This window comes from Boleophthalmus pectinirostris, unplaced genomic scaffold (assembly GCF_026225935.1).
Source record: "Boleophthalmus pectinirostris isolate CB_2022bp ecotype Guang Dong unplaced genomic scaffold, ASM2622593v1 HiC_scaffold_13, whole genome shotgun sequence".
NCBI lineage: Eukaryota > Metazoa > Chordata > Actinopteri > Gobiiformes > Gobiidae > Boleophthalmus > Boleophthalmus pectinirostris.
In genome coordinates this window covers 9,936,856-10,440,453 of record NW_026571036.1, presented here as the reverse complement: position 1 = coordinate 10,440,453, position 503,598 = coordinate 9,936,856, and the positions used below count along the sequence as shown (strand labels likewise).

Sequence of the window (503,598 nt, the reverse complement as noted above, 5' to 3'; positions counted from 1 at the left end):
GATTAAACTATTGTAAACGTGGTCAATTTGTCCTCATAAACTTCTTTGTAAAAATCTACAGAAAGTGTAATTACATAATAGTTTCACTAGAGGGCAGAAGAATCACGTGATTGTCATGTCATGTTGTCTAGTCCTTTTCAGATCCATGGTCCTTTTAGGTTTAAACTAACTGGATTTCAGCAGTGAAACTGGCAAAACAAATGACACCAAATTATAACTTGGCCGTCATGTCTAATGTTTTGGAATCAAGACCCAATGAACATTACTGCTGATGAAAGTTATATTGGATTTGAATGTTTCCACACTGTTATGTTTATGTTTTTCTTTTTGTTATTACTTTGTTATCTTAATTGTTTAATCATTTAGGAATGGAATAATATTGTAAAAGCAGTAAAATACTTTTGAAAGCATTTCTACACAAAGAGTAAACTGCACTGACTTAAAAAAAAAAAAAAAAAAAAAAGGTACTTATCTGTTTTTGCGAAATTCATTTGTACCAAAATGACTATACGATGATGCTGAATCCTACGGCTATCACAGATTAAGAAAATAAAGTTGGAGAATGAAATACAGACTACTGGGAGTGTACAGGCTGATTGGCAAAATGATTTCTTGAAAATAAGTAATTAAAGATTGCTCAAACATGCACGAATCATTCCAAATACAACTTCGAGGGGGTAAATGAGAAGTGCACACCCATGACATTTTGAAAAACTCTGAAAGGTCGATTGTGCAGAATATATTTAAAAAATTTGAGCTTTTTACATATTTTTACGTTCCAAATATTTATCACAAATAATGTCTTACATGTCTTTGTCTGAATAGAAATCACATCACACATGGATGCTTTGGAGACGAGATTATATGCAAAAAAACGTCTGAGTCCCATGTTTTCATAATTTAGTTCATTGGAAACATGAAAGCATTCCCACAGTGACACGGGCTGTGAATGTGTGTGAGACCGCATTATAGTCCAGTCCAGTGACACCAGGGTTCTGTTGGAGAATATTTGTAAATGTAAACTGGGATTGGATGGTTACAGACAGATATTGCCGATATATACCTGCATTTTAATGTATTTCGCAATATATTCTATTGTCAAATCAGAGTTGTGAATACTTAAAATACTTTCACATTGAGAGCTCTGTATTCAGATGACATATTTCTGTGTATTTAGTTCATTTCAAACACTTCAAATTCACTCCTATAACTAAAATATCAGAAGAGGGGATATCTTAATTATCCAATTCTGAAATCCATACATACATCTAATGCTTGATTATAAAGCCAATGCCTAATCCGTCCCTATTTGAGTAATATAGCGAGCTCTCACTGTTCACACGCTGCTTATGATAAACATTATGATTCTGTCCAAAGCTCAGCAAACAATAAGCAAAAGCTGGATACAAAACATTTCATTACAACTTCACAAACCTGATGTGATGTGCAGTAGTTTCATTCACAAAATGCACTCCAATAGTGCTGCGATAGCGCTCTGAAGAGGGAGTGACTTAGCGACTCAGAGCATGAAACTGAAACTTTTAAAACATGTTAATATGCCGTTTTCAGCCACTGCGAAAAACTAAATCTAGTCAAGTTAAGGTGACTTGAATTAAGAAAGTTTTATCCTGATTTGAGTAATTTTCACTTGACAAGTAAAATTATCTGCCAGTGGAATAAGACTTTTTCTAGTTGCAATATGAAAATACTTCTACACTTACAATAAGAAAAACAACATCTATTTACACTTAAAATAAGAAACTAAATCGAATGTTGCTTGAATTAAGAGAAACACATATTCCATTGATAGATAATTTTACTTGTCAAGTTTAATCGACTCAAATAAAGTAAATTGTTCTTAATTTAAGTCATTTTAACTTACCTAGATATTGTTGTTGTTTTGTTTTTTTTGTTGTTGTTTTTTCCCAGTGAGTGAATATAACATTTTCAAAACAATAAAGGCAACATAGTGATCTAGTGATGTGTTATATGTGTTAGCGACTGGAATACCCTGTCTTTAAAAAGCTGCAAATCTCCAATAGTGTTTTATAGACCCCTCTACCCCACAACAGGCAAAAGACTTTTAACTCTCCAGAGTGTGAAACTGAGAAAAATGACTTCAAGGTTTCTGTTTTGTCCAGACAAAAGTATAATATGTAGGGCTCCCAAAATTTGACTTCTAATTGTTATAATGAAGAAATGTTTGGGTGTGAGAAACATGGAGCTCAGAATTGACCTTTGGCCCTTATTTGTCAGGTCCTGTTTTCTGTCTTTTTATCATGAGACAAAAATAAGGAGTCGTCCAAAGGCAAAAGACAGAAATTGACATGATCATGATTTGCTTGATTTTCCCCAGACTTTCATCCATTATAAGAAAAACACCTCACCAAGTTCTCATCATCAGTTTGTTTGAAAGTGATAAAGAAGATTTTTGGATTTCCTGTTTAGTGCTGATCAGGATCATGCGGCGACACTTACACAGTTAAACAGTTACAGACAAGTCGCTTTGCAGTATAGTGTGTACAGTATGAATTATATACAAGAAATACTTTCACATTAAATATAATTGAAGTATAATTGAATACAAAGGTATATTTATTAAATGTGTTAAAACCCTGTGCCAATGCTGCAACAAAAAGAAAGAGGTGAGAGTTTGGATTTTAAAATCTGATCCCATCAGGTCTCAGAAGCTCAGCAGGGCCGGACCTGATTAGTATTTGGATGGGAGACCACTGGGCATTCCAGGTGCCACAGGGGGCGCCAGTGGCGAAAACTGGCATTGTGTCCTTAGGCAAGACACTTCACCCACACACCCACCCTCCTAGTGTGAAAGTGGTGTGTGAGAGATGGTGGTGGTCGGAGGGGCCGATGGCGCAGATTGGCCGCTTCGCTTCTGTCAGTCTGCCTCAGCTGTGGTTACAGTAGTAGCTTAACACCACTGAGTGTTGAGTGAATGAATAATGAACTGTAAAGTACTTTGGGTATCTTGAAGGGCACCAAATGAAATGATTAATGAATTAATTAAGTTAATTAAAATATATTTATTAACTAAATCACAAACAAAACATACACTGTTACTGCCTTTTGTCTTTGCACGACTTTATTTTTGGGACAAGATACAAAAGCAGAGTACAGGAACTGACAAATAACGGTCAAAGGTCAATTTTGAGCTCAATATCACAATATTTGTTCACATGGTAAAGGAGGTTTCAAATACAAACAGTGACATGAACTCATTTTTGACCAAACATGATGCCTTGTCCTCTGCATTAGAACTCACATTGTAGACAGCCCCCTAGTATTTTGGTCGTCTCTAATGTCCTCTAATAGAAAGCATGTGTGCGTTGTCGCTGGAATGGACAGTATGTTGTACACAGGATCACATGGACAGACGTAGTACACAAACATGTACCAGTACACAATAACCTGAACACTGCATAGTCAGAATTCTTTGTGTGTTTTCAATATTCCCGTCTTTGTGTCCATGGTCAGCTGCTATTTCCTTTGAATGTGTACGAAAAAAAAAAAAAAAGACACTATGAGAGAAAAAGTACAAGGTAGTATTCTGAATATGTATACAACTGAAGTAGAAGTACTGGTATTTCTAAGGGCCATACTCAGTTGGAACTTACATTGGCAATTGTGCAATACTAGTTTTGTTTGGGGAAGACACTTCAACTATAATATTGTCAAATTTTCTAATATAAAATTCTCCATATGCTGCATGTTTACTGATCTCTGTTAAAATGTTGTTTCCTCATCAAAAACAGACCTGGAGTTGTGTTTTGTTTCATTCACACATGTTTAACTCACAAACCCTGCATACTTAGTTCTTCTCTCAAACTAAAAACACTGTTCCACCTTGTGACATCATGTGGTAATACTGCTCCATTGTGTTTTTAAACTCCATTCACCTTAATTAGAATCATTTGTATCATTTCAGCCCTGTATTTTTCCAGTTTAACACGTCTTACAATGTAGGATCTTTAAACTATTAATTTCAAGAACTAGTAAAGAGGATGAGGTTGACCGTAACTCCTGTAAAAGTTTAATTAAAGTCACTTTTTTGGAGTTAGCCAGAGAACCAAGGGGAAATGGCTAAACCAAGTCAACTGCATAACACTGGTCCACAAACATGTTGCAATTAAAGGCTTTAAATATGATCTCACAAAAGGGATAAGTAAGCCTAAAATATAAGCAACAATAGGAACTTTTTATTCCATTACATCACTATAGCATTTTTCTGTTACCAAACTACCTTAAAAAGTAGAACTGTATGTAAGATTTTTTTTATTTTAAATTTCAAAAACCGTCTGTCTCCCCAGATCTGAAGTGGACACAGAGTACATGTCATGTATTTAAGTACCTGTATTCTGGTACTGTTACTCTTTCATTTGGTGTTATTCAGAATACACTTTATTTAATAAATTAAAAGGAACCTCATCATGAAATTTTGGCTTAGAACTGCATGGTGGTAGTGGAAAAACACAGCTCTTGCAGCGTGTGCATGTGTGATTTTTCATCTCTAATTAGACATAAACTAATGCATAACAAATAGTACAACAAAATAAAAGTTGTTTGTCATTATAAGTCATGTTTTTTACACTATAATATAATACATCTCAATGTAAAACTATTCTAAGTGTTCACAATACAGTACTATAAAGGAACACGTTACATTACTTTTTAATTCGGGTATATAGTAGTCTGTAACTAAATACATTTTACAAGTATTCTTCTCATCACTGAGTAGATGTGTTCAAATCAAATATAGCTTACAACTGTAATGCTGATTTATTCTTTAAACAGTTTAACACAATGTTGTTAAAATGCTGATTTTTATTGCAATATTGAGTTATGATCTTATGGGGTCTAGTCTTATAAAATATATCAAATTAACATTTGTGCATTTAGGCCTAATTATTGGTTATTTCATGGTGAATTATAGCCTATCAATACAGAAAACTGGCTCATCATCACATTGTATAATCTGAAAACCATCAATTCTAAAAAAAGAACCTCATCATGACAGGCCATAGTTCTTTAGTTTTTATTATTTGATTTACTATAAGCTATTTACCATAAACTATATAAACTATAAAGTACATTCATACCATACTCCATACAACTGTACAACAATCATATTATTGTTGAACTGTCTTCCTTTGACCTCTTTTAGAAAGCTGTGATTTTTATTACTTATCTATTTTATATTCTAGTCTTATCTGCCTATTTTTATTTTTACTTGTACATTTACATTTATCACATTATGTCTTAATTGGCACCAGTCTCTTGTATCTTTTATGCTACTTATTTTAAATTTATTTTACCGTTTATATTTCTTTCTCTTTGTTATTATATTATTGTGATGTTTGAGCTACTGTGTCCAAATAATTTCTTGTGGATCAATTAAGTTTGTCTAAGTCTACATCTAAGTCTAAAACTAAACTATATAAACTATAAAAACTATAAAAACGGTATAAACTATATAAACTAAACGATTACTTTAAATTATTTACTATATTTATTATTTATTATAACCAGTGTTGGGGAGTAACGGACATGTACCGGAGTTACGTAATCAAATATAGTAGTATAGTAGTAGTATAGTACAAATTATGAGTAACTGTATTCAGTTACAGTTACTGTTTCAGTGAGTGGTAATTGGATTACAGTTACTTTGTTGAAATAAATGGATTACACAGCGGTATTTTCCTGTTTTCACATTTTGGGCTATATCCTTTTTTTTTTTTTTTTTTTCTCGGTAATTCCACTCATTGTCAGAAACCCAAACAGAACACATGCAATAAGAACTGTGTAAACTTGTTGTTAATGTTGGTGGTGTCAGTCACACAATGGACAAGGTCATTACTAATCGTCGTTGTTAATAATCTGATTCTGCATCATTTTGAGTAAAAAACATCAAATATTACAGATTTTTACTTGTACTTGTACTTTGTACTGAAACTGATTTTTTTTTAACTAAACAATATGACAGCTAACAGTAGGGTGGACATTATTTAAAGGAGCAGTGACCTCATATAAAAATCATTTCTCTATCAATAAAATGTTTAATACTGTTAAGGAAAGACTGGGCTTTTTAATTGTCTTTTAGCAGACAAAACATCTCATGTTAAGATTTCCTAGTCTTTGCTTCTCTACAGCAAACAAAAGTCTGTTCATGGAGACTTGGGTTCAACCAATTTGAAGAGAACAAACATGAATTTTCAGGATGTGGTTGCTACATTCATGCAGTTTTAAAAAGCATGACAATATCAAGTAATTCAAAGTATTCAGATTACTGTACATTACTCACTTTAAGTAATTTAATGGATTCCGTTACAAACTACATTTTGGGGTATGTAATCTGTGATCTGTAGGAGAAATACATTTTAAAAGTAACCTTCCCAACACTGAATATAACTTAAGTTCTAAAGTTTTTATGTGGCAGTCCATTCATTTTCTGCATTTGCCACTGCTGTCCACATGATGGCGCCGTTTCACATCTGAAATAGTGACTTTATCCCCGTTGTTTGTCCATCACGTGTCCTCCAGGTGTCGCTCTTTCCTCGTGTCTTCGCCAAATTCAATCCCACAATCCTCAAGCCCGGCGGTGTTATCATTTGAATGGTAAAAACTCCCAAACCAAACCGAGCGACACTGACAAGTTGAAGTGGACGAGTTCATCAAGTTTTTTCACCTTTTCGACGCGCCACACCTGGAGATCTGCAAGTTTCCTTTACAAGATGAATCGGTTAGTGGTCGTTTTATTTGTTTGTGTTGACTTAACAGTGTCCGGATCGTTTTTATTGTGATAAAATGTTCAGAGGTGCAACATGCTAAGAGGCTAGCTCGAGTTAGCTCCCAGCTAGCGGCCCACAAGCGACTTTCCCTGTTGTTTTTCACGCTTGAGCTAACATGCTAACAGTCACAGCTAATTACTGTGAGATACCTTCAGCTCTCGGACTCGACGCTATCGCATGACTAATTTGTTAAATGCAAAACAGTCGATGCGTTATCCCAGTGTGTTTTCAGTACATTTTGTGTGCTTTGGTGACATAGGCGGACCTGCTGCTAATGTAAATGTTTGTGTTAGAGCAGCCAACGCCTCTCGCCATAAGGTAACGCGGATTTAGAGTTTTATATGTGATTGTTACACAGTTAAAATCATCCATTTATTCACTACAACAACGTGAATGCAGTTTACAGACTCGTAGCTATTATTTAACCTGGGTTTAATAAAGCGAAACTCTGCAGGTGAATAAGAAAAAAACTTATACTTCGTGATTTTTTTTCTTACAATAATATATTTTTAAAAAATCTGTATTACATATTGTTATTCATGTAATGTTTTCTTATCAAATTTAGGTATTTTATGTGCAAGTAAAATTGACAATTTTGGTTATATTTGACTCTCAAAAATTGATAAAGCCAATTGTAAACTTCTTGCTTAATTTTATTGTCATATTAGGTACTAAAAAGTAAGTGAAAGTGATATCGTATCATCAAAAGTCTCTCAATAATATCATGGGCTGTCACAATGAAGTTTATTTGCTTAAATGCATGGTTTTATAGTACCAATAGCCAGTAAATATTGGGAACTACATATCCCATGATTAATTTCAGTGCAGACAACATGAAGAAATGTGTTTTTTACTTGAATTTTTAGGATGGTAACTAGGGATGTAACACTAACCGAAATACTGTGATATCGTATCATCAAAGTTCTCACAATAATATTGTAGGCCATCACAGTATATCTAATCACAAGTCTCTTTGTTTAAATTAAGAGTTATGGTGCAGCAATTGCTAAAAAAAAAAAACTAAAAAAGACAGAGGGAACTACATAGACCATGATCCTTTGCTTCATTTCAATGTAGACTACAAGAAGAAATAACAGTTCTAAGCACTTTTAAGTCTTTGTTCTTTGGATTAAGTTTTGCAATAAATATCGTACCATGAGCTGTATATCATGAAAAGATCGTACCAAGAGATTTGGATATTGTTCCATCCCTTATTGTGAGCCTTTCCACCATGTTGTGAGCTTTCCCACGATAAATATCGTACCGTGATGTTCATACCGTGAAGATATCAACAAAAGTCTCACAATAATATCGTGGGCTATCACAGTAAATTTCTTTAATAAATTCCTTTGCTTAAATGCATTATTTTATAGTACCCATAGCCAATAAACATTGGGAACTACATATTCCATGATTCATTTCAGTGCAGACAACATGAAGAAATATGTTTTTTACTTGAATTGTTAGGATTATGACAGTAATAATTCACACCAGAATCTTGTCAAGGTATTTTAAAAGTAAAAAGTATCCTATCTACAATAATATTAGCCTCTCCAAAGTATCACAATAAATATCGTACCGTGAGATGCATATCGTGAAAATATGCTTCTAAAAAATATACTGAAAGGATTTGGAATATCTTTATGAGGTTTTGAGTCAACAAAATCTGCTGGTCTGCTTGAATATTAAAATTTGACTTTTTTTTTTTTTTTTTTGTTAAAAAACTTTGAATTTAACCAGTCCATCTGTATGTGATCCATCTAAGTCTTAAGTACAGGACTATAAAGTTTGGTGTATGTAGATGCTTTTTTTAAGGGGTGATCTTTATGTCCCAAGAAATGAGAAAATTACCTTTGAAGTTACAATGTCTCTTAAAAATCTACAGCTTCAATATATTAAGTGACTATAGCAAATAGACCAAAAACTAAAAAACTGCCTGTAGTGTCTCCTCTTAATGGATACTTCTGAACGATTTTGGAAAATATCTAATTGTGAAAGGATTGTGTTTAAAGTTTACAAAGACATATTTTAAATGTGCTCAACAATTGTTAAAAAGACTGAACTTATGTTGCTTGCAAAATTAATATAAGAATCACATTTGAGTCAGTTCTTATCTACAGGGTTAGTTAGTGCCGAATAAGACAGGATATTTAGTTGTTTGTGGAGGAAATTGTGGGATTTCAGTCCTAATTATTAAAGATGATTGTTTTTTTTCCCCACAGTGTCTCATATTATGGCAGCTGGTAAGCATGTCTGGAAACAAAACATCATCAGGATCAACCACAACAAACCCAATGGCCTTCTGCGACCCTGCCTACAGCCCTCTGCTCACAAGAACATGAAGCAGGTGTGAACACTTGTAACACTTTTAGACTTTTCTCTTAGGGGTGGTGCCAAAAAAATTCCATGATTTTCTCTTGATTTCAATTTCTTTAAGGATTCACTGATCCAGCTTGTTCAGTATTTGTTTCCTTAAACCAGAAATAACAAGACAAATCTGATTCAAATGTGTTATGTAGCTGTTATTTATCTCAAGTAACAACAGAACAACTTGGCTTAAATAAAAGTCGAAACATTTTGAGACTTTCTGGACCATCTACAACCATCAAATATTCTTTTTACATCAATATATTTGCCCAGCCAGGATATCGGATTGATGCATCCCTTATTTCATTACAACTCATGTACACTGAATATCTAAATAATTCCTGTATAAGGTAAATAAAGTCTCAACATGTGTTCTGAGAGTTTGAGAGAGTATGGTTAGTTAATTCCATGTTTGACTCACTCAGAGCCATAAGAATGTTGACAATAGGAGGGGGGTTGGAAGAAAGTAGCTCTGTTCATAAACCGGTTTTAAATGGAAAAGTGCAAACTGTCAAAAATGAAATATTGTGTTATTTTCAGTGGTGTGTGTGTAGTTTTTTATGGTGTGAATGTGCAGTGTTGTATCCAGTAGTGCCCTCAACCCCCTATCCCTTTTGTTTTAGGTGAATAATAGACATGAAGAAGATTTAGATAAGAACGGGTGAGTCCTCATTAGTGCGTTTTGGGTTTTTTCTGTAACAATTCGAGCTGCTTGTTAAAACTCTTTTCCCCTTTTGGCCTTGTTTTGACAGATTTCATGTACACAGCCTACCCTGTCCAGGCAAAGCGAAGCAGTTGCCTCCCAGCAAGAGGAAAGGCTGTCCATTGGAGGTGGTGGGCGTCAAGCTGCACCGCAAAGCATCCCATGTAGGCTGCGGCCGTGACCCCGGCATGGCCAACAAAGAGAATGAGCTGACCTGCTCCGACGACGCGCGGACCAACTACTACAATGACAGCCGCGGGCCTCCTGTGAACACTGCAGACGGCTCCAAGATGGCCGGTGCCAGCTCCAAGTACACAGACTTAAATGAGGTGTGTGTCATCTCAGAGAAGTTACTGTAGATGCAGTATTAAAGTTATTTTCTCTTCTCAGTGCATCTTCTTTAGGTGTACTATGTAACTTTTGTGGTGTGAAGTCACCAGCTTGTCTCCATAGACATTTTATTGCCTTGTCTAGAATGTTCATGAGTGTGGCATTAAACTTACCTATGTCCATGGACACAAGTAGGAGATGATACCTGGCCAAGTTTCAGGTCAGATCTGTTGAGATGGTGCCCCAGTTGCAGTTGGAATTCATGTAGTTTTTATCAGTAAAAGTACCTGTAATTGGCCACGTTTATATGATGTTTTTTCATTCCAAATTAATTGTTCTGAATCAAATAGTTCGGAATTAAAATATTCTCCTTCGAGTTTACATAGAAATAATAATTCCAAATTGAGGTTTACATGGAAAACACATTAAATTGTCTTTACATCTGGAGGTCGGAAAGGGTTCTGATCGGACAGGGACGCGAACGTATTTACGTCGACCGGAAGAAAACACACACTTCAGCTGCTACCGATATTTTTGTCATCTCAGTTTGTCGTTACGCCACGGACACAAACATGATACACACTTTATTCTCAGTCGTTCCGATGATAATTAAGCAGCAGCTTGAGAATTTTGTCATCACGCTTTATGTCTGTCAGCTGAGGAGGAGAAGGGAAGAGTGTCTGAGAAGGGAGGAAGAAGACAAACTGAGTCAGCGGCTGCTTAACCTCAGCCCACTCCCGCATCCCGCTCGCAAATCTAAAGAGCAATGCATAAAAGTCCGAAGCCAGGACTGGTGGAGCCGGATCGTCCGGATCGCGTCAGAAGGGCGAACCAATGAGCATGTGCTGAACAACCGGATTTATTTTTAAGAAAAATAAACGTTTACATGATCAAGGAATAAATTAATTCATCTTTAAAATCTGAGTAAACCACCCACTTACTTCGGAATTAAGTTTAATTCCGAATAATAATTTTCATTAGGAATTAAGTGTTTATGTGGTCTTTTTTTTTTAAAGCAAGAATTAATTTTTATTCAGAATTAAATTATTTTTAGTCAGAATTAAAGCTCTCATGTAAACGTGGCAATTGATAGATTTGTTTAATACCTTTGTAGAACATTTCAGGCAAAGCAATATTATCTCCATGGACAACATTCTACCAAGAAATTTACATAAAACATCTTTATCAGGTTTATCAGTTCAGTTAGCTTTCACATTCACTGGCTGTATACGATACGTGTTCAAATATTGACAAATGTTTTCCCTCCTGCAGCTGTCAAAGGACCATGAAGCAATGAGTCAAGTCTTATTTGGAAGAAGTCTTCGGCTCAAAGTAGCACTTAGCCTTTGGCGAAGAAACGCCACTGAGTTGGTGGCCTATCTAATCAGGTACAAACATATGCACGATCCAGTGATATTAGTGAGTAGGTTAAGATGGTTTCACTGATAATAATGTGTGTCATGTAATGTTGTTTTACAGAATCCAGGACACGGGAGTGCTGCTCGACTGCTTACCTGTCTTAACAAATAAGTGAGTAAAGTGACACCTCAGTCTAGGGCTGAACAAATTGGGAAAAATATGTAATTGCAACTTTTCTGGCAAGTCTTGTGATTTATGTTCTAGTTATACGATTTATGTTCAAAGTTCACATTTTAAACTGACAAAAATATTGGAATAGGAACTGACAAACTAATACGAAAGAAAAGAATCCCATTTCAGAACATGTTTGTACAGATCTAAACTACAGGGTAACAGTTCTTATGCAAAATAAGGAGATTTTGCTTGTGGAGGAAATTATGGTACTTATAAAATTGCAGCCCTTTTGATTTTCCATTTGAGTCCTTTCAAACTGTCAGTAAATTACAAGTTTGACCTGAACCTGATCAGACCTGCATGAGCGTAAGATTTCTGATTAAGCGTACATCGTATAATCATTCTCCCTGCTTCCTCATACTCTGTTAGCCATAATTGTCTCATAGTTGTTGTTTTTTTTTTGTGTGTGTGTTGCCAGCCTTCAAACTGAAGCACCGTGTTTCTCACTGGGCTGCTGTGTTGACCTCATGCCCCAAGTGAAACTGATTCTCTCCAGTAAATATGAAGAGTAAGTGTCACATGTACATGGCAGCAAAAGCCAAGGGACATTTTTCTTTGTCCACACTGCGATGATAATCTCATCTAGAACAGTAAATCGAACGTATAAAGATGTGCTTGCAGAACATAGTATAAAAATAGTTATACTTTGCCGTGATCTCATGCTGGGGGTGTTTAACGTGTATCTCTATGGTGGAATGTTCAAGAGTTACATGGAGACACAATGTACACTTTGGCAAACACTGTCAAAACCGTTTTATGATTCTAAACTCAAAAACAATACAGGATGGATTTAAACAACCCAGTGATCAGTGCAAACATTCATGGTCCTGTTTAAGTGTTTTTAAATGCAAAAAGTGAGAGCAACTATCTGAAAAACTGTTTGCTTATGCTGAATCGCTTGTGACTGTATCAGCTCCAACTAAGGCTACGTTCAGACTGCAGGGCTTAATACTCAGTTCAGACTTTTTTGCAAGTTCCTTCACATTTCCAATTAAATGCGACTTGTATGTGATCTTCCAGTGTGAACTTTAAATGCTCAAAAGTGTCCCACATGCGCATTGGAGGACACGACGACGTCACACACAGCGAGTATGCTCAGTGTTTACGGAAGTCGCCTAAACATGGACGCGAGCATTGAGCACCTGGCAGTTTTAAAGTTACTGTTGTACCGGAGCCAGAACATGTACAGCTTATTTATTTTAAGGAGGAGAAGGAGAAGGACAAGGTTTTGGCCATGGCGTTTTGTGGGGCAGTGGCAGCAACGTCCATAGAAAGGAACATGAGTGCGGAGTTCCAGCCAAGAGCGGTGGAATTGAGATATGCTTCACTGTTTCACTGACACGGAGTTCATACACAGTATGACAAGAAGAACGTTTGTGTACATTTGTGAGCATCGACGTTGGGCTGTATTGGCTCGCAACAGGTACTTGTTACCATGTTGTTATGACGTGTAGGTCGGATGAATGTGACCTGGACATTCTAACTGAAGTTGCATGTCAAAAGATCGGATATGTATCGTTTTAGGAGCACATATCCAAGTGGCCTGGGTCGCATTTGAAAAAATCTGATCTGTGTCATTCAGACTGTCATTAAAAGATTAGATACAGGTCACATAAGGGTGAAAAAATTGGATTTGGATCGCTTTAGGCTGCAGTCTGAATGTAGCCTAAGTCACCTTTTTCTGGTCAGATTGTGTTAAAATAAAGATCAGATTAAAGTCTAACAAAACTTCTGACAGAGCAGTGCCTACAGTTAGCGTCACTCACCAAGGGGAGTATCAGTATGCTTGTTTATAATCACGTTTGTTCTCTTCTAGGCACATATCAGTGGGTTTGCTTTGGGTCCAGGCCATTATCAGGAAATGGTGGCCTGAACTCTCCAAGACGGATAAAAGACTGCAGGACAGTTGTACAGAAGACAGGTGAGGAAACAAGTCTGTCCAAGAAGTGACATAGAACTGTTCAAGTGACACAATCATGAATCGTTTTGTGTCTTGTAGGAATATTGAAGTCATGAAGCAGCGGCTAAAAGACTTATGGAAGGAGGGGTCCAAACTGTGTGTGGTCCCAGGGTCTACAGGAGATCTGGCCAAGGTTAAGACGACATCTTTTTTGTGCTGTTTTTTTAAGAAACTGGAAAGAAGTCATAGTTGTTTTCATGGTTGGAGAGGCAGTGGTGTAGTGGGTTACTGTATTTCCCACAGGTTTATACTATGGGGCCATATCACTTTATTTAATATAGTTTTTGGAGAACAGATGTCACTTATTGCCTCTACTGATAAAAAACAGACTAAACATTGTTACTTACTACAGACTACTATAATAACTATTTTTTGTTCAGCTTGTTCTATGGGGGCAAAAATTAAGTTATGGGTGGTCACCAGAGTATTAATGGACAGCACAGAAGTAAAAAAAAAAAAACATACCTGGAATTGAGTTTTGTGTTCCACCTTTTGTGATGTATTTAAGTTGTAGTCTTTAGGTTAACAGCTACTTTTTAACCTTTTGTTCAGTAGAGATTAGCCATTCCAGGGCTGAAATCATCCAAATGATTGTAGTTAACAGGTTCCCCACAGTCATGGAAATCCTGGAAAAGTCATGTAATTTTAGTGTCTCTTTCACACAACTACAGCATTCTGTTAAGTTATCATTAGGCTATTGTGATTATTTCCGAACGTATGTGCCTTTTGTTTAAAAGAGACTACAATAAATGCACTGACAGTATTTTGAATGTTAAAAAACTATAATACTAAACCATAAGGTGAGTGGAAAGGGTTAACGTTTCATATTTAGCCCTAAAACTTTGATCAATTCTACACATGTAGGTGCTGTAAAGTCATGGAAAATTCACTTTAGGTCATAAAAAAGTAATGGAAAAGTTTAGAAATTGTGTCAGTGAAAAAGAGTGGGAACCCTGAGTTAAGGTGTATTGCGTTTAAAAACACCGGGAAGCACTTTCTGTATCAACACATGAGTTACGTGCGTTAAACATATGAGTGGAACAAAAAACTCCACTCCAGATCTGTTTGTGGTTAAACAATATTACAACATAAATCAGAAAGTGTAATACGGGCCCTTTAAGGATTCCAATAGAAACAGAAGGATTTGTGATTTCTCTATGGCAATGTCATAAGAAGGGTTTTTGGATGTGTTTTTAGTCCCAGGCAATTTCAAGTTTGTCAGGCAACTGCTTATTTACATATAAATAGCTACTTCTTTACTTGCTTTACCAGCTGTTTGGTTAATTATTTTACAACGCAAATGAGTACTTTCAAGTTCATGGTACTGTTAGCAGTCTATATTTGGACTTTGTAATTAGCCACTTTGAGTCTTTCACTTGTCACTGCTTCCTCTCTAAGCCCCATTTTATCTTGCAGGCTATCGGGGCTTATCTCACCCAGCTGCCCTGACAGGCTTGGGGCACTTCTGAGGATGTGACCACTACTGCCAGATCACGGCTGTGTTTGGGGCCGATAACACACCAGACGAGTGGACTGGATCATTTCGACTCAACTCTAAACCTGACTATTCCGACCACTCCCTTCCGTCAGGGGGAGTTGGAGACACTGACACAGGGGCCTCGAGCGCCCTCCTGCTTTGAAACCAAGCAAAAAAGTCAACCTGCTTCACATTGAAGTGGACCGTCTAGTGAAGGAGACTGGGTGTATCGCTCTATGAAGTGCCATTATTCAATCGCACCACTCTCGCCATGGAAAGGCCAACGCACGTGTGGTGGGACTAGTGCTCAAATGTTTTGCAATCTGGAACTTGAAACAGTCTTAAGTTATTAGAGCTTTTCTTCTTTTTATTTGCCTGTGCATATGACAATTGACTGTATGTATGAGATGTAAAAACAAGTGATTCTTTTAATCTTTTAATAAATTGAAAATTCCATATAAAAGAAAATATTTGTGTAATAATTAGGTATTGTCAAATTTAGAGACCAATTTCCTAAAAGTTATAATATGACACATTTTTAGCAGACCAGAGATGAGTAGAGAAGACTCTAGTAAGAATAACGTTACGTCAAAGGAATATTATGTGGAAAACAATAGTCCAAGAAATTAGGAAGAGTAAAAAAAAGAATTTGGGAAAATTAAGGAGGGTAAATTAAAGCGTAACTGTTGGGATGCAAGTTGTAATTTGTAGTTGATGTAATTTGAAAGATGAAACATTAAATCATGTATAAAATCTGGTATTTTCAAAGGATAGACCCACAAAAGAAAAAAAATCATAGCTTCTCATGGTGCAAGAAACAAACGATAAAATCATTTCATATTGTCAACATAAAACTTTTGTCACTTGTAGACAGCGGGAAGAGTAACCAAAACTTAAACTCAATAACTAAGAGTACTGCTTCTGCAATTAAAAATACTCCTCAAGCCGAAGTAAAACTATTGGGCTAGAACAGTACAATTTATTTTAAAAGTTACGCAGTAAATGTAACCAAGTATTGCCTACTGCTTTAGTAGATCGAACTGAACTATGCAAAAGATTACAATACATGCAAGCTTTAGTTGATGTTGAATAGGCAGCCAGACCACTACTACATCAAAGTAACATTTTCCCCCTGAGTTACAAAGCATTTCACCATCATTATACTGACCATATTCTGTACTTTCACTTTCCATCTCCACACTATGAATCCACAGCCATGCACCTGTAACTAAAAAGAGGTTTGAACAAATGGGGGTAAACCAAAGATCTACAATGCACTAGTTTTCCCCATTGTTGTCATGGGAGGGATGGTTTTTGAGTCCCTTTCAGCGTGCAACGTAAACAATAGAGTGGACCATAGCATGACAGATAGCTGCCATGTATTCAAGTTCTACACTAGACAATCAGGTTCAGGGCTGCTATCTATAGACTCACACAATATTTGTCTAGCCATTGCAAGTCAAGCATAGTTACCCTCAACATAAATACACCAAATAGAATAGTGGGCTTGATTAATGCAATGTTTGCAGTGTTCCACATTACTCATGTCTCTCTTGCTTTTATCTAATTACAAGTGTTTTTATTCCTGGAAAAATACATTGACATTGTGCATTGTTACTGTGAGCTATAGTCAGTCAGCTCTCCATAGATCTGACCTGTAACTTGGCATTAGGGGTGTGCAAAAATATTGAAATATCGTATATACAGTATTGATATTGCGGTGTGCTGTATCGATATATCATCAAGAGTACATTTAGGTATATTTTACAAAATTATTTTGTGTAAGAGATACAGTTGTGTTGACATTTTCACTGTTTTGAGTAAAATGGGTGATTTTCATATTATCTATGGACAAACTCAGTGAACATGGTAAATGGTAAATGGTCACATTTTTCTATAGCGTTAGGTGGGACCAAGTCATTTTGCAAGTCTCAAGCAAGTCTCAAGTCTTTGACCTCAAGTCCGAGTCAAGTTCCAAGTCGAGTCTTGAGTCACTGGCCTATAAGTCCAAGTCAAGTTCAAGTTGTCTGCTTTCAGCTTCAAGTCATTTAAAGTCTTTAAACTACAGTACCAAATATAAAAGAAAGTCATGGTAGATTTCTATAAGAGTTATAGAAATGCTAATTTTTCTTTTTTAAATGACTTGGCAAGATCTTGGTGTGAATCATTATGGTCTTTAGACTTTAGATTTAAAAGTGCTAAATAACAGTTATTTTGTCATGTAATCTGCACTGAAATGGAAGGATCTTGTTCTATGTACTTCCCCCTGTTTTACTGCATATTACTGTATATTACTGTAGTACATTTGATGTACCACATCACAGTACTTCAGTTACATCCAAAGTAACAAACAGAAGTGGGACGGACATGTTCCAGTTTGTTCCTGTAAAATTAATCACCGTATTTATCAACTGTAAAGAGAAAAGTATTTTCTGAAAACATATATTTTTTAAGGAGAGGCATCAAGTCTTCTCAAGTGACAGGGCTCAAGTCCGAGTCCAAAGACAATGACCTTCAAGTCCAAGTCGAGTCTTAAGTCTTAGTCCATTTTACCAAGCCAAGTTTCAAATCCGAAAACTAGTGACTCAAGTCAGACTCGAGTCCAAGTCATGACTTGCAAGTTCTGTTGAATCGAAAGTGCAATGCAATGGTATCGTGGTCTATGTATCGAGGTATATATCGTATCAGCAATTTATGACACCCAGCCCTACTTGGCATAGCGGCATAATCACTTGCTTGTCTCCATGGAGATAGGTAAGATTAACAAGATTATGTGGAACATTACAGGGAGTTTATTTATTTGTCTGAATTGTCGACTCTTTTCGTGATGATAATTTTACTGTTACTAAAACTGCAATTAAAATAAGTCACTTGTGCATAAACCATGATTATAATTTGATTACACATACAATTATAATGAATAGTCACTGATTAATATCTCAGAGTAATCCACATTTATTATTATTGTCATCTTTAAAAAAAAAAAAAATGTTGTTGTTTTTTTCCTCGTGACGTCGCGCGCCGCAGACTCAGCTGATGCGCCCTGCAGTGTCTTCTTCCGCCGCGTCCCGCTCACATCCCGAATCCATGTTGTCTTAGACCTGTTCGGAGCTGTTTTATAGTTTAACAAAAAGCAAGCATGCAGTTTAGAGACAGAATACCGCTGTTATGCCTTTTAGTGCACTGTGCGTTCGTCGCGGCGTGGTGTTTTACGGACATGGATACGGGGCCTAGCGCAGGTGGAGCCGCACAACCCAACGGGGATCGCTTCAAGATCGAGGGAAGAGCCATCGTCCCCGGGATTAAACCTCAAGATTGGGTGTCCTCCGCTCGGGTTTTGGTGGAAGGAGAAGAATATGTCGGATTTATGAGGTAATTTTCTGCCCAGAGCTAATTGTGACGCCCTTTTAGCCGCGTTAGCTCGGTTAGCATTAGCTCGTAGCCACTTACAATCCGCTAGCTCCTGCAGAGAACAGCTGCTCTAAAGTCTAAACAGATGGTAGATTAACACTGCCCACACGAATTAACAGTTTAACAAGATAATTAATCAGTAGTGTTGTGCTTAAACTGCGAATTTGGGGTAAAGTTTGTTCCTGAGCTACGGTGGCCCGGTGAGGTCATGTTTTGTGATCGTGTTGTTTCCATACCTGTGTCCTCCAGAGATGACACTGGTTATTGTTGCTATTCCCTCAAGGTCAAATACTCCCAAAGATACACTTAATTCTTATAATAAACACTGTGTTACATTTACATGGCATAAAATAATCTAATTCCAACTGTTAAAGCAAGAGAGGAGTTAAATTGCAATTATATTTTGGCCATTCATTCACTGTAAAGTCTAATTTAGCCTGGCCTCCATGTCCAGCAATGTTCAATCCAATCCACTTTGTTTATAAAATGTGCTATATAAAACAGTTTCGAAATGCTGCACAAATACATAGTAATAACACAAGTAATAACATAATGATGAAATAACCTGTCAGATTTAATCATACTAGTCTTAAAAGTATAAAACCAGTAAAATAAAATAAGAGCATAACCACGGAATAGCAATAAATAAATAAAACCAATAAAATAGATAAAAGACAGAGGACCACACATCTCACACAGTGTTAAAAGCCAGAGAGTAAAAGTGGGTTTTAACAGGAGATTTATAACACTCCACTGTGGGGGCTGTTCGGACGTGGAGGGGCAGAGTGTTCCAGAGTTTGGGGCTGGTTACAGAGAAAGTCCTGTCCTCCTGGTTTTAAGTGTCGTCTTAGGCACCACGACCTGGAGCTGGCCCTCGGACCTCAGAGCACGCACAGGGATGTAAATTTGGAGGAGGTCTTACATGTATTGTGGGGCCAGTCCATTCAAATCTTTAAAAACAAACAATAAACTCTCAGAATCAGTGCTAAAATTAACAGGAAACCAGTTCAGAGACATAAGAATTGGGGTAATGTGCTTTTGGTTCCTGTTAAAAGTCGTTCCGCAGAGTTTTGGACCAACTTTAGTTGGTAAAGTGCATTTTGTAAGATGTTGTTGAGTGTTGTTGGAGATTTGCAGACATTTAGGCACCTCACAATAGTTAATAATAATAATTGTTTATTCTATAAACAATTTACATTATATTTTTATTTTTTAATTTTGCATATCTATACATTAACACAGTACAAAATATGAACAGTGTTTCAATATTTTCTGCCCACCTCTATACGCCATGGGTTTTTCCCTTAGGAGTTATTGAAATGCTATTGCAGAGAAATTGTTGTTCACTAACAATTTTCTTCTTCTGTTCCAGAACTGACGGAAGTTTTGCAGTCAACGACATCCCTCCAGGCTCTTACGTTGTGGAAATCATCTCCCCCTCCTTCAGGTTTGAGCCAGTGCGTGTGGACATCACATCCAAGGGAAAAATGAGGTAACATTTACTTTGTTTATTTGACGTCCACGTAGGCCTGTCACAATAACAAATATTCAGTATATCACTACATAAAACCCTGTCCCAAACAACAATATTGAAACTAAACACTATACCACTGACATAATAACTCCGAAGCAGGATTATCCATTTAAAACATTTTGTAAACATATAATAGGTAATTATTTAGTTCTGTTTAGGTAATAAGTTAATTAATAAGATATAGAAGTAATTTATTTCGACCCCAGACAGCTCAGATCTTATGTTACTTCAGAAATGTTGTTCTATCTTACATATATTGAGCAATAAGTAACGATCGTGACAGGCCTACATCCATGTTTGTATAATTAAACAACTCTGAGTTACCATGTTGTATATTTCCCCAGAGCTCGTCTGGTGAACTACATCAAGACGTCTGAAGTCATCCGGCAGCCGTACCCCCTGCAGATCCGAGCGTCTGGCCCTCACAGCTACTTCATGAAGAGGGAGACCTGGGGCTGGACCGACTTCCTCATGAACCCAATGGTGACGAGCTGCATTTACAGTCTTTGTCTCTATTTAAAAGCAAACCTACTCTGTAAAATCTACTTTTTTGGATCTTATAACCATGTCATAGTTGTTTTCCCTTCTCATTTACCCTCTTTAAGTTGTATTTACCGTGATTTATGCAAAATCTTTACTCCTACTTGTATTCAAGATGTCATATCCAGTCAACTTCAGCGTCGGCATACTTACTTAATTGTCCAAATGTAGTTCCTTGATCCGTGAAAAGCGTATGGTTCAAAAGTGTCGCGTAGTCACTTTGGTGCAAATGAAATGCTGACAGCTAAGCACCTCTTTGTTGTGATGATGATTATGGCAACATCAGCTCCCATTAGGCACCGCAGTTTTCGAATGCAGTCGTTTTAGATGAATACTGCGATTTAAAATATCCAAATTACAACATAATGATCCACGGTTTCATAGATTATTACTTTAGATACCATATACTTTGTTTTTTTGTAGCTTTTTCTCTCTAGTAGAAATTTGGAAAATACAGCAATGTGTAGAACTTTGTGTATCTACAAAGTTCTACCCGTCTGACTCCTGAAATTTAAAACTCAAAAGCACAGGGCGTTTTGGAATAATAAACAAAATCTTTCTATGACTTGAGGGTGCTTTGTGCTGGGACCTTATCAAGTTCTGGCATTAAAAAGTGCATATCTAATTCCATATCAAAATATTTGGAGACTGGAGGTCATTTCTAACAAACACTGTAACTGCAAATATCCCAAAAGGCTTCTTACATTTTCTGTTTGTTGTTTTCACAGGTGATGATGATGGTTCTTCCTCTGCTGATCATTGTCCTTCTGCCCAAAGTTGTCAACACCAATGATCCAGAAATGAGAAAGGTGAGGACTTTTTATATATTTAGTTTTATTTAGCCCTATCAAGTGAATTTAAAAAGTTATATCGCACAATAAATACAGGCCACAGTGCTTCATATTTTCTGTTTACTGGTGAAGGCCAAGTACATCATATTTGTTTATGATAGATTCGGTCACAGAGCGTTAGTCAGCACATTGTTGATGCACTAACAGTTTTGCGTTTGTGATGATTTTATTACCACTTCATGTAGCAGTCGTTTGTTTGGTCATTATCACATCCTTTACAACTTCGCGGCGGCACACAATGCATCATATTTTGAGTAGGTGCACAAACCGCACACACTGCCACTATTTAGGTCACAGAATTTCCACTGTAAACAACAAAATATCCTGTGTTTGTATTGAAAAATCTGCGTACTCTTTTGTTGTCTAGACCTCTGCAAACATGTTCTGAAATGCATAGGATTCTTGTAGTAGTTTGAGTCAAGATTTATGTCTTTTCTCAAATGTTAAAGCTGCTGAACGTGTTTGAAATTTGCACTCTGAGCAAAACCTGATATTGCAATACTTCTAAGATCAATTAGATTTACAGTATTTCCAAAATTGTACAACTTAGTAATAAATAACTACTCTGAGTCACTACTACACTTACTACACTTACTATAGACATTTTAATACTGGCCTTTTAACTAAAATTTTGCCTTGGGTCTATTCAGTTCATATTATCCTCATAACTTTTTCTTTTTGGCTAATATTACTAAAACAGGGTAGCTGCAAAATTTCATGTTCCTAAATTAAGGCCTTAAAATGTCTTAAATTATGTTGTCCAAGTCTTATTTTTTCACAAGGGTCTTAAATTTCATTAGCCTAACCACAGTGACTCTTAAATTCTAGATACTGTTCCATAGTTGGTTGGTTATTATTAGAATTGGTTTTTCGCTCATAATGGATGCGATGTTGATCTAATTTTCATTTAAGTGTTCTTGAAAAGGTCTTAAAAACATCTTAAATTTGGGGTAGTCAAACCTAGGGATACCCTGTAAAAAGAACCAAATACTTACCAATATCCCTGTAGTACTTTAGTCATCTGGGCGGATAATTGGTCGCTGGTGTTTTATCTGAAGATTAGTCTATTAATCATTTTATTTAGATTGTAAGGATTTATGTGGGGCAACAACAGTTTTGGGAAGTAACTAAATACATGTATCGAGTGTACGCATTCTGAACACTAATTTTGTGTTACTGCACTGAATTTAAATATATGTAAAAATATAGATATTCAAAGTATTCAGAATATAGTACCCTGGCTGAATGCGTTACAAAATACAATTTAATGTATTGAGTATTGTGTAACAAAATACATTTTCAAAGTATTCTTCCCATCACTGTTGGTGAGTTAGCTGAAGATTTTATATTCTTTGGTATTTATATCTAAAAAGGCAGATTAAATTCATTATTCACAAATTCAGTCTGTCTTTGTATAGATACGGCAAAGGAGAAATTCAATTCGTGAACATGACAAAAGTTTAATTATTTACATAGATATATTGTTTCCTAGTACTTTTTTCCAGCATAAATATTACTTTTTTGCATGAAGTCTTATGAGTGTAATTTGGGTCAGATACACAGATACCAAATAGTTTTAAGAGCCTTTGCCATGCCCCCTTTTTAGTCGACAGGACATGCCTTTAATCCACCAAAAAGTCTTTAGATCTTTAGTCGACTACAGCTCTTATTTCCAGTGTCATAAAAGTTTATTAAACCGATATTATATTAAACCTGTTTTTGATGCTGTGCAGGAAATGGAACAGTCAATGAACATGCTGAACCCCAACCCTGAACTGCCAGACGTCTCCGAGCTCATGACCAAACTCTTCTCCGGCTCCAAGGGCTCGAGTAAAGCAGGAGGAAGCAGCAAGGGCACGCGGCCAGCTGTCAAACGGAGGTAGTAGTGCCCCCTACTGGACATGCCATGGAAGCAAGATTTTTAAGTGTCATTAAAATCCCATTTGGGGTCTACTGTACAGTTTCTTTATTAAGATATTGAGCACTCTTGACCTATGAGGTACAATTGGATTTTTTTTGTTCTGCACTGATATTCTTAACAAATGCTAATCTTAATTTACATTTCCTCCATCTTCTAACTTAATTTTTTCTGCTGCTACTTCCCAATACAGAGCATATATACATATACAAAGGGTTTTTTTGTCTTTGAAAAACTGTAAAGCGACTGTGAATGAAGATGCATTGAAATTTTAAGACTTATGAGATCTTATTTAAAAACCAGATTAATAAATTGTGATGGTATATAAAATGTGTTTCATTTTCTAAAATTCATAACCACGTATTTGAAGTAAATGTTTGTAGTTGTAGAGATCCAGAAGTAGGATTTAAGTGGACGGGGGTTATAATAACATTTACCAAGTGCAGTTAGAATATTATGCCTTTCTTTTTTTAAAAATATATACCGTATTTTCAACACTATAGGGCGCACTTAAAAGCATTTAATTTCATCAGAAAACAACTGCGCGCTTTATAATCCAGAGCGCCTTATATATGAATTTATTGGGTGTTTTAGTACGACTTTAGTAAACTACAAAGACGCACCACTTGCAGCATTATGGCTCCCGTAGTCAGGAGCACCGTGGAGTAATACATACTGTGATTCCTTTTAATATCAAAATGCACCTGTCAAGACAACAACGCCGACTTTAAACTCAAGGTGGTTATAAAGTTAAAGTGCGAGCTGCGTGGGAGCAGTGAATGAGAGAAGGTGAACACACATTCACCAAGACAGGGAGACGGCGCCGAGCGACTTACGCCACGATCTGCCAGCGGATCGTGGACGCCTGGGCTAAGGATCAGTATCAACTGTGGTCTGAGGTTTTAACCAAGACCGGAATCATCACTGAACTGCCAGGTAACAGTAACCACACTGACTCGGATAATGACGAGAGGGATGCGGACGTGCTGGACGCCATAATCGCCCAACTGTTTAACTCTGACACTGAAGATGAAGAATTTGAGGGATTTGTGGACGAGGAATGAACTGAAAAAGTGAGTGTAATGTGTTATTTTAAGTTATAACTGAACAATTGTGAGTTATTGTGAATACACTAACAATTTATCGTCTCAGACAGTATTTTTTTTACGTGTTACAATTGAACAAAGTTGAGAGTTATTGTGAACGTGTTAAATAAAGAGTGAGTGACTAACTGACTGAATGCACCTTATAGTCCGGTGCGGTTTATATGTGAAAAAAGTTTGAAAATAGACCATTCGATGACAGCACAGAAAATACAGTAATTCAAATATTAGTTAAAGAGAACTGCAATCACAACTGAACCTAAGTTGCCAGCTCCTAAACCTGCATTTAAAGTAAAGAAAAGTTTGATTTATAATTTGCTTCAAGTTCTGGGGTTTAGTTAGTGAGGATATAGACTCGAGGTGGATTTTAGCATTAGACCTGGCAACCCAAATGAGTCATGTGATGCTCATTCCTCTTCCTGATTAAATAAATTATAACATAAACAACTTGTCCATCATACCCAGTGTTCTTGTAATTAACGATTCTAATGCTGATTTATTCTTATCAGCTGAAGCTGCAGTACATTTGATTTGCGTACTTTGTATCTGGGGACAAGTTAGGTCATGTTTATGGAATTTTAAATCAAAACGTATTTATATTATTATTTATAACACATTTAATGTAATGTTAGGAAAGAATAATCTAAATTTTTGTGCAATGTTTGTGCAATACATGTAAACAAGGGTAGCCGCGGGGTCTTAAAAAGGTCTTAAATTTCATGTTCCTAAATTAAGGCCTTAAAAAAGTCTTAAATGATGTTGTCCAGTCTTATTTTTTTCACAAAGGTCTAAAATTTCATTAGCAAATTTTTTTAGTAGGGAGTAAATAATGAGTAAACAATCAGTACAGTGGAGGAAGACGTTGGTTGGATCATGGGGAAGTCCCAGATTTAATCCACAGTTAGATTGTAGATATAGTACCTATAGTTTGGTCAATATTAGAACTGGGTCTGGAGTTTTTGCCCACATAATGGGTGTGATGTTGGTCTTAATTTTCATTTAAGTGGTCTTAAAATGGTCTTAAAAAGTCTTAAATTTGGGGTAGTCAAACCTGGGGATAACTTGTAATATCAAAATTAATAGGAACATAGTAGTAGCTTGACCAAAATTATCACATTTTTAGGCCATATGACAATTGCATACTGTATGTTTTTAAATTTGAGTGGTTCTTTGTTTTAAAACGCTGAAATACTTTAGAAATCCACATGCAAATAAGTTCATTTCTAGTTTATCCTGTTCTGAACACGACACACAAAGCAGGAACAGACATGTTTATGGTTTTAAAAATAAACTTACAGTGTATTTTTGGCTTGTATCTGACAAATTTCATACAAGTAACAAATTGTACAAATAACTTTCACTAAAGGACAAACTGCACATTTTCATTCACTCTGAGCTCACCAAAGGCACAGAGTTTAAGCATCAACATAACACCACACGTCTAAGAGACAGCGCTTCATTTACAATAGCACAACGCCCCCCAGAGGAAGATATGTGTAATTTACAAATCTTTTTTTTTTATCTTATGCACATTGGATATACTGAGTAATCTCAAAGTTATGTCATGTGAAACATAAGAAGCTTATATGCACAGAAACCATTGAAAGCCCTTGAAAACAAAACTGAAACATCAGCAAAATTCAGAAACAAAAAAAAAAACATTTCGTAACATTTAAATTTATATTAAAGATTTGTCAAAGTGTCAAATCCAGGAAGGAAATATAAAGACCTACACTCTTCCCTTTTATGTACAGATTATTTAAGCAGAAACACATAATAGTTTGAACTTCAGCCTGGCTCCAGTTAGGCTCACCAGGCTAGGAATGTACGGCAATGTAAATGCTGTTCAAAAAACAAAAGGGTTTCGATCAAACTGTTCACTTCTTTTCTCTAATCAAACCTTTTTTTTTTTTACTGTATTAAAAAATTGCTGCTTAAAATTAAACCGTGAAACTGGCTCATCTTTTTTGCCCTTTTCAAACTGACAAACAAATCAGCTGTAAATTAACTATTTAAAGTGGAACTAAACACTCCGTCAGCTTTTTGTTACTATTAAAACACCATGTACACAGTTTATTATCACATACTCTTAGTCCTTTTTTGGAAATTTTTGTGCAAACTATGTACATTTGCAGCTTTCAGTTTCAGCAACGTCTAAAACTGAGTGTGCACTGCCATCCCTGCACACCACACCTGCCCTGATTTACGCCAGGTTTCTCTCTCTTTCTCTTCTTAAGTCCTCCAGGTCCTGTCCAGTTTAGCAGCTCGGTTTGAAATGTGGTTGTAGGAGAAGTTTAAGTGTTTGGTCCAACTTTAAAAACTTTTTATCAGTGCACAGTTAAAGAGGAGCATCGTCAGTTTTGTGAAATATAAAAACATCCTTTATAAATCTAACACTGTAGTTTTATGCTTCCCTGTTAGAGGCTGATGATGTGGCTGTTCTCATAATTTGTAAAAATGTTTTGAGCTTGTCTTTGGTTACAAAAAACACCTTTTGTTGAAGAGAATGGAAGTAATATTTCTATATGGAGAGAGAATTGTAGAGTGGTCATTGGAAGTGCTGCTATGCCAAATGAGACCGCCTTTTTTACAGTATAGCACAGGGGCGGGCAAACTGTGGCCCGGGAGTCATATGCGGCCCTTTAATCTTTTTAATCCGACCCACCGAACTTGAAGAACACTAATAATAATAATAATAATAATTTTCAGTGTTTTAAAAGTCATTTCAATAAATAGTAAACACCGTGGGACTTTAAAGACAGATATTTTGTTGAAATGCTTTGTAATGATTTTCAATTATTTCAACAAAATGGGATATGGTTTCTACATATCCAATTTTATTTTGTTCTTTTATGACGTGGATTACCAAAAAACTCCATCTATCTGCTTCTAGTTCGGCCCTTCCATCAAATTTAAGAACCCTCTATGGCCAACGAGTCAAAAAGTTTGCCCACTCCTGGTATAGCCTCATATATTTTTGGCAATTAACATCACACAGGGCAGTCAGTGCAGATTACACATGGATATTGGTGCCAAATTTGTCATGATAATTACTACGATTTATTTTTCAATACGTGATAGATAGAACAGTAATTTTAAGCGGTTAGTATTCATCATTGGTAAGTTTTCTTTGTAGTAGTGGAAAAATTATGGTTGTTGTTTCATACTATGATAAGATTTGAGGTGTAGAAGGTTGAATAGATACATTTTCTGACTCATTATAGATACTAACTAATAGAGATGTAACAATAACCAAAATATTGTTATATCGTATCCTCAAAAGTCTCACAATAATAGTTCCTTTGCTTTAATGCATGGTTTTACGGTAGCAACAGCTTATCAACATCGGGAACTACATATCCCATGATTCATTTCAGCGCAAACAACATGAAGAGATGTTTTTTTACTTGAATTCTTGAGATTATGACGGGATTAATTCACACCAAAATCTTGTCAAGGTATTTTAAAAGCAGAAAAGGGTCCTATCTACAATTATATCAGCCTCTTCAAAATATCGCAATAAATATCGTACTGTGAGATTTGGATATCGTTACATCCCTACTAACTAACTATTAAAGTGTTGTAATCTGTCATTTATTTATTGCAGCTTGTTTTTTTTTTACAATATCATACATTTAGGATAGTTTCAGGGGGTAATTAGTGTGTCATGGCTTGGTTTTAATATTATCATTTATCATCTAGATATAGTTCAACAAATTACTTAAAATGTTTTGATGGGCTTAATTGGTTCCATCAAACTGTTTTCATATGGCTTTTCATGGACTTTAAGGGAAAGAAATGGTTATTAATTTCCTAAAAACGCAGTTAATGCATATTTCCTTTGGTGTTTACATTTGTTTACATTAGCAACTAGAACCACCGACTTTTTAAAGCACGGAAATAAGTTTATAAGTCTATGCTACCCTCAACAAAGAAGGATTCTCAACATTAGCATTAGAGTTAACATTGAAAGAAAAATGGCAATCTCCATTTCTTTAAATAGCCTGTGCTTGAGTAGAGCCTACATTTACAACATGTCCGCCGCTTGGAGATCATTTACTGTAATCTGTTTATAAAGTCCACTCTATAAATATATTCCATCACTCTCATTCTTCCCTGACACAGCCTTATGTCCAATTAAATTACACTGCGAACCCAGTGCTTACAAAGTACGCCAATAAAACCTCATCATTCGACCAGCTCTTCAAGTGACTTTGTTGTTGGCGTGTGCGTTCTGCCCTCCCCAGTAGAGCTTCTCCTCGCACCTCCTCCTCCTCCACTGGCACAGCAGCAGCATCTTGAAGGTCTTCTGGAAGGTCTTGTTGCACAGGGCGTAACACATGGGGTTGATGGTGCTATTCACGTAACACAGCCAGTAGCCCAAGTGCCACAACCAGGTGGGGATACACTCTGCGCAGAAGGTGGAGATGAGTACCATGATGTTATAGGGCGTCCATGTCAATATGAAAGCCAGCAAGATCGCGCTCAAGGTCTGGGCCGCTTTTTTCTCCTTCACGAGCACCATTCGCTTCCTCTTGGTGATTTGATTCTTCATGTTGGGGTCTATCGGTTTGGAAGTGGAGGAGGAAGAAGGCGATGAGTTGTCTTTGATCGCCTGCGCCGTCTCGGTTTTGCTTGGAGATGGTTCGGGACTAGGATCTTTGCCTCTAGAACCCAGTTTGAACTTGTACGCGATGCCCTTTTTGCAGTTTTGCTTGGAAGGCGAGGAGAAGTACTGCTCGTCGCCCCCGTAGTCTGCCACCTGTCCGTTCTTGCTGCCCCGGTTTTGATCTTTGAAGGAGCCTTGGGGCGTGTCCATGGAAACGTGATGCTCGTCCTCCGAGGAAGACGTGTAGCTGTTGAAGGACGTGGTCACCTGCTCGGATTTGGTCCACGCCTCTTCGGAACGCGTGGTGGTTTTGGTGGCGTTGCTTTGGTTGGAAGAAGACCAGGATGCTTGACTTCGATCTGCTTTCTCTCGTGTAAAATGGAAACAGGAGTGAATCAGTGTCTTTTGAGGTTTGGTGCCTTCCTGGACGCATCCACTGGTTAGTCCCTGCAACTCCGCCAAGTCTTTAGTCCTTTTTTGAGTTTCCTTGTATATACGGCAATACAGGATGGTCATAACCGAAACTGGGATGTAGAAAGCGGCGATGGCGGTGCCGAAAGTGATCACCGGTTCTGTCAAAAACTGGATTTGGCACTGGTCGAACTGCACGGTGCGCTCGCCGACGAAATACTGCCAGCAAAGGATCGGAGGAGCCCAGAGAACGAATGACACGATCCATGCCATTCCTATCATAATGGCTGCTCTTTTCGGAGTCCGCTTTGCCCTGTATGTCAACGGCCTCGTAATGGAAAAGTACCTGTCAAAACTGATGACTAATAAGTTCATAACCGAAGCGTTACTGGCAACATAATCCACCGCCAACCAGAGATCGCACGCTAGGTTCCCCAACGACCAGTATCCCATTAAGATGTATGTAGTGTACAAGTTCATAGACAACACTCCTATGATGAGGTCGGCGCAGGCTAAGCTGAGCAAATAGTAATTATTGACCGTCTTAAGCTGACTGTTGACTTTAAAAGACACCAAGACCAGGACGTTGCCTACGACAGTTATTAAGCTGACGATGGCAGAAACAGTGGCGATTGCGATGGCCTCCCAAAGGCTGTGGGGAGGAATGTGGACGTGGGATGAGTTGCCAAAAGAGCTGTTGGACAAGTCAGTATCCACACTGCTGGGTTCAAAGTCACTGGTGTAGTTGGACAAGTCACGGAAGATGCTCCTCTGGGGATCCATGTGGGAAAAGAACGGCACCTGTAAAGAAAAACAGGAGAGAATTTAGTATTGGCATAGACAGGAGTGTAGAACGAAATCTGGACCCTGGGTACAAATCATGTTGGTGGGGCTTCTTTACTAAATCAGGACTGACACAAGACTTAACCAGGTTTAAACTAGGGCTATCACAAGACGAAAGCAGGACTACCACAAGATTTAACCAGGTCTAAACCAAGACTATGGCTATGTGATATGATGATGGTCTGAACAGAAGATGCAAAAGTGGTGTCGCGTCTTCACTTTTTATTCCGCGTTTAGACAAGCATTTTTGGGAGGAAATCTGTGTGCATACGGTGATGCAAAAGTGTGTGGAATTCGATTGGGTATGCATGCCAGGCGGCTCGGTGATGACACTAGGTGGTGATGTATGTGATGTAAAATTGTACAAGACGTGAGCAGGTCTGACCGGAGTTTTGCGTCTTGGGCAGTGTAGACGGAAACGCTGCGACGGAGCGTATTCAACTTTTCCACTCTGGAGGGTGGTTTTAGATTTTGTGTTTTTAAGCCCCAAAAATGCCGTCACCGTCTAAACGAAAGGCACTTCTGATAAAATATTTTGTCTTTTTTACCTGCAAGCATTCTCCTGTAAACAGGCTCTATACCAGGTCTAAACCAGCACTACCACAAGACTAAACCGTCATGTGTTGTCTAATGAAAAATGCACATTGCAGTCTTTGTGAAGGGCCTCTCCTTGCCCTCGGCCATGGGGAAGCTGTATCCTTTATTTCCCCAGTCCAACGCCACTGGGTGTAGAGATTATTAGATATAATGGTGTTACATACATGGTCACAGAAACCAATATTCCTGTTTCAGTTAGAATGTTTAGCTGGGTTTCAAATAACATCACACAGCATTATGTAGATATATATATAAAACAGAGGGAGGCAGCTAAAATGTTGTTGTGATTTTTTTTATTTTTTATTTTTTTAGATATCTCATTGTGAAGTACAGTATAATCAATAGGAAAAACCAGCTCTTGACCCCCACCTGAGAGTATGTCACCTGAAATCTGAAAAAAAAACACACATACACAAAAAAAAAAAAAAAAAAAAACTGTGTGTGTGTTTAATCACTTATCCATAAATCCTGATGTATGAACCAATCACACCACATTTTGCAGATCATAATGGTAATTTAGGCTGCTCTTCATCTCAGTGGAAGTCTACAGGCCTATAGATGTCGTCTCAGTTTAAGTCCAAAACAAGAAAAAAAAATTAAAAAATAAAAATAAAAATAAATACATTTTTCATATATAACAATCAAACACGTTATTCATTTACTATTTATAAGTGCAACTATTTGGGTTTTGTTGCTTGACCCCATACTATAGAGATAAAATGTTTGGTGTATTAGTTGATTATTGATTTTGGTTTTGTAACTTTAATTAAAATAAACGTACAAAGAAGTTTCAATCCGGAACCATTACACCGCATTGTACCATGGGGCCGATTTGACAGACGGACATAGACACCGGTGTTTTGGTGCAGTGCGCTAAAGTGTCCGGGTAAAGTTGACAACAACAGTGATGGAAGTCAGACCGAGCCGAGGCAGAGGAGGCGGCGGGAAAAGAGGCGGCCGCGGCGGGCATGACGGTGACAGTCACGGCGGAGAGTACCGGGGCCGCGGCCGATCCGGGTACCACCGCAGCCGGGGCAAGAGAGACCATTACCGCGGCCGGGGAAGAGGAGGAGGAGGCGGGCAGGGAGCAGACTTCAGCCGCCGGGTGAGACACATGAGAGCGACTCTACAAGCAGCACCGTGTTTATCCCGCTCAAATTAACATCATTACATCTTATTTTAGAGACGATTATGAACCTCATCTCAACACAAAACCACGTTATTATTAAACTGTGCCGTGGTAACATTTACCATCTACGGAAACAAAATGACTTGTCAAATGCTGCTAGGCTCATAGACCAGGCTGCAGAAAACTATGGCAACTGCATCCAGAATACAGAGACAATGACAATAACAAAGGCTTTTCTAGTATAGTTCTTGTGCACACTTGTAGAAAATGTTTGTGAGATTCGTTTAACCACGTGTTAAAAAAAAAAAAAAAAAACTGTTTAGTGAATGATATTTCATGAGAAAAATGGTAAAAAAAAAAAGCAGTGCTGCAATGACAGCTAAAACATAAAATAAAATTGATTAAAAAAACAACAACATGAGAGTAAAACTGTGAACATTACCATGCAATTTATTGATAATGTATCATGTCAAAAAATCCTGTCTTCTTGCTGTCCATTAATTGTCTAAAGCAGGGTTCTCCAACCTGTAGCTCTCCACCCTTTTCCAAGTAGCTCGGAATTATACCATTGTGCTGAATAACCAAAATGTGGTTAATTATATGCCTATTAACATTGCAAATTTATCATTTTGATGCCCAACATTGTGCACTGATAAAAGGACAATGGTTTTATAAGCTTCTAACTGTATCCCAAGGCTTGCCCTTTTTCTTATAATCGCCTCAGTTTCTTACGGCTGCTAAAATGAATAGCTCTTTCGCATTTTTATTTTGTAACGGGACTCCTGGTCTAAAGAATACATACAAAAGACTTCCGATTTGATACGATATATTTCAAATTGATTCAATACTGTTCAATAAAAAGTAAAGGCTAAATCGTGGCTGTGATGCTAAAAGTCTTTGTTAAACCACTTCTTGTGCAAAGTGAATATGAAACACAAACATTTTAGTCATCAGAACAGTGAAAATATCACTGTAATGCGCTGTAACAAAATAATTTGGTAAAATATACCAAAAAATACTCTTGGTGATATATCGACACAGCAGCCCTACGATATCGATACTGTATTATCTCATTAAACAATACGATATATTGATATTTTGATATTTTTGCACACCCCTATTCTACAATGACAGCAAAAACATAAAATAAAATTGAAAAAAAACAAAAACAAAAAAACCCACAACAACATGAGAGCAAAATTGTGAACATAACCCTGCAATTAATGTATCATATACATTTTTGCTGTCCATAGACTGTATAAAGAAGATTTATATATACTGATTATAGTCTTGTCCCATCCCTATTATTTCCTATATCCTTACTAGTATGTGAAATAGTGAGTTATTCTAAAAGTCATTGGAAAGTAATGTTTATTTGTTCAAATTAGTTCATTTGTGAATAAACCTTACAGGGACTACCATAACTTACACAGTATCTCAGTTCAATTCAATTCTTTTGTTGTCATTGTCATATAAAATAACAACGAAATTACGTTTGAGCAACATATAGAGTGCATAGTATTTTAAAAGTGCATAATAGTATAGAGGCACCCACCATGTATACATTACACCCACTATGTGAACATTAGAATACAGTACTAGTAATTAGGGGTGTAACGATATCCAAGTGTCATGTTACGATATCATCACGATATGAACCTCATGGTACGATATTTATTGCGATATCGTTGGAAAGCTCAAAATATGGTGGGGAGGCTCAGGATTAGGGATGTAACAAGATCCAAATCTCTCAGTACGATATTTTCATGAGCTACATCTCACGGTCTGATATTTATTGCTCACAAAACTGTTAATATGCGACTTTTTCCTCTTAAAATGCCTTGATAAGACTTAATCTAAAGAATTTAAAAGTGCTTAAACTGTTATTTCTTCATGTAGTCTATAGTGTAATGGAGCAAAGGAACATGGTCTCTGTAGTTCTCTCTGTCTTTTTTTTTTTTTAGCTATTGCTGCACTATAAGTCTTAATTTAAGCAAAAAGACTTGTAATTTGATATATTGTGATGGTCTACGATATTATTGTGAGACCTTTGACGATACGATATCACGGTATTTCGATTATTGTTACATCCCTACTAGTAATATCAGTGCAGCAGCAAAGGGGCATTGCCTCTACTAAAGACCCATTGTTGCATTTATAGGCCCCACCTGTTGCACTAAACTATCTTTAGTAGCTGAAAATGTGTCTGAGTGTTTTTCGTGTACAATTCTGTTTTTGTATATCCTTTATAAATTCAATTCATCATCATAACTGACTTCCTCTGCACCTGCCTTAATCCTAATCGTCCCAACTGCTCCACCCTGCCACTTCTTAAGTACACCCCCAGCAGCTGTATTTGTGGTTTCTGACCCCACCTCCGCTGACCTCCTCTGGGATGCTCCAACTGCTCACATTTGCGCCATGGAAACTGCAACATTACATGGAGAACAATAGGGGCACTGTGATTGCAATCATTGAAGAATCTCTGTTGGAAGATGGAGGCTCTCTGATTGCAATCAAACAATTCACCCGCTGCTGTCTATCCGCGCTGTTTATGATGTTATGATGGGTTAAAAAGGGCCAAAGCAGCAATTTACCTTTTATTTTTTTTCACGTTGACTCGAAAAGTTTACAGACGCAGGCAGCAGTGACCACAGGTGGTCAGAGCTCAAAAGTTGAATGTGAGTTTTTAAAATTATTAAAATTAAAATGACATCAATAGAAGCATAAAAAGTTTGAGTCATCCTTGAGCAAAACACTGCACCACCACCACCACCACCTCACCCGTTTGTGAGTGAGTGCTGAGGTTTGAAGTGGCTCATTGCTCAGTTTGGCAGCCTCACTTCCATCAGTTTGCCCCAGGGCAGCTGCGTAAGTCGAAACAGCTCAAGATCAGGTATAGAGTGGGACAATAATGCAGTAATAAATGGCAATTATTCAGTTAATCAGTCAGCCCTAGCCTTGAGTGAACCACAAATTTATATACTCTAAATATTACTTTGAAAAATAAAACGGATGGTTTGAGTAGACCTGTCATTTTAACAAACTCTGAAGATATTGCTGAAGAAAATATAGACAGTATTAAAACTACTGTAATTTATGCCACTGAATTGAAAACCTTGAAATATAACCTCAAAACTATTCCTAATAATATGATTAAAAAACAAGAACTGAAGAACTGGAATAAATAAATAGCAGAATTAAATGCTTAAGTAACAGTACTCTGATTAAATTTTACATTTTAAACGTGTACAGAGGACTGAAATATGAACTTACCAACACGAAGTCACATTTCAAAACATGTTTATACAAATTTAAACTACAGGGTCAGCAGTTTTTTTTCCAGAATAAGAGGAGATTTTATCATTTTTGAAGGAAATAATTGCACTTGACTTGCATGTGAGTCTTTTTCTAATTGTGTCCATTCAAATTTCAATTTCGATTTGACTGTGAATAATCTTGAAGCCCTACACTGTGCCCATATCCTCTAGTATCAAATTCAAAATCAAAGCTGAGTATCATTAAGAAGTTGCTGATACATACCTCGATACACAGGCCACAATACGATACATATAGCATTACAGTGCACTTTCGGTTTGATACGACATATTTCAAATCGATTTGATACGGTTCAATAAAAAAATAAAGGCTAAATCATGGCTGTGATACAGGGTAGCTGCGGGGTCTTCAAAGTCTTAAAAAGGTCTTAAATTTCATGTTCCTAAATGAAGGCCTTAAAAAGTCTTGAATTATGTTGTCCAAGTCTCAAATTTCATTAACCTGTTTTTTGTAGACTCAGCCGGGCTGCAGTGAAACGTTAAATGGAGGGAGGAAAAAAAACAACAACGTGAAATCAAGTAACGTGAATGAACATCTAATCTGGAGTATTCACTAATAATACTTTAGTTTCTGGCGCCGGCGGCAATGAGTAGGCAATCAGTAGAGTGGAGGAAGACGTTGGATGGATCACGGAGAAGTGTAGGTTTAATCCACAGTGGCTCTTAGATGTCTTAAATTTAGAGTGGTCAAACCTGGGGATACCCTGTGATACTAAAAGTCTTTGTTAAACCACTTCTTGTGCCAAGTTCATATGAAAAATATTTTAATCATCAAAACAATGAAAATGTGTCGCATAATTATAGTAGCATAGTTTCCTTCCTCTGAACAAACTACAAATTGTAGCGCTGTAACAAAATAATTTAGTAAAATATACCAAAAATACTCTTGGTGATATATCGATACAGCAGCCCATGATATCAATACTGTATCATCACATTAAATTATACAATATGTCAATATTTCAATATTTTTGCACACCCCTAAAGTTGAAATTTTAGTATCATGCCAATTCTCATTTCAACCATTCAAATTAGACAAAACTTAATTGATTGACTAGGGAAATTATTTGGACACAGTAGCTCACACATCACAATGTATTATAATAAAAAAAAAGCAAAAATAAAAATGGTAATGATCAATTGAAAACAGAAGTAAAAAGAGACAGGTGTCAAATAAGGTATAATTATATAAATGTATATGTCCAAGTAAAAAAAAAAATACAATACAAGTAATATATATACATTTTATTTTATTTTTTTTTTAATTTCGATTAATCATTCAATCCTCTTTAGCAAACTATTTATTTACTCAGAAAACTACTTGGCTAAAAGAAATTGATTACTTCCCACTGGTGATTTTGACACATCTCCATGACAGCAGCACATGGCAGCTAAAGCTCTGTGACGTTATTTACGCAGAGGAGAGTGACTCAGACAGAGTGGCTCATTAGTTTGAGCTGCACTGGTCCAGGCTCCATGCAGGACTGGACCTTGACCCACTTGTTCTGCATGGAGACCGCTAGTGAATTAGTGCTATGTGTTAATGACCGCTGTTTAGAATGGTGTGTTTGTGAAAGCTCCAGAGGGGGCTATGCCATAAAGAGGAGGCCCAGGAGAGCTCTGACTCATCCCTACTCGAGCGCCAGTGTGTTTGACTGCAGCGTTTTGGACATGACTTTGTGCATACGTCAAAGTCCAAAGTGGAAGTGTTGCGTATGGAGTTTATTCTTAATTCATGATTAATTTAACTTCTTATATATAACAGTATTGAGCCACAATAACATCTTACAAGATTACTGCACCAAAGTCATCCTAGTTCAGATAATTGGTTAGATTTATTGTCTTTTTGGATAGTAGTGATGATTTCAGCACTAATTAACCATGTTATAAATTGCTCCCTCATTATAAATATGTATGTTTGAGTAATCTAGCAATCTCTCCCGTGCCCTAATCTAACTCTCCTCATGGTTAGCTGAAGGGCTGGATATCATTAAGAAGTTGCCGATACAATACATACCTCGATACATAGACCATGATACGATACATATCTAGATACAGTGCACTTTCGATTCAATACGATATATTTCAAATTGGTTCAATACAGTTCAATAAAAAATAAAGGCTAAATCATGGCTCTGATACTAAAAGTCTTTGTTAAACCACTTTTTGCGTAAAATGAATATAAAACACAAACATTTTAATCATCATAAAAACAGTGAAAATGTCAAGTGTGTCACATAAACGTGTCTCCTTACTCTAAACAAGCAACAAAACTGTAGCGCTATAACAAAATAATTTAGTAAAATATACCAAAAATACTCTTGGTGATATATCGATACAGCAGCCCATGATATCAATACTGTATCATCACATTTAAATTATACAATATGTCAATATTTCAATATTTTTGCACACCCCTAAAGTTGAAATTTTAGTATCATGCCAATTCTCATTTCAACCATCATTCAAATTAGACAAAACTTAATTGATTGACTAGGGAAATTATTTGGACACAGTAGCTCACACATCACAATGTATTATAATAAAAAAAAAGCAAAAATAAAAATGGTAATGATCAATTGAAAACAGAAGTAAAAAAGAGACAGGTGTCAAATAAGGTATAATTATATAAATGTATATGTCCAAGTAAAAAAAAAAATACAATACAAGTAATATATATACATTTTATTTTATTTTTTTTTTTTAATTTCGATTAATCATTCAATCCTCTTTAGCAAACTATTTATTTACTCAGAAAAACTACTTGGCTAAAAGAAATTGATTACTTCCCACTGGTGATTTTGACACATCTCCATGACAGCAGCACATGGCAGCTAAAGCTCTGTGACGTTATTTACGCAGAGGAGAGTGACTCAGACAGAGTGGCTCATTAGTTTGAGCTGCACTGGTCCAGGCTCCATGCAGGACTGGACCTTGACCCACTTGTTCTGCATGGAGACCGCTAGTGAATTAGTGCTATGTGTTAAATGACCGCTGTTTAGAATGGTGTGTTTGTGAAAGCTCCAGAGGGGGCTATGCCATAAAGAGGAGGCCCAGGAGAGCTCTGACTCATCCCTACTCGAGCGCCAGTGTGTTTGACTGCAGCGTTTTGGACATGACTTTGTGCATACGTCAAAGTCCAAAGTGGAAGTGTTGCGTATGGAGTTTATTCTTAATTCATGATTAATTTAACTTCTTATATATAACAGTATTGAGCCACAATAACATCTTACAAGATTACTGCACCAAAGTCATCCTAGTTCAGATAATTGGTTAGATTTATTGTCTTTTTGGATAGTAGTGATGATTTCAGCACTAATTAACCATGTTATAAATTGCTCCCTCATTATAAATATGTATGTTTGAGTAATCTAGCAATCTCTCCCGTGCCCTAATCTAACTCTCCTCATGGTTAGCTGAAGGGCTGGATATCATTAAGAAGTTGCCGATACAATACATACCTCGATACATAGACCATGATACGATACATATCTAGATACAGTGCACTTTCGATTCAATACGATATATTTCAAATTGGTTCAATACAGTTCAATAAAAAATAAAGGCTAAATCATGGCTCTGATACTAAAAGTCTTTGTTAAACCACTTTTTGCGTAAAATGAATATAAAACACAAACATTTTAATCATAAAAACAGTGAAAATGTCAAGTGTGTCACATAAACGTGTCTCCTTACTCTAAACAAGCAACAAAACTGTAGCGCTATAACAAAATAATTTAGTAAAATATACCAAAAAATACTCTATACAGCTATCCCTAATATCAATAATGTATCATCACATTAAACGGTACGAAATATTGATATTTTGATATTTTTGCACACCTTTAGTTAGCTGTAAGGTTCTGTTCAATGCTCTGGTCATGCTCCCACACTATAATTTTCCATAAATATACAAAACCGTGATAGAAAAAATACACTACAACTTCACAAATCTGATGTGTAGTAGCTTCATTAGCAGGAGAAAGGGGGTATGGTGGCGATTATAGCATTTTCAAATCAATACAAGGTTACTTGTAGATCTAAATATGCTTTGTGTTAACAGTTAATACCACACAGAAGTGTAATGCATTTTATTTAACGGTGCCTTTCAAAAGTATCAAGGTCACCTACAAGTTAAAAGATCACAGCGACTGAAGGCTCTGACCCCACAGACGACATACTGGCAGGTGAGAGTTACAGTAATCGAAGCGAGAAGTGACTAGCGCGAGTGTCAAAGCCATTGTCCTCAGTATATGACCGCAGTGGCATCCTAAGTTGAAATTGCATTCAAGTGTTAGGGTCAAAGTGCATTTGATACTTTGGCAGGTTTGGAATTGTTACTGCTAAAATAACATTAGACATGCCTTAAGAAAATATTTGTATAGAAATAAACTATAGGGATTAGAGGTGTGCAAAAATATCGAAATATCTATATATCGTTTAATGTGATGATACAGTATTTATATTGTGGGCTGCTGTATCGATATATCGCCAAGAGTGTTTTTTGGTAAATTTTACTAAATTATTTTGTTACAGAGCTACAGTTTGTTGCTTGTTTAGAGAAAGGAAACTTGTTTATGCGACACATTTGACATTTTCACTGTTTTGATGATTAAAATGTTTGTGTTTCATATGAACTTTGCACAAGAAGTGGTTTAACAAAGACTTTTAGTATCACAGCCATGATTTAGCCTTTATTCTTTATTGAACAGTATCGAATTGATTTGAAATATATCGTATCGAGTCAAAATGGCACTGTATCGAGATATGTATCGTATCGTAGTCTATGTATCAAGGTATGTATCGTATCGGCAACTTCTTAATGGTACCCAGCCCTTCTAGAGATAGTAATGCTGACATGATACTAACATATTTAACTTAATTTCTATACTGAGGAATAGACTTGATACTCAATACTGATTCTAATGCCACAATGATAATAAAAAACACCTTTTTTCCAGGCAATAGAATGAGATTTTCAACAGTAAATCAAAGTACTTTCTTTTATATTCCCATGTGGTCTTTTATCTGTGTAACTCCTCAATGGTCTAGATATTTTCCATAGTGGTCCGTGGGCGTATACTAGTCTATGTGCTCTTATTCTGATACAGCTCAAGATTAGAGGTGTGCAAAAATATTGAAATATCGAGATATCTATATGCATAGCTATCCCTTTTTTTGTATATTTTACTAAATTAGTGTGTTGCAGTGCTATAGTTTTGTTGCTTAGACGAAGGAAACTCATTTATGCGACACATTTGACATTTTTTGACATTTGATGATTAAAATGGGTGTGTTTCATATCGGTTTAACAAAAACTTTTAGTATCACAGCCATGATTTAGCCATTATTTTTTTATTGAACCGTATCAAATCGATTTGAAATAGATCATATCGAATCAAAAGTGCACTGTATCAAGACAGGTATCGTATCGTGGCCTATGTATCAAGGTATGTATCGTATCGGCAACTTCTTAATGATACCCAGCCTTATTAAAGATTATTCTAAAACTATTCAGGAAAGGTTAATTTCTGTCCTGTGAATGTGACTTTTTTGCTCAAATGAGTATCTACTTTCGATTATAGTTTTAGTATCGATTAGGATCTGATTTTCAATACTTTTGACAACCCTAAAAGAAACAGAAAACATATTTGAATAGCTGCTACTTTTTTATGTTATTTACAGCAATTACATTACAATTTCCATTAATTATTCTCCCCTATTAACAATCGTCACCCTCCATAACTTGCCATTAATCCTATTTTATTACTTAATCTACTTTTTCATATGTGTGTGTGCAGCTATTTTTTTTAATTAATGCTCATTGATGTGACTGGAAGACTATTTTACACTAGAATTGTCTTAAATTAAATCCTATATTGCCTGGAGAAAGCATTGTAGGAAATATCCAATGTCAAAGCAGAGACATATTGAATAGCTCGCTGGCCTTAGTCCGCCGCATGTCTGTACTGAAGAAAATGACTATAGTTCAGCTCTGAAAATGTCTGGTTCTTATTCACGACTAGAAACAGCACATCTGATGAAAGGGAGCCGATAAACACCTCTCCCACTTTGTTTCCATTCACAGAGCTAGAAGTTGTTGTATGAAAAGTTACCGTCTGAAGTAGAGTCTGGAATAAGTTTAACACCATAATGACGGCAAGGAACTGTGAGAAAAAACCTTAACAAAATGGTAGGGGTGTGCAAAAATATCAAAATATCGATCGTATTTAATTAAACAGTGTCGATTTTGTGGGCTGCTGTATTGATATATCGCCAAGAGTATTTTTTTGGTGTATTTTACTCAATTATTTTGTTAAAGAGCTACAGTTTTGTTGTTTGTTCAGAGGAAGGAAACTCTTTTATTCAACACATTTGACATTTTCACTGTTTTGATGATTAAAATGTTTGTGTTTCATGTTCACTTTGCACAAGAAATGATTTAACAAAGACTTTTAGTATCACAGCCATGATTTAGTCTATTTTTTATTGAACCGTATCGAATTGATTTGAAATATATCGTACAGAATCGTATCGGATCATAAACGCACTGTATCGAGGTTTGTATTGTATCATGGCCTATGTATCGAGATATTTATCGTATCTGCAACTCCTTAATGATACCCCGCCTTAGTATTAAGGTTGGGTGATATATATTTTGTCAAGTTTGTTTGTTTTTAAAGCACTTCATGGACTTGGCCCCAACGGACATTTCAGACCTCATTTTCCTTACACTCCTTATGCTTGGAGGTCGGAGGGCCAGATCCAACTTATCATTCCAAAAACTCAATGATAAAATGCCGGAGTGACTGGGGTGACCTCGGGGTGCCCGGGTCTTTTCTGTGGTTAGTCCCAAACTTTGGTACACACTCCCCGCTCACATTAAGACGGCCCCTTCAGTCGATTCTTTTAAGTCTTGTTTAAAAACACACTTTTACTCACTGGCTTTTTAACATGGTGTGAGAATTGTGTGGTCCTCTGACTGTCTTTTATTGAGTTTATTTTGTATTTTTTATGTTTTTTATTGATTTGCTTATTTATTTACTTTATGCTTTATTTTATTTAATGTGTTAATTTATATTGTGCCTACTCTGTGCAGCACTTTGGAGACTTTGTATAGGTAAAATGTGCTATACAGATAAAATTGTATTGGATTGGGTTACATACGGCACGACCAAATAGCAGCGACTGGTTAAATTTTTTTTTTAAAAAGGTACCCGTTTACAGTTGAGAGAATGAATCCTAATGCTGTGAGGTCAGACAGTTTCCACGAAGTGAAACCGACTTATGAATCAGCACACCTGGTTGAGAAGCAGTAAATCAAGCCAATTAAAGCTCAAATAAAGTGAATAAACTTGTGTTAAAAAGTCATTCTACCTCCAAAGTATGGGTCAGACAGAGAGATATGTTTTCGTAATTGTTCATGTCTTTATTTTGTGTCTTTTATATTATACTTCTCTAATTGTAATTTATGTTAATTATTTTAATTTGGCGGTGGCGTTGTTGATGTTGGTGGCATCTTTTAAGTCCCAAGACTGTACAAGCCACAGTAAAGATTAAGCAGGCCATCAGTAAAAAGAACTCTTCATTGACGACACGAGGAGGTGGTGTGATAGTTGTTATTGGCACACTGCAAAGACTACAATTATTTTAATCCTTTGCAAATGACAAAATATCCTGTCTTATTATCTAAAAATCTACTTAAGCCCTCTACAAATGTTTTGAATTGGATATGATTCTTGTATTATTATTACCTCCGCCAAGGAGGTTATGTTTTTGCCGGCGTTTGTCTGTCTGTTTGTCTGTTTGTTTGTTTGTTTATTTGTCTGTTAGCAACAGAACTCAAAAAGTTATGGACCGATTTTGATGAAATTTTCAGGATTTGTTGGAAATGTGAAAAGGAAGAACTGATTTCATTTTGGGGGTGATCCGGAAGAAATCCTGGTTCTGGATCACTTTGAAATTTTTGTTAACATTGTGGTAAATGGGGCCAAAAATTTTGTTTCTCAATATCTCGGTTAATTATTGACCAAACCCCATGAAATTTGACTCAGGGATGGACAATGGGATCCTCTTTCATATTCCAAAGGCTGATCCGGATCTGATCCAGAAGACTGATTTTATCGCAATTTATATAAAAAATGGGGGTAGTCCTTGGCGGAGGTCTGCGCTCTCTGAGTGCTTTTCTAGTATTTAATAATAGGATTTCACTGGTTCTTTGAGATGTTAATACTTCTGGATAAAATGTGCACTTTGAACAGAATCAACTGTGGAAGCAAATGCTGTTGAATATTTTACCGAAATCGTTCAGACCTAAGACATGTCTCAATCTCAGTCTTGATTAAAATTTGATTAATTGCTCCGCTCAAATGAAAATGATATCACCAGATTACAATTTCATATCATCCCAAAATGCGATGTGACCCAGCCCCATTATCTTTTGTAATAAATATCATATAAAACGTTAATGCCAACGATGTCATTTCAAGTCATTCCTTTTTCAAGTTCTCATAAGAATACAATTAGTCCATAATTCTGGGAAATTACCAATTACTTTACTTTCCAGTGACATAACACGGTGGGGGTCTCCTGCCTGTATGTCTAGGGTGGAAAGTTCATTAGTTACCATGGCGACACAATGCACACTTCATCAGTAAATACCAAAAACTCAAGAAGAAAACACAAAATGGATTTAAACAACACATTTTCAGGAGCCTGCGATTAACGTAAGCGAAGGCAGTGTGTCATTTTCTAACTGCTGATTAAATTGTTGAATTGTTTGTGTTTTTGTTTTTTTTCTAGGACCAGGATGACGGGGACTTTGGCGGCGATGATCATGTGGCCCAGTCGTTCTCCAAGAGGAAGCTGGAGTCCAACTGGAACAGATACGAAGACTCCGAGGCACAGGAAGTGGACGAGGACATGCCCGCGCAGAGAGGGACGGACTACAGTGAGCTAATACAGTCAGCAGGTACTCTCGCTCGGACTTATGCGTTCATATGAGATGTTTTTGTGACAAGTGGGCTGAATCATTGGGGGAAAATATCAAATGGTGTTGTTTTTGAGCGTTTACATTTTGGATTTATGTTTTAATAATAAGATTCTGTTCAAAGTTAATATTTTCAGCGCTTCCAGAAGTATTGACAAAAAGACTGCACTGAGTAGGGCTGTGGTCTTTACTGGTTTTGTCGATTAATCGGTCGATGGAGTTTTGGTTGACCAAAGTTTGTATTAGTCGACTAATTTATTTAGATTATAAGGATTTTCTTTGAGGCAACAATAGAGAGAAGTGAGTTAGTTGAAGATGTGGGATTTGTAAAATTGTCTGATTGTCATGATTCACAAGATTAGGCTGTCTTTATATAAAAAATTGTTCACTAGTACTTGTTTTCTGCATAAATAGTTTTTGCTTAAACTCCTGTCCTGTGTAGGTGTAGTCTTGTGAGTGCAGTTTGGGTCAGATACACAGAGGTACGTAATAGTTTTGAGAGCTTTTTATTTGACTAATCGATATACCAGAATCACATAAGACGGGGTGAATAAGGCAGGATATTTTGTTGTTTGTGGAGGAAATTATGGTACTTTAAAAACTACAGTCTCTAAATTGCTGACTGTGTCCATTCAGATTGCGATTTAGATTCAGTTATGATTAATCTTGCAGCCCTAGTTTGCGGTCTATACGAGGACAGTAGTGGCATGTTCAAGGCTCTGGGCTGCACAAAATATTGCAAAGCGGTTGTTACAGCAATTTTATGTGACAAAAAAATCAATAATTTAATTATAAAGCGATTACTTGTCAGAAAATCTGTAGGTGCATGGTTAGCAAGCATGTAAGTTGTTGCTGGCTTTGCGGCAGTGGCAAAACTCCACTCGTGAAACCCACTTAAACTCATCACTGTGAATAATGAGGATGGTCTGTATGCATAAGATGAGGGTTAATGAGGAACACCTTTGGATCACTGCAAACCCTTTAAAATGCTCTGGTTCTGATTCATGTTTTTAAGTCTATGTAACTTTTCTCGTCTTAGTGGAGATGTTCTGCTTTACTTGGATTGTTCCACGCTATGACATTATAGTGATCAGTCTTCCATTTATTAGATTAGTTGTGTTTTTATTAAGGATGTAACAATAACCGAAATATCGTGATATTATATCGTCAAAGTTCTCACAATATCAGAAGTTCATCACAATATATCGAATTACAAGTACATTAAGAGTTATGGTGCAGTAGTAGCTAAAAAAAATTTTTTTTAAAAGATAGAGGGGACTACATAGACCATGATTCTTTGCTCCATTTCAGTGTAGACTACAAGAAGAAATAACAGTTCTAAGCACTTTTAAGTCTGGATTAAGTCTTGTCAAGGCATTTTAAGAGGAAAAAGTAACATATAAAATTTTATTAGCCTCCACAAAATATCGCAATAAATATTGTACCGTGAGATGTATATTGTGAAAATATTGCGTAAATATTATAAGATAATTGAATATTGTTACATCCATAATCGTGAGCCTTTCCACCATATCATGAGCTTTACCATGATATTGCAATAAATATCGTACCATGAGGTTCATACCGTGACGATATCGTATCGCGAGACTTGGATATTGTCACATGCTTAGTTTTTATATCAAAATGCTTTGGAAAATCATGCATTATTATTTTGAACGGGGTCGCTCTGTAGATCTGAACTTGGCCTATTGGCATCACCTCTATTCACATTCACAGAATAAGTTTAATGCCATACAGTGGGACATTCCAATCAAAGCAATATCTCCATGGAGACAAGATGGTCGCGGACTCTCACAGTAAATTCGATTTTGGACACACACTGACTAGAAAACATTTTGCTTTTAAATGAGTTGTTGAAACTTCGGATAAACTGCAGTATTCTCAGTTATAGTTTTTCCTCATATCCTCTTTTTAACTCTTGTCAAGTTTTCGAGTCGATTGAGCGACACATTTAAAGAAATCCAGGGCCAAGTCTCACTAACCAGAGGGATGTGACAAACATTTGGTGGCCGCAACGTCATTTAAAGCTGTGAGGACAGATTTCTAACACTCAAGTCAAGTGTGTCGTCTATTACAAAGATCATAGGCCCAACACTGTAACAAAACAGTCAGGGTGTTGGAAGAATACATTATCTCTCTGTAGACTTCATATTTGCATAGCTTTAATTCTGTTGTTGGCAGTAATGTGGGAAAAAAAAATGATTGTAATTCATAAAACGTGCAAGTAGGAATGCACATTTAATATAATATCAGTCACTTTAAATTTTTAGTGATCATCTTGGGTCTTTTTAAAGAACCTCTATTACGCTATTTTCTAATCTATGTTATAATATAGTGTCTTCTTCAAAAGCATAGAGCATTTTGAGGTTTGAAGGACCACATTTCCTAGTTATCCAGAGTGTTGGAGCTGTGTGGAGACACTTTACTTTTTAAAATATTCCATCCCGTCCTTGTATTTGCAGAGGTCGCTGGTGCTAGACTAGCGCATGTCAATAGCCATAGTTATCCTGCCACTAAAAACAGTCTTACCCACTCCACAAAACACCCGAAGCAAATCTATTATTACGCCAGACTGTCAATGTAAATGTGTGTGTTGATAGAATAATTTTAGGAGTAAAACCAACCTTGCATTTGAAGGATTTATGTCTGAGCAGCAGCAGCGAGTTGTACTTCGTGATAAAAAGCTTGGCAAAGGCGGACTGATATCACCTAACACCTATCTTTTTTTTTTTTTTAAATTAGTAAACACAACTGGATGCGTAAACTTGATACAACAAACATGGCTGTGTATCGTCAACAGTTACATGTCGGGAAGAGGGAACATAAACACAACATATTATACAGTAACAGTACGATACAATAGTAATTAAAAAAAGAAAAAGAAAGTTCATTTAGGAATAGAAAAAGATAATAGCAAGGGTTCATTAGAGCAAGAGTTCATTAGAGTAGAGTCCATAAAGTCCAGGGGAATTTCACACATGTGGGAATACACTTTTTGAGCTTTAGGTGCATTCATATATTTCAGAGATTTTATATATAATTTTAGTTAAGTTTTTCTTACCTGCAAAGTAAAATTCCGCTGCTGCTGAGAAAATAGTCCCTCAACATGCGACGACTCATGCGATGTAAGGTTAGTTTTACTTCTAAAATTATTCTGTCAACACACACATTCACATGGACAGTCTGGTGTAATAATAGATTTGCTTCTGGTGTTTTGTGGAGTGGGTAAGACTGTTTTTAGTGGCAGGATAACTATGGCCATTGACATGCACTAGTCTAGCACCAGCGACCTCTGCAAATACAAGGACGGGATGCAATATTTAAAAAAGTGTCTCCACACGTCTCCAACACTCTGGCTCACTAGGAAATGAGGTCCTATGTCCAAAATTTCAGTCTGTCCCTTTAAAGCACAAGAGTCGGTTTTGTTTAATATAGGACACTTTAAAAAGCACTTTCTGGATTATCTCCTAATGATGTCAGAAGGTGTCGCCAACCATTTTCAGACCTGCAGTGGGAGGACAGAATAAATGCGGCTGCAACTCAAACATGACTGAGTGAAATAAAACAATCTGCCAGGTATTTTTGATGAGGTAACTTAACATAGAACTTTTAAGATACATTTCTTATTGGCTTCTGCTAACTTTTGCCTTTCTCTTCAGTTCAAATCTGAAAAAATGTTCAAGCCCGTGTTGTCTCTCGGGGAAGTCAAATCAGTTTAAACACCACGCTGCCAATTAGTCCCCCCCCTCCCGAGTCTAGTCTGAAGTTTGGTTCTAATTATAAAATGTTTTGTGTTCAGGGACTACAATTATTCTCCAAGGCCGTGCAGCACAATTAAATGGTTTGGATCCATCACACGGCATGATTTTTTCTCTTCATTTTTAGTTTTAGTTTTACTTTTCACAAGTTATTATTTCATCTGGCGTGTTGTTTAACTCCGGTGGGACAGATAGAGATCACGTTCTGCGTTTAGCATCCTCCACGCCCACGTAAATTAGCCAGGATACTTTTAAATTATTTTATTTCAAGCCTTTCCTCAATTAGCAACGGTGACGTGCGTGAATTTTCCAGCGTCCGGAAGAGCGGACGCTAATAAGAAACTGTGCTCATCAATGAAGTACATGCTGGACACACACTGGGAGCCTCTTACGTGTAGTGTCTCTTCTCTGTTCTCTGCACATTTGAATAGTTGCAAACTTTGTCAATGATTTTCATAGTTTTTGCTTTTGCTTTGTTTGTCTTTGGGTCTAAATACATGCAGCTTGTCACCACTAATAAAAAGAACTGGAGACACTAAACCCCCCCTTCTACAAGTGAAACATAATATTTTTTATACTTAAACTTGTGATAATTAAAGACGATAATAATTAAAGTGATAATAAACTTCTAAATAAGTTGCAGTAAAAAATAGCAAGAGACAATAAGACATCAATAAGACATAAATTATATAAATGTATGTACAGTAAGTAACAAAATATATATATAAAAATAAAATGTACTAAATAACATTCAATCTGTGATATTTAAATTCACAACCTGACAATTCAAAATATTATTAAATGTGTAATATATCGGGGTGTAATGATATCCAAGTCTCATGATACGATATTTTCACGATGTACATCTCACGGTACGATATTTATTGAGATATTTATGATACTTTTTCCTCTTAAAATGCCTTGAAAAGACTTAATCCAAAGAACTAAGACTTAAAAGTGCTTAGACCTGTTATTTCTTCTTGTAGTCTGCACTGAAATGGAGCAAAGGATCATGGTCTATGTAGTCCCCCTCTGTCTTTTTTTTTTTTTTTTTAAGCTACTGCTGCACCATAACTCTTAATTTAAGCAAAGAGACTTGTAATTCAATATATTCCACAATATTATTATGAGAACTTTGACGATACAATATCACAATATTTCGGTTATCGTTACACCTCTAGTAATATCATTTTGTATTAATTTATTTACAGCCTGACTACCACTTTCCTCACAAAACATTATCAGGCAGTTTTTATGTTGGAAGAATCTAATTACTGAAACAATATACTCAAAATATCCGCCACAAACCACTGGGGGTGTGCAAAAATATCGAAATATCCACATATCATATCGTTTAATGTGATGATACAGTATCAATATCATGGGCTGCTGTATCGATATATATCCCCAAGAGTATTTTTTGGTGTATTTTACTACATTTTTTGTTACAGAGCTACGGATCCCGCCGCGCTCAGTTACAAAGCCTGAGGTTATATGTATGTAATTCCTGTATGTCGTGGTTGTGCTGTTGTCTCTGGTGTCAGAGAAGCGTTATGCGGGTCACGCTTGAATACCATGTGAATGCAGCCACTTGAAAAGAGAGAGATATAGATGATATAATGGTTGGCCAACTGTTTGCATCATGACACTAACAGACAGATTGCCTTTCTGCATTGTAGCGACTGCAGTAGGCTCTTACATCAGAACATGACTCAAGTGAAACATATTAAAAGCTAGAAAAGTCAGTTTACCATAATGATTAGGGCTGGGTATCATTAAGAAGTTGCCGATACGATACATATCTCGATACATAAAAAAAAAAAAATAAATTGTGCCTCTTTTTTCATTGTTGGTTTGTGCGACCATAAACGGAAACAAAAGTAGCATCTTTAAAAAATGACAATAAAGACTAAAAAAAAAAAGGGGGTTAAAGGGGTTGAGGGGTTAAAGGGGCTAGTATATGGAACAATCTGAGTAATGATTTTTAAAAAGTGTAACACTTTAGAAGTCTTTAAAAAAAGAGTATGTTTTGAAAAATGTGGAGCTCTGGAATGAATGAGTTATTCATGAAATTTGTAAGTGAAATTGTAAATCCAAACTTGTTCATACGCTGCTTTTCTTTCTTGTAATTCTGTCATTGTTTAATGGAGTTTGGCATTATAAGTGCTTTTTACTTCAGCCTAAACCCTTTCGGTCATGATCCATGGGGTTGTAGTCTATGTTTTGTTTTGTTATGTTTTTGTAGTGCTGCAAAATGACCAAATATAAAAGTACTACTATATAGGCCACGATACGATGCGTATGTTGATACAGTGAGCTTTTGATTTGATACGAAAACTTCCACTGTATCACATCACGAGGTGGAACAGAGCATTTTGAGTTTTGAAGATGTAGACAGTAGGGGTGTGACGATATCCAAGTCTCACGATGCGATATCGTCACGGTATAAACCTCACGGTACGATATTTATTGCAATATCGTGGTAAAGCTCACGATATGGTGGGGAGGCTCACGACTAGGAAGGTAACAATATCCAAATCTCTGTATACGATATTTTCACAATATACATCTCACAGTACGATATTTATTGTGATACAATTGTGAATATGTGACTTTTTCCTCTTAAAATGCCTTGGCAAGACTTAATCCAAAGAACTAAGTCTTAAAAGTGCTTAGACCTGTTATTTCTTCTTGTAGTCTGCACTGAAATGGAGCAAAGGATCATGGTCTATGTAGTTCCCTCTGTCTTTTTTTTTAGCTATTGCTGCACCATAACTCTTAATTTAAGCAAAGAGACTTCTTCTTAATTCGATATATTGTGATGGTCCCCAATATTATTGTGAGAACTTTGACGATACGATATCACGATATTTCGGTTAGACAGACTAATAATAAATGTGTGACTGAAAAAAAATCCAACTCTAGGTATATTTTTGAGAACACAACAACATTATAATATGACTTAAAGATCACAGAGTCAATTTTGCATAATATTTGATCTTTAAAATGTTTCGTCTTTCTTAAATGTTTCGATATGAATCCTCCGAAAATGTACAATGCCCTATAATTGTCACGCTGAACACATTTGACCCGTCTGATTGCGCTGAAATGTGTGCATCTGTTTATTCTCAGGAAAGTGGCAGCCATTTTGACCCTCCCTCCCGGTGCGAACAGCTCTGTGTGTTGTGATGTTTCGCTGGCGCATTAGCGGGTGCTGGAGTAAATGCCAGAGGTGCGTTCTCAGGACTGTCTGTGCCACCGCTCCCTCTCTCCGTGTTGTGCCCACATTGTCAGATTAGTCACGGCGTACAGCAGCGTGCCCATTCTCTAGAGGACGCTTAATTGTGCGTGGGAGGCACTGCTTTCTAAAGTCCATTTTTATGGCCAATTACTGTAACCATGAAATCCGGAATTTGCCAGCGGAAAAAACTCAACCAGACACCCACTAAAACCCCCCAAAAAGGTGATTTGTTGGCTACCTTTATTTATTTATATGATGGATTTGTTTTGAAAAAGGGACAGTGCACAATAATGAGCATATTGTATTCTGTGTAAATATGCCTGGCTAATTTCCATGTTGTCTCTGAACAGGCTGATGGTAAAATTAAAAGCCACTCACAACAGCAACAGCATCGCAAACATCGGGACCACGGACAACAATAACTTCACATTAGAATTACAAATGGCACAAACTACAATGGGCTAAGTACAGAACAGGGACAGGGGCAGGACAGGAGCAGACAGGAGTAAACAGAAGCACTTTTATCACCATAGATTCAGGAGTAGAGTTGTTGAGCTTAGAAAGTTTAGTACAGTTTGGTACAGTGCCTTGCCCTAAAAATAACATGATATATTGACATTTTGCAGCTCATTTCGTCAACATTCCAAGGGCGTGTGAAGCTGACTGTAGGCACTGCTCTGTTACTCAAATTATACTTAATCTGAGTTTTATTCGAACACTATCTGATCAGAAAGACAGATTTGGTTGGAACTAGGGCTGCTTGATTATGGAAAAAATCATTATCACAATTATTTATTATCAATATTGAAATCACGATTATTCAAACAATTATTTTTTAGTTACATGATGCATTTATTCAGCATTTCTCTCTCTCAAAAAAACACTTTGTTATTGATTATTTACGCAAAACTTTTTTTTAAAAATTGAAAATAAATATAGGCTACAAATGTGTACCAATTTTGCAATGTATAAAACATAAAATGAATAAAATATACTTTGAACATGAAATAAAGCATTGAAAAACATAAATGTATCCAAAATAAAGTAATATATCCAGTTGTTCTACGATCTCTATATTTAAGCAATAAAATAAATATACTTATTTATTATTATTATGCCCTTGGAGGAGCTGGAGGACGTGGCTGGGGTGAAGGAGTCCCTGCTTAGGCTGCTGCCCCCATGACCCGACCCCGGATAAGACGAAGAAAATGGATGGATGGATATTTGTATAAAAAAAAACTTTTGTTAAGCTTTAAATCATTTCAACTTGATTATATGAGTATGGAGATCATTTGACACACAAATTGAAATTGCGATCAAAGTTCGATTAATTGCACAGCCTTAGTTGGAACTACAACAGGTTAGATGATTTGTGCACTTAAACAACCCTCTCACACATAAAATTACTGTCAGAGGCTCACTTGCAGTTTTTTAGTTAGTCATTGTCACCTTTTTTATTGAAAATCAAACTCAGGCTCCTAATAAATGGGAACATGGACGCTTCTATTGATCACAGGCTCCTGAAAATGTGTTATTTGAATCCATTTTGTATTTTCTCTTGAGTTTGCAGACTATATAAACCAGGACTAAACCAGAACTAAACCAGAGTCTAAACCAGGACTAAAACAGGACGAAACCAGGACTAAACCAGAGTCTAAACCAGGACTAAAACAGGACTAAACCAGGTCTAAACCAGGAATAAAACAGGACTGAACCAGGACTAAAACAGGACTGAACCAGGACTAAACCAGAGTCTAAACCAGGACTAAACCAGAGTCTAAACCAGGACTAAAACAGAACTGAACCAGGAGTAAAACAGGACTAAATCAGGACTAAAACAGGACTAAACCAGGACTAAACCAGGACTGAACCAGGACTAAACCAGAGTCTAAACCAGGACTAAAACACAACTGAACCAGGAGTAAAACAGGATTAAACCGGGACTAAAACAGGACTGAACCAGGACTAAAGCAGTGTCTAAACCAGGACTAAACCACAGTTTTTTCCCAATGTGCGCTTGTGTCACCATGGTAACCGCTGAACATTGCACCAATAGAGATATATGTAGAACAGTCCCATGCGTGTGATGCCATGCAAATTATCAGTCACACGTACCATAAAATGTTGAAGTATTGCACGTACATTGAGGCTCTGTATGTATTTAATGTACCTTTAAGTTCTGTTTGTATTGTAAATAACTTAAAGTTTTATATGTAGTGCTCTTTAAAGTCACAGCCACTCTTTTACAATTACTTTTGAATGTTGTAAAACTCGGGGTGGTTCAAGGAGTCTACTTTTTCCAATAAAAATGTCCACTTTTAATCTGGTGAATATCTTTTGAACTATTTTTCATATCATGTCCTTGTTCATGTTTGGGTCCTTGTGGATGACAGACAAAGACTGATAATCAATTCAGAGCCACAAACTTGGAACTTGCAAAATACAGAAAGCACTGCAGTAACAATTTAACAGCACAGATTTTGATTTCTCTCTAATTTATGTAATTAATGTCCCTCTATCTTTTTAATTTTTTAATTTTAATCTTTAATTTTATGATGATTATTTATGTTTATTATGATTATGTTTATTTATGATTTGTTTTTATTGTGATGTTAATGTTTTTCTTATACTGTAAAGAACTTTGAATTACTTTGTGTACGAATCGTGGTATACAAATAAACTTGCCTTGCTTTTATTGAGTAGAGTGGACAAAAATTAGTACCCAGATGCTAATCAATACAGAAACTAGTACTGAAACTCACTTGAACAAGTATTGACAAAATTCACATTAAGTAAGACAACAATGGACCTTTCAAAAGTGTAAAAATGGTCTTTATATAACAAAACTATTATAAGACCACATGGTAATATTAAAGAAACTGCACTTGTTAACACAAAATAATAATCTGTTGTCTAAAAAAAAAGTTTGACTAACATTGTGGTATTATCCTTTAGAGATGTAACAATATCCAAATCTCTCGATACGATATTTTCACGATATGCATCTCATGGTACGATATTTATTGTGATATTTTGCGAAATTGTGAATAATATGCTACTTTTCTGTCATAATCCAAATAATTAAGATTTAAATGTGCTTAATAACAGTTGTTTTATGATGTAGATTGGACGGAAACGGAGCAAAGGATCATGGTCTATGTAGTTCTGCCTGTTTTTAAGCTGTTGCTGCACCAAAACAATTAATTTAAGCAAAGAAATTCGTAATTCGATATATTGTCATGGACCACGATATTATTATGAGACTTTTGATGGTATAATTTCACGATATTTTGATTATTGTTACATCACTACTTTCCTTCATAAGAATTTAGTTTGAAGTTTTATTGACAACACTAGAATTGAGTCAATATCTGGTCCATAGTCCATAGTCAATTGGAATGTTTTTATATTACCATAAATATCATTGGAGCACAGTTTTATTTGTTCAAAAATTGGCATGCACAGTTGAGCCTTTTAACCATTGGATCTGTGGGTAGTATGCTCATGGGGTGCAGTTCTGAATCACCATGTTAATTACTGCAATTCTTATTCTGTTAAATCTCATAGAAAATCTAACGTTAACTTGTAATTAAAACGTCTGATTATGCTCCTGGCTTATTGGCCGTCCTTGAACATTTAAAATACATTTATATTGCCTTTTCAACATATTTTCATTTGTGCAGCTCATGGAGAAATTCAGTAACAGGAATAGACATTTTTCTTTTCCCATTAGTGAGGTAATAGTGACTATTTGCCATTGGTCCACGGAGGCCACAGTGTTCTCAGTTTGTTTAGACAAATCACAGCCTGATGGGGTAATTACGTACACAGAGCTGTTTGAATTGAGTGGAAGGCCAGATAGATTTCTCTTAGGTGGTTATTATGTCCTAGCACCTGCCTGTACAAATAGCAGGGCTTTTAACATGGCTGTGTGTAAAATGCATCCAGCGCCATGGTTACTTTGGGGAGCAGGTGGTAGCGGCTGTGTGGTCATCTTCAGGTTTTATGTCTGGCCTGTTCAAAAAACGCGGCAACACCTGCAAAATGCTCTCAGAACCATTTGTGCATTATTCATTCACTTCACAGTCTCCGTCAGTGGTGTAAGCTCCTTCATGTCGCCACAGCTGCCCAGGGTCTGAGCGCCAGTCTGTGCCTTCTTCTCCTTCAACCAACGTCACTCGTATCAACACATTTTTATGCATAAGGTGAGTGGCACATGAATAGAATGCAGTGTCTGATTTTAACACAGATCTCAGAGAATCAACAGTAGGGCTGGGTATTATTAAGAAGTTGCCAATATGATACTTACCTCGATACAGTGCACTTTCGATTCAGTACGATATATTTCAAATCAGTTCGATACGGTTCAATAAAAAACAAAAGCAAAATCGTGGCTGTGATACTAAAAGTCTTCGTTAAACCACTTCTTGTGCAAAGTTCATATGAAACTCAAACATTTTTATCATCAAAACAGTAAAAATGTCAAATGTGTCACATAAACAAGTTTCCTTCCTCTAAATAAACAACAAAACTGTAGCTCTGTAACAAAATAATTTTGTAAAATATATCAAAAATACTCTTGGCCATATATATATACAGCAGCACATCATATCGATACTGTATCATCACACGATACGATATATCAATATTTTGATATTTTTGCATGCCCCTAATCAGCAAGTAGTAAAAATATTTTTAAAAGTTACACATATTTTGCAAGCTTTTCACAGCAGAGCTACAACTTGAGGACTATTGAGTGCATAAGGTCCATGGATTACAGTTTTGCTTTTACAAATTTTGAAAAAAAACCTCAAATTTCAGTTTTGTTAGTACTTTGGGATTGATTTGCGATTACGTTTCCAATTTCACAATCCACATTTTAACATACAGAGCATAAACATTTAAATTAAGAATGACATGAAGTAGGCCTGTGAAAAATATCGAATTACGATTTTTCTGACAAATACTGTTTTGATTGTGAATAGATGTGCAATTTATGTTCACAATTTAATTCAGGACTCTTAACAAATGGACTGAAATATGAACTGAACTGACAACGAATACAATAATAACATTTGAGCAAGCGTGTACAAATCTAAATATCAGGGTAAGCATTTTTTTAATGTAGAACAGGCAGGATATTTTATTGCGTTTGAGGTACTGTAATTATTGCACTTCAAAAATTACAGCCTTTGTGATTTGCTAATTGCAAATTGCATTCGTACTGCAATTTCAGTTCAATTGCAATTAATCCCGCAGCCGTAACATAAACACAGGGCTAGCAGCTGTTTTCCCACAATAACCTTCATAATTTGGTATCATTGTAAGAAACATCAAAAACGTGTGGGATGTATGTGTGGGATTTTCACTTTGAGATGGTTAAAGTCAGACGTGGCTTGTAGTATGGCAGCTCGTATTATGTCAGTATTTCACGTGTGAGACCTTGGGGATTTCGTTTTATCGATTGCCTTGATAAACCTCAGTTGACATTTAGAATAAAGGCAGAACTGTCAACCACATTGTAACCTCAGGGGTGCTCATTTTGTCAGGCCTCCTCTCGCTCCCTGTGCATTGTTGGGGGTTGATTGTGCAGTTGCCGTGGCGATTGCACACATGGCACCATTCACTTGTTCTTTGATGCTGTGTCTATTGATAATCTTGGCCTCACCTAAAACAGTCCTTCCTCTGAAAACAAGGAGCTGGACTATGGACTGAAATGTGTCCAAAGGATGGATCTAGAGCTCTGTCAGTTTGCGCCAGTGAAAGTTGGCATCAATATTTTGGGCTACTAATGAAAAAGATAAGACCGTGTAGATGCAGAACTTATAGCTGTAACTTAAATAACCATGATCAAGGTTGTACATATAGTTTATAAAAGTCAAGTAAAGGTGCACTCTTTGGTTGGGGTCTGTCACCTGTTTGTTTCTATGGATATGTCATTGCTCTGCCTGGAATGTTCCTCAGCATGACATTAAACAGCTCTACCTTATGTGTATTAAATGACAAGTGGATTTATAGCTCAAAAATACCTACAAAAACAGGCATTCTGACTTTGGCCTCATTTACATGTACACGGGTATTTTTAAAAACAGCAACATTTCCCTTCGTTTCTAACTGTCTTTTAGATGCAAATGGAAAACTTGCCTCTGAAAAGTATTCTTTCTAAAAACTCTGGCTAGACTGAAGATTCTGAAAAACTACAGTTTTGCGTTTGCTTGTAAAGTGAGATAAACGGAGTTTTAGGAGCTGACGCGCCAAAAGTGACGACCAGTGTTTACCTTTTGCTCTGATGATGATTATGAAGCATTCAGAGCAGCAGTCGCATTTATTCTGATGCAAGCACTTTTCATGTGTTTGCATTTTCACACACAGCTGATGTTTTATATCCATGACCAAAGACAAACAAGCTCGGAGATCAGTGATTTTGCCACTTCTTTAACACATCTGCGGAGAGGCGAGCCCACTCAGTAATGCATGTTTTTCAAGGTATTTTTGTGTAACTGTAATGAAATAAATGCTATAGGTTTGAATCATTTGGTGTAGTTCTGACGGCGCTCGATGGCATATTTATGCGGGTTGATGTAAACAAAAACTTTTGAAAACGGTGCTATGTGCATGGTGTTATTTTGGAAAACGGAGGGAGGGAAATATTTGTTTCTCAACATTCCGGGCTATGTGTAAATGTAGCCTGTGAGCGGGGTCCCTCTCCACAGATCTGACTTGTAACTTGGTTTGGTTTTGTCTCCATGAAAATAGAAAGGTTTAATACCATACTGTGAAACATTCCAGACAAAGGAATAACATCTCTATGGAGAAAAGCATTTGACAGACCCTCCTCCCGGGACAGTTACTCAGTGCAGCCATAGATATATCGTCAACTATATTATTATTACAATATTATTAGCACTATTTAAGCTTGTATTGCCACACCCTATCCCTGAATAGTTTCGCTGAGCATGCAGTAATTACCCAATGAGTGGGCCTGCATAGTTTTTATGTTCATTAAGGAACCAAATAGCATAGAGCTGCTAATTCAGTTTAGACGGGGTGAAACACAAAACATGGCTTTTAGAGAAATTCTATTTCTGTGCTGTACTGAGGGCTCTCACTGCCAGCTCAGTCCTTGTTATCTAAGCCTACGTCATCAGACCCAGACCCATAAACTTCTCCTGCATTAGAACTCGAGCCACATGTCTCTTCTCTTCAACTCTCCATCTATCCAACTACTTCAGTTTATTCTACAGCAGTGGCCTAAAGATCGAACGCTCAACTTCTGAGATCCGCAATATTTTTGAGTGATTTTGCAAGACATTCTTCCCCAGATATTTCATTATTCAATTTATGAATGACCATGTTGCAATACTTCCATCCACCAGCACGACACTTCACCTCATATCACAAGCCAATGAACTGAGCAAAGTTTTTATGCGTCTGGTAGGGTTGGGCGGTAATACGGTATCCCGAGGTATTCAAAAGAAGCAACGATATGAGTTTCATTACTGTCATTAAAAAATCTGCAATGCATAAGGACCTAACATAATATTATAATTTATTGATACCTTCATTTGTTCATTTATAATATTTGTTTAGCACGATTAATAGTGTCTATAATGTTTATTTTACCTGTGAGGGGGAGATGATGTTCGATTAGTTTTGTTCCGTTGCCACGTGACTCTCATAAGGGAGACAGAGACAAGATGGCAAGTCCGGCCACAAGCGAGTTGGTCCCAAAAAAAAAATACTAGTACTTCTACAATTTGGCAGCATTTTGGCTTCAGGCTGAATGACTGGGGAGACGAGTAAATAAACCAACTGACCGTACCCGTTGCGGTCTCAGGATACGCTGTAGTCTATAGCATAGGCCATACCACATATTTTCGTTACTGCATTTGTTATTTATTGTTCTTGTATTATTAGTGTTTACTGTTGATAAAAGTGTAAGATGCTGTAGGGCTGTGTTTTAATTAGTCTAATTGATTTGTGTTGATTGAGCTGGAAGTGCACTTTAGCTCGCCTCGTACAATTTGTTATTATTATGCTCCGTTGACATTACATTTGCACTTTAAAAATGTTAATAAAAGTTGTTAATGGTGTACATGTTTTGTTAATACTTTTCAGTATTTTAAGGGAAATATAACACTTGCTATTCTGTTTCTGAATGGTGTACGCGCAAGCTACAAAATAATTCTTAATTAATAAAATGCTGAGAAGGATTTTACTGCCCAACTCTAGTGACTGGAGCGTGTTTTGATTCATTTTAGTCAGTTTAGAGACATTCCTGATATTGCTGATGATAATTCTGACTTGGGGTTCACTGACAGAGACTCACTTGACACATTTGTACATTGGCAAAGTGGTTGAAGTGTCTTGCCCAAGGACACAACGGCAGTATTCTGAGTCCAGGAAGAAATATCTGTGATCTAATCGAATACAGCTAATGGAGATTATAATCAAATGGACTAGTAAGAACTGGCATCAGACTGTAAACCCTCACGAGGTTCAGGACTGGATACTGATGTCTGCGAATGGCTCGGATACCGCAAAACCTCCAAGAGATTTGTACAACGTCTATTTGACAAACGTACTTTCAATAATATGGGAAACAGCTTGCACTCAACTTGGCCGTCTCATCAGTACACATTAGTAGACATATCCATCCTCTTGGCCTGCAGCTCTAAGTTTAACCACAGCCTCTAATGGGCACCTATCAAGTCTCAATCATAATAAGACAGAAGCAAATAGCATTAGGCCTTCACTGATTCAACTAACTGGATTGACAAACACAGAGATGCTTGGCTAACGGAGACGGATCGGCCCAATCACCCGCGCTTGTGTGTTTCGATGTTCCGGCGTCATTACACATACTGAATTAGACCATGGACGCAAGTGTCAAAACAGCAACGGAATGAGGTCAAGGATATAGAAAATATGAATATATATATACGATTGTGATTCATGGAAGGTCAAAGGTGCATTGCGTAACTTTTCTGGTGGAGGCTCCGGCAAATGCTTATTTCGTTGTCTTGAATGTTTCACAGTATGGTATTAAACCTTTTTATCTACTTGGAGATCAAACCGGATCAAGTTACAGGTCAGATCTGTGGAGAGAAAACGCCACTCACAGGTTTTTCTAGATATTTTTGAGCTATAAAATAATCTGTAATTGTAAGTAGGGATGTGCAAAAATACTGAAATGTCGATATATCGTATCTGTATCGTGGGCTGCTGTATCGATTTATCACCAAGAATATTTTTTGGTATAATTTATTAAATTATTTTGTTACAACGCTACAGTTTTGTTGCTTGTTTAGTGGAAGGAAACTCGTTTATATGACACATTTGACATTTTCACTGTTTTGATGATTAAAATGTTTGTGTTTCATATGAACTTTGCACAAGACTTGGTTTAACAAAGACTTTTAGTATCACAGCCATGATTTAGCCATTTATTTTTGTTTATTTGAAATAGATCGTATCAAATCGAAAGCTTACTATCGAGATATGTATCGTTTTGTGGCCTGTGTATCAACATATATATCGTATCTGCAACTTCTGAATGATACCCAGCCCTAATTATAAGGTAATAATGTAAGGTTGAGCTGTTTAATGTCACACTGTGGAACATTCCAGGCAGAGCAATGACATATCCTTAAATCCCCCAACCAAAAAGTTACACAGTGCAACTTTAAAGGTGCATTGTGCAACTTTTCTGATTTTAGGGTCCGTCAACTACTTGTCTTCATGGAGATGTTATTGCTTTGTCTAGAATGTTCCTTGTAGAATCACTATAATCCTGTCTATCTCAAGGGAGACAACTGTAAGCTAAGGGTATATTAAAGGTCAGGCTTTGCAATTAATTGAATTTTGATCACCATTTCGATTTGTGTGTCAAACAATCTCTAAACTTAATTTAAGTTTATTTTGGGATATTGTTTATATAAATAAGTATATTTATTTTATTTTTTTTAATATAGAGATTGTAGATCAGCTGAATATATAGTTTATTTTGGATACATTTATGTTTTACTATGCCTTATTTCATGATCAAAGTGTATTTTATTAATTTTTTATCTTTTATACATCACAAAACTGCTCTAAAGTACATATTTGTAGCGTATATTTATTTTCAATTTCAAAGTTTTGCGAAAATTATTAATAACAAAGTGTTTTGTTTTTTTTTTGAGAGAGAGAGAAATGCTGAATAAATGCATTGTGTAACTAAAAAACTAATAATTTGAATGATCGTGATTTCAATATTGACCAAAATAATAGTTATAATGATTTTTTCTATAATCAAGCAGCTCTAATTACAGGTCAGGTCTGTGGAGAGGCAACATTATTCACAGAGAGAATTATTGTATTTTTGAATAGACTAAACACACTCATAATAAATAAGTGCTACAGAGATGTGTTTATGTTTATGTTTACCATGGAAGCAGGCAAAGCAATAACATCTCCATGGAGACAAGTAGGTAATGGACCCTTCACTAGAAAAGTTCCACAGTGCACCTTTAACTTAGAGATATATTTATTCCAGACACTGCTAAGGCTAATTCTTGAGAGACATGGCTGCCAATCTATGCCAATCTTCGCCAACAGCCCCTCCGACCACCGGCAATCGATCACTCCCTTGACACGCTCCCTTGTACACAGGCAAGATCGTTGAAGTGTTTTGCCCAAGGACACAACGGCAGTATTCTGACTCCAGGAAGAAGTAGCTGTGATCTAATCGAATACAGCTAATGGAGATCATAATCAAATGGACTACTAAGAAATGGGATCAGACTGTCAACCCTCACGTTCAGGATACTGATGTCTGCGAAGGATCAGATACCACAAGATTTATGGAACTTCTTCGATACCTTCATTGAGAGTTTAAAGTGGAATCCAAAGTTTGCTAGAAGTCATTGCATAGTTGTATTGGTTAACAACAAGGCTAATACGCAAAGTACTTTCACTTAGCGTTTCTTTAAGATCTATTTACCATCCTTGCTATTATTTTCATCCATACATTGGTATTCTACTGGTAAAATAAAAAATAAACATTGATTGACTGATAAATGGTACAGATTTGTAAGATTCATTGAGATCAAGTAGGGTTGGGCAGTATCCAAATTTTGATGCCGTTAAACCTTTTCAGCATTTTATCGGGGTATACTGTATCAAAATGTTTTAGTATGACTTTGGTAAGCTACCATGTTGACCTCCTGTACAGTCTATGCATATGACCTGCAGACTTATAATCTCTGAAAAGTTTCACATGAACCATCTCTGTCACAGAAATAACACTCATATTCCACTGAGTCGTGTCCTTTAGTTCGACAGAATCTGAACTGCATCAGCGCTTTATAATTTATGCAAATGAGCCATGTGGTTTTAAGTTTTGTTTCTGTAAAACATAAACAAATGTGCGCCTGAAGCCAAAATGCTGCCAAATTGCAGAAATACTAGTATTTTTTTTGGGGGGGGCCTCACTTGCGACTGGACTTGCCATCTCATGTGACAACGGCACGAACTAATCGAACATCATCTCCCCACGCAGTTAAAAGAAACATTATAGACATCTTTACTTTTAAATCGTGATAGCGTTAATTTGAAAATACAACCACACATTCATTTGTGCTGAGCAAACAAATTTAGGTATCAATAAATTATTATATTAGGTCCTTATGCGCTGCAGATTTTTTTAATGACGGTAATGAAACTGATACTGATCCTACTTTTTGATTCCGTGGGATACCGTAATACTGTATTGCCACCCAAAACTAAGATCAAGTATCGACATAGTATTAATATTGGAACTTATACTCTTATAGCACATGTACTTTACCATTTTTATTTACTTTCATTGTTCCAAAAAGTCCTAAATGAACAATATTTGGTTTTGCCTTGATACTGTTCCTGGTTTTTCAACTTTTTTGGTTTGGTGGTTGGTGGGTTCATGCATTTATTTTCAACTGTGGCTTATTAGCCCTGTTCTAATCAAGGAGAAGTAGCTCTGGTTCAAGTTTGGCAGTTTTTAAAACCCCGTTTTCCATTTTCTCTGTTAATTCCTGCTTGCTTTGGCCCAATTAATAGCACAGCCCCAGTTTACCCCCATCTCATTTTTTGGGTTTTCCATTTCCCAGTGTCAATACAGATACTTGATTAGTTTTTGAAAGCAGCAATACTGCAAAGGAATGAGGTCTAGACTCTGCAGGAACGGAAAAAAAACATCATAGCTGCTTTGTTGGTCGTTCTTTGGATCATTACGATAGGACGGCAAAGAGATGCCGATGGAGATGGAGGAGAGAGGATGTGGGATGCTAAATAAAGCCCCTCGCAGATTCCAGACACTAGCAACACTTTCATCTTCAAATACTAGCAGCTTGAAGTAGAGAGAAAATTTCTGCTTTTCGGATGACGTTTCAATTTAGCAGTGCAGATTTGCCTGCTTGCTATGATGCTGGCCAGTGAAAGAAGGCATTTTCAACTTTTTTGGACAAATAAGCAAACGAAGAATACTGGATATAGACGAATTTAGAGCTGGGTGATTTTGTGGAATTGTGGAATTGATCTATATCGATTTTCAGTTTGATTTTATTTCATTTTCGAAAACCAAATTGATTTCAAAGCCAAATTTCTTCCTCCAAAGTCTGAATTATTTCCCTAACCACATTCTTATTCTATCATAGGATTGCCTCTAGACAAGACTTAATAAACTTTCAATTCATTACACAGAGAAATTAATTCATAATTAATACTGTCTCCGATTGTAGGTCTACCTAGCTGCTGAGTCCTGGTTTAAACCTTGTTCGTAGCCAATTTGCTTCTCGCTTACAATGATCATTTTTACATTTGTATAACTGCACTGACATTGCTTACAGTTTTCAAACACAGCTAGTTGAAATATGTCTGTAACAGCATTGAATTCCTGGCATAGATGTCCTTCATTAGCTTTGCACACAACACTTCATAAATTCATTTTTATCTCACAAATCTGAAAATACAAGGTGAGAGTTTGTCAACCTTCAACTCCAAATACCCTCAGCGTGTAACCAAGGTCCCGCCACTTGTAATACCTTTAGACTTTGATTGATGCCATGTCCAATATTCCTTTCTGTGCACATCCTGGCCATGGAATAAACATTCACAGTTGTATAAGAACGTACCAGACAATAATATTATGCAGCCTCGAGTGGACGGAGCAAGCCTGGGGATGACAACTGACGATACACAGCACTTTTTCCACTATTCATTAACCTGCGAAATATCCTTCCAAAGTTGCAATTCCTGCCAAGACGAATTTAAAATCATCCACACACTCACCTCACGATCCGGGAGAAAAATCTTGACGAGTTTTTTTTTTTTTTTTTTGGCAGAGTTGTCTTGACTTGACTTCCCCCAGTGCCTTTCCAGTGTCTCCTGCCTCCTGTCTTCACACCTTGGTCCACTCTCACTGCTTCCTTCCTCCTCGTCCCCTCCCCTGCTCCCTCGCTCCTCTCCTCCTCTCCAACGAGCTGAAAAACACTCTCGCCAAATACACGTAGGTCATCGCAACGCCGCTCATCCTCACCAGTTGCTAAGTACGGCGCGATCCGCTCTCCAAACAAGTTTCAAGATTGGACCGCTTGGTAGGTACAGCGGCTATTTTTTGAAAGAAATTTTAAACTGTGAGAAATGTCTAGTCCGAGTTTGCTAAAGAAATGAAGCAGGTTTTAAACTTTTCTTTTGAATTGATTAGAAGTGTCCAGTCATAAAAACATTGCGTAGTGTTTTAAGATCGTCTTTGTGTCAGTTCCAAACCTGGATAAATTCTTGGGTACATCCGATGGTAGTCAGCCTTAAAAAGCCACTCGTTTTGAGGAGTATTAAAAGAGAAAAATTGTTACACGGACTTTATAAGAAAAAGTTTCAAAGCAATCTTGTACTATCTCCAGAATTTTTCAAGCTCAACTCGATCCTCCTCTTGGATGGCAGATTTTTTGGTAGAAATTCCCACATGGCAGCAAGCCTCATCCTCCGAGCAGCATGGCACTCACTCTGCAACATGTGAGAGGCAGGGTGGATGGATGGAGATGGACGGAGGAGGTGAGGAGGCGGAGGGAGGGGCCAAAAGGAGGAGGAGGGGTGTGAGGGGAGGGGCCAGAGCGTGTCATTGTAGATGAAGCGGATGATGATGTTTGAAGTGGTTGTGAAGCTGTGGGTTGAGTAACAGCAGTGCTTTGACAGTTTTAGATCTGGTTTCCTTGTTTAGAAAGGTTTAATCACACCTTTGACCCGGTTTAGTCCTTATTCAAGTACTGTTGTTCAGCATACTTGAAGCTAGTTATGTCACAATATGAAAATTTCAATATTTTCTACTTTTTTGATAGGACAATCATACAGAATGTAATTTTCAAAGCAGAATTTTTGCTTTAAAGTCACCATGTGGTCTTTTACTAGTTCTAACCATTCTAAAGTTATTCAGGAATAGTCCAATTTTGTTTTATGTACTTTTTTTTTCTATACTAGTATTAGTGTCCTTTAGTATCTGGATATTACAGTGACTACAGACAAATATTGGTCATCATATCATATCAGTATCAGTTGAAAAGTTCTTGTCAATGTTGTACAATCCCTAATTTGGTAACCCTAAAGAAGAGATCTAGACATGATCTAGGCATAAAAATATGACTATGGAGGATTATAATCTCAATTTCAGAACTGTGTGTTCAGACTGTGGCTTCAGGAGCATTGGGTTAACACTTGGTTCTCCCTTATTTCACATGTTGTGTTGAAGTGTGTTGAAACGAGCTTTGCAAATTATCCATAAAGTTGGATTTTTAGAACACACCCATAATCTTTTTATTCAATCCAAGCTCCTAAAGAGTCCCGACTTTGTAAAATATTATACACTGGTAATTTTATTTAGAGCATTCAACAGTTTACTACCAAGTAATCTATAAAACTTGTTCAAAATGAGAGAGAGAACTCATAATTTTAGAGGATATGGAAATTTAAAATTGCCCAATGTTCGAACTATCCGTAAAAGTTTCTGTGTGTCTGTATGTGATGTAAAACTCTGGAACAGCCTGGATACACGTCTCAAGCAATGCCAAAAAATCCATAAATTCAAGTTGTTATATAAACATATGGTCTGGTCACAGTGTATAGAGAGCGGGTCTTAATTTTAGAACAATTCTGCCTCTGTAGTGCTGCTGTTTCCTTACCATTGCTGGTATGTGCTGTCTGTTACCATTGTTGGTTTGCTTATGTATTATTGCAATAACAGTTATGTTACCAAAATATAACAGTGACTCTTTGTCCGCCCTTGTAAATAGTTTGTATAGTTTAAAGTAAAATGTCTCAAAATTTCAAAAGAAGGCTCATTGTATTAGATTAAAAAAGGGGGTGGGTTTAAATAAGTTTTCTTCCCACTCCTTTTTTGGCCATTTTTTAAATTAAATTAAATTTTTTTAGTTGTTATTATTTCTGCTATGATTTCATTAATGTTTTATGTTCCATTGTAAAAGAATGTAGATTTCTTACTTGCCCAAAATAAATACATAAATCAATCAGTCAACATGCAAAGTCTACAGAGAAGGCACGGTTTTTCTGATGCACTTTTAAAGCGTTTGACACTTGAACAAGTGCATTGTGCATTTGAGCATTCGAGTTGGGAAGTCTGAACTTTTAACAAAGTTCATGTTAATTTGTATCTGCCCTGAAATGCAAATTTGTTCCACTAGAGGGATTTCAGACGTTTTTGATGCCATGGTCTGAATGAAGACTTCTGAGGCTTTTGGAAAAAAATTTACCAAACACAACTCTTGGTATAATTTGTCCCAGAGTCTATTACCAACCTCAGTCGATTTCACTGAAAAACTAGTTGTACAAAGTTTGAGAATAGCAGATTTTTAGTGAAAGTTTGTCACAGAAAATCAGAATCAAGCTGAACTCATTTCAAGCTAAGTGCCTAATTTCCCCTTTTATTCCTAGACCTTGTTATCTTGAAGTATTCTCAGCCAAATGTGCGACCACAATTCTGGCCAATTTATTTTAATAAGCAGATAGTAGCAGCATTTCAGTTTCACTGTGCGCATCATCCAACCATCCCTGTCCAAACTGGAAACATATTCTGCTATTTCATTATTTTTAAATGCATGATTGCGTGGGTAAGGTAAGATAGCAAAGTCTGTAAAGTTCTGACACTCGGTAGGTAGGTGTCGTTTTTGTCTTGCTCCTCTCAAAAGCTGCTACTACAAGTTGTTTGTTGTTTTCATTGTGCTAATTATGTGGAAATGATTTAGATTTGTCAGTGTTACAACTCATGGAGAGAATGTTTCCACAATAGTTTGGCGCCAGACCTTTACCCAGAGGACCCTCCCCCAGAGACTCTACCCAGAGGACTCACCTCTATCCACAGGTCTTGAGTATTTTTCATTAACTTGCTCTGTAGAAACTATTTAATTACACTTTTTATCATCCGTCGCCTTAGTCGGGTGTCTGTTAAAGAAAATCTCAGGTGATAAAGCCTTTGTTAGAAGGTTATTTTATTGGAGTAAAGACAGACTAAAGGTCGTACATTTAATCACCAAATAAATTACTCGTCTTAAATCAATAAGTTTTGTGTTTTCTCTCTCTGTTCTTTTGTCTCTGTTCTTCTCTTTGTAAATACCATTTAGAAACAGGTTTTCACAAACATAAGACATAAGGTAACTGCTCGTCAATGCGTACAACGATGTAATATAGCATAGTAGGTTGCCCATGCATGTGGCCGTAGGCTCGGTGTCCTAAGATCGGGCACAAGTCTGTAATGGTGTACGTTGGGAAAAGGGTTTGTAACTTTACATATAGAATAAATAATACATGAACAGGAACTGTATATGCGCACTATGCTACCATATTCAAATCCACAATAGTTGTCAAATTAATTATTTAAACCCGTATTACACAATGGCAGTAATGATGTGTTGAATATATTTTGGTAGAAGTGTGTCATATTATTTAGTTCAGCTCTTTGTTATCAGGGACCTGCTGGAAGAGCCTTCAGGGTAGGGTCCTCTGGGTGGAAATTTGCAGCCACAGCTCTTACAATTTCTTGCTATGGAGCTACTCATTCCTAGTCTGATTTATCGGCCAGTTTCACTTCGTGGAAACTGTCTGACCTCGCAGCATTAGGATTCGTTCGCTCGACACTAGGCGGGTACTTTTTTATTTAACCAATTGCTGCTGTTTGGTCGTGACATATGTAATGCTTCAAATCCCGTAGGAAGAAGGGCAATAACGTCTTTCCCCTTGATAAAATTCACCAAACATTCTCTTTGTTCCGGCTTTAATCCTCGATCTCGGGAATCGTTGTCAACACAGATTGTCTGTCTTCATCTACGTCCATCTCGACCACTTTGTTTACTGTTGTGCTGCACCACAAAAGGGACCCAGACAGGCGCTTGAGTTTGACGTCATGGCTTCACAGTTCTTTGCTGATTGGCCAGTGCGCGGTCTACAACTTCCGGGGTTCTAGTGTATTCCGATTCCTGACCTAGTCGCTGGAGAGAAATGAAACTGAGCGGAGGCACTGGCCTGGCTCAATTCATTCCCACCTCAAGTAAAAATCACATCCGACATGTTGAAAAAACTCTAATATTTGGATTTTGAAGGCACAATGGAGGCTAACCAATAAGGTGGTAACTATTTCCTTGGAGAATGTTCAAAAGAATGGGTTTAACTTTACAGTTTTTGATGTTTCAGAAAATGAGTTAAAATGATTTCTGAAATTTCTAAAAAAAAAAAAAAAAAAAAAAAAGTACACTTAGACCAAGAGCTTTAAGGTGGGCAGGTTGTTGCTCTCCACTCAGATTACACATACTCATATTATCCGCATAGTTTTTCCATATCATTTTCAACCCCACTCCAGAGTCATTCTTTGACATGTGGGGCTTGTTACTCATTTGTTAACAGCACATGTGTTGAAGTGCGCTCCCATATTTTGCCACAAATTAAAAGTGTGCTGAGAGCGCTTGAGGCTTGATTAGCAAAAAGATGCTTCAGAGAGCGCGCGTCGTCCATTGATGTAGCGAGAAAAACATGGCGATGACAATACCTTGACGTGAACAGCTACTATTACACAACATGCACCACGGCTGACCCCTGCCCTGTCACAGCACTTTTAGCCCAGGTAAGCACAACTGAGACTGACTGATGCTCCTGTGTCATGTTGAGACACTACACTTCAGAAACATTACATAACGCTGCCTATTATCCAACACAGAGTAGTTCATGATCCCTACGAAATTAGATTTATGGCATTTGCGATTGTGCTGCTGGTGTCAAAAAAAAGGTTTCAATTTCGATCCTTCTGTATGACTGTATTTTTCCATATTAATAATGCTTACATCTTAGCGTTTTCTCATATAGAGTATTATTATATGCTCTCATTGATTTGTGCATTATTTATTCAGTGTTTTCTCTTGTTGGTGTGGTTAGTTACTGCTCTAGTTACAGCTCTACAGAGATTAATCGGCTGCTTCTCTGACCATAGCTATTGCGAAGTGTCTTGCCCAAGGACACAACACAGAGTAGGATTTTTTTTAACAGCAGCTGACTTCATTTAATTTGAATAATAGGTCTAAACTCGCTCTCTTTCTTTGTCCCTTTATCGTATAATTTTGAGAATTTTTGTTTTCAATATATCTAAAATTTTGAAATTTCTGGGGCTGTGTAAGCAGTAGGGGTGTGCATTGCCATGAGTGTGACGATACAATGCAAATTAGGGATGGGCATTCGATTAAATTTTCTTAATCGATCGTTTTTTGATTAATCAGTAATGTTTTTATATTAAAATTATCATCATTATTATTATTATTACTAATCTGCACAAAAAACTTACTAAACTAAACTTTACGACATATAAACCATAACCACTATAGAGCCACATCAGCCCGTTTGAGATTATGTGTTTAATGCAGCTTTGCGGACATTTTGTTTACGTTTTACAGAAACAAAACTTAAAACCACATGGCTAATTTGCATAAACTATAAAGAAAAGAGAAAAAACAGCTCTTTCCTTGTGCGCTGATGCGGTTCAGCTTGTGTCAGACTAAAGTGGAACTCAGTGGAATATGAATGTTTTCTCTGTGACAAAGGATGCATGACACGATTCGATATATCCTGATACTAAAACATAGGACGATATATTGCGATTTATCAGTGATTACTTCTATGAATACAGTCAGCTGCACCTTCTCGAGAACACAATTGTATGAAATATAATTTAGAGAAAAAAAAGAACAGAACAGTGAATGTAACTAATGAATTTTTGTGAAAAGTATTATTTAAAAAGTCTATTCGGATACATTTTGAATTGATTTGAGAATCGTGCAATGAATGAATTAATCTATTTTTTTTCTTTACACTCCTACTGAGCAATCAAATTTTAGATCCAGTCATTTGAAATAAATCAGCTTGGGTCTTTTTAACTGAGAGATCAACAGGATTCCTCAGACACAAGAGCAGAGTTCAGACTTTGGAGGAAAAATGTGGACCTTTTGCTTTTATGTTTTGTTTCATTCACACGTGTTTGTATAACCCTTTATTATTAGTCTGTCCACATCTTCAAAGCTAAAAATTTTCTGTTTTACCTTGTAGTTTTCAAGTTATATAATAGCTACTTTTTACCTTTCGTTCAGTAGAGAATGTCAATTCCAGGGCTGAATTGACACAGTCGAGCACTACTTGTATTACCACATGACATCACAAGGTAGAACAGAGTGTTTTCTGTTTAAATATGTGTGAATGAAACAAAACACAACTCCAAAGATGTTTTTCATGAGGAAACAACACTATAAATAGATTGAAAAAACAGCATAATACGGGCTCTTTAAGAAAAATCTTCAAACGTAACAAGTCAATATGAGGAAAACAATCTATGCCATCTTTTTTACATTCCTTTTTTTTTTTTTTTTTTTTTGCTCTCTCTCTCTCTCTGTGCCACATAACGACCAGGCCTATCTCTAAAGCATCCCTATCTCCTCCTGTATATACGATGACGCCTGTAAGCACCGTGAGCCGTGTTTGAAGACGCCGGAGCAGGCCCAGCTGTTTCATCCCCCACTCAGTTTGATTGAACAGCTTGAGTAAACGGGCCACCGCTCCGACGCCTTTGAACTCACTCTCTCTCTCTCACTCGCTGTCTCTGTCTCTTACTGTCTCTCTATCTCTCTCTTTTTCTCTCTCTCTCTTTCTGTCTCTCTCTGTTTCTCTCTCTCTCTCTTTCTGTCTCTCTCTGTTTCTCTCTCTATCTCTCTCTGTCTCTCTTATCTCTCTCTGTCTCTCTCTGTTTCTCTCTGTCTCTGTTTCTCTCTCTGTCTCTTTCTCTCTCTCTATCTCTTTCTGTCTCTCTGTCTCTTTGTGCCTCTCTATCTCTTACTGTCTCTCTATCTCTCTCTGTCTCTTTCTGTTTCTCTCTGTCTCTGTTTCTCTCTCTGTCTCTCTCTCTGTCTCTTTCTGTCTCTCTATCTCTCTCTGTCTCTTTCTGTCTCTCTATGTCTTTCTATCTCTTTCTGTCTCTCCTCTGTTTCTCTCTGTCTCTTTCTGTCTCTCTCTGTTTCTCTCTCTGTCTCTTTCTGTCTCTCTATCTCTGTCTCTCTGTCTCTTTGTGTCTCTCTATCTCTCTCTGTTTCTCTCTATCTCTTTCTGTCTCTCTATTTCTCTCTGTCTCTGTTTCTCTCTCTGTCTCTCTCTCTGTCTCTCTCTCTCTGTCTCTTTCTGTCTCTCTGTCTCTTTCTGTCTCTCTATCTCTCTGTTTCTCTCTGTCTCTTTCTGTCTCTCTATCTCTCTGTTTCTCTCTGTCTCTTTCTGTCTGTCTCTATTTCTCTCTCTGTCTCTTTCTGTCTCTCTATCTCTCTCTGTCTCTTTCTGTCTCTGTCTCTTTCTATCTCTTTCTGTCTCTCTATCTCTCTTTCTCTCTGTCTCTTTCTGTCTCTCTGTCTCTTTCTATCTCTTTCTGTCTCTCTATCTCTCTTTCTCTCTGTCTCTTTCTATCTCTTTCTGTCTCTCTCTATCTCTTTTTGTCTCTCTCTCTCTTTCTCTTTCTATCTCTTTCTGTCTCTCTATTTCTCTGTTTCTCTCTATCTTTTTCTGTCTCTCTCTATTTCTCTCTGTCTCTTTCTGTCTCTCTGTCTCTTTCTATCTCTTTCTGTCTCTCTATCTCTCTTTCTCTCTGTCTCTTTTTGTCTCTCTGTCTCTCTCTCTATCTCTCTGTTTCTCTCTATCTTTTTCTGTCTCTCTCTGTCTCTCTTTTCTCTTTCTATCTCTTTCTGTCTCTCTCTATCTCTTTTTGTCTCTCTCTCTCTTTCTCTTTCTATCTCTTTCTGTCTCTCTCTATCTCTTTTTGTCTCTCTGTCTCGTTCTGTCTCTCTATCTCTTTCTGTCTCTCTATCTCTCTGTTTCTCTCTGTCTTTCTATTTCTCTCTATCTCTCTCTGTCTCTCTTTGTCTCTCTATCTCTCTGTTTCTCTCTATCTCTTTCTGTCTCTCTCTCTCTCTCTCTCTCTCTGTCTCTCTCTATTCCTTTATCTCTCTCTGATCACACTAACCCCATGCCCTCCTCTACGCGTCCGTCCATCCACTGTTCTTCTCCCCAGACCACTACGCTCAAGCCTCGGGGCCAGTATTGATTATCAGAAAAAAAAAAAAAAAAAAAAACACGCAATGGATTCGATACGAGGCATGTTTACTGGAGCCCCGCAGGACACGCCGTAATGAGCGGAGGAGGAGGGAGACTGGACGGAAAGAGACTCTGGTTTGTGTAAATTGGACTTTTCTCAGGGCGTCCCCTACATGTTTGATCCCCGTGACAGCTACACTCCATCATGTCACACTTTCACGCTCCCGTAGGTGTGAATTATGACTTAACGCAGGTGATGGATTGGACATGGTTGTGTAAACTGTATTCATTATTGTATGAATTAATAATTGGTACATGAGGAATAATATTGACATTTGCTCTTTTTTTCACTAGTTAGATTTATGCGTTTTGTACTAACTACCTAATGAGAACATGTTTTAGGAAGGGGTAAGCAATTCTTTGGCTTACTTATACCTGACTCATATTTTCTCTAGTTCTGGAAAATGATTTTTATTATTTTAAGCACTACCAGTCAAAAGTTGGGACACACTTTTTTATTCCATGGTCTTTATTTACACTGTAGATTCTCACTGAAAGCGTCAAAACTATGAATAGGCACATATGGAATAGTAAACAAAAGATAAACTCAACCACAACAAAGCAAAAGGTGGATACTTTGAGGGATTTGAGTATAAGATATAAAAAATATTTAGTCAATTTATCTAACTTTTTTCCTTTACTACATAATTTCATACATGTTCTTCATATATTTGATGTATTCTGTATCTAAAATGTAGTAAGTAGTAAACATAAGGGGGAAAAAATAATGAGGTGTGTCCAAACCTGTGCCTAGTATGTGAGCATGTGTGAAAACTGCCTATTCTAGTACATTTTAAAAGATGTTTTTCTTTGGATGAACCATAAGGAAGCAACTGCTAGGGACAAGTTAATCCAATCATGCATTTAGTGATAAGCTCGTGGAAATGACTACCTGTTTCCTCTGACTGTCCCCCAAACATATTCTTCACTCATTGTTCACTCACAAGGACAGGTCCTATTAAAATGTCATTTTTATTTGTATTGATATATTTATTGCTATAAGTCTTTTAGAAATGAAGCATTTTTAAGGCTCTGTTGGGAGCCACATAGGGCTGATTTGGGTAATTAATTAATTAATTAATCATTGGATTTATACAGTGCCTTTCAAGATACCTAAAGAGCTTTACAGTGCATTATTCATACTATTGTAGCCATGGCTGCCCTGGGGCACACTGACTGAAGCAATAATGCCATCAGCCCCTCTGACCACCATCACTCTCACTCACGCTTTCTACAAGGCAATGTGGGTGAAATGTCTTGTCTAAGGACACAGCAACAGATTTTTTGCCACTGGTGCCTCCTAATTTTCCCAGTGGTTTCTCATCCAAGTACTAGAGTACGAAATCAGACTTTAACAAGCTGGTTTGGGTAAAATATGACATTGGAATTTTCTTGACAAACATTGTCAATTGGATAGGATTAGGATTCTGTTCGAAGTTCAAATTTGTCCAGATGAATTGTCAAAAAGACTTATGAATATGACATGAACTGATCAAGTAATACAAGAATCACATTTCAGAACATGTTTCTACAGATCTATACAAGGCTAGCACTTTTTTATGCAGCAGGGCATTTTGTTGTGTGTGGAGGAAATTATGGTACTTTAAAAATATTTTATTTCATCTCATTTGAATTTGATTGTGATTAATTGTGGCACCCCATTGGTTTGTTTAAAAAAACAAACCTTTGCTTGTTTTTAAAGACATTTTTTGTAAATGTTATCTCAGGCAGGTAACTGTGTGGGTGTGTGGGACTTTAGGGAACATGTTATGGACCTGACCTTTCCTGTGAGGCGCCGTTGGAGCCCCTCGGTACAGGGCAGACTGCGGCGCCTGTTCAGCTCAGGGAGGAAGCACAACCACAACATGTGTACAGGGGAGAGGTCATGAGCAGTTTACTCAGATTTAGGACTTGTCAGATGTGTTGTTTTGAGACTATGACATTATGTTCGAGTTTGTGCTCAGTAGAACTCTGTGTTTCCCTTAACATTATTTAGGCAGGGCGCCCCACACCACCACCCCTGTCAGTCAAATTATGCAGCTCTAATCACTTATTCTCAAAATGGTTGTCTTTACCAACTCATGAAGAAGCATGAACACAGCTATAATAAGAATATATTCAAAATTAATATTTGTAAACTATCAAATGTGTCATGTGTCCCTTTTTTTGAAAATTTGAGCTGTAGAGTGGATCAATATCATCATTCTTCTTACTCTACTTCTTCTACAATAATTCATGCATTTAAGCAAAGGAACTTGTGATTCAATATATTGTAACAGTCCATGATATTATTGTGAGACTTTTGACGATACGATATCTCAATATTTCGATTATCGTTACATCCCTATTCAGAATGTGTTATTGTGACAGGTCTATGCACACTAGGATACTCCTGTGTAAACCTTTCTACTATATTTGTCAGTATTCCTGATATATTTTAGTATCAGTTTAGTCACCCAATAACCCTAGAACCAAAAATCCTCTACTGGATCTACAGTATGTCTGACTTTTACTGCAGTATCACCCACTAAAAGCCTATCAGCAGCTATTGACCAAAAACATCCCTCTGCTGGCTGAATAATAACTAACACTTGCTTATTATGTGAAACGTATTTTTTGCCTTAAGCTGTTTTTAAAATATTTTTGTTACCTCATCAAAAGCATAACTCAAATTCTGCCATGTGGATTTTGCTCTCTCATGTTTGTGTAATCCAGTGAGTATATATATATTCTCCCTCCCTAGAGCTCAAAATGCGTTTACGTCATCTGGGTTTATACGGAAGTGCTCCTCCAGGTTTTAAAACTTCATCACCTGCACCAGACTGAATGTCAAGCCCTGATATTAAAGCTGCATTGGCCCAATTGCAAACCATGAAAGGATGTATGTATTTAAATCTATCTAAAAATACTAGATTTTTTCAGAAAGTGCTGGTTTCATAATATATTTGCCTAATCAGACAGTTACTCCTACTTTCTGTTTATGTGGGGCATGTCAACCAGTGTTGCTTATTTGTAGTATGTATCTGTAACTTTTTTTTATTTTATTTTTTTTAGCTTAGATAGGAAAGAGGCTTTGGTTGGTGATTCTGCAAAAATCCATGCTGTTTTATGAGTCCTCTTTTTTAACTTTGTTTTGACACAAATGGACCATGCATTTCTCTGACTGGTTAACTCATCTGTCAATCACACCCATCATAAATCAGAGAGACATAATTTCTTTAGTTCCAGACCCAAACTTTTTTAGCTGAGCACTCACACATTTATAACCACATCCGCAAATTGAATTCTTGCAATTTTTGTGAGTTCACAAATTCTTGAGAATCCATCTTAGACTCTGGCTGTAGTGCGATGGCGATGTTGACAAAAGCACTTTGGCCTGTTTCAGCAAAAATACAGACTATTTTGTTTTTGAAAAATGTGCAGAAGGAAGCTCTTTGTGCAAGACATCTGTGCTTTTTTTCAGCTGGATTTAAAATTTTAGATTTTTTGGCTTGTTCCACTGTTGTGATGCTTCCACTGATCAGCAGTTGAAGTATTTGTTTGAACCTTTTGATCATTGGTTTCAATCGTAGGCCTGTCACGATAACCAATGTTGAAGCATAATATATTGCTACAGAGAAATACTGCAATAAGAGATTATATTGAAACTTTATGTCATTGACACAAAGCAGGATAAAAGGAATTACAATGTACTGTATCTTTATAAGGCCTGAGCTGCAACAAATAGCAGAATAAACAAATAATTAGCCACAGAAGTTGTTTATTCTACCCTCTACAGCTCAAATGTTATTGCAAAAAATGTCCCCATTATTGCAAAGAAGCTGTACACGAGATAAATGTCAAGCCCCAAATTACATTGTTCTAGTAATTTGTGTTATTAGGTTGTTTTTTTTAGACCAAGAGTTTGTTTTCATATTGCTCCCTACGATCTTCCTTAGAGAGGTCATGTAATCTTGCTGTGACATGTCCGGTCAGCTGATTTATTCAGATTTTGGCACTGTCTTCCTATTGTTGGAGGCAGGACAACAGTGCCATCTGCAGTCTGACTTCCTCAGGACAGTATCCCAGGTGTGTGAGAGTAAAAAAGCTCCCTCGTCCCGGTTTATTGTCCCATGAGCACATTTCCATATTTCCATGGCCACTTTAATCCAGTGATGATGTTTGTTTTCCTCTGTCCCAATGATGTTTGCTCCGTCCCAGTCCATAATGTGATTCTCTCTTTTATAGTGGTCAAAAATGGCTGATTTCAGTTGTTTCTGTTTTGCTTTGTGTTTTGGGCTACATACTGGTCCAAAGTTTTAGAACACCCTAATTTTTCCAGTTATTTGTTGCAATTCAAGTTGTGCAGGTTAAATTAACAACTTGAAATGGTACAAAGGTAAATACTGAACAGCAAGAGTTTAAAAAAAGATAAAAGCACAAAGCACAAGTCCAAGCTCTGCCAAAACTACCTCAGGAAAAAAGAACAAGATGGTAAAGCTTGAAAACATGGAGTGTCCAGCACAGTGTCCAGACTTAAACCCCATCGAGCTGGTTTGGGATGAACTGGACAGAAGAGTGAAGCAACCTACAAGTGCCACACTTTTATGGGAACTTCTGCAACAGACTTGGGAAGAACTTTCCGAAGAATATTTGATTTCTGTTGTAAAAAGAACGAGCCACGAGTGTGTTCAGCTGTTATATCTGCCAAAGGTGGACACTTTCATGAATCAAAAGTTTAGAATATGTTTTTCTCAAGAGTAAACAGCAAACATTAAAAAACTGGAAAAAGTGTGGTGTTGTTAAAATTTTTGGCCAGTGGTGTGCATTGTTCCACAGTTCATATATTGAACGATAAGCCTGTATTGTAATTATCGTGATGGCCTATCCAATCATTTTCAACGTGAGCCGTTTCAGATTGATGTGTAGAAACTTAATTCAGAGTGATTCATACATCAGTCTGTGTGAGCCAGGTTAACACATTTACTCATAAATATCACACCCCACATGTAACTGGGGTAAAAAGTTTTTGTTCTTAACTATTTGAAAGCCTGTTTTGCGACATGCTAGTAACTGAATGTTTTTGCTCCAGTGTCCTCTCCCTGTACAGTGATTTCACCGTCTGTCACTTCCTCTGTCTTGTAAACAAACGTGCTCTGCTGATGCAAATGCAGCAGGTGAAATGAGCTGTTTTCATTGATAATGCCAGTCATGTTGCTGAAGGCAAACTGACTTGTGTTCAGTGGTGTCATCGCAGCTTCGATTAGAGATAATTGTTTTGCTCTGCCTCCCACGTCGTGTCAGAATGTGGTAAATAACAATAGCAGCCTCCTGTTAATGACACGCACACACATGTGCACGGCTCTCAGCATTTTAGTGTCAACTCAAGCTGCTCATTAGCAACATCAGCCAAATCTGTGCACACCCAGGGACAAAAACAAACTACTGTTGTGTTTTTGGTAATGAGGCCGGTAAAAGGTGATTGTGATTGACTGAGTTGGTAAAAAAAAATTAATCTTTTGGAAGTAGTTATGATAATTTTGGTATTTGTATTCACTGAGGGAGACGGTTAATAAAGTGCCTTCTCCAAGTATAAGCAGATTGGGAATATAGTTAATTAGCTAACTGTTTTCATTTTCATCTGAGCTATTTCATTTTAAATCTTCAACTCTCTTCCCAGCAGGGATTCATTAAGATTTTTAGTCATGGTTCATATACTTCTGATTACTTGACACACAAAGTTTTGTTTATTTAAAAAAAAAAACATTTATCTTCATAGCATTTAACTATTTTGATAGCTTTTATGGGGTGAGTTCTCCAATAATGTGTCTTGCATTACCCTGGAATGTTCCACAGTATGGCTTTAAACTTATCAGTCTTGCATTTATTTGATTGACAAATGTTTGTATTGGTATTGCATACATTCTTACTATGAGTGGACTTCCCTCTCCAAAGATCTGACAAGTCCTGGTGATGTCGCCTGTTTGTCTCTATGAACATATGAGAATATTTAATGCCATACTGAGGAACATTTCAGAATATAGCCATGAAGAAAAGCAAATGACGGACCCCCTCAACAGGAAAGATGTAGAAATCAGCAGTACAATCCCCAGAGCTGGAAGGTCCCCGAGCTGGAAAGTCCTCCAATTGTACCTTTATGAAAGTTAGTTACTCTATATTCATAAAAAAAACAAAAACTTTTTTTCATGATATATAAATTGTATTAATTACACACGCAAGTTACAATATATCTCAACACATTTGTTCATACACACAAACAAAACATGCAAAAATTATGTGGTCTCAAACCACCGGTGGAAACTCCTGTGGAAACTCCTGTGTTCTCAATAAATGTGCCACAACTATTTCAGGATTTTATCTTGCATATCTCAATGAAGGACACAGTTAAGACCTTCCTAAAAGTAATTCTGAATGCTTTTTGAACAAATTCTGTAGCTTTTTAAGTTTCTTGTGTTGTGTTGTTTAAGCAAGGCCCGACATTTGATCTTGCTACATTCACATTTCATTTATTTTGATATAGAAAGCCAATTTTCTAACTCTGTACATCACATACTAAAGACCAGTGAGAACGTACCCCCCTCTTCCAGGCACAGTAGTGATCCGTACGCTGCCGAGAGAGTTAGATGCTCAAGCTGGGACTTTCAAGCCAAGGGAACGCTCAAGCCGGTATTCGTTTGAGCCTGGTTCGACGAGCAATGGAAATCAGAGAATGGGACGCTCGAGCCGGTATTCAAAGATGTACAGTGTATGTATATATTTTTTTCCAGTGACAAAAGGACTGCATTTCTTGATGATGGACCCTTTCACTGGAATTGTTTGGAATTTTGAAGTTAAGATAATGGATAATGGAAGTGCCTGGTTGGGTTTATGTACCGTGAAGTTTGACAGTTCTCATTCTAGCACTGCCATTGTGTTCTTGCCTGTACTTTTGCCTATGAAAGTGAGTGTGCGTGTGCTGTGGTCACGAACCAGCACAGGGAGTTTGGTTGGAGCGAGAGAAAAGCACTTTTTATGAGTTGACTTTTCTTTCTAAAACACAAATTAGCCTTTTGCGCCTTTGTTGTCGCAGCTGACCTAACAGTTTCCATGGTTACGCATACCCAGTCCTGTTCGTGTTCGTGTTTGAGTTTTGTGGCTTTTAACTTTGGTCTCAACAGTACAGCCATAATGATGAGGTTTTCAGTCACGTCTAAGCGACCATTTACCACCTCCTATTCACTACCCACTTTTTCTCTGTGATATCGCCTGCAAATAAGCCATGCAATGATTGAATGCAGGTTAAAAGACAGGCTTTTCATTTATGGTTCTATTGAAGGGCTTAAGTGTATTCAGGGTTTGTATTGTGGAAATATGAAATCTGCAGCCTTCTTGTTTGTACTGTGTGGGCTTACCATGCTTTAAACCAGACTTGGGCATTGTGCAGCTCTTTGGTCGATTCTGAACGGCCTTTTTAAGCTCATTTGGAATTACAAAATAAACATATTTTATAATTTTACCTCATACATGAACTAAAGCTGCAATGCTTTTATTTTTTACATTTTTTGTAAGGCAACCTCACTTTCATTGCTTAGTCGTAACTAGGGCTGAACGACGTTTTGGACCAAAAATTGCGATCTTAGACAACACAATTTTGTTAAAAAAAAAAAAAAGCTTTTTTTTTTTTGCAGTGCTCCTAAAGCCCAATTTGAGGGTGAAGTCTAGTTCTGCGTCAACTCACCACACCCTGCCGCAGTCGCCTTGTCGCCATCGTTTTTTATTTATGGATCTGCCTTGAGGTCTATTCACCGCAAAGTACCGTATTTTTGGGGCTATTGGGCACACTCTTAAGCATCCAATCCCATCAAAAAACTAATGCACACCCCGCAATCCAGAACGCCCTATACACGAATCCACTCGGGTGTCCTAGCACGACTTCAGTAAACTACAAAGCCGCACCACCCGCAGTGACACGCAAACACACACGGAGCAGACAGCGACCGCACACCGAAAAACACCCACAGACACACTCATCACTCCACACGAACGAGGAACGGAACGGAGGAACGAACCGAAAAAGCGAGTGCAATGTGTCACTTCTAGCCACAACTGAATAACTGAGTCACTGCGAACACGCCAACAATCCAGCGGTCCCAGACAGCACCCTCCCTACACGCCACAACTGAACAAAGCCGAGAGTCACCGTGAAACAAAGTCCCACTGACCCATCCAACTGTTGTGTTTCGTTTAAAGTCTGGTGCGGTTTATTTGTGAAAAAATTTACTTCTATGACAGTGTGCCTTATAATCCAGAGCGCCTAATAGCCCGGAAAATACGGTAATTCACCGCCACATCACGAGGAGGCTATGATTTAAACCTGGCATTTGTGTAAAGTTTAACATGAACCATCTCCAATGCGATAGAAGCACAGAACATCATCAGCACATCCTCTGTCACAGAAAGAACACTTATATTCCACTGAGTCGTATCCTTAAGTCCGACAGAATCCGAACTGCATCAGCAGCACAAGGAAAGAACCATTATTTTTTTACTGCTTATGGTTTAATGAAAATTAGCCATGTAATTATAAGTCTTGTTTCTGTAAAACGTAAACAAATGTGCACAAAGCTACATTAAACACATTATTACTCAGTGTATATTGAAAGAAAGAAAAGCAGAGTACAGGAAATGTCTGTAGAGCGGTGGCAGAGACGACCAATCAAAGCCCTTTTTGTCTGCTTAAATTTGACTTTATGGTTCAGCGTCAAATCATCAGTGCAGGACTCTGGTATGATGTAAGTTTATGTGATGTTTGCAAATGTTCATGTGCACTGAAACTTGATTTGAAAAAAATCGTGGATGAAATCGAAATCACAATATCTGCCAGAAATATAGCAATTCAGTTTCTTCTTATAATCATACCAGTCTTACCAGCTTTTTGCCCCATCCCTCCATAATGTTTTCTGTTTCTCATGGAAAAAATAATTGCCCACCCTTGCTTTAGACGCATCATGTGTTGTATATGTGTTTTATGTGGCCAATTAAGTTGCTCTCCTGGTTGCTATGTTTTATGGTGGGTGGGAAGTGTATTATATAAATGTTATCCATGCGTACACTCAAGATACACAGCTGTTCAATCTTCCATCTTCCAATACTTAAAGTAGTTAAAAGTATTGAAAACTCTGATACCGGTCAATTCTAAAACTAGTATTGAAACTAAACACTCATTTGAACAGGTATCAATCCTAACAAAGTCACATTCACAGGACAGAAATTTGTATTTTCTAAATAGCTTTAGAAACCTCTTGAGCTGAATCAGAACAAGTATAAGAGCACATAGACTAATATACGCCCATGGACCACTATGGAACTTACCTGGACCACTGAGGGATTACACAGATATAAAAACAACATGGGAATAAAAAAATAAAGTACTACCATTTTATTCTGAAAATTATTATCATTGTGGTATTGGAATCTGTATTGAGAATTGTGTCTATTCCTTAGTATCGAAATCAAGTTTTTCTTTTTCTGTAGTGTTTGTACCATATTTTTCAGACTATAAGGCACACCTAAAATCTCTTCATTTTCTGGAAAATTGACGGTGCGTCTTATGTATTAATTCTGGTTGTGTTTACTGACCTCAAACCGATTTTTACATATATTCCACTGAGTCGTGTAATTTAGTCCAACAGAAGCTGACCGCATCAGCACACAAGAGACGAGCTGTTTGTTTTTGTTTAGTTTTTTTATCGCTTCTAGTTTATGCAAATGAGCCATGTGGTTTTAAGTTTGGTCTCTGTAAAACGTAAACAAATGTGCACAAAATTTGATTAAACACATTATTACTCAATCTATATTTGAGTCCTCCTCGTCGGAAATAATAAAGTCTCAAGTGTCGTCTGTTTGTTTTGCTTAATGCACTTTATAATCCGGTGCGCTCATAGTACAAAAAATATGGTAACATAAGATAATTGATTAAATATTCAAAATTTCGTTTAGCTTTCAGTTTGAAGGTTTGGATTATGTGCCTTTGCAATAGTTGGAAATTAACTATACAGGTGCCTGGCTATTGGTTGCAATTTAAAGTTGTTAAAGTTTTTTTTTTTGCTTACTCTTTGGCCCTTGTACTCTTTATTTGACAGGACAGTATAGCATGATATTGAGGTAAAGAGTTGGTGAGACATTCAGCAAATCAGTGAAACAAAACCATTACTTCAGGTATGATTTTGTGATGCAAACAAATGGACGTACGTGAATGGATTTGACTAGGGGCCACTTAATTATACTACACAGAATCCATAAAGTGTCCATGCTGTTTGACCTTACAGTCCCCATGTATTTGCAGAAATGGCCTGTAGCGCTCCATGGCTTTATGCCCACACATACACAGGTAATTATAATTTCCTGTAGTATTGACTGTTAGCTTTTGACCTTTGCCTGAGCCCCGTTAAGTCAATAAAGCGTGAATGCACCTTTAAAAAGACCTCTTTGAGAAATCGAAGCTAAGTGAAGCTGTGGTCAAGACTTAAGAGCTCAAAGCCATTGTGTTGTGGTTGTAGTTTGTAGAACAGCGTGTATTAAATAATCAACAAGTCAAAAATGTGACTCCATTTAGAATACGAACAAACTCTAGGATTTCTCCCCCTTTTGCATTTTCATAAGCAGGTGGAGCAGCTCGTGTTAGAGGTGTCTCTGAGGACGGAGCTCACTCAGATTCTGGTGTTTTCTGTTGGCTGCATGTTCAGAACACTCACTGTATGTCTGTGACCCAGTATTCTGCAGAAATATGCTGAGGATGCTCTCCCTAGTTTAGCTTGGATTTGATCAAATTTAAATTAAAAAAGTGTGTCACAATCTCTGGGAACTTGTGCTGTATTTAGGGCTGGCAATTATGATTATGAAACCCATGACTTTCTTACATAAAGCAGGATTATTGTGCAATTAAACGCATTCACTCACTCAAAATATAATTCTATTTTAAACTATTCAAATTACATTACCGTATTTTTCAGACTATAAGTCGTACTTTTTTCATGGTTTGTGGGGTCCTGTGACTTATACTCGGGAGCAACTTACATTTTAAAATTTTCACACTGACAGCCTCGAGAGAGCGCTCTAGTCTTGTGTGTCAGTATCTGCTGCTCCTGTTACTCCTGTACCACTGTCACTTTGCTCTACTGCACATGTCTCCAGCAGAAAGCGCCTCTATCCTGTCTGTATCATGTCAGTCGATCGCACCATTACTTCTGTACAGCTGAAAATTTAAAATTTAAACAAACTTATAAAGACAACTGAGAAGACTGAACACAAATGCCCCCAAAAAGAAAATCATATTTTGCAGATTACAAACTGCAAGCAGTGAATTATGCAGCTGAAAATCGTAATTGAGCAGCAGAAAAAAGTTTGGAGTGAGAGAGAAACTTGTGACACCAGGAGGGTGCATCATGCAACTTTCCTGGTTGTCACTGGATGGATCTGGACTTCAGTGACACCGAAACCATCCTGTCGGGATTCAGAAAGGCCGGAATAATTCTAACGAACTGATGCTGAGTCTGATGACAGCTACACAGAAGGAGGAAGCGGCGCTCTGTTTACCTCTAGAGGTCATGACACCGAACTGACACCGAAGATGAATTCAGTGGATGTAGTGATTTGGAGTGAAATTTGGAGTTTGGTAAACTTGTTCTCTTCTGTTGTTTATGCTATAGTTATTTGAAGAACTGTTCATATGTGACGTTAACAGTCTGTTGTTCTCTGTTCTGTTGTTATTACTAGAACTTGCCTTTCAAGATGAAATGTTGGTTCCTGGTCTCTGATTTTATAAAATACCTTTCCCTCAAAAAGTGTGACTTATAGTCCAGTGCGACTTATATTTTTTTTCTTCATCATTACGCATTTTTTGGGTAGTGCGATTTATACTCCAGAGCAACTTATAGTGCAGAAAATGCGGTATATATTTATCCAAATGTAACTGAAGGCACTGCAGTTTTAAATGTCTTAATAATGTGATACTGTAAGGCTGAAAAGATTGTCCCTCATTTGAAAGACCAGCAGTCCCTGTAGTCGTCTCTCTGACTTAAAATCATAAATGTTGAGTTTGTGCAATAAAATATAGATTCTATTTTTTGGACCATATCACTCAGCCCTAGTTGAACTTCATAAATGAAACATCCCAGTTTGCGAGTTTGAGCTGAATATTCTGTACTGTACTTTTATTGACTTCAAAACGATGGACAGGTGAATGGACTTCGGGCATGGGATTGTGGATACACTGTTTTCAGTTTGTTGACCCCTTTTAGAGACGTTTTGGAGTTGTCAGAGGCAGAGTGGTAATAACTGTCTAAATTTGATAGATACACTGATGCTCTGGCTCTCTGTGAACACGACTGCAGCTGATGGAGCTACAGTGAGTGGAGGTCTGGTTCACTCCCCTTGCTTTCACTTCCTCAGACAAACCGCAGAACTTTGAGCTACATTCGTGGACATATTGCACATCATCATCCATACATGACATGTGAGAGTGAGGTACCCGGCCTCTTTAATCCTCTCCATACGTGCTCCTGACAGGATGTAAGGCAGATATACATTAACACTGAGGCTGGAGTGTGCACTGCTTGGCAAACCTGCGTGGGAGAGAGTTTCTGTGTGACCAAAACAAGACAAATGACTAATGTGACTGTGTGTATCAGTAAGATGTGTACAAGGATATACTTATATAAATACAGCCAGTTCCAAAGTAAATCACACAACAGTAACAGCTGAGCCGTATGCTCTTGGGTTTCAGACACATGACAGTTTTTACAGACGATAGTTGTTGGACCATTCAATTTGATTTAGTAATTTTTAATTTTTATTAACATAATTACAGATTTATATTTGCATAATGTAGTGTTGTCATGATATTACAATTTCAAACTGGATTTCGATAGTACAGAATAGACTCGATACTCAGTTCTGATGATAATGATTAGGGGTCTGCAAAAATACTAAACTATGGATATATCGTATTGTTTAATGTGATGACACAGTATTGATATCGTGGGCTGCAGTATTGATTTATCACCAAGAGTATTTTTTTGGTATATTTCACAAAATTATTTTGTTACAGCATTAGTTTTGTTGCTTGTTTAGAACAGACGTGTCAAAGTCAGGCCCGAAGGCCAAATTTGGTCTGCGATATAATTATATTTGGCCTGTGAGATCATATCAGTTATATATGAGAGCTGCCTGCCGGTTACAGATAGGCTATAAAAACATTATTTATTTAAAATGTATTATTTTATATTTTGCTTATTCTGGATTCAATGTTTAAGCAAAACTTTTATTAAACATGTATTTTAATAAGAAAAGGTTTAGCATTACATATCTCGAAAGAAGAGAAAACATGCAGATGTAGTTGAAAATTTTCAGTAAATATTTAGTTTGGCCCACGACTTAGTCCCAGTTTTTCATTTTGGCCGTCTGTGAATTTGACTTTGACACCCCTGGTTTAGTGGAGGGAAACTTGTTCATGCGACACATTTGGCATTTTCACTGTTTTGATGATTAAAATGTTTGTGTTTCATATGAACTTTGCACAAGAAGTGGTATCGAATCGAAAATGCACTGTATCGAGGTAAATATCATATCGTGGCCTATGTATCGAGATATGTATGTATGACAGTCTACGCGGACGTACCTCCAGGCCCATCCTGACACTCAGTCCTGGTTTAGACTTGGCTTAGTTCTTTTTTAGTCATGTTCTAGTCCTGTTTTAGTCCTGGTTCACATCTTTTTGTTTTTTTTCCTTATATTTGGTTTTATTTTGAAAAACAAATGAACGAATGATACACAGATTGAGGAGATTTCTGAAAGTTGTGAAAGAGGACATGATGGCAAACCCAACCAAAAGAAAGTCCTGTCCCTGGCTCACTGGTGTCCGTGATAAAGTACAGGATGTGTGTGTTTTATGTCTCCCTGACTGTTCCTCCATAATCCTGTCACATTATGTCATGTTATGAGAGTACACTGATGGATTAACCCAGCAGGACCAGAGGGACTTGGCCTGGTGAAAGGAGCCACAGCGCCAAAGTCCTCCACGACGTTTCAACAAATGTTATAATAAATTTTCCCTGTTGCTGAATTGATTATTTAAGAATTATGGTATTATAAAGAGACTTACTACAACTACAACTACAACTACTGCTGCTACAGTTACGTACTATTACTTATTTCTGCAACCACAGCTACTACTACTACTATTACTACTACTATTACTATTACCAGTACTACTGCTACTACCATTACTCCATTACTACTACCACTACTAGTGCAATTACTGCTACAACTACTACTGTCACTAATACCACTATTACTACAATTGTCAGTACAACTACTACTTCTACTTCTAGTGTCATTACTACTGCTTGTACTACTACTACTACTACTGCCACTGTCACTACTACTACTTCTACTACTGTCAATACTACTACCACTACTACTACTACTACTACTGTCAATACTACTACTAGTACTACTACCGCTACTACTGTCACTACTACTCCTACTACTACTCCTACTACTACTAATATTACTACTACTACTGTCACTACTGCTACTACTGCTACTTCTATTACTACTACTACTGTCACTATTACTACAATTATCAGGACTTCTACTACTACTACTGTCAATAATACTACTACTAACACTACTACTACTACTACTGTCACTATTACTACTACTACGGTGTCTACTACTACTAATACTACTGTCACTACTACTGCTACTACTACTACTGTCACTACGACTACTGTTACTACTACTTCTACTACAACGGCTACCAATTCTGCTACTATATTTACCAGTACTACTACTATTACTATTACTACTGTTGTTATTTGTAATATACTACAACTATTTTCTTACTGCCTCGACAAGCTCCAGTATTCCTACATTACTTTGAACATATTTCTAGTTGTGGAGTAAATGCTTTTCTACTTTTCTGCTCTAACTCTTCATACCACAGTCGTGTAGAGTCAGATCTGTTTTTCAAAGCACTGTCCTGTTTGTTGGTGTCTGACAGTTTAGTCCTATTTCAGTCCCTCCTCAGGTCTTTATTTAGCCGCGGGTGGGAGCGCTGTTCTCATCTCTCTGTGGCCTCTGAAAACAAAACTCTCTTCAAATAGGTACGCAGTTCTCCATTACTTTACATAAGCGCTTCTTTTTATTCAAATGGTGCTGTGTCATTTCATTGATTTACAGCGAGTGTGGAGGACTAGCACTGCTCTTCTTCAGTCTCATTAGTCACACGGGAGGTGCGAAATTTCTCCTGTACGTTCTTTTCCATTCAAATACTTGTACATGAGGTCGAGGTTCAAGTTTGGTACAAAGGTGAATTCAATTAACTAAGTGATATATTAAAGGGACAGTTCAGAATTTTGGACATAGGGCCTCATTTCCTAGGGAGCCAGAGTGTTGGGGACGTGTGGAGACACTTTTTTAATTATATAATTATAAACATTTACAGTGACAGTCTGGTGTTATAATAGAATTGCTTCTGGAGTTTTGTGGAGTGGGTAAGACTGTTTTTAGTGGCAGGATAATTATGGCCATTGACATGCACTAGCCTAGCACCAACGACCTCTTCAAATACAAGGACTGGATGGAATATTTATAAAAGTGTCTCCACACGTCTCCAACACTCTGGATAACTAAGAAAGAGGTCCTATGTCCAAAATTCCGAACTGTCCCTTTAACCTTTTCCCAAATCCCGTAGGAAGAAGGGCAAAAGTGTCTTTCCCCTTGATGAAATTCACCAAATACTCTCTTTGTTCCGGCTTTAAATCCTTGATCTTGGAAATCGTTGCCAACACAGAATGTATGGCTCTTCGCTGATTGGCTGGTGCCCGAACTCACACGTCCTGGGTTCTTGTAAACCGTCTAGTGCAGACATGTCAAACTCAGGCCCAGGAGCCAAATTTGGCCCACGATATTATTATATTTGGCCCGCGAGATCATATCAAATATGTTTTACAGCTGGCCCACTGGCTACAGATAGACTATAGAGACATTATTTATTTAAAATTTTGTTATTATTTTATATTATGCTTGTTCTGGATTCAATGTTTAAGCAAAACTATTATTAAACATTCATTTTAATAAGAAAAGATTTAACATTACATATCTCAAAAGAAGAGAAAACATGCAGATGTTGTTGATATTGTTCAATAAATATTTAGTTTGGCCCACGACTTGGTCCCATTTTTAATTTTGGCCCTCTGTGAATTTGAGTTTGACACCCCTGGGCTATTGGATAACAAAACTAAGTCAAACAGTATCATCCTGCATTCGTCAATATGTGCATTGTCGGAGACTAGTGAGACCTGGCAGAGTTGAATGTTCTCCACCTTTCACATACTGTGGTAAGGATGTTTTTGATCCATACATGACCAAACAGGCAAGAAAAGAACACAAAAGGTACTGTCTCATTTTCACAAGTTTCTATTCACGAGCTGTACATGTAGAAATGTTAGAAGACCTGTCTACAGATGGTTTTATTAATGGATTAAGGTGCTTTATTGCTTTAGGAGGCTCTGTCAGACAAATAAAATGTGATCAGGGTACAAATTTTGTTGGTGCCAAAAATGAACTAAATGCAGCTCAGGATGAAATAGACGCTGACAAACTGACATTCTTTCTTGCTGAAAAACAGTGTGATTTTGTTCTTAACACGCCTCATGCTAGTCACGCAGGTGGAGTATGGGAACGGCAAATACGGACTCTGAGGAACGTTCTCAGTGCCACGTTAAATCTCATAAAAGGACGGCTCACCGACTCATCCCTCAGAACCTTCTTGTACGAAGCAGCTGCAATGGTAAACAGCCGCCCATTGACAACAGACAACCTCAGCCTGGGACCACTAACCCTGTTCACCTTGTTACTATGAAAACCACAACAGCATTGCCTCCTAAAGGACATTTTGTTAAAGAAGACTTGTATGCAGAAAAACGCTGGCGTCAAGTACAGTATTTAGCAGAACAATTTTGGAGCAGATGGAAGAAAGAATATCTTCACAGCATCATGGTCCGGCAGCGATGGCACATGCCTAAAAGAAATATTAACGTACAGTCCATGGCATTTAATAGCAAGGTTACGCTTTTATTTTGGTGACTTCCTGTGTGAGCGGAAGTGAAGGTAAAAACATTGGCTTGGTATACAGAAAAGACGCAAAGTAAACACAGCAACGTTAACGGTGAAAAACAAAAACAACGGTGAAAAGTTATATAAAAACCTAAAGATAGCAACAGTCGACAGGGGAACAAGGTTTGTTTTATTTGTGATTATATATTTGAGTTTCTTTATTAGTTATTTGTACTGAATTAATTTTAAAATATGGATAACGGTTAAACAATGTAATGAGCTAGTGATGCGATTGTCTAGCTCTTACATTGGTTTTATGACACGGCAAGGAAAAGATTAAAAGTCATTTAACCGGTCAGGTAATCAGTTCTGGCCTTCTCAATTTGACTGGATGCTACAGTGGGAACAAATTAACAAAAACTTGAGAACGAATTAACTAAAACATAGGAACGAATTAGCTAAAGCTGGGAATGAAATAGTAATTTGAGGCCACGGTTTAGTATCTTTTTTTGCATATGTCATCAGGCGGGCTCTATAAACTTCTGTGTATGTACAAAATAAAACCTAAAATAAGAAAACAAAAAATAACAAAAAATATTTTCTTCATTATTTATCTCCAGAACCAAAATGAAAAAACAAATCACGATTAATTTTTTCAGTTTTCGATTTTCTATTTAAATGAATAATGGCAAAAACGGTCCTGGTTTAGTCCTGTTTTAATCCTAGTTCAGTCCTGGATTAGTACTCCTGGTTCAGTTCTGGGATCAATCCTGGTTCAGGCCGTATGCGGCGCAAAAGTCCGGCATCACAGTTTAAGGCACGGAACCAGGAAAAGGCCGTTATCCATTTTTTCATTTTGGTTTTGGAAACAAATAAAATTGTTTTCTTAGTTTTGGGTTTATTTTGAAAAACACATGAATGAATAATACACGGATTTAGGTTAACAGTGTGCAGTTTTTACAATATATTTTGGGAAAGAAAAATCTGATTTACTTTGATACAATATCAGTTATATGTGTAACTCAGTTTTAGGCAGATAATATTTATATTAGAAAACATTTAAACTAGGTTTGAACATGTACATCAGGCATCTTATACAAAATATTCATCTTTTGCAATCTTTTGTACACAGTGATTAAAATAATAAAAACTTGAACTTTTTATTTATTTATTTTTTTTATGTATTTTATTTGTTTTTGTCAGAGCAACATTGATTTTTTTGACAGCTCACCTCCATTCTGGGAGACTTCACCAGAATTTAATTCCGATGCCGTCTCCCTTAAAACAAACTATATTTATGTCACCAAGATGTCTCAGGGAGTGACACAAATATCAGGTTAAAGGTGAGGTGAGCGTTTAGAATGGGTTTAAAGAACCCCAAAGCCCTGATATGCCTTTTGTTGAACCATATTTTAAAAAAGCCCCAGTTGCCACAGCACAGCCACCTGCAATCAAGAGTCCTTTTGTCCATTTGCTGCTTGCATTTGGACCTGTGTCGTCTTGACCACTGGCACCACGTTCGTTGCCATATTTGTTGCTGTTTGGGGTCTCTGGATGTTTTGATTCCAGTTGTTTAGTGAATCTATGGTTAACAGTAGACATGAGTGTGTCATTGTCTTTTGAGAGCTTCTCTATTTGAGCTAAAAGTTCTAAACGAGTTTTCAGATGTTCCTCCTCTCTAGACTGCAGATTAGTGACTAACTCTTTGAGCTCTAAGAGATCAGCTTTTTGCTGGGCATTTTCCAACACAAGATTATTGTTCTTTTTTAGTTCCTCTTTGTGTAAAGTGCTAAGCTCATCTAACCCGGCATTAAGAACGACTTGTTCAGAGTCTCTCTTTCTGAGATCTGACTGAAGCTTGGTCAGGTTTTGTGTGAGACCTTCTATTTCAGCGGCAAACAAAAGTACATCCTGGTCAAAGTCTTTTGTCATAGAGGACATCTTCATGTGCTGTTCCCTCTTCTCTGTGAGGAGCTGTTCCACACATTCCTCATGTGACTTTAAGTACACATGAAGTTGGTCAACCTCAGCTTTGAGTTTTAGTTTTTCTTCAGTCTCTGCCTGAATCTGACTGTTCAGATCTGTGAGGGACTGTTTGAGCTCTTTGATTTCAGCATTTTTCTGACTGTTTTCCAACATGAGATTTTGGGTCTTTTTTAGTTCCTTTTGGTGTTTTCTAGTAATCTCTCTGACTTCCTCATTTAGATTGAACAAGTCAAGGGTTTTCTTAATCGACTCCTCCTTAAGTTGGACCAGATCGCAAGCCAACTTCTCCGTTTGAGACAAATGCCTAAGTTTGTCCTGATTAATCTGTTGTTTTTGCATTTCCAATGTCTTTACCCGCCGTTTGTAATGAGACAGCTCATCCTCTTCCTCTGAGCTGTTTCTTAAAGCTGAGCTGGTTTGTGGGAGAGGTTCATCATTAGATTTACGATGGTGAGTTCTTCGATTCATTTGTTGAATTTGGTCTGCAGTAAGAAGGGATGTATATTTTGCATCCAAATAGTTGACTGTTCCAAGGACGTTTTCATCCTGTGTCTGTGCTTCAGGGCGGAGATGCTCGTCCATTTCTGCAGATTGAGACATGTCTGCTGAACTCTCTGTAATCTGACAAAAAGAATAGTTATTTTGACTATTTACCTCAGAAAGAGTTTTCAGACGATTAAAAACTAGAGAACTAAATAAGCGAATGTGCAGTTTCTATCACTACTGACTAATCAGACACTTCTTTAAAGTTTGGCTTCTCTGGTCGATAAACTGTCCAAACTAACTTTCCGTGTTACCCTCACAAACTCTTACCAGCCACTTCAAGGCTTTGTGATGTCAGCGCTTTGATGTCATACTTTGAAACAGCTTTATGATTGGTTGATTTCACATTCCACAAAGTGATGATGTCATACACCCAAATATGGGTGAAAGGCAGGATTTCCCTTTTGATTACATTGCACTTTACCATGAAATCTCCAAAAGGTAAATTCACAAATATTGAACCTAGTATTTTCAATTACTGAATAAATCCAACAATTCACTGTATTACAACATATTTTTGCATTTTAACAATTTAAGTTTTAGCTGCATCCATTTGTATTAATTAATACCGTTCTATAGCACGCAGTGATGTCATCTGAAACCCGCCATGGCAACAGAACTGGATTTGTAGAATCTACAAAGTACTGTGTTGCCATGGTAACCATTCTTAGCCTTTTTAAGGCCGCAAGAATCATCGCAATCAAATCAAAATCACAATTTGAATGAACCCCATTAGCAAATCATAAATGCTGCCATTTTTGAAGTGCCTTAAAGGTGCACTGTGGAACTTTTTCGGTTTTTGGGCTCTCTCACCTGTTTGTTTCTATGGAGATGTCACTGCTCTGCCTGGAATGTTCCATAGTATGGCATTAAACAGCTTACATTTATTTAAGAAATACCTAGAAAAACAGGCATTCTAACTGTGAGTCTGATCTGAGCTGTAACTTGGTCTAGTTTTGTCTCCATGATGACAGAAAGGTTAAATGTCATACTGGGAAACATTCCAGACAATTCAATAACATCTCCAGGGAGATTTGATGGACCCTCCCCCAGAAAAGTTACACAATGTACCATTAAAGAACACTGTTGTGGTTGTGACACCAGTGTGTTACAATTTGCACATTTCAAATCGTAATATTCATTTAAAACGACTTAATAAAAAAAATAAAAAAACAATTCTGCTGACTTTCATGTTAGAAAACTGCGGTGCCCAATGGGAGCTGACGTAAACGCAGTAGATTTTTTTTTCCATTTGTACCAAAATGACTACACAACGCTGCTGAATCCTACGCTTATCACAGATTAAGAAAATAAAATTGGAGAATGAAGTAAGTACAGAGCAGTGGGTGGGCACCGGTGGAGGTGAAAACGGGCAATGAAAATGGCCTTTTGAAAATAAGTGATTAAAGATTGCTCAAACGTGCACAAACCTCTCCACAAACAACAATATAAAAGCGTTGAAACCAACCAGGACTAAACCAGGACTAAGTCAGGACTAAACCAGAAGTAAACCAGGACTAAACCAACCAGGACTAAACCAGGACAAAGTCAGGACTAAACCAGGATTCAGTCAGGACTAAACCAGGATTTAGTCAGGACTAAACCAGGATTTAGTCAGGACTAAACCAACCAGGACTAATCCAGGATTTAGTCAGGACTAAACCAGGACTAAACCAACCAGGGCTAAACCAGGATTTAGTCAGGACTAAACTAGGACTAAACCAACCAGGGCTAAATCAGGACTAAGTCAGGACTAAACCAGGACTAAACCAACCAGGACTAAACCAGGACTAAAGCAGGACTAAACCAACCAGGACTAAGTCAGGACTAAACCAGGACTAAACCAACCAGGACTAAACCAAAACTAAACCAGGACGAAACCAGGACGAAACCAGGACTAAACCAAAATTCTGAACTGTCCCTTTAAGCTTTTCCCAAATCCTGTAGGAAGAAGGGCAAAAGTGTCTTTTCCCTTGATGAAATTCACCAAATACTGTCTTTGTTCCGGCTTTAAATCCTTGATCTTGGAAATCGTTGCCAACACAGAATGTATGGATCTTCGCTGATTGGCTGGTGCCCGAACTCACACGTCCTGGGTTCTTGTAAGCCGTCTAGTGCAGACATGTCAAACTCAGGCCCAGGAGCCAAATTTGGCCCACGATATTATTATATTTGGCCCGCGAGATCATATCAAATATGTTTTACAGCTGGCCCACTGGCTACAGATAGACTATAGAGACATTATTTATTTAAAATTTTGTTATTATTTTATATTATGCTTGTTCTGGATTCAATGTTTAAGCAAAACTATTATTAAACATTCATTTTAATAAGAAAAGATTTAACATTACATATCTCAAAAGAAGAGAAAACATGCAGATGTTGTTGATATTCTTCAATAAATATTTAGTTTGGCCCACGACTTGGTCCCATTTTTAATTTTGGCCCTCTGTGAATTTGAGTTTGACACCCCTGGGCTATTGGATAACAAAACTAAGTCAAACAGTATCATCCTACATTCGTCGGAGACTAGTGAGACCTGGCAGAGTTGAATGTTCTCCACCTTTCACATACTGTGGTAAGGATGTTTTTGGCCCATACATGACCAAACAGGCAAGAAAAGAACACAAAAGGTACTGTGTAATGTAGCCAGTCCATTACTTGGGCCTAGGGTTAGTTAAAAGGTAAAATGAGGAACTGAAACAAAGTTTTAGAAATGTTTATTGAAAATGTATGTGCAGATTGAAGTTACCTGTAAAAGAAAAGGAAATAAGTAAAAGTAAAAGGCATTTAAATCAAAGTAATTGTACTTACCCTCTGGTGTGGTCTGCCTCAGGTGCTCCGGCCAAAAGAGCCCCCGGGGAGCCAGAGCACCTTAAGAAGGTTCCGGGGCAGCCAACCATGTTGTTTGGAGGAGGGGAGCACAAATTTTTAACTGGTTCTATTTAGTATTTTAAAACATTGAACACTGCTAATTTAAATAAAGATATATATATTTTGGTAATTAATGTAATTGGATGTTGTTTGGGCACTGTTTTGATAGTTGGTTTTTAGATATTAAATGTACAAATTATTGGTGCTTACCTGATCGTTAAAGTGGGCTCACCCAATTAGGACAGGGCCTTTAAAAGAAGCCAGCCTCACCTTGTTCAGGGAGAGGTGCTGTGTGAGCGCAGGTAACTGCTATGCCTGTTTTTAACCTTTTTGGAACTTTTGTAAATAGTTTTTTTGTTTTGTCTTTAATAAATGCACTGGGATCTGCACTGTAAACTGGCTCAACTTGACTCTGTTCCTCCTAAAACCGCTAAGGTTGCCACCAGGCTATTACATCCTGTCTCATTTTCACAAGTTTCTATTCATGAGCTGTACATGTAGAAATGTTAGAAGACCTGTCTACAGATGGTTTTATTAATGGATTAAGGTGCTTTATTGCTTTAGGAGGCTCTGTCAGACAAATAAAATGTGATCAGGGTACAAATTTTGTTGGTGCCAAAAATGAATTAAATGCAGCTCAGGATGAAATAGACGCTGACAAACTGACATTCTTTCTTGCTGAAAAACAGTGTGATTTTGTTCTTAACACGCCTCATGCTAGTCACGCAGTTGGAGTATGGGAACGGCAAATACGGACTCTGAGGAACGTTCTCAGTGCCGCGTTAGATCTCATAAAAGGACGGCTCACCGACTCATCCCTCAGAACCTTCTTGTACGAAGCAGCTGCAATGGTAAACAGCCGCCCATTGACAACAGACAACCTCAGCCTGGGACCACTAACCCTGTTCACCTTGTTACTATGAAAACCACAACAGCATTGCCTCCTAAAGGACATTTTGTTAAAGAAGACTTGTATGCAGAAAAACGCTGGCGTCAAGTACAGTATTTAGCAGAACAATTTTGGAGCAGATGGAAGAAAGAATATCTTCACAGCATCATGGTCCGGCAGCGATGGCACATGCCTAAAAGAAATATTAACGTACAGTCCTGTGGCATTTAATAGCAAGGTTACGCTTTTATTTTGGTGACTTCCTGTGTGAGCGGAAGTGAAGGTAAAAACATTGGCTTGGTATACAGAAAAGACGCAAAGTAAACACAGCAACGTTAACGGTGAAAAACAAAAACAAACGGTGAAAAGTTATATAAAAACCTAAAGATAGCAACAGTCGACAGGGGAACAAGGTTTGTTTTATTTGTGATTATATATTTGAGTTTCTTTATTAGTTATTTGTACTGAATTAATTTTAAAATATGGATAACGGTTAAACAATGTAATGAGCTAGTGATGCGATTGTCTAGCTCTTACATTGGTTTTATGACACGGCAAGGAAAAGATTAAAAGTCATTTAACCGGTCAGGTAATCAGTTCTGGCCTTCTCAATTTGACTGGATGCTACAGTGGGAACAAATTAACAAAAACTTGAGAACGAATTAACTAAAAACATAGGAACGAATTAGCTAAAGCTGGGAATGAAATAGTAATTTGAGGCCACGGTTTAGTATCTTTTTTTGCATATGTCATCAGGCGGGCTCTATAAACTTCTGTGTATGTACAAAATAAAAACCTAAAATAAGAAAACAAAAAAAATAACAAAAAAATATTTTCTTCATTATTTATCTCCAGAACCAAAATGAAAAAACAAATCACGATTAATTTTTTCAGTTTTCGATTTTCTATTTAAATGAATAATGGCAAAAACGGTCCTGGTTTAGTCCTGTTTTAATCCTAGTTCAGTCCTGGATTAGTCCTCCTGGTTCAGTTCTGGGATCAATCCTGGTTCAGGCCGTATGCGGCGCAAAAGTCCGGCATCACAGTTTAAGGCACGGAACCAGGAAAAGGCCGTTATCCATTTTTTCATTTTGGTTTTGGAAACAAATAAAATTGTTTTCTTAGTTTTGGGTTTATTTTGAAAAACACATGAATGAATAATACACGGATTTAGGTTAACAGTGTGCAGTTTTTACAATATATTTTGGGAAAGAAAAATCTGATTTGCTTTGATACAATATCAGTTATATGTGTAACTCAGTTTTAGGCAGATAATATTTATATTAGAAAACATTTAAACTAGGTTTGAACATGTACATCAGGCATCTTATACAAAATATTCATCTTTTGCAATCTTTTGTACACAGTGATTAAAATAATAAAAACTTGAACTTTTTATTTATTTATTTTTTTAATGTATTTTATTTGTTTTTGTCAGAGCAACATTGATTTTTTTGACAGCTCACCTCCATTCTGGGAGACTTCACCAGAATTTAATTCTGATGCCGTCTCCCTTAAAACAAACTATATTTATGTCACCAAAGATGTCTCAGGGAGTGACACAAATATCAGGTTAAAGGTGAGGTGAGCGTTTAGAATGGGTTTAAAGAACCCCAAAGCCCTGATATGCCTTTTGTTGAACCATATTTTAAAAAAGCCCCAGTTGCCACAGCACAGCCACCTGCAATCAAGAGTCCTTTTGTCCATTTGCTGCTTGCATTTGGACCTGTGTCGTCTTGACCACTGGCACCACGTTCGTTGCCATATTTGTTGCTGTTTGGGGTCTCTGGATGTTTTGATTCCAGTTGTTTAGTAAATCTATGGTTAACAGTAGACATGAGTGTGTCATTGTCTTTTGAGAGCTTCTCTATTTGAGCTAAAAGTTCTTGTTGTTCACGGTCAGAGTTTTTAACCAGTGAATGAATCCTCCCTCTGAGTTGAGTCTCTCTAGTCTCCAGGTTGGAGATAACCTCCTGTTGCTCCTGGATCTGGGTGGCATTTTTAGACTGCAGATCAGTGATGAACTCTTTTAGCTGTTGGAGCTCCAGTTTCTGCAGCTCATTTTGAATCTCAAGCTCTTTAATTGTGCAATTAGAGCGCTCTGCCTTTTCACTTAAATGGTTCACAGTAACAGATAGTTTTCCATTTTTAGTTCGGAGGGACTCAAGTTCACTAATCAGTGACTTTTCTGTTTCTTGAACTTGAGCCTGAAGATGAATCTTTTCCTGCTCCCAACTTTTCTCGGATTCTAAACGAGTTTTCAGATGTTCCTCCTCTCTAGACTGCAGATTAGTGACTAACTCTTTGAGCTCTAAGAGATCAGCTTTTTGCTGGGCATTTTCCAACACAAGATTATTGTTCTTTTTTAGTTCCTCTTTGTGTAAAGTGCTAGGCTCATCTAACCCGGCATTAAGAATGACTAGTTCAGAGTCTCTCTTTCTGAGATCTGACTGAAGCTTGGTCAGGTGACCTTCTATTTCAGCGGCAAACAAAAGTACATCCTGGTCAAAGTCTTTTGTCATAGAGGACATCTTCATGTGCTGTTCCCTCTTCTCTGTGAGGAGCTGTTCCAGACATTCCACATGTGACTCTAAGTACACATGAAGTTGGTCAACCTCAGCTTTGAATTTTAGTTTTTCTTCAGTCTCTGCCTGAATCTGACTGTTCAGATCTGTGAGGGACTGTTTGAGCTCTTTGATTTCAGCATTTTTCTGACTGTTTTCCAACATGAGATTTTGGGTCTTTTTTAATTTCTCTTGGTGTTTTCTAGTAATCTCTCTGACTTCATCATTTCGATTGAACAAGTCAAGGGTTTTCTTAATCGACTCCTCCTTAAGTTGGACCAGATCGCAAGCCAACTTCTCCGTTTGAGACAAATGCCTAAGTTTGTCCTGATTAATCTGTTGTTTTTGCATTTCCAATGTCTTTACCCGCCGTTTGTAATGAGACAGCTCATCCTCTTCCTCTGAGCCGTTTCTTAAAGCTGAGCTGGTTTGTGGGAGAGGTTCATCATTAGATTTACGATGGTGAGTTCTTTGATTTATTTGTAATTTGGTCTGCAGTAAGAAGGGATGTATATTTTGCATCCAAATAGTTGACTGTTCCAAGGACGTTTTCATCCTGTGTCTGTGCTTCAGGGCGGAGATGCTCGTCCATTTCTGCATATTGAGACGTGTCTGCTGAACTCTCTGTAATCTGACAAAAAGAATAGTTATTTTGACTATTTACCTCAGAAAGAGTTTTCAGACGATTAAAAACTAGAGAACTAAATAAGCGAATGTGCAGTTTCTATCACTACTGACTAATCAGACGCTTCTTTAAAGTTTGGCTTCTCTGGTCGATAAACTGTCCAAACTAACTTTCCGTGTTACCCTCACAAACTCTTACCAGCCACTTCAAGGCTTTGTGATGTCAGCGCTTTGATGTCATACTTTGAAACAGCTTTATGATTGGTTGATTTCACATTCCACAAAGTGATGATGTCATACGCCCAAATATGGGTGAAAGGCAGGATTTCCCTTTTGATTACATTGCACTTTACCATGAAATCCCCAAAAGGTAAATTCACAAATATTGAACCTAGTATTTTCAATTACTGAATAAATCCAACAATTCACTGTATTACAACATATTTTTGCATTTTAACAATTTAAATTTTAGCTGCATCCATTTGTATTAATTAATACCGTTCTATAGCACGCAGTGATGTCATCTGAAACCCGCCATGGCAACAGAACTGGATTTGTAGAATCTACAAAGTACTGTGTTGCCATGGTAACCATTCTTAGCCTTTTTAAGGCCGCAAGAATCATCGCAATCAAATCAAAATCACAATTTGAATGAACCCCATTAGCAAATCATAAATGCTGCCATTTTTTAAGTGCCTTAAAGGTGCACTGTGGAACTTTTTCGGTTTGGGGCTCTCTCACCTGTTTGTTTCTATGGAGATGTCACTGCTCTGCCTGGAATGTTCCATAGTATGGCATTAAACAGCTTACATTTATTTAAGAAATACCTAGAAAAACAGGCATTCTAACTGTGAGTCTGATCTGAGCTGTAACTTGGTCTAGTTTTGTCTCCATGATGACAGAAAGGTTAAATGTCATACTGGGAAACATTCCAGACAATTCAATAACATCTCCAGGGAGATTTGATGGACCCTCCCCCAGAAAAGTTACACAATGTACCATTAAAGAACACTGTTGTGGTTGTGACACCAGTGTGTTACAATTTGCACATTTCAAATCGTAATATTCATTTAAAACGACTTAATAAAAAAAAAAAAAAAACAATTCTGCTGACTTTCATGTTAGAAAACTGCGGTGCCCAATGGGAGCTGACGTAAACGCAGTAGATTTTTTTCCCCATTTGTACCAAAATGACTACACAACGCTGCTGAATCCTACGCTTATCACAGATTAAGAAAATAAAATTGGAGAATGAAGTAAGTACAGAGCAGTGGGTGGGCACCGGTGGAGGTGAAAACGGGCAATGAAAATGGCCTTTTGAAAATAAGTGATTAAAGATTGCTCAAACGTGCACAAACCTCTCCACAAACAACAATATAAAAGCGTTGAAACCAACCAGGACTAAACCAGGACTAAGTCAGGACTAAACCAGAAGTAAACCAGGACTAAACCAACCAGGACTAAACCAGGACAAAGTCAGGACTAAACCAGGATTTAGTCAGGACTAAACCAGGATTTAGTCAGGACTAAACCAGGATTTAGTCAGGACTAAACCAACCAGGACTAATCCAGGACTAAATCAGGACTAAACCAGAAATAAACCAGGACTAAACCAGGACTAAACCAACCAGGATTAAACCAGAACTAAACCAGGACAAAGTCAGGACTAAACCAGAAATAAACCAGGACTAAACCAGGACTCAACCAACCAGGACTAAACCAGGACAAAGTCAGGACTAAACCAGGATTTAGTCAGGACTAAACCAGGATTTAGTCAGGACTAAACCAGGACTAAACCAACCAGGACTAATCCAGGTTTTAATCAGGACTAAACCAGGATTTAGTCAGGACTAAACCAGGACTAAACCAACCAGGGCAAAATCAGGACTAAATCAGGACTAAGTCAGGACTAAACCAGGACTAAACCAGGACTAAACCAGGACTAAACCAACCAGGACTAAATCAAGACTAAACCAGGACTAAACCAGGACTAAACCAGGACTAAAGCAACTAGGACTAAAGCAACTAGGACTAAACCAGGACTATTTGGGACCTTCCCGATGCGCAGTAGTACATGCGGAGCTTAAGTTCGTAAAAGTAAAGCGTTAACAGAGCTCTTCACATGTACCCCTAACCAGAAATGATCAAATCCACGCCAAGGTGTTTGCAGTTTGACAGGGAACGAGAGATGACGGAATGAAGAGAGAGCGACAGACATGATGAAGGAGTGAACAGACAGAACCCACTGAAAACCTGTTCATCCTCATCCTTCAAAAATTAAGAAAACAAAAACAAAATATAGCCGCAAGCGGCAATGACCGGCCCTCGCGTGTGCTTGCACCGCGCCCCGCATACGCCGCGCCCCGCATATGCCGCGCCCCGCAACCGCCGCGGCCCGCATACGCCGCGGCCCGCAAACGCCGCGCCCCGCAAACACCGCACCTCACACTGACCCTAATAAGCCTAAGCTTAAAACTTACCCTAATCATAATCCTAACCATAGCTCCAACCCTAGCCTTATAAATTTTAATTTAACCCTGCAATTTTCAAAATTTGGCAAAAAAAAAAAATATCCAAGATGGCGGACTTCCGGTTTGTAAAGGGGCGTGGTCACAATATACATTTTTGTTCTTATTGCCATGATGCATCTGGATACCAAATTTGGTTTGACTACGCCAACGTTTGTGTACGGACGTCCCATTGGCAAGGATACAATTTTGGCTTGTTGCCATGGCAACACAATGTAAACGGGATGTGAGCATCATTGAGTTTTTTAATCGAGGCCATGTCACAAATGTGGGTACCAAATGTTGTATATCTGTGACAAATAAAACCTTATTATTACATACAAATTTTCTAGGGGGCACTATTGCACCCATTTTTGTATTTTCTTACATCAGTCTGTTCAGGGTCGGGGTGTGAACCCACGATTAAAATTTGAGTGAAATCAGCCAAAGTTTGTGCAAATTGCTAGGGGGCGCTATTGCACCCACTTTACTTGCATCAGTCTGTTCAGGGTTGAGGTGTGAACTCATGATTAAAATTTGGGTGAAATCGGCCAAAGTTTGTGCAAATTATCAGTCGTTGAAGTTTGATGGTGAGCCCGAAAAACGAACCCGAATTTTGCACCGTTGCCACGGCAACACCGTTTGACCTTTTAAAAAGCTTTTAACAACTTTTAATGTCCCACTTGTCTAGATGATACAGAATGATTCTGTCTGGGTCAAACGCCCGAGGACGAGTTCGTTCAAGTACGAGGACAGGTCGCACGATCAATCCAATATGGCCGACTTCCTGTTGGTTGCCTAGCAACCGCGTAATATACTTTTTTGTTCCTATTCCCATGATGCATCTGTGTACCAAATTTGGTTTGGCTACGCCAAAGTTTTTGTTGGGCCTATTGGCAAGGGCAGATGTTTGGCCTGTCACCACGGCAACACGATGGGAAATGGCATGGGGTCATCATTGACTTTTTTGATCAAGACCATGTCATGAATCTGTGTACCAAATTTTATATGTCTGCAACAAAGTAAATGTTTGCAGCACCATGCAATTTCCCTAGGGGGCGCTATTGCGCCCATCTGAGATTTTCTTATATAAATCTGTTCAGGGTCGGAGTGTCAATCAACGATTCAAATTTGAGAGAAATCGGCCAAAGTTTTGTGCCAGAATTTGTAGATTTTATCAATGGAGAGTTTATGCCATCGCTATGGCAACGCCATAAAAAATATGACATGGGTGTCATTGAATTTTGGATCAGGATGCCAAAATGGAATTTTGTGCAAAATTTCAGAAATTTTTGAACAACTATTTGGGAACAAATGATTTTCTCACATATTAAATTTTGTTTCAATCTATAGGGGGCGCTAATGCGCCAAATTAATAATTTTCACATGAAGTAGCTTCAGGGCAGAGAGTTTAACAACTGTTTCAAATTTCACTGAAATCGGAGTTTGTTTGAGCAAATGGGAGCAATTTGTAAATCTCCTAAATTGTGTGCATTTTTTGTTGCTTCACTGCTCAGAGATCGTAAGACGTGTGTGAACAATTTGAATAACTTTTGATGTTCCACGTCTTGAGATAATGTGGACCAAATTTGAGCTCGTTCGGGTGAACGCCCTCGGAGGAGTTTGTAAAAGCTTTAAGCTTTAAAGCTTTAAGCCCCCTAGTGGAGCGCATGGTGTTGGTGTAATAATATTTTTTCCTTGTCTTGACATGATCGACTTTGTCAAATTTCATGATTGTACGTGCAAGTTTTTTTTTGTGTCATTCATATTCCCTAATGCATTTTTGAGTCGTTTGGTGGCGCTGACGAGCCATTTTATTTCTGTTAGGAAAATGGAAATAGCCAAAACGTAGGGAAGCGCGAGTTTTACCAGATGGAAAAAATTCCAGGACTTTTCGTCATTGTTTAGTGGGTGAAAAATGGGTGAGTTGGTTAGGAGAAAAATAATAATAAGAAAGAAAGAAAGAATACTATTCGATGTGAGAACAATGTTCCGCTTTTTTTTGGCCGACAAACTATACATTTTCGGAAACCTCAGGCGCATTGCTACGTGATGGCGAGGGTCCCTGGTCACTACGGGCGAGTCACGTCGCGCCATTCCATTTTTCGGCCATTTGGAGCATCGCTTTGCGATACTAATAGGCCCTTCGCCAGCCTCTGGCGCTCGGGCCTAAAAAGTCTTATCAACCAAAGACCTCTACCTGTTACAAGGATTAAAAAATAATGCTACTGTGTCTGTTTTACCTTTCAGTTTTTTTTGGCAAAAACACGAGGGCAGTTTGAAGAGCTGCTGGATAAAAATCACCAACTCACCTCTGTTTTTTTAGGACAACCAGCTCTACCAACTGAGCTCCGACCTCCTTTACAAATAGATGGACATTATTTTGGAACTGTCACTGTGACCTTAACCTTTTGTGCAGTTCAAACGGGGACACTGGAGGCTGCTGCTAAACCTCCCAAACACCCCAAGTGACATGTTGATATTTTGTGACTGAAGAGGCAAACACACTATTCCAGCTCATCCTTTATCATCCATTTGGTTTGAAAGTAGCCGCAGTCAACAGTGAGTAATGACTCTGCTTTTACCGGAAAGAGGACCACTTTAAAAACAGTACCTTAAAGCAATACTAGGCTATTTGAAGTTTCGCAGCAGCTCACTGTAGAGTTGTCAAAACATCAATTCCCAGATGTCAATATACAGAAAATGGGTAACAAAACTGCTTTAAACTACTCATTTGATGCATAGATTATATAAACTTGCATAAATATGACCAAATATAACCTTTCCTAACTATTTTTAGAAAGCTTTTATTAAGAGCTGGCATGAAACCACAGACATCCTGTTATTTTGCGTTGAATATAACATTGTCTATCATTGAAAAATTGTGTTTTTATCATATCGTGTGGTGCCTTTTTTTAGTATTGAAAGAAATTTTTAGTCTAACAATAAGCTAGATTTATGTATTTCAAGTAAAGAGAAAAGTTCAGTTTAAAGGGGGATATACTTACTATCAGTGGTGGAGGTAGCAATTTGGTGGCCCTAGGCGAGTTTGGGGCCCTCGCTATACTGCACCGTTTTTCTGTTTTGTTTTGTTTTTTTATATATTTATTGTCTGTTCTTCTTGAGACATGCACATCTCTATTTATCTGAACTATAGTGGATAAGAAACTTGACTTCTTGAAACTTGAGTTCATTGGCCTGATAACCAGAACTGAAAGTACCATATTTTTCAGTCTATAAGTCACACTTTTTCATGGTTTGGTGGTCCTGCGACTTGTACTCCGGTGCGACTTATATATTAAAATTTTCAGACTGACAGCCACGAGAGGGCAATCTAGGCTTGTGTGTCAGTTTTCTATGCACGTCTCGTCCAGAAAAGCCACTGTCCTGCTGCATGTAGTAAAATATGTAGCAGAAAACGGTAATCGAGCAACAGAAAGAACGTTTGGAGTGAGTGAGAAACTTGTGAGGGACTGGTGGAAAGTGAGAATGGAGAACACAGCTTCACAGCAACCGAGCGGGTACGCCATGTAATGTATGTATGTTCCTCGAAGTCACTGTATGACAAAGCATGGACTTCAGTGACGATGGAAGTTGTGCGGAGTTGCTCAGAAGTGACACCGAGGATGACGAATTCAATGGATTCAGTGGATTTAGTGATTTGGAGTGAGATGGAGAGTTTGGTAAACTTATGTTCTGTTGTTTATGCTGTAGTTATCTGAATAATTGTTAATATGTTACGTTAACATATAAACACCTATTCAGCCTGTTGTTCTTTATTCTATTGTTATTACTATAACTTTATTTTCAAGATGAAATGTCAATTTCTGGTCTCTCATTTTTATAAAATAAATTTCGTCCACCAAGTGCGACTTATAGTCCGGTGCGACTTTTTTTTTTTTCTTCTTCATTACGCATTTTTTGGCTGGTGCAACTTATACTCCAGAGCAACTTATAGTCCGAAAAATAAAGTAGTTTTATTTTTTCGTCTATAATTAAGCTCATAACAGTATAGAAAGCGTGCGTGATGTTTTTTGTTTGTTTTGTACTACTTCTTTAGCTTTGCAGATGTGTTCAGGACAGAGAAGCTTGAAGTGTCCTCCCCATTATGTGATGTCCTATTCCAACACTATTTACACCACTCAAGCTCTCAAGGAGGCAGAAGACAGGTGCGCTCGTGAGGACAGAGGAGACAGGAGCGTTCACAAGGACACAGGAGACAGGACCGTACTTTTTATGCCAAAAATATTCCAGTGCACTACTTCTTCTCCTCCCCCGCTTCCTCTACTACTAGTATCAAGTATCATCTTTAGCTCGCACTAAAACTATCATTGGAAACATTACAAAAGAACTGTCATTAGTTACACTTTTAGTACTGCTGCCTCCTGCCTACTACTGCTGCTACTACTATTACTACTATCACTACTATTACTACTACTTGTACTACGGCTGCTCGATTATAGAAAAAAATTATTATCACAATTATTTTGGTCAATATTGAAATCACGATTATTCATACGATTATTTTTTTAGTTACACAATCCATATATTCAGCATTTCTCTCTCTCAAAAACAAAAAAACACTTTGTTATTGATAACTGACACAAAACTTACAAATCGAAAATAAATATAGGCTACAAATATGAACTTTAGAGCAGTTTTGTGATGTATAAAACATAAAATGAATAACATACACTTGGAACATTAAATAAGGCTTAGAAAAACATAAATGTATCCAAAATAAACTATATATCCAGCTGTTCTACAATCTCTATATCTAAAAAATAAAATAAATATAATAAAAAGCTTTAAATCGTTTCAACTGATTTACATGAGTATGGAGATCGTATGACACATAAATCAAAATCGCGACCAAAATTCAATTAATTGCAGAGCCTTAACTTGTACCACTACTTAAAGGTTCTATATCACACAAATTTGACTCTTGTGAGCTTTAAGCCATGTTATTTTTACCCATGTTTGAGTAATCCTTTATTATTAGTCTGTTTACATCTCCAAAGCTCAAAATGATCTATTTCAATTTGTGAGGTCATGAAGCAAGAGTTTTCAAGTTAACAGTTTCTTTTATCTTTTGTTTAGTAGAGACACTGGCAATTCCCAGGCCGAAATCGTCCAAATGATTCACACAAGCTGGAACAGAATGTCTTCCTTCCAACAGAAGAGCTCAGTCTAAATATGCAGGTTTGTGTGTTAAACGTGTGTGAATGAAACAAAACATGACTCCAGGTCTGTCTGTGGAAACAACATTATAACATTGATCAAAAATAGTAAAATATGGGCCCTTTAAACTATTACTTGTGCTACTAATACTAATAATCACTAAATCTAAAGGCCAGTGATTCAGTCAGACATCAGTGTTACTACTACTACCATTACTACTACTATAAGTACTACTTAGATTAGATCCGGGGTTTTCAAATTGGGTGAATGTGAGCCTCCCCTTAGAGTAGGTAAAGACAGTCGAGAACAGACCCCACCCATGCCTCCCTGTGTGGCATGGTTTAGTCCTGGCTTTAGTCCTGTTTTTTATCTTGGTTTAGTCCTGGCTTAGACCTGGTTTTAGTCCTGATTTTACTCCTGGTTTAGTCCTGGTTTAGACTTGATTTAGTCCTGGCTTAGACCTTGTTTAGTCTTGGTTTTAGTCCTGATTTTAGTCCTGGTTTTAGTTGTGGTTTAGAGGCGTGGCACATGCATGCTTTCTCCCTTCTAAGAGTGATGTGTGGGCCTTGTATATGTCGCCAAAGTGGTTTTTAGATTGATTCAGCGTTTTTTTTTACAAATTCCAGTGTATTTCTGCCACCCTCCCACGCCTGCTACAGCGATGACGCAGCCAGCTACACCGCATTTGACGTAGCAGAATGCACTTCGCACCCGCCCCCCCCGGTCCACCGCCTCCACCCCGCATCGGTTGAGAATTCCCACATGAACACCTAAACAAAAGCGACAGCATAAGCTAATTGTTCTACACTGCAGTTTACATGATAAAATAAGTTTCTCTACTAGTGTTTATTAATACTTTACCAATAAGTAATGTTCAGCTGATGCCGACGCGGTGCTTGCGCTTTGTGCACCTCCAAGTCCTCGTCCGATTCCAGGTCCAACACATGCGGCTGAACGCACTGTATCTCGGAGCCTATGTCACTTTTGGAGGGCGGAGCCTGTGCTTTCTCAGGACGGGCGGGGGGATGAGCAATAGCCAGCCTTTCATAGTTCCTGGTCTGTGACTTTCTCCAAGAAATCAGTAAGATTTCAAAACTATTGTGTAATGGATGTTCCAAAACCCAAATTGTGCTTGTATATATGCAGAAGATACAATGTGAAGAGTTATTTTGCATGAGATGGGCCCTTTAATATCCACCCACCCAGATGCGAGTTGTGTCCTTGGGCAAGACACTCCCCCTCCCTTACCTGTCCGTGTATCAACATGTCAACCGTACAATTTCACATTTGGTGGAGTTTATCTAGCACTGTACCATCAGTCCGCTCCCTTCTGTCACGCCGTTTTAACCAAACCAATTAACCCGAGGGTAGGCAGAGCCGCCACTATGCGACAATAAATCACTGCCTCCACTAATTGCAATTAAAATCCTGAGGAAACCAGGCGAGACAATATGAAGGCTACTTACCCTTGACTTTAAATGGTGCTCTTCTGTTGATGTTTTTTATGTCCAAGTTATAACAACCCACAAGGGACCAGCGCTCATTAAAAGCACCAGATATATTGGCGTGCAGCTTGTTTACCGTCTTAAAAGTCCTCGACCGCCGCGGGAGAGAATCAATATCATTTCCACATATGAAGCATCGTTAGCTCGTTAGGAAGCCTTTCTGGAAGCAATTAAGTAATATTCTTCCAGTTTGCACGTGTCATTAGCGGGTCTTTCAAATCAATGGCATCAAAAGGGAAAGGCGAGGGCCACTAAATCATCTCCACGACAGGAGCAGACACACTCCTAATCAGATGTAATCAATGTGGTCGAGGAAAACACTTGAGCTTTGGAGGAAATGACAATGAAACATGTGATTACTGCAATAATGTCAACTGCTATCTAAACAAAAAAGATGTATGTATATAAATAGGATTGCAGAGGAGGAGATGGGGAGGCTGGGAGAGGTTAAAGGTTCTGCTACTGTGTTTGGTTATAGAGCTACGGGCAGCTCTTTTTACTTTTTTTATTATCTCTTTTTTTATCTGCAGAGATTTTATCTGACATCGACCAATTTTGTGTTTCTTCCTAGCTGATGTTAATACCGATTTATAATCCTGATTAAATAGAAACTAGACGTATAAACTTTATTGATCCACAAGGGAAATTATTTGGACACAGTAGCTCACACATCACAAAAAATTTAATAACGAAGAGCAAAAATGTAAATGTAATAATAATACATCCCAAATAAGTAAAAGAAATAGCAAGAAACTGGTGTCAAATAAGGCATAATTATATAAATGTATATGTACAAGTAAAAATAAAAATATATTCAGTTGAGGTGTGCAAAAATATTGAAATATCCATATACAGTGTTGGGGAGTAACGGATTACATGTAACGCCGTTACGTAATCAGAGTACAAATTATGAGTAATTGTATTCAGTTACAGTTACTGTTTCAATGAGTGGTAATTGGATTACAGTTACTTTGCTGAAATAAGTGGATTACAAGGCGGTATTTTCCTGTTTTCACATTTTGTGCTACATCCCATTTATTGATTTTTTTATTTCGGTAATTCCACTCATTGCCGGAAACCCAAACAGAACGCGCGCAATAAGACCGATGTAAACGTCATATTAAAGTTGGCGGTGTCAGTCACACAGTGGAAGCAGCAGTGCATTGGTAAAAACGCATTTGTGTCTTGGAAATTCTTCTCCCGATGTGAGATATATATATAAAAAAAAACAAATATAAAATCGCCTACAACTTAAATGTGAAACAGGAGCTACTGGCACTGGTGAAAACAACCTGCATAGACTCATAATATCTGCACTACTGTCCTATACACAAACACAAACACACACAAACACAAACACACACCTTCATCATCGTCATCAACCTGAGAACCCGCGGACCACGTCTCCTTCCGTAGTTACAGCGCGGACACCACCGTCTCGTGTGCCGCGTGTGGACCGTGTTTTCTCGCGTAAACCGCACTTCCTCCTGTGCGCCTCTAAACCAGAACTAACACCAGGACTAAACCAGGACTAACCCAGGACTAAACCAGAACTAACCCAGGACTAAAGCAGGACTAAAGCAGGACTGAACCAGGTTTAAACTAGGACTAAACCACGACTAAACCAGAACTAAAGACCTGGTCTAGACCTGGTCTAGACCAGGTCTAAAATCAGGAGTAAACCAGGACTAAACCAGGTCTAAACAACATGACACCTAACAGTAGGTTGACATAATTTAAGGTGATCTCATGTAAAAAATTATTTCTCTATCAATAATATTTTTGAATCTGGTGAAGGAAAGGCTGATCTTGTTTCTGTTTTAACTGACAAAACCTCTTATATTAAGATATCGTGGTCTTTGTTTCTTTACAGCAAACAGTTGCTTATTCAGGGAGACTTGGGCTCAGACAATTTGAAGACAACAAACAAGAATTTTCAGGATGTGGTTGCTACATTCATGTCGTTTAAAAAAACATGACAATATCAAGTAATCCAAAGTAATCAGATTACGTTACTCACTTTAAGTAATTTAATGGATTACGTTACAAACTACATTTTGGGGTGTGTAATCTGTAATCTGTAGGGGATTACATTTTAAAAGTAACCTTCCCAACACTGTCCATATATAATATCATTTAATGTGATGATACAGTATCGATATCATGGGCTGCTGTATCGATATATGTCCAATAGTATTTTTGGTATATTTTACTAAATTATTTTGTTACAGCGCTACAATTTTGTTGTTTGTTTAGTGAAAGGAAACTCGTTTGGGCAACACATTCGACATTTTCACTGTTTCGATGATTAAAATGTTTGTGTTTCATATTCACTTTGCATAAGAAGTGTTATAACAAAGACTTTTAGTATCACAGGTATGATTTAGTCTTTATTCTTTACTGAACAGTATCAAATCGATTTGAAATATATCGTATAGAATCGTAAGCTCACTATATTGAGATGTGTATCGTATCGTGGCCTGTGTATCGAGGTATGTATCATATCGGCAACTTCTAAATGATACCCAGCCCTAATATTGAAGAGGTGGGTAAGGAAGTAACAGGCAACAGTGCAAAGATGAAGTAGTGATTGACAGAACATAGGGTTATCTATTACATAAGGGTGAGTTCCTGTCATAGACCGTGTATATGAATGGACATAGGTAACAAGCGAGCCTCCGCATTCCAAATAGGAAGTGCACCAGGAGGCTTTTCCGGCTCCTTCTGACCCTGGCTCCAATTAACTTACACTGGGATCTTGTCACCCCTCTCTCTGTAACTGCTGCTGTGAGCCTCGTCATTTTGGTCTTAAAATGTTCGTATTAACCCGCTCTACATGATCTTGATTTTTTCATTTCACTCTTTTGTAAAAATAATGAACCAATTTGTATAAATAATCAGATAATAAATAAATCAGATGCCTTCATTCCTCGAGGTCGCTCCCGATGCCATTAGCAACAGTTTGATTGACAGCTAGTGCGTTTTGTTGCCAAGTAAGCTCCCTCCCCGCTTTCTGGTGAGAAGGGCGGGCACATTTAACGACCTCAATCATGATTGGCTCTTGTGGTTGCCATGATACTCGGCGATGGATTTCCAAATATGAAGCCTGACTCCAAAATCCCTCCTATAACTGTGGCATCGGGAGCTTCATTTGAGTGGAGCTGAACAGTATGGGTGACGTCACACTCGCTTTGTCCATTTTTTTATACAGTCTGTGGTACAGTTGTATGAAGTAAGGCAGGGGTGCTCAATACGTCGATCGCGATCTACCAGGCGATCGCCAAGGTCGTGTGGGTAGATCGCATTTGGACTCGGTCTTGTCTCTCACTCAAGGTCTGACACTCAACAAGTGCGATCATATTTCATTACGGCCGCTGCTGTTGGCAATAAACTTGTAGCGGGGTGCAGGAGCGTGTGGGGCATCTCAGTGTAGCCCGTGCGCTCATTTGAAACCCGCGGTGACTCTACGGCACATCACAAATGCACACGATCCCCATGCACGGCTCGTCTGCAACAGCGTGTGTCCTCGTGTATCAGCGTGCATCACAGGGCAGGTTAAACTTCTTGAACATCCTACCTGTCCATCTGCCTCACGTCAGCACGCCGCCCCTCGCCTTTTCACGCTCTTGCTCCTTCCTGCGTACAGCAAACAGAAGCCCCTTCCACAGTGCGCGCTGATTAGAAGAGCAAGACCAAACGTGAAGCAAAAACGAGTCTAAATTTGTGTTCCAGTGTTGGCACAAAGCAGGTCTACAGCATAGAGCAGATCTACAGAACAGACCTACTGCCAGATTTGGCTGAAGTTTGCCTAACAAAAGTGCACAAATGCATCTGTGTTTGTCACGATGTGCGTTGGTTTGGTTAATGTGCAGAGGCTGGTAAACATCACTGCAAAACCAGAAAAGAATTGGAACTTTAAAAAACAGGTTTAAAAATCTTCCTTCACTTTTTTCACAGTTTTGTGTAAAGTGCCAGAGGAAGTTCTCTTAAAGAAGGGGTTTTCAAACTGTGGGTGAGGGTCCAAAAAAGGGGCACAGAGTGTTTCAGTGCAGTTTGCTTGGCTTTGTATTAGGTAGATCTTTATGACTTGGTCATTTTGTAAGTAGCTCGCATGCTGAAAAAGTGTGAGCACCCCTGAAGTAAGGTATAAATGTAGTCCTTTATCTCATTGTTTGAGCGAAGCTGTAGGAGCCTGTTGGAGGATGAGACCCTCTATAGCAGGGGTGTCAAAATCAAATTCACAGAGTGCCAAAATTAAAAACTGGGACTAAGTTGTGGACCAAAAATATTTATTGAAAAAATTTCAACCACATCTACATGTTTTCTCTTCTGTCGAGATGTTTAACCTTTTCTTATTAAAATAAACGTTTAATAATAATTTTGCTTAAACATTGAATCCAGAACAAGCATAATATAAAATAATAACATTTTAAATAAATATTGTCTCTATAGCCTATCTGTAGCTTTTGAACTTCTTTTAAATGTTTTTTTTTTTTTTTTTTCCCACAAGCCAACAACCAGCCAAAAATAACAACTTACTTCAATGAAAATCCAATCTTTCAACTATGAACAGTCAAAATATAAAGAAAACATTCATCCAAGCTGAGTTTGCTAGACTGCGGTTTACTCTGATGCACATGGGTTCAAAGAAGATACAAATACTTGGCATCTCTTCTTAGATACAAGTTCATCATAGTAGTATTAGTAATAGTAGTATTAGTGGTACATGAGCCATACTGGTGCAGCAGCAGGCAGGCCAGCTCTAATAAATATTTGATATGATCTTACGGGCCAAATAAAATTATATTGCGGGCCAAATTTGGTACCCGGGCCTAAGTCTGGCATGTCTGCTCACTAATTTGGTGCAGTTGGATGAGCAGGAGTGAAACTAAGTCTAGTAACACCTCTGACAGCTGTCGTACCCTGCTGGATGTTTAACTAATCACATTCAGTACTAGAGTTGTGCAAAAACATTGAAATATTGTTATATCATGATGCTAGAGTACTGTTATGGTGGGCTGCTTTATCAGTGGATTTATTTTTTGAGTTATTTTGTGCCAGTATTACCTGAAGTGTGCACCGGCCCAGTTCTAATGCTGACCACCCCTGCATCCTTGTGGACTCATGCACATCATGTTCGGAAAATGCACTCTTCATTCAAGTGTGGCCACAGTGTTTTTTATGAATAGTTTGGAAGAGGATTGGATGAGAGGCGGCAGGCTGTGACAGAAGGGGGACGGGATATTACTGGGTTTCAGCTTAATGTTATGTGGTGCTATTTTCAGGACATTTGACCATTCAAAAACATAGAATGTTTCGTTTTGCATTGTTAACAGCAGCAATCCTAACTTTTCATCACTCCGAAATGCATAGATACCTTCACTTCAGCTTCAGTGCTACTATCACTACTTTTACCACTACAGATAAACCTTTACTACAGTCCCTCTATTACAGGGGTCTCCAACCTTTTTCCTCCAGTGAGCTACCTTTACAAAACAAAAATGCCAGAGAGCTACTAGTTTGAGTGATCATAAGAAATTTAGTATACAACAGAGACACAGCAAACCTTAGATGATGTACATTTAGGTTAGGTTGACCAGATGTCTATTTATCCGGGACAGTCCCAGTTTTGAGCCCTGTGTCCCCTGTCCCAGCAGATTTATACAAAAACAGTCATTTTTTTTCCAGTCTTATACAAGAAATGTCCCAGGTGTCCCTACTTTTGACCAGTCTCATACCAGCCAATAGTAAAGAGAAGCATAAATTGTCATTTGTTTAGGTAAAATATAGAAAAGCTGGTTAAAAATGACCAGAACACAAAGAAAATGTGACTAGTACAGAAAAGGTTTCATTAATTACGCACTTGTTTCACAATTTTATTATTACCAACCACCTCAAACCAGGGGTGTCACTGTTTTTGATTTGAAAATCTGGTCCCCTGATGTTAGGTGCCTATAAAACATAAACCTTTATCCATTTATTAGTGTACAAAGTTAGGCATCAACATGATACATGTACATTGGTAAAATTAATCAGGTTTTACTTATTCAGCACAATACATGTAACTTAGAAATCCCTTGGAGAGCTACTAGGAAGGGGGTGGAGAGGTACAAGTTGGAGACCCCTGCTCTATTACTACTACAGCTTAAGGATACACCGATATTAGTTTTGGCTATAATGGTGCCAATACTGAAAATTTTACTCCATCAAATATTGGCTTCCAAATATCGGTTCAGCAGATATCCTGATTGGGCTACGAAATTGAAGCAATAAGACTATTTACTGATTTTAGACGACCATGAAAGTCTCATTTAAAAAAAAATAAATAAATTACCGTATTTTCCACATTATAGGGCGCACTTAAAAGCCTTTAATTTCATCAAAAAACTACTGCACGCCTTATCATCCAGAGTGCCTTATATATGAATTTATTGGGGTGTCTTAGTACGACTTTAGTAAACTACAAAGCCGCGCCATTTGCAGCATTACGGCTCCTGTAGTCAGGAGCAATGTGGAGTAATACATACTGTGATTCCTTTTAATATCAAAATGCACCTGTCAAGAGACACGCTTACAACGCCGACTTTAAACTCAAGGCTATTATAAAGTTAAAGTGCGAGCTGCGTGGGAGCAGTGGATGAAAGAAGGTGAGCACACATTCACCGAGACAGGGAGACGGTGCCGATCTGCCAATGGATCATGGACGCCTGGGCTAAGGATCAGTATCAACTGTGGTCCGAGCTTTCACCAAGACCAGAATCATCACTGAACTGCCAGGTAACAGTAACGACACTGACTCGGATAATGACGAGAGGGATGTGGGCGTGCTGGACACTGTAATTGCCCAACTGTTTGAACAATTATGAGTTACTGTGAATACACTAACAATCTAGCACTCTCAGACAGTATTTTTTTTACGCGCTACAATTGAACAAAGTTGAGTGTTATTGTGAACGTGTTTAATAAAGTTTGACTGACTTATCTAACTGTTGTGTTTCGTTTAATGCACCTTAAAGTCCGGTGCAGTTTATATGTGAAAAATGTTCTAAAATAGACCATTCAATGACAATGCGCCTTATAAACCAGAGCGCCCTCTAGTGCGGAAAATACGGTATACAAACTTCTACTACAAACAAAATTCTGTAATTACTGGATGAAAAAGGAGATCTGATGCACTTTGATATATTTTGCTTTTATTTTATTTCATGTCAACCGCCAACGCATTTTAGACTTGGGTCTTCATCAGGCACGTTGGCGCGTTGGTGTTTGACCTGAAATAAAATAATAGCAAAGAATATCGGAGTAACTATTTCTCTTCAGCTGTGATCCATCGAGCGCTCCAGCTACATCTTTTTCTTCACAAAATTCTGTAATTACTTGAGACATAAAATATAGCTACAAAACACATTTGTATCAGTTTTGTTATTTGGTTTTAGTTTAAAGGAAATCAGGTATCAGCAGATGCTTAAAGTATCGAAATGTGTGTCTGAACTGAAAAAGCTGGATCGGTGCATCTTCTAGAAACTAAACGTGAAGAGACTAAACCAGCACAAGGGTCCAGCACCGCCTTGTTTCCATGGAGATAATAAACCTTGGCCTGGAACAGTATGGCATTAAACATACAGTATATATCAACATGGATACAACAAGCTGATGACACAAGGCAAAGTTACTGGGTCAGATCTGTGGAGTGGCATCTCTGCTCACTAGGGTTGTAACTAGGGATGGGCATGATTAATCGATTAATCGATAATTGATCATTAAGAATTTTATCGATTACGTTAATTTTAATCGACAAACCAAATGTAAGTTGCTGTGCGTAGCGTCACCAAACGGGGTCTGTACATGTGTCTCTGCACTCAGAAGGAGCGAGCAAACACAAACATTCGGTCAGTCTGCAACGTACCGAAGCACAAATGCGTATTTAACGATGACTTGTACAAGAAATTCCACGCTTTCCGTTGCGTTTGGGACAAGTGTGAGTCCATGTGCACAGTGTACAAAGCAGGAACATATGTTTCGGTGTCCAGTGGGAAAAAGATTTACCAGGTGAGAGTCGCGCAATGTCAATGACGAGTCCCCATCTCCTACCCCCCGTACAGTGTCCTGGTTTTGACAAACGCAAATATGGTCACACTAACCTGTATTGCACTGAATCATGTCTTTTAATCCGACAGAAATTGACCGCATCAGCGACACAAGAGCTGTAGTTTTATCTTCGCTGAGTTTATGCAAATTAGCGATGCGGTTTTAAGTTTTGTTTCTGTGAAAGTTGCGCAAAACTGAATTAATCACATTATAATGTCAAACAGATCGATGTGGCTCTAGAGTGGTTACGGTTTATATGTCGTAAAGTTGAATTTATTTATGCAGATTAGTAGTGCAGATAGTAATAATAACGATGATCATTTTAATATAAAAACTTTAATGATTAATCGATAATCGATTGTTAATTCTTCCGACGATCGATTAAGAAAATTTCATCGAATGCCCATCCCTAGTTGTAACAATATCAAAGTCTCACAATACGATATCATCAAGGTAAGAACCTCATGGTACGATATCGTAGGAAAGCTCACGAAAAGGTGGGGAGGCTCACAATTAGGGAAGTAACAATATCCAAGTCTCTCGGTTCGATACTTTCACGATGTACATCTCACGGTACGATATTTATACCTTAAAATACCTTGGCAAGACTTAATCCAAAGAACTAAGACTTAAAAGTGCTTAGAACTGTTATTTCTTCATGTAGTCTGCACTGAAATGGAGCAAAGGATCATGGTCTACGTAGTTCTGTCCGTCTTTTTTTTAGCTATTGCTGCACCACAAGTCTTAATTTAAGCAAAGAGACTTATAATTCGATATATTGTGATGGTCCACGATATTATTGTGGGAACTTAGACGATACGATATGACGATATTTCAGTTATTGTTACAGCCCTACTACTCACAGATAGAATACCTTTTTTTTGTGGAATTGAATAGATGCAAAATGTATACCTTTTATACCATACTGTGAACATTACAGGCAAATCGATAACATCTCCACCTACCAGAAAGGTTACATAACGCAAGAGGACATACTTTTGTTGAAAGGGTTTATATTAAGTTATTTTCTGATCTGTGCTATAATGTTGTTTTCTCATTAAAAACATACCTGGAGTTGAGTTCTTCTATCAAACAGAAGACACTGTTCCACCTTGTGATGTCATGTGGTAATACAAAAAGTGTGTTTATACTCTAGAAGAGGGGTGTCAAACATACGGCCCGGGGGCTGAATTCGGCCCTCCAAGACCTTTAATCTGGCTGATTTGCTACTAAAATATTTTAATTATATTTTCTATTAATATATTAGTAATTTTCTGCACCGCTTATCATAGCAGTGTCTCCAAGGCCTCTGTACATGGCCCCTCCCACCAGAGCAGCTCAAATGAAGACTTGCCTCTTTCCAAACGCTCTTAAAGGACGATCGTTTTGACTGTTGACCGTGACACCCTCATCAGCAAAATGTCCAAAATGAGAAAAGTGGACGCAGAGTGCAGGATGTACTTATTCCTATTTGCATACAAGTTAATGTTAAAACACTGTGTTGAAAAAAATTTCTGGTTGTTCATAATATTATCATATCTTGTAAAAGAAAGAGTTCATCAATTAAAAAAGATTTCTGTAATAGATTTGCATTTCTCTGCACAAATATTTGAATTTATTGCTATTTTTGGGGTGTATATGCCATGAGTTTTCTGATTCGGCCCCTTTGGGATCAAAGTAGGTTGGATACGGCCCCCGGACCAAAATTAGTTTGACACCCCTGATCTAGAATAAATTCTATTCATCGCTACTAAACAAAGGTAAAATGTAGCTGTCAACTTAGACTATGTTTACACTGAAACGAATCACCGTATCACCATATTAGAAACGATTTGCAGATCGTTCTGTCTCTGGAGCCGTTTTCCATCAGATTAGTGTGGACGAACACTGCATCGAAACTAAAACGACTCGAATACGTACTAGTGTGGATGGGGCCTTAGAACACAGTGGACAAGAGCATTTTGAGCTTTGGAGATGTAAACAGACTAACAATAAAATGTGTGAATGAAACAAAAAAATAACTCCAGATATGTTTTCGAAGAGGTAACAAACTCTAACATGACAACAGTCCAGTTTGTGTAGTATAGAACCTATAAATATTACTTTCAGCTGGCAATAACAAATGACTACAACTTTGCGATATGTGATTATTAAACAATTTATTTTAGAGAGCCTTGTACGTCCCTTAGGCTTTTGTATACTTTGAGTTCCAGCATGTCCAGAGCATTTGTCTGGTTACATAAGGCCCTGTGCTATAGTTAGACAAGTGTTTGAAAAGCAGCGTGCGGAGCAGACAGAGACACTGTGTAGAACCTGCTGTGCACAGACACGGTGGGCTCAAACTCATTTATTCTAATCATGCACTTCACACCACACTCTGCTTATCATAACAGAGGACATGAGGGTGCTCCACTGGCCCAAAGCTACTGCTGCTGCTGCTGCTGAAGCTGCTGGAGCTGTGGCAAACAGACTGGCACCAAAAGTGGAAGAATGCACACAACAGTCTGCCAATACACTAATACACCAGTTATAAAACATTACTTTGTTTGGTAACGTATAAGTCAGTGTCAGTGTAAAGTTACAAGAGAGACTTTTCAGCTTTTAATTATGAGATTAAAGCTTGTAATTATGACACATGTGACACCCGTTGATCATTATGTTGTATTTTAGACATTTTAAATCGCAATATTCATCTAAAACAACTTCAAAATTAACACGTTTGCTGATTTCCACGTTAGAAAACTGGGAGTGGGAGCTGATGTCGTCGTAAATGTCATCACAACACCACCTATTAGACACTTTGTCAGACAAAAATTTTGCCCCCTGCTGTATGGAAGTGAGACACAGCTGTACACAAGGCGAAGGAGTGGTTAGACCGGAGCGTGCAGCCTAGTTACAGCTCTGAGGCACAAAGGTCATTAGGTACCGATTTGAAAAACACCCCCCTTTTACAAGTACTACTATGGATAGCTGCAGATCACACTAGCAAGCAGTGAATAAAAAAAAAAAAGTGTAGCAAAATGACTTCCTGACACTGCTGAATCTTACACAATTAAGGAAAATAAATAAATAAAGTACAGAGTATTGGGCATGTGCCGGTGGTGGTGAAAACATAAGTTAATGGAAATATGGCATCTTGAAAATAAGCAAACATGCACAAATCACTCCAGATACAACTTTGAGGCTGTTAATGAGAAGGGGAAACAATTATAACATAGTTGCTTCTGTAAAGTTGATTTTACACAATAGGTCCGCTTTAACAATTAAGTAATCTGATGCTGGTATCACAGTGTTTGTAGCCTTGGCTAATTTGCCACACCAGTTCCTAGAAGGGCTTTTAACAGTTCAGATTTCACTAAAAAGCAATGTGATTATATGTAGAGAAAAAGGCAACAAATACAGAAAACTTCCACTTTAAATGTTTATTTGCTGGCGGAAATGGGATTCCATATTTGACATTTATATAAATTAATTACTAATGGATACTAAAACTATTATTGAAAAAATATATAATTACATAAGTTGGACATTTCCTGTATAGTTTAGAACTGTCTGGATATCTGTAAGACCACAGGGTAGTATTAAAGAAAGTTTAGGGTGTTTAGGGTGACCAGGTGTTTCTATTTACCCGGGACAGTCCCAGTTTTGAGTCCTGTGTCCCCTGTCCCAGCAGATTTATCCAAAACCATTGATTTGTCCCAGTTTTATAGAAGAAAGGTCCCAGGTGTCCCTATTTTTGACTAATCTGACCCCTGCCAACAGTAAAAAGAGGCATACATTATCATTTGTTTTGGTACAACAGAATTTTCACATCATTTTTTTTTTGGAAATGTTTAAAGAGTGAGAATTATGCAAAATCGACTTTTGAACTTACCATATTTGTAATGATATTCCCTCATCAAAAACACGAAATGGTATTCAAACCTTCTTTACAGTTAGCAGCAGTACGATTTTGTTCAAGACTCAGGGCACAAGTTGTTTTCAGTGAAACCATGTCACCTTTTATTTTCATTTTGCCACAAGATCGTGCACACAAGAGAAAAATTATCTTGCGAGATTTTTAAGCCTTTACATTAGGATTAGACCAAAAAGGGTCACGTGTTGTTGATTTGACAGGCTACTAAAAGCAGTACTAGAATGTAAACAAAAATGTGAAATCAAATCATATAAATAAAAAATTGTGTGGCCAGAATTGGAAACTGAACCGTGAAATGTATAAATTAGGAATTACGTTAAAATCTTGTCTTGTCTCGTTCTCGTGGACCCAATCTCATATCTCGACTTATGGAAAATGTGTCTTGTCCCATCCCTGTAACATGGTGATACCACAATCAATTCTATGAGATTAGTATCTTCATTATTGCATTATCTTTTTTATATTACATGGCCCTTGTATAGTTTATTGCCAAGCTGTGTAGACGTGATGTCCTTTTTATAGCAGTTTAAATTTGCTCAGGGCGAGGCTGGGGCTCTGTCTATAAGGATGTGCTGCTTAGGGATCAGGAGCAGCTTTTGACACAGGGACAATATGAGAGATTCAGAGTAAATACATTTTGCCAAAGAACGGTTAGTCTTGATGCCAGCTTTGAGGCTGCATAATATTTACACAATAATGATTACAATTTCTACTTAATTTGATTCATAAGCTGTTGATACATAGGCCTGTCTCAATAATAACTTTTGAAGGCCAATATATTGCTGAGGTACCGTATTTTTCGGACTATAAGGCGCAATATCAATAATGTTGAATTCTCTCGTCTATTTTCATACATAAGGTGCACCGGATTATAAGGCACATTAAGCGAAACCAACGAGACACTTGAGACTGATCCTTTAGTCCAGACATCCACAATCCATTGGCAGATCGTGGCATAATTTGCCCGGTGTTGCCTCCCTGTCTTGGTGAATGTGTATTATAAATGTGAACGTGGGTGGATAATTTAAGTTTGTTTTTTTATTTGCTACAAGGAGGACTCATATATACACTGAGTAATAATGTGTTTAATGCAGCTTTGCGTTTTACAGAAACAAAACCTAAAACCACATGGCTAATTTGCATAAACTATAAGCGCTGAAAAAACAGCTCGCTCCTTGTGGGCTGAGGTGGTCAGTTTCTGTCGGACTCAGTTGAATATGTGTGTTCTCTATGTGACAGAGGATGGTGAGTCTGTTCTGTGCGTTGAAGGTGGTTCATGTGAAACTTTTCAGAGATTATACTCCACGATGCTCCTAACTATGTTGGCCGTAATGCTCCGACAATCCATCAAGCTGTGTGGCTTTGTAGTTTGCCAAAGTCGAACTAAAATATTTTGACAGATTTTTGAGCACCGTGTGCCACATAAAATCAGTTCGAGGTCAGTAAGCACAACCAGATTTAATACATAAGGTAGGTGCACTGTCAATTTTTGAGAATATTAAAGGATTTTAAGTGTGCCTTATAGTCCAAAAAATTCCATATGTTTATTGGCTGTTGCTAATATAAAACATTGCATTTAAGCAAAGGAACTCGATATATCGATGATTCGATATATTGTGACAGCCCACAATATTATTGTGAGACTTTTGATGATACAATATCACGATATTTCAGTTATTGTTACATCCCTAGAATATTAGTATTTCTTTCACGCAACTACATTGTTCTGTTAAGTTATCATTAGGCTATTATGATTATTTCTGAACGTCTGCGCCTTTTGTTTAAAAGAGACGACAATAAATGCACTGACAGTATTTTGGATGTTAAAAACTAGAATATCAAACCATAAGGTGAGTGGAAATTTAGTCCTAAAAGTCTGATCAATTCTACACATGTAGGTGCCCTAAAGTCTGTAAAATTCACTTTAGGTCATGAAAAAGTTTTGAAATTTTGTCAGTGAAAACCCTGTGTTTCAAACGCTAGTGGGAGTGACCTCTGGGAAAGACGGCACCTGATTTATCTTATGTTCATATCTTGACTTCTGGACAAAATAAAAACACCAGGCTCATGTAGAGAGAGTTAATTCAAACATTTAAGGACAACAGTAGTTACAGAGAGAGCAGTGACAGTTTTCCAATAGAAAGTGAATTAGAGCCAAGAGTCGATGGAGCTGGAAGCACTTCATGCCACTTCTTATTCACAACACGGCAGCTAGCAGGTTAACTATGTTCTTTTATTTACAGTCTACGTGTGTGTAATATATCGATCATCGCACGTACGGCCATATCGGGTATTGTACCGAACTGTAGGGGACTAAATATTTTCAGTTCCAGGGTGGATGTTGCATAATCCTGACTTATGCAGTGTTTACTTTGTAGTACAAGTGCAAAGGCTTCATCTCCGTCCATCCACCACACGAACTGCTTTTGTCTGGAGTAGGGCTGGAGTTGACTGAAGACATTCTTGGTCAGCTAAAGTTCTGTCGCTTTGATTAGTCGACTAAAGGAGACGTGACAAAAGCTTTCAAAACTATCTGAACCAAACTGCACTCATAAGTTCAAGTACAAGGGAGTTCAAGCGCAACAAATATTTATACAGAAAAGTACTCGGAAACAGTGTATTTATATGTAAAAAGGCAGATCCAACTCATGATTCACTCCCAAATCTTCAGCTGACTCACACAATATACCTTCAGTTTTTCCTCTATTGTCTCATATACAGCCTTATAATCTAAATAAAATAATAAGTTGACTAAATTCATACTAAAACTAGTATTGAAACTGCCATATTTTTCGGACTATAAGTCTGGAGTATAAGTCGCACCAGCCAAAAAATTTGCAATGAAGAAGAAAAAAAACATAAGTCGCACTTTTTGGGGGAAGTTTATTTTATTAAATCAGAGACCAAGAACCGACATTTCATCTTGAAAGACAAGTTATAGTAAAAACAATAGCACAAGAACAACAGACTGTTAACATCTCATATGAACATTTATTCAGATAACTATAGCATAAACAACAGAACAAGTTTACCAAACTCTCCATCTCACTCCAAATCACTAAATCCATAGAATTTTTCATCCTCGGTGTCACTTTTGAGCAACTCTGCCTCAACCTCTGGAGGTAAACAGAGCGCCGCTTCCTATTCTGTGTAGCTGTCGTCAGACTCAGCGTCAGTTCCAGTTAGAATTATTCCAAATTTGATTGTTTCCATTGACTGAAGTCCAGGCTTTGTCGATCCATCCAGTGACTTCCAGGAGAGTTACATAGCCCTCCCTCCTGGTGTCACAAGTTTCTCGCTCACTCCAAACTTTCTTTCTGCTGCTTGATTATCGTTTTCAGATGCATTTTTCACTGCTTGCAGTTTGTAATCTGCAAAATATGATTTTCTTTTTGGGGGCATTTGTGTTCAGTCTTCTCAGCTGTCTTTATAAGTTTGTTTAAATTGTACATTTTCATTAGTACAGAAGTAATGGAGCGATCGACTGATATGATACAGACAGGACAGAGGCTCTTTCTGCAGCAGACATACACAGTAGAGCCAAGTGACAGTGGTACAGGAGTAATAGGATCAGCAGATACTGACACACAAGCCTAGAGCCTCTCGTGTCAGTGTGAACATTTTAATACATAAGTCGCACTGGAGTATAAATCGCAGGAAACACCCAAACCATGAAAAAAAGTGTGACTTTTAGTATGTATATCTTTTTAATTATCATTGTGGTATTGTAATTGGTACAGTTTATTCCTTGCCATTGAAATCAAGATTGAATTGTTAGTATCATGACAACACTAACCGAGACACCATCAACCACATAATAAATGAACAAATAAAGGCTTACAATTCCAGTCTGGAGCAGAGGAAGTGATCAAATCTCATAAAGGTAAAGGATTCATTTCAAATCCTGTTTTATTCCGCAATAGATGAATGAGACATGCAGCCGGGGTGTGCCATGAACTTTATATCCAGGCAATAATGAAGAGTTTTAAGTGATTTGAATGCTGTGTCTACCTTGTTCCAGCACAGGAGGGTGGATCCAGATGGTGCATAAATCTCCATTAAACACAGCTTGACAAGTTCAGTTGCCTCTAGCGCTCTCCTAAAATACAGGACCAAGTAGCCTAGAAACATCATCAGAATTTGAAGTTTGAAAATAAATGTAGTAAGTAAATAATTAATGATGGTGTATTTTGCAAAATTGATTTGTTTTTTTAGCGTTCTAGCATGTTATGAGAGCATTCCCTCATCAAAAACATGCCAGAAGAGGGTTTTAGATGTCATCCGTGCATATTTGAGTAGTTTAGTGATCTGTCTTGGGCTCTGTTCAAACCCTACTTAAAGGTACATTGTGTAACTTTGCTGGTGGAGGCTTCATCAAATGTTTTTCTCCATGGAAATGCTATTTATTTGTCTGGCATTAAAAGTATGGTATTAAAACTTTCTATTTTCATGGAGACCAAACAAGACCAAGTTACAGGCCAGATCTGTAGAGAGGTAACCAGCTCACAAACAGAATGCCTGTTTTCCTAAGTATTTTTGAGCTATAAAACCACCTGTAATTGAATAAATGTAAAGTAGAGCTGTTTAATGTCATACCGTGGAACATTCCAGGCAGAGCAATGATCTCTATAGAAAGTTTTACAATGCACATTTAAAGTTTGCTGTAAGATTCTGTGCGATGCTCCGCCCACAAGCCTACGTCACCCACGCTCCATATGACAATTCTCCATAAATACTGTATTTTTTGGACTATAAGGCGCACCAGATTATAAGGTGCATTAAGCGAAACAAACAGACGACACTTGAGATTGATCCTTAGCTCAGGCGTCCACGATCCATTGGCAGATCGTGGAGTAATTCACCCGGCGTTGCCTCCATGTCTTGGTGAATGTGGATTATGAATGTGAATGTTGGTGGATAATTTAAGTTTTTTGTTTTTTTTTATTTCCTACAAGGACGACTCAAATATACATCGAGTAATAATGTGTTTAATGCAGCTTTGCATTAAACATGGACATTTTACAGAAACAAAACTTAAAACCACATGGCTAATTTGCATAAACTATACATGCGGAAAAAAAATCTCACTCCTTTTGCGTTCATGCAGTCAGCTTCTGTTGGACTCCGCAAGGCTTCTGACTACAGTCGCCGTATCGCTTCGACAATCCATCAAGCAGTGCGGCTTCATAGTTGCCAAAGTTGTACTAAAACATTTTGATTTTTGATTTTTGAGCGCCGTGTACCACATAAAATCGGTTCAAGGTCAGTAAGCACAACCAGAATTAATGCATAAGGCACACTGTCGATTTTTGAGAAAATTAAAGGATTTTAAGTGCGCCTTGTAGTCCAAAAAATATGATACACAAAAACATGATACAAAACTGTACACTACAACTTCACAAACCTGATGTGATGTGCAGTAGTTTCATAAGCAGGATACATGCTGATTGTGTAGTGATAGAGCTCTGAACGGGGAGTGACTTAATGTGGGGAGCAATGGGAGGGGAGACTGAAACTTATAAAAGATGTTAATACATTGCTTTTGGTGAATATAACATTTTCAAAATAATAAAAGGTAACATGGTGATCTAAATATGTTATGTGTTAGCAGGTAATACACCATAGAAAGTAGTAAAATACCCCCTCTTTAAAAATTAAACATGGAAAAAAATATACTTGCGAAACTTAATCATTCAGATTTTTGTTATACTAGTAAGTGAAAGAAATATTTTGCATTATAGTTCTTTTTTAAATCTCAATGTTAAATGATTCATATTTTCGTTAGTCACTGAAAAAGTCGCCGTTTTAATCCAAGAATTTGATAATTAATCGTCACAAAACGGAGCCATGAAATATCTGTTCAAGTTAAAACACGTTCCTGTCGAATCAAAGTCCCACACATCATTTCTTAAGATGATTTAATTAATTTTTGGAATCAATTTGAAGTAGGAGTTTGAAATGAGTTACTAAATATCTGTCCCAAACTGCGGGGGTTGAACTTCATAGCCAGACATATTCACTTCACTCCTAAGAAAGTTGAGACGAGCTTTTCTGTACAACTCAAAGGGGCTGTAGCTGATTTTTACTCTCAAAAAAACACGAAAAACAATGATCTAAAGTTATTCTTCACTTACCTTGTGTTGTGTGTGTAATCGCATCTAGAAAAATTGACAAAAGGGCTGAAATATGAGCTGCATCTAAATAAATTCAAGTTCAAATCAAATCAAAAGCACTTTATTTGTTCCCAAGTGGCAATTTAAACACATTGAGTGGTAACAGAGACAAAAAAAGAAAGCTCAAACAAAAATCTCAGTGCATCTTAACAGGTAGAGTCCTCAGATCCAGTGTCAGGGCAGTTTGAGGTCTAAACCAGGATTTAACAAGGACTAAACCAGGACTGGACCAGTGTCATTAGCATAAATATATTCAAGACGCAAGCACAGAACCAATTGCCAGGACTACACCAGGACTAGGCCAGGTCTAAACCAGGACTAAACCAGGACTAAACCAGGACTGGACCAGGTCTAAACCAGGTCTAAACCAGGTCTAAACCAAGTCTAAAACAGGTCTAAACCAGGTCTAAACCAGGACTAAACCAGGACTGGACCAGGACTGGACCAGGTCTAAACCAGGTCTAAACCAGGTCTAAACCAAGTCTAAACCAGGTCTAAACTAAGTCTAAACCAGGTCTAAACCAGGTCTAAACCAAGTCTAAACCAGGTCTAAACCAGGTCTAAACCAGGACTAAACCAGGAACAAACCAGGTCTAATCCAGGATTTAACCAGGTCTAAACCAGGACTAAACAAATGTCATTAGCGAATTATAAAGGACCAGGTCTAAACCAGGACTAAACCAGGACTAAACCAGGACTAAACCAGGAACAAGCCAGGTCTAATCCAGGATTTAACCAGGTCTAAACCAGGACTAAACAAATGCCATTAGCGGATTAGAAATACATACACGCTGCAACCACCGAACCAATCGCCAGGACTACACCAGGACTAGACCAATACTAAACCAGGACTACACCAGGACTAGACCAATACTAAACCAGGACTAAACCAGGACTGGACCAGGTCTAAATCAGGACTAAACCAGGTCTAAACCAGGACTAAACCAGGAACAAACCAGGTCTAATCCAGGATTTAACCAGTTCTAAACCAGGACTAAACAAGTGTCATTAGCGGATTAGAAATATATACATGCCACAAACACCGAACCAATCGCCAGGACTAGACCAGGACTACACCAGGACTACACCAAGTCTAAACCAGGACTTAACCAGGACTTAACCAGGACTAAACCATCGCAGCTGCCAAGCCAATCATCTCCGCTGATGGGTTTATGTAATAAATACACTAAACTCTCTCTCAGCCTGATCCATCGTTCCGGGAAAAGACCAGGAATTGTCCCTCGTTTCCAGGGTAATGAACGTCCTGGACAGGTGTCAAGTATTTTTCTCCCGTTCGTCGTTCATTTGATCCACTCGACCCATCCGTTTAATCACTACCCGCCCGCATACCCGCCCAAAAATGTTAAAACCCACCGATTTCAACAACTATCTGCAGATACGTGACCCCATGCAGGACTCTGACGGAGGGGGCCTATTTTGACATGAAAATTATTGCTGTCAAAAATTGTAATATAATAACGATGAGCAACAATTGTGCTTCTTCAAATGGCGTGTGTTCCTTCTCTTGGTCTCGTCGTCCGCTTTTCTTAACTAAACACGAGCCCTCTTCAATCAGAGCGCATCATGGACGTTGTAATATTCAGACTTGTTTTATTTTAAGCACAGCAGCTCCTTGTCCCGGCCTCTCCACAGCACGTGCACAACAAAGGCATTCTAATGAAGTGTTAATGAAGTGCATTGTCATACCACGAGAGAGGCCCCGGCATTGTACTGGAAAAGAGGGCGACATTTGTTCTATCTAAATGAACGAGCATGTTAGTACGTTCGGGTGGTTCTCGTTGGCAATATGAGAGTTCACAGCGCTCACAGCTCGTTCACATCAAGCTTGAATTTAGAGGTGGTACGTCCGCTCTGTCTTTTAGGATGATGTAATTTTGTTTCTTCAGGCATTGGTAGATTGCGAGGCGCGTCACCCACACTCTTACACATCCCGTTGCAAATTGTAGTGGGTCCTGAACAGATGCTACTGCCACTTCTGAAGCTATTAGTAAAGTCCTTCATAACAGTCAAGGGAAACAAAATCAGACTTTTTCTTTCTTTTTTTTTTTTTTTTACAGCTCAGGTCCTGATTTTTATGGATTTTTATGGACTTGGGACAAATCAAAAGTTGCAATGTAGTTAGCAGGTTTAGATTTGATTTATGAGTTTATGGGTTTGTTCTCTGCATTAGACAGTTGCGACCACCTTTGTTTTCACCAACAATATCATTTTCATTGTCATTTTAAGAGTTGTATTTCCTTACATAACTCAAAATCACCTCCACATGTAGTAGACAGCAGATTTCATAAGAGTTAGGTGATATATTGTCTTCATTTACGGTATTGGTGATATTGGATGGTTTATGCAGAAACCATATTGATCAGATTTTGAAAATTGACTAAACATACCTTGAGTTATCTCCAAAGCTCAAAATGCTCTGTTCCAACTTGTGATGTCACAGGAGTAGTGGTAATTTTCATTTTTTACTTTTTTTTTTTCTTTTTAGCAGCGATTGGAAATTCCATGTCTGAAATCATCCAAATTATTCTAGTGAAGGTGTATGGAGTTTAAAAACACAGTGGAGCACTTCCTATATTACCACATAACATCACAAGAACTGTTTTCAGGCTGGCCAGAACCGTGCAGATTCCCGCACCAGTTACACTGGGAACTAAAGTGCTCACCGGTGAATGACCCACGTTCAAACCATTTAAGTGAACCCATGATGCATCATGGACAGAGAGCATTGATTTGCCACCGAATAAAAACAAGGCCATATGAAAGCGGATATCACTGCAAGGAAAATAACAAACATACGGACAAACAGATCACATCATGGATATCAGTGAGCATTTGTACTCATTGTTTTTCTGTGCTGAGCTCTGCTACAACATCTGCTGTGGAGAAGGCGGTAGCGACGCCCAGTCCAAAGATTTAACCTTAACAGGCGAACATGGATAGAGCAAATATTCTCTCTCCTCCGCTGACCACCGCACAATCTTCTTGTCACTTGATTTCTCCACTGTATTCCACACACACACATTTTCTTTGTTTGTTTATTTTACCGCATGTGACCCAGATGAACCTGCTGATATCTACTGTGTTGTCATGGTTCGCTTGGAAAAAGCAAGTTTTACTGGGTTCCTGTAACACGTCAGACGGTTCGAGATTAGGTGCGGGAGCCAGCACTGGCACAGTCTTCTGTCTGCCTGAAAACGCTAAAAGTGGAACAGAGTGTTTTATGTTTGAGAGAGAACACAGTCTAAATATGATTTGTGTGCTCAATGTGTAAATTAAGCAAAACACTCCCGGTATGTTTTTGATGAGGAAAACATTATCATAACATAGAGTAGATCAGAAAATAGGTATTACAAAGCTCAAATATTGGTATCAACTCACAACGTTCTTTTTGTACCATCTCTGGTACGTGTCCAGCTGCCTTCTCTTCTCTCTCAGTCCTCCCTGTGTTTATTCTGAGCTCCGTCTTTGAATCAGTGTGAGATTTGCCCTCCACCTCCTCCATCCTGATCTCGATAAGGTCCTGTGAATACTCTGTCACCTAAAGCTGACGGCTCGCTGGCTTTCCACAATAATCCAGTCTGAAACATGTGGCAGTCAGACCCCCCCTGCGCTCACACCTTTTTGACCCTCTCCTGTCGTCATACCCAAACATAATCCACGCCAAATGCAGCGTGCGCAGTTTGGTGTGAGCACAGTGTGGGGTAGGGGCAGTAATAAGGACCCCCGGTGATGGGACAGCTGATATTGGCAGTCTAAACGTGGTTCGAAAAAGCCAATGTTCTTGTCTAAATAGCTTTCTAATGATTTTGTGGTCGATCTGTTTACCATGGGGATGTTTTACCAAGTAGTTTCAATTACTGTTATTTCTATTACATGTTTTGCAAGTATTAAAGCAGACGTTTCCTTGGAAGTGTTGCTCCTATGGCTGTAATCTTCCAAACCAGTAGATCTTTTTTTACTCAATTGTTAGTTATAGCTTATATCAGAAAACCGAACTTTCATGTGTTATCATTTCATATGGAATTAAGCATATTTTTTGCTTAATGTGTTTGCTTGTTTTCTGTCGATTTGTGAAGAATTTTGGTCATACCAGCTGTTAATGTCTAGATAGAAAGGTCATCTTGGACTTAAATTTAAACTTATAAACTTGTAGTCTGATTCTTCAGCCGGTTTTACTTCGTTTCGCTTCTTACAAACCGTTTGACCTCGCAGCCTTAGATTTCGTTCACTTGACGGTAGGCGGGTACTTCTTTAAATTTAACCAATCGCTGCTATTTGGTCATGACGTATGTAATGCGCCGCTAACTGGACTAACTGGCATATTAAGCTTTTCCCAAATCTGTAGGAAGAAGGGCAATAACCTCTTTCCCCTTGATAAAATTCACCAAACATTCTCTTTGTTCCAGCTTTAAATCCTTGATCTCGGGAATCATTGACAACACCGAATATATCTATCTTCGCTGATTGGCTGGTGCCTGAACTTGCACTTCCGGGGTTCTTACAAACCATCTAGTGTATTCTGATTCCTGACCTAGTTGCTGGAGAGAAATGAAATCGAGTGGCGGCACTAGATGGCGCCAGCCTGGCTAATAAACTTGGGGAGTTTTTCCATGTACATTTGAGGCAGTGATATTTGTAATAAAATGCTTTTGATGACAATTTGTTAGACAGACTGATATTGTTTTTTATTTTGAGGTATGTTGAGTGTGATATTTGACAGTAGAAAGGCAGCAAGCCCCTGCTAGTTTCCCCATGTATCAGGATACACCATGCAAAATTTTAGGGTTATTTGAACATTTATGCAGTTGCAGTACCTTAATATTTATAGTTGCATAATTTCCCCAGCAGCTTTTCCTAAATAGGGTGTTTTTTGAGATCCAGGCTGGTGCCACCTAGTGCCTCTGCTCAATTTCATTTCTCCCCAGCGACTAGGTCAGGAATCAGAATACACTAGACGGTTTGGTTTTGTGGTACAGCACAGCAGTAAACAAAGTGTCGAGATGGATGTAGACGAAGACAGACATTCTGTGTTGGCAACGATTCCCGAGATCGAGGATTTAAAGCTGGAACAAAGAGAATGTTTGGATGAATTGTATCAAGGGGAAAGACATTATTGTCCTTCTTCCTAAGGGATTTGGAGCATTACATATGTCACGACCAAATAACAGTGATTTGTTAAATACAAAAAATACCCGCCTACTGTCAAGCGAATGAATTCTAATGCTGTGAGGTCAGACGGTTTCCAAGAAGTGAAAACGTCTGATGAATCAGGCTAGTTTTTTGGGCCCTGAGACCAAACGGGGCTGAGTTGGGGGTGATCCCTATCAACTTGCGATGGCCCAAGATAAAACAGGAAATAATAGTGGAAAAAGGGAAGCAAAAAACACCAGTTGACACCAGTTTTACAAGTGGGAGTTTGTGGGAAAAAACGAAGATGAAACGTACAAAAAATACAGGAAGTAACAGAATCCCTCTGTGTAAAAACACCTTTATTTACCTAAATAAAGATGTAGTCATGCATTTAAATTTGACAAATAATCACTTAGACAAACTTTGCCTTTGTTTACAGTGAAGTAACAGAACTGAAACTATCACTATGAATCGAGAAAACTAGACAAATATTAGTAATATCTTAAATATAATCATGTTGAAGCAGAAAATGTCTCCTTTAATGAGTTGTGTTTTTGTGTGTGTGTTTCTCAGGGGATTCCTTCACACAGTTTCGATTTTCTGAAGAGAAGGACTGGGACATGGACTCATTTGTGGCCGGTCAGGTAAATCTTTAGCACAGGGCCCACGGCGCTGGACTGTGTCAGGGTGCCAGTGGACTTTTCCTCTCTGTCACTATAGATTAGAGCCAGACAGACAAGACAGAAAAATCACTACGCGAGGTCTTATTAGAAATGTGAGGATGGCAGTCAAGCAGTGGACCATCGCGAGTTTGGTATTTCAGAGCCGAGTTAGAGTGGAGTTGGATTATTGGAAAGAAAAAGTCATGTTCAGTCATTCATCAGTTCATTTATAGACACATTATGTAACTTTTCTCGCTCCACAGTGGGCAGTAAACTTGTCTTACATGTATTCAGTGGTGTTAAAGAAGCTAAAATTAAAATAAAACATTGAAAAACATATATTCTTGCTCTAAGCGGGGTTGCATCCCCACAGATCTGACCTGTAACTTAGCCTGTTGCTGTAACCTGCTTGTCTCCGTGGTGATAGATTCTTTTAATGCCATTCTGGAGAACATTTCAGGCAGTAGTTAAATGTAAGTTTCTATATAAATGAGCAGGTTTTATAGTGCTCCTTCATTTTAATCTTATTGCTCATTCATTTGGTCTAGCTGTACATCAAATTAAATCTAATACTGAGCTACGACAACTGCCAAAATATTAACTAAATCTTTACAAAAAAGATGTACCGTTCTTCAGTGCAAAAAAGACAGAAGTGCATTACTGCATTATTATCACACAGAATATTTAGCTTCAAGCATTAGACTTTTATTATTATTAACTCATTATTAACTGATATTTAAGTGACTGTGGTGGTGTAGCCCTGATTTGTGCTCATGTTTTTTCACTCGTTCATTCACTTGTTGCTCGCTTGTTCACCTGCCATTTAATTGTTCACCTTTCGCTCACTTGTTCACGTGTTGATCACTTGTTCACCTTTCGTTTACTTATTCACGCACTTGTTCACCTGTTGCTCATTTGTTCAGTCACTTGTTCACTTCACTTGTTGCTCACTTGTTCATCTTTCACACACTTGTTCACTCACTTGTTCGCCTGTTGCTCACTTCACTTGTTCACTTGTTGCTCACTTGTTGACCTTTCGCTAATTTATTCACTCACTTGTTTACCTGTTTCTCACTTGTTCACCCTTCATACACTTGTTCACTCACTTGTCCACTTGTTGCTCATTTGTTCACCTGTTGTTTGTTCATTCACTTCTTCACCTTTCGCTCACTTGTTCACTCACTTGTTGCTCACTTGTTCACTCACTTGTTGCTCACTTATTCACCTGTTACTCACTTATTCACCTGTTACTCACTTGTTCACTCATTTATTCACTCACTTTTTCACTCATCTGTCACTCACTTGTTCACTTTTTGCTCACTTATTCACTCACTTCTTTTCCTGTCGCTCACTTGTCGTTGTCTGACCTGTCGTCCACTCCTTCACCTGTCTCACCTGTCTTTCACTTGTTCACCTGTCGTCCACTCCTTCCCCTGTCTCACCTGTCGTTCACTTGTTCACCTGTTGACCACTCCTTCCCCTGTCTCACCTGTCGTTCACTTGTTCACCTGTCGACCACTCCTTCCCCTGTCTCACCTGTCGTTCACTTGTTCACCTGTCGGCCACTCCTTCACCTGTCTCACCTGTCGTTCACTTGTTCACCTGTCGACCACTCCTTCCCCTGTCTCACCTGTCATTCACTTGTTCACCTGTTGACCAGTCCTTCACCTGTCTCACCTGTCGTTCACCTGTCGTTCACCTGTCTCTGGTGCAGGTGGGTGCGTTGGTGGACCTGTCGGCTTTGGCTCAGCGCTTGGTCCAAGTGCCGCTGCACGACCGACTGCAGCTGGAGGCCGAACTCGTCCAGGTACAAAACTCACACCCAGGACAGGACACACACACACACACACTACACACACACACACACACACACACACCACACACACACACACACACACACACACACACACACACACACACACACACACCTACACACACACACACACACACACAACACACACACACACACACACACACACACACACACACACACACACAACACACACACACACACACACACACACCTACACACACACACACACACACACACACACACACACACACACACACACACACACACACACACACACACACACACACACACACACACACACACACACACACACACACACCTACACACACACGCACGCACACACACCTACACACACACACACACACACACACACACACACACACACTACACACACACACACACACACACACACACACACACACACACCTACACACACACACACACACACACACAACAGGACACACACACAACAGGGCACACAACACACACACACACACACACACACACAACAGGCACACACACACACACACACACACACACACACACACACACAACAGGATACACACACACACACACAACAGGCACACACACACACACACAACAGGGACACACACACACACACACACACACACAACAGGGCGCACACACACACACAACAGGGCACACACACACACACAACAGGCACACACACACACACACACAACAGGGCGCACACACACACACACAACAGGGCACACACACACACACACACAACAGGGCGCACACACACACACACACACACACACACAACAGGGCACACACACACATACACACAACAGGACACACACACACACAACAGGGCGCACACACACACACAACAGGACACACACACACACACAACAGGACACACACACACACAACAGGGCACACACACACACACACACACACACAGGGACACACACACACACACACACACACACACACACACACACACACAACAGGCACACACACACACACACAACAGGGCGCGCACACACACACACAACAGGGCACACACACACACACAACAGACAGGGCACACACACACACACACAACAGGCACACACACACACACACACACACACAACAGGCACACACACACACACACACACACACACACACAACAGGCACACACACACACACAACAGGGGCGCACACACACACAACAGGGCGCACACACACACACACACACACACAACAGGGCACACACACACACACACACACACAGGCACACACACACACACAACAGGACACACACACACACACACACACACACAGGACACACACACACACACACACACACACAACAGGACACACACACACAACAGGACACACACAGCACTTCTTCACATTGTTAAAAATCCTTTATGAACAACAAAGCATTTCCGGTGTTCTGTCGAAATGGGCTGGCCCCGTCAAAATGAGCTTCCAGCAGCCTAAATCACCAGTTCCGTCTATCGATTCACGCTACCCCATCAAAATAAGCTACTTTAAGTTTTTCCATTTATAGTTGTATAACCTCTCCAGTTTTACAACATATTTCTCTGGATTAGACACAGCGGGTTTGATGCAGTTTGCACACGGTGATCAAACTTTAAACCTTAATTATGTAAAATAAAAGGGCCCGTTTTATCATATCACAAAATAGTTATTGGTTGGTAAAACATTTTCTTCACAATGACTTGACTTATTTCACTAAATCACAGTTAACATCATTATTATTACATTTTTAGATTTTTGTTGTAGTCAAAATTTGTACTTCCTAGTTAGACGTGATCCGTACAAGTAATTCCATGAAACCACAGTAACTAATAAAAAATAGAAACATATATTTAACATTTATTTTGTAAAATGTATCTCCGATTTGGATTTAATTTTCTGTTTTGATGACACAGGTACTGTAAGTAGAAGTATTTTGTTTTAGAACTCAGCACTGCTTTCTGTATTTTGTGCTTTTCCGTCACTTTGCTGATGTAAAACTTTGATAAATATGTAGCAAACCAAACCAAATCACAATTAGAAAAACATGAAAAGCTGTCATGTGCACTGTCTGAATTTATTTAGTATGTTTATGTAAAAATGTTCGATCTGAAGATGTGTGTTTACATTGATGGAATCGCTTTAATCTGCTCTCTCCGCTGCAGATCTCCACTCCGATCGAGCTCCCGTCTCATTTTCCTCCCAAACCGGATGTGTCCAAGCCTCCGTCAGCTGTACCCAGAGCCCCCGCCGCCCTGCCCACTGTCACCACCCCTGCCCCTGCCCCTCCTAAAGCGCCGATGCCCCCTGTCCCGTCACCAGCGGAGGGCGTGGACGAAGATCTGGAGGAGCTGCTGTCTTTACACAAACCGGAGGATACTCAAGAGAACCAGATGGATTTAGGACAAGAGACGCCTACAACAGACAAAGGTGAGCTTGGAAACGTGCCCTAAAATGTTTATATATTATTATTCTGTTTATATTTAGGCTTTGTAACTTTTCTGGTCAGAGTTATGCCGCCTGCTTGTCTCCATGGAGATGTTGAGTTGCTTAAAATATGATAAGGTACTGCATCCAACATTTCTATTTTGCATTTATTCACTTATAGATGTTTTTATTGCTCTAAAATAACTTGGAGGGAACAGATTCTTACTGTGAGCAGCGGTCACCCCTCCATAGATCTGACTGGTAACTTAGCTTGTTTGCGTCGCTTTCTTCTTTCCATAGAGCAATAAAAATGGAGTAATATTAAGGATGACCAGACGTCTCTATTTACCCAGGACAGTCCCAGTTTTGAGTCTCCCTGTCCCAGTAGATTTATACAAAAAACAGTGATTTATCCCACTTTTATATAAAAAATGTCTCAGCTGTCCTTATTTTTGACCAATCCGATCCCTGCCAACAGTAAAGAGAGGCATAAATTATGATTTGTAGAGGTAAAATACAGAAAAGCTGCTTAAAAAATGACCAAAACACAAAGAAAATAAACAAATATACTGACTCACATGAACGTCATGAATGGGTATGTCATAAATTAATTTTCCTTAATTACGCACTTAATTCACAATTTCATTATTGCCAAACACAACCAACTGAGGGTGTACTAGTTTTTTTATTTTGAAAATCTGGTCACCCTAAAAAATATTTAGCCTTATTTATCAGCCAGTTTCACTTCGTGGAAACCGTGTGACCTCGCAGCATTAGGATTCGTTCGCTCGATGGTAGGCAGGTACTTTTTTTTTTATTTAACCAATCACTGCTATTTGGTCATGACGTAATGCGCCAAATCCTGTAGGAAATTTTACCAAACATTTTCTTTGCTCGTGCTTTAAATCCTCGATCTTGGGAATTGTTGCCAACACAGAATGTCTGTCTTCCTCTACATCCATCTCGACCGCTTTGTTTACTGTTGTGTTGTACCACAAAAAGGACCCAGACAGGAGCTTGAGTTTGACGTCATGGCTTCACAGCTCTTCACTGATTGGCCGGTATGCGATCTACAACTTGTGGGGTTCTTGCAAACCGTCTAGTGTATTCCGATTCCTGACCTAGTCGCTGGAGAGAAATGAAACTGAGCGGAGGCAGTCTGGCTTAAGAAATATGCCCTACTGTGGAACATTCCTGGAAAAGCAATAACAGGCAAGCAGGTGCAAGTCCTTACCTTTAAATGTCCTATATTACGCAAAATTTCCTCTTGTGAGCTTTAAAACATGTTCGAATGTCCTCAAAAACGATGATTCTAGTGAAGGTGTTTAGGAGTTTAAAAACACAGAGGAGCACTTCCTGTATTAACACATGACATCATAAGGTGGAACCAGGGTGTCTGAGAGAAGCTGTGAGTTAAACATGTGAATGAAACAAAACACAACTCCAGGTTTTTCATGAGGAAACAACATACCAGGTAATAAAATAGCGTAAAATGGGCCCTTTAACACTAAGAATGAGAAAATTCAAATGAAAGTTACACTTCCTGTCTGTTTTGAATATTCCAAAGGTGGAAACATAAAGTTTAAAAGCTGATCTGTGAACTGAAGAGGTTGTTAAGTCAGTAGTTCTTTGTGTTTGCAGCGTCGGAGGAAGTGAGGAGGGATGCACCGGAGGCGGCAGGAGACAAAGACAAGATGGCGGAGGAAGTGTCAGACAAACACGTCAGCGCGGCGTCTGCGAAGAAGGAGCTGACGGAGGAGGACCTGGAGGACTGGCTGGACAGCATGATCTCCTGACCCTGAGCACGGAAGCGCCACAAGGACAGAGCGAACAAAAGCAGCGCCGCGGTCGGAGGAGAAAGAGACGGGAAGATCTGAGATGTTCCGACGGATCGACAAGGACAGAACAATCTTTGTGTCATTCGTTTTTCATTATAAGACCAAAAATAAGACTAAACTATTAAAACTAATAAACTAATAAAACTGTTTTTTTCATTATTTGTCTCCAAAGCCAAAATAAAAAACAGATAATGATTCGTTTTTTCAGTTTTCGATTTTGTGTTTAAAAGAAGAATGGAAAAAACGGATAACGGACGTGATTTGAGACGTTTCTGTGATTTAAACTGCGATGTCAGACTGAACCAGGACTAAACCAGGTCCAGGACCAGACCGGAGTCAGACCGGGACTGAGACTAGGATTTAGACTGGGACCAGACCGGGACTAGGACTGGGACCACACCAGAACTGAGACCGGGACCAGACAGGGACTGAGACCAGGACTGAGGCTGGGACCGAGACCAGAACTGAGACCAGGAACAAGGACCAGGACTGAGACCGGGACTGAGACTGGGACCAAAACTGAGACCAGGACTGAGACCAGGACCAGACTGGGACTGAGACCAGGACTGAGTCTGGGACCAGACCGCGACTGAGACCAGAACTGAGACCAGGACTAAGATCAGGAACAGGACTGGGACTGAGACCGGGACTGAGAGTGGGACCAGACCAGGACTAAGACCAGGATCTGAGACCGGGACTAGACCAGAACTGAGACCAGGACCAGACCAGGATTGAGACCGGGAACAGGACCAGGACTGAGACCAAGACAGACCGGGACCAGACTGGGACTGAGACCAGGACTGAGACTGGGACTCAGACCGGGACCAGACCAGGACTGAAAACGGTTTAGTCCTGGTTTAGTCCTGTTTCAGTCCTGATTCAGTCCGTATGTGGTGCAAAAGTCCAGCATCTCAGTTTAAGTCAGGGAAACGGGAAAAGGACGTTTTTTTCCATTATTCATTTAAACACAAAACCGAAAATTGAAAAACCGAATTGTTATCCATTTTTAAATTTTGGTTTTGGAGAAAATCGTTGTGTTTTTTGTTATTTTGAAAAACAAATGAACGAATGACACACACACGGATTCAGGACATTTTCTCAAAGTGTCAAAATGTTCCCGGTGTTTTTGAGATTTGATGTTTGAATTGTGTGTTCCTTGTTGAATGATGTTTCACAAACCAGACTAAAACATGCCAACACAGCATCTTTATTGCGTCAGTTACTTTATTCATTTCCTCCCTCTGATCAAAATAAATGCGTTCTTTACCAAAGCTACTAGGTACATACAAAGAGCCGTAACGATCGCGGTTTTATTCGGTAAACGTTTCGATTTGAATACGGCGCACGGGGGGGTGGTTGTGCTGCGGACACGAGCGGATACAGCAGAAAAGGATTTTGGGGAAAAAAAAAAAAAAAAGCAACAATTACGCAAAAATTTCTCTAGATTTTATACAACAAATGATTTCTATTCGCGATTGGAAAGCCACCAAAACTAGCTCAAGCTCAAATCGTTGCGTGAAGCGAATCAGAAGTGTAGCGCAGCTTGTGTCAGGAGGGACGAAAATGTTCTTTGCATAGTTTCTGGTAAGGCACGGTGGCTCTTTGACATTTTCACAGTCGTCTTTGGTCTTGGGAACACAGCGAACACGCCAAGACCAGAAAGGACTTCACTCACTCACTCGGTAATTCAGCGGATTTGAACCATCTCAAAAAAAAGGCAAAAACCAGGTCTCTAAGTTTTCACGGCGAGTGTTTCGAGACTAGCAGCGCGCGTCTGTCGAGTTCCGAGTCGAAATTGTGCATATTGAAACCAGGGCTGCACAATATGTCGCGACAATATCGATATCGAAGGAAAAAAACGCTCAGCCTGACAGAAAATGGCGTGTTTTTTTTTTTTTTTTTTGAAAGTTAAACGTAAAAAAGGTCTAGTTAAGTCCTTCTTTTGGTTTGTTTCGACATAATTCCAAGCCCGCTTTCGATTTCAGTTTGTCAAAAAAGTACGCGATAAAAAACGTTTACTGAAGACGGCATTTTTTTTTTTTTCTAATATTGTGCAGCCCTAAACATTCAGTTGTCATGCCGCAACCCTCTAGTGTGACAATCGTCTACGAACATCAAATTGTGCGACAGGTTTTGGGGGTTAGCAGGTGAAAAGGCAAAAGTCACGATCAAACAAAGAAGTTGCATAAAGAGGCGTGGAGGTGTGGAGACTTTTTTTTTGTTTTTCACGATGGCGGGCAAAGATGAGCGACCCCTCTCCCCTCCTCCCACTGTCCGTCCAGCCGTCGGCGATAAAGTCAAAAGTTGTCGTCAGTCCGGGTTGTTTTTTTGTTTTTTTTGGAGTTCATCGGGTTCGTAAACGCTGCGACGTCGTCTCTGGTCCAAAGGGTTTGGAGTCCGCTTTAGCCCAGCTGGTCCTCGTATTGTTTCCTGAAGCAGTCTCCGGCCGGGAAGAAGTCCCAGCACCTCTCCTGGTACATCTTCCACACGTAGGACTCCTGCGCGGGGACAAAACGGATCAGTGTCAGCGCCCGGGGTAAACGCGAGATTGTGCGAGGGACCTGGGGATTTTCAGGAGTACACTTTGATGATATTTTACACGAGCGGGTTTTCAGAGGAGGCGCCTTAAGATAGACCCTGTAATGGGATTTTCCAATGATAATAACAGGTTTTCCGTGAGGGTTTTTGGAGTACTCTTGGACCATAATCAATCATACATACGCAGCGTGTCAAAAATATTCTCTACAAATATAATCTCACATATTGTTGCTTTATTGAGGAGAAAAACGGCTTCTGGTGAGATTTATTATGACGTTTTATAGCTTTCGTACACTATTATCACTGTTGTTACTTATTATATGGACTGAACCAGGACTAAACCAAGTCTAAAATGGGTCTAAACCAGGTCTGAACCAGGACTAAACCAGAGCTGAAGAAGGACTAAATTAGGACTAAACCAGAATTGAACCAACACTACACCAGGACTAACCCAGAACTCAACCATCAGAACTGAACTAGGACTGAGCCAGGACTAAACCAGAGCTGTACCAGGACTAAACCAGGTCTAAACCAGAACTGAACCAGGAGGACTGAACCAGGACTAAACCAGAGCCGAACCAGGACAGAACTAGGACTGAACCAGCACGAAACTAGGACTAAACCAGAGCTGAACCAGGACTAAATCAAGACTTAACCAGGTCTAAACCAGAACTGAACCAGGAGGACTGAACCAGGTCTAAACCAGGACTAAACTAGGACTAAACTCAAGCTGAACCAGGAATGAACCAGGACTAAATCAGGTCTAAACCAGGTCTAAACAAGGATTAAACCAGAACTGAACCAGAGCTGAACCAGGACTGAACCAGGTCTAAACCAGGACTAAACTAGAGCTGAACCAGGTCTAAACCAGGACTAAACCAGGACTAAACCAAGACTAAACCAGGTCTAAACAAGGATTAAACCAGAACTGAACCAGAGCTGAACCAGGTCTAAACTAGGACTAAACCAGTGCTAAACCCGGACTGAACCAGGTCTAAACCAGGACTAAACTAGAGCTGAACCAGGTCTAAACCAGGACTAAACTAGAGCTGAACCAGGTCTAAACTAGAGCTGAACCAGGTCTAAACCAGGACTAAACCAGGACTAAACCAAGACTAAACCAGGTCTAAACTAGGACTAAACCAGAACTGAACCAGGTCTAAACTAGGACTAAACCAGTGCTAAACCCGGACTGAACCAGGTCTAAACCAGGTCTAAGCTAGGTCTAAACCAGTACTACAAAAAAAAGTACAATTACCCAACAAACCTACTCCGTAATTAGTTCCATTTCACCCCAGGCCATAGTCCGTGTGAGTTGGTGAGTGAGTTCTGGGCCGACTCTGGGCATGTCGCCGCTGTGTTCTATACTTTCTTTCTTCACGTTGAACCGGCTCCAACTGCCCACTGACAGACTGCAGCCCAGATGGTCTCAAACTTTTGCACCCAGAAGGACACCAACTCTGTCATCTCTGTCGCAAATTAATGACACTTCCTCAAGCCTCACTACTAACTCAGATCTGACGGCTTTCTCTACGGCCAATAACGGGCTTTTTTTTCTCCCGACAAAGCTAAATTTGTGTCTTTTACATGGACGACAAGACGCAGATAAATAAATGTCCAAGACAGCCCACGCTTTGGTCCTTCCTTCTGCAAAGAACCACTTGTGCAATGTTTCTACCCACTTGATCGCGTTGCATAAGTAAAGCACAAAGCAACACATTATAGTTTTCAGACTTTGTGCTTCTGTTAACACTTCACACGCGAAATGTTTGTGCCAACTTTACAATAAATGTTTTTCATCTCGCTATGTCGACGTGACCATTAATTAAACAAGGTCTACACCAGGTCTACACCAGGACTAAACCAGGACTAAACCAGAAATAAACTAGAACTAAAACAGGACTAAACCACGTCTACACCAGAACTAAAACAGGACTAAACCACGTCTACACCAGAACTAAAACAGGACTAAACCACGTCTACACCAGAACTAAAACAGGACTAAACCAGGAGTAAACCAGAGCTGAACCAAGACTGAACTAGGGCTAAACCAGGGCTAAACCAGGGCTAAACCAGGTCTAAACTAGACCTAAACCACATATGAACCAGGACTGAACAAGGACTAAACAAGGACTAAACCAGAGCTGAACCAGTACTAAACTAGGACTAAACCAATACTAAACCAGAGCTGAACCAGGACTAAACCAGGTCTAAACCAGGACTAAACAGTACTAAACCAGAAATGAACCAGGACTAACCAGAGCTGAACCAGGTCTAAACCAGGTCTAAATCAGGACTAATTTTGGACTAGGACTTGGAATCTAGGAGCGCCCCTTACTGTGTTACACCAAAAACCAAAGCATTACAGTAACTCATTACTTTTACAACACGTTACTCCCAACTCTGACTTTTATAAACATTGTGTTGTAGGTGTGCAGAAAAGTCTTGTACCACAGTTTTTACTACAGATGTAAAGTTCATCTGTGTTTGAATCTAAGTCAAAGTTAAAGTCAGAGTTAAAGTCAGTCTCACCTGTCCCGTGTGCTCAGTCTCGTCTTTGTTGATCAGGTACATCAGGAAGAACCTGCAGAGGAGCAAAAGCAGCTGCAGCACATGTTCACACTAAACTCATAGTTGAAATATTTGACTCTCACTCACAGGTAGTTGGCGAGGTTGTGCTCTTGTAAAGTGTGAGTTTCAAAACCGTGAGGCGTTCGATCAAAGTAGTCGTTTCCAATGCCACAGATGAAGCATTTGGTCTGTAGGAAAAAATCACTTGTCATTTTATATGTTTTTTTTTGTTTGTTTTGTTTAAAAAAGTAGTTTGAAGTGAACGTACCTCCATGTCCTCCTTCACCTGCTCCTGCTGGTCTCTCAGCTCACCAAAGGCGTCAATGATCAAACCTGAAACAGACACAAAACACATCTGTGATTATTCGGGTCAGAACAGGAGCGTGTAGAGGAGCTTTGGGGAATCACTAAACTAAATTTCCATACTGTGGATACACATCTCTGTTGCTCATCTGAACATTTTGATTTCTGTCTGTGATTTATGTTGAAGAGTAAAAAGCACAGCAGAAATTTCGGTAAAATATAAACTATTATAATCTATTACTTCGCTATAAAAAGGGGCTCGATTAAGGTCTAAACCAGAACTGAACCAGGACTAAACCAGGTCTAAACCTGGACTAAACCAGGACTAAACAAGAACTATAACCGAAATAAACCAGGTCTATCCCAGGTCTATACCAGGTCTTAACCAGGACAAAACCAGGACTAAACCAGAACTGAAACAGAACTAAACCAGAACTAAACCAGGTCTATACCAGGACTAAACCAAGACTAAGACAGGTCTAAACCAGGTCTATACCAGGTCTAAACCAGGTCTATACCAGGTCTAAAGCAGGTCTAAACCATGACTAAACCTGGACTAAACCAGGACTGAACCAGAACTAAACCAGGTCTAAATCAGGACAAAACCAGAACTAAACCAGGTCTAAACCAGGACAAAACCAGAACTAAACCAGGTCTAAACCAAGAATAAAGCAGGACAAAACCAGGTCTAAACCAGGTCTGAACCAGGTCTGAACCAGGACTAAACCAGGACTAAACCAGGACTAAACCAGGACTAAAGCAGGACTAAAGCAGGACTAAAGCAGGACTAAAGGTGATTTATGTTGAAGGTTAAAACATCTTGACAGTGGCAGAGTAAATAGCACAGCAGAAAACTGTCCTCATGAACAAATTGCTGTAAAATATAGGCCATTGTAATCTATTACTTAGCTATAAAAAAGGTCCAGATTAAGACCAGTTGGACCCACAAGCAGCAAAGTGCCCAGATCTACTTCAGACTGACGGACAATTTCATGACTTTCCATAAACCTGTAATATTCAGAGGAGATGAGCTCAGGCCAAATCACTAATGATGCCGTGAGCTTGTGTAAATCAGGAAACATCATTACGGCTTTATGTAAATTTTCAGGTTCCTTCCTTTTGCGTCTTTTCCTTTCTAGTTTCTAAAGTGAAAATTGTAAGCAGAGATAAAGACCCTGAATGATGGCGAGCAGGATGACGATGACGAAGAAGAAGAAGGTGATGTCGAAGAGGATGCGGTACAGTTCATAGGGGTCTCCTGCGGGATCCTCCAGCTCGTCTCCAATACCCCCTCCGGCTCTCACGCCCACGTACATGTGGAACAGGTAACACTGTGGGCCAGACAGTACAGATACAGGTTCAGGATTCATCACTATGTTCTGTTTTGTTTTTGTTTGAGACTAAAGAGAATGTAAAAGTTTGATACCATAATGCTACTAATGAAAAGACAGTCCACGTGGGCATGTTATACCTCGTTATAGAGCTTAGACACTCTATATTATGTTCATTTAATCCAATTTACAGACAGATATGTGACACCGCATCAGTATTTATCTGCGGAGTCATTTGTCTGTGTCTGTGATGCCGTACTGCCCCTGAACGCAACAAAACTACTGCTGTTTTTATCAGACTTATTTGTACAGACTTGTGATCTGAGAGGAGCCTGTGTGAGCGGTGAGTGTTGCAAATGAATCCGTGTATGGTTCGTTCATTCGTTTTTCAAAATAAAACCGAAAATGAAAAAACAACAATTTTCTTCATTATTTGTCTCCAAAACCAAAATGAAAAAAACAGATAATGATTTGTTTTCTCAGTTTTTGATTTTGTGTTTAAATGAATAATGGATAAAACAGATAATGGCCGTTTATCGTTTATGTGACTTCCGTGACTGCGATGCCAGACTTTCGCGCTGCATACGGACAGAACTAGGACTGACTCAGGACTAAACCAGGACTAAATCAGGACTAAACCAGGACTAAACCATTTTCAGTCCTGGTCTGGTCCCGGTCTCAGTCCTGGTTCTGTTCTCGGTCTCAATCCTGGTCTCAGTTCTGGTCTGATCCCGGTCTCAGTCCCGGTCTCAGTCCCGGTCTCAGTCCCGGTCTAGTCCCAGACCTGGTTCAGTCCTGGTTTAGTCCTGTTTAGTCCTGGTTCAGTCCGGCGTCGCAGTTTAAGTTATGTAAACAAGAAACATCCGTTATCCATTTTTTTCCATTTTTCGTTAAACACAAAATCAAAAACTGAAAAAACAAATCATTATCCGTTTTTTAAATTTTGGTTTTGGAAGAAAAATAGTTGGGTTTTTTTGTTTTCTTATTTTTGGTTTTATTTTGAAAAACGAATGAACGAATGATACACGGATTCAAATGTGTCGGTTTTGAAGCTACTTTTGGTTCTTCTCGTTGGTTAATGATTCGTTGCTGTAGCTCCCACACACAAACAGGTTGTTTTCTCTTACGTTGGCCTAGCGTAAAGTGACTATTGTGACTGTAAACACACATTACTGGACCTGCATTGATACGTAAATGAGCTGTGAATAGAAGTGTGAATGATCGACATTTACACACATAATTAATGACTGCCGTTAAAGGCTGATAGCGGTGATTTACTTACTTTCTTTACAGGCTAGAATGTCATACAAAAATGTTATTAAAGCAACCGACTGTACTGTCTTTAAATATGACGTAAAGAGGCAGAACAACAATAAATATAGTCTGACCAAACCCACTTTATAATCCAGTAGAGCCAGACCTAAGTTTTATAATCAGCTGAAGATTTACAGTGAATTTTTACATCACAAAATATATTGGCTTTGATATTGGCTATCGGCAGCTCCAACTCCCATTTTATCTGTATTATATTGGCCGAAAAAAAATCCATATCGGTCGGGCCCTATTAATAACGTCACTTGTAGTCAGATATTTATGAGTCTGAGAGAACTGCACCTTCAAACCTTACTCTGACTAAGCTGAACTGAAGTTTGAGTAAGCACAATTACAACTTTTCTTTAGAAGTTTAAATGCCATGGTTTTCTGTCTGACAAAGAAGAAATATTGGACACATTAACTTTTTAAACCCAAGCCTCTTCTGGCCTTGAAAAAAGCAGCTTCATTGTCCCTCGAATAAAGCGCGTCTGGATTTTCGCACTATGAGAGCCACAAACCGTCATCATGTCGTCGCACTTCATGTCGGGCTCGTCCTCGTCACTTTTGTTGTAGAACTTCCTGAAGAAGTTGAAGGCCACCACAGTGTAGAGATAGACCACCACGGCCAGCAGCCCCACCGTCAGCACCAGCTACAGGGGCATATGAGGGGCATTGTTCAGAAAATACTCAATTCAAGTGCTAAATGTATGGACAACAGCAACTAAAACAAAGGCAATGTGACATACAGTAAACTGGATGTTAAGGAAATACACAAAGACAGTACACAGAAGTTGGCGTTTGCTCTAGGGCTGCAACATTAATCACAATCAACTTGAAATTGCAATTTGAAATCACAAAAGCTGCAGTTTTTGGAAGTAATTATGTCACTTCCTCCACAAACAACAACATCCCCTGTCTTATTCTGCATAAAACTGCTAACCCTGTAGTTTAGATCTGTTCTGAAATGTGATTCTTTTAATATTTCAGTTCTTTTAGTCTTTTTGTCAGTTCTGGATGTGTTTAAAATGTGAACTTTGAACAGCGTCCTTTTACTGAAACATAAATGTTGTGTTTAGGGCTGGGTATCAATAAGCAGTTGCAGATACGATACATATCTCAATACAGTGAGCTTTCAATTTATTTCAATTCGATTTGATGCGGTATAATAAAAATTAATGGTTAAATCATGGCTGTGATACTAAAAGTCTTTGTTAAACCACTTCTCGTGCAAAGTGAATATGAAACACAAACATTTTAATCATCAAAACAATGAAAATGTCAAATGTGTTGCATAAACGAGTTTCCTTCCTCTAAACAAGCAACAAAACTGTAGCGCTGTAACAAAATAATTTAGTAAAATAAATACAGAGTGGGGTCTTGCGAGTTGTGACTTGGACTCGAGTCGAACTTGACTACTGTGATACTCAAATGTACTACAGTAATACACAGTATAATGCAGTAAAACAGAGGGAAGTACAAAGAACATGATTCTTAATAAATAACTGTTATTTAGCACTTTTAAATATTCATTCTTTCTGTTCTGACTGTAATGATTCACACTAAAATCTTGTCAAGATATTTAAAAAGGAAAAATGTGCATTTCTACAACTCTTAATAAATAATCTCTTAATAAATACTCATATACAGTACTGTGAATACTTAAAAACAGTTTAACTTAAAATTCATATAAATTGCAAAAATCTAGGCTATATTTGGTACTTTTGTGGTTTAAAGACTTGAAGTGACTTGAAGCTCAAAGCAGACGACTTGGACTTGACTTGGACTTATGAGCCAATCACTCAAGACTCGACTTGGATTTGCCTGTCTTTGATTTGGGACTTGACTCAGACTTGAGGTCAAAGACTTGAGACTTACTTGAGACTTGCAAAACAACGACTTGGTCCCACCTCTGGTAAAATATCGATACAGCAGCCCACGATATTGATACTGTATCATCACATTAAATGATACGATATATTGATATTTCAATATTTTTGCACTCTCCCTAGTTGTGTTTATGATAGATTTGCAATTTGGCCGAAACACAATTAAATTTTTGGCGACACTTTAGTTAAGGGACCACATATTAATAACTAACTAAGTGGTAATTGGTATTCTAATTAGCTGTTACTGAGTTATTAGTTGGTATTAATCAAACACTTATTAATGCTTATTAAGATTTCAGTGTATGCACAAAAACATTTATTGTAATCTCCACTACTTTTGGTTAATGGTCAGTACTCAAAAAATACGGTCTTAGACAAAAATGCATTGAAAGTACTTTATAATTACTAACAATGATGTAATTAAGCACTTATTATGCATTTTACTATTAACTAGCTATTAATATGTGGTCTCTGATCTAAAGTGTTACCTTCTGCCCTAATTAGCACATTGTAAACCTTTAGATGGACTCATTTTTGTCAAGCTTTTTTTACATGAAATGTAAATAAGTACATATCAGTATAGAAAAAAACAAACTGTGACATACAGACTAAATCATGACCAAGTCCCAATCACGTGGCGCCCCCTGCTGATGGCCTCGCTCACCTGTTTGCCGTTGTGCGTGACAGAGGACAGGATGGTGCGCAGGGTCTTGAAGCCCATAGCGATGTCGAGCAGGTGAGCAGCGAAGAAGAAGTTGTTGAAGTGTCCAAAGATTGACATGGTGGTGTACCAGATGAGATACAGGAAGGACTGCGTGGAGGAGCAGAGCGTGTCATTTAAATACAACATTTTAATAAAAAAGATATGAAGATTTACTATGAAGGAGCCCTACATTGTCTGTCAGAACTACACCCATTTTCCAGATGTGGTACTTGGTGTCAATGGAGCTCAGCCTGCGGTAGGAAGAGATAAAGTGACCATTACTTTTTTATTTTAAGATAAGAAATTAAACTAAATAAACAAAGATCTGTGCAGCCAGGAAGTATTTAGTGGTCATATTTTCCTACATGTTTACATTATGAGAAGTACATGACAAAGGACAGACCAGGACATGAGGGAGGCTTCTCTCTCCACCGTCTCCACAGTCGGGTCAAAGTCCAGAGCGCTCTTGTCCAGGCCCAGCAGCTCAGCGATGCGTTCAGCCCCGTACAGGTCTTCGTACTTGTTAATCACCTACACACAGAAGGGAAAAGGCTATTTTTAGCTGCACTGTATCTGCATGACTGGATTATCTGCTCAGTTTTACACACAACCACAAGGAGTTTAATTAGGCCCGAGCCCCGACAGGGCGTAGGGCCTATTGCTTCCGCTAAGCGGAGCGAATGGGGAGCGAATGGGGAGCGATGTGCGCATGGCCGAGCGCAACAAGACGACATGCAACTATGTCCACGGTCGCCCCCGGCACGAACAGCAGTATCCCAGTAAGCCACGCCCAAGGCCTGAGCCATATTTACTACTGCTAAAATGAATGGAAGTCAATGGAAGGCGATGGGTGACCTCGACGAGATGGCGAATGACGAGCGCGTCAGTGCCCGTCACTCACCAATGACCCCACGGTGACGTGGGGAAGGTCGAGAGCTTTCAAAAAACGTATAATATGTTGTTCTAATGTTTTCGGATATATTGTTTTTGCTCGAATTATTATTATTTTATTTTTTTTATTTTAAAACTCACCAAACTTGGCACAATATTCAGAAGTGGCGAAAAATTCGATAAAATATAGGTTTCGTGCACAGGCATAAAAAAATGGCGACACAGCGCCACCTGGAAAATTCAAAAATTTGGCGCCTATGGGAGATGTCTCGGTCAACTTTGTCGTAGAGCCACGAAATTCGGTACACCCATTCGTCATGTGAAGACAAACAAAAAATATTATTATGGCCACGCCCCCTGACAAACCAGAAGGCGGCCATCTTGGATTGAAATTTGAGTCCGCATTTTCGCTGACGTTGCGTTTGAACGAACTCCTCTGAAGGCGCTTCACCCACAGGGCTGAAAATCACCGTACATCATCTAGAGAAGTGTAACATCTAAAGTTAAATGATTTTTTTTTATAACTGTCACGGTTTACGTGCGGCGAAGCTGCAAAATTTGGTCAAAGTTTTGGCGAATTTCAAGGTGACATTATTTGCTCCTGTTCGCACAGACTTAGTCTGATCGTGCTGAAATTTGAATCACTAATGTGTGATCTCAGTCTGAATATAATACACTATAAAACATATGAAAAGTGAACACTATAGCGCCCCCTACCATAGACATGAAATGTCAACATTGTCGGATCTGCACCAAATTTGGGAATTAAATTCTATGCATGATTATGAGTAAAAAAGTATATTATGGACATGGGAAATTTTTCACTGTTGGCCAGCAGGGGCGCAAAGACTCCTCCAAAAAACATAAAATAATATATTACACGCACATGCTTAGTCCGATTGAACTGAAATTTGAATCATTAATGCATGATCTCAGTCTGAACATAATACACTATAAAACAAATGAAAAGTGAACACTATAGTGCCCCCTACCATAGACATGAAACATTAACATTATAGATTATTATATCAGATCATTATAGATTTGTACCAAATTTGGGAATTCAATTCTGTTAATGACTGGAAGCAGAAACATATTACTGACATGGGCATTTTTCAAGTTTGGCCAGCAGGGGGTGGAAAGAACATTTAAAGGCACACTATGTAATTTCTCCATTTGTGGGCATGGAGTTTGTGGCCACGGCGTTTAGGGCATGGTATTGGCGGGGCGCACCATTTGTGGGCGCGGAGTTCGCTGGCATGGCGTTTGTGGGCACGGCGGGCGAGGGCCGTTCGACGCCGCTTGCGGCTTTAATTATAACTTCTTATTACTTTCATTATTTCAATTATGACTTAGTTTGGTGGGATGGTAAAAATTCAGTTTTACAACAGTGGTGAAGAGTTGGAAAATACAAGAAGTATAGAGGTGATTTTTATTTTTACTTGTCAAATAATAATTTGTGTAATTTACTCTTGTTTTATTCCTTGTTAAAGGGAATGTCATATCGGCTCTCACCAGGTAGTAAATTATAGCTATCAAAATGACAAAACTAGAAAAAAACGAGGCAAGATTTTTGATAAAAATAAGATCTTAAATCTAAATATGTTAATTATGTTTTAGAGGAATGCAAAGTCTAACCAAGTCAGGCTGGCGCCACTTAGTGCCTCCGTTCAATTTCATGACTGGGTCAAAAATTTGAATACACTAGACAGTTCACAAAAACCCCAAAAGTTGTAGACTGCGCACCGGCCAATCAGCGAAGAGCTCTGAAGCTATGATGTCAAACTCAAGCACCTGTCTGGGTCCCGTTTGTGGTACAGCACAACAGTAAACAAAGCGGTCAAGATGGATGTAGACGAAGACAGACATTCTGTGTTCGCAACGATTCCCAAGATTGAGGATTTAAAGCCAGAACAAAGAGAATGTTTGGTGAATTTTATCAAGGGGAAAGACATTATTGCCCTTCTTCCTACGAGATCTGGCGCATTACATACGTCACGACCAAATAGCACTGACTGGTTAAATAAAAAAGTACCCGCCTACCATCGAGCGAATGAATTCTAATGCCACGAGGTCAGACAGTTTCCACAAAGTGAAACCAGATGATGAATCACACTAAGTCTAACCTGTCATATGTACTTTAAATAAGCATTTAGAATAATACAGATGTTTGTTAGAAAATGGAGTCTTACCTTTCTTTTGACAAACTTGTCCCAGTAGTTATTAGGGAAAGACCTGCAGAGCAAGCACATTAAAGTGAAATAATAAACATAGGTTCACAGACTGACAGAATTAAAGCTATCCTCAAGCCTGCGTGGAACAGTGAACTTACGGAGTGTTGATGACCAGACGATCCCATTGGCCCTTGATGTCGTCATCCGAGGGCTGCTCTGTGATGTACAAACCGTCAAACTCAAGTTTACGGGCAATCTCCTTCTCTCTTTTAAACACCACCAAAGGCACCTGCAAGTTTCACAGAGCGGCAGGGAGATGAGAGAGAGAAGAGTTACACAATATTATGACACAAATGTGAACTTTCAGGGATTAAAGCATTGTTTTGCTACAGTGGAGCGCCAAATAAGCAGATAAGTACAGAGACCATGATAATTTGTTCTGCTATAGCACTGGAGAAGATACTGTCTTAACAAAAATATAGCACAAAAGGGTTGTCAGGACAGTTTTAAAAAGGAGTATTATGCAAATTTGACTTTTTGGAGCTTTCTACCTTGTTGGCAGGGGATTCAACCAAATAAACTTCAGTCCAATTGACTAATTTAATTTCTCTTTTTGCCATGGATTCTACCTGGATGACTGAGGGACCGTACACACATTTCTACTGTTATAACGTTCTCTCATCAAAAATATACCTGTAGTGATTTCATATTTAATTGCATCCATGCATGCTTGAGTAATTTACGATTAGTAACATGATTCTATCCAATACTCCGCCCACAAATCTTCGTCACATCTGATGCGGTGAAGTAGTTTCGTTAGTGGGCTGCACGCTGATTGTGTTGTGATAGTGCTTTGTAGGGGAAGTGACTTAGAGCACACAGCAAAGGGAGAGGGGACTCAGTGTCAAAAACTAAAGTGAAAAATGTTAATTAGGGATGTAACAATAACGGAAATATCGTGATATTGTATCGTCAAAAGTTTCACAATAATGACGTGGACTGTCACAATATATCAAATTATAAGTTCCTTTGGTTAAATACATGGTTTTATAGTAGCAACAGCTCATAAACATCAGGAACTACATATCCCATGATTCATTTCAGTGTATACAACATGAAGGAATATGTTTTGACTTGAATTCTTGGGACGGAAATAATTCACACCAAAAGCTTGTCAAGGTATTTTAAAAGCAGAAAAGTATCCTTTCTACAATTATATCAGCCTCTCCAAAATATCGCAATAAATATTGTATCGTGAGATGTATATCATGATAATATTGTCCCAAGAGATTTGTATATTGTTACATCCCTAATGTTAAAATTGTTTTTGGCGAATATAGCATTTTCAAACCAATAAAAGGTAACATTATTTTGTAAATATGTTATGTGGTAACAATTAATACACTATCGAAGTGTAATATCCTTTTTACAATGCTCTTCACATTATTACAGTAAATAAATGAGATTTGGATAGTGCCACATGCACACGCTTTACCCACAGACAGAGCCATGAGAGCGCTGTGTACCTTGAGGCAGTAGTATCCAAACAGACACAGCAGTGATATGACAGTGTGGAAGACGGCCAAGAAGCGCAGAGTAGGTAACATGTATCCAGTGCTCTCCTGAAGTACAAACTCATCCATGTCGAACAGTGTATTCTCATCATCCTCATCCTCTTCATCACCTCCCCAGCTGCCCTCGTCCGAGTCGTCCTCATCAGCCTCTCCCGTCACCTTACACATTAACAGGGCACATTAACTTTTTACTCACTGGCAAGCTGCTAAACAAGTGACCTATATATTATATGATATTCTGATATAACTGATGATATGATATAACTATGATATTCTTGTGACCTGCCGATTGAGATCTGGTCGTGAGGTATTAATCGGTTCTCATACTCCATGTTTACTACACGAACTTCGACACACAATTAAGTCAAAACTTAGCCCAATCTCCAAAACAATGGCAGGGGTAAAAAATCAGCTCAAAAAGGGCCAAAAATCACACAGTGTACGCCCGGCTTACGAAATTACTCAAATTAGAGTAAAAAAGTATTTGGGAAAACTGCTACTCAAGTAAGAGTAACTTAAAGAGAAACTGTAGGGACATAACATCTGATTTATAATTTGAAGTTAAAGTAAATTGAAGGACAAATCATCACATTATGTAACAGATAACCCTATGTCCTACATAATTTTTGCTATGACCTCTTATATAAAGCTCAGCGTTTATTACTTATTTTTCTATTTTATTTTGACTTGTACCTATACATTTATATAATGATGTCTTATTTGATACTTGTCTCTTGTTATCTTTTTTGCTACTTGTTTGAAATGTATTACTATTATTTATATTTTTTACTCTTTTTATAAAATTATTTTGTGATGTGTGAGCTATTGTGTCCAAATAATTTCCCTTGTGGCTCAATTAATTTTGTCTAAGTCTAAAATGAGACAAACTAGTCCATCAAGTCATTTGTAGATTTACGCACAGTGGGAAGAGTAACCAAAACCTTTACTCAGTTAGAGAACTGCTGCTTTAATAAAAATATGCTGCTAAAGCACTCTGTAAAGAGTTTCTTTAAAAAGTCAAGTAAATGTAAATGAGAACTAACCACCTCTGTATATGTAGATATAGGCTATTGTCCAGACATTTTATTAGTCAGATGAACCTAGTTATGGATAACAAATTCTTTCTCTGTCTAACCCCAAGCATAATGTGAATGTATCAGATGTGTTGGGAGTTTGGGAGTAAGTGTGCGTGCTTTGTGTCACTTTCTGTGTTCACTGAAGTAGCCTTGCAGCAGTGATGTGCGTATACCTACACCTTTTATGCTGTGTCTGATATGTTACCTTGTAGAAGAGCAGAATGAAGTTGATGGCAAAGCACACAAACAAGGCCAGGAAACGGAGGTTGTAGAAGTTTCGAGCAAGGTAATTCTGAAGAGAATAACCAGAAAACATCCATCACTTACAGAGTTTCTATTTTATATTTTTAGTCTAGTCTTTTAAATATTGTAAATTTGTGGGAAACATGCTTTATGCTGTTCACTAAGAATGTTTGTTCTAGCTCTCTGACGCCATCTGCTGACAACAGTGGTAAATGTTGTGAGTAAGTATTTTGAAATGAAAGTATGATGCAGCTGGCTGATAAATTACACACGGTAAAGGCAATTATAAGTGGGACTAAACACCTGAACTTCACCCACAAACACATTTCTATTAGAGCTATTAAACTTTACTTGGAGGATTAAAGGGGAGAGTGATGCGGAGCAGGTGCAGGATCTGAGGCTATAAGTAACATTGTGATTAGTCTAATGAGTATCCATATTTCAAACTCCTTTTTATATGTTTAAAAGTTAGTCTGCACCACTAAAATTGCCAGACATTATTAGGAACAGTAGCTAATGCTATTAAAACACCATATGCACAATTTAGTAATGAAAAAAGTGGATTTAATGTTCAGTTCTGCTTTAAAATGCATGCGAAATATGTTCATGTTTTTCTAATTTTAACTTAATTTGATGGGATAGTACCTGTGTTTAATATTTATCATAGTTTTACATCAGTTAAGTTGAAGAAATGTACAGAAATACAGTTAGTAGCGGTCACCAACTCGGAAAACTCCAATGATAGGTAACAGTTAAGGAATTATCTCTACCTACTTTTAGTGTAGTCTAACCTGTCATATGTACTGGATAAAACACACATTGAAAATGGGTGCGGGGTAGTACTGCAGTATGACGACTTGCATACCAGAGATTTGGTCAGATAGATGTCCAGAACAGCGAACACACTGGACATGAAGGCAGGAGATGCTTCTTTGGGGGCGGCGGATTTAGCTTTAGGTTTCTCCTCTGCTGCTGGCTCCTGGGCCTCCTCCTCCTTTGGTTTGTCCTCTTTCTCTTGGTTCTCGGTGCTGGATAACACAGACAACACATAAAACTTCTTCAACATGATCTTGAGGGCCTGTACCTGGTTTAATTTATTCTATAAGCCTGTCACAGTAACAGATTTTGAAGCGATTTTATTGCGACAGAGATATACTGTGATAAAGAATAATATTGAAAACAAAGCAGGATAATCCCAGTAAAACAATTTAAATCTACAATAGCATCAAAATCTTTAAATAGACAATTGTTTCTGTGTCATATCGCAGTGAGCAAGGCTAAAAGTTTGAACTAAAACATGTTCCTGACTCATGGTTTGAAATCAGGTACAGGCTCTTGATATTTGGGGGGAAATTTAAGGATTTATTTTGTGTTTGTGCGTACTAATCACTCACTCAGCTTTCTCTGGCTCACTCTCTGTTTTCTCGACGGGTTTGGATACACTTTTCCTCTTGCTGGCCGCTGATCCCTCGCTCTGCTCGGACACATCTCCCAGGCCGGGCTCCACGTGTTTCCCTCCTTCTTTTTTAGGCGCTCCCAGTAGCTCCATCATCAGCTCGGCCTCTGGAACGTCTCCGGTGGGTGTCAAAGAGGCGTCCAAACTGCCCGATGACTCCAGCGCCTCCACTTTCTCCCCCTCTGTCACGTCTCCATGGATTCCGAACTGGGTTGGGTCGGGCATGTTACCGAGAATGTCTGTCACCTTGATGTTTTTGGCTCCCTCCACCAGGCCGCCTCCAAACATAGAGGACCAGATGAGGTGGAAGAATCCGAAGATGAGGCCAAAGATGCCCTTAAAGAAGCCAATGAAGAGCATCCAGAAAAAGGAGAAGAAGCCGGTGATCACCTCTTTAATGCTCAGCTTTCGTACTTTTTTGAACTGTTTGCGCAAGTTTTTCAGTGAGAAAATCTGCTGCACACTGGAGATCTTGTTCTTGACGGAGCGGCAGGCGCTAGTAAAAGCTGACACAGACTCTGCCTCCTCTTCATCCTCCAGGAAGCTGTGTCCCTCCTCCTCTTCCTCCTCTTCAACCTGCTCCACCTCGTCGGGCTCTGATATCTGAGACGCCAGCTGCATCTCAAATATAGTGTCCTCACAGAAGTTGACAAACATCTCCATCTTCTCGCTCTCCCCGCCCTCGTTCACCACGTCAAAGATGAATTGTCGCTTGGACTCTTTGACCTGTGGCTTCTCCCACTGTTCTCGACTCGACTCGCTGATCTCAAAGTAAACCCTCTCGATGCGCTTGGCACTGCCCATGATCTCGATGCGGCCCAGATACGGCTCAAAGTACCCCAGCAAACTCTCAGCCACGTCCAGGAAGCTGCCCAGGCGAGAGTCGTGAGGCATGTGCTCCGACAGATTCGTCAGCAGCACGGCCACGTTAAAGCCGATTTCTTTGGCTGGTTCATGGAAGCGCTCCACAAACTCTTTGTAGTTGAACATATCGTTCTCATCGGCCTCCGCACAGGAGAGCAGGAACTCAATCTCAGACTGAGTGTACTGCTTCTGGCTCTCCATAGACTTCTGAAACTCCTTCTTTGAAATGAGGCCCTTGCACTCTGGGTCGTACTCTTTAAAGTTGTCAGACGTAGTCAAGTCCTTCAGCTTCAGGAACATGTCAAAGAACTTCAGGATCATCTCCACATTGCTTGAAGACTCCACCAAGGTGTCCACCATCTGCTTTCCAATTGTTCCATTAACCACATTGCCTTCATGGGAGAGAGGAGAGTTAGTAAGTGTCAGAGACAAACTACCAGTATGTGCACATGTAGGAAATGTCAAGTCTTCTTACCCTCAAGTAGAGACAGTAACATCACCACCATGTCTTTTTGTAAATCCATCAGCTCCTTCAGCAGCTCAATTTGACTGGAATCCTATGGAGACAAAAAAAGATATATATTTTTGAAACAGTTTTAATATTATGTACAGTAACATCATGTGTATTGCTTTTCACTTGCTTTTTGTTATTGATACCTTCTGATACCACTAGAACTGAACATTCTAGTGATCCATAATGTCACTTAACGTGTAAAGTGTGCTGTACCTGTGACAGCTTCATTTGCAAGTTAGCAAATACATGTAAGAAGCCCACGACAGCATCCCAGAGCCTGCTGTGCGCCAGACTCTGCTGATTTCCAATACATGGACCCTACAAAAAGAATTAGGAAAAAGTGAAACTAATGTAAAATAAATGAACCCATTAAACAGCCTATTGTGAGTCTGACCTGAATATATTCTGTGAGGGAGTTGAAGATCTGTTTGGCCACATCCAGAGCTTTGGAGAAGTTGAGCTTTCCGATGTCGTCTATCACGTCTTTACCAGAATAGTACCAGTAAAAGTCACTGATAGATTCCTGTAGAGCAGATGAATGAATAATATATAATACATAGAACAAAAGCCAATGCTGAAACCAGTGCTGCCATTTTCAGACCTGCAGACGCAGCAGGTAGTCCACTGTGCTGATGATTATGTTCACTGTGGTGGTGTTTCCAGTTTGTGTTCTCAGGAAGTTCTGGAAATCTGTTATAATCATAAAGATCAACATTAGCCTTGGGGAATTGAACAAAAATATGAAATGCTCACACACAAGGCCTTACCTCCATTGTGCCCCTCACACAGAAGTTGCAAAAATCGGAATAAGTCTTTGGTAAAGTCATCATTTTGTAGTACTTTGGAACCTTTCAAAGAATACTTTTGTAAATACAATTTCAAAGTGAAAGACCAACCTAAGTAGTCGTTGAATGAAAAGGATATATGAGACTACCCTCAAAATGATTTCACATGAGGCAAGCATATGTAATGTCATTTTGAAACAGTGGTCTTTAGATTTCTGAATCCAAAGTGTATTTTTTGTTTTAAAATAGTAAAACCATAGAACAATTCCAGAAGCTGAAGGAAGCCTGAGAACTTTGACATGCAGGCCGCGCTTCAGCCTGAGAAAGCACAGGAGCAGGGGACAAAAAGTGGTTACTGTTCATAATAAAAAGAAACAACAGCACAGCTAAATGATCGAGTGTGCACAGTATGTCCATGTGTATAGAAACCAGCTTTTTGAAATGAGCCCCAAATCTAAAGCAAGACAAAGCTTTGCTTATGCTGTGGACACAGCTTCAGTCAAACCCTCAGAGGTGGCACTGTGCCTCGGACGATCAGTAATGGGACTGCATTAGTAACTGTTAACATGAGGTGATGAGAACAATGTCACACAAAGGACAGGCAAAGTATGCCTAACAGTCTGCATGCACAGGGTGTTCCTGCTCACTGAGGAAACACCGGGGCTGGTCACCAGAGGAAGCAGGGAGAGTGGATCACAAGTAAATGAAGGAGACATTCAGGTGAAGCAGAGCCAAATCAGGACGATCTAAGTTTGCTATTTACCCCGCTGAGTGTGGACTGCCATCGATGGGTTTTAAAATGACAGGAAGGAGACAAAGAATTCACCAAGACATAAGCAAAAAGAGAGGACATTGGGTTACAATACACAGAGATATAAATATATCAGCTACGGGTGTACAACTCAAAAGCATGCTGATCAAAATTAATATTGTGAGCTAAATTTGTGCCACTTAAATATGAAATTATAATGACATATTTTACATACAATGAACTGTTAAAGACCTATTGGAAATGTATGATGAAGACAAACTGTTTGATGAAAAGTGGGGAAAGCTGGATTAATGCTGGACCATGTACTCTGGGATTAGACACTACTGTTAGTGCATGACAGACCACCTCTCGGAGCTAAAACACCCTGCAGCACCAGTCTGTATGTACAACGATTCTCCAACAAAAACACAAGCCATAATATTACTACTACCAATTATCTCCACAGTAATAATGTCTTTCACTTGCGCTGTCTGTTGTGGTACACTGTTATGATACATTTACTCCATACTCAATGGTGGTAAGATACAGTACTAAAGAAGCCACAGCTGCCCTGGGATAGAATGACAGAAGGTGAGGCGACCCCTTTGACCACCACAAACCAGTCACTCATGAACCACATTCACTCTAGGCAAGGTAGAGGAAGTGTCTTGCCCAAGGACACAACAACAGTGTGTATAAAATGGTCAGAGGCAAGGTTCAAATAACAACTGGAGCAATAGATAAAGAAACAATGTAAGACACTGCAGGTAAATAATATACATCAAATTACAGATACGTCTAGATTTGGTTTTTTTTAAATCAATTTGTAATTTTCTGCTGTGTTTTGTTATAATACAAATATCATAAGTACAAGGTTGAATGTTGGTGTATGTCAGTGCTATTGTAAATGGAACGTTTACATTCCAGTGTAGTAATCTGAGCCTTAAAAACAAACTGAACGTATGTGTCTGTATAACTATGATCTACTACTATCATTTACTATTGCATGGTTCAGCATTAGAACTTTTTATTTCTTATTTTAAAAACCCACATACCTCAACAGTGTCACTGAATTGTATTTAGTTTGGATCTAACAGTAGGATCTAAATAGAAACTTTTTGTAAGTATTGTGTTTTACTTACTTGAACCTTCCTCTGTCACCATCCCAAGTCCTTCTGCTTTATTCTGTCTCTCAAAGGCGTTCAAGTCCAGGACACTGACAAGACATAATGACATTATACATGATACATGTACACAGTTATGTGTCTTATATAATTTCTTCTAATGTTTCTACTTCCTACCTGCATGACTGCATAAGTCCTGATAGACTCTTGAAAAAGCCAGCATCTCTCTTTTCTTTCAAATAATCAAGCATTTTCTGACAATTGAAAGTGAAATATAATCACATAGTCAAAATAATAACAATAAACACACACCATGTAATGTCATATTGTTAATTTGGCAGCAATTTAAAAGTTAATCCATAAGTTTGTGATCAGACTACAGTGACATCATAGACCTTGTACAGGGTCATGGTCATTATTGTCCTTGAATATAACCTGAGTCTGACAGTACAAGAGCCCACCTGTTGGACATGCACATTGCCTCCATTTAAAATGGCAATGCCCAGTTTGAGGGTGCAGGTTACCATAGGGCCCAATCGACCTGAGGGAACACGAGAAGGACAAACTGAATATACTGTACTTCAGTCAGGAAACAGCACCCTAGGTCTTACCTTTACTGGCACTGATCATCTGTAGCACCATCTCTGCAGCCCCACGGGCATGCAACCTTGCCTGCTGATACAGGATCTTCTGCTTTTCCATCTCTTTTTCCTAACGTTCATATTAAAGGTAAAGTGTATTTGTAGTGAACTCTCTGTGAAGGCATTATTATAGGCCTGTTACACAATATAAGAAACCTCAAATGTCTTTTCTTTGCCTTCTTCCTCTTCTTCTTCTTCATCTTCTGCACAGCTCTGCAAAACAACAACTGTTTAGAGTGACGGTCAAACCATTTAGAAAACAAATCATTGCTCAAGGGAATACTACCTTTGCCATCATGTCTGCGTATGCAATATACAAAGGGTCTTCTTCCAAGTGACTGCAAAAAATTATATTTGTTCTTAATCCAGTGCTGTCTGATATCATGATCTATGGTTGGTGTAAGGGGCTCACCTTCTCTCTGTCAGGGCGTTGTGGCTGAAATGGAGGATGAGTTGCTGAAGAGGATCCGGCTGAACTTCAGCCACCTCCTCTTCCTCCTCTTCCCCCATCTTGACTGGGGTTTTCTGTAGAATACCACACACTTTTAAACTGAATATCATCCCACAAAAGGTGCATTTTCAGACAATTTACAATATCATACATGTTTCCACTGATAAAAAAAACATCATTACACTCAAACAGCATGCAGATGTGATAATATCTTACACTCTAAGTAGCCCATGAAACAACTTGACAAGATAGTTATAGTGGAAAATGAACTTACAACCGTCAGTGCACATGCATTGTAAATCAATCAGAGGCAAGCTGTTAGGCCACTGGTGATAATGGCTGTACATGAAAGATGTCACAATGAACTGTAATAATGGCTAAAACTCTTGAACATTTATAACATTTGAATGTATCTTAAGAATAAAACACTTTCACTTTTAAACCCAGGCCAAAATAGGATTGTTTTTTTTTACTTTGCTGAACGTATTCACAAATACCGACCATGAAATGCGAGCGCAAACATGCCACGTCACTATGGATACAGAAGGTACTGTACGTTACAACTCACAGACTTAAAGTTACAGAGAAAAGACAACTGATGGTTGGATCCACATCTGACAGCTAAACAGCTAAAGAGCGACCCTCCTTACCACTGTCACAAAGGCATAGCCTGCTTTCCTACATCTGAGAGCGCTGGAGCGGGCCCTGTGTCTCCTGAGTTGGTCATGCAGTCTCTGGCCCTTGACGGACCTGTGTGTGAAGGGTCTGGCCCGCCTACATGGGGCGCCCCGGGGTGCTTTGGCCCAGCCTCCCACACGAACACGCTCCCACGGCTCAACGGGCACAGGCCTTAAGAAGCATTCAGCAGACAGGACTGGCAGAGGGGTGCCAATGCAGGGCACACAGGACGAGGGCAAGACAAGCCCAGTACTTACTGCCAGATCCTGCACTAGTTTTTCCTCAAAGGAGTACTCCTCTGTCTCTATCCATAGTCTCTGATAGGCTGGGATGAAGAAGTTGATAGCACGATGCCTGGGGAGGGGGACATGAGGGAATGGGGAGTGAATGAAGAGGATGGGGAGGCAGAGTGGCATTAGGGTGGGTCCTGGTGAAGGAGAGATGAGGGAGGGGTTACACGAGTGCATTTCAAGCAGGAGGTGACAGCTCATGTAGGGGCCACTGACTCTTCTGACAGGTCATTTACAATTTGGAATTGTTACTTTTGTTAAGAGAAGTATTCACAGTATAAAGAACAAATAACCAAACAATCAAGTATATATATTGTGTCTATTATCCAAAATGTAACATGTTTAAGCTGACCAATCAGAATCAATAGTCAGGAAAGAGTTGGTTGCTGGGCAGAGCCTGGTCCTGGTGATGAGGAGAGAGTGCTGATGATGCATTTGCCTAGTAGTTCCACTTTACCGTGAGCAGAGAAAACAGGCGGTCGAAGCTGGAGGCTTTGAATGCCCTTTCCAGCCAAACCACCCGATAGCCATTCAGGAAGTAATTATTAATTTTGTATCTGAGGAGGATGAGGAAGTGTTATGTAAAAACAACACAGAAGAAAAAGGGTTACTGGGAAGAAGATGAAGATTTTACATAGACACACAAAAAAACAAATGTCCCCCACAAAAATATGGTTCTGTTTCTGTTAGAAATTAGTGTCTTAAAGGTGGTAGATTACTGATAATTGTAACCAAGACATCAGAAGGCATCAGAAGTAAACTCACCTAGGCAGATTGTACAGAGGGGCCATGCGGAAACAGGCCACTACAGCACGTTTGCGCTGTTTGGACAGCAACTTGTGCCACACGCACTTCTTATTCCTCAAAGGCTGCTCCACCTGAAAGGTTTTTCAGTAAACCTGGTTAGACTTAGAGTAAAAGCTATTAACTGAACAGTGACCAAGTTGCAGGAGCCACATGTTAACAGAGTGCTGCAGAACTAAATTTTTGGAACACTGAAAACTAGTAATGATGAAAAAAAAAAAAACACGAGCAAGATCCCTCTCATAAAGCCCATGTCCATAATGTGCGAGTGTGCACTTCGCTCTGTACCTGCTCCAGGTGAAAAACAGCAGCAGAGATGCTTTGCACACGATCCACTGTGTGCTCTGGGTTGGCTGATTCTTCACTCTTTACAACCACATCTTTATACAAGTTCAGCTGCCACTGGACCGCTGGGTCATCCGACTAGAAGAATAAAAAGAATGTTATTGTAATACTGCAAATGATGTGTAGACAAAAAGGTTTAAATAGAAAACACAAACCTACATTAGCATGAAATTAATAAAACTATATTTACCTTATCTTGGAGATGAAGATTCTGGCGTAAATGGTCTTTCACCTCATCGTCAGTATCTTTCTATGACAGAAAACAGACATCACAGGGAACAAAATTACCAGCAGGGGGCATGGTTTAACTACTAAATAAACCAAATACAGTACAGAGGTCCACAAAACTAGATGACAAACAGCTGTGATATGATAGTGAATGTTAAATACATAGATAGATAAATAGATAGATAAATAGATAAATAATTTATTGATCCCGAAAGAAAATACATTTTCGGCAGCAACAGTGAAACAAACATAATAATAATACAGCAGTCCATCCTCTTTTTTACTATGGTTTATGTGTGCATTAATAAACAGAGCGAGTTCCTCTCATATGCACAAACTCACCAGACTGTAGCGTATTTTGGCCAGCGAGATGAGCTCCTGGTCTCCAGGAGTGCACATGTTTAAGCCCACAGGCAGCATCTTCTTCAGAGCAGCTACGATGAGTGATGTCTGGATGGAGTAATATTCACCACGACGACGTTTGTGTTTTCTCTCCTGGTCCCCACCTGACTGCAAAAGACCAGTCATTACCCAAAGGAAATAAGAGAGACTAATAACATTTGCAATCATATATAAAAATAACAATGTGAAACAGTTTATGCCATCACACTCCTAATCTAAAGACAATTGGCTTTCTGTAAAAGTGATTTACAAAGGAATTGTATCCTACCTTTGACATCTTTGCCTTGCCTTCTCCAGTGAGGAAGCCCAAGTTATTAATCTCATTCTGCACCACAAAGTTTTGTTCTTCCCGCTTGAAGTTCTGTTTTTAAAAGTATTTTTACTTCACAAATACATAGTATAAGACACTTGAATAAGAAACAAAAAAGCATACATTTGACTTGCACCACAGAATGAAGATCTCTGCAACCATTCGGAAAAGCTCTGTGGAGTGCTCATCGGGTTCCTTCAGCCATCGAGACCTAAAATATGAGTTTAGAATGGTAATAACTTCAGTATATACTTTGTATATGATATACTGTATACTATGTTGTGTCAATCCCTGTGAAGCATACCTGTTATTATCTACATAACGTATGAGCATGGGGTAGAAGGCATAGAGGTCCCTGCAGAGGACGGCAAACTCGTCCAGAATAAGCAGCTCTGCCTCCTGGTTATCTCCTTTGCCATCAGCCTTTAACAGCTCCTCTTCAGAAGCAACCTGCAAACACACAACACTGTTAGATCTGTATGGTTCTATTAGGGAGAGAATATGTAACATGCATCTGTTTATTATAATCACCTTCACTGTCTTCTTCCTCAATTTGTCCATGGTCGGTAGGAAATGACTTCGAAGAAGGTCAGCGCCAGCTTTGCAGATAATTGGTTGCGAGTAAACTGCAAGAGACAGGGAGCAACTGTAGCTTTCATGTAAAAAGAAGTTATATTAATTTTTTTTTCTTTATTTCTCACTGTTACATGCTAATTAAAATAAGGAGAAATTATACTTGTAGTTCACCCTCTAACTGGAGCTTTCAAACCTAACCTGAGCACAAATATTTCACCCACACTGCCAACTTCAGCAATAATACACCTATAACTGGTTGTTTGAAGTAATCTGATGTTTTGAGCACAGACTGTATGTTACTGTAAACAACCCAATCTATCGACTAATGAAATGTCAATAGTACCTACCTGCAATTCTTTTCATCCACGGAGCGTCTTCAGTGCCTAAGTTGTTATTGAGTATCCGGAGGATGTTTCCCAGGATGATGCTGAGGTGTTCAGAGGTAACCATGGTGCAGCAGTCAGTGTCCGGAGGAGAGTTCTCTGGACCTTTCTCCCACCAATAAGACAGGTAGTTGCACAGCATGGGGAGGATCACCTCAATGACCTACAGAGGAATCGTTCATGTGATGTACTAAGAACATCAAAGCCAGAGTCAGTGAGCGTGACATTTGGTCCTCACCTGTGGCATGTCGCTGTAGCGTGCTCCAGTTTCAGAGATGTCGTTCACATCCTTGAGCAGTTTGTCAAGGCAAGGCATTTCTGGGCACATTTCCTCCACCGTATCAGGCATACTCAGAACTAAACAAAAACAATAACAAGGCTGTTTTAAATGAAAGCCTTCCAGCTGACGGTGCATACACATAACAGAGCAGACACATACTGGCCCTCTCTCTGGGCGTCTTGGTGTTGAACACTGACAGTGGGTTGTAAGCATTCAGCGGCGGCTCTAAAAACGCTACAGGCATAGCTCCTACTAGGGTGGCGAGGCTTTCTCCCAGTGCAGGCAGATGTCTGGGCAAAAACACAATACAGCAAACATGTTTTTTGAGATCAGCTTTAGTGTAATATTTGTTAACATTTTATTGAAAATGAACCCTCACCTCTCCATAAAGATGTTCTTTCCTGTACCGAGAGAGTACAGGCATGTGAGGATTCGGTAACAGGACAACTGTAGATCATCCACTGAAAGCAATTAAAACATAATTACAATAAGGAAACACAAGGGCTCTTTGAAGCTCCAAGCAGTAAAAACAAATCTGAAAACTAACACAGGAGATCCGCCGCAAACCCGTAAGTAGTGATGTGCTCAAAGATGGACACCAGAACTGGTAGTAAGGCCACAGTCACATAGTTGATGCTCTGACTGACGCTCTTCATTTGAGCACGTGATTGGAGGAACTTTCCCAGTTTCAACATCTCCAGCAGCTTTTCCAGATCTTCCGCTGCATTCTCAAAGAAAGCCCGAAATCCAGCCTTGACCAGTTCTGAACCAGACTTCATCACCGTTCTAAGGGTAAACAGTGAAAGTTAAAATCTTAAACACCATATAGTTTTCCACTGCAAACAGCCTTACCTTGTGTCGAGTGAACGCGCAAGGATGTCCAGACAGCTCACCATGATTGCAGAATCACTTCCTGCAACACAAACACCGGCCTATAGCAGTGTACTAGGGCAAACAGTGACACCATGGGAGTTAAACCTTACCAAAGAGAGAAATCCTGTGTCTGACAAGAGCTGCCAACTTACAGAAAAGGCTAGAACAGACAAAGTAAAGAAGGTACTGAAGAATCTGAACGAAAGAAAAAAGAAATAGGCCATGCAAGCAGTAGTACACAAAATGAAAAACAACTGATACTTTGCAATCGATGTTAACATTCCCTGGGGGTGAGGCGACATTCCCTGAGCTTTACTTTAAGCCAACCCTGATCCTAAAGACCTGACAGGGCCCAAAACCCAAATTCATCTTCAATATCCGCGTAACCAATACTTTCACAGGCCCATCCGGATCCAGGACCTTCAAATGCCACAACTTTGCCAACTGTAACACCACTCTTGTTATTTATAAACTGTCCTATCCATGTAATTGCTTCTATGTGGGAATGACAAAAAGGAGACTCAAGGACAGACTTTCTGAACACAAATACGCCATCAAAACTGGAAACCCAAACTATCCTTTGGCATAACACTTTGCACAAGCAGGCCATTCAAACATTAATGCCTTAAAAGCAATGGTCATTAAAAAAACAAAACAAAAAAAAAACGTAAGAGGTGGTGTGAGCCTGTGAGAATGTTTGCCCAAAGAGAAATGTTGTGGGTAGACACTTTAAAAGCCAAACAATACCCAAGGCTCAGTGATAATCTTGATTTTTGGGTTTACGGATAACAATCTATACTATGCACAGTTTTTTATTGTTTCTCATCATATCGCTTGTTGTATCTGTTTGTAAATAATCACCAGTGACACAGCATATTTGCATATTTTGACGTATTTTGTCCACTTCGTATATTTTCATACCAATTTGTATCGTGTTCTAGGTTTGTAGCTTCACATGACCTTCTCACCTCTTAATAAAAACACCTGCTGTCTCTTCCTTGCTTAAGCCCTGATGAAAACCTCATAGGTCGAAACATATTAATGTATCGTTTGTAGGAACACGGCTTTTATTTTTGTAATCAATCTGCCTCTGATTTTTTTTATTCAAGCCCTGAGTAACATACTGAACATTGTGCTGCGACAGTGAGAGGATGATTTTGTATTTTATTTTATTTTATTTTAATGTATTTAATTTGGGCAAGTAAAGATTTACATTCTTATACAATGGAACATATAACATAAGTAAAATCAGAATCGAAATGAAAATAATTTTAATACTATTTGCTTGTCCAGGAGAAGCACCTGATTCTACACTTGCCCTAGTCCTTCTTGTCTTAGACCTGATTTAGTTGAAATTACAACAAGTGAGCTTAAACAAGTCCTACTCAAATAGTATTACAGTTTGCAGGTCACTCTCACCTTTTTGGTTGAAAATCAAACACCTAAAAAGGGCTGTGAACTCATTGATCACAGCCTCCTGAAAATGTGTTGTTTAAATCTATTTTGTATTTTTTCTTGAGTTCAGAATACCCCCAGTGTAATGTTACAGCAAAGTATCAATAAACCTCACAAATACATGTTCTATTTTTACCTGGTGACCATCTCCTTTTCCTTATTAGAGGCACACCCACAGCTGCTCAGGGTCACATTGGGTGTAGACAGGAAATAAAGAAAGTGGTTCTTAAAAGCTTGATCTATGAGTGGAAGCAACACCTATAAAGGTAAAATACAACCGTCAAATAAAACTGTATTGCTGAAACTGTATGCCAAAAAGGAATCCAGTAATGAACAAACCTTCGCAAAGAACTTGATTTCCTGGTCATGTGGAGATTTGTCGGTCTTCCCGCTAGTCGCCATAGCCTCTGAAGTTAAGATAATCACATAAATATTTGAAATGGATAGACAAGGATGAAATGAAACAAAATGAAACAGTACGTACCAAGATGAGCAATGAATTCTTGGGCAGAATCCACATATTTAAGCAGTGTCTTAACAAACTTGTAGGCATGGCGCTTCTCCATAGACGACGAGTCCTGCTCCATATCTTTCATACCCCTAAGTACAGCAATATAGACCAAATAATAACAAACATAAACGCAGCAGGAGTTTATAAACGAGCATTTTCAGTGGTGTGTGCAAACCTTGTGACAGCGTATCCGCTGATCTGCAGGAACTTAAAGAGCTCTTGGGCTTTCTCTCTGTCTCTGTGCTTCTCTTTGGCAGTCAGGGTGTCATAGGGAACCAGCAATGGGTGGCTCCCTCCTCCTTCAAACAAAAAGGAAATATAGTCAGAGATGTCAATGTAGCACAAATAATTCAATATTTATACAAACCTTTGCTCATCAACTCCATCTTCTTCTTCTTAGCCCAAATGTTGTGGTAGTTTTCTGCAACTACTTCAACCATGCCCTGCAGATAAATAATACACTCAAGTATTTGAATTTCCCATTAGTTTGAAAGTTTTAATTAAGAAACAATGACTGACCTGTAGCTCCCTTGACAAAGTGACATTGTGCAGGTCCACTGGAGCAGGACTGAATTCATTAACCTACAAGGACAATGATTAAATGTGAAATAAATCTCCAACTTGTCCAACTTGTACTGACATTGTGACAGCTGATTCATCACGACTGCTCAGGCTTGTTGTACTCCAAACAGCTAACAGAGCTAGAATTGATCATAACACCTCAGATTCTGTTTTCTTCTGCTTGTCACTTTCTCGTTGTTGGAACATGGCTTCTCCTTCCTTGGTCCGTTCAATATTCCAGCCCATCGTCAGCATGCTCTTCAGTGACTCCTTCACTGGCCAGCGATAGGTTTCCCTCTCCTACACAATACAGCTTTAGTGCTTGGGTGGGTTTAGTGATGATCGATGGCTGATGCTGTGATAATGTTTGTGTGTGTACCTTCTCATTCAGAGATTTATAAGGCTTCAGCAGAGGATGTGTTTTGGCCTGATCATCAATACTGTCCCCAAGTATCCAGCCTGCTGACACCTGAGACAACAGTTCCACATGAGAAACAAAGCTGTTCAGCAGTGAAACAGGAACATACATCATGTCACAGAGGCTAGAACATACCTTCTCTGAGGACCATTTATCATGGGAATGCTCTGCATATTTGTTGGCAATGTACTCAAGTTTTTCAGGAAGGGAGATGCTTTTAAAAGTTTATGTAGGTTAGACAGAGACACATCACATGTTTAACTACGTAACTTAATAAAATGGTTCACTGCAGAACACTTACTTGGCAGTGACGATTGGTTTAGGGTCAAAGTTTCCGTGTGCATCCACTGAAGCCTGCTTTTCCAATGTAGCCCCAAGGGTGGTATCCACAAAGTCAGGAGGCAATGCTCCAGCAATGGCACACAGACACGACTTGGCCATTTTGAAAAGCTCAGCATCATACTTCTACAAAAGACAGAATCAAAGTTTGACACACTTGGTTTTCTTCATCCAGTTCATGCCACAGGGGGTATGAGGATGGAGAGACCGAGGAGAGGAAAAGCAGAGGTATTGTACATGTAACAAAAGCCTGTCACAGAAATTGATAAATGATTCATCTTTTTTAGCCTCATCTATTTTTAGCTTTGCCTCAGCCACACAAGACTATTATGGTTCCTCCCACCTTTACAGAACTGAGAATTTATTAACAGATGGAAACAATATGCAATGCTTAGAATGGATCAAAATTACACAGAATACATTGCCATAGCAATCTCTTGATATACCTTCTGAGAGAGAGATTCTAAAATCCCCCAGAATAGCTTCTTTGTCAGAAGTAATTCCTCTTCAGAGGCTAAACCTAAGCTTCCCATCCCAGAGGGCAGACAGTAGTATTTCCAGTTCTGTTCATAGTGGTTGGTTAACAACTGCAGACAAAAGAGACAAGACAAATGTAAGTGTTACTATAATGTTAAAAGATTGTAGGCCTAATTTAAGACAGACTTACTTTAAGAGGCATCTTGCAGTAATCCGAGAGCATGGGAACATCAAATACAAGTCGTCTTAAAAGCTGCTGCATCATAGATGGACGGAGATGTCTATGAAAAAGAGGAGCAGTGGTTATTCTCATTCATTTGGTAGTTCGATAAATGAATGTTTTCCTTGACAGAGACAAGCCATTGATCAATAAATGCTAACACATTTATCAGACAGCTATAATTCTATGAGAGGCTGCAGCCCACTTCATCAGTGAAACTGTTTATGCCTGTCACGTTTGGCAGCACTCACTTGCAGATAGCCAGCAGACACTCTTCAATAGCGTCCCTCTGGGCTTTGGTGAGCGAGCGGCCTTTAGACAGGCGGTAGATGGTCTGGAGTGTGGAGTCCACGAGCTGAGCGTAGTGCTCGGTGCTGGCAAACAGATGAGCACAGCGGGTCAGCAGGGGCAGCAGAGCAGAACCAATGTACCGGTTCATGGCCAGGGCTGTCTCTGTGGTGCTCAACGCCTCCTGTGGGACAAGTACAACAGGTTACATAGCACAGCATATATTCAATTTACTGCAGTGCTCAAACTCCCCTGGATGTGCACCTGCTGTGCCACATTATGCTGCAGACCAACCAAACAACATGTCTTTTATAATCATCCGCTAGTATTTAATTTACTCAGGTTCATGTCTCACAAGAATAGCTCCTACGCATACACGTTCACCTGACTTGGAGCACTGCGACAATTAAATTGCCTTCTGTACAAAGCATCAAACAGCTAGCTTTTTTTTTAGTGACTCAGTCTTTAGAATTTAAACCTTTAATTCAGTTCAGTTCAATACAAGTTTATTAATATAGCACATTTAAAACTACTTCAATTGACCAAAGTGACCAAAGTCATATAAAAGGCAACAAAAACAGAAGAAACAGATAACAGAATACACGTGAAAACTACAGTAAATCACCAAGATATCCTGTTTAGCTAGTATTAAATGCCAGGGAGAACAGTTTTCAGTCTAGTTTTAAACTGCATTACCGACCGCGAGGATCTGACAGGAAGAGGGAACTTTACTCCAACCAACAGTTTGGTTTAGGGTGATTGTGATATCTATTATATAAAACAACAAAACTACCAAACTCACAGTATCCAGAGAAGCTGAGGCTCTAAGGTCAGGCAAAAAGCCGACCTCCAACATCTGGAGCAAAAAGGCCTGGTCCTCAATGCCATACACTCTGTCGAGGAAGAGCACCATGGGAGCCTTATGGTCCGGGCAGAAACAGGCCGACATATCAGGCTCAGTCACTGAACCATCTGGAAATTAAAAAACAAATAAACTGTATTGGACTGAATGATGAGAGAATACATAATTACTGAAAATAAAGTATTCTGTACACATGTGCCAAGAATCAGCCAGTTTCTCAGTAAATGCGTAACTGCTTAGGAAAAAACGTGCCTTTGTTGATCACCGGCATGTTAAGAGGAATGCTAATGACTCCAACCAGGTCTGAGGTGGGGACCAGTGAGCGCAGGATTGCTCGGATTCGCAGAGCCTCTCCTTTGCCTGCATTGATTAACTGTAAAATTGAACAACAACAACAACAACAACAACACAGGTTTGATTCAGACTTATGCCCGAGCTCAGTATGACATTTTGTGTACATATTGCTCTACAATGACTGTCCTGTCAATAATAATTAACCAGTGCAAGACACAGTGTGGGAAATCTTACATGCATCTCAGGAGCGCAGCGGCCCAGCAGGTCAATGAGAGCAGAGTAGAAGGACATAATGGCGTTGCCCATGTGAATCACTTCTTCCTCCTCTTCACCAGACCTGTAGAATAGATTCCAAAACAATTAACTTTTTTTTACCATAAAAATACATTTACTTAACAACTACATGAATTACAGCACATGCTGGCACTGAACACAGTCCTTTTACTGAGCAGAGGGTTATAAATATTGATTTTGACTACTTTCCCAATCTCCCTCCACACTCCAGACTTCAATATCCTTTCTCTATTAAAATGCAGCTACTGTATCAGAGCCTTTGTATACTAATGCACCAGCTGGGAGCACAATGGCCCTCCATCTTAAACTTCATCAAGCTTTAAAGCCTTGGGTTTTTTTTTTTAAATGTTAAATTAAAAAGACCCTGTCCGTACCCTGCAGTGGCTGCAGCCGGGGGGAGATCCAGGGCTGGATCCTCAGAGATCTTGATGGCTTCTTTCATTGCAGCCAGCAGCCCTTGGCCTCCCTCCCCCCTCAGTGCAGGGCCAAAACACTCCGGACGCCTGATCAGCAGCTTCACCACCACGTTAGCGTTTTCCTCCACGCTCTCACCTGGAACAATAACAAGGCATCTGTGTCTGGAAACTAAAGTGACTCCCACATCTGTGTCTTGTCTGTCTGACACACAAAGTATAACACGGACTGAATGATTTTGTTTTATTAATTAGGGGATTAATCAATTGTTTTATAAAATGAGCTTTGTATTTCTGGTATGAGGTTAGAAAAGTTCTCACCATTACAGAAGACAGCAAACCTCAGGAAAGACAAGTAGCGCTCTCCCTCAATGGGGTTCCAGCCGAGGTCTGGGTAACCCTTGGCAACCAAAATGGCACAGCTCTGAAGACCACAGCCTGCCAGATATGTCACCACCTACACACAGACACTACTTAGTTCCTTATTGCAATTTTGTTAGACTGTTTTAAGGGTAAAACATTTCTAGTTTTTTCAGTGTTCAACAAGACTTTTAAATCCAATTTTATGTTCACCTTCTCCAGGTCAGGCTCCTCTAATGCCAAAGCCAGCCCATTATTGTCCATCACTGATGATGCTGCAACATCCAGTGGGGTGGACCCTCGCATTGCTTCAGAAGCTAAAGAGATCATTGAAATTTTTAGTCTCTCTTTCACACAGTGTTGTGTATTTTCTGTGAATATTGTTCTTACCCAGGCCAACACTGCTGTTCTCCAACAAGTAGCTCAGATGGTCAAACATAGCTTTCTGATTCTGACGACTGATGCGACAGAAGTAGCACAAGAAGCGACAACAGCTGGCCACCATTTTGGGGAAGGCAATTTCCTGTGAATAGAGGCATCATGAGGACACATTTGGATCTCTGTTGGGACTTGTGTGTATAAAAATAAAGTCAAGTCAAATAAAATGGTTAAATGATTTCATAAACCAAGTCAATATTATAACTAAAGTGCATTGTGATACAACAAATACTTAAAAACTTCACATAAGTCTTGCTTACATCCCGTTATATGGGTACTGTAAGTTAACTACATGTATCGAGTGGCAGTAAACTGCTCAGGAATTTATGTCCAAGGCGACGTGATCAAACTGCTAGAGTCAGATGTTAAGTGCCTCGCTGTCTCCCTGAGGTCTGTCTGTCTAAGGTTCAATTCATGTTTGGCACTGACTAAGCCTTTAAATCAGAGCCCTCTCTTCCAGCTTCTGTCAGCACTGCCCAAAAAGGACAGGGCAGAGACCTCCCCCCACCCCACTCTTGCTCCTCTGGGTGTCCCACTATTTTACCAGCTCCATAACACGGGGAGCTTTTATAGGTCTTAAGCTGTTGCTCTTGGCTAACCCCTAAGTCATAGCAGGGAAATCATCTGTTTACAGTGTAATACATCAAAGATCATTAAATGTTATAAATCTTCTGACAATTCTTGCAGCAGATGATAAATAAATGATGACAATAAATACCTGGGACTTGTCTCCTCCCAGCACATTGACCATGACCTCCATGACAGTCTCATGCATGCCAAGCACTCTCATCAGGTTTGGATGTTGATAGAAAACTTTGTTGTTCATAATGTCTCTATAAAGAAAAAAAATGTGCTGTTTTACCTAAAAATTCTTAACATTTACAGTAGTGAGTCTTTCTTACCCAAGCCCATCAATCATGAGTTTCTCCTCTTCAGTGCCCATGCGCACAGACAGCAGGGACCTGATCTGACCCAGAGACGCCAACAGGTTGATAGCATCTTGCACAGAGGCAGCACTGATGGTGTAGGACTTCTTCATGGCACGCAGCAGCTCTCCGATACCATCATACTGTCTTCTGAGGAGGCTGAACATCACCCTGACCAGCTCTGGATCCTGGATGTGACTCTCCTGAGCCCAGCTGGTGATGGTTTGGGAGATCAGTTCTTTCAGGTTGGCTGCACACATTAGATTTAGGGGCAGACATGAAGTCATTCACACATCACAAAGTATTATCTAAACAGGGACACAGAATAGCCTTCTCTGTCAGTGCATCAGTCACTGTCCTGATGAAGACCCTAGTAGTCAAAAACCATCAGTGTTAAACTCTAATAAATATTGATATTCAGCAATCAGACCTGCCTCGACATCTTCTCTGTAGTGAGTATATTTGATTGTTTGATTTTGGGCTATCCGTAAAGCAAGAGTCAGCAAACGTTTTTCTCTGGGGGCCACATTATTGCTTGTGACTGTGATGGGGGGCCGGGGCCAGGTAGGCAGATGAAGAAATACATGCTGTTGAGGAGCCAGTCGGCCTTTCATCTGCCAAATCCTATCTTCTCTTTTTTGCCCTTGCAAGCTAGCATACTCTTTGTGGTGAGTTTCATAGTGACGACGCAGATTATATTCTTTGAAAACCGCTACACTGTATTTACATATCAGACAAACTGCACGGTCTTTACACATAACAAAAAAATAATCGGTCGTCCACTGTTCTTTGAAAACTCAGCACTCTCTGTCAACTTTTCATACTTTATACAACACTCACCATTTTGCTGTCTTTAACTGCACAACTGAACTCTGCACGTGCCTTTTTTGATCTCTGTTTTTTGGGCACTGTTTGATCTCGAGCTTGTCAGGTGATGAAAATTCGGCGGCAAAAATACATCATATAATTATTTAAATAAAAATACTTTATATAAATATCATTTTTTAATAGAAAAAATCTACAAAATACAAGATGTAGACATGTTATGGGGTGGTGGTGGGGGCTGGGGAACAAAAATAAATATGTATTCAGGTCTAAATGTAAATATTCCAATTTGACTTTTTGTTAGTGTTCTTAGTGATCAATAAATTAAGTGTAAACAGTGGTTGTTACTTCAAGTTTCAGTAATTAATGTGACATATATAGAGAGATATATACCTGATAAGAATCAAATTTTGATCAGCTTTACTCTACCAAAAGACCCATTGTTTTTATGATTAACCTACTATGCAACAAAACCCCTACATCTAACTTTTGAGATGACATTGTTATTCTGAACATAAAGTTGAACCATGAGTCCTGTCAACAGTGGGACATCTGTAGCAAACAAAGGGTCATATTCAAACAGAATTACAATGAGACTTTGGACAGAGGCAGACGGAGCAAAGCGGCTGCTCTGAAGGTGAACGCCTCACATCTGCTCTGAATTTTATCAAAGTCTTCATTACATAAGAAGACTGGACTTTTGTTACTGCGCTCTAACACAAAGCACCACTTAGTACTGTGTCATTTTTCATCATACGCCTCAACGATATCCGGGTGCTGCTTTTACCTCTTTTAAGTATGAATGAAAGCTTTTATATAATGCGAGTTGGTCCAGAACACAGGAGAAAAAAAGCAGGTGCCTATAGAGGCTTGACATTAATATTTGAAACTGAACTGTGGCAAAAGGGCAACCTGAGAGAAATACTGAAATTGGCTGCAGGAAATAGTTGCTGATGGTGGCACGTAGATTGTATACATTATCATAATCATCATAAACCTGAACTCATTTGGTCTCATGTTGTAATTGGAATCTTACATGATAATCTCCCAGTGGTGGATGTAATATTAAATAGTGTACTGCAGCCTGACGCTCCTCTCTACTTTACATACTTAGGAGATTAAAGTCGAGCTAGAGGTGTTCCCATTAACCATAAGTGGGCTTTTAGTTGAATGGGTAGATGTCAGCATATCTTACTGGGAGCAGCCTGTTCTTTTTCAGAAGGATCTTCCTCTGGTTTCTGAGGTGGGCCCTTGATCTTGTACAACAATGCAAGAAGACGGCCCTTTATCGACGTGTCTGGCTCCTCTTCTTCCTCCTCCACAGGAATTCCTAAAATAAGCAAATGGTTTTAAAGAGACTCAAGTGATTTTCATTGAGACACTATAATACTTGTGCATCAGAGGTGATTATATTCATGTTAAAACTGTTTCTGTGCTTGTAAAAGTAATGAGGATGTAGTAGACTACCACAGTGCAATCGTAGCTCTTCATGAAAGCTGTTAAGTTCCTCCTGGATCTCCTCGGGACAGGGGCAGTCATCCCCTGCACTGAAGTTCAACAGGATGTTGATCTACAGAAGAGTCACAAAAAACAACAGTGAAATATGCATAATTACCAGACACTCTAAAATGCATGTGCATGTATTCAAGGAATAGTGACGTATACACTTACACACAAATAGCCACGACAAAAATAAAACTATCAATGCCATATCCTGTGTGCTAGAAATTGCAAGCCATGTGTAAAACTAACTAAATATAAGTGTTAACTGTCCACGAGTAAGCTAAACCAAAGCTCCTTTCAAGATATTTTGATGCCTATTCCTAGCAGTACTTTTTAATAAACCATGTGGTGAAAAGAGGGCGGAGCTCTCTGGAAAAAGTTGCCTTCAAGTCAACAGCTGCTGTACTTAGTTTACAAAGATCAGAGTTTAGCTTTAGGCCTATGCACAGAAGCTTTCTTTCTCAGCTGTTTATTTTTTCTCTGATTTAGGCAGAGTCTTGAGAGAAAAGATGAGAGAAAAAAACTGCCTTGTCATTGTACAAACTGGCTGGCACTGCTGAGGCCGTTAGCATACTAAATATATTTTTCATCAAAAGATGTAGAGTTACCTGTACTTTAAAAAAAGAAAACAACAGCTCCTTAAATGTCATGATTCAAGTCTTGTGGAAGTATTGTGAAAAATAAAAGCACAATATAAAAATAATTGAACAATCTCAAGTAAAAGTCACATAGGGCTCTAGAGATTCTGGCATTAATCTTTTGTGTGGGGCACAGATATTGATTTTTCTCGAAGCTCAGTTCCACAGCGCTCAAAGAACAAGTGTAAACATAAATAGCCTGTCCAACAGACTGTGATCCCCCTGTGTGTGTGGTCCTTGAGACTGTACCTGCTCATGTGGAGGCGAACGAAACTCTTTGGTCTTTTTGGCTGTGACGGCGGCAGACATGTTGAATGCTTGCATTAGCTCATTGTAGCGGAACTTCTGGTTAAACTGCAGCTTAGAAACAAAACGATCTGAGAAGGACACGATGGCCTCAATGCGGTGTTTGAGTTCACAGTCGCAGAAGTAATGCAGCAGCTCACACATCTGAAACAAAATAAAAAAAAACAACATAAAACTAATACAAGGAAAGGAGAGAAATGACTGCAAGTTAAATAATGTTTACAAATATTGACATTTTGATTTAACAATTCTGCTGTTTTTATTATAAAAAGGTCTTTTCATATGTGTTTTACAAGTCTCTATAGCATAATAGTTAGTCTTCAAAATACGATTAACATAAGATTTTATAAGATGAGGTTATTTTTTTATGGTTGAGTAGTCACGATTAGTTGATTAATCGCTGCAGACTGAAAACTTTTACATAGTCACATAGATGCATGAGTTGCTTTGCTGTAATACTGATTTTGCTCACGACTGTAAATGAAACTGAGGCACTACCTGCAAAAGCCATCTATCATTTCTGGCTTTTTGGCCCCAAAAAAAAGTTTAGTCAGGAAAAATACAGTGTCTGTGTAGCTCTGTCATTGATAAGAGCATTAGCATTCAGCTCTGATACTTTGCTGTGCACCTATGCAATCACTTTTCAGAGCAGGATGAATCATAACATTACATCTGAGAATGAGGATTTAGTGTACCAAATCGAATGAGGGGAAGAAGGCAGACACAATTTGAATTTCATGAGAGCGCTGACAGATGAAGTGAGAGAGTGACCTGGCGTTTGACGGACTCGGGCAGAGACTTTTCCAGCAGACCCTTGACAGGTGCTTTAGCCTCTTTCTCCTCCTCTCCTGCCTCCACAGCCTTCTCCTCATTTTTATTCGTCTCCTCCTTCTCCGCCACCACGGCCACCTCCTCTCCCTTGGCCTCCTCCTCTTTGCTCTCCCCGAACACATTGGGATCGATCAGAAGCAGGATGAGTCGAACCTCCTCGCTGGTTAACACGCCCATTATCAGCAGTGTCCCGATGAGTTTTAGTATAGGAACAAACTGGTACTCCACACTTCCTCCTACAGGGTCTCGGATATGGGTGCCCCCTCCCTGCACGGCTTCAGTGAGCATGCTGATGGCCTTCTCTTTCAGGATGCCCAGGGGAATCTGTGGGCTGTGGAGGTACTGCTGCCGCTTCGTGCCCAGGATTCCCACAGGGGAGAAGTTGACACGAGGTTTGAGGGAGGTGCTCAGGCCCACCCCGGGAAGAGAGTGCTTCTTAGACTCATCTGGGAACAGCCGGATGGAACGTGTTTCATCTGTGACTGGGATAATGAACTCATTGTTCATCATTAGGCGAGCCTCTTTTGCCGTTTCAAGATGGATACTGGAGAAGAAAAGAATGAATCTGTCATTTTTAATCACTGTGCATTACTGTGTGCATGTGTGCTATTGCGGCATGATTCACCCAATCAAGAAAAAATAGTTCACATTATGTTTTCCTGGGTGCAATCCTTAAAGAAAGCAAAGAGAGACACTTAGAGGCTGCATATGTGCTATATAGGAGAAAGTACTGCCGAATAATTAATTGGAATCGCAGTTTGACTAATCATCGTCAACAAATTACATCAGTAAATTTAAAGACATTAAATTATGCTTTTGTACATCATTATCTATCAATCTATCTATGACACCCATGGATTATTATTTTATTTTTGCCAGTCCTTTACGGAGTGTCATTGTAAACATCATCACAACAAAGTGCCACACCGTTGGACCGCCTAGATCATTGTTTTCAGAAGACTGGATGGCGAACTTCAGGTGTGGTGGGTCGCAAGAGATTTTTTTTGGTCACCTTGTCACAATCTGCTTGTAGGTCTGCAACACACAGTTCTGACACATGAGAGACCTAGTGACTATTTTGTTCCAGTATGGCTGGTTCAATTGAAGGTTGAAAAGAAAAAGAAATGGGCTACATTTAATGTCCAAATAGTCGACTGATCCTTTTGTTGCTGATTCAATTACTGTTTTTCATTGTTTAAAACTTGAGTAATATTAATTGTTCAGAGAGACACAATAACTCAGTCAACAATAAAATATCCTCATTAATGTTCAATAATGATCAAATCCACCTTTATTTTGTGATTTATGAATAATGTCTATTGACTTGGATTGCGAAGGTTTGTCACTTTTAAAATATGGCTTTCCAGAAAAAAAAGTTTGGGAAACACGCATGGATGGCCTCACTTTGCTGCAGTACATTTTAGCAAGCAATGGATTTTTGTAAAAATGCAAGCCCATGGTGCTGCCAAATCCTATTTGTATCACCATGTAATAAAAAAAGGAGAACAAAGAAAGTATAGAGCAGTGGATGTGTATGAGAGGTAAGCAAAAACTGAATTTTTTAGAACAATGGGGTCATTTAAATCTAATAACAAACACTTTCCTTCCAATCCATCCTATATTTGATTGATATTTGATTTGATATTGGAGTAAAATGTGTAAAATGTGTCCTGCACTCACCTCATGAGGACACTGTAGAAGCCTTCTCGGAGCATGCCAGAGAGGTACTGGTTGTCGATAGTGTAGAGCAGTTGGGACTGGTCCAAATGGCTGCAGAGGGCATGAGCCACACGAGTATTACCCAGGGCACACAGGGCACAGTACAGCTTCAACGTGTGATAGTGAAACTTCCTCAAGTCCTCAAGCTCAGACAGTTCCAGGATGTCCAAACACCTGAAGAGACAAGTTAAAGCATGTGTAGTAGTGTTGTAAATTTTCAAACTCAATACCAAGGAATAGACCTTAGATACTTAATACTGATCATGGTGTATGGGCGTAAACAAGTCTATGTGCTCTTATACTTTTAATACAGCTCAAGATCATTTTAAAGTTATTCAGGAAAGGTTCATTTCTGTCCTGTGAATGTGACTTTTTAGTATGGATACGTGCTCAAATGACTATCTAGTTTTGATACTAGTTTTAGTATTAATTGGTATCTGATTATGGGTACTTCTGACAACCCTAAAGTGCTTTACATTTGATCCGCTGGGAAGCATTCAAAATTACCCAATTAAGAGTGAATGATGATTTTATCTGCATGCATTGGCAAAGTCATCCTTCCATTCTTCATCTTTCACAAATATGTTTTTGACAACATCTTTAGTGAACTGTTACAGTATTATTTATTTATACTGGCGTATAAAAACTCCTAACTCTGGATGGATGAACACTGACATGCAAACCAGTAGTACTCGGGAAGCCTTTTGTGGCAGACCTGTTCTCCTCTGGGATATGCACGGCCATCATCTGCAAAGGCTCCAGACACTGGACGACCCAACCGTGCCTCTCACTGACACGAGCCGTCTCCACATTCAGGAATGTGTTTGGCATCCGGCTCCACAGCACCGACACAATGGTCTGCACATCGAGCCGAGGAGGGCACTGTGGCACGGGGTTCCTGCGCTCACTCTTGAACATGGCTGACGAGAGGGGCATGGCATCCTGAAGTAAAATAACATTTTAGATTTTTTATTTTTTTACTGCAGTGCAGATTTACTGTTCAAATAACAAAGTGGTTTTGTTGAAGACAAACCTTGTTCTTGACAAATTCAAACTGGAAGAGGTTGGGGCTTGTGGGCCGCACAAACACAGCAGGAAACAGCTTAGTATTTGGTTCAACCTAAGAATGAAAAATAAGTTCAATACATATTTTGCTATGCAAGAAAAACAATGAATGTCCCTGTCGTTGTGTTCAAATCTGTTGTGTGTCCCCTTTTCACCATGTCTGATCCCACAAAGAGTAAATAACCTTTTAAAATACTATTGACCTGATATGTCGTGGGCAGCTCCTTGCCATTGGCAGTGAAGGTGACCAGGCCAGAAGCCAGATCAATGAAGCAGCCAATCTCCAGGTCTGAGTTAGAGGACTGCCCAACTGCATCCGATCCACACACCATGTAACAGTTACTCCTCTGGACACTGTAGCAGCAACAACAATGGACATTTGTGAATCAAACATTTAGTAAAACATGAACCAAAATGTAAAAGATTGACAAAGGTGATGGATGTTTTTGATGGTGGCCAGATTGAAAATCTATTCTAACACAATCTAATGTGATGCATTGCATTTTGTAAGAAGCGAGGTTGTTTATAAAAAATAAAAAATATATATATTAAATCACTGCTAACAGGAAAATTGAATGCACTTAATAAATGACTGATGTTCTGTCCAAACAGTAAATCTTTGTGTTTCCACAGCAAATACTTCTAAATATAAAATAAATTGCCTTTCATGGACACGTCCACGCTCGTCTCCCAGAGTCACAGTGACAGTGCGTGTTTTGCTGAGTCCAAAGTTCTTGCTGTAGTAATGATAATCTGGAGAGACCCAGCCCACCCAAACGGAGGCAGGGTCCTGTCCTGCAAACACTCTCACAGAGTGGTAATACTGTGTGAACACAGAAAAGGAAAATAATTATTAATAATTCACAAAAGGTAAAACCTGTCTTTGCTTTATGGTATGTATTTACCATTGTGATGCTTCCATAGTCAACTGTCCCGTCTTCTTTAGGAGGCTGGCTACAGACATGTGAAAGTAAAGTTAATACATTTGCTGTAATGTAACAGTAATATTGATTAAATGATTGTACAGTATGTGATCGATAACTTACCTGAGTTTGTGCGACTCATCCAGTATCATGTCTGCAGAGTAGAACTCCACAGGCATGCTCAGCCTGCAGTACACCATCTCACTGTTACTGTTCTGTGTGCCAAAAGTCTTGTGGGTGACTTTGAGGCAGGGCGGACTGTCCACTGTGCCGTCAATCCTTGTTACCTTCAAAGACAAGAGTGAGTGAAATCCATTCCATGGTCAAACTTTAAGAGCATCGATGAGGGTGTGTTAGAGTACCTCGACATGCATGTGGTCCGGAGGCACGTTGACAAATGTGGGCAGGCGTTTGCTGAACCACATGGTGATCTCTCGATTCATGTTGACAGCAAATGGTTCAAAGCCCTCCTGAAGCCCATACATGGTGTAAAACTTGAGTGTGCTGGCGTCTTTACCCAGGTTCATACGGCCAATCTGAGACTGGCCCATACTGCACACAGGGATAAAACCTGCAATAGAGGGAGGATTTTAGATTTTTTCCACTCCATTTGAAGTACAGTACTGAAGTACAAAATGGACCTTTACCATCGCCAGTCTCAAAATCAGCAAAGCAAAGCTCAGAGCCTTTGCTGGTGATTAAAAGCTCTCCATTCAAAGTGAAAATCATGGATTTGTCCTCCATGTTGATCATACAACCAACAACATCGCCCTTCTTCCATGGCTGGCCAAAGTAACGGCTGCCTGCGTGCATACGTCGGCCCTTAAAGAAATAATATGTAAGAAAAACTGAAATCACATACAGTGTACAATAACTGATGAATAAACCTAAAAAAAATAAGCTAAAACCTTACAAGGAAATGATGCTAACATATGACTTACCTTGTATCCATCAAAGACAAATGCCTGGTCGTCTATGCCGAGCTCAACATCAGGTCTGCAGCCTGGTCTGGCCCAGCCCACTCTCATGTCGCCTCCAGTGATGGCCTCAAACTCAAAGTACCACTTCCCTGTTTTGACCGCATACGTTTGTTCCACTCGGAAGAAGCGGATAGTCTCAATACTCTGATCATCATTTACATGAACAGCTGAAAAAGAACATTTTTTAAAAGGTCACATAGACTTTTAGTGCCATTAAGTGTACAATAAAGAGGAAAGTGTAAAACATTTCTAACTCTCTTGATCCGGAGGGTCAATGTCATAACCATATCCCACGAGAGTCCTGATGGCCTCTCGTAGACTGTCACGGTTTGACTTCTTAGTGCGCTCGTCCAATAAAGCATATGGCACCAGACGGGGATTGCGTCTACTCTTCAAATCCTGTCACATATGAAAAATGAACTGTCATGTTAAATTATTAAAGCGATGCATTATATTTCCCTGTGATATATAAATTCTAATCAGTATCACAGTGGGAAATGGCATAACTTGCCTGCTGGATACCATAGGTCCAACCTTGTTTAATTCTGTCTTTGGCCCACACATTGTGTGCATTCTCGGCCAGTTTATCAACTAGAAACTCTTGACCTGCATTCAGCTTTAAGTCAGAAAGTTCTAGTGGCGCAGGCTTATATCCATTAGACATCATATAGCTGCAACATACAACAAAATATCACATGTCATGATTAACACTGGTCCATATGGGAAAATTACTCAACATGAAGAACACTCACTCTTTGGGAAGCTTGATTTTCTTCAGATCGTCCTCAGCGTGAACATTCACCTGAGCAACATGACACCCCAGTGCCAATAGGGTTCTGTGATAAACCAGAAAGAATATAAGACGAACTTCCACAACATTTTGTAATCAATGCAAACACACACACAGCACCTGGGCTCATTTTCAAAGCTCATTTCAAGTTTATAACAAGCATTCTTATGTACCATTACACTGTCTTACTTAAAAGTAACTACCACCTTTTTAGTGAACAGGGTTAAATGTTTTTACTGCTCTCCATCATGGACACTCCTGCTCACTGAACCAGACTATAGAGGGACAATCAATCTGTCAATCACTATTTCATCTTTGCACAGTTTCTCTTACCCACCTCCTGTATATAGCCCAGATATATTTTGTATTTACTGTATTTTTTTTATATTTTATTTGTACTTGTACATATACAATTTTATAATTATGCCTTATCTTACACCAGTCTCTTGATATCTTTGCTTCTTATTTTGAATTTATTATTATTATCATTATTTATATTGATCTTTGTGGATCAATAAAGCTTGTCTAAATCTAACAACTCCCCAGACAGTAACCAGAGCTTTTTAAAACAAGTGTTTAAAACAAGTGGACAGTGCAGCAAAGTGTCGTACTTTAATGTCTCACTGGACATCTGCAAGTTGTAGTTTCTTTCAGTTTCTGGCAGCTTTGAAAAGTCCACAAGGCAAGGATGCTGCCTCTTGTTGTCATCCCGAACCTGAAAAAATATCCATATATATTATGCTTGTTTTTTTCCATGAAAACATGATCTGTTCCCTCTTTCAAACATGGTGGCTACACTAAAACTACTACTTTTTAAAGCCTAGATCAACAGAACTCTAGTGCTACTTCTGCCCTGCTGATCACATATCACACCATCTTGTTTGTGTTTCACTTTCCTCTGAGTAGCTGCAAAGTAAACTGTACACACAGGCTAGTTGCTCTTGTGTTATCATACAAACTCACAGATTTTGCTCACATGCTTAGGTTTTAGATTCAAACTAACAATCCCACTATTATAGAAACTTAAAGGAGGAATATCTTGGTAGGTGAATCAGTGAGATAAATACAAAAGTATGAAGTGCGGTTTGCTGGGTTTTATTACTTTAAATTCTCTCAGAGATACATGTCTGTTGAGGGTCACTGGGGCTATTGAGTCAGTATATTAATCTAGCAGCTGTTTGCACTTAAAAGGTGTCCTTTATAACTTATATGGCGATCTTTCCCTCTATGGAATCCTTCCTCGCAGTTTTAATTAATGCCGGTGTCATCTTCCTGGAGGGTGAAGCACTCATTAGATTTGTTAAATGGTCCCGGTGGAATTAGCCCACTGCAGACGGATTGTGTGAAAACCACAACTGTGCAGGGCCGTGTGTGACCAGACTGTCAACCAAGCTTGTGCTGCACAGACAAACACCAGTGATGGACAGGGATTATGATGTATGTAAAATGGATACAAATGTCAAAACTGGATTAGGAAAAGGATCACAGTCAGGAAGGGCAGCTGGTGTAAAGTCTAATATCCAAATAGGCTATGTTTAATTGATATCTTCTTATTATGTCACAAAATTATGGTTATAGCTAAAGCAATCAACATTCATATTAGGTAAAGAGGGCCTTGAGAAAAGAAAACATATCATTTATATCCTATACTACACTATAAGGCTGTAGTCTTTTAGTCGTGTAGGTAAGTAATTAATCTAGTTTCCATTTATACAGCGCTTTTCAAGACACCTAAAGCACTTCATAGTAACACACAGCACACACTCGCACACACATAAGCAAGTATACTGTAGATGGTGTCTTGACTAATTATTTTATTTGGATTATACAAAATTATATGGAACAGCAGAGAGGAGAAGTTAGTAGGTGAGAGTTATCTGAAGATTTGGTATGTTGTGTTATTTACATGTAAAAAGGCAAAATAAACTCATAATTCACAAGTTTAACTGTCTTTATATACTAGTATTTTTTTTTTTTTAATGCACAGTTAGTTATTTTGCATTAACTCCTGTGCAATTGTCAGACAGATTATGCCAGGAACTTGTTTACTATATGTAGGTAATTTGCATAACCACATGGTCACTTGCTGCAGCACAACACTCAAACCAGTCGAATTACTTTTTTAAAAAGCTGTAAAAATACTGGATAAGAACCCACTCTCATTTCACCACTGCACTATTTTAGATAAGTACAATTTGCTTAATTTGAATAATTTTGTTGATTTTACAGGATCCTGTTACAGGATTTTATTAAAATAAAGACTGTCAGTAGGATGGGAACTAGGGCCACAGCCTAGCCTCCCATACAGACATATTTGGACAAAGTGTGAGTTAGGGTTAGTGTTAATGTGAGGCACTAAGTTCTGGAACAGTCTCCCATTATCAATAAGAGAGACTCCAACACCGGTGACTTTCAAATCTCACTTGAAACCGTGGAAAACCAGACTTGTGGACACTTTTAGTTTAGAACTGTCACTTGTTATTGTTGTTTTGCCTTTGTTAAACTTGTGGTGTTACCTGCCTAGGGACTACAGATGGAAATTAGCATTCTTGCTATAATCTGTTATATTTACACTGCATTGCCGTAGATGTTCATTAATATGCACTGTCTCTATTAAATAAATAAACAAATAAATACATAAATAAATAACACCAGTAGTTTAGCTTTTATCACTGACCATAAAGGCATCTAATAAAGTGTTTTTTCAAACACTGTTGATTTCTACAGTTATTCCAATCAACAACGGTGGACATACCTTGCCATAGGTCCAGCCAAGCTCAATCTTGTTCATTGCCCACAGTTCATGGATGTTCTCTGCCAGTTTATCTCTGACATTGTCCAGCAGAGGGGGGAGAACGACCTGCAGAGGTGCAAGACAGCAGATGGTGCAATAGATCCATAAAAAAAAGGTCAAAGGACACAGTCACCAGAGTTTCATAGCGAAAATGACCAGTCTATAAAGATTTAGTTTTGATCTTCAGACCTGTGTGGTGTCAACAGGTGTGGGGATGAATGAGGCTTGAGACAGAAACTTTGTGGTTCCCAGCAGATCTCGGACACCTTCATGGTCCCTCTTGTACTCCTTCACGGGCTCCACATGCATCTTCTCTTTGGGCAGCAGTGCTTCGTAACAAGGAGAGTAACCAGCAGGGGGCAGAAACTTAAAATCTCCATGACGGCCACCTAACAGGAAACGGACCCTAGAGGGAGAAAAAGCAATATTTCACATGTGCTGCCTTTGTCTCTTTGCAATCATCTTTCAAACCATTCATATATCTGCACTCTCTCCCATCCTTCTTTCTGCCATTTCCTTTCTGACTAGATGCAATATTTTATACTGCAAAAAATGGTTTTATCCTATCCCTGCCAAGGTCTAAGCTGCGTTTGCTCAACTTTAATTATTCAGCACTATTCACTAAATTCACTTTTGTGGCTGCTAAACTGTTTATATGGAGTTTTAATCACATTTAATTGAAGGGATGTAACAATAACCAAAATATCGTGATATCGTATCGTCAAAAGTCTCACAATAATATTGTGGGCTGTCACAATATATCAAAATACAAGTTTCTTTGATTAGATGCATGGTTTTATAGTAGCAACAGCTAATAAACATTGGGAACTACATATCCCATGATTCATTTCAGTCCAGACAACATGAAGAAATATGTTTTTTACTTGAATTCTTGGGATTATGATGGAAATAATTCACACCAAAATCTTGTCAAGTTATCTACAATTATATTAGCCTCTTCAAAATATCGCAATAAATATGATATGTGGATACCGTTACATGCCTTTTTTTAATTGCATTGTCTGTTTTTGGCAACTTAAGAGCAAACTACTGTATTTTCCAGACTTTTGAGTGCGCCTAAATATAAGCTGCATCGACAAAATTTTAACTAAATTTAAAAATTGTACATATACGTAGGCCACACCTCTCTATAAGCCACAGGTGTTCACGTCTTCAAGAATGTTTTCAAGTTCAATCCGTTTGCTTTTATCGCCTCTGAAAGCTTTTGTCGTCTTTTTGTGTTGAGTCAGTTTGTCACGTCGAGTCATTGATGCCGAGTTCACGTGCAGCAGCTCTGTTTCCTTCTTCAACAGCCACGTCAGTCGTATTTCTTCGTGTGTTTTCCATGAGGAGGGTGTGTGTATGAAGCGCAATATAACTGCTCCAAACACAACCAAACGAACATCTACCTCGGCGCATCACCCCCATCTCTCCCCCGCTACTACTGCACATGTCTCCTACAGAAAGAGCCGCTGTCCTGTCTGTATCATGTCAGTGTCTTGGAGGATTTCAGCAGATTTCAGACTCTCTCGGGAGCCAGGGTTAGTTGTATTGATCAGGTATGAGTGGATGTGCGGCTACTGAAGTTGGAGACGTTTCTTCTCGTCATTTACGCATACAGGTAAGACGTATCCCACTCACTAATGTTAATTTAGCACCATGACTTATTTTATCACACGGCGCTAAACTATTAGAGCGCGCTGACAATATCGCGAGCTCATGTAGCAACTTCATGTGAACCCTAGAACCATGTGTTACCTGCACAGACAGCGGCGTTTTCTGCACTCAGGCTGCAGGTACCCACTGTGTTGCCAAACCACAGTATATATGAATGGACAATGTGCCAAACAAAGAATCTGTCCATATATTAGTCACATCGTTTTATTAGCCGCAGGGATCACAGTGTGAGAAAAAAGTAGTGGTTTATAGTCCAGAATTTACAGTAAGTGACCATGGCTGTCTGTCATAATGTCACCAACTACATATGCATTTATACATCTATCTGTTAATGAAAGGAATGTCTGTCTGTGTCTCCTCTTGTTAGTTTGTTGGTTTCTTTGTTTGTTCCATGCCTATATTTATACATATACATAAAACTCTGAACAGAAGTTGTAGCTGTAGCCGCAGATGCTTACTTGACCCCTGCAGAGAAACTGACAACAGGGAAGAAGAAGCCGTCGGTGTTGAAGTCCTCGAACATGCCCTGCACCGGCTGCCCGTTGATCCTGAAGGACATGGACGGAGCACCCAGGTCCAGACAGCAGCTCACCACATCGTCCGAGTTCAGCAGGTGCTGGTTAATGGAGGCCACGGCTCGGGGGATTCGGCCTAGACAAAAGCACCACGGATAGGTATTATTGGTACAAAGTCACTGCAAATGTAGGGCACAGTGATAGTGATGAGAGGAGATAAGGCAGAAGCAGAGGGGAGGGATTCGCTCTCTAACATGAAACGATTCAGGAGAACTTTCGAGGAGTGTGTTTTTAGTCCAAAGATAAGGCTGTAATTACTGGACTTAAGACCTAATGTATCACGTGTGCTTTTAATAGTACAGAGATGGATTACTGACCTTTACTTCCCAATGAGTTTTTAAGGTTCTATGAATCATTTCAATTACTTGCTCTACTACTGTGTAAAACAAGGGAGTAGTGCTGCATGATATAAACATACGTATTTAGACCGATAGTGAGTCATCCAAATAAATACTCTTCAACTTTCTTGGGTACTCATAACAAATATTTAGTAAAACGACAAATGTGCTGGAAAGAGAACTGAAAATTTGTAAGCAAAGTTACTTGGCTAAAAATGAAAAAATGAATCACAAATCCAGTTATTGCTGCCAAAATGATAAAGTATTCATGAAAAACACTACTCAGAGCATTTTAGATCATGCTTTTTTGCAAAACTTGACCAATCAGAAAAGTCTAATTCTGCATATTCTCTGAGCTCTGGCCAATCAGAGTAAGCGATGAAGTGCTATTAAATGTGTATTGGTATAGAAAGGAGCAGAAATGTTTGTAGACTGGGACAGGATTTGTACAGTACTCTTCTATGATTTAAAATGTAACTAATTACAATTACACGTCTGGAATTATCCTCATTTACAATTAAAAGTCTATTCATAAAAGCACAATGTCCACAAAAATCTACTTAATTATATTAAAGAGAGTAATTGTAATAGTTACTAATAAAAGAAGTGTAATCATTAGGGATGTAACGATATCCAAATCTAACAATAAGATATTTATTGCGATCTTTTGAAGAGGCTAATATAACTGTAGACAGGAAACGTTTTTATTTGTCAAGGTATTTTTTTAAAATACCTTGACAAGATTTTGGTGTGAATTATTACCGTCCTAATCCCAAAAATTCAAGTAAAATACATATTTCTTCATGTTGTCTGTGCTGAAATGAACCATGGGATATGTAGTTCCCTATTTTTATTAGCTGTTGCTACAATAAAACCATGCATTTTTGCAAAAAAACTTGTGAGTCGATATATTGTGATGGTCCACTATATTATTGTGAGACTTCTGATGATACGATATCACGATATTTCTGTTATTGTTACATCCCTAGTACTCATACCTGACCACAGATGAAGCCCATCAAAGCTGTAGGAGTACAAGTCGTCCCCAACACCATTGCCTCCCCATCCCTCTCCTCCACCGGGGTACGGAGCATAGCCTTTAGTGTTGGCCCAGCCCACCCTCAGATGAGTGGGCTCTCCAGTAACAAAGTGGTCCACCTGGTCGATCACCAGCTCAAAATACCACTTTTTGTACTGCGCCGAACCCTCAGCCACACCAAGGAAAATGTTGGGTCTTATGCTGTGGACAGAACACACACAAATACACTCACAAACACACAATTTCCAGCTGATATCATCAACATTCCCTGGGGGTATGATGCAAGCTAACTGTAGGCACTGCTCTGTCTGAGGCTCTGTTACGCAAGTTACATTTTAATCTGAAGCTTGTTTTGAACACAATCTGACTATAAATAACTGGTTTAGTAGCACTCTAACAGATGAGCTGATTTCTGTAGTTAAATAAGTCCTCTCAAATAACATTACAGTCACAAGATGGTTATCAGACTTTTTTCACAACAGCCGAAAGTGCCGTGATGTAGGGTAAACGTCACTTCTAGTTAATGCTTTTCTATGGCAAAATATCTGTGGAAATGTCTTGTGTATTTTCCACTAGCTTCATAAATCTTCATCCAACAAGGTCGACAAAGGACACATTCTGTCCATGAAGAATTTATCCACAACTATCAAGGTAAGAAAGATGAAAACTTCAAAGCGAACAACGACCAGCATTAGTGAACTACTCCTGTGCAAAACTAACCTTATGGTCATGAATAATATGAATATGAAGCTGGTGGAAAATACGCAAGCCATTTCCACAGATATTTCGCCATAGAAAAGCATTAACCGGAAGTGACGTTTATCCTACATCGCAGTATTTCCTTACCCTGATTCATCAGCCGGTTTCACTTTGTGGAAACCGTCTGACCTCGCAGTATTAGGATTTGTTCACTCGACGCAACATGGGTACTTTTTTATTTAACCAGTTGCTGCTATTTGGTCGTGATGTATGTAATGAGCCGCTAACTGGGCTAACTGGTATATTAAGCTTTTCCCAAATTCCGTTGGAAGAAGGGCAATAACGTCTTTCCTCTTGATAAAATTCACCAAACATTCTCTTGGCTTTAAATCCTCGATCTCGGGAATCGTTGCCAACACAGAATGTATGGCTCGTCGCTGATTGGCTGGTGCCCAGACTCACATTTCCAGGGTTTCTGTGAACCGTCTAGTGTATTCTGATTCCTAACCTAGTCGCTGGAGAGAAATGAAATTGAGCAGAGGCACTAGGTGGTTACTGCCACTGTGAAAGAGGTCTATTGGCCAATGGTTTTCCAGTTAGACACTGTTTGCTAATGTGGGCATTGTGTCTCCATAGTAACTACTGAACACTCCGACATAGACATTCATGCAATACGTCCCCAGTGTGATATCACTGCCAAGTATCAATTAGCGAGATGCAATATCTCTTTTTACCTCTGAACATCATTGACAAGTTTGGTCTGAAGCAACAGGTCCCTCTTAGGAAGCAGGTGGTCAGAGATCAAGTTCTGATTGGCTCTGACTGCAACTCCATTACAGACACACAGAGAGCACAGGACGTCCAGAATCTAAAGCACAAGATTACATTATAAAATATCAGATTTTGTCACATGCTCTGAAAAAAAGTGTGAAAATATATAGTATATGTAATCCTTATCCTAATCTCACTCAATTATTTGTTTCACTCATCCTCCAACAACTACAAAAACGCTATGAGCTATTGGAACAGACTCATGTGATTAGCAGCTGTTGTTTACAAGCGTGCCCTTTCAGGCCCTGTGAATTGACAGAGTAAATATTGGAGCCCCAGTTTAACACAACACGTAAAACACATAGTGAGAAGGTAAACACAACAGATGGTAACATGATAGGAGGCTTAAGAAACAGCTATGGCACAGATTTATCTAACAAGCATCAAGTCCAAGGGTGTCTCTAAGCCTAATATAGGTCTTATTGAAGCCAATTGTAAATAGTATCCCTCCGCTCTCTGATGCTTGTTTACATGTTTATGTGTTGTGCTTTATGAGTAAATACTGCTGTAAACTAGTAAACAAATGTAAATATGTGATGTCAACCTTATGGTTCCGTCCATTTTTGTAGAGCAGAGAAATAATAGACTTGATGTGACTTTTTTGGATGATGTTCAGAGCCTCGGGACTTAACACCAAGATACAGTGGAGGACTTCCAGGATTCCTATAAAGCAATATTTTGTTATCAATGAATCATGTCCACTTTAAATATAATACCCATCTTTTTTTAAATACCTGATGAAGACTCCAGCCTCTCCAGTTTACTGATTAACCAGTCGAGGTTCTTGGAAAACTGGGCGCAGTTGGTCCTGTTGCCACGGATCAAGGCAGCTGAGCAATCAAATAAATGTGCAATGTAAAATGAGTCTAATTAGAGATAAAGGGAGAGGCCATCTTACACAAAACTTATAAGGCCAGACTATAAGGCCTGACTTACAATAGTTTGGTAGAGCTTTGTTTTAACTTAAAAGTAACATTAGAAAGTTTCCCAGTCTAATTTCTTGCAATTAGGATTCAAGGGCAGCAGACTGATAGTGCTCATTAACCACACTTTGTGCTAAAGTAAAGCTGATGACTGTTTAATATCCTCTAATTCTGCTGTTCCCCGAGCGTTCATTAAGAAAATTCTATAACTACATGTCCAGGTAGCTTCAAGGCAGGACCATTCGATATTGTTTGTAATGATTTTCACAAAGTGTTTGAAGTGGGCCCCTGTACAATTCATCATAAAACGCTCATTTTAAACATCCCGGCTCAGCATTCTTGAAGATGACCTCACTGCAGGAGGGCCACTGAGGGTCACACACTCTAACATGTCAAGGAAAGTCATCTGTGCTGGAAAAGTGATGGTTACCTTCAGCCCGGGCATCTTTCAGAGGGCAAAGCTGATTAATGATGGTAAAACAAGAAGCAATTTCAAAAATAAAACCTTTCAAGGTCACACTCTTAAAATGTGTGAAAAGGCGTTAGCACCTGCCAGGCCTTTTAATGACCCAGTTTGTTGTCCTGGAATGCCTCTTAATTCATCAAAAAACTGTGTTGTGAGCTCAGCTAAATAAAAATTTTAATTACGCAAACTTGTAAGATACATAAAAGCAGAAATCTGAGACCTTTACGTGTAATGTGCATCTAATTATCAAAAATTCAATGATGCAAACATGGAAGAAAAAGAATGCAAGAAAACTATGCTTCATTTTGGTCTGGGAGCATTGCTGACTATGCACCCTCTAGAAGAGGGATATACTTTGGCCTGTTACAAATATAATCAACAGTTTAAACTACCTACTTTTCCCAGTTTGAAACTTAAGTACACTGACAGCTCATCTTGATCTTTTCTGTGCTTACTTTGACTGGGATATAATTAAAGGTAATTTGCTACATTGTTCGGTAGCATTGTACATGGCCCCCACAAAGTTATAAACAGCTCTAGGTCAACCACTGAAACCTATAAGAAAAGGATGTGGAGTGGAGTTAGGGGTGAATTAGTGTGAATACAGTGTGCTCACCCAAAAGTTCATAAAGAAGGTTGCAAATCTCCTTCCATGCTGCACCAGCTTCCTCTCCAGCTACTTCTCCAAAATGTGCAGCATTGTTGTACACATTCATTCGGTCAATGCATTTGACCAAGAGAGCAAGCATACCCTAGGCAAACAGAACAAATTGTTCATTTTACTCGAAGTTAGACTGAAATTATATGTCCATCTTTGAACAAGAGATAGCCAGATTGAAGGCAGGTTTGATGACATTCCTTACCTCCTCTTTGAAGAGGTCTTGGCGTTTAATGAGTGACCGTAGGAGGGTTTGTTTCTCTTCGTGCTCCAGCTCAGAGTCTGGCTGCTTGAAATACTCAATCAAGTCATTGAGTGTCTGAAGCACCTCTTCTATGTACCCTGCCACCTGGGAGTCACCCTCCGTTGTGCTGTCTAAGGCTCTAGGAGCAAGGGAGAAATTATGCTGTTAGATGGTATTAACAGAGTATTGTAGAAGCATATTGTGCTCTAATGCTGTACTTGATGAAGTTGCTGAAGAGGAAGGTGGTGTTACGGATGATTCGTGCAGCTCGAGACTCCTCGTGCTGACAGCGCTGGAGGATCAGCCCATCGTCCATGTGACCCTCAGAGTGTAAGCAGGCCTGTGAGGAGCCACACAAACACACAGAGCGTGGCTCTTCTTTAGAAACACAGCCTAGTACATGATGAGTATGTTAAATCCAAACATTTCAATAAGCTAAAACAAATGTTTGCGGTACCCTCTATAAAAAGATAATTATGAAGATGATTAATCACTTGGAAGGTGTCAGGTGCACTGGCTTGCAGCCAAATCTGCATGGACACCCAGACACCAGAGAGAGGCGACTCTCATCTAACTGAAAGTACCGCAAGCCTGCCTAAAGCCAGTGTCCCACATAAAAGAAACTGCAATACCGCACTGTTATGGCTTATGAAAGAGGAGCTGTGTTATGACATTTTTACAGGACATATGACACTTAAATGTGGTTACTCTAATTCGCAGTATTGCTGTAATGTGGTATTAACAATGCCAGTAGGATTACAATTACCCTTCTTTTGAGCGGGCCGAGGCGGGAGGCTTTGGCGTCAGGAGCCTGGTAGGACAGCCACAGTCCTGTAGCCACGTGCATAACAAAGCACATGGTGTCTCCGTACTTAATCTCAGGTACACCCATGCCGTCGATGTCTCGCTTTGGGCCCATGTCACCCTTTTCCTGTAGGGTGACACAAATGTGAAAGAGACCATTTTATGAAGGGCATTTACATTTAGAGAACATGGCAAAAAGTTGCAATTACGAAAAAAAGCTCCAAGGAAAGTTGTGCAAATGGGTAAAAAGAAAGTGCATTTTAGTGTTTATTTTTATGTGCTAGAAATGAGAAATGCAATAAATTGAAGGCTTTAACATTTACTGCTCTGTCTGCTCAATAATTCTGAAAAGGTCATTTAGGGAGCTCTAACCTCATTGGAGACTTGTTTAGAAACCACTAATGAGAAAGTCTGGTAAAGATTTTACTGTACTTTGGAGGGCCTGAAGCAGAAAGCCGTGGCAGTGGTATCCGACTTCTCCCTGTCCTGAAGAACCAGGCCCTTGTCTTCAGTCAGTCCCAGGTAATAGCCCGTGGAGAGGTGGCGTAGTCGGAAAGGCTGTCCCCATCGGATGTGACTACCACTCCAGCTGAACAAAGTTAAACCACACAGTTACACAATGGTATGACAAAGCATCCATCATATTAGGCTGGTAGTAGGACTGCAACTTTCAGAGTAGTCTTCTAGCAGCATATTTTTACTCCTATTTGAGTAATGTTTTTATTGAAGTAACAGTACTCTTACTCTTCAGTAGTGTAAGACTGTTCCTTTTTTCTGGATTACATTACCGTATTTTCCGGACTATTGAGCACACCTGAATATAAGCCACATCAAGTAAATTTTAACAAAAGTTTAAAATTGTACACCTGAATATAAGCCGTAGGTGTCCACGTCTTCAAGAACGTTTTCAAATTCAGGCCACCTGCTTTTATTGACTCCGAAAGCTTTTATTGTCTTTTTGCAATGAGTCAGTTTGTCACGCTGCCGTTGCCAAAATCTCACTATCGACTCATTGATGCCGAGCTCATGTGCAGCAGCTCTGTTTCCTTCTTTGACAGCCACATCAATCACCGTTAACTTAAAAGCTGCATCATCTGTATTTCTTCATGTGTTTTCCATGAGGACGGTGTGTGTATGAAGCGCAAAATAACTGTTCAAAACACAATCAAATGAGCATCTTCCTTGGCGCATGACCCCCGCTCTACTGCACATGTCTCCTGCAGAAAGAACCGCTGTCCTGTCTGTATCATGTCAGTGTCTTGGAGGATTTCAGCAAATTTCAGACTCTCCTGGAGGCTAGAATAGTTGTATCAATTAGGTAAGAGTGGATGTCCGGCTACTGAAGTTTGAGACGTTTCTTCTTGTCTGCGGGTGTTTTTTGCTGTGCGGTCGCTGTCTGCTCCGTGCGTGTTTGCATGTGCAGCGGGTGGTGCAGCTTTGTAGCTTACTGAAGTCATGCTGGGACACCTGAGTGAAGTAGTGTATAGGGTGCTCTGGATTGGGGCGCGCAGTCGTTTTTTGATGGGGTTGGAGTCTTATGAGTGCGCCCTATAGTGCGGAAAATACGGTATATTATTTTGAGGTAATATTACTCTTACTTGCGTACATTTTCTGGCAACTCAACCCGTGTCATCTATAGTCTTTTGTCTGATTTTAAATAACAAATATGGTGAGTTCAGGGTTTAGTTCAGAACTCTAAAAGTGAGCGCTGACACATCCATCTGCAAAGTACAAAAGCAGATGACAAGATGGGGGAAAGGTGTAGATGGCCAGTTAAAGGAGGTACAACACAGCTTCCAATCTAAAGTGACAGCCGGCCCTGAACTCCAGAAGGTTTTTATATATAGCTCATATTACTGCGGTGTTGTAGGCAGTGCAAAACATCACTTCGGAACCAGCTGTCATAAAACTACTATGGATTTAATAGTGTGCCCACCTGATCCTCAACGGCTCCAGTCTCCACAGCGATCGGGCCCTGGATGCTCCTTTCCCTGCCTCATAGTTCACTATCCTGAGGACAAAGAACAGCACCACAATGCCTTAAATAAAATATATCTTTTGGGAAATATATAGTAGTTGCAATAATAAAAAATGTACTGTAAGTTCCAAAGTTTTACAACAACAAATGGGTAAGGATCATAAAAAGTAAGCAGCAAGAAATGGGTTCAAATTCATTGTAATTTAGCTTCAAATCAATTAAACATACTGACCTTTGCTCCTCTTCACTCTTGTCTGCTCCTGGGATGGTTAAACTCTCATCGTGTCCATGACAAAGTCGCATAACATGGCCACCAATCAAATAACCTAAAAAACAATGAGAAATGGTACTAAAGTGGTATTGGGCCAAACAGCTGGCATATCTTTAGCCTCTTAGTAAAATTGCTTAACAACTTTTGAGACAATGAACTGGGCTGACTGGGCAGTTGTTGTTTTTTTTTTTTTTTTTTGATTGGCTGAGGCAGTGACACCTAATGATGCTGCAAGGTCTGAACAATAAAATGAAACAGAAAACTCAATTTGGACAAAAAATCAGCCGTTAAGCTATAAACTGGGAATCTGTCAAGTAGCGTCAAGGAGAAATGTGAGGATAACAAAACGAGCCATATTTTGTCGTCAGTAGTTTGAAGTGAAACGTACCTACAGCCATGTTGGCCGAGGAGCAGGTGGGCTGGACGTTCCACAGAGTCTGCATGAAAGAAGCGTCCACCTGGAAGTTCCCATTGGAGGCGGAGAGGTGCTGCAAACGGCGAGTCAATACTGAATATCGAGCCAATTACCACTAATAAAGTTACAGAATATACTAGATCAATGACTTTGATTTAGCAAAATAAGATGAAGAATACACATTAAATAGTGTAATAAAGTACATTAAAGGTCCAATACTAGGCAAATTGATTCTTGTGAGCTCTAAGCCATGTTATAGTGCTGTTAACTCAATAAAAACATACGCTTTCATTCACACAAGTCGTTAATTAGACGTTTTATTCATCTGTCTACATCTCAGTTCAAAATGTTCTTTTCTTGTGATATTGTGCAGCTGTAGTTTTCAAGTTAATGGCTCCCTTTTACCTTTTGTTCAGTCGAGGTTGTCAATTCCAGGGCTGAAATTGTCCAAATTATTCTAGTAAAGGTGTACAGAGTTTAGTTTTTTTGTTTGAGAGAAGAACTCAGCCTAAATTTAACATGTGTGAATGAAACAAAACACAACTTCTAGTATGTTTGTAATGAGGAAACAACATTATGAACATCAAAACATAGATCAGACAACAGCGTAATATGGGCCCTTTAAGAAATTTTAAGAAAAAGTTGGTATTTAGGAGCTTAATAAAATATCAAAACCATAGACTTCTTTTTTTCCATCTAAACACCCACTCAAGCCAGGAAGAAGTATCTAATGAGCCTGTGTTTGTCCAATATAGTTTTGTATCTGTTTTTTTTATCTGTAGTCTCTTTTAAAATTCCGCTCACTCATCTGTTTCTTTACTGAGCAAGTTAATTGAGGTCAGGTAGAGCTGTGCATATGGGATACAGAGCATTATAACTACAGGCTCATCAGACAGAATGGCACTTTCTCAAGGGGGAGTGCAGGAGGAGAGGCGGCTTCACAGGTAATCAGATTTCCATTACCGATATGGGCTCAAAAGTCTCCTCCTCAATTGCCTTGTCACTTGTACTGTGTTGGTGAACTGAGATGGGGAATCCAAGTTTTCCAAAGGCTATTAAACTACGGCAAAACAGATGAGCCCAGCTATGCCATGAGCATATCATAGACTGCATAAAGAAGTGGACTAATGGAGTATGACCCCCATAGTATTTGGCTCTAGTCAATTATAGGAGCGAGTTTGGGGCCAACCTCAATATTAGGAATACTAATTTATTTACGTACAAAACAGTGAAATAAAACACTAGGATCATGTAGATCAGTTTGAATACAAACATTTTAAGACAAAAATGACAAGGCTCACTGCAGCAGTTAGAGTGAGGGGTGACAATTTTTTAAGGTAAAGTCAATTAGAGCCAGAGTTGATGAATATGAAAAGCAGGGGCGACTTTGGTTTGTTCATTTATGTACACAGTCTATGATGCATATTGATTGGTAGTTTTTAGTTGGTCAGAAAACATAACTAGGTGTTTTCCCTTTGTCATTCTTGAACTTGTAAGTTATATAGCTAGATACCTACCAGATATCTCTCTGTGGAGACGCTCACAAGGATCAGATCGTCTCCAATTCGGACCTTCTCTCCCTCTGACCTCTGCTTAGAGGCAGGATGAATGGTCCACCAGCAAGCCTCACCTGCACACAGTCATTCAAATGACTCTTAAACATATGATAGATACTACACTTGACATCGCACAAAGGCTGAAGTGTCAAGTACAGTACAGGACAACGCAGTGATGAAGCAGGGCTGTTGGGTGGTTTGAAATGAATAACAGGTGGTATTTCTTCAGTAATTTTGATGAAGAGTAATTATTACCAGCCCTACATTAATGAAATATTAATTCAAGCATCTAATAGTAAATAATATAATGGCATCAGAGTTAGCATTTCTATTTAAAATCATATAGTAGTGTGAGATATATTTAGATTCTTAAAATGCAAGCTGAAATGTTTTAATTGTGTTGTCCAAGAGAGAATAATGAACAAAACCTGTACCAGTACTGGTACTGTCTCCTGTACCTATTGAGTCTTCTTGTAGTCCCACATCGAAGGACAACTTGTCTGTCAAAGACCGTGATGTCTTCAAACAGGTCAGATACTGGATTACAAAGTAACAGATTAGTGCAAATATGTGGTACAGTTTAAGTCCATGAAAGTTGTGCCTAATGATGCACTTACCATTCCACTAAAGGAGTGTCGTAGGAGGATGGCATGACCATAAAGGAGGGTCCGGTGACCCCCTCCTTGTCCCGCCTGGGACAGACAAAAATACATATTTTAGAACATCATATGTGCACATTATACTCCTCCTGACATATAACTCTTCAGTTTAACTTTTATTATAGTAAAGTTTAAACCAATAGGAGAGCATGCTGGAGTGATAAGATATGGAACAGTAAAAAAAAAATGCTGTGTTTGAGTTTCAGTCAGAATGCAGGCAAAAAAACAATGATAATGGCACGCATTTTCACAATCAGATCATACAGAAACACATCTCGAAAAAGAGGAAACGCACATTCTTTCAAGGGAAATGTGAACGTAAGGATTAGACGTTTCTAGACTCAAAAATTCAAAACTTACACTTACCCTTTTAATCAACCTCTAGAGGCAGTAAAAAAGAATACATTTTTGTCTTAGGTAATGCCATGCAATGCTTAATGATCTCATTGCACTTTCTACAACAGCAATATGTTTCCCTTACTAAAAGTAGAAACATTCTTTAGAATGTTTGAAATGAAGGAGGAGGACAGGTAAGAAAATTAAGGAGTCTGCTGTTTGATAAATGCAGACATCTTCTTGTCAAGAGGCAAGATTAAGCACTTTCTATTCAAATACTTCCTTCAAAACTATGTCGTGCATCATTGACACACTGAAATCAGCCCATTGGAAATGTTAAAGGCACAGTATGTGACCTTCTGGAGGCGGCACGTCTTCTGCATGAGTTCATGGAAATAGAAAGGTAAACCATACTTCGGAACAACATCAGTGCCTCCTCAAGTCAGTATCTAGTTTGGATACTAGTAAAATGTCAATTAGCATCTGGGTATGATTCTTTTGGTCAGCCCAACTCCCTGTCCAGCACACTCCCTTCACATTATATCTACTACAAAGGTGTGACTCTTTCACTGATGGTGGACTGAAATGGTTTGATAAAAGACAAATGGACTGGAGAGTGGTGCAGCAGCTGGTCTGAAGTGGGCAGCCTGGTATTTCAGGCCTGTGCTCATGCTGACACATCAGTGCAGAGAAGTGTGACCTTTGCTCGCTCCTCTGCCGCTCCCGTCAACAACACTACATGGTTTGTTCCATTTCATTTACATTCACAGGTGTAGTGTGGATCCACTCCTCCACACATAGACTACTCACTCAGCTACATCGCTCTGGGAAGTGTTGTGCTCTTGTGTCATCAAAGATTACCAGTACTGCTGACTGTGGTTTCATTCTAATAAAAATAGCATATTAATCTCATATATTAAGCTACACAAGGGCAGACAGGTCAACAGGAGTGGCTGTTGAACTTATAACTGAGCCTCAAGTATTTTTCGCAGTTGATTTTACAGGCAAGGTGTTATATGTTTCATTCTCTTTGTTTCTATCTCATGCTTGTTATCAGCATACAGTCAAGTTTACGTAAAGTAGCTTTTATTAAAAAGAGTTTATAATATAAACATAAATTGAAGAATGAAAAAAACAGAGAACTGGAAAAAAAAATGTTTTAAGAACTCACTGAAATCTAAAGGGATTTCAGGACATTTCCTCAGGTCAGATCATCAGATCATCAAATGAAATGTTAAACCAAACCCAGAGAAAACAGAGCTGCTCACACAATGTTTCCACATTATCATTTAGAGGAATCTCTTCATAACGTGTGTGTCACTGTAACTGCAAACATCTGACTTATGTGCACAAGGAGACAGCGCCATGTCTATTTCAGGATTGTCATAAGTTAAAGTTTAGGGCCCTGTCACTGGGATATTGATTGTGTCCGGTCTGGTGAGTGATGGTGTGCTGAGAACTTTATCTGACGCTATCACAAAAACGAATACATTTGTACACTCACACGGTTACACTTATCACTTTGTCAATTAAGATGGATGTATGCTGACGTTTTCACTATCTGTCATTTTGTTTTGTTTTTTCTAACTAATATCAGTGATACGAGTGACAATCAAGTAAAGGCATGTGAAAGCAGAGGGTGAGAGGTGGTATTAAATCATTCGGGGACATGGACATGCAATCTGACGAGGCAATGAACAAGCAAATCAACCTACCCATTTTTCATGGTCAGCACTCTAGTGACACAAATACAAATAGAATGTGTTATTGCAAAGTGTGGCAGCAATTACACTATGTGTTACACTATGTGAGAATAACAGGGAGAGAAATGGGCCCACTCTCAGGTAGTGATGATTTATTAGCCCCTTTTTCAGAGTTGCATTCTAGCCAGCAGTGGAGTGCTGCCAAACAAGGCCAGCCACCCATGAGGCTTTGTTGACTACAATACAAATCTGCTCACTGCCTAATCACAATGCAGAGCTGACTGTCAGCAGACCAACGCTGAGAGCTACCGACCACGCTGTGTGCTGCATTATGGGACTCACAGCCACTCAGTGAGCCCCACTCTGTAGTATGTGTACTCTGTGTACTTTGTGCACTCTGTGTACTGATGCACTCAGGGCTGTGGTAGACACTGAGGCTGTAAATGCACTGCAGGCATTCATGCTATACAGATATTCTCATCTCTTGCTCCTTTTGGACTCCATTGGTCTGTGTACAATAAGACTGAGTGTTAAAAGCACAGAACTCAGGTTCCTTGAGGAATAGAGATAGAATGCCACTGCTTCTAGACAGTAATGACTTGTTTCTCTATATAAAATGTTTTAAAAAGGAAGCAATGTTTTCTCTTTGTTTCTGGTTGTTTTGAAAATACAGAAGAATTTGGTCCCAAAAAGGCAGGCCCCATTTTGACATGGTGTCTTAAAAGGTAGTACTGGTGAAGGTAAAATGGTGCATAGAAATACATATAACTGTGATGATGCCATCAGAAGAATGTGGAGCTCCCAGAGGCACTGATTAAGAAAGAGCAGAGCGCAGAAAGAGTGCACTCACAGATCAGTCTGCTCTGGTCCTGTCCCCACACGCACTTTCAATATCGCACTGTCTCGTCTCTTTCACTACACAGTACGGGCCCAAAAAGAAACAGACACCTGCAGTTGAACAACTGAGTATAGATGATCTTACTCATCACTTTACATGAAAAATTGTATTAATGATGAGATAATATAATCACACCAAACCCATATCTGAAGAACATCTTCTTGTGAACATCTTGTTTTCGTGTGTCTTCCTTCTGTAAGGCTGAAGTTGTGATTCCATGTATTGGTTTGTTTGTTGTTCTTATTTGGTCTAAACAAAGGTGAAATCCTGGAAAGTTGCCTTGGGGTGCATTCCCACTTGTCATGATTGCGTCCTGGTTTAAGTCCTGGTCTTTAGTCCTGGTCCAAACCTGGTTTAGTCCAGGTTTAGTTTTAGGTTAAGTCCCAGTTCAGACACCCACTTGTATTGTATAAGTACAAGCTTCAAAACTATGCAGTGTTTAATGTTTTAACTGTATTTGAATTATTTTTCAGTTATTTACGATAGAATCCTGAATCTGTATCTTGAATTGGGAACCCACACTTGGTGATATCTGTTTTGGTTCAGTTTTAGTCCAAAATCACATTTTGTTTAATATGGTACTAGAGAAATAGAAAACAATATTAGGGAGCAGACAGTAGAGCACTCACCCCTTCGCTGCTCTGCCCGGTGTTCGCCAGCATCTCCTGCAGAGCTCGCACCGACAGAGACTGCTCCAGCACGAAGTTACAGATGCACAAGTCTGGAGGAACATACTGTGGCAGGGAAAGGAAAAACAAAATCAGGAATCAATTAAGGTTGTCCAAAGTATTGAAAATCAGATACTAATCGATTATTGAAACTAGATATTCATTTGAACTAAATCAATACAAATCATATTCACATGAAGGAAGTGAACCTTTCCTGAATAGCTTTAGAATGATCTTGAGCTGTATCAGAACAAGTATAAGAGCACATAGACTCGTATACACCCATGGACAATTATGGAACCTACCTGGACCATTGAAGGATTACAAAGATATAAGACAACATGGGACATGGACCACAGAAACAAAGTCCTATGGTTTAATGTTGAAAATTACATTCTATTGTCTAAAGAAAGAATGTTTTTTTATCATCATTGTAGTATCGAAATCAGCATTGAGTATCTAGTCTCTTCCTTACAGTAGTATTGAAAACGAGTTTGAAATTTTTGCAAATATGTATTGAATGTGTGGCCAAATTGACTGCAAAATAACATGAATTGTGCAATGAGAGGACTGTGCAATATTGGGAACCATGCAATGAGTGGAGAGCAAAATATTTAATTGTTTGGCCACCTGTGACCCCAGCTCTTTGGGACAACAGATGGAAATTAGTCTTAGGCTACAATCCGGTGTGTACATTCATGCTGTGTTATGTTTGTCCATTAACATGCTCTGTCCCAAACAAATAAATAAATAAATATTTTGTACCTCCATCACCCTTTACTCAAGAGTTAGTGCGTAAACTAGGTTATCCAGTATAAACTGTGTACTATGTAGGAATGTGTCTTTTTCTTTAAAATGTACCTAATGAACCTTTATCTATCAAAGACATCATTAGAGAAGTGTGACCCTTAATTACATTTTTTTGGCTTGAGTATATGTTCTTTTAACTTTTCAACAAAACAATACCCCAGGCCCAGAGGCTTATCACGTGAAACACTTTGTAGAAGTCTGGAATAGAAATTTGAGACCTTAGAGATTGCACAATACTGCCTGTATAGTAAGCGTGCTTGTATTTTTATTCATCGTTACTTATAGTCAGAGGTGTTGTGGAGATGTAAGTATTGGGCGTCTGCAGGACTCGGTAACAGAAGCAGTTGACCCCTGACCCGAGCAGTGAAGTGAGAAATGTGAGCGCAGGGAAGGGCTGTGGTGATAATGAGCAGAGCCTGTGCTGAAACTCAACACGTGACGCTCCGGGAGGCACAGCAGGACAGGACAGAACAGGGACCATCAGGAGAACTCACATATGAAATCGACAATCATCACAGATGTCACTACATGACTCAGACAAGACCACTGCAGCGCGGAGTCCAACATTTTTGTCCATTTTTACTCCCTATGCAGAGCCCAGACCAGAAAGCAGACGTGTGACTGACAGAGTCTACCTTCATGACACTAACATAACCGTCAGTGAAGGATAAGCTGGAACATGGCTGTCAGGTCTTATCACTTCATAATAACTTCCTTCATTGGGCCTGAGCTTGAAATACACAGCTTGTGAAGCAAAGCGTGCTGGTGTGGAGGCTGTGATCATCTGCTTATCACCCTGCCACATTATAGCGTGTAAAGCCCAGTCAAACCAGCAGCAAATATGCCATTATGCTATTATTGACAACAGCATAAATCACAATGTGCACTATACATATACTCAAAGTACATTATCCTTCAGCGTGGACAACAGTCTTACAGAGATGCCCCTTGGGACCAGAGATAATCATTCCAATTTCATTTCTCAAAATCTAAGACATCACAGTCTGATCAGGAAGCAGAACTCATACAGAAACATCAGCTAAGATATCTGCGTCACAAATCCACTGTGGTTGTTTTAGATCTTGGATTGTCCGGCCATAGAGAAGACTAAAGTTGGAGTGCGTCAGCTGTCCTCTGAACTTAACTTTGGAGATGCTCTTTACCTAATTAACTCAATGCAAAGTGTCTGCACTTTACCAAAGCAGATGGAGACCACAGAATGAGGCTACTGGTTTTACTGTCTCTTTGATTTACAGTATCGAGAAGAAAGCATGCCAAGAACTCATTCAGACCTGGTGCACTGCTGGCACGAGCTATTAAGTACACATTATTATAATTAGCATATATTTCATATTTACGTACTCAAATTCTCACTAAAATAACACAATATTAATTACCCCAAAATCACTCATCAGAACACAAGTTTTTGCCAATCCAAAATAAAAAACGAGCTGAGCATTTACAGCTGAGACAGTTTCATAAACTTAAGTGAGCTGCACTTCCTAGATTACTTTTCACAACTTTGATATTGTGTATAACTTTTAAAGGCATTCCATCAGCAGGACAACTAAATTACCCTGTCAGCTTACTTTTAACACATTTTTACACATCTCCAAACTTTGCAATTAAAGAGATTTCACAGCTCACATTTACATTAATAAAAAAGTTAAGTGGTATTATTAAAATCACTGTGTGGTGAATAATATGGGCGCATCTTAAATGAATATTGATCAAATGGAGATTTTAATTACAGTATAGCCAGGTCTTGGGTCTATGATCCATTTGTGAATTTACCTTTTGGATATTTAATGGCAAAGTCTAATACAATCAACAAATCTGTCTCTTACTGGGAGAGGTTTAAAGGAGTTTAGAGTCTGAAAACCACAGATAGATAGAAATTGTACCACATTAACTCTAACATTAATACTTTGCAGCTGCTGTCATCACCATTCCCTGGGAGTGTGAAGCTAACCGAAAGCACTGCTCTGTCTGAAGCTCTGTTACTCAAGTTAGACTTGAACTGAGCTTTATTTTAACACAGTCTGTTGGAACATAGTTGGAACTACAACAGGTGAGATGATCTGTACATTTAAACAAATCTCTTATAGATAAAATTACAGTCCAAACCTAAAGTATGGTCGTGCGACAAATCTCAGAGAGTCTGCTTCTCCTTGAACCCGCTCCTCGACCGTCATGCACCTCTGAAATTTTGTAACTACACTTTGAACCGACACAGACGGCAAGGGAAAGCAACGCAGGCAATAAGGGCTGTGATTGGTCTTCTCTGCCACCGCTCTACATACATTTCCGGTACTCTGCTTTCCCGTTTCATTTTCTGAACACAAACGCCATTTTAAAATCCTAGCCCCCTAGCGCTGAATTACTTCACAGCACATAGACCTCGACACAAATCCATAAATCAAAAACGACGGCAACAAGTTGACAGAGGCAGAGTGCGTTGAGTCGACGCTGAACTATAGTTGGGCCTTTACTCACTCTCACCTTTTTCTCACCTAAACAGGATCATCAATGCTCGTATTGATCACAGACGATCTTAAAAGAATTTTGTCTGTGTTTGCTAATGTGTACATTGTGTCACCCTGGTAACAGCACAAATATTACACCAATAGAGATACGTAGAACACCCCCAGCATGATTGAAATATTGTCAATATTCTCAGTATTCTAGTCTTCAAAGTTTCCTCTGAAGCCGCCACAAATCCTTCGAGAGTTGGCTAACATTTGCTCGCAGTGTGGTGGAGCCCTTACCTTGGCCTCAGAGGTGGACTCGAGGTAGCAGAGCCGGTTGCCCAGGCCCTCCGCGGCCAGGCAGAACTTGCGGTGCTCCTTCTCGATGGCGGCCACACTCTGGAGCACCACCTCATCGTCCTGCAAACACACAGCAGTAATCCATGAGTTTCACAATAATGACAAATGTGGATGGTTATAGTAACAATTAAAATTTGAAAACTAAATATCTTTGCAACAAAACACAGAATATATTTGGATCCGATCACGATTCATAAGGATTGTGTGTCATACCACAAAGCGTTCTGGGAGAGGTAGCTACTAAAAAAACAGTAAAACAATAGCAATAATTGTTAGAAATATTCACAAATAATGACAGAGCAGTTAAAAAGACTTAAAGTGGAACTAAACAACAAGTCAACATATTTTTCCTACTAAACTGTTTATGGTGTTTTAATAGCATTTTCTATCTATCTGGTCCTTTTTGGTTATTTTAATGCAAGATAGGCACGTTTGTAGCTTCAAAACAGTCCAAAACTGTGTGCTGCCTCTAGTGGCCATTGCAATTTCAAGTACTACTATGGACCAGTGGACTCACTCCAACAGATCAGTGTGTGGATGCAAAACAACTTTCTCCAGCTAAACTCAGACAAGACAGAAGTCAAAGTCTTTAACTCACAGAAACAAAGAGACAGTGTCAGAAATCACTTCCAGTCTTTATCTCTCTAAAACCTTCAAATCAGGCAAATCTAGGGGTAATAATGGACTCAGACTTGAACTTTAACATCAAATCAATAACATCTGCAGCCTTTTACCATCTAAAAAAAACATAGCAAAAATCAAATGTATACTGTCTAAAGCAGACTTGGAGAGGCTCATCTCTGCTCATTGATCTCTCCAAACGAGCTATGAGGTAGCTGTAGTACATCCAAAAACACTGTAGCTCTGGTCCTGACTCAAACCAGGAAGTATGAGCTCAGGTGTCCTGTGCTCAGGTCTCTGCACTGCCCCCTGTGGCTCAGAGACTTTAAAGCAGCTCTGCTTGTGTACAAGTCTCTCCATGGCCGAGCACCAAAGTACATCTGTGACATGTTAGTGCCATATGAACCATTTTGCACTTTGAGGACCTCAGGGACCGGCCTCCTGCTGGTGCCCAGAGACAGGACTAAACATGGAGAGTCAGTGTTTCAGATTTATGAAGCTAAAATCTGGAACAGTCTGAACATGTGAGACAGGCTTCTACTTTGACGCTCTTTAAATCCAGGTTCAAAATGCTTCTGTTCAGCTGCGTTTGACTGGAAGGTTTTCACTCTGCACTCTTCTCTCTCATTTAATGTCTATTTTTAATTTCATGATGATTATTTATGTTTTGATTTGTTTGTTTTGTGATTTTAATGTAGTTCTTATTATGTAAAGCACTTTGAATTACTTTGTGCACGAATTGTGATATACAAATAAACTTGCCTTGCCTACGTGACATCACACAGGACTGCCCTGAATACAGCCAAGTGTTTCTGACCCTGTGTTCGATTATTTTCCGACTCCCACTTGGACCTCAGATTTGACATCGCATCCAAGCTTGAAGCGTAATATTATGTTTCAAGTGTCGGACTACGTGGATTATGATTATGACTATTCCCTCATCTTATGAAAACACTGCCACTTTAATTAATAAAATTTTTTAAATTTGCATTTAATTTTATGTTAAGATTTCTCTTCCGTTACAACCTTAGGGACATTAATGCCTGTTAAATCAAGTATTTGTTCAATATTGACCTCAGCACAACACCAACTACCAGACCCATAGGCAGTGATATGGACATGGTAAAGTATTGCAGCGATACAAGTGACTGAAAATGTCATTTAAACCACCAAAGTGTCCAAACACAATGGAAACAGTTCATATTTACACGTCAAAGTGGGCACAGCAATCTTGGATTCTGACTCGGAATCCTTGCTCAGTCTACTGCCACAAGGTCCGAGTCATGCCATCCCAGGAAAAGGGGTGTGTCACGCATGTCGCTAGGCAACTTCCTCGGAAAACTGATTCAGAAGGATAATCAAACACAGGGTCATTCCTTTCTTTAGTCCTCCAGGTGCTGCCCAGTTTAGTAGTTCTATCTGAAATGTGTTTATGGGAGGAGTTTAGGTGTTTACTCCCACTTTAATATTTTTAGAAAGTTAAGAAAGCTATTATCGTGGTTAATAGACTTGCTTATTTCCCCTTTTATAGTATGTTAACAATAAAAACAAAGCATATTAAAAAACAATCACATGTTTGTACCAAAGAGATGCTAGAGCTATTCTGGCGCACCCACAAAGGAACATTTCTGAGTCTGGTGTAGTGGGGACTGCACTCTGTACTGCACACACAGATATTGATTTCCTTTTGTGTGTGTGCGTGTGCGTGTGTGTGTGTGCGTACGTGTGCCGTGTGTGTGCCAGCTCAGATCCCACTCCAGGCTGTGTTGATGGTTGCTATGGTTCCCACCGCCTTCACAGCAGCATTAATATGACCGATTTAGATACAGCGCCCAGTGATTCAGGAGGTGAGGCCAAAGACCACTATCTTTAAGCACTTTTCAACAAACATTATGCTAATCAGATGCATTGTTTATAATAGTGTATAGAACTTGGCCCTAAATTGATTTTCCAGCAGTGTACAATTTAAGGCAAGCTGTGCCTAATTAATTCTACCTCCCCCCAGCTACCAAGATTCAAAAGTGGCTTGAAGCAGTAATTAACTTTACAGAAGGATGGAAAGAAAAGTTAATTATGCAAATCCAAGTTATACTTATTCAAAAACATAGACAGCATATTTGGTGTTGCAATAGATGTTTCCAAACTCAATGCAGTTATCAAAAATAACTAATTCAACGGCACACTAGAATACGAAAGCTTTTGTACGTGTTTTGAAATGCAAGAAACAAATAATGCAGAATCAGAAATGTCACCCAGTTATCCATCTATCAGCTGTCAGCCAATCACAAACATGTTATACATTTACCTCTCAACCAATTATGTCTGAGGGCATTATCTCTCCCCTAAATATCTCTGACATTTATAGTGGGATTTAATACATAAAATCCTCCCAGAACCACACATTAGGACAGTAGTACAGTCCTGTGTGATGTAACATAGTACTTGAAATTGCCTTGTCCATTAGAGACAGACCATGCTTAGTCGATTTTTAATCTGAAAGCTGTAAATATATAGCTGGCGCCACCTAATGCCTCCGCTCAATTTCATTTCTCTCCAGCGACTAGGTCAGGACTCAGAATACACTAGAAGGTTTGCAAGAATCCCGGAAGTTGTAGACAGCGCACCGGCCAGTCAGCGAAGAGCTGTGAAGCCATGAAGTCAAACTCAAGCGCCTGTCTGGGTCCCTTTTGTGGTAGAGCACAACAGTAAACAAAGCGGTCAAGATGGATGTAGATGAAGACATACATTCTGTGTTGGCAACAATTCCTGATATCGAGGATTTAAATCTGGAACAAAAAGAATGTTTGGTGAATTTTATCAAGGGAAAAGACATTATTGCTCTTCTTCCTATAGGATTTGGTGCATTACATACGTCATGACCAAATAGCAGCGACTGGTTAAATAAAAAAAGTACCTGCCTACCGTCGAGTGAACAAATCCTAATGCTGCGAGGTGAATCAGACTTGTAAATTGACCAAGCCTGCACTAAAATTGTCAAAAAGGACAGGGAACAGTTGCCAATGCTATTTCAAACACTAATTACACAGTTTAGTATCAAAAATAGTCCTCCATTTTCACACTTCTGTCTAAACATATCACTGACGTTTCTACCTGCTGAAATAAGTAAAATAATTAATTAATCAGAAATAGTGGCCTGCTAAGAAATTATGTTTTAGGAATCAGACAAGGCAGCAATTATATAAAAATAATGAAAAAACTATTTTCATTGTATCTTTATTAAAATGTCCTAAAGTTGCATCACTTTAGCTTTATCTGGCTGATGTTTGTTTATGAATGATTAATCGGAGCAAAGTAAATCAGATGTCCTGCCTACACCAAAATTAATCCATCTAGAAAGTTATTTATGTCTAACTCAATTATCTGTGTGGGTTGAACTTAACGTTTCAGGTCATGGCGGGTCGCGGTAATGAAGAAAGTCGATATGAGCTGGAGACTTTCCACCTCTTAAACCAAATAAAAACAGGTTTCTTTGGATGGGGTCTGGATTCAGGGTTGCTAGAGCTGCAGCAGGACCTGGCAGCCTCTCTGGTACTATATTTGTGTTGTGTTTGCTGTAGCAGTCTGGCTTTAAGCTGCTTTAAATTGGTAACAGGTCATTATCAGTACTATGCTATTTGGATACCAGGTGGCAAATGTCAACTGAATGTAATGTACCTTTAGGCGTGTAGGCTAATGGCTGTGACTCTTTGTAGACGTACTTACAGCCCTTATCTTGTTTAGATGTACCAGGAAGTGTAGATGAAATTAAGGTGCCCATTATAGTCCTTTAAAGACTATTAAGGACTATTACTATCAGGGTTCCATGGAAAACTTTGCGATATGGGTGTTAAGAACTAGCCTGATTCATCAGCCGATTTCACTTTGTGGAAACCATCTGACCTTGCAGCATTAGAATTCGTTCGCTCGATGGTATGTGGCTACTTTTATTATTTAACCAATCGCAGCTGTTTGGTCATGATGTATGTAATGCACCAAATCCAGTAGGAAGAAGGGCAATAATGTCTTTCCCCTTGATAAAATTTACCAAACATTCTCTTTGTTCTGGCTTTAAATCCTCGATCTCGGGAATCAATGCCAACACAGAATGTATGGCTTTGTCTACATCCATCTCGACCACTTTGTTTACTGTTGTGCTTTACCACAAAAGGGACCCAGACAGGCACTTGAGTTTGACGTCATGGCTTCATAGCTCTTCGTTAAATGCCCGGTACGTGGTCTACAACTTCCGGGATTCTTGCAAACCAACTAGTGTATTCCGATTCCTGACCTAGTCGCTGGAGAGAAAAGAAATTGAGCACCAGCCTGGCTAGTTAAGAACTGCATTATCGTTATTATTACAATATTTCATACATTTGTCTCAATTAATTTATCAATTAATTTTAATGTTTTATCAATTAAACATTTAACAGAATTAACAGAACCAGGACTAAATCTAAGCTAATTCTGGCCTAATAAAGAACATATTATAGTATGTTGCAATATCATATTATTATATCAGTCAATACTGATACTATGACAATATATTGTGTAACCCTAGATACTCTTCGCTTCTATTAGTGTCACGATACTAAAATTTCTAATTTGATTTCGATACTAAGGAATAGATTTGATACTCAAAACCATATTTCGTTAGACAATAAAATGTGATTTTCCACATTAAATCTTCTTATATGTTATACCATGTGTGTTTGTGTAATCCCTCAGTCATCCAGGTAGGTTCCATAGTGGTTCATAGGCTTATACTAGTTTATACTAGTCTTACACTTATAGCTAAGGTTAATTTCTGTCCTGTGAGTGTGAACGTGACTTTTTTACTCCTTCAAATGAGTATGATACTAGTTTTAACAACATTTAGTAACTGATTTTGACAGCCCTACTTTGTAAACATTAATTAATTTCACCAAATTACAGGTCTTGTCTTGTTTAGCTATACCAGGAAGTATAGATAAAATAAGATGCTCATTATAGTCCTAGGGATAATACTATGCCCTTCTATAATGAATATTGGACACCACACTCGATGGCTACTTGAGGCATCTGTGTAAATCATATTTTGGTTGGGTCGACTTCCTTCTAAATAAAACAAGGTCATGCGGTGTGTTATGCGGTCAACTGTAGTTAGATATCCGAGTGCTCTCATTAAAATTGGAAGCGTATGATCAGACTTTTTCACGGGTGCAGCTACCATGTGTCAACTATGGCTTCCTACCGAGTTTTCGATCAGCCTGTGCGTCGCCGACTTGACCAGGAGCCAGAGAATGTGGTGGATCTAAGGCAAAGTGATATCACAGCAGCGGCACGCCATCTGCTAGACCGCTAAAGACCCACCACAACTATGTATAGGGTAGGTCCCAGGGCAGGAGGTAAGGCCGGGTTGGGAAGAGGGCTCGGCCATTTTGGAAAATAAATAAATAAAGCTGACCCATGGTCTCAACGCGATTACATTTTTAAACCAACATTCACAGCGGACAATTTAAACAAATCCAAGCGCTCACAATTAGAGAGAGAGGTAAAATATTAGCAGCTAGGGTTGACAAAAGTATCAAAAATCAGATACGAAAATTTGTATTGAAACTAGATACTCGTTTGAACAAGTATCGATTCTAAAGAATAGGACAGAAATGAAGCTTTAGAATGATTGTGAGCTGTATCAGAACAAGTATAAGATCATATTGATTAGACATGGAGAACTAATGGTCTCTACCTGGATGACTGAGGGATGACACAGAAATAAGAGCACATGGTAATAACAGAAAGTACTATTATTCATTGTTGAAAATCTAATTTTATTGTCTAAAAAAAATCAGAATCGGTATCGAGTCTATTTGTTAGTATCGAAATTGAAACACTATTAGCAGCTGAACTAAAAGAATGTAGGATGTATGTAGGATTGCAACTAAAGAAACTAAACTAAAGATTACTTACGAAAAGGTGTTTTTATGTGTTTTAGTGTCTGTATAGTTTTAATTGCAAAAACAATTTTCAAACTACAATACGTGTATTTTAATTGTCGATGAATCGAGATTTTTCTGATCAATCACTGCAGCCATAATTGGATGGCCTGCATACCAAAACATTATTGTAGTGATCTAAACTACAAAGTAGAAAGAGTTGTATGTTCACATAAACACCTTCCTTTCCAAACAATGAAAGTGTCTCCCTCCATCTTGTGCACAACTACTTTTTCCTGGTTGTTTAGGACATTTCCCTCACTGGCTTACCCCCTTGTGGCCGTGCCATGTTATTGAACAGACAGCGACAGGTGGTGGTGCATTGAGCAGCGAGATGCACCCACAACCGAAACCTGAGAGCTCCGTGCGCCCCCCTGAGCCAAATCTACTCCCACAGCCCTAGCGCCACTGCCACCAATGTGAACTTGAGAAAAGGTGAATCTGTTCAATCCCTCAGCGCTGCTATTTTGACAAGCATGCTTTGCACATGCTCATTGGATATCAACAGCAGGACCACGGGGGGCAAAAGGTAGAGGCTGCTGTCGTAGGTAGGACAGTGAATGAGGAAGATTCCATGGCGTTTGTCTCCTTGTTCACACGGTCTCGTAGTCGTGTAGTGTAGTCTGTCTAAATGGCTGTGACCGCAGGAGTCGTGTTTCTCATAAATGTCAATCCGGGTGCTAAGTACAGGCCCAGCTTCATGTTTTTAAGAATACATCACTGGACATGGACAAAAACTTCCACACATGTGAAAAAGCCCACAGCATGAATGCAAGAACAGTACAAAATGTCCCTCCCATTGATAAAGATTGATTTCCTATTGAGGCCTGAGCGGCAGTACAAAACAACAAAGCCAGCAGAACACAGAGGGAGCAGAGAGTGGCGAACAGCTAATGAGCTCAACTCCACAACTGCCATATTTTATGTTGACAGGGTGCTCCAGAGGCTGGCCCCGTGTGTCTGTCATACACTGGACCTGCTCTCCACCTCACGCTCACTGAAATGCTCTGTATAATGCATAGGAGGCAGCAACATGCCTCAGGCAGCAGGGATCTTCCCTTTGTGAGGACCATGAAACTGTAACTTCAAACTCAAATTAAACTTAACAGGGAAACAAGTTCTGCCTCACAACCCAATGTTATGGATCACTGCCTTGAAGATTTATAAGGTGTTCGTACAGCAAATTGGATTTTCTTGCATTCATATTGCTTGATCCAGGCCTCAAATAATCAAGGCTCCCAAGCGTGCACAAGGCTGCGGCGCACTCCTCTGCCACAGGACGGGCATCCGGTCAGGGACAGAGCATTCGTCTGCACACTTCATCATCCTGTGAGAGGAGAGGAGCTCACATGTGCGCGATTCATCCACCTGAGGCTATAAGCTCCTCTTCATCTACACTGCAGCACCGACACTTCAGTCACTCGGCTGCTGAGTCTGCTTTCAGAGAAAATGAAAGAGGATTTAACACACAATATCCAACACATACATGATGAGTTGAGTACACCCCATCAGTGTAAACTGCACACAAACGTCACACACGTGATAAAATGGCCAGCTGATTGGTAGTTGCAACCTAAACTATGACAGTGCTAGGCTGATGAAGAGCCTAGAGATTTGTCTGAAATCTATGATTTGTTTTAGTCATCTAAACATGAAAAAGATTTATATTTCAACAATAAACATGAACAAATGTTGAACAAATGTTGAACAAATGTTTAAATGGTTCCCATAAGAGTCACTACACTCCACAGTGAGTCAGCTTTCCCCACCTTATTATCTGTGATCTTTTGGACTCAGCAGCTTCACAGGTTTAGGTGAGATAAAACACTTGCCATTTCGACCCTATTACCCTAACTAAATTGCCACTTCTTGTCACACATTGGACCAGAGTGACACAACTAACAGGAGAAAAGCATGCATAAATAAAAGCAGTTTTTGAGCCCTGCAGCCATGGCTCACTTTTTATTCATTCATAATATTGATCTTAGGCTTTATTTTTAGACACACTCTCAAGCACTACTAGTGTGACAATTTGTTACAAGAAAGGAGCAAAATGCAAAAAATTATCTAAAATATCATTGCTACAGGACAGAACCTCACAGGTGTTGAAATGCACATCAGGTCTGTGTACTTGTGTACCAGTCTCCTGTCCACCGTTCTGCCAAACAACACCGGCCTGTGCTGCCTTTACTGCTGCCTCGATCAATACAGGAGGGAAATCTTTCAAATTCAATTTCTATCAAGACCAGGAAGCTTAGATCAGGCCACTACACTTGTCTCCCTGGCTCAGGCGGAGGTGGACAACACTAGGACAAAAGTACAACTATGAAAAGGACAAACGAAAATGGAGAGTATAAAACTTGAGTTTCAAAGCAAACATGAAACCTTTCTAAGTTTAAGAATCAATAACAAACTAATGGCTGCATGTTTTATTTTGGTTATCCCTTTATAACTTGGATATGTGATATGGGCTTGCTCACATACAGTATGTTTGTAATTATCCCAGTTCATCTACGCTGACACCGGACCCCTCTCATGTCAAGCTTACATCACCCTAAAGCCATTACAGAGAGTTAATACCCAGTATACAAGTCATGTTTTTAGTTCAAATTGTTAAACACTGTTAAACAAATTGCTTCAGGGTGCTAATCCAAGGCCAAATCCTGCATTAAAAAATTACTACTGCGGAAATGTACCAGGTCTGGCCCCCCACCAACTCCTGAGTCCAGGCGTCTGTTAAACTTGGAAATATGTTGTATATTACCCTGTGGTATCAAGAATATGATATCTAAATGCGACTTCATCCCTATAAAAATGGTGTTAAAGTGTCATTGGTCTCATCCTGTCCTGACTGAGGCGCAGCTAGTAGCATAGTGGCGTGTCAGAGAGCAGAGCTGTATGTGCTGTGGAAGCATCATCTTTAAAAAGGCTAAATTTAAACCTCCAGAGCCCTGGCTTTGGTATGCAGCAGGCCTCAGAACAACATAAACCCCAAATAAGCCCTCTGTAGCGGCTACTGGAGCACCAGACAGTGACCAACCAACACCTGGCCTTTATAGAGCAACAAGTGCACTACCTGGTTCACTAAGGTTAAATAACTCTTTAGGCATTGTGCGGTCTGGAATGACAACGATTTCCATACTTTCACAAATCGTATGTTGAGTAAAATGTCACTTTTTAAAAGGTGGTGATCCATAACAACATAAAGAACCTGTCAATATGGTAGTCATAATTTAGTTTGTTAAATTAAAAAAAAATCTAATAAAATGTGCAAACAGCAGGAATAAATGAGCAGTTTTAGACCTATTGTGCTTGAGTCTGATATATAGTTATAATCTATGACACCTGTGGATCATTATGTTATAATTTGCTCATTTTAAGTCACAATATTCATCGAAAATAACTTAAATAATTTTTTTTTTTAAAGTTAACTGCCTTCTGTGTTAGAAAACTGTGGTGCCCAATGGAAGCAGACGGCATAAACATCAACAAACATCTGATTAAGAGAATAAAATTGGAGAACGATCTAAGTAAGAAGAGAGCAGTGGCCGTATGCTGGTGGTGAAGAAAACAGGAGTTGATTGGCAGTACGGGGTAATGAAAATAAAGATTGCTCCAACATGCACAAATCGCTCCAAATATAACTTGGGGTGAGTAAATGGTGAGGAGAAACATAATATTTTGCACACAAAAAAAAAAGCTAAAAAGTGCTAGTTTTTCAATAGATTACAAAAAGTGTCTGGACTTTCAAGACATTCTAAAAGTCTAAAATATGCTATTTTTAGTAGACTAATTCTAACACATAGTTCAAACTAAGAAACTTCATTTAAATATAAGTTGTTTTTATGTTTTTTCTACCTCTCTTGTACTTGATTGTGGACATAGTCACGTGACAAAAACACACGGGCATCCTGCTAGCCGATGCTATGCTACTAGCTAATGTACACCAAATGTTGCATCAAACTTGCAACAATTATGACTTTTCTATTTTTATTGTCAGCTGTGGAGCTTTGGGATTTCTACAACACATCATTAGTCTTTCCTCTATGACCTGAATTAATTTGCTAATGACCACAGAGCCGGCGCGCTCATTAGCAGCAGGTAGCAAGCGCGAGCATGATCAAGTGCTTTGTCAGAGTATAAACATGTAACATCTACACGAGAAAGTCAAAATGCATATTAATATTAACCTTACCTTTTAAATAACTCAGAGAAAATGTAAATCAATTTTCCAGAAAGAATAATTAATGTTATATTGCTTCTGATGACCTGTAGATGAGCAGAACATGGGACTGAGGAGCTGCTGCAATGAACCATCTGTGACCAAAACAAACACTTGGACATAAAGGTAACATAAAAAACAGCCTTTAAAGTGCAAGTGAGCATGTAGCTTATGTAAAACTAAAATCTAGCCAAATTAAGATGACTTTAATTAAGAAAGGTTTATCATGATTTGACTAAATTTCACTTGACAAGTAAAATTATCTGCCAGTGGAACAAGACATTTTGTAGTTAAAATATGAAAATACATCTTGCTACTCTTAAAATAAGAAAAACAACAACTTTTTACACTTAAAATAAGAAACAAAAGCCAATTTTGCTTGAATTAAGAACACACTTCTTCCATTGGTAGATATTTTTACTTGTCAAGTTGAATCTATTCAAATAATTATCTAACTTACTTACTTAACTTACTTAAATATTGTTTTTTGTAGTGTAGATGTAATGCCCATGTCATAACTCCCTTGGCAGCACGGTGGCTGAGTGGCTAGCACTCGTGCCTCACAGCAAGAAGGTTCTGGGTTTGAACCCCCGGGTTGCCTGGGCCTTTCTGTGTGGAGTTTGCATGTTTCTCCCTGTGTGTGTGTGTTTGTGTTATATAAATAAAGACTTACTTACTTGGGTCATTCATTCCATTAGATAATAACTAGTTAGTTGTAAGTCTTTATTAATATGAAATCAATATAAGCCTATCTAATTTATTTGTCTTAGAAAGGTCGAAAGGTTGGCCTTAGCTTTTCTGGGGAGCGTGCCTATGTTCAATCAACCTTATGTATCCTCATGTCTAAGGTTTTCTTTTTTTTTTCTTTCCAAAATTTGGCCTTATTAGGCATTGTTTCCTTTATCATCAGTTTCGCATGAGAATTTATCCCCATTTCTCCCAATTTGGTAGTCACACCTAAACTATTAACCAGCAATAGTTGACTACAGATGTAATGTAGAGGTCATGGTGCAATAGCCTGATTCATCAGCCAGTTTCACTTTGTGGAAACCGTGTGACCTCGCAGCATTAGGATTCGTTTTTTTTATTTAACCAGTCGCTGCTGTTTGGTCGCGATGTATGTAATGCGCTGCTAACGGGCCTAACTGGTTAAGCTTTTCCCAAATCCCTTAGGAAGCAATACAGTTTACCAAACATTCTCTTAAATCCTCGATCTTGGGAATAGTTGCCAACACAGAATGTGTGGCTCTTTGCTGATTGGCTGGTGCCCGAACTTGCACTTCTGGGGTTCTTGCAAACTTGTCTAGTGTATTCCGATTCCTGACCTAGTTGCTGGAGAGAAATTAAATTGAGAGGAGGCACTTGGTGATGCCAGCCTGACTAATGCAAAGAATCGTAGGTTGAAATGACTCTGAACCATCCCTTTAAATGCGGTATAAAAATAAAACTGAGGGAACATAGGGCTGAGGGAACATAGGGCTGACTCACTTTTCTGTATTTAGCTTAGAGTTATAACTAAACTTGTTGGCAATTAATCAAATTGCATGTAGGCAACACCTGTCACGGCACCAAAGTTATGCTTGTATTTTTGCCAGCTTATATCAAATAAAACATCATGTGTCTAAACAATGTAAATAGCTGATTTCTACTGGTTACAGTGCTTTGAGAGTGCTGATATTTTGGACACATGCTGACTGCTGAGTAATTGAAACTTTTGTCTCTTTCAGGGCGGTACAGAGGAGTGTTGAAGTGTGCCACTATAGAGTTACAAGAGGGCATCAGTCTTCACTTTGTGGCAGAGGTGAAACCATTTTCTAAGCTGTTGTTCATTGGTGTTTCCTTTGACAGATAATCCCCTGAGACTGCCAGCGTTCCCACTGTTACACATCATCAGCAAGGTGAGAGAGTGTCTGAGTCCAAACTGATTAACAATGTCTCAAGACCTTTGTCATCACCTCACATCACAGTCCACTAGGTATCTGAAATTAATGATCATCATTGATCACTTTGACAGTGTTTTAGATACCTTTGAAATCAAGACCAGAGAGACCAAGACATCAGATCCAATTGAAGAAGACAGGACAAGACAATATTAAAAACCATGAAACTCTTCCTGTACATCTTTTATTGGATAAATAGGAAGGAGAGGATCAGTAATGTCTGCACTTACACACTGTTAAATTAGAACTAGAGACAGTATTTCTCTAAGAGCACATACAGTAGATTATTAGACTGATACATACAGTACATATTACCGGAATTTAGTTAGTGCTCTATATTTGCCTTGGAATGGGATCTTTGGAGTCTGGCCAGTTCCCTCATCTTACATTCAAGAGATAAGGTTCAATTTCTGTCAAATACAAGATCATCCTTATCATTCCACTGTGTCTTACTTTAGCTGGTGTCAAAACAAGAGAAGCCATTTTGAATGCATGAGGGCATTAATGATAGCCTTGTTTTGTGCAGCTGACTTTTGGCTTCCTTGCTCGGTTGCTCATGTGATAAGATGAAGCAGGCACCATAAAACAAGCAGCAGCCATTTTGAAATGACCACGGAACAGGTAAGTCTCAGTCACATTAACTGTATAAAAGTCCTGTGTTTACCAATTGCATGTGCTCCCAGATATTACCAAGCTGAATACCCTAGTTGACAACATCAGATACACAAGTACAACTCATTATTTCAGTAAACACATGCCATCTGTACAAGCTTTAGCTGTAATGTTAATGCTTGTACTTCAGTGTTTCCTTTGGGCAAAGCTTTCTCTCAGCACTGAGCTTTAATAACCAGGCAGTGTGGACCTTAGGGAAGCCCCACTTGCTCACTTCGCTGTTGTCATCAGATAAGCGGGATGCCATTGTGACAGTAGAAACTAGAGATGGCATGGGTCAGCATATCACAGGACACACAAATAGTAGGATTAAAATGCAGTCCATAAAACAAACAACTGCCAAAGCAAAATCGTTTTAAAGCCTTAGACATTTCACATTTCCTATATCATTGCAAAAACATTGTAGAGAAAATACCAAATCATCTACTGTGTATATGTCAAATTTCTGTGATCACAGGAGGCTGGGAACATTGCACAAGAGCAGTTTTCTGACCCAAACATTAAGTCTACTGTCTTAATCTCTGTTAACTAAAAGCGCAGTGAAGTTATGTGATTGTATGTGTATACAATAATCATAGATACCATTGATCTTACAGTATTGTTAAAGGCAAATGTCAGTTATTGGCAACAACAGAAAGATGTAGGTATTGGTGGAAAAATGCCTTCCATATGGAACCATCTCTACTTGTTAAACTGCCTCTAACCTTTAAGCTTAGCTATATTAGACAAACTCAGTGCTCACTTGCTCAGAAGAGTTACTTCAGCTGTCACTGGTGATCCGCTTCAATCCAACTGTAATTCCTCTGATCTAATGTTTTCCATTTAGTCTTTTATTTGATCTTCTTTGTCAAAGCAAGCCATTGACCCTGTGAAATTGAGCTTTTAAGCAGAATGTAGACTGTAGACAGCATTATGGGTAGATAAAGACATAGATAACTACTTAAAGATCCCCCTCAGGAGAAATTCCAGTGTCTGGTAGCTTAGCACATAACACAGTGTCTTGGCCAGGGACACAAAGTCAGGATACACTCAAGTGGTCATTGAACCCGAATACTGCATCCGCTCTGCTGCTGTAAATAGATTTAAAACTTGGCACTGACAATCTTTTAATACAATCAGTATTGTTTACATTTCCCCAATGGCTCTGATACTGTATGCACAGATGTAAGAGAAAACTAATGAAGGCTAGATATATTGCTTTCTCCATACAAATCACATATGCATGTACAGTATCACTGTAACTCTTGTTGGTAATAAATTGTCTGTTCAGTATGCCCAACCTCTAAGCAATTAATCTGAAATGAAAGCATTTGAACTACTACTGCTTTAAAATAATGACTCCAGTGTGGTATAGTTCAGATATACAAAGTACTTTGACAATAGAAAACAAATACCAGTTTACTTATACAGTGCTTATAGATGAAATGGGCTGCACTGCATTCTGAAAGGGCATCTTGGATGAAACATAAGGTTATCAGGATCAGGCCAACCTTTGAATTTCCTCTTTATAGATTATAGATCCAAAGTCATCTGATGAGATTTCAAAACCTGAAACTATATCTTGACAATCCTAAATGAACCATACAGAACCCATACAGGCTTTGTAGAATACATCTTTGCATAATGTGCTTTATTATGTACAATTCAGAACAACAAATACAAGGTACTATTTTATGCTAGACAAATGATTCAAATGAACTTGCTTTCTGGAGAGAAAAGGGTGTAGAATGTGTGAGCTGTTTTGGAAAATGTATGCTGTACTTGTCAACCTGATGGATGTGAACGTGATAACTTTATCCAAGCATCCTTGTCAATGGTGGAGGGAATTGGTATAAATATAACATTTACAATGTATTATAGCCATATTGTGCGCTTGAGATCGAGGCGTTTGAGGACAGAATTGTGGCTATATAGAGATCTATATACATACATACAGTACATACATACAATGAATGCTTCAGAGACAAAGCCTATGGCAATCCCAATCACTGCCCCCAGTGCCCTCAATGCAACACCTAGGCAACTATGAGCCATACGTGCCCATGGCCAAGCCAAAAAATATTCCCACCACACCAACATACAAGCTGTCATATCATTTACAAGTATAACTGCTGTGCATATCCACATAGAGCAGGGCTCCGTAAGCAATCTGCGTCAAACAACTAAAATAGTAATCGCAGGGGGTAAGCCTGAGTGCGAGCAACAACTTATTAGAACTCTTAAAGCCAAAAGGAAAACATCCATCTAAATAAAATAGCTGCGCCTGATTTAACACGACTTTGTGTGATTAGTGTAACACGTAGATTAGGCTGTGATACTTCAAATGGCTTGGAATGCGGACCTTAAATCATTTTGCCCTTGCACCTGCAACAGCTCTCATTGACATTCTCCACGGCGCGAGAGCCCTGCTGACAGGTGTGTGCCATAGTCCAAGACCTGCCGCAACTGGAGCGCAATTTCCAACCGTGCAAATCCAAGTCTAACTGGGCAATTTATCCAAACTTCCGCAGTCATGACAGTCAGATCACTGAACGAAATTGCCGGCGTGCAAGCTCGTTCCCTCCGTGCGTAAATTGGCGACTGGGAAATGGCACCACTACAGGACAGCCCCAGCCCCATGACACGAGCTTTACTTACTGTTCTCAAGAACTGGATCTCATCTTCCCCTTCTCCGCCCTCAGCCATGGCTGTGAAGGAGCCTGCTCAGACTCTGCAAGCCACCACTGACTGGCGGCAGAAACGCGATGCTGTGCCTCTCAAGCCGATATTAGCATAGAGCTCATCCACAGCCATATAGGGCAGCCCGGCGAGCCCCCCTACACCCCTCCTCCCTTCTCGGCTGCTCTCCTCCGACAGACCCCCCTCTTTGCCCCCCGCCTTTTCACTCAGTCTGAGACCCCAGCAGCAGTGCAGAGCAGGCGGATGAACAGACCGACACCGTACCGGTCTTTGGTGACAGAGACTGGGGATGCAGCGCGGTGCCGCGTCCTGCGAGAGGAAGAATGCATGGAAGTCCTTAGTGCCAATGACGCATGGCTGGAGGCTGTCTAAACTGAAGTCTCACGCTGCAAAGTTATGAATGAACACTGTGAAGCTGAAATAGTCTATAAACTCCATGTTTACTATTTCATGCTGCTTGTCCTTCATTGTTCATTTTGCCAATTACTATTTGGTTCAAAGCTACGTATAATTAAAAGTACATTTGTGGCTTGTACAGTTCATTTAGACTTCCAGTGACTGTCTCTGATCTTACTGCTGCTTTTGCCTGAGGCAAACATGGGCTACTAGAGGGCTACTGGAACAACTCCTTTAAGTTGAAATTATAATGATAATAAGATGAAACATAACTTTCCAAGATCCAAACTGGCGCCAATTATGTAATGTTAATAATATTTATTTTGTGATATGCAAGGATGTAGCAGGGTTTTACTGAAGAAAATCTAGTTTTGTATACATTACAGACATCTAGTGGTCACTTGTTGAACTGCAAAGCAATTGATAAGTGATAAGGAGAAGGCTATCGATGGACTCGAGAGAAAGTCGTTTTAACTGTTCATAAATATTTATGTATGTTTTCATTCTGTTATTCATTCAGTTCTTCGAGGCTCCTCCGTGTTTGTGCAATGACATCCTGGATTCATTTCGAAGACTGCAAAGTTCAAGGACTGCGAACGCGAGTACTCACGATTGTGTCTACCTCGTAACTTCTCTAAATGCAGATTATCCTTTTGACGCATGTAGACAGATCTGTTGTTGTGGTATCTATGACACATGAGCTTATTCTTCTTATTCTGTAGCCCAGTGACAGACATCTTTCCAGATGGTCAGGTTTGTGTTTACGCACGAACCATGTGTGGCTCAGCGTGGAGCACTGCACTGTTGTCTTTAGTGGCGTGCGTGCGAAAGACGGCGGGCAGACGTCGTTTATAATCCTGGTTTGTGTTCAATCATGTGCAATGTATTCATGGAAAAGGTTGGGGACGTAATAATGGAGGTGTTTACAGTTTAGTTTAGTTTTATGGCTACTGTATGTAACACATGTCCCAGTTTATGTTTTCAAATATCTTAAATTATATCCTAAATTCTAATAACAGCATCAGTTTGGGGTGGCCCTTAACTTTTTTATTGTCATACAGGTTATTTTTTCCAGTAACACCTGTGCGTAAAACACATCCTTTGCAATTTCCAGTAACATTTGTTAGCTCTCTGACTCCAGATTGATTAGAGTCAAGTAGATTACACTAACTCTAATAATCCCGCCATCTGGGCTCCCCTGCCTTCACCTACGGGTTAGTACCAGTGATGTCTGTGGTTTTATCAAATGAGAAACGCAGGAGTCTTAAAGGTGACCTGTGATTGGTTAAAGGGCTGTCAGTCAGTGCAGGGGGAGGGACGTTGACTTTTGTATCATCTGCGGTGGAGCAAAAGCTGCAGAAAAGTGACATGCAGCCTGTCCAACAACTCTTCCACAAGTAAGTTTGATTTTATCACGCAAAACTAAACTTAAACAGCGTAAAATGTGTGTAATATAGACTTGTTTGTTGTTTTTATCTATCTAAAAAAATATATAGATATGGCAACGATATGTCAACAGCAGTATATTTTATTTATTCCCTTGTTACTAGTCTACAGGTGGTTTTGATGAGGTTGATGGGTGGACTACTAAAATAATAATAAATAATAAAATAAACAACTGAAGTCTAATTATAAAATGTTGTTTACTTATAGATACATATTGGGTGTGTTAAGAAAGTGGATACAGAGACTCAACAAACCCAATATTTATATAATTAAAGATACTGAAATAAAAATGATGTATAAAGCAAATCACCAAATCTCCAAAGAAAATTTACAAACAGAGAAAGTCATTATAATCTGTAAGGAATTGAAATCTTAAAAAAAAAGAAAAAAAAAGAAAACAGGTTCAGAACAACAACAATGGAAAAAAGTGTTTCAATCAAACGTGTGAGCTTATGGAACAGTCTAAATGAGAAAAATCAATGCTTTAAAATCTATTCAGGTGTTTAAAAAAGTAGTTAAAGTAGTTAATATTATGTATGTCACGTAAATAAATTGCTTATAAATGTGGCTGGAACTGTTTTACTTAGTGTGAAAAGGGCGCAGATATTACAAGTCTGTACTTTCTGCTCCTTTTCATTCACATTGATATATGAACATAATTATTTTGTATTCATCTTTCATGAATGAAACAATTGATGAAATGAAATGAAAGAATGGACGGCCTGGTGTTAGCATACTTAGGTCTTATAATGTAATATCTAGGTTATATAATATTTAACATCCATACAATGTGAGGAGTGCATGATGAAGTAAGAAGAATAGAAATGATCTATTATAGTTCATCGTGTTAAGTCAGTGTAGCTCAAATAACTTTACTTTTAATGGTAGAACATGTATAGATTTTATTTATTTATTGACCCATCTATTCTATGCAATAAGTTAAAGTACAGCATGTCAATTTTCTTTTTTCTTTTCAGTTTAGGATGACGATGGAGAGCAAACACAGTACCTTACACCTCTACACGCCTATCAGGGAGAGGAGCAGTGTGTCTTTCTCACTCAGCAGGGACCCCACCTCCCACTTCAAAGCACCACTGAAGATGTCCAGTCTGGGATGGACCTTTAGCTGCAGAGAGAAGGGGCTAAAACACGACAAAGCAACCCTCAGTGATCGTAAAGATGACTTTTCAGAGACCGACTGGCTTTCTGGGCTGATACCAAACATGGGAAACCAGCAGGGGAACAAGATCAAGAACAAGAAATTAGCAGAACATGAGCCATTTACATCGCAAATATTTAAGAAAAGACGGAGAGCGAAGGATAGAGACGGATTGAACAGTTTTCATGTCAAAATGGCGTTGTCGAATCCACTCAAAGTAAGAAAACAGAGTAAACATTGGACTACGAACTACTTAGAAGAAGAAAAAGAACATATCTCGAAAAAAAGGACTCCAGTAACCAAGAAAACAAGAAGTACTGGGAATCATTTTGAAGATTTGGCATCAAAAGGAGTGAATCAACCAAGTTCACTGTCAACTGTGGAAAGTAATAATGATGAAATGATGGATTCGGATTATTCTAGATATGTAAATAAAATATTATATAATGCAAAAAACACCAAAAATCCTCTTGGTAGCCAAAAGGTTAACCAGAGATCTTTATCATTACTGGAGGCATCTGTAAAGGAGATGTCAACACTTGGAATTTTGGGTCAAATTGAAGAATTGGAAAGAATTATACGCCGGGTAAACCTTTCCAGTTCTGAACTGACTAAAGAGACTAGTGAATTTAAACCAAAAATACTCAAAACTGCACCAAAATGTACCTACAAGGACACAAATTTGAATGATAATAGTAATAGACAATTGCAAATCATGGAGCTTCATGCAGTGGGAGAAGGGCCAAAGACTCAAAGTTTGCAACAAGCCTTAAAGATGGACGAAGGAAACGTATCGAAGAACAGTTACCAACAAATCAAGGCTATAAGAAGGCCACAGTATCTACCTGTAAATTCATGCTACAGTGACTCAAATAGTTATTCAACATCTCCATCTCCGATTTTTTCCCCTCTTCTGACCCCAAATTCATCAACTCCTGAGCCACAAAATAAGACAAAGGCGACTGAGGAAACGTCAGGAGATTGTGGTTTTGAGTTCGAAAACTGCAGTAGTACAAATGAACAATGGATGAACTGGATCAAAGAGTATGGCCATATCTACATCGAAGAAAGTGACCTTAAAGATAATGAAGATGACTGGCTGTATTCAGGTAAAAATATACTTTTAATGTAATTTCATTTGCAATAGTTATTAGTTATTAGGGTTTTCTGTGTGTATTTATCATGGTGTGAGATCCAACCCAAACCCAATCCAAAACATGCTACATAGGTCTCCAGGAAGAACAAGGTCAATTAAATACAATCAATGAACTTACCCAGGGACTACAGGTAGAAATTAGCACTGGTGTTACAACCTGGTACAATGCATCTCTCCTGTTAAGGTTAATGTAATGTTGTGCACTGTCTCTGTCTCATTAAATAAATAAAATAAGATAGAATTGCAGTATAGTATTTATAGTATTTATTATATATTTATTATATATTTTTGAAATAACAATCACTTGAATCTATCTATAGTTGTATAGCTGTACTTCCTGATACACTTGTGTGGAAGGTAACAAATTAAAAATAGTCACAGTCACAGTAATTATGGAATAGATTATACTTAGTTACTTGTATGTGTAATTGAGTATATTAGTTGCATTTAAAATCATATGAGTACTGATTACTGCCAAATCCACTCCAAATCACCTTGATTCACGGCTGTCTCGCCACTGTATCTTTTCCTTTCTAAACCAACAAAAATATATAAGAGCTCTGCATCGCCTGCTTTGATTGACCAGAGCTCAGGGAAAATGCAGATTATGGTTTAAAATTATTAAATTCAACTTTGAACTGTTTAATTTATATAGAATAGTGATCTAAAATGCTGCTAAAATCTGTTAAATTGTAGCTAGTAACCAGTAAATAGTAGTGTAGTATTTTTCATCTGTACTTTTTAGGTACAATTCTGGAAGCAGTACTTGTACTTGTAATTGCGTACATTTCTAGCCACATAAAATGAAAAATTTCCAGTACTCTTTCTATCACTGCTGGTACACCAAGGCAGGAGTCTTTTATAAATGATTCCCTTTCCAAGCACTTTCACGGTAACTGATTCCAGATACTAGACCTTATCGTAGGATAGTAATGGTATTAGGACATGGAGTGCAGTATGGCCTCTAAAATATAATAAAATATTCATAAAACATTTTCTCACTATGCTGCCTCTGGTATGCATGAGTATGTTTCAGCCTGAACATCCTGGGGGGGCTTGTAATGGCTTAGCTTCAAGGAACAGCACAGTTACAGTAAGTTCAGTTGTTTTCAGATTTTGTGTTTATATATTTGCTTTGTGCAAAATGTTCTGCAGTTCAGCAATGATTATATTGAATATTTCTGAAATTACTCTACAACATAATGGATACAGAGAGATTGAGTTATTATGGCATCCAGTAAAATCTGAAGAAAACAATTAGTTCTGATTGGTCCTGGTTGAAGCCCAGTTTTAGCCAGGCTGGCACCACCTAGTGCCTCCGCTCAATTTCATTTCTTTCCAGCAACTAGGTCAGGAATCAAAATACAATACACGTTTCACAAAAACCCCAGAAGTGCAAGTCCGGGCACCAGCCAATCAGCGAAGAGCCATATATTCTGTGTTGTCAACGATTCCCGAGATCGAGGATTTAAAGCCAGAACAAAGAGAATGTTTGGTGAATTTTATCAAGGGGAAAGACATTATTGTCCTTCTTCCTATGGGATTTGGGAAAAGCTTAAAATACCAGTTAGCCCCGTTAGTGGCACATTACATATGTCATGACCAAATAGCAGCGATTGGCTAAATGATAAAAAGTACCCACCTACTGTCAAGGGAATGAATTCTAACACTGAAAGGTCAGATGGTTTTTACGAAGTGAAACGAAGTGAAACCGGCTGATGATTCAGGCTAGCCCAGTTTAACCCTGGTGTGACTTGGTTTGGTTCTAATTCTGGTATAATTCTGTTCTTATAGTGTAAAAAGAAAAAAATTAAGACCCCAAAGTGTGTTTTACTCCAAGTTTGTTACCAAATCTGAGTGGATAGTACTAGTAGTCTATCATGTAACTGTTTTGATCCATACTATAGAATTGATTAATTGTGTTTTCATGTTCACATTTACTTCATAAGTCCCAAAATAAGACCTCTAACTAACTTTCTGACCATTTTTCAGCTCAGGGTTAGCCGCCCGGGAGAGGACGTGTGCAGAAGAGCGTAACATTGCCTTTTCCTGGTTGGTCAGTGAAGTGGAGTGGATAGTTTTAGAGGAAGAGCAGGCTGCTTCTGACTGTCACATTTAAACATTGATTAACATTGTAAAGCTTTGACCTCCGCGCGTCTGCTCTCTTCTTCAGCGCAGGGCTCTCCAGGGTCATTACACACTCAGTATTCTCATAGGCAACTGCTGCAGACACGGAGCAGGCTGGGAGGTGGCTGAAAATAAGAGCTCCATGTGCCTCCAGTCAAGTGTAAAATGGATAAGTACCCGATGCACCAGCAGAAGGGGGTAGATGGATAGATTTTTCGTACAGAAGTTTTCTCTATAGCGTAGCTGTCACCTAAAGAAAGGACTAGAGTTATCGCGATACAAAACAGTAAAACTTGATTTCCATCCTAAGGAATCGACTCAGTACTTGATACTGATTATGCTACGACAATGAATCTAAAACATGTTCCTTTTTTAATAATCACATTTTTATTTTGATACACAAAATAATAGTACTTTCTTTATGCTACTATGCGATCTTACACTAGTTCTGATAAATCTCAAAATTACACAAAAACTATTTAGGAAAGCTAAAACGTTGTCCTGTTAAGGTGATTTTTTGCAGTATCGATACTTGATCAAATTAATATCTAGTTTCAGTATTAGTAATATTGACTAGTGTCTGATTTTTTATACTTATGATAACTCTACTAATGACACGTCCTATATGACCCCAACTGTACTCATAAGACTACATAAAAACAACTATTATGCAAAAAAAAAAAAAAAAAAAGTACAACACAAATAATACACAATAATTTTATTTCCCTTTTTCCTACAGGATTTGGGAAAAGCTTAATATACCAGTAAACCATGACTAAAACAAGACTAAACCAGGACTAAACTGTTTTCAGTCCTGGTCTGGTCCCAGTCTCAGTCCTGGTCTGGTCAAGGTCTCAATCCCTGTCTGGTCCCGGTCTGGTCCCGGTCTCAGTCCTGTTCCCGGTCTCAGTCCTGTTCTCATTTCTGGTCTGGTCTCAGTCTCAGTCCCAGTCTCAGGCCCAATCTGGTTCCAGTCTGGTCCCGGACCTAGTTTAGTCCTGGTTCAGTTCATATATGGTGCAAAAGTTCAGCATCACAGTTTAAGTCACGTAAACGGGAAACGGCCGTTATCCGTTTTTTTCCATTATTCATTTAAATACAAAATCGAAAACTGAAAAAAACCCAAATCGTTATCTGTTTTTTTCATTTTGGTTTTGGAGACAAATAATGAAGAAAACAGTTGTTTATTCAGTTTTCTTATTTCTGCTTTTATATTGAGAAAACAAATGATACACGGATTTGTCTACCGTTGAGCGAATGAATTCTAACGCTGCGAGGTCAGACAGTTTCTACGAAGTGAAACCTGCTGATGAATCAGGCTAATATAAATCCTCTTAATCTAAATAAATAAATGATTAGTCAGGTAATACAAATTAAGACACTATTGACCATTTAATCAACTAAAGGCCCAGTGCTCTCTGCTTTTGACCCATCCTAGAGTAGCGTTATCAAAAAAAAATCCAATATACTTATCAATACCGACCCTAAATCAGAACTAGTATAAGACCACATGATAATATTAATTCATTAACAGCAACAACACTACAACAGAGATGTGCTAAAATAACATTTATTGAAGTGAGATTATAAAAACTGAAGTTTCACAGTATGCTCAAACTATAAAGACCAGATAGCAGAGTGACTCATGATTTTGGACCCCTCCTCCCGTCCCTCCCTTTAGGAGATTTGAGACTGAAAACAAAAGAATATAGAGTGAGGACAATTCAAGCAGTGACTAAGGCTTTAGACTGGTATTTTATTTTGGTGGCTGAAGCGTAGTCTTGATCACGAACTTCAGTTAACTTATTAACTACTACTAACTGGTTCTTACTTCTTGATCAAAATGGCCTTCTTTTGTATATAAATGAGGTGTTTTTAATTATTGTGCTTTCTTAATCCATATTGATATTGAACCTTTACCTTAGTATTACGATTGGTAAAAGCAGGGGTGTAGTGGACGTGGCATGCAGGGGTACACCGTCCACCCACTTCGCCCAATGTGAGATATAAAAAAATAACAAATATAAAATAGCTACAACTTAAATGTTAAACCGAAGCTATTGGCAATGGTGAAAACAACCTGCAGAGGCTCATGATATCTGCAGTACTGTCCTCTAGTGACCTGAGACATGAGGGACCAGGACTAAACCAGGACTGAATCAGGACTTAACCAGGTCTAAACCAGGTCTGAATCAGAACTAAACCAGGACTAAATTAGGACTAACACAGAACTAAAACAGAAGTGAACCAGGCTTAAAACATGTCTAAACCAGGTCAAAAACAGGTCTAAAGCATAACTGAACCAGGACTGAGTGTTGAGACGGGCCCGGAGATGCGCCCGTGTAAACTGTCGGGTGACCGCAGGAGAAAGGACCGGCGCAGAGCTCTGTGCCCCACAGGGCTAAGCACAGCCATTGCCCAATTGCTCTTTGCGGACATGCTGGTCCACGGGCTTGGGGTTCTCCCTCTCGCTCTCAAGTCCAAGATTAGTCAGGTTTAGGCCTGGTGTAGACCTGGTTTAGTCCTGGTTCAGTCCTTGTTCAGTTGTGGTTTAGTCCTGGTTTAGACCTTGTTTAGTCCTGCTAAACAAGGTCTAAACCAGGACTAAACCAAAACTGAGACTTGGTGTAGTTCTGGTTTAGTCCTGGTTTAGACCTATTTTAGTCCTGGTTTAAACCTGGTGTAATCCTGGTGTAGTCCAGGTTTAGCCCTGGTTTAGCCCTGGTTTAATCCTGGTTCAGTCCTGGTTTTGTCCTCCTGGTTCAGTCACAAATCGCTTACCTCCACTTAAAAAATCCCCACTAGACCACTGATCAAAAGCATCAAAAAAGCAGATACTTATTGATAATTAAACTAGTATTGAAATAAGACACAAATTTGAGCAAGTTTTGATACTAAAAAAGGACAGAAATGAAAAGAAAGTGCATAGTTTAATGTTGAAAATAGTAGATTTTTTTTTTTTTTTATCATTATGTTATGGGAGTCTGTATTGAGTATCAAGTCTATTCCTTAGTAACAAAATCAAGTTTGTAGTGTCAGTATTCAGGAGCTGTGTAACACCTGTGCCCAGACCTATTTTGAAATCTTGAGCGATCGTGGTCAGAACTATAGCTGGAGGATTATCTGTGCATATGTTAGGTTCATGTGGGAAACTAGGGCACTTAGAAAACCCATGGAGAACTGCTCAGGAATTGATTGAACCTTGCGTGACCTTTTGCTGTGAGCTAGAAGTAAATTGTCAAGTGCAAGATACTATTCTCAGCCTGGCCCAGTTGCCTTCTCAGTTTCATTTTCTCTCTGTATTAAAATCAGTATTCTCACAGCCATAATGGGAGTTCTGTGTTATGCAGATTGTTCATTTATTTTTGAACAATTGAGCTGCATACTAAGTGCCAGTGGTATTACTCAAATGAAAAGAAAATGCTTCCCTTTGAAGACGTGCTGCTTTTTCAAATGGAACAAAGAAATACCAGTGAACTGAAAAGACATTGTTAAAAGGGCCTACATGTATTTGCTATTTTCTGACAAAACACAACTCCAGGTATGTTCTGAGGAGGTTACAGCCAGAGGACGGGACTTGGATTCGAGTCAGACTTGAGTCACTATTTTTAGGACTTGAGACTTGACTTGATAAAATGGACTTAGATTTGGGACTTAACTAGACTTGAGAAGCACTTTTAAATCTGAACTCTTTCTGTTCTAACCATAATGATTCACTCTAAGATCTTGTCAAGACATTTAAAAAAGAAAAAAATAACTAAATTAATTTCTATACTCTTGTATACTCTATAAATACTCATATATAAATATACCGTGACTTTTTAAGTACAATTTAGTTTAAAATGTATATAAACTGCAAAAATCTAAGCTATATTTGGTACTTTGGTTTAAAGACTTGAAAAGCAGACAACTTGGGCTTAGCTTGGACTTATGGGCCAGTCACTCGAGACTCGACTTGGACTTGCTGGTATTTGACTTGGGACTTGACTTGGACTTGAGGTCAAAGAGACCTTACTTGAGACTTTCAAAACAAAGACTTGGTCCACTTCTGGTTACAGCATCATAGCATGACTTAAAACTCACAAGAATCAATTTTGTGTGATATAAGACCTTCAATACATAGCTGGTCTTTGTGTGCTGGCATTTTTGAGAGAGTGCTAAAAAGAAAATGAGCATAATTTTCGATCAGTATGTTTTTAAGTATTCTTATAGCATTCACAAACACTGTAAATAAAAGAAATCTCTATAATTCTTTATAAATCTCTACACTTTTTACCAAACTGTCTCTATCAACATTGTGTAAAATATAAATTCAGTCATGCAGATCTCTCAAGACAAGATATATGTTTCTGTAAGCAAATAAGTTATTAAAAGACAAAATTAAACAAAAAAAACAAACAAAACAGAAACAAACTGAAGTCATTAGAACTCTTTTCTTTGCACATATAAGCTCAAAGTGCCTTTTGTTGTTTTACCTGTGTGCACTGCAGCTGCCACTGGGGGCAGTACATTTTTGTATGTGGACCAAGGTCAATGGGACAATGTCATGGCCAAAATGTGAGCATCCTGTCCTGTGTGTGGGGGAAAATGGGCTGGTCTAGGTTAGAATAGGACACAGTAACTAAAACATTTTCAACTTTTCTTAATAAAACTTTTACAAAAATGAAAGTATAATTCTCGGTTTTGTAAATTGCTTTGCAAAAAGTAATGAATCAGAATTTTAAATGTCAAACTATTCCGCTCTACAAAGGCAAAAGACCTTAACTTGCCAGTGTGTGAAACTGAGAAAAATGACTTCAAAGTTTCTGTTTTGTCCAGACAAAAGTATAATAGTTAGGCCTCCCAAAAAAACTAGTTGCTATAATGAAGAAATATTTGTATTTAAAAAAGAAATCACAAACAAAACAAACATTATTACTGCCTTTTCTTCTTTTTTTTGGCTCATGATACAAAGGCAGAGTAAATTAGCACCAAATAAGGGTCAGAGGTTAATTTTGAGCTCAATATTTTTCACAATATTTATTCACATGATAAAGGAGGTCTCAAATACAAACAAAATGACATTAACTAATTTTTGACCAAACATGACGTTGCTGCATTTTGCCTTTGTAGGGCAATATTATTGAACCAACATTTGTACTCTTTAATCTGTCCTCTCAAAAATAATACATCTAAGTTGCAGAAAGGTCCTGTATTACAAAAAAAATTAATTCTTGTAAGCCTAAATATGTAGGGTTTCTGTGTTAAATATGTGTGAATGAAACAAAACACAACTCTAGGTATGTTTATGATAAGGAAACATCAGAAAATATCATAATATGGGCACTATAAAGTTTCAAAAATAAAAGACTTTTTAGATTATGAAGTTATAGTTATATCTTCTCCAGTGAGGTTTCTGTCATGGCTTTTCCAGGAATGTTTCACAGCATGGCATAAAAGAACGATATGCGTTATACGACTATGAATTAGAGCTACTTTCCACAGATCTGACCTGTAACTCGACCTGGTGGTGTCACTTGCTTGTCCCTATCAAGATACTTTTACTGCCATATGGAGGAACATTCGAGGCGAAACAGTAACATCTCCATGAAGGCAAACAGACTGTGTACCCTCCACCGGGAAAGTTTCATAAAGCACCTGTTAATGAAGACGGCTAAATATAGTCCTAATATATAGATTGTAATATCACAACTTTCTCCTTACATACGTTGTGATCTCTTTATTACTTATTACTTGAGTCACTATTTTTAGGACTTGAGACTTGACTGGATAAAATGGACTAAGACTTGGGAGTCGACTTGGACTTGTAGGTCAGTGACTTGGGACTTGACTCGGAACTGGAACATGTCCCTCCCACTTTTTTATTTGTTACTTTGGATGTAACTGATGTACTGTGATGTGGTATCCTCAAGTATCTTAGAGTAATATACAGTATTAGGGATGTAACAATAACCGAAATATCGCGATATCGTATGTTCAAAGTTCTCACAATAATATCATGGACCATCATAATATATCGAATTACAAGTCTCTTTGCTTAAATTAAGAGTTTTGGTGCAGACATGGAACTACATTGACCATGATCCTTTGCATTTCAGTGTAGACTACAAGAAGAAATAACAGTTCTAAGCACTTTTAAGTCTTAGTTCTTCTTGTATTCACAGTTTTGTTCGCAGCCTCCACAAAATATCGCAATAATATCATACCATGAGATGTATATCGTGAAAATATCCTACCAAGAGATTTGGATATTGTTACATTCCTAATCGTGAGCCTCTCCACCATATTGTGAGCTTTCCCACGGTATTGCAATAAATATCGTACTGTGAGGTTCATACCGTGACAATATCATATTGGGAGACTTGGATATCGTTACACTCCTATACAATGCAGTCAAACAGAGGAAATTTCAAAGAACATGATTCTTCCATTTCACTACAGACTACATGGCAAAATAACACACTCTTAAATCTTAATTCTTTCTGTTCTGACCATAATGATTCACACTAAGATCTTGTCAAGACATTTAAAAAGGAAAAATGTGCAGTGTAGCTTAATATTCATATAAAGCGAAAAAATCTAAGCTACTTTGGTTTAAAGACTTGAAATGACTTTTAGCTCAACGACTTGGCCTTGATACAGACTTGAGGTCAAAGATTTGAGACTTACGTGAGATTTGCTCTATTAAAAAATCTTGTATGGATTGCAAGACAAAGGCTCATATTACTTTATTTTCTGATCCATGTTGTAATGCTTCCTCATCTCAAACATACTTGGAGTGGTGTTTTGCTTTATTCACACATGTTTAAGACACAAACCCTGCATGTTTAGACTCTGTTCTTTTTGAGCATTTTGAGCTTTGAAGATGTAGACAGACAGAATAAAGGATTACTCAGACATGTGTGAATGAAACACAACACAACTCCGGGGATGTTTTTGATGAGGTAACAGCATTCTAACTAGGCTTGAAGCTCATTAGAGTCAAATTTGCATATTACTGAACCTTTAAACACTGGCAACTGCATTTCTCATCTTTGTTTGTGGACAGACGAGGCCCTCCAGAGGCAGGAGGAGGAATGGCAGCAGGAGGCGGAGGACTGCCTGTGCCTGTCTCATCCCAGCAGACCCCAGCACGTGGACTTTTTACACCTCACTGCGCTCGAAGAGGAAGAAGACATCAGCCCCGCACCCTCCCCTTCACCACCGCCGCCACCGCCCACACCTCCTCCCTCACTGTCCTGCGAGCCAGGGGTGAGTTAAGTGCCTCCTAACTCACTGTGCGCCCAACCTGAAATATTTACTGCCCGAGCCTTCACTGTGGATATCAAGCCGCTCTTTTAACATGGCATTTTCTGCAAAGTCATCGCTACTTTGACCCATTTCTCAGAGTATTGGGAAGGAGCAGTCACAGTTTTCGCTTTTTTTTTTTTTTTCAGTTAGTAAGATTAACTTGTGGCGTCATGATCCAGGGCTGTGAAACAAAGGCCGTTGTGTTTTCATTAGTTATATAACAGCAGGATTATTGGCGATTGGGAGATGTGTTGTGTAATAGATTGTATGGGTCTACGGCTTTGGTTGCCTGTTTTCCAGTCCATTGGTTTCAGACTGATGGATAATTAAGACTGTTGACATAGCAATGGGCAATTTATAAGAAAATGTGATATATTTTGAATGGTAAAAGTCCTCAAAATGTTGTGTATAACAGGAATTTGATATCCATGAATACTGGAAAGGGTTGGCAAAAGTAAAATCAGATACTAAATACTGGTATCGAAATGAGATACACATAAAAAAGTCACATTCACAGGACAGAAATTAACCTTTCTTGAGCTTTAGCATGATCTTGAGCTGTATCAGAACAAGTATAAAAGCACACAGACTATACGCCCATGGACCACAATGGAACTTACCTGGACGACTGAGGGATATGGGACCACATATAGTTAGAAAGTACTACAGTTGAATGATGAAAACTGAGTACTGAGTTTGTTCCTTAGTATAAAAAACTTTCAATACAATTCTGGTATCATGACAACACTATACTGGGCAAAAATGTATTAAGATATCTAAGATATTAAATGTAATCATGTATAATTTGTTTTGTAGTTTTTAATATGAGAAGTAGCCTGATTTATCATCGGTTTCACTTCGTGGAAACTGTCTGACCTCACAGCATTAGGATTCATTCGCTCGATGGTAGGCAGGTACTTTTTAATTTAACCAATCACTGCTATTTGGTCATGAAGTATTTAATGCGCCAAATCCTGTAGGAAGAAGGGCAATAATGTCTTTCCCCTTGATAAAATTCACCAAACATTCTCTTTGTTCCGGCTTTAAATCCTCGATCTCGGGAATTGTTGCCAACACAGAATGCATGGCCTCGTCTACATCCATCTCGACCTCTTTGTTTACTGTTGTGCTGTACAAAAGGGACCCAGACAGGCGCTTGAGTTTGACGTCATGGCTTCACAGCTCTTCGCTGATTGGCCGGTGTGCAGTCTACAACTTCTACACAAACCGTCTAGTGTATCCGGATTCCTGACCTAGTCGCTGGAGGGAAATGAAATTGAGCAGAGGCAGTAGGTGGCACCAGGTTGGCTATATGAGAAAGCTCTCAGTCATGAAATTAGGTTTGAGGTTGGTAAGAATTTAGCTGCAGAGTTTGTGACTGAGAATACAAATGTTGTGGAATGAGTTTATGATAAAGAGAACTACGTAGACCAAGATCCTTTGCTTCGTCGTGTCAGCTCTCTCGACATGACTGCATTACTCACATATTGAACCTATTTGTAGACGGATCAATAAGATAGATGGTGTGGATGACAATGATGGTACTGTATGTACTTTGACAACAATACCATAAAAATACTATATTGTACCACTATTTCGCATATTTTACTTGTCTGAGATACAAAATTCTTCAATACTTCATGAAGATGTGACATCCATCTATATAAAAAATACAAAGAGATACCATTCTGGATTGGAACATTTTTACTTCCCCATATTTCAACTATTTTTCAGACAGAAAAGTAAAACTGGCGCTAGGTTTAATCATTTCTGTCAGCATAAATGACTTGAGGCAGAATTATTTTTTTTGTAATGGATTCAAAAATGGGGAAACGCAGACATGATTAATGTCTGCTGATGGGGTATAAAACCTCAAGATGAATTAAATTGTGTCTAGCCAATCCTGTTATGTTCTTTCAGGGTTCTTCCATCAATTTTATGAACCTTTATAAGAAAAGGGAGGAAAGCAACAAAACTGATGATTCAACTGAAAGAAACTAATCTCCCAAGATATAAGTAACAAAGGCAATTTATTAACTATATTTTTAAAGGGCTTTCATTACGCTATTTTATGATCTATGTTATAATGTTGTTTTCTCATCACAAACATACCTGGAGTTGAGTTTTGTTTCATTCACATGTTTAATACTCCAGGTATGTTTTTTGAGGAGGTACAGCAACATGACTTAAAGCTCAGAAGAGTAAATTTTGCCATATTTTGCGTCAGTTTTTGACCTTTAAGCAGTAATCAATTCAGAACTAGGCTGTACTGTTTTGCTGTCTGTAATCTGTTGTTATGGTGTGTAGTATGCAGTGTATGTAGGCGGATTTAAAGAATATTTACAAGCTTAACTGTGGTCGCTGTTACATAAACATAACTTGTTTAAGGCCACAATGTCCTACGGCTGGGCTTCCAGTCATAAGAAGATTAAATGTCCCCAATTTTTCTCTGTAAAGAAAAGGGGTATTCAAGGTATTTGGGACATTTAGGTATTGAGAATAAAATAAAAGTGATATAAATTTTTGTGTCTTCATAATAGTGTAACGATAATAAAATTTCAGACTCAATTTCAGCATTAAGGAATAGACTTAGATACTCCATAACGATTCCAATATCACAATGATATAAAAAAAGCACTAAATTTATTATTATTGTTATTATTATTTAGACAATAGAATGTCATTTTCAATATTACATCATAGTTCCTTCTTTTATAGTATCATGTGGCCTTATATTTGTGTAATCCGTCCAGGTAGGCTCCATTGGACATATAGCATATGTGCTCTTACTCTTGTTCTGATACAGCCCCTATATTATTCTAAAGCTATTCAGGAAAGGTTAATTTCTGTCCCCACTCAACCAATTCTTTTCTCTGGCTAAGATCTGTACCTCATTATCCTCAAAAGAGTAGCCCATGGCTTTTTGGTGGAGATGAACAGCAGGCTGAGGTCCTGTGTTGCTCTCTCGTCTGTGTCGGTACATCCTCTTGTGAACTGGATGTTTTGTTTCTCCAATGTAGTGCTCACTGCAGTCTTCACTACACTGAATAGGGTAGACCACATTGCTTTGTTTGTGACTCAGTGTTTTGTCCTTTGGGTGGAGCAGTTTCTATCTTAAAGTGTTTGCAGGTTTGAAATAAACTGGGATTTCTCCTGGGTTCTGATTCTCTGTTGTCCTGTTTTTTTAGCTCTCTTAGTTTGGCCTTTTGAGTATATTTAATATGACAAAATATACAAAAAAATTCACATTCACAGGACAGAAATGAACCTTTCCTGAATAGCTTTAGAAGAGGGCTCTCCAACCTGTAGCTCACCAAGAGATTTCTGAATTATACGCACTGTGCTGAGTCACTCAAATTTGATTAATTAAATGCTTATTATTATTGTAAATCTATCATTTTGATGCCTGACTTTCTGCACTTATAAGTAAATAATGTTTTTATGTTTTATCTAACTATACCCCATTTAAGTCTTGCCATGGCTCTTACGTTTACTTTATTGCCTGTGACTGCTAAAACGAGTTGCTCTCTGGAATTTTCATTTAGTAAAGGTAGCTCACCTGAGGAAAAAGGTTGGAGACCCCTGCTTTAGAATGATCTTAAGGTGTATGAGAACAAGTTACCACTATGGAAAGTACTCTTCACTGTTGAAAATCACATTCTATTGTCTAAAGAAAGAGTGTTTTTTATTTTATATCAGACTGAGTACTGAGTATTGAGTCTATTCCTTAGTCTAATGAAATCAAGTTTGAAATTTTAGTATCGTGACAACACCAAACTGTATAACCTCTGACATATACACTTTCTGTTAGAGCTAACAAAAAGTAAAAGTACACTTGTATCAATGGTTAACATGAGCTGCTTAACCAATGAGGCGGGATCACACTCAGATTAGCTTTAGTGGTGCTATTCTGTACTTGCTCAAACGTTATTATACACGTTCACTCTCCAAACATTTAGACAGAGATTGGTTGCATTCTAGTTCCTCCCTCTGCTCCTCGGGTGTGGTTCTCAGCGTAATCGTCCCTTCACGGATGTACCCAGGCAGTGCCACACATGCTGGATTCCACTTGCAGAATTGCTCTTTTAACTTTGATCGATGACGGACGAGAAATTGTGGAGGAAAACACGCACTACAATATTAGATTTGGCTCAACTGCAGCTGAGTAAGCTCTTGGACAGCTTGGACATCGATCATTACTCTTTGGGGTGTCATTTAGAGTTCACAATCGAGTTTTATTTTTGCAAAGAAGACAAAAATTAGCTCATATTTTCTGGACAAGGATTTTTCGATTTACTTTAACAATTGCTAAATAAATCAGACTTGGCAAAGTGACTGATTTCCACTGACAAATCTTTTCTAAAATTCAAACTTGCATTGTATTACTGGAACATTCATAGTTTTTTTTGACAATTTTTCTTTTTCTTCTATGGCAAATTAACTGCCACAAAATGCCAATGTTTTTCTGTATTTTTGAAAAGTAAGGTTTACAATCTACTTTTATTTTCACAAAGAAGACAAAAAATCTGCAAATTTTTTTCTGAGGATTTTTCAATTTCAGTTCCTTTTTTAAATCATTCTTTAAATTTAACTTTTTACCCTCGATGTAAAATTTGCTGTCACACATTTCCAAATTGATGTGACGAATGTTTTTCAGTACTTTCGAGTAGTTGTTTGGATCTACAATGGAAGAACCAACTGCTATACTGACATCTTTCCGACCATTTCCTGAAGATTTGGGTAGAAACATATTTGAGGAAAACTTAAACTGGGATGGGGCTACGCAAAAAGATTTGTTACCTTTTCCTTGGCCGTGTGAAGTTGAGAATACTGATGAATTCAATATGCTTTTAAAACCAAACAAGATTTCAGACCAGCCAGAAAAGGAAGTTGATGAAGCTGAGGATTGCGATCATGAAAATTTAACTAATGCATTTAATGAGGAGGAGGATTTTCACGAAATTATAAAGTCAGATGTGCCTAAATTTGAAAATAACGAACTGGATTGCGTTTTGGGAGCTAATCAAAAGAATTTGGAAGTTGCAAGCGATGATTGTGAAGATTCTGTGGATGTTTTGCAGTCTGAAAAAAATTGTGAATTTGAGATGAAAGAAAACTTTGAACCAGCTTTTGAAGAAGAAAAAATCCAAAAAACATCCCAAGATTTACCAATAGAACAACCCAAAACTCCAGTGTCAAATATTGTTATTCACTCATCTCGTACGTCAAATGAACCACATCCAGGATCAACTTTAACCAGAGGGACCTTTTCTCCATCTGGGTCTCCCACTGATACGCAACCCCAACTTCCAGCTCTGTTCAGTGGCCTAAGGGTGCTACGGAAAGGCGTTGTCGGACCAGATCATGACACTATTTCCCAGCTTAAACCCATATCGCAAAGTAGCAAAACACAAGGCAATTTCCTAGACCAAATCTCTCAGTTTTTAAACCGTGAAAAGCAAGAAGAAGAAGAAGGAGCAGAGTCGAAACAAAATGAATCGAACAATATCGCAGAGACGAGGTCCAGTGCTGACGCAGTATTCGATGCGTTCAAGGCGTTCTTCACTCCCAAACCTTTGAAGAAAGATCCCTCAGAGAAACAGGACCTAGAAGCAGTGAAGAGGAGGATCAGGAATGAGAGAGAGCAACTGAAAGCTTTATTTGAGAACATTGACAAGACGGAGGAGGATGATGGCAAAGTATAAATCAAACAATTACACTAAACACACAATATTTCTTTCTGTAATTATTAGAGATGTAACAGTAGCCGAAATATCATGATATCGTATCGTCAAAAGTCTCACAATAACATCGTGGGCTGTCACAATTTATCAAATCACAAGTTCCTTTGCTTAAATGCATGGTTTTATAGTTGCAGCAGCTTATAAACATAGGGAACTACATATCCCATGATTCATTTCAGTGCAGACAATATGTTTTTTACTTGAAATCTTGGGATTATGACAGACATAATTCACACCAAAATCTTGTCAAAGTATTTTAAAAGCAAAATCCTAATTGTGTCCTATCTATAATTATAAAAGCCTCTTCAAAATATCGCAATAAATATCGTGTCTAGTAATTATATAGCTATTATCAAGTTACAAGTACATTTATTAGTACTACTTGCATTGAAACATAGCCACATTTTTCACTTTGCCCCAGAATAGCTGGAATAGTGACTGAATAACTGTGACTGAATAACTGTAGCACTGACTTGGAACTCACTTTAGAAAATAATCTGACCTGGACCTGAGTGCAGTGTTTCGTTTCTGTGTATTTTTTTAAACTGAAATGACGAATAAATTCCTATTTCTGATTCTTATGTTTTTACAGTCAGAAAGGCCCGCTGATGCAGAGGACAGGACCCCGGGTCGTCTACAAGCCGTCTGGCCTCCGCTACAAGAAGAGGAGAAAGTGGGTCTGAAGTACACAGAAGCAGGTATATTACATATAAATCACTCGTGTCATTCATATGTGCAGCATGTTCAGTTCTGAATGTTAGAGGGCAGACTGTCAGCAGGATCTAAATATTCCTGAGTGATGTTAGAGCAGTTGTTTGCTCTCTGTGGTCATGTGATATAATATTAGTAACATTAAACTTAAGCATAGATAAACACTACATCACCCTCTATGTGTATCCTTTGGCTATAAACTACAGGTGCAGAGCGGAGCAAAGTGCTGTCGTAAAAGTCATGGGTTCTGTAATTAAAAATGCACTAACTTTTCTAGTGGAAGGAAGGTCACTCACCAATATTTCTCTATAGAGATGTTCTCTTTCTCTCATTACAATGGAAAGTTTGTGAAGCCAATTTCTAGAGCACAAAACAGTAAATCTCTCACAGAGTTCCATAGGCCTCTCCTCTCCATCTGAAATTGACATAATCAGTTTGTAGAACATGAACAGAACCTACATCTTTACCTGTGTACCCAAGTGGGTTCACCTACTGGCCTCTCTCTCCTGTCTCTCCACATTTCACACAACTATCCTATCAGTTCAATCCTTCAGACCAAAGAAAAAAAATAGCCATAAAAAGATTCATATTTGTACTTGAAAAACTAGTATTTTTTTTTTTTATCAATTTTAACCCTTTAATACAAAATTCTGCTGTCTGGAAAATCTCAAATGCCCTTGGGATAGTAAAAAAAAAAAAAAAAAGTAGTTTTGCATTTTAAAAAACTGTCAATCATTGACCCATCCCTAGGGATGATAAAACAGAAAGGCCTCTATGAATACGAATTTCTGTAGTAGAAAAACATGACTGTCTTTTTTTTGTAGCACAGCTATAGAATAGAACCCTGATTCATCAGTCAGTTTCACTTTGTAGAAACTGTCTGACCTCGCTGCATTAGGATTTGTTTGCTCGACAGTAGTATTTAACCAGTCGCTGCTATTTTGGTCCCAAATCCCGTAGGAAGAAGGGTATTAACATCTTTCCCCTTGATAAAATTCACCAAACATTCTTTTTGATCGGCTTTAAATCTTTGATCTCAAGAATTGTTGCCAACACAGAATGTATGGCTCTTCGGTGATGGTTGGTGTCCAAACTCGCACTTCCAGGGTTTTTGCAAACTGTCTAGTGTTCCTGACCTAGTCGCTGGAGAGAAATGAACTTGAGCGGAGGCACTAGGTGGCACCAGTCTGGCTAATAGAATAGTATATTACTATAGTAATCTGTTGCATCCAAAAATGAACTGCTGAACAGAGGGTTACATTATCCATAAGACAATCCAGTGTATTCAGTCCAGAGGAACATATTCACTTCAGTCTTGTCTGTGACAAAGCTAAATATATTGTTTGGGAAAGGAGTGCTCTCTTGTGGCATACAAAATACATTTGCACTCAACATTGTATGAAAATAGATAGATTTTGTTTTGCCTTTCAGAGCACCAAGCAGCACTTTTGCAGCTGAAGAGAGAATGCAAAGACGATTTGGAGAAATTACAGGTAATTTATATGAATGCTATTCAAACATTGTAAAATATGTTGTACAGTATATCTTTTTGTCAAGAAAATTATGGCCAGCTTCCTCTTAAATATATCCCATAATGAATACTATAAAATGAACCTAATTAACAACCTAGAAATTAAATAAATACCTTTACCATCTTAGTTGTAGTGATGCCAGCAATGTCTGATATTGAATTGAAAAACCTAAAAAACATCCACCAGGGACTACAGATGGAAATTAGCTCTAGTGCTACAATCTGGCAAAATGCATCTCTCCTATTAAGGTTAAAGTGTACTGTGCCCTGTTCCTGTCTCCTAAATAAACTAAATAAATAAATGAAACTCCCCAGGTGGAAACTGTTAAATAGCAAAGTCGAACTTTTTAGCTTCCCTCCACGCTTCATGTAAAAACTTATTGCACCTGACTAAAACTGAGTATGTTTGCAGGAGGACTACGCTGAGGAGCTGTGCAGGCTGAAGGAGGAGAGCGATGTCAGCGTGGCTCGACTTGAATTCACCATAATCGAGCTGCAGTCCCGCCTCTCCCAGTCCGAATCCCGTCGCCATGGCGATGTCCGGGATGCTTCAGTTTCCACGGGAGACGACGCTCCACATAAATCATTTCATGACATTTGCATCCAGACAGACCATGAGACCTTTGTGATGATAAGCGACAATGAAGATGGAACAAATAATCTGCAGAAAGTTGAACCTCAGAAGTTGGACATTGATTTGATCAGCTCAAGGTTGTCCGGACAGAATGAAGACCACTCCTCACGCAATCACAAAAGTTTTACTGGACACTTAATCAACGATCGTCTCCCTTTAAACTCAAATTCAGAAAACATACCACCTCCTCCTCGTGTCCCCCCTCCAGCTCCCCCTTTGCCCCAGTCAGGCATAGGTCTGCTCCTTCCTCCGCCGCCTTTGCCCTTTGGATGTGTCGACAAAGCTCCCAGAAAACCCACAGTAGAACCATCACGGCCCATGAAGCCACTGTACTGGACAAGGATTCAAATACAGGACGACAAGTAAGTGCAAGTGCTCTTATTAATGTTGTCACAGTGACTCGAATTTCAAAACTAAGGAAAAGACTCAATCCTCGATACTGACCCGAATATCACAACAATAATAATAAACACTTTTTCTTTAGACAATAGGAAGGGATTTTCAACATTAAACTTTTTATTGTTGACACTTCAAATCAGTATCTAGTTTTGATAGTAGTTTTGTATCGATTAGTATCAGATTTTTGACAATTTTTGAGACTTTTGATAACCCTAGCTCTTATTAGAAAAAGCATTATCTAAGTTTGAGACAGGAGTCCCATCTGATTTGATATTTTAGTGGATGTTTCCTGGTGAAATAGAGAAACACAATGCAACACCTAACTTTCGCATAGCTGTGGAATGAGTGTGAAGTTAATAAAATGGGCATAAAAGTGAAATTTAGTGCTCTGTTTTTACAATTTATTAAGACAAGGTGAACTTTAAAGGTCATATATTACAAAAACTTGACTCTTGTGAGGTTTAAACCATGTTAGAATGTTGTTACCGTTTATTATTACTCTGTCTGCATCGCTAAAGCTCAAAAAGGCATAGCTTTCAAGTTACTTTTTTATTTGGTTTAATAGAGATTGGTAATTCCAGGGATGAAATGATCCAAATGATTCTAGGGAAGGTGTATGGAGTTTAAAAACACAGTAGAGCTCTTCCAATTTTACCCCATGGCATCACAAAGTAGAACAGAGTTTTTTAAGTTTGAGAGGAAACAAAACACAACTTCAGGTATGTTTTTGATGAGGAAACAACATTATAACAGAGATCAGAAAATAGTGTGATACGGGCCTTTTAATTTGCAATCATATGTTTTTTTTTCAAGCCTAGATTAATCAGATTTATGAATAATAAAGGTCTAGATATTTTATGTATTGTAATATCTCATGTGCTTTTGTTTTGTTCAGTAAGGAAACAGTATGGAGCACTTTGGAGGAACCCAACATCAACACGTGTGATTTTGAAGATCTCTTTGCCAAAACCACCACACAGATGAAGAGGAAGCCACTGTCAGAGACCTACGGGAAGAAAATTAAGACCAGAAAGGTAACGCTGTCCTTATTATGCACTGCACTTAACTGGAGCCATTTCAAACGTCTCCACTAGAGGGGGCTGGTGTTAAGAAGATAACTAGATATTATATTGCCTACTTTTTTCAATTCAGAACCAGCTAAGAACTAGCCCAGGTTTAAGTTTGAACCAAGCTGGACTAAAACAAAACTAAACCAAGTCACTAGAATGCATGTATTTCCATTCTTTGAAAGTAACTTAAAGGGCCCATATTACACACTTTTCTGTTGTTTCTTCATCAAGTCATACCTGGAATAGTGTTTTGCTTCACACACAAACCCTGCATATTTAGGCTGAGTTCTTCTCTCAAACAGAAAACACCTTGTGATGTCATGTGGTAATACAGAAAGTGCTCCACTGTGCATTAAACGCCACACACCATCACTAGAATAATTTGGATGATTTTAGTCCTGGAATTGCCAATCTCCAGGTATGTGTTTGATGAGGCAGCAACTTGGCTTAACCTCATAGGACCCAAACTCTTGCATGGCATGGCTTTATTGATTTCTCTTTGTTATTTGGGCTGATTGGGACCTGATGAGTGCAAAAACAAAGAATTTTATTTTTACACAAAGTAGCTTCTGAAAAAATTATGTCCACATATGATAAATAATACATTAACTTTATCTTTTAATCATTTTGATGGAACACAATAAAGTCACAACTGAATCATGACTTGCGAAACTATTTATTAAGTGCTTGAACAACTCAAAATGTGTTGGACATATATGTTCACATATGTGGACGCCAGGTCCTACACTAGGAGGCTACAGCTCACTGAAGTCAATCTGTGTGATACGGGAAAAGTCACTTTAAATACATATGGCAGGTTTGCACGTTTTTTTCAAATTATAACTTGGTTTGGTGGGACAGTACCTGTGGTAAATCTTACTATAATATTTTTACGTAAATGAAATGGGTGCTTGTAGGGAACAAAAACAAAGGAAGTAGACTCATGGTGACTTTCACACCAAAAATGTCACAAAAAATGCAAGAACAATTCACACGCATATTTTTCTGACAGATTAAACCTAAACAACATAAACAAAATAAATGTGCTGTAATTTGTATTAGTCTAATCATAACTATTGTAAAATTTACACAATTTTTGGCCCTAGTTTCTTATGGTTATGGTTATTTTATTGCTCCTTTTCCGTATGTCGTATCTGCTGTTCAACCATAAATTAAATTTATTAACTTCACCAAAATTAAACATGAGAGAAATGAAACAAGATTCTTTTTTGTAAAATCTATGTCAACCACGTTTTAGTGAACTTACAAGATATAAAATCAACGTTTTGAATGCATTCTGTGCCTGTGTAATGGAGCTTGAATGCTAAACATAGTGTTCATTCAAAACTATTCTTGTGTGACAAATGTATTTACATAGTAGGGACCCATGCTTATCCCTTTTTTTTTATTGTTTTGGTTAATACATGTCTATAAAATCTATAGATGTTTTGGGCCGCTCCTTCAAACATGGCGTGTTTTCATAGTAACAGTTGTTTTTGGCGTTTCCGGGTTCAATCAGAGGACCCTTCATGTGTGTTTTTCCTCATAATAGCTCTCTTGCTAATGGTTTACTAATGGGTTTGGTGATGTGCGGTCGTCATAGTGACCGTGGTTTGTTGATACGCTGACAGATTGTGAAGCTGTTGGACGGGAAGCGCTCTCAGGCCGTGGGCATCCTCATCTCCAGCCTGCATCTGGACATGAAGGACATACAGCGCGGTGAGGCAACAGCAACACTCACCTGGGGGGAGTAGGTTGGTTTGTGAGCAATGGTGAATTTTTATGTACACAAGAAAGGCAACTAGTCCCAGAACCTGTAACTAAATGTAACAGAAAATGCTGAATATGCACTCACAGTTTCTTTATGATAAAATAAATAGTACATTTAAATCAATCAAATTATTAAATCCCCTTGTAACATTTGTTTATTTATTTTGTTTATTTAGTTACAGTGTAAATATGCCAGATTATAACAAAGGTTCTAATTTTCATCTAACATCTAACACATGGGTAGGCAATTATTTTTCCCATGGGGCCACATGAGAGTAATTAGCCTGATTCATCAGTTGGTTTCACTTCATGGAAACCGTCTGACCTCACAGCATTAGGATTTGTTTTTTTGTTTTTTATTTAACCAATCGCTTATTTGGTCATGACGTATGTAAGGTGCCTCTAACAGGGCTAACTGGTATGTTAAGCATTTTCCAAAAGAAGGGCAATAATGTCTTTCCCCTTGATAAAATTCACCAAACATTCTCTTTGTTCCGGCTTTCAATCCTTGATCTCGGGAATCGTTGCCAACACAGAATGTCTGTCTTCGTCTACATCCATCTCGACCGCTTTGTTTACTGTTGTGTTGTACCACAAAAGGGACCCAGACAGGCGCTTGAGTTTGACGTCATGGCTTCACAGCTCTTCGCTGATTGGACGATGCGCGGTCTACAACTTCCTGGGTTTATTGCAAACCGTCTAGTGTATTCTGATTCCTGACCTAGGTGATGGAGAGAAATTAAATTGGGCGGAGGCGCTAGGTTGCGCCAGCCTGGCTAACGTGAGAGACCATGGGGCCAAAATACCTAACTCAGTTCTGCATAATATGAATTGTATTTCTTAAGCAGTAAAAAGCTTTGTTTTGACAAGCTGGTCAGACTGGTGAGAGTTTATGTTATGACTTACAAAAAATGTCATTTAAAAAACACCTCTAAAATAAAAGCAATCCAGTTTTATTCCATGCATGAGGTAAAATTATGAAATATGTTTATTTTGTAATTCCAGATTATCTTAAACGGGCTGCTCAGGGCCGTATGTGGCACTGTACAAGCCCAGGTCTGATCTAACATGAACATTTTAAGGCCAGCCAAGAGACGTAATCCCTCCAGTGTACCCATACACAAACACTATATTGCACGTAACACAAAGTGCTTTACAAATTATTCCCCACACCCCACAACGACCAACCTCACTTTCAACGAGCCCATTTGTGCATACAGAGTGTGGTTAGTGTAAAATCCAGGAAATAGAGCAATGTTCTCAATTTACGAATGTACAAATATGATAATGCAGGCTGTAATTTTGTATACAGAAATGCACCATTGCTCTACAAACGAAAGACTGCAATTACTGGTACTGGTTACAGACAAAAAGGTCATGAGAATAATCAAATAAATGCATGATTCTTCTTTTATCTCAGCTGTTCTGACTGTGGATCATTCCGTTGTGGACTTGGACACCATTGAAGCTCTCTATGAAAATGTATGAAACTAAAATACTCTTGTAATTCAGACAAATGTCCTTTATAAATCTTTTAACAATGTTGCTCTTTTTTTAGAGAGCACAGCCCGATGAACTTGGAAGAATAAAGCAACATTATGAGAATTCTAACGAGGAGGAAATTAAACTACTGGACAAGCCCGAACAGTCGGTGTCTAAAGGTCTGTGGATGCTTAAAATGGACTGTTTTAATAACACCTCTATTTGATCTTTTCTAGGTTTCTCTATGAGCTGTCCCAGATCCCAGATTTTGCCGGTAGAGCCCAGTGCATTATCTTCCAGTCTGCATTTCTAGATGGCATAGCTTCCATACAACGCAAGCTGCGCACTGTTTCATCTGTCTGTGAGGTAAGAAGTCTTCTGTAGATTAGATATTATAATGCTGCTTTGGGATAAAGGGTTGACTGGTTAAACTTCATAATATCCAGCCATCTTTATAAATGTTATCAAACAAAATGGATTCTTGTGAACTTTTAGGCATGTTATAATGCTGTTACCTCATTAAAACATACCTGGAGTTGTGTTTTATCTCATTCGCACATTTGAGTATTCCTGGTTTATTAGTCTGTCTACATCTCCAAAGCTCAAAAAGCTCTGCTGGGAGTTTTGCAGATTTTTAAAGGTAGTTTTCAAAGTAACAGCTACCTTCTACTTTTAGTTCGGTAAGGATTGGCAAATTCAAGGGCTGAAATCATCCAGATAATTCTAGTGCAGGTATATGGAGTTTAAAAACACAGTGGAACACTTCTGTATTACCACATGATATCACAAGGTGAAAGGTGTTTTCTGTTTGAGAGAAGAACTCAGCCTAAATATGCAGGGTTAGTGTGTTAAACATGTGTGAATAAAACAAAACACAACTTCAGGTATACTTTTAATGAGGAAACAGCATTATGACTTGGAACAGAAAATAGTGTGATATGGGCCTTTTAAGATTTAATTGCAAAATGTATCATGACGAGAAAAGAAACATTGCAATTGTGATAAAATTTGACATTGTCCATTATTTTGAACAATCTTTGATAACTTGGATAACTCTAAAAATATAACTACTGTATATAATTTTTTGCAGCATGAGGTAGTCATTTGTAAATTACATATTACTTATTACAATATAATAACAATGAATGAAAAATAGATTCATAATATATTTCAAAATGATTTAAGTAGCAAAAATAGCTAAATACTTGAATTAAATGAGGTATATAGGCAAATATATAGGTTTGTCTATATACAAGCAGGGGTGGGCAATATTCAGGGATTACGCACCAGGAATGTACTAAAATGTGTTTGTAAATGTCTTGGTTGACATTGAAGTCTAGCACAAACAACAAAGGGCCATAAAATAGAAAAATAATAAAATGTCTATTTAAAAAAACATAGCACTTTATACCTTTGTTTGGGAAATTTCACAATAGGATTCTGTAATTTTTAATAGTTTTAATTATAGGCAATAAACTCAATATTGTAAGTTTGTACACCTCCAAAACAACAATTGCAGGGGTGGAAGAAGGATTAAATTTTGTTACTTAAGTAAAAGTACAGATATTGGAGCAAAAAAATACTCAAGTAAAAGTGAAAAAATATGCTTAAAGAGTAAAAAGTATTTTGCACAGATTTTGAGATCTAACAAAGCTTAAAATTTAGTGATTTTAATAAAGATTTATGATGAAATTTGTTGAAACAGTTGAATTGATTTTTTTTTCCTAGCTGTTTTTATTTTTTGTATATTGTGCTCAAGCCACAAACATGTTAAAAATAAATCCTTCCACCTCAATTTTTCCACTATATTTGCCATCTCAATACAAGTGATATAAAATAAAACATATTTAGGCTTTGCACAAGAGTTGGTGGAATACGTATTAGTACATTTGAATTAAAATACAGTATGTGGTGCTTGTCTGTAAATGGAAAATTATTAGTTCTCAAAGAGTTAATTTTGTCTTTATGTAGATTTAGTAATTGTTTGATATTTTTCTGACTTTTTTGCACTGACATTTTTTTCTTTTCAGCTCTTGTTGGAGAGTGAGAGTGTGAAGATATCAAGGAGTTAAATTTGTCTTTATGTTAATTAAGAAATTTATATTTTTCAGACTTTTTTTGTACATACTTTCAGGTCTTGTTGGAGAGGGAGAGTGTGAAGCAGATCATGGGCCTGGTGTTGGCATTGGGGAACCACATGAACGGAGGCAGCAGGACCAGAGGCCAGGCTGACGGGTTTGGACTGGAAATCCTCCCCAAACTCAAAGATGTCAAAAGCAGGGTAATGCCACAGTATTTTTTTTCACCATCTTCTCGTGTGTGTTCAAATATGCAGTTATACAGACTTTTTATTGTCTTTTATTTTCAGGATAATCGCATCAGTTTAGGGGATTATGTGGTGTCTTACTATCTACGTAATGTGGACAAGGTACAGTTTCACAATAACATACTATGAAAACACTAAGTCATGTTGAATTACATTTAAAGTTGGTGATGTAGTCAGAAAATGGACTTGAGTGTACCTTTACATTAAAAGGACTATATTACGCTATTTTCTGGTCTATGTTCTAATGTTGTTTCTTCCTCAAAAATATACTTGGAGTTAGTGTTGTAGTCAAGGCCGCACTAATCGAGGCCAAGACCAGTTCGATACCACAGGGTCCCAGGACCGAGACAAGACCAAGACCTCTGAGGGTCAAGACCGAGACAAGACCAAGACTTTTAAAGGTCAAAACTGAGTCAAGATCTAGACTTTTAAAGGCTGAGACCAAGACAAGAGCAAAACCATGGCCCATCCAGACCAATGATGTTTAGCCTCTGCACATTCACTGGCCATAATAAAATATGGTCGCACTCGTCGAGTGTCAGACAAAACTGAGACCGAGTGCCATCAACACCGAGACAAGACCAAGTTCAAATGTGCTCAAGTCCAAGACAAGACCAAGTTCAAATGTGCTCGAGTCCGAGACAAAACAGAGTCCAAATGTGCTCAAGACCAAGACGAGACCAGGACAGTAAAAAGCGATCTCGAGGCCAGTCTCGAGACCAAGACTGGTCAACACTACTTGGAGTTGTGTTGTGTTTCATTCACATCCACATCTGCATCTCCAAAGCTCAAAATGCTCTGTTCCACCTTATGATGTCATATAGTGGTAGTTTTCAAGTTACCAGTTCCTGTATCTTTTACATTTTGTTCAGCAGAGATTGGCAATTCCAGATCTGAAATTATCCACATTTTTCTAGTGAATGTGTATGGAGATTAAAAACACAGTGGAGCATTTTCTGTATTACCACATAAGGTGGAGCTGAGCATTTTCCATTTGAGAGAAGAACACAGTCTAAATATGCAGGTTTTGTGTGTTAAACATGAATGAATGAAACAAACCTCCATGTGGGTTTTTGATGTGGAAACAACATAATAACATACAGTAGTTCAGAAAATAGCATTTAAAATAATGTAGAAACCAAATCAGTGAAATCATCCTTTGTCTTTTTTACTACGAGCTGTCAAAGATTTTAGTTGAAACTAGAACTGAATTGTGTCTTTACAGAACGCTGGGACAGACAATAGCGTGTTCCCTCTGCCAGAACCTCAGGACGTGTTCTTGGCGGCTCAGGTGAAGTTTGAGGAGCTCCACAAAGACCTGAGACAACTGGCCCGAGACCTCACACGTATGTACTCACTGTCTCCCAAATATTACTGAAACTAGGATTTAACTATTGATACTTTGCAGCTCATGTCTTCAACATTCCCTGGGGGTGTAATGCTAACTGTAAGCACTGCTCTGTCTGAGGCTTTTGTACTCAAGTTAGACTTTAATCTGAACTTGGTTTCAGAGTCATAAAGTCATAAAGAACTGACTTAAATGGCGGTACAACAGCTGAGATGATTTGTACTGTTAAACATTTATGTTGTTAGGTTCTTTTTTCAGACCAAGAGTTTGTTTTCATACCTGACAGTTTCAGATGCTCACTAGTGGTCTTCCTCAGAGTGGTCACATGATGTTGCTGTGACGTGTTCGGTCAGCTGATTTAAACAGGTTTTGGCGCTGTCTTCCTACCGGTGGAAGCAGGACGACAGCACCATCTGCAGTCCGACTTCCTTAGGACAGTATCCCAGGTGTGTGAGAGTAAAAAAGCCCTCTCCTCCCAGTTTATCGTCCTGTGGGCACGTTTCCGTATTTTGATTGCCTCTTTAATCCAGTAACAACGTTTGTTTTCTTCTGTCCCGATGATGTTTGCTCCATCCCAGTTCATAATGTGGTTCTCTCTTTTAGAGTGATCAGGGATGGATGATTTGAGTTGTTCCTGTTCTGCTTTGTGTTTTGTTGCTTGTGTGCACACCTTCGCTGTTTCCTTCTTGCATTCTGTAATGTGTTCCTTATTTTGTGTACTGAACGCCCTCCCTGTTTCCCCGATGAATCAGCTGACCAGACACATCACAGCAACATCACGTGACCACTTTGACAAACTCTTGGTCTGAAAACTGAACCTAATAACATAAATTATCGGAAGACCAACTAAACCTCGTTGTTAGTTTTTCAGTTAGTCACACTTATCATTTTTGTTGAAAATGGACCATGAGCACTCGTATTGATCACAGGCTCCTGAAAATGTGATGTTTAAATCCATTTTGTCTTTTTTCTTGAGCTTTCAGACAATCTTAAAACATATTTGACAGTGCTTGTTAATTATGTGCATCGTGTTTCCATAGTAAGTGTTGAGCATTCCAATAATACACGTACACGTACAGTACCCCCAGCCTGATGTCGCTGTAAAGTATCAATAAGCGCTCTCTGACAGACTGTCGTGGCGCCTCACCCCAGTCTTAATCCTGAGTCCATCAGATCTGCCCCGAGCATCACAGTGGCATTGTGCCCCTGTCGCCAGCACAAAGACGACAGCTTCCCATGTGTGTAATCAGGAGAGGCCCATCAGTCTGTGATCTGCGGCCTGCTCCTGGGCGCTGGCTCCAGTGTGGTCTGCGAGATAGACTTGTGTGGCTCTCAACACCAGGGCTGTATCTGACCGTGGGCTTAAGCAGCGTGGCGTTTTTCTTTTGTTCAGTCTGATCTTCCTCTACGTCTCCATCACATAGTTTAGTTTAGGAAGTCATCTATGTTAAAATCACAGACTGTATAAAGAAGTGGATTAAGGGAGTGTGATGTTACCTATAGCTTTCGATTCCAGTCAAATACACAAAATACCTAACAACAAACTCTGCAATTATGTTGGACTAGTTGGACTCTGACAAGCAAAATTACTCTTAAATTAGCTGAAATTATCTGTAAAAAAGCACTTAAGGTATTAGACAAAAAGCCCACTAATTATCACTACTACAGAACACTTGACAAATACAAATTTCTTAATTGGGACAACACAATCAAATACAGAGATTTAATTTTGGTACAAAGTTTTTAATAATCTAGCTCCACCTCTTCTAAAGGAGTTTGTGAAAAGAAATTAAAATCGTACAACAAGACTGATTGCTCTTGGTGCTTTTGGACAGCTCTCTTTTGCTTATCGAGCAGGTCAAACGTGGAACACAGTGCAGCTCATTTACGAGAACTTTCAACACTGGGAGCATTTTGTAAAGCTTTAAAACAGCGGTTGTTCAATGGTCAAATATGTCATCATGTTTAACCAAATTACATTGTTTATATTGACGGGTTGTTGGTTTAACTCTTTAACTCTTGACTTCGAACTTCAAATGAACTTTTTGAAATTAATTGTGTGTATGACGAGTGTGCTGGTTTTATGTATGTTTGTGTGATTGTTGCTGTACTTTTCCCTGTCCTTTAGACCATTGTTTCCCAAAGACTAGGTCGCAAGAAATTTTTTTTTTGGGTTGTCGATTTGCATGTAGGTCCAAATAGGCTCCTTATGGATACGTTTTATTGCTGGTTCAATTATCAGTGTTTCCCGCAGCACTTTATAGTTAAGACGGCCGCATGGACAAGTGGCCCCCGCCTTGACTACGTCCCTCCGAACCACGACAATCCTCACAAAACTATGGAATCTCTGAGCATCCTCCACTCCTCAATTCTTTTCCGTGCACGAAATCTCCGCACACCCCTCCCCCATTGCTCCTCGCTTTTTTAGCAGCACCGCTTTGCCTAACCAATTTTCTGTAGGAAACACTGATTACTGTTTTTCATTGTTTAAAACTTGAGTAATACTAACTGTTCAGAGAGAGAATAACTCAGTCAACACAATACAATATCCTCATTAATGTTCAATAATGGTCACAAATTTATTTTGTGATTTACGAATAATGTCTATTGACTTGGGTCGCGAAGATTTGTGACTTTTAAAATATGGGTCCCCAGAAAAAAAGTTTGGGAAACACTGCTGTACATGCTTTCACATCAACCTGTGGCTATAATCTTTACATATATCCATTTTAATGCTCATTATTATGCGCTGTCTCTTTACAAATAAATAAATAAGAAAGAAATTAAGCTTACTGAGGCTAGCCTTTATGCAAATTTGGAAAAGAGTTCCATATTAGGGATAGGAATTGAAAATAATAAAATAAAAACACCAGAGCGGGTTAAATCAAACATTTTAAGACCAAAATGAGCAGTACAGAGAGAGGAGTGACGTTTGTACAAAGTGAATTGGAGTTCACGGAGCCAGAAGCACGCCCAGGGTCACTTCCTGTTTGGAATGTGGCAGGTAGCAGGTTAGCTTTGTTCATTTGTACAGTCTATGGTTAAAACCTTTGTAAAATGCCTAATGTTTACTTTGACCTTTCTGTTTGATTTTGGTCCCGTGAGATCAGCTTGTGTTTACATGAGGCTCTTTGACCCTCTTCACTCTGACATAAACTAACTGTTACTGCCACAAAGGACAGACAAAAGAACCACTGACCCGCTGTACAGGCACAAAGAACAGTTTAGACAACAGTATCCTTCTGTAATCTTATCTGCAGATGTGGATGTAGTGTGGGGCATGGGGGCAGGGAGGAGAGGAGGAGGAGGAGGAGGAGGAGGGCTCTGTTATGGCTGCCTGGGCAGACTGGCTCCTCTGATCCACAGATGGGACGAGCCACAGGAGGAGACTACTGGAATAAAGACACAGGAATATAATAGAGTTATTTCACCAAAACATAAATAGCAATGGTTGTAGTCAGACTAAATGTTGACTAAATGTTGCTGCTTAGACATTGGTGGTTGATCACTGGTGGTATAATAAAATAAAGAAGAAATAAGGATAAAGAAAGTTAGAGCTCATGTATCGGAGTACATGACCTGCCCTAGACATATACTCTGGAACGATATCCTTTCTCCACAATTTCAGATGGGAATGATTGACAGGTGAATCAACCAGTCACAGAAATGCTTTGTCCATTTGTGTCAAAACAAACATTTCTGCCTTCAAGTAAAAAAGAAATGTACAACAGTGCAGATTTCTGCTAAATCACTGAGCAAGCACTAAACTCTAAATATAGCCCAATTATAACATAGCTCTAATTATATATTTTGTTCTGAATGTTACAAGGATTTGAGAGAAGTGTGCTACAGATGTGGTCCAGTATGTGGCCATACCGGATTGTCAAAGCCTGATCCCGTCAGATCTCAGAATCTAAGCAGAGCCAGGCCTGGTCAGAATTTGGATGGGAGACCACTGAGAAAATCAGGTGCCACAGGGGGGCGCCAGGCACAAAAAAACTGTCATTGTGTCCTTAGGCAAGGCACTTCACCCACATTGCCTAGTATGAAAGTGGTGTGTGTGTGAGTAATGGTGGTGGTCGGAGGGACTGATGGTGCCGATTGGCAGCCGCTCTTCAGTCAGTCTGCCCAAAGGCAGCTGTGGCTACAATAGTAGCTTACCACCATGGAGTGAATGAATAATGCTCTGTTAAGCATCTTTGTGACAAAAATCTGTGAAAAGCGCTATATAAATAAAAACTTACTTACTTATAGATAAGCAGAGATTACAAAATGTGCCTAATGAGTTGCATGGTCTGGTTTTGCTACACACAAACTGTTATTTATACAGTGTGCATTATTTGTAATATTTTGCCCTTGTCTCAAATGTTTTCAGAGTGTGAGAAAAACATCCAAAAAGTCTGCACGAATTCCCCAGAGGAGCACCTGCAGCCGTTTAAAGATAAGATGGAGGCATTTGTTCTTAATGGTGAGTGTACCTATACTGTCTAAAATTATTCAATATTTTTATTAATACTAATGGCATTTTTTTTCCAGTTGAGTCTATTCCGACGGTTTTAGCTAGACTCCTCTGACCATCTTCTGGGGCCAGACACTCACACAACATATTTCATTATTGCATTTATTAAAATATAGATACAAATATATATAAACCGATTATATTGTGTGTGCTTCCACCAAACAACTCATTTTTTATGACTGCAAACCTGTGTTTCTTGTGATTCTGCAGCGAGGAAAGAGCACGGTGAAGCCTCCTATCAGCTAATAACAAATGAGAAAAGGTTGGACATACATTTATTTATGTTTATATTGTGTGGCTAAAATAAGGTTAAAAATAAGGTGAAAACAATGTAAATGACATTCCTTCAACAAATTCTCTTTTCATCTTTTGAAATATGACTATGATGATTCCAAGGGTTATATTTTTGAGAATAATGGTTTCATTTATTTAACAATTTTGGTTAAAGTTATTTAATATAATAACACGCAAGATTAATGAAATGTAATATACAAATCACTGCACACAGAAGAAGGTGACATCATGTGAACTAAAGCAACAACTTGAGAAATCCTGATGTGAACTGAATATTTTTGGTTCAGTTTCCAGGATTTGGTGGTGTACTTTGGTCTGCAGCCCAAAGCAGGAGACAGTGAGGTGACCACCAGCTACTTCTTCATGCTCTGGTTTGAGTTTTGTGCTGACTTCAAGGCCAGATGGAAGAGGGAGAGCAAAAACATCTCCAAAGAGAGGTAATTGACATGACATACACTTCACTTCTTTTCTACACTGTGAACAAGTGTACAGTTTTTTACTTTTGTTTGTTTTTTTGTTTTTGTTTTTGAGGTTGAAGGATGCCCAGCTGTCAGTGAAGAGGATCACAGGAGAGAAGAAAGTGGAGACCAGAAAGATCAACCCAAACAGCTTGGTAACACCACACTACAGAACTATTTAGTCTCTGTCTGATTTTTAACCCATGTGCCTTGTTAATGGAAATATGTGAATCTGAAGGTACATTTATCATGATAACTTTGGCTGGGGTTGTTCGGTTTCCATGAAAATTCACTCAGTCGTGTGTTTTTACAGGTTTTTTGACATATGCGAGAAATTAACTTTACTCAAAAACAAAAAAAATGTCCCAAAGTCTGTATTCATTCAACGTTCACTCTGACAACCCATCACACTGGTCATAGTCAGAGTAAAAAAAAAAAAAAATCCCTATAGTAGATTTATCAGTTATATTATTTTTCATATTGGTGGTAAATTGTATGTGACAAAAAAGGGAACTCCTTCATGAACAAAAGTGAAAATCTTTGAAAAAATATTACCTTTTGATGATTTTATGCCAGTTTAAAAAATGAAATACACAATTTGTACGAAACACTTCCAGTATACACACATTTTCAACAAGGCGCAAGGATTAACCACAGTGACTTGGGTTTAAATCAGATATTTAACAAATGCCCTTGTGTTTTGTCTGAACAGAAAGAGCGTCTGCGCCAAAAGGAAGCCAACCTGTCTTCTATTTAAAAACCTCAGGAAGAAATTATATTGAACACACACCAGACCTGATCATATGAACTATTTTTGTATATTTTGTGAAATTATTTAGATATGTGATTGTTTTACAGAAGGATAATTTAGAACTATACTTTTTACACTCCCTGGGAATTTTTGTTTATTGTGGCCCTGTTGCAACTGCCAAAGGTTCCTATGGCACAAAAACACACCGTTAGTTTATTTATGTTCAGTGTAACATAAAATGTTTAAATAAAGGATCTGATAACAATTTGTAATATTTATTTGTTTGTTATTAAGTTGAGTTTATGTGAGTTATATAAACTAATATTCCACACAATAGAAACTACTACATTACTCAAAATATTATAATACGTTTTATTTATAATGCAAAATAGCACTTTGAGATTTACCTTCAAATGTGCATGGTGACGCTACAACAAAAGAACAAAAATAAAAACATCATTAAATAAATTAAACCTAGAACGCTTTTTTTAAACAGGAATGTTGTCAGTTTTTTTTAAAGCATCCACAGCAGCAGGATCCAAGGTCTATGGTACACTGCTAATACTGAGACTCTTAGAAATTAAATGCCGATGATTTTAACAGTTCAAAACTCAGTACTAAATTGGTCTATAAGACAAAGATCTTTTTAGAAGCAAGTATTAGTATAAGTATTAGTATGAGTATAAGTAACATAGCATATGTTATAGGAAGGGTTGCCTTACTGTTAGGGCAGCTTTAAAACAATGGTGAATCTGGGCTGCAGCTTACAGAGTGTTAGCCAGTCTGGTGCCACCTAGTGCCTCCGCTCAGTTTCATTTCCCTCCAGCGACTAGGTCACGAATCGGAATACACTAGACGGTTTGCAAGAACCCTGGAAGTTGTAGACCATGCACTGGCCAATCAGTGAAGAGCTGTGAAGCCATGATGTCAAACTCAAGCGTCTGTCTGGGTCCCATTTGTGGTACAGCACAATAGTAAACAAAGCGGTCGAGATGGATGTAGACATGTATACATTCTGTGTTGACCACGATTCCCAAGATCGAGGATTTAAAGCTGGAACAAAGAGAATATTTGATTAAGGGGAAAGACGTTATTGCCCTTTTTCCTGTGGGATTAGTGGCGCATTACATACATTACGACCAAATAGCAGCGACTGGTTAAAAAGTACCCACCTATCGTCGAGCGAAGGAATTCTAATGCTGCGAGGTGAGATGGTTTCCACGAAGTGAAACTGGCTGATGAATCAGGCTGACAGAGTGAGAGAGCCTATCACTAAAAGACTGGAAATTATCAGCTGCTGTTTGAATTCTCCTTGTACTTTAATCTTTAGCAGAGTTTTTTTGGGTGAGAGGGTCTTGATATAAAGAGCTTTTTGAGTATTATGGCTGATGCCCTTCTCCCCACAGCGTTCCCCAATCTTACAAAGTTATTTCAGAGCAGAAGTAGGCCTTTTGATATCTATTTCCTCAACCACTACATTTTAGACAAGCCTGATGGAAACCACCAATCATATGACTTTCACATTCTTTGCTGAAACATTAGACAGTGATTTGAACATCTTTTTAGATTTGCCTCTGAACGGTCAGCCTGTGTGTAACTCTATCTGCGTGATGTGGAGAGCCTCTTCACAGTTCTCACAGCCCAAATCTGTGGCTCATGTCTGGGATAGTTTTGTTCCAGACATCCCCTTATAACTCTGCACACATCCCCTCTGGTTTCCCAAACGTGGCCCCAGGCGATCAAGTCACAGTTTGTGTTTTGTAAAAGGAAGTCTGCAAACAATGGACTTTTTCATATGGTATTTCCACTCACACCATGGCAGTAAAGGCATGTGGTTTTCAGATTTTGAAGGAATACGCTGGGCTGTTTTTTCTATTTAATGCCACTGTCTAAAAGTCTGTCATGTTTATGTTCAATTTTATTTTATTTTAAAGGTGAACTATCCAACTTTTCAGGTAGAGGCTTTGTCATGTTCTGCAGTGAGCCATAAAACGTATCTATCTTATGTTAAATTAATTACAAGTATTTTTATGGCTCTAAAATACCTTAAAAACATGCATTCTCATTGTCACCATAGTCGCCTCTCCACAGATCTGACCAGTAACTCGGCTTTGTGGCGTCACTTGCTTGCTTATTTGGAAATAGACATGTTTAATGCTGTGCTGTAGAAAATTCCAGGCAAAACAAAGATAACTCCTTGGAAACATGCAGTTGACGGACCTTCTTTTCGGAAAATTACGCATAAAGAAAAAAATATTGTTTCAAAAATTGTGATTTATTAACAGGAACTAAAATGGTAGCAGTAGCAATCTGATGATCCACAAATGAGTCAGAGCTAGACCAAGCCTAAAACTGAGAATGAGCAAATTGCATTTAATATTTCCCTGTAGAAATATATTGTGTTTTGAAGTTTTGTTATCATGACAGGCCTATACATCTGTGGTGGAAGAAGTACTCCGTTTGATTGCTTAAGTAAAAGTACAGATACTGGAGTAAAAAAATACTCAAGTAAAAGTATCACATGAAAAAATCTACTGAAGTATTAAAGTACCCGTGTAAAAGTAAAAATATTTCACACAGACTAGGTCTAGTAAAACTTCAAAAGTGGATTTTTAAAAATTAATTAATTAATCACTGCATTTATATAACGCCTTTCAAGCGACCCAAAGCGGTTTACAGTTCATTATTCATTCACTCCACACTTGGTGGTGGTAAACTACTATTGTAGCCACAGCTGCCCTGACAGACCCTGACGGAAGCGAGGCTGCCAATCTGCGCCATTGGCACCTCCGACCACCACCATCACTCATGCACACCAATTTCATACTTTTTGGATGTGTTAAAAAAAACTAAAAAAAACTTGTCAGCAGGTCTAATACAATAATAAAAATATTTTTAGTTTTCAGTCCTGTTCAAAAATGTAGTGAAACAGAAAGTACAGATACCTGATCTTAAATATAGTGAAGCAAAAGTAAAAAGTATCTGAGTACAAATACCCAAAATGTATACAACCTTTAATTACTTTTACTTCAATATGTTTCACCACTGCTATACGTACCACACATGTACTGCTGGTGTGTGTACCCTGCTGTAAACTGGCAGTACACTCAGTACTCTGACAGACTGTCCTGGCGCCTCACTCCAGTCTTAATCCTGAGTCCATCAGATCTGCCCCGAGCATCACAGTGGCATTGTGCCCCTGCTGCCAGCACAAAGAAGACGACTTCCCATGTGTGTAATCAGGAGAGGCCCATCAGTCTGTGATCTGCGGCCTGCTCCTGGGCGCTGGCTCCAGTGTGGTCTGCGAGATAGACTTGTGTGGCTCTCGACACAGCTGATCCTACTGCGTGCTCCAAGTCTCAATCTCACGGTTTAGTTTAGGAAGTCCTCCACGTTAGAACTGAGGTGGTACATTAGTGTTGGGAAAACTAAATCTCTCAAATCGCTCACAGTCGTTCAGAATTCAGTCTTTCAAGTTGTTCACAGGTGTGCCACAAGGATCAATCCGGTACTCTTCTCACTGTACATCAACAACCTTTCTGGAGTTTGTCTTAAAATCCACATTCTCAACTCTGTACAGATGACAGAATAATTTATGGAAACAGCACATTTAGAGTAGGTCTACAGAAGCTCTCACAAAGTCTACTGTACATGCCTCAACCTGGTTAATTAGTTTTGTTTTAAAGATAGCCACTTCTCTGTGTGATGTTCTGTTAATCCTTTTACTTTGATAAAGAAAAAATTGACTTAGTTGGAATAACAACAGGACAAGTTAACATTAATTTAATAGTCAGTCTCAATTTATGTAGAAGAACAAAGACCAATGGGACAATGCACTGCAAAAAACTAAACTGAGCCAAATTAAGATAACTTGAATTAAGAAAGTTTTATCATGATTTGATCACTTGACAAGTAAAATTATCTGCCAGTGGAACGAGATTTTTTTTACTACTTAAAATATGAAAATACATGGTGCTACACTTAGAACATGAAAGCTTTTTGCACTTAAAATATGAAACAAAATCAAATGTTGCTTGAATTAAGAAAAACACACTTATTCCAAGTGCTTGTGTTTTCTCATGTGTACTTTGTTTCACCAAAAATTAAAGCTATCCATTTAACTTCAGCATGTGATGTGGAAAGGTGGAAAGGTATCCAGATGTTTGCTGGTTAGAAATCAAGCCCAGATGCATGCTGTTGTTGTGTCTCTGGGCAAGACACTTCACTGACATTACTCTAAGTTACAATGTGTGACTGGTTCCAACAGGTAAGTCATCAGCTGTGAAAACTGAAGAAACCTCCTCTAAAATAATAATGCTGTTAATAATACTAATGACACCTTGACCTTATTATTAGATTTTGTTTCCATGAGATCAGTTTGTGTTTACATGAGGCTCTTTGACCCTCTTCACTCCGACATAAACTAACTGTTACTGCCACAAAGGACAGACAAAAGAACCACTGACCCGCTGTACAGGCACAAAGAACAGTTTAGACAACAGTATCCTTCTGTAATCTTATCTGCAGATGTGGATGTAGTGTGGGGCATGGGGGCAGGGAGGAGGAGGAGGAGGAGGAGGAGGGCTCTGTTATGGCTGCCTGGGCAGACTGGCTCCTCTGATCCACAGATGGGACGAGCCATAGAGCGCAGGTGAAGCAAAGGATGTAGTGACAGACACATTGGGCCAAAAAATGACTAATGTGTATTGTTATCATGAGTTTGAGTTACATGTGTGATGGTATTTTCATCACTTGAGTCTACAGGGCATTTTAGAGCGTTAAAGATGATGTATATGATTTGGTTAACATTGTACTACTACCATACAGTGAGACCGACAGGCTTTTTGAAGGTTAATTTATTTCATATATTGTGAATCAGTGTGGGCCTGCTCATTTGATTCACCAAAAGATGAAACAACTCTTGAATATTGTTTGTTTTTATTTTGGCAGTGATAAAATTTGTGTTGTTATTAGGGGTGTCAAATTATCGCGTTAATTGCGATTAATTAATTACAGTCATATTTAGCGCGTTATGTTTTTTAATCGCGTTAATCTCATTTTTAATCTCTAATTTTACTGTTTCTGTATGCGAGTTGCTTTATTATAAAACCTGTTTTTATGTGTTGTTGGGACAACAACACACACACACACACACACACAACACATTTATAATTTTTTTTTATTTCGGTAATTCCACTCATTGCCGGAAAACCACACAAAACGCGCGCAGTAAGAGCGATGTAAACGTCTGTCGCACAATGGACGAAGTCGAAGAGCCAGTAGAACAGAGGCAGCAGTGCACAGGTAAAAAACACATTCGTGTCTTGGAAATTATTCTCCCGACGTGAAATATAAAAGAAAATAAATATAAAAATCGCCTACAACTTAAATGTCACTGGTGAAAACAACCTGCATAGACTCATGATGTCTGCACTACTGTCCTATAGTGACCTGCCACATGAGGGGACACGCACACAAACATACACAAACACACACAAACACAAACACACACCTTCATCATCATCATTAACCTGAGAACGCGCGGACCACGTTTCCTTCCGTAGTTACTGCGCGGACACCGACGTGCTCCCGTGCGCCGCGTGTGGATCGTGTTTTCTCGCTACGCTGCGTAAACCGCGCTTCCTCCTGTGAACCTCTAAACCAGAACTAACACCAAGACTAAAACCAGGACTAATCCAGTCCAGGACTAAACCAGGACTAATCCAGTCCAGGACTAAACCAGGACTAAACCAGTCCAGGACTAAACCAGGACTAAACCAGAACTAAAACCAGGTCTAAACCAGGTCTAAACCAGGTCTAAACCAGGACTAAACCAGAACTAAACCAGGACTAAACCAGAACTAAAACCAGGTCTAAAACCAGGTCTAAACCAGGAATAAACCAGGACTAAACCAGAACTAAAACCAGAACTAAAACCAGGTCTAAACCAGGAATAAACCAGGACTAAACCAGAACTAAAACCAGAACTAAAACCAGGTCTAAACCAGGGCTAAATCAGAACTAACACCAGGACTAAAACAGGATTAATCCATTCCAGGACTAAACTAGGACTAAAGCAGGTCTAAACCAGGACTAAAACAAGGACTAAAACCAGTGATCTCATATATAAAGCATTTCTCTATCAATAATATTTTTAATCTGGTTAAGGAAAGACTGGACTTTTTATTGTCTTTAAGTAAACAAAAGTTATTATGTTCAGATTTCCTCGTCTTTGCTACTTTACAGTAAACAGTTTCTTATTCATGGAGACTTGGGCTCAACAGACAATTTGGAGAAATTTGTTAAACAATAAATGACTTTATAAAGTCACTTTTTTAAATCTATATTAGTCTTTTGATCTGCCACAATAATGTAATAATGAATTTAAATGAAAATACCTCATATTGAAGGCTTTTCTCAGCAATTTTTAGGTGAGATTAAAATTAGATTAATTAGATTAATTAATTACAGATCATAATTAATTAATCTCTCAATTTTTTTAATCGCATGACAGCACTAGTTGTTATACTATCCAGACTACATCACGATTCAGTCTCAGTTTGCTGAGGTTTAACCAGTGACTAGGGTTTATTTCAGCCAACCTGTCTTTGGAACCATGCCACCAGATCTGATTATATGAACTATTATTGTCAAACGATGATTTTATTAATAGTATTTTGCACTAAAGGTTTATTTAGTGCAAAGATGCTTAACTCAATCATTCATTTACAGTGTCCTACAAAATATTAAAATAAAGGTTCTGATAATTATTTGTCATTAAAAAAAGTTTATTATCATGTTGATATTGAGTTCACATAAATTATTGTTACACTTTATATTCCACACAGTGGAAACTACACCAGCCTCTACATGAGCACATGACCCTCAATACCGGACAAAAGTATGAGGCTCTGAAAGGAGCAGCTCAAGACTTTACACTGAACAGTCCTACAATGCAAAGACAAATGTCTTTTCAGAAGCAACACAGCTAAAGGGCTGTTTTCGTGGTACAAAATCTAATTAGCCCATTCTTTAGACTTTTGTATCAAACTAATCTCTTAACATAAAAAAGTCAGATAGTCTTTAGTCCGCACTGATGGTGGTGCAGCGGCACTGCTTCACGCGCTGGACCCTCTTCTTGCGCGTGCTGGGCGTCTGCCCGGGGCAGAACAGAGTGTAGGTGACGGAGCTGTAGGTTTTAGGTTTACAGGCGGAGCAGGACTCAAATGCGCCCCCGTCCTGGTACACGTGTCTCGGGATGTAGAAGGAGTTGCACTGTCCGTAGCAGAAGCGGTTAATAATAGTCCTGCTCAAACAGCCCTCCTCTCGGATCGTTTGCTTCAGCGGCTGCGTCTTGCACCAGTCCGTGCGCAGGTACCGACGCTCCGTGACGTACAGCGCCTCTTGGCTGGACTCTAGAACCTCCTCCGTGGTCGTTGAGACGGTTCCGGCCGTGCGTGATATTAGTCCAGTGATGGGAGGCTGGAGGCAGCCCTCCGAGTCATTTGGAGTGTTCGGCCTGTTGAGATGAGGGAACGCGCTCTGGAGGGTCACTGCGTCTGCGCTTTTTGGCGAGCTGATGAGTAGAGCCAAGACCACAGCCAAAGTCGATCTCATCTTTGAAACTGAAATTACAAGCAGATTTTAAGCAGCGGCACCATTACGCACGACTTATACGCACGTGTATATTTGTCTCTATTTAGTAGTTTGGATAAGTTTACACAGTTTTACAAACACATGAGTATTAAATGAACATACCTGTTACTTTTCCAAACCAAATCCCAGTAGATTCGTCTAGTTGTCCTTTGTTTTATAGTGTGCCTTTGAGGATGATAAATTGAGCCTTTTCTAATCTTCATGCTTAAAACACGCCCCTAACATCATAGATTATCTTCATCTTTCTGGCAAAAAAACACTACACAAACTCCAGACATTGAATGCAGATAAGCTTTATTTGACTTTTCAGAACAAAACCGCCGAGAAACAACAAGAGATTGTCTGCCCATTGAGAACTCTGTACAACTGTAAATAAATACAAAAGCAACTGAAATGAAGGCCTTATGTGAATTTCTACAACTGAGTTTAAAACATTTTCTATTCTTCTGAAATACCAGAGCTTAATATACACAACTATTACAATATTTGCAGGTTGCCCCAAGACACAAAGTTCTTATTTTAAGGTTTTTTATAAAAGTTGGACAATAACGTAATCTATTCTTTACTGTACAGTGATAAAAGTGTCTCTCTTTCTCTAAAAGAACACACTGCTACAGATGGTCCGCCTATAGTGCACACAAAATTTAAATTAAAACTGAAAACATACAGCCAATATTTGAGGAATTTCATTTGGCTTGCACAACATTTGAATGACATGATTCAGTTTTGTACATCACCTTATCGTAGACGAAAGCTGTGCTGAAATAAAAACAAAAATAATTAGCCTATAGAAAGCGTTCATATCCACTAACTTGCCAAATCAATTTTATGTCTTTATGTACTTTGAACTGACAACAATGTTTAGGGTTGAATAATGGCACCGTTTTAGTTTTGAAATGAAACTTTGTGCCAGTATTTCTTTCATATGGATAGGCTCGGTAATTACTCTATTTTAATATTAAACTATAGGGATTACAACGTCAGGTGAGGGCAAACATTGATTCTAACATTATTGACGTTCAGAATTGATCAAAACGTAAACAACATGCTGGTAGGTCCTCATTAACGATACCTGTGTTGTAATTATTGATTAATATAAGATGAAATTCTAATGAGTGAGGTGTGACCAGGGCTGTGGAGTGTAATCGTTTATCGGTTTAGGCTGTTGTTTGGGTGACGGTGGGTGAAGCAGTGGGTTCCTCCTCATCCTCGTAGAAGTGTGGGACAGACTTCTTCGCCACCACATTGTCCAGCCTCTGGCCTTGTAAATATGGGTTTGTGCTCTGTATAAATGACAATAGACATGATCAGACAGTTTTGTAGTTTAAACAGGCAAACCAATAGTAACCACTTGTAATTTACTTAATGTAAACATGTTTCTATTTTTATCATAAATTCATCTTTTAATAGAGCCTAGGTGTGAAGTAAACAGAGTAATTGCCAGTAGTTGTGTTTATTATCCCACATTGTTCTTAACCATAAACCACAAAACACTATACCCTCTTTCTTCTCTTTGGTGCCCCCTTCAGTTTCTGGTACAAACGCTCCTTATTCTGAAAGGAAAGAAAAGAAAAAAAAAAACACATGTATTACTTTAAAACTCACAAATTAGCTCACAAATTGCACTAAAAACTGTCTGAATGCTGAAAGCTTTCAAAAAAGTTGACAATGTTGTATGTGGTACTGCTTTGACTTGTGGTTCTCAAATGTCACACACCATATTTCAGCTAGGTTTAGAGCTATAAATATCCTCAAGAACAGTGATTCTTAACCACAGGGTGACCATTTGAGAAGAATAGGCTCTATTCATGCTTACCAGAAGACAGACAGATGCAGATGACAACTTCTGCTGTAATTACTGACACTGGGCATGTGATAAAAGCATGGATTTAACAGCAGCATCTTCACAACCTGCCAAAGCTTTCTATGGCGGAGATGACTCTAATTGCATCTTCGATGACACTTACAGGCATCAAAGAGGCATTTTTTAAAATTAAATTAGACAAATTATAATACACAAATTAAAAGGCAATTTATACAAGGAAAAAAGAAAGAATACAATGACATCTAGATGAAGAAAACTGGGCCATTTTCTCAGTTTACCCAGATCTTGTCAGAGTTATTGTCGCCAACAGAGCCCAAAGGAAGTCGTCATCCACATGTTTCCAAACGTCTACTGGTTTTGTGACGTAAGTGTAAATAGAGCCCATATAATGCTTATAATGAGACTGGGCCCCAAGTTACTTTATGCAGAATAAGAATGAATCAGAAAAAGAACATCTTCTCTAAAATGAGACTAGACCTTGGCTAAAATGAGATTATACCCTGGATAAGATAGATCTATATAATGATAATCTCAAAAGAGGACTAAATATGAGTAGATATATCTCTGAAGAACAAACAGATCTACTCAAACTGCAGAGAGACCCGTACACCAATAGACGTACAAGTACCATAGTTTGTGAAATACAGGTTTAGATGTCCACAAACATGTTCAGAAGCGCATATAAATATTGTGGTAGCTTGACTGATAATCACAAATATGTCATAAATACAGTTTCAATTATAAAGCTATTAAGAATGAAAACGTTTATTGTTACGTCTAGTTTATGTTTAGTTGTTTACTCTTTATTTAACTTCTGTAGAATTATTTAAAATTATGTGTGTCAATATGTGTATCTTTTATATATCTATACAGACAAGGTCTAAAATCATTTCTTACCCATTTTGCGAGGGCAGAGTAGTCATGCTCTGGATCATACAGATGCTGGTGTTTCTGAAACTCTTTGCTGAACTCTGCTGTGTCGGGTGCATTCTCCAAGCATCCATCTGCAGCTAAACAACACAATTCAAATCTTACATCATAATTCACACTCAAAATCATCACTGATCCTTTATTTCACATCTGAATTTACTTGACTGACCGGTCTTTCCCAGTGGGCAGGGGTTGGGTGGGTCTGGGTAGCCGTGGTCATCGCTCATGTCCTTGGGCACGTTGTCACCTGTCAGCTCGGCCACGATGTTGGGGATGTTGCCAAAGGGTCCGAGATGCTGCAGGCCCTCGTGAGCTCCGCCTGGTGGCCACACAGAAGCACTACAGTCAACAGGTTCATATGTAATGAGCTTTATATCTAAATAATCTAAACATTTTCAATCCAAAACTATCCGAGATGAAACCAGACGCGAAGTATTCAGAAAATCAAGCAAGTTATGCACAGTGTTTAATATTTATCTCACCCTGGATGCTCTGGGGGCCCACTATATTGGTGGCCTGGTGCGCCGGGTACTCGACGCGGGGCCGAGCGATGCCGAGCTGCTCCATGACGCCGTGGAGGAGGCGCTGGATGTCGGCCTCGGACACTTGGTCTACCGTACGCGGGCTGCGGGCTGGAGCTCTGCCCGGGCACAGGCACAGGAGGAGGCCGAGGAAGGACAACCGCGCAGCCGAAGCCATCTCTGTCGATACGCCTGCAGGGGGGGAAAGATGAAGAAAATGATGATGAAGATGAAGATGGTGGTGCGTAAGTGCGTGATCATATTTGCAAACAATGTGCAAACAAACAAAAAAAAAATTGATTAGATTAGATTCACAGCATTGCGACACCAAACACTGCATGACAACAATGTTATTATAGCGCACAGGTGCATTTATTTACCCAAGATAGGCCTTGAAATAGCAGCAAAATGTATATTACTGGTTAGGCCGATCGGTTAACAAAAAGAAAATAAATTAACCTTTAACAATGCCCACATTTTAATTAGTTAAATACAGTTTCTAGGCAATAATGCATCAAAACAATAAGTGCGTTGTGCTCACCGTGTCCGCTTGTGTTGATGGGTCCAGCACCTGCCCCTGTCAAACTAGCGGAAGAATCAGGTAGCTTACTTCCGGTTACATTACAAAATAAATCAAGTCATTACAAGGAAAAGTCTGAATCTCACCTTACCATTTTTAGCTTTATTGGTTTCTCGTGTGTTATAAATCTACGTCTGGCGTATTGTAAACAAAAACGCTGTAAAAACTCTGCATTTTATTATGTTTCACGTCATTAGACATTTATTTTGAAGGCACAATGTCTAGTTTCCGGTAGCATCCTTTTTCATTACATAATCTCTGCAGGATGCGATTTGCTTCACTTCACAGCATCAGGCCCCGTTGCTATAGAAACCATTGATACCACAAAAAAGCTGGAAACGTCGCAGAAGATTGGTTGCTTCCTTAATTGATTTAACAGCCTAATTATCCAGGCCTAGTGATAATATTTCACTTGAAATGTTTATTGTACTTCTTGTAATGTACTTCAGGTGGTAGTGAAGATTAGGTTCTGTTGTAGAAGTTTTCAGCTTGTCCAAGAAAAGATGAAAGTAAAAGGCAGGAGACCAACTGAATGTCTTAAGCAGGAGAGGTTTATTTACCATCAATAATATGGGACTGGACTTTAAAAGTTCACATAGTACGATTTCAAAAGGGACTGTGATGGATAGCTCTGCCAACCATTAAGTTAATCACATTACATAGTTTTATTCCTTTATTTAGACTTATATTCTGATTTAAGTTAATATAAGTCTGTTCTTCTTTGAGCACTGGACGGAGGACCCTTGGGAGAAACCATCGTGACTCAACAAGGGGGAGAGGGAGCACTATTTGGTTTTATTAAGTTAGTTTGTTCAGTTTGCTTTAAGGTCACTTTATTATTTTCTGTATTGTAATTATTTGCCTTCTTGTTACTTTAAGTTAGTAGTTTAGTTAATTATTTAGTGTAACTCCTCCCTCTTGTGTTTAGCTTTAGTTGGTCCTCATGTATTTAAACACCCCTGTTCCTTTGTCTGGTGGGGTTAGTTTTGTTCTGTTCAGTTTAAGTTACCGCAGTTAGTCCCAGCTTTTTTTTGTTAATTATTTGCCTAATTTGAGCCTTTGTTAAATTATCTCTTTTTGATGTTATTAAATTTAAACTTATTTTTATACCTTGTCTTTGCCTTTCTGTTTGGTCCACTACAGTGACCATAGTATGATCTTTGAGTGTTCAAGCCCCTTGTCTATGCTTCCAAAGGAGGAGGTTTATAAAGCAAGTTTGGTGAGACTATGAAGGCCAGTAGGCACCGGTTTGACGGCAATGCACCACAATTTAGATAATGGTTTGCAAATGGAAGATGATCGTGTTACTATAGCTCCTGTGAGTCAATGTTAAACAAAGATGTGCATGGAGGATAAATTAAATTCTCTTACAGGTTCCGCTTTTTTTGTGTGTGTTCCTTTTTGGATTTATTCCAAATATGCCAATTACTGAACCTTTTGTTTATTAAACTAGGTACTTTAAGCTCAAACTGTAATAGAATCTGAACAGCCCATACAGCCTAAAATTGTTATTAAAATATGATAATGTAAAATTTAGTAAAATATTTATTGAAATGTTATAGTCCGGATACAATCTGGATAAATAAATATAAAACATTATATACATATTAACAATGTCAAGAGTTAGAATCAGGCTGACAAACATGGACTTCATCATGGCTGCTCTTCAGAGTGACGTACGTCTTCTCCAAGTGGCCAGTTTACCTATTCCAGTCAGAACCGGAGAGCTGTGCCCCTCCTGCCCTTTGGTCCTTTTGGTGAGCAGACGAACACAATAATAACATCACACTTATTATTGAAGGTTTCTCAGATGAAAGAACAATGTAAAAAAACAACTAAATATAGGATTCAGTTGAATAACAAAACCCCTAAAGCTCAGTGGTGGAAGAAAGTGTCATTTGGATAATTTCAGCCCAAGAATTGTCCATCTCTACTGAGAAAAATGGAGGTGGAACAGTATTTTGAGCTTTAGAGATGTAAACAGACAGCGGTCCAACATGATCACAAAAGTCAATTTTTAACCTTTATTTCCAACTACTGCCAAATCTTAATAGGAAGAAATACATACCCTTTTAATTTCTCTTGTCCTACACTGTTGGAGTCGTCCTCTTCTGATAATTTGTAACTGTGCTCTGAAAATGGTACAATATTTTCCCATCACAAGCCACACTTAAATGTCACGTTTGCCATTTCTGAACAGTGCTTACCTTCCCGTGCCAGACAGCTCCTGAACACCTGCAGGTTGGGAAAGTTCTCCTGACCCAGGCTCCGTCTCAGTCCTGACCGGGATGAAGGGGGCTTGGTGGGCTCCGAAATAGGCTCTTTGGCCTTGGCCCGTACTTGGATCCATGGGATGGTCTTTGCAGGTCTTTTCACTGCATGTTTAGAAGACATGCTTTAGGATAAAAACTTATAGAAACTAAACTGTTTTGAATGTATGTCTAGTATTTACCTGCAAAGCTGTGTCTTTTTCGGTTTACCCTTTTAGTTTGCAATTCTTTAGAAATGGGAGAGTCCATCAGAAACCCCACACTGTCCAATACAGTCTTGGGGATGACTCCTGAAAATTTTGATCTTAGTAACCAGAATTACACAATGTACATATATTTATACAATTATGCCCTATTTGACAACAGTCTCTTGCCATGTTTGCTACTTATTTAGAATTTATTTTTACCATTTATATTTTTTCTCTTTGTTATATTGTGATGTGTGAGCTCCTGTGTCCATGTAATTTCCCATGTGGATCAATAAAGTTTGTCCAACTCTAAGATATTAGTACACAAGACTACACCATAAAATAGTGTTCCCAAAACAAGTGTGTCCCCAAAAAGAAGTGTACCAAATAGATTTGGGTTTTCGATGAAGTTGCGTAGTACTAGAACTCTGAGCTCCAGGCGGGTTTCGGACATCTCAGACTGGTTTGGAGGAGGCAGGAGACACGGAGCAAACACTGTCGCCAGGTTTAAACTGGTCATCAAGTTATCATCACATCTAAAAGAATAAAAAATGGTTTTGTGCATTTCCCCATTTTATAATTTTAAACTGTTCTTTGCATAAAATAATAAAAACTTAGATTAATGACAACATTTTAGGCCTTCTTTTATGCAAATAAACACATTTAAACACATTATAGTGTGATGCAAACCACTACCACCAATGATCTGGTTTATTTGTTCAAAAATCAAATGAAGAGGATGCAACTTTTCTGATGGGATCTTGTCTCCATGGAGATTTTAGTGCTTTCACCCCAAGTTCCACATTATGGCATTAAACCTATACATCTTGCATTTGTTGAAATACAGTCGTTTTTACACCTTTTAAAAACATGCCTTTTTACTGTGAGCAGGCATTCCTCTCCTTAAATCTGACATGTAACTTCTCTGTAGATTGGCATTAAACATATCTTTCTAGTCGAATGGGGCAGGACTCTCCATTGGAAAAGTTACATGGTGTACATTTAACTTAAATCTTAAAAAAAAATAAAAAATCACTCCAAAAGTCCTCAAAATGGCACCTATAACAGGAATATTAAAGCCATGATTACCTGTGAGAGACACTGCAGAGAAAGTCAAAGAGATAGTGAAGCGTGGAGCAGTTGCGGGCAGGCAGCAGACAGGACAGGAGCTGCAGGGCTGAGGTGCGATCCTGCGGTGTGGGCAGGGCTTGTGCTTTCAGTAAGGCCGTGTGGAGGTCAGAGGGGAACAGAGGCTCCGGCAACTCTCTGCAGAACTGCTTTATAAGAGTAGCAACGTCATAGGGCAGGGCTGTGGATAGACAGTCCTCCCCACGATTCAGCCGAGCCTGGGAGCACGGACATGTTTTTAATGTTTTGTGGAAGTTATTCAAGATGGCCCACATGCTTTTCCCTACATGATCAATCATCAATCAATCATTTAACCTACTTGCAGATGAATAATGGTGATGAAAATGAGCACTTAAGGATAAGGATAAACTGCATACATAAATGGAGATGGCTAACCTGCTGGCCACCCCGTTCTAAATAAGAAGTGAACATGGACACGCTTCTGGTTCCAATTCACTTTATACTGAAAAAAGTCACGCTTCTCTCTGTGACTGCTGCTGTCAGGCTCCTCATTTTGATCTTAAAGCGTTATTAAGACGTATTAAGCCACTCTACATGATTCTGGCGTTTTTATTTTGCCATAACGTTCGTAAATCGATTCCTAAAATGGAACTCTGCTCCAAATTTACCCCTATAACTGCTAGCCTCATGAGCATCATTTGACTAGAGCTGAATGCTATGGGTGACATCAAACTCCCCAAGTCATCTTCTTAATATAGCCTATGGAGAGGGCCTTAAATTTGTGTAAACTTGTGTAGTGTACTGCTACTGCACTACAGTACTCCATAGAAGTCACATTAAGCTGTGCACCATTGAAACTGTACAAACCACCGTTTAGAGAGGCCTGGTCACTGGCCTCTCCAAACGAGCTGGTGAGACAATTGCAGTACATCGCATCAGCTCGGGTCCTGACCTCAAATTAGGAAGTACATGTAAGTCCTGTGCACAGGTCTCTGCACTGCCTCCTGTGGCTCAAACAATAGACTTTAAAGCAACTCTGCTTCTGCACAAGTCTCTCCATGGCCGAGCACCAAAGTACATCTGAACCATCTCGCACTCTGAGGACTTCAGGGACCGGCCTCCTGCTGGTGCCCAGAGTCAGGGAGTCAGCGTTTCAGATTCATGCAGCTAAAATCTGAAACAGTCTTCCTGAAGATGTTAGACAGACCTCTACTTTGACACTGTTTAATCCAGGCTCAAAACAGTTCAGTTTAGCTGTGCATATGACTGAAAGGTTTTCATTTTTCATTCCAATTTTAAGAAGAATATTTATGTCTTGATTTGTTTGTATTGTGATGTTAATGTATTTCTATTCTGTAAAACACTTTGAATTATGCTATACAAATAAACTTGTCTTGCCTTACAATTTCAGTTAAATTTTGCCCCTAAGGCCAATATTACACTATTTTTTAAATTCTATGTTATAATGCCGTTTCCTTATCAAAAACATAGTTGTGTTTTGTTTCACTCTCACATGCTTAACATGCAAATCCTGCATAAAGCAGAGTTATTTTCTCAAAGAGAAAAACTCTACCTTGTCATGTGGTAATACAGCCTACAGGAAGTGCTCCACTGTGGTTTTAAACTCCATACACTTTCACTAGAATCATTTGGATAATTTCAGACTTGGAATTTCCAATCTGTACTGAACTAAAGGTTAAAGGAGCTGTTCGCTTGAAAACTACAAGGTTGAACAGAGCATTTTGAGCTTTGGAGATGTAGACAAATTTATAATAAAGTGTTACTCAAAACCTGTGAATGTGAATGAAACAAAACACAATTCCAGGTATGTTTTTGATGAGGTAACAACATTATAACCTGGCTTAAAGTTTACAGAGTACATTTTGTGTGATTTAGGACCTTTAATTACATTTTTTTTTACTTGTCTCTCCAATTACAGATGTTCTTGAAATATTAGGCTACTGGACTTTATGATTACTTGCTTATTCCCATCAAGCAATGATATTAAAATAAATAATATAGTAATTTCTCACACGTAGCGTCTTGATACGAGGAAGAGAGCCAGGTTTTCTGAAGAGTCCAACAGTAGCGAGTCGCTCAGTCAGCAAGGAACAAGCCTGCACCAAAAAACTACGTGCAAAACACAAGTCAGATCAGCAAAACGTACCTAATATGAACGTAAAAGTTTATGCATTAAGATCATTTCTAAACAACCATGCATGCTGTAACATACCCAGGAACCAGGCCAAAATCAGGGATGTAAATCCGAGCCAAATTCTCCAAAGGGACTCCAAATATTCTCGCTCCACCAATGAACAATCTGTCGTGTTTCCTCTCACTCCGTTTGACTGTAATCCCGTAAAGAACTTGAAGATGAAAGCGGATCACGTTACAATCCGAAATTTTCGGCATTGTAGACATTTGAGGTAAAGTTTTGTCTCGCTCCATAAGGTTAAATAAAAAACAAACAAACGCGTACTTGACAGAGGAATGAAGGAGGAGTCGTGTTATTATACTGATGTGGCTCACCTGTGGTTTGGGTAAAGGGACGTTCAAGGGTCATATTGAGGGTAGGAAATTTGGGATTGTATTTGTTTGTTTTGATTTAGATCCACATTAGCTCTACGGAAAAATAGCAGCTATTCTTCCTGGGGTCCGTGACACGCTATACATTTATTTTATTTTATTTTTTATTATTAATTATTTTATTTTATTATTATTTTTTTTTACAGAAAACAGACAGGATGCACCACATTCACATCAACAATGACTGTACAAAAATAACAAAAATATACAAATAATCATGATAAATTGTGTGACTGTGTATTAAGCAGCTTGTGACATTGATTTTATTAAAATGTCAACAGAAATGTGAACAGTTTTAACATTTTCACCGTTTTGGCCCACTACGAAATAAATACAGTGCTTTCTGATTTACAATGTTATAGGTCAGGGGTGTCAAACTCACAGAGGGGCCAAAATTAAAAACTGGGACTAAGTCGTGGGCCAAACTAAATATTTATTGAAAATTTTCAACAGCATCTGCATGTTTTCTCTTCTTTCAAGATATGTAATGTTGAACCTTTTCTTATTAAAATAAACATTCAATAATAGTTTTGCTTAAACATTGAATCCAGAACAAGTAAAATATAAAATAATAAAAAAATTTTGGCCAGCTCTAATACATATTTGATACGATCACGCTGGCCAAATATAATTATATTGTGGGCCAAATTTGGTCCCCGGGCCTGAATTTGACATGTCTGTTAAAGGCTGTATTTTATGTTTTCTTTAATGAAGCTGAGAGCAGATATAGCTGAGATTTTATATTTTATTACTTTTCTATTTTATTTTGATACATATTTAGTATTTATTACTACCAGTTATACTTTTTACTCTGTTATTATTATATTGTATTGTGATGTGTGAGCTACTGTGTCCAAATAATTTCCTTTGTGGATCAATAAAGTTTGTCTAAATCTAAGCCTCCTCATATTCTGAAATCTGAGTTAAGATGCTGAAAATAAATCTCATATGATTCTTTTCCTTTATAGTTTGGGGGCTTTTGAGCTGATGCCACCACTTTTGTACTAGCATCTATTAATCTATAAGGTATTCTAGTTAGTTTTATTTTTATTTTGTGCATAAAGACTCTTGTACACTTGTGATATTGTCAAAAGCATCTATCTTTATTACAATGGCACAGGTATATACAGCATAGAAAGGCACAGTAAAAACACATGAAAGGGGAAATGCTTGGGCTTTGGTGTTGGTTCTTTGGCGCTGGTTCTTTGGTTCGTTGTTTGGTCGGTTGGAGAGGTTTAGAAGCACTTCCTGTGGACGATGGAAGGACCCGCCTCATCGTACTCCTGTTTGCTGATCCACATCTGCTGGAAGGTGGACAGAGAGGCCAGGATGGAGCCTCCGATCCAGACGGAGTATTTCCTCTCAGGGGGAGCGATAATCTGGAGAGAACGGCAAAGGTTTGTAAGACTATGTTGGACAAACTGTTCTAACTCTGCACTAAAATAATAAAACATGAATATATGCGGGAGAAAGGTAGTTTTAAAACTCCTGATTCTTAAAGCAAGACCATGTAACTTTCTGGAATGCGCATGATTCTAAACAAATTTCATGGAGACAAGCAGGTGAAGCCCGCTCATAGTAAGGACACAGGTTTTTCAGTGCAATAAAAACATCCAAAATTGATTCTAGTCTATTTTTATGGGTTACACATTGGGCTAAGGCTGTGCAGTTAATTGAATTTTGATTGCGATTTAAATTTGTGTATCAAACGATTTCCAAACTCACATAATCAAGTTGAAACGATTTAAGCTTAACAGTTTATTTTGGGATATTTTTTATATAACTAAATATATTTATTTTATTTTTTAAATATAGAGATTGTAGAACAGCTGGATATATAGTTTATTGTGGATACATTTATGTTTTTCTATGCCTTATCTCATGTTCAAAGTATATTTTCTTCATTTTATGCTTTATACATTGCAAAACTGCTCTAAGGTTCATATTTGTAGCCTGGATTTATTTTCAGTTTGAAAGTAAAATGTGTAAATTATCAGTAACAAAGTGTTTTGGTTTTTTTTATTGAGAGAGAGAAATCGTGAATAAATGCATCCTTTAATGAAAAAATAATCGTTTGAATAATTGTGATGTCAGTAATGACCAAAATAATCGTGATGATTTTTTTCATAATCGAGCAGCCCTACATTGGGCCTTTAAGGTACTGGTACATTCATTTTCAGTCATAATTTTTGACATTATTCACTGTAGCCTATCTAAAAATTCTTCCCATGACATTTGAGTGTCTTTGCAGGCTCTTCTCTACTTATGGAAATTAGAATTAATTAATTTTGATTGTTGTACATGTTTAATGATGAACTGGATAAAGGTTATTTTAAGGAGACACTGTTTATGATGAAAAGTTGTTGCTAGAGTTGGTCAAATGTAAATAGATTCCTTTCCTTTCTTCTTGTACCTGCCCAAGGACTACAGATGCTGATGACTGTAGCTTATAGCAAAATCAGGCACAGAGCATCTTTTCTCTCTGATTTTAATGTTTTCTGTGCACTGTCCTTGTTTTAAATAAATAAATAAATACAAATAAATAATACCTTGATCTTCATGGTGCTAGGGGCCAGGGCGGTGATCTCCTTCTGCATGCGGTCAGCGATACCGGGGTACATGGTGGTACCTCCAGACAGCACGTTGTTGGCGTACAGGTCCTTACGGATGTCAATGTCACACTTCATGATGCTGTTGTAGGCGGTCTCATGGATACCAGCCGACTCCATACCTGCAGGACAAGATCAAAAGTAAGTATCGCTCAAAGCACAAAGGAGTCTATAAGTGAACTATAAGAGTGTATGAACTGTAAAGAACATTATTATTTGATCTTACAAACTAATTTCAGAGTTTACAATAATATATGGTGAAAAATTAGGACAGATGCAATAGCGATTAACAATTACATGTTTTTAAAGGAAAAAAGCCCTCAAAATGGAGCTGAAACCCATGATAAATATAAACACATAATTATTTTTTGGGTTAAATGTGGAAATTTTGCAGATGTTGAAAAAAAATTTAAATAGTTTGAAATTAAAATGCTTAGATAATTACATTTTTAACAGGAATTGTTGAAGAAAACCTATAACTTCTATGAATAAATAATAATAATATCTGTAAGTAAGTTCATAAATACATTCTAATACTGATCTAAACTGGGAGTAACATACCGATAAAGGAAGGCTGGAAGAGGGTCTCGGGGCAACGGAACCTCTCATTTCCGATGGTGATGACCTGACCGTCGGGCAGCTCGTAGCTCTTCTCCAGGGAGGAAGAGGAGGCAGCGGTGGCCATCTCGTTCTCAAAGTCCAGAGCCACGTAGCAGAGTTTCTCCTTGATGTCGCGCACAATCTCACGCTCAGCTGCAGACGAGACATTTAAGTCAGTAAGCATCCAAGTGAGTGATGGATGGGCTGCTCCTGCTTAGTCTACTGCTGACACTAATCGACTGGAGTGAGTGGATTAGACTTAGGATATTGAATGCTGGCAGTTTGTGTTTGAGTTATTTACAGAGAGTGCTGGAAGTACTTCAAATATTTTTAATCAGTAAAAGTACAGTTATATCTTTAAGAACATAATAACTTACAAGAAAAAGTACTGCTGCCAAATTTGTATACGTAAAAGTAAAAAGCATCTATGAATTTTTTAAAAATAAATAGTAGTAAGTAAATAAGTACCAGTAACTAGGGATGTAACAATATCCAAATCTCACGGTACGATATTTATTGTGATATTTTCAAGAGGCTAATGCAATTGTAGATGGGACACTTTTTTGCTTTTAAAATACCTTGATAAGATTTTGGTGTGAATTATTTCTGTCATAATCCTAAAAATTCAAGTAAAAAAATATATTTCTTCATGTTGTCTGCAGTGAAATGAATCATGGGATATGTAGTTTCTGATGTTCATACTACTATAAAACCATGCATTTAAGCATTTAAGCAAAGGAAACTTGTAATTCGATATATATTGTGGCAGTTCACGATATTATTGTGAGACTTTTGATGATACGATATCACCAACTAGTACTAGTATAAGTACATGAACTACTCAAAAAAGAACAATAACCAAAGCATTGTTTGACTAATAACAAAAAATTTATGAAATACCTGTAAAGTAACACAATTTTATATCACTATTCAATCACTTTGACTGGTTATCCTGTACTGAGTCTAAGTATTATTTGGTAAGACATCTGAATAAAAAACTTAAAAATACTTACTTACTGTATTCACATTGAGTTAACTTGTGTATGAAGTGCATTGTATCAATAAAAATGTATTCTTTGTATTTGTAATATTTTTTTTTGCACTATCAGTATGTATTTCTCATGAAAACCTTCTTCTTTTGCCTCCCTACCCCTGTAACTTTTCATTTATTATGTGTGGACTCGTACCAGTGGTGACAAAGGAGTATCCACGCTCAGTCAGGATCTTCATCAGGTAGTCGGTGAGATCGCGACCGGCCAAGTCCAGACGCATGATGGCGTGGGGCAGAGCGTAACCCTCATAGATGGGCACGTTGTGGGTCACACCATCTCCAGAGTCAAGCACAATACCTGCACACAGCAAGACAATATGTTAATGTCAATAGTATACAACTTATTATATTGATTCTATTGTGGTATTGATGTTTTTTTTTATCATATACCATAACTTTTAACCAGTATTTCTTCAAACTCACCAGTGGTACGACCAGAAGCGTAGAGGGACAGCACAGCCTGGATAGCCACGTACATGGCGGGGACGTTGAAGGTCTCAAACATGATCTGGGTCATCTTCTCCCTGTTGGCCTTGGGGTTGAGAGGGGCCTCTGTCAGCAGGGTGGGGTGCTCCTCGGGGGCCACACGCAGCTCGTTGTAGAAGGTGTGGTGCCAGATCTGAAGAAGAAAAAGGCCAAACGTAAACAACTGATCCAAAAAACTGACTTCAAGTTGTCACCAAGTCACCTACAACCTGAACTTCACAGCTTGCACAGTTATTTACCATAGATGTTATAGTTATCATATTGGTGATTGAGGTAAGGAGCATCTACGCAATTTTGAAACTTGAAATATTGTATTATGTATGGTCAGTGTCTTCTTTTTCAGTTCTGTAGTTGCGCATGGGTAGCCAGGCTAGCGCCACCTATTGCCTCCGCTCAATTTCATTTCTCTCCAGTGACTAGATCACGAATCGGAATACACTAGACGGTTCACCAGCCAATCAGTGAAGAGCCATACGTTCTGTGTTGGCAACAATTCCCGAGATCGAGGAACTGAAGCCAGAACAACGAGAATGTTTGGTGAATTTTATCAAGGGGAAAGACGTTATTGCCCTTCTTCCTACGGGATTTGGGAAAAGCTTAATATATTAGTTAGCCCCGCATTATATACGTCACAACCAAATAGCAGCGATTGGTTAATGAAAAAAGTACCTGTGAAGTCAAACGGTTTCTATGAAGTGAAACCGGCTGATGTATCAGGCAAGCGCATGGGACTCTACAATAAAAATGATTGGAGCCTTGGCCATTTGAAAATAGCAGCAACTCTAATTGCAATTTTGATTTGATTGAGATATACAAGTATACTGTGCAGCCCTATCTTGTATGTTTCTGAAGAAGATTTAGACATGAGCTCTATAGTCTCACCTTCTCCATATCGTCCCAGTTGGTGATGATGCCGTGCTCGATGGGGTACTTGAGGGTCAGGATACCCCTCTTGCTCTGGGCCTCGTCTCCAACGTAGGAGTCCTTCTGACCCATACCCACCATCACACCCTGCGGTCAAAAAACACACAGCCCGTCAATCTTCCACCAACAATCAATACCATACAGTGAATTTCTTCTCTTGTTTTAGTCTGGTGGTTTCTGAGCGTGCATACCTGGTGGCGTGGGCGTCCAACGATGGAGGGGAACACAGCGCGGGGGGCGTCATCACCGGCGAACCCAGCCTTGACCAGGCCTGAGCCGTTGTCGCACACGAGGGCGGTAGTCTCGTCGTCGTCACACATCTTTGGTTTGTTTTAGGCTGGCCGGCTGAAAAAACACAGAATAATATTATACTATATTATAATTTACATGTATAATTGAAGTGCTGTTCTGTGAAGTGTGGGAGGGGATTTTGCTTCATCCATCCCCTTTTCAAACAATGCATCTGTATTGTTATGTTGTTATGTGAATTGTATGTGCAGGTTTGAAATAAATAACTAAACTAAAACTAAAAACTAAAATTAATATGGTTTAGATAATTGGCTTTATGCTAAGGATATGATTGACTGAATGTGTTCACTGTCTCTGTTTCAATATATGAAGTACACTTTATGTCACATATTCTATCCATAGGTTTCAGAATGATGAAAAATTAAGATTGCAAAAGCGATTAACAAATTAAGTAAATAATTTAACACAGAATATTAAATCTTGAATGGGGAAGTCCTTAAAATGTTGCATAGATGTGGATGCCGAAACTAATAATATACAACTGGAGTACTGTAAAAAAAATGAATGTCAAAACTATTATATTTGCCAAAAAATATATATGTATAAAAAATTCTGATTATATTTTACATTTGTGTGTGTGTGTATATATGTGTGTGTGTTTGTGTGTGGAGTTGTATAAGAAAAACAAGAACATCCTAGTATAAATATCTCAAAACAAGTCAAATTCCAAACCAAACTAATCTATAATCAAAATTTCTAAATTTGAATCAAATTCAAAAATCAGCTACATGTTAAATATTCCTTAGTGTAATCTCTGGCACTTCATTCTAAAATCCACTTATCCTCATGTACAAATAAGGCTATGCAATCCTGACAACAGTACAACACTATGCTGGGTATGAGCACACCTTTAAGTGGCCTAATCTCTCCAGCTGTCCCAAAAAGCCAAAACAGGGCATGACTTGCTCCCTGTAACACACATGACTATTTTAGGTTGTCTGTTCATCCCCTCTTTTGTTAACATAACCCCTCTCCCCTCCATCCATCACTGTCCTATACTGGGACGATTAACAGGGGCCAGTTAACAGCTGAGGTGGTGTGTTCCTTGACAAGTGGTTTAAAGAAACAGGAGGGGAGGGGGGGTCTTTTCTCAGCTGTTCACATCCACACTTGTAAGTGAGCAGCAGCTGGGAACATTTGTTGTGACCTATCAAGGAGCCAGAGCTGTATCCTGTCCTACTTACACTTGGAGCATCCTACTACAATAGGTATTCTCATTTAAGACCGCTCTGAATATTGAATGGAGTAAAGGTTAAACGTGCGCAGCGTAACTTTTCTGGTTGAAGTAGGGAGTCCACCACCTACTTTTGCTGTAAATCTATCTTCCATTTACTCAGCTAGGTGTTTTTGATCATGAAAACTAACTTGAAATGCACACATTTGTACGGAAAGTGAAGTAGTCTCTCCACAGATTTGATCTATAACTTGATCTTTTATGCCAAATTATACTCTTCTATGTGAAGCAATAACATGTCTCTGGAGACGAATTGGGTGTCAGACTTTCACCAAAAAGTTAGAGCATCTTTAAGTATTATTAGGTCAGTATAGCTACTAGACTAGAGTACTTCAGAAACATTTGGGAGTCTGTTTTAATAGACTGAACACTATTGTGACTTTGGTTATTTTCATTTCAATTTCAGAATTAAATCTTACAACTGTAGAATAAAAATACACTGAAATCACACATGAATATAATACGCATGACCAGGATTGAACCCAGGTCCTTCCTATTAAGAATTTCAAAAAGCAAATACTCTAAGCAATCTTCAAATTTACCTTAGCACTAGAAATTGAAACTATTACACTGATTTAAAATGTACTGAAGAACAACTACTCATATGTCTAGTCAAGTTAGTAACATTTTGCAAACCATTTCCTTGCAACTTTCAAACCAAAGTACCATCAAACTAATCAAAACTTAAACCTAAAGTTATGGCACTATAGCCATCCTCCCTGCTCCACAAACTCCCATGATGCCTAGCGCAAAAGCTCAGCAGCAGCAGCAGAGTTACTCACCAAGTTGTAACTTCAAGGTCTGGTGTTTCTGCTGGGACGAAGCTTGAGTGGTAGAGGGGGTCCTTAAATACACCCAGGACGTCCCGAGTGGAGGGGGGGTGGAGGGGTCCGAGGGAGGAGGGGGAGGAGTCTGTGGGGGTCCAGGGGGCGGGGCTTGGAGTTCACACAAGTCCAAATTAAGTGATGCTTCTAGCGGAACCCTGGGTGACGGGGATGCCACCAATGAAGAGAGAGTTACCTTAGAGAAACAAAATGTGGTGGAGTCAGGCACCTGTTTGGATTAGCAAAGTACAGCATTACGGTGATATTGTGTTTTGTTTCATTCACACATGTTTGAGTAATCCTTTATTATTAGTCTGTCTATGTCTCCAAAGCTCAAAATGCTCTGTTCCACCTTGTGATGTCATGTCCTCAAGTTAACAGCTAGATTTTACCTTTAGTTCAGTGGAAATTGGCAGTTTTCCTGAGCTGAAATTATCCAAAGGATTCTAGTGAAGGTGTATGGAGTTTAAAAACACAGCAGGAAATGGAACAGCGTGTTTTCTGTTTGAGAGAAGAACACAATCTAAATATGCAGAGTTTGTGCGTTAAACATGTGTGAATGGAACAAAGCATAACCATAACCCCAGCTATGTTTTTGATGAGGAAACATGAAAACATAGATTAAAAAAATTGTAATATAGGCCCTTTTTAGACTAGAGTAGAAACCTTTATTTATCCGCAAGGGGCAATTCTGTTTGCAGTCACAGTCTACAGCGTAACAAACACACACATACATTTCACACAGGTCAGGTGCTCGTACAGTTATGGGCATCCGAGCTGAGCATTAGTGCAACTGAGACATAAGGTGCAAATATGGAACAAAGTGCAAAGGCCAGATACAAAACAGAACAACATTAGAACAGTAAACAAAGGATAAAAAAAATATATTTCGATAAGTTTTATAAGTATTTTCTTTTTTTTTTTTATAGCCAGTGGATTTTTTACTAGCATTTGATTGTGTAATTCCGATGTGTACTTATTCTAATTCTAATAATTGCTTTTTGCTGCCCTTGGTATTACACAAAATCTTCTAATTTTACAGATCTCCAAAGCAATATTAAGCAATCAGCCATTTTTCAGTCCAGCCTCTCCTACCTCTTGCTATGCCACACCTTAATTTGCATTAATGAAGCATGAACGATGGTTTAATTCATAATAAACACATTGAATGCTCAGGCTTAGTCACTACTTACTCAAGGGGGCATGGTTAGGAAGGTAGTCATTTTGTTCATGCTTATTATTATAAAGTGTTACCAAATTATTTTGCCCGGACTATGTGCGCTTATGCATTCCTTAATTGGTAATATCAGTCTAATTACATAACTAAGTGGCTTCCAAAGTTCTCTTCATATCTTTTATAGCACACATATTTAGCACGGCGGCCTTCCCTCTGTACTTGTGGTAATATGACTAAGCTTAAGCACTGGGGCACTGTGGATGTGGGTGATCCAGCACTTGTAACAGGAGATCCTCACTGACAAATCTGGTTATGGAACTGGGCTATGGGCTATGGTGAGAAGGTAATAACATGCCAGATAGATTAGAGGCTATATTTGTTGGATCACTATGATTCTTAACTCATCTGGAACCAAAATACATGACTACATTTACTTTTTTTAGTAGTAACTCTGGGCCTTAGACAAAGACATCACATTTGTTATGTTACGAGTCAGCATTATAGGTTATATCCTTGTTTTAGAGTCTGTGTCATTATAGAAATACACATCTGAATTTGAACACATTGTTTTAACAAGTATAAAATATTATCAGAAAAGAAACAACATTGTTCTGTTTTGATAAAAGAACAACATTTTTGCACTGTTCTCTTTCTGTGCTGGTGGTGCAGACTGGCAGCCTTTTGTCAGTCTGCACCAAGGCAGCTGTGGCTTCTATAGTCGCTTAACATCATCAAGTGTGGAGTGAATTAATAATGTAATGCTTTGCGAGGCTTTATCGACTTTGAAAAGGCAAGGTACAGTTGTAAATTTAATACCTTTAAATATCTAAAATGCTAGTGTATTGTTTATCCTGGGGAATTATCCTGAGTTGGTTTGTATGAGATCTGCACTATCGGTCAAAAGTTTTAGAACACCCACATTTTTCCAGTTATTTATTGCAATTCAGGTTGTGCAAGTCCAAAGAAGAGCTTGAAATGGTACAAAGGTAAGAACTGAATAGCCAGAGGTTAAAAAAAAGATAAAAGATAACAAAACATAAGTCCAAGCTCTGCCAAAACTACCTCAGGAGAAAAGAACAAGATGGTAAACTTGAAAACATGGAGTGTCCAGCAGAGTCTCCAGACTTAAACCCCATCGAGCTGGTTTGGGATGAACTGGACAGAAGAGTGAAAGCCAAGAAACCTACAAATGCCACACATTTTTGGGAATATCTGCAACAGACTTGTGAAGAACTTTCTGAAGAATATTTGATTTCAGTTGTAAACAGAACGAGCCACGAGTGTGTTCAGCTGTTATATCTGCCACAGGTGGACACTTTCATGAATCAAAAGTTTAGAATACGTTTTGGTTGACAGTAAACAGTGAAAAACTGGAAAAAGTGTGGTGTTCTAAAACTTTTGACCGGTAGTGTATATGACTGACTGTTATTATCTGACTCAAAGACTGTATAAAGAAGTGGACTAAGCGAGAGCGACATCATCCACAGCGTTCGGCTCTGGTCAAATGAAGCTCATCGAGGCTATCAAATATAGGAACAAATCTGGAGCCAAGTCCATTTATGTATACAGTCTATGATCTGACTATATAATATAAGGTTTAGCAGGTCAAATGTACTTTTATGAATGTATAATATTAAAAAAAAAAACATTGCTGGGGTGAAGTGGTGAACCTTTGTAACATGTAACTTTCTCAAGAACTATACTGCAGCAATAAAACTGAGTAAGAAAACTGAAGAAGATAGGTCGTAATTTCCAATTATTATATACAAGAAGAACTCATTAAAGTAGAAGTAGTACAAGAAGTAAGTAAATCTGTTCGCACACTGTATACAGGTCAAAAAGTCACATTTATACTTTGGTAGTTGTAGTACAGCCAAACAAGAGTATTTACTGAAGTACCTTATTATGGAGAGTAGTAATGTAGTACGTATTATGGTACTAGTAACAGAGTACTTTTACCCATTACATCTCAGCCCTGTGTATGTGTGTGAGTAGATAGAGGGGGGGTGCAATAACATACCAGACAGCTGAGATGCAACAGCAGTGTGTGTGTTTGTCTGTGTGTGTGCGTGTATGTGTGTGCGAGAGGGGGGGAGGTGTGTCCAGACCTCCAGCGGGGCTCACTATTTCCTGGGAAGGCCTGTCCAGGGACCATGGACGCTGCCCAACGCCGCGCTCTGATTGGCTGCAGAGTGTCCTTTTAGGGAAGTGCAGAGTGACAGGTGCTGGTAGCTGTGGGCTCGTCCGTGCAGGCTCCTTATTAGTCACCTCTGTCGCACTCGCACTCTGCAGAATCCTGTGACGTCCTGCAGCGGTCGTAAAAATGCAAATGTACCACCAACACACAACTCCAGATGGTGCGCAAAGAGCTGTGGGAATAAAAACAATGTGAATCCACTTGACTAAAACATAACAACTTTACAATATTGTTAGACTAGACCTAAATAAATAAAAAGACAATAGAATATGACAAGAAGCTGTACAGTCAACAACAATTAAGTGGAATAAGCATGATTAATCAGCTATTAATATAATCATAATCATATTTTGATAATCATAGTCATTATCTGGGTTGTCAAAAGTATTGAAAAACAGATACAAAACATACTCACATGTCTGCAAATTAGCAGCAAGTTAGGTGTTTAAAACTGTACCCTGAAATATAATGGTCCCCTATATTTCATTTTAGTTTGTTTATTTGAACAGTTTGTAGAAAAAGTCAAACATTAATTCCTTAAAACAGGGTAAAATACTCAGATTACCACCATTTTCACTAATTTCAGAAATTATAAAGGAGTTAACTACTGAAATAAGCATTACACAATTAATGTAAGTAAAGTTTATCACTAACTTTTATTAAGATATTAAGTGTTAATAAGTAAAAACTCATTTTCTTTTGGTACTAGCCCTTAATAACATCCTTATTTCCAATAGCATCTGTCTTCATGTCCTATAAGCAGTAATAAGAAGTTAGTTTATTAATAGGAAAGCGTAAAAACAGCAGAATACACATGATAAGACATTAATAAAGGTAAAATAAATACTAATTCACATCAAAATAACCACTTGGATGCAAATTATTGCCTTACCAAAACTTATTTTAGCTTAATAAGTATTATAATTTGTGTATAACTTTGTACTGTAATAAAATATGTATAAAATACATTAAATATATTTTGTGTTACAGCCCTGATGCTCATTTGTACCTATCAGACAAAACCTTGCAGAGAATAGCAGAAGAGATTATTATCTTAACTTGAACATGAACCAGAACCTTACTCTGTCTACTATGTTAACTTGTCTGCAACTGGACAATGATATACACTGCTACAATTATTTATTTGGTATAAGTATGCCTGGTATTATAAATTATAGACCCTGGGTGGTTGGAGGAACGAAAAAGCTGTTCAGGGAGATTGATGAAAACCATGCTCCACTTTTTTACAGTTTGGAGATAGCAACACCACTCTACTCATATACTTTTTTGGTGCAACTCCTGGCTGGGTTTTGTCAGTGGCTGTTTTGGAGGAGCACTATTTGGCAGTGGTTTATCAGTTCCAGCACCTCTTTATCAGGAAGTAGAAGCAGATCTCTCCTGGATGGGCTGCAGATTTTGAGGTCCTTTTTTTTCCATATAAGGAGATGAGGAGATGAGGGGAGCATGCACTGGGCCCGGCACAGCTGCGCCCCTGAACGCACAGACACCACAGCAGCTGCAGGGGCAATTGTCTCCACTTAAGCGCTGTTGTCGATCATTTACATACACGGGGCCACGCTGACCATCCAGGAACTCTGAGGGGGCTGGGGATGCCCTTTTACAGCTTCGACCCGTGTCCGAGCACTATAGTAGTTTTCAGAAGACCTCAAAATGATTATACAGGTCTATATTTGTGATGATAATTTAGATAATGGACATTGTTATCATGTATATAAAAAATTTGGCTCATGGCAGACACTTTGCAGTGACATCATACAGGGGGTGTTCTACATGTATCTCTAATGGTGGAAAGTTTAAGAGTTACCATGATGACACAATGCACACATTACACACATGCACACTGTTTAAGTTTTAAGAGTTTTAAGTTTTGTCTCATAACTCAAAACACAAAATGGACTAAAACAGCACATTTTCAGGTGCCAGTGTTCGATACAGGCGTTCATGGTTCAACGTTCATGTTAGGAGTTTGATTTTTTATGAGTGAGGGACTTGCCAAAAGCACAAATCAGCTAACCTGTTTTAGTTCCAGCTAAGTTTTTTAGATTTAGTTAAAATGAAGAACAAATTAAAGTCTAATAAAGCCTCAGACAGAGCAGTGCCTACAGTTAGAATCACACCCCCAAGGAATATTGACGACATCACCTCCAAAGTATCATTTGGTGTTATTCAGATTCTATAATGTAAAATCATACTCTCAGATAGGGGACAAGGCTTTAGTTTTCCATACTGACTACACTGTACTTTGCCATGAAATACTTAAAAAGTAAATTCACAAATTTTAAACATGATACTTTCTTTTATTAACTACTAGACCTAAGAACTCACAGTATTATAGCAACAATCTGCCCTCATCTGTATTAAAAGAATATTGACCAATAGAAATTTGTTTCTGAAATCCAACAGGCCTACGCCATCTGACTGGGGGAAAGAATATATATTTTATGGTCCTTTCATGTTTTATAGACATATTTTTTTAACATTTCTGATACATTATAATAATACTGTCTGAATATCTTTATTGTCCACCCCTATCTCTGACCTATATTTGGAAACAGATTATGGATTTTCTTACCAAAAAGGATTCAGGAATATTGAAACCTGTACCCTTCAGAGAAAGTGGCATGGCAAATCATTATATAGTATAATTGAAAACAACTGCAACAAACTTTAAGAACCTTTGCATTTTTGGATAAGCCTACACCACATCATATCATATTTGTCCGTATAGTTCTAACACTAAGGCTAGCTATTTTTTTAACCGTATAATAGACTGTGCTATTTGAGACCCCATCAGAGCATTGTTCTTTACACCTCGCCCTTATATAATGTGTTACATTCCTGCTGTAAACAGGCTCTGGCACAGGGCTATTGGCATCTCTTTCACAAGTCAACGCCTATATGCTTTTCTCTCATCACAATCCATAAACCTAATTAGGATTCATTTATAAAAGGTGCTGTGATATCTGTAACTTTTCTAGTAGGTGTCTGCCCTCTGCTTGTCTCCATGGAGTTACTATTCCTTTGCATGAAATAAATATGGCATTCAACATATCTGAATCAATTCATGTTTATATGTTGTTATTGTTCCTTGGCAAGCATGCTTTCTCACTTTGAGCAGGGTCGCCTCTCTGCAAATCTGATCTGTTGGTGGTTGGCCTGTTAGTGTCACTTAATTGTTTCCATGGAGCTAGATTAGTTTAAAGTCATACTGTGGAACCCAACTTTCTTGAACAATATTATGTGGACATGACGAGAGATTGCTTTGTAGTTTCAACCAACCAGTGGCTCCAGCTTTCCTAGATAAAGTCAGCTCTAAAAATATGTGAGGTGATTAGTGCCAGCGCCTCATTCTACTGTCCACTTGTGTCCTACTATGGCTGTTGTGGGCATTATCTTCCTCCTGGACAACTATGTAATAATGCTATTATTAACTAATGTGATTACAAATTTTCACAACCTACATTTTCTTGTTCTTAAATGTTAAATATAAGGATGGGACAAATTAGAGTTTTATTACAGTCAAGTTCTGCATTAGTGAGAGCTGTGTCCACACTTCTCTGCACCAAATATCTTGACTTGCATTGTAAAGCTAGAATGGGCTGCTTTCACAAAATATACAACAAAACCTGAGCTCCATACACTAAATGGCTCGCTGGGCTGTGCCTTGCCTGTTCTCATCCTGGTTTGTGAGGGTCAGGGTCCATGAATGTCAGCTTCCTCCAGACCTCTATGTCACGCCAAGTTTGTGTTTGCGCTGGACAAATCATCGCCGTCTTTTTATGTGGTCTCTTTTCGACAATAAATGAGGATGGAAAGGTCTTTAAAACACCCTAAAGTGACTGACAACACGTGCTCATGCGCTGCTGCTACATTAATAAAGGGGCGGTGCTTGTGTGACGTTACGTTACGCCGCAGAGTGCTATTCGCGCTGTGATTGGCTGAGCGCGAATTTTGAATTTAACTCTGCACAACACAGAGCGCAGGTCTCATCCCGTTCTGAGTTATGTGTCAAAGTTATCCTTTAGATTGATTTAGTAGTTTTTATCCACGTAACACTGGAATCTTATCTGTTGGATCGCTGTACTTTTGTCATACGGAAATGGATGTCGCTGCATATTTACAGTATGTAAACTTTTATGTCCATTACCTCTGTGTTAGCGGTTAGCATTAGCAACGGTTAGCATTAGCGACAAACAAGAATTTATTGTTAACCTTATGTGATTTTGGCTCGTTTTCACTTTGTTTTTGTGTGCTTTTAAGGCGTTTTGAGAGCAGTATAAGCACGTACGCGGGAGATGATCCTCTGGAGCAGTGGGACAAGTAAGATAAAGAAAACACTACTTTCCAAATAAAACCATGGTCTGTCACTATAGTGGATATACCCTGAAAATACAAAGACAATGCAGGACTTACAGTGTTTCTACTGTATCTCCAAGTAAAACAATCTATCACAGCTTCACAAGTCACAATGAGAATCATGTTAAGAAGTACAACACAATATAATTGTCATCTGGACAATGCTTATGTCTCATTAAAGTTCTGAATGCCAGATGAGAGCTCTGGTTGTTTGATTTGGCCCGTGGGTCGTCTGTTGTCACTTCTGTATTTAAAGCTACAATCAAGCAATAGAAGTTTATACCGATCATGTTAAATGGATTTAGATCTGACTTTGATGCTTTTGTCTCTTCTAGGTTTGTTGAACTCCTAGAGCGGAAGTTACCCCCAAACAGCACCAGCCAGCTGTCACTTGTGTTTAACCGTTTAGTTGAGACATTTCTAAATGTAGAAAAATATGCCAATGATGAAAGATATATCAACTACTGCATCAAATGTGTAAGTGAACTAGATGATTGCTATTATGCAAAGTAGATGGATAAATCTATGTGTATTAATAACATCATAAAAGTGCATTTCCTATTCAAGTAAAATAATCACACACATATCTGTATCTAATCCTTCATCTAATATTTTTCCCCAGGCAAGCGCATATGCTGACCCCATTGCCCTGTACAGTCACATCTTCAGTCAAGGCGTCGGTACACGAAGCACTGCTCTGTATTTGTCCTGGGCACAACAGTTGGAGCAGAGTGGCTTGAACGATCAGGCCGAGACAGTTTACCAGAAGGCCCTAGAGAACCAGGCTCAGCCAGCTGAATCACTGCTTCATGAATACAGGTAGATTATTGCTGTACTGTTGATGCGTTTGTTTGATTTTATTTTTACTCTTTGTTATTATAATATATTGTGATATGTGAGCTACTGTGTCCAAGTAATTTCCCTTGTGGATCAATGAAGTTTGTCTAAGTCTATTCTGAAAAAAAAAACAAAACAGCAGCTTTGACCTTATTATTAAATGTGTATTTCATCAATTTCAGGCAGTTTCAATCAAGAACGAAGCGTCATGTAGCAGCATTAGGTATGTATAGATAATTCTTTTACTTCCCTGGTCACTGACTACTAATGTCCATCATAACTGTTCTTTCTCCGTTGAACATAAAGGCATGAAAAATTACAGATTACAAATTACAGTCCTTTGCAGTAGTAGAACAATTGTGTATCAATTTGTTTGTTTATTTTAAATAAAATAATGTTTTTCTTGTGCAGCAGGAAGCAGAAACCCTTTACAAAACTCCAATTCAGTCAATGTAATGCCAACCCATAGAGAGTCATCTGCACAAAACAAGGTTTGAGTCTTTGAATTGTTACTCTGTTACTCATTACATGTCTGGTATTAACTGTGTGTTTTTCTGCAGGACACTAGAGCGGTAGACTGCCAACCTGCCAAACCAGCAGAACGTAAATATGTTATCATGTAAGATGTCACGTCTTTACTTCAGCCACTAAAAACAAAACATGAGTGCATTGTGGGTGACCATAAAGTTGTCATGTTAGAATCTACCAAAAAGTGATTTAAGGTGACAGATAACTTGTGGATTCAATGCAGGTTTGTGTTGTACAGGCTCCAAGAGACGAGCCACAGCAAACCATTACAGTTATGGATTAGATGGTTAATGAAGGTTGTATATTGGTATTGTATAGCAGAATTATGATATTACTTTTCTGTCTTTTTCACAGGGTTTCTCGCTCTGAGTACTCTGGGAAAATCCCCCCGAGCTCTAATGATAACACTGTAGCTGCATATGACAAGGAGGCTCTGCAGTGCGAGGACTCTGAGCTGTGCTTCGAAGAGGTGCGGGCCCAGAGGTACTTCCAGAAAATCCAGGAGCAACAGCAGAAGCAGAAGCAGGAAGAAGCTCAGAGCCATGAAGCCACCAGTATGTTTCAAATCTGAACAGTGCGCTTTAGACAGCCTAAGTGTATTGATAAGAAATATGTTATTGTTAAGCTGTTATAAAATAAGTCTGTCTTGTTGCAGCCTTTGAAGGAGAGGAAACGCAGAATGTGAATTTCTGGATGAAGTTTAAAATGGGCCTTGATGCACTGGAACATGTAAGTATCAAATCACTGAGACAAATCTGATAGCAAACATTTCTCAAGCACACCAAAGCGTGATCTTGGCTTTTATGTGGCGGTCCGATTTTTGATAGAAAGTTACTGCTTATACAATACCGTTTATGGTTTGAAAAACAAAATGTACAAATTTATAAGAAAAACGTTGGGTACTTCAGCTTTAAATACAACATATTATGATATAGAGGTCACATGACTTTTATTTTTTATTTTTTGGTTCGAAGTGATCCAATTCAGACAAGCGCACCCCTTTATAGTTCACAAAAGTAGAATACATTTACAGCCCGTTTGAATGCAGTTGCCTAAACCCCACAACTTTCAGATTTCAGACCTGACCACAAACTTCAGTCCAGTCAAAGACGCCCATCACTCTTCAGTGCACTCGCGGCCTCCTTCACATCCCGGCAGCAGGAAGTCTCTGGGCTTTAGGCTGCACTCGGAGCCCACGTTTATCGCCTGTGCCCCCACAAGCTCTGGACCTGATTCTCATGTGGACACCAAAGCTTTAGCTTATGGACAATCCCACCAAGCACCAGTTACCCAAGTACCCCAGCAACTTCCAGTCCCAGGGGCCAGTGCGACCAATCAGGCACCGCTTTCAGTTTCAAACATCTCCTACCAAGCACCTCGTCCCAGTGTGCCCCACCAAGCCCTTCTTCCCAGTGTGTCCCATCATGCACCAGTCTCAGATGCCAACATATCTCATCATGCACCTCTTCCAACTGCGTCTATGTCACATCATGAAGCCTTTTTACCACAGATGACCTCTGATCATTGTCCACCAGAAAATGACAACGGAGACAAGTAAGTGAACGCCATTGTATTTTGTGTGTCTGGTCTTAAAGCGCATGCTAAACTAGTTTACTGCGTAGTTATGATTGGACAAATGAAAATAATAATACATCAGTTTTATTTAATATAATATCAGTTAAGACGATCTTGTGTTTGGTTCTTTAATTTGAGGTAATAAGACTATTTACAGACTGATTTTGTTCCTGAACAAAATGTTTGGCATTTTGTTGTGTTGAGGATATAAAAGAGTTTCCTTTTTGCTTCCCTTTTTTAATATTTTTTTTTTCTCAAATTGCCTCTTGACTATGATAAATATTTACTGCAGGTTAGGAGTGGACAAGTATTTGTTTCCCCCTCATATTCATCGATCTCTTTAATTGTGGGATGCTCCTATGACGTGACAGTCCTTTATTTTTGTTTGTTAATAAAATGTTATTTTTATTTTGTTTATCCAGTGAGGAGGTCTTGGAGGCAGAGCAGGATGCTAATCGTATGTATACGTATATATAAGTCTCTGAGCATATATCTCTTTCATTGAGTTCTTCTGAAACCCTTGTTAAACACCACCTCTCTCCTCATCTCCTCTGTGTGGCAGTGTCCCAGGGCGGTAGTGCAAACCTGTCCCGTATTACTCCTAACAATTCTCTGGGTTACATTCAGGCCACTCCTTCACGGGTGCTACCTTCACCTACTGTCAACACCAGAGAAGCACTGGGTGAGCACTGCACAGGGTTACATGAACAGCTGAGAACCTAGTTTATGAAATTTTTGTGTTTGTTACTTATGACAAGTACTTAAGTTCACAATTTACAGTTTATCCAGAATGAATTACTAGTAAAAATTAGGGCTGTGCAATATATCTCAGGTGAATGTATAACAATTGTAATTTGAGTTGTCATGCAAATCGTGAAGGCTGCAAGTATTTAGATAATAGGATAGTATTTGATATGCATGTGATTCTTGTATTAGATTATAAGTTAATATTTTCTCAAGTTAATGAATGTAAATTTGTAGATTTGTGTGCTAATGTTTTACGTTTAAAGGGCCTATATTAATAATAATTAGGGATGTAACAATAACCGAAATATCGTGATATTGTATCGTTAAAAGTCTCACAATAATATCGGCCGTCACAATCTATCGAATTACAAGTCTCTTTGCTTAAATTTATTGTTATGGTGCAGCAACAGCTTAAAAAACAGACAGAACTACATAGACCATGATCCTTTGCTCTGTTTTAGTCCAATCTACATAAGACAACTGTTATTAAGCACGTTTCAATCTTAATTTGGGTCTGGATTATGACAGAAAAGTAGCATATTCACAATTTTGTTCTCTTCTGCAAAATATCGCATCGTGAGATGCATATCGTGAAAATATCATATTGAGAGATTTGGATATCGTTACATCCCTAATAATAATTGTCTATTTTCTGAGCTATGTTATCATGTTTTCTCATCAAAACATACCTGGAGTTCTTTTCTGAAACAAAAAAAACACTCCACCTTGTGATGTCATGTGGTAATACAGCAAGTGCTGCACTGGGAAATTAAACTCCATACACCATCACTAGAATCATTTGGATGATTTCAGCCCTTGAATCACCTCATTTCAGTCCTGATATTGCCAATTTGTACTGAACAAGAGGTAAAAGGAGCTGATGACTTGAAAACTATCGCTTTGTAACATCACAAGGTGGAACAGAGCGTTTTGAGCTTTGGAGATGTAGACAGAATAATTATAAAGTGTAACTCAAACATGTGTGAATGAAGCAAAACACAACTCCAGGTCTGTTTTTGCAGAGGTAACAACATTCTAAAAGCTAACAAGAGTCAACTTTGCTTCATAGGACCTTTTTAAAAGTACAAATCTAATCACAATCGCCAATAGATTTATCTCCAAAAATCACGCAGCCTTAGTATAAATATTACAATGTATATGACAACTAAGCAAAACACTGTGACTTGCCTTGTATCAGCTTTAAGTGTTTTCCTTCTAGACGTGATCATGGACATGTTCCAGGCTCCTACGTTTTTGGAGGACCCATTCCCCACCGCTTCAGAGGAGAGGGACTTTGACATTATATACACAAGAAAAGGTATACACACTTATGTTTTATTGGTTTTAGTGAGATATTTAATGCCTGAAAAGTTTATGTATTTCAAAGCTAAACTATATTTGTCACTACTTCTGGTGTGAAAGGGTCCAGTGTCAAACCGGCCACGTCAGCCCCGTTCACAATCTTCCAGGACAATGAGGGGCAGATCGAGAACAAGGAAAACTGCAGGTACGCAAATCTGATGCCGGTATTGTCATAATAGGTTTCCATCGCAATTTATGTATTGGCGGTGGTTTAGTTAGGAACAGCACAAAGCTTATAAGCAACATTTTGAGTTCATAACATTACAACACATAACAGTGACTTTTTTTGTCACCCTGTTAGCAGAGAAACCAATTATTAATAAGGCCATATAGTATTAAAAGTAAACCAAAGAAGGAACTATATTGTGTTGTGGTGAGTTGTGGAGAGCAATGTTTGATATTAAAGTTGTAACTTTTCTGGTGATATGCTGTCTCTGGAGATATTGATATAGTTATTACTTCACCTAGAATATTCCACACTCCCCATTAAACCTAAAACTTTCTATCATTTATGTAATTACGGGAGTTATCAAATACCTTAGACTTAGACATAGACAAACTTTATTGATCCACAAGGGAAATTATTTGGACACAGTAGCTCACACATCACAATATAAAAGGGACAGGTTTCAAATAAGACATAATAATATAAATGTAAATGTACAAGTCAAAATAAAATAAGTAATACAATATAAAATCACAGCTTTATATAAGAGGTCATAGGAAAACAGTGCAATAATATGATGATTGACAGGACATAGGGTTATCCGTTACATAAATGTGAACTGTACAGTTGTAGGGAGTATTCTCTCTCATAAGGGTGATTTGTTGTACAGTAACTTGTAACTTGGCAGTGTTGCTTGTCTCTATGAAGATGGATAGATTTAATTCCATACTGTGGGACATTCATGAAAAAGCAATAACTTTTCCACTAGAAAAGTTACTTAGTGCAGCTTTAACTATACCAGTTTTCTAAGCACAAGCAATTAATATTTATCTTTGCAGTGCGCCCCCTGCTGTGAACGAGAATCCTAAGCCGGTCAGAGCTCTGGCTGAACTACCCAAAGCTGCCAAACCCAATGTCAGTAACAAAACAATAATACATGAAACAATCTAGTTATAACTCCTACACTAGTCTAACATAGAGTACATTTGTCGCACAGGATACACCGACAGAGCTGGCCCCAGACGAGAGCACCATGTGGGGGACACAGTTCCACGCTCAGAATTCCCTGGCCGCGTGTCCCAACAGCACCTCGGACTTCGCCATGCTCGCCCAGTTTGTGTCCACGCCGTTCACCCACAAAACCCCCGTGAACACCAACACCTGCTTCTTCCCTGACCAAGGTACGGTCCAAAATTATTTTTTAAAACGTCTTCAATGGCACTTTTCAAACATGTGCATTTCAGATTTTCTTATCTGATCTTGTAGAAGTTGGTGAAGGGACTGAGGAGGATTTTGGGAGGCGCTACACCAAGAAATTGAGGTGAGTCCATAACTGTTTGTTTAGTATTTTATAATGGATGAATATGTACATTTTAACTGCTTTACAGTATTAAAGCTGACATCTGTAAGCTTATTTTATTTATTATAATTGTTTTAATACTAGTAGATGGATGTTGGGGCTGTGGTCTTTGATGCCAGCTTTGGTCTGACAGAAGGCTAGACTGCAGTAACGTAGATAGCATCTTGTGATGTTATGCGAGAATACAACAGGAGCAAGTTCACGACTCTACTTAGATTTAAAGCCATTTGTTTCTAGCTCTCACAAAGCACTTTTCACATGCATCAGGGTTCCCAAGGTCAAGGAAATCCTGAAAAATCGTGGAATTTTAGTATCTCTTTCACGCAACTATAGCGTTCTGTTAAGTTGTCATTAGGCTATTATGATTATCTACGAATGTATGCACCTTTTGAAGAGACAATAAATTCACTGACAGTATTTTGAACTATAATTTTGAACTATAATACCAAACCATGAGGTGAGTGGAAAGGTTAACATTTCATATTTAGCCCTCAAAGTTTGCTAAATTCTGCACATGTAGGTGCTGCAAAGTTATGGAAAATTCACTTTCGGTCATGAAAGTCATGGAAAAGTTTTGAAATTTTGTCATTAAAAAAAGAGTGGGAACCCTGATGCATACATTTTTGGGCATGAGCACAACTTTTGAAAGGCTTTTTTTCATTCTTCAGAGTGAAGCAGGGCTGGGTCAGTGAATCCAAGCGATGACTACTTTTACAATATACTCTATGGAGAAAAACGAAATTTTACTAGTTTACAAGAAAAGTTGGTTATCCTGTCTTTTTTTAATATTGATACTCTACCCAATTTATGCATTTGGTCTGAATTATTAGTGATACAGCATTAATTTTATGAGACTTTTAAGCCATCTTAGTTTTGTAATTTGGTAACGAAGAAGATTCATCATGTCACTGTTCTGGAGCTCAGTGTAATAAATAATATAACTCTTCATCCTGTATCCTCCCCTCTCTGACCCTTTTGTGTCCTCAGTCCCATCATGGAGCAGAGCCCGTTGGAGGAGCAGCCCGCAGGAGAAGACACGGCAGTGACTCGGCAGTCCCTGGGCTCTCGTCAGGGCACCATTGTGGGAGAGGGCGTGGCCATGAACACCCAGCTTCTGACCGCTTCCTGTACCACCATGGTCCAGCCCCCTCCCCCCGCGGTGCTGTCCTTCAGAGAGCAGACCCTCTGCCCCAGCAACACCTCCACACACAGGTGAGAACATGGATAGAATAGGATGGTGACACTCAATCTCGTCCTTTCGGTTACTACCCAGAGCTCATGGTGAGGAGCTCAGTCACACGGGAGGAGCTCGGAGTAGAGCCGCTGCTCCTCCACGTCGAGAGGAGCCAGTTGAGGTGGCTCGGGCATCTGTTTCGGATGCCTCCTGGGCGCCTCCCTCGGGAGGTGTTCCGGGCATGTCCCACCGGGAGGAGGCCCCGGGGAAGACCCAGGACACGCTGGAGGGACTATGTCTCTCGGCTGGCCTGGGAACACCTCAGGGTCCCCCCGGAGGAGCTGGAGGACGTGTCTGGGGTGAAGGAAGTCTGGGAGTCCCTGCTTAGACTGCTGCCCCCGCGACCCGGCCCCGGATAAGCGGACGAAAATGGATGGATGGATGGACACTCAATGACAATTATTCTATTAAATTACAGCTTTGGGAATTTTTTATTTTTTTTTCCAAAGTGCTTAACTATATCCCACATCTTAATCCACAATCCACTTTAGAGCTGGAGTATCTGAATTTCAGAAGGAGGTATTTTAGTCTGTCTAACTTTCCCCTTGCTGTCGCAGTCCTTTGACCGACTGCAATCTGAACTCCTGAAAAAAAAAAACCATTATTATTAGGGATGTAATGATATCCAGAGGCTGATATAGTTGTAGATAGGACACTTTTTTGCTTTTAAAATACCCCAACAAGATTTTGGCGTGAATTATTTCTGTCATAATCCCAAGAATTCAAGTAAAAATGTATTTCTTCATGTTGATTGCACTGAAATGAATCATGGGATATGTAGTTCCCGATGTTTATTAGCTATTGGTACGATAAAACCATGCATTTAAGGAAAGGATTTTGTAATTCTGTATATTGTGAGACTTTTGACAATACAATATCACGATATTTCTGTTATTGTTACATCCCTTAGTTATTATTTTAGTCATTAGTGAGTACTTTATAAAGTTAATGGAAAAAAATAAGCTACATTGGTTTATGGTGTCTTTAGACCAAATTTTTTAAAGACACGTTTAATCTGCCTTTTTTCATATGAAGATGCCGTTTACTCGTGCTTCACTATAGTTTTCCCCAATAATTTTAGCCAGCAGCACACCACAGAATTTATTTGACTACAGTCCTGCATTGACTAAGTTTATTGGTCAATTGGTGCTTCATACAACATTTTAATCCATAACAATAATCTACACGTATGAACCAAAATCAACCCAATACCACTTTGCCTACAGGAGTACTGGACCTGGATGGGAAGTCTACACCAGCCCTGAGCCCAAGCCTAAGAGTGAGCCTTTCACCATCATGGAAGACATGGAAGAACCTCCATCTGCTCCCAGGCTTCCTCCTCCTCCTCCACAGGACGTCCCCATGAGCCCGGAGAGTGCCCCGCGGCCCGACTGGCTCACCATCCAGAGCCCCGAGGTGCCAGAGGAGAAGGACCTGGACGTCTTCCTCTCTCCTCATCGTCCCAATCTCTCACACGTGACCCATACAGTCCAGGATGTGCCCATGAGTCCCCAAGTGCAGTTTAGTACAGACAGTGAAATGGTGAGCCCGTACAAAGAGTCAAGAGCTCCGTTAGATGTGTCAATGACAAGCAGAACGCCGAGGACCGAGCGAGCTAACCCTGGGATGACTCTGGTGTCTGATCCGTGGAACGAGCAGCTCATTGAGCACCTGTTGAACAGTATGGACCCTCCTCTGACCACGCACCCTCGCTGTGTCACATGGCAGTGTAATCTCCCCAACATCGCACCCAAAATGACACTATCCATGGGTGAGTACTGTACACATGCGCAGTTTGTTGAGAATTGGTGCAGTTTTATCTGTGCTACCTTATCCTTATGAGATACAAGGTTGAATTTTACTATTGTATTCTATATCTACTGACATAAACGTCTTTGCATAGGACATATACTACCAGTCAAAAGTTTTAGAGCGCCACACTTTTTAAAATTTTTTTTTTTTACTGTTTACTGTTGACCAAAACATATTCCAGACTTTTGATTCATGAAAGTGTCCACCTTTGGCAGATATAACAGCTGAACACACTCGTGGCTCGTTCTTTTTACAATAGAAATCAAATATTTTTCAGAAAGTTCTTCCCAAGTCTGTTGCAGAAGTTCCCATAAATGTGTGGCACTTGTAGGTTGCTTGGAGTTCATCCCAAACCCGCTCGATGGGGTTTAAGTCTGGAGACTATGCTGGACACTCCATGTTTTCAAGTTTTACTATCTTCTTCTTTTTTTCTGTGGTAGTTTTGGCAGAGTTTGGACTTGTGTTTTGTTCTTTTATCTTTTTTAAACCTCTGGCTGTTCAGTTCTTACCTTTGTACCATTTCAAGCTCTTCAATGGACTTGCACGACTTGAACTGAAATAAATAACTGGAAAAATTAGGGTGTTCTAAAACTTGAGCGGTAGAGTGGGAATCTTTTTGCCTAAAATGATCTATCTATAATTATCTATTATCTATCTGTCTAGTAACCGGGCTCACAGATTGATATGTGCAGCTCTCTGAATTGACATTTATCAATCTGAAATGGCTCTCGCTGGAAACGATTGCAAAGGCAAAACTTCATAATGAGTATTTGAATCTGATTGGTCCAAGCATCACCACAGCAGAAGAAGAATCAAACTTGTTACTTGTTAAATACTGTCTTTTACGTCAGAATTATTTAATAATGACCCACAAGATATAACAATATAGCAGACAAAAGCATATGTCTTTAAAGTTTCTGTGGGGGAGCTGTAGTAATGCTGATGTTGTGTTCACAGGTAATTCATCTTTGCGTGTGGACTGTGTTCTTGGAGAAGGAGCATTTGCCAAAGTTTACCAGGCCACAGACCCAGTTACATCTGAGAAAATGGTTCTAAAGGTGAGTCATAACTGACAACTTTCAGTTGTCAGTCATGTGTCTGAGACACATGACCGACATGGATGACACATTATTTTATCTGTATGATTTTTAAACTTTGCAGGTGCAGAAACCGGCCAATCCATGGGAGTTTTACATTAACACACAGCTGGATGCTCGTGTGCCTCAGTCAGTGCGTCATTTTTACAGCAGTTTTCAGTCGGCTCATCTTTTCAAAAATGGCAGTGTCCTCCTTGGAGAGATGCACAGCTACGGCACACTACTGGTAACAGCAACTTTTCTACTGATTCTCTAGATCCATAATAACAAAATACTATAATACTAATCTGACTCTAACCCTGTTTTTATCTTCAGTCATGCACAAAAGTTACTTCAAAGTTGTCAACATCCACATATTAAGTGTCTTTCTTGTCCGTCCAGAATGCAGTGAACATGTACCGCACACTGGGGGACAAAGTGATGCCTCAGCCTCTGGTGCTGTACTTCAGCGCGTGTATCCTCCACATGATCGAGCAGCTGCACAGTGTGGGCATAGTCCACGCTGATGTCAAACCAGACAACTTTCTGCTTGGAGAGAGGTGGGTATTGTCAAAAACATTTTCAAGGCAGAGTTTAAATTGTCATTGTGAAACCTCTTAAGGCATTAATACAAACTTCTTGAGATAATAATTTTGACATTAAAAGTTTATAATAGGCAAAGAGACAGCAAAGCACTTGAGTCAAATGTGGCAGTGCGCTGTTTGAAACCCTTCCCCACAGTGACATCTTGTGGTAATATTTCAGTACTACAGGATCCACTGCACATACTACATGGAATATGGTTGCCAATAAAATATTTTTAATTCTGTCACTATCACAAAATCGCTGCGCCTCATAAACACTCAACACAGACTCTCAAGCAAGTTTTGTGTGTTTCGTGGAAAACCCTTAATGGTAGTGGCTTATGAAGAACAACTTTGTAAATAGTAAAATCATGTTGAGTTTTCAGTATAAATATTTCAGTTTTACGATACATATATATATATATATTTAGCCTGTTTCTTAACACATTTCTGCTGTCTTGTCTCTCAGGTTTCTGGAGAACAGAAGCTTTGACCGGGAGAACCTGGACCACGGCCTGGTGCTCATCGACCTGGGCCAGAGCATCGACATGAGGCTGTTCCCGCCGGGCACCGCCTTCACCGCCAAGTGTCTCACCTCAGGCTTTCAGTGCACGGAGATGCAGACAGGCAGACCGTGGAACTATCAGGTCAGAGACAAACACGTAAAATCTAACAGTAGTAGTAAGTATAATCCTACTTGGACCTAACGTGGTGTAATGTTTGGTTTCAGACGGACTACTTTGGCGTGGCGGGCACGGTCTACTGCATGCTGTTTGGGACCTACATGCAGGTGGTGAATGATGGTGGCGTCTGGAGGACTAATGGTGTATTTAGACGGTAAGGCACAACAAGTTTATTATCTAGCAATGATTAGAAACTGGTGATGTTCAACCTTTAAATTATTCAGGCAAAATTAAATTTGTCATTGTTTTACCTTCATTGAAAGTTTGACATTCAGTACAGAAGTGTGACTGGCCTGGATATATATATACAGTATATCAGGGCTGCTCGATTATGGAAAAAATTATTATCACAATTATTTTGGTCAAATCAGGATTATTCAAATGATTATTTTTTAGTTACACAATGCATTTATTCAGCATTTCTCTCTCAAAAAACACTTTGTTATTGATAATTTACACAAAACTTGAAAATAAATGTAAGTTACAAATATGAACCTTAGAGCAGTTTTGTGATGTATACAAAAAAAAAAAAGAATAAAATATACTTTGAACATGAAATAAGGCATAGAAAAACATAAATGTATCCAGTATAAACTATATATCCAGCTGTTCTACAATCTCTGTTCTAAAATAAATGTACTTATTTATATAAAAAAAATCTCAAAATAAACTTTAAGGTTTAATTTCAACTCAATTATGAGTTTGGAGATTGACACACGAAATCGAAATCGTGCTCAAAATTCAATTAATTGCACAGCCTTATAGTATATCCAATAATATAATGCCATAGATATAATGAGGTGGACGATGGTTTAATTTGAAAACTTTGAAAAAACAGACATGAAATCTGCTGTTGTTCTTTTGACTGTAATATTCCAGTGTCATAAAAAGTAAGTATCTTCATGACGAATGTTCCAAAGTATGCTGTTAACGTTCTATTTCCATGATGTTTGTGGTGTTATGGTAAGGTCTTACACATCTTAAAAAGGTCTTAAATTTCATGTTCCTAAATTAAGGCCTTAAAACGTCTTAAATTATGTTGTTGAAGTCTTATTTTTTTCACAAAGGTCTTAAATTTCATTAGCCTATTTTGTGTATACTCAACCGGGCTGCAGTGCAATGTTAAACGGAGGGAGGAAAAAACAACAACAATGTGAAATCTCGTAAGGTGAATGAACGTCTAATTTGGAGTATGCACAAAGATTTTGGGTTCTGGCGCCGGTGGCAATGAGTAAACAATCAGTACTGTGGAGGAAGACGTTAGATGGATCATGGGGAAGTGTAGGTTTAATCCAGGGTTAGTTCGATTCTAGGTATAGTAGTTGGTTGGTCATTATTAGAATTGGATCTGGTGTTTTTCGCCCGCATAATGGGAGCGATGTTGGTCTTAATTTTCATTTAAGTGGTCTTAAAAATGTCTTTAGAAAGTCTTAAATTTGGGGTAGTCAAACCTGGGGATACCCTGCATGAACAAAGAACTACTACTACATTACTGTTTATTGTTGTTGAAATCCCTCCCAAGTAGTTGTCCTTTTGATTTCAACATTATGATCAATTAATGAATACTACAAAGGCTTAAAAAGGCTCTCAAATCTATACCAGCTGACAACCACAGAACCATAACCACCTTGACTATCTTACATACCCAATATTAAACTTCACTTTTGCCCCATGGTGCAGGAATCCTCACGGCGAGTTGTGGCAGCAATTCTTCCACACCCTGCTGAACGTGCCCGACTGCAGCTCTGTACCGGACCTGAGAGGCCTGAGGCACCAGCTCGTGTCTGTGCTGGAGCAGAACTACAACTCCAAACTTCCCTCGCTCAAGAGCCGCCTGGTGGTGCTGCTTCTGGAGAGCAGGAAAGCCCAGCGCAGATGACCAACCGCACTCCTATGGACTTTAATACTGACTCTATGGCTCAGGTGATTGCCGTAAGGCGCAATCTGATCCTGTACATGTTGTAATTAAAATTTTGTATGTTTTTCTTATACTACTGGCTTGAAACTTCCATGGATAGAAAATTGAAGGTAAAATTTGGGTTATACTGAATCAGCATTATAATTTTTCAAACATGACCCTAACTAGAAGGCCTGCTTTGCACAAACCAGCTTTTACTTGTGTATATATACCAGTTAAAGCTACCATCTATAAGTGTTTTTCATTTTCTTTTTAACCACTTGTGCTCTCTGCTTTTCTTCTGTCAGACCAAAGCTGACACAGTATCAGACAGCAGTAACATAGGCAGCATCTAGTGGTGATATGTGAAAATACAACAGGGCCACTTTAATTACAGATGGTAGTTTTTAATTTGTATTTAAAGTTATATCTGATTGGCTTCAAATTATACTTTATAGTGGCGAAATGTGCTGGTAGAAAGCATCTGAATTTGTGAAGCTCAGCACATTAAACCAAAATATACAAATAAAGGGTCTTGTTGTGCAAAGAGAAGATGAGAAATGTGTTTTTGCATTGTAACACCTAAAGTTTATAATTCACTGTGACTGAACAGATTAAAAAATATGGTTTAAGAGGCAATATTATGCTATTTTCTGATCTCCAGTTTATATTGAACTAAAGGTAAAAGTAGCTGTTAACTTGAAAACTATGGCTTCATGACATCAAAAGGTGGAACAGAGCATTTTGGGGCTTTGGAGATGTAGACAGACTAATATAAGCATTACTGAAACAAAAGAAAACACAACTTCACATATGTTTTTGTTGAAGTAATTATAACATGGTTTAAAGTTGGTTTAAAGTTTACAAGAGTCAACTTTGTGTAATATAAAATCCAATCCAATCCATGGCGCTACTAACTGTATTTCATGCTATTATTTCTTAATGTGTACATAGAAAAAAGTGTTGCTCTTTTGTAATATTTTTATTAGAAAGCACCCGTAACCCTGTCTTTTAATAAAATTCTTAAATAGCTGTGTCCATGTTCGTTCTGTCATGTGTCTTTGAAGTGCCCCCGGTGACAGAGAGACAAAAATGCAGATAAAATGTTCTGGGATGCGCCTCGACTTGTCACTTAAGACCAAGCACGACAATGTGGAATTTCTAACAGTTGTGCAGAGGTGGCTAGTATTGCTTTCACTTGAGTACTATTTTAAAGAAACTACTCCTCATGACTACTTTTCTAGCATATGTTTACCCCTACTTGAATATTTTTTAATTGAAGTAACAGTAGTAAAAGTTTAAGTAAAAGTTTTGGTTGCTCTTCCCACTATGAGTGCATCTACAAGTGACTGAAGCTTTGTGTTGACAATATGAAATTATTTGAACATTTGTGTTTCTTGCAACAACAATTTTGAGTATTATTTATTTGTTTTGTCCTTCAAGAAACATTGACATCAAATTATAAATCAGATTTTACTTCCCAACAGTTACGCTTAAGTTTTCTTAATCGAATAGTGCTTTTTTTTTTTTTTTACTCTGACTTGAGTAATTGTAGTAAAAGTTTAAGTAAAAGTTTGTGAGTACGTCGACAAGTGACTGAAGTTTTGTGCTGACAATATGAAATTATTTGAACATTTGTGTTTCTTGCAGTGACAATTTTGAGTTGTTTGGTCCTTCCAGATACATGGACATCAAATTATAAATCAGATTTTACTTCAGAACAGTTACTCTTACTTGAATAATACTTTTTCCAATTTTTTTTTTTTACTCTGACTTGAGTAATTGCACCACTATTGTACTTTTGCTTGAGTAATATTATTTTGAAGTAACGTTACTCTTACCTAAGTACAATTTCTGGTTACTACTTCTACTAGAGTTCTGCAAACCAATGTAGAGAGTCAGGTTCTTTTTGCACATTAAATCAGCTTCAATAACTTTACAGAATTTGGTGCTAAAAGCTATTATGTTATTTCACATTGTGGAACTATTTATGTAATTTCCGTTCTAATTATGTTAAGAAGAAGTATAAAGATTATCATTAAATGGAACAGTACCAAATTTAAGCTTCCTTTCTATGTTGACATAACTGATAATTACCATATTCACTTCCTTACATGTCTGGCAGCTTTTGTAATGTTGTGTTCAGTGCAGAGCAAAACCTAAATATCTGGTTGGACGACTGTAGTTTTGGGGCGTGGGAGGAGTTTAGGCTTAAAGCAATTCTAATTCTAGGTGACAGGGTTCGTTCTGTTCACACACAACAAGAAGTTACAGGAGCAGGAGAGCGGGAGAGGAAGAGGAAGAGGAACATGGCCTCACGGGGGCTCACGGATGAAGAGGTGGCTGCTATCTGCAAAGAGGGACACCCCATGACTCAGGTAAGGGGAGAAATATTAAAGTAGCTGTTCCTGTTGACCGATTGTTATGCGGTAAAACCAGTTTGAGATCAGATTCATGAGTAAGTAGGACTGTTAAAAGTATAAAAGTTGTACTCAAGTTGTGCATAGCTGGATGCAGATGGTTTGAATGAATGAATGTGAAATTGTAAAGCTGTTTTCTATGGATGAGAAAATGCAAAAGTGACTCTTGTGAGCTTTAATGTTGTTAATGTTGTTACCTCATCAAAAATATACCCAAAGTTGTGTTTTGTTTCATTCAGACGTCTGAGTAACCCTTTAAAATTACCGTAGTTAAAGTTTTTCACCAGCTACCTTTTAAATTTAGTTTAGTAGAGGTTGAAAATTATCCAAATGATTCTAAAGAAAGTGTATAGAGTTTAAAACTAGAGTGGACACCGTATTACCTCATGACATTTTGAGATGAAACAGAGTGTTTTCTGTTTAGACCTCAACCTAAATATGAGTTTGTGTTAAACTGTGGTATGAGGAAACAGAATTTTAACATAGATAAGAAAATATTTGAATATGAACTCCATAAAAGTGAAAATATAAGTGATTACATAGACTAATCTGCCCTTTCGATATTATTTTGGTGTGCAGTAAGTACTATGACGGCTTAGACAGCAAATATACATTATCACTAAAGTATAAGAAGTAAAATATGAGTTTTGTGTGTTAAACTGTTGTATGAGGAAACAGAATTATGACATAGATAAGAAATTTGTGTAATATGAAAGCCCTTAAAAGTGAAAATATAAGTGATTACATAGACTAATCTGCCCTTCTAGTATTGTTTTGGTGTGCAGTAAGTACTATTACTGTTTAGACAGCAAATATACATTACTACTGAAGTAAAAGAAGTAAAATATAATTGTCTAGACTGAAGGCTTACACCCTTTCCATCGCCTAGTAATGTAGGAATCAGTACAAACTGTGTGATAAACTTTGTATTAATCATGTAAGTAATATAATAGAATAAATACTTTAAGGTTTGGGGAGTTGTGATTTCAGATGCTGCCACAAGATGTTGCCAAAACTGCACGTTGGAGTTGTTTTGAGCCACAACCTGTCGAGAACGTGTTATTTAGTGTGGTTTTCCAGCTGCGAGTGTGAACACATTCTTCAGCTCTCTAACATGTTATTACTAACACATGACTGTGCTGGGCTGTCGAAAGGGATTTGTCATCTGCAGTATTTGTGTTTTTGGATGGATAGATTCTCTCTGCAGCCATAAGCCTCTTAAGTAGGTCTATTAACATGAGCAGACAGTGTTGAAGTGTTGTTTTGTTTTGTGTTGTGTGTAGGATTACATGATGCAGCAGACCATGCTGAGGGTCAAGGATCCCGCCCGATCTCTGGACTTCTACACCGGGATCCTGGGAATGACGTGAGTGGCTTTACAGGAGCAGGATGAGCACCTCAGCATGTGGACTGTTGTAAGAAAGAGACACTGAAAGAGAGACAAAAAGAGATAGTAAGACAGAGAGAGTAAAAGAGACAGAGAGAATGTGTGTGTTTGTGTGAGAGAGAAAAAGACACTGAGAGAGAGAGAGAGAGAGACAGAGAGAGAAAGTATAAATCTCACTAGTGGGACATGGTCTAAATAAGTGTAACGAAGGATAGGGGGCTAAATGGTTGTTCAGGACACCCCAAAGAGGAACAGGTGGTCAAGACAGTTTTCATTCAAGTCAAGGTCTTCATCATGCTCCTTTTCAGGCATGTGTTTTGTCTGGATTCAGGGCACCATGAAATTAATTTACTCACCAAATGCAGCCCTAAAAGTCTTCCAGATGAACAGAACTGTGAACTTTTTATTGCAGGTTTAAATCAATTACAGCATGGCAAATATTTTGAAGTATAACATGGAAATGGTCAGGTCTTATTTCTCATTTAGTGTCCAAGAAATCTGAATTGGACTCCTCTGACTTGTCCTAGTAGCTCATTATGTGTCAGAACGGACGGAAGCTTAAACAAGAAACCAGAAACAAGTTAAAAGAGGATGAACTTGATGTCATATTTGAGTTTAGTCAAATATCTTGTTCAAATGTGTGTAAAATCCCTCAGTCGTCCAGGTATAATCCATGGCAAAGGAGAAATTCAATTTGTCAGCTGGACAGAAGTTGACAGATTTGAAGTTCTCTTTTGCTAAATCATCCAAACATTTTGCTGATTAAAGCCTATTTAAGCTGCCTATTTTAAAAAGTTGTACTGAAATGAAATAAGCCTATGTCTTATACCAGGTTACTGCAGAAGATGGACTTCCCGGCCATGCGCTTCACTCTGTACTTTCTGGGCTACGAGGACAAGGCCAATATCCCCCAGGATCAGTTGGAGAGGACGGCATGGACCTTCTCCAGACACGGTCTCATCGAGCTCACACAGTACGGACCTCAAGTTTCCTGCCCCCTATAGACACACTGGCACATCTATGTACTACCTCTGCTCTGGAAAACATAGAAAAGTGCAGCATTGTCTGATATTAAAGGCTATTTCTGTGTGTGCGTGTGATATTTCAGAGTGATCTCAGTGTTTCATATCCTGTTTTTTTCAGTAACTGGGGAGCAGAGAAAAATAAGGACTTGAAATATCACAATGGAAACAAGTCACCACTGGGGTTTGGTGAGTCCTAGTGCCCTGTTATTGAAACTCAGTTCATGATGGAAGAATATTGGTGAAACATTATCAATAATATCAGTAATTGTAAGAAAGTTTCTGTTTGTAGGTCACATTGGTATTTCAGTGCCTAACCTGGCTGAAGCCTGCTCCTACTTTGAGGAACGTGGGGTTACATTTGTGAAGAAAGCATATGCAGGTATGTATCTTTTAAAGAAACTATACGTAGGATTTAGATTTTAAATTTCATACTCATAATCTGTTTTCCCCAGACATGAAGTAAACATGTTCAAATCAAATAAAGCTTTTACAGTTAACAATTGCAATGTAGATTTATTCTTAGTTACAAAAACTTTGGGCATTGAATTTATGTTATAATTTAATGTTTTGATTCTCAAGCCAATTAAATCTGAAAGCAGAATGGGTCTTCTAATTTGAGCTGCCAGTTTCAATGCTGAAATCCAGTTGCTTCAAACCTAGAAGGACTCTCTCAAATTTCAATTGCTGCTGCCTAAATCCCTAGCCAGACTGGCGCCACCTAGTGCCTCCGCTCAATTTAATTTCTCTCCAGCGACTAGGTCAGGAATCAAAATACAATAGATGGTTCGCAAAAACCCTGGAAGTGCGAGTTTGGGCACCAGCCAAGTCAGCAAAGAGCCATATATTGTGTTGTCAACGATTCCTGAGATCGAGGATTTAAAGCTGGAATAAAGAGAATGTTTGGTGAATTTCATCAAGGGGAAAGACGTTATTGCCCTTCTTCCTACGGGATTTGGAAAAAGCTTACCCCCTGTTAGCGGAGCATTACATATGTCACAACCAAATAGCAGCGATTGATTAAATAAAAAAGTACCCACATACCCTCGAGCGAACGAATTCTAACACTGCAAGGTCAGACAGTTTCTACAAAGTGAAACCAGCTGATGAATCAGGCTACTAAATCCCAGCACCTGCAGACAAATTTTTAAACCAATCTGCAGCTCAGGGAGGGAATTCTGGAGGTTCTGAGCGTTCACATGAGGCCTGTCCATAAACTGAGAATGAAAAAAACTTGTATGTGTCCACTATCTGCAGGTTCAGCCTCTGGCAACACAGGCTGGAACAAATTAGGTCTCACAGTTGCCTGTTGAGACCACCAGAGGGCGCCTCTTACAAAGCATTTATTAGCAGTAGTGTTGTAATTTAAATGCAAATTCCAATATATCCTGAAACTATATGTAACAGATAGATTTTAAATAATAAAAAAGTAAAAATGACTAAAACAAATTTCAGTATTGTAATTTTAACCTTTAAACCTCTTCCTGTTTGTTTCAGGGAAAACAAAGAACCTGGCGTTTATACAGGACCCTGATGGATACTGGATTGAGATTCTGAACCCTGTAAACATGTGCGAAGTAATGTCTCAGTGAACATGTAATTTATTAACAAATCCTCCATAGCCTAGAGTCCAACTGTTTACAATCTCCTTAATGCTCATTTCTCAGGGTGATATTTAATCGTAGAACTACAAAAACAATAAAAAAAAGTATTTATCTGAAAGTATTTTATTTGTAAAAAGTAAATAGCAGCTTAAATAAAACCACCTCAGATTATTTGTTTACAGTCATTTCTGTTCAAAACACAGGAGAGATAAGAAAGTGGAAGGTTTTTTTTCGGACTGTTAGATGTCAGAAACAGGGAAGGCAATCGGCTGAGTAGTTGGTCACAGTTTAAAAATCCTAAATCAAATCCACCATGTCCAAAATGTTAACTATATATTAGCAGCAAGTTATGTTCAAATAGGAGAAATGAAAAGGCCAGGCTAGGTGCTACACAGAGCCCCTCGGGTGTATAATGTGTTTTGCTTAGAAAGAATAGAAATAGAACAGTATTAGAAAAGAAAATCACAAAATGAGTTAATTTAAAATGTGTCTGTAGAGTTGTGCCTGATTGGTGTACTTCAGGAGGCCTCCAAGTGTGTCAGAAAGCCCCCACTTCAGTCCCCCAGGGCCGGTACGGTTTACTGCTGCTGTGGGGCATCTGCGGACCAGTGGACGACACGGGGGAGGGGGCGGGCGGACATACGGTGGCCTGGACGGAGGTGATGCAGTGGGGTGTGAAAAGAGGGACACAGGCTCCCTCCACGGGTGCTGGGAGAGTGTTGAGTCCATAGAGCGCAGGTCTGAGTGCGGCAGTGGGGGGCCAGTGGAGGTGCAGGTAAGGGTGTGGAGGGGGGTAGTGATGCCGGGGAGGCAGGTGCAGGCGGCAGGCGCAGCTGGTGAGGTGGGACAGCAGCCTGGAGCGCAGAGGGTCCGTACAGTCCAGCCCCTCCACAGAGCTGAGGTACCGGGACACTTCAGACACACACTCCCGAAAGCCCAGAGACAGGAAGTCCTGAGCCAGGGCCTGGGCGTCAAAATAACCTGAAGAGCACAGAGGACAGGGAGGACATGCATTATTTTCTTTTACTACAATCTTTTACAATGCTTTACAAAGACAATGGGTCTGGAATTGTATCCTGTCTCTACAGTTTTTGATGGGTGTGACTGACAAGTGGATTAACCAGTCAGAGCTTACAAACTGTGACTGGAACTTTGCAGAAATGAGCAGTTGTCCGATATGTCTAGATCAGACCTGGGCATTGTGCATCTCTAGGGCCACATATTGTACGGTCCTTTGGCTGACTCTGACTGGCCTGTTTAGGCTAATGTGGAATTACAAAATATTTTATACTTTTACCTCATGCATGGACTAAAGCCGGACATACACTGTGCGATATTTTCGATTGTTTCACTCAGCCCCAGCTCAAACTGTACGACCAAATTGCTACTATATGAATGACTTCAACAGTGCAAAACCCTCACGAAAGGAGCCTGGATTTCAAACAGGTTTGATATTCTTGTGACCAACAATTGCCGATCAGGAGTTGGTCGTGAGTTATTAATCGGCTCTCATTACCCCAGGAGCTGTGTTTAAGTCAGACCTGTTCCCGGTGCATGTTGGACTCCGCCAGGGCTGCCCTTTGTCACCGGTTCTGTTCATTGTGTTTATGGACAGAATTTCTAGGCGCAGTCAGGGGCCGGAGGGGGTCCGGTTTGGGGACCACAGGATCTCATCTCTGCTGTTTGCAGACGATGTTGTCCTGTTGGCTTCATCGAACCAGGACCTGCAATGTGCACTGGGGCGGTTTGCAGCCGAGTGTGAAGCGGCTGGGATGAAGATCAGCTCTTCTAAGTCTGAGGCCATGGTTCTCGACCGGAAAAAGGTGGCTTGCCCTCTCCGGGTGGTGGGGAGTCTTTGCCTCAAGTGGAGGAGTTCAAGTATCTCGGAGTCTTGTTCACGAGTGAGGGGAGGACAGAACGTGAGATTGACAGGCGGATCGGTGCAGCTTCGGCAGTATGCGGTCGCTTTTTTTTACCGTTGTGGTGAAGAGGGAGCTGAGCCGAAAGGCAAAGCTCTCTTTTACCGGTCAGTCTTCGTTCCTACTCTACCTATGGTCATGAGCTCTGGGTAGTGACCGAAAGGACAAAGATCGTGGATACAAGCGCTCGAAATGAGTTTCCTTCGCAGGGTGGCTGGGCGCTCCCTTAGAGAATTTGAGGAGCTCAGTCACACGGAGGAGCTCGGAGTAGCGTCACTGCTCCTCCACGTCGAGAGGAGCCAGTTGAGGTGGCTCGGGCATCTTTCCGGATGCCTCCTGGAGGTGTTCCGGGCATGTCCCGCCGGGAGGAGGCCCGGGAAAGACCCAGGACACGCTGGAGGGACTATGTCTCTCGGCTGGCCTGGGAACGCCTCGGGGTCCCCCGGTGGAGCTGGAGGACGTGTCTGGGGTGAAGGAAGTCTGGGAGTCCCTGCTTAGGCTGCTGCCCCGCGACCCGGCCCGGATAAGCGGACGAAATGGATAGATGGATGGATGCTTTTATTTTAGAGATGTTTTTTTTGTTTTTTTACATTTTTTGTAAGGCAACCTCACTTTTTCATTCTTAGTCATAACATAAACTCTTACCAGTCTTAGGGTAGCAAAGCTGCCTATCTAAGCCACTGACTATTGTGATAATTACCAACCACTCACTCGAACAAGCAAAGAGGGTCTGATGTTTTGCCCATTACTCCAAACTGCGATCCAACTGCAGATTTTTTTGGTATTTGGGCAAATGCTCTAATCACTGAGCCACTCTTGTAATTGGTGTTTGTCCTCTGATCTAAAGGTTTGAATCCCGCTCCAAGCATAAACATTAGAAATGTAACAATATCCAAATCTCCCGGTACGACATTATCACAATATGCATCTCACGGCACAATATTTATTGCAATATTTTGGAGAGACTAAACAGATAGGAGATAGGAGACTTTTTTGCTTTCAAAATACCTTGACAAGATTTTGGTGTGAATTATTTCCATCATAATCCTTAGAATTCAAGTAAAAATCATATCCCTTCATGTTGTTTGCACTGAAATTAATCATGGGATATGTAGTTTCTGATGTTCATAAGCTGTTAGTACTATAAAACCATGCATTTAAGCAAAGGATATTATTGTGAGACTTTTGACAATACAATATCACGATATTTCGGTTATTGTTACATCCATAATAAACATCCCTGGTAAAATGGTAAGATCCACTGACAGTCAGGTTGGCGGTCACATACATTTATACTAGAATAACACAAGTGACTGAAACACATATTTGCTCATGGCAGATTATCTTCATGTATAATGCTTCTGTTGAACCAAACAAGCCGTTCTGTATGTGACCACTTCTCCATCCTAACAGTCTTTCCCTGAACACTCCAAATCAAAGCCAAAAGGCCCGGATCCAAGTCCAGCCCTGCAGCTATTTCCCATGGACCTCCACTCCGAAGTACAGCTCATCCTATAGATTGTTCCATCATGTTATCACTTCATACAGACTCCAAGAGACAGGCGTGAATGATTTTTTCTTTGTGTGGGTATGAGAGAGAGACACTGTACTGCTGATGTCCTTGAGGGAAAGTGAGTATACATGAATAATACTTTTGTTTAGCTCCACTTTTGATGAGAAAAGTGACAGTGGGACCGGTTGAGTTCTAGCCCAAGGCCTCACCGCAAAAAAGATATGGAGTTATAAATAGTCTGTATTTTGACATTTTACATATTAATAATCACATTTAAACCAGAGACTAAGTATATCTAATCCACTAGTTCCAAATATGAAATGTTCACAGAGACACTTGTGGCTCCACTGACTCTGTTTCCTATTGAATATCAATGTCATCCATTTCTGTAACTGAGGCAATGGGCCTCGTCATTTTGGTCTTAAAATGTTCGTATTAACCTGATCTACATGATGCTATTTTGTACATAAATCAATTCCTATTCCTAATATGGACCTAGCTCCACATTTGCCCCTATAACTGCTGGCCTTGTGAGCTTCATTTGACTGGAGCTGAACGCTGTGGGTAACGGGTAACTTTATACAGTCTCTGAGGGATGTAACAAAAACCGAAATATCGTGATATCGTATCGTCAAAGCTCTAATAATAATATCGTGGACCATCACAATATATAGAATTACTAGTCTTTTGTTTAATTTAAGTTATGGTGCAGCAATAGCTAAAAAAACAGAGGGAACTACATAGACCATGATCCTTTGCTCCATTTCAGTGCAGACTACAAGAAGAAATAACAGTTCTAAGCACTTTTAAATTCTTTCGATTAAGTCTTGTCAAGGCATTTTAAGAGGAAAAAGTAGCATATTCACAGTTTTGTTAACCTCCACAAAATATCGCAATAAATATTGTACCGTGAGATGTATATCGTCAAAATATCATAATTAGAGATTTGGATATTGTTACGTCCCTAATCATGAGCCTCTCCACCATATCAAGAGCTTTGCCATGATCGCAATAAATATCGTACTGTGAGGTTCATACTGTGACGATATCATATAAAATATTTCTGAAAAAAAACCAAAAACGTTTTGTTATCATTGCATTGGCCATGTTAAAACTCACACCAAAATGTGCTCATAATCTAATTTTGACAAAATGTAGTAAAATAGTTTCTGATGAGTGCAACTGTTTTAAGAGTCTCTCTTATACTCTTTTATATTGTAAATAATCTTGTAACGTGTGAATAATTAGGGGTTTTATTAGTATGTTTATTCTTATGCTTTGTATTCACTGGTCTGCTTTTTGTGCTGCTGCCTTTTGACCAGGTTGTTGTTGTAATAAATAAGAACTGATTCCTAATAGTCCTGTCACGATAACACATTTTGAACCACGATATATCGCTACAGAGAAATGCCGCTGACACAAAGCAGGATAATCCTAGTAAACATATTTTTAAATATACTGTACAGCATCATTATGGCTTTGTGTGAACTACTAGAAATAAACAGCAGAATGCACCAATAATTAGCTACAGAAGTTACTTATTCAACTCTCTACAGCTCAAATATTGTTTCACATAAAAATTGATAAAAACTTCCCACTACTGCAAAAAGAAAATGTACACACGATACATACTGAGCCCTAAAATAAGTCGATATTATAATTATGGTGACAGGCCTGGTTTTCAATTGATCTACTTGGATAAATAACTTACTGGTTGTGGTCAGGTAAATGTACCCACTAACAACTCAACAACAAGTCAAGTGCAGAAACATTTAAAATGCTTCACCTTTTCCTCCCGTGGCCTGCAGCATCTTCAGATGGTCCACAGTCATCTGCAGAATCTCGGCTTTCTCCAGTTTAGCCGAACCCTGCACAGTCGACAACAACAGTTTGTATTCATTTTTAGGTTTCACTAAGTAGCAAGCTGTGGACAACTGAGATGCTACAGGCTTTTTACACCATATGTGGCAGCAAACATTTATTATTAGTCTGTCTACATCTCCAAAGCTCAAAATGCTCTGTTCCACCTTGTGATGTGATGAAATGGGTCGTTTTTAAGTTACCTGTCACCTTAAATTTAGAAGAGATTGGCAACTGCAAAGCTGAAATTATCCAAATGATTGAAATTAAGGTGTATGGGATTTAAAAACTCAGCCTAATATGCAGGTTTTGTGCATTAACTATGTGAGAATCAAACAAAACACAACTCCTGGTATGTTTTTGATGAGGAAACGATATTTTAACATAGATCAAAATGATAATTGTTCAAAGAGAAGAAGCTTTTTATACTTCATGTTTTGTTACTTGTATATGGCTGCATGAGATAAGTGATTTCCAAATAAGTTTGTTATATTAGGACATCATTTAGTTGTTGAATCTTGTTCCTCACCTGCTTCTCAAATGCAGAGGGCACCAGTCTCCTCAGCTCTAACAGACTGTTGTTGATTCGGTCCCTGCGCCTCTTCTCAATGATCTAAACATAACAAGAGAGATTACATCATTCTTAAAATAAACCATTATACTGTTATCATTTCTCATCGGCTAACTCAGTCATGCTTTTCTTTTTAATTACCCCTCTGCGTTTCTTCCTGGCTATGACTTGAGTTGTTGTGGTCGGCGAGGCGCATCTTATGAAGGACGCCTTTATGTGCCTGGGGAAAAGACACGAATATTAAAAACAGAGTAACTTTTTAAAGAAATTGTACTTTTCATTGTATTTTTCTCACAGCATACTCTTACTCCTACTTGAGAAAAAGAAAGAAAAAGTTTTGGCTACTCTTCCCACTCACTGTGAGTAAATCTACAAGTGGCTTTATGTTGACAATATGAAATGATTTGAACATCTGTGTTTCTTGCATCACTCATCATATAACGTTATGATTTAATGTTAGTTTTCCCATTTTTATGTCTATCCTTTGAAAACTTTGTGCATTATTAAAATTTTGTCCTTCAAATGACATAGCTTCAAGTTATGAATCAGATGTTAATGTCCTGAGAGTTACTCTTACTTCAGTAGTAGTTTTCCCAAATACGTTTTACTCTTTCTTGAGTAACTTCTTGGACCACTACTTTGAAATAACATTATTCTTATCTGAGTACAATTTGTGACTATAATAGGCCACACTACATTACTTCCACTCCATTTATAAGTTCTACAACTTAAATGATTATTTAATTCTTAAAATAATTGGGGTGGGACGATACGTTTCTTCAGCCTACTCCTTTTGAGCACCAGAAATGGTAAATATGTACATGTGCATATCCTTATGTTTGTAATGTACCTTGCTCAAACAAATAAAATGAATGATTACTTTATTACAACCTGCATGATGATGGCACAATTCTTTGTCAATTAAAATGTAGACTGCTAATTAACTTGAGCTCTAGTCCCTTTCATATACAGTCTATCCCTTTACTTATCTATTTAAGGATAATTCATAAGAATAATAATTGAATAATATAACTAAGCTATTTAGTCTAAAAAACTCTACTGAATTCTTATCTAGCCAACTTTTATGTTTATAATTATGGTGATAGGCCTGGTTAAAGTGATAATTAACTAATCATTTAAGCTATAGAACTTATAAATGGAGCTGAAGTAATGTAGTGTTGCTTATTATAGCCACATATAGTACTCAAGCAAGAATAATGTTACTTCAAAGTAGTGGTCCAAGAAATTACTCAAGTCAGAGTCAAAAAGTATTTGGGAAAACTATTACTCAAGTAAGAGCACATCCGCTAAAAACATATATTTTATTTTTAATATTTTGGTGTTTTAAATGCAAATAAATGATCGGAGAGTAATTATTTTTGGACATATCTGTATTTTCTCACCCTGAATACATATTTTCACAGCCCACATCGATGGTTTCCTCCGAGTCACTGTCACCGGAGCTGCTGTCTTCAGAAGGGCGCTTCATGGTGCGCGGACGGCGGGGACGCTCCTGGCCTCTCCCCGGGGATCGGCTGGAGGTGTGGTGGTGGAGATAAAAATAAACAAAACTAAAGAAAACAAAAAAAACTACATAGTCTCTTACATAGCTAATAAAATTGTCATATATTCCGAATACATTTAACCAATCTTCAAAAAATAAAGATTAGATTTTGGCTAAGTTATGCTAAAATTATGCAAAAAAAGTGCGCCAAAAAACAAAACAAAACTAATCTAAAACTCAAAAGGGATTGCCAAATCGGAAAAAATCCATGCAAAAACATAAAATCAAAACTTTTATTTCATCCCACGCTTGTAAAGTCTCTGGAAAAGTGTCCGGACAAAGCTGCGTCTGGCGCGCTGATCCCCGGTGAGCACCCGGGCACAGCTCCCCTCTCTCCCCGCCTCTCAGAGCTTGTCCTCGGCTGCAGACAGTTTTCCCACGGAGCCTGGGAGCCGGTCGTGCGCACACTCACACGCACTCCCAATGAACCAGACCAGACAGGCGGATTTATCTGAAGAGGGACCAGCCCAGGCTACCTCCGTCTGCACTGATCTCTCATGTCTGCACCGTATTTGTGAGCACTTGGGCGGTTCCAGTGGGTTTATTCGTGTACATCTACAAGTGAATTCTTTTTTTATCTATATTCTCAAGGCCCCTAGACTTTTAATGCTTAATCAGTGGTCTACTTAGCCAGGGTGACCAGAATTTCCCGTGTTTTTTGTGTTTGGTAATAATAAAATTGTGAAACGAGTGCGTAATTAAGGAAAAATGTTCTGCAAAGTCCATTCATGACGAACATGTGAGTCAGTATACTCACATTTTCTTGTGTTTTGGTCATTTTTAAGCAGCTTTTCTGTATTTTACTGAAACAAATGACTGTTTATACCTCTCTTTCCTGTTGGCAGGGATCAAATTGCTCAAAAATAGGGACACCAGGGATATTTCTTGTATAAAACTGGGACAAATCACGTGTTTTGGATAAATCTGCTGCAACAGCGGAAATGGGGAGGTCTGGTCAGGTGTAAACATTAAAAAGAGTCAGGTGTAAAACATTAAAAAAGAGATATTTTATTGATCCAAAGGGAAATTCAGGTTTTGCTGCATCATTTCCACTGTGCGTCTCAGTAGTCTTTGTCTCTCAGAAGTTTGGATGTTTTTATTGCTCTGAAAAACATGCGTCCTTACTGTGAGCAGGCTCGCATCTCCACAGACTTGACTCGTTCCTGGCCTGGAGTTACAAGGTGTTGCTTTAAGAATCTGGAGTTGAAAAAAGTGCCCATCTCCCACAAATTGGCAATTCTAATTTTTGTGTTAAACTTGTGAATGACAAAAAAAGAGCATTATAACATAGATCAGAAAATAAAGTTTTTAAAATAGAAAGGGTAAGGTAGGATGTACTATGCAACCATTCTGGTGGTGTCCTCTACCTGCTGCTTGTATGCATGTTTATCTTGTATATATTTGACTCCAATGGGACTTAAAGGTAAAAGAAAAAGAAAAAAAATCCATGTTAAATGCCATAGTGAGTTACTTTTATGAAACAAAAACACAAGAGAGCTACCAATTTCAGCAGTCGCAAAGAAACACAGTAAATATAAGAGCCACGGCGAGCCTTAGACATGCTTAGAAAACATAAACCATTGTCCATATACCGGTGCACCAAGTTGGGCATCAAAATTATACATGTACAATGGTAATTAATCAAATTATACTTATTATCTGCAATCAGAAATCCATTGGCAAGCTACTTGGAATGGGGTGGAGAGCTCCTGGTAGTTCTCGAGTTACAGGTTGGAGACCCCTGATGAAGACAAAGCAAAAACATCTCTCTGGAAAGAAACAGATGGCAGACAACCCATCAGAAAAGTTACATAGTGAACCTTTAAATGTAATGGCAACTGGTAACCAATAGCAAATATAATCATAGAGCAGGGGTGGGCGAATTAAGGCCCGCGAGCCATATGTGGCCCTTCAATCCTTTTAATCCGGCCCGCTGAACTTGAATAATAATTTTCAGTGTTTTAAAAGTCATTTCAATAAATAGTAAATAATGTGGGACATGAAAGACAGATATTAGGTTGTAATGATTTATAATGATTTTCAATTATAGGACATTTCAATAACATGGGATATTTTTTTCTCTGAAGAGGTGGATTACCAAAACACTCCACCCACCTGCTCCTGGTCCATAGCCTGATTCTGACCTCGCAGCATTAGATTTCGTTTGCTCGACTTTTTTTCATTTAACCAATCGCTGCTATTTAGTCGTGACGTATGTGATGCACCGCTAACGGGGCTAACTGGTATATTAAGCTTTTCCCAAATCCCTTAGGAAGAAGGACAATAACGTCTTTCCCCTTGTTAAAATTCACCGAACATTCTCTTTGTTCCGGCTTTAAATCCTCGATCTCTGGAATCGTTGCCAACACAGAATGTATGGCTGTTTACTGATTGGCTGGTGCCCGGACTCGCACTTCTGGGGGTTTTGCGAACTGTCTAGTCTATTCCAATTCCTGACCTACTTGCTGGGAGAAATGAAATTGAGCGGAGGCAACAGTTGGCACTTCTAGAACCCTTTGTGGCCCACGAGTCAAAAAGTTTGCCCACCCCTGTCATAGAGGTTCCATTTTACACCTATAATGCTATTACCTCATCAAAAACATAGCCTATCTTGAGTTGTGTTTTGTTACATTCATATACGTGTTTGAGTCTCCAAAAAACTCAAAATGCTCTGTTCCACCTTGTGATGTCATGAAGTGGTAGTTTGCAATTTAACAGCTATTTTTCCAAAATGCTGGACAAATACATAATAATATCAACAATAATAGCATGACAAAATAAACTACTAAAATAATCATACTAGTCTTAAAATAATAAAACCAGTCATAATCAAATCATAGAATAGCAATAAATAAATAAAACCAATAAAATACATTAAAAATAAATAAAATAGTGTAAAGACATTGGAAATTCCAGAGCTGAAATGGTCCAAATGATTCTTGTGATGCTGTATGGAGTTTAAAAACACAATGGAGCACTTCCTGTAAAGTGTTTTCTGTTGAGAGAAGGGCTAAATATGCAGGGTTTGTGAGTTTAACATGTGTGGATAAAGCAAAACACAACTCCAGGTATATTTTCTGACATGGAAACAACATTAAAACAGATAAAAAGATTAGATAAAACCAAAGTGTACATATTTAGGTGCAACTAAAAGCAAATTTACAAATATTTACATTACAGACCTATAGGTAGGATTGGAATTTCAAAGTTTTAACAATCTTTTCTGACTCAGATAGTCAAATCACGCAGACCCCGCAAGTTCTCGGAGTACGTGTGAGCCGTTCCCACAGTCTGAAACCCAATCGTCGTGTGAGACAGTCCAGAGCCTCTCACACAGGAGCAGACGTCTTTTCTCACCTGCTAATCTCAGGAGCACAGTGAGCGAGGTGAATGTGCCAATCAGGACATACTTATACACACACTCTTATGGCTTCTACAGCTGATAACTCCAAATGGACTTGTCAGCGCCCCGTCATCTCAAGAAATGTGCATACTTTAGCTTTTCTATATATGCTTGTGATTACGAGCGGTAGATTATTTACATTTTTATACCGCGCTTTTCCACCTTCAAAGCACTCAAAGTTCTTTACATCAAGAAACGACTCACTAGGGCTGCTTGATTATGGAAAAAAAAAAATTATCATGATTATTTTGGTCAATATTCAAATCACGATTATTCAAATGCTTATTTTTTAATTACAGAATGCATTTATTCAGCATTTCTCTCTCTTAAAAAAACCTTTTTTATTGATAATTTACGCAAAACTGTCAAATTGAAAATGAATTCAGGCTACAATTATGAACCTTAGAGCAGTTTTGCGATGCATAAAACATAAAATGAATAAAATAAACTTTGAACATGAAATAAAGCATAAAAAACATAAATGTATCCAAAATAAACTATATATCCAGCTGAAATACAATCTCTATATTTCATATAATCAAATCCCAAAATAAACTTTGTTAAGCTTTTGTTTCAACTCGATTATATGACTTTGGAGATCATTTGACACACAAATTGAAATCACGATCAAAATTTGATGAATTGCACAGCCTTACCACGCACCCATTCACACACACATTCATACACCAGTGTACAAAGACTCTGGGGACAACATGGGTATGCCGCAAATCTAACACGCACATGTCGATGTTTTTAAAATCTTTAACTGGTCAAAACTACAATAAAACCAATACACTTTTAAATTGTGACTTGTTACTCCACTTCTGCCTCGGGAGCTCAAATCGACGGAATTTAAACTTGAACAGCGCTTGGGGGTTATGTGCATGTGCAGTAGAGCAAGGGAGCTCAAATTGACAGGACTCTGGGTCTCAGGAGGTTCAGGGTGACCAGTCCTTAACAAAATAGTCCAAGGTTCCATCCAATACATGATACAATCTTTCGTAAGGCAAATTTGATAATAGTTTTTCACTTGCCCAAGGACACAACAACTGTATTCATTTGTAGGAGTTGGATTCGTGCCACCGAGTGTGGAGTGAATGAAATAATGCTCTGTAAAGTGTCTTTGTGACATATGCCTGTGAAAAGCGCTATATAAATAAAATTTACTTATTTATTTATTTACTTAACCAACCTGTGGGTCGGTGGCTCTGCCAAGATAACAAGGACTGAGCTGTGAGCAGAGGTGGGACCAAGTCGTTGTTTTGCAAGTCTCAACTAAGTCTCAAGTCTTTGACCTCAAGTCTGAGTCAAGTCCCAAGTCAAATACAGGCAAGTCCAAGTCGAGTCCCGAGTCACTGGCCCATAAGTCCAAGTCAAGTCCAAGTTGTCTGCTCTGAGCTTCAAGGCATTTCAAGTCTTTAAACCAAACTACCAAATATAGCTTAGATTTTTACAATTTATACGAATTTTAAACTAATTTGTTCTTAAAAAAATCACAGTATTTTTATATATGAGTATTTATAGAGTATATAAAAGTTGTAGAAATGTAAATTTTTCCATTTTAAATGTCTTGACAAGCTCAAAGAGTGAATCATTACAGTCAGAATAGAAAGAATTCAGATTTAAAATTGCTTCTCAAGTCACAGGCCTCAAGTCTGAGTCAAGTCCCAAGTCACTGACCTTCAAGTCCAAGTCGAGTCCCAAGTCTTAGTCCATTTTATCAAGTCAAGCCTCAAGTCCTAAAAACTGTGACTCAAGCCTGACTCAAGTCTGAGTCACGACTTGCAAGTCCCCACCTCTGGCTGTGTGCCCTCAGCTAACCATCAGATATGATTAATACGGTTTTGGAAATACCATTGTTCAGAGATTCATTAATTCAAGCAGAATCAGATGTTATGTACAACACTCAGTACAAAAATACTTTCTAAGAACTTACTTTGTTTTTCTTTCCTTTACTCTTTACTTGTTTAATAATTTGATTACTTTTAGCTCTATTTCAGTCACTTTTTATTTTAGTAGGCTACTATTATTTGACATTTTTAGACTATTTTACCCACTTAAATTTCATTTTTCATTTCATTGCACTGCAAATTTCTCTAATCTGGCCATGATTTTAAAAGTTATATCAGGTTATTCATCTGGTTTTCAGATTTATTATCTACTAACTAGTTCTGCGACTGATTAATTCTAGTCTAGAGGTTGTTTATTTTAAGATAACTTGTCAAATGAAGTGATCTTGCTGCATGGACAGATAATTTCACTGCTTTTAAGTCATTTTCTGACAGATTTAAGTGTTTATATCTTCATTTTCTTTGCAGTGTGAGTGTGAATTGTTTTATTTGCTTTGATGGTAAAACTCTATTGTTTATAAATTAGAGATTACATTTGACTATATCATTTTTATTCAGTACACCTGCAGCTCTCTCACGTCTGTTTTACACAGTCCCTGGTCTCTCCGACTCACTTTTGGATGTGTATATTGTGTTTTTATTGATGGCTTGGGTCATAGAGGACAAGCAGGGCCATCCTATATCAGGAAGCATTGGCAGAGGGCTACCAGGAGGATAATATCTGGGGGGGCTCAGGGTCGTGAGTCGGAAATCCTCTCTAACGCTGCGTGTTTGAGTGTGTATTTGTTGGGACGGAGGGTACAGGAGGAGGGGGTGAGTGCGGAGAGAATGGGAGGAAACGGAGCATTATTCTGACAAAGGACGACTGGCAGCACCACCTTTACAGAGACCCCACAGCCTGCAAACTGTTAAAGCTGCACTGTGGAGCTTTTCTGGTGTAAGTTACGCCATTTGATGTTATTCCTTTGCCTGGGATGTTTCACAGTATGGCATTAAATGCATTTATTTAAAGATCCTATATTACACATGTTTAGTAATCCTTTCAATGTCAATACGGAGATATTGGCAATGGTGAAAACAACCTGCATGGGCTCTGAGACATGAGGGACCAGGACTGAACCAGGACTAAACCAGGACTGAATCAGAACTGAACCAAGTCTAAAGCAGGTCAAAGCAAGATTGAGTGTCAGGACGGGCAACCGCAGGCGAAAGGACTGGTGCAGAGCTCCACGCCCCATGGGGGTAACCGCAGCCGTCGCACTTTGGGGACACTCTGACTCCACAGGCTCGGGGTTCTCTCTGTAGCTCTCAAGTCCAAAATTAGTCCTGGTTTAGACCTGTTTTAGTCCTGTTTTAGTCCCAGTTCAGTCTTGGTTTAGTTCTGTAGTCCGGGTTTAGCCTTGTTTTAGTCCTGGTTCAGTCCTGGTTAAGTTCTGGTTTAGTCCTGGTTTAGTCCTGTTTTTGTCCTGGTTCAGTTCTGTTTTAGTCCTGGTTTAGTCTTGGTTTAGTCCTGTTTTAATCCTGTTTTAGTCCTGGTTCAGTCCTGGTTCATGTGTTGTAGTCTATGATTTATGTTCTGTAAGTGATTATAAAAGGCGTTAATGTTAATAACACGATTCTGCATTATTTCGAGTAAAAAACATAAAATATTACTTATTTTTACTGGGCTGGGCCTTTATGTTTGTACTGAAAGTGAGTTTGGGGGGACGATGATGCCACGAATCACATACCCCGACTTTAAAAATCCCCACTACACCACTGACTCTGAGTATGTTTTTAATGAGGAAACATTATAACATAGATCAGATATAGTGCAATATAGGCCCTTTAAAGATGCATTGTGTAACTTTTCCGGTGGATGTAAGCTACCTGCTTGTCGTTATAGACATGTTATTGCTTTGCCTTGGATGTTTCACTGTATGGCATTAGACTTAGACTTAAACTTTATTGACTGACAAAAGAAATGATTTGAACAGCAGCTTAGTATGTATGTATGTATATGACATACTGCACCTTCTGCATCAATATATTATAATAACAAAGAGTAAAACAAATAAATGGTAATAATAAATTCTAAATAAATAGCAAAAAAGATACAGGTGTCAAATTAGGTATAATTATATAAATATGTCAAAATAAAATAAAACAATAAGTAATACAAAAACTCAGCTATAAACAATAGGTCATTAAATGTGGCTCAAAATTACTTACAAAACATGCATTCTGATTGTGAGCGAGTCGCCTCTCCATAGATCTTACCTGTAGCTTGGTCTGATGGTACCATCGTCCATCGTTTCTATGGAGATACATGAGTTTATTGGTTTGTTTCTAAAATGGTCAAATTGTTTAAAGGGCCCATGATACACAATTTAAACACACAAATCCTGCATATTTAGGCTGAGTTCTTCTCTCAAACAGAAAACAATCGGTTCCAGCTTGCGATGTTGTGTGGTAATACAGGAAGTGCTCCACTGTGTTTTTAAACTCTGTACACCTTCACAAGAATCATTTGAATAATTTTAGCCCTGGAATTGCCAATCTTTACTAAATCACATGGCTCAAAGTGATCATTTTGAGCTTTGGAGATGCAGACAGACTAATAATAAAGAGTTACTCAAACATATGTGAATGAAACAAAATGCAACTCCAGGTGTGTTTTTGATGAGGTAACAATTTATAACATGTCTAAAAGCTCACAAGAGTCGCTTTAGCTTAATATATAATAGCGCCGCTCCACTCTCTCCGTAGACTTCTCCAATTTTATTTCCTCTTCTCAACACACTGGACTCCCTGAGGACTTCAAGAGAAATGTGCGACGTTTATCAGGTTTTAATGCACTAGCACAGACTGTATGAATGTGTGTTGTTCGGGGGTATAATGGTCTATTGTTGTGACTGAGGAAACCCACAACACGTCTTTTAGGAGTGTTGAACCTGCAACCTGCAGCTGCTGCTACTCTGCTTCCTTCCTGCTCCCTCCATCGGAAACAGAGGCTGGATTTGGATCAAGCAATGTTTACATGTAGGTTTGAAATACGGCCAGGGAAGACAATATAATTCAACAATGCAAGACAAAGAAATAAACCAAGCGATGTAAATGGGACTATAATATATACCTTAAACGTGCAGTATGTCATTTTACTGGTGCTGCTTGTCTCCATGGAGATGTTATTGATGTAACTGTAATAAACATTTATTTTATTTATTCAATTGCATGTGTTTTCATGGCTAAACATTGCATTATCACTGTGAGTGGGTCACCTTTTCACAGGTCTGATCTGTAACTTGTAGGGATGTAACAATATCCGAAATATCGTGATATCGTATCGTCAAAATTCTCACAGTAATATCGTAGACCATCATAATATATCGAATTAAAAGCCTCTTTGCTTAAATTAAGAGTTATGGTGCCGTAGCTAAATAAAAGCCAAAGGGAACTACATAGACCATGATCCTTTGCTCCATTTCAGTGAAGACTACAAGAAGAAATAACAGTTCTAAGCACTTTTAAGTCTTAGGTCTTTGGATTAAGTCCTGTCAAGGCATTTTAAGAAAGAAAAAGTAGCATATTAACAGTTTTGTTCGCCTCCACAAAATATCACAATAAATATCGTACCATGACATGTATATCGTGAAAATATTGTACCAAGAGATTTGGATATTGTGACATCTCTAATCGTGAGCCTCCCCACCATATCGTCAGCTTTCCCACAGTATCGCAATAAATATCGTACCGTGAGGTTCATACTGTGACGACATCGTATCGTGAGACTTGGGTATCGTTACATCCCTAGTAACTTGGCCTGGTTGCGCCAGCTGTCTGTCTCCTTGCAGAGAGATAAGTTTAATTCCAGTCTTTTATACAAAACTTGATTATTTTACCTATTAAACTGTTATGTGATCAGCATGTGATTTATTCAAAATTACAAAAAAACATTAGACGTCCCATTTATTTATGTTATAATTTGGTGTTATAGGTTCTCACATGAGTCTTGCATTCGAGTTGTCAGTTTCAACACTGAAATCCAGGCTGATGCCACCTAGTGCCTCCACTCAATTTCATTTCTCTCCAGCGACTAGATCAGGAATCGGAATACACTCGACGGTTTGCAAGAACCCTGGAAGTTGTAGACCGCGCACTGGCCAATCAGCGAAGAGCTGTGAAGCCATGACGTCAAACTCAAGCACTTGTCTGCGTCCCTTTTGTGGTACAGCACAACAGTAAACAAAGCAGTCGAGATGGATGTAGATGAAGACAGACATTCTGTGTTGGCAGCGATTCCCAAGATCAAAAGTTTAATGAATTTTATCAAGGGGAAAGACGTTATTGCCCTTCTTCCTACGGGATTTGGCACATTACATACATCACGACCAAAGAGCAGCGACTGGTTAAATAAAAAAAGTACCCGCCTAGCATCGAGTGAACGAATTCTAATGCTGTCAGACGGTTTCCATGAAGTGAAACCAGTCTGATGAATCAGGCTAGAAATCCAGTTGGTTTAAACTTAAAATTCCTCTCTCTGAGCTGATTGGTCACTGTCTAAACTCCAGCCCCTGCAGCCAATCATGATTCAGTGCTAGTGCAGCCTCTGCAGCTCAGGGAGGGAATTCTGGAGAGTCTGAGCTTTTACATGAGGACTGTCTATATGTGAATAAGAAAAAATTTGATGTGTCCTTTATCTGCAGATTAAGGCTCTGGCAACACAGGTTCAGTTGTGACTGTGATTGTAGTACCTTTCAGAAAGTTACACACAGTTCCTTTAACCACAATTCACTTATTCTCTGAGCTCTTGCCAATGAGAGTAAACAGTGCAGTGCTGTTCTCTGTATTAGTAGCACAGAAATAAGAACAGCATTTTTTCAAATCAAAGTACACATTTTTAACACATAATGCATCTTTGTTTTTCAGGCTTTTGTTGTTTTCTGGAGTATCCTGTGAGTCAGAGGAGCTGCAGCTGAAGTGTGCCAGTCGTATGTGAGTCTATCTGCAGTCACACGTCAGCGCTCTCTTCACTGTGTGTGGACAACCTCTGCACATGAAGCCATTCCTGTCATGAAGAACCACACCTACATCCAACCGCACTATGGCCTCCTCACACTGGAGCTGATGGTCAGAGTGGAAAATAAGTAAGTAGAAACACTCAAGTTACTGTAATTGAGTAGATTTTTGGGTATTTTGGGTGTATTCTCTCTCTAGAGTATAATTCTAGCCATGTAAGCAGCATTTTAAAAACACAGGAGTTACAAAATACTGTGCAAGTTCAAATTGTTGCATTCCACAGTTGTCTCCTCACTGTCTGCTCCGACAAATAGGATTAATCTCTTTTTTTGACTCCCAAAATTGTTACAGCATTACCAACCAGAGGTGGGACCAAGTCGTTGTTTTGCAAATCTCAACTAAGTCTCAAGTCTTTGACTTCAAGTCTGAGTCAAGTCCCAAGTCAAATACAGGCAAGTCCAAGTCAAGTCTGGAGTCACTGGCCCAGAAGTCCAAGTCAAATCCAAGTTGTCTGCTTTGAGCTTCAAGTCATTTGACTCGCGGTCATTTTTTGATGGGGTTGGAGACTTAAGAGTGTGCCCTGTTGTGCGGAAAATACGGTAGTGACTCAAGTCTGACTCGCGTCCAAGTCACGAGTTGCAAGTCCCAACCTCTGCTACCAACAAACACACAACAGCACTGCATCGTAAGCCCTTGGCCAGATGTGAAAGAAAATGGCCAGAGCTGAAAGAAAAGCCAAACTGAACAACACAGTCCAGCTTTGTACAGTTTCATTAATCAACTTTGATACAAAACACTGATCTAAACTGATCTTCTGAACTTCGACCACAGCAACGAGACAGGTCTCAGATATTGTATCAGCTCAAAAAATCCATATCAGACTATCATGGTCGTGACTGTTGCAGGGAAAAGCTCTTACTCTTGTTTTGACCTGCGCTGCTCAGTGTTCATCTCACCACAGGACGCGCTGCTATCTCACACTGTACATAACTTTACACATAGCTCCAATACCTCGATGTCTGATGCACATTAGTTACAGTAAAGAGATGTAAGGGCCCTCTTCAGATAAATGAAGTGGTGTACTGAGGTCACTAGAAGTAGAAGCACGTAATATTACACAAATGGAAAAGGTAAAACTGGCTCAATCTAATCTTGCTTTAGATCTATTCCTTTAGTTCTATTAAAAATTCCAACTTGTTTATGTGGTCTTTTTGCAAATATCTATAACATAATAATCATTAGTCAGTTATTGGCACTGGCAATGGTCCAAGTAGTAAACACTAGTAGGTGTGTTATTATGTATTTCAGTTTCAGTATATTTTGGGGCACAGAGAAAATTCTAAATAAACGTTCTCTTTTGGTCATGAATGCTTGAGTAACATTCTCTTGCTGATCTGCAGACCCCCCCGTCCCCTCCCTGTAGGACTTGTGTGTACAGTATGTGATTCTGGTGGGTGTGGGAAAGGCCTGGTTCCCCCTCACGCACACACTCACTCACTCACACACACTCTCACACTCACAGTCAGCTGATGCCTCCTCCAGCTCTCCCATCTCCTGCTCTGAGTCTAAACTGGACACTGGAAATCCCCCTCCTCTCCATCACAAGTCTTTTCTTCATGTAACGCAGACTGTAAAGAGCTCACTGACTGACACAATACACACTTTCATGTTCATGATATGGATCTGTGCTTTTCATCTTGAGGCATATGTACAGGGTAGGCGCAATATTTCATTATAGGTGGCATGGCGGCTGAGTGGCTAGCACTCTCACCCCACAGCAAGAAGGTTCTGGGTTTGACTCACAAGCCTCCAGGGCCTTTCTGAGCAGAGTTTGCATGTTTCCTCTGCACACTCTGGTTTCCTAGCCTGATTCATCAGCCAGTTTCATTTTGTGGAATCCGTCTAACCTCGCAGCATTAGGATTCGTTCGCTCAACAATAGGCGGGTACTTTTTTATTTAACCAATCGCTACTATTTGGTTATGATGTATGTAATGTGCCGGAACACTCAGTGATGTCCAAGTAACTGCCGGAACAATAGCAAAGAAAGCAGAGAGTGAACATGTCGACCGATCATTGTTGTTTCTGAGAGGTGAACTTGTGAATTAAAGGTGCAATAAAGAATGCAAAGTTTGTATTTGACAAAGGAAGTCCAAAGGAGGATAGCGTATGCAGTCTGCTATCTCAACTCGAATTGGTTCTAGCCAACACATTGCTTGAGTTTGACGTCATGGCTTCACAGCTCTTCTCTGATTGGCCAGTGCGCGGTCTACAACTTCCAGGGTTCTTCTAAACCGTCCAGTGTCCGATTCCTGACCCAGTCGCTGGAGAGAAATGAAATTGAGTGGAGGCACTAGGTGGCGCCAGCCTGGCCCAGCAACAGCCCAAAACAAGCATACAATAAACATAGTCTGGACTAACTCAAGATCTGGAGATGGTTCTGTGGGGGCTGAACTAGTATTAAAATGGGTCACATAAAGAGAGCAAATCTTTATTGAAAACTTTTATTTGACTTGGAGGAGGGCCTCCTTCTGCTTGTTTCCAAGGAAATGTTCTGGTATAATCTTCCACAGTATGGCATAAAACATACTCCCTCTCCATCGAGAATATTCTCAAGTATAGTTTTCACTTTCTATTTTGACACCCACACAAAGCTGCATTCTGTATCTTTAACCTTACCTTATCTTTAATAATTAATGCATTATTCATATTCAAAAAACAAAAAGCAAAAAAAAAACACTTTCATTTGACTTTTCATTTTCTATAGCAGTGAAAGCTCTGTCAGTTTAATCCTTATGTATACTGAGCCCTGGCGATAGCGTGAGTTTCATGTCAGTCCCGCTTCTGTGGAGACCTTTCCCATAAACTCGCCTTACTTCTGGAACAATCCCCAGTGTAATGAGCCTGGGGACAACTTAAGTGGATTAACACTTGGGCTGTGAAGACATGGCCCCACAGCTCAAACAGAAGCACACACTTGTATGTTTGTGACAGAGGGCCTTGTATTCTGCGTTCATGGTGAGAGGCGTGCATTGTTTTGGTGGGACCGGTCATCTGAGATCACAGCTGATAGGGATGGTGCATTCACTGACCTTTAGGACCTGCCAGCGCTTGTGGAGACAGTGAAGGTGACACGCAACACAAGCTCTGATCAATGATAAATGCTCAGAAAGATGAGGCTGTGTACTTTCCCACAACTACTTGCAGCTGACAAGGATTGTATTGTCATATTTTTAAGGGAAGGAATTGTTTAAAATCCCAATAATGTACTACTTATTTATAGTCCTTTAGTTTTATAATCTTTTAATGAAAATGCATATGACAGGTAAGCACTCCAAAGGTGAAAAAAACAAACAAAAAAGTGTCAACCGTTTGATTATGTAAAACAATTGGGGTAGGACATTGTAAGTGCATAAACTTCATCCTACTCCTTTTGAGCTCCAGGTCTCTTGTTTTGGTTTTTTGTTAGTGTTGTTGATTTTTTTTTTACCTTGTTCAAACAAATAAATAAAATGAAAAATGAATGAAACCTGAATAACATAAGTCCCCATGTAGGGGCTTCACTCCCATGACTGTTTAAGTCTGTTTTAGTTGAATTACTTGCATTCTGGTGTCCCTTCCTCCTCTCTAGCCCACTGGCCTCTCTCCCCTGTGTTTCCCAGGCGTCCCTCTGACCTGCTCCATGCCTCTGGTGCCCTCTCTCTGCCTTCTCTCTGCCCAGTCCAGGGGCTCGGGTCCAGGCCACACAGACTCGTATTGTAGCCTACGCCTGTCACACACCACACTGAACATAAACCGTACGTTTTTACAAATCCACGACTTGTAAGCAGCATTTATTATGATGCACAGTGGTGCAAAGTGTGTGTGTTCTTGACAGACAGAACCCACTCTGTTGCACCTTGTGATGATGTGGCAATACAGGAAGTGCTCCACTGTGTTTTTAAACTCCACACACCTTCACTAGAATCATTTGGATAATTTCAGACCTGGAATTGACAATCTTTATGGAACTAAAAGCATAAATGGTAGCTGTTAACTTGAAAACTACCATGACCATAAACTATCATGACCTCACGACATGACATCAACAGAGCATTTGAGCTTTGGAGATGTAGGCAGACTAATAAAGACATGTGTGAATGAAACAAAACACAACTCCAGGTATGATTTTGAGGATGTAACAGCATTATAACCTGTCTTAAAGCTCACAAGAGTCAATTTTGTCTAATAAAGAAACTTTAAATTGCTAATTGTTATGGCTACAGCCCTATTTTTCATAATTCTGAAATCCCTGTACACAACATTGTTTCATAAACTCCAGGTGTGTAGATGTACACCTGGACTTGGTGAAATGTTTCTATGATTTAAATAAGAGGAAAACAGCATTAGTTTATCCAGAAACAATGAGCCCAAATACCAGGGAAGGAGGGAAGTGAGAGAAAAGGAGGAAAAACCAGCACTCGGGTCATGACTGCAGTGATTTATGGGTAATTCATCAGAGGCAGCGTGCTGTGAGGAGATTTCACATGTTTCTTAAACACATTGTTTCAAGACTACTCAAAATGGTTCCACTGGAACCAATGTGATGGAATGAGGCATGTCAAAACAGCAAATGTTCAACTGTGTGCATGTGTTTTGAACATTATAAAAATGCCTTGAGCTCTACAATAAAACTAGTAATTGTCTCCTGAGATCTTTACGTTTAAACTAAAGTTATGAATGGAATGAGGATATGTATTTTTGCCTAAAATATTCATCGCACTTACAAATGATAGGAACAAGAATATATGAAGAACTGAATTTTGATAGAAACCTTATCCATGGGGTTCAGATTGTTGCCACAACAATTCAGAACAAAAAATATTATATCTTTGTATTATATTATATCATTATAACCTATGAATAATTCTAAGGGGACTTTATCCTCCATAGACTGTCTATAGATAAACAGATGAGTTGTATTAAAACAATAGATATTTTTTACTCATTTGTGTGTTTATTGAATATTTCTTACAATTAATCTTGAAATAATTAATTGCAGTTCATTTGAAAAGAGTCTCAAATTGCTAGATCCAAAGTTAAATATTTCAAGTTATATTCAATCTATATGCTTGAGAGATGAACCACTATTAATAGACTGATTTTTAATATAATTTATTCAAAATACACTGAATTTAACATAAATATGATAACTAAATTGTAAATGCCTCTAATAATCCATAAAACTAACACAATAATTTACTGGAAAATTGGGATCCTATAACTGCTCTTTATTTTTACAACAGATAGCGCCCTCTTTTGGGGTCAATATGCCATGACAGCCACTAAGCAGAGTTATTTTGTAATAGTAATAGCCATAACATTAATTATAGTAAACGCTAGTTCACTATCGATCAATCCAAGCACATTTATAACATGGTACATTTTTACTGCAAATCTCATCACAGTGCATAAAAGAATAATAGTAAGCAATTTTGTGTGTGCATACAGCTTGTGTGCAGTAACAGTACATAAATCTGTCATCTTTACGCTGATAAATTTACGTTGATTCTGATTTTATAAACTTTTGGCTCATCGTTCATCCCTGTTTCCATGGCTACTGTTTGTTGACCCTCCCTCTCTCTGCGGCCTGGCTTGTGTCTGCTTTGATAGTGAGGTCATCCACTCTTTTACAGCTCCACTGTTTATCTGAGCAATGTTTAATGTCCGCCTGCGCACCGTCTCCAACACGTTCCCGGCATTCCTATGTTTAATGAGCTCACCCATTCCCAAACCGTACGGCTGAATGTGCTTATAGTGCAGTTTAATGTAGCTGGACATGGGGATTGGTGAAGTTTGGCAAATTCAGAGCTTGTAGATTTGCAGCTACACAGAATGGTTATGGTGGTAGTAGATAAAAACACCCAGAAGGGGGAGCCAGTACACTACTTAGTTGCAGCCACATTCTAACTCAAACATGTCAAACTCAGGCCCGAGGTCCAAATTTGGTCAGCAATATAATTATATTTGAACCATGAGATCATATCAAATATGTATTAGAGCTGCCCACTGGCTACAGATAGACTATAGAGACATTATTTATTTAAAATGTTGTTATTATTTTATATTATGCTTGTTTTGGATTCAATGTTTAAGCAAAACTATTATTATTAAACATTTATTTTAATAAGAAACATATCTCAGAAGAAGAAAAAACATGCAGATGTTGTTGAAATTTTTCAATAAATATTTAGTTTGGCCCACGGGTTAGTCCCAGTTTTTATTTGGGCCCCCTGTGAATTTGAGTTTGACACCCCTGTATCTAACTAGACAAAAGTATCAATATATCAACCTATTTAGATTTTCCAAAGTTCAGATTTAAGTATGATCGTAATATAACAATATAGATTCTGAAAATATGCCTTGAACTTGAACATAGAGCATATACAGTACAAATGAAAATAAAAAACGTAAAAAGTGTATTTTTGTAGATAATTTTACAGTTGAACATTTGGCTTAATGATACCAAAAGGTGCACCGTGTAACTTTTCTGATGGAGGGTCCGCCTTTTACTTTACTGTTTACTGTTGTCCAAAATGTATTCTAAACTTTTGATTCATCAAAGTGTCCACCTTTGGCAGATATAACAGCTGAACACACTCGTGGCTCGTTCTTTTTACAATAGAAATCAAATATTCTTCAGAAAGTTCTTCCCAAGTCTGTTGCAGAAGTTCCCATAAATGTGTGGCACTTGTAGGTTTCTTGGCTTTTCACTCTTCTGTCCATTTCATCCCAAACCAACTCGATGGGATTTAAGTCTGGACACTGTGCTGGACACTCCCTGTTTTCAAAGTTTACCATCTTGTTCTTTTTTCCTGAGGTAGTTTTGGCAGAACTTGGACTTGTGTTTTTTATCTTTTATCTTTTTTTTTTAAACCTCTGTCTGTTCAGTTCTTACCTTTGTACCATTTCAAGCTTTTCATTGGAATTTGCACGACTTGATTTGCAATAAATAACAAAAAAATTAGGGTGTTCTAAAACTTTTGAGCAATAGTGTTATTGTTTTGTCCGTAGAGATAAATAGGTGTAATGTCATACTGTGGAAGACTGAAGGCAATATCTCTACATTTCTGTTTGATTATCCTATGGTCTGAATATTGCATTGGGAATTTAAAAAAAGAGCTATACATTTCTGACATTATCACCCAGCAATTTTTGCAGAAAACTGTAGATAGATTTTCCCACTTACCACTTTTGTCATGCATTCTTTGGCGTTGTGGCTTTAGACGCTGATCTTCTGCTCTCTAGTTTCACAACAAGCCAATGAAGTGTTGTGTCTTATCTCCTGGAATGTAGACAATAATTTAGTTCAATTTTTAATGTTTTTATCTCCATATAAAACAGTGTTTGGCTCACATGTTTGAAAAACCCTGCATGTTCTTACTGATAGTAAAAAATAATCCACCATTCATCCTCCTCCGAAAGTCCATAGCCATTCACAGGTCATTATTATGTCACAGCAACTGGCTCCATGTTTTGACTAGAAATCTGACTTGTTATAAGGTTGTTTCCTCATCACAAACATGCCTGGAGTTGTGTTTTTTTCATTCACACATGTTTAACACACAAATCCTGTATATATAGGCTGAACGGTAAACACACAGTTCCACATTGTGATGTAATGTGGCAATACAGGAAGTGCTTCACTGTGACTGTAAACTCCTTACACCTTCGTTAGAATAATTTGGATGATTTCAGACCTAGAACTGCTAGTCTCTATTGAAAAAAAGGTATAAGGTAGCTGTTAACTTGATAAATACTGCTTTAAGATGTGTGAAAAATCCCTTAGTCATCCAAGTAGAATCCACGGCAAAGGAGAAACTCAATTTGCCGGCTGGACAAAAGTTTATTTGGTCGAATACGCTTCGCACCTCATCCAAGCTGCTTCTTCAGTTCATGAAAGTGTCCATCTTTGGCAGATATAACAGCTGAAGACACTCTGGCATTCTGTTTTCAATAGAAATCATATATTCTTCCAAAAGTTCTTCCCAAGTCTGTTGGCTTTCACTCTTTCTGTCCAGTTTGGATGAGCACCAAATAAACTTTTGTCCAGTCGACAAACTGAATTTTGCCTTTGCCTACTGCTTTAAGACTTAACAAGGTGGAACGGGGCATTTTGAAGTTTGGACACATAGACAAACTAACAATAAAGGATTACTCAAACATGTGTGAATGAAATAAAACACAACTTTTGCATAATCTAGGACCTTAAAAGTGTTTTTGAGCAATACAAAACATCAGTAAGCAAATCACTAAAAGATAGGTAAGTTTAAAGTGCACCTTTAAGACACTAAAACCAGGAGTGAATAATTTTTTCTATTATTATATACATGAACATTTACATATCTACAAAACTGCAAGGGGAAAATCTAGCTTTAGCTAATTAGTGTTTACTAATCAGTAGGGGCGTGCAAAAATACTGAAATATCGATATATCAAATCATTTAATGTGATAATACAGTATCGATATCATGGGCTGTTGTAGCGATATATTGCCAAGAGTCTTTTTTGGTATGTTTTACTAAATTATTTTGTTACAGCTACAGTTTAGTTGTTTGTTTAGAGGAAGGAAACTCTTTTATGCAACACATTTGACATGTTCACTGTTTTGATGATTAAAATAGGCGTGTTTTACATTCACTTTGCACAAGAAGTGGTTTAACAAAGACTTTTAGTGTCACAAACATGATTTAGCCTTTATTTTTTAAATTGAACTGTATTGAATCGATTTAAAATATATCGTATCGAATTGAAAGTGCACTGTATCGAGGCATGTATCGTATCAGTAACTTCTTAATGATACCCAGCCCTACTAATCAGTTAATCACGTATTTATGTTCTCTGCGGCTGTCTGTCTAACTAGCCAGCACTGGTTCAAATAGCAGAATAGCTGTTGCATGTAGCATTTGGTCTTTCTTGAACTTGTTTCAGTGTTGGCAGTGTCCAGTTTCAGCACTTCTCCACACCAGCAGCTGACACCTGCCTCCACTTCCTGAAACAGACCTACTTCCTCCCAAAGGACCGCCCCGGCCTTTAATGGAGGTCAAAGGTTACGGCTGAAGTCTCCCGAGGTCCCCAAACATCGCAAAGCACACATGTTAATTAGCCACAAGGATACGTTCAATCATTTTACAGGCCACACATGCAAATAGTGTGTTATGGTAAAGTCTGGAAGCTGATATGTGGTGGGCACTTAAGTTGGATCAAAGCGTTATTATTTAGCCAATATAGAGCCAAAACTACTTACTTTTGGAATTTCTTTTACAGCATATTTTGTTAATTATGTCGCTATTCATAAGGATTCATTTTTATTTTAGTATCTGTGTAGTTGTGTCAGTGGTGTGTCACCTCTAGATGGCAACCTTCAGCTAACAACATCATTGACATTGACTTAAAACATGCCCTTTCTCCTCTCAAATGTTACTGACAGTTTGTAGAGGTGTACTTAAGAAAGACTGCTATTTCAAAAATAATATTAGCAAATACCAGTGCACTTGAGTAAATTAACACAACATAGTAAATACAAATTGCAATGTTGAAATATGAAGTAGAGATACCAACACTTTTGCTTACTAAGAAAAATGATCCAGTCGTGTTATGTTACTCAGTGTTTCCCAAACTTTTTTTCTGGGAATTCATATTTTAAAAGTCACAAACCTTCACGAACCAAGTCAATAAACATTATTCATAAATCACAAAATAAAGGTGGATTTGACCATTATTGAACATTACTGAGGATATTTTATTGTTGTCTGAGTGATCAATTAGTATTACTCAAGTTTTAAACAATGAAAAACAGTAATTGAAGCAGAAATAAAAGGATCCATATGTTGCCTATTTGGATATTAAATGTAGCCCATTTCTTTTTCTTTTCAATATTCAATTGAACCAGCAATATTAGAACAAAACAGTCAATAAAGTAATTACAAAAAGATTAGAAATTATACAAATATGTCTTAACATTTCAACATTTCTAATGAGACAGGTGGGCCTGTCTGCGTTTTTGTAGCGTGTTCCAGTCCGGGCTTGCAGGAGGAGAGCGCAACAGCAGATCAATGTCAGAACTTTATATTGCAGACCTACATGCAGATCGTGACAAGGCGACTCAAAAAAATCTCTTGCGACCCAGTCTTTGGGAAACAATGCTCTAACTGCTTTGTATGCGTAAAAGATGTAAATAGTCATATTACAACAATCTATATGCCAAAATTAAAATAATTATAATAATAATATTTTTAAAAATAAAAGGATATTTGATGAACCAAATGTTCTGCCTGCTGATAGCGGTTTTAAATTGGTAATAATTTATCTCTCTTAAAGTTATGATTTGTAGTATTTTGCCAGACTTGTATTCTCGCAAATCACCACTTACTGCTGTCTCATGAAGTGCCAGCTTTGGTCTGACAGAAAGTCCAGAGAGCACAGGTGAGCCTAAATAAAGGTCAGGTGAGGAGAGGGAGAACAGTATTCACATCTGCCATCTACTGGTAGCTTTAAAATAATAATTTCAAACTTGGAGTCTTACAAAGGCAATATTGCTGATCTGTACTTAATATCAAGTACACCAATACATAAACCCTGTTCTAAAACCCCAAAAGTTTTAGAACACCCTAATTTTTCCAGTTATTTATTGCAATTCAAGTCGTGCAAGAGGTTGAAATGTTTCAAATGTAAATACTGAACAGCCACAGGTTTAAAAAAAAAAAAGATAAAAGATACAAAACACAAGTCCAAGCTCTGCCAAAACTATCTCAGGAAAAAACATTGAGCTGGTTTGGGATGACACACATTTATGGAAACTTCTGTAACAGACTTGGGAAGAACTTTCTAAAGAATATTTGATTTCTACTGTAAAAAGAACGAGCCACGAGTGTGTTCAGCTGTTATATGTGCCAAAGGTGGACACTTTCATGAATCAAATTAAAAGTGTGGTGTTCTAAAACTTTTGACCGGTAGTGTAATTAAAAGAAAATGCCCCTTTATTTTTATATTTGTAGACCCCTTTATTTTCAGTCTTCGAATAAGCCCTGAAGTGAACCTCATGCCTATTACAGAGCGCATTAAGTGAGGTAATGTGCTTGGGTTAGCATTGTTTGATCTATGATATTTTTCCATCTGTGGTTTGTAACAGTAGCCTCTGATGAAGCGTTAATGTGAGTACAGTTATCTGCTCTGCGTCAGACTAAATTGTATAACCAACAAGAGCATCGGTGTGGCCATAAACCACCACCGTGACGAACATTTTGCCACCTTATTACTCGATAAGGAAGCAGCTGGGCCCACAGCAGGCTGGTATTCCCATTTCATGTCAAAGCATTTACAAATCATTTAATGTTTACTTATACACTGTTAATCATGCTATTACTTTGTGTACCTGGACGTAGCAGAAAGGGCTTGTCTTTACAGTATGTTATAGATTTTTGTGGTGGTGAGTAATCTTGTTGTTGGGGGAGACACTACAACAAAAATATTGCTTTGAAGAAGATATTCTGAATTCTTTATGAATTAAAGGGACAGTCTGGAGTTTTGGACATAGGGCCTCACTTGGTTGTTTTCAGTCCAAGCACCGCTGGTCTCCAGCAGCTACTTAACATCTGTTCAACTTACAGTATGGAGCTCGATATAAAGTATAACGCAACCAACAGTATGGTCATGATCTGTAGGACCAAAGGAGATAATCTCACATGAGATTTCCTGACTTTTGCCTGTCAAATGTTGTGTTGTCTGTTACAACAAAAATTAAATATCTCGGGCAGGTCATCACTGCGGACATGACAGATGATGATGATATGTATAGACAGTGTAGGACGCTCTATGCTCAAGCAAATATTCTTATGTGTAAATTTGGTTCTTGTACAAATGATATAAAGTTGCTATTGTTTAAATCATACTGTTCACCATTGTACACAGCTCACCTCTGGACTAATTATAAAAAAGACAGTTGGCAAAGACTGCAGGTGGCCTACAATGACGCTTTATGGGTGCTTTTGAGAAGGTCCCCAATGGACGAGTGCTAATGAAATGTTTGTTACTGCATGAGTAAACACTTGGCATACTGCACGTAGAATTTTAATGTGCAGTTTTATCTGCAGACTGAACAAATCAAACAATGAAATGATAATGTCACTCACAAATTTGAGATTCAGTGCAGTAAGATATCAGTCCAATATGTGGAGACACTGGTGTGGTTGTCTTTTAAAAACATAAATGTTTATTGTTTTCTATTGTCACTGTTCTTGTCTGTTTTTAAAATGGACCATGAGTCCAGAATAAAGATGATGATGATGATGATGATGTTTGGAGACACTTTTTAAAATATTCCATCCAGTCCGTGTATTTGCAGACGTCGCTGGTGCTAGACTAGTGCATGTCAATGGTCATAGTTATCCTGACACTAAAAACAGCCTTACCCACTCCACAAAACGCCTGAAGCAAATCTATTATTATGCCAGACTGTCGATGTGAATGTCTGTGTCGAAAGAATAATTTTAGAAGTAAAACTAACTTTGCATGTCTGAGCAGCAGCAGCAGTGAGTTGTACGTCCTGATAGAAAGTTTGGCAGTGGCGGACTGATATATGAGAAAATAGTCCCTCAACGTGCGACGATTCATGTGATGCAAGGTTAGTTTTATTTCAAACATTATTCTATTGACACAGACATTCACAACGACAGTCTGGCGTAATAACAGATTTGCTTTGGTTGTTTTGTGGAGTGGGTAAGACTGTTTTTAGTGGCAAGATAACTATGGCCATTGACATGCACTAGTCTAGCACCAGCGACCTCTGCAAATACAAGGACTGGATGGAATATTTTAAAAAGTGTCTCCACATGCCTACAACACTCTGGCTCACTAGGAAATGAGGTCCTATGTCCAAAATTCCAAACTGTTCCTTTAAGTACATACATTTTCTGAGTTTCCAAAATGTGTTTAATTTTTCCCTTCAGTGGCCTTAGGCAGTACTCCAGGATGGTACCGTTTAGATCTGTTGAGAGACATTAAAAAAATATCACAGGGGACTGAAAAACATTGTGGATTTCTGCAGAATCAACGAGCAAAGCACTAAACGGTTAATCTGAGGTGAGGAAAACATTTGGTTTGTAAATGATAGATGGCCAATGAGCTGCTTTGTTTCACATGCGTCACTGAAATAAACAAATCTGATTTGACGATTGTGTTTGGATCTGACTCGAGACCCGATGGAGACAGTGGTGACCAGACTGATATCCTTGTGTATAAAAAAAAGACACATAAAGATCAATCTGGATTTGATTCGATTCGCTTTGTGTTTATGCTGCACTACCACATTACTTTTGTTTTATTTAACCAAATTTGTCTCGGTGTGTGTGGTCGGAGGGCTTTTTTTGTTGTTTTGTATTTGTTGTGCGTGTTGTTTTATGTTGATTATTGTATTTTGTTAAATCTTATATTGTGTTGTCCTTAATTTACAAAAAAATAAGATCAATCTGGATTTATCAGACAACAGGACACAGGGAAAGGACGTTTTGTTGCTCACTGAGATCTTTGTTATTGTATTTTAAATGCTCATTGTGCTTAAATTGCGCCTCTGGGATAAATAAAATTATACTAAATTGTAACTCTGATAAGTCTGCTTCAAAATCTGCTTCAAAAGTGCTTAGCTTTGACCTGGGAGAAACCCTGCCTTAAGTGCGCCTTATGTTTAGATGTATTGTTTAGTGATGGCTTAGTCCTGTCCTCTCTGTGACAGCCTCAACAGTGGACAAAACCCAGTAGGCCCTATAATAGTTTGTTATTACGACGTCTCTGTTAGCGTTGGTCTTTTCTCTTCAGCTCACCGGCTTGATTTAACTTTAACTGTGTGTACGCTTTGCACACTGGAGCTGTGGGGGGACACTGAACCCGCTGCACAAGAGGCGACTTTAATCTGCCTCAGTGTAAACACGCGAATTTGCTCAACGGCACTAAGTCACTGTGATATTTAAAAGCGTCCATTACGGCAACCCCTTTCGCGTGTTTACATCATAGGCCATAGTGATTAGTCTAGCACTCCACTGTCCGGCTAACGACCACTTCACGTCTTCAAAACTGGCCCCGCAAATAGAAATGCCGTCATGTGAAGGAATTTATTCTTCTTATTCGAACGAGCTCAGTCTGTGGAGACACTTCAAATACATTAGGGGGAAAGGAATGGCTATATTAGACCTAATAGTTGCCACTTTACAAATCAGCAGGATAATTATGCGAGTTCTGATGTGACTGAGCAAATGGTTTTCCGTCGGCAATGCCATATCATTTTAATAGTTTTGGGAGAATTAATAGTTTTCCAAAGGTGGCAAATGGCGTACACTGGACAATATAAACACGTAAGGAAAGTCTACAAGCTCTGTCACCCTTTCCTTTCTTTACTTTGCTAAAAAGTGTTTCAAAAAGGTGCGTAGTATTTGCAGTTGAACATCTACATAAACAATATTGAACTATTTTTATTTAGTGACTCACATAAATTCTTTAAAAGTGCTCTATGCCACATTTCTGGTTGAGGAATGTTCTACAGTCTGGCATAAAACATATCTATCTTACATTTGTTTACAGGCTTTTTATTGCTGAAGAAAAACATGGCCTGGTGGTATCATCTGTTTGTCTTCAAGGTAGAGCTATGACGTTCTTTTATTTTACAATGCGGTTTGTATTTGTGTAATCCTTCAGTCATCCAGGTAGTTTCCATAGTGGTCCATGCCCTTACTAGTTAGGGTGAATTTCAAAGAGTTTCAAAATAAAAAAAAAAACTGGGAAATCCCTGGTTTTTTGGTGGTTGGTAATAATAAAATTGCAAAACGAGTGCGTAATTAAGGAAAACTGTGATGCAGAGACCATTTAGGACTAACACGTGAGCCAGTATAGTCACATTTTTTTTGTACTTTGGTCATTTTTAAGCAGATTTAACCAAAATATCGTGATATCGTATTGTCAAAGTTCTCACAATAATATCGTGGACCATCACAATATATTGAATTACAATTCTGACTTCTTGGGTTCTTTTTAAAGACAATACAGTAAAGTGTATTTACCTTGTTGACATGTTTCGGCTGCTGCTGCGAGCCATCTTCAGTGTTGGTGGTGACGTTTCATATATCAGCTGTTGTTACTTCCTGTAGGCGTGGTTAGTTTGATGAACCTGGCACGTTGCTCAGACTGACCACGCCTCCCGTCGCCCGGTGTTCTCTGGAGGAGGGTGTCCCAGGTGTGTGAAAGAAGGAACGCTCCGTCATCACAGTTAATGCTGTCAGTGCCTCGTTTCCTGATTTCACTGTCCTCCTTGATCCAGCGTTTGAACTTGTTGTTTTTCGATCCAATGACCCCGAGCCCCCATAATGTGGTTATTTCTTTTACATTGGTCTGATATGGCGGAAACATGTCAACAAGGTAAATACACTTTATTGTAAAAGAACCCAAGAAGATAAAGTACATAAGAAGACAAAATTAACATCTTTGGCTGAATTACAAGTCTCTTTGCTTAAATTAAGAGTTATGGTGCAGCAATAACTTAAAAAAGACAGAGGGAACTACATAGACCATGATCCTTTGCTCTATTTCAGTGTAAACTACATGAAGAAATAACAGTTCTAAGCAATTTTAAGTCTTAGTTCTTTGGATTAAGTCTTGTCAAGGTATTTTAAAAGGTTAGTTAGCCTCCACAAAATATCGCAATAAATATCGTACCGTGAGATGTAAATCGTGAAAATATCTTACCGAGAGATTTGGATACTGTTTCACGCCTACTATTACAAGATCATTCTAAAGTTATTCAGGAAAGGTCTTTAAGTCTTTGAACTTTAAATTCATAAACTCCAAAACTGAATGATTTTGCCTGTTCCGCTATATTTATCTGTCACCACCTTCTGCGCTCCACCTCTTATTACAATATGAATGAAACAATCACCTGAGTTGGTTGACCTGGTGTGGTCGGCACAGTTCTTGTTTTCATTCGACTTGGGCTCCTTTCTCCTGCATCCCTTTGCTCAAACCATGGCTCCGTGCCCAACAGAAGGCTGTGTACAATGGCCCAGGTCCCATTAAATCTGCAAAAGTTCCTTCCTCGGATAAACATGGCCAGAAATAGTCCTGCTGGCTCGGGCCTCACAGTCTTTTACAGAGGGGAGCAATAATTCTCAGTGTAATAATGGAAATGGTTTAATTTGGTCTCTGATCCCCAAACCTGCAGGGGCCCATTCAGTTTTCCTTAGACTGATAAGGCGCTCTCAGAACGCCCGTTAAGTAATTGGAGCACAACAATAGCCGCGATAGCTCGTCTATACAATGTTTATTTGTGTTTGTTAGCGTGCCATAGATGCTTTGATATTTGATTGTTTGTTTAAGCCACGTTTTATGACTTTAATTATGCGTGTCTTCTTGTTTTGAAAGCTACGGAGTTTAAAAAATACATCACAACTCAATAAAGGGTGCACCATGTAACTTTGTAAGATTTTATTGTTTTACTTAAAATGTTCTACAGTATTGAATTTCTCTTGTTGAGCTTGAATTTATTTAAATACATGGATTCTTACATCTTCACTACGACTTGGTATCATTCAGAAGTTGCCGATACGATACACACCTCGATACATAGGCCACGATTTGATACTTATCCTCCTGAGACCCGGCCCATTCATTTGTGTCCTTTATAGTGGACATTGAGTTAGTCAGTGTTTTGAGACAGATTCTTAATGGGGGAATAGTTTCCTCTGCCTAAATAGGGCTGGGGGATTATAGAGTACTATCATATCCAGGATAAAAAAAAATAAAGTCAATAGGAGTTAGTTTGTGGCTGCACTATTATTAAAAAATATAAAAAAATTAAAAGGGAGTCTAAAAACTTTTTGAGGCGACTGTACACCCAAATGTCCCCAGCGTCCATTACAGAGGACATGTTATAAAATTATAAATAAAAATAAAATGAACAAAATCTAAATGATAAGGTGTTCATTTACCTCCAAATAGATAGAAAATCACCAAATTTATATATATATATATATATATATATATATATATATATATATATATATATATAAAACAGTATTTTTTTGGATCCCAGGAGGATATCTCGATACAGTGAGTAAGTTTACAATTTGATACGATTCAATACGATATATTTCAAATTGATTCGATAGGGTTTAATAAAAAATATTAGCTAAATCATGGCTGTGATACTAAAAGTCTTTGTTAAACCACTTCTTGTGCAAAGTTCATATGAAACACAAACATTTTAATCATCAAAACAGTGAAAATGTCAAATATGTCACATAAACGAGTTTCCTTTCTCTAAACAAGCAACAAAACTGTAGCTCTGTAACAAAATAATTTAGTAAAATAAACCAAAAAATACTCTTGACTATATATCGATACAGCAGCCCACGATATCAATACTGTATCAGCACATTAAACGATACAATATATCAATACCCCCTCCTTGAACCGTCACCTTATCGTGGTGGAGGGGTTTGAGTGCCCGAATGATCCCGGGAGCTATGTTGTCGGGGGCTTCATGCCCCTGGTAGGGTCACCCAAGGCAAACAGGTCCGGGGGGACGGGTCAGACGAAGAACGGTTCAGAAGCCCCTATGATGAGTGTACGAGCAAGGCCAGTTACGTCGCCCGGATTGGCGTCACCGGGGCCTCACCCTGGAGCCAGGCCTGGGGTGGGTGCTCGCCAGCGAGCGCCTGGTGGCCGAGCCTCCCCCCACGGGGCTCGGCCGGGCTCAGCCCGAAGGAGCGACGTGGGGCCGTCCTCACGTGGGCCCACCACCCGCAGGAGGATCCATATGGGGCCGGTGCAGAGAGATCTGGGCAGCAGTCGACGGCGGGGGCCTCGGCGACCGGATCTCCGGACATGGAGACTAGCTCTGGGGACATGGAATGTCACCTCGCTGGGGGGTAAGGAGCCTGAGCTTGTGCGGGAGGTTGAGCGTTACCGACTAGATATAGTCGGCCTCACCTCCACGCACAGTTTGGGCTCTGGAACCCAACTCCTTGAGAGGGGCTGGACTCTCCATTTCTCTGGCGTTGGCCGCGGGGAGCGGCGGCGGGCTGGTGTGGGCCTGCTCATTGCCCCACAGCTCAGCCGCTGTGTGTTGGAGTTCACCCCGGTGAACGAGAGGGTCGCGTCCCTGCGCCTTCGGGTCGGGGACAGGTCTCTCACTGTGGTGTCGGCCTACGGGCCGAACAGCAGTGCTGAGTACCCGGCCTTCTTGGAGTCCTTGGGAGGGGTACTAGACAGTGCACCGACCGGGGACTCCGTTGTTCTCCTGGGGGACTTCAACGCCCACGTGGGCAACGACAGTGACACTTGGAGAGGGGTGATTGGGAGGAACGGCCTCCCCGATCTGAACCCGAGTGGTGTTTTGTTATTGGACTTCTGTGCTAGTCACAGTTTGTCCATAACAAACACCATGTTCGAGCACAAGGGTGTCCATAAGTGCACGTGGCACCAGGACACCCTAGGCCGGAGGTCGATGATCGACTTTGTCGTCGTGTCATCTGATCTCCGGCCGCGTGTCTTGGACACTCGGGTGAAGAGAGGGGCTGAGCTGTCAACTGATCACCACCTGGTCGTGAGTTGGGTTCGCTGGCGGAGGAGGAAGCCGGAAAGACCTGGCAGGCCCAAGCGTGTAGTGAGGGTCTGTTGGGAACGTCTGGCGGAGCCCTCTGTCAGAGGGACCTTCAACTCGCACCTCCGGGAGGACTTCTCCCGGATTCCGGGGGAGGCTGGAGATATGGAGTCCGAGTGGGCTTCATTCTCGGCCTCTATTGTCAATGCAGCTGCTCGGAGCTGTGGGCGTAAGGTCTGTGGTGCCTGTCGCGGCGGCAACCCCAGAACCCGGTGGTGGACACCGGAAGTAAGGGATGCTGTCAAGCTGAAGAAGGAGTCCTATCGGGCCTTGCTGGCTCGGGGGACTCCTGAGGCAGCTGACAGGTACCGGCGGGCCAAGCGTGCTGCAGCCCGTGTGGTCGCGGAGGCAAAAACTCGGAGCTGGGAGGAGTTCGGGGAGGCCATGGAGAAGGACTATCGGACGGCCTCAAAGAGATTCTGGCAAACCGTCCGGCGCCTCAGGAGGGGAAAGCAGTTCTTCACCAACACTGTTTACAGTGCGGGGGGAGAGCTGTTGACCTCGACTGGGGACGTTGTCCGGCGGTGGAAGGAATACTTTGAGGATCTCCTCAATCCCACCGTCACGTCCTCCGAGGAGGAGGCCGAGGCTGGGGACTCAGAGGCGGACTCATCCATCACCCTGGCCGAAGTCACTGAGGTGGTTGGCAAGCTCCTTGGTGGCAAGGCTCCGGGGTTGGATGAGATCCGTCCTGAGTACCTGAAGTCTCTGGATGTTGTGGGGCTGTCTTGGCTGACACGCCTCTTCAACATCGCGTGGCGGTCGGGGACAGTACCTCTGGACTGGCAAACCGGGGTGGTGGTCCCTCTGTATAAGAAGGGGGACCGGAGGGTGTGTTCCAACTATAGGGGGATCACACTCTTCAGCCTTCCCGGTAAGGTCTATGCCAGGGTACTGGAGAGGAGAATCCGGCCGATAGTCGAACCTCGGATTCAGGAGGAGCAGTGTGGTTTTCGTCCTGGCCGTGGAACACTGGACCAGCTCTACACTCTCCATAGGGTGCTCGAGGGTTCATGGGAGTTTGCCCAACCAGTCCACATGTGTTTTGTGGATCTGGAGAAGGCATTCGACCGTGTCCCTCGTGGCGTCCTGTGGGGGGTGCTCTGGGAGTATGGGGTCCGGGGCCCTTTGCTAAGGGCTGTCCGGTCCCTGTATGACCGGAGCAGGAGCTGTGTTCGCATTGCCGGCAGTAAGTCAGACCTGTTCCCGGTGCATGTTGGACTCCGCCAGGGCTGCCCTTTGTCACCGGTTCTGTTCATTGTATTTATGGACAGAATTTCTAGGCGCAGTCAGGGGCCGGAGGGGGTCCGGTTTGGGGACCACAGGATTTCATCTCTGCTGTTTGCGGACGATGTTGTCCTGTTGGCTTCATCGAACCAGGACCTGCAATGTGCACTGGGGCGGTTTGCAGCCGAGTGTGAAGCGGCTGGGATGAAGATCAGCTCTTCCAAGTCCGAGGCCATGGTTCTCGACCGGAAAAAGGTGGCTTGCCCTCTCCGGGTGGGTGGGGAGTCTTTGCCTCAAGTGGAGGAGTTCAAGTATCTCGGGGTCTTGTTCACGAGTGAGGGAAGGACGGAACGTGAGATTGACAGGCGGATCGGTGCAGCTTCGGCAGTGATGCGGTCGCTGTATCGGACCGTTGTGGTGAAGAGGGAGCTGAGTCGAAAGGCGAAGCTCTCGATTTACCGGTCAGTCTTCGTTCCTACTCTCACCTATGGTCATGAGCTCTGGGTAGTGACCGAAAGGACGAGATCGCGGATACAAGCGCTCGAAATGAGTTTCCTCCGCAGGGTGGCTGGGCGCTCCCTTAGAGATAGGGTGAGGAGCTCAGTCACACGGGAGGAGCTCGGAGTAGAGCCGCTGCTCCTCCACGTCGAGAGGAGCCAGTTGAGGTGGCTCGGGCATCTGTTCCGGATGCCTCCTGGGCGCCTCCCTCGGGAGGTGTTCCGGGCATGTCCCGCCGGGAGGAGGCCCCGGGGAAGACCCAGGACACGCTGGAGGGACTATGTCTCTCGGCTGGCCTGGGAACGCCTCGGGGTCCCCCGGAGGAGCTGGAGGACGTGTCTGGGGTGAAGGAAGTCTGGGAGTCCCTGCTTAGGCTGCTCCCCCCGCGACCCGGCCCCGGATAAGCGGACGAAAATGGATGAAATGGATGGATATATCAATATTTCAATATTTTTGCATGCCCTACTCTCCACAGATCAGACATGTAACTTGACTTGGAGACACTATATGTTTGTTTCTATGGTGACAGATAATAGCATAGCATTAAAGCTGTAGATAAACACATGAAGATCAAGTTACAAGTCAGAGCTGTGGAGAGGCAAGTCAGATTTTCATGGTATTTCTTTTAATTTAATGTCATACTATAACATACCATAACATCTCCCGAGCAGACTCCACCAGAAAAGTTAAATTTTACAGTTTTAATTCTATTGTTAAATGCCACGGGGGCTGGTAAAACTCTTATGATCAATATGCAAAATTTATGATGCATTGGACAGGTATGTTGGAACAGGGACAGTCTTTTTTTGTCTTTATGAAAATACCATTTGAGTGAGAGACTTCAGCACATATTGTAGAATCTTAAACCCAAGATGATTTAGCGCAAAAAATATGTACATTAACTTACCTGTACATGTGTCTTTTCTTCATTCTCACAGATTTTGAATGATGCCGGAGTTGCTGGCACAAGCAGAAATCCCACCTGCGATCATTTATACAGCTCCGCAGAGAGACGCCTGGAAAAAGGGGAAATGGAGGTGAATAATAGTGTCCAGTGGAGCTCTGGCAGCGAATGTAATGTTTCAGTTTTTACAGGTGATTTGTGCTGAACGTGTTCTGAAAGGATATTTTTCATGATACTCAACCTGAACTTGAATAGAAGGACATGAGTCTGTATTCTTATTAAAACCATGGCTTACAATCTGTGTGTATTTTTGATCCAGAGTGCCCAATCTGCACCCAGTATGCGAACAGAGATGGCAGAGTTGTTGTACACACTTTTGAACCCACACACAGAACTTCTTTCGGTCTACTATTAGGTAAATACTGCTCATTTTGGGGAAAAAAAGTAAATTTAAATGTGAATATTTTGTTATGTTGAAAATAAAATAGTTGTAGTGTTCAGGGATTGTTTATAGATACTAGAGGTGGGGACTTGCGAGTCAGACTTGAGTCACTATTTTTAAGACTTGAAACTTGGCTCGATAAAATGGACTAATACTTGGGAATTGACTTGGACTTGAAGGTAAGTAACTTGGGACTTGACTCGGATTTGAGGCCTGTGACTTGAGAAGACTTACCATAATACTTCTCCAAAAATATATATATGTTTCTAGAAAATACTTTTCACTTTTCAGTTGATAAATGCGGTGCTGAATTTTAAAGGAACAAACTGGAACATGTCTGTTCCACTTCTGTGTTTGTTACTATGGCAACAGTAACTGAAGTACTGTGATGTGGTATCATCAAAAGTACTATAGTAATATACAGTAAAACATGATCCTTCCATTTCAGTACAGACTACACGACAAAATAACTGTTATTAACAGGGCTGGGTATCATTAAGAAGTTGCCGATACGATACATATCTCGATACAGTGCACTTTCAATTCGATATGATATATTTCAAAACGATTCAATACAGTTCACTAAAAACGAATGGCTAAATCATGGCTGTAATTCTAAAAGTCTTTATTAAACCACTTCTTGTGCAAAGTTCATATTAAACACAAACATTTTAATCAACAAAACAGTGAAAATATCAAACGTGTTGCATAAACGAGTTTCCTTCCTTTAAACAAGCAACAATACTGTAGTGCTGTAACAAAATAATTTTGTAAAATATACCAAAAAAATACTCTTGGCTATATATCGACACAGCAGCCCACAATATTGATACTGTATTGTCACATTAAACAATATGATAAATCGAAATTTCAATATTTTTGCACACCCCTAGTTATTAAGTATTTTTAAATCTGAATTATTTCTGTTCTGACTGTAATTATTCACACTCCGATTTTATATAAATACTCATACATAAATATACCATGACTTTTAAATTACAATTTAGTTTAAAATTCATATAAATTACAAAAATCTAAGCTATATTTGGTAGTGTATCTTAAAGACTTGAAACCACTTGGACTTGACTTGAACTTATGGGGCCAGTGATTCGAGACTCGACTTGTACTTACCTGTATTTGACTTGGAACTTGACTCAGACTTGAGACTTACTTGAGACTTGCAAAACAACGACTTGGTCCCACCTCTGATAGATACACTGAAGGGTTTATCTTTCTAGTAAATAGACCTAAAATGGTTCTAAGTGGCCAGTGTGATAATAATAGAAACAAATAGAGCACTGTTGCTCTGTACAAATGCGTTTTCCTGCATACAGGCCTCACATATTAAACCGTCAGTCAGTGAATAAATCTCGCCCCTGCATAAGCATATCCTGTGCTGTCAGGTGACCCAATGCGCGTAAACTCACCGAGCGCTGTTTTTGATGCTTCCCGCTGAAAAAACCTCATCGTCGGTCACTGAAATAACTGGAGGCGTGCTGTGTCTGCCATATCCTCTTCCCTGGATTGTTTTGACTGCGTGATGGAGGGCAAACCTTCAGTATCTCACTGCTAATTTTAACCCGGAAAAGTCTCACTCGAAAACACCGTGATGATAGGAGGCAGCCGGGGTCATCGTGGCTTCCGCGCCTATGAATCAAGAGCAAAAAGGAAAAAAAAAAAGAATGCGCGCTACTTCAGAGGCTATTGTTTTGCGCACATGCGACGAGAAGTCCAGAGACATGACGCCGTGCACCTGCGAGCTGCGTGCGTCCATCTGAAAGGAGCGTCAGTCAAACATCGAAAGTGGAGCACACGGGACGCTTTATCTTTAAATTTTACGCACAGACAAAATATACACTTAAATATTAATATAGGCCTATTAAATGTGGGTGTTGTTTTCTATTAAAATAACACATCGAATACCTAAATATCAAGCTATTTTTCTGCTTTTAAATTGTTTCCCCATTCGATTTCATTTAGGATTCGCCGTTATTATATTTCTTTCTTTGTTCATTTTTTGTTATTATTTAGGGTCTAAGCTATATTTATGGTCTATTAGTTAAATTATTTTAGCATTGCGCTTTATTGCAGGTCAAACCCCTCCTGGAAATTGTAATTTATTGGCTACAGCGCTTCCTTTTATAAAACCGTATCCTTTCAACCGCATTTAATCTAATTTTTTCTCTGTTCTTCCTACCTTTTAAGTGCAGGTCACAAGATGGCATTGGCCGTGACCCGCAGTGAGAATCTTGAGGGGCCTTGCGGATGAAGTATCGCCTCTGATGTTAATTGTGTTTTCGTTTTCGCGGGGAATAGATTTCCTCTGTTTATTATGAGCATGGGGACGGATTTGCGTCACCGTGCAACTTGCAGGTCGAGATAAAGTTGCACAAATATTGAAAGAAGGAAGTGCTAACAGTCATTATAAAGTGTCCCCCCCTGCACCGGAAGAAATAAGGATTTCTGCTGTATCCTAAAATACTGGAACAGCTTCTATTTTAGGGGCACATCTAGCAGGCGTATCCGCTCATTTAACACGAATCACAGCCCATCAAAAACAGGATGAGACGGAGCTAATAGAAGCACTGATTGCATTTGAACGGCGCATAGACAATAATAGCCTATTATACGCCTTATATTAGCCTTGGCTCTTTCGTATGAAATTTAATCACACTGTTTGTTGTTTTAAATGGGCTTTTCCAATTACAAAATATGAATTATATTAGAGGTGTCACATTACGCACACGACAAATAATTTTCTGATGTAACTTATTTAAATGGAAGCCGGATAATTTTGTATAAATATAAAGCATTATTAATAATTAGTAATTCATTGTGCATTATGAATCTCCATAATTAAAAAATAGAGACGTTTTGTATCAATTTTCTTCTTGTAAGGGCGTTTTCTGCTTTGACAAATGTGTACGTAATTTGTGCGTAAAATGTAATTGTGCCATACGCTCAGTCATTGCTGCATTACTTCAAATGTATCCACTCATATTTTTTTTAATACCCATGCCTGCTTTCATTCACATTTGTCCGTTGCTATAAAGAGAAAAATCTTGAGAATGAAGTTGTGGGATCGTGCCACATTTTGCGGTCACAAGAGGGAGTGGCCTCTCGTTAAGTGATCAATCCATCATCTCGGGATCAAAATTGCTGCTCTCCCAGGTCATGTGTGTGTGTGCGCGAGTGCGAGGGTTACTTACACATCTTCATCTGAGAGGGCGTGATGTGAGCCTCGACGCGCCGCTGCCATTGGCTCAAAAAACGACCAATCAGTGTCAGAGACTGAACTTCATGCCGCGTCCGACCCAGAGCTTGGGATTTCAGAGTTGTGAGAGCAATATTGCACTTCCACTCAGAGGAACGACCAGCTGCGGGGTTTTAGCTATCTTTGCCTTTTCAACAAGCCGTCATATGTGTGTCTGAGTGCGGCTACGGGATGTACACAACCGGACTCAACCCCTTTTACGCATCGAACTTCAGCCTCTGGTCTGCGTACTGCGCGGGGGGCTTCGCTGTGGATACCATGAAGAAGCCGTCATTTTGCATTGCAGATATTTTACAAGCGGGAGACGGGGAGAACATCCCGAGTTCCTCCGCTCTCATGGTGCACATGGGGCACCACAGGACGCAGGGGCGCGCTGGCACACCTCCCCTGCGCCCCTCTCCAGTCGCTCCGGAGCCAGCTTTATACGCGGCCAGGTTGAGCCCCGCATCGCCCTACCACAGACACGGACTACAGCTAACTTCAGTGTCCCGGACCGCGTTCACCTCCCAGCAAGCACCGCCGCCTTCCAGTAAAGACCTCAAGTTTGGAATAGATCGGATACTTTCCACGGACTTTGATCCAAAAAGTAAAGAAAAGTCGTCATTAAGAGGTGAGGAGATCATTTTACGCATAATTGTCTTTTATCATTATTGCCTGTTTTATTTAAACTTTTAAACAAAACAACGTGCCTAATGCTTTATGCTCAAATTAAACTTTTGTAAACAATAAAAAAATCAATCTAGTGCTTCTGGTTTATGGACCTATTCACAGCAGAGAAGATACTAAATCTACTTTGAATGTGTACACAGCCAGAAAGTCACAAACCACAATGCCACTGAGCCCATTGCGCAATTTGTGCAAAGTGTGTATTTGCTGTCAGAAAGACATTACATGCAGGGAGTCCTCCAGGGCAATTCCATTTCCTTAGGCTACACAAGTCAAGTTCAGAGGTCACAGAACTAACAACAGCGTGGGCTTGTGAATATTTTCCTTAATTCTAATATTTTAACTAGTATTTTTAGAGTGTATGAAAGAAAAACATGTCTAAGCTATTTCCAGCACGGACCACAGTGTTGTGTTACATAGATCATAGATTTTTACTTTACTTTTCTAATACTTAAACCAAAAGTTTATAAGTAAGTTGCATGTTATGTCCATACCTTTCACCCATTACAAACAACTGCATATTTCTGGCTCTATGACAGATCTTACCTCCATCGTAAGCTCAAACCGTCAGTCAGGGCTCCACCATGTTGCGGTCCAGCCTGCGTCCGGCCAGTACTACTCTTCCATAGACCCGGCGATGAGCGAAGCAGCCTCCATGATGGGCGCACTAGGCAGCAGCAGCAGGCAAACAGGCCAGCATCAGTTTCAAGACAGCTTTCCAGGTGGTTACCACAGACATCCCACAAGCACAAGTGGAAAGAGTGTTCAACTATCACTAAAAATGATGTAACTGTTATTAAAAAAAAAGGACATAAGAAATTAAATCTTCAACTCAAAACCAAAGTTGTCTGTTGCAACAATTAGAATTTCCTTTCCTTCCTTTCACCTGTGCCAGACTAAACATTGAAAACAAATGAAATAAATCTTGGATCAAGTCTTTCTAAAATCATTTGTCTTAAAATCATAATCTTAACAATAGTTCCACCTCTGTTGAATTGCTGTTTTCAGATTCCCGAAATTGATTATCGGATTGGGGCCTGAGCTCTTGTATTATTTACTTGATTTGACATGATTTGTTTACTGTTAAATTCACTTCTATAATAATTAGCCATAATATCTGCCACCATCTTTAAACAAAACAGAAACTGCTGTAATGTGAGGGTGTTATTTTGTCGTCTTTACCTGTATGTTTATATTTACTGTCCTAGGCCCCTATGCTGTCCTCACCAAAGACACAATGCCCCAAACCTACAAGAGGAAGAGGTCATGGTCCAGGGCGGTGTTCTCCAACCTGCAGCGAAAAGGCCTGGAAAAGAGATTTGAAATTCAGAAATATGTCACCAAACCGGACAGGAAGCAGCTGGCCGCCATGTTGGGTCTCACAGACGCACAGGTGAGGAGTGACTGCACAGGCCTTTTATAACTTTAATGACATATTATTTATCGTTCTCTTTACAATTATTATATTATATTAGAGCTCCATCATTATAAAGACCTTTTATACAGTTATACCATAATAATTGTCACGTTTACTCACATGTAAACTGGCTTGGTTTTGTTTGTATTGTAATTCACATATTGCTGCTGGCCGCTGGTGTGTTCATCTTTAATACTATGACCATGTTTTACTTCCTAAAAAGTAGCAACATTTAAAAAAAATCCTATTTATTTTTTTTATTTCACGTAACTGCATTGCATTATTATAACTACGTCAACTTTCTATTATTTTTAACTATGTTGAAGTATATTTATTCGGTTTTATCACTGGACTCTTGTGTTTTATAAATGTAGATACTGATACGAATCAAGAGTGTAATGAATTATTTAGGCCTATACAAGATTTTTCTCAGCTATTGTCATCTAGGGCTAATGGCTCACAGATTAACTACAGTTTTATTCTAATTACAAAAAAGATATATGTAACTCTTGACTTAATAAAAGAAAAATGTTAGTAATTTTAGGGGGGAAGGATCAGCGTAATGATAGTTTGATTCAGTAATTGTCTAATAACAGAAAAATTCACCAAATTACATACTGACTACAAACTTAAATTGCCTGTCCATTCAACCGGGTTCCTTTTTTCATTTAATGCAAATGCCACATAATTGTGTAAGTGAACCAAAGTCTTTCCTTTCCACTCAAACAGAACTTTTTTTATTTTCAACAATAAACAAAAATCACTTACCAACTAAGACCAAAGCATGAGCCTATCATTAAGGTTGTGGTCCATGTTTTTAGGCCTTAAATACAGGGCATGCCTATGGTGTATGGTGTATTTACCTATATGGATTACCTAGTAGGCCAAATATGAGGCAGTCTAAAGTGTGCTTTTCTGAAGAGCTCAAGTTCTCCTTTCCATGACAAGGGAAGTGCATGATTTCAATATATTTCAGCTTAACCTATTATTAGGCCAATAGGTTTCTAAACCTGACTAAGACTGCCTCGTTAAAATTTCACAAGAATAGGTTCAAAACGTCTTTACTCTTTCTATGTGCAGATTTTACCCCAGGATTTGGCTTTATGTTTTTTGCAGGTGAAGGTCTGGTTCCAGAACAGGCGCATGAAGTGGCGACACTCCAAAGAGGCGCAGGCCCAGAAGGAGAAGGATCCAGCGGGGGACAAGACTCTGCCCGAGGCCCCGGAGAGCAAAGACCCGATCGAGTCCGACTGCGACAGCGAGCCCCGGACCGACTGCGAGTCCGACGACCCCGCGGAGGCAGACGAGGACGACGCGGCGCATTTGGACGTTTCTTCGGTTCTGAACAATCAAACCAGCGTGATTATGAGCGGCACATGCGCACCGAGCAGTCCGCCCGGGAGCGAGGAGGGGCCGGCCACTACCCCCACGGACACAGCGGCCTCCCAGGTGCTCCTATGAAAGCCAATGTCAGCACGGGTTTAACTCACGAACTATGGCGTATAAAAGTGTTAAATAAGTCAGGCATGGCTTTCTAAAACGACGGACTCTGGACTGTGGCAGGTATGGTTAGCGAGGCCCGTGGAGGCGCAAATAAATAAGATTAAAACCGAAATGTTAGTTCATTTGACACAGCTAACTTCCGCCACTAAACAAACATGCGGTGCCACGTGTTGTCGTTTTATTAGCAGTTTTCGTGCCTTGATGTTTTTTTTTCCTCAAGTGAAGACAAAACTGCGGTTGTGAATTTTATTTTCAGGTTATGAACCACTTGTTTCACGTTACAAAATCTCAGAACATCAGATGGTGTTTAAATATTTTGTCTGAATATATTTGTGCTATTTTGTTATTGATAATTTGCACTGAAAACTATGTAAATAAAACGTTTCCTATGTAAGAAAAATGTCAAAAGTGTACGATGTATTCAATAATTCAACAATTCAGTAAAACTTATACATTACTTATACAAACTGATATTAATAACACAATATAATAGTGTTTCTATTGTTGGATACAGTTTTGTTATTAATATTTTAAGCCCACTATTTTGCATCTTATTGTGTAAATTCATTAGGGATACCTAAAAAAATCATTTATTTGTGTGATTACCACTTTCAACTTGATATATTACAACAAAAATCATCATAAACTACTATAAAAACACTACCTTTCCCCATCTATATAAATGTTACAAGGCAATATAAAGTAATATTGTAATGTAAAATCCAGCAATATTGCATAGAGTGATTATGTTTTAGTTTATTTCTTGTAGTATAATTAAACACCACCTTCTAGGATTTAATAAAGCTGAAGTATATTTCTTTTTGCCTATTTACTCTTTAGTTCGTTTGTAGTTACGAGACTTATGAGAGCAGGTATTTAAACATATATATTTTTCACACACTTTTCACACATGTACTTCAGCATTTGTCTTCCTCAACAGCTGAATTGTTTAACCTGACCAATTATGTTAAAAGGTTTTACCACACAGCATGCTTTAGGTGCCTTTAAGCACATAATGTTTTTCTGTTTCTGAAATTTCTCTCTTGCAGCTTTGGATGAAGTGAATGGAGATTTTATAGCTTGTGTACATTATCTGGCTCCAGCAGCGGCAGCAGCAGCAGCAGCAGCAGCAGCAGGAGTGTCCAAGATGGGTATGTTTTATGTGTGCAGACCGAGATACAATCAACAAGTAAGTGACCCATTCGCAGAGCGGTTTGACTACTTCTGCTTTCAGGACACTACAGGCTGATGAGACCCATGTGCTTTATATTGCAGGCAGCCCTCAAGACCGATCATGATAATCACAGTGACTAATGCAAGAGGACAGACTAGTGCTGAAGTGCAGTTTCTCAATAACCGTTATCTTGATGACCAGTGGTGAGTTTGTACAGTTTATAAAACGGAGTCACTCAAATGCAATTATTAGAGCTGCCTAGTCATATTAGATCGTAGGCTACAACAAGTCACTACTATAACTATTCAAAATTCCATTACGCCCCATAGCAGGTCACAAGTAGGTTAAGTTTCACAAAGATACGTAGCCAAAATAAAACAAGGTCAGGTTGGAAGTCGGTACCCACATTGCGATGCTGTTGAGGGACCAATTTAATAACTTTTCATGATGTGTATGATTCAAAATATAGGCTATAAATAAGTAGAATATTCCAAAAATGTGTTCACTCTGCTTCTCTCATGACCTTATGTTCAGAATCGCTGTCCTATGAATAGTATGTAGAAATAATTTGTTGATATTGAATTTTAATCTACATTGACATTCATTGATACTTTCTAATCGTTGGTGATCAGATCGTGTCTTTTTAATCCGCGGGTCCACAGCCAGTCTTCTGTCAGGATGCAGATGTGGTCTGGCGTTAAAACAGGACAAAGAAATGTATTTCTCTTTCTGGCAGTGATTAAATGTCTGTATTGTTTAGGTTTGTGAAATTAATATTGAAAGGCGTTTTTATAATACAATGCAATCAAAAGCTGGATACGTCAATATCAGGGAAAAAAAGTTACGTTTTTGTCACGTCGCCAGCCCTATGTTGCTCAATCCTCCACCCACTAAGAGAATCTTGGCTACCTATTTGATGAAAATCTCATAAAGCCAATCTGTGTTTATATAATTCATGATATTCATCTGTATTTATTATCATTGAAACTTCATTTAACTTCAGATGTAAAAAACGGCAACAGTAAGTACGAAATGTAGTTTAAAAGGTAATTCACAAATAATTATACATAATTACCACATTATTTTCACATTATTATTAAACATACATTATGTTCTCAAATATTACTGTACTTTTTGAACTTAGATATTTATTTTTTGAATTAAATCTAAACATTTGCCTTACATACAGTGTATTTGTCATGCATATTAACAGATACTGGACAGAAAACTCAACTACTAACCTACGCAGGGCCGTAACAAACAGGCACTGTCCGACCAAACCAATCAAATATCAGAAAAAACAAGCAAACCTGTCACGTGCACTTTGCAAATTGTAAAGGGGATACTAAAAATTGTAGGAAATACTGAGCAAAACGAGTGATAAATGTAACTAACTCAACATTGTTCATATAGCACCATGTAACATCATTCTGTCTTATAAAACCCACCTTGAATGTAAGTATTTTCCATCCGGCCGTACAGCTGAGGGGCTTAAACTTAGTGCCTGTGTAAGATAAGAAGGTGAGTGTGTACATATTTGGGAGGTCCTGTGTCTCCTGCACAGTATTAAACTTGATATTTGCGTGTTTACTTGTCACTAAGTGTTTTATACTCGGCGAACAGTGAACATGCCCGGGCTATTAAGAGGTTTGTTGATGGAAAAATGAGCCTGATGGAACTTTAAGGAGAAAACTATCTCTGCTGCAGCTCACACTCAAGTTTATAGAGGTCAGCAGTAAATAAACAGCTTCTAATGCTAACATATTCTTCTGTATTATATTTGCTACTACGGTTAACTATTAGGTGTTTTGTTTCAGGCGTTTTTATCATTTTTATCCAGATCAAATTTCTTACAGTTTAATATTTTTAAACAATGATATTTATAGTGCAGTTAGTGCATTTTAGTGCCATTATTTTATGTAATTGTAAAGAAATACAACAGCAATAACAAAAAGAAAACTTAATGACATTAAAACAATACATGCATAGAGTTTTTTATTAGAGTTGTGGGGCAAGCAAAACAAAAACTGTTAATTCATTGTTAATACATTTTAATACAGTATATATATTTGTGTATTATCTTCTTTCTCTTATAAAAAAAAAACAAAAACACCACTGACGTATTTCACTCTGTATCCGAAAACTATTAAAAAAAAAAAAAAAATCGCCTGCAAATTCCCGAAAACCGCTTATACGACAAAAACATTTTTCATGTAAAAAAAAGAATACTCACACCAGTTCCCATCTTGTTTACATCTTCTTTAACTTACGTACTTCCTCAGTAGCAGTATAGCAAAGTAGATTGTTTTACAGTATCTGGTACAGTAGAGCATTGAAACCCCTATGGTGGTTGTTGTCATGTTCGCAGCTTCATTATAACGAATGACCCAGGCCGGGACCACCTAAAGTCCTCCATAATGGGGTTTTCTTTCCTGCCTCGCTCCGGAAAGAGGACGGACCCCCAGAGAGCTGCCGTTTTTCCGTTTTACCCCACCATCTTGAATTTCACTTTTCGTTTTCTCTATACAGACTGCTGTTGGCTCGGGCTCACTGTTTTCCATAGAGGAGATAGTTTAGCCCGTAATATAACACAACTCCTCCACTCAGCCCCTCGTAAATTGGCTGCTTTGTGATGGTAATGAGCTGAAGTGAAACTCTTACTATAGTAATTTAAAAAGTATGTTTTCTCATAGAATTATGTATGCGCTTAGTTTTTACTTGTTAGTAACAGGATTAAAGTGGGAGCAATTCTAAGAACATTAGTCGTAATAAGAATCGTTTGGGAATTTTCAGTCCAATGAAATCAGAAACCAATGCAGATTTTAAGACGCTAAACACTTCACTATAGTATTCGTCAGTCTAAGAAAAGTATTTCCCAATAGTTACTCAGCAGTTTATGATGTTGTTCCACTGTGCTTTTGTTTACTTATTTTTATTTTTGCTTTGGTTAATGCATCTCTACAAACATTTTGCACGCTTTTGCACACAAACACGCCTGAATTTTGCCAATACTTTTTAGATTAGATTAGATTTTTGCATTTATTTTGGACAAGTAAGCAATTCAAATTCTTTTACAATGGAAAATATAACATTAATGAAATCACAGCAGAAATAATAACAACAAAAACATAAAAAACTGGCCCAAAAAGGAGTGGGAAGAAGAAAACGTATTTAATCCCACCTCCCTCTTCTTCTAGTTTAACACAAAGAGCTTTCTTAAGAATTTTTCAGACATTTTACATTAAACTATGTGAACTATTTGCAAGTGCGGACAAAGAGTCACTGTTTTAGTTTGGTAACATAACTGAATTGCAATAATACATAAGGATACCGACAATAGTAAGGAAAATTTAAAGAGACCAACAGTGGTATTTTTAAATTACACTTGTGTTTATCTTACTTATAATTGCTAATAATTATAGCAAGAGGCCAGCTGTAGTAATAATAGAAGTAGTAGTTCTAATAGTAGCAGTGGATAATGAAACCTTTTGTAATAGTTTAGTATTAAAAAGCTGTAAGACCAGTTTTAGTAGTACCACAGCTCATGTCGTGTAGAACTCAATACTATTCTACGTATTTTAACTGTGTACTTCTATTCGCAGTCATAAGTAAAGAGAGGAGCCTTTGCACTTTGTTGAAATAGTCTAGTGTCTTGTGTGTTTACTTCAGTAGTGATTTTCCTTACTTATTAGTACTTCTAGTTACTCGCCGTTTTGCAATTAATGTTTTTTCACCCATAAATACTTTTTCCAATTCTGCGTATGGACTTGATAGCCCTTTTAATTCACAGATGACAGCGGTTACAGCAGTGAGTTTCCATTGACCGCAGTAAAAAGCGTTGAGTACTTCATCAAGCTAATATTAACTTACATTTAAAAACGTCTGGGGTGGGTCCAGACTCGAATTATGCCCGAAAAGCTATAAATTACTTTAGTATTTGCAAATGTAAAATAACAATAACAATCTAGACGCTTACCATAATACTGAGAGGCCCTGATTTGTGGTGCGTCTTAAGAACTTTTATGAGCGGGATCGGAGAAAGTCCATCTGGGCAGTATTTAATGTCAACTTTCCCCCCTCTGTGTTAAAAGCTCATCTGAAAGTCACACTTATCAACATGGGACAGGCGCAGAGGTGCAAAGTAACTACGTACATTGTATTTCACTTAAAGAGGTTAAACATGTAGGACAATATATACTCGGTTAAACTAATTATAATAAAATAATTCTAGTAATAACATTGTTTAGAGTGGGGATAATGATAGTTAATAGTGCTGCTACTAATCCTAATCAAGGTTTTGTCCTAGAAATAATAAAACTTGTTGTATCAGAGGTCAGTATTGTTGTGTAACTGCAGTACTTTAAGAAAAAGAAAACAAAACAAAAACTTTTTTATGTTGAGCAGCATTAGAAGTAGCAGCAGTATCAGCACAAATACATGTAGCACAATCTTCAATAGTTATTTTATACCATAAAAACCAAACAGCTTGAACAGGAGTTTGTATAACCCTTTGAAATAATGTGAAAAAGAATAAATTAGTTGTGTGAGACCCCAAGGTTAGCCCCTGTCTGCGGTTGATTGATTAATACGGCTAAAAGCATTTTTGAGCTAATATCTGTGCATGAGTTGGATAGGCTGCTCCAGAGGGTTTATTTTACATCTGCTAGTGTATCAGCCTTTGGGTTTTATAAATACAAGATTGTGGCTGCTAGTGCTAATAAAAAACAGGAATTAGCAACTAGAAACTGGTGCAAAATGTTTGGCCGACCAACCTTCAATATTTGCTGAGACACAAGTCCAGAATGATACCGCTCTGTGTTTTTATATCATATACAAATATCAGTTTGGTCACCACTCCCTCTCATGCCTCCAGTCATTTTAAACCAAACGGAATTTAGTGTTTTGCTCATTGATTCTGCAGAAATCCACAGTCCCCGATGCAATGGGGTTTTTTTTCCTCGTAAGCAGCTGCATTTGTTTTGATACGGATGGACCGTGCATGTCGGTGATTACGAATCCACCTGTGAATCACGCCCGTCTGAACTCGGGGAGATTCAGCTCATATCTTCATAATGTATCAGATAAGTTTCTTCTGAATCCATGTTGGTGCATCAATTAACATTTTTGCTGTTCTAAAGTAATTCACTGAAATGATCTATTGTATAATCTGCTCTCACTTAGTTGGTATCTTTTAAGGTCACACACCCACTCAACTTACATACAGTTTTTTTTTAAAGAATTGCTGATGGACATGATATTAAAGTTTATTTCTTAATCTTTATCTCACACAAGTTTGACTTAATAATCAATCACACCCATTTAAAAGCATGAGTCATGACACTATATACTTGGCAGATAGTGTCCTAAGCCTTTCAACAGTGAATCAGTGAAGATGGAAAATTATCTTTGCTTTTCCATTGCTGGCTGCATGTATTTCAATTGGGTACAGCCCAATTGGTGAAATAAAAAGTGACAACATTCTATAAATATTGAAATTAGGGATAGCTTGAAATATGCTTAACACTACTGCGGATAGTGATAGCAGCAATAATAATAGTAGGAACGATTCGATATGGATAATTTTTTAAATTTATGTTTTTAACTTTTTGAGCCGGTACCGATATTTGGTATTTGTCTTGCTGATGTCACTGATAATAAGTATTTTCTGATGCCGATTTTAAAATTCTTTGCAATGACAAATTTATGTTAAGTTACAGTAAGTTTACAAATGAACTGTTCACCTTTGTAAAAATAACACCAACCAAAATTCATCTGGGATATTGATTAATTTGAGTCTGTTCAAAAAGACAAAAATGATGCACTGAGGACAAACTGGGTCTGGCACATGGGCACACAGACTGAAGCAGTATATTAAAAAATATCAGTCCCAAACATCAGCTAAAATTACAATATCGGTCCGATATCGATATCCGAAAATCCTCAGACATCATCGATTTTGTAGAACCACAGATAAACCATCCCTAAACAACACTAATACTAATATTTGTGGTATTAGTATTGTTTTTTTTCTTCCACAAAGACACAATGACAGCAGCTAAGATTGAACCATCAACATTTGGGTTAGCGTCCATCTTTTGCAACCTTTCTGGCAGTCTCGTGTTGAGTTAGGAAGGTAAAATTTTTTGCTTTCCAATCCCCCGTTACAGAGCCAGAAGTACAGTTACCAAGCAGCAGTGTTTATTACATGAAGCTAACCCTCAATAACACATTCATCATCACTAAATCACTCTGCCCTATCACTAACTTGGACTCTTCCCCTCTCCCCTCAGATTCTGTTTGTTCCATCAAACTCTGATTTACGACATCTTTCCCTAAATGAGGCCTGAATCATCCGTGTGAGAGATGGCTTCCTCTTGAGACTAGCAAAATATTATTACATGGCACAACGCTTTCATTTGATAGCGTTCCAAAATGTTTCCAGTCGTTCGTCCGGTGTAATAACGACTGGGATCAGGTGGAGTATTTATGGTCCCTATCCCAAATGGAGATGTGGAAAATGGTGAGATCGGAGAAGTTGTAAAATCTCCGTAGATAGAGGGCTGAGTAATTTGTAATATTTTTAAATGCTGACAAGGTTAGCATTCACAAACCCACAGCAACAAGGGCCTGGTTTTGTGTCCTGGATCATGTGGAATCTCTTCCCCTTATGTCGTGATTGAAAAACTAGATGCACCAGCTTTCCTTATTAGTCGATAGGCATATAATCCTCCATCTTCTTATATAATCCTCCTCTAGCTTTTCCTGACCAAGATTTTGTCTCAAGGCCCCTACTGTATAACTTATAACAATTTTCTTTACAGCAAACACCATAATTGCTATACAAATATAGACAGGCTGGTGCCACCTAGTGCCTCCCCTCAGTTTCATTTCTCTCCAGCAACTAGGTCAAGAATCAGAATACACTAGACTGTTCGCAAAACCCCCGGAAGTGCAAGTCCGGGCATTAGCCAATCAGTGAAGAGACATATATTCTGTGTTGTCAACGATTCCCAAGATTGAGGATTTAAAGAGAAAAAGAGAATGTTTGTTTAATTTTATTAAGGGGAAAGACGTTATTGCTCTTCTTCCTGCGGGATTTGGGAAAAGCTTAATATACCAGTTAGCCCTGTTAGTAGAGCATTACATATGTCACAACCAAATAGCAGCGATTGGTTAAATAAAAAAAAGTACCCGCCTACTGTCGAGCAAAAGAATCCTATACAGTTTCTGTGAAGTGAAACTGGCTGATGAACCAGGCTAAGACAAATAAGCCAATTTGTCTTTTTCCTTTCTTTTAAAATTTTTACTGTTTTGGTCACATCTAATTTGTCAAAAATTTCATAATTGATTTGCATCGTATTAAAATTAAATTCATTCTTATATATCTGTGCAGTTTTCTAATTCAGCCTGACACCACGACAGAAAACATCCCATGTGTTTGGTTTAGATGAATGACTTGAGTGAAAGTCTCTATACTGCTCCTCTGTGCTGAAGGGGATGCTATCAAATGCACTGTTTGACCACAGAGGTGCCAAGTGCACTCTCTCCTCGTGCACCGATCCGCACAAGGCCTATCTGAATGATCCATTTTAAAGATATTTTTCCTCACACTTAATCTTTTCCTTAAGTAAACACACCCCCCGTTTGCAAATCTACATTTGCCTGAACATTTGGAAACGGAGCCCTTTTTCCTGCAGCTGTGCACGTCGCGGCCGCGTTCACCCACCAGCGCTGAAACCCAAACCTCTACAAGAGCTGTCGCCACATCTCCAAAGAGCCACATTATTGAGTGCTTTTTTAACATGGTCGCAGTTTCCAGCACTGCACTTGGCCTTGCTCTCGAGACCAGCCCTTGCCAGCAGTTTTGGGAGTGGGAGAAAGAAAAAAAAAGTCAGATCTCAAGTTAAATTTAAAGATGTGTTTCTTTTGGACGGCTGAACTGAGCCGCTATAAACCAAAGGGAGACATTTTCATGCTCGACATTTTTCATGGTTTTTCTCTGAGTTTCCTCCCTTCCTCCAGAGTCACCAACTACTTCTGCTCTGGCTCGTCCCACAGTCAGCAGGCCTTTGGTGGGGTGGGCTCTTAGTCGGGTTCCCCCTCTCAACCTCCACAACCAGCGTCATTTACGAGTTGACCTTGAATGGCATTATAATTCGAGATTTTACGTGTGATATTCTCTTTGCACTGACAGATTTTAACACATTGTTTTGAATATAAATTATGTTTTATTGAGTGGTTTTTCAGTTCTGCATTTTGAATAATTTGTGATCATACTATGTGATAATCTGCATGGTTAGTATTTTGAGATCGGGACAAACGATATTGACAAAAATTAATAACTCAATTTTTTTGCATTATCTTGATTAAAATATCCAGAAATACAATAATTCTTCAGGAATGTGCTCATAGTGCCTGTCTTGAGGTTCACAAAACATGATTAAATGATCAAATTAACCACAAAAATGCAGCGTTATCACTTTTTACCCTTATTCTGGGGATTTTTATGTCTCTTTCTGTGATAATTTTTAGTTTATTATACATTTTTCGATATATCTCTAACCTCTACTTTTACTATTTACTTTTTATTACCCACATAAGTCTGATGTTGTAATTTGCCCGTCATCACGTCCCCGTATTGAATTCCCTTTTGATCTCGACACCTGAATTTGTCTATTTAATCTGTCTTTCAGCACCCTTCGCCCATAATACTTTCCCCCACACCTACCTCCTCTCGTCCAAATGTAATCCTTTCTAAGCTACAGCCTTCTGACCGACCGCCCTGGTTTTAATGTGGCCATGAAGGAGCCCTTTTATTGCCCTGGTGCAGACTGGTGTCCCGGGCCAGCGCTCTGTGGCAAAGGCTGTAATTTGCGAAAGGTTTGGTATTAATTAGGCTTACTGCCCCTTTCTTTCTTTCTTTCCATGGAGAGAGAAATCCCACCGCGACGCAAACACAAAAGACAGGATGTTAAAACACACTTTCATTTCGCATAACTTGTCATCAACAGCAAATTTTCACTTGGCCTTTTTCAAACCGGAGCCGGCTGCCTGTGGCTTTTCCAGCTCGCCGTACGTGAGGGCCCGAGCGGAGGATTGAGTTGACGTTATGTGCGTGCAAATGAGAGAGTAGAGCATGTTGTAAAACCTCAGGACGGCCCATAAGGAGGCTAAAATTATTATTCTGCTCGAGATGATGAGGATATCATGTTATGGGGATGGATGCTAGGGTTAAAGTACACGTTTCAAAGAGGAAATACTTCAAATGGGGTTATAGTCAAAATGCAGTGTAAACAAATGTAGTTATACGCTCCAAGTTTGGTGGAGCAAACATTAGCTACAGAACATTTTGGGTTATGCATGACTGCTAATGGGGCCATGTACTTACAAGGCTTACAACTTCAAAAACCATTAGTTAAAAGGATTTGCTGGACAGGACTCAAAAAGTGCTTCACAAAAGGATGGATAGTGTAGCTTAAATATCATTTTACTCAGAATTGCAGTTTGAACTAAAAATATTGATTTGTAGAGATGTAACAATAACCGAAATATCGTGATATTGCATCGTCAAAAGTCTCACAATAATATCTTGGGCTCTCACAATATGTCGAATTACAAGTTCCTTGGCTTAAATACATTGTTTCATAATAGCAACAGCTTATAAACATTGGGAACTACAAATCCCATGATTCATTTCGGTGCAAACTTTTACTTGAATTCTTGGGATTATGATGGAAATAATTCACACCAAAATCTTGTCAAGGTATTTTTAAAGCAGAAATGTGTCCTCTCTAGTATTATATAAGCCTGTCCAAAATTTTGCAATAAATATCGTACCGTGAGATGCATATTGTCATAATATTGTACCGAGAGATTTGGATATCGTCACTTTTTCCAAACCAGGATACACTGGTAGAGAAAGTACTGCAAATTCAACCTCAAGTAAAAACAAAAAGGCTAAATTAATGTAATATACTCAATTATAAGTTCAATTACTGTTGACTATCTGTAACAATAACTGAAATATTGTGATATTGTGTCATCGAAAGTTGTACCATCATAGTATATCGAATTACAAGTTTCTCCACTTAAATTCATTTTTATGATGCAGCAACAGCTAAAAAAACAGAGGGAACTACTTAGACCATGATCCTTTGCTCCATTTCAATGCAGACTACATGAAGAAATAACAGTTCTGAGCACTTTTAAGTCTTAGTTCTTTGGATTAAGGCATTTTAAGAGGAAAAAATAGCATATTCACACTTTTTTTTGCCTCAAATATCGCAACAAATATCGTGCCGTATGATGTATATCGTGAAAATATCGTACCGAGAGATTTGAATACCGTTAAATCCCTACTGCTGACAAAGTTGTACTCAAGTAAATGTAAAAAAATGCAAGAAAAATTATATTTAAAGTACTAGTTTGTAGAAGTACATTTTAAAATGTTTTCTATAAAGTACAATTAGTACACAAAGCTAATTAAATTATCTTCAGTATTTGTAATTTGTTAGTTTCCGCTTTTGACAATGTGGGTATGAATATTTCATTTTGAGCACCCTCCAAGTAATGATAGAGTAAAAAACAGACAGCATATTGCAAGGTTACAGTGTTCATAGATTGTAATACATTGTATTAATTGTCCCAATAAGAGTTTCAGTTGACAGTGGTCGGTGTGATGCAACAGTCACCTGTGAGTGTGACGATTCTGCTGCGGCCCAGTTTAGGCTGAGGTTTCCTCATTTCCCCTTTTCTGTCTTATCGAGCCCTGCACATGGCCTTTTAGGATCAATTTTTATACTGCATTGTTCATGGGTGTTGTAACTCAGTGTTTCAGTATTGCCAAATCAAGAGGAAACATAAAAATAAGAAGATCATAAAACGGTCTATAAAATAGAGGAAATAAAATGTTTTGACAGTCGACTGCTGAATAATGAAATCAGGAGGGTCATGTTCATTTGCGAAAAGAACAAATACACCTGTTCTCAATTTGAAATGTCAGGAATATTTATCATATATTTATTTCAGATCATTTTCATTGAATAGTCTTCTCCACTATTTTGAATTTTTCTTTTCTGTGTAACACTGTGCCTAATTTCAAACCATGAGTCAGGAACATTTAGTAAGAACATTTAGTCCCGCCCACTTGGTCCGTTCTGCTACTGTGATATTGCATAATGACAAACAACTGTCTGGGATGTCTTGCTGTTATTCTCTTACTTTTCTTCAATTTTCCCTATTATTGACTGTTTTGTCATTTTTTTTAAATGCACCATGACAGATAAAGTTTGGGATAGTGTCACGTAGTTGGTTTCCCATGACTTGTTGCATCAAAGCACCTGATAAATTGATAAACGGTGATCTTGTCAGCAGCTTCTGTATTAGTTATTAGAAAATGCTATGTAAAATACTTACTTTGCCCTAACCCTAACCCTTTTTCCATATTTAGAAACTTTTACTTTACATTGCGTGACGTAGAGCAGGGGTGACAAACTCAAATTCACGGAGGGCTGAAATTAAAAACTGGGACTAAGTCGTGGGCCAAACTAAATATTCATAGTTGAAATATCAATATATCGTATTGTTTAATTTGATGATACAGTATCAATATCGTGGGCTGCTGTATTGATATATTGGCAACAGTATTTTTAGGTATATTTTACTAAATTGTTTTGTGTAAGAGCCAGTTGTGTTGACATATTCACAGTTTTGAGTAAAATGGGTGTTTTTCATATTAACTCTGCACAAACTTAGTCGACTTTTAGTATCATAGCCATGATTTAGCCTTTGTTTTTCACTGAACTGTATCGAATTGTTTTGACATATATCATGTAAAATCATATTGAATCGAAAGTGCACTGTATCGTGGCCTGTGTATCGAGGTATGTATTGTATCGGCAACTTCTGAACGATACCCAGCCCTAAGTAACATTTTAAATAACTAATAATATAATAACATTTGAAATAACCAATTTCTCTATAGCCTCTCTGTAGCCGGTGGGCCAGTTCTAATACTATTTGATTTGATGCAGGCCAAATGTAATTATATCATGGGTAAAATTTGGCCCCTGGGCCTGAGTTTGACATGTCTGATGTAGAGAATTTACCTGGACAAGAATACATTACAGATCTTCTAAAAGCAGGCAGAGAAGCTAAGAATTGTTGTCAACTATAGTTTTACCACAGCATTACCAAAATAGAAACTCAGTGTGCAAGAAAGACTAGTCTAGACCATTTTATGCATTTAATCATGTCATATTCACATGACTGAAGCATCTGATGTTTGCTGATAACACAAACAAGAGCATAAAAGAGAAGTCATTTAAAAACTACTTTCCATGGCTCTAAATAAAAGCTGATTTGTTTTGTTTAGTGTGAGTGGAGGGTTTACAGCAGCAGGTCTGGACCACCCCGGGGGCCAATCACCTCTGTCCGTCTAACCCCATAGATCAAACCCGTTATCTGATAATGGCCCCAGTATCTCCCAGTGTGCTGTAGCATTAGCCTTACACACCGCTGCACATCGGGTTAGATCGGGGTGTGCTCCGTGTCAACAGCCCACAGACCAGAGTATTTAGGCTGATACTGGCGGATTATCAGGGAATTCCTCTTCACGGCTGGCGGGGCGGCCTTGTTAGAGGGGGAAAATAAATAAAACGTCACCCGAGTTTGACTTGAGCTTGTACCAAAATAAACACAGACAGCCAGAGAGAATGACAGTGGACACAAGGCTGCTGGGTGTACATTACAGCATTATAATTGTGCTGTTTGTTCAACTTGTGCTGGTTCCACTACCTGCTTTTCTAAATACTCATGTTGTAGCTCTGATTGGGATGTTCACTGGGATGACCATCACAATTATGCAACAAACTGTCTGGATCAAGATATAAGCCAAGATAGCGACTGCATTCCCCCAATTAGTCAGTATCTTCCTAGGAACCTTTGGCAAGCACTTGTTTCTAGTAGTCACAAATTTGCAACACACCCAAATTTCTTTTTTTTTTTTTTTTTTTTAGTCAAATGAATCATCTCAACTTAATTTACCATCTACTTAAAGGCAAAAACACGCACAAACATTTTTTATATAAACTACTGGTCAAAAGTTTTACTCCACACTTATACAATCTTTTACTTTTATTGTGTCATTGATTCTTCAAAGTAGCCACCTTTTGGCAGATATAACAGCTGAACACACTTGTGGCTCATTCTTTTTACAACAGAAATCAAATATTCTTCAGAAAGTTCTTCCCAAGTTTGTTGCAGAAGTTCCCATAAATGTGTGGCACTTGTAGGTTTCTTGGCTTTCACTCTTCTGTCCAGTTCATCCCAAACCAGCTTGATGGGGTTTAAGTCTGGAGACTGTGCTGGTCACTTCATGTTTTGAAGCTCACTTTCTTTTCTCCTGAGGTAGTTTTGGCAGAGCTTGGACTTGTGTTTTGTATCTTTTATCATTTTTTTAACCTGTTCAGTTCTTACCTTTGTACCATTTCAAGCTCTTCATTGGACTTGCACGACTTAAATTGCAATAAATAACTGGAAAAATTAGGGTGTTCTAAAACTTTTGACCTGGAGTGTTCATGGTGATTTTGCCAGTTCTTGTTATAGGTCGGATCCGTGGCAAAGCGACCCAGCTCACAGTTTTTCAAGATGAGAAATACTTCATACTTAATACTTAACTGAATAAGCACGAGACAGATAAATTAAATGTCATGCTATAAAACATTCCAGGCAAAACAATTAAATTAAAGAAATTAAAAATAAAAAGAATTCTGTGTGACTAATAAAATGTGAATTTCTACTTCTCTTTTTAGTTTTTCTCTTCAAGCTGAATGTCAGATGCTGCTGTGGTAATACGTAAGGTATGTTAAGACCTAAAAATTCTGTATTATTTATTATTATTATAACTTTGGACCTTCACATATAACTTGAAACTGATACTTTGCAGCTGATATCATCAACATTCCCTGGGGGTGTGAAGCTAATTGAAAGCACTTCTCTGTCTGAAGCTGCGTTACTCAAGTTAAACATGATCTGAGCTGTAATTTAACACAGTCTGACCAGAAAGAGCTGGTTTAGTTGGAACTATGACAGATGAGGTGATTTGTGCTCTTAAACAATTCTCTCACACATAAAATAACATTCACAAGCTCGCAGTAGCCAACAGTTACTCACTCTCACCTTTTTAGTTGAAAATCAAACACCTAAACAGAAACATGAACGCTTGTATCAACCACAGGCTCCTGAAAATGTGATGTTTAAATTCATTTTGTATTTTTTCTTGAGTTTTTCAGACAATTTTTAATCCTTTTTTGGCAGTGTTTGTTAATGTGTGCATTGTATCAGAATAGTGATGATGACCAATAGAGATACATGTAGAACACCCCAAGAAAATGAAAAAACAACTATTTTCTTCATTATTTGTCTCCAAAACCAAAACTAAAACACAGATAATGATTTGTTTTTTCAGTTTTCGATTTTGTGTTTAAATGAATAATGGAAAAACGGATAACGGCCATTTCCCATTTCCGTGACTTAAACTGAGATGCCGGACTTTTGCGTCACATATGGACTGAACTAGGACTGAATCAGGACTGAAACAGTACTAGACCAGGTCCAAGACCAGACCGGAACTAGACCGGGAGAGACAAGGGCTTAGACCAGGACCAGGCCAGGACTGAGACCGGGACTGAGACTGGGACCAGACCAGAACTGAGACAAGGACTGAGACCGGGAACAGGACCAGGACTGAAACTGGGCCTGAGACCAGGACCAGACCGGGACCAGACCAGGACTGACACCGGGACTAAGATTGGGACCAGACCAGGACTGTAAACGTTTTAGTCCTGGTGTAGTCCCGGTTCAGACCTGGTTCAGTCTGTATGTGGCGCAAAAGTCTGGCATTGCAGTTTAAGTCACAGAAACGTGAAACAGCTGTTATCCGTTTTTAACCATTATTTATTAAAACACAAAATCAAAAGCTTAAAAAAACAAATCGTTATCTTTTTTTTTCATTTTGGTTTTGGAGACAAGTATTGAAGAAAATAGTTGTTTTTTTGTATTCAGGTGCTGCTGTATTGCCAGAAGTCTTTGTCAATTTGACAGTACAGTGAGCTGGAAATAATCATTTAGATTGAGACGTACAAACACATATACTTAGTACTGATTTAACTTTGCAAGTAGATGTAAAATTTTGAACTATTTCATGCATTTGTTGTCTCTGGACTTGGACCCTACTTTGTGAACCACTGCTTCTATTTTTAGTTTCTATTCATTTCACTGAGCATAAACAAAACAGCCCATTTCTTACTCATTTTATACAAATATGTCTGAGTGATTGTTTGACCTGAGATCTTGCCTGTCCAATGGTCCGTGCGGTGCAGTTCCTGATGAGGGCCTGTGGGAGAGCCGCACGTCCCGCAGTGGAATGGGCCCGTCCGGCTGATACAGGCAGCTGGACGCGGGGACGCTCGGTAAACTTTTATAGTGAGATATTGGGGGATGACCGGAGCAGCTGTGCAGTGTCACATATTCCTAAACAAACCCAGCGGAGTTGAACCTTCACCCGTGGCACATGTGGGTTATTGGACTCCCACTCAGAGCAGGGGTCTTAAATACGTGCAAACTTTACACACAGAGTCCAGCGTACGGCGAGAACAAGAGCGCGCTGTGTGAAAGGGAGACCGCACGACCCACGACTGTTGGGCCTGTAAAGTACACACGTGTTGGTCAGGCTTATTAAACTGACTTCCTGCAAGCAGTCTACAGCCTAACCCTGATCTTATATACAATGATCATTAGAAATACAAGAGAAATGTAAAACTATTTTCACAATTTTAATCTAATTTGTAGCACATGTGACAGCTTTGCACTTATAGTAGTTCAGTAGTATACAGTATTTGATAGGGATGAGTTATCTGTGATATCAAAGAGTTTCCCCAGAAGTTACATAGAACTATATTAAAATCTGGAAGGTGAACCCAAGATGGCGCCGTATTGTTTTCAGTGGCTTGTGCTCATTGGTAGCCAAGGTGGTGCCATCGCTCAAATTCATTTGTCTAGACGGTTCGCAAAACCCCCGGAAGTGCGAGTTCGGGCACCAGAAAATCAGCGAAGAGCCGTACATTCTGTGTTGGCAACGATTCCTGAGATTGAGGATTTAAAGCTGGAACAAAGAAAATGTTTGGTGAATTTTATCAAGGGGAAAGACGTTATTGCCCTTCTTCCTACGGGATTTGGGAAAAGTTTAATATACCAGTTAGCCCCGTTAGTGGTGCATTACATACGTCACGACCAAATAGCAGCGGTTGGTTAAATGAAAAATGTCGAGCCAACTAATTTTAGCATTGAAAGGTCAGACGGTTTCAATGAAGTGAAAGCGGCTGATGAATCAGGCTAGCTTATTGGTGCATGGGCCCCAAAATAATTTTCTCTTCCGCATTTACCTCCTCAATACGGGTGAGCTCCTCCCACCCGTGTGACATCTCTACCGTGCACGGCGTGGAACGTTTGGGCCAATCAGAGCAAGAGCTGCTAGAGTGGAGTGAGGCTAAGTCTTACAAAACCAACTTTTAGGCCCTTTGAGGATTTAAAAAAGTTTATGTTGTGCAAATAGAAAAGAATCCCTACAACAGGGTACAACAGGGGTCTCTAACCTGTAGCTCGAGAGCTTCCAGTAGTTCTCCACAACCTTAGAAATTAGCTCACCAAGAGATTTTTGAATTAAACTTATTCTGAATAACTCTGATTTGATTCATTACCAATATAAATGTGTTATTTTGAACTTTATGCACTAATAAATGGATAATAGTTTAATGATTTATAGGCATCTAACTATTTAACATGTAAGGCTTGCCCTCTTATATCTACTCAGTTTCTTGTGACCGCTAAAATTATTAGTTCTCCCGCATTTTCATTTTGTAAAAGGTAGCTCACCAGATGCAAAAGGTTGGAGACCCCTGTCCGACAAAATCCAACCTTTGTAAAAGTTGTCGATGCCCTGTCAGCCAAACACGGGCAGGTTGAATTCCCAAAAAATGTGTTGCATCTCTTTTGGAGATTTCTTTCTGTACCTGGAGCAGCCACAAGACAAAACAGAAGGGGTGGGGCTTATCCAGTTTTTATTATAAATCCATGAGATGTCATTATTGTTCCAAAAATGTAAAATGTAGCAGATATTTGGCACCAGTATTTTTCCCACATTGCCCTGATTTGTCTTTTTGAACAGACTAGTAAGTAAAAATGGAAATAGAAAAGCAATTAGGCTACAAAATATGGCTGTATCTTTACACAATCATGCAACAAATGATTTAATATCCTAGATAAATGCATTTTTTATTTATTTTTTGCACTAATCTAAAAGGTAATTTGAGAACTTTGCTATAACTTAACATAGATGTTTGGTCCTTGTTATGGATTTTAAAATCTTCATATCAGATTAAATATTGGTTATCGACCACAACAGCAAATCAAATTTTGAATATCGGTATCGAATCAAAACAATCCATATCGGATCATAGTATATGAAGTAAAAAGGCTAAATAATGGTTACCTTTTGTCTTATCTGAAAGACTAAACCTCCAGATCTGTCAATTCCCCAGTGGTTTATGACAGTGACAATGCTAAATGATTTGGTTGAACCACTTAACCTCTTCAAAAATGTCCTGCGCTAAGCTTCACTGTTTGTTGTCTGAGAAATGGTTTTATTTTGACCACATATGCATAGAAAGACTATTATTACAGCTCCTGGTCTTCGACTAAAACTATATGGGGAAGTGGGTCTGAAGGATCTGAAACTGAGCAGTACTTTCTATAAATCACCATCATCATCTCTTGACTCTCACTGTCACTATAGTTTCTATGGTGATTTACAGTAATAATAGCATAAATAATTCTTCCAGCCTGGCTAATTGTTTAGTCAGATGGACTGCCACAAGTGTGTAAGTCTGCCCTGAGAAACTGTTTCTATAGAAAAGTAATATATACTTCGCAGTAACCCCATGCATTTCTAAAATATAAATAGAACTTTTTTGCTTTCTCTCTCTGATTTATGACATAGATTAGATGACTGAAAATATAAGATGTTATATGTGACCTATAGATATTCCCTCTATGTAGATGCTATATACGGCTTATGCCTGCACCTCTCCCACTCAGTGCCCTCTTTTTGCCCCGCCTGACTGTAGTTTGAACTCTGGCTGACTCCATCCATCAGGTGATCATCATGGGCCTGCCTGGGTCACACCTCGACCTCCTCTGGCTCTCAACTCCTCTGTTTATAATACACACTTCTCCTATCGCTTAAAAAATGTCATCTCCACCCTAGCCGAATTCTGCAAAAAAGTGCAGAAGTGCCAAAAATAAAACGACATCAAGAGGTGTATTAATAAAACAGATTAGTTGGGAATTCCCTCTCACCCACGGTGAACTTAGAAATGTTACTCACCAAAACTTAAAAAGCATACCATTCATTCCAAAATTATTTGGAATGCATTTTTGTGCTATAAAAATGCTTCCCTTATTTCCAAAGCTATATTGAGTTTAATAGTATCTGCCCTTTTCTGGTTCCCCTTGACTTAAAAAAATCATCAACTAATAGTAACTAACATTAATAACATGGTTGTTTTAATAAAAATGCATCTAAAACTTTAGTATATATTCCCCTTGATCTGACTTGAACTGCACTGAACTGTACACTAGTGTTGTTGATGTAATTTATTTATCTGTGGTTACTGCAGTGGTTAGAGATAATGTTATTTGATGTGTCTGTGCACGTAAATGTTTGTCTTATCTTGTACTTTAATGTTTCTCCTGTCTTGTCTACACATGGGATAGAGAGAAATTTCTTGAACAGAATATAACATTTAACAAAATACAATAATCAACATAAAAACACAAAAAAAAATCCCTCTCATTTTTCCCCCAACCACACACACCAACACAAATTTGGTTAAATAAAACAAAAAAAATGTGGTAGTGCAACATGAACACACCACTAGTCCCCCCCACTAATTTGATTTCTTTGTATGTCTAGTACATGTGAAGAAATTGACAATAAAGCCAACTTTGAACTTTGATATAGCCAATTACATTTATTAATATTACCTTAATTATTTCAGATCAGTGACCTTCTGCACAGAGGGAGAAGACAAGTTTGTCTGCTAAAGGCTTTGAACCTACAACCCCTTTGCTGAAGAGCAGGCGCACCAACAAGCATACTGCTATTTTACAAGGTATCTATCGACCCCCAAAGCAGAAAAAGTTACTCAAAGTCATTATTTTAGACATTGTTCAAATATTATATCGCTTGAGATATATTGTTGTATTGGGATTATCTGCAGTTTTGAATATTGCATGTGCACTGCGGCTGACTGGAGGCTCTGCAGAGGCTAAAAACTCTAATAATGAAAAAAATAAGATGTGAGAAGTGGAAATTTTTAACTTTAAATAGCCTGAAACAACTTATTACAAATATTATTATGTACAGTATATTACATGTCCGAAGCAGTAGGGTTGGGTATCATTAAGAAGGTGCCGATACGATACATATCTCTATACAGTGCACATTCGATTCAGTATGATATATTTCAAATCGATTGATACAGTTCAATACAAAATAATGGCTAAATCATGGCTGTGATACTAAAAGTCTTTGTTAAACCACTTCTTGTGCAAAGTGAATATGAAACACAAACATTTTAATCATCAAAAGAGTGAAAATGTCAAATGTGTCATATAAACAAGTTTCCTTCCCCAAAACAAGCAACAAAACTGTAGCACTGTAACTAAGTAATTCAGTAAAATATACCAAAAAATACTCTGGGCGATATATCAATGCATCAGCCCACAATATCGATACTGTATCATCACATTAAACGATACGATATATCGATATTTCAATATTTTTGCACATTCTTATGAAGCAGGAGTGTGGGACTTAGAGCATCTAAAATGAAACAGAAACTAATTAAACATTTTATTAATACTGTATTTTGTTTTCAGCAAATTTTGCATTTTAAAAAGAATAAAAGTTAACATGCGGATCTAAATATGTTATATGTTAACAATTAATACGCCATAGAAGTAAAATACCCCTTCTTTGATGAACATTTGTATTGCTACAGAGCTGCATTAGGCTTTATTCCAGTATATCCATGATTATTTGCTATTTTTGGCATTTGTCTCTATAATATTAACCAGATTTACTCCAGATCATTCTTAAGTGGTGTCATTTTATATACAAATACTGTGTACATTAACATTTACAACAAGGAGCACTATACATTTATCCTCTCACTACATCAGCCCCTTTACCCCGAAACAAACCTCATGTGGGAAATCCAATTAGTACATTCCCCTCACACACTTTTACACTTGCACGAGCCATTGGTTAACACATCTGATCATAAACACTGTCTGAGGTGGAGAGAGAAAAACACTGGCTATTGATTATGGGCCTAAACAGAAACACATCTGGATTCTATTACGTTACACTTGTGCTGCAGAAGCTTAAGCCACACTACACACACTTTACACAGTCTGTAATTACTGCCAATGGGACAGTTCTTTTAATGTCATCAGCAGTTAAACAGCTTTATTTGTGGTTTTTTATAAGTACTAGTTTGTCATACGAAATTATAATCATATGTAATTTTACATCTATAGACACAAAGCCACCTGCTCCAAAGTTGCATATGTAAGCGTTCATAACCATCGCGATCCCGTAGGACACTGTCGCAGCCAAATCCTGTTTTTAATGTAATGTATACCGCACCGTGTAGGTTCCGACAACATTTGGTACCACTCCCTACTCCTCATGAACTCCATCACATATGTTGATCATTATTTAACATTTTGATCTCTGTACGCTGCTTATTCTCTTCTGCAGGCCCCACCTCTTATTATTTGTGACATTTCAGCATGAGAGAGAGATTGCAAGATTCTTATTTAAAAACTGTCCTAGATTAAGGCTGGGTATTATTCAGAAGTTGCTGATACGATACGTAGCTCGATACACGGGCCACGATACGATACGATACAATATATATATAAAACCAGAAATGACAAAACGAAAAAACAACAATTTTCTTCATTATTTGTCCCCAAAACCAAAATGTAAAAACAGATAATGATGAGTTTTTGATTTTGTGTTTAAATGAAGAATGGAAAAAACGGATAACCGCCGTTTCCTGTTTATGTGACTTGGACTGAATCAGGACTAAACCAGGACTAAACCAGGACTAAACCAGGACTAAACCAGGCCTAAACCAGGTCTAAACCATTTTCAGTCCTGGTCTGGTCCCAGTCTTGGTCCCTGTCTCGGTCTCCGTCTAGGTCCCGGTCTCGGTCCCAATCTCAATCACGGTCTGGTCCCGGTCTGGTCCCGGTCTGGTCCCGGTCTGGTCCTGGTGTGGTCCCAGCCTCAGGCCCGGTCTGGTTCTGGTCTCAGTCCCAGTCTCAGGCCTGGTCCTGTTCCCGGTTTCAATCCTGTTCTCAGTTCTGGTCTAATTCCGGTCTCAGTCCCGGTCCTGGTCCCAGACTCAGTCCTTGTCTGGTCCTGGTCTAAGTCCTGGTCTCTGTCCCAGTCTGGTCCCGGACCTGGTTTAGTCCTGGTTTAGTCCTAGTTCAGTCCGTATGCAGCGCAAAGTCCGGCATCACGGTCACGGAAGTCACGAAAGTGGGAAACGGCCGTTATCCATTTTTTCATTTTGGTTTTGGAGACGAATAATGAAGAAAACAATACTTTTTTCGTTTTCTTATTTTTGGTTTTATATTGTTACAATTCAGTACGATACTTTTCAAATCATTTCGATACGGTTCAATAAAAAGTAAAGGCTAAATCTTGACTGTGATACTAAAAGTCTTTGTTAACCTGCTTCTTCTGCAAATTTAATATGAAACGCTCCCATTTTTAATCATCAAATCAGTGAAAATGTCAAATGTGTTGCATAAACAAGTTTCCTTCCACTAAACAAGCAACAAAACTGTAGCTCTGTAACAAAATAATTAAGTAAAATCAGCACATTAAACAATACAATATATCGATATTTTGATATTTTTGCACACCCCTATGACACAGTATTCCTTTCATTCTGTAAATGTCAAATTGCCTCTCAGATGTTCATAATATACTGCAGTAATGCGTGTTATGAACAGAAAATAGAATGTGTTCTCATGTGAGATACATGTATGACTTTTTAAATCTAATTTCCTCCACCTACTCAGTGACTATATTCAGTCTGTCAGTTCCCGTTAAAGTAATTCATCATACAGCAATATACCAAAGCATACTATACTTAAAACTGTAATTACATTTTTAGATTATGTCTTAGACACAGATTATTGATTCACAAGAGATATTACAGTAGCTCACAAATACATTAGTTCCAATAAAAATAATTTAAGTGAAAATAGCAAAAGATGTGTCAAATAAGGTACAAATATACATATAAAATACAAGCAAATAAGGCATGTCTAAATATTTTAAGGTATATATTTATAAAAGCTCATGTTACAATGCCACTCCCTTCTCTTCATGAACTCTTTCCCATATGTTGATCATTACGTAACATCTTGATCTTTGTAAACTGCTGATTCTTTGAACACTATCATAGCCAGCAACAGATTCTCATAAGGATTCAAGATTCAAAAAAGGCTATGAGACATTTTTTTCGAATCCTAATGAGTAAGTCTTGGACTCAAAGAAAAAAAAAATCAATCAACAACTCAGTTTACAGCTCTGAATAAACTAATAATGACAAAGTTCAAAATGTTCTGTAAAGATGCAACTGAGTAGATTTAATTTTTTGTGCAGAAATGCTTTCATTACTTTCATAATTTGCATGACAGAATACAAACACCAACATTTATTTGTATTTTATCATTTGGCTAATTTCATATATATATACTTTTTTACGATTCTGTATGTATGGAGGATAGGGGTGTGCAAAAATATTGAAATATCGATATATCGTATTGTTTAATATGATGAAACAATATTGATATTGTGGGCCGCTGTATTGATATATCACGAAGAGTATTTTTTTGGTATATTTTACTAAATTATTTTGTTACAGTGGTACAGTTCTGTTGCTTTTTCAGAGGAAGGAAACTCGTTTATGCAACATATTCGACACAGTCACTGTTATGATGATTAAAATGATTGTGTTTCATATGAATTTTGCACAAGAGGTGGTTTAACAAGGACTTTTAATATCACAGTCATGATTTAGCTATTATTTATATTGAATCGTATGGAATCGATTTGAAATATATCATATTGAATCGTAAGCTCACTGTATCGAGATATGTATCGTATTGTGGCCTATGTATTGAGGTATGTATTGTATCGGCAGACTTCTGAATGATACCCAATCCCAACAGAAGATGTATGGTAATGGTCTTATATCAAGCGAAACTGACTTGAGCTTTAAGACGTGTTATAATCTTATTACCACCTCAAAAACATACTTGGAGTTTTATTTTGTTTGATTACCAGTAGCAGTTGCAGGGGTGAAATACACACTATTCTAGTGAAGGTATATGGAGTTTTAAAAAACAGTGGAGCACTTCCTGCATCACAAGGTGGAACAGAGTGTTTTCAGTTTGAGAGAAGAACTAAATATGCAGGGTTTGTGTGTTAAACATACAGTATGTGAATGAAACAAAACAAAACTGAGTATTTTTTGATGAGGAAACAACATTTTTAGCCTGATTCATCAGCCGGTTTCACATCGTGGAAACTGTCTGACCTTGCAGCATTAGAATTTGTTCAATGGTAGGCAGGCACTTTTTTTTATTTAACCAATCGCTGCTATTTGGTTGTGACGTAAGTAATGCGCCGCTAACGGGGCAAACTGGTATATTAAGCTTTTCCCAAATCCCGTAGGAAGAAGGACAATAACGTCTTTCCCCTTAATAAAATTCACCAAACATTCTCTTTGTTCCGGCTTTAAATCCTCGATCTCGGGAATCGTTGCCAACACAGAATATATGGCTCTTCGCTGATTGGCTGGTGCCTGAACTCGCACTTCTGGGGTTTTCACGAACCGTCTAGTGTATTCCGATTCCTGACTTAGTCGCTGGAGGGAAATGAAATTGAGCGGACGCACTAGGTGGCGCCAGCCGGACTACAACATTATAACATGGATCTGAAAATAGCTTAATACGTGCTCTTTAAAATGTACCTCAAAAACCATGTCATCAATCAGTCATCCAGGTATGTTCCATAAAATCCATAAAATGTGGCCTCTTTAGTTCAGAACTGAAGAAGCCACTTGGGGAATGAGTGATGAAACTTCTTTTTTTTTGTCCAGTTGACACAATTGAATTTTCTTTTGCTATTTCTGCATGATGTTTTTAGAGTTATCTTATATCGTTTTTATTGCAGTCCATTCAAAGCTAAAGACCATGACATTTACTCATATTATTGCGAAATCATTATTGCAAAATGTAATGACAACCACTCCCACTTTCTACTGTGAAATGTAATTGTCCACATTGTTCTCTAATTTCTAATGGTATGTCTCCCCAGGGCCCATCACTCATAGCGATGGCACGTGTTTTTGCAATAAGGATCTTACCATAGACATAGAACGCCGGAGAGCCATCCCTGCAAATTCACTTATCACTGCGATTATTGACTTAACTGGTCAAAACATCAAGCGTGAGTGATTTGCGAGGAATTTGTGTATTTTGCTTCGACTGGGGCAGAGGGAAGGATATTTAGATGCACATAAAAGAAGCTATCTGAAGACGCTGGTTGTTTGGGGCTGCGTGGGCGTTGATTAGGTGGGAGCGGGTCAAGTCGAGGTGGTGAGTAAAAGGAACGCTTCTAAATCACGCTCCAAGTTAAACCGATCGGACAGAGAACACATACAGGCGTAAATAATGAGCGCGCTGGAGGAGATAAGTGCGTCTGCGTCTGGTACTAACACGACCATTATCAGGATTTGTAACAGATGAGTGTCTCTCAACTGCTCCCATTGTGAGACCCACTTAGATGCATTATCATTTAACATTTTTTATAACTTCTTTCATGTGCATGGAGAGTTTTCCTCGACAGGACATTATCAGAGTTTTGGCTTGAAGTTCTGAAATAACCTCAGCTGGCGTAATCTGTAACTTCTTCTCCTGTTGTGATATAAATACATGTGCACTATGTGACTTTTCTGGTGGAGGGTTCACCACCTGCTTTTCTCCTTGTGGATATTTTTTAGCTTTGCCAAGAATGTTTTACAGTACGGCTTTAAATTTCTCTATCATCCTGGAGAGCAAGCAACACCACGCCAAGTTAGAGGTCATATGCAAACCCAGTTGCACTACAAGGATGCATTTTTCCAACATATTTTGCGTACAAACACCAGTAACTGTTTAATAGTGTGTGCGTCCCAGGCAAAGCAACAGCATCCCCTAGGAGACAACTAGGAAAGTTACATAGTGCATCATTAAATAAGATGACTCATTTGAAGGATCTTAATAATTTGCGTCTAACTTTCTTATCCACCTTAGTGTTATATTTTAATAAATGGCATGTTTTGTTGTTACTGCTGTTGTAGGTAGTTACTTTCTCAAATTGGCTCTCATATATTCACAATACGCTATGCATTATTAGCCAGGCTGGTGCCACCTAGTGCCTTTGCTCAATTTTATTTCTCTTTAGCGACTAGGTCAGGAATTAGAATACACTAGACGGTTTGCAAAAACCCCAGAAGTGCAAGTTCGGGCACTAGCCAATCAGCAAAGAGCCATATATTCTGTGTTGTCAACGATTCCCAAGATCGAGGATTTAAAGCCAAAACAAAGAGAATGTTTGGTGGATTTTATCAAGGAGAAAGACGTTATTGCCCTTCTTCCTACGGGATTTGGGAAAAGCTTAATATACCAGTTAGCCCTGTTGGCGGCGCATTACCTACGTTACAACCAAATAGCAGAGACTGGTTAAATGGAAAAAGTACCCGCCTACTGTCAAGTGAATTAATTCTAATGCTGTGACAGTATCGATATTGTGGGCTACTGTATCTATATATCACCAAGAGTATTTTTTGATATATTTTACAAAATTATTTTGTTACAGTGCTACAGTTTTGTTGCTTGTGTAGATGAAGGAAACTCTTTTATGCAACATATTTAACATTTTCACTGTTCTGATGAGTAAAATGTTTGTGTTTTATATTCACTTTGCAAAAGAAATGGTTTAACAAAGACTTTTAGTATGACAGCAATGATTTAACCTTTATTTTTATTGAACCGTATCGAATCAAAAGCGCACTGTATCAAGATCTGTATTTTATCATGGCCTATGTATCGAGGTGTGTATTGTATTGGCAACTTCTTAATGATACCCAGCCCAAATGATCACATATGTCACTGTACAATAATTGTGAGGCAAGCATGACACATCAAACCCAGTTCAAATTTCTCCACTCACTGAATGACTGTACAGAGCTTATCAGTTTCCGTTAATGTGTCATATGTCATTGATTATATATACAGTAGCAGCATTGTACTTTTGCCAAAACATGACTAAACTTTATTGAGTTGCTCCGGAAATTGCTCAGACACAAATTACATTACATTAAAATAATAAAATATAAGTTGCAATACAATTAAAAATAAAATAAGATACAAATATGCACACAAATAAAACGTATCCAAAGATATCATGACTTATCCCTCATAAAAGCTAATGTAACAATGCACTCACTCCCATCCTGCTACCATTGTACATGTGAGTCGTTAAACTCCTGATGAATTCCCTTATCCATCTGACTTACTCACAGCCTCTTCCTGACATCCCCTCTGTTAAAAATCCGACAAGTATTTTAAGTGTCCGGCCCTGCGGAGTCTCCCTAAATGTATGTGACTGCTGGTTTTACTGCGTTGTCTCATCTCTATCTCCTCGCACATAAATTTGTCGGAGCTATGTAGGTGCGTGTGTTAAAACCTTTACAATATGACAGCGGCTAAAGCTAAACCAGCGGGCCATAACTTACTAATGCACTCTTCAGCTGCTCTCCCTGTCTGTCTGCCGCTCCGTGATGGACTAGCGCTGATATGGGAGTGTCCCGAGCCGAGCCTGATTAAAAGTAGTGGAGAGGGGAGCGACTAGATAACCCCAATCCCACGGCCATGCATCCTCCCCGGGCATGAAGCTGTCTCATTAGCCCCTAGCTTCAACCATGAGCTGATGGAAGTACAAATAAACCCAGGACAGGCCTGCTTTTATCATCGGGGTTATGGTTGTTTTGCTTTCCTAGTGTGGGCCTGTAAAGCTAGTCGACTTGTCTGTGTACGCTTAAGGTGAGATTGACCTCAAATCTTAAATCTGCTTGAAGGTGACATCTAAAGCCTTTATGTAGCTTTTAACAATGTTGTATTTGTTGTTTTCTTATCAAAATTATACCTGATGTTGAGTCTTGTATAATTCACAGGTAAAATAATATTGTGAAGGGGTTTCTGTGAAAGCTTGGTTTTAACTCAGCAATTTGGAGGTTTTTATATGGTAATTTTAGTGCTTATTTAATGCAACTATACAAGCATCAGGTAGCTTTAATAGGCTGTGCTGCTTTTGCCTATTTGACATGACTCATTACCTTTTGTTGCCAGCAGAGGGCACCAGACATAACACAAGAGTATAATATTACTCTACAACAAGACACATTGATAAAAATGTGACAAAAATTAAAATTTGTTGCCATCTGTGCTGTGAATATCCTGAATGTGGGATTATAACATACTTACTGCATTTTACTAAGGCTACTGCTATTTATGTTGGCCTTTATGTTTATGTTTATGTTGCTGTGCTGGTGGTGAGGCAGTTGTATTCTATGTTGACTCTATGGCTACGTTCAGACTGCAGGGCTTAATGCTGAATTCGGATTTTTGTGAAATCCATTTTTTTTTTTTTTTTGGTGAGGTTGTTCACATTTCCAATTAAATGTGACTTGTATGCGATCTCCAGTGTGAACTTTAAACGTCCCAAAAATGTCCCACATGCACACTGGAGGACACGACGACGTCAGTGTTTACAGAAGTCGCCTAAATGCTAGGCTTGTCTCCCACAATACGGTCCAGTTCTTCATAAAATGGACAAGTTACACGTACACGGCTGCTTCGTTTGTTTAAGACTTTAGCCTCTTTGCATTTGGTTTGCAGGATCTTTATTTTTTGTTGACATTAGAGCCATGACTGCCTGTAGCTGCGCTCAGCCATTTCTTTGGCAATCAAAGAAATGTTCTGATAAGACCAATCCAATTTGGCCTGAATACAGCAATCCCCCCAAATATTATTTAATTTGCTAACCTCACTTTCTCTCTGTTGACTAGACTCCAAGCCTGACGTGTAGGTGGGATGTGGGTCACATTTGAAAAAATTGGATCTGTGTCTTTCAGACTGTCATTAAAAGATCAGATACAGGTGGCACAGGGATGAAAAAATCGAATTTGGGTCACTTCAGGCTGCAGTCTGAACGTATCCTATGCTATGTGTGGCTGGTTCTAACAAGAATGGCACCTATCTTATAAGAAGGGAGTATTATATAATAATAGTAGTTATATAAAATAAAAGCATGTTTGAATAATATTGCAGTCGTTCCTGGGCCCTACTCGAACCCTCTTTATGGTTAACAGTACGATTCCATCCAAGACAAACCTTGGCACTTTTCAGTACAAAAGCAGGATACGAAACAATACACTACAACTTCACAAACCTGATGCGATGTGCAGTAGTTTCTTTAATGGAATGCATGTCAATTGTGTTGTGATAGCGCTCTGAAGGGGAGTGACTTAGCAAAGGGAGAGAGTCTCAAAGCATCAAAAGTGTGAATACAATGTTTTCAGCAAATATAGCATTTTGAAAACAATAAGAGGTAACACGGTGATCTAAATATGCTTTATGTATCACTTATTTGCCACAAAAGTGTAATACCCCAAAGCCGAATTGCCAAGTCATGGGTTGTAAAAGTGATGATAGTGGAAAAAAGTTCACTGTATAAACTGGGGGTGTGAATCGCCTCAACATGACTTCACTGTTTACACCAAAGCGGATCTATCTCTGTGAATTAACGAGCCCGGCAGCCCTGTTGGACAGCTATTTGCCTGTCTTATCTGCGCGCCCAGTGAAATAGTGAGAAAAAGCTGGAGTAATCTGCCCTTTATTTGCACTAACATAAACAGTGCAGTTGTTTTAGTGCGCGATAACATTAAATATTGGGGCTGGGGAGGCAGACACAGAGAGGTAGTTTACATTCTCACTGGAGTAGTCTTGATAAGGGGCCAGGGGGAATCGGAGCCCAACTAAACGTGTGCATTAGTGTAATTTATTGGGTTTCCCCTCTCAGGCCTGCTGTTCCTCCCAAAACAAAAGACAGGCCAAGGCTCCGGGATGGATGGGAGAGAGAAAAATATCCCTCACTCTAGATAATCGCATAAAACGTCGGCCATGTTTGCTGCCGCTGCCTAATAAGCACAAAACGTTCCACTGGGCTCCTCCCTCACAGTGACTTCTGTGATTCTGGGCCAAGAGATAGACAGCTGAACAATTCTGTAAGAGCAAAAAGTGACTAATTGTGTTACTAAATTCATTGCAGTCATCATGACAGTAGCATTTTGAAATAAAAATGTAAAAAAAAAAGTAAATTATTTTATATGTTCATACTAATAATACACTATTCATACATATTTTCTACCAAGAAGCCTTCAGTTAGCAAATATCTAACTTTAATTGGTTTAATTTATACATATATGTTTTATTTAGTTAACTAATCAAAAAAAATTATAATATTGCTGACTATAGAAAAAAAGGTTTGAGCCTGGTTTTCTAATGCAGGAGTTTTTACCATCAGTACAGGACCCTTAAAACATTGTGATAATATTGTCCATTCTAGGCTTGCCCAAGTCTGGCTATGCTTCTGTTGTAGGGAGTATTATACCTTTGATGATGATGAAGAGAACAAGGGCTGAGCTAGCAGTGTGGGGCTGACATGGAACAGAAATGCTATCTCTCTGTCGCTGACTAATCGATTACTAAAATAATAATTTTTTGGAATTCATTTTGGAAGTAAAACTACCATATTTTTTGGACTATAAAGTGCATGGCGCTCAAAAATCTGTCAAAATGTTTTAGTACGACTTTGGCAAACTATGACGGCGTTATTTTTTCAGCGCTTATAGTTTATGCAAATTAGTCATGTGGTTTTAAGTTTCATTTCTGTAAAATGTAAACAAATGTACGCAAATAAGCATTAAACACATTATTACTCAATGTACATTTGAGTTCTCCTTGTAGGAAATAAAAAAAACAAACTTAAATTATCCACTCACGTTCACATTCATAATCCACATTCACCAAGACAGGGAGGCAACGCTGCGAATTATTAGCGAATTATTTGCCAATGGATCGTGGGCGCCTTGGCTAAAGGATCTTAAGTGTCCTCCATTTGTTTTGCTTAATGCACCTTATAATCCGGTGCACCTTATAGTTCGAAAAATACAGTATATGAAAGAGCTTATAGCCCTGAACTATAAAATATCCTCCATTTGTCCACATGTATTTTATCTCTCTACATGTGTTTAAACAAATGCCAACTTTTTAATTAGGCCTGTGAATTCTTTCCTCAGCTTATCTTAAAACATGTGCATGATATGGACAATTTAATGCACACATGATACATACTTCTCTGCACTTTATCTGTTATATTTTTGAAACATTACAATTAAGTGATAATGATAGTTTACAAGTGCTGAGTCTAGATAAAGCAAATAGGAGAAAAGTGGGCGGTCTTTAGCTTTCATAATTCTTTTTAGTCTGTCTGGAACTCATCCACGTCCCGATTTTCTCCGATTTATGTCCGGACGGCTTGACCCTCGGAATTAATGAGTGTTTGGCGGAGAGTTGGAGAGCGGTGAGGTCAAGTAAATCATGCTTTAGGCTCCAGTCCTCCCAATGACGCCCACAACAACTCCTCCCCGATCTGTGTCATCCTGCGACCCAAGCCTGAGAAAGCCCACCTCGTTGTCATAGGCACGTCTAAGCCTATGTGTCTCAGGCTTTTAGTGCTGTCTGCTGATAACGAGTAGGGCAGGAACAGTAGGCCATGAGATCATTGTCTTTAATGGATGGGAGGAAGTTTGTAAGAGTTGTGCGCATTTTTGTCTCTTGAATGAATTTCAAGTGTTTTTGAATCGTGAAGCTGATATGCTGCTGACGAGTTATCGTATCAAGATAAAAACAAAAAGATAAGGAAGGAAATAATTAGGGAGCTACAAGATTTTTGCACAATTTCAAGATAAGGAAAATGTTTATTCTTTCCATTGGGAGATAATAACTGTGGCTTTTATAAGGTTGTTTACCCCTTTACTGGAAGATTCAACGTTTGAGTATCTGGCTTGCCTCTCAACAGATCTGACATGTAATTTGGTCTGATGGGTTATCTGTCTAGGTGACTTCATGTAATAGATAGGTTAAATGCCATTCTGTGGAACATTTAAAGCATTAATAGCGTAAAGGTGCACTCTTAGTGTTTTCAGGCCGAAAAAGAACCATGCTGGTGCCGGTTCTCAGACCTAATCTCAAACGGATTGACTTGTTCATGCCAAAAATCTGAGCGTTTGGGAACCGAAAAGTTGGTTCCCGAGGGGAACTAAGTAAAACTGTTTTTTTCCAAGTGACACAGTAGACGTGTGATGACACAGTAGACGTCAGCAGGTTCATCTGGGTCACATGCAGCAAAATAAACAAAGAAAATGTGTGTGTGTAGAATATGGTGGAGAAATCAAGTAACAAGAAGATTGTGCAGTGGTCAGCAGAGGAGGTAGAATAGAGAGAATATTTACTATATCCGTGTTCGCCTGGTAAGGTTACATCTTTGGATTGGGCGTCGCTGCCTCCTTCTCTACAGAAGATGTTGTGGCAGAGCTTGGCGCAGAAAAATAATGATTTGTATGAGTGCAAATGCTCACAGGTGTCGATTATGCGATCCATGATTGTTATTTTCTTTGCTGTGACATCCACTTTCATATGGCCTTGTTTTTATTTGGTGGCAAATCTGCACCGTCTGTTGATGACGCATCATGGGCTCATTTAGATGGTGTGAACATGGGTCGTTCACTGGTAAGCACTTCCAGTTCCAGAAACGTTCTGGCCAGCCTGAAAACAGCTTGTGTAACTTTTCTGGTCTAGGGTTCACCACTTGCTTGATTACATGCAAATATTAATGTTTCCCGCAAATGTTCTACAGGATGGCATTTAACTATCTCCATCAAGACACAAAGGCCACATGACTACTCCAAGTTACAGGTCATAGTTGTAGAGAAGAGGGCTCGGTCACAGTAATAATGCATGTTTTTACTGTAGTTTTTTAGAAATAAAACCACCTAATTGAGCAAATAAGATCTGTTTGTTTAATGCTGAACTCTGGAACATCCTGGGCAAAGCAATAACATCACCATGGAGACCCGTTAAAGGCTCCATCAGAAATTTTGTGCAGTACACAATTAATGGAGACAAACCCTCCACCTGAAAAGTTGTATAGTACAGCTTTAAATGCACTACATATAATCTAATAGATGTCATACAACATTATCCTCAACAACAAAGTTTATTTAAAATTCATATCATATTTCATGTCTTGAGTTTGTATTATTCCTAGTATAAAACTGGCGGGTGTCCCTTTAATACGTGATACAGCATTAGCTCGTTCCTATTAAAATAATGTGGAAAAAGTTGACATCATCTGCCATAACAGCACAGCACCTCTGAGACGCACACCTCACCGCCGCAAATCAATCAAGACGTTTTATGCCGAAAAATAATTTGTCTTTTCATTTATAGCCGTTAAAGTGCCATAATTTTTTACGCATGTGTTTAGTGTTTCAGATTTAAGAGGAAAATCGGTGACAACATTTTCAAACAAGCGTGAAACTGGAGCTCGGAGAGGCAGACGTGGAACAGGACCCTGCCAAGTGCTGCTTTGTTTTGTCCTACTGTAGCCATTAGAGCAACACTTCACATATAAATGAATGTATCAAGCCAAACTGAAGACAAACTGGGGATTATTATGGAAAGTGAGTTGAAATGAGACTTATTTTTAAATGGTAATTTTGCATACAGTTTTGCTCATAACTTTGTGTTAAAAAGGCAGGCCTCATATTTGTGTTATGTCAAGTGCAAGTGACATATTATGCTTGAGTTATTTGTACATTTTTCTCATAAAGGTTTATACGGAAAAATCCCATTACTACTTATTACTATTTTACAGCGAGTACTGACAATATTTTTAATTCATTTTAACAGTCAGCTCCCTATATTACCATTGAAAGCCAACCTGTTTCTAACATTAGTAAAGTATAATCTCCATTCTACTTTCTTGCGCTCTCGGGTTGTTGTACATAATATTAAGATAAATAATTGTGGGTTAAGATCTGGACAAGGTTTGTAAAACCTTAGTCATCTCTGTTGTAAAACAGAGATGACTAATGATATGCTCAAAAACAGAGCCACCAGTAGTATGTGCTTTTGAGCAAGGCACTTAACCTTAGGGACTGATAGTAGACAAAACAATCAAATATGTCCAAAGACTGGTGGTTTGAATCTCCATTTGCAGCAGTACATAGTGCTGTTGTGTCCTTGGGCAAAGTACTTCACCCAGTCTTGTTGGTATGTGTGTTTAGATGTATGCTAGAAAGAGTGAGGTTTAGAAGAGACTTTCCTGTTGTGTGCGTAGACTTCAGCTGGCTCTTCCTGGAGGCTGCTGCGATGCTGTAGGACACAGAGGAGGGACACTTTTGTCCTGAGGGCTGCCACCCTCCTCAAACTACCCTGACTCTAATGACCACACCTGTTGAGCTCCACTTAGGGCCTGTTTACACGAGAACGCTTGGGTAAAAATGACAAAATATTTTATCAGAAATGCCTTTGCGTTTAGACTGTGACGGCATTTTTGGGGCTTAAAAAAATCTGAAACCACCCTTCAGAGTGGAAAAGTTGAAAACGCTCCACCGTAGTGTTTCCGTCTACACTGCCCAAGACACAAAACTTTAGTCAGATCTGCTCACGTCGTATATACGTTTACGTCACATACATCCCCACCTAGAATCACCACTGAGCCGCTTGGCATGCATACACAATCAAATTCCACACACTTTTGCGTCACTGTATGTGTGCAGATTTCCTCCTGAAAACACTTGTCTAAACGCGGAATAAAAAGTAAAGACGCAAAGCCACTTTTGAATCTTCTGTTCAGACCGTCATCATATAAACGTAGCCTAAGATTAATTTTTGTTTTGTTTGAGCTGTCCTATTATTGTATTTTGTGTTTACAGCTGAATCATAGTCAGTTCACATTTGTATGTTACATAAACTTAAACCTAATATTGACATAATATTGAATATTGTTATGGGGATACTACTCCTAAAAATAATGCATTTTTGTCTGTGTCCCCAAACTGCACTAGACCAGACAAACTTCTCTTTCCATCCTTAATACCTTTTCTAAGAATTCAATTATTCAGTCTGTTTATACGTCTGTCCTCTCATATACTTGTGTGAATAAATCCAGGCCTGCAAGTTTAAATAAATGTGCTTGATCTCGTACATCACCTCTCTGCACTCCAGTGTACTCGGCTAAAGCTCAACAATGAGCTCACAGCCTGAAGTGGCTCAGTCTTGGGACCGCTCTGGGATCTGCTGATGGCTGTAATTACTGTCACAGCTCACAGACATGACACAGCCCAGAGTCAGCACGGTCACATGATAGAAGCGGCCATCTTTGTTTAGAAAGTTCCCACTTTTGTGTCCATTGTCTCAAGAACGGATGACTAACACCATGACTGTAGCTTTAAACATTATATTCGTGAAGTCTTTGCACACCAATCTTAAATACCCAAATAACAAAAAAGAAAAAAAAAAACAGAGGTAAAGTTTGTGAACCAGGCAAAATAGCGTAAAGATAATAAATATTTACTGGCTTAAAAACGAATTCATTTGAAACAGTTTGCAGTGCTCCAAACTGACCTTTTCAGTGCATTCCTAGCATACTTAATCATTCATCGTGTTTATAAGCACTTTTTACTACTTTCATAGGCCAGAGTGAAGTTAATGCAACAACTAGCATCCTTATGGTGCACTTACTGAAGGATAAACTCTCTATAATTAGATTCAGACAGCACACAGCATTCTCATTTTTACCTTAGCTGCTTTAATGTTATATATGTACTGCGGCAAATCTAATTTAAATTTACTACATGAGAAAAATACAATTGTAATTTAGTTTTACAAAGCATCCTTGAGATTTGCTTTGAGATCTGAGGAAGAACTTTTGCCAGCGGCTCTGTTCTGGAGTAGGATTGACCCGGGTATGTCTGCTTCATGTTTATATTTGACCTAATACTCTCAGATGACTGTCAGTGTAAACACATTCACACACAGATGATTCACTCCTCCCATCTTTTTTATGAGCCGCACTCCGATTGGCCACAGTCAGATGTTAAAACTGCTCACTGATTCGTCATAAAGTCCTGCCAAGGGATGTAACGATATCCAAATTTCACGGTACGATATTTGGAAAAGCTAGTAGAATTGTAGATAAGGTATTTTAAAAGCAATAAGTATTCTAACAAGATTTTGGTCATAATGCCAAGAATTCAAGTAAAAAAATTATTTCTTCATGTTGTCTGCACTGAAATGAATCATGGGAAATGGAGTTCCCTATGTTTATTAGATGTTACTACTATAAAACCATGCATTTAAGCAAAGAAACTTGTACGTTGATATATTGAGAGACCTTTGATGATATCACGATATTTCGGTTATTGTTACATCCCTAAAAGATACAAATAATTTTAACCATTTTACTATTGAGTTGTAGGTACATTTAGAGGTTTGATAGTTTAGATGTCCTCTTTTTTAATGAAGGTTTGTCTGGGATGTTCCACAGTATGGCATTAGGCGCTGTACCCAATTTTTTAAAACAGTTTTAAACAGTTTGCAGCGAAGTTATTCCTCATGTTCCTTATGCATTCTGAGCATTGTAGCTATTCACCATAATGTGTTTATCTGTGCTTTTCGTAACACTTAGAGACCATAGCAAAGTATAGCCATCACGGTTAAGCTGACAACTAGCATGCTAACACACACTTCCTGATTATTAGACAATGAGATGCTTTCTAATTAGATGCAAACAGCAAACAGCAGATATATTTTGACCTGCTTATACACTGTAAAAATCAATATCTAGGTAAGTTAAAATGGTAAGTTATAGTTAAATTGACTTAAATTAAGAACATTTGACTTTATTTGAGTAGATTCAACTTGACAAGTAAAATGATCTACCAATGGAATAAGTGTGTTTTTCTTAATCCAAGCAGCATTTGATTTTGTTTCTTATTTTAAGTGCAAAAAGTTGTTGTTTTTCTTATCTTAAGTGAAGCAAGATGTGTTTTCATATTTTAACTACAAAAAGTCTTATTCCACTGGCAGATAATTTTACTTGTCAAGTGAAATTTACTTAAATCATGGTCAAACTTTGTTAATTTAAGTCATCTTAACTTGGCTAGATTTTAGTTTTAATAATTAGCAATAGTTTCAGTATACCTGTACTACATTTTTTTAGCATCCTAGGAGAAGAACTTGAATATTGAAAGTAAACCTGAGGAATAACTCCACTCAGAATTAACAGAATAAAATACACTACCGGTCAAAAGTTTTAGAACACCGCACTTTTTCCAGTTTTTCACTGTTTATTGTTTCATTGCACTCTGAAATGAAAGCATAGAATAAATAATCAATTTGAGTTGAAGAATAAATCATGGAATCAATTTATAGACCAAAACATAATCTAAACTTTTGATTCTTCAAAGTAGCAGCTAAACACTTTGCTGGCCACTCCATCTTTTCAAGCTCACCATCTTGTTCTTTTTTCCTGACGTAGTTTTGGCAGAGCTTGGACTTCTGTTTTGTTATCTTTTATCTTTTTTTTTTTAAACTTCTGGCTGTTCAGTACTTACCTTTATACCATTTCAAGATACAGTCGTCCCTCACTATATCACGGTTCACCTTTTGCAGCCTCGCGGTTTCGCAGATTTTTTTAGTAGAATTTTGCATTTTTTAAAGCGCATGAAGGCGCATTGAGTTCCTCCCCCTGCTTCTTGATTGGTTAAGGGATTGTAGACCATTGTCAACCAATCTCCTCTGTGCAGTGTCCCCTGTACAGTACAGAATGCGTTCAGCTGCCAAATTTACATAAATGTTTGATCTCTAGCAGTGTGACTCTGAAGTGCTGTATGTTTGCAAGTTTTCTCCTCGACAAAATCCACAATGTCGACGAAACGTTCTGCACCGACAAAGGCTCCTGCGGTCACACCCAAAAGACAGAGGAAGATGCAAACCATCACAGAAAAAGTTGGACTTTTGGACATGTTGAAGATAGAAGGTAGAAGTTACGTGGCTGTATCGCATTACGGAATAAATGAATCTTGGGTTCGTTACATAAAGAAGGAAGAAAATAACAAAAGGACGACAGCACCAATAAGTTTAAAGAAGGATGATAAAAAGGTTGTAACTGTCCTGTCTGAGAAAAGTGTATAAAGTGTGTGGTGAGGGGTTTTACAGGCTTAAAACAGATATAATAATTGTAAAAAATAAAGCTGACTACTTCGCAGATTTGGCCTTTTGCGGCTTATTTTTAGAATGTAACCCCTGCGATAAACGGGGGACCTCTATATTCACTGGAACTGCACGGCTTGAATTGCAATAAATAACTGGAAAAATGAGGGTGTTCTAAAACTTTTGACCCATAATGTATACATATATATGATACTAAAAGATAAGTAATGAATCCTACATGCAGCTTTATGCGGATGAGCAAAGAAAAGTGGGTCAAATCTCTTTGTTTATGCTGATGTGTGTGTCTGTGTGTGGGAGCCAAAGTCAACAGACATCTAAATTACGACCTGTTTATAAAACCTGGAATTTTTATTGTCTGCTAACTGTTGTTTTACTGGTCTTTCCTCTGTTATATTTAGGATTTTTTTTCACTTTACAAGAGCTGCCCAAACATTTCCTCACTCGCTGTGGTGTCCTGATTGAATCCAGGTCAGTGAACGCATCACAGTAGGAGCTGCCACGGCCGAACATTGAACACACCTCATGACTTCTGCAGGGAGGCGCTCGCACTTGAAACCCCAAAATCCCTTTCCACAAATGCGATTAGAAAATTAAAAATAACAACCCTTCAATGAAAGGCCTTACTGTATTAAAAAAGAGACACCTGATATTCCCATTGTGGTTTGCGCTTGACATATTTCTTTAAACGCTGACAACTTGGCATGGCCCTAAAATGGGGATTAAAAGAGCAGTAAATTACGGAATAATTTATCTCCAAAGACAGATTACTCATTTGTGGCTCGCCCAGTGAGACGACGTCAGTTTATGAATGGGAGTTTTGAGAGAGTGGTGCCCACGGGGAATGTTTGTGTTGGATTTTGAAATAAGAATTTTACGACAACAGTTCATTGAATTATGTCACATAAAAATATAATTGACCATAGGAAGTCAGGGTTTTGAAGCCTGAAGTGGAAGACCAGAAAGACGGCTAAGTAGTGACTCAAAATACAAGGTCTAGGATACAGAGGTTATTATTATTATAACTAAAATACAAGATGCAACTCATAGACAGTGCGTTTGACAGGTTTTTATGATTCGCTATTGAATTTCTTGGGTTAATACCTGTTGTAAATATAAAGTATTTTAGTTTTCCACAATCAAGAAGCAATTTGCAAAGATAAGATGAAAAATATGTTGTAAATTATAGGTAGTAAAGAGTTCTTAACATATTGATGACGTCACATAGGAACAATTTTCACATAGAAATCCATTTATTCTGATCATTTAAACATTATTTCAACAAATTAAAGGTGTTTTTTTGTGTTGAATAATAATTTCTACTATTACTGCTATACTAGGAGTTTTGAAGCAGTGTACATTAGGGTTGTGCAAAAATATCTAAATATCGATGCATTGTACCTTGGGCTGGGTATCATTAAGACGATGCCAATACAATACATACTTTGATACATAGACCACGATACGAAACATATCTCGATACAGTGCACTTTCAGTTTGATACGATATATTTCAAATTGGTTTGATATAGTTTGGTAAAAATAATGTCTAAATCATGGCTGTGATACTAAAAGTCTTTGTTAAACCACTTCTTGTGCAAAATGAATATGAAACACAAACATTTTAATCATCAAAACAGTGAAAATGTCAAACGTGATGCATAAACGAGTTTCCTTCCTCAAAACAAGCAACAAAACTGTAGCGCTGTAACAAAATAATTTAGTAAAATATACCACAAAATACTCTTGGCGATATATTGATACAGCAGTACCTGATATTGATACTGTACGATATTTTGACATTTTTGCACCCTTAATTGTATCGTTTAATGTGATGATACATTATTGATATCATGAGCTGCTGTATCGAAATATCAACAAGAATATTTTTTGGTATATTTTACTCAATAATTTTGTTACAGCACTACAGTACAGTTTTGTTGCTTTTTTAGTTGAAGGAAACTTGTTTATGCTACACATTTTCACTGTTTTGATGATAAAAAAGTGTGTTTCATATTAACTTTGCACAAGAAGTGGTTTAACAAAGACTTTTAGTATCACAGCCATGATTTAGCTGTTATTTTTTACTGAACCGTATCGAATTTGAAAAATATCGTATCTCATCAAAAGTGCACTGTGTCGAGATATGTATCGTATCGTGGCCTATGTATTGAGATATGTTTTGTATCGGCAACTTCTTAAAGATACCCAGCCCTAGTGTACATCATGGTTGTTAGACAATGGAATGACTGAGAGTGATTGCTTAAATATTCAGCATTTCATTACAGAGCATGACTAGCATTCCATGTCCCAAAAGCCCTAAACCTTAACTTTAACATTAACAGTTCCCAAACCTAAAAGTATAATCCTAACCCTAAATTTAAGGTCAAGAATACTTACACTTAAATACATTTAGCAGCAAATATTTACTAGTTATAGCAGTGGCATATCCAGACTTTTATTGACTACATTTTCCTCATAACAACCCAAAACGTTCATTGGATTTTAACAGTAAATCACAGTTTGCAATGGGAATCCCGAAACCACACAGCGATTTACAGACATCACTAAGGCCTACGTCAAATTAATATTCGGAAACACAAGCGCAACCCAGGCATTTATCCCCAACATACTTTCCTTTAAACCTGGGTGGCCCTTAACCCCAAACTTCCTCTGTTCTTAAACGTTAATGCCATTTCTTGAGCTGGTATGACAGTCTTGCACCACAGTCCAGTTTGATAGCAGGATGTACTAAAAATCATTCAGTCCCAGGGTGCAGTGTGCTACCTCAATGGAAGAAAGGAATGAGGAGAAGGATTAGATGTTCATATTGAAATTGTTTGTGATTTCTTGACATTTTCCAGGGATCAGAAACCACAGGCCTTATTCTGGTGGGACCATGTTTTGAATTATGAGCCGATGGTTCCTCCACTGTGTCCGCAGACATGTTTTAGAGAGGTTCTGCCAAATTCATTCAAGTTTCACAGTAAGTGCTTAGTCTACTGCATAAAAATGGGTATTGGTTTAGATGAAGTTCATTTCTATAACTCACGATCTGCATGTAGGTCTGCAATATACAGCCACATACATCTCTTCTCCTCACTTCTTCTACATGCAGGGAATCCCCACACACCCCTGCTTTTCGCTTTTTCAGCAGCACCACCTTGCCTAACCAATTTTCTGTGGGAAACACTGATCACTGTTCTTTAAAACTTGAGTACCATATTTTTTGGACTATAAGGCACACTTAGAATCCGTAAATTTTCCAAAAAATTAACAGTGCACCTTATAATTCGGTGTGCTTTATGTACTAATTCTAGTTGTGCTTACTGACCTCGAACCGATTTTCACACATATTCCACTGAGTTGTGTTCTTTAGGCCCCATGCACACTAGTACGTATTTGAGTCGTTTTCTTTGCATATGCAGTGTTTGTTCACACTAATCCGATTAAAAACTACTCTAGAGATGGAACGATCTGGTGCCGGCAGCTCCCACGAATTCATCTGAGTACGGATCTGATCCGACACCGTGTGGACGTCTGAAAGCGCTGATATGCTGATGTAGGTCTATGCACCACAAAGTAATTCACCGCCAAAACGCTAAGAGGCTAGAATATATGTCCATTCATATGTACAGTTTATGTGTACAACCTGCAAACGGATAATCTCTGAAAAGTTTAACATGAACCATCTCCAACGCGACAGAAGCACAGAACAGACTCACCATCAGCAGAACACCCCTCTGTCACAGAAAGAACACTCATATTCCACGGAGTCGTGTCCTTTAGTCCGACAGAAGCTGAACCGCATCAGCGCAGAATACCAAACTTTTTTTTTTTGAGCGCTTAGTTTATACAATTTTAAGTTTTGTTTCTGTAAAACGTAAACAAATATGCTCAAAGCTGTGTGGATAGGGAAGACTTGCGGACACAGAAACGACGTGTCTGGACGCAGATTGTTTCCGATATGGAGATACGGTGATTCGTTTTATAGTTTATGCAAATGAGCCATTTGGTTTTAAGTTTTGTCTCTGTAGAACGTATCTCTAATGTCTATTGACTTGGGTCACGAAGATTTATGACTTTTAAAATATAGGTCCCCCCCCAAAAAACACATGTACATATAACTAACTCCCTTTATTGTCACTTAAAAGGTCCTATATTACGTAAAATTGACTCTTGTGAGTTTTAAGCGATGTTGTTTTAATGCTCATTCAAAACAAACCTGGAGTTGTGTTTTGTTTCAGTCACACATATTTGAGTAATCCTGCATTATTAGGCTGTATGCTTCGTCAAAGCTCAAAATGCTCTGTTCCACCTTGTGATATCATGAAGCAGTGTCTTTTTTAGGGAACAGCTGCAAATGATTCTAGTGAATACAATGATTCTAGTGAAAACACAATGGAGCACTTCCTGTATTACATGACATACAGCATTGTATGGGCTGTTTACAATAATAGTCAGGTACTAAAATAAGTGTGATCAAAATAATTTCTCATGTAATTCGTGAATCATTTGAATAAAATGACTGAATAGATAATTTAAAGCTCCACTGCGTAACATTTCAACCACAAAATAAAAAAAAAATCTATTTTTTTTAATTGCGATGTTTCTATTGCAATTAAAAACATAGAAAAATACGCATCCTTACTGTGAGTGGGCATGGAGAACAACATGATACACAAATTTAAAATAAATATAATTGTGTAAATGCAAGTGAGTACTACGCATTAATGGATTTTTGTATAATTTTTTGCATGTAAAATATCCCAGTGTCATGTTTTTGTCTTATTGCAAAGCGAAATTTGTGAGAAAACAGAAATCCAGCAAACTTGTTCAACCCTACATCTTGCAGACGCTCAAGCACAGCTCTATTGTCTGTTTCAGTTGCTGATTAAATGATTGATTCCTGTTATGACTGCAGAGTCCATCTCACTTCCCCAGTCTTCAGTAACAAACAGGGTAGAGACATGAACAACTGTGTCCTGTTGTCTACAAAAACTTATGATGTTTACTTAACCCTTACACTGCTGCTTTGTCTCACGTAATTAGTTTGATCGATTCCAATAAATGTTGATTTTTCAGTTTTGGCTAGGTTATTGAAGACATGGCGAAATCGGGTGAAAACAACTGCTCCACCTAACGAGGTTATATGAGGCAAAAGAAGGTGACAGACTGTAGTTGTATAATAAAATAAAAACATATAAAAATAATGTGGGGGCATAGAAAGAAAAGTATGTTTTTAACCAACACAAAATGTACTCTAGAATATGTACAAGTAAAAAAAGGAAAAAAAATAACATTCATAACGTAAATTAAACTGTCCTATTACACAGTGGTGAAGTGAGTAAATAACAATGAACTTTGATTAGTCTAAAGTCTGCAGTTCAAATAAAAAAATTGCAATGAAATGAGGAAGAGTCAGATTATCAAAACATAGAAAGTCCACTTAGAAAGGGCCATCCACTTCCAGGAACATGTAGGTAAATCGTGGTTTCACAATGATTAAGTTTGCTAGAAATAGTTGTGTTGTGGTGTTTCACGTATTGTTTCCCATGTTTTTTATCATATTATTTTGGATTTTACGAAAGAAAAGATGAGGGTGGTGAGTTTGCATATTTTCTTGATGAAAGTAGATCAGTTAAATAGTTTTTACTCAAACCAAGGCTGGGTGATTTATCAAAATTAAATTCAGAATTTATCAAAGACTAGTATTTCGGTTATTGCCTGGCAGATTTTCAGTTGCAATTTCTGTATCTGTTTAGTTAGTTTAGTCTTTTCTCATGTCTCTTTAAACAGCCTTTACTCATTTTTGTCCATGAATTTGAGCAGAACGTGTCTTGCCCCACTGTAGACATATTGTAGCTCTAGAAGTCAAAATAAAATAGTTCTATGCTGGTTGCATCTAATTATACGTCACTTTATTAAAATGAAATGTTAAAATGTGAATTCGCGGAATCAACACTGGAATATTAGGTTGATCGGAGTGAGGAATAACTTTGGGCCACTGCAAATGGTTTGAAATTAACTATATTTCACAGTTTTTAAGACAGTAAAAATGTCTTTGTTTATTTGTTTATTTTATTAATAAAGTATAAAAAGACATAACAATGTCATAACACCAAACATACAAGAAATAAGTGAAAAGGAGCAGAAATAAGTGTAAACCTACAGTATGTTATCTGCCCCCTTTTCTCTTTTTCAGACAATACATCAACACTGATAGTCACTTAATACATTTCAAATCAGTACTTTTTAGTTCAGTCACAATAAATCACATCATTTGCATCATTGTACTTGGATTCTTTTACATTGTAGGAGACAGGACTGGTGCACGGTGTGGTTGAGGGTGTGGGTGTATTGCTCTGGTGCAGAGGGGGCGGGGGCTCACGCGGGCAGGTGTGCACTTACCTGTTACCCAGTTTTGACTGAGGGTCAGGGCTGGGTAGCCGTAATTTTTGTTGACCGCCACTCCTTTTCTATACTCACCCTTCATTCTCTAACTGGTTCTATCAATCTTCTTCTCTGCGCTGGGATAGCTGTATGTCTGTTAAATAATATACAAAATGCATTCTGGATCCCAGCGTATTCATTTAAAATAGCCTTCATGCACGTCACAAACTACGACCCCAGGACCCACTCTGATCTTCCGAACGGCTATAAGGTTGGTCAATAAGCCGCTACATATATCTTTGTCAAGACTATTTCATAAATTAAGTCCTTTCACAGTGATGCTTCGCTCCATAACCTTGGTTCTGAATCTGTTTTAACATGTAGGTTTCTTTTAAATTGATAATAAATTCATTTTAAACAATGGCTTGTTCTTGTCCCAAACAGCCTTAGAATATTTACAGGTAATACATTTGAGGATACTTAAGTCAACAATATCATACATTTTCAACTCTTCAAGTGCAATGCCTTGAAAATGTGAACTGTGAACAAAATGTTGGTTTAAAAAATATTGAACGAAAGCACATCATTAGCAATTTGACATTTTTCCCAAAACGTGTCCTAGAGTACGATTTATTTTCTTCTGCAAACGAGCGACCTGGCCATATCTATGTCTGTAACATGAATCTGAAATCCAACTATTTACATTATATATTCTTAAAACAAAGAAACAAAATACTGAGTTGTTCTAAGGCTGATTTACTGCCTTACTTTACTCGACTTTACTAAGGCCACGATAATGAGAACTGTACATCACCGCGGCGTGTCTCCTGGGCGACTGAAATGTATTGCTCACAGTTACAAGCGCCGTGTTTGAATATCACGCCTCCACTATGGTCCTGAAAACATTTGGCTGCAGTTTAAACAGGCCCAGTCTGAGTTTGCCTATTCAAACACTCATAAACATTGATTTAACCAGTGGGATGGAGCTTGTGTTACAGCCCGTGATGAAGTTTACGCGGAACACAACGAAAATGTGGTTACGCTTTGGTGAAAATACCTCACTATGACTTCCGAGAAACTTACGCAGTGTAAAAAAAAAACGGTAATAGTGTCATTTTCTCGTAATATGATTAATTTAATGCGAAAAACTATAAAACTATTTCATTTTAAGCTGTTTGCAGTGGTACGAAGTTATTCCTCACTTGCCTTCTGATTAGCCTTCAAGTTATTCACTGCAATGGTTTTATAATTGCTTTTCACAACTTTGCTGTCATCATAGTGCATGCTAACTGCGAACTTCCTGATTCCGGGTTACTAAAATGCTTTATAATTCAGAGGTGGGACCAAGTCGTTGTTTTGCAAGTCTCAAGTCTTTGACTTCAAGTTTGAGTCAAGTTCCAAGTCAAATACAAGCAAGTCCAAGTCGAGTTTTGAGTCAGTGGCCCATAAGTCCAAGTCAAGTCCAAGTTGTCTGCTTTGAACTTCAACTCAAGTACCAAATACAGCTTAGATTTTTGCAGTTTATATGAATTTCAGACTAAATTGTTCTTAAGAAGTCATGGTATATTTATATATGAGTATTTATAAGAGTTGTAGAAATACAAATTTTTCCTTTTTAAATGTTTTGACTAAAGTGCAATTTATTATGCTCAGAACAGAAAGAGTTAAGATTTAATAGTGCTTAAAAACAGTTCATTTGTCAGCTAGTCTAAGCATCAAGTCTTCTCAAGTCATTGACCTTCAAGTCCAAGTCGAGTCCCAAGTCCTTGTCTATTTAAGTCAAGTCTCAAGTCCTAAAAATATTGACTCAAGTCACTCTGATAATTACAATACAGCATTATAATGTTGGTGATATTTTATTGTATTTTACTGCGAATATAATGATGAACTAAGTTAGTTTAATGTAACTGTGATGAAATGTGTTTTTTTAGTGTGTGTGTGCACCTTCCGTGGAACTGCAAATAGAAAGTAGTAGTAGTAGTAGTAGTTGCTAAATCTGCTACAAATCATGTAAAAAAAAAAAAAAAGACAAAGCAAAAAAACAGAAACACAGATACCAGGCCTTTAATTAACAGTTAACATTTTTTTGTTTTTTGTTTAGTTTTTTTTAGGATATGTCAACATTTAAATCCACAATCTAAACCAGAGTTGGGCAATTATTTTTTTCCATGGCGCCACATGAGAAACAGAAAATATTGTGTAGGGCCAGGACTAAATGTTTAACTCAATTCTGCATAATATTAATTGTATTTCTTTAAAAAGCAGTAAATAGGATTGTTTTGACAAGCTGGTGAGACTGGTAAGAGTTTATGTTATGACTAAGCAATGAAAAAAGTGAGGCTGCTTTACAAAAAATGTCATTTCAAAAAACACCTCTAAAATAGAAGCAATGCAGTTTTAGTCCATGCCTGACGTAAAATGATAAAACATGTTTCATTTATAATTCCAAATAAGTTTCAAGGGGCCGATCAGGGTCAAACAAAGAGCTGTACAATGCCCATGTCTGGTCTAAACTGATGATATATACAGTATATACAATTGCCAACCTCAACGTTCTATTAAAAATACACTGGAACATGAATCCACATGTTCTAAGAAACACACAAAGCTGTTTTCTGAGTAATGGAAAAAAAAAACATTATTTTTAGAATGCTGACACGCAACAGGAGGATGGTTCCATATCTTTAAATTACTATTGTAACACAATATGAGTAGTATAGAGAGGGTTAGTGGTGATTTAGGCGTATGTTGTTGTGTAAACTGTATTCTTAAATTTTTTTTATTACATCATTCTTAATAATTCAAGGTCCAGGAAGCACAGAAAACCCATGAATCCATATGGTTCATTTTTTTAAATTTAAAATATGATTCATTATCATTTTTGCAGACTAATATTTTTGAGTTTGAGATGTTAGAAGCAGTTTTACTTCACTAAACAATAAGTACAATTATTACTTCATGGCACTTCTTCTTAAGTAGTATTTAAAATGTCAACACTTATGATTATGAGCTGCTCTACCCACTTCTCTTATTTTCTAAAAGCTTTTTTGAGCAATTGCTGATTCTGCTTTTTTCAACATATTTAGCGTAGGTTTCTCAACATTTGCTATTTATCCAGTAGCATCATCATGATCATTTGTGGCGATCAGGCTGAATCTCTTGCATGTCCTGTAGTATTTCTATGGGCTCTTAAAATAGTTCTCCTGATGTGATTCTCAGGTGCTGCTGCGGATGAAGTGAGGCATCACATATCGGCGCTGTTCTGTGGTCGTCCAGGCCTGTTCACCGCAGAACAGATGCATAAAGCTAAAATGTACACTAAATGAAGTAATAAAACCACCAGAGTTCACTTTTACAATAATATTTGAAATATTTTGATGAGCTGTTCTCAGAAGTTGTGACCTTTATAGCCCAATTATGCAACCCTAAAATACATTAACACACCCATGTCATTTTACTTTTTGATCAAAATTTTATATCAGAAAGAAACTGTTTTGTGTAATTTTGCTATCTTAACATCACAGTTCTTAATTTTTTGAAGTACAGATTAGAAAATATTAAAGGTACAGTATATAACTTTACGTAGGTGCCACCTGGATGATTAAAAAGAAACTTAAAACCACACTTCAGAACATTGATATACTTTTTATTAGCCTGATTCACCAGCTGGTTTCACTTCATGAAAACCTTTTGACCTTGCAGCATTAGGATTCGTTCACTTGACAGTAGGCGGATACTTTTTTAATTTAACCAATCACTGATATTTGGTCGTGATGTATGTAATGCGCCGCTAACTTGGCTAACTGGTATATTAATCTTTTCCCAAATCCTGTAGGAAGAAGGGCAATAACGTTTTTCTCCTTGATAAAATTCAACAAACATTCTCTTTGTTCCGGCTTTAAATCCTCAGTCTCGGGAATCGTTGCCAACACAGAATGTATGTCTTCTTAAACATCCATCTCGACCGCTTTTTTTACTGTTGTGCTGTTCCACAAAAGGGACCCAGACAGACGCTTGAGTTTGACGTCATGGCTTCACAGCTCTTCACTGATTGGCCGGTGCGCGGTCTACGACTTCCAGGGTTCTTGCAAACTGTCTAGTGCAGGGGTGTCCAAACTTTTTTCATCAAGGGCCACGTATCTAAACACAGACGAAGCAGAGGGCCTATCGAGGGCCGTAGACTGATGCTCATTACGGTGAATAATTGAAATATGTGCATGTTTAACACGTTAGAATGAGCCATCACCGTCTTTATTCATGCTAAGGTCCTTAAAACCACACAATAAATATTAAAAATTTGCTTTATCAAGGTAGATTTGCAAAAAACTTGCAGTAAAAAAAAATATTTAATTGATGCAAGGTAATTTGGGCCAATTCACCTGGAAGTCTAAGGGCCAAGAAAAAATTGTCTAAGGGCCGCATTTGGCCCCTGGGCCCTAGTTTGGACATCCCTGGTCTAGTGTATTCTGATTCCTGACCTAGTCGCTGGAGAGAAATGAAATTGAGTGGAGGCACTAGGTGGCGCCAGCCTTGCTAAATTTTTATGCCATACTATTGGAGATTATAAACCAGGCTAGCGTTAGTGCCTAGTGGAGATTATGGCCAAAGTAACAACTTTTACATAGAAACAAGCAGGAGTCTCCTCTTGGCCAAATAAAGTCAGGTTTGTGGAGATGAAAGCCCACTCACAGAAAGTTTTAAAGTGCAATAACCAAAACCAGAATGAAAAAAGTTACATACCGTGGCTTTAAATAAATGTAACATCACCTTTAATTGTTATCAGTTGTTTCAAGCATCAGCATTCTTTCATACATTTTTGTCCGACTCTAATTACATTCATATGCTACTAGTTGATCAGTTTTTATTTTCTGCACCAGATATAATTTACAGATTTTCCATTTTCAGTTGTTAGACATACCAAAACTTGCACACAGAACTTTGACTTTAGTTATATTATTTTTCCTCTATATATAAATCTTCTCCACCTAAGCGTGTTTGATTTCACAGAGAACGCAGCCTTAATGCGTCATACTCAGAAAGGAGAAGTGAAGTTGCTGGTAGATTCAAATATATTTTCACTAGAAGTCATGAGTCAAAAGTCACCGGTATCGAAATGTTCCCTGATCCCAATGAACTTTCCACCACGTCTTAAATACCCTGACACATCATTACTGCTTTAGCTTCTCTGCATAGCCATAATTTCTGATTTAGTATGAAATTACATAGAGTGGCAAAATGGGGAAGTACCATTTATATATTTTCCTGTTACTTGAACCTTTGGAGCGGCCCGATCCAGCTGCCACCAAGCACACTTTCACTTCTCTCTCTGTGGCCAGTGGATTTCGTTTGTGTTGCAAAATATACAATGTTATTTGTACAATCACTTTCTTCCTGACCACATATGCGCCTCAATCTCTCAATTGCAATAGCAGCAGAAATAATAATTGCCATAGTGATAACCGAAGTAAGTGTAGAAGTATCACCAGTAGCAATCAAAATAGAAGTGTTGGTATTTGAAGAGTTAGTAGCAGTAATGAAACTGGCACAGTGGGTTCAGCATTCACACTTAAATGGAAGAGAAAACAGTTCAAGCTTCAGTAAACTGCTCACTATTGATACATTCCCTGGGGGTGTGATTCTGACTGTAGATACTGCTCTGTCTGAAGCTCTCTCACTCAAATTAGGCTTAAATCTGAGCTTTATTTTAACACAATCTGACCATAAAGGGCTGGAACTAGAGCAAGTGAGCTGATTTGTGCTGTTAAAAAAGTTTCTCAAACCTGAAGATTACTGCCAATTAGTAGGACTGTAACGATACAATATTTTCACGATATGCGTCTCACGGAACAATATTTATTGTGATTTTTTGTGGAGGCTAACAAAACTGTGAATACGCCACTTTTTCCTCTTAAAATGCCTTGACAAGACTTAATCCAAAGAACTAAGATTTAAAATTGCTTCTAACAGTTGAAACAGAGCAAAGGATCCTGGTCTATATAGTTCTCTCTGTTTTTTTTTCTTTAGCTATTGCTGCACCATAACTATTCATTTAAGTGAAGAGGCTTGTAATTTGATATATTGTGATGGTCCACGATATTATTGTGAGAACTTTGACAATACGATATCACGATATTTTGGTTATTGTTACATCCCTACTAATTAGTCCTGCTCATCTTTTGTGTTGAAAATCAAACTCCTAAACAGGGCCATGGCTCTTGAGTGTTCAGACAATCTAAAAACTTACCAGCCTGTGTTTGTTAATTTGTGCATTGTGTTTCCACGGTAAATGCTAAACATTCCTCCATAGACATGCTGGAACACCCCAATGTGATATCACTGCAAAGTTTCAAACAAGACACTTCTCCAGATAACATGCTGTTACTGCCACATAATCTTTTTATAGTATTTTTGTGGTCTTTGTCTTTTGAATTTATTTAAATATGCAGTACAAAAAGTAGATATGACTCCAGTCAGTTCTTCTTCAATCTGTTTGAATGCAGAAAAGTCTGGAACTGGACCATAAAATGTGTCCCAATTTGGGATTTGTCAGTCACAACATATAAATTAGTAGCATGTGTCTCTCAAACGCAGAACACATCTCCTCTTGCATAATCTCGTACCATTCAGAACAAAATATGTCAGTTTTATTTTATTTTATTTTATTTATTTATTTTTTACCTAAGATACAAAATAGTTTGGTGCTTTGCTTGTTGATTAGGCAGAAAAATCTGTGCTGTTTCTCAGTCCTTATGTTGACAAGACACTTCTCCAGGTAACATATGCTTAACCTACTTTTGACTGGGGGTGTGCAAAAATATCGAAATATCGTCTAGTTTAATGTGATGATATAGTATCGATACCGTGGACTGCTGTGTCAATATATCGCCAAGAGTATGTTTGGATATATTTTACCACATTATTTTGTTACAGAGCTACAGTTTTGTTGCTTGCTCAGAGGAAGGAAACTCGTTTGACATTTTCGCTGTTTTGATGAGTAAAATGTTTGTGTTTCATATTGACTTTGCACAAGAAGTGGTTTAACAAAGACTTTTAGTATCACTGCCAAGATTTGACCTTTACGTTTTGAACCATATCGAATCAATTTGAAATATGTTGTAATAAATCGTATCAAATCGAAAGCTCACTGTATCGAGATATGTATCTTATCGTGGCTTATGTATCGAGGTATGTATCATATCTGCAACTTCTGAATGACACCCAGCCCTATGACTAAATGCTGTGGCAGTGAGATAAAAAGGGAGTAAGCCAGAAAGTTAGAAGCAATAGTAGTGAGTAGATACGGCTAGTGGTGCTAAATGGAGCAAAAATATGTATTTGATAAAATCGTGTTTCTCAGTTGATCTCTAAAAAGTTATTGGTTTTGTTGAATGACAAATTATGCAGAATTTACTTATAAGAGCTTTTAACCATGTTTCTTTTCTCATTTGCTCACACAAAGTTGTATTTAGAGTCATTTGTGCATCTTTTTCCCTTTTCCTAAAATGGTGATTCACACAGGAATCAGTAGCATATTTTCAATTGGTTATTTAAAGATAAGAGTTTTGTTGAAGGACATAGCTTGGGAACTTGCAATTGCAATCCTTACAGAATGTTTTCCCAGTCAGCGCAATATTAATGAGGTGTAAAAATATTCATTTTCTTCAAGAATAGTCCACAGATGTTGTGGTGGAAGTTTAGATGTAGTAGTAGTACTGAGGTATTTGGCGAGCAGAGAGTGAAGAAGTATCTGTACTCAGCTCCTGTTTGTTGAAGACTACTGTAAATACAATCACCTGTACTTCCTCCCGTGGAAGTCTGCAATTACGTGAAAACACATCCAGTGGACAGGCTGTTTCAATCACTGCTGCCGTGCTATTAAAGGGGCATCCTTCACTTAAAGGGCCTGGATTACAAAAAATGGACTCTTGTAAACTTTAAACCATGTTATAATGCTGTTACTTAATTGAAAGCATAACCCAAGTTTTTTGGAGGTTTATGGAGTTTAAAAACACAGTGCATTTACTGGCGTCGAGTGTTTTCTATTTGAGAGAAGAATTCAGCCTAAGCATAAAGAGTTTGTGTGTTAAATATGTGTGATTGAAACAAAACACAGCTCCTGTTTTTGACAAGGAAACTTTATTTTACTTTATTATAACATAGATCAGAAAATAATATAATACACAAATCAAGTAATTATATTAAATGTGCACTACTTAACTTTTCTAGTGGGGGTTTCGTCACATATTTGTCTCTGTGAAGATCTTATTGCTTCATCTAGAACAGCAGTTTTCAACCAAGATTGATCCCAGGACTGAACCAGAAGGACTAAACCAGGACTGAACTAGGACTAAAACAGGACTAAATCAGGACTAAACCAGAACAGAACCAGAAATGAACCAAAACTGAGTGTTGGCCCAGAGGTGTGCCCGTTTAGACTGTCTGGGGGTTCACAGCCGAAAGGATCGGCACAGAGCTCTGCACCACACGGAGCTAAGCGCAGCCATCGCCCGATTGGACACCCTGCTCCATGGGCTCAGGGTTCTCCCTCTCTCTCAAGTCCAAGATTAGTCCTGGTTTAATCCTGATTTCGTCCAGGTTTAGACCTGGTTTAGTCCTGGTTTAGTCCTGGTTTAGTCCTGGTTTAGCCCTGGTTTAGACCTGGTTTAGTCCTGATGTAGTCCTGCTTTAGACCTGGTTTAGACATGGTTTATTCCTGAAGTAGTCCTGGTTTAGCCCTGGTTTAGACCTGGTTTATTCCTGATGTAGTCCTGGTTTAGACCTTGTTTAGACCTGATTTAGTTCTGGTTTATTCCTGGTTTAGTTCTGGTTTAGTCCTGGTTTAGACCTGGTTTAATCCTGATATAGACCTGGTTTAGTACTGATGTAGTCCTGATGTAGTCCTGGTTTAGTCCTGGTTTAGACCTGGTGACCTACTGATGTTCAGTGATGTTAAAAGTCGCCACAATTTGGCCTGCAAGAAGATGGAAATTTTTTGCTGTTGCAAAAATCGTTTATGAATGCACTTAAAAAAAAAAAAAAGAAAATACGAAAATATATTACAAGCTGTTATTAAAACTCATCATTGCAGGAACACAAACAATGCATTTACTTCAAAGGCCTGTGTGTGTGGGGAAGGGCAGGCAGATGGGATTTTGGGGAAGGGGGGGCTCGGAAGGGAGGCTCACATTCGCCCAGTTTGAAAACCCCTGCATCTGAATGTAAAAGTATTATATTTAATCTATTTATCTACATGGAGACAGATGATGCTATCAGGCCAAATTACAGGTCAGATCTGTGAAGAGGCAAGCCTGCACACAAAAACAAACAAAACACTTGAAATTGTATGAATGAATGAAAGAAAGAAAGAAAAGTTTAAGGCGACGCTTTGGAACATTACAGGCAAAGCAATAACATCTCCGTGGCAACAAGCAGGTGGTGGACCCCAACAGAAAAGCTAACTACTAACAACTACTGTTTAGTATTTAAATATCACTTTACTACTTAGAGAAAAAAAGTCAAGCTGCCTCCTCTTTAACAGTCCATGTTTTAGCCCCAGGATGAAGCTTCAGTTCCACAGCAGCACAAGTAATAAAATCCTCTTTCAGAATGCATTCACTTTATCATTTCTTAAACATGTCAAATGAACACTTCTGCTCACAAAGTCACTGGTAACTAGAGCCGCTGTATTTTATGGCCTCACAGCTCAGCCCCAGTTTGGTTTTCAACATGCTTTTAAATCAGTCAGCGTTTGAATATGCGTTTTATACAGGCTCGGACACTTGACACTTGACAGCTCTCTCTCAACAATAGCGATTATATTGCACAACTCTGCATTTGCACTTTTGGCACAAGTCTTCAGCCTCGCACACACATGATAAACTAGAGTCATACATGTGTCCGCTCACTGCACTGTAAAACACTCTACTTACTTTAATGTCAATAATAAGTCTGGTAAACACAAGATACTGAAATGTAAATACTCTACCGGTCAAAGGTTTTAGAGCACCACAGTTTCTCTATTTTTTTTTCTGTTTATTGTTTCATTGGACTCTGAAATGAAAGCAGAGAGCTGAAAAATAAATCATAGAATCAATTTATAGACCAAAACATTCTAAACTTTTGATTCATGAAAGTGTCTACCTTTGGCAGATATAACAGCTGAACACACTTGTGGCTCGTTCTTTTTACAGTAGAAATATTTTTCAGAAAAGTTCTTCCGAAGTCTGTTGCAGAAGTTCCCATAAATGTGTGGCACTTGTAGGTTTCTTGGCTTTCACTCTTCTGTCCAGTTCATCCCAAACCAGCTCGATGGGGTTTAAGTCTGGAGACTGTGCTGGACACTCCATGTTTTCAAGTTTACCATCTTGTTCTTTTTTCCTGAGGTAGTTTTGGCAGAGCTTGGACTTGTTTTTTGTGTCTTTTATTGTTTTTTTAACCTGTTGCTGTTCATTTCTTACGTTTGTACCATGTCAAGCTCTTCACTGGACTTGCACTGCTTGAATTGTCAATAAATAACTGGAAAAATTATTGTGTTCTAAAACTTTTGACTTGTTTTGATTTGGGGGTAAAAACTTTAACCTGGAAGGGGTTTTGAAGCTACGCCACTCATTTGTAGACTTGCATTACTGCCATATAATAATTGGTTCTTTTTAGAGTATTTTTGTGATCTTTGTCTTTCAAATTTACTTAAATCTACAATACCAAAAGAAGATATGACTCACATGACCAGCCAGTTCTTCTACATTCTGTCTGAATGTAGAAGAGTCTGGAACTGGACCATGCGTCACAATTTGGGACATTGAGTGTGTTTACATGCACATCAGTATCCCAGTTATGGTGGGGTTTTTTGAGTATCCCGGTTTCAGTATCCAGGTTTCGTCATGGTGCATGTATACGCAGGATCCCAGTTTCAGTATCTCGAATAAGCGGTTATGAGAAAGCGGGATACTGTAGCTGGTATATTCCAATAGTAACTGGGATAATGTAGCATGTATACACAGTGCCCCAAATACTGCAACAACTAGGATATGGCTAATAATGGGATACTGAAGTGCATGTATACGCACTCATTATGGAAATTTGTAGCATGTGTCTCTAAAATGCAAAGCACATCTCCTCTTGGACTTGTCTTGTATCATTCTTAACAAAATATATAACTTTTTTTTAACTTCAGATACAAAAGTTTGGTGCTTTGCTTGTTGATTCTGCAGAAATCCATGCTGTTTCTCAGTCTCAGTTTTTTAGACACAGTTAGACATTGGTTAATCTGCCTGTCAGTGATGCCGGATGATGGGAAATCAGAGACATGATTCACTTCCAGACCCAAATATCTTTGTAATATATTGTAAAAGCATGTGATCTTGGCTGACCAGCAAACCATGCATCAATGACAATTCCAGTTGCTTTTGTAATCACATAGTAGCATTAGGATTTTTGCCCAGAAATGGATTTTAAATAATTCATAATTTCACTTTATGTATTTAATTGCATTGTGAAATATTTGTGAACATAATACACTAACTCAAAATCCAAATGTAACTCAAGATCTGGAGATGTGTCCCCAATCAGAGGCTGGACTGCGGACAAATTTCCCTCTGGGGACTATAAAGTGTACCTCGAAGAACTCAGTTTCATAGCCATTTCCCTGAATAATTTTACAGTGTATATTCCAAGATCATTTCTAATCTGCCTATATGTTTTAAAAACATTCTGGCATATGCAGAAGACTGCTGTGTGGAGCTCTTGTGCATGATCCAAGCAGCCCATTTGTCAATGTCAGGCAGAATTCACTAATTTGTAGTACAGCTGTTTCTCTATATGAAGTGTTGAAACGCGCCATCACAAACATTGGAGTGGACCGGCCAGTGTCTCAGCTCATAACGTGGCTCCATTCACAGGGTCACGGGCCCTTAAGTGAGAGGGCCCCCACAGAACGCATACGGTGGTAGTAGGTGGTGTGAGGGCCTCTAATTTGTAAACTGTGGCGGAGATGCAGTTAAGGAGAAACCACCTGGTCCCAAACTGCAAAGGCGATGGATGGAGGAAAGGGCAGTAGCACAGAAAGTGTTTTTTGTGAGGAGATTGTGTTTATAAGTGTTTGACAAGAGCGGCCTGTTTTGTGCATTTATTGAGCGGAATAGTCCACAGCTGAAGACCTCTACATTTGATTTGTGTAAATATTTTATCTACAATTAAAAATGTCTTGTAATTGAGGTTTTAGAAATTCTGATTATTATTATTTTTTGTAAAACATTTGTGGTAGAATGCACATTAAAGGCGCTGCTGTCTAAAGTGTGAAAAACAGTGCTTGTTCCTTTAAAATGGTTTTCAGTGGTCCAAAGTTTTTACAATTTCAGAATTCAGAGCAACATAATTATTCACAACTTTCTGAGACCAGGACGGAGTTTGTTGTCATGGTAAAGCAAATTACAACTAGCATACTAACAGTGCATTTACTGATTCTCGGACAATGAAATCCTTTTCAATTTGAAGAATTTGAAGACAACACATAGACGACCAAGATCTAGTTACTCAATACTTAATAAAATATCCAAACTCCCCTCTGTGTATTTTTTAGTATTTAATCTGTCAACAAAAAGAACCAAGAAATTTAAACCTGTTTCCGTTTGGTCCGTGTACCATTCGTTCTTTTGACAACAACAAAAAACAATAAAATGGGAAAACTTTTTGTTATTTCATTATTCCGTTTTAGTGTCAAAAAAAAAAATAAAAAAAAATTTTGACCTCTATTTCCAGTATTTAATTTAATGTTTATTTCAAATAACACCAATCAAAAAAACAGTCTTGGTGACTATTTTAATTAGATATTTTATTCTCTGTGGTTTATTTGCCCTGGGAGTTCTGCCGCTAGAAGGACTTACCTGAAAAATTGTTGCAGTTTTGTGGACAAACATGTCATCTTCTTTTATAGCGACATGTTTACTTTCGCATCTTAAAAAGTCATGGTTGAACTCCATGACGAGAAACAAGTAGTAGCGATAAACTTTGTTCAGTTGACACCGTAGAACTGTAATAAAAATAGTTTTTATTATATATCCATGGTGCAGAACATCCAAGGCAAATAAACCAGAGAGAATAAAATATCAAAATTAAAATAGTCACCGAGACTTTAAACTTTAAAATAAATATTGTAAATAGAGGACGAAATCTCTTTTTTGGTTTGACACTAAAATGGAAACTGTTTTCCCATTTGACTGTTTTTCGTTCTTAATTGAAATTCAAAAGAACGAATGGTACACGAACCCGGTTTCCATTCCTGTTTCCATTTAAAAAAAAAAAAAGGTATGTTTTGGCTGCTTTTACACATTTATGTATCTTACAATACATTTTTCCTTACATTTATGTGATGAAACTGCACAAATCTTTTTATTTACCTGGAATGCAATATTTATGCAACTCAAAGTGACAATTTTATGTTTTTTATTACTTTTTTACCGTATCTATTAGGGAAAATTATCAAATCCTTCGAGTATTTAACCACAGTTATTATATGAGAAGTAAGATCATATACAAATCCAATTATATTCTCATTAATGACATTTCCTAAGAGCACACTTTTGTCTTTTTAGGCTGGCCAAAATTAGTTACGTGTCATATTGCTCTGTATTTTATTTCTAGACTGCCGGTATTTCCAAAACTATGCCAAAAGAGCATGTTTCACTCACATGGTGCTTTTCAATATGTCAAATAACAGAGGCTAATTCAACCGGCTTTGTGCTGATGTGGCATTGCTGACAGATGTGCCCGTCCAGCTGCAGTATTACTCTTCGTATTTCCACACATATCTCAAACTCAAGTCTAAAAGTTTATTCAAAGTTAGGACCATTTTTACACCAACCATAAACCTCTCCTTCTGGGACCGCCATTTTACTTTTAACCACGGACCAAAAACATGATCCGATGTCAAGTCCCCGGGGAGACTTGAAAGAGGCACGCAGGTGAAAAACACATCCAGGCTCGTCACACATCGGCCCCTAGTGGCTCGGAGGGGATTGACAGTTACAGCTCAATCATTTCCTTATAGGTCCAGCTGGCTTTGACATTAGCATTGACAGGGGCTCTGGCCTTGGCCTGTCCCAGTACATACAGGCCTCTCCTTTTAGCCTGTTGATTTAGAGTCCCGCGTGGCCCGGCGTTGATCCATTTCCCCTCTCAGTTTGCTCACAGGGCACCCCCAAAAACCGTCCCCCAGTAATATATTTGTTTTATGATTTCCTGAGCAGTCCGTGAAGAAAAAACAAGCTCTGCTCACTGCACCTGTTCAAGTAAGCTGCAATGCACACGAAAAAGTCCCTCCTTATTATACACTATGTCTCCTGACTTAGTTAGTCATCATTTATGTGGATGTTTGAAGTTTAAACCTTTGAAAACAGGCAGATAGACTGAAAAGACTTGCTTGTGTTTATGCTTTATGTCTGTTGCATTGTAGAGATTCAAATAAATTTTAATGTTCCTAGACAGATATGAAAAATAGTTCTCAAAAATCTGTGTCTTTGTCAATGTCATAGAGCTCCATGAAGGATACTGAAGGATACTAGGGCCCCTTCTACACGTACAAGAATATTTTTTAAAACTGAGACATTTCCCTTCGCTCGTACTCATCTTTTACATGCAAACGGTGAATTTGGCTTTGAAAACGAAGCTTTCTAAAAACTTCACTGTGTGCGCAATGTTATTTTGGAAAACAGAGGGAGGGAAATATTCGTTTCTCAACAGGACTGATCCCAGGACTGAATCCCAGGACTCATCCCAGGACTGAATCAGGCCTGAACTAGGACTGATCCTAGCACTGAACCAGGAAGACTAAACCAGGACTGAATTAGGACTAAAACAGTACTAAACCAGGATTGAACCAGGACTAAACCAAGACTAAACCAAGATTAAACCAGGACCAAACCAGGAGGACTAAACCAGGACTGAACTAGGACAAAAACAGGACTAAATCAGGACTAAACCAGAACTAAACCAGGACTGAACCAGGACTAAACCAAGACTAAACCAAGACTGAACCAGGAGGACTAAACCAAGACTGAACTAGGACTAAACCAAAACTAAACCAAGACTGAACCAGGAGGACTAAACCAGGACTGAACTAGGACTAAACCAAAACTAAACCAAGACTGAACCAGGAGGACTAAACCAGGACTGAACCAGTTCTAAACCAAAACTAAACCAAGACTGAACCAGGAGGACTAAACCAGGACTGAACTAGTACTAAAACAGGACTAAACCAGGACTAAACCAAGACTAAACCAAGACTGAACCAGGAGGACTAAAGAAGGACTGAACTAGGACTAAATCAAGACTAAACCAGAACTGAACCAGGAGAACTAAACCAGGACTGAACTAGGACTAAACCACGACAGAACCAGGACTAAACCAAGACTAAACCAGGACTGAACCAGGACTAAACCAAGACTAAACCAAGACTAATCCAGGACGGAACTAGGACTAAACCAGTTTTTAGTTTAATTTTGAAAAACTAATGAACAAATGATGCACAGATTAAGCTTTTATAAGTAATGACACAGCCAGTATATCTATTCTGAAACTTTCCACACAATGCACTTTTTTTTTTTTTTTTTTTTAACTCAACACTTTATATCAGATAAGAATTGCACACCTTTTACTTCCCCACTGGCCTGACTGCTCCATGTGGCTCTTCCATTTCCTCCAGTAGTCCGTCGGGGACCCAGTTAAACCTGGGCAAACCGAGGGGGGCTGTGGGGGCCCGTGTGTGAAAAGTATGTCATTTAACCAGCACCAGCAGCAGCAGCAACAGCGGGTCAGGAGGGCCCCCGCAGTCGAGCTGTGTGTCCACTACTCACACGAGCCAGGTGTTTTGACATTAATAAGAGACGTGATGGTCCGCTCTTACATCATTCCACTGTGGACGACATGCAGATGTGCTCCAATCCTCTGCTCAAACATCTGTCTCTGCAGAGTGACGTGGACTGCTCGGTATTTATGGATTAAAGAGACAGGTTTTACAGCACATCATTTGGAAGTGTGTCTTGTATGTGAATTGAGTGCCTAAAGGTCGCATATTAACTTTTTTTATCAGGGTTTCTTTAAATACTTTTGGGAGCCTTTGCGTTGGTGTTTCGGGTTTTTTAAGCGTTTTTTCGGGGAGGGATGTTTGACTTTGTGAAACAGATGTAAGAATGACATGAAGACAAAGTGGAGAAGACATTCATAAAATTGTTATATTGCATTTTTTACAATGTTTGTATGCCTAGAATACTTGTGTTGCCGTGAAATGTAGGGTGACAGTAGCTCAGTTGGTGCGTTTGTCCACTGCTCCGAAGGTTGACAATTCGAATCCTGCTCTTGACATAATCATCATTGTAGCATGGTCTGATCCACAAATCCAGCTCCTATAAATCATTGTTTCCCAAAGACTCAGGTGGGTCGCAAGAGATTTCTTTTGGGTTGTCTTGTCACAATCTGCATGTACAATTCTGACAGTGATCTGCTGTTGCGTTCTCCTCCTGCACCCTGGACTGGAACATTCTACAAAAACACAGACAGGCCCACCTATCTCTCTAGAAATGTTGAAATGTTAAGACATGTTTGGTGTAATTTCTAAACTTTTTGTAATTAATTTGTTGGCTGTTTTGTTCCAATATTGCTGGTTTAATTGAATGTTGAAAAGAAAAAGAAATGGGCTACATTTAATGTCCAAATAGGCGACTTATGGATCCTTTTATTGCTGCTTCAATTACTGTTTTTCATTGTTTAAACTTGAGTGATATTAATTATTCAGAGAGATAATATTACTCAGTCAACAATAAAATATCCTCATTAATGTTCAACAATGGTCAAATCTATCTTTATTTTGTGATTTACAAATAATGTCTATTGACTTGGGTCGTGAAGGTTTGTGACTTTCGAAATATGGGTCCCCAGAAAAAAAGTTTTGGAAACACTGCTATAGATGAAAGCTGTTGCTGTGTCCTTGAGCAAGACACTTAACCCACCTTAGCTGAGTGGTTTCTTAATGTAAAGCGCTTTGAGTGCCTTGAAGGTGGAAATGTGACCATATGCCAATTGAGTACATTAGCAGAGGGTGCATCTGCTCGTGCCCCAAGGAGAGAATAATACAACTGTGCATAATACATTTAAAATAGTGTTTCCTCACAACTCTAGGGTATTACTCAAGTTTTAAACAATGAAAAGCAGTAATTAACCCAGCAATAGAAGATATCCATAAGTACTGAAGTGCACTGACACCTTTTTTTTTTTTTTTTGGACAACCAAGCAAGCAATTTTCAACTTTAGCTGCAGGAACACTCATTCAGGGCAGGCAGATAGGATTCGCTGACTCACAAATTCTCTCATGTGTCAGAACTATTTATTACAGACCTACATGCAGATCGTGACAAGGCGACCCAAAAAATCTCTTGTGAACCACCTCAGTGTCGGAATCCAGTCTTTGGGAAACAACGGTATAGTTCTTAATAGAAAGTGAGCATGGGCGGGCTTCTGGCTCCATCAACTCTGACTCCATTTCACCTTTGTACTGAAAAAACGTCACCCCCTCGGACCATAACTGCGGCTGTCAGGCTCGTCAATTTGGTCTTAAAATGTTCTTATTAACCCGCTCTACATGATCTTGGTGTTTTTATTTTGCTGTTTTGTCTGTAAATTCCTATTCCTAATATGAAACTGTCTCCAAATTTATAGTCTATGGCTACAACATATAGTATCTTCCCTTCTTTAAAACAATGATGTGCGTGCATGCTTGACTTCGTGACCCCAGTTTGACCTCTGCACCCGGTACACAGGTGCGTTCAGTGCATCTATCTGCCCTGTCACTGATCCAATGCACATTTGTGATACATCTTATAAAGTCATCTCATTTCTGGTATTTATTACGTCAAGTCAAAAAGCAGGTCTCCATTTGTCCCCATCTGATTCTCCCATCCACGACTGCTCGACGTGTTAGCAGTGAGGGAGTGATTGCTGTATTGCGAAAATGGTCACTAAATCCACGCTCATAACTCAGACAAATCCTTTTTATTGCGGTTGTTGCGATGTAACTGTAATTGGGGTGGGAATGGCCCGGACTTCCTCGGTTAGTCTCAGAACATGTCCCCGTAGAAGCCCAAATGGTCCACTGCTTCCTGGTTCCTTAAAGCGACCCAGGTGCTAAAGTGAAATTTGGTAAAGGAACAAAGGCATGTGACAGGATGCTACTTCTATTATTTCAACCTATGACTTTTATAACTTCTTTACAACTCTTTTCTTTATTGCATATAATACATCTGGTGAATTAATATTATGGGAAAAGTAGTACGGACAAAGGAGCTCATTGGTCACTTATCATTCTGAACAAAAAAATTTACAAAATTTCTCTCATGATTAGCAGAGTTTAGTTTGCCTCATTTGTGGAAACTGTCTGACCTCGCAGCATTAGGATTTGTTCGCTTGACTTTAGGCGGGTGCTTTTTTTATTTAACCAATCGCTGCTATTTGGTCATGACGTATGTAATGCGCCAAATCCCGTAGAAAGAAGGGCAATAATGTATTTTCCCTTGATAAAATTCACCAAACATTCTCTTAGATCCAGCTTTAAATCCTTGATCTCAGGAATCGTTGCTGACACAGAATGTACGGCTTCGTCTACATCCATTTCGACCGTTTTGTTTACTGTTGTGCTTCAGGCGCTTGAGTTTGACGTCATGGCTTCACAGCTCTTCGCTGATTGGCCAGTGCGCGGTCTAAAACTTCTGAGGTTCTTGCAAACCGTCTAGTGTATTCCGATTCCTGACCAAGTCGCTGGAGAGAAATGAAATTGAGCGGAGGCACTAGGTGACTAGAGTTTAGTTACCTGACCAGGCAAAACCACACACTTTGACAAAACTTTACAAAGACGAGTGAATCTGTTTCCCTGATTTCAGAGGGCATGATTGACAGGCAGATTAGCCAATCAGAGAGATGCATGCTCTGTTCAACAGTTTACATGCAAAAAAGAAGAACAAAAACAACATAAAGGACTGAAACAGCGCATAATTTTTACAGAATCTGAATCAGTTATTTGTCTCAGGTGTAAGAAGTTATACATTTTGTTCTTTATGTTATGAGAATTTTGGAGAGATGTCTTCGTGTGATGCAAATTAGCAGCTGTGGTTGGATCGTCTCAAGTTTGGATGGAGGAGTTTCATCCTTTAATGTAGAAGGTCAGGCAAAGAGTTTAGTGTGTTGCTCATTGATTTTGCAGAAATCTGTTTCTCAATCCCCTGTGATATCTTTTCCTGCATGTCACTGATTGGCTAATCAACTGTCAGTCATGGTTGACACAGATCTAAGTCTGCTCATGGTCGGCTGACAGGGCACCTACAACTTTCAAAAATGTCAGATTTTGTGGTGATTTTTACCTATTTTTAGATCATAAACTTTTTCTCAGCTCAAAATCCTTCAATCCTTCAGTGGAATTGCCAAACTTTACTGAACAAAAGGTAAAAGGAGCTTGTTAACTTGAAAACTACCAATAAATGACATCACAAGGGAACAGAGCATTTTGAGCTTTGGAGATGTAGACCGTGTCAAACTCAAATTCACAGAGGGCCAAAATTAAAAACTGGGACTAAGTCGTGGGGCAAACTAAATATTTTTTGAAAAATCTGAACAATATCTGCATGTTTTCTCTTCTTTCAAGATATGTTTCTTATTTAAATAAATGTTTAATAATAGTTTTGCTTAAACATTGAATCCAGAACAAGCATAATATAAAATAATAACAAAATTTTAAATAAATAATGTCTCCATAGCCTATCTGTAGCCGGTGGGCCAGCTCTAATACATGTTTGATATGATCTTGATATGACCAAATATAATTATATTGTGAGCCAAATTTGGTCCCTGGGCCTGAGTTTGACATGTCTGATGTAGACAGACTAATAATAAATTGTTACTCAAACATGTGTGAATGAAACAAAATGCAGCTCCAAGTCTGTTTTTCAGGAGGTAACAACATTTTAACAAGACTAAAAACTTGTTGGAGTCATTTTTGTGTAATATAGAACCATTAAAAAGTACTCCAAAAGCCACCTCTGTTTGGCTGCTCATTCAGCTCAAATTTACTTTTATCATTCAGTTTTGGAAATATTAGTCTAACTACCAAAAACTCTGTGTAAATCTATTCCAGTAAGTCTATATTTCTTCCTGATGTTATATCCATTTTAGCAGCACTCTTGCATGCAGCCGCTGAGTGTGTGAGAATCCTGCTGCTTTCCTCCTGTTGATTTTTCTGTGGGCTTAAACACTGTGTTAACCACCAGATCCCATTGCTATCAATCTTAATGCCTCGCCGGTCAACCTACAATGGCGCACACATGTAGGCACTTTTTGAAGGCATAATCCCACCCATACAATACTAGGGGAAAATATTCGCCCTCTGTAGCCAAAGCAGGGGCAGTGACGGCTACTTCCTCTTGCCTTTCCACATCATTGACGCTTATTCGAGTTAAAACAACGCGCTTAATAGAGGCTCGGGGGCCCTCCGGGGACCAATCGGAGCCACGTGACTTCCTCCGAACTGGCCATGAAAATAACTGCGTCACAATGGGCTGGGGTATTAATATAGCACTTGGGAAAGTTAGCCGCAGGATGCACTGGGAGGGGGCGGAGTGAGCAAACAGGCAAAAATGTGAGGTATTTTAGACAAGAGGGTTTTTTCTGGCTTGCTCTCTTTTCACAGCAAACTAGTCAATTATTTTGGTGATTGAGTAGGTCCTTGCCTCTGATGCTCTTCCTGTAATAATATATTCAGTTTTCACCCTCTCTACAAAAACTACAGAAATTTTCCTTTGCTTTCTTCTAAAACTTTGGCCCTTGTTTCTACATTAGGCAGCGAACCGTCTTTTTTTTTGGAGTTGGTGAGGGTTATACATTTGATTTTCCTCTTAGACTTTTTAAATTTTGAACTTTATTTTATTTTATTTTTTGCCCAGCTCCAAGTTAAGATGAACATACTTTGTTATAGATTAGGGGTTTTCAAATGGGGTGAATGTGAGCCTCCCCTTAGAGCAGGTAAAGACAGCCGAGCCCCCCTTGCCCAAAATCTCGTTCGCCTGCTTCCCTCACACACAGGCCTTTGAAGTAAATGCATCTTTTGTGTTCCTGGCAATGATGAGTTTCAATAACAACTGATAATATATTTTTAAAATTGTATTTTTATATTTTTGTTTAAGAAAGGGCTTTCATAAACAATTTTTGCAACAGCAAGTAATTTCCTACTTCATGCAGGCCTAACTGAGGCGACTTTTACCATCATTGAACATCAGTAGGACACAGGACTAAACCAGAACTAAACCAGGTCTAAGCCAGGACTAAACCAGGTCTAAACCAGGACTAAACCAGGTCTAAGCCAGGACTAAACCCGGACTAAACCAGGACTAATCTTGGACTTGAGAGAGAGAGGGAGAACCTCTCCGCTGTGGGGCGCTGAATTCGGCACCAGTTCTTTCGCCCGCGGTCTCCCGAGGGTATAGACGGGCGCACCCCCGGGCCCATTCCGACACTCAGTCCTGGTTTAGTTCTGGTTTAGTCCTGGTTTAGTCCTAGTTTATTTGTAGTTCAGTCCTGGTTTAGTCCTCCTGGTTCAGTTCTGGGATCAGTCCTGGTTTCGTTGGCGTGTGTTGCACCTCCCCAGTGGCTCTTTGGCGCCCCCCAGGGGAGGCGGGCCTCACCTATTGAAAACCACAGGCTATATGTACAAATGGACATAGCTAATGCACTAGCTGCTTTGTTCCAAATAGGGAGTGAACATGGGTGCTCTTCTGGCTCCACCGACTCCAGTTCCAGTTCACTTTGTATTGAAAACAAGAAAAACGTCACCCCTCTCTCTCTGTAACTGCTGCTGTCAGCCATGTCATTTCTCTCTTAAATGTTCATATTAACCCACTCTACATGATCTTAGTGTTTTATTTTGCAATTTTGTCTATAAATAAGTTCTTATTCCTAATATGGAACTCAGCTCCATATTTGCCCCTGTAATTGCTATTCTTGGTGAGCTTCATTTGACTGGAGCCGAACGCTATGGGTAATGTCACACTCCCTTAGTCCATTTCTTTATACAGTCTATGGTAATTGTTGACTGGAACTGTATCATGCTTGTGAGACTGCAAAGGAAGTCTTAGTTTAATCGAAACAGGGAGTTACTTGGTTGTGGTTTGGCTTCCTAGGTTATCTCATGTGAACATGTGGAAGTCTTATTTTGAGTGTGAAGCTTATTCATCGGCTTGTGACTGTCACTCACGAGGAGCTGTCCAGTGCTGAAGCTTTTTCTTCGAGCCTCGCCCCCAGACACTGTCCCATATGGATCTTAGTTTGTGCACTCAAATGTCACGATTATTATTATATCGACTTATTGGTCAATATATGAAAGCTGGAACAATATATTTTTGGGATCATTATTTATCGTGTGTACATTTTCTTTGCACAACAGGGACATTTTTGGTTATTTTTTTGCTATATGATAAGATTTAAGATGTGAAAGGTTGAACTGACAGCTTCTATGACACAAACACAGACACAAACTAAGAACTAAAGTGTTTCATTGTTGTTTATTTATTCCAGCTATTCTTTTGTCATCTAGATTTGCTTCAACGATATATTGTACTTGAAAATTTGTAATTGTAACAGGCCTAGTCATGACACCACAGACATCCACTACTGCCACAAATTTAATAACTTTAAGAATTAAAAATAGTATCTGGATATAAAAGTGAATGTACTGAAGAAGGTTTGAAAACTTACTGAAACAGCTGCATACTTTATGATTGAATAGGCTTTATACTTCCATCCTCTGTGTTTTTTTTTAAATTTGATTTTAATTTGATTTATTTTATAGTTTTAATATGTGTAGCTTTATGTATTTGTTGTTTTGCATGCTTTGCCCAGCCCTTGCCCTAAATGCAAGATGTCCATATTGAGTTGTAGCTGGTAAAAATGTTCTCCAGCTATAAAGTAATATAAAGTATTGGTACAAGTATGTGTATTCTTGTATTTAAACTTCTAAACCTTTTATTTTGACACAACTGTAATGACTGCTGGCATACTTTTTTTCGTCTTTCTTCTCACAGCACCAGAGAGGGAGGTGAAAGAGTCATCATCTCCTCTCAGAACTCCTGTAAACCTGCCACTGTGTCACTCCACTATCTGAAGGAGCCGTAAATCACCTCCACCTGTCCGCTCCGGTCCTACATCTGCAGCCCGGTGAAGACCCAGACCTCCCAAACATCGTCCAATTCAATTTACAGGTGCTCAAAGCTACAACACTGGTCACTTCTCTAAAACTGTTTCAAGGCAGGCGCACTTTTCCACTGCATCATTGAAACCATGTGAGATGTAACAACAAAATCAAAACACACATGGAGCTCATAGACATGACAAACTGTAGATTCCTCAGGGCTAAACGGTTTTGTGTACACTGATAAGACCAGGACCTTTATATTTTATGTAAAATCTGGTTCTTAAATGTGTGTTTTGGATGGAAAGTATTACCTTAGGGATGTTAGTTTCTACACAGTCTTCAAACCTTTAATATTTAAACGGGAACAATAAATGGGAAATTTACTTTTGGAACCATTGCCGGCTTTGAAGTGGGAGGTACTGTTGATCTGTAAACATGAGGTACAAACAAAGGTACAACAACAAAAGTAATAGCAACAATAGCAATTCTAAGAACACAATAATGGTTACATATTGCTTAAAATGCCTCTGACAGATTAGACACAATTAAAATTATTAGTTATTTTCATTATATTTTTCAAATTTTCTTCACAAATTGCCCCTTGATTGGTATAAAACTCATTCATATCGTTTATATTTATAACAGAGAGTATACCACCAAATTACAGAGAATTATAAAACATTTTTACTTATACATTTATAGAGTGATATACCCTTATTTTTTTAATTTGTTATGGTTTATATTTGTGAGTTGCTCCTTATGTTATTAAGGTGGCAAATTAAACTAAATTCTCCCCAAAATCATAAAAAATAAAAACAATTCACCACATATACTGTTATATTGGTACTAGGGATGTAACAATAACTGAAATATCGTGATATTGTATCTTCAAAAGTCTCACAACTATATCGAGGACTGTCGCAATATATCGAATCACAAGTTTCTCTGCTTAAATGCATGGTTTTAGCTTATAAACATGGGGAACTACATATCCCATGATTCATTTCAGTGCAAACAACATAAGAAATATGTTTTTGACTTGAATTCTTGGGATTATGACGGTAATAATTCACACCAAAATCTTGTCATGGTATTTTAAAAGCAAAAAAGTGTCCTTAAAACTTTAAAATATTGCAATAAATATCATACCATAAGATGCATATCGTGATAATATCGTACCGAGAGATTTGGATATCGATACATCCCTAATTGGTGCTCAAACTTCATAATAGTATCTGTTTTATGTTGTTTTACAGTTTTAGAGCTACCAGATGTGACGATATATAACTTTACACCATTGAAATGAAACATTACCCAGAGACCGCTGAGCCAAAGTAAAGGTGATTTTCCAGGGCACAAATCATCATAAGACTCTTCTACACACATATGACATATTTGTGTTCGCCTGTCTGTCTCTGTGCAGGACTTGGTCTGTGGAGCCTGACGTTTACTCTGGATGTGAGATCTATGCAGCGTAGAAGCACTGACCCTGTGAGCGCGGCCCAACACCTCTCTGCCTCACTGCACTCTGCTAAATGTGCAGGAGAGGAGAGAGTGATCAGCCAGAACATTATGACCACCTGTTAGTCGGTCCCAGCAGCACCGAAGGTGTGAGAGAAATAGACAGAAAGACATAGGCAGGATAGTTAAACAAGAGTAAGACATGTTAAATAGTCACATATTCTGCAACAACCCGCAATGTAAAAAATGCAGTATTTGAAAACTATGTTCAGTATAGTAGCAGGGGTGTAACGATATCCAAGTCTCAAGATACGATATCATCACGGTATGAACCTCACTGTACGATATTTATTGCGATATAATGGGAAAGCTCACGATATGATTAGGAGGCTCACGATTAAGGATGTAACAATATCCAAATCTCTCGGTACGATATTTATTACGATATTTTTATTTTTATTTTGAAAATTGATAATATGATACTTTTTACTCTTAAAATGCCTTGACAAGACTTAATCCAAAGAACTAAGACTTAAAAGTGCTTAGAACTGTTATTTCTTCTTGTAGTCTACACTGAAATGGAGCAAAGGATCATGGTCTATGTAGTTCCCGCTGTCTTTTTTTAGCTATTGCTGCACCATTACTCTTAATTTAAGCAAAGAGACTTGTAAATTCGATATACTGTGATGGTCCATGATATTATTGTGAGAACTTTGATGATAAGATATCACGATATTTTTGGTTATTGCTACATCCCTAGTACTGAAATAACAATATTATTCCGATTAGCCATTTAGATCAATTCATTTAACTAACTATAATGGTAGCTGTGTCAAAATCCAAACCACCTCAAGATTAAAGCACAACCAAAACCACACTTAAATACTTTTTTCAGGTTTTCAGGTGGAGTATCTGCTACCTTCTTGTATCTATGGAGATGTTACAAATTTGTTTGGGATAAGCCACATTATGGGATTAACCTTATCAATCTTGAATTTGTTTAATTATGGGTAATGTTGATGCTGCAAAACAGGCTTTATTACTGGGAGCAGGGCTGCCTCTCCACAGATCTGACCTGGATCTTGACCTATTTGCATCATGTGCTCATCTGTGTTGCAGTAAATCTATTTGTGGCTGTGCAGTGCAACGTTACCAAAAAAGAAATGACATATCGTTGGAGACAGGCAGCTAGCGGAACCTCCCATGTAGATATGTTACGTAATGCATCTTTAATTTCTTCCAACATAAATATTTCAATAACAATGATTTTGCAATGTATTTCATAAGCCGTAAACAAAGCCCCCATTATTGCCTTTAATACGATATCCTAATAATAAATCTATTGTATAAAGTGTTCGGGGAACAGTGGGAGGGACAGGATATATCATTTAGACTAAACAATAATTCTTTCAAGATAAAACAATGCATTTCAAATACTTGACGATCTGAAAACATAAGCTGGCCCGGTGCGAGTGTATCCATGCTCTTTGATTGCTGTTGTGTGGGTCCTTCCTGCAGGTGGACTGGGCCAGTGTAATGACTTAATGTGAGGAAATGGACTCTGAAGAATGTGTTACAGTAAGTGCCAAGTGTGGGAATTTGAATGGAGTGGCTCTAACATGCAGCCCCAGTGTCATAAAACACCCCGAGCTCATGCTTTTGTTGACTTTAAAGTTAGATGGGATCATTTTGCCAAATACGTTCACTGTTTGAGTAAAAGTACCATCATTTTCTCCACAAACAACACAAAATCCTGTCTGATTCTGCATGAAAACTACTCACCATGTAGTTTAGATCTGTACAAACCTGTTTTGAAACACACGTGATAGCTGTAGTTTTTGTCAGTTTTAGGCTACGTTTTTATATGATGACGGTCTGAACAGAAGACGCAAAAGTGGCGTCGCATCTTCACTTTTTATTCCGCATTTAGACGAGCGTTTTTGGGAAGAAATCTGCATGCATACGGTGATGCAAAAGTGTGTGAAATTCGATTGGGTATGCATGCCAGGCGGCCAGATGGTGATGTATGTGACGTAAACACGTACACGACGTGAGCAGATCTGACCAGAGTTTTGTGTCTTGGGCAGTGTAGACGAAAACGCTACGGCGGAGCATATTCAACTTTTCCACTCTGAGGGTGGTTTCAGATTTTTGTGTATTTAAGCCCCAAAAACGCTGTCACCATCTAAACAAAAGGCACTTCCAATAAAATATTTAGTCGTTTTTACCCACAAGTGTTCTCGTGTAAACAGGCCCCGATTCACCCTGTAGTTTAGATCTGTACAAACATGTTCTGAAATACACATGATAGTTGTATTTTTATTTTCAGTTCTCCTGGATGCATTTTAAATATGAACTTTGAACAGAATTATATTATTAAAACCTCTAATTGCAATCACAGTTACAAACCTTGTCAGAAAAATTGCAATTAAATTTTTTTCCGAAATTGCCCAATGAACTGATCTGAGATTGAACCATAAACCTTCCCGTTATGAGGCATTCCTTTTACACGCTTACGGCCTGTTTACACGAGAATGCTTGCGGGGAACAACGACAAAATATTTTATCGGAAGTGCTTTTCGTTTAGACGGTGACAGCATTTTTGGGGCTTAAAAACGCAAAAACGACCCTCCAGGGTGGAAAAGTTGTTTCCGTCTAGACTGCCCAAGACGCAAAACTCTGGTCAGATCTGCTCATGTTGTGTACACATTTATGTCACATATATACAGTACACAGAAGTACACAGAAACCTGGCATGCATACCCAATTGAATTCCACACACTTTTGCTGAAAACGTTAATCTAAACGCGGAATAAAAAGTGAAGAAGCGACGCCACTTTTGCGTGTTCTGTTTAGACCGTCATCATATAAACCTCCATATAGCCTTAACCACAAACCTTCCTGTTATGAGGCATCACTTTTACACCATCGCACATTTAACTTATCCCCTACACCCGTGCAATCCATAGCCCCCAGTTAGTATTTTGTGGACCACCTCTGGCATTTGACCTGTACTAACACAGGGCCAGAAGACAGAGAATAAAAGTTAACCGGGTCAAGTGCTTACAGATGAAACCGTGCGGATTATTGTACATTCCTCTCAGTTTGAACCCTAACTGTGTGACCACCCCAGTTTGTAACACCAACACAATTACTCCTCTAAATGAGTGTTCTAACAAACCCACAGCTGCAGCCACTTAGCACCAAGCTGCACACTCTGGATATGAGAAAACAGAGAGCTAGGGAAGACTTTAGTGTCAACTTCTGCATGTTTTTTAATACAGTATTATCTGTTTTATTGATACTTTGCAGCTGATGTCGTCAACATTCACGTGGGTGTGAGGCTAACTGTAAGCACTGCTGTGTCTGAGGCTTATTAGACTTTAATCTGAGCTTTTACACAACCTGACCAGAAAAGTGCTTAGATTTAGTTGGAACTATAAAAGGTGAGCTGTTAAACAAAGTCCCTGTCAAATAACATTACTTGTACAGATCACAGGCTCCCGAAAGTGTTCTGTGCTGTTTAAATCCATTTTGTATTTTTATCTTGGGTTTTCAGACTATGTTAAAACATTTTAGCAGTTTTTGCTGATGTGTGCATGTGTGTGTCACGATAAAAACTCCTGAACATTCAAAGTATCAACCACTAAGGGCCTGTTTACACAAGAACGCTTGCGGTTAACAGTGACAAAATATTTTATCAGAAGTGGATTTCGTTTAGACAGTGACAGCATTTTTGGAGCTTAAAAATGCAAAAATCTGAAACCACCCTCCAGAGTGGAAAAGTTGAATATGCTCCGCCGTAGCGTTTCCGTCTACACTGCCCAAGACGCAAAACTCCTGTCAGATCTGCTCACGTTGCGTACGCGTTTACGTCACGTACATCACCACCTAGTGTCACCACCTAGCCGTCTGGCATGCTCATCTAAACGTGGAATAAAAAGTGAAGATGCGACGCCAATTTTTCATGTTCAGACCGTCATCATATAAATGCAGCCTAATACTGTTACTATGCAAGGGTCCTTTAGCTGCTTGTTTTTATGGAGCTGTTTTTGCTTTCCCTCTAATGTAATGTTCCACAATATGGCATTAAACACATCTATGCTCATACAGACAAGCTGGTAAGATATAGAATCAGGGTGACCAGAAATTCAAAATAAAAAACTGGGACATCCCTGTTTTTTTGGTGGTTGGTAATAATAAAACTGTGAAACGAGTGCGCAATTAAAGAAAATTGTTATGCAGAGACCATTTATGACTAACATGTGAGTCAGTATAGTCACTTTTTTGTGTGTTTTGGTTGTTTTTAAACATGCTTTTCTGTATTTTACCTAAAAAAAATGACAATTTATGCCTCTCTTTATTGTTGGCTTGTATCAAATTGGTCAAAAATAGGGACAGCTGGGACATTTCTTGTAAAACTGGGACAAATCACTGATTTTGGATAAATCTGCTGGGACAGGGGACACAGGGCTCAAAACTGGGACTATCCCTGGTCACCCTTAATGGAATGCATGTTTTTTTAACAATAGAAACATCCAGCGCTAATTAAATAAAAGCTAAAAGTCTACCAGTTTAAAGCCTTACTATGGGACATTCCAGGCTTAGCTGTAACATCTCTATGGAGACAAGACGATGGCAGACCCTCCACCAGAAATGTAACATAGTGCATGTTTAATTATGTAGTATTATATTTTAGTACGTCAACTGTAATGATAATGATAGTAGAAGAATGGCATTTATCTTTCTGAATGACAGACAGAACTCTAACCTGAGGATCAGCAGTTCAAACGTGGCCCGAGCTCATACTGTCATTGTGTCCTTGGGCAATACACATCACTCACATTGCACTCTATATTTACAGCTGATTGTGACTGGAATAGCATTTCGTGTCAAAAACAAAAACATGCTATGGTGGCTATCTATCCTGGCACTGCGAGTTCTGAGTTCGTGCCGATCTAGTCCCGGTTTAGTCCTTTGTTTGGTCTGGTTTAATCCCAGTCTAGTTCCAATTGTCATGTGGTCTGTGTTCAAGAATGACCGCACCCTAAACAATGGTAAACCTATAACTTGCTAATATTACAGCTTGCTCAGCGCCAGAGTTTGCGGCATTTATATAATAGTATAGTAAAAATACACAATTGTTTACAGTAAACAGCTTTGGCTATCCAATCCAGTGGTAATAAAAGTCTTGTTTGTTGTCGTTGATAGGTCTGCTCTGTTGTTGTGACAGTCCGATGGTGCTCTACATTAGCACTATTTAAAAAACCACAGTGGGTATGGGACCCGGGTGTGTGGGCAAATGGCCTCCAGATCTCCATCAGCACGGCGGCCACCTGTCTCCGAGCAGCCCCTGGGCACGGACCACAAATAACTGCGTATCCACTGGGGAGAGGACAGATGGAGCAGGGACGCTGACGGCTAACCATGGAACCAATGGAGAGGGAGAGGTGAGCCGGGCTTTTGACTGATTTAGCAATATTGTGGGAAATAATGACAGGAAATATCAATGTCCTATTTAGATGGCTTTATTAATCTCTCTAGGGCAATTGCCAAAAGTTCGAGCAGTAAAAAAAGAGGGGACAACCAAGCATTTAATCAGCATTGGAGATCTGAGGTCAATAAATAGCGCCTAATTACACTACACTTCATCTAGAGTTTAAATTAAAAGACTACTGTAATGGCAAGGAGTAAGATGAGACACATGAGGACATTAAAAAAATAAATAAATAGGAGTGGTGGAAGCCCGTGTCGCTGGGCAAGAATATCTAATAAAGCCAAAGTTGTGAAAGTACTTAATTATGTTATGAATAATCTTATTTTGAGACATTTTACTGCACCTTTGTTTCCTTTATTTTAGTTTTTTATCTTACCTTTTGTAATTTACTACCACCACCACTCATTAATGCTCCACTTTTATACATAAACAGATCTGTGCGTTCCAAGCGTTGTAACTGTCTCTGCATTTATACTTCCGAACTTTTCTGCAGTCAAGCCTGTGTTATGTTAAATAACCACCAGAGGGCGCTAAAAATCAGTTTGAGAATTGATCAAAACGGACAAAATAGAGCAATAAATAAACAAACATGACACCGCTCACTGCAGTTTTTAATTCATGAGGTGAGACAGGCATTTATATTCATTTTCTGGCTCTAGTTGCTTTAAAAAGTTGAGCTTTTGAGCTGTCGAGCTGTGTTCACTACTGCCCCCAGTGGTCAGCTCAAGTACAGCTTTGTTGTTAATTCGACATGACGGACAGAACGATGCAGAGAAAGGACTGAAGTATCTGTATGTGTCTTCCAATATTATTAATGATACTGATGGCCTCACGCTTCACAGCAAGAAGGTTCTGAGTTTGATTCTCGAGTCCCCCAGGCCTTTCTGTGTGGAGTTTGCATGTTCTTGCTGTGTCTGGGTGGGTTTCCTCAGGGCACTCTGGGTTCCCCCATCAACCCAAAACATGAACCATAGGTCAAATCCTCCAGCTAAGGTAGTTCAGAACAAGAGGAAACGGGTCCCTGGGTGCACCACATGCTGCCCACTGTTCCTGAAGAGATGCCTCAGCGTTTTTTGAAGGACGCAGAGGACAACTTCCCTACAGGGACAAACAATAATTTTGACAGGGTAGGCGCGGGGGCTTAAAAATCTTTTAAAAGTCTTACATTTCACGTTTCTAAATTAAATGATGTTTTCCAAGTAAAATTTTTTTCACAAAGGTCTTAAATTTCATTAGTGTATTTTTTTGTTTACTCATCCTGGCTGCAGTGCAATGTTAAATGGAGGGAAAAAAAACAACAATGTGAAATCTCGTAACTTGAATGATCGTCTAATTTGGAGTATGAGCAAACAATACGGCGGCAATGAGTAAACAATCTGTAGAGTGGAGGAAGATGTTGGATGAATCATGGGGAAGTGTAGGTTTAATCCACAGTGGCTCTTAGATTCTAGATTACCGTAGTGGGTTGGTCATTATTAGAACTGGATCTGGTGTTTTTCGCTCGCATAATGGGTGCGATGTTTGTCTTAATTTTCATGTAAGTGGTCTTAAAAAAGTCTTAAATTTGGGGCAGTCAAACCTGGGGATACCCTGTATGAGGAATAGGAATTTATTTATAAACAAAATAGCGCAATAAAAACACTTGGAAAAACACTAGAGCGCGTTAATACGAACATTTTAAACCAAAATGTTGAGGCTCCCTGAAGCAGTTACAGCGAGAGGTGAAAATTTGTCAGTGTAGAGCCAGTTGGAGCTGGAGTCAATGGGCAGCGTCCACATGAACACTATTTGGAACCTGTTTGTAACGCGGTGGCCAGAGAGGTGAGCTACGTCCATTTCCAGTCTACGATGAGGAGCGACCTAGCAGTAAAATAATATCTCATTTTTACAAAGCCATTATTTTTATTGAAGTTCTTAAACATGAAATGCCAAAGCAAATGTACTCAAGAAGGAGCGTGTTTAAAGGCCAATAACAATAATGCATAATAAGTGTTTTTAATTTAACTTAATACAGTACATTTACTATTAACTGGGTAATTGCTATTCCTGCTGTTGCTATTATTTTTACCTCTACTCCTCCTTCTCTGTATCGTTCTCCTATTTGTGTTTTCCAAAATGCCACTCAAGTGTTTTTTTTGTTTTTGTTTTTTTTACACGCTTACCACAAATGAAGCAACTTGAGTTCACCTTTTCGCTGCAGCCTCCCCCTTCACACGAGCCGGGGTTCTTTTTTTAACCTGCCTTTTTAATGGTAGCGTTTTGCGAGTGCCACCCTTCAGACCATCAGAGCGGGATTTAAATGTCAGGAAGCAGTGGATTTATTCCTCCATAAATTGTGCAGGTTTTTCTGTGGTCGGACCCAGGCCTAATGTCATCCACACATGTGCTACCGAGCAGGATGTACAGAGGACCACACTGTCAAGTACACTACGCCTTCACAACTGCCGCATTATACCCAGTGTAATCCAAGTGTTTATGGGAGATCATTAGTTTTAAATCTAACGACTTTTACAACTTCGAGGTGAAAATTTGAACTCAAATGAAAACAAATAACGTGGTTGTTTTGCATTCATCGTAAGCTTTACTTAATAATAACTATACTTTAATTAGCTTTAATAAAACATGAACAAATATTTAATTAACAATAAACAAATAATGAAAGAATGAAGGCTTAGTAACTACTTCATTAACATGCTCATTCTAACTCTAAACCTTTTAATTAATTAGTTAGTTATTAAGGTGTAGCTATAATAAAGTAATACCTAAAAATATAATGTGGTGTCTTGCCCAAGGACACAACACTAGTAAGAATACTTACAAGGAATAATAAAGGCATTATATGATATTTTCCGCACTTAACTATTACATGTTTATTGAATTTAAGAATTTAGAGTTTGGAATTAACTTAAAAACTTAAGTTAAATTAAATATTTCACTTTTTATGTACTGTATACAGGATGCAGAATTTGAACAGATTTTTCCTTAAAACACCTGAACGATTTAACTTTTTCTGGAAATTTGTATTTAATTTTGATAAATAAATACTTTATTAATCTGCTAAGGGCAAAGTTTGGTGTCCAGTACCAACCATGCCAAGACTCACACATGCATAAATACCTTTAAAACATAAACAAAAAAAACACAGCACTGTACCAGATTTTTATATCTTAAACTAGAATTATTTCATTTTAAACAACGTGCAGGAGTCCAAGTTGTCCCCTGCTTGTACCTTATGCACTCTGAACATGCTATCTATTCTATGTGATGAGTTTATAAGCGCTTTTTACAGCTTTCATTGATGAGAGCTGAGTTTCAGCTGAGTTTCACAGTAAAGCTAACAACCACTAGCATGCTAACCTTGCACTTCCTCCTTCATGGAAAATAATAAATGCTTCATAATTAGATAGAGACAGTGCACAGGAAGTTATTTTGAACACAAGAGCTGCTTATACAATACATCTGTACTGGGGAAAGACAAATATTGCTCAAACATGGAAAAAATCCCTTTGAAAAACACTTTGTGAATGTGCTGATGTTGACAAATATAGTTATGTAGAGCCATTTTAGGGGAGTGCTATCATGATACTGAATTTAGTGATACATTATCACTACTGTGGGCTGCTGTATTGAGTATTTTTTTGTATATTTTATTAAATTATTTTGTGGCAGTGCTACAATTTTAAAGTTTGTTCAGAGAAAGGAAACTTGTTCATGCAATACACTTGACATATTTATTGTTTTGTGGTTAGACTTGCATCATGAAGGAAAAAAAAAGAAAAAAACATGTATAAGTCGCACCTGACTATAAGTCACTTTTTGGAGTAAGTTTGTTTTATAAAATCAGAGACCAGGAACTGACATTTCATCTTGAAAGGCAAGTTATAGTAATCAATCAATTAAATCAAACTTTATTTATAGAGCGCTTTTCATGTGATTAAAAACAGTACAGTGATTAAAAACAATTCAGTCATCAGGCTCAGCATCAGTTCCAGTTAAAATTATTACGGCTTTTCTGAATCCCAACAGGATAGTTTCAGTTGTCACTGAAGTCCAGGCTTTGTCGATCCATCCAATGACTTCTGGGAAAGTTGCGCACCCTCCCAGTGTCACATGTTTCTCGCTCACTCCAGAATTTCTTTCTGCTGCTCGATTACCATTTTCGGTTGCATATTTCTCTACTTACAGCTTGTAATAAGTTTCTTTAAATTTTTAATTTTCGGTGGTACAGAAGTAATGGTGCGATTGACTGACATAATGCAGGAGACATGCACAGCAGAGCCAGTGACAGTGGTGCAGGAGTAATAGTAGATACTGACACACAAGACTAGAGCCTCTCCCGAGGCTGTCAGTGTAAAAATTTTAATATATAAGTACTAGTACTAGTACTAAGGAGTATAAGTTGCAGGACCTCGCAAACCATGAAAAAATTGCGACTTATAGTCCGAAAAATGCTTACAAATAATGATATATTGCAGAATATCGTGCATGTATCATATCATGTATTGTATCGAATATCTAGTATTGTATTGAATCTTGAGGGAAACTGCGATTCCAAGCCGTGCTCTATATAGTTGTTTAATTACATGTTATGTAGTTCAAAACAAAACAAAATATAAAAAACTTACTGATGCCTGTTATTTGTTGTGGCAGCCCGTTTCTGAAATGACTGATAATTAAGTGTCTCGGTGTAATTCATGGCTCGCTCATGCTTATTTAACATGAATAAAGTGCATTGGTGTGGACCCTGCCCAAGTGCACACAGAGCGTCCTTGTTCTTCTGTCGAGATGTTTTCTCTGTAATTACACCAGGCCTGATGGATGCTGCAGCTCGCTGTAAATCATGTCCACTCGCTTAGGACTTTTCTGGAATTATCCAACACTTCTTTCGAACCATTTTTTTCCAATCGGTTTTCCTCGTCCCCTCTTTGGTATCCTGAGTACACTTATGGACTACCGGGACCTGTACTACGGCCGCCAAAGCGCTTTTAAATCCCGCTTTGGGGATTTCGAAAAAGGATGACGAGCAGAAAATTGCACATCCCAAAGAAAACAGAACGCATTTCCTTCCCCGTGTCAAGATGAAAAACGCATTTGAAAAAAAAGTCCAAAGAAAAGTACATATGAATTCATCACAGCATTTTACGGCTCCTCAATGGTCCATAACTCATGTTGGCGTCAAGTCTTTTTTTTTTTCTTTTTTTCTATCTCAATCCACCGAAAAGATGATTATAAAAATACTACAATGTCTCATAAACGTGTTAACTTTGAACTCCGGTCCACCGTATGACTAATAGGTGTTATCGTATTACATTAAGGCGAAAGTAATGGAAGCTGTGAGTTTTAATAATCAGAACGGAGCGTATGAGAAATTTGCACATGGTTCCGAAGTGATGAAATGACTTAATATTTTTCCAATGTCCCCTAATGTCCATCAGAGAATTGTTACGCAGGTTTTATCAAGGTTTTTATAGCGTTCTATTGGCGATGACTGACACAAGTTTGGAGAGGTAGAAGGGTTTAGTGCCAAACATTGAGGATGTCAAGGAAGTATATTACTGAATGAAGACTGTAATTGAAAAATATGTCTAGTACTGAAGTGTGAAGTAATGGGTTTCATTTAGGGCTGCAGTTGACTTGTGTGAGGATTATTGTTTTTATTGTACATTGAGATTCTTCAAATACATTTTTAACTAAATGAAAGTTGAAATATAGGCCCCTAGACAGACAATATTTTCAGAAATTGTTTATCCCTTTTTGACATTTGATTGAATAAGACCTAGGGGTGTGCAAAAATATTGAAATATCGATCTATTGTATTGTTTAATTTGATGATACAGTATCAATATCTTGGGCTGCTGTATCGAGTATTTTTAGGTATATTTTACTAAATAATTTTGTGATTTACAGTTACAAGAGCTACAATTGTGTTTTTTTTCACAGTTTTGATGAGTAAAATGGGTGTTTTTCATCTTTTCAGACATAGTGGAATTAGTAAAAAAAACACAGCGCCGTACCAAATTTTTATGTCTTAAACTAGATCTATTTCATTTAAACAACATGCAGGAGTCCAGTCGCTTTTATGGGAGCTGCATCGAGTATTTTTTGGTATATTTTACAAAATTATTTTGTGGCAGTGCTACAATTTTAATGTTTGCTCAGAGAAGTGTTTGTTCATGCAGTGCACTTGACATATTCATTGTTTTAATGGTTAGACTAGAAGTTAGAGTTACAAGAGCTACAATGGTGTTGACATTTTGACAGTTTTGATGAGTAAAATGGGCGTTTTTCATCTTTTCACAGACTTGGTGGACTAAGTATCAGAGACATGATTTAGCCTTTGTTTTTCACTGAACCATATTGAATTGATAAGACCTAGAGATCAGGCCGATATTTTCACTGTACCGTATCAACTCAATTTGTAATGTATCGTATCGAATCTTATAGAATCGAAACTTCTTCTTCTGATACCCAGCCCTAATAAGACCTAGAGTTCAGGCCGACATTTGTGCTTTTTAGTGAATCAGAATCGGTCTTATATTCTGATTCGGAAAATATCGGTCCGATATTTTCGCTGTACTGTATCAACTCAATTTGAAATGTATCGTATCGAATCTTATAGAATTTAAAGTGCTCTGTATTGAAACACATATCTTGGCCTATGTTTTGAGGTATGTATCGTATCGACAACTTCTTCTTCTAATACCCAGCCCTAATAAGACCTAGAGTTCAGGCCGATATTTGTGCTTTTTAGTGAATCAGAATCGGTCTTAAATCTTCAGCAGATGTCGATATTTTGTTTGGCCCAGTCAGCTGCTTAAAAAATTCGTATTAAGTTTTATTTGAGGACTGTTATGTGAAGAGGACACTGCACAAAATGTGGCTGCACTGCTGTCTTAAACAGTTTGTAGTAAAACAAGGTTGTGATAAGATTCTACAAAATTCTAATTATTCCCCTTATTAGGATAATTAGAGGAAAATAATACAAACAGACCAAAATATCTGCCCTACATAATCTGTCTTTCTTATAAAAGACCTTTCGGCATGTGTTTGTCTGTGTTTGTAGTCTGCATAGTCCTGTTAACAATTACAATGATCAAAATTCAATTATGATTATTTTATTGCCAACCAGTCACAATTATTACGATTAATTGTTGCAGCTCAAGATTCATTTATTTACTAGGGATGCACTGATCCAGCTTTTTCAGTTCGAGTTGTTTCATTTCAGATATCGATCAAATACCTGTGCAGAGACTGAAAACAACATTTATTTCCTTCAAATAAAAATAAAATAAGAGAGAAATGATCCAAATGAGTTGGGGCTGTAGGGATGTAACAATATCCAAATTCCTCAGTACGGTATTTTCACACTATTCATGTCATGGTACGATACTTATTGCGATATTTTGTAGAAGTTAAGCCTTTGGTTCTGTCATAAACCAAAGAGTTAAGATCTTAAAGTGCTTAAAAAGTGATTTCATTGGACTGAAACAGAGCAAAGGATCAGGGTCTATGTAGTTCCCTCCATTTCTTTTAGCTATTGCTGCACCAAAACACTTAATTTAAGCAGAGAAACTTGTAATTCGATATATTGTGATGGCCAACAATATTATTGAGAGGCTTCTGACAATACAAATCATGATATTTCGGTTATTGTTACATCCCTAGTTAGCTGTTATTTTAGTAACTATAAAACAGCTTTGTATAAATAATAGTTCAAACGTTATGAGACTTTCTGTGCTAACTACAACCAGTAAATAATCTCATTACATCATTTTGTTGGAGTAGGATATTGGCTGATCCCATATTTGGAATCTGATATCCAATCCAGCAATTTTTTTCAGTATTGGCGCTGATTTCCAATACCAATTGTGTCGATGCATTCCTACTAATTAGTCAGTTTGAACCATTTGAGCCATAATAGTCAATGATACTGAAAGTTATCGGAAAATACACATACCAGGCAACCACATGAGGTTTAACTAGATATACAGTTTTGCTTGTAAAAATTTGTAGAATTTTTTGTGTAGTTATAATTTAAAGGGTTCATATTACGATATTTTCTTATGTCTGTTATAATGTTGTTTCTTCATCACAAACAGACCTGGAGTTGTGTTTTGTTTCATTCACACATGTTTAACACACAAACCCTGCACTTAGGCTGAGTTTTTCTCTCAAACAGGACACACACTCTGTTCCACCTTGTGATGTCATATGAGAATACGGGAAATGCTCCACTGTGTTTTTAAACTCCGTACACTATACATATACTGTATTTTCCGGGCTATTAGGCGCACTCTTAAGCCTCTAACCCCATCAAAAAACGACCGCGCACCCCGCAATCCAGAGCGCCCTGTACACGAATCCACTCGGGTGTCCCAGTACGACTTCAGGAAACTACAAAGCCGCACCACCCGCAGCGCACGCAAACACACACGGAGCAGACAGCGATCGCATAGCGAAAAACACCCACAGACACACTCATCACTCCACGCCGATGAGGAACGGAACGGAAAAAGCGAGTCACAACTGAAGCGAGTCACAACTGAACAACTGAATCACTGCGAACACACCAACAATCCAGCGGTCCCAGACAGCACCCTCCCTACATGCCACAACTGAACAAAGCCAGAGTCACCATGAACACGCCAAACAAAGTCCGACTGACCCATCCAACTGTTGTGTTTCATTTAAAGTCCCATGCGATTTATTTGTGAAAAAAGTTCAAAAATAGTCCATTTAATGCGCCTTATAATCCAGAGCGCCTAATAGCCCGGAAAATACTGTACTTTGATACTGTGTTCCGAAGGCAGAAAAATGATCTGACGAAGGCTTTTTTGCCGAAACTTTATTTAAAAATAAAAAGAAGCTTTTTGACATTGGCCATGTGAGTGTGCTCTGCATTTTTTCCCCTTTTATTTTGCTGTTCCTTACATTTGCACCTCTACAAGGACCTTGCTGTGCATTTCTTCTTCTTCTTTTGGTTAATGGAATTGCCGATCTCTACTGAACAAAAGAAAACGAATAGACTAATAATAAAGCGTTACTCAAACATGTGTGATTGAAACAAAACACAACTCTAGGTCTGTTATTCAGGAGGTAACAACATTATAACATGATTTAAAGCGCACAAGAGATTTTTTTTCCATATAGGACATTGTATATATCCTTACAATTCATAGTAAATCTACACTGACAGATTTACTGCCTCATATGATTTGTCTATGCATACATTCCACCTGAAAAGTGCTGCCTCAGTTCATTCCTTACCTGTCTGCTACTGTCATCCTCCACCAACCAGCTCGTTCTCCTATTGGCTCTCGCACACAACTAGTTTATCTATGAGCCCAAACGGCACACACTGACAGACCAGGGGATGGATAGTTGCATAAAAGCAGCTATAGGCAGTAATCATAGTCTATTTACCGTGATTTAGCTTTAACATTGCGAAACCGTGTTTGAAGTCCGCTCCGTAAATCTGCCCCAAACACAATGCCTGCATTTACAACCGTTTTATGTAAAAAGATAGACTCGACTACTTCTTCTTTTGGCAGCGGCGATCGGAAAGCACAGCCATAAATTTTATTACTATTAAATGTTTCTAAGGGGAGTTGACAAATAGTTGAATGGAGTTGACTTTCCCCCTCTTGCTCTTGGCACGGCCCCGCTCAGGAAAATTCCCCTTGTCAAACAAAAAGTCAATCCAGTCATTTCAATAGGACGTAATATAAGACTTTTTAAAACGCCTGCTGAAAATACAGTGTGCTTAAGGCCAGTCGCGAGCATTTTACGAGAATAATAAAATTGTCAGTGCATTCGGATTAGATGGATATTGATGTATGGCTTTCTTCTTGAACAGTGTTTACGGCTAAGTGTTAATGTGTCATGGCTACGGGGTGCGAGCTTAAGCGTGCGACATCTAAGCAGCACCCGTAATTTGAGTTCGATATATATAATGCCGGAGTATTTACAGTACAGATAGTTTTACGTACAGAGCAGTGGCCAGGAGCGTAAACATTAGCGGAAATTTACAGTGATATTGGAATTCTGGGAGATGATGCACACTGCTCTCATTTCCACTAAAAACAAGTGGAAGTGGTGCCCGGGTGAAAGTGAAATCAGATTTGTTTGGGCTGTTATGTTTCCTCCATAATAATAAAAATCATATAAAGAGGTTTGGGGAGTTTTAGGGAGCATTTCTTTTTCTTTTTATATAACTTTCACTGGTAGATAAACACTTGAAGTACTCAATCCCGCCCATAAAGTCCCATGGCGTTCAGTCAAATGAAGCTCATTGAGGCTACAATTATTGGAGCGAATTTGGAGCCAGGAATTGATATACGGTCAAAATAGCTACATTAATATGGACATTTACATTCTACGTTTTGAGCAAGGGGTGACTGTTTTTCAATGTTAAGTGAATTGGAGCCAGAATCGATGGAGCCAGAAGTGTCCCATGCTCAATTCCTATTTGGAATATGGCAGGTAGCATGTTAGTTATGTCCATGTATACACAGTTTATGATCACACCCAGATAAATGAAATAGGGCTTCACGGTATTGGTAAAATTGTCATGTGCGATAAGGCTGCTAGGTACTGCGATATTAATTTTGTTGCCATATATATATATTTTTTTTGACACAATAATTTTCATTTTATTTGAGCATACCTTATTTGATTTATTTTTAAATTAGACAAAACCGAGATTAAAAAATAAATAATATCTCCCTTTTTCATTTAAAAGCACATTCAGAAAAAACCTGCAACTTTTTGTCAGATGGAGAACCTTGGTGCTACTATGGCATATTTAGGTTTTGCTGATATCGGTTATTGCAATATTGTGATATCGATACTTTTGCGATATATTGTGGAGCCCTATAATTAGTATTATGTTAATTTACTTTCTTTGGGCAATTAACATAATTGTACATCATATTACAATGATTTAACTATCACTATAGTTATTCTACAGACTGAAGGGGTTTAGGTTAAAGTTTAATATATGCCTTTTTTTTGTTGCCAAACCTTATTAACATATAGAACAGGATACAAGATGGCAGAATTATTTACAGAAAAAACACAAAACCCATCTTTTATGAGTGCAGGGAAAAAAAAGAATAAATCAATAATAAAAATAATGAAAGAGCTGTATCCTCAAATGTTACTGTAATGTTGCAATCAAATATTCCTCTGTTTGGATTAAAAGTATAACTCAATTTTGAAAGTTACATACTGTAGTTACATTTTACTCGTTGTTAAAGGAAAACTTTGGTGTAGTAAAGTAGTTGTCGATCACATTACAAGAAACGTGTATTGCATAATGACTGGACAGGAGCACACCTTGGGGGGACAGGCTGTTGTCCCTGTCCTGCGCCACGGAAACACTCTGGAAGTCGTTTGTTCCACACACTGTATGGAGCGAGTGAATGATGAATGCAAGAGGATGGAATGCTGTATTATTATTGTTTGTTTCATTGTTGCTGTTGAAGAAAATTGTATTTCCTTCAGGATCAAATTGTATCTATCTGTCTAAAGTTGATAGATGACTATTTTACATTATTTTAATTAACATAACATTTACATCATATTTCAAAAACTGATGTAATTTGTAATTGTCCTTCCTGTCTGTGGCTTTGTTTACATGCATACCAAAGTCTGATTATTATCTGATTTCTGGATCTCTAAGATTATTTAAATGACATGCCAATCACAAAATCTGCTCTGACTTATCAGAGGGACCATGATCCAGATGATCTCATGTGATTTGGCTGTTTATGTATTTTTTATTGTCTCAAAATTCCAAAAATCTGATAATAATCTGATTTTGAGTGCCTGTAACCGCAGACAGTGTTCAGTTATGTTCTGCAGCTGTCCGTGTTTCCAAGATAAATTTTCCAAAAGGAGAGACAAACTAAAAAACCTTAAAACTGACCACACTGGGAAATATGGTCAGTCAAGTTTTAAGTAGAAAAATCTTAATTCTGCAGTTAAAACTAAAGCCAAGAGTTCCATCATAAATGACATATCCTTCTCTGCAGTGGTGGAATAAGTAATCAATTTTGTTAATTAAGTACAAGTGGAGTTAAAAGTACAGATACCTACTCTCAGATAAATATTTTTTTTACTTAGGTACAGTACTTCATTATTTATACTCAGATACATTCCACCACTGCTTCTATGGCCTTATTATAATTATTCTTCATGAGGTCGGTGAAAGGACAGGCTCTCATCATTTCACTGGGAATATCCTGGAGATCCATTATTATAATCCTCAGCCTCACTTAGGTCCATTTTAGTGGGGACGCTCTGCCCCGCTCCCCGACCCAGGTCACTGGATTTACACACATGTTTACTGATGTCTTTCAGATGGACCCCTCTCCGCTCGCTGTCTCCAAATATTAGTTCCCAGATGAGCGCGCTGGACAAATTGGGGTAAGTCTCTGCGGACGGGGGGATATTTATCGAGGTTACACATCGCTGCAGACCTCGGCTCGTAACGGGGGAAAACAGATGTGGCGTGGAGCTCGGACATGCGGACACACTTGGGTTTCATGGCGCTTTTTATGCTCATTCTGCACATTTGGTTCGCATCGCCAAAGCAGGGATTACAGCAGCTCTGCTCTTGTCCTACAGGTTGTTAAATATCTATATGCGGGGTTGTCTGTGCTCTGGAGGAGGTTTCTAGTGTTTGAAGGACTCATATTACACGATTACACGATTTTCTGATCTGTGTAATGTTGTTTCCTCTTCACAAACATATCTGGACTTGTTTTGTTTTAATTCACACAAAACCTGCGTATTTACATGTTTTTAAACTCCATAGACTTAATAATTCGGATGATTTCAGCCCTTTAGGTGCCCATCTCTGCTAAATAAAAAGTAAACTTCAAAACTAGACTTTAAGATGATTTTAAAACTCAAAATGTATTTAAACAACACATTTTCAGGAGCCTGTGATCAATACGAGTGTTCATGGTCCTGTTTAGGTGTTTGACTTTCAACAAAAATTGTGATTTGAATAAATGAAAAACTGCAGTCTTGTGATTGTAATTTTATGTGTGAGAGACCTGTTTAAGAGCACACATTTTTTTATGGTCAGACGAGTTAGATTAAAAACAGATTAATGTCTAATAAAGCCCCAGACAGAGCAGAGCCTAGAGGTAGTGTTTCACACCCAGGGAATGTAGATGACACTAACAGCAAAGTATCAAAGTAGTAATAGTTATAAGTTTTGTTTCATTCACATGTTTCGTTTGAGTAATTCTGTATTATTAGTCTCTCTACATCTTATACAGGATTACTCAAACATGTGAATGAAACAAAACTCATCTCCAGTATGTTTTTGATGTGGAAACAACATTATAATAGAGATCAGAAAATAGCATAATAAGGGCACTTATAACTTTTACTACTTTGATACTTTGCTGTTGATATCATCAACATTCCCCTGGGTGTGTAACGCGAACTCTAGGCTCTGCTCTGTCTGGTGCTTTATTAGACATTAATCTGTGTTTAATCTAACAAGTCTGACCATAAAGAACTGATTTGTGTGCTCTTAAACAGGTCTCTCATAAAAAAGCATAAAATTACAGTCACAATCTAGTCCAGGGCTGTCAAACTTAAATTCACAAAAACTGGGACTAAGTTGTGGGCCAAACTAAATATGTATTGAAAAATCTGAACAACATCTGCATGTTTTCTCTTCTTTTGAGATAGGTAATGTTGAACCTTTTCTTATTTAAATAAATGTTTAATAATAGTTTTGCTTAAACATTGAATTCAGAACAAGCATGATATAAAATAATAACTAATTTTTAAATAAAAAATGTCTCTATAGCCTATCTGTAGCCGGTGAGCCAGCTCTAATACACATTTTATGATCTCGCTGGCCAAATATAATTATATCACAGGCCAAATTTGGTCCCCGGGCCTGAGTTTGACATGTCTGACTTGACACACATCACAATTCCAGACCATGAACACTCGTATTGATCACAGGCTCCTGAAAATGTGTTGTTTAAATCTATTTTGCGTTTTAAAACAATCTTAAAACGTATTGACAGTGTTTTCTAATGTGTGCATTGCGTCACCATGGTAACTCCTAAACATTTCACCATTAGAAATACATGTAGAACAACCCTAGCGCAAAGTATATGATTTTTTAAAATGTTATTAAGTCATGTAAACACCACTTACTGTACACATGTTGCTCCTCGTGATTTTGACATGACCGGCAAACATTTCTTACTGTATCTTTAAACCATCACCGTCATAAAATCATAAAACAGTTGATGTATAACTTCCTGCTCTCTTTCTCGTGACCTACTTCTGGGTCAGCTGTGTGCGATAGAAATTCCTCATACTAAAGCAATCTTGTATTTCAGAGCTTTTATTACCCGATCTATTAGCCAGCTGCACACACTCCACTCGTATTTATTTGAATAGGCTAAAAAGAAATGAAGCATGATGATTAGAGAGAGATGTAAATATTGATCCTGCCGTAGGTGTGTGTGTGTGCGTGTGTGTGTGTGTGTGTGTGTGTGTGCGTGTGGGGGGCCTGATTGGGTTTAAGTCAAGAATAATGCATCGACGTGTAATGACGCCGGGATGACAATCAAAGTTTCTGATAGGATTTTTGTGCGAGCGGCTGCAGCTGTTTTTTCACATGTATAAAAATGTGGGGAAATAAATATGGGAAATGTAAGTGTTATCTGTTTGAGCCGAGAGCGACGGGACAAGCTCAGTTTTGGCAGGATTAAAAATGAGACGTCTAGAAGAGTCGGTAGGTCAAGAGAAGTCGAGAATAGTTGGTCACACCAGCAGGGGGAGCTTATGCGGAGGAGTCTATAGATTTGATTAAATAAATACTATGTACACTCTGTATACATTAGTTAAAAGTTTGGACTCACCATCTCATTCAATGTTTTTTTTTCCTTATTTTTTTCTTTCTACATATTGTATACACACAAAAGACATTTAAATAGAGTGAATATGTGAAATAACTAAAACTAAATTGCTTATTTTTTATGTTTTATATCCAAATCCTCACAGTAGCCACGCTTTGGTTTGTTGAAAATTATAACATAATTTTTAAAAAAGTCTTCCATATATAGACAGACTTAGACTTAGACTTTGACAAACTTTATTGATCCACAAGGGAAATTATTTGGGCTTGAACATCACAATATAATATAATAACAAAGAGTAAAAATATAAATGGTAATAATACATTCTAAATAAGTAGCAAAAAAGATAGCAAGAGACCAGGACACGCGTCAACTAGTATGTACATTACCAGTCAAAAGTTTGGACACACCATCTCATGCAGTTTTTATTTCTTATTATTTATTTTTACTACTTTCTACATTTTGTATACATACAGAAGACATTAAATATATAAAGCAAGACAAACAGCTCCGCTCAAACAGTGAGAGGTTCAGGACTGTACAACAACTCACCCTTACATAATAGATAATACTCCCTACAAGTGTACAACAACTCACCCTTATGTAACAGATAATACTCCCTATACCTGTACAACAATTCACCTTTATGTAATGGATAATACTCCCTACAATTGTACAACAACTCACCTTTATGTAAAGGATAACACTCCCTGAAACTGTACAGCAACTCATGATTATATGTAACGGATAATACTCCCTACAACTGTGCAACCAATTTTTTCCCATGTATTTGAACAAAATGCAACTTGCCCCAGTACAGATATATTGAATAAACAATACTGATTTTGAAGAGAGCATCAGCTAGGTTAGCTTTTTTCTGTGCAATTTGATTTTATAGCATTAAAAAGGGGTGTGCAAAAATATAAAAATATCGATATATCGTATTGTTTCATGCGATGATACAGTATCGATATCGTGGGCTGCTGTATCGATATATTGCCAAGAGTATTTTTTTGTATATTTTACTAAATTATTTTGTTACAGCGCTACAGTTTTGGAAGGGAAACTCGTTTACTTGACACTTTCACTGTTTTGATGAGTAAAATTGGTGTGTTTCATATTAACTTTGCACAAGAAGTGGTTTAACAAAGACTTTTATCAGAGCCATGATTTAGCCTTTAGTTTTTTATTGATTCGATTTGAAATGTATCGTATCGAATCGAAAGTTCACTGTATCCAGATATGTATTGTATTGTGGCCTATGTATCGAGATATGTATCATATCGTGGCCTATATATCGCATCGTGACCTATGTATGGAGATATGTGTTATATCGTGGCCTATGTATGGAGATATGTATCGTATCATAGCCGATGTATCGTATCATGGCTTATATATCGAGGTATGTATCGTATCATGGCCTACGTATCATATTGTGGCCTATGTATCGAGATATGTGTCGTATCGGCAACTTCTTAATGATACCCAGCCTTAGCATTGAATATCCCAATTATACAAAATGTACCAGAAACAATGTCTTACAGTGTTTTATGGCTCTCAATACTTTTGTTTATTGTCCCATTCCTGGTCAGAATATATTGCCTGGTCTTGCAAGTGATAAATTACTTTTATTAGGTAACCGAGCTAATGTGAAACCAGATGGACAGACTTCTGAAATGTTTTGGGAGCTCCTCTGCTAAACTCCTCATTGTTTACCTTTAGGACCATACATCTCTTCCTCTGTAGAAAGCCCCTGCCCCCTGTGGCCTGGGACATCGGCTCAGACCATTACACCAGCTCTAACTGAACACTTCCTCCTCCTCCTCCTCCTCCTCCTCTTCCTCCTCCTCTCTTTCTCTCTCTCTCTCTCTCCATCTGTAGGTCCCATGTGCAAACTTACCCCAGGCTCTCAGTTTCCATGTCACAATTAAACGTGGCAAATTGGCCCCCAAACCAAAAAGCACCTGAGCAGGATTATGGAGAAAACGGGCGGGAGTGTAAAAAGTGAGTCTAGAAGCACCAGGGAGGGAAAGTTACTGTACTTTGATGCATGAAACATATTTTAAACTGGAGCTATAGAGGAAGCAGCTAAAAAAATGTTCAGGATGTAATGATATCCAAATCTCTCGGTACGATATTATCACAATATGCATCTCACGGTACGATATTTATTGCGATATTTTGTAGGGGGCTTATATAATTGTAGATAGGACATGTTTCTGCTTTTAAAATACCTTGACAAGATTTTGGCGTGAATTATTTCCGTCTTAATCCCAATAATTCAAGTGAAAAACATGTTTCTTCATGTTGTCTGCACTGAAATGAATCATGGGATATGTAGTTCCCAATGTTTATAAGCTGTTGTTACTATAAAACCATGCATTTAATCAAAGAAACTTGTAATTTGATGTATTTTGACAGTCCACGATATTACTGTGAGACATGTGTTACATCCCTCCCTGTAAATTCAGATTACATAAAAATATTAGTATACAGTAACCAAATAAAAGTACAAAGAAGTGGTCAAAAAATTAAGTAGCAGAACATAACATAATGCACAAAAGTTTCAGGTATTTTCAAAGAATAAACCACAAAAATTAAAAACTAAATCATATTCATAAACCCTATTATAAAGAAGTGGAATAATGGTGTTTGGCTCCAGTCAAATGAAGCTCACTAAGGCTTGCAGTTATAGGAGCGAATTTGGAGTTTCGTATTAGGAATAGGAATTAATTTACAGAAATAAAAAAGAACATTTTGAGAAATACATATATTCAAATATACAACAATAGACTTACTCACAGTGGAAAGAGTAACCAAAACCTTTACTGAGAGTACTTTTACTTAAATTAAAATAATACTCAAGTCGCAAAAGTAGGGTGTTAGAAAATTATTCAGATAAACATAATTTTAGTTAGTTTAGTCATAGTACTTCTTTACATTTACTAGCTTGTCAATAGTATTTATGGTAGGTGTGTATCCAATAATCTTATCTCAATTTGCACACACTTGGAGTTTTTTTCATTCATACACACACTGGAAAAGGTATGTTAAAATGAATTAAATTAAGAACATTTTACTTTATTTGAGTAGATTCAACTTGACAAGTAAAATGATCTACCAATGGAATAAGTGTGTTTTTCTTAATTCAAGCAACATTCGATTTTGTTTCTTATTTTAAGTGCAAAAAGTTTTTGTTTTTTCTTATTTGAAGTGTAGCAAGATGTATTTTCATAATTTAAGTACAAAAACTCTTGTTCCACTGGCAGATCATTTTACTTGTCAAGTGAAATTTACTCAAATCATGATAAACCTTTCTTAATTTAAATCATTTTAACTTGGCTAGATTTTGTTTTTTGCAGTCCAAACCTTGCGTATTTAGAATTTAGACTGAGTTTTTCTCTGTCTCCTCTGTCTCTCTTCTCATGTAATAATACAGAAGTGCTCCAGTGTGTTTTTAAACTCCATACACCTTCACTTGTATCATTTGGGTAGTTTCAGTCCTAGAATTTCAGATACCTACTAACTAAAGAGTAAAATGTAGCCGTTAACTTGAAAAGTACCACTTCAAGACATCACAAGGTGGAGCATTTTTGAGTTTTGGAGATGTAGACAGCCTAATAATGCAGGATTACTCAAACATGTGTGAATGAAAGATGATGTGATGTGATTTCTAACATTCACAAGAGTCAACTTTGGTTAATATAGGACCTTTAATATAGTCGCTGATCTTGGTTGGTCTTGATGTAAAATCCAGATTGCACCATTTCCACACAACAAGCTCAAATAAACCTGTTTTTAAATCTGATGTGAGACTTTTAAACTCCCCGGCCCAGGTCCCGATCTCTGGACAAAGACCGGTCCTGAGTCCTATAAAACCCACTTTTAGACCTCGTGAATTATGCCCCTGAATGTTACCAAGTGTTATTTCACTGTAATGGCTTCCTCTCGGCCTAAATTTAAACCAAATGCCTACAGCGCTGTATTGTGATGGTCCTCCGGAGAGCTGGGGTCCAAACGGCGTATTTATCTTCCAGTTTTTCACCTGTCTTCAGATCCGTTTTCTTTTTTAAGTCCGGCAGAGGGGATTTACTGGGCTGCTTCCTCCTATGGCCCATAGGAATACGCCATATAACTGTGGGGAGAGAAGAGACCTGTCGCGCACTAAAATAAAGTTATGTCAAAACCATTCGCCTCTTCCTGCAGTCTTCGCTACTATCCTCCGCGGACCAGGAGCATTACAAGTCATTTATTTTATAGGAATGAACACCAACTGCACTGAATGCAATCGTTTTTTAATGTTTGCAGTAGTAGAGAGAGAATACCTAAAGGCAGATGTAGTATTAAAGCATGATATTAGTGGTTGTAATTTGACCTATTTTATTTAAGGTCCCGAAACTGAATCATGTGAGTTTTAAGTTATGTTATAATGTTATTACCTCATCAAAATACCTGGAGTTGTGTTTTGTTTCATTCACACATGTTTGAGTAACACTTTATCATTAGTCTGTCATCTTGAAAAAAAAATTCTGCTCTGCTCTGTTCCACCTTGTGATGTCATGTAGTAATCGTAATCAGATCAAGTCTAACAACTGTAGATCAGTGTTTTACAAACTTTTTTTCTGGGGACCCATATTTTAAAAGTCTCTCAAACCTTTGCGACCCAAGACATTATTCATAAATCATAAAATAAAGGTGGATTTGACCATTATTGAACATTAATAAGGATATTTTATTGTTGACTGAGTGATCGTGTCTCTGAACAATTAGTATTACTCAAGTTTTAAACAATGAAAAACAGTAATAGAACCAGCAATAAATGGATCCATAAGTCACCTATTTGGACATTAAATGTAACTTGTTTTTTTTGTTTTTTTCTTTACAACATTCAATTGAACCAGCAATACTGGAACAAAATAGTCAATAAAATAATTACAAAAAGATTAGAAATTATACAAAACATGTCTTTACATTTCAATAAGGTGTCAGAACTGTATATTGCAGACCTACATACAGATTGTGACAAAGCGACCCAGAAATGATCTCTTGTGACCCACCTGAGTGTTGTGACCCAGTCTTTCAGAAACAACGCTGTAGAGCAGGGATCTCCAGCCTTTTCTGTCTGGTGAACTCCCTTTATTAAATGAAAATGAGCTTCTCATTTTTGGCGGTTGCAAGAAATTGATTCGATATAAGAGGGCAAACCTTAAGTCTACAGTTCGATGCCAATAAAACATGAAACAATTATTAATTTATTAGTGCACAAAGTTCAAAATAATGTATTTACAGTGGTAATTAATCAAATTTGAGTTATTTAGTCCATCAGCATCAGCAGCAAAGTATCAAAATTAGGCATATGGAAATAGCAGTTTTATAATACAAACAGTAGCTCTAGTACGAATATATGAACTGCTGTTTGAATTCAGATTTTGGTAGATTTATATTTTGTACACGATCCATACAAAAATATAAAATCGGTTTATTCTTACAACGTCACTACTATCCTGCTACTTGAGTAATCCCCTGAAAGTACTTTAACATTAAACGCAGATTTAAGTTCTGTCAAAACCATTGGCCTCTTCCTTCCTACTCTGCAGCGATCCCTGAAGGCCCGGGCCCATTACGAGGCATTCCCTTTATATGAGCGGGCACCGGCAGCCTGTTCGCCCATTGTGATACTACGTCTATATTCTGCAGACACTTCCTGTGCTCCATTAGGCACAGCTTTACTTTCAATTCACCATCTCCCGGAGGACCCCTGCCTCCCTATTTCATGTGGAAATCGTACAGAGCGCCTTCAAAGCCCGACATCATTTGCGAGATGGACAAGTACGACATTTGCACGAAAGAAAAGCATCGCTAAGGGTATGATTGGTTTAGCGTAAAATAAATAGAAGTTATGTAATACTGTATGCGCAAAAGAGAGCACCTGTATTTTGCTTGTGTTTTTATTAGACCGGTCTGCCTTATACTACTCCATAAAGTGAAGCCAGTGCCCAGGGAGTCATTTGGGATGATCTTTAGAACAGCAGTGCGGAGCCACTTCTCACAAAGCGACTAGAGACACGCGAAAATGATGTCAGCAGGAGCAGTACATTTGATTAGAGCTCTATTGGATTTAATAGAAATTCTTAGTTGACTTTGTAGATGACATCTGCGTTACTGTAACCGCCGGGAAGGCTATAAGGAACAGGAGTATTTAATGGACAGCTGCCTCTTATGGCCATATGTGTAATTCAATCCAATAGAAATGTGACTTAGTGGTAGTCAGATGGGACATTTGTGCAGATTGGCAGTCGTGTCTCTGTCTGCTCCAGGGCATCTGCAGGTGTAGAAGTGCGACTGAGGATTGAATGAATAATAGTGGATAATAATAATGGGGGAAAGGAGGCATTGACTCAGAGTTAACCGACAATGGCCAACCAGAAAGTCTGAAGATCAATCCAGTCCTGGACCAGTCCACACTGCTGCAGTCCTTGAGCGAGACGTGTATCTGAAATGTGCTGATGGGGCAGAACAGCAGCCTCACATCTGTCAGTTTTCCACAGGGAAGATATAGCTAAACGCTGTCATGTATAAGGGGAGAGTGAATAATGCCTGAAACTTTACACATTTTGAGAATATTTTGATTAATATAACTTTTATTCTTCTCATTGTAGAGTGATCACATGGCAGAAAGTCAGACATTAAGATGTGTGTAAAATCCCTCATTCGTCCAGGTTGAATCCATGGCAAAAGGAGAAATTCAATTTGTCAAGTGATTGTCAAAGTCAAAGTTTATTTTGGTCCAATATGTTTCGCAGCTCATCCAAGATGCTTCTACAGTTCTCGTCAGATGTTGGTGGACACTTCTTATATCTGCCTGCAGGGAAAGGCTAACTTCACTTAAATTACTCTGAAACTAACATACCTACACTACCAGTCTAAAGTTTTAGAAAACCACACTTTTTTCATTTTTTTACTGTTTACTGTTGACCAAAACGTATTCTAAACTTTTGATTCATGAAAGTGTCCACCTGTGGCAGATATAACAGCTGAACACACTCGTGGCTCGTTCTCAAATATTCTTCAGAAAGTTCTTCCCAAGTCTGTTGCAGAAGTTCCCATAAATGTATGACACTTCATCCAGACTCGATGGGGTTTAAGTCTGGAGACTGTGCTGGACACTCCATGTTTTCAAGTTTATCATCTTGTTCTTTTTTCCTGAGGTAGTTTTGGCAGAGCTTGGACTTGTGTTTTGTGTGTTTTATCCTTTTTTTTTTAACCTCTGACTGTTCAGTTCTTACCTTTGTGCCATTTCAAGCTCTTCATTGGACTTGCACGACTTAAATTGGAATAAATAACTGGAAAAATTAGGGTGTTCTAAAGTTTTTGACCAGTAGTGTATATGTTTACAGTTTCTGTTAGTTAGCCAGGCCTTTTGAATTTGCACTGAGCTGAACTTGCATTCAGGGACATAACGGGGGTTTTCACACCTCTGGACCTGACCTGGTTAACCCTATTGTTTTCTTTGTTTGTTTTGATTTAGATTTGAGGATGGAGTTGTAAATGGGATACAGATGATGTCTGAGGACTCCATTTCTGTTCACAGAAGGATTCTCTTTCTTAACAATAACTCCACTCTCAAACTAATTCCAAACCCCTGCATTTGACCCAATCTTCAAGTCTGCTGGAGCACGTCATCAGGAGCTGGGGACCTCTCTCCAAATCTCTACCTGAACTGAGGATTGTACTTATGCTGCATGTTTTGGGACGATGGAGGAAACTGGAGTAACTGGTCGTAAAACACTGGAAGAAACATGAAAACTTCAAGTAAATAGCTACCTTTTAGCTTTAGTTCAGTAGAGATTGGCAATTCCAAGGCTGAAATCATTCAGATGGATCAAGTGTATGGAGCTTAAAAACACAGAAGCACTTCCCGTATTATCACTTGAAATCACAAGATGGAACAAAGTGTTTTCTGTTTGAGAGAAGAGCTCAGGCTAAATATGCGGGATTTCTGTGTTAAAAATGTGTGAATGGAGCAAAACACAACTCCAGGATTGTAATTATGGTGCATGTTTTGGGACGATGGAGGAAACTGGAATGCCTGGTCACATGACACTGGAAGAAACATGAAAACTCCCCACAGAAAGGCCTGGGGAGCTGATGCGAGACAGCTGATGTGAGACAAAAGTGCAAACTACTTAGCCACCATGCCACCAAGTCTAGTGAACTTAAGCACAATATGTATTACTCCAAATATAGGTGTACTCCAAAGAGGAACATGAGGCACAAAGTATCAAGGAGAAGACAAATGACAGAGTTGAGTCAAAGTGACACAAGTGCCTAAGTGTGAGTACTGCAACAAGGTCTTCTGTTATTTTAAGAAGCCCTTTATTAAGTCGACTCCATGTATTTCTAATCACTATAAAAATACAGCAGGAGCCTTGGCGTGGCGTTGTAAATAAGAGCTCTCTTGCTGGTGAAGTGCATGTCTTTGGCCCAGCTCTGAAATCATATCTGGCTCAGCTGCCTTTATCAAAGATCCCGAGGACAAATTGATTCCCGGAAACAAACAGGCCACTCGGGCTCCGCCGCTGACAGACAAATGTGTACGCGGTCATGCGAGAGGGGCTGCTAACCTTACGCCGCACACCTCCGCAATACATGTAAGAAAGGCTCATATACAACTCGTCTGGCACAGGTTTCAAAGTGGACGCCCTTCCTGAAAGAGAAAACACCTCAGCATCATTAAAGTTCCTCCACAGCGATCGATGGGGGTATTCTATGCGCGTCTCTGTGGTGGAATGTTCAACAGTAGCCATGGAGATGCAATACACACATTAGTGAACACTATGAAAAATGTTTTAAGATAGACTTTAAGTTTTAAGTCTGAAGAAAAAATTCAAAATGGATTTAAACTTCACACTTTCAAGAGCCTGCACTGGAAAAAAAAACAATATCTAGGTAAGTTAAAGTGACTTAAATTAAGAATACAGCTTGACAAGTAAAATTATCTACCAATGGAATAAGTGTGTTTTTCTTAATTCAAGCAACAGTCAATTTTGTTTCTTATTTTAAGTGCGAAAAAGTCATTGTTTGTGTAGTAAGATGAATTTTCATATTTTAATTACAAAAAGTCTCATTCCATTGGCAGATCATTTTACTTGTCAAGTTAAATTTACTCAAATCATGACAAAACTTTCCTAACTGAAGTCATTTTAACTTGACTAGACTTTGTTTTTTGCAGTGTGTGATCACTACGATCGTGTTCATGGTCACGATTGAGTCTTTGATGTTCAACTAAAAAGGTGAGAGTGACTGTTGGCTGATGCGAGCGAGCTTGTGACTGTAATTGTATGTGTGCGAGGCTTTTTTAAGAGCACCAATCAGCTCACCTGTTCTACTTTAAACCAAGTCAGTTCTTTCTGGTCAGAGTGTGTTAAAACAAAGCTAAGATTAAAGTCTAATTTTAGTAGGATGGCCAGATTTTCATATTAAAAAAACTGGAACATCCCTGGTTTAGGTTGGGTGGTAATAATATAATTGTGAAGCGAGTACATAATTAAGGAAAATTGTTATGCACTTGGCACATTTTCTTTGTGTTTGGGTAATTTTTAAGGAGCTTTTCTGTATTTTACCTAAATAAATGACAATTTATGCCTCTCTTTACTGTTGGCAGATATCAGATTGGTCAAAAATAGGGACACCTGGGACCTTTCTTGTCTAAAACTGGGACAAATCACTTGTTTTGGATAAATCTGCTGGGACAGGGGACACAGGGCTCAAAAGGGGGAGTGTTCTGGATAGGGGACATCTGATCACCTTTAACTTGAGTGACAGAGCCCCAGATTATCCAGAGTAGTATCCCCAATTAGCAACACACCCCTGGGGAATGATGATAAATAGTTTTGTTATCATAAATAATAAGAAAAATATGATTTCTCCAGTGTTAAAGAATGTTTAATTTTATGAATGAAACTTGTCCAAACTCAAACGAAGATACATATTCATTATTAATTTCTACATAGGCTCTGACAATACATTAATGTAAAGTAGTACATTTTATGTAGTTCCTTTAAGTCCAATGAACACATTTATTGTAGTACACTATGAGCTCATACAAATCCAAGCACAAGGACAAAATGAATGTATTAGCCCTTCAATATAGTTATTAATAAAGACATCTCACATTAGCGACACATATTAGGAGATGACCTCACATGGTCCTATCACATGCCGCCCAGTCCTCTTCAGCAATTAGCCTTGAACTGGGAAAGACGATCGGCTCTGGTTTCCCATGGCCGCGTCCCTCGTCATCCAGCAGTACTTTGGATCTTTCCCCCGGCGTCCTAATTAAGACATTAATGCTACGTCCCCCGGGAGCTAGGGGGCGCCGCACTCCCACCAAGCGCATTCCCCTGCTGCAGCCATCAAAAGTGTTATGATAATAGGCAGCTTTGCACAGGTGCAAACTGCTCACATTTAGCCCACATTTGCTCTCCTTCACAGATTCATCAAAACCTAATTGTCCTTGACTTAAGCATTTGCTAACAAGGCTCTTTACAGTCACCTCCGTTCAGTGTGTTTAGAGAAAGAGATTTAAGACATTTCTGCGTGTAGAATGCTGGTAGTGCTTATGTTAAATGTTTGCAATCTGCTGAGATGTTACATGGTCCAAATCCAGATCCAAATCCATTTTATTTACACAGCACATTTTACAAACAAAGTGCCAGTTTCCAAAGTGCTGCACAGAGATCATAAGAAGAAAACAACAAAAGGTACAAAAACAAAATGGCTGAAAATGTGATTATAGCAGTCCTAACACAACAAAACCAGTATAAAAGCAAATTAAAGCTAAAAACTTAAAATCATTGTTATATCACCCATTTAATAGCACAACTGCTGTAAGTCCTTTTTAGTTTTTTTGTCTCATTCCACTCTCTAGACTCCAGACAGCTGTATTTGGAGGGGTCACTGACTCTGTCCTCAACCAATCAGAAAGACTTTTACAGCCAAAAATGCAAACCGCCCCAGTCATATTACTGACAAAATGTTACATAATTCACTTTTAATAGGGTATGTCAGTCAGCGGATTTCCCCAGACATCAGTATCGGTATGTTTTTGTCTTTTTTAACAGACTCATTTGTAAACTTCAGTATGACATAAATTTGGTCTGTACTATAGATTGTTAAAGATGAATATCGTTATTGACAAATATCAGATATCGTATCAGCCATCCCTACCTTTAAACACATCCTTGCCACAAACTTTTCAGTACTTTATAGGATTCTTCCAACATTATTTACAATGGAGGTAGCATAACCTAATTATGTATTATGAACTAAACCAAGATTTAACTAGAAAGTCGAGAAATAATCTAAAACAAGACTAAAATAACTTATTTTATTTCCAATTGACCCTAACATCTAATCCTCTAACCCTCTAATCTGAACCCCTAACCCTCTGACCCTAACCACTAAATCTCTACCCCTACCTTTGCCCTAACCTTAATTTACCCTAACCCCAACCCTCTAACAATAACCCTTAACCCTCTAACCCTAACTCCTAACTAACTCCTAACACTAACCCCTAACACTCTAACCATAACAATCTAACCTTAACTCCTAACCCCCAACCCTAACTCTTAACCCTAACCACTAACCCCTAACCTTCTAACCCTACCCTTACCATAACCTTACCCTAACACAAACCCTAATCCCTAACGCTAAACCTCTAACCTGAATCCCTAACCCTCTAACTCTCTAACCCTTGCCCCTAAACCTCTAACCCTAACAATAACCCTTAACCCTCTAACCCTAACAGTCTAACCTTCTAACCATAACTCCCAACCCCTAACCTTCTAAACCTCTAACCCTAACTCCTAATCCCTAACCCCTAACCCTCTAACCTTAAGAATGTAACCCTGTAACCCTAACTCCTAACAATCTAACTCTCTAACCCTAACTCCCAACCCCTAACCCTCTAAACCTCTAACCCTAACAATCTAACCCTCTAACCCTAACTCCTAATCCCTAACCCCTAACCCTCTAACCTTAAGAATGTAACCCTGTAACCCTAACCCCTAACCCTCTAACCCTCTAACCCTATAACCCTACAACCCTACCCTTACCCTAACCTTATCCTAAAATCAACCTAAACCTAACCCTCTAATCCTAACAATCTAATCCTGTAAACCTCTAACCTAACCTAACCCTAACCCCTAACCGTAACCCCTAAACCTTTAATGTCTAACCCTAAAGCCCAATATATGGTCGTACATCACATCGTCTGCGTTCGACACAGAGACTGTGCGTGCACCTTGGAAACCGATGTGGACAGCGAAGGAAAGCGACGCAAACAATAAAGGCTGTGACTGGGCCTCTCTACATCCACTCTGCATACATTTTCAGTACTCTTCTTTCCTGCTTAGACCTCGAAGCAGATCCATAAATCAAAAACGACGGCGACAAGGCGACAGCGGTTTAACTATAATTTGGCTTTAAACCCTAACCTTAATCCTAACCCTAATCTACCCCTAACCTAAACCCTAAACTACCCAAACCCTAACCCCTAACCCTAATTTACCCCTAACCCCTAACCCTCTAACCCTAACTCAAACCCTCTAACCCCAGAAAAAACTTGAAGAGTCTCACTGTTATCGTTTTTTCCTATCAGTACACGTAATGAAAGCACACACAGAGTCTATTTGCCATGACTGTAATTAAAGCTATATTATGTGGGCAGTTATCACCAGCAGGCTCACAGTTACACGTCCATTAGACCTCCCCTTGACCTTCTAATATTGACTTGGACCAGTGCCTCGGTATGTGTATAAGCCACTCAGGGCAATTACAGCGAGCGGGGAGCGAGACTGGTATGGCCTCTCTCATAGCACGCCGCACAAGAGCCTGGCGGAGCTCCAGGCCCGGGCAAATGCGAGCAGAGTCTCCAGCTCAGAGCGGCCGGACCTCAGGGAGTAATTATGCAGTTTTATCCCGGCGTGTTGATATAAATGCGGCCAGCTTAGCCCCCCACGCCCTTGCTCTGTGGTAATGATCATGTCCAACAGGTGGCAGGGCAAAACGGACAAGCCCTGTAAGTGGATCTGCGGCTTCCTGGAGTTTGTTTTGCTTTTTGCCTGAACCGATTGGAGATTTGGAAAGGATTGTGTCGAAGTTTGATTCATGCTTTCTTTTTGTACAACTTGAGTTTATATCTACCTATGTGCACTCACTATATTTATACACTTACTTAAACTATTTGACTTTCTTGGGTACAATGACCTAAAACTGTCCTAGAGTTTTCAAATCTTGATCTTGGTTCCTGGGTGTTAAAACCTTTTAAGCCATGTTAGAATGTTGTTACCTCATGAAAAACCTAAGGGGAATTGTGTTTTGTTTCATTCACACGTTTGATTAATCCCTTATTTTTAGTCTATCTACATCTCCAAAGCTCAAAATGCTCTGTTCCACCTCGTGATGTCATGACGTCTATACTTTTTAGAATTTTTTCAGTAAAAATTGGCAAGTCCAGGGCTGAAATTATCCAAATAATTCCAGTAAAGGTGTATGAAGTTAAGAAAAAACATTATTTAAGGTCCCTCAGGATAACATAGATCAGAAAGTAGTGTAATATGAGCCTTTTAAATGAAAATATTTTGTCACAATTATTAGCACTTGAATGAATTAGCAGTGCATTATTCATTCACTTCACACGACTACTGAAGCGAGGGCTGCCCTGGGCTACACTGGAAATGGAAGTGACTGCCAGTCAAGACTAGAGCACTTACCTTTGAGTTTTGTCTGAGTATAACAACATTCTTACGTTTATGTTTGCTTCCTCTTGTTGATACAGGAAGTTGGAGACATTTGTCAGCATCCCATCACACTGGAGCTAATGGGGCCGTCCCGTGGGAGCATGGGTCAAACCAAACACTGAGAAGAGGCAGAGGAGAAAGTGGACACCCCTGTCAGATGTGATGTCGCCTGTGGACGTCTGTGGTATGTCAAATAAACAGCAAATATGTTTATGGAGACAGTCACAGTGGCATGGGCACATTCATTTCATCTTATATAGTTTCTTATATGAACTCTATTTGTCAATTTGTTATGAGGCAATTTTCATCTACAGTATGGCGCCACCCTCACATTTTTGAACTAAAGCATTTTTTGTTTTGTCACCTTATTTATTTAGCCAGGCCGGTGCCATCTAGTGCCTCCGCTCCATTTCATTTCTCTCCAGCAACTAGGTCAGGAATCAAAATACACTAGACGGTTTGCAAAAACCCCGGAAGTGCAAGTTTGGGCACCAGCCAATCAGCGAAGAGTCATACATTCTGTGTTGGCAGCGATTCCCGAGATCGAGGATTTAAAGCCGGAACAAAGAGAATGTTTGGTGAATTTTATCAAGGGGAAAGTCGTTATTGCGTTATTTCCTACGTGATTTGGGAAAAGCGTAATATACCAGTTAGCCCCGTTAGCAGCGCATTACATACCAAATAGCAGCAATTGGTTAAATTAAAAAAAGTGCTCACCTATCGTCGAGCGAATTAATTCTAATGCTGCGAGGTCAGATGGTTTCCACGAAGTGAAACCGGCTGATGAATCAAGGTAATAGTTATTAGGCCTGCAGGATTATTACGTCAAAACAACAAAATATTGTCCTTTTATGTAAACAGACCTCTATAAACATGTTCTGAAATGCATGGGATCTCAAATAATCTATATATATGCGTGAAACAGAAATCTCCTATTAAAATATCAATTGTAAATCTAATCACAATCACAAAACTTATAAAAACAAAATAAAAAATTGTGAAACTGTGAAATTGTTCATCCCTAATATTTATTTATACTACATGTAGCAGTGCCGAGTAGTAGTGGCATAACTATTGATACTTTACAGCTGACATTAACATTCCCAGGGGGTGTGATGCTAACTGAAAGCGCTGCTCTGTCTGAAGCTCTGTTACTCAAGTTGGACTTAATTCGAATTTTAACACAATCTGACGAGAAATAGCTGACTTCGTTGGAACTACAACAGGTGATCACCGGTTCCTGGAAATGAGTTGTTTGAAATCCATTGTGTGTTGAACAATTTAGAAATGCCTATAGAAATACATGTAGAACACCCCCAGGTTGATGTCACTGCAATGTAACAATAGTGAGTTGTGAAATGACCTCTGTGGTAAAAGAATGAGTTATCTCCAGCCAAGGTATTTGTGGCTCACCATAACTTTGACCAAACGAAGTCCAACTATCGTATTGCGTATTTCTTAACATATACAGTATTAACACGTATTACTTTGATTTATTTTCATGCATTTTTGGACATGGAGGAGTCTAGTGCAGTTTTATCCAAACACTGTAGACACATAAGAGCATTTGTGTTGCTGATACATATGAATACCACAGCGCCACTCGCAGGCCAGGACAAAAACTACATGGTATCCCTACTGTACCTAATGGAGCAAACATGTTCCTGAGCACACAGACACATTTCTCTTGTTTTCCTCCCAGATGGCTTACAGTGGAGCTACAAGCTTCTGGATTGAGTCATCTCTGACATACACGGCTCTCTGGTCTGCTCCTCCAGTCCAAATCTCCTGTATCCTGCTCCGAACGGGGGGGTAAGAGTGAGGGAGGAAGAAGGGGTGAAGGTGGGGGGCAGGTGGGGGTCCTGGGAGCCTCCTGATTCACTGTCATATAATGGACCATTTGAGGCGCAGAGAAGAAGAGGGAAAAAACAGGACAAAAAAATGACGCGCGTTTTCAAATTTACAACCGTGCTTCCCCGAAAACGTGTGGAAGCGATTGGAGCTTATCTTCGGAAACTAATGTCTTTTTAATTTGGACAACCTGCCAAGCACAAGTTATAATGTAGAGGGAAGAGCTGTGCGAACTCAGGAGCAGCATAAAGTGTCTTACAAGATGATAGAGATGGAAAAGTCAATAATGTGTTGTAGGCCAAATATAGACCTGAGAGTTAAACTGCTCCTTATGATTTGAAACAGTCCTCATTACCAAACAAATGATCAGTAACTCTAAAACTCTCACAAAAACTTAATCAGCCATAATGAAACCTGACTTAAGACTTAACTCATGATGAATAAAATAATTTATTAAGAATGATTCAGGCTTAGAAACTACTTAATTAATACCCTTAAGGCCACCACACACTAAAGGAGAATTTGAACGATTTTGGCTGCGATATCCCGGTGCAGTCTTTGCAGTCGGTCAAAAAATTGTTTAAGACCTAAAAATCCTGTAGTGTGTGGTGGCCTTAAGTAACAGTGTTTTTTTTTTTCCAATAAGCATCCAAATGTTAGAGGAGTCAAATTATTTTTTATGTTTTTTTTAAAGGGCAAATCTCACTGTTAGTGTAACTACTTCCTGTCCATTTACATCTTGTGTGGTTTTGCAGAGTCAGGCTAAATTTAAGAAAACCTCTTTTACTATCTCGGTGGGCAGGTCTCACTAACACTAACTTACTTACAACATTACAAAGTACTTTACAAATGTGGTAAATAATTTACCGGAGTACACTTAATTAAAAGATTTTTTTGTTTGTTTATACTAACATTAATACTAATTTTGAGGCAAAAATAATGCCACAAAGTGAATTAATCTACATAAAACACAATCTGGTAGTCTTTAATTCTAATTGCTTGTTTGTTTTATATTTTACATTTCTATTAGTTAGGGTCTATTAAAAACATAAATATGGTTTTTGATCCTTACCCGGAGTTTACACCAGGAGCGTCAGCAGCACATAATGTTGGCTGAGCTGCGCACGAGTATAAAACTTTCAATTTACACCAGAGGCAGCAGAACTGTTCCTGTGACACCAACCTCTGTGTATTCTCACGTTTAAACACTAAACTTTTTACATTGTTTATGTATTAATTGTTGATTAGATGGATGAATTATGTTTTAAATCACAATACAAAGGTTGACAACAAGAGAGGCGATGCTTTGCAGTGATAACGAGCTGTATCTGTGCTCCAATTCAGCACCTCGCGCTTTTTCCTTCAGGAGTTGTTCTTGTAAAGTTGCTGTCTGATGTTGTGAAGTGTTTTATATCTATCCTCCATGACTGCAAACTTTCCGCAGTCCATCATGAGTCCTTCCCAGAGCTCCTGGATGCAGCGCACAGTGTTTATGCGACTAGTGGTTTTAGAGAACGTATTTTGAAAGCGCATCGGAAGTTTATTTTGACATCACGTGCCCATTTCCTGTCTTTCCCCTGCTAAAAAGCCTGGAGACGCCCTGTCGACGCTGCAAAAGTAGAACTCCAACCTAATTTGAGCTTTGCGTAGCGTCATGACGACTGCTCGTGTGCTGTGCTGCTGCGGTTACATCTTGTTACGCTTTGGTGTAAATAGGGGGTTATTTTCATGACAAGACATAATCAATACCATTTAACACAAAAGTAATTCAGTATTCCTAAAAACTCTGCTCAAAATCAGATACTTCTAGATCTCTCCCTTAAAAAGCTTAATAAGCTTACTGACAATTTGAAACATTCGAGCTCTATTAAAATGTGATTAATCTGCACTACTCTACAACTGGCAGAAGTCGTTCCCTCTCAGATACGAGGAGTCAAGAGCCACTATTTTAGCCTAAACATGCATGTCTTTAAAGAGGCACTTAAAACATCACTCCTAACCCAGACTTGTTCATCTTTGTGGAGCCAAACCATGAGCAGAATCTCCATAAGGCTCTCAACATGGCTTCCACGGTGGTTAGTCCTGTCCGTCTAATTACGTATCCCGGAGTTAAGATTTAAGAGCCGGGACACAGGCTTTTGTTCTAATTTTCACCTATGGAACTGTTTTGAAAGTTTAGCCTAACCTTAACCCTAATCTTACTTTCATCAGAGGCTTAAGAACTGACCAAGACGTCTAAAAACAGTCCGAAAACAAGGTCCGTGGTTGTAAATTTGTTTTTGTAAAGGTTGTGGTTTGGCTGAGAAAATTGAAAGCTGGTTTAAAATATTTAGTGGAGCATTGCGAGCGGTGCGTTGCCTCATAGAATGTCCTCAGACGCTTGGGTCATCTTCAGTGCAGTTCTATGGCCTTATGGGATTGCACAGACATGTAGGAGATCTCCCGTCCAACTGTGTCCGGGAATCTTCTGTTTACGAGCAAGTTAAAATTGACAGAAATATTCCGCAGAGATTTTGAGAGAAGCGCAAATGTTTAATACAGAGTCAAACTCGGTGTTTACTCATACTAAATCTGAGCTTTATCTGGACTCAGTTACATTTACTTGAGTATTTTTTAAAATGCTATTATGTTTTGTCATCGTCAAAAAAATACCTGGAGTTGTGTTTTGTTCCACCTTGTGATGTCATGTGATAATACAGGACACTGTGTTTTTAAACTCCATACACCTGTTGATTAAATGAATACTTGAAAAGTAGTTTTAAAGAGGCATTATTTTACTTCTATGGGGCATAAACTGCTAACAAATAACATATTTAGATATGTTATGTGTTAGTGTTACCTTTTATTGTTTTGAAAATGCCGTATTCGCCAAAAACAATGAATTTCCATGTTTCTGTTTTGATCACTGAGGAGTATATTTTTAAGCACCAAATGTATTGGACATGGTAAAAAGTGGACTCAGTGAGATTTGCAGATGCTGCGCAGAATTTGCTCCTGGGATCAAATGAATATGCAAAATGGGGCGTTTTGGCCAAAATGCACAAAAAAGAAGGAGGAGAAAATGCAGATGCACTTATTTAGCAAGCGCTGCTTGATATATTAAGATGACAATACCAAAAACTTTGTGGACATTTACACACATTGGAAGGACCGGTTCCAGTTTCGGTTCCAGTTAAAAGTTATGTTAAGTAAAAGTGTTTTTAGTTAGTTTATTTTTCCTTCTGTCAATTAACATAAACATTAATCATATTACAATGATTTAACATACAAAGAATGTATAGTACTAAAGTTATTCTACAGACTGAAGGGATTTAGGCTGAAGTTTTAAACACTTATTTTGCCTAAACCTATTAACATATAGAACAGGAAACAAGATGGTGTTAGTTGTGCTAAGTGCTAATTCACAAAATTAACCCATAACCTAATAATTACCCTGTTTTGAGGGCAGACACCGCATAATAAAAATACCCTTTACCTGTGATACCTTGGTCCTGTTCCTCAGAATCCACAAAAGAGGCAAGCGTCCTTGTCCCAAATGGCCAATCTGTGTGCACACCCCTTCATTAGTGTTAGTTCATGTGTCCCAGACTGGGCATTTTCTGCAGCTCTATAGGGTACAGTAAACGTGTAGCCTGGGTTTCCAAACACGTCTCGCATGCCCGTTCATCACAATGAGCATGGAGTAAAAAAAGAAAATTGAAGCTTGTTTTAATTGTATTATAGGCTAATCTAAAGAAAATTGTGTGGATATAAAGGGTTTAGCCGTGACTTCAGACACTGTACTCTTGTTTACATATTAGAATTGCAGGAGGAAAGAGAGGTGCAGTCACAAATAGCACACAGTTTACACTTTATGTTTACACAATAATTTAGCACATGCTTAGTAAATATACCCCAGTCTCCCCTCCCTTTACTCTCTGCGCTAAGTCACTTCCCCTTCAGAGCGCTAAGACAACACAATCACCTTTAAGGAAACTACTGCACATCGAATCAGGTTGTTGTGCACAGCTTTGTATTCTGCTTTTGTATATTTATGGTGACATGGCTTGTGGGCGGAGTATCGAACCATATGGACGGTTTGAATAGGGCCCGGGAGAGATCACAAAATTACTGAAACATGCATGGATGACATATGAAGCGCCTTGGCATGAACAAAATGTAATAATTTCTCTTTAAAATGCTTTGTACTTTCTCTTCCAATACAATGATTCACTTATATAATGTCCAGTCTGACTATTTTTATTGAGCAAAAAGTACCGGTACTGTTTGTAACTGTGGTTTGCAACGTAATGCAGAATAATGGATTGGCCAAAATATAAAAAGTTACAAAACTAGTCATATTTATGAGTTTTTCCCCACAGACTCTCTCATGCTCAGAGCCTGTGAGACAGAGATACCTGCCAACTGACATCCAGAAATTGATGGTCATTGGTTACACAATTTATGTAGTCACAGTTGTCATCACAAATTTGCCTGGCCGACTAACTTTTTGAATGGTTTATTATTTGAAGAATCCACGAAGACTTTACCAGCTCTCCCTCTTAGTGGGTATAATTACATGGCCAGTGAAGATCAGATTCTACCATGTGATAATGTAAAGTGTAAAAACATGAGTGAAGAGGTTTTAGATGTCATCCATGCATGTTTCAGTAATTTAGTGATCTCTCCCAGTCCCTATTCAAATCCTTTTTACCGTTAGCTGTAAGATTCTGTCCAAAGTTCAGCCCACAAGCTTAAGTGATCCATGCTACCGTACAAAAAATACAAAAAGCTCATTTTCAGTAGCCTGTGATCAATAAGAGTGTTCATGGTCTTGTTTAGGTACATGTTGTATTTCCAACTAAGGCTACAGTCAGACTGCAGACCCAAATCCAATTTTTTCACCCCTGTGCGACCTGTATCTGATCTTTTAATGACAGTCTGAACGACACAGATCCGATTTTTTCAAATGCGACCCAGGCCACTTGGATATGTGCTCCTAAAACCGATACATATCCGATCTTTTGACATGCGACTTCAGTCTGAACGGCCAAAGCGCATTCATCCGACCTACACGTCAGGCTCAGAGTCGAGTCAAAGGAGGGCAAGCAAGGTTAGCGAGTTAATTAATACATGTAGGGATCACTGTGTTCAGGCCAAATTGGAGGAGTCTTATCTGAACCGGGCGTTTTTTTAAATGATTGCCAAAGAAATGTCCGAGCACGGCTACAGAGGTTCCTGACTCCAATGTCAACGAAAAATAAAGAGCCTGTGAGCCAAATACAAAGAGGCTAAAGACTCAAACAAACAAAGCGGCCATGGACGTGTAATCTGTCCATTTTACGAAGAACTGGACCGTATTTTGGGAGACAAGCCCTGCGTTTAGGCGACTTCCGTAAACACTGAGCACGCTCGCTGTGTGTGACGTCGTCGTGTCCTCCAATGTGCATGCGGGACACTTTTGGGGCGTTTAAAGTTCACACTGGAGATCACATACCAGTCGCATTTAATTCAAAATGTGAACGACCTTGTAAAAAAAAAATTGGATTTCACAAAAAAATCTGAATTGAGCATTAAGCCCTGCAATCTGAAGATAGCCAAAGTCTCTTTCATGAACAGATTGCATTAAAATAAAGATCAGATTAAACATAGCAGAGCCTCTAGTTAGAATCACACCCCCAGGGAACGTTGATGATATGAGCTGCAAAGTCTACTTCTCTTACAAGTGCATTTAAAAGTTACCACACATTTCCATTCTGGCAGCTCCTGTTCTGCCCGTTCATATGATCACTCCCTCGTGGTCCATTGGCTCTGTGGCTCTTTTGTTTGTTGTGACTGAAGTCCGTGTTTGACCTGTGTGTGACAAATGTGATTGAGGCCGCACCAAAATAAAAGTCTAAAAGTGTCTCTCTTTGTCCCCGCACAGGACCCGGGCCAAAGCTCTGACGTCCTACACCAGATTACTGCCCTGTCATTGTTCCAAACACTTCCCCAAACACTCACAACAAGAACATGTGGAGATGCCTGCTTGTACTGTGCTACTGCTACTACAAGGTACGCACTGTTCATCGTGTACGTACAACTGCTGATGGTAAAATGCATTATTAGTAAGTCAAGTGTAAATAAATAAGAATCCAGTCATGTGCAACTCTTAGGAAAGTATTGCTGGTTTCATGTGACATCAAGACCCTTCACCCACATTGTCTAGTGTGAGTGTGGTGTGTGAGTGTTGATGATGGTCTGTGGGTTGATGGTGCAGATTGGCAGCCTTGTTTCCGTCAGTCTGCCCCAGGGTACCACTGAGTTTGGTGTCTATAAAGCAGCATTTCCCAAACTTTTTTTCTGGGGATCCGTATTTTAATAGTCACAAATCTTCACAACCCAAGTCAACAGTCAGACATTATTCGTAAATCACAAAATAAAGATGGATTTGACCATTATTGAACATTAATGAGGATATTTTATTGTTGACTGAGTGATCGTGTCTCTCTGAACAATTAGTATTACTCAAGATTTAAACAATGAAAAACAGTAAATGAACCAGCAATAAAATGCATTCATAAGTCGCCTATTTGTACATTAAATGTAGCCCATTTTGTTTTTCTTTTCATCATTCAATTGAACCAGCAATATTGGAACAAAATAGTCACTACCTCTCTCATGTGTCAGAACTGTATATTGCAGACCTACATGCAGATCGTGACAAGGCGACCCAAAAAAATTCCCTTGCGACTCACCTGGGAGTCATGACCCAGTCTTTGGGAAACAATGTGAAGTGTCTTTGAGTGTCTAAAAAAATCGCTATATAAATCCAATATGTCATTATAATCAGTATTATTTAATACAGATGGGGGCAGCTCAAATGAATATTGTTAAAATTCAAAAGAGCAAACAGTTCTTTGGTCTAGTCACTAATAGAATGCATTAGTCATGTAATTAAATATAAAATGACCATAACACCTTGACCTCTGAAGCTAAGAATGTTGGGCCTGGTGAGTACTGGTTAAGGCTATGTATATATGATGACGGTTTGAACAGAAGACGCAAAAGTGGCATCGCGTCTTCGCTTTTTATTCTACTTTTAGACGAGCGTTTTCGGGAGAAAATCTGCGTGCATACGGTGACGCAAAAGTGTGTGGAATTCAGTTGCGTATGCATGTACTTAAAGCAACAAGGGCATCTTTGGACGGAAGTTTTCACGCCACACATTTTCATCACCTACTCCTTCCATAAAGTTTCCCACCATCGACTGGTTCTTCAGGTCTCGTCCATAGTTGACTGGCTTGCCCACGACAAACGGTGCATCCAGAATTTGACAGAGGCAACTACAGATCCTTCTCTGTTCACTAATAGTATCTCTGCATATTCTGTACATTTGTTGGGAGCCTAATAAGTTTATTAGAGCTGCCAGAGCAACTTGAAGGTCTGACGCATGGAAATTATCCAACACGTTTGTTTCTGTGTACTGTATGTATGTGATGTTAACACGTACACGACCTGAGCAGATCTGACCAGAGTTTTGCATCTTGGACAGTGTAGATGGAAACACTATTCAACTTTTCCACTCTGGAGGGTGGTTTTCAGATTTTTGCGTTTTTAAAAAACCCTGTCACCGTCTAAACTAAAGGCACTTCTGATAAAATATTTAGTCGTAACCGCTGGGAATAACAGGTGTTAGAGTGAGGCATCAGTGGCTCTAGTGCACACTGCTGTTATGTCCTTGGGCAAGACATGTGCTGTGTGTTTGTGTTTGTGATATCTAATAAGGGAAAATGGATGGAAATTTGACATGTATATATGTCTTGACCAAATAATAATGAACAGATTCAGATTGTGGGGTTTAGCTGTTGGTTTTGAGAACTTTAAAGGCCCATATTATTATTATTTTCTGATCTATGTTATAATGTTACATACCTGGAGTCGTGTTTTTACCTGGAGTCTTGCATATTTAAAGTTTTTTTTCTCAGATGGAAAACACACCGTTCCAATTTGTGATGTCAGCATCACTAGAATCATTTGGATAATTTTAACCCTGAACAAAACGTAAAGATGAGAGGACGATTAAGGCCATAAAGCTAACTTTCTCAGTGTGTGACTCACGGATTTCCTCTGAACAGATCCTTCTGAACTTACAAAACCCTTCACAACACACAATTGTGCAGCACTGACTAATACAATGTGGCCTTTATGAGGCACCGCCCTTTTTCGCCATATGAATCACTTAAAATACATGTGAAATGTTTTGCTCATTTTAGTTTATTGGGGTCGTTTTTATGTCAAATGAAAAGGTTTGACTTAACAAAAAACAGACCTTTTTTTAAATTATTATTCACTGCGATGAGTTGATGAGTGTTTTTCACAACTCTCATAGACCGGAGTGAAGTTTTGCAGTGAGGGTAATGCTAAAACAAACAACTAGCATGTAAAGCATGCCTTTCCTGATTCTTGGACAATAAAAAAACTTTATAATTAGATGCAGACAGTACACAGCTGACGTATTTTGAAATCTAAAGCTGTTTATACAATATATTTGTACTGGGGCAAGACAATTTGCTCAAATACAAGCCTTTTGACAGTCCTACATTACACAAAATTGACTCTTCTGAGCTTTTAGCCATGTTATAATGTTGTTATCTTGTCAAAACATACCAAGGTTTATTCATCTTTCTACATCTCCAAAGCTCAAAATGCTCGGTCCCACCTTGTGATGTCATGTAGTGGTATATTTTCAAGTTAACAGCTCCTTTTACCTTTTGTTCAGTAGAGTTCAATTCAGTTCTAGGCTTGAAATCATCCAAATGATTCTAGTGAAGGTGTATGGAGCTTACAAACACAATGGTGCACTTTTTGTATTACCACTTGACATCACAAGGTGGAACAGAGTCTAATAGGGATGTAACAATAACTGAAATATCGTAATATCATATCGTCAAGAGTCTCACAATAATATCGTGGGCTGTCACAATATATCGGATCACAAGTTCCTTTGCTTAAATGCATGGTTTTACAGCTTCAATAGCTTATAAACATCGGGAACTACATATCCCATGATTCATTTCAGAACACAAGAAGAAATATGTTTTTTACTTGAATTCTTGGGATTATGGCAGAAATAATTCTCACACCAAAATCTTTTCAAGCTATTTTAAAAGCAAAAACATATCCTATCAGCTTCTCCAAAATATTGCAATAAATATCGTACCGTGAGATGCATATCGTGATAATATCGTATTGAGAGATTTGGATATCATTACATCCCTATTTATGCTTTCTTTGACACGAGTTTCGTTGAATTTATTAGTACCATTTACATTTTTGCTCTTTGTTATTATGATACATTGTGATGTGTGAGCTACTGTGTCTAAATAATTTCCCCTGTGGATCAATAAAGTTTGTCTAAGTGTTACATTAAACAGAAGCTCAGTAGAATATGTCTCTTGTACACAATGCCCTGACTCTCAAAACACTGTGTTCCTCTGAGGCAGGATAATGACGCTGATAGACATTCAAAGGCTGAGCAGTGATGGCCGCTCCACGCGCTCACAACAATACCACACAATAGAGCACTAAAATAACAATAACTCGGCCCCTAAAAATACACCAAGTGCTTTTGCAGACACCATTTATTACAGGGATTATTGCGTATGAGGCTTTGGAACATGATTACAATTTATTGTTCTTTGTTGTTTGGAAATGACTGTATTTTTCAAAATTCTGATTTCAGTGGGCATGACCTAGTTACGTTACATTTACTCTAACGTTTTAAGAAGAATTGTACTTTTTTGAGTACCTTTCTTAGCATGATTCTACTTGAGTAATATTTTTTGTGAAGTAACGGTAGTCTTACTTGAGTAAAATGTTTGGTTGCTCTTCCCACTGTGAGTAAGTCTACAGGTGATAAGTTTTTTGTTGTTTTTTGCAACGTTCTTTCAGATATGATTTAGTTTTTCTCATTTTTGTGTCTGTCTTTTGCAAATACTAGATTCTGATTTCAGTTCATAGTGCACAAAAGTGGGCACTACTTAGTTAAGTTACATTTACTCCAACTTTTTAAAGAAAATTAGTCCCTTTCTAGAATGATTTTACTCCTACTTGAGTAATATTTTTAGTAAAGTAACAGAAGTCCAAATAATTTCCCTTGTGGATCAATAAAGTTTGTCTAAATCTAAGTCAAAAATCTAGTCTTACTTGAGTAAAAGTTTTAGTAAAGTCTTACTTGAGTAAAAGTTTTGGTTACTCTTCCCACTGTGAGTAAGTCTTCAGGTGATAAAAAGTTTTTTTTGTTGTTTTTTTGCAACCCTCCTTTAGATATGATTTACTTTTTCTCATTTTGTGTCTATCTTTTGAGAATACCAGATTGAGACTCTATTTTTTAAAATCTGATTTCAGTTCGTAGTGCGTTACGTTTACTCTAAATTTTTTAAGAAATTGTACTTTTCTGAGTACCTTTCTAGCATGAGTTTACTCCTACTTGAGTAATATTTTTAGTAATATTTTTAGTAGAGTAACAGTAGTCTTACTTGAGTAAAGTTTTGGTTACAGGTGATAACATTTTATTGTTGTTTTTTGCAGTGTTCCTTCAGATATGATTTAGTTTTTCAAATTTTTGTGTCTGTCTTTTGAAAATACCAGATTTTGAGCATTATTTAATGTTTTGTCTTTCAATTTACATTAACTTCAAATTCTAAATCACTTTTATCTCTGACATTGACTTTTACTTGAGTAGTAGTTTTCCCTAATACTTTTTTCCTCTTACTTACGTGATTTCATGAATCTGAAATTTAAACTGTAAACAAGTCGGTGTGTTAGTTTCAGAGTCGTTTCATTGTAGTTAGCTCCTTCTTTCAGGCAGATATGAGAAAGTGTCAACAGCGACCGACCAGAACTGAAGAAGGAGCTTGGATGAGCTGCGAAATGTGTTCAACCAAATAAACTTTTGTCCAGTTGACAAATTGTATTTCTCCTTTTGCCATTTCATTGTGTTTGCAGACGGACAAACAACAGAGAGACTTCTGTTCTTCTCCAGATTCTGTGTTGTTGTAGGTTTAAAATAACATAGTCACATCACCAATATCTTCTGTATTTGACTCATTTTATGCTGTTAATTTGTTTGTTTTTACTTAGATCCCCATTAGCTCCTGAAAAAAAATAACTATGATTTTGTAACACAATTCTTTTTATTTTTCTGTGCATGTTTGCTTACTGTTTTAGGACATCTGCATTTTGACAATCGAACATTAAAGAGACCTCCCCTTTGACCTCCTCTCTTTCCTCCAAAAACGTGCAACCACTTGAATCCTACTTGCTCATAACCCCGCGTATTATATTTTATTAAAAGCCCATGCAGAGATCCTCATTATGCATAGGCGCCTTAACAAAGACAGGAAGATTAAACAAGCATCCATCAGATTGAGAGGGGCTCCGGGCCAAATCTCCATCAGACCAATAACAACCCTCTAGCATCCCAGCTTCCTCATTCGCGCGTCACACACTGTTGGAAATCTACGCAGAGGATGTATTGATCTTGGAGCTGCTTCCTTTCTCACCAGCTCCAAACAGGGCCACGCCATATCACAAAACAAGCGCCCCCTCCCCTGCGCAGTCCCATAAAACTAAATAATAAAGGAGCCGCCTGCCAAAAGAATCCTGTTAGCTTTGTTGGGAGCGGCGCGGTGGGCGTGCAGGTCTCGCTAATGCGCTCATATTTGTTTCCTTTGAGGTCAAGAGATGAAAACAACCTGTGTATGTGTCTTACGTGTCCTGTCTAAGAAAACTTTGGTTCAAAAAGCTGTTGTCTAAAAATCAAGAAAGAGTTTAAACCCACAGTATGGAACTTTTAAAGGGACAGTCCGTAATTTTGGACATAGGACCTCATTTCCTATAGAGCCAGAGTGTTGGAGGTATGTGGAAACAATTTTTAAAAACAGTCTTACCCACTCCACAAAGCACCCGAAGCAAATCTGTCATTACACCAGACTGTTGATGTGAATGTCTGTGTTGATAGAATAATTTTAGAAGTAAAACCAACCTTGCATTTGAAGGATTTATGTCTGAGAAATAGTGAGTTGTCCTTCCTGATAGAAAGTTTGGCAGCGGTGGACTGATATTACCTAGCATCTATCTTTCCAGCAAAGTAAAATTCTCCTGCTGCTGAGAAAATAGTCCCTCAACATGTGACGATTCATGCCATACAACAGGGGTGTCCAAACTTTTTTTTATCAAGGGCTACATATCTAAACACAGGCGAAGCAGAGGGCTGATCATGGGCAGTAGACTGGTGCTCAGTAGTGAATAATTTAAATATTTCCATGTTTAACACGTTATAATGAGCCATCAGACTTTATTCATGCAAAGATCCTTAAAACCACACACTAAATAATAATTATTAGCTTTATCAAGGTAGATTCTCAAAAAACTTGAACTAAAAAGTTTATTTTTAATTTATGCAAGGTAATCTGGGCCAATTCATCTTCAAATTTGTCTGAGGGCCGCATTTAGCATTTATTTTGGACATACTTACCATACAAGGTTAGTTTTATTTCAAACATTATTCTATCAACACAGACATTTACATAGACAGTCTGGTGTAATAACAGATTTTCTTCAGGTGTTTTGTGGAGTGGGTAAGACTGTTTTTAGTGGCAGGATAACTATGACCATTGACATGCACTAGTCTAGCACCAGCAACCTCTGCAAATACAAGGACTGGATAGAATATTTTACAAAGTGTCTCCACACGTCTCCAACACTCTGGCTCACTAGGAAATGAGGTCCTATGTCCAAAATTCCGGACTGTCCCTTTAAGACTGAAACTGTACCAAAACAAAGGAGTGTTATTTTCATTTTGGACGTTTTTATTGCACTAAAAACATGGGTCATTACCGTGTTTCTTATTTGACCTCCTCCTACTTGTTTGCTTAGAAATGTTGTTGCATTCTGTTCACAGTGGCATGACTTAGAATTAGACTTAGAATTAGTCTTAGATTTAGGCTTACACTTAGAATTAGACTTAGAATTAGGCTTAGACATAGATTTAGACTTAGAATTAGGCTTAGATTTAGATTTAGATTTAGACTTAGCATTAGATTTAGAATTAGACTTAGACTTAGACTTAGAATTAGACTTAGACTTAGATTTAGACTTAAATTTAGACTTAGAATTAGGCTTTGAATTAGACGTATTTGTACTAGACCTATCGTAGGTTCTAATTTCAGACCAAGAGTTTGTTTTCATACCTGACAGTTTCGACTTCTCACTAGCGTTCTTCCTCAGAGTGGTCACGTGATGTTGCTGTGATGTGTCCGATCAGCTGATTTAAACAGGTTTTGGTGCTGGTGGAGGCAGGACGACAGCGCCATCTGCAGTCTGACTTCCTCAGGACAGTATCCCAGGTGTGTGAGAGTAAAAAAGCCCCCTTGTCCCGGTTTATCGTCCCGTTGGCACGTTTCCGTATTTCTTTTGCTTCTTTAATCCAGTGATGATGTTTGTTTTCCTCTGTTCCCACGATGTTTGCTCTGTCCTAGTCCATTATGTGATTCTCTCTTTTACAGTGGTCAGAAATGGACGATTTGAGTCATTCCCGTTCTGCTTTGTGTTTTGTTGGACACATCACTCTGAGGAAGGCCTCTAGTGAGCAATCAAAACTGTCAGGTATGAAAACAAACTCTTGGTCTGAAAAAAGAACATATAAACTTAGACTTTATTGATCCACAAGGGAAGTTAATACTGTGTACATTTCATTTCAGCCAAAGAAAAGACTAAAATAAAACATGAATGTGTTTATGGCTGTTTTTACTGTACAAAAATATCTTAAAGAACGTACATCCTTACCGTAAACCGACTTGCCTTTCTATAGACGTGACACATAACTTCCTATATATGATTTTCCTTAGAATGTCATAAAACTGTGTGTCTCATTGTCGATGAGTTCACGCAGGGGAAGTTAAAGCCACCAGAGAGTTATAACAATTAAGGTGACGAAGTGATGTACAGCAAGAAGGTCCTGGGTTTGATTCCCAGACTTCACCTTTTGTGTGTGCGTTTGCTTTTTACCCTGATTAAATTTCCAGAGAAAGTCACGAGTTGCTTTTTACAAACAGACGACTGGAACATATCTGTCCATATTATGTATTTATGATCCTGGAGAGGGTTGAAAATGAGCTGCTCCATTATTAGCCGACAGGAAGTGGCTCCTCTGATGATGGTTACAAACAGGAAGTGGCCGTTGTTTACGCTGATTATGGCCGCGCTGGTTCAGATCTACACAGGAAGTCCCCACAAAGACAGGTCGCTCAGTCCCTCCTGATCCGTGTGTTTGAGACAGTGTATCAGAGCGCGCTGACGTACAGGAAGCACTACAGGGAAAAACACTTTATTTACTCCTGAGATGGATGGGACTGCTCAAGGAGACTTTTTGTCAACGGGAGACGCATTCAAATTAATCATATTGTTTATTCATTGACCTTTCTTTAACCGGGATAGTCCTATAGAGATTTGAAGTCATTTTCAAGGGACAGGTGACTTTGTTGACCTGATTCTCTAATATACATTTTTGTTTTACATCACACAGGAAGCTATTTCCATAGAAAAGTAAAAAAAAAAAAAAAAAATTTGTTGAAAATGACAGGAAGTAACATTTTGATGATATCACAGTAGAGAGAAGTCTGTCCACACCAAGAAATACATTTTTCTGATACTTTAAAGATGATTTCAACAAAATTAAGTTTTTTTTTTTTTATTTGTCAAATAATTGATGTGTACATTAGAGGAGTTTTGACCCAGTGAACTACATGGTTAGTAAAATTTGAAACATAAGAAATGGCCAAACTGTTGACTTTTTAGCAAAATATAAAATATAAATATATAATGATCTTTACTGTGTTATTGTAAAATGTATCTAACCTCTCAAATATGGTTTAAAGGTCCTATACTACACAAAACTGACATGTTATAATGTTGTTATGTCACCAAAGCCAAACCTGGAGTTGTGCTTTGTTTCACACGTTTGAGTAATCCTTTATTATTAGTCTACATCAGGGGTGCCCACACTTTTTCAGCATGCGAGCTACTTATAAAACGACCAAGTCAAAATGATCTACCTCCTACAAAGCCAAGCAAACTGTACTGCACTGAAACACTTTGTACCCCTTTTTGGACCCTCACCCACAGTTTGAGAACCTCTTCTTTAAGAGAACTTCCACTGGCACTTTACAGAAAACTGTAAAAAAAAAAGTGGGTAGGATTATTAACCAGTTTTTTCAAGTAACTGGAGTAAAATTCTCTTCCTGGTTTTGCAGTGGGATTTAGCTTTTGCGCATTTACCAAACCAAATGCACATCGTGACAAACACAGATGCATTTGTGCACTTTTATTAGGCAAACTTCAGCCACATGTTGCGGTAGCCCTGCTCTGTGTTGTAGGCAGCCTCTGTGCCAACACTATAACATAAATTTAGTTTAGTTTTTGCGTGCAGGGACCGTGTGCGTTTGTGATGTGCTGCACAGTATCTGCGGGTTCCAAATGAGCGCACAGGCTGCAGTGGCACGCCCGGTGCACTCCCGCACACTGTTAATTGCTGACAGCAGAGGCCGTTATGAAATAGTGTAAGATCTCAAGTGAGAGACAAGACCGAGTCCAAACACGATCAAGTCAGAGACGAGTACTACGACACTGCGATCTACCCACACTATCATAGTGATCGACTGGTAGATCGAAATCAATGTTTTGGGCATGCCTGATCTACATCATTATTAGTCTACATCACATGACAAGTGTTTTCCGTTTGAGAAAAATCTAATTGTGTGTTAAACATGTGTGACTGAAACAAAGCACAACTTCAGATATGTTTGTGATGAGGAAACATTATAACATAGTTCAGAAAATTGCATAATGTGTTAAATGAAAACTATAAAAGCATGTGTACCTTACAGATTTGAATCACAAATTTGAAAACCTTATTCCAAAAACATCAAATTTGTGCTAGTATTACAGGAAAAGGTCTCACCGTTCCTCTACTTCTGCCACACTGTCTTATTTCCATTAAACTGCTGCTATTTTTACATACTTTGTGACATATATAACACCACAGAAAGGTTATGTGTCCCATTGGGGTAGTAATTTTACATATTTTTATTCCAGTTTGTATTACTTTGTTGTGAAAAGGCAAGCCAGGCCCCTGCTGGTTGGAGCCTGCTGTGTTTGACCCCCGACCTCTGACCCCATGCCCCGGCTCATACTGCTTAATGAGGCTGACAAGAGGCCCTGACACAAGGCATTATGGGAAACAAGAGCCTCATAGTTGTCATTATGTGGAAGTTCATCATTGACGTCTCGACCCACCGGGACCTGGGAACCAAACTCTGAGAGAGGAGATCTTCTTTCAATGGTGGTAATATAGCAAGTGTTCTACAGTATTTTTAAACTCCATACATCTTCACTAGAATCGTCTAGATAATTTCAGCCCTGACATTCCCAATCTCTCCTGAAAAAAAGACAAAAAACACTGAACAAAAACTACCACTACATGACATTAAAAGGTGGAAGAGAACAAAGGGTTGCTCAAACATGTGTGAATAAAACAAAACACAACTAGATGTATGTTTTTGAGGTAACAGCATTATAACATGGCTTATTTTGTGTGATATGGATCGTTTAAAAACATAAAGGTAATTGGCCTGGAATGTGTTGGTAAAACTCGGCACTGCAGCGAGGCAATTGTAGCTGATTAAAGACCCTGTACCCAAGCCCCGGGGTTTCAAAATGACAGCCGATTCAAGTCAATGGGCCGAGCTCAATGGCGCATGATTCCAGATTAGCCCGGCGAAGTACTTCCGGTGGCTCTGGGCCTGTCAAAGCAATCACGTGATACAGGAGACCGCGCTCTATACGTGATCGCTTTGACCAATCAGAGAGAGAGGAGCTAGAGCGGAGCCGGAGCTAACGATTATAAAACATTTTGTAAGACAACTGAAGCTGAAATAGAGCTGAGAAAAAGTTTATGATCTAAAAATACATAAAAATCGCCACAAAATCCCACATTTTTGAAAGTTATAGGTGGCCTGTCAGCCGAACACAAGCAGTTTGTGATTACGCTGCGCTCTATGAGAAAAACCTTTTCTCAGCCCAGGGGAATTTTCCTCTGAATTTCCAATGAGAATCACTGTGTCAACTGGAGGCAACTGCAAGCAACAATACCCTATCCAGTTATTTTAATAGATCCATGCCTGTACCAGATTTCTTGCAGTTGTAGTTATGTATTATTTAGTTATGTTGTATATTTGTATATATGTATTCATTTATGTATTTTATGTATTTGTGTATTTTTATGTATTTATTTATATTATTTTGTTATGTATAGTTTGAAGTTGTAGTTATGTATTTAGTTACGTATTTGAGCAAAAATTGTCTTGCCTCAGTGCACATAAATTGTATAAGCAGAGATCAAAATAATTTTGCATCCAATTATAAAATTTGTATTGTCTGATTATCAGGAAGTGCACTGTTAATATGTCAGTTGTTGTTAACTTTACCAACCAAATACCTAAAATAATGGCATGAGAGGGTGGGATAGGAATAATGTTATTTTGAATATTTTAACAATTTGATTTATGAGTAAGTGCAGTTGGATGGACAGACAAAACTAATTCTGGTATTTCCCAAAAAGTTGTGAGTGGTGTAATGAATCAAAACAAAATTATATTGTCAGTGTAAAGCTTTTATCGCTCAAGAGTCTTCAAAAAATGACTTGAATAAATATAATCGAGTGCTCCCCACTTCTGGTTATAACAAATAGTCTATTTCACGATTCCTCACCTCCAACTCACATAGAGCAGAGCTGAGCTGTAACTACATGCATGTGTGTTCTGCTGTGGTGACACCCAATGAGCCTCTGTAACAGTGGGTTTAGACTGCAGCAGCCCCTGGTTTCATGCTCCAGGTATAAACCACCAGACTCAGCCCTCCCTCAAACCTCTTCCTAAAGTAAAAGTTGTAAAGTACTGAGCTTAAGTAAACATTTTAGGCATCTGTACTTTATTTAAAGAGCCACTAAACACCTTTTTTTTAAATGTATTAACTGTGTAAATTTGTGCTCAAATAGGATTAATGTTACTTTTACTGAACTTAAGTATACATTTGAGGCATCTGTACCTCCCGAAGTAAACATTTTAGGCATCTGTACCTCCCTCTTCCCAAAGTAAAAAGTCGTAAAGCACTGAACTTAAGTAAACATTTTAGACATCTGTATTTTACTTAAAGAGCCACTAAACACCAAAAACGTGTTTATTTTTACTGATTAACTACGTAAACAGGTCTAAAATAGAAGTGTATACCTATCCCTGGCCTTATTTTGGCATTTTAGTGCATATTTGTTAAAAATTGGACTTCTAGTGGAGTGTCCGCCATGTGTTTGTCTCCATGGAAACGTTATTGCATTGTCTAGAATGTTCCACAGTGAAGACTAAACTCTATCACGAGGGAGACATGAAGGTTATAGGTCTATGCTAAATTACAGTTCAGATCTGTGGAGAGCCGTCCCTCTTTACAAAAAAAGTTAATAAATATTGTGTTTTTGAGCAATAGAAACACCCATAATGAATAAACGTTAGATGGATGTATTTAATGTTGTACCATGAAACATTCCAGGTAAAGCAATAACTTCTCCATAGAGAAAAGCAGGTGACGGACCCTCCACCAGAAAAATTACACAATGCACCTTTAAGTATACTTTTTATCTCATGACACTTTAGAGCAGGTATCTGTACTTTGTGCTCCACTACATTTTTGAACTGGATTGAAAAGTATAAAAAGAGTTTTTATTATTGTGTGAGACCTGCTGAAAAGATTAGGGGGTGTATTTTTTATTTATTTATTTTTTTATCAATGTCATAGTTTGAGCAAATAAAAATATTGTTTCAGATTAGGGATGTAACAACAACAACAACATCGTCAAAGTTCTCACAATAATATCATGGACCATCACAATATATTGAATTGCAAGTCTCTTTGCTTAAATTAAGAGTTATGGTGCAGCAATAGCTAAAGAAAGACCAAGGGAACTACATAGACCATGATCCTTTGCTCCATTTCAGTGTAGACTACATGAAGAAATAACAGTTCTAAGTACTTTAAAGTCTTAGCTCTTTGGATTAAGTCTTGTCAAGGCATTTTAAGAGGAAAAAGTGGCATAACAGTTTTGTTTGCCTCCACAAAATATTGCAATAAATATCTTACCGTGAGATGTATATCATGAAAATATCGTATCAAGAGATTTGGATATTGTTACATCCCTAATCGTGAATCTCCCCATCATATCATGAGCTTTCCTACGATATCTCAATAAATATCGTACAAACAGGTTCATACCGTGACATTATCGTATTGTGAGACTTGGGTATTGGTATGTGTTATGTTTTGTATATCAAAATCACTACATTTGAAGCTTTATTACTTCTCAAAGTCTGCACAAAATACAAAATTTTTACTCTATAAGTACAATTATAAACAGGTACTTTAAATACTTTTACTTCAGTCAGTTTTTTCACTTTTACATTTACTATTTTTTTTACTTCAGTATCTGTACTATATCCAAATTGAGTATGTCTTTCATCACTGCCCCTCTTTCTCTCTCTTTCTCTCTCCACAGGACCCCCACATACCCCCCACCCATCCCAGCCTGAGATTTGCAGGCCCTGACACTTTCATTGATCGGAAAACACCAGCGCGGGACCCCGGAGTTTAAGTAAGTCCATTAACACTGCGGCGAGAGTAATGGTGGTGGACGCGGTGCCAGCGGTGCCACACACGCAGATCAAGCCCACGCCGGGTCGTTACACAGCGGGTGAAGAGTTCCAGGAAGCACGAGCCCAAAGCCCCTGACAGAAACATATTAAAGAGTAGGAAAGTCTGTTGAGGAGACGAGAGTGGGGGAGAAGATGGTTGAGGAGGAGAGTGATATGTAGAGTAATAATGGGTAAGCTTATTTTTCACCAGTCTATTCTGTAACATAAATAGCTGTTACTATGATCAGTTTTAAAAGTGTCTATAAACCCTGCAATTTATGTTTTTAAACTCCTTACACCTTCACTAGAAACATTTGGATCATTTCAGCCAAGGAACTGAACATCTCTACTGAGCTAAAGGTAAAATTAACTTGAAAACTACCACTTCGTGACATCACAAGGAGCATTTTGAGCTTTGGAGATTTAGACAGACTAATAATGCAGGATTACACAAACATGTGGATATGTTTTTGATGAGGTAATAACATTATAACATGGCTCACGAGAGTTAATTTTGTGTAATATAGAATTTTTAAATGGGTTTTCACAGTTTAATTTTATCAAATGATGGAATGTATTTGATAAGAAATAACTTGTTAAATAGATAATACATACTTTTGTAATATTCTGTTTCTATATCTGTTTATAGAATGTGGATGACTTCATAAAGTCTGTTTTAAATTTTGACATCTCGTCTGTAATCATGAGTAAGTGTTAAACATTCTAAAGTGTGTAAGCAGTGAATCATCTATCTGTTATCTTATATCACTAATAGCTGTGGTTTATATTTGTATATCCAGAGGGCAGCCAACTTGTAATTTAAGAGTCACCTTATGAACTGTAGCTATTATACTCAAAAATAGTCGAAAATAGTTCAATAGTTAAATTTACTCACCAGAACTCAGTACAATTTTACATACACCTTATATGCTATACTTGATTGAAAAACATAAAATTCCAAATGTCCCAGATTTATTCTTAAGCTTTAAAAAGTATTGATACTTTGCAGCTGGTGTCATCAACATTCCCTGGCTGCTTCTTCAGTTCACTTCTGGTCAGACGCTGGTGGACACTGCCTTATATCTGCCTCCAGGGAGGAGCTAACTACACTGAAACTACTCTGAAACTAACACACTTACGTTTTTAATTTCTGTTTGTTAGCGAAGCCTATTGAACTTGCAGTGAGTATGGAGTTATATTAGCAGAATCATTCAGGTCCATTATGAGTGTTTTCACATCTCTGGACCTGACCTGGCTATCCTTATTGTTCTTTTTGTTTTATGTTTGAGGATGGAGTTGTAGATGGGCGGCAGATGAGGCCTCCATTTCTTTTCAAAGATAGATTGTCTTTCCTAACTCCCCTCTTAAACCAGTTCCTTTCTCTTTCTAAGCTCTGTACCTCACTGTCCTCAAAGGAGTGGCTTGTGGCTTTTTGGTAGAGATGGACAGCAGACTCAGGTCCTGTGTTGCTCTCTCTTCTGTGTTGGTACATCCTCTTATGAAGTAGCTGTTTTGTTTCTTCAAAGTAACCCTCGCTGCAGTCTTCACTACACTGAATAGACAAAAACAAGGCTTTATTCTTCTCTGAGGCTTTATTAGACTTTAATCTGTGATTTTTTTTAACACAATCCGACCGTTAAGAACCGACTTACTTACGACGAACTACAACAGGTGAGCAGATTACGGTCACAAGACAGCATCAACCAAAAGTTTTTCAATCACTCACTCACCTTAACAGCCTAAACAAAACCACAGGCTTCTGAAAATGTGGTGTTTAAATCAATTTTTTATTTTTTCTTGAGTTTTCAGACAGCTATTTTGACACGGTTTGCTAACGTGTGCATTGTGTCACCATAGTAACTCCTAAACATTCCACCATTAGCGATAGACTTACATGTGGAACACCCCCAGCATGATGTGTCTTTGTATTGTACAGAGCCTTAAGAATATGGGTCAATATGAGTGGATGAATAAGAAACATAAAAACAAAATATTAAACCAAATAATCATTGTACTTAAACAAATTGAAACCCGCCGTGTTCAAACAAGCATCGTGTTAAGACATAAGGAATAATAAAGCGTCCGTGAACATTATATTACACTATATTGGACTGCTTTTACAGTTTAAGGAAAAATAATGATCAGAATCTGAACAGCTCGCCAGGCCATCCAGATGTCTTTTGCTGACATTGTGTAATAGATCCTCTTTAACATTAGTCACATTATGATGAATACATTTCACCCTATATTACAGTAGACTTTCCACATATGTTTCCACAAAGGTTACATTTTTACAGCTGTTCACTTTTTTAAGTTATTATCCTGAACGCTACCAAAATATGGAAGACCTCAAGACGTTATATTACACACCATTTATAAATATGACTTTATAATGTTTAAAGGGCCCATATTACGCTATTTTCTGATGCTCTACTAGTATGTTATAATGTTGTTTCCTCGTCAAAAACATGCGTGGAGTTGTGTTTTGTTCTTCCATCTTGCATATTTATTAGCAGAGTAGACACGGGGTCTTAAAAGTCTTAAAAAGGTCTTAAATTTCATGTTCCTAAACATGTCTTAATTTCTTTTGTCCAAGTCTTATTTTTTTCACAAAGGTCTTAAATTTCATTAGGCTATTTTTCTGTAAACTCAACCGGGCTGCAGGGCAATGTTAAACGGAAGGAGGAAAAAAAAAAAAAAAGGGAATGAACGTCTAATTTGGAGTATGCGCAAACAATAAGTTGGTTTCTGGCGCCAGCGGCAATGAGTAACAATCAGTAGAGTGGAGGAAGATGTTGGATGAGTCACGGGGAAGTGTAGGTTTAATCCACAGTGGCTCTTAGATTCTAGATGCAGTAGTTGGTTGGTCATTATTAGTATTGGAGCTGGTGTTTTTCGCTCGCATAATGGGAGCGATGTTGGTCTTAATTTCCATTTAAGTGCTCTTAAAAAGGTCTTTAAAAAGTCTTAAATTTGGGGTAGTCAAACTTGGGGATACCCTGATTAGTTTATTTAATTCTCCATTGTGTTTTCAAACTCCTTACACCTTCACAACTGTCATTATCATTTAATAATAATAATAAAGCTTCAGTTTTATATAGCGCTTTTCTGGACACTCAAAAGGAGCTTTACAGAGCATTATTCATTCAGTCCACACGCAATGATTGTAAAATTTGGATAATTTCAGCCATCGTATTGCCAATCTTTGCTTAACAAAAGGGAAAAGGTTAAACTGTTCACTTGAAAACTACACAAGCTGAAACAGAGCATTTTAAGATGTGGAGATGTAGACAGTTTAATAAACCATGTATGAATGAAACAAAACACAACTCCAGATCCGTTTTTGATGAGGTAACAACATTATAACTTGGCTAAAAGCTCACATGAGTCAGTTTTGCGTAATATAGAACACTTAATGCATCAAGTCAATTTCCATCTGAACTCGGAAACGCTTTTGATGAGCTGTTCTATCTCCTCCACGCTCCTCTCCCCCTGTGGCCTTTTCTAAAATAATTTCACTGATCCCAATAAATGTTTTCGGCAAGTGTCGGATGAGTTTGCAAATGACCGAAGACACACGCGACTGCCGGGGAAGTGGAAAAACGTGTGCGTAAAAGACTCCAAACTAGATGGAAAACTGGTGTAGAGACTGCTAAAACTATCTGACAGACGTGATAGGCTCCCAGCAGTGGAGCAGTGATATTAATTTGGGACCGGGGCCTGTTAAATCCATCAGTGAGTGAGTCTAAGGCAAGCCAGAGCAGAACGCACCAGTCCATCTTCTGTGATACATAGAAAGCTATATACTGCAGGTATCTTTACATGGTCAGTCAAAATCAGATAACTAGGATAATCAGATTTCCGATAATTAGATCAGAGTTTTGGTGTGTGTTTACATGCGCTAAAGAAATCTGATTATTTTGGTTAAATTGATTCTTGTGAGTTTTAAGTCACGTTATAATGCTGTTACCTCATCAAAAACAGACCTGGAGTTGTGTTTTGTTTCATTCATTGTTTCTGTATTATTACTCTTCTACATCCCCAAAGATAAAAATGCTCTGTTCCACCTTGTGATGTCATGCAGTGGTAGTTTTCAAGTTAACAGCTACTCTTACTTGTTTAGTCCAGTGTTTTCCAACCAAACTTTTTCTGGGGATTCATATTTTAAAAGTCACAAAACCTCGTGACCCAAGTCTTATTATTATTATTTTTTCTTATTTTATTTATTTGTAAAGGGACAGCACATATTAATGAACATTAAAAATTTTAATATGTAAAGATTATAACCAGGACATCTACAGGACAAGGAAAAGTACAACAACAATGACACAGAAGTACATAAAACCAGCACACTCGCTATACACACAACAAACTCACACACAATACACACAATTCATTTCAGAAAGTTAATTTGAAGTTCGAAGTCAAGAGTTAAAGAGTTAAACCCACAACCCCTCAACATAAAAAAATTTAATTTGTTTAAACATGGCGACATATTTGGCCATTGAACAACCACTGTTTTAAGGCTTTAGAAAATGCTGCTGGTGTTGAAAGTGAAAGAAAGTGAAAGAAAGAAAGAAAGAAAGCGAAAGAAAGAAAGAAATGTGTTCCATGTTTGACCTGCTCAATAAGCAGTCAATAGACTTTATTCATAACTCAGAAAATAAAGGTGGATTTGACCATTATTGAACATTAATGAGGATATTTTGTTTGTTGACTGAGGGATCTTGTCTCTCTAAACAATTAATATTACTCAAGTTTTAAACAATAAAAAACTGTAATTGAAGCAGCAATAAAAGGATCCTTAAGTTGCCTATTTGGACATTAAACGTAGCCCATTTCTTTTTCTTTTCAACATTCAATTGAACCAGCAATATTGGAACAAAAGAGTCAATAAAATAATTACAAAAATATTTGAAATTATACAAAACATGTCTTAACAGGCGTCAGAATTGTGTATTGCAGACCTACGTGCAGATTATGAGGAGGTGACCCAAAAAAGTCGTGACTCAGTCTTTGGGAAAGACTAGTTTAGTATCTTTCAGGCAGTGGCATTTTAGTTGACTCACATTTGTATGAGTTGCCATAACATTTTATTTAGATTACAGAAGAATTTATAAGGGCCAACAGCAGAAAGGAGAAGTTAGTGAGTGAGTGCTTTAGCTGAAGAGTTGGTATTTTTTGTTATTATGTAGAAAGTCAGGTTAAAATTCACACATTTAACAAGTATTTATATAAATACATGATTTCTTGGTACTTTTTTTTTTGTTTTTTTAAATGAACTCCCCTGAAGTTGTAGTGAAGGCTGGGTATCATTAAGAAGTTGGTGATATGATACATATCTCGATTCTGTGAGCTTCCAATTCACTACAATTCGATCCAATATATTTCAAATCGATTCAATACGATTCAATAAAAAATAAAGACTAAATCATTGCTGTGATACTTAAAGTCTTTGTTAAAGCAAAGTTCATATGAAACACAAACATTTTAATCTTAAAAACAGTGAAAATGTCAAATGTGTCGCATAAATGAGTTTCCTTTCACTAAACAAACAAAATAATTTAGTGAAATATACCAAAAAATACTCTTGGTGATATATCGATACAGTAGCTCATGATATTGATACTGTATCATCTTATTAAACGATACGATATATTGATATTTTTGCATACTCCTCATTGTGTTTGTGAGTGAAGTTTGGGTCCGATACACAGAGATAACGAAATAGTTTTGAGAGTTAACATCTTGAGAGACAACACAAAGTGGAACAGAACATTTTGATCTTTAGTTCAGTAGAGATTGGCAGTTCCAGGTCTGAAATCATCCAAATGATTCTAGCGAAAGTGTGTGGAGTTTAAAAACATATAGGAGCATTTTCTGTATTACCACATGACATCATAAAGTGGAAATGTGGAGCGTATAAACATGTGTGAATGAACCAAAACACAACTCTAGGTGTGTTTTTGACGTGGAAAAAACATTATAACATAGATCAAAAAATAGAGAAGTAGGGACCCTTGAAGAAATTCTTCAACTCTCAAACCTATTTTGTTATCTCTGTGTATCTGACCCAAACTGCACTCACAAAACTACATCACTGGAGTTCATTAAAAAACAAGAAAAAAAAAAAAGAAAAAAAAGAACTAGGAAATTATGTACTTCTACATAATACCAAAAAGTACCAACTCTTCAGCTAATGCACTCACTCACTAACTTCTCCTTTCTGCTGTTGTCCCTTATAAATTCTTCTCTAATCTAAATAAAATGTTTTGTTGACTCATACAAATTTGGGTCAAAAAAATGCCACTCCCTGAAAGAGATTAGAAGACTAAAGTGCATGTGTTAGTGGTATTTGAAAGACAAAGCACAGTGCATTTTTAAATAACTCTTTAATTCTTTCAGACATTCTATTTTATTTTTGTCTTTACCACGGTAGTTTGCTCTTTCTGCATAATGTTCCTTGTTCAAACCTGCAGGCCTGAAGGAATCAGAAAGATGAATCAGATGTTACAGTTTACAAGACATGTCAGAAATCAGATTAAGGATCACATTTTTGTGTGCATGGAAACACTGTCAGTCTTAAAGGTGGTGAACAGTGACATCTAGTGGGCATTCAAGGAGTAACATGGAGGAACTGGAAAGCTATAATGACAATCCAGAGTTTGAAGGAGGGAATTGTAGTTGTGTAATTAAACTGTGGTCTGTAAATGTTGTGATTAAACAAAATAAAAGCAAATGAATACATGCATTAAAGGTGCACTATGTAATTTTTTTTCTTTTTTAGCCTGATTCATCAGCCGGTTTCACTTCGTAGAAACCATCTGACCTTGCAGCATTAGAATTAGTTCGTTCGACGGTAGACAGGTACTTTTTAAAATTTAACCAGTCGCTGCTATTTGGTCGTGACGTATGTAATGGGCCGTTAACAGGGCTAACTCATATATTAAGCTTTTCCCAAATCAACGTAGGAAGAAGGGCAATAATGTCTTTTCCCTTGATAAAATTCACCAAACATTCTCTTTGTTCCGGCTTTAAATCCTCGATCTCGGGAATTGTTGCCAACACTGTTTGTGTGGCTCTTCGCTGATCGACTGGTGCCCGGACTTGCAGTTTCGGGGTTTTTGTGAACCATCTAGTGTATTCCAATTCCTGACCTAGTTGGAGAGAAATAAAATTGAGTGGAGGCACTAGGTGGCATCAGCCTGGATAGTAAAAGGTAAAACTATTCACTTGAAAACTACACAAGGTATAAAAGAGCATTTTGAGCTGTGGAGATGCAGACAGACTAATAAACTAGGATTGCTTAAACATGTGTGAATGAAACAAAACACAACTCCAGGTATCAGAAGAAGAAAAGAGGTAGAGCACTTCACTGGATCATAAAAAAGTACAAAATAGCAGTACAGAACCTCTATGAGGGTTAAACTTGTAATCTTAAGAGCATGTTGCCCTTACTGAAAAATGTAAAAGTGGGCGAGGTACAAATCCAAGGCACGACTGAATATATTAAAAACCTTTATTACATGGAGGGACGCCAACACTTTTCGACCAGCAAGATGGTCTTTGTCAGGGCATAAGTTTGTACTTTTTTATGACCCATTGAAGTACTCTACCTCTTTTCTTCATCTGACAACTCCAGGTCTGTTTTTGAGGAGGTGTTTTTGATGGTCTCCACGGAGATGTTATTACTTTATGTGGTATAATTTATAGTTAGTAATTTAGTATGAGTTATCTTGCTCATGATTTTGATCGCAATAACAATAATAATTTGAACTGTAAGTGAATAAATGTGAGATTCGTTAGTTACGTTTAATGTCATTCTGTGGAATTTTTCTAGGCAATGCAACATCTCCATGAAAACAAGCAAGTGGCATATCATTTACCAGAAAAGTTACTGGCAAATTAATTCTATGTGAGGTTTATTTCACTCAGAATGTACAAATACAAATGTAATAAACACCATGGAAATGCAGTGATGTGGCTCTTTGCCCTGGACCTGACACGAGCTGTTTCCATGACTGACACCAGGAAAGTCATGGGGCCATTATACTTTTTTGTTGTTGTTGTTGTTGTTTTGAGGCAATAATGATATTTTTAGTTTACTTACAGACTTAATATTTCGAACTTTTGTAGCTAAGGCCTTGGATTAAACATTTTTTATGTCCAAAAAGTTGTTTATACATGTTTGCTGTGTGTTTTGTATGAAAGAGTGTGAATTTTATTTTCAGTTTTTGCCATTTGTATTCCTGGTCCTATAGCTTTTATTACAGCAATATGACACAAATACAGCAGCAGACTGTGAAATAACAGGTTGTACTGAAAAAAATGATGTATAACACTTCATTAGGGAGTAAAAGGGGGAGTTTTAATAGCAAAATTAAGGGAAAAAAAAAGCCCAAGCGAGGAAAAAATGTACTAAAACTGCTCTAAAGTCTGGAAGGGTTAAAGGGCCAAATAAACAACATAACAGCTTCTTCAATTCTGGTCTTAAGACACTTTTTTTAAATACATAATCATAAAGGGCTTTTATCACGCTATATTCAGGTCTGTTATAATGTTGTTTCACTCATACATGTTCTTCACTGGAATAAAAACAATATCTAGTTAAATTAACATGTTTTAAATAAAGAACATTTTACTTAATTTACTTTTATTTTTCTTAATTCAATCAATATTATATTTAGTTTCTTATTTTAAGTGTAGCAAGATGTTTTTTCATATTTTAAGTACCAAAAGTCTTATTCCACTGACAGACAATTTTACTTGTCAAGTGAAATTTACTCAGAACATGAAAAAGCTTTCTTAATTCAAGTCATCTTAACTTGGTTAGATTTAGTTTTTTGCAGTGTTCTCTCAAACTGAAACTCTGTGTCCCACCTTGTGATGTCATGGTAATACAGGAAGTGCTCCACTATGTTTCTAAACTCTATACACCTGCAGTAGAATCATTTGGATAATTTCAGCCCTGGAATAACCCCTCTCTAAATGTAAAAGGTAGTGGTTTACTTAAAAACTACCACTAAATGACATCACAAGGTGGAACAGAGCATTTTGAGCTTTAGAGATGCAGTCAGACTAATAATAAATGGTTACTCAAACATGTGTGAATGAAACAAAACACAAATCCAGGTCTGTTTTTGTGGATGTATCAACATTATAACATGTCTTAAAACGTTCAAGAGTCAAATTTATGTAACAAAGGACCTTTACATGTTTATACTAAATACTTAAATACATAAATTACATCCATAAAAGGTGTAAGATATCAAAGAATATATTTCAAACACAAATATCCTACTGGTGCGCAAATCATGTAAGAAATGTAGCCATAGCAAACACTGAGTAAGTGATAAGAGTGTGTTAAAAAGGCATTCTTCCACAGACACAGACTCTTGGCTTTTTATGGCCCATTCAGACGACACTAAATCAGCTCCTTGGACAGCTCTGCACAAACACTGCTCTCATCTGCCTCCTCCATGTGAGCCCACTCTGGGAAGTATGGGGAAACTTTTGATACGACTTTATTATAGTTACATCTTAATTAGCCTCAGTGAAGCATCTGTAATGAACAATAGTTTATTAATTCTTGAAGCATAGTTGCTACTTAAAGCGTCCATATTACTCTATTTTCTGATCTATGTTATAATGTTTCCTCGTCACAGACATGTCTGGAGTTGTGTTTTGTTTTATTCTCACATGTTTACCACTCAAATCTCACATATTTAGGCTGAGTTCTTCTCTAAAAGTAAAAACACTCCACCTTGTGATGTCATGCGGTAATACAGGAAGTGCTCAGTTGTATTTTTAAACTCCATTCACCTTCAACATGCCATTAAAGGTTAAAGGAGCTGTTAACTTGGAAAACTATTGTTACATGACATCACAAGGTGGAACAGCGCTTTTGGAGGTTTGGAAATGTAGACAGACTAATAACACAGGATTAGTTAGATGTGTGAATGAAACAAAACACAAGTCCTGGTGTGTTATTGAAGAGATAAAAACATTCTAACTTTGCTTAAAGCTGACAAAAATCCATTTTGTACAATACAGGATCTTTAATAAAGTAGTTAGGGTTCGGCGTTTGGTTTAGGGTATTAATTAAGCATTACTAAGTTACAAAACTGGATTCATTCTAATCTGATTTTTATGTTTTATTAAGTTTAATTAGGTTTAGTTATAATTATAATAAATAGCAAACTTTGACTTTACTAGCTCTATCAGAATAAGTCAGCCAATGATTATCTTATACTTCTACCTATACTCATACTACTATCAATTGCCTTAATGTCCTCTAGAGGGCAGCAGTGCTCTATTTATGGCTCATAGTGACTTTAAACAGTATTACTATATGTTTCTCTATTTTTATATTACTTGTACATATATATTTGTATAATTATAGCTTAATTAACATCAGTCTTTTACTGTTTTTGCTACTTATTTTGTATTTATTTTTACCATTCCTATTTTTGCTCTTTGTCTAAGAAGTCTAAGAAAACATTACACCTCTTTCTAGGCTTTTAGTATCAAACTGTAACATAAGGATGTAACAATAAGCAAAATATTGTGATATCGTATCATCAGATTTTCACAATAATATGGATCATCACAATATATCAAATTACAAATCACTTTGCTTAAATTAAGAGTTATGGTGCAGCAATAGCTGAGAGAACTACATAGACCATGATCCTTTTCTCCATTTCAGTGCAGACTACTAGAAGAAATAACAGTTCTGAGCACTTTTAAGTCTTAGTTCTTTGGATTAAGTAATGTCAAGGCATTTTAAGGAGAAAAAGTAGCATATTCACAGTTTTGTTAGCCTCCACAAAATAACGCAATAAATATCGTACTGTGAGATGTGTATCATAAAAATATCGTATCGAGAGATTTGGATATTGTTGCATCTCTAATCGTGAGCCTCCCCACCATATCGTGAGCTTTCCCACGATATCGCAATAAATATCGTACCATGAGGTTGATACCGTGATGGTATCATATCGTGAGACTTGGATATCATTACCAACCTAATACATACATAATTATATTTGATTGTGTTCATTCTAAACTGCAATATTGAACTAAAATGGTTTAATAATGTAAAAATGTTCAATGACTTTCTGTATGGATGGATGAGAACTCTTCCTAGTAAAAGTAAACTATCAAGCAGCATTGTTTACGAGACATTTTTTAACCTTAGATGTATGACCTGAGTTAAAATTTAATAATAAACTGTAGTAAACATGTTTAAAGGGCCAATATTACACTATTTTTGGAAGTTATAATGTTGTTTTCTCATCACAAACAGAACTGGAGTTGGGTTTTGTTTCATTCACACATGTTTAACACACAAACCCTGCAAATTTAGTTTTTCTCTCAACCAGAAAACACTCAGTTCCACCTTGTGATGTCATGGAAGGACATGCTCCACTGTGTTTTTAAACTCTATACACCTTCGCTTGAATTATTTGCATCATTTCAGCTCTGGAATTGACAGTCTCTACTGAATTAAAGGTAAAAGGAGCTGTTAACTTGACATCATAAGGTGGAACAGAGCATTTTGAGCTTTGAAAATGTAGATAAAGGATTACTCAAACGTGTGAATGAAACAAACCTCAACTTTTTCTATGTTTTCGAAGAAGTAACAGCATTATAACATGATTTAAAGTCTTGTGTAATATAATATGTCCCCTTTAATCTCCTGCAGTTAAACCATGGTTAGACTCTGAAACTATTTATAAAGTAATTTTAAAGGAATTCATTTCTGATTCCCCTTGTGGATGTTGTCCCGGTGTGTCCTGTCTCCTGCGCTGCCCCCTCCTGCTGTGTGGGGGGGGTCACTGTGAGGTGAGGTCTTGACAAACAGAGGACGAGCAAAAGTCTGGAGCCTAATGCCATCTGCTCCACCGGCCCCAAGGAGTTTGTGCTGTTTAATATGGAACACCCAGAAGGCAACAAGTTACAGAGAAAAGTTTCAAATGTTTGGGTTTATCCTTTGTGATCAATAATGTTTTTAGTTCCAGTATTTTAAAGGTCCTACTGTATATCACACAAAATTGACTCTTGTGAGCTTTAAGTCAGGTTATAATGTTGTTCCTTTGTCAAAAACATACCTGGAGTTGTGTTTTCTGTTGTTTTGTTTCTTTCACGCATGTTTGATGTTTGAGTAATCCTTTGTTATTAGTCTGTCTGCGTCTCCAAAGCTCAAAATGCTCTGTTCTGTTGTGATGTTTTCAAATTAACAATTACCTTTTACCTTTTGTTTAGTAGAGATTGGCGATTCCAGAGCTGAAGTCATCCAAATGAATCTAGCGAAGGTGTATGGAGTCTAAAAAACTGTTTTGAGAAAAGAACTCAGCCTAAATATGTCGGGTTTGTGTGTTAAACCTGTGTGAATGAAACAAACAAAACTCCAGATATGTTTTTGATGAGAATAACATTATAATAATATGGGCCCTGTACATGTGAACGTACAAATAATAACATACATTTTTCTCAGTACACCCCAGAGGCTATCGAAGTATTACAAAACCTCTGCCACATCCTTGGCAATGGCACAGCTATATTAAAAAGGTCTTAATCAAGGTTAAGTTGTTTTAATGGATTCGGGGTTCCCACTCTTTTTCACTGACAAAATTTCTAAACTTTTCCATGACTTTCATGACCTAAAGTGAATTTTCCATGACTTTACGGCACCTATATGTGTAGAATTGATCAGACTTTTAGGGCTAAATATGAAATGTTAATCCTTTCCACTCACCTTATGGTTTGGTATTGTATTTTTTTAACATTCAAAATACTGTCAGTGCATTTATTGTCGTCTCTTTTAAACAAAAGGTGCATACAGTCGGAAATAATCATAATAACCTAATGATAACTTAAGAGAATGCTGCAGTTGTGTGAAAAAATATACTAAAATCCCATGACTTTTCCAAAACTTTCATTGACTTTACAAAATTCCATGACTTTTCCAGGCCTGGCAAATGACATTTTCAATTTCCATGACTTTTCCAGGATTTCCATGACAGTTTTGAGCAAGATTTAAACCCGTAACCTCATAGATGATCCACTATATCGCCATCCTGTAAGTACACTGTCCTACGATCACATATTGTGTCATGTTATGTACATACACTGTATATATAAATGGACATTCCAAACAGGAAGTGAGCATGGGTGCGCTTCCGGCTCCATTATTTCCAGCTCCAGCACTTTGTACTGAAAAAGCATTGCCTCTTTGTCCGTAACTGCTACTGTCAGACTTGTAATTTGGGTCTTAAAATGTTCATATTAACTCGCTCTGCATGATCCTGGTGTTTTTATTTTGCTGATTTGACTATAAATCAATTCCTTTTCCTAATATGGAACTGGCTCCAAATTTGCCCCTATAAGCACTTAGGGGTGTGCAAAAATATTCAAATATCGATATAGTTTAAGGTGATGATACAGTATCGATATTGGGGGCTGCTGTATTGATATATCACCAAGAGTATTTTTTGGTATATTTTGCTAAATTATTTTGTTACAGCGCTACAGTTTTGTGGCTTATTCAGAGGAAGGAAACTTGTTTATGTGACACATTTGACATTTTCACTGTTTTGATGTTAAAATGTTTGTGTTTCTTATGAACTTTGCACAAGAAGTGGTTTAACAAAGACTTTTAGTATCACAGCCACGATTTAACCTTTATTTTTATTGAACCATATCGAATTAATTTTAAATATATCATATTGAATCATATAAAATTGTAAGCTCACTGTATCATGATATGTATCATTTCGTGGCCTATGTATCAAAGTAAAAATTGTATTGGCAACTTTTGATGATACCCAGCCCTATTAACGGCATGCCTCGATGAGCTTCATTTGACTGGAGCTAATGCTATGGTTGACGTTACACTGCCTTAGTCGTCGTCTTTATACTGTCTACTCTACGATCATGTACCATTAACCAGTAACTTTCAAATATAGTCTGATCTGCTTAGCCCAAACTGCACTGATAGTAAACGTAATACTGAATTTAGTCTTTTTCTGTAGTGATACTGCCAAAGCTACGGTGGGCACGTGCCCTTGTTACACGCCGCGCTTCACTTAGGCCCGGTGAGTTGTGAGTTGGTTTGTGTGTGTTCAAGGTCGAGCTGTGAACGCGCTCTAGTTTCCATGGAAAAAATGCAGTAACTTAAGTGTGCAGAACCAAGCAACAGAACAAGTGTGGTATAATTATATGCACAAAATAATAACAGTTAGTAGTAAGAGTAATAGTAGTAGAGGCATCAACAGCGGAAGTAGTAGTAGTAGTAGTTGTTGTAGTGGTGGTAGTAGTAGTAGTGGTAGTAGTACTGGTAGTACTGGTAATAGTAGTAGTAGTAGTAGTTGTAGCAGTAGAAGCAGCAGTAGTAGTAGTAGTAGTAGCAGTAGTAGTGTAGTAGTAGTAGTAGTAGTAGTAGTAGTAGTAGTAGTAGTAGTAGTAGTAGTGGTAGTAGTAGTAGTAGTAGTAGTAATAGTAGTAGTAGTAGTAGTAGTAGTAGTAGCAATAGTCGTAGTGGTAGTAGTAGTAGTAGTAGTAGTAGTAGTAGTAGTAGTAGTAATAGTAGTAGTAGTAGTAGTAGTAGTAGTAGTAGTAGTAGTAGTAGTAGTAGTAGTAGTAGTAGTAGTATTAGTAGTAGTAACAGTAATAGTAGTAGTAGTAGTAGTAATAGTAGTAGTAGTAGTAGTAGTAGGAGCAGTAGTAGCAGTAGCAGTAACAGTAATAGTATAATAGTAATAGTAGTAGTGATAGTATAGTGATAGTAAGGCAAAATATCTATACTACCAAAATGTTTATTAATATATAAGTATTGTTTTCTTGCAGTTGTAGTACACCGTTGAATGCCACTGATAATATATTTTCAGCTGTGAAAAATGTAGTTACAGTAGTAGTAGTAGTAGTAGTAGTACTAAGAGTAATTCAGGTTTAGTAGCTACTTTGTTAATACACATATTATATACACTTACTGTTAACTCCTAATTTAAATAGCTTAAAGGTCCTGTACTATGCAAAAATGACTCTTATGAGCTTTAAGCCATATAAGAACTAAAATATAACTGGGGTGGTATTTTGTTTCATTAACATTACATTTTATTTTGATACAGTCATAAACAATAAATGTTGTGCCTTCTTTATCATTATTATTAGTTTGTATGACCACAAACGAAAACGAAACTGGCATCTTTAAAAAAAATTAAGATAAGAACTAAAAAAAATAAATAAATAAATTTTAAAAAGTGATTGTATTTCTGTTAGAGGGGTTAGTATATGGCAGAGGTGGGACCAAGTCCTTGTTTTCCAAGTCTCAAGTAAGTCTCAAGTCTTTGATCTCAAGTCCGAGTCAAGTCCCAAGTCAAATACAAACAAATCCAAGTCGAGTCTTGAATCATTGGCCCATAAGTCAAAGTCAAGTCCAAGTCGTCTGCTTTGAGCTTCAAGTAATTTCAAGTCTTTAAACCAAAGTACCAAATATAGCTTTGATTTTTGCAATTTATATGAATTTTAAACTAAATTGTACTTTTAAAAAAATCATAGTATTTTTATATGAGTAGTTTATAGAGTATATAAGAGTTGTAGACATGTAATTTTTTCCTTTTTAAATGTCTTGATAAGATCTTAGTGTAAATCATTACGGTCAGAATAGAAAGAATTCAGATTTAAAAGCGCTTCTCTTGTCACAGGCTTCAAGGTGGGATCAAGTCTCAAGTCACTGACCTTCAAGTATAAGTTGAGTCCCAAGTCTTAGTCCATTTTATCAAGTCAAGTCTCAAGTCCTAAAAATAGTGACTCAAGTCTGACTCGAGTCCAAATCACCTCTGGTATATGGAACAGTCTGAGTGAAGTCCAACAAGTATAAAGTGTTATGTTTTGAAAGGTATAGAGCTTTGGAATGAATGAATTATGCATTAAATTTAGTTTGTTTTAATTTATATTTTGTCTCTTAAATATACAGTAAGTCTTAAATAAAATTGTAAACACAAACTTGCTGATTTTGCTGCTTTTCTTTCTTGTAATTCTGTCATTGTTTAATAGATTTTGGCATTATAAGTACTTTTTATTTCAGCCTAAACCATTTCAGTCATGATCCATGGAGTTGTAGTCTATGTTTTGTTTTATTTTGTTTTGTAGTGCTGCAAAATGATTGAATAAAAACTGCTAATACTATTTACACATGTTTGAGTAACAATTTATTATTAGTTTGTCTACATCTCCAAAGCTGAAAATGAAGCTCGGAAATTAGCCATAAATTTTAATTTACAAAACCCCCCGAAACTATTGGGCCATCTAAATAGCGTTTTTTAATAAAAATTCAGCACTCTCACACATGTGCTTTTTATCAGTTTATTAGTACTTCTTGTGAGGAGAGTTGAACGGCTTGTTTATTCATCTTTGCAGCTGTTGTTTTGAAAAAGCACCATAGGAACAGATGTGATTGGCCGTGTTGGGTTACCCTGTCTGTCCCACTGTCTTGATATACACAGAGAGAGTGGGTTTGTGTGACCTGGTGCATGCGTGAGGCCGAATATACGTCCACACCTCATATTTTTACTCAAAGGTCAGGTTATTCATAGGTACAAAAGTATGCTAAGTTTCCCTTTCACTACAGACAGAAATGACACTGAAGTCTGCAGTAAAATGTACCGCTAAAAAAGACACGAGCAAGAGGTTAAAGGGCATTGGGTTGTGCTCACTGACGACATGTTAAAGGTCCCATATTACTCAAAATTTACTCTTGTGAGCTTTAAACCATGTTATAATAATCTGTACCAGGGTTCTCCAACTTTATTCCTTTGGTGTGCTACATTTACAAAACGAAAATGCCAGAGAGCTACTAGTTTTCACCAAAAATTTAGTATATTTAAGTGCTACAGCGAGCCTTAAATGATGCCTCTAAAGCATAAACCATTATCCATTTCTTAATTCACAAAGTTAGGCATCAAAATAATACATGAGCTGTGGTAAAAGGCATTTAATTAATCAAATTTTACTTATTCAGGGCAATATGTGTAATTCAGAAATCCCTTGGTGAGCTACCGGTAGCTCCCGAGAAGACCCCTGATCTATACAGTGGCGGAGTTAATAATTTGGGGGCCCTAGGCGAACTTGAATTTGGGGCCCTCACTATAATGCACTGTTTTGTTGTTTGTTAGGT

At 38.4% G+C, this 503,598-nt stretch overlaps 13 protein-coding genes across 24 annotated transcripts; 7 read left to right on the top strand and 6 right to left on the bottom strand.

Moving 5' to 3' along the window:
- The first annotated feature begins 6,598 nt into the window (after positions 1-6,598).
- On the top strand, positions 6,599-15,986 carry katnbl1 (katanin p80 subunit B-like 1). Its single transcript, XM_020936090.2, has 10 exons — positions 6,599-6,754; positions 9,026-9,150; positions 9,794-9,831; positions 9,923-10,202; positions 11,476-11,591; positions 11,683-11,733; positions 12,215-12,304; positions 13,613-13,717; positions 13,796-13,889; positions 15,173-15,986. Exons 2-10 carry the CDS (start codon positions 9,037-9,039, stop codon positions 15,203-15,205), a joined length of 921 nt encoding a protein of 306 aa, XP_020791749.1. The 5' UTR covers positions 6,599-6,754; positions 9,026-9,036; the 3' UTR covers positions 15,206-15,986.
- Positions 15,987-18,245: 2,259 nt separating this feature from the next.
- Positions 18,246-23,817, top strand: emc7b (ER membrane protein complex subunit 7b). The gene is made up of 5 exons (XM_020936074.2): positions 18,246-18,605; positions 20,017-20,136; positions 20,523-20,661; positions 21,447-21,527; positions 23,303-23,817. Exons 1-5 carry the CDS (start codon positions 18,373-18,375, stop codon positions 23,450-23,452), a joined length of 723 nt encoding a protein of 240 aa, XP_020791733.1. The 5' UTR covers positions 18,246-18,372; the 3' UTR covers positions 23,453-23,817.
- A 4,977-nt stretch (positions 23,818-28,794) lies between these two features.
- Positions 28,795-30,393, bottom strand: chrm5b (cholinergic receptor, muscarinic 5b). The gene has a single exon (XM_020935996.2). It carries the CDS (start codon positions 30,391-30,393, stop codon positions 28,795-28,797), a length of 1,599 nt encoding a protein of 532 aa, XP_020791655.2.
- A 1,541-nt stretch (positions 30,394-31,934) lies between these two features.
- aven (apoptosis, caspase activation inhibitor) lies at positions 31,935-140,255 on the top strand. The gene is made up of 6 exons (XM_055149258.1): positions 31,935-32,155; positions 44,320-44,488; positions 132,888-132,958; positions 134,691-134,783; positions 136,952-137,216; positions 138,855-140,255. The coding sequence occupies exons 1-6, from the start codon at positions 31,958-31,960 to the stop codon at positions 139,007-139,009; spliced, it is 951 nt and encodes a 316-aa protein (XP_055005233.1). The 5' UTR covers positions 31,935-31,957; the 3' UTR covers positions 139,010-140,255.
- Positions 140,256-141,363: 1,108 nt separating this feature from the next.
- On the bottom strand, positions 141,364-209,953 carry ryr3 (ryanodine receptor 3). Its single transcript, XM_055149768.1, has 107 exons — positions 209,903-209,953; positions 207,957-208,076; positions 204,340-204,444; positions 202,825-202,845; positions 201,140-201,154; positions 200,732-200,806; positions 200,573-200,651; positions 200,076-200,188; positions 198,532-198,631; positions 198,105-198,198; positions 197,831-197,905; positions 196,327-196,483; positions 195,857-196,021; positions 195,309-195,430; positions 195,052-195,229; positions 194,805-194,940; positions 193,534-193,629; positions 193,344-193,462; positions 192,703-192,836; positions 191,229-191,470; positions 189,776-189,968; positions 187,830-188,046; positions 187,602-187,706; positions 185,458-185,561; positions 184,809-184,892; positions 184,568-184,727; positions 184,311-184,455; positions 184,018-184,223; positions 183,724-183,898; positions 183,439-183,647; positions 183,200-183,363; positions 183,059-183,107; positions 182,816-182,976; positions 182,357-182,507; positions 182,122-182,208; positions 181,804-182,030; positions 181,050-181,262; positions 179,310-179,913; positions 178,482-178,682; positions 177,559-177,661; positions 177,287-177,421; positions 175,243-175,516; positions 175,059-175,173; positions 174,293-174,425; positions 174,116-174,219; positions 173,864-173,999; positions 173,504-173,681; positions 173,070-173,172; positions 172,794-172,914; positions 172,482-172,651; positions 171,643-171,863; positions 171,362-171,452; positions 171,141-171,281; positions 170,657-170,820; positions 170,491-170,569; positions 170,317-170,406; positions 170,097-170,237; positions 169,896-169,958; positions 169,744-169,819; positions 169,552-169,675; positions 169,350-169,465; positions 169,205-169,272; positions 169,002-169,123; positions 167,521-167,570; positions 167,390-167,450; positions 167,085-167,323; positions 166,917-166,998; positions 166,697-166,827; positions 166,496-166,614; positions 166,222-166,420; positions 165,830-165,924; positions 165,603-165,748; positions 165,422-165,509; positions 165,257-165,349; positions 164,929-165,096; positions 164,549-164,608; positions 164,302-164,436; positions 163,975-164,087; positions 162,892-163,273; positions 162,203-162,315; positions 162,077-162,128; positions 161,947-162,003; positions 161,761-161,860; positions 161,611-161,690; positions 161,327-161,403; positions 161,168-161,241; positions 160,038-160,052; positions 159,257-159,337; positions 159,091-159,179; positions 158,884-159,012; positions 158,703-158,807; positions 158,451-158,532; positions 157,050-158,367; positions 156,521-156,683; positions 155,618-155,704; positions 154,289-154,495; positions 152,921-153,051; positions 152,781-152,823; positions 150,101-150,228; positions 149,888-149,948; positions 149,659-149,805; positions 147,627-147,758; positions 145,638-145,794; positions 144,429-144,493; positions 144,248-144,348; positions 144,122-144,173; positions 141,364-141,549 (listed from the first exon to the last, which is right to left on the bottom strand). Exons 1-107 carry the CDS (start codon positions 209,951-209,953, stop codon positions 141,454-141,456), a joined length of 14,823 nt encoding a protein of 4,940 aa, XP_055005743.1. The 3' UTR covers positions 141,364-141,453.
- A 17,000-nt stretch (positions 209,954-226,953) lies between these two features.
- Positions 226,954-260,739, top strand: fmn1 (formin 1). The gene is made up of 19 exons (XM_020929321.2): positions 226,954-227,353; positions 237,455-237,657; positions 242,778-243,395; positions 244,033-244,138; positions 245,583-245,644; positions 246,095-246,678; positions 247,611-247,749; positions 249,417-249,504; positions 250,976-251,037; positions 251,114-251,202; positions 251,274-251,403; positions 253,172-253,318; positions 253,406-253,465; positions 254,589-254,709; positions 259,087-259,179; positions 259,441-259,492; positions 259,812-259,961; positions 260,056-260,137; positions 260,695-260,739. Exons 1-19 carry the CDS (start codon positions 226,954-226,956, stop codon positions 260,737-260,739), a joined length of 3,231 nt encoding a protein of 1,076 aa, XP_020784980.2.
- A 6,865-nt stretch (positions 260,740-267,604) lies between these two features.
- On the bottom strand, positions 267,605-268,541 carry grem1a (gremlin 1a, DAN family BMP antagonist). Its single transcript, XM_020929341.2, has 2 exons — positions 268,492-268,541; positions 267,605-268,358 (listed from the first exon to the last, which is right to left on the bottom strand). Exon 2 carries the CDS (start codon positions 268,348-268,350, stop codon positions 267,817-267,819), a length of 534 nt encoding a protein of 177 aa, XP_020785000.1. The 5' UTR covers positions 268,351-268,358; positions 268,492-268,541; the 3' UTR covers positions 267,605-267,816.
- An 805-nt stretch (positions 268,542-269,346) lies between these two features.
- LOC110164283 (uncharacterized) lies at positions 269,347-278,307 on the bottom strand. The gene is made up of 14 exons (XM_055149767.1): positions 278,026-278,307; positions 277,826-277,922; positions 275,793-276,049; positions 275,088-275,239; positions 274,698-274,805; positions 274,453-274,620; positions 274,314-274,377; positions 273,916-273,996; positions 272,207-272,250; positions 271,627-271,857; positions 271,314-271,463; positions 271,112-271,224; positions 269,889-269,942; positions 269,347-269,672 (listed from the first exon to the last, which is right to left on the bottom strand). Exons 1-14 carry the CDS (start codon positions 278,238-278,240, stop codon positions 269,547-269,549), a joined length of 1,860 nt encoding a protein of 619 aa, XP_055005742.1. The 5' UTR covers positions 278,241-278,307; the 3' UTR covers positions 269,347-269,546.
- Positions 278,308-279,496: 1,189 nt separating this feature from the next.
- Positions 279,497-286,410, bottom strand: actc1a (actin alpha cardiac muscle 1a). The gene is made up of 8 exons (XM_055149121.1): positions 286,374-286,410; positions 284,240-284,393; positions 284,007-284,135; positions 283,062-283,257; positions 282,775-282,936; positions 281,549-281,740; positions 280,928-281,109; positions 279,497-279,757 (listed from the first exon to the last, which is right to left on the bottom strand). The coding sequence occupies exons 2-8, from the start codon at positions 284,366-284,368 to the stop codon at positions 279,614-279,616; spliced, it is 1,134 nt and encodes a 377-aa protein (XP_055005096.1). The 5' UTR covers positions 284,369-284,393; positions 286,374-286,410; the 3' UTR covers positions 279,497-279,613.
- A 7,371-nt stretch (positions 286,411-293,781) lies between these two features.
- Positions 293,782-309,063, top strand: bub1 (BUB1 mitotic checkpoint serine/threonine kinase). 3 transcript variants are annotated; one of them, XM_055149656.1, is made up of 25 exons: positions 293,782-293,932; positions 294,071-294,130; positions 294,502-294,643; positions 294,789-294,985; positions 295,186-295,226; positions 295,418-295,494; positions 295,564-295,622; positions 295,886-296,085; positions 296,187-296,260; positions 296,604-297,085; positions 297,529-297,563; positions 297,669-297,788; positions 299,073-299,171; positions 299,276-299,360; positions 300,221-300,296; positions 300,379-300,562; positions 300,648-300,702; positions 301,729-301,953; positions 303,202-303,746; positions 304,745-304,845; positions 304,949-305,110; positions 305,266-305,423; positions 305,917-306,094; positions 306,178-306,284; positions 307,811-309,063. In XM_055149656.1, exons 1-25 carry the CDS (start codon positions 293,910-293,912, stop codon positions 308,007-308,009), a joined length of 3,684 nt encoding a protein of 1,227 aa, XP_055005631.1. In that variant the 5' UTR covers positions 293,782-293,909; the 3' UTR covers positions 308,010-309,063. The 3 variants fall into 3 exon arrangements, with proteins under 3 accessions (XP_055005631.1, XP_055005630.1, XP_055005632.1); XM_055149655.1 differs by having other exon boundaries at positions 295,415-295,494; XM_055149657.1 differs by lacking the exon at positions 297,669-297,788 and having other exon boundaries at positions 295,415-295,494.
- Positions 309,064-310,268: 1,205 nt separating this feature from the next.
- On the top strand, positions 310,269-314,631 carry LOC110164306 (lactoylglutathione lyase-like). The gene is made up of 6 exons (XM_020929346.2): positions 310,269-310,405; positions 311,731-311,813; positions 312,667-312,807; positions 312,978-313,045; positions 313,149-313,238; positions 314,354-314,631. Exons 1-6 carry the CDS (start codon positions 310,337-310,339, stop codon positions 314,446-314,448), a joined length of 546 nt encoding a protein of 181 aa, XP_020785005.2. The 5' UTR covers positions 310,269-310,336; the 3' UTR covers positions 314,449-314,631.
- On the bottom strand, positions 314,595-356,386 carry hey2 (hes-related family bHLH transcription factor with YRPW motif 2). 9 transcript variants are annotated; one of them, XM_055149592.1, is made up of 10 exons: positions 356,088-356,386; positions 355,318-355,537; positions 353,452-353,560; positions 339,366-339,461; positions 330,256-330,319; positions 321,727-323,656; positions 320,465-320,543; positions 320,282-320,365; positions 319,679-319,760; positions 314,595-315,441 (listed from the first exon to the last, which is right to left on the bottom strand). In XM_055149592.1, the coding sequence occupies exons 6-10, from the start codon at positions 321,810-321,812 to the stop codon at positions 314,999-315,001; spliced, it is 774 nt and encodes a 257-aa protein (XP_055005567.1). In that variant the 5' UTR covers positions 321,813-323,656; positions 330,256-330,319; positions 339,366-339,461; positions 353,452-353,560; positions 355,318-355,537; positions 356,088-356,386; the 3' UTR covers positions 314,595-314,998. The 9 variants fall into 9 exon arrangements, with proteins under 9 accessions (XP_055005567.1, XP_055005566.1, XP_055005564.1 ...); XM_055149591.1 differs by lacking the exon at positions 330,256-330,319 and having other exon boundaries at positions 321,727-321,894; positions 323,540-323,656; XM_055149589.1 differs by lacking the exon at positions 330,256-330,319.
- Positions 356,387-357,177: 791 nt separating this feature from the next.
- hlx1 (H2.0-like homeo box 1 (Drosophila)) lies at positions 357,178-361,158 on the top strand. Of its 2 annotated transcripts, none has more exons than XM_020929338.2 (4): positions 357,178-357,774; positions 358,370-358,552; positions 359,033-359,223; positions 360,364-361,158. In XM_020929338.2, the coding sequence occupies exons 1-4, from the start codon at positions 357,336-357,338 to the stop codon at positions 360,706-360,708; spliced, it is 1,158 nt and encodes a 385-aa protein (XP_020784997.2). In that variant the 5' UTR covers positions 357,178-357,335; the 3' UTR covers positions 360,709-361,158. The 2 variants fall into 2 exon arrangements, with proteins under 2 accessions (XP_020784997.2, XP_020784998.2); XM_020929339.2 differs by having other exon boundaries at positions 357,180-357,774; positions 359,039-359,223.
- The last annotated feature ends 142,440 nt before the right edge of the window (positions 361,159-503,598 follow it).

What these genes read in the sequence shown, in the direction of transcription:
- katnbl1 (XM_020936090.2), top strand. Translation starts at nt 9,037, where the DNA reads ATGGCAGCTGGTAAGCATGTCTGGAAACAAAACATCATCAGGATCAAC. An exon ending in TTGGTGGCCTATCTAATCAG is followed by an intron (nt 11,592 to 11,682) that starts GTACAAACATAT and finishes GTTGTTTTACAG; the next exon opens with AATCCAGGACACGGGAGTGC. An exon ending in CTCTCCAGTAAATATGAAGA is followed by an intron (nt 12,305 to 13,612) that starts GTAAGTGTCACA and finishes GTTCTCTTCTAG; the next exon opens with GCACATATCAGTGGGTTTGC.
- emc7b (XM_020936074.2), top strand. Translation starts at nt 18,373, where the DNA reads ATGCAGTTTAGAGACAGAATACCGCTGTTATGCCTTTTAGTGCACTGT. An exon ending in ACATCCAAGGGAAAAATGAG is followed by an intron (nt 20,137 to 20,522) that starts GTAACATTTACT and finishes ATATTTCCCCAG; the next exon opens with AGCTCGTCTGGTGAACTACA. An exon ending in ATGATCCAGAAATGAGAAAG is followed by an intron (nt 21,528 to 23,302) that starts GTGAGGACTTTT and finishes GATGCTGTGCAG; the next exon opens with GAAATGGAACAGTCAATGAA.
- chrm5b (XM_020935996.2), bottom strand. Translation starts at nt 30,393, where the DNA reads ATGGATCCCCAGAGGAGCATCTTCCGTGACTTGTCCAACTACACCAGT.
- aven (XM_055149258.1), top strand. Translation starts at nt 31,958, where the DNA reads ATGGAAGTCAGACCGAGCCGAGGCAGAGGAGGCGGCGGGAAAAGAGGC. An exon ending in TGGAGGCCGAACTCGTCCAG is followed by an intron (nt 134,784 to 136,951) that starts GTACAAAACTCA and finishes TCTCCGCTGCAG; the next exon opens with ATCTCCACTCCGATCGAGCT. An exon ending in GACGCCTACAACAGACAAAG is followed by an intron (nt 137,217 to 138,854) that starts GTGAGCTTGGAA and finishes TTGTGTTTGCAG; the next exon opens with CGTCGGAGGAAGTGAGGAGG.
- ryr3 (XM_055149768.1), bottom strand. Translation starts at nt 209,953, where the DNA reads ATGCGTGACACACCCCTTTTCCTGGGATGGCATGACTCGGACCTTGTG. An exon ending in AAACCAATCGTCACTGCCAA is followed by an intron (nt 170,570 to 170,656) that starts GTAAGTGTTCTG and finishes AACTTTTAAAAG; the next exon opens with CATCTCCCTTCCTGAAAAAC. An exon ending in AACGCCCTGACAGAGAGAAG is followed by an intron (nt 162,129 to 162,202) that starts GTGAGCCCCTTA and finishes AATTTTTTGCAG; the next exon opens with TCACTTGGAAGAAGACCCTT.
- fmn1 (XM_020929321.2), top strand. Translation starts at nt 226,954, where the DNA reads ATGGAGAGCAAACACAGTACCTTACACCTCTACACGCCTATCAGGGAG. An exon ending in CGGAGGAGGATGATGGCAAA is followed by an intron (nt 243,396 to 244,032) that starts GTATAAATCAAA and finishes ATGTTTTTACAG; the next exon opens with TCAGAAAGGCCCGCTGATGC. An exon ending in ATCTACGTAATGTGGACAAG is followed by an intron (nt 253,466 to 254,588) that starts GTACAGTTTCAC and finishes GTGTCTTTACAG; the next exon opens with AACGCTGGGACAGACAATAG.
- grem1a (XM_020929341.2), bottom strand. Translation starts at nt 268,350, where the DNA reads ATGAGATCGACTTTGGCTGTGGTCTTGGCTCTACTCATCAGCTCGCCA.
- LOC110164283 (XM_055149767.1), bottom strand. Translation starts at nt 278,240, where the DNA reads ATGGAGCGAGACAAAACTTTACCTCAAATGTCTACAATGCCGAAAATT. An exon ending in CTCTGCAGTGTCTCTCACAG is followed by an intron (nt 275,240 to 275,792) that starts GTAATCATGGCT and finishes TTATTCTTTTAG; the next exon opens with ATGTGATGATAACTTGATGA. An exon ending in GGACAAGAGAAATTAAAAGG is followed by an intron (nt 273,997 to 274,313) that starts GTATGTATTTCT and finishes GCTCACCAAAAG; the next exon opens with GACCAAAGGGCAGGAGGGGC.
- actc1a (XM_055149121.1), bottom strand. Translation starts at nt 284,368, where the DNA reads ATGTGTGACGACGACGAGACTACCGCCCTCGTGTGCGACAACGGCTCA. An exon ending in ATACTCCTTTGTCACCACTG is followed by an intron (nt 281,741 to 282,774) that starts GTACGAGTCCAC and finishes TCTCGTCTGCAG; the next exon opens with CTGAGCGTGAGATTGTGCGC. An exon ending in CTTCCAGCCTTCCTTTATCG is followed by an intron (nt 281,110 to 281,548) that starts GTATGTTACTCC and finishes CTTGTCCTGCAG; the next exon opens with GTATGGAGTCGGCTGGTATC.
- bub1 (XM_055149655.1), top strand. Translation starts at nt 293,910, where the DNA reads ATGGATGTCGCTGCATATTTACA. An exon ending in AGTCATCTGCACAAAACAAG is followed by an intron (nt 295,495 to 295,563) that starts GTTTGAGTCTTT and finishes GTTTTTCTGCAG; the next exon opens with GACACTAGAGCGGTAGACTG. An exon ending in CTGAGAAAATGGTTCTAAAG is followed by an intron (nt 304,846 to 304,948) that starts GTGAGTCATAAC and finishes TAAACTTTGCAG; the next exon opens with GTGCAGAAACCGGCCAATCC.
- LOC110164306 (XM_020929346.2), top strand. Translation starts at nt 310,337, where the DNA reads ATGGCCTCACGGGGGCTCACGGATGAAGAGGTGGCTGCTATCTGCAAA. An exon ending in ACCGGGATCCTGGGAATGAC is followed by an intron (nt 311,814 to 312,666) that starts GTGAGTGGCTTT and finishes GTCTTATACCAG; the next exon opens with GTTACTGCAGAAGATGGACT. An exon ending in GGTCTCATCGAGCTCACACA is followed by an intron (nt 312,808 to 312,977) that starts GTACGGACCTCA and finishes TGTTTTTTTCAG; the next exon opens with TAACTGGGGAGCAGAGAAAA.
- hey2 (XM_055149592.1), bottom strand. Translation starts at nt 321,812, where the DNA reads ATGAAGCGCCCTTCTGAAGACAGCAGCTCCGGTGACAGTGACTCGGAG. An exon ending in TGTGAAAATATGTATTCAGG is followed by an intron (nt 320,544 to 321,726) that starts GTGAGAAAATAC and finishes TCTTTTCCCCAG; the next exon opens with GCACATAAAGGCGTCCTTCA. An exon ending in CCTCTGCATTTGAGAAGCAG is followed by an intron (nt 319,761 to 320,281) that starts GTGAGGAACAAG and finishes TCGACTGTGCAG; the next exon opens with GGTTCGGCTAAACTGGAGAA.
- hlx1 (XM_020929338.2), top strand. Translation starts at nt 357,336, where the DNA reads ATGTACACAACCGGACTCAACCCCTTTTACGCATCGAACTTCAGCCTC. An exon ending in GTTTCAAGACAGCTTTCCAG is followed by an intron (nt 358,553 to 359,032) that starts GTGGTTACCACA and finishes TTATATTTACTG; the next exon opens with TCCTAGGCCCCTATGCTGTC. An exon ending in TGGGTCTCACAGACGCACAG is followed by an intron (nt 359,224 to 360,363) that starts GTGAGGAGTGAC and finishes TGTTTTTTGCAG; the next exon opens with GTGAAGGTCTGGTTCCAGAA.